The 497,982-nt window shown below is 31.7% G+C and overlaps 27 protein-coding genes and 1 long non-coding RNA gene across 48 annotated transcripts; 18 read left to right on the forward strand and 10 right to left on the reverse strand.

The window, feature by feature from the left end:
* The first annotated feature begins 16,696 nt into the window (after positions 1-16,696).
* LOC113403026 (uncharacterized) lies at positions 16,697-28,231 on the forward strand. The gene is made up of 3 exons (XR_010309388.1): positions 16,697-16,915; positions 19,731-19,815; positions 27,211-28,231. It is a non-coding gene; the product is annotated as an uncharacterized LOC113403026 (long non-coding RNA).
* Positions 28,232-33,525: 5,294 nt separating this feature from the next.
* LOC113403055 (ribonucleases P/MRP protein subunit POP1) lies at positions 33,526-36,868 on the forward strand. Its single transcript, XM_026643485.2, has 4 exons — positions 33,526-34,985; positions 35,066-35,427; positions 35,891-36,166; positions 36,565-36,868. Exons 1-4 carry the CDS (start codon positions 33,569-33,571, stop codon positions 36,862-36,864), a joined length of 2,355 nt encoding a protein of 784 aa, XP_026499270.2. The 5' UTR covers positions 33,526-33,568; the 3' UTR covers positions 36,865-36,868.
* Positions 36,869-37,001: 133 nt separating this feature from the next.
* Positions 37,002-46,082, reverse strand: LOC113403054 (zinc finger CCCH domain-containing protein 18). 5 transcript variants are annotated; one of them, XM_026643482.2, is made up of 17 exons: positions 45,943-46,082; positions 45,011-45,229; positions 44,438-44,935; positions 43,894-44,072; positions 42,779-42,901; positions 42,548-42,686; positions 41,698-41,848; positions 41,430-41,577; positions 41,118-41,299; positions 40,081-40,246; positions 39,745-39,998; positions 39,096-39,176; positions 38,610-38,763; positions 38,300-38,387; positions 38,053-38,170; positions 37,632-37,711; positions 37,002-37,556 (listed from the first exon to the last, which is right to left on the reverse strand). In XM_026643482.2, exons 2-17 carry the CDS (start codon positions 45,225-45,227, stop codon positions 37,414-37,416), a joined length of 2,721 nt encoding a protein of 906 aa, XP_026499267.1. In that variant the 5' UTR covers positions 45,228-45,229; positions 45,943-46,082; the 3' UTR covers positions 37,002-37,413. The 5 variants fall into 5 exon arrangements, with proteins under 5 accessions (XP_026499267.1, XP_026499268.1, XP_026499266.1 ...); XM_026643483.2 differs by having other exon boundaries at positions 45,661-46,067; XM_026643481.2 differs by having other exon boundaries at positions 39,096-39,161; positions 44,438-45,229.
* A 384-nt stretch (positions 46,083-46,466) lies between these two features.
* LOC113403057 (meiotic recombination protein DMC1/LIM15 homolog) lies at positions 46,467-50,950 on the forward strand. Its single transcript, XM_026643489.2, has 5 exons — positions 46,467-46,789; positions 46,897-47,064; positions 47,181-47,283; positions 49,408-49,575; positions 50,679-50,950. The coding sequence occupies exons 1-5, from the start codon at positions 46,467-46,469 to the stop codon at positions 50,934-50,936; spliced, it is 1,020 nt and encodes a 339-aa protein (XP_026499274.1). The 3' UTR covers positions 50,937-50,950.
* A 1,265-nt stretch (positions 50,951-52,215) lies between these two features.
* Positions 52,216-61,127, forward strand: LOC113403056 (ethanolamine-phosphate cytidylyltransferase). 3 transcript variants are annotated; one of them, XM_026643486.2, is made up of 8 exons: positions 52,216-52,497; positions 52,855-53,105; positions 53,438-53,504; positions 53,582-53,659; positions 54,107-54,266; positions 58,073-58,261; positions 58,928-59,086; positions 60,539-61,127. In XM_026643486.2, the coding sequence occupies exons 1-8, from the start codon at positions 52,445-52,447 to the stop codon at positions 60,719-60,721; spliced, it is 1,140 nt and encodes a 379-aa protein (XP_026499271.2). In that variant the 5' UTR covers positions 52,216-52,444; the 3' UTR covers positions 60,722-61,127. The 3 variants fall into 3 exon arrangements, with proteins under 3 accessions (XP_026499271.2, XP_026499272.2, XP_026499273.2); XM_026643487.2 differs by having other exon boundaries at positions 54,110-54,266; XM_026643488.2 differs by lacking the exon at positions 52,855-53,105.
* Positions 61,128-63,582: 2,455 nt separating this feature from the next.
* On the forward strand, positions 63,583-98,074 carry LOC113403040 (uncharacterized). 5 transcript variants are annotated; one of them, XM_026643455.2, is made up of 8 exons: positions 63,583-63,766; positions 76,689-76,747; positions 82,020-82,065; positions 90,850-91,075; positions 91,315-91,457; positions 92,848-92,913; positions 93,224-93,357; positions 93,450-98,074. In XM_026643455.2, the coding sequence occupies exons 2-8, from the start codon at positions 76,727-76,729 to the stop codon at positions 95,568-95,570; spliced, it is 2,757 nt and encodes a 918-aa protein (XP_026499240.1). In that variant the 5' UTR covers positions 63,583-63,766; positions 76,689-76,726; the 3' UTR covers positions 95,571-98,074. The 5 variants fall into 5 exon arrangements, with proteins under 5 accessions (XP_026499240.1, XP_026499244.1, XP_026499241.1 ...); XM_026643459.2 differs by lacking the exon at positions 82,020-82,065; XM_026643456.2 differs by lacking the exon at positions 76,689-76,747.
* Positions 98,075-102,511: 4,437 nt separating this feature from the next.
* Cnir (cornichon related) lies at positions 102,512-102,985 on the forward strand. Its single transcript, XM_026643462.2, has one exon. It carries the CDS (start codon positions 102,512-102,514, stop codon positions 102,983-102,985), a length of 474 nt encoding a protein of 157 aa, XP_026499247.1.
* A 10-nt stretch (positions 102,986-102,995) lies between these two features.
* LOC113403041 (uncharacterized) lies at positions 102,996-105,029 on the forward strand. Its single transcript, XM_026643460.2, has 4 exons — positions 102,996-103,518; positions 103,597-103,945; positions 104,336-104,585; positions 104,701-105,029. Exons 1-4 carry the CDS (start codon positions 102,996-102,998, stop codon positions 104,998-105,000), a joined length of 1,422 nt encoding a protein of 473 aa, XP_026499245.1. The 3' UTR covers positions 105,001-105,029.
* A 5,708-nt stretch (positions 105,030-110,737) lies between these two features.
* On the forward strand, positions 110,738-177,884 carry LOC113403042 (heparan sulfate 2-O-sulfotransferase pipe). The gene is made up of 9 exons (XM_026643461.2): positions 110,738-111,027; positions 141,328-141,464; positions 165,272-165,360; positions 165,570-165,783; positions 167,632-167,770; positions 169,602-169,758; positions 176,755-176,879; positions 177,079-177,233; positions 177,495-177,884. Exons 1-9 carry the CDS (start codon positions 110,984-110,986, stop codon positions 177,713-177,715), a joined length of 1,281 nt encoding a protein of 426 aa, XP_026499246.2. The 5' UTR covers positions 110,738-110,983; the 3' UTR covers positions 177,716-177,884.
* A 1,122-nt stretch (positions 177,885-179,006) lies between these two features.
* LOC113402918 (glycogen-binding subunit 76A) lies at positions 179,007-222,491 on the reverse strand. Of its 3 annotated transcripts, none has more exons than XM_026643278.2 (2): positions 222,308-222,491; positions 179,007-181,744 (listed from the first exon to the last, which is right to left on the reverse strand). In XM_026643278.2, exon 2 carries the CDS (start codon positions 181,736-181,738, stop codon positions 180,104-180,106), a length of 1,635 nt encoding a protein of 544 aa, XP_026499063.2. In that variant the 5' UTR covers positions 181,739-181,744; positions 222,308-222,491; the 3' UTR covers positions 179,007-180,103. The 3 variants fall into 3 exon arrangements, with proteins under 3 accessions (XP_026499063.2, XP_026499062.2, XP_026499061.2); XM_026643277.2 differs by lacking the exon at positions 222,308-222,491 and adding an exon at positions 212,518-212,662; XM_026643276.2 differs by lacking the exon at positions 222,308-222,491 and adding an exon at positions 197,735-198,164.
* A 1,924-nt stretch (positions 222,492-224,415) lies between these two features.
* On the reverse strand, positions 224,416-227,149 carry Srpk (SR Protein Kinase). Its single transcript, XM_026643260.2, has one exon. It carries the CDS (start codon positions 227,014-227,016, stop codon positions 225,205-225,207), a length of 1,812 nt encoding a protein of 603 aa, XP_026499045.1. The 5' UTR covers positions 227,017-227,149; the 3' UTR covers positions 224,416-225,204.
* A 635-nt stretch (positions 227,150-227,784) lies between these two features.
* LOC113403068 (monocarboxylate transporter 6-like) lies at positions 227,785-229,776 on the reverse strand. Its single transcript, XM_026643511.2, has one exon. It carries the CDS (start codon positions 229,747-229,749, stop codon positions 227,815-227,817), a length of 1,935 nt encoding a protein of 644 aa, XP_026499296.2. The 5' UTR covers positions 229,750-229,776; the 3' UTR covers positions 227,785-227,814.
* Positions 229,777-230,349: 573 nt separating this feature from the next.
* Positions 230,350-232,999, forward strand: LOC113402904 (DNA replication factor Cdt1). Its single transcript, XM_026643259.2, has 3 exons — positions 230,350-231,006; positions 231,103-231,235; positions 231,380-232,999. The coding sequence occupies exons 1-3, from the start codon at positions 230,456-230,458 to the stop codon at positions 232,547-232,549; spliced, it is 1,854 nt and encodes a 617-aa protein (XP_026499044.1). The 5' UTR covers positions 230,350-230,455; the 3' UTR covers positions 232,550-232,999.
* A 5,960-nt stretch (positions 233,000-238,959) lies between these two features.
* LOC113402931 (pyrimidodiazepine synthase-like) lies at positions 238,960-425,093 on the reverse strand. Its single transcript, XM_026643294.2, has 6 exons — positions 425,082-425,093; positions 242,088-242,274; positions 241,118-241,285; positions 239,872-240,029; positions 239,338-239,580; positions 238,960-239,128 (listed from the first exon to the last, which is right to left on the reverse strand). Exons 2-6 carry the CDS (start codon positions 242,254-242,256, stop codon positions 238,997-238,999), a joined length of 870 nt encoding a protein of 289 aa, XP_026499079.2. The 5' UTR covers positions 242,257-242,274; positions 425,082-425,093; the 3' UTR covers positions 238,960-238,996.
* On the forward strand, positions 246,269-248,070 carry LOC113402913 (pyrimidodiazepine synthase-like). The gene is made up of 5 exons (XM_026643270.2): positions 246,269-246,423; positions 246,506-246,673; positions 246,747-246,904; positions 247,002-247,247; positions 247,804-248,070. The coding sequence occupies exons 1-5, from the start codon at positions 246,399-246,401 to the stop codon at positions 247,969-247,971; spliced, it is 765 nt and encodes a 254-aa protein (XP_026499055.1). The 5' UTR covers positions 246,269-246,398; the 3' UTR covers positions 247,972-248,070.
* Positions 250,658-261,777, reverse strand: LOC113402911 (RAB11-binding protein RELCH homolog). 2 transcript variants are annotated; one of them, XM_026643266.2, is made up of 16 exons: positions 261,372-261,777; positions 261,113-261,283; positions 260,862-261,022; positions 260,393-260,563; positions 259,242-259,564; positions 258,417-258,611; positions 257,390-257,552; positions 256,162-256,327; positions 255,554-255,925; positions 254,784-255,132; positions 253,946-254,230; positions 253,563-253,681; positions 252,882-253,038; positions 252,378-252,571; positions 252,045-252,171; positions 250,658-251,664 (listed from the first exon to the last, which is right to left on the reverse strand). In XM_026643266.2, exons 1-16 carry the CDS (start codon positions 261,595-261,597, stop codon positions 251,439-251,441), a joined length of 3,405 nt encoding a protein of 1,134 aa, XP_026499051.2. In that variant the 5' UTR covers positions 261,598-261,777; the 3' UTR covers positions 250,658-251,438. The 2 variants fall into 2 exon arrangements, with proteins under 2 accessions (XP_026499051.2, XP_026499050.2); XM_026643265.2 differs by having other exon boundaries at positions 260,339-260,563; positions 261,372-261,776.
* On the forward strand, positions 262,509-266,145 carry LOC113402912 (centrosomal protein of 135 kDa). Its single transcript, XM_026643269.2, has 2 exons — positions 262,509-265,700; positions 265,770-266,145. Exons 1-2 carry the CDS (start codon positions 262,593-262,595, stop codon positions 265,911-265,913), a joined length of 3,252 nt encoding a protein of 1,083 aa, XP_026499054.2. The 5' UTR covers positions 262,509-262,592; the 3' UTR covers positions 265,914-266,145.
* LOC113402933 (transmembrane protein 170A) lies at positions 266,428-268,228 on the reverse strand. Its single transcript, XM_026643297.2, has one exon. The coding sequence runs from the start codon at positions 267,944-267,946 to the stop codon at positions 267,548-267,550; it is 399 nt and encodes a 132-aa protein (XP_026499082.2). The 5' UTR covers positions 267,947-268,228; the 3' UTR covers positions 266,428-267,547.
* Positions 269,788-273,799, forward strand: LOC113402914 (uncharacterized). Its single transcript, XM_026643272.2, has 4 exons — positions 269,788-271,947; positions 272,405-272,912; positions 273,063-273,240; positions 273,611-273,799. Exons 1-4 carry the CDS (start codon positions 269,944-269,946, stop codon positions 273,702-273,704), a joined length of 2,784 nt encoding a protein of 927 aa, XP_026499057.2. The 5' UTR covers positions 269,788-269,943; the 3' UTR covers positions 273,705-273,799.
* LOC113403044 (breast cancer anti-estrogen resistance protein 1) lies at positions 275,601-334,199 on the forward strand. 4 transcript variants are annotated; one of them, XM_026643466.2, is made up of 10 exons: positions 278,294-278,502; positions 296,015-296,047; positions 327,066-327,206; positions 329,566-329,706; positions 330,011-330,316; positions 330,428-330,614; positions 331,018-331,258; positions 331,362-331,530; positions 331,697-331,920; positions 332,005-334,199. In XM_026643466.2, the coding sequence occupies exons 3-10, from the start codon at positions 327,069-327,071 to the stop codon at positions 332,315-332,317; spliced, it is 1,719 nt and encodes a 572-aa protein (XP_026499251.1). In that variant the 5' UTR covers positions 278,294-278,502; positions 296,015-296,047; positions 327,066-327,068; the 3' UTR covers positions 332,318-334,199. The 4 variants fall into 4 exon arrangements, with proteins under 4 accessions (XP_026499249.1, XP_026499250.1, XP_026499251.1 ...); XM_026643464.2 differs by lacking the exons at positions 278,294-278,502; positions 296,015-296,047 and adding an exon at positions 275,601-275,766; XM_026643465.2 differs by lacking the exons at positions 278,294-278,502; positions 296,015-296,047 and adding an exon at positions 277,657-278,200.
* Positions 334,889-340,896, reverse strand: LOC113403046 (uncharacterized protein MAL13P1.304-like). The gene is made up of 9 exons (XM_026643467.2): positions 340,631-340,896; positions 340,193-340,548; positions 339,853-339,930; positions 339,410-339,434; positions 339,059-339,194; positions 337,957-338,112; positions 336,222-336,393; positions 335,479-335,576; positions 334,889-335,119 (listed from the first exon to the last, which is right to left on the reverse strand). The coding sequence occupies exons 1-9, from the start codon at positions 340,681-340,683 to the stop codon at positions 334,916-334,918; spliced, it is 1,278 nt and encodes a 425-aa protein (XP_026499252.2). The 5' UTR covers positions 340,684-340,896; the 3' UTR covers positions 334,889-334,915.
* Vnc (variable nurse cells) lies at positions 341,276-343,676 on the forward strand. 2 transcript variants are annotated; one of them, XM_026643472.2, is made up of 4 exons: positions 341,276-341,470; positions 341,861-342,192; positions 342,481-342,629; positions 343,037-343,676. In XM_026643472.2, the coding sequence occupies exons 2-4, from the start codon at positions 342,033-342,035 to the stop codon at positions 343,268-343,270; spliced, it is 543 nt and encodes a 180-aa protein (XP_026499257.1). In that variant the 5' UTR covers positions 341,276-341,470; positions 341,861-342,032; the 3' UTR covers positions 343,271-343,676. The 2 variants fall into 2 exon arrangements, with proteins under 2 accessions (XP_026499257.1, XP_026499258.1); XM_026643473.2 differs by lacking the exon at positions 341,276-341,470 and adding an exon at positions 341,489-341,765.
* On the reverse strand, positions 344,098-344,975 carry LOC113403048 (U5 small nuclear ribonucleoprotein TSSC4). The gene has a single exon (XM_026643471.2). The coding sequence runs from the start codon at positions 344,865-344,867 to the stop codon at positions 344,220-344,222; it is 648 nt and encodes a 215-aa protein (XP_026499256.2). The 5' UTR covers positions 344,868-344,975; the 3' UTR covers positions 344,098-344,219.
* On the forward strand, positions 358,488-372,933 carry LOC113403047 (BTB/POZ domain-containing protein 6). The gene is made up of 2 exons (XM_026643468.2): positions 358,488-358,760; positions 371,088-372,933. Exon 2 carries the CDS (start codon positions 371,112-371,114, stop codon positions 372,333-372,335), a length of 1,224 nt encoding a protein of 407 aa, XP_026499253.1. The 5' UTR covers positions 358,488-358,760; positions 371,088-371,111; the 3' UTR covers positions 372,336-372,933.
* On the forward strand, positions 403,917-430,801 carry LOC113403079 (sterile alpha motif domain-containing protein 1-like). 2 transcript variants are annotated; one of them, XM_026643520.2, is made up of 4 exons: positions 403,917-404,299; positions 425,591-425,985; positions 426,147-426,380; positions 426,686-430,801. In XM_026643520.2, the coding sequence occupies exons 2-4, from the start codon at positions 425,599-425,601 to the stop codon at positions 426,986-426,988; spliced, it is 924 nt and encodes a 307-aa protein (XP_026499305.1). In that variant the 5' UTR covers positions 403,917-404,299; positions 425,591-425,598; the 3' UTR covers positions 426,989-430,801. The 2 variants fall into 2 exon arrangements, with proteins under 2 accessions (XP_026499305.1, XP_064073347.1); XM_064217277.1 differs by lacking the exon at positions 403,917-404,299 and adding an exon at positions 404,314-404,434.
* A 161-nt stretch (positions 430,802-430,962) lies between these two features.
* On the reverse strand, positions 430,963-433,540 carry LOC113403080 (anamorsin homolog). Its single transcript, XM_026643521.2, has 5 exons — positions 433,241-433,540; positions 432,924-433,153; positions 432,580-432,745; positions 431,739-431,845; positions 430,963-431,146 (listed from the first exon to the last, which is right to left on the reverse strand). The coding sequence occupies exons 1-5, from the start codon at positions 433,380-433,382 to the stop codon at positions 431,042-431,044; spliced, it is 750 nt and encodes a 249-aa protein (XP_026499306.2). The 5' UTR covers positions 433,383-433,540; the 3' UTR covers positions 430,963-431,041.
* Positions 433,541-433,949: 409 nt separating this feature from the next.
* Positions 433,950-435,320, forward strand: LOC113402917 (uncharacterized). Its single transcript, XM_026643275.2, has 3 exons — positions 433,950-434,213; positions 434,393-434,542; positions 435,068-435,320. Exons 1-3 carry the CDS (start codon positions 434,130-434,132, stop codon positions 435,176-435,178), a joined length of 345 nt encoding a protein of 114 aa, XP_026499060.1. The 5' UTR covers positions 433,950-434,129; the 3' UTR covers positions 435,179-435,320.
* Positions 435,321-442,648: 7,328 nt separating this feature from the next.
* Positions 442,649-493,812, forward strand: LOC113402947 (dual specificity protein phosphatase 22-like). 3 transcript variants are annotated; one of them, XM_026643325.2, is made up of 8 exons: positions 442,649-443,105; positions 463,336-463,452; positions 471,243-471,367; positions 482,539-482,710; positions 487,104-487,257; positions 488,584-488,757; positions 488,936-489,125; positions 493,085-493,812. In XM_026643325.2, the coding sequence occupies exons 1-8, from the start codon at positions 443,085-443,087 to the stop codon at positions 493,110-493,112; spliced, it is 981 nt and encodes a 326-aa protein (XP_026499110.1). In that variant the 5' UTR covers positions 442,649-443,084; the 3' UTR covers positions 493,113-493,812. The 3 variants fall into 3 exon arrangements, with proteins under 3 accessions (XP_026499110.1, XP_064073345.1, XP_064073346.1); XM_064217275.1 differs by lacking the exon at positions 493,085-493,812 and adding an exon at positions 490,728-491,422; XM_064217276.1 differs by lacking the exon at positions 493,085-493,812 and adding an exon at positions 491,109-491,139.
* Positions 493,813-497,982: the final 4,170 nt, after the last annotated feature.

A 497,982-nucleotide genomic window follows, 5' to 3' on the forward strand; every position in this document is an offset into this window, starting at 1 on the left:
GTGCCAAAAAAATACAAAGTATTTAAGTTATTTTACTATATTGATCCTACACGAAAACCTACAGAAATAGGCAATGTTTACAAAAACACCAAACAGATCAGATTCGGCAAAACAGCTGGGACGTTGCAAATCCCCAGGAGGAACCATCTAATTATTGGTTATTCTACCAAAAAGAAATTCGGCGTCCTATCAGCCTCATAAGATATCATGTGAGGCACTTTTTACACTGCCGTGATCAGCAGAGGTACATCAGGTAGTATATATCTCATTACTGAGCTATTCTATCAAGCGATTCATACCTTTATGAAATTATATGTGAAAACTGTGAGCAATATTTCTTAAAGTTAATTGTTCAGGAGATTAAAATGAAAACATTTGCAGATCTATCAGCGTGAAGTGTCTAAAAATGAATGGTTCGAGTGTTATCTCCGATACAATAGTAAACTGCACTCAATATATTTCCGTTAGTGTTAAAAATATGAATAGTATACTAAACAATCAACTAAATAAATACAAATGGCCTAAGAATGTAAATCCCCCTTCAAGAATTTTCCGCCCTTGTAAAACTGTACAAAACAAACCCTAAATATCATACAGCACACTAATATCACGAGTAATGGTAAACTCCTCTCCTGAAATTAAGAATATCGCTTAATCCACCAAATGTCAGAATATCTTTTGACACATCCAGGTCACGGGTCTTACAATAGCTTACTTTCGTCCTGTTTAGAATTTTAAGCCTCCATTTAGTATTGAAGTGATTTTATTATTATTATTTAAATTATTTATAATTTACCCGATCAACTGATCTCCATCTTTATTATTACCTTTAAAAATTAATAGTAATGAAGAATACTAGTTATCTAGTATTCAGTAGTAGTCATTAGTTGTCACTTTTCAAAAAACCAATACAATAATCAGTGTGACGTATAAAACTTAATTAAATTAAAAGTAACGCATATTTCCGTTTTAATTGGGTATGTTATTATTGCTATTGATAGGTTTTTTCCCATGATTATATATTCTTGTACTTATTACGGAAAATTGATATTTACATCCTGTAGGTATGCGATAGTGTAGATACTACAAGCGTCCGCGTCTTTACTTACCGTACGTTTTTGACTATCAGACCAATGATATCCACAGAAAAAAATAATTATAATAACATTATTTTTAATAAACAAAATATTAAACTTAACAAACACACAATCGTTTTACTTGCATTGACCATAGAGATTCTTTTATCATTCTGAAAAAATAAGACTTTCTTTTTTCCAATATTCACACAACATATTCAACATATACTTCAGCATTCAATTCCTGTGTGTGTGTTTGTAATTCATCCTTATCAAATGTCGCCAATTATAACAAAAACGACTAATCTCAAAAAACTACTTCAATTGTAATAATTTTAAATTATATTCTAAATATTCATTTTACCGTTTATTTTGCAACATGAATGAACTAACATTTATCTCAAAAATATCTTCGTAGTTTGAATTCAAGAGCTTCGATATCGAAAAAAAATTCCATCGACCGGGTAATAAAACAAGCATCAAGAGCTCTGACGCACCGTTAAGTACGGCGAGCTAGCGTATTGATACATTTTATCGTAAAAGCGCCCTTATTTCTTAAGCGATAAGGCGTCGTTTGTATAGAGGTGAGGGCGCACATAGCATAGGGAGTAGGACGCCATCACCATATCGAAGTGCTATCGGCTTCCGGCACGGGTTATCGGGCGACCTCCCGAAACCCGGCAATTAGACACACTCCCACCCGTCCGCCACTTCCGTTCTTCGACTCAAGACGGTTGGAAGCAAATATCGACGGTTACACTACAAACACCTTATCTTTAGCTGTAGGTTTGTCGAACTTCGCCGTTTCCTCAACAAACCTTCACTCTAGAGACCCGACCCACCCATAAGATCATTCCCAAACGACACATAGTTCCTAATTCGCAGATTCTTATAAATTTTAAATATTTTTATTCTGCTCACTGAATTACATTTATTAAAAATGTAATTTAAATTGATTTTTTCTGAAGATATATTTAAGCGTCCATATCGTACGGATCCCTAGAACGGCAAAAGGCATTATCTGCGAGTGTAGGTAGTTGTGTTAAATAAATACGTAGAACATGAATGAACGGGTCGGAGTCGCTTCCGCCGTCTTGTAATAAGGACACCGATAAGAAGCCTGCACACCACAACATTTCAATCTTACCGCTGAATTAAATTGTGATATCATTTTTTATTTTTTATTTTAATGTATAATATTTTGTTACTGGACTGTTCCTTTCATTCCTTTGCTCTATATAATTTAAAATATTTAACGATTAAATTGCGGTAATTAAGAAAAACAAACTGAAATAAATTAGTAAATTCATATTCGTGGTAACGAATTAATATTTGTCATTTGAAACTGGCAACATAAACTACAGGATATCGTAATTAGCTCAGTGAACAGAAATAAACGTTAAAAATAAAGCGCGTATTTAACGATTCTCGGTATCAAACCCAAAATTAGGGCAATGTTTTGGGAACCCCATTATCGCTACCACTACGTACCAGCGCCGGCTTAAGCGCGCAGTTGCTGGCGTCATTGACAGGCGCTTACGATACCATTTCGAAACGGGAGACTCTAAAAGAGGTCACCGGATAAGATTACGGTAAACTGTGTAATCAAATCGTTTATAATGATAACTACATTTCTGCGATGATGGCGCCTATGACGTTCTGCACGCTATTGGCGTTGTCGTGTTTAACTTATAGATAAGCCCTCCGTAGAAACGTCTAAGGCAAACGCGCTTAAATGGGCGCTTGTTAGAAATAAAATCGCTGAGTCACCCTCGTAAGCGTTTTTGTTAAGGTCCATTCAGGTAGAAATCTGATCCCTGCATTTGCGCTTCAAAACAATTTGATTAGATAAAAGAATTACGCAGGCAGGAGAGTTATTGCGCATCGGTCGAAACAATTTATATGTATGGATATGGGAATATGAGCGTTACGTCTCGTACGTTAAATAAGATGAACGTGATTAAGATCTTACGTTACTTTTTATTTATGAATGTAATTGATATTTTCGATAAGTGAGGTCATTCTACACTAAAGATTTACCGAAAGTAAGAAATTACTCATCTTGTCGACATTTATTGATTTCTCAGAAACATTATCACTGAAGGTTTTACATTCCGCGTAACTAATGGCGCTGTGAGATCTTCAAGGACGAAACCCGTGAACTTAAAAAGCGGACCCGGAAATCGCAACATGTGTCATGATTTCACAATAATTGATGATTCAATTTATCTGTAACAAATAATTTAACGGAATGACTAAATGTGATAAATATGTACATATATTAATCTGAAAATATCACATACATATCAAAACACATATACAATTATAAAATCGAAGACTAAAAAAAAATCGACCAATGATTAACAGTTTAAAATTCGTGTAACGTATTCAAACTGAATCATTATTTAAAAATCTCGAGTCACGAAAACGTGTACCTCGACAACAAGCTAGTATGATACGAGAGTCCGAATGATTATTATAGATTGACATATCAAAGGGTCAATACGGACCCTTATATCAATGCACAAAAACAACACCGATCAGAAATTAATAAATAAAAATGATATAATATCAGTGGTGTCTTTCAACATTTATGAGTTCTTATCATGTTGACTACCAGCACGCAATAAGTGAATGGGACATGGGTTCACACAACTCTTTGTTAATAGTTTTATGTAAGTACAATGAACCAAGAAAGATAGGAAGTAGGAGAGTCGTTTTGTTGTGGACAATTGGGCCGAAAGCGAGTAAAGTTAATAGTACACGTCTATTTCAATTGTGTATTATTTATTGGTGGGTCGTTTGTTCGAACGCCATCGCCGTTTATCGGGCGCCTGCAATCCGCGCTGACCCCGCGATATCCTCGATCTACATTACCCCCGCCCTCCTGCCCCCGGTACAAGTAAACCGATAGTCGCCATTGTAATGTGAACCTTGTGCTGAGCATCTTAAAGACGATGTTAGCTAAGTTGCCTCGATAGGAGCGGGAGCATGAATGGAGCGGCTTGTGAATGAGCGGACTATGTCCCGCAGGCGATAAGCGCTATCACCGGGGCCAGCTGACAGTCCATGTTGACAAACCCTGTTCTACTTTCATTCCGTCCAAACCGACTTAGTTTTATCAATAGATATTCATTCAATTCTCAATTTGTACCCTTCATAATCATCGACGATCATGACGAAAATATTTAGCCAAATATATTGAATAATATTGCTCAAACACAATTCTTATCTTTAAGTTGAAACTTAATATATACTATGCGGATACTTATTATGTTTTAATATCGACATTTTACCAATTGTTCCCGATCACACTGACTTTAACACAGTATTAGGATAATGACAGTATTTTCTATCTTAACCTTTAATCATACTTTGAGCGCTAAAGCTTACAATTTATTAAATATGTCTCTACAGATTCGAACTTGCAATCCCTAGTTCAGAACACACATTTAAACAACTCGACCAGCACTATAACATATCATATGACGATAGGCTTATTTACTCTGTAATAACGCATCTTTGTTCTACTCGAAGATTTATCTTAGATTTTGTCTTGTATTACATTCCATTAAAACCACAAACTAAATATGAAATGTCATATTAATAGCAAAACAAACATAAAAACGCCTGATATAGTTTTTTTTCGGTCAAATGGTTGGAAATTAAAAATACGAAAAAAGATAAGAAAGAGTTTATTTCGTCGAGCTCGACGTGTCCAATTCGAACGATTCACAAATATAATTCGCTCACATTAGGTAAATGTTTAATGTGAGAATATGAATTATATCTGAAATATTTATTATAGGGAATGTCTTATCTAATAAAAAAAAAACTGAATATTCATACAATTAAAACGTACGTTTCCGCCCTACCCTAATTATGCCAGAAAACGTCAACTTATACGAATACAGACTTTTATATATGATAACGTCGCTTCGTAGACATAAGTCAAAGAAGTCTTAAGACTTTGAATAGTTGATTTCACTTGTGATTGAAAACGATCACGCTTTAATCGTTCATTAATCGTCAGATTCAAACATATATAATAAGTAGGCACAACCTGGAGTAAGGACGTATTTTTTTATGACTTGCTCCTTTGTGCCACAATAACTATAACCACATGTAAATAGAGTACTTAGCTAATAGTAATATTTAATTATAGTCATACTTATTTTGTTAACTCATATATATATATAAGCTTATTTTTGTAATATTTATACATTTATTCGCCAATAAATTATTATTATTATTAAAATTACAGGTGAAAAACAAATGAAAACTGAAAAAAAATCTAACTGTAACGAATATATCCGTACTGTACTGAGTCTGTAGTTAGTAAAGCTATAATTTACACGTGGTCAATAAAAAAAAACGAATTACGAGTTTCAAGCGCATCATGTGTACTTTTGGTAATGGTACATTAAAGTATTCTCAAAGAACCGATTAAAAAATCGATGAAATCATAAACTGAACAATGAAACAAATATCATCGAATTTTTACTTGAAATGGAGAGTTATTATATTTGAGTTATTTGCATACATTTACAGTACATATAATGGATACAATTTATATAACGGATTTATGATTAACACATTGAATATAAATATTACAGTCTAATAATAAAGATAGAGATGACACTCATAGGAAATTGCTACTTGTCTATTTATTAGATATTATTCAAGTAACTAATTACGTATCCAATTAATACATTAAATTTAAATTATGAGTTTAATCGTTATTTCAGACACGTTTCACGTTGAGCAACAAAGCAAATAATCACATCACTAACTATGAATAGATTACTATCTATGTATATATATTTTAAAGTTCCGTAAATAGAAAGATAAAATTGTATTTATTACTGTGACGGTTATTTTCTTAAGATTTCGCATGATAATTATTGACTGGATATCCTGCGTTCAATCGATAGTCATCGCGGGATCGGCATTGAAACATTTCAATTACTTACTAATATTATTTAATTTTGAATTGAATAAATGTTGGAGTTTGATATAATTTACTTTAATAACTATTAAAGTGTATAATTTGTAGCTTTAAACAATTCATATTGCACGTCTCTATAAATAATAAATCAACTTTTAACGACATTTATTTTTAACATTTTGAACATTTAAACAGTGCTATAATTATATTTAAATACATTTATGTGGGAATATTATTTATCTACCACATTTGGTATATTAATAGTAGTTTTAATCTCGTCATCATTTTAATTTGTGAATTAGTGAAAAGAATTTAGAAGACTTTTTTTTAAATATTTAGAGATGGAAAGAAAACATCGTGTTTTGTAATATTTTTTAAGATTTAAGCGATGATTTATGAGTGGCGTAGACGTTCTACGTCCCGGTCCGATGAGAAGTAAAATTATATTACGATTGACGTGAAAATGTGTGAAAATATCAATTATACAAGAATGGAAAACGAGCTTTTTTTTAAAAATAATTCATTTGATAAATCTGACCATACTATACTATATACACGCTGAAGTACAAACATTTTGACAAATGACTTTATTGTCTTTCTTTTATTTTATTTGTTTTTCTGCCGATAACGATTACGATGCATTTTGTCTTCGACTCGATAAAAAATCGACTTAGTGATCCGTTTTATTACGCCCAGTGATGCGCTTTTGGTGCGTGTTTCTACTCCGTAATAATTATTACATTTGCAGTTATCACGCAAATATTGCATATAAATATTCTGACATATCACGATCGATTTTTACAATTTTCTACGTCGAGTTTCGAATTTGATCTTTCAAAATACCTCACAGAACATATTATACAAGTTTAAAAATACCAGCTGTTCAAATTTTACAGGAGTTTTAATCGCATGAGTTATAAATAATAATGAATAATCTTTTTGTACATAAATAATATACAACAACAAAAAATATACATTTATTTAAAGTATTAATTATATCCGTAGACACTAAAGTTAAGCATATATTATACGAATAAAAATAGCACGTGGAATATTAAAAAAAATACTAGTAGATAGTAACTACTACTTTCTGTAACTAAAAGCGTCAAGCGCTAGATCGGACCCGCACAGTTGAAAATCTCTTGATGCATTTGGGGTTCCGTGTTCACTGATTTAATTTTATAATTAATTTTCATATAATTAAAAACTAATATTGTGGTATGTATAATTTAAAATTATTATCTTTATCGACTTCAAGTTTTTTTTATTATGACACAATGTGTTTTTCAACCATGTCTTGATTTTTTTTTTATAATTCGAATTTTAAATGAGAATGCTTAATCATATTTATTGTGACAATTAATATGTTTTAATTACGTTCTTGATTTTTTTAAACTATTACTTATGCAATTTTGTCTAGAGAATTACCTAGTATGTAATAATGATGGACGAAATGATGTTATAACTAAAATGAATAAAAGGCTGAATATTCGGTATATTAGCCCAATGAGAAGGTTCAGTACAGGATGTTTAAGCCCACATGATGACGAGATTACTTCTAAATTCTATCGTATACCTATATACCTACATATATGCCTATGTTATACTTAGGTGTGTAGGTACATAAACATAAGAAATATATAATTTATAACAATTAAATATTCTTTTCAAATCGAATAAATAATTAATAATATAATTGTAAAATTTAACCTCTACAAATCAATGAAATTTTTAAATTACCAAACATTCGCTAAAATCATCCACAACATAAGAAACCTGCGAATAATTGTGCAAAATCAAAAATCAAAATCCAAATATACTTTATTCAAGTAGGCTTTTATAAGCACTTTTGAATCATTTAACAAACTATATTAAGTAAAGCTACGGATAGCCGCAATCGGGCGACATTAGCGTGGTGCAGTTCTGAAATAGTTCTCGATTTGTCATAATTTGAGTCTTATATAGTTTAAATACTACACGTGATAAAAGTAATTTCGCTGTACTATTCTTTAAAAAATAAATATATATATGAATTATATCTCAAGATATTATAAATATAATTAAAACTAAATATACAGATTATGTACACTAAACACATACATATCAAAGAAAGAATCTTACAATGCTTATCTAAAAATTTATCATCAGGTGACTTATAAGCAGATTATCCTGACTGCATTTTTGGTATAGTCGCCATACATTATTGATGCAGATCATGAGGTACCGGGCTCGAAGCCCGAATCAAGCTTCTAAAGTTTATTTATTTCGTTTGGTAAGAAATCCTTAGTTTAAGCAAGGCGTTTGACGAACAAAACCTTCCTAAGGAAGGGAGAGCACATTACTTGAGACTTATTTAGTCTGCAAAAGTCTGCTAGACCATTTCCACGGACTATTTAGATCACAAATAAATGGAATATGGATAAAGCGAATATTGACAAAAGATGAATTGGCTTGTTGCCATTTATTGTCCGGTTGCCAAAAATGAATACTTGGTAATATTCTAGTTTTCAACCAAGTGTCTTCTGCGTTGATTATTTTAAGGTAAGAATTTACATTACTGTGTAAATGGTAAAAATAGAGCTATCGGACATTCTGTCACATCATCGAATTTTTCACTTTTCCCATATTAGGTTGTACAAAATCCACATAAATTTTATAATTAATTGAATAGTTATCAAACTAAAGAAATATTAAATTGTGTTTAAAATATTAACAAACAATTTCACTCTATGTAGAGCTATTAAAAAACCCTTTAATCCTTTTTTAACTGAATAAGTAACAGTCAAACTCATATATACATATATACATGTCTAGAGACATGAATTTCAAAATAAAGTGGTCTGTGATAGACAATAAATAAATACGAAATAGGTATTACGGTAACGAATAGAAAGTAGGTATTATTCAATTAAATTTAAAATACTTACACATTTAACAAGACAACCACATTAGTAACATGTAGTGAATAATTTACGTTTGATATGAAGCCCTACATTTAAAATGTACCTTTGATACGAACAATTAAAAAGAAACAAATTAAAATAAGGAAGCCACTGAATGTATATTTTGAGCTTTTATAAAGCATCCATGATTAGTTTGAAACACCGCACCTGTCTCCACAATTTATGCCCAGAATCAGTAATTACCTCAAAATGGAATAAAATTAAAGTAATCGAGCCATCGGCTTGAGAGCAATTACACCATGTATTCAGAGCAACACCCGCACAACCCTAAATAAGCAGCAATTTCAAGTGGCGGGGAATTCTCGCGACGATAACAAGGTGGCCGGCTGCGCGGGCGCACCTGCCACGCGCACGCGCCTCTTCGGCCTCCGCCCGCCCCGCGACCCACAAGCTGCTCTAACCCAACCTTACAATGTTGCTCCACCGGTATACCTTTACAGAGGAATTCCTTCATTGATATTGCAGTAAATACCATTTATGTCATTATCAGTGTCGACGTTCTGTCATAAATATCGATCCTTACGTGCCGTTCACATTCGTTTAAACACGTTATTTCCACATGCTGCGTTTGCAGCTCACGGGCAGCTCATTTACATTCTCGATCCTAAATACCAGATTTGATTTGACGACAAAATCACCTCCAAGTTAAACTCAAAATGGTCTTTATCGTATATCTCTTTTAGAATTGACTGCAAGTAAGTTCCAACGAAATATTTACATTCAGCCACTGACATTCAATTGAATATTTAGTTCATTATCATATAATATAATCCCTTTTTAAAGTTAACATGAGAGTCCGAATCATTTGTACGACAATATTCAACAGTCGAAGAATGAATTAAAGAGTCCCAGGTGGACTTACAATTAGGAAGGCGTCCCCAGTAAGGTATCTCGTTATTCAATAGGATAATGGCTTATATGTAGATAAATAATATATATTTGTCTACTAATCTACAAATATATAACTATTTCTTACAAACGTTTCTCTTTTTAACATTTAACATTATAAACTACCCAAAGTAATATGAAATATCAAGAGTTTTGCAGAGAATAGATTCGTAATTGTCATTGTTCTTATATCAAATATATTTGTCGCATTACAAAGAAAAGATCGAAATTAGCTGACGTTATTGAAATGCTCCTTAAAACTTTTAATAAAACCAACAGTGATATGTACAACAATTAAAGTGATGATTTATTTACAGCAGTAGCGGCGTTAATGAATTTGTCAGTGATAATCATATTAGGAAGGGATCGATCAAACAGATCGCGTAGCTGTTCATTCTCGGAAGCATCCGCATTCCAATAGACCACGATGAACATGTTCTTAATATCCTACACTGACCGCCAGATCGAAGATCAACATGACTCATTTATGACACTGCACCGCAGTCATCAACATTCCAGTAAACACTAGTACTTCATCAATCGACTCATCTAACTCGCCGCTGATTGACTCTATTCGGACTTCTCAACAAACAAGTTAAATAAGATTCCGAACATTCTTGTACCACATTTATGAAATTAAATGCGATCGTTAGGTTAATGAAATATTTGCCCAAAGATGTCAGAAATACTTAAAAATCTGAATGTAAGATATTAGGGAACAAATTTAAGGAGTTCACTGAATAAGTAAAGATTTAATCAAATAACTGTTGAAAAATTGGTAAATCGGAAACTTGTTTACACTACTGTGTGGGAATCCTTACATGCGTATATTTGCAACACACAATGTGCATCGTGTAACCTAATCTACCCTCGTAATACGTCTTATAATGTCTCCCTTTATAACATTATTAATAACTCTAATAATAAATGTATGTTATACTCAATATTATGATTTGTAATAAGTTATATATTATCATATAAAGTTACGTAAATCCTACTTTGTTCCTTCCCTTAGAATATGGTAAGAAATTCTAGTAATGTCTTTACTTTTTGATTTGCTTTAATCTAGCTAAATAAATAATAATTATGCAAAATGTTTACTCTCTTATTAAGTAGAGTCGATTTTGTGATACGTGTGATATGATGACCCTTTAATTGATTCGATTTATTTTACACATACCAACGTCTATCAATTAAAAAGAACCGTTCGTTACAAGCTCTTTTAAATATGTTGGACTGCTTTATATGCTACTGACAACTACATGGAAAATTGTATTGAAGTAGACACCTGTTAGAATTGGTTGTAACGATTGTTAGGAGTAACGTCGTAGCCGCGCACGCGCAGGCATGCGAGTCCCCCCCTCTTCTTTAAGTTCCCTGTCCTCCTCTCAGCGCTCCTCACCATTCATTGGAATGCGGGAACTGTACTTCGATACACCTCATTATCAATGCTTACCATTTAGTATTATTTGAGGATAACTTTGTACCAAGAAGCTACAAATTTGAGGAAGAAAGTTATTTTTAAGTAATTTTCTCATTCAATGGTTTAGTGAACGAGATAATATAATGATCAAATAGATAAACGTAATTTTTATATCATTACAAGTTAACTATGTTCTTTAATGAGTAAATAAATGATCTTTAACCTCAATATATATCAACGGTCGCATACTTGGTAACCATGTTTGAATTTTTCTGATAAATACATATTATTCAATTCGGTTATTCATTTCCACGGCCTACAATTTAATCGATAAAATGATCAATGAAAGTAATATGTTTATGGATATTGTGACGATAAATTTAAGAATCACACTAATTAATACAATGTAAGGGGATCTTCTAAAAAAGCCAATAAAAATCGAAGCCTATGGACACTTGGGTAAAACTGTATTTGGCTGGAATCACTGTACATGAAAGCTGTAAATTTACGCCTTTGACAAACTTAATTAAACTAAACCTCAACAGAAGTGGACCCTATGATACACATTGCGTTCCTTCCAAAATTTAGCTTAGGTACGTTAACGGCTTAAATATTTCACGAGAACTTCCCAACAATATAGCGCATGTGACAGTTACAGTAGCATTTCCTTTAATAGAACTTGAGAATCAAGACAAATTCTTGGATCGCTAACGGAAATAGACGTTTCGAAAGCGATGCATACGTTACACTGCTTCAATAGTAAAGTGTTAAGCGGAAAACAGTCGAATACAATAGTAATGTAAGTGATTCATGAATCGTACTTTGAGAAGGAGTGCATCGCCGCGAGTGGTTGGGTGGCGGAGCGCAGGGCACGAGGCACGATAGGAATGTGCGGCCCTCGGCGCCGGTTTACAAATAGAAGGGCCGCTAGCGCGGACTGCACGTGTGATACATTGCCGTGATCAATCTGTTAGCGCTGATGGTTGCGCCTGAGCTGACGACGCGTACGTACCGATACTCTAATACAATTATTAATTAAAACAACATTCATCACCGGCCACGGCTGTATAAAAAGCTATAACGGAAACGCTTTTGCATACAAGTGAAACGAATGTGTCATGTAAACACGTCGTTCGTTTTAGTTCACCCCGGTCTTGTATTTGTTCAACCCGGTCCTTCATTGGTGGACTTCCAGTGACTTCCTCGTAGAATGTGACAGAAATAGTGACATTTAAAGGGTTCCGGTGTATAAGTCTAGGAAGGCAGGAGAGATCATGTTAATGACATCTCGGAGGGTCGTTTGTCGGGCATAAGAAAGTGATCAGCGGCCCTGCGTTCGCTGACCCCGGCCGGACGTCACGGCTGAGAGAAGACGAGTGCAGCACGCCATACGGCGCCCTGTGTCTTTCCTCTGGTGTTCCCATTCGTGATCCTGTTTTAAAGACATGAAGCATGCCATATCACATCCAACCGCTTTTCTACGAAGGTAACCAAATGCACTTACGCTATTACCTATATATTCAATTCTTACAGCTACCCTCGGTTTTTGGTTAACTTAAATTCATAGAGCTACATAGGTAAAATGCCTGATATCAGTATATTTCGAGTTGTATTTTTTAACTGGCAAACAAATAACAAATTTTGTTTACAAATTAAACTATATACCTAAGTACCTCTTGTAAGGAGTATAACTACACTTACTTAGGTATATCAGTATCAGCAAAGTTCATTTATTCAAATTTATAAAACAATAATTTACTAAATTAAGTAAGTCAGAGTTTCAATTATGAAAAATCGAACCATTATTTTAAACAAAACGTACAATCTGGACAATGTTGCCACCTATTTTATATGATACATCATAATATTTTGTACACTCAGTAATTATATATTTATCAATAAAAAACACCCACATTTATTACTTAAAAGTTAAAATTAAATCATTATGTTTCTTACATTCACTGTTATAGTAACGTTAATGTCTAGTCTCTCCCTAAATCTACTTACACGTTAGAAATAAATAAATAAATAAAGTACTAACACGTGCGCCTACGCATAGGTAAATACTGATATATAAAAAAAAAAGTTTTTTTTCTGAGTAGAGTAGGTAGGTAAGTAGAAATTAAAAAAATAAATACTTACTTTTTTTCTGCTAACTACTAACTAACCATTTTAACAGCCGAAATATTATAGTATAATATTACTTATAGTAATATTTTTACCCTGGCAACATTTACGTTACTACCTATTATTTAACTATCATTATAAAAATAATTTATTCATTAATGATTACCATTAATAGTTAACGATAAAAAATATTATTTTAGCTATATTATTTCTATTTTTTTTTTATTATTATTCGTTACAAATTGTATACCTAAATTATATTTTTTTTTTTACATTTAGGAGCTTTTTAAATATTAAGCGGCAATTTAAATTCTATATATTTAGATAATAAATAATTTTAATATGTAGGTGAGTGAGTGACAATTTACGAGTATATGAATTTGTTTTAAAAAGTAGTTACTTTTATCTGAGACTGTGAGACCAAGATTAGATAGGCACGGCCCTATGTTGATAAGAATACCGGATTCCAACAATAAACACGCCTCAACTTTTAACGTATTAAAGTTAAAAATTGAAGTTTTTTCTTGAAGTTTCTAAATAACGTATTGTTGTTTTTTTTTATTTAATTTAAATTACGATTTTAGTTTAAATCACATATTTTATAATAAGATGAAATTTTTAGTAATTTAATTGGTTTGTAAAATGAGGTCAACGAAGCGGGCACCTAGACACACGCCTGTGGAACTTTTCGGCCTACTTTTTAAAATAAGATAAAATTATAAAACTTTCTACGCGAAATCGACTCAATATGAATAGGTATTTTTAAACCTAAGTGAAATATTTAAAATAATAAAGTGTGAAAATTAGTAGAAATATAATTCAGCGAGCGCGTGGCGAGCCGTGGGGCGCCGAATCACGCGCACTATTACGCCTGCGTGTGGCAACCCTAACACGTACTTTTCGCGCAATTTCTAACCGTCAACCCCCTGTACAACTCAGCGCCTATATGGGGTTGTAAAAAAATTCAACATTTTAATCAAATTTCAATACAATATAGACATTTTATGAACACCTTACGTTTGGTATATTACAATGGATAATTATGACCATTTATTTATTCCTTTTCAGTCATTATATAATAGAAAGTGACCGAAATTAACTCGATTAGAGAAACCAGTGCTTTTACTTGTAAAAGATAATATGAATAATAATAATATTACATTATTAAGTAAAATTATAAACAAAAACGCATAGCGTTTTAAACAAAAAACAAATCTGAAACTTACGTCCAATGTAAGCAACCAATTTTACTCTTATTACTCAAAGCGAGGACATTATTTATATATATTAAATATATAAATGAAAGTATTTTTGCAATGAAAACACATTTTTAATTACATTAAATCCTGCGATTTAATTTTTGGCTTCAACCAAAACGACGAATGTTGTACAACAATTTTCATAACTCATAACGCTATTGAAGTTGGTGTTTTTGTTTTTTTTTTTCCTGTTTATGTTTATTTTTCCTGTTGCAATATTCTAGAACCTTATTTTAAAGGAACTATTACCAATATGAAATAATGAAAAAAAATTAAGATTTAAAAAATAAAATCCAGTTACTAAAAACCATCAGTTCGAATTGATATTAAATAATATTTTAATTTTATACATTTTTTAATATTTTTATTGTTATAATACAACTATAGTGAAATAAAGTTATAATAATTGATTGTATCTACTATTTTGTAGCAATAAAAAAATCCATAGTATAAAATGGTATATATACCGACTTAATAATTAAAAATTAGTTTTAATTACTTCATTTAATTTATTACTATTTGAATTAATTTAAATTAAAACAAAAAAAAACGCAGAAGGTAGGTAGAATAATTACCTACTTAAAATATTTACACAATATTTTAAGGAAAGTAAATACGACGCAAAGTAATAAATTATTTATTAATATTGATTAAATAATTATTATATCTAAGATAAATATTATATGGAATTAAAAAGTTCCTTCATTAGTAAGCGCAATCGCTCGATTTGTATTGCTTAGAGTCCACGCGAGAGATTTTGTGCCTACATAATAACTTCCCATAGATGTGGGTAGTTTTCACAAGATTTGGAAATTTCTAAAAAATATTCTTTTAAGGTTTTAATTATTCTTGTCTGTATTCAATATTTTTTTAACGTTTCGTTTGTGTGTATATTTTTTTTCGTAATGTTTTTTTTTTTTTTTAAGAATAAGTCTACAAATTATCTGCCAATACAATTATAATTGATATTATTGTTGATAAAATTAGATGGTAACAACAACATAAAAAGTAATACATACTTTATTGTAGCTAGAAATAATATTGATATCGATATAACAGTTTTTTATTTGGACAAAATATAATTTACGTGCTTTATAGTAATATAGTTTTATGTTTAAATAAAGGCTAAATCTGGAGCAGTATCCCTCATGGTACAGCCACGTGGCGCAGCCGCGCCTCGTCCACGGCAGCGCTGCATGTCAGTTTTCTGGAAAAATTGTCAAAAGTAGCACAGCGGTGCGGTGCGACGGCGCGCTGCGACGAGCAAGCAATTCGCGAGGCTCATGCGCATGTGTGTGTCTCGTCGAGACCGCGTTGCGCTCGTGTGCGTGTACGTAAAGTGAAGGTCGAATATTTTGTCCCTACTCCTCGGTCTATTGGTGTTCACGAGTCGACACTGTGATAATGAAGTGTCGCGGTCCCGCTCACTCTGCTCGACTCGCATTCCCGCCGAAAGGGACGGCAGGTGGTGTGCGCGTGCGTCGGAGCCTCCGCCGGCGCCGGCGCGGCCTGCCCTCATCAGTCTCCCCGCGGCGGGGAAGCAGTTCGTGTGTGCGATTCCGCGTCGGCTCGCCCCGCGGCCTCCGACCGCTCTGCGTCGCAAACGAATATTTTTAGATAACGGCGCGAATAATTTATTCGTAAGTTAGTGATCGCGCGCACTTTTGCGGATATCGGAATCGGCGCATGCGGGTCCGTGCGTTCCGTTCAACGCAAGGAGGCCGCCGACGGAGACGTCCCGATAGGTAAGCTGCGCACTTCCTGCGCGCGCGCCGCCATGTTCGGTGGGAACGTCACTTCCGTCAGCGCGAACGCCGGAACCGGCGGCCGCGGATCTCGGGCCTGCGGAGCTGCGCGGCGGCACCGACGGCGCTCGGTCCCGGCTCCACTCGCCGCTCAAGTGCTCAGGTCAATGAGCGACGGCTTTCGATTCATAAAATGTCGGTCGTTCCATTCACGCCGCGGGGCGATGCTACGCCGACCGCTCACTCGTGACCCTCGCGTCTTCGAATATTCATGTCTCCATCGATAACATCGTAACCTCTGACTTCTTTTTGTATTATCGCGTTGTTTAGTGGACACCGCTACTTGAGGCCGGACTTCGTGCGAAGTGCTGAAAACAAGTGTCATTTCAATCGTTGGACGATATACGTTAACTGTGAATAATGTGTGCAAAGTGAATTTATATTGTGATTATCAGTCGTTGATGATGGAATTTTACATACAGTAGCGTAAGATTAGAATTTATTTCTATTCATTTTTCAATACTTAATTATTTGTCGCTGCCACTTCGATCTACTTTCAAATTTCAAATTATATTTTATTCATGCTTTCGAAAAAAAAAATTTGAATTGAATTAAAAAAAAAAACGTGTGTTATTTTTTTAAACAAACGAGGGTAGAAACAAAATGCATTCTTTAATAATGACGCATTCCGAGCAAAAAAAATGATGACACACGAAATGAATGATAAGTGTCGATCGAAGTGATAGCAATCTCTCTCGTACGCAAGTAATAAATTGAAACAATGAGATGTAGTAGCGGCGACCGCGTTATCGACAGGACATACGTCACTAGCGGAGCGTGACGTCTGGTTCTAGCGTCCCTCGCGCTGCGCCCGCGCATGCTCCACTTCTCGCTTCTCACCCCCGCCTGTTCATTACCCTCCGTTTGTAATCCGCACCGTATTCGTTTACACCCGTACACCGTTAACTACAATGCATTCCTCGGCGCTTTATGTAAAAACTCAGATTAATACTTATATATCCTGTTGTCTTACAAAATATATTATGTATATAAAAACGCTATGATAATATTTGTTGATATCTAAGAAATAGATTTATGATATTTAAGGTACATATTTTGATATTTTTGTTAAATAATCACACAGTCAGTTTCAAAAATAATTTCATTTATAAGACAATAAATGTATCAAATTATAAAAAAAAAAACGTAATACTTATTCGACATTTGCTAATTTTTCTTTATTATTGTTGTTTACATAATATAAATATTTTTTATTTCGAATTAATTTAGGGTGAATATGAAAAGTTAATATGATATCCCTTTAAAACCAGTGTGAGATGATTCAGGCGCTACGTCAGCGACACGTGTACCTACTGGCCACTAGTTGTGACTCAACTCGCAGCATCTCATGCTGACGTTGTGTTCACCGCGGTCATACGCGCCCTTTGCTCACTAACCTTTGCTTCTGATAAGTAGTATCGCCTCACCCGCTCTCCGACTCATTCATTCCTAACCGCCACTCAAATTTGGGACATTTGTTTGCGACGCCTACAGTCGCCGAATCATGAGCAGTGCGCCTCCGCTTCCGTTGCAGTGCGCGGCGTAGGCGCACATTTCATAAGCATTTCCTTCGCCGTACTTCCCACCAAAGGGACATACCTACACAGGCCGCGTTGCGACCGCGCTCCCACAATTGCTCCTATACAAAAGGAACGTGATAGCCAAATTTGCGTGTAGGTCGATTCCGAGTGCGATATGCAAATGTCACATTACTAAATTGGTCAGTCATTATTATGTCCGCAGTTGTGTATACTTATGTATACGAGTATAAAACGCGACCGTTTCGTCATTCACGATCGTATTCAAGTCGGGTGGCGCGACGCTTCCGTCCACGCATAATCCGCACTTTAAAACTTGTGATTGCTGATTTCCGTTGGAGCACGGCGCTGGGCGAATCGCACTGGGCACGTCTCAGTGTGTAGGGAAGGTGAGGCGGCGGGAAGAAGCCGCTTCGCACGTCTCGCTGCGCCAGTTCTCAGCCCCACGATAAGCCAATAAGGGTCGCGCCACAAAAAGCGATCATTATAAAGGTTGTAAAGCCTGCACCGGCGCCGAGCCTTCCCAGAATCAGGGCCATTCTTATTTTGCGCTCCCGCCTTATTCACGGGCTTTTTTGTTTGGTGTTGGTCATTTTTTTGACGGGAGCGGTATTCTTGTGAGAGCTTCAAGGAAATGGCTTATTGGGTTTCGTATAAGAGCCGGGCTTATCTGAGAAGAGAGATCGGCACCGCAGCCGAGCATGGGAACGTACGTCAGAGGTCTCGCGAGTCGCGCCGGACCGTTACGCGAGCAGCGTGCCCGCGCCACATTCCACTGCATCTACATGTCATCGCCTGTCTTTAGTTCGTGACGTCACGCAGCAATCATAGATAGTACCGGATACTTTGCTAATTACTTTGCGAAATAACTTAAATATTATATACGCGCTCACTTCGTCGACAAATGTCAATTAAGAATTTTTGACTCGCACTTATTATTTCGCTTATAAAAAAAATAATAAGTACTTTTTACTATTACGTTAAATAAAACCAATTATACTATGTATTATCGCATACAAATATTTTATATAAAACTAAGCAAAATCTAGAAGAAAAAGTTCCTATTCTTTTAAAACATTTTTATTTTTTTATAATTGTATATATGACACTGCGTTAACGCGTCTTCTATCAAAATATCTTGTAATATATATTAATTGCTATTTTTAATTGAATCAAATATTGACTGATGTCTGTTGAATAATTTCTTGACATCAGTTTCACACAATTAAATAACATTCATGTCCTTATAAGGCGCTATAAATATTAAGCAAACATTCAAGCAAATTAGCACGAAAAATTGATAATTGCCTAAATATGTTATTTTCTCACAGTGAACGTGTCGCGGCATTTCCCACCGTCTGCTCGAGGCGCTGGGAAACTGACGTTAGCCTTATTTCCATTACGAGTAACACTGATAAGAGCTTCTGTAAAAACACCACGGATATTTCACGATGTCGAGAATTTATTGAAACGATGCAACTGATTCTCTGATGTTAACGGATGTCACTGGGGTTAACGGATAATTCAATAATTCATTAGATGTGTGGTTTATGTTATTAATTCTCTAAATAAAACTTTTATAGTTTTTTTTTATATTTTTCAGATAAATCTTTATCTTATCTAAATACGTTTTAGTTTATAAAATACATAATATATAGTTATAAAATATTCGTACATTAATTTAAACTTTCGGTTTTTTTCAGGAGCTGATAACTATTTTCCTGGCGAATGAAAAATAATCTAATTACTTCAAGAGAAGTACCTTAAGCAGCGGAGGTGTTTATTCGGGTACGTATTTGAAAATGATTAATTATTTCTATAAAATGTCAATTGGCCCGGCTATTTCCAATCTATTTTAAATCAAATAGGTACCTAAATGCTATTTGCAATTTCATGATAACGAAAAAAAAAGTACATTTTGGATTGAGTGATTATTGTATATTGTATGTGTAATGTTCATAAAGTAGTTGAAATTACATAATTTTGTTCAATATTATTAGAAATAAACATGAATTCATAACTTTTATAGTAAAATTAATACGATTAGCGAGCGATTTTATTTACATTAGGTGTATTAAAGTGAATAGTACACACGAGTCGAAATATTTCCGTTGAGGAGTAGAGTGGAAGGTGCTGAGGTCACGGGCCCTTATTGGGGCCAAAGGGAAGTTATAAATCTGTCGGCGCGAACAATAGCGCGATAAGGAGCACCTTACGTCCGCGCGATAGTGGCGCCCTCGCGCTCTGTGGCGCTCCCGCAGCCAAAACATTTCGTTACTTTGTTGAGCTTTAGCTCGGTAAGCCAAACCCTTCGCTCCTTTATTATAAGTACATTATTGCGTAGTATGTATGAGTAACGAGTAGGTACAAGAAGGCGTTGAGTGCCGGGTGTTTTGTATTTGTTACGTTTCGGTGTTCTCTCATGCTGGCAAAAAATATAATAATTAAACCCATGTACCGAGAGATAATGTGAAATGGGAAATCGGCGTAACTGAAACCTTATCGGTCATTAACCTTCACTCCTAAACCGGGCCTCACATCTCATTTGATGAGCGCGTTTTATGTACCTACATACCATTTTATTTATATTAGAATTTTATCGTCCCATTTTTTTATAAATTATTCATATGAAATCTACAGTCAGTAAACTTATGCCGTTGCTTATTGTACAAGATTAGCAGTCTTTTATAAATAAGCTTTCAAATGTACAATATTCAATAAGCTGATATTATTATGATATAATTATAATAAACTCTGGACGTCAGGTAGGCGCCATCGAAACCTTGACCTCTTTACCCGGTACGCTGGCGGCAGCGGACCGCGGGGGCGGGGTGTGCGGGGCAGAGCGGCGTCGCGCACACAATAGACTATTCTGTGACATCCGAACCCACCACTGATATCAGCAATCACATCCCTTTGATATAAATAATAAGTATTTGCAGCACCGTAGCTGCTAAAGATTAAAATTACCAATATAAAAACAACACACTGTTATTCGCGAATAAAACTCATTAATTACTCGCTACCCCAAAGTTACGCTTATGTACTCCTGTGTGTAGTAACAAATCGAGGTACTTGCTCAGATTCGATAACAATTAACGGGAATCGGTTTTACTATTTATTGATTAAACCGTTGACAAAAATCAGAATAATCGTGACTCGGTAAAGTTGGTCATGTTAGTATGTAATTAGAGGCGTCGGCGGCGCGCGGGACGAGACAAGGCTAACAAAATTCAGGGGGCGGCGCGGGTCGCGGCCCGCGCTTGAATAAAACATACCGTGTGCGCCGCGCCTTGGCGCCACCGCGACACGTACCGTCGGTATACTAAAACAATACACGGAATCTAGGTCCTAGACGCGACGCTAAACGGCCTCTGCCGACCGTCGAGACGACTGCTGCCCTGAAAACTAAATCGATGTCACACGCCGCCCGCGCGCTTCGCTTCGCCATCTACGTCTACGCTTAAGTATATTCGCGCACAATTTATAGTCCTTTCCGATACAATGTTTACATCGGAATAAACGTACGGTACAATAAAATGATTCTCATCGGCAAATTTCAATTTCATCGCCGTATTCCTATTGCAGTTGCAGACTATTTTACTTAGTATTAATAACCTATCTTTAAATATATTGTTTATCTGAGAAATAAGGTGAATTTGTATGTACGTATATAGTTCATTTAGCTTAGTAGTAATAGACATAATTGTTTCAATTGCACGTGCTGGTTACGTGCTACTGCCAGAGGTTAATATTTCCTGAAATACTTGTAACGGATTGGGGACGTACTTAAGTATTATTTTTGTAAACGATACTCTTTCGGATATACGATCCGCCGCTGGAATGTCATTTCTTTGTAAATAAATTCACGAACGCAGTAGCAATAATCAGGAATGCGAATTGTCTGCAAAAAGTGTGCTTTGAATATGTATCGTGTCGGACGACATTTTTGTTTCAAATCAAATACTATAATATTGTTTTTATACTTATGTGCCCTCTTTAGCTTTTGCGATTAATTTAGTCTTCCCAATATATTTTATATGAACTAATATTTTTATTTCAAAATGTACAAATAAAATAATATGGCAGTATATTAATCAATATCCATTATCTCAATTATTAATTACACTGAAGGCTTCGTAGCAAAACCGTAGCACCTACGTAGCACTTCGTTGTGTTTACATAAGTCATCAGCAACCACTAAAAATATGAAACATTAAAAACTTATATTAGTATCAAACGGGTATATAAAACAAAATAAAAGGACAAGTGTTGAATAGTTTGTTTGAACAAGAAAATGTTTTTTTTAAACATACGAATTTTAAAATGAACCCTGTAAGACGAATTTCCGCTAACTTAAAATCCCAACTAAACCAATCTATATATACTCGAAGTGTCCAGTCGCGTCGTGATGATTTTTAAATTTAAAAGCGTGCCTTAATTACATGCATTAATAAGCGGGACGCGCACTATGGGCACGTAGGAGCTATTAGCTTGGACGAACTCGTGTCGCTTGAACACGCCGCCTTCTACATATTGAAGTGACATTAGCACTCATCATTCAACATTATACTTATTTTTTGATTACCCTATTAGGATATTTTAAGTTCCAAAGTTGTCAGTCAAAAAATTCGATAGGTTAGAATCACTTTATTGAATTAAACCTCCTGTATCAGAATTATTAAATTTTTTTCTTTTAATACACATAGACAATTGAAAAATTGCTTCGTTGTATAACATTTTTACTAAATATATAATGAGTAGTGTGCACACATGCGTTTAGTTAATTATTCTAGTATCGTGGCAAATCTCTTATTAATTATGAGTCATGGAGGTGAACATTTATAGACCTTATCTCCGGTGGGCCCTTGCGCTTTCCTTACGGGTTGCGCGCTCGGCTATGAGAATGTGCGACACCGGAACGAACCGACAGAATTACTACTCGCCGAAAAAAGAATTGAGCCATCATCTTATTAAATATGTACAAATTAAAGTCTGCCGAAACTTATATGACATTTTTAATTTTGGCCTCGTAAAACTTTGTATAAAGCCAAATTAAAGCTATTTCGACACTCCGATGATCATTCTGCGTTCAGACCAAGAAATTGTGTAATGCATTGAAAATTTTAAACGCCAAACATTAATGGGAGTTATTATAAAAATAACAGTTATCAATTCTCTTGCATTACACGGTGAAGGGCAATTTGACGTCAGCGTTCGTCTCGCGTCATCGCACGCGATTTCTACGTCTGAGCAGAGTCTCGGTTTCTTGCCTCAGATAACTCAGCAATAGCAATTGTAGCTTTTGCTATTGTACTATTTAAATTGGATCTAATTTTGCATAATGGATCCGAAAGTCTATTCTTTTGTAGTACCTATTTAAAAGTCGAAGTGATCCGGACTCTAAAGACTAAGTCTGAAACGAGCGCATTGCATAACAGCTGTTGATGAGCGCATCCGCACCCTGCACCGATTATAAATAGCTCGTCGGTCCCTTAAGGCGCGAGCGCAAGTTTCCGGGCTGGAAGTGTGCCGCTTCCGCTGCGCGCGGTCGTTGACGCGCGTGCATTGTCGCCGCACATTCCCCGCCGCGGCCGGCGAGCGGCGCGCGGCGTCGCCGACGACGTTTTTAAATAGAGGACCGATTACGAGCGTCTGGCTACGGCGCCGGGCACATGACCGCGCGAAAGTGCAGCGCCCGCCGCGCCGCGTCACGGGCTATTTGCGACGCGCCGCCTCCGCGCTCGCCTCGCTCCCGGCCGCCCTCGTCACTCGAGCTGCACGCACCGACACTGCTCCGACTCGATACCTGCCGGCTGCCAACTCACAGCTGATAAATGCCAATTACCTCCAACTCTATGTTACACATGTCCCAAAATAATGAGACATGCAAACTCTTATTAGAACCCATCTAATGTATTTGATTATTATTGTAAATTACAGTTACAATTATATGGAAATACAATAACGTACTTTGTTCAATTGTAAAATATATTATTACATTTAGTAATTATAAGAGTTTTCCGTTAATAAAATAAAAAAGCCGCCACAACATTGGGTACTTATATGTTTTTGAAAGAAATGACGCATAAGTTGTAAAAAAGCTTGGGACTTGTGGTAAAAGAAAAGACTATAATAGGCTGATTAGAAATGAGATTTGTTTAGGATTTATAATTTATTCCTCACTATATTATGTAACAATATATCTCGGTATAAAACTCGAAGTATCGTTTCATTAAACGTGACTACATATTTTTGTAACTTATTCAATGTAAATCAATATTAGCATTACTCTAATATATACATATATATATTAGATAAGTTGTAGGACACGCGGTCGTAAGCATGGGGCCAACGTCAGCTTTGGAGTAGCAGAGGAGCTGCGGTGATGCGGCGCGAAGCGGTTGGTTCGCGGCTGAATAAATTCGGAGGGAGGCGCGCTGGAATGCGGGAGGCGGCGCGGCGCGGGCGGGGAGCGCCGTGCGACTGGCGCGCGCGCCGCTGTCCCACGGTCGCGCAGTCCCGCTCCCCTCACCCCTCACACTTTCTTTCGCGCCATAAAGGTCGTTTCAAATATTTCGGAATGCTGTTTGGTGACATTTCACCGACAAACAGAGGGGGACGATTTCAGCCTCCAGCGTTTAGCATTGCGCTCGACGTCGAAGCCTGCACTTGTTCTTCTACCCTAAGCGATCGCGATAGCCATTTGCTAATTACTCACTTGATAGTCTCTCCCGAAACTATATGAACATACATATATTTATTCGGGATTTCCCATGTGAAATCACATATGATATTTTTATATCTATTACAAAGCAAACATGTTACTGTTAACCATAGTTCCGTAAGCTTTATCAAAGTTATGACATCAGTTGGTTCTCACAGAAGATTTACTATCTAGTATTCAATCTCCAATGTCATCACCGAAGGTGTTTACATCATATATGAAGTTAGTTTATTCATAAGACTGTTTTTAATTGATTTGACGCTATACCGATGCAGTTACAGCTTCGTTGGACTAAGATTTTGTGGCAAAGCTTACTCGGTCTACTTTCCACGCTCATGTGTGAACTAAGTTTCTCCAATTAATAGATTCGTTCCAATAGCAAACAGCGAGTTGGAGAAAGCCGCGGCGAGCGGGTCAATGTCCGGCGGAATTCACGTCGGTCGACCGTCGTGAACTTTATCAAGAAATGTGGCGTAACGTTCTAAAATTTCAAAAACAGTACTTGCTTAGCCTTTCTGAGAAGATGAGATCGGTGGCCGCCAGAAGAAGCAACCGTCAGCGACAAAGGCAGCGGTCGCAGTCGCGGAACGAACTCGCAGTTTGTAGAGTCGTGCGCCGCTATGAATGGAATGTGGCGGCGGAGGTTGCGCAAGCGGCGAGCGGCGCGCAGCTCGCGGCTCGCAGGAATGCGGCGCGCGCGGGACGGGGCGCAGGCCGAGGGGCGCGCTGCAGCCTGCGCTGCATCTCCCGGCCATTCACGCCGGCCGCCGTGTGCTCCGCGAAATAACTCACCGTTACAGCCGCGGAATGCTCGCTCTATCTCTAAACCTGCAGCCGCACCACCGCGCTTCTACTATACCACATTCCTACAATAACGCCGGCCGCCCGCGTCGTCCGCGCTCGCTAATCATATTCGCCGATAACGAGTGATATTCATTCCATGATAAGTGTACTACTCTTTGTTTACTACGGTCAGGCCAGGTCTAGGATATCTATTTTTTAATTTGATTCGTTGATTAGATAAATTAAAATTAAATAAATTTTATAATCACGTAATTTGAATAAGCAGTCAAAAGTATTGTGACAGTAATTAATCATTACGTAACGAATATACTTTGAACATAATAAATAATAATTATTCAAATTAAACATTTAAAATATTTAATTAATAGATGATTTTATATCGTTATACATATTAGATGAACAATGTGGACACGAGTCCCGCCATCACCGACGCGCTGGTCCGATGGTGGTCGGTGGAGTGGCATTGCCGAGGCAGCGTAAATGCGCGAAAGTGCGCGCCGCACTATCAATAGTCCGCTCGTCACTCGCCCTACATACTTGTCGGCTGTCGCGACGTCGCATTTATACATTATACGTCTCCTTAGTAACCTTTGCTAGTCGCTTGTCCTTATTTTTCTAATACATTTTGTAAGTAAATGTAAATATGATGACTATGATATTCCAACTTTTTTTAAACTGATCACAATATCAAATTTAAATAATGTCAAATAATAAGACTATTTAAAAAAACAACAAACTTATTATTAAAATATTACACATTATTTAAAATGTAATAACACAAGTGCGAAAGTTTTCGTTTAAGATATGAGACACCTATTTAAATTGCGTGTTTTATGGCTGACTATATTGCCGTATAGTCCGGGTTCGTAGTTATCATTGTTTAAAACGAGTCCTTGTAGTGTTCCAACGGTATAGTTGTCATTATCACAAGTGTAAACACCGAGTTCTTGATAAAAAGTAACATATTTGCACTATTTCCCATAGTTGTCAGCAATTAGAACAGTGTTTGCGAGTGCGGGTATGGTATGTGCGGAGGTATTGGAGGGGAGAGGAGGGGGCGGTGACACGTGTGGCCCACATAGTGCGAGCCCATTGAGTGTTGCGGACGTGACGTCACTGTAGCTTCACGCACCTGCAACTGCGACGATTCTAGTGCCGCTGACGCAATTATCGATGCATTTTTTATTTCACACAAATTTTATGTTACTATTTACTATTCAATAAGTCAGTCTCGCTTCTCAGTTAATTATTTTAAGATTCACGTTCGCGCGTTCGCAATTTACTACGACATCAGGTGACGTATTAATAAAATACCGCAAGCGATCGGCGTCGATAAATTAGCAAAATAATTGTAGCGGCGCCACGACTCCCGCGCAACCGCCCCAACAAGGACGGAGCGCTTATTCGGACCATTTGTGGTCACCACTGGCGCACTCCGAAGTCCACGCCTCGCCTAATTAGTACCCGGTCGTGGTGTGGGTGAGCCCGCATTGCTTTACTATGCTGCGCGAGCCGCCTTCGTTACTTCTATATCAGAGAGCGACACTGGTAAATATGTTCAGTAGACGACGGTTGCTCGGTTTTACTTATTGATAATCAATCGTACAATTTATTAGGGCCATGTTAGAATGTATGTTTGTTTAATGTTACAGAGAGGCGCGAGGCTGCCGAGGTGGCTGAGTCAGCAGCAAGCATGATGTCATATGGCATGCGGATAATTGGAGCGTCCCGGCGCACGTCACATCCCATTCCCGCCGCATACTTCACCCAATCGAGCGATGACAAATCCATTCATATTACCCACTCTATTGTGCGTTACAGCTCTGTTTAGAATTAATTTATCCTACACTGTATTTGCCTTATTTGTATGTTATTATGTGATATATTTACCTTAAGCGAATTGTACGAAATACGTGAATCTAGAAACGAAGACTACGTCGATATTCGAAGAACCAGAAGAATCGAAGATAAAGAAGAAAATAAGATTTACGAAACTGGTTTTCATAATGGTTTGACAGATTGTTCTATATTCTGAGATCATTGTGAAAGCTGATTTTGTTCCTAAATCGATTCATTTATGTCGTCGGGAATCAACGCAGCGCGAACACTTGAAGATAGACACCACATCGAGCTATGTACACCAGACTTCAGTTCACACGTTTGATACATTAAAATGCACTTGTATACATAATAGTTGAACTAATTGACGTTGCAGAGGGCACGATCAATTAGTTCGATTAATGTGTATTTTTAACGCTATTTTAATGATAAATGTTGTTTATATACCATTAATTACTATTACATGTATATTTCCTATTATAGCTGAGTAAATATTATTTTTTACGTGATTGTCTCGTAAAATGTTTTTTGGGTGCATGTCTATTTGTTAACTTTATTTAATTCAACATAAACTACATTTTTTCAGAGATCCTATTGGTTTCTTTTGAATAACGTGAATGTATATTTCATTATTTGTTTACCTGTACTTGATTTTTATGTCTTTTTTGTATTTCTGATGCACGTGTACTAATAAAAATTTACTTACAGTTTACAACAAAAATCAAATGTAGCTGTGTTTTTTTTCTAGACGAGTGTGCTCTTATTAAAGTTCCGAAACAACTTTACGTGAACGAAATATAAAAAGAAACGATTTTATCACCAACATATTTCTAAACTCACTTTTTCTTGAAATGGAAATCATATAAATTAATTAATTGTATATAACTATCTATTTTTTTACAGAAGTTTTTGAACCTAACTTCATCTTATAAAATAATAAATAAATACTTAAATTATAAGTACATTATATAATCTTCTAATATCAATATATTTTACTCATTCACATGTGTGTCGGACATATTATTTCTATTTGTTTGATTCTGCTACCTGTACAACTCGATGATCAAAACAGTTAATAATTTCTAATATATTTTTACTAAATAAACAATAATTGGTAATTTCATATCATGCATTTTTATTTAATACATTTTTGACATGACATTACAATAATAACGTTGCAAAGGAACAACATTATAAGAAAGGATATGACAACCCTCCGCCGCAATTGAACGTGGTATTAAAGGTGCTGAAAGCATTTCGTCTACATGCCGACGTATTATCTCTTTTTCATCTGTGACTATTTGATAGTGTAATTTTCCTAGTCGTTTTTGAATTGTTCCGAAAATCCACTTTTTTATTTTTAGCGTATACACGAACTTGTACTGTTATTCTATTTACAATTATGTCGTTTTGTTGACCTGGAATGTTAGTCATGGCGGCATTATCTAGCTTACCCATTTCTATTGATGCCGCAATTTGTATTAGTTCTGAAAATTGTAATTTTTCTTTTTCTTGTAATATCTTAATACATATATCTCAATCCTCTTATATATTGTAATGATAAAAAAAAATCTGAAATTGTCTTTTTGCAGTTTTGATAGATAAATTCACAGTAAGATGAGTCTTTTCAATTCTGATGCGTAGATAGTTACCGTCTCATCGTGTGATTGAAGACGTGAAATAAACTTGTGTTGCATCGCCCTTACGCTCGGTTTTGGATCAATGTAGTCTTGTAATATTTTAATAAGGTCTTCATAGCATTTATCGAGATGATCTTCGGGTGAACATAAGTCACATAGGTACCTTTCCGTGTAACTCTGGTGAAAGTGTGGACAGTAATGTATAAACCTTCATTCTCGTATCGATAATATTATTCATTAAAAAAATATACGGATAATCTCCTCGCAAATTTTTTAAACGATTCTGTTTCTTGGTATGGCTGGAATGGTATTTTCGGTGCACATTCTTTGTGGGTATCACTTTTAACTGTTCCTAAATTTTCAATATTTTTTAAACTATTTTCTGTTTCATTATTATTTGTATATCTACGTAACATTAATAGTTTCACTTTCAATTTTGTGTAAAGTTCTTCAAATTCGTACCTGTATTGTATTTCTTCTTCTAATTGATCTTCTTCCGTTTCAAGTTCAATTTATCTTTGTGCATCATGGAATCTTTGTAGGCTTTCTTGTAAAGTGTAAAGTCGAGAATCTATATCTTCTTCTGTAATGTTTTCTTGTAAATTTATGTAATTCTCCGTTCTTGTTAAATTACCCCGTAAAGAGGCTCTTAATCTTTTGTATTTTTTAACGGTGTTTGACATCCTCGTCGCCAATTAATATATTTTTACTAAATAAACAATAATTGGTAATTTCATATCATGCATTTTTATTTAATACATTTTTGACATGATATAACAATAATAACGTTGCTAAGGAACAAGATTATAAGAAAGGATATGACAATTTCTATAATTAGAAGATAAAAGAAATAAAAACCCGTTTTTAAAACAAATTACGGAAACATTTAACACAAATTATACTATTTTTTTAATGGTTTAAGAAAGTATTTAATTTTTTATAGATTTTTCATCTTCAAATAAATAAACACAAATGTACTAAACGTTTTTTATTCGAAAACCATTATAAAACGATGTACTCATATATTTTTTAATTCGATGTATACCTAACCATATAACAAATATGTAAACAATAACATAATTACATTTCGATCTAACTATATATACTCTTCTCTTAAGAAGAATTCGGGGACTATTTACTAAAAAGTAAAATTACATACTTTTAAAAATTACAGCCCATATGCGAAAATTATTACAATGGCTACAATACGGTACATAAAATTATTATCTAATACTAAATGATTTTTTTATTACGATTATTTTTAAAAATACTATCGTAGATATATATATAGGTATCAAACATTTTCGAAATCTATTAAATAAAACCATACATTTCATACAAAACTTTATAGGGGAGGATGGGGGAATTGCGGACGGGTAAATACGGACTAGCAAGTATCTACTCATTCCCTCCTCCCTGCGGCAGCCCGGTGCTGTCGTCTGTTTCATTCCGCTATTTTAGTGTCACGCAAAAACTTACAACAGCCGGCTGCGCACAGTTTGAAAGGTAAGTAAAATAAAAAAAAAAGTGTGTATTGATCTAATTTTTAGTGTTTTTTAATTTGAGGGACAGGTCTGTATACTAAGTGATACTAAAAAGTGATATTTTCTATGGATAGCTTTGTCAATGGAGTTTGAATCGCCAATGTTTGTTTTTATGGAACGTTTTCATAACCTACAAATTTCTCTCTTTGATTTAAAAATACCCAGTTGGGTTAATTGCGGACACGGCTTGTGGGTAAATACGGACGTCCGCAATTACCCCTAATTCGATAAACTATTATGAAATTAATCAATAACTGCTCATTTTTAGATGCCTCGGAAATATATAAGAAAAACAGAACAATCATACACCATCGAATCATTACAAAAAGCTGTACAAGAAATAAAAGACCAGAAGAGAACTTTTCGTCAGGCGGAAGAAAAATATGGTATTCCCAGAGCTACTTTGTTTGATCAAGTGAAAAAAGGCAGTGTTTCTACAATACCAAAGAGAGGTAAAAAATCAGTTTTTAATGAAATACAAGAAAACGAACTGGTTGATTTTATTTTAAAGTCATGTAAGGCTTTCTTTGGGATAACAATACCTACTCTGAGAAAGATAGCTTTCGATTTTGCCACCGCAAACAACATAAAACATAATTTCAATAAAGAAACTGGTATGGCAGGAATGGATTGGTATTACAATTTTTTGGCTAGACATCCAAATATATCACTTCGAAGGCCTGAAGCTACTTCCATAAATAGAATTACCGCATTTAATGAAGAAGAAACCGATTATTTTTTGTGAATCTGAAAGCTCTCATGATTAAATACAAATTTAAGTCTGATTCAATTTACAATATAGATGAAACTGGGATTAGTACGGTACAACGCAATTCCAGGATTCTTGCACCAAAGGGACTAAAACAGGTTGGAAAATGTACCAGTACAGAACGTGGTTCTTTAACTACAGTTATAACTTTCTACAGGAAAAGGATCAAAGGGTTTAAAAAATCTAAATAATTTTGAAAGTGAAGGAAATGTTGATTACTTTTGCATTTATTGTCAGGAAAAGTACAGTGATCCACCCGCCGAAGACTGGATTATGTGTTCAAAGTGTAACAAGTGGGCTCATGAGAACTGCACTGCAGGAAGTTCTTCTAAAGGCTTTACTTGTGATTTTTGTCTATGATTTGGACCTAGTCCGTAAATACCCCATGCTGTCCGTAATTAACCCAGGGTCAGTCCGAATTTACCCCGAGTGTTACGGGTAATTACGGACAGACAAGGTTTTGTTTTTGCTAAAAATATTCTATTTGTTGATTGATCTCGTTTAATAAGTATAATTGTTTTTGTAGATGTATAACTAAAGATTAATAATTAATAAAGACAGACTGATTATTACTAATAGTACGAATGTTGTGTGTTATTTCCCTTCAACATCCGCAATTCCCCCATCCTCCCCTACATTTGACATTTTTATTGCCTAGAAGCTATTTCCAAGTTATTTATTAAGTCATTATTGGTTTAGAAGATATAAAGGAAACTGATGAACATACTGAAGTAGGAACTACTGATCCTGAACAAACTCTGAGAAATTAAAGAAAATTACATCTTTTATAATCTTACCAGTAGACCACCGAAGCAAGCAAAATAAATACACAGACATAAATATATTAATGCCACCATAACCTTCCTTTTGGCCTAACCACAGTCGGTTAAAACTATAGGTATCTAAGAAAAAATCAATAGACTTTTTTTAAGTTCGATATAAGAAAATACGTACCGTGTATAGATAAAAAGATGAAGAAGTAAGATGACTGTTGATTAGGTATTTACAAAATGAAAAACTGAATTAACTTTATTTAAGTAGATAAGCACTTTTGAAGTAACATTTTAATGTTTAATGTAGAATTGCCACTTTAAATAGAATTTTGGAATTTGGCAAAGACAAACAGGGGATGAAATGGACAAATCTGCTAAACCCCCGTTCACCATTTTATATATCAAAAACATATATTTTTGAAAATAATTTAACGTCTAATCTGATTACCTACAAATATTTATTAAAGCGTTGCAGTATATTGACTGTACAAAGGTAGAATAAACATTAGTCTTTTAATTGAAAGCTTGTATGAAAGATTTGATGAAATATAGGTAGGTATAGATATGTTTCTTAATATAAGATTTTAAATACTTGTAGTAATACGTTTCTTAATGTTTGTATGTAAAACAAATTCGACACATGCAGGTTTCCTCATGATATTTTCCTTGTCCGCCTTGGACCAGATGAATTAGATACCGGATATAGGGGAGGGTAATCGGGGCAACTGCCCTGGGGCCTTCACAAGAGAGATTCACAAAATTCCAACAGGTTAACAATTTTAATGTAGATATCTAGATATAGTGAAATTAGTGATATTAATAATTACTGCTTTAAAGTTACCGATACAAAGAGGTAATAAATTATTGACAAGATAGTCTGGCGGAAGGGAAAATGTTCAAATAATTTGTAAAATAATTATTGGATCTCTCTGTTGCTCGAGGCCCTGACGCCGCAAATTCGGTCTCCAGTGCTTTAAATCCGGTTTTGATTATCAGCACGTCAGAATATCATGGTTGACTCATATATACTAATATTTTATAAAGGTAGAGTTGTAAAGTGTATAAAATATATTTCTATATTATTTTCATTATTAAAAAATCGGACCCTTGCGAAAACAGGGATTTCTTATAAAATTAACTTTAAATTGAAACAAACAAAAATTCTCGATTAAAAAAAATAAACACATTCGATTATTTATTCTATATACGCTTGCTGGCTTGTCCGAAATAGTCGGCAAACTATCCGATCGCGTCTGACATCCCTGTTTGGACATCTGTGATCTGACATTTTCAACTAGACAGTTTATCTTAACAATTTGAGGTTATAAAATACTTCAAAGATATGATTAAAATAAACCTCAAAGGAGAACAAGTAAAAAGGTGTTATTTGTAAAAAGTCATATTTTGTTAATAAAAAACGTTTTAGAAAATTCTTCTGCAGCAACATGGAGTCGGGTGAATTTGATGCTGCTCTTGGTGGACCTGAAAATTTGCCACATTCGGCAAATAGTTTGAAATTTGCTGCTTCTAGAAGTGTAGAAATAGCTGCTATGACTGAAAGTATACTACGGCCAAGTAAAACGAAACTCATATTTCAAAGTTTACCTGTACACATGCGCCGAAGGGTGATGAGCCACAATTGCAAACGTTTACCCAAACGATTACGAGAGAGTCAATTGGAACAACTTAAAAAGAGTGGAATATCTCGACAACAAAAGCGAAAGCCTTCTCGAAAACATAGACGAAGGAAAACAAATTTGTTAGAAGAATATAACAGGCGACAAAGAAGAAATATTTGGTTAGAAACACATATCTGGCATGCTAAAAGGTTTCATATGGTAGAACGTTGGGGACACCGCTTAGCTTACAGATCATGTGATAAGGCATTTAGAGCCTGCTATCGGGCAAGCTCGGCTCATTGTCTAATGCAAGACATATCATACTATACTCCTATCCAAATAAAAGGACCAGTTGACACAATTAAGGACTTATTCAATAATATCACAGACAACAGTTGTGGGCTTGGAATTTGTGCAAAAGCATATATTAATGGAAATAGAGAAGGCACCATTAATTTATATAAACCTAATTGTTATCCATATGATTTTATTGGTCAAATAGATTTTTTATGGATATCTTCTGATAATAGCTATAAGGAAATGTGGTTATTTGTACATCCCTCTCAAGCTAAAATAGTAGAGAATGTGTTAACTGAATTGATTAGTAAATCAAGTACAGACTTATCAAATGTAGATAGTGGAGAAAATTTACCTGCAAAACGGAGAAAAATATCAACAAAATACTCTGAAGTTAAAATTAAACCAATGGCTGGAATTTTTAATAGAATTCGCTTGACGGGACCCAAAAGTCACGCAGTATTGGTTCATTCACTGAAATGTGTAGATAACATAGAAAATGTACAATCTAATAATTGGATTCAGCATCTAATGAACAAAGAAGTAAATTTATTACTTAAAGAGAAAAAAGAATATTGGGAACAAATTAGTTCTTTGACTTCACCATCTCAACTATCTCCAAGATTAATAATTGGTTTAGTTATAAAAGACCCTCGATGGAGTCGCCCTGCCAAGAGAACAAAAGCTCAAAACAACTATATTACAAGCATTGATGCTGAAACATTAATTAATGTGCCTCCCTACTTATCCTCATCGCCATTGTGGGACACATCTGTATGTGATATTATAAAAGAACAAAAAATTACTAATGCAAAATTTATTGAACATGTAACTAAAACACATTTTGTCCCAGGAGAAATCAATGAAGATGATCCAACACTACAATGTATACCCATTATTTTGGTACAAAGACCTGGATCACAAAATTCAGACTACAAAAAAATTGGTACATAATTTGCTTCTTCAAACTAATCACATATTTATTTTTTCCTAAAAATGTAAATTAAAATTTATATCACATTTTAGGTTATGGCTGTGGATGGGATATTATTATACCTTCTGGGTATGGTCTTCCCTTTTGGCTTACTCTAATAATGTTTGGAGCAAGGTCAGGTGGATTAAGAGAAACAGAAAATTTGGCATTTGAAATGGGTCAGTGCTATTTGCCACCAGACTCAGAAGCAGGAAGATTAGAAGAAATAAGAATTGAATCTGAATTAAAAGAAAAGTATTTTAGGAGACCACCAAGTAAAAGAGTTAATTTTGTGAAACTTGCTGTTCCCTATCCATTTATATGCCCATGGAAAATATTGCTTAAAGACTGGGGCAACAATGTTGAGGGAAAAATGTTTGTTCTGCGTGATAAAAAAGTGTTAGATACATTACAGGTGATTTATTTTATGTACAATGTCGCATTTGTATTTTAGGTGTGCTATTTACTTAAAATTACCTGGGAATACATATTATTTGTCTTATAATATACTGCAATATTTAAAAAATATTTGTTGCTGTTGATGCATACATACTAATTCGCTAACCGCAATTTTTGGGTCTGAACTATTATTACAGCATGTCAGGCAAAGTGAAAAATTTGAATACAGATCTAATTATTGTTTGTTGTATGCAAAAACATATTTTATATCTAAAAGTGTATTGGAGACACATAAGTTACAAATCAATAGATGAATTATGGAAAATATAATGTGTATATAAATCAAATAAGTATTTGATATGTAATACATAGTCATAGATTGATAAAACAAGACATTTTAGATTCATGTCAATGTTCAGTGGATAAAGTTTTGTAAAAGCACAAATGTAATAAATCAATCTTTTTTTTATTCTATACAGGACTGCATAAACAACAAAAAGAAGGTACCTAAAATAGAAAATTCTGATACTTGTTTAGTTCCTATTTATATAAAAATGCAAGGAAAAGGAAATTTAACGAAATATTCAACAATTTGCTTGCCACTTGTAAAAGATATTAGTGCAAGTGAAGAATTAATGGAGCCCCATCATGAAGATCCTAATACAAAATTACGAAAACAAAAAAGGTTGGAACGACAGAAATTACTTAAACAGAGGAGAAGAAAGCGTATAAAATTGAGAAAAAAACAAATTGTAGTAAGTAGGTTGTTATTGTTTCATTATAGGAAACTCAAATGCATATCAAGTTTTAATAAGGAAATTCATAATTTTGAAATTATTTAATCATCTTACTACAGAAACTAAAACAAAAATATATTTTAATAATTATTTTTTATTAAAATATATTAGTATGTTAACAACAACAATTAACATGTTTTTATAATGAGTGAATTTAAATTCATATTATTTGGAAAAGGTAACTATCAAATACTAACTAAAAATGGTAAAAAAAGTCAAGGAATTTCGTTCATAGGTTCTGCTTGAAAAATAAGTTGATTTGATTGGTTTCTAAACCTAAGTTAGTATAAAATGAAAGCTAATATGAAATTTACTTATGATGTGGTTAATTTTATAACTTCTATTCTATTTTTCAGATCAATCAAAAAACTAAGAGACGCAATAAAACAGAACCATCTGAGTATGTTAAAGCAATGAGAGAATTGTGGCTTCCTTCAAATATAGAATCCATTCGCAATATGGGTATTCGAGAAGTCATGGGATATGTGACCCAAGGAGCTTTTAGTTTTTCTGAAGCTAATATTCGTGGAATTGGATATATAGCTTATAATGCAATCATGACACTTGACGACCATTACTTAAACAAAGTTCTTGTAAGATGCACAACTTCAAAAAAATACAGGCTAGCAAATATTCATATAATAAAACCACCTTAAGTTTTATGTTGGTTTTACTTTTCACATTAAGAGTGCTGGATCATAATATCCAGAATAATCTAGTATCATTGGACAGTTCAATCAAACTTATTTTTTATACTATTAGAGAATGTATAAGTCAACAAAATTAAATTACATTTTTTTTACAAAATCTTGTTTATTTTAGCTCACAAATGTCAAAATTATTAGATCTATTAACCTAAGGCCTAGGTTTAGTATTCACTTTGTATGATGCTAACACCCAATTTACAGATACTTAAAGTCAGTATTAAAATAAAGATGATCTTAATGTTCATACACAGGAATTAATCATAAACAATTCAATATTACTTAAGCTAATTTACTTAAAGCCTAAGCTTGAAATACAACATCGTAACGCAATTTGCCAGTATAACACTTTTATTGCTGCAGTTTGATTTGCAAGCAAAAACAGTTAACAACATGTAGGTCTTGTTTTATAACCATGGATTTTTTCAAAACCCTGGTACACACTTAGTAGTATTTCAACTACTCTCTGTGAGTTCTGCTATACCAGCGTTTCTCGTACTCCTATATCTTCGACCTCTTCCTAGCGATTGCATCCTCGACAGCTTTTAATTGTTTTAAGAGTTCTTCTCTTCTGGAAACAGATTTCTTCGTTGGTGCTGCCCCGCTCACGGGTGAAGTTGCTCCTCTCTTCTTACCTACTATTTCTAAACGAATAAACAGTATATTAATGTTTTATGTTTACTAAAAGTATGCTATGGAGAATGTGAAATAAAATATACCTTTGTCGCTTGAGACTTCTTTTTTACTAGTTACAGCTGAAGCTGCGGGTACTAAGCCAGAATTTGACTTTGCATTTAATCTGTTAATATAAAAAATGACAAAAATTAAAAACAAATATGCCATATCGTACACCAAAAAAATATTAAAAATAACAAACAGAGATACATGTTATAGATGTGTGTACAAAAGCCAGTCTTATTGCTTAATTAGCAATCTTTGGGTGGAGGACTAGTAGTTGCGGTGACGAGATGTACAGAGTTCACATAAATTTATTTAAATAAATGTAATTTTATTATACATACATATTTATAAAAATATATAAATACATACATGTATAAAATTAACTGATTATAAGTAAAAAATACTTCGCATTTTTTTTTTGAAATTATTTAATGGCTGCAACGCCGTTATGAAGCATACCTCGGTCTAGCAGCCGCGTTAAGTAGACGCGCATGTCGAGCTCGCCGTGTGCCGGAACTGCCTGATGAAGAAGACGAACGTGACTCGCTCTCGGACTCACTGGATGAAGATGATGATTCTAAAAAATATATTAGTTGATATTTCACATTTATGCAATAATTAATCGAAACCTTTTGGACATACACCAAGAAATAAGTTTTTAGAACTCTGTATAAACATTGTTGTAATTATAATATTTTAATTTTACCTGAACCCGATGATGATGATCTGGAATATTTTTTTCTATTTCTATTGCGACTTGCAGGTTTATTTCGACCATAGGGATCCATTTCCTCCTGCAAATTTTATAGAAAATAATTCTTAAAATTAAGATGATACTGCTTTCATGATTTTTAAAATTAATATTATTTGATTAAAAATTTTGCACTACAATTTTCAATCTTTGCCGTTTCCCAAAATGGTAGAACTTAGTACGGTCACTTGCGATGTCTCATGAACTAACAAATTATAACTTCACTTTGATACCTGTGCACGTGGCGCAGTGCGAGCGTGCTCACCTTGTGTCGGTGCGGCGCGGGCGGCGGTGGGTTGGCGGCCAGCTGCCGCGCGGCGGCGGGCGAGGCCGCCCGGCGGCGCGGCGCGGGCGGGTTCATGGCCGTAGCTCGCGCCGACGCCAGCCGCCGCTCGCGAACTATTACCGATGGTGACAGCCTGGACATAGGAACGGTTTCAAATAGTGAGGAATGTAATATCTCATTTATTAATAGGGTTTTCTTAATAGATAGGAAGGACTCATTCCATTAAATGAGATATAGGACCGAATTTGTCTAGTTATTTTAATAAAATGCAATAACACACAAATTCAATTGTATTAATATAACTGGTATTCTTATCTTTCCAATAAAAACATTAAATTTTTTTATATAAGAATATGCTTATATATAATCAAATAAAGCTGAATATTACATACATACAAGCCACACAACATTAAATCAATTAGATAATCATGCAAGTCATATATATATATATATCATATTATTCACCTTTGTCGTGAAGATGACGATGCTCTTCTTTTACGCCTCACCCCAGGGCTGCCTGAACTACGCGAACTGGAATTTGAAGAGCTGTGGGCTCAAAAGGAAGCCAGGGCGGGTAGGTGGAGAAACACACACACGTGCAAACAAACAGGTGCATACGGACACACGCATGTTCGTAGTCGCGTACACACACACAATTATATCGCATACACGCACATTCACAACCAGCAGCAAATTCCAGTGAGTGTTCATGCAGAAGTTAACGAAGAAATGAGAATCGTAAGTGAGGTCCAAAACACCACGACATTAGTTATGAAAGCATAACCCAGCCGGGAAAATAGTGGGGAGGAAGCGGATAAGAATAATATAATTAATATTTTTTTTCATTATAATAATATTGTCTGTTAGTCTGTTACTGTATGAACGACAGGTGTAATAATTATAATATTTATTCTTTATAACATGATTGTTTCATAAAATAATTTATTATATAAATTTAACGGTATTTGTATAGTAAGTCTCTAAATTTTAAACTTCCTTACTTTACTTTCCACTACATAATACAGTGCTGAAAACGCATCATCACTGACACGAGTTTCATCTTAAAATTAAGATTTCAAGTTCTACTAAAATTTCAAGCGCTCAAAGCACATACCTGGACGACGAGTAGGAATCCTCTGAAGATGGAGGTTTTCTTTTCCTGGCTGCGGGTTCGGCGCGCATCCAAGGGTCGGCCCACTCATCTCCGCGTCCGTCGCGCCCCTCTCGCCCCTCTCGACCCTCACGACCCTCTCGACCCTCTCTTCCTTCCCGACCGCGGACCTCTCGCCCTTCTCGAACTTCGCGACTCTCCCGCCGCTCTATTTCCGCGCGCTGTACTATGACTTCACGAGACGAACGGACGCGACGCTGTAGCGAATAATATTTTTTTTAAAGTAGTGTTTATGATGATGCCTATGCGATGTATTTATGAATATATTGTATGTGATACCTTGTGGTACGGCAATTCTTCTGGAGCAGGCATGGGCTCGTCGTAGTAAGGTGGACGCTCAAAAGGACGTTCGCGCTCGAAACCACGTTCGCGCTCGTAGTATCGTTCGCGCTCGTCCACGGGTGGACGGGGGAATCGACCGCCACGATACATCATGCCGTATTGCCTTCAAATAAAAATAATTTTACAATCTGAGTCAAATTCATGTGAAACCAAATATCGTATGGTAAGTTTGGCGCTTTTGAAGATAGAATTATGAAAGTCCAGAAGCTAATCAATTTATCCAAAAACTAAGATTTAAGAAACCTTTCATAACTTGGCTATGTCAGTCGCGCATGAATACATTGCCATGGCATGCACACGAACACAGTGAACTCCGTTAACAAAGTTTTTAAACCGTTGGTCTGAACAAGAAGGATTATTGACATGTGTTGGTTTGTTTTCAATTATTGTCATAAATTTTTGAACCATTTTTTGTATGCGTCATATTCTAGGATTATTTATTGATTTATTGTTAAAGCAAGAAAACGTGGAAAGTATTGATTCATTAATAATAATTACTGTGATAAATCGGACCTCAGACACCGAAATAAAACGATCAAAATTTAATATTTATTCGTAACGGGACATTTCATTTTATCCAATTGAAGGAGGAATATAGGTAAAAAGTATGTCACGCGATTTGCTAATACCTTAGCTATATTGTGCACTACTGACAGTTTTTGACTAATATATCTTTTTTATTTTACTTAAATTTTAATTCCCAAGTTCCGATAGCAAATTCATTGAAGTCCAAAACGCCATTTTTTCGAAAATTCATAATGAATATCATAGATTATTCATGCTCTCGACCAATGATGTCGCAATTCGATTTCATGTTGTTTATTTGAGTTTAGTCCTGTTGTGGTTGGAGTTGACTATAGATTTTGGTTCCCCTCTTTTCACTACGTCACATATTTTCTAAAATTAAAGTAATTTGAGACTGAAAAGAATGGTGGAAATACAGTTTCCCATATCGAAGTTAGTGCGTTCCGTACCTGTAGACGTCGGGGTCGCGGTGCGCGGGCGGCAGGTCGTGCGGCGGCGACGCGCCCACGGCGGCGGCCGCGTACGCCAGCTCCGCGTCCGGGTCGTGGACCACCCCGCCCACGGACAGGTGCAATTTCTTCTCCTCGAAGTCCATGTCTTGCTCCTTGCGCTTGTTCGCTATTCGGAGCATCTGATAGGGTCATGTTTTTAATTTCGAATAGAATATATCGAACGAGTTGTCATTCTAGGTGTATATTTATGGATTAAACAGCTTAATTTTCAACAGCCATACGATCGTTTAGATCGGTCAGTAAGAGTACCTCCTTGGCGGTGCGCAGGCCGCGCTCCCAGGCGGACTCGGGCGGCGCGGCGTCGCGCGGCGCGGGGAAGGCGGCGCCGGGCGGCACGCCGCGGATCACCTCGAACATGTTGTAGTTGCCCTTGTCCGTTACACCCGGGTGCAGGAATCTGTAATGCAATTAGTATAATCTGATTATAAAAATTAAAATTAATAGTTTCATATATTTTTATTTTGAGAGGTGATAGTGCGAGAAAAGTCAGTTCTCTCGAACGAGTTCCCACGAGTACCTGCAACTGACGCCCCAGGTGCAGGCTCCCCTCGAGAAGAACCTGCAGACGGGCCTTGGCTCGTTCTCTTCGGGACGTCGTTCCGCCTCATCGGACACCTCGCCCTCTTCGAGGGAGGAACCACGCGACCGTCTACCGGCTTTCACGTCCTCTGCAAAGGCATTATTATTTTAAATGTTAATACTGTGATCATAACAATATAGAAATACTAATATTCAGTTATATTTTATCATCACACAAATACGATTTCTAGTGGCTAGTTAGCTAACATGAGTCGCTGCAAATCGCGAGGTTCTAATTCAAATTGAATATTTTTTTTCAAAAACCACATTCCGGTTCAGTTCTTGATGTCATATTGAATATCTGATTACCATCCCATAGGAGAATTCTTTTTTCTAATCAAAGACAATTAAATTTAGACATAGAACATTTTATTACTAACAGTATTTAAAACGGGATATTTACCATGTTTTTTATTTTTATTTGGTGGAGCTCGATATTTCGACATTATCTACGAATGTCTTGTTCACGATTTAAAAATCTTATATAGAACATTTTGTTACTTTTTAATAATTGGTTTATTCTTAACAAAATAAGCTTGTCCACAATAATAATACGGTTTTTGTGTCTTTCTTTTAAGACTCTGAATGTGACATCTGCACCTTAAATTGAATACCTTATAACAGGAATCATCACGACTGACTGCCACTGACGTGCACGTTACGTGCCCACGTCAAAATATTATAAAAATAATATATAATAATAAAATTATTATATATATGTAATTATTATATTTAAATGTAACACAAAACAAAACACTTGAAACAGAGTGAGATGGAAATAAACTTACCTTTCTCCCTGGCTTGTGCTTCTATGTCTCCATTTGACTGATCTCTGGTTTTTGCAGGTTCAATACATTCACCCTCTTCTGCCTCAAAATCTAATTGCTCTTCAGCATCTTCAGTATTACTTGTTTTTTCTTGGGGCACCTTTTAAAAGCATAAGTAAATATAACTGCATTCAGTAACCAAAGTATATAAAGAATATAAAAAGTTTTATACATATTTTTATAAGCACTTACTTTTTCCAATTTATAGGCATCTCCTTTCCCACTGTCCGACTTGGGGGATGATTGGGAACTTGTGCCTTCATTACCATTGACAACTTCCTTTTTCTTATTGGGTGATGGAGATTTTGATTTAATCTATAAAATAAAAAGAAATTTGAATTACAATCAAAAGTTTGGTTTGTAACTTGATGTAAGTTTGACAATAACATTATTCTTTAGACACAAAGAAAACATTAACTATATATTATGTTTGTCATGAACACAAATTTAAATCAATAAATCAATCTCAATTTATTTTGCTGTCATTAATTTATAACTTTGTCTTTTTATGCAAATGATTGCATTATATGTTAAGCATGGTTTTATAAAATAGTGAGGCCGACCTACTACCTGTTGGGTGGATGAAATAGTAAATACAGCCGGTAGAAATTGGCTATCCAAAGCCAAAAATAAGAAAGTCTGGCATACCTTGGGGGCTTTTACCCACGAATAATGTAAAAATATAATATTCAGATATTAGTTAATTTGTACTATTGCTTTTTTGTTTTTTTTTTATATACATATATATAGTATTCAGTAGATTCTTAATAAATTGTTCCTAATAGATAAAAAGGATATTTTTTACATAAAAATATTATATAAAAGATTATTATTATGTGCATAATCAGTCATATCAAAATCATATACTTAGTGCTTGAATTAAAACTTTTATGATATAGAAAACAATGTAGCTGTTATAACAATAAATAATTAAGAAAATAAATACATTATGTATTTACATTTCAGGATATTTTTTAATTAATTAATATGACTATGACCAAATAATTTTGATCTACTAAATATTTAAAGAGATATTAAAATATACACTTATATTATGATAAATAATTATTTATGCAAATGAGGAAACAATCATTCTCCAGACTATTAAAGGCTGGAAAAGAAACAGATGCTTAATAAATATTGCAAAACCTCTCAATGCTATTTAATAATTCTTGAAATCAGATATTTTTTGACATATCTTAGAACCTTTAATCTCAAATGTGACCACCCCAATCTGATAAAAATATATATGGAAATCATTATCAGGAATAGTATGCATATTACAAATTTATTAAATTTGTACCAACCTTTGTTTCTTTTTCCATATCATCAGGTCCTATTGAATCTACATCAGAAACATCTGACAAGTCTTCATGACTTATGTTGTGATCTTTATCTTGTTTGTCACTTGTCACTGATTTGCTTCTTGACTTGCTTCTTGACTTGCTTCTAGACTTGCCATCTTCTTGATCTGATTCCATTTCCCCTGGAAATATTTTTTTATAATTCCTTTGAAAAAATAAAATAAAAATAAATTTATTGACATGAACAGTTAACATAGTCACAAAACATCCAGTGGTCCCGTACTAGGCAAGCCTGTCTTGCGGGTACCAACTACTGGTTATTTTTATGTAAGTATCAATGGATTGATACTTACATAAAATAGGTATATTGTGGTTTTTTAATTACTTTATTTTACTGGAAAAACTTGTGAAATGAATCAAATAATCATAGCTTGATTTGATAAATTATTTGTGTTTTATGAAAAAATCAATAATTTCTTACATAAACCATAATAAAAGTTAGGCCAGGAGAAATACATTAATTATATAGAAAAATCAAAAAAATTACCATCAGATATAGCTTCAGTAACAGGATCCTTAGAATTAGTTCTTTTGTTATATGTAGTTGAACTCCTGCTTGATTGACTTGATTCTGACCTACTTCGGTTTCGTGGTGCAGCAACCATTTTTTGTTCAGCCTTTGTGTGTCTTCTCCATTTTTCTTTTGGGCTCCATTCATTTTTCTTAATTGGGGATCTGGGAGGGGAAGACTGAGATGATGCTCTGTCTGGTGATGGACTTGAAGTAGGAGAACGTGGTTCTAGATTTCTGGAAGGTGGTGATGTCGCCTGTGATGCAGAATCAGGAGACATAGGTTCAGACCTGTTTGTGGGTGTAACAGGTCTAGATTTAACAGAGCTTCCAGGACTCTGAGGTGTTTTTGGACCTTCCCCAGCGGATGGAGGGGCTGATGAATAATGCTCATGTTGTTCTGGAGAACCAATATTTGAAGCAACATCACTTGGTGATTTTGGTGGATCTGGAGACTTAGGGCCAATTGGTGAAGCTGGCAAAGAATTTTCAGGTGAATTTATATCTGAATGTGCACCACTCAAGTTATCTGGTGAATGTGGTTGTTTACCCATAGAAGCAGATCTCTGAGACAGTTGTGAATGACTTTCCGGTGAAGGAGAACGTGGTCCATTAGACCTAGGTGAGGTAGGAGAACGGGGAGGAGATTTTGGGTCTTTTTTAGAACTGTCTGATGATGAACTTCTACGACTTCTAGAAGTGGAGCTACTACTGCTTGACGATGATCGTACATCTCTAGTAGCATCTCGAGAATCTTCTGAATCCATTCCTGAAAATAGATGTTAATATTCTATGGAATTATTAAGGAGATAAAAAGCCCATCCCATTAAGCTTTTTATTTATGTTAGATTATTATACTCAAAAATGCCAATTCAATGTTTAACAAAAATATATTGATTAACACTTGGAATACACAATAAAATACAGCAAAAAAAATATATTTAAAAAAAGATTCAAATATACTACTCACTGAAAAACAATATAAATAAAAGGACGCACATGTTTTTATAACGTAATTTAAAATTAATATCCTGTCTGCTGTTTTAAGAAAAGAAAATCAAACAGCCCATTATTTATTGTCAAATAGTAATATTACGAAATCCATTATAAACCTTGTATGAGTTTCACTATTCTTGATATGAAAAAATTGGTTTGTTAGAACTACGTTCTGATGTATATTGAAGACACATCCAGCCTTACCTTCAAGATGACGCCTCGACGCCAGAATTGGTAGCACTTTATAACACTTTTCATTTTGTTAAGACTTTCAACTTTATATTCACAACACAACTAAACTTGGGTCTGTCACATACTTGTGAACTTGAATAAACTTTTAACTTTCTATTAAACGATAAAACCGACGGAAACTTAGTAAAATCAACACTACTTCAACATGGCTGTGATACAGGAGGAAATATATAATATGAACATAATAAATAATCACTTTTTCATAAGTTCCGTAGGGTTAACTTACGCCCTTACCTTAACTGAGATGATTAAGACGGTAAATTCTTGAAGTATTTAAAAAGATACAATATAATAATCTTCAATTTGCGCCGCAACAAGCCTTTTCATCGCATCGCAGAAATTAAATTCATTCATAGACAAAAAATATTAAACGTCACAGTAGTCAAAACTCAAAGTCAAAGAAACGGTCTAGATTAAAAATGTTATTCTATTAAAAGTTGTTATAATAAAAAGAAAAAGAGAATACAATAATAAAAATGTTTATGTAGAGCTATAAATAAATTTCCATTTATTTAAAAAAAATTAAAACAATTTTAATTTTGTAATAAGCAAAAAATAATAAACACGATTTTAAATATATCCCAAATATCTCATAACACAGACATGATATTACATAATTATTATCTTTTACATAATTAGGCTGACTGGGCTATCATTTTTGCTTACATACATAAAAAATAAAAATGAATACAATTTTCGCGGCAATTATAAAATAATTTTGATTTGTTCTTGCATGATATCGTAATTATAATTAAGTCATGATAGATCAAGCTTTGGACGATAATATTTCCGAAAACGAAGAAGAAGAAAGTTTTTTTCAAGATGTAGATATATTACAAAAACATGGAATTAACGTTGCAGATATTAAAAAATTAAAGGGAGCCGGTATTTGCACTATTAAGGGAATTCAGATGTCCACGAAAAAAAAACTATGTAACATTAAAGGCTTTTCTGAAACTAAAGTAGAAAAAATTAAAGAAGCTTGTTTAAAAGTAATATCCTTAGGTTTTATGACTGCCTTAGAAGTAAGCGATCGGAGAAAACATGTATTTAAGATCAATACTGGAAGTAATGAATTAGAGTAAGTAAATAATATATTTATTTGAAGAATAGAGACTTACACGCATTCGTGCTATGTTAACAATAATAATTAATAACTAAGCATTATATTGAAATATTTTATGGTAGTAAACTTCTTGCTGGTGGAATAGAGTCAATGGCGATTACTGAGGTGTTCGGCGAGTTTCGTACAGGCAAAACGCAGTTATCCCACACTTTATGCGTTACAACACAAATGCCTAATTCGTCAGGCTATAGCGGTGGCAAGGTTATGTTTCTTGACACTGAACACACATTGTATCCTTTATTTTGTAGTATCCCTTTATCTTAATATGTCTGTATTATTGACTTACCAACGTACCTGCACTTTATGTATTTAGTAAAATTATATGATGATGCCCTTAGTGACACAGTCGACCAGACAGATTAAGGCCTATTGCAGATAGATTTAACTTAGAGCAAAACGCCGTCCTAGACAACGTTCTTTATGCAAGAGCTTATACTTCTGAACATCAGGTAAATTAATTAAAAACTTATGTTTCTAGTTTTGATGCTATAAATAAGGTGATCTTTTATAAATTTGATTTTATCCTGGTCTAATAAAATCATTAAAATTTTAATTTACTGATTTCGGCAATTGATGAATAATCCACAGGATCCTACTATATATTTTAAATATCTTTATCTAAAATATCAATAGACCATATGTACCATTCAGACTTACACTGGTTTAAAAATTCGTTTGGGTAGTTGACCTTCGTTAATAGCTTCATTTAAAAATTGGATCCGCGTCTAATTGCAATTATCATTTTAACTAACGGTAACCTAAATCCAATAGCTAATTACATATATGTTCGGATCATGGGGATGGGCATTGTCGTGATTGTATTGTTTTGTTGGGAAGATATCGATTTGTATAAAATATTATTACTATTTTATTATTTATTTAAATATTATTTTATCTATTTTAATTAGTTAACGAATAATTTATAATAAATTAGAGGTATTCTGTATTAATTACTAGCGACCAGCCCCGGCTTCGCACGGGTGCAATGTTGCCACTAAATAGACCACAGAATGTCAACGTTCACAGTTTTTCAGTCGTTAGACAATACAAACCGCTATGTACCTGCGTTTTAAATCTGTAATATATAAAAAAAAAACCGCATCAAAATCCGTTGTGTAATTTTAAAGATCTAATCATACATAGGGACAGACAGCGGTAAGCGACTTTGTTTTATACTATGTAATGATTACTTTTATTTTTGTTCATATATCAATTGCAGTTTGACTAAGTAGGTATATAGATATCCGTCGACACCTCACAGTTATGGGATATCTAATTAAAAATCTAATCTAATCTAAGGAAATGTTTGTTTTTAGTGAGTAGTAGGGTACCTACTCTGGCTCTCGGTCAGGAATCACAAATAAGTACAATTCGACTCTAGGGGAAATGTGCAATAAATGCATTTTCCGTCGCAAATATGAAAAATAAATAGTATCTATTTATAGTAGATTATATAAGCTGAGATGGCCCAGTGGAAGCCGAGATGACCCAGTGGTTAGAACACGTGCATCTTAACCGATGGTTGCGGGTTCAAACCCTGGCAAGTACCACTGAATTTTCATGTGCTTAAATTGTGTTTATAATACATCTCGTGCTCGGCGGCTAAGGAAAACATCGTGAGGAAACCTGCATGTGTCTAATTTCAACGAAATTCTGCCACATTTGTATCCACCAACCCGCATTGGAGCAGCGTAGTGGAATGTGCTCCATACCTCCTCAAAGGGAGAGGAGGCCTTAGCCAAGCAGTGGGAAATTTACAGGCTGTTAATGTATAACAGATTATAATATAGTAATTATCAAGTCTGTCGTGTGGTTATTATCAAATAAAACTCATACCTACTTATCAGTTGATTCATTGGTATTAATAATTATAGTAAAACACTTCAATACTTTGATGCGATTATTATATTAGTATCAAATGAGGTGTGTTCTGCGTAGTAGTGATTTAAAGTTTATCTTAATTTAATACCATCTTTATCAATGTTTATCATATCATTTAATATTATACAATTTTAAATGATATGATAAACATTGATAATAAACGGGTCTGGGATTTGTATCTTTATCAATGCTCTTACTTATATTATATAATACACTTATGTTATAATTTTGTGATAAAAAAGCGTTTGTTTTAGGGTTTGAAAAATATTGAAAACATACTTATTTCATTTTATTATATGTATTTTTATTAGTACAGGAGGAATCGGCGAATGAGTACCAAAAACTATTCCACCGCAACTTCTTTACGCGATTTTCTTTTAATTGACCTGCTGATAATTAGGATATACGGTACCATATTGCTTAAACTGAAATTGTTAAACAATTGCAAGGAAATGTTATTTAAAAATGCGGTCCTTTTTTGGAGTTGTGAATTATAAAAGAGTTGAAAAAAATCATTAAATAAAAATATAATGAAATTTCATATACGACTATGACTCTTTATACATACACCAAAAAAATTAGCAAGTATTTAAATTTCAGTATACAAAGAACCGTTAGTTGATCATCCTAAATTACTAATATTGTGTTGGTAATACTATGTTTTTTTTTTTCTAATAAAAATTGGTGGTCAGGCTGAACTGCTTGATTTTGTTGCCGCGAAGTTTCATGAAGAAGCTGGTGTATTCAAACTATTAATAATAGATTCAGTCATGGCATTATTCCGTGTTGACTTCTCTGGACGCGGTGAACTAGCTGATCGACAGCAAAAGCTAGCACAAGTTTTATCAAGATTACAAAAGGTGTGTTTAATTTTATATTTATATTATGATAGCTTTTTTTATTCTCATCGATAACATTACCGATATTTTGACAATAATATTTATATACCTACTAGAAGTTCCATCAATATTAATAAGTCGTATATTCAAACTTAAGGACATGTTAGGCAAGACTGGAACAATTGAGAGGCACTCTTTAAGTCTGCTAGGAAAAAACGTTGATTGCCATGGAAAGTCATCCTCGCGAGGCTATCTACTAAAACATGGGCATCCATTTCCAGATCTGGTTATGTACCTAATTACTTACAGACCTGTCTTATACCTATAATATAGTTCCAATATTCGTTGACATTTTAGACCAGCAGTTGAATAATTTTTCAAGTAAAAAATTTGTTATCAGTAAAGTGCAAATGACCCATCATGTGACAGATTTTCATGTCGACAGATGTAACTTTCTCACCACAATATAAGATGAAACAAAAATTAAGAATGTTAAAATTCAGTGGTGCTTGCCTTGGTTTGAACCCGCAATCATTGGTTTTGATTCACCTTTTTTAACCTCTGAACACAATAGTGTTAGAAAACGGCTATAAAAATTATGAAAACAATTTGTACGTGATGAATATAAACTACCAACACAAGATAAAATGTTCTGCAAAATATTGGAACGTAGGTACGTACTAAGAATAATTACAGTAGGTAGGTACCCACTGTAATTATTCTTAGTTAACACAAAATATGTACATTGTTCTCGTGTAGGATAGAATAGGTTTTCTCTGTTGTACGAAATGCAAGTTCACTGGGTGAATAGATAAACAGCATCCGGGTATACCATGGTCAAATTATCGTATGTTTCGCCACTCCAGATAAGACAAATTAATTGGTCAGAAATAAAGTTCTTTATCGAAATATTTAAGCATCCATAGGTCAATGCTAGGACGTTTTTAAAATAGTTTTCTTAAAAACAAAAACAATTTAATGATGTAAATCCATGATTTGTGGATTGAAAATCATATATATTATTAATGACAAGAAGGCTTTAGTCTCTCCTTTATGAAAAATTGCAATCAGATTAAATAATATTTCGACATACATATTTAAAATTTTACTTTCGTATTTTATAGATATCAGAGGAGTACAACGTTGCAGTTTTTATAACTAATCAAATGACTGCAGACCCAGGAGCCACATTATCTTTTCAAGCCGATCCAAAAAAACCAATCGGTGGGAATATTCTCGCTCATGCTTCCACGACGAGAATATATCTTAGAAAAGGACGTGGAGAAAATCGTATAGCGAAAATTTACGATTCACCAGACTTGCCTGAAAGCGAAGCTACCTTTGCTATTACTAATGGTGGCATCGCAGATGCTAAAGATTAATAAATCTATTTGATACAAAAGTTACCTATTATTTACTCCTTTACCATTATACTGGACCCAATATATATATATATATATACAATACACGGAACACATATTTCTGTTCCGTTTGGTAAAGTATCTCCTACTCCGTAGCTATTCTACTGCCTCATGGCTCATATCATCAGTGGCTTTGAGTCTACATAACATCAGGTACCTGTTAAGATCACTAAGCCGAATATTTGCGCCCTCCTTCTAATTACATATATATTTAAACTACTTAGTAATAAATCTACAACTAAATTAGAAAATAAAATAACGATACTTAACCGCAAAATAGAAAATTAATATTAAATTATTTACCCAGGATATAATAATAAATCAATTATTGTCTTCGTTTATCAAATTAATTTTCTAACATCCTGAAACGTTTCAATTGTTTAATGGATAAGGAAAGACCGAGAAATATTATAATTGCAACAACTTAAAGTACTCCTATAGATTATGATTGGTTTGTGATTCAGATAATTATATAGATAGGTACAACAATATATTCATAACTATTTAGTAGGTAATTAATAATTAAAGGGAATTAACCCTGTTTTATTTAAAATAGCATAATTTTCCTTTCATTTACATTATATTATTACATTATATATTATTATATAACATATGGATGTACATATGTTATATAATAATATATTATAATAATTTTATATATTTATAATAATTTCTGTATAGTTTCTATTAATTTATGTAATTTCATCCAATACTACACTAAAGTTATTGACCTGTCAATTTAAGACTTATTCCGATAACTTTATAACCCGTTGCTTTGGAGTCGCTCGCGCGAAGAACAATAAAACAAAGTCCAATCATTAATAAAATCGTATTTTAGTCGTCATAGTGGCGTGACTTGTGTGAACCAATTATATGCGTCTTTACGATTAGATAAATTAATATTAATTTTATATTGTCTAAATATACGCACTTTAATAAAAAAATATTTTAATAAATATAATGGAAATAATTTAATATAATGATCACGATAGATTGACTTCCTTTCAATCGAACTGTATATTTAATTTTATGAAATTCACACAGGTATATTTTAAATTTTTACCTTAATTTTGTACCAAGATACTGATAAAATGTGGGTGACACCTTAAATATATTAATTGTCATTTTATACTAAAATTCGAAAACATATATGAAATTACCATTGTTTAATCAATGATCACTACAATGATGAATCACGCACCCGGTTCGGCAATCGCTATTCGCTATCGGCAGTCATCAATACATCATTCGATTCGATCCCGCCGGACAGAGTAGGCCGCTCTTTATCAGTATTTAATCCATTCAGTTCAGTCAGTTTTCAGTGTGCCAGTGTAACTGTCAATCGTCAATCGTGTTGTCAGTTTACATTCTAATATTTTGTTCGTGCTTGTTTTAAATTACACTTTATTTATTATAAATTAAATAAACAATCATTTAATACCCAATAGTTTCATATAAAATATCAAATTATGAGTGACAACAAGGAAGATAAAAAGCAAATACGTGTGTGGTGTGATGGATGGTAAATCAATGATTTTAAATTTTTTACTATAATTACCTGACTAATGATTTGACATTTTTGGTAGTAGTTTGTTTTTAAAACGTAGTTCTTAGAACCGAAATTTTTGTAGTAATTGTGTTTAAAAGATTTGCGGTAACCAATTAAATTATTGTATGTGATTTATTACGCCGGTCCTAAAATAAATATTCATTCAATTTCTCTTATAGTAAAAAGGAAACTAATAGAATAAACAATAGATATAATCAGCTAAGAAGTATTTTCTACTCTCAATTTATTATAGATGTTAATAAACAAAGATGAAAATATTATTTTTATATTATTGCATTTAGAAAAAATCGATATATTTTTGTATTTCAGCTATGACATGGTTCATTTTGGCCATGCTAACTCTTTGAGACAAGCAAAAGCTCTTGGTGGTGTATTAATAGTAGGTGTACACACAGATGAAGAAATATCTAAACATAAAGGCCCTCCTGTCTTTACACAGGAGGAGAGATATAAAATGGTTCGTGCAATCAAATGGGTCGACCAAGTGGTGGAGGGAGCACCGTATGTTACAACATTAGAAACGTTAGATAAATACCAATGTGATTTTTGTGTGCATGGAGGTGGGATATGGTTTTAATTTTATTAGTTGTTAGCTTATTAACACAAGTCTAATAGGATAATTTGTATATTTATGTCCAAATAAAGGCTAATTAGTAGTTTTTATAGCATATGATACTTAAAATAAAGGTGTTATTCTAATACTCATAAAATCATTTCAAGTTAATGATAAAATTATATATTGGCATGAACATTTTAATTTTGTATATAAGTTTATGAATCTATAATAATTTTAATATAGGATATAAAATAGTGTACTGTATTTTGGTAGAGTTCTTTATATTATAATATATTTTAAACAAGACTAAAATTACCATACTCCTTTATATTTCAGACGACATCACAGTAACTGCAGATGGAATTGATACATATCATTTGGTTAAAGAAGCTGGGAGATACAGGTATATACAATAAGCAATACATTTATAAACATGTTGATTCACATGTAACTTATATATAAAAATATGTTTTTTTGCAGAGAAGTAAATAGAACAGCTGGAGTGTCCACTACAGATTTAGTAGGAAGGATGCTGTTACTCACACGAGAACACTTCAAGTAATTAACCAATTATTTTTAAATCCATTAGAATTCAATATAAAATCATGAAAGCCATATTGAAATAAATAAATGTGACAATAATTTATAATTACATGGCACTGGAATCGTTCAAATTTATTTCTGCAATACAGTGTAATTGCTTGCCATGTCGCAATAACAAAAATATCAAACTTTTTGTTACAATATAGTCTTATAATCTTTTCTTTGATAATTCATCAACGTCATATAATAGTAAAAAATATATAACATACATATGTGAATTAGTAATTTTTTATCTGTAAAGAATCACTATTTAGTTATTTTTACACATGCATCGGTGCTGTGAGTAAAAGATTTACATCTATGAGTCATAACATTAGAGCTAGATATATTACCAAATGATAAACTGCTGTATATTTTATAATATATTTAATAGTGTCTCTTAAGGCTTGCTATAATTTTCAGGAGAGGTGACAAAGAATACACAGTAGCCCTGGAGCACTCTTCAAATCTTGGTACAGATTCAACCGCAAGGTCACCTTACACTGGCTGTTCACAGTTCTTGCCCACCACTCAAAAGATCATCCAGTTCAGCAGTGGTCTCTCACCTAAGCCTACTGACAAAGTATGTTATTTTTTTTTATTAAATAATTTGAGAAACATTTAAGTGCATCATGATGTGCATGTGTTTTTACTCTATTTTTAAATAATAGATCATACAGCGAAGATAATTAAAAGTATGTGAATTATGCAAATTAATTCCGTTTTAGCAGTTTGTTTTTATAAACTAACTTGAGTTTGCTTTTCTAATATATTTAAACAAGCTGTTACGGTAATAAATAAAGACACAATTACATATTTTAAATTTAATAAACTTGTGTCCTGTGTGAATGTTAGACCTTTTGTTGATTGTACTCAATTCTCGATAAAAAACTTCTGAATGTTTTAAAAAGGAAAAGTGAGTTGTAATTGAATGCAGTACTAAAAATGTTTTATTATATGGAAGAAAAACTATTTATTTTTATCAACGTCCTCCAAAACACAATAGTACAGTATACTAGATAGAGTCAATACTAAGTGATAATGAACTGGCAGTAGGGTTTTGTACTGCCCCCCGAGTGGTTATCTAGCGCCAAACATCAATACTTTGTGGTCCAGTACTCTGTCTGAATTCTGTAATTACATTTATTCCATAAATGCATAAAATCTCAGATCCTGTGCTTGACGGCGCATTAACAGCGTAGGGAGTAGTTACACTCCCCCCCCACAGATTTAGAGTAGACTAGATACCGCATGTTCATGAGCTAGTATGGTAACCGAGCGTGTCACCTTTTTTTTTTATACTTACGATGACATGAAGCCATACTTGACAATCATAATAAATGATTTGAAAATTAATTACAACTATTTGAGCTACAAATTACTTACCTTTCGTAGGTAATATCTCTGTTGTTCGATTTACTACCCTAGAAGATTTTTTTACGGTTTATAAAAACACAATCACACAAACATATACTCAAGTAGTAGCGAAGTTTGTGCATTGTATAAACTTCGGACACGCTTGCTCAGACGGCTTTTGGTATCTAGCCTGTTCAAAATCTGTGCTCGTCCCCATTACCATACGCATTCCTAGATTGTAATGTAGGAAAAATAATAGTGAATTCGTATTTTTTCGAAACAACTACCTACGGAGTTTTTTATAAGTTTTTCTTGGTAGAATCAGGGGCTTATCGCGGTCAAAGACTGGGGGATCATATTCATCAAATTTAATAATAAGATTTTATTGCACAAAAAAACTTGTGAGAAATTTGTAAGTATTATAAATATAATAGTAAATTATAAAACAAATGGAACTTATCTTATTGACAACCAATAGATTATTTGAGACATCTGAGGTTATCCCTGAATCTGAATAACATGCTCGCTCCCAACCAGGTTTGAAAAATACACGAAATACGTTTGAATTTTCGAAAAATTGCCAATTTTAGAACGTTTGCCTCCTATGATATGCCGATCCCGAACCACGCCTAGGTAGAATCCTCGAACCGGTAATTTTAAATATTTCAATTTAATCTTGTAACGTGACGATTCAGGGCTGTTTACAAGAGTTACTATTTGAGTTAAGAATATTTGGATTTTAGCGCCGCTTATATAATTAAAAAAAGGGTACATACTGTTAATTGATATAAAGTATAACTATTGAATGAGCTCAATCAACAAAATCCATTTCAGAATGAATTAAAAATAATTTGAGACACAAAAACACAATCAATAAAATAACGTTTTAAATTCTATTATAAATGCGATATTTTGATTGTGGGTAATTGTTACTCAATCACGACCGGAAGTATGCAACAAAATTCGGCGTAGAAATCAACTATGTCAAGGAATATGAATATGTAATAGTACCTTGATAGTCGGTACTTAGTTTTTTAAATAAATCATAAAAAATAATTTGAACCAAGAGATAAAAGCAAATGGTTTACACTAAAGTACAGTTTTAGGGTTCCGTACCCAAAGAATAAAAGGGACTCTATTACTAAGGCTCCGTCCGTCCGTCTGTCCGTCAGTCACCAGGCTGTATCTCAATAACAGTGATAGTTAGGCACTTGAATCTTTCACAGATGATGAATTTCTGTTGCCGCTGTAACAACAAATACAAAAAATAAAATAAATATTTAAAGAGGCTCTCATACAAGAGACATTATTTTTTTGTCGTTTTTATAGATAATGGTACGAAACCCTACGTGCGCGAGTCATACTCGCACTTGGCCGGTTTTTTGTTTATTTCTAACTAAACTGTTAGTATAATTATGTTTTGGAAATTATTCACTATTAAAACGTACTAATTCCAAGGTACAGATTGCAATTGAACAAAAACATTTGAAACTTTGATACAATTGAAATAAATTACAGCTACGATTTTATAATCGCGATAAAAAATAAAATTGAAAATGCTGTTTCACTAAAAATATGTAAGTATGTACTATTAACAATTAATAAAACGTGCCTGAGCAATGTTGCTATGACCTTGTTTTTTTGTTATACAATGTTGAATAATTACATTTAACGATTTTATTTGTTAAGTAATTTGTATGTTTGACTTTGAACTTTGCCACCTCTGCTTATATATGTAACAGTCCTTGTCTAATGTCTTAAACACGTTAGTATTTACATGTTATTTACTACTAGCCTATGTATACTGGTAATAAATATAAATAAAAATGTAGAAGCATAATAAGCATAGTATCGATTCATCAGCAACTTAGTTCGTACAATAGTCAAAACATAAAAAGTAGTACTAAACCTATATCAGAACGGAAAATTGATATGAGTCTCAGGTATGTCATTTCTAGTGAGATGTAAAAAAACTCCACCGACTGCTACACGTCTGCTAAAAGTATGCATCAGGTCAAATCTAAAAAGTATAGTTCTTTTGAATTTTGTCTTAAACAACGAGTGCCTTAGTAAAAATAGGTGAAACAAAAATCGCTTAATAAAAAATAATTTTAATTAATTAATTATTTACAATCGCTTTAAGTGACTTTGATTAATAAGACTCATTTATCGATTAACTATTATAGCTATAGATGATAAAAAAGTGTAGTTATTTAAAGTAATAATTCAATTATTGTTTTTAATAATGTATTTGTACCTGATTGTCGGAAAATAGTTACTACTGAGTTTTTTGCTGGTTCTTCTCGGTAGAATCTACATTCTGAGCCGCTGGTAGCTTTAAATTTATTTCAATCGTGTAAAGTGCTCACAAAAACCTTATTGAATAAAATATATTTTGATTTGGTTTGATAAAATTACCGTTGTTAAAATTACAATTGTTAAAATTAATTCACTGAAGTAATTGTGATTTAAAATTCAAGAACAGTATAAACGTGTGAAGTTAATATGAATAATTAATATTTATATTATTATGAATGACAGTCTGTATTGTTGAACGCATTAATCTCGGGACCTACCTGTTGTATTTAACTGACTTTGCGTTAGATAACCGTATACTTAAATATTATATTTGGATTTATGAAATAACAATTATATATGTATTTATTTAACTTTGTTCTCAAACAATTGTTTGGTATGAGGGGCGGAATTAAAACCATCCCTTGACATCCTAGAATTCTCTTGAAATTTAAATTTAAACTTGTAGGTAAGGCAAAATGTCAAGGCGATGGCAAATATATAGAACAAAACAGTACTAATAATATATATGTATATTGATAAGGATTTTCTTATGTAAATAGATCTAAACTCAATTCGCTATTTCGCAGTATAATTGTTTTATACAATCTCATCTATACTCTACTACCCTGTGCCAAATATATAAAACATCTGTTCGATTACATAGTAACCAAATCCAGTAGTCGAATAAAACTTATATTAAACGAAGTATGTTAACAAAAATCCAACTTATTTTAGGTGGTGTACGTCGCGGGCGCGTTCGATCTGTTCCACGTGGGGCACTTGGACTTCCTCGAAGCGGCGCACGCGCACGGGGACTTCCTCATCGTGGGGCTGCACACCGACCTCGAAGTGAACCGCTACAAAGGCTCCAACTACCCCATAATGAACCTCCACGAACGCGTGCTCTCTGTTCTCGCCTGTAAGGTAAACGCTTTATGTATATTTCCAACTGATACATCTATATCTGTGTAATAACCACTTACCAGGTACTCGGGCGAGTATAAATTGTTAGTGAACTTAAGAAACAAAACGAGTTAGTTCCCACGATTAGCGATACCAATTGAATCGGGAATTTATACAATGGCTTGCAAAATGTATTAATAATTAATAATCTATTAATAATTTCTTCAACACTTTGTTAGGGCTTGATTAAAGTTATTGTTTTAAGTCTAATTAACAACGTAGATTAAGCTGATGCATTTGGCATAAATATTGTTTTTTGATGATCCCAGCCATACTTTCGCTACCATAACATTTAATTGTATACACAGTGCGATGTTTCCGAATCCTGACCAGTTAATGTAGGTATTTCAAGATTAAAACGTTTAGTACCTACGCAAGAAATAGGTTATGCTCTATTAATATGTTATTGATAAAATTTTAAAAACTTTTACGCTTGTGTTCCTTATAACGCAGCAATAATATAATATATGCTTTTTGTTATAACTAAACGTACATGCGATTGAAACCGTGCGTAGAGGCCAGTAACATTTAATTGTAAACAAATATTTATTTCATGAGGGTCAATAGTAATAAAAATGTATTTATATTGTAACTTAAAACCATTCAATAATTAAATTTTTTATGCAGTATGTTCACGAAGTGGTAATCGGAGCGCCGTACAGTGTGACAGCTGAATTAATGGACCACTTCAGGGTAGAGGTGGTGTGTCACGGCCTAACGCCCATCGCGCTCGACGCTGATGGTTCTGACCCTTACAAAGTGCCAAAACAACGTGGATGTTTTAAGGTACAATCATTTTTTTTCTTCAGCTTACTTTATTTATTTATATTCGAGATAACCGAATAAGGAATGAACACAGGACAAACATCATCAAACAACATCTTAAACGAATGCTTAAACTTAGTATGCTTGATAGATCTTTAGTCTTTCATCTGATATAAACGAAAACATGAACGATGACAATCTGGCACCTATATGACAATATAAAGTGCGGTTATTCCAGTTACCGCTTCTCAGTTTCTGACATTTTTAATCTTGTGTGCGTGTAACTGCGTGTGCGTGTATAATCACAACTGCTATATTTAAGCCAGTCGATATAAAGCATCGTAATGCTATTAAATAATTTATTCCGATTTTTTTTTTGTAATCAAAGACTTTAACTTTATAAATAAATAAGTACATATTTGGTTCACGATGTAGTTTTGTAAAAATAACATGAAGCTTAAAGCTTAATATTTTGCATTTAGCGTCGTTTTCATTCACTTTTTTCTCAAAAACTATATAGGAATACATTTTTTTCCAAAGATCCTAAATAAGGCAATCTGCTCGAATACGTAGTGTTTACAGAAACTTACAATTCTTTTTTATGCGTAAAACAGCTTTCCATTTACATTGAAATATATAATTTTTTGAAAATATGTATTTTTAACAAATAATTTGTCGAATATCAGTCATTTTATTGAGGAAATTTTTAATCGATTCTATTAAAGAGAGACTAAAATTTTGTACAGTATTTTTTATTTAGTATTAGATTAATATTTGGCACACAATCCCTTTAAATAGTCTCGGTGAAAACGACTAATCCGGCATAATCGCTCTTAATATTAGCAATATTAATATTTATTATAATTGTTAAATAATAGTTGTTCAGTAAAATATAGGACTTAAGACTAAAAACTATTGAAAGATTAATTCAATGTACTGGAATAAACTCTAGATGCTGTTAAAAAGAAAGATTTTTTTTATTTCTTTAAAAAAATATTGACTATAATCTTTAAACACACTATAACAACAATATAAAAAAAATACTGTAGTAGCTGAACATCCATTGACAGTATTTTTATAATATTAAACGCATAGCAATACATACTACATAGAGTACATACATATTTCTATTTTAGATAGTAAAATTGCATCAAGTAAAATTATGTTGAACAATTGGCAGCAAAACTATAGTTACACTCTCATACACCCAATAGCACACACATACATACGCATACAAACACTATACGCATACACGCACACAGTTAATCCTACCATGGCTCTTGTTAATTATCAACGCATTAAAACGTAATATTTTTTTTTTTTTCAAAATACTTTTTATTAATTATTGACAAACAAATTATTACATACGTATAAACGTATATTGTGTTATCTGTTTGGACTTATTTTATAACGATTTAAATCAATAAATTAAGTTTCTGAGAATTCTTAATATTAATATTAATAATTTTACAGGTATTAAATTCGGGCAACAGCATGACAACTGAGGATATAGTTCAACGAATAATCCGTCACAGATTAGAATTCGAAGAAAGAAACACGCGCAAAGAAAAAAAGGAAATCGCCCAAATGAAATCAACACAAAAGGAACATATTAAACAGAATGGAAATTGTGAATATAAAGCATATTCTGGTTAAAAATATATTTAAAAAAAAAACTAAATTTTCTGTACCCAGTACATTCACTGAAAGTTCATGATACTCTGAATTTTCATTCTCATTGGATCATGGGTATAATTACTTTCTACTTACGACGATAAATTTATTATTAATAAATAATCCATATTTAATATATTGTATAATTTTAGGTACCTTATTACAAAATTAAAAGTAATCCATAGTTAACTAAACTAAATGTATTTATTCGCATTTCATAGAATAATAATAATGCTCTCATTCCGAAAAAAAAAAAAAAATATATGTAAAACAAATAATGTTAACGCATATTTTGTATTAATATCAATGAATTTTAAAATTTATTCATACTTTAACACTCAAAATTGTAAAGTGATTTTATTGTAAAAAATATAAATATTATTTATTTCATCTGTATTTTTTATATTTTTAGTCTCTTATGGGATAAAAATGTAATTTATAATACTCCTTATAAATTATTATCAATATAATGTTAAAAAGTATATAAATTATTTAATTTCTCACCTAACTATAGGTTATTAACTATTTTTTTCTATTTAAGTCTATAACACTTGGTATTGGTATTGGTTCACCAATACTATTTCCAAGAGAGTATTTAGCAGAGTCAATTTGTAGTTTTACTTGGAAAGTTATCCGAAAGCTAAAATGTGCTCTTTGCCGCTCACGCCGAAATAATAAAAAGTGGCGCTGAGAAGATATTATTAAAAATAGTTTTTTGAGAATATCTTCTCAAAGTAATTTTAAAAAAAGTCATGTAATAAATTACACAAGAGAAAATAATCTATAATTCATACATATATACTCTATTCCAATCATAACAGGACAAAAGCCAAATAAACACATTGACAGCAATTTGGCGCGATATAATTGGTTGAGCTTAAATCTATGATGATCACTGGAATTTTGAAAAAATGCCGTTTTGAACGTCGACGTAACTTATTGGAATTTCGGAAGTAAAAATAAAGTGGAAATAAGTAGTTAAGTACAATAGTGTTGTATTATAAATAAAGATATATTAATCATAAACTCTTAGTAGTGCACGATATGGGTGAGTTACTAGCAAATCGCATGAAATACGTAAATCTAAGGTTTGTTTATCTTTTTTCCTACTTCCATTGGACTAGACTACTTTCTATTACTAAAGTGTTGTTTCAGCATACAAATACAGCAAACCAACTTATAACTACAATAACAATTTATCATATGTTAACGAAAAACATTTATAGTAAAATATTTTACAACGCATCGTAAACCGCCTTCCTATTTTTAAACTCCTATTATTGGTAGCTTTTTATATTTGACTCTGCCAGTCAAAGTCCCATCAAAATCGGTCCAGCTGTGCTCGCTAAAGCAGGCAGACAGACAAAATTAAAAAAAGAGTTAATTTGATATATGTACCGTGTCTTTTATATATAAACAAGACTGGAAAAAATTATCAAAAACATACTCCTTTGGATCTTCCACAATTAGTGGAGGGGCGGAATCCATTTACTGCACTCGTTCATTATTCGGGTAAGAAATGAGGAGAATAAGCTTCTCTTGTGCCAGTTTCAGTTTCATGTTGCTTGCTAGGACTACACGGGACATAATATAATAGTGCACAAGTGTGTACGCAAACACAGAAGTTAGACAACTAACTGATATTGATACCGCTCATGTATTTTGGTTATTTTCACAGTATTATGTCATATGGTTATAAGGTTGGTATATGATTTTCGCAAACATTTTTATCTTTGCCGTTTCATAAATTCCCATCATTTGTAAAGAATACATTGGTAAAGAAGGCATATTATTCAATACAAGATGATAAAAAAGCGTGGAGTTAATACTTATTGACTTCCAGGCAGGATATATTACATATATAGATATATTATTGTATTTAATTAACATGACTGTATTTTTAAGTGTTGAAAAAGAGTAACTGCTTAGACCGGTTCTTCTCGGTAGAATCTACATTCCGAATTAGTGGTAGCTTTACTTAATATACTCTGTTAAATGATGATTCAAAAGTGGTTGTAAAAGCCTAGTTGAATAAAGTATATTTTGATTTTAGATGCAATCTTAATCTCATAATCCAATAGGAGTCGGCAATTCAAACACGACTTGAAAAAGTTCAGGCACATGATCAACGACTTTTCGAGGCATGAGAGTGCAGACACTTCCAAGTTCCAGTCTCCGGACTGTTACTGAGATTTTTATTTTCTTTACCTTTTCATTTTATTTAATAACAATTTAGCCACTAGATAAAGGAGACAGTCAAGTTTAAAAGACTTACGTGTATATGAACAAACATTCCTCAAATGCAACTATTTTAATAGAAATATTTATATATAATGTATAAAATTAAATATGTTTGTAAACTTAATTTTACGTTCGTCTAATTTTGGTTTTCGTATATTTTGTTCAAGTTAAAATATAAAAAAATCATGTTGCATAGTGTATATATTTTATTAAGAAATTATAGTAATGAAAATGTGCATGCTGTCTGCATAGTTATTAAAATGAATAAATATAGTACCTACTGAATTACTGATGTTTAGCATGTCTCTATGACTAACTAACTCAGTTTTCGAAACCGTCAACTATAATTATTCTATTTTAAGTTAAAAATTTGTAAAAATCTATATTCTGTTTAGTCTCGTCATCGAATATGATAATTTAAGTAATAATATTGAATATTGCAATTTATTAATATATTACATATGGTTAATACTTAATACATCATTAATTTTTCTTGTTTATAAATATTTGCAATCAATATATATATATATTTTAAAATATTAAACGAATATATGTGAAACTAATAGCAACATTTTTAAGTCATACTATTTTTCGGCATGGCAATAACTGAATAATTCAAAATGGCAGAAAAGTGTAGAGAGAATATCGTATCTATTCTATCTTTACGCGACAATAAAATAGTTAGTGACGTGGTGTAACGGAATTGTAGTGAATTTGCAAACAAAATCTTTCTTTCTATATGATTTAAGGACAAGAACGAGTTGCTAAAAAGTCGTGATTTGATAGGTAAGTTTATTTTAAAAGCCGCCCACTACGACAATCTGCTCGCTTTTATCTAAATATTTATGTATTGACTAAGTATTAAGGAAGACAATACCTTTTGATAACTATACAAGTCAACAATAAATGAATAAGCATGCTATATTCCAAACCAAATTCTGAAACGCCTGATTTTAATAGACATCAAGGCACTGCGTATTGGCAGTAAGTTATAATTATCGATTTGACTAATTCATAGTTAATTTAAGTAATTGTAATAATAAAACACAAAGGATTTTTTAAAAATTTCGTTTCAAATTCAAAGTTTATAATAACATTTTCGAAAAGATGTTTTTTTACACGCAATTGAATTCTAGATATTGATTGATAGACACATTAATATCGCTCAAATTGTTCACATTTTAATCATTGAACAATATTTTTTTTACATTACTAAATAAAAAGTCTAAGATTCGTATGTACACATTTTAATAATGTTTAATATATTTAAATCATAACATTTAATATATATTCATCATAATGTTTTCATATTTAGGGAATAATGAAATTTCAACATATTTTGAAATTAATTTTCTACTACCCAAAAGTTTACTAATTATTTGAAGATATATAAAGTAGAGCAGTTTCTCATTAATTTTGTATATTGTAAGGTCATGTGTATAAACCGGACACTTGCCTTATGATTACTAACTATTGTTTTGAAAATTGAGCTATTACATTTTGTTCATTATGAGTTATTAATTTGTGACAGATATGGTAAAGCTGACTGTCAATCACATAATTATGATAAGAAGTATCTGACTTGCGACTAAGTATTTATCAATTGAATACTGAATTAAAGAGAGTGAACAAAAATAATAAATACTATTTTTAATGTACACATGCTGCCAATGCTTCGTTTCATGAAATGTGAAGGCGAGAGACTGAAAATTTCTTGTTTGTTTTATGATTAATTTTAAATGCATTAGAATGTTTTAATGCTGTAAAGTAACTTACAATGTTTTCTCATTAGCAAACTGCTGATGTTTAATATCATTTCATTGCCAAATATAAATTTATATAACAATAAATCTTAAATATTCAATGTAATGTTGCTGAAATACAGTTATCCATTAACCGTTGATGTTTAACATATAAATAGGTTTGATGAATGAAAATTGATGTATTTAATTTAAAACTTATAAAGAGTATCAAAGATAAACAGACTATAAATAAATATAGTATTAAATTAGAAGAACTTTATTTTATTTTTATAATTTGTTTATTAAATAATGCACTACATTTTATATTAAAATAATTAATTTAAATAATATTTCTCTATATTTGTGATACATTCACCAATACAAGTCATGTTTTCTAAAAAATGATACTATATTAACATAATGCTTTAATTTAACATTGCAACGGTATTCAAGATAATTATAAATAAATATTTTAGTAATATTTTTTTATATAGAAACAAAAATATAATTGGTGTTATTTATCATTTAAATAAGTTTACTTAGTTCAGGTAATTAATTAATTTTGAAATAATGTAATTAAATAATTGGAAGATTAAATAATTGAAATTAAATAATAACATTTATTTATTTATTTTGTTTGTAGCACAGAAATTAGCAATTAAACCAATGATGATGAAGATTTTCATGTAACATATTAAAATTTAACATTATACATGTGAAATTAGTTGTATTAACAGTGACATTTTTGCAGAATATCCTTTTATCCTTATTATAAAAAAAATATATAAGATATTTAATTCATAAATTTTACCGACTATTCATAAATTACAATTCTTACAAAATCTGGTATGAATAGATAGTTCTTTCATAAAAAGGGAAACTGATCACAAGTCTGGATAAGGGAAGCAGTGATAGGTGCATAAAAAATATGACTATCGCGAAATTATTCTATTAAAAAGTGGCTATCAGAACACTTCATTTCGACTAGGGTACCGTAAAAAAGCCTGTGTTGCGCGGGCGCCGTTCATCGCAAACATTGCAGTTGAGCTGTGACTCACGGTTGCCCAAAATAACTTGCAAATGGGCGCCGCCTACCGGCCGGGGCGGGCGGATTGATCAGGCTCAGTGGCAGCCGAGCCGCTAGAGAAGCGGTCGACGTGAAACGTGTGAGCCCCGTACTGACACGGGTGGTGGCGGCGCCGGCGCGGGATGCGCCGCCATGCCGGTACGACATCGCGAACTCGGCGACGAGCTCGCACCCCCGGAGCCCAAACGCTGCAGGCATTGCGACGGTACGATTATTTATGTTGGTTTGAGGATATGACTACTCAACTACCATTTATTTAATTTATCTGTACTTTAATATGAGAAAGGTTTGCATTTTTCGAATGATAACACTTTATATATAAAACAATTTTTAATAACTAAAATGAAATAACGATAGGTTTTGTCATGAAAATCTCTTCATTCGATTAATGAAAACTCCCGTGTCTCTTAATTGTTTTCACGCCGCGTTGAGCCACGTGCCCTGTTGTTTACATCGGATACCTGTTCGACTATACGTCCGATATTAATTTACATAATATTATTGAATTTTTAATAACACTCCATTGAGTCATAGTGTCTTAATTCTGTATAAAAGTTACATTTTGCCTTAATATATAACATTTTAAATAAATTCTCAACTTAGTTGGTTTTTATTCTAAGATATTAGGCTACAAATACATTTACAAAAGCCGTAAATAAAAAAACACGAGGTTAATAAATGCATAGCTTAACTCATATTTATTAATATCACTACTTAATTGCCTAGTTTATTCAGTTCCAGTAAGTTTGTTATATTGCTTGCTGCTTATTATGAGATCTTGAGTTTATAATAATCATTTCAGTTAACAATTTTTTTAGATTTAAAAATGATAGGAGAAATAATGGAGGTAACCGACCAAAACTTCTCGCAATCTATTTAATTAATTCTTTAAAACGGTTAATAATCAAAATTCATATTTATATTTTTATATGAAGTTGCAAGTTAATAAGTTGATTTATATATAAAAATCACGTATAAGATTCACATCTAGAACGTTCACACTTGTTGTAAATGCCTCATTTTCAGCTGATACTAATTATATGATACTAAATAAAAATAAAAAATGCTAAAGTAAAACTTACGAATAAAAATGCCAAGATAATTATCAATAAAAAACCCAATATTCGTAGTCTCGGAAGTTTAACGTCTTGCTAGCAAACTAATTAATTAGCGAACCTAAATTTAATCATTAGTTACCATGTTACTGCGCTTTCTTAAACTACATTTAATTACATTACGGTAGTATTTTAACGGGAACGCGATGCAAAGCGTGAAAAGTACTATAAAATGCTAATACGACGTGCGTTAAATTCGGCTAACGGCTTAGTTAAAGAAAATTATCTTTAGAGCTCCCCTTACTCGGTAGGTGATATGTGTCACGGGGCATTGGGAATGAAAAGTGCGTATTATAAATAGGTAGGACTCTCCAGATCCAGCCGCCTTATGTAACGGAAGACTCGTAAACAAATGCAACTCGAATGCCACGCAATCCGCGCATACACATTCTATACTTCACGTAACTTGTCTCTTGCATAATTAGGGCGAACTGCTGAATGCCCTGCCCGTGTGCATTTCATGACGCAGAAATGAATTCAATATGGTATATAATTATTATAATATTTACATAGAATTGTACGAGAGTGTCACTTTTTATTAAGGAATTAGTAATGTTATACATAAGATTTACAATTGAAATGAAAGTACAAAAAAACGCTACTATATATTTTATTGTTTATAATTTTAACTAATATAAATATAAGTCTATAGTTTCCAAAACCAAATCACTATGTGACCGCCGATAACTAATTCGAAAACTTTTTACAATATTATATCAACAATAGCGGAGTAACTTTACAATTAAACTAAATTTAACAAAAAAGAAAACATTTTACTATTTTAAATACCCTGCAGACATTTTTTAAATATTTTCTTAATAATTTATATTAACTTGTAGTACATACTGCATCTTTTTGTCTCTTTTGTACCCTAACGTCCTCTACTTCACTCTGACGGACTCTGGCTGTAAGCTACCCATCTTTTTTGAATAATAAGTAAATTGAATCTTGTGCTGGTTTGGTTGTTTGTTGGTGGTTATAATAAGTTAATTATATTGTTCATTTTATAGAAAAATGAGTGAATTGTATGTGACTATTACATGCACCTAATCAAGCAAGTAATTCGTTTCTTGCCGGATCTTTACAAATTTAGAAGTAGAAACTTCTAAATATGTTTGATTTTTTATACTTACTAAAATTTTAATACTTCGTAAGCTTATTAAATTTTTTTTGTTAATATATTTACATACTACCGACCCGCTACGGCATCGCACGATGTACCCTACAAAACTCGGGAATATTGTAGTTTTTTACCAATGAGAAAAAAAATATAGAATTGTATCAGTTTCCGTAGACTATCCTCTACATACAAACGAACAAATTTTGCCTCTTTATAATATTAGAGTATATGCAAGACAATTTATATATAAACACTGCATCGTTAAATAGCTTAATTTACAGTTAGACTGCAATTTATCTCTCTCGTGTCTACAACTGAAACACCGATGACAAGATCTGAAAACGTTACCTGCATTGTTATTGGATTAGTCACGTTATTTATATACGTTTAAAAGCACGCCACTAGAACGGTTATACCTGGCATCCATTAGGTACGTAGCGCTGTGCAACGCCATGTCGGTCATAGCTCATCTCTCTTGTAACAAATTACATCTCGTCTTCATATCGCTTTTAAAATACAAGACCAAATATAATAGATAATATAAAGCGCCTATGGCGCTACATATCGCTACCTATCGCTAACCGTCACCCTTACCCAACTCAGGTGTTAATTATTATGACTGCGTTCAGAAATGTTGTAGCAGGTGTCGGACGTCCCCCGACGCTCGACGATGCCAATGCCATGCACTGTTGTTACTGATTACAATGACCTGACCACCCCGTGTCGCGACGCTTCAATGCTAGATTATCGTTTTATTGGTCTATATTTGTATTGAAATCGTCTTGCATATTAAAATAGATTACGATTTGATTTTTTAAGAGTATTTACAGTTTTGTGATTGAAAATGTTATCATTGAAGGAATATAGGTATTAACTAACAAGATTGGTTTTTACGAGTAATGTTGTAAAAAAACGTATTTAAACTAAGTAATTATTACTATTGCCATTATATACTAAACGAAATTAATTCTTTGAATGTACATACACTAACCTTTTCTGTGCGTAAACCGTTGATCTAAATATTTGTTTTGCGTTCTTCGAAGCTTTTGTTTAACTTTACAAGAAACTTTATAGCCCCTTGCCCTGACATTGATCTATGCTTCAAAACAAAAAAATAGTTTATCATGGTTTTTTTTTTCAAACAAATAACTCACAAAAGTTGCTATTCGAGTTAACGTATTTCTTTATTGACAACATGTTTTGTCAGATCGTAAATAGGCCGTGACTACAGACATTTTCTCGCTTTTGATGACGGCCCTAGTATAAAAGTCGTGAATTTCCATCCAAGAAAATGAATCTATTTATGCGGCTCGCGTTGGCGTATGGGTTGTAGGTAATTCTGTCGCACATAAGAACGGAATGTTTGTTTTGAGGAATCGCAAACAAACGCATTATTATTCGCAGAAATTAAGCAGTGTTTCATTATGTAGTTAGAATGCCGATGATGAAAAACAATCGCTTACCATCCTTTCCTGCAGCTCTCAACTCAACGTGCTTGGTTTTTATAATCCATTAAATATTTATTATATTTAAAATCCAGTCATTCCGATATATCTACATTTACGAATTCATTCAACTAGTTCAAATTTATTCATGACATATGTAACATTTTAATTTATTTTTGGGTTTATGAGTAAGTATTGTATTGAATCGGATATTTTTGACTAAAACCTTTAAATGTTTTAATTTTCAAAAAAATATATTTTCCAGACAATATATTTCCAGTAATTTTATAACATAACATGTACAGCGGTTCTGTTTGGGTTGTATTAATATACTTCGGCTACGGTATTCATTAAATTATTATTGTTATTGTTTATATTGTGATTGTCCCGCGTTACAGGACAGCGTTCAACAGTTTATGGGTGGCAGTTAAATATACCCGTCTCGGTTTGTTACAAATAGAATTTTGGCACTGGGTGTCTGTGGTTGTGTAATTCATATGTAAACCACTTGTATAATTTAAACTACGTTTTTCGTGTAAGTTCAAATTCTTTCGCTATGATAAATAAAGAAAATAATAAGTTTCGAAATTAAGACGTTTTATATATTTTCTGTTACAATTAATTAAAGGCTCCTATGCATACACCGCACACCTGTTGTACCCTTTGTTTACTAATTATAATTAAATACTCGAATTAATATAAATGTCACGTCACTATTTAATTACACGTAATCCATTATTTATTTATTTTGCGGCATGCTCTAAAGACTAACTAATGGTATTCATTAAAAACTACGTAATTCTTTTTTTCTTAGTCTCAGCGATAAATGATTTTATATTTTTTTACAAATAACCTTAGGTTTTTTTTTAAATTTTGTGTACGTAGGCGGACTGGCAAATGAGCCACCAGATGGTAAGTGGTTACCCCGGCTCATAGTTGTTGCTACTTTAAGAAATATTATTAATTCCTCATATTACCAATGCTACCAAACTTAGGAGCTAAGATGTCTTGTACCTGTAGTTACACTGGTTCGCTCAGCAACTAAGTATTGCTATTTGGACGTAGAATATATAAGTGTGTAGGTACCTATCTAGACGGGCTTGCAAGAATATTGCCTGCTTGTGTCTTATGAAACGGTTTTACATCAAAAAAACAAACTGTTAAGTAAAAAATAAAATGAATAAGTAATCTATATAACCAAATTGTAAATTATAACTATAAAAAACTAGTTGTTTTTAACGCTATCGACATGGGAGCGTAATTAGTCGCTCTCATTCTAAATCCACCTTGACCTCGTTGTGTTGCTTTACGATGTACTATCCAGTTTTATTCTTTTCTTTCTAAACACAACTCGTAAAACGGCAGGTGGAAGTTTTGTCGGAACATTATAAATCTTCATACTAAAAATATGTACGACACTGATTAAAATAACATAATACTTTCAGCTTAGAAAAATACATCCAAAACAGACGTTACCTAAAACAGTGTTTGAAATACTATTGCTATAATGATGAACTTAATTTTATAAACAATTGCTTCAGAAGCAAATGTGAATTATGAACTCGTATAGAACAATTGATCGAAAGTGATTAAGAATAACTAGAGACGTCTTCTGCGTTTTACTAAATGCTGAATATATGATATATATGTAATTAAAAATATAAGAAAAGAATCTTTGGTGTTATATCTCTAGTTGTACATAACAATGGTAGTCCCTCTGTCAGTTTACTGCCAAATTCATTACCGATTGAGACACAAACTTATGGTACTAATATGTTGGCTACCGAGCCACGAACGTATATTATGATTAACGGTGGGGTGTCGTCGAACGCGATTAACTCAAGGTGTGACCACGTAAACCGTATTACCGTTATCGTCGACAGCATCTTGGACCTGTGTCAACTGCCCGCTGACTACTTACACTTTCGTTTTCGACTCATTCCTTATCTCTTTTAATACTGTAATAACGTTGAACCTTTTATGTTATTTTTCATTTTTTAATACTGCCAACGTTTTGAGTATAACTATGTACTGTTAACATAACCATTCCCCGAAGCCCAAACACGCTTAGAAGCTAAGATATTTGGCAAACGTATGAACCAGTCCAATAAGAGATTGGAATGCTTGGAGAGCATGTCCATATAACTCCATACATTTAATTTATCGGGGCATCGAAATAAATCGAGCTCTTAACACACTACACGATATACAGAATAATCTGCTCGTCATTCTCCAAGTATTTAATCTTTTGTTAATAATTATCTGATTTTATCATCTACGTTAATCTTAAAGTTTAAGCAATTTTTATTTTTTACAAGACTACATTTTTTTTTGTATTACATTCACTAATTTTGTAATGAGACATTTTAGCCTATATTGCTATTTAGATTTTAATTTTATTGTTTTAATTTTTGTATTAATTGAGACAGGTTGTTGTTATTTGTCATTGTTTCTTATTATCAATTTATCTATTGTTGTAAAGCATAACATTTCAGTTACATAATAATAAACAACTGATAACTTCAAGTTATTTTTTTACTTATTAGTTTCTATATTCATGATTCACTTTTAAGTATGCATACTTAAAAGTGAATTATGAATATAGATTACACCATATTTTTGCCCAAAGCAAAGATGTAGTAGTATCTCAAAATTTAACGATAGTTGAAATTTTGGATGTGTATACTAGAAACATTAAGTTCTTTCAAGATTTAACATTTTATGTCAGATCGACTAATTAAATGCATTTTATAATCCAACCCTGTAGTGTATTTAAATATACCATTTTAGAATCTTGAGTAGATACGCCAACTTTTAAAATAACCTGCCATTGTAACGTAGGTGTAGGCACAGCGTATAATTTTTAGTATATTTTTTTCGAAATAATGTTAGCAAAACGTGATTTTTAGTAGTGGGCATAAAACGGAATACAACCTGGATTCATTACTAGCCAAAAGTAAAACTCAAACTCAAAATTCCTTTATTCAACATAGAAGCATCACACTTACTTATTGATGGTCAAATTAAACACTACCACCGGTTCGGAAAAGTAACACCCTGACCTGAGAAGAACCGGCGTAAGAAACTCAGCGGGTCTTTTTTGTCAAATAACATTGTAAAAGGGGTGTTTTACAAAGAATACGCTATAAACGTAAAAAAATGTTTTAAAAGACATACGTGACAAGAGAACAACGCTGCGGTGCGTGTGTGCGCTGTCTTTGGCTGGTTTCTGGTATTATAGATTGTATGTTTAAAAGATTTAACCGTCACATTAGACACCTGTTCTTGCTGAAACACACACATTTTTAAAATATGCAAGAAGTAGTTGTTTAAACTACTATATTCATAATTAATACCGTGGAAAACCGAAAGATATAGCCAAAAATGTTTTCAAGGCTTACGCGAATAATGTCTTGCCACAGCAGTTACTTTTTCTGAAAACGAAGCTTTCGAAGGATGATGATCAATAAAGTATTCTTACTCTTTTTCCACCTACTAATACGTGTAATATTTGTGAATGAATAATATACGCAATGTTAAAATTAATTTAATAATCTTAATATTCACTAGCTAACGTCAGTTCACTGATCAATAGTAATCTCCATTTTGGCAAACGCAGTGCATGGTCACAAGCACAACTCGCAGTGATAATAATTAATTAACAACACATATTGTACAGGTTAATAAACGTATGATGTTTGATGCCAATTATCTATAATTCATTCTTCAATTGATTAACTTTAACCAAATTACACGTGTGACCTTATTTATAGCGAGATACTTTCTCGTAGGCGAAGGAAATGCTGTTCTTTTTATGGATTTTTGTTTCTTTTTTTATTAATCCGATAAAAAATATCCATAAATATTTACGTCACTATATGGGAACAATTCAGTAATTTCCTTGAGACGCGACACCAAATATTGGCCAAATATATTTTATTTTTTGAAAAGGCGTGGCTCTGTTACAGTTCTTTCGTACGTATATAGTTCTTGAAACAACTGAAGAAATTGAAATATGCTCTCCTAATTATAAGTAAGGACACATTTTTATTGCCACGTGATTCCGCGAGGGTCGCGTATAGCCATCTCATCTCACCTCATTTTTAAACTCTGTGTAATAATAAAACCGATGAAACAATCCGCACATCTACGTAAGTTACGTTTAATATATTTAAATTTAACAAATAAACAGGTGTGAGAAGTCTACCCAATTTAGATACGATAATTTCATATTTGTGACTCAGTTAAGTAGTACGAATGCTTTTGCGTAATAATAAATATATAATATATTGAATTTAGAAAACGATCGTGAGCATCATCGCATGTGCATTATTTACAATATGAAAATAGGTCGACGGCAAATATTTGTCTGCTTCTTTAAAATTCACTAATAAAAGACGTATTATAAAGTAGTAGCTAATTTCGGGAGACTTTTAATTTTGCACCGTGCACCGTGCATACGTGTACGTGTCTGCCGGAAATTCTGAGTTTGTTTAGGTTGCAGATTTATTTTTGTATTTTTGGTGTCGTCTCAGAACATCTTCCACTTTAACCGTTCCGCGACGTCGACGGCCGGGGGCGTTTGGCTCTTGATGACGTGAATTTCGCAATCTCTTGCATTATACGTATAGTATTGCATTGGCCGACGGAGATATGATTTTTATTGCTTTGTATATCCGATAATTTTCATTAATTAAGGTTCATACGTTACAATGCGTGTTAAATGGGTTTATAACTTTTTCTTTCCACGCATAAATTTCATATTTCTTCAAACTACTAAAAAACCCAAATCATGGTATCTATTAACTGTAAGGCTATATTTTTTATTTTAACATATACATATTTAAATATATTTTTTACGGTACAGTTTGAAGAAAACGATTGCCTTTACAAATAAGTTGCAACATTTACTAATAATTCTATTCTATTCTTAACACAGCGGGATATTATTTAAAGATTACAAACAACGGGTAAATAAATGTTGTAGACGCATATTGTATCTTAAAGTGTACGAAACTATGAAAGCGTGTAAAAAATACTAGTGGTCTAAAATAACTGTTACTTTATGCACCTGTCACTTGAGCACGTCCAAGATAAACAATTTCACGCCTCCATTCAATTTTGTTGCTACTTTTGCAATTGCAAGCGATTAAATGTTCTTATCTCAGATTCAGTAATAATTTTGATTAAAAAGACTCGTCATGGAATTACCAAGATATATTCTGATGCAGCTTTAAAAAACGAATGTGTATTATAATAGTAAGTAGTGGTTGTTTTATAATGAAGCGTAAGATTTGTTTCTCCTTAGATGTTTTACGTTTACGCTTTTTATATATTTATTGTGGTAGGTTAAACCGAGTGAAATAATGATTTCTTTGATTAACTCACTGCTCCGCTCCCGACTTTGTTCGCGAGTAATTTAGGTGCGCGATTAAATGAGGTATACAATGCATTAGTTATCACCGGGTCTATTATAATACGCCGATATTAGCTAAACGATAAACGCCTCGCTACCAAATACTAACTGGTAATCAGTCAACAGTCGGTGTACATTTTTTTACAGTTGGTGTTCTTGTCGTGTGAGAAAAAATAAAAATCTAATTGGTTACTTGTATAAAATAACGACTACAAAAACAAGGCACTTATTTAATAATAAAAGTGTAGGTTATATTAATAAACAATAAAAACACAGTTCCTTGAAATATACTTATTTTATGTACTCAGGGTAAGGAGGAAAAATTAACGCTGATAGCGTAAAGCGATGTCAAATACAATAAGTTTTAATTTAAATAATTAAACATCCATCTGTATGGAAAGCGATGAAAACGACGATGACCATACGAGAAGTCGTCTACGAACCTCAACATAGTTGCAAGTTGGCGGCCAGACGTTACCGTTCAAAATGCCAACTTGGGTCACGTAATGCACATTAGTTAGGCCTGAATTCACGTTCCTTGGTACACAGCCAGAATGACCGATCCTTTTAGCTTGTCGATACGACGGTGAGCATAGCGAGACTTGCACGAAATAATGTCAGTAGAGAGATTAACGAACCTGATTCGCCTGACCTATAAAATAAATGAAAATTAATTAAATAAAGCATTAGCGTTAGCATTACATTTGAATTTATATTATTTGATTTATGATGCGTTTTTAAATTAGTATCTATTATAAGATTAGACTTCAAGTCACTGTTTTACAAGACAATTATTTTTTAGAACGGATATTTTAATAAATTTACATAAATGTGTTAAAAATAATGATATACATCATACAATATTATTGAGAATCATGAATGTGTGTTGATTTATTGTGCTGTTGTAAATATCTTTGTAAAAGTCTAAGTAACCTTGTGGAACCCATGCGTGCTGAGGGTTAGTTTACGACGCAGTGCGCGTGGGCCGGCCGTATCGCCGTCGCTGGCGTAGTGTATTTGACGTGCCTGTCAAACTTGTTTACCCACCGTTTGTCTATTCCTGTGCAATTACTATTTAGTGATGTATTATTGTATAATGCGAGCCGAGTATTTCTGTTAAGTTTGCTCCATTGTACACAAGGAATATCATGTTATATTGTATTAACTGCCCGACAAGAATAATCTGTATTCAAGTTGTAGTAGTATTACAGACACTATTGTATGAACTGAAAAAAAAAACCAAATGCATTGTAGTCAAATTATTTATACTATAATATGCGGATGAGTTAACGCGTGACTTGGAAACCTTGGAAAATTCCTATTACCTGAAAGTTACCTTATCAACTGAGGGTAAATAAAATTTACAACTTATAACTGATATATATATAAAGTGTGGTAGTAAGTATTCTTACTTAATTTTTATAAATATTAATTATAAACGTAGAGGCGTTTATAATTAATATGTATAAGAAGTTATTCACACTATATTATATGTATCCAAGAGTAAATAAAAAAATACAATTAATGTTTAAGTATTAATATTGTATACTTTTGTGAATGTTAAACAATACTACTTTATCATAATTATATTTGTATAGTCTTCTGTAGTAATGTTTGCTTCAGTTTAGATCAACCTTTGTTTACATCGTATAGACGTATGTATGTATATATGCTTGTATGTACAATGTTATGTTAGCCATAATTCTCAAAGTATGTACTTACGTTCCAGTTTAAACTTTAGCTCTGGTTGCAGCGGTACTAATTGTATATTCTATACTTTCAGGTAATTAACCTTCACGTTCCTCTTTACCGATTGGCTAAATGCTTGGCAACAACAGATCGGTGAGTTCAGAGACAAACATTAGATAATTAGGGTTGCAGTGATAATCGTGGGCTTGGACATAAACATGTTGTCAATGATACAACTATTTGTTTCGTCTGTATGTTAAGATGTCGCTTTGTGTACTTTCAAATATTCATTATCTTAATGTCCAAATGGATTAATTATAGAATACATGACAAGAAAGAATAAGACTCATGTCTGCTATGTGTTCGTTCGTCTGTCAGATTGACATGTTGTATTCAATTGTGCATGCAGTTACTTATTTTAAATATAAGCTTTTTTATATACAGTTTTCAAAGGTGGAAGTTATCTGTGGTATGTTATTAGCTCATCTTAGCATCAATTTACTTTTTTATTTCTGCTACTGCCTACTAGTTTGAAATATAAATTCACAGTTAGTGAACGTTAACTTATTATTACAGGAAATTAGTAAACAGAATTTTCTTTCCTTTTTAAATTAAATATTTTAAATAATTTGAGTGTCTAATTTTTACAGCAGCTAGCATTACATTAATAATGTAAGTAAGATAATATTACAAACAATGTATACGTTCAAAAACATTGTTGAAACATTTATTTTGTTATATCTGTGATTATGTTAAAACAATTCAATTATGAAGTATATCTGAGTTGAGTTGAGTTGTTAGTTTATTTAAGTTAAATAAAATAAATGAAAATCTGCATATCTGTTTAATAAAGGTGTACAGTAACCTAATAACATGATATCAAATTGTACACGTGAGATGATTTTAATATTCGTTGCTATGTTAGTTCTGTGCAATTCGGCATACGCCTACTGTTGAAAAATTACAGTCGTCAAGCGTGAAATTTTCTAACTTTTATGATCTCCACGAGTATTATGAACTGTTATAATGTTTGTGGCTTTAGTATCGGTGTCGAGGTAATTACTCCGTTTTATATTCGTTTAATGTTCACTTTTTACATATTGTTTTCACCATCGTTCGTTTAGTTTAGCTTGTAATATACATACAATAACTAACTTTATCGTTAATTAATGATATTCATTGAATATTAATATTGTAACTTCATTCTGATATTAAGAAATATCACGTGACCTGCAAAGCGTGTGGTATATAGCATATTTTAATAGGTTCTTGTTTTTCGCGTCTCAGAAATAGACACGTCCACCACTTTGCTAAATAATAAGAAAAAGCTCGGGATTGGCCGTGTACGAAATGACCATCCTCATCAATCAGCTGCTTGGAATGAGTCCAAGATTTTTTCCACGTTTAGGTTTCGTAGTTTAGTTCAATAATTCTACTAGCGCTTGTCTTCCTCGCATAACTTTGTCGAATATATATTTTTTACGTATACCGTATTGTTATATTTATCTTTATGAACTATAAAAAAAAACCTATTTACGAGGAGGAACTATAAAGATCATGCTCTTTAAAATTGGTAAAACATCTCGTTTAGTAAATAAGACAAATATAACGAATTCTGAATTACTATTAAGTGTAATTCTTGTTTATCGTCGTAGGTATTCGTATCATCAAGTTAATGTTAAAAAGAGAAAAGTATCATTTATTTCTATGGGTTAATTCGCGCATAAATTACAACAAATGAATGCAGTACTTTTACAACATACTTATAATTTTAGATTGATACTGCACTAATAAAGTTAAAAACAAACAATATATATGAACAAATATTCTAAAACTTTGTACAAATTAATTGTATCCGAAAGTAGGCGACAGGAAAGTCTGTGACAGTGTTTAATTAATATATATATATATATATATCTGGTTTGGAATGTTGGGATGTCACAATAAGTGATTTTAAGTTTATATTTGTAACATATTATTTATCTTGAGAAACAAACGATGAAGTCATTTTCCACATACATATATTTCTAGATAAGTTTGATTAGTAATAACAGAGATATTAAAAGCTTTTTAAAAAAGAACTCAAGCGTTAGAAAATATCCGTAGGGCGTGTATTTGAGTTGGGTGATAAATGGTTTAAAATGGGCGGCGTGATAGCTTGGCGCGGGATTACTATTATTGATTCAATTATTTGTTTATAACTAATATGCTTAAAAAGCATAACTATAATTGAGCGAATACGAGGTTGCTCGCTTCTCGTCTATTTCGGGATTGTAAATACATGGATGTTTTTATGTTTCTTCTTCGCTTCTCGTTTGTTCTCGCTTACTCTGTCAAACGATACATCCGATGTTCATGGAAATGACACAAATGTAAAATTATTAAATCCACAACATCGCGATTTTTAAGACATTTTCTGCCTCGCACAACCACTCTGTGGAACCAGCTTTCGCCGGCGGTTTTCCGAACCAATACGACTTGGGAATCTTCAAGAAAAGAGCGTACTCTTTCCTGAAAGGCCGGCAACGCACCTGCAAGCCCCCCGGTGTTGCAGATGTCCATGGGCGGTGGTAGTCTCATTCTCGTTTGCCACCTCAAAAAAAAATTTGTAATTTTCCAATTTGCAAATATCATATCATATTTATTTCTAAATGAACAGAGTAATGATAGTAATGACCATGTTTTGAATGTTGCCCGGTTATTTTCGAAGCTGTTGACCGACGCTAATAGTATTTCTGTATTATCGATGTCACGAAAAGTTTTTAGGCATTCGAATGAAGCGTTCACGACACCTTTACGCAATTCCTGTCTCAAGCTTTCACGCTTGCCAAGGTGCTACGTCATCACAATCCTTCGGCTGAGCGAAAGTATTCCACCAGTCGTTTGAAATTTAGACTAATTTTCTACGAAAATTAAATACACGTCAAGAAAACACCTCAGATGACAGGTATACTGACCCAATTTATCACAAACTCATTTTTTGCCACGTGTACTACTTCTACAAAGAGGAACTTTATTATTTGTAAAATATATTTTTAGGATTTCGTTAATATATTTGAAAAACTGTTATAGAAACAAACTAAAGGAAGATGTCTAATTACCTACGCCTAATATAAACTATTAATAAATTTTATTTAAAAAATAAAATCATAAGAGTCTAATTTGATTGTTAGATTATGACTGGTCACATCTCATAGGCGCTTTCTTCCTCGTCGGTGAGGGCGGCCGTTGAACTTTTGCTCCTTATTTAGATAGAAGTGGAGACGACGACCGACAGACGTTTCTGTACCCAATCCGCAAAATTCGTTTGACCGCTTCCGCAATCTGTGCCGAATCTATCCCCTAACTTCACCTCATTTTGGTTACCAGTACATTATTGTCTGTCAAGTAACTCTAAATGTAAAATAGATCAAGTAAATTCTTAACGATCGAAGTAAATGTAATCCATGGAACAGTAATACTAAAAATATCTTGGATAACAATATCGGCAAAAATCTTTCAATAATAAAAATTCGATCTAGGTTCCTAATAATGCCCTTTGAGACAGTGAATATTGCGTGGTTTTCCCACTTATCTTTAGGTCAAAGGTATAGATCAAAGTAATCAAAGATTTATAATGGCAATAGTCGCAAAACTCGACAGTGCAATACTCCAAGGCGTCGTTTTGATGAAGTTCAGAAATAGAACCCCGGAAGCGTCCGAGCGACCCGTTTGGTATGTTCAACGTTGACCTAAAACAGAACTCGCTTTGCTCGTTTGTTATTCGCATGTCCCACCCAGCCGCCTAGCTTATATACGTTTATCGTACAACTTTTGTGTATCATATTTTTTTTATAACAACACTTTTTTGTCAGTAGGAAGGATTGTCATAAGTGACTGAACTTTGTTCAGTACCATTTGACCAAAAATTATAAGCGATGGGTTCTTTTTTTTCATTATTTTAGAAAATCAATGCAAATAGTAATAGCTTGCTTTTGTATCGTATCGTCCCGCGGCACAATGCCAAAGCGTGAGGAATCGTACCGCACGTACAGGAAGACAGATGAATGGAAAGCATCACGTGCGACCATCTTTTACGTGGAACGATACTGTTTTAAAGAAATCTCAGAAGCTTATCTCTGAAGAAGAAATACTATCATACACCAATATCATAAAAACAAATATGAAGTCATTGATTCATTTAAAGAGGGTTTATTAGGTGTAGATCCCGAGTTGCTCGGTTCAAATTGAGAGTCGGACAATAACATATATTGGCTTTTTCTATCTAAGGAAAGCAAAGTAGAAAAAATAGTAACTCGGATTTACGAATGGCCTGTAATACGCTCAGTCCTCTGACTGATTCGCTAATTATCGGGTTGCCGTCCCATCGGAAAAGAGTTAGGGAATAAATAGCACCTGTATTTGTACGCTCGTACTGATCACCTGCGCAGAGGGCTAATCTTTGAGATTGGCACCCGTTACCGAAAATTAGTACATAATTATAAATTAAAAGATTTATTTATATCGTCTTTCTTGATACTACAGAATTTTATTGATAAATTCAATGTTCGCTGATTCCATTTCCTAATATGATTTTAATTTATTAATATAATAAACATATAGAGTAAAATCAAACAATCAACGAAGTAGATCAACATTCTGTAACCTTATATGTAAAAATATATTGTATATTTATGCTTCTTAATGTACAATACAATTTATTTAGGTAACGGTACCGATGTAAGCGTATATGGTATAATTTATATGATGACGATATAAAAAATATATTTAAACTACCTAGTAATCTTATTAATGATATTTGTAATAATAATAATGATAATTGCAGCCAGTTGCAAATAAATCTCGCTATGCCTATTCGTAGCATCAAGATGTCTCAATGTTATCGTATAAATAAAAGGTTAGATTATTTTCTAAAATATTTACCAATGCATGAAGCGTTAGTAAATATTTTAGAAAATAAACTACTAAGATAGTGTTTTATGAAAATAAAAATCTTTAACAGGTTGACGTATAATTCAGCAATTTGTTTCTTTGTAATCGCGACATCGTTTTAAAAGCTGCCAAAAAGTGAATTTTATTGTGCCACCCATTGCTTTTTGTCCTGAGTGAAAAATAATCAAATTTATGAGTTTTTAAAATAATTACGTCGCTAGATGTGTTCAGTTGCCAGTGATAGTTAAGCCACGTTTACCTTGGGACACGTATAACCGCTTTGGGAAGGCCAAAATTGTGCTGCAACTTCTTATCTTTATTTCTCTATGCTTTTCAAATAATATAATATTAGAGGCTAATTATATTCCTCCAGTAGATAGATACTAACACGCTTTTTTATATTTCGTTTATTACTTATGCACTTCATTTACGTAGTTGGCATGTTCAATATCAATAGAAATTTTTACTAACATTTTTCGTCTTTCTGTTACAGGCCTTTACTCATAAAGGAATTGAAATGAAGATTTTGAAAGTCTCAGGTTAGGTGTATGATTTTATGTATAAACTTTTTAATATAAATTATTTTCTATATATAATTGGCAACAATTTCGTATCAATCGGTTTCGTGTTAATTAATTACACATTTCCTACATTTGACACCTCAGATTTTAACTCGAATTTTACGGATAATTTAAGTATTAATTACTGTGTCAGTAAGCCAAAATAATTTATTGCTGAAGGGTCAATTGAATTTATATATTCAAAATTGAATGCTTCCATAAAATCTTTAATAAGAAATATAAGAACAGGCGTATCAGTATGATTAGCTATTTATAAAACTTGTAGTATGCAATCTGGGTATCAGTATTGATATCCAACGATGGCTTGTTCTAACCGATGTAAGTTGTTTCCTACATTTTCATTATCTTATCATCCTGGTGTCTAGTATTCAAAATTCTAGTAACATACTGGTTCAGTTGTCTTCTATGATATAAAATTGTGAAAAAGCTTTTAAATATTTTCCATGAAAAAGAACTCTTTCGTATTTATTAATAACATAAATACTCATGTATGTATTCTTAGATATAAACCAAGCAGTAAATTATTTTTTATTGCACTCACACATAATTGAGTTGAAATAGACAGTGGTCCGCGACCAGGAAATATTTTGGTATTTTTACCAATAGACGTAGACGCAGAAGCTTAGAATTGCGTAAAATATTAAACCACTAATATAGCTGCTGTTACGACTACAGAATTAATATTATTTTAGAATATACAGAATAATACGATGGCAAAGTCAAGGGCATAATATATTATCATAATAGACGTGGGAGAAACTAATACTTTATTAACTAAATATATAGCGAGTGTGTATGATATTTAACATATTTTTTTCTCTTTATATTACGTAACTTCTCTTTTCTCTTAAATTAGATGACAGCATCGAGTCATTATTTTTGTGGAATTTTAACACAGTTGGCATTCAAAATCGATTTAAATTGTGAGAAAAAAAATGCGCCGTGGCGTTTATTTGTCTTAAGTTTATTTAAAGATTTCAGCATTTATAACAATAGACGAAAATTAAAAAAATACTTTTATAAACGATCTATAGACAGTAATTATATACTTAATATATACTTATACAACACTAAACTTTAAAAAACCATTATTTATACTTCTGAATCTGATACGAAAGTAAAATCCTTGGCAGAATCGTTGCACTAAATACTAAATTAATGCTCCAATGGAAACACGATTCCAAAGACGTGCATTCAATTCAGATCAAATAGATTAGACTATTCACGTAACAGAGATATAGGTACAAGGAAAAATGCTTATATTAGTAAGGTATCAAATAAATATCTTGTTGGAAATGTAATGTTACTAAGTATGACAACCGGTGAGTATTTAAAATCCTTGCAATCTAGTTTTGTACCATGTGAGGTTAGCACAGGTGCACGATTATCATGTAATAATTATTGTTACATGCTCGACCGTTCAACACTGTTCTATCACTGATAATAAATCTTTCTCGTGTGATATATTAAGAAAATATGTTGAAGTTTTTTCTTTGTTTATAATCTGTTGTTATGTTTCCATTTACGTGGGCGCCGCATGCCGCCAGTTGCGTAACGGGCGAGCTATCACACTGTATGTACATTTATTGCGAATGCTAGAAGTGGAGTAATTCTGTGTGTTTTTACAGCTGCAATTCGGTATAGGCAAATCTGGGTGTAGCTCTAACTGTTTTCCGACGATAAACAGACGGCCGCTGTTGCCGACTCGCTGAAAACATCCTTTTACGTCATCACTCCGTTATGGTTTCAGCTACGAATTATTCTAAGCTGTCTTTCAAGACAATACCATCTTGTTTAGATAGCTGTTTCGTAGGCAAATACATATATCATAATCAGTAACAGTTTAAGATGCTCGGTGCAGTAACGACCGTAAACATAGGAAATTTATAAACCTACACATACGTACATAAAAATTCAGTGGTGCGATTAAGAAGCACTATATATTTAATTTTTGATTTATATAATTTAATTTAAATTATTTTTTTTATTAATACGTTGTTATAATACAAAATAATTTATTAAAATGTATTGTACACGCTTAGTGTTGCTTGCGATTCATTCATCGGCTTACAAAGTCAATTGAGATCCGAATTTAGCCTAGCGCAGAAAGCCAAATCTATATTGTGTTGTGCAACAGGCAGCCCGTCTCTGAACTGCTGTCTATCATTCCGATTAACGATATAGGTAATATGAAATGTAAGTAATTTATCATTCTTGGTTTTGTGCATTCGGACTCCCACTATATTTAATGTATGCGTTTTTAGTTAAATATTCAGTTTTAATTAGAATTTATTTGAATCGTAAAGCTGCCACAATATTTCCTAGAGAATATAGGTCACTCCACAATCTTTTATTTAAATCTGAAATAATTTTAAGACACATTTCACAGTGAATAAGTGTTCATGGTAAAGATGCTGTTTTTACTTGTGTATCTGAGCGACAAGTCTAGCAGCGGGCATTGCGCGGAACGAGGTCACTCGCCTGTTGTTTTCGAGATTTGTCCCACAAATCATATTTAGCTTAACGCTGTGAACTGACGAGACCATTGTTGTTTAATGAAAGTGTAACAAACAAGAACTGTCCTGAGTTCCATAATCTATATGATCGCAACATTTTTTATTGCATACAATTGTATTCGTTCTGCAGGTATACCTCACATTCTCAAATTCGTTAAACTATTAAACTTGCTATATACGTACTTCACCAAATTTGAATTTAATATAATCTGCTCTAATTATAAAATCTAGATTATTGTACAAAAAATGACTTTTGAAAAATAACGACTTGTTGAGAATAACGCTTTACCGTTATTAACTTTCATATTCTATTCGTATCATGATGGCAGTACATACAAGTCTGTTTTATTAATTACATTCGTTTAGGTATATAATATATCAAACGCTTGGTGATTTATAGGCGTATATAATCGCTAAATCGAACGCGCCCGTGTACTAATAATTTACAAATGAAACGGAACTCATTACATCCTTAACCTCTAAAAGACTGGTGACTAGGTGAGTGGGATATGGTAATGGGAAGTAATAAACAAGTGTAGCCAGGTTGTGGGCGGGCGCCCACGTGGTCAGTGCCGCGTGCACACGTGACGTAACCCATGTAGCCTTCCACAAACGTTCGTTTCTCGGAAGATAAATATGATTGTGATATTGTAACTGACCTAGCCTTTGTGTCTAGTAGGTATTGAAAGTTTTAATGTGTGACAAACATTACGTCATAGGCCTTCTAAGTATACTTTCAATAAAAAAATGTTTACATTATATTTCTTACCCATGTAAATAGTGTCTAAATTTCTAAAGGCGAATTAAAACCTTAAGACAGACATTGTGATATATATATTTATTCATGTAATATATGTTTGTGTACTAGCTGATTATCAAACTTTTTTTTTTCTAAAAATGTTTACATAAACTCAGTTTAAAAACGTTTTCAATTTAAAATAAATATGCGTAAATTGTATGTAGTAAAACGTAACGCATGAGTTTTGAACTGATCTAGAACGGCGCCTGCGTCTGTTCCGACGTTGACATTTTGATTGACGCACTTGATGGTTCACATACGACGACAATTGCAGTTTATTTTCTATACATTTTTTTCTTTATAATTATAATATGTTTTAAAATCGTATATTATGTTGTTTTTACCATAAATGTACATATTTTCCCGATTTCAATTATCTTTGCATCTTTTTAAATATTCATAAATTTTGCAATTAGTTTGAATTGTTTCCTTTTTTAATATGCTAAACTAAAATGATTAATTCCATTATTTAATGGTAATCCAAGCATGGATGATGACGTCGAAACCGGACAACGTATGATATGCAGACCACGGCGCCATTTAACAATCCAAACAGGGTATTACCGTTTAAGTATGAATGCTATAAACTACCATTAAAGTACATATATTATAACAATTATAGTTGTATAATAAACATTAAATGACCATTGCCGTATATTAAATATTTCCACGCATTGAAAAGTGATTCGTATAAAATCGAAAAGTCGCCTAACGCTTTCGATACACCACACCATAAGCTTTATTCGAAGTAGACCACTATGGCGTAGGTATTACACTTTCACTTACTTATTATTAGTTACACGTTACACGCTTTACTCGAATGTTAGAAAAAAATTAAAGAAGTATTTGAACGAATGCACTTAGAAAAGGCGAAAAATAGATTTGGCATCGATAAAACCATTGCTTATATTTAGGTAAGTGAATAGAAGGCCAATCCGTAGATGTGGATTCGATTCTATTCTTAAAAATATTCAGACAAGTCATAGAGGAAAATTCATTCGATGTTTAGTTAGGTATACAAGATATAGTAACGCAATTATTGTCTCAAATATGGATATAAATAGTGAGTCCATTCAGTTAGTTATGAATAAATATATTTGATGATTAAAACGTAATATGCGTGGGAAGATGGTAACAAGACTCACTAGTGACAAATCAGTGCCACGTAATGTATCGGTGTACGTTCGTAAAGCTGTCCTCGCGAAAGGGAAATTGGCAACTTTTGTGTTGTTATAACGCATTCGTGACTGAATTTTTGTAATTATCTAAACTTCTGTTAAGAATTGCCGACTAAGAACCGAAAAGGAGTACTATTTGTGCCAAGTGCATTAAGACATGACTAAATGTCATTATAAAGATTCAAAGCGTCATTGGAAAAGCGAAAAATAAGTTCAAAAATAAAATCTGATACCAATCGCTCAGGGCGTGGTCATTCTGAGGGAAATACTTTAATGCGTATAATAACTAAATGCGTGTGTCAGATTAAGTAAGAAATAAATAAATAATTAGACAATTACAAACAAGGCTTACACTATGTATTGTATGTTTTAATCAATTCTGTAATAACAATAATTTAATTTAAGTTATTTTTGAATTGTGTTGATAACATTGATATTAAATAAGAGGGTACTTTGACTTTTATGTTCATTATTGTGAGTCACGTGATTTGTAGTGAGGAATAAGTGATTGAAGGTCGGTACAGAACACTTTACTTTGGTTTTATTGTAATTATTAATTGATACAATATTACGATTACTACAGCTATTATAATGGCTAAATAAATATTTGTGTTTCGTATATAATCTTTTATTGTCTTATAACCTTAAAATATAATAAAATAATAAAGAAATAGAAATTATTCTTAAAATATCCTGACATAATGTATTAACTCTATAAAAAATCTAACACGTGCAATTTATTAAGTAGTTCTTACTGACATTTTTGTTAGTTATTTAAAATCATATCACAACACGATTTGTTAAGATTTTTTTTATTTTACTTAGTAGGTAGGCGGACCGGCAAATGGGCCACCTGATTTTAAGTGGTCACCACCGCCCATAAACATTGGCGCTGTTAGAAATATTATTTTGAAATATTATATCTGATGAGTGGGTGATACCTACCCAGACGTGCTTGCACAAAGCTATACCACCAAGTAATTTTTAATTTTCTGATTGCATTATAATAATACAAAAATAATTAATTACAGAATTAAACGTTTAGAGTAAGTAAAGCCTATTTTTTTTATATATTATGGATTTTATTTGTTAGATTAAAGATGTCGTTTGAATCAAATAAAAAAATTGGAATGGAACCTTTTAAAAAATAAAGTAATGTTTAAATGCAATATGAAGTGTATCGACTTTTATTTTTTAGTAATTTATTTTAAATTTATATGAAAATATTTCTTTGTACTAAAATATCTAACCACCACAGACGAAAACAAATTTTTAGACAAAATGCTCTTATTTAAAGGACGTAAATTTAGCATAAAAATATAAATATTTAAAAAGCATTTAAATATCAATTGGCAAAGATTAAGTACATCTGCCATTATAATCAACACTAACTTCGCAATGAGTCAGCGACTCAGCGGCCGTACGCACGTGCGCCAGTTTGTTTACAAAATTGTAATCTGTAACATTTTAAGAAGTGTAACACATGATTTATGTCTTACTGGTCTTGTGTAACAACTGCCAAGGCCAGTTGCATTCATCCTTCGTATATTGTAATCGACTGAAAGATAACATAATAAAATTATTATATTAATTAAATATTATGTTTGTAAAGTTTCAAATACTGTATTTAACATTTGTATATAAGGCATTGTGGGTAGGCAACTAGAGACACAACCCTTTTTCAATGTTAGTGTTAATAGAAAAAAAGCTATAAAATCATTCGAAGAAAATTGTTATTATATACTTATTGTTATTGAATAAGCACCAGACCTCACTATTCAGTGTTTAAGGAAGATCAATTAGAAAGATATTGCGATATATCTCATACTATATTGCTCGCCGTTGTATTCTGAACTTACACCGTAAATATAATCAACTAATTTAGAATCAAAAAATTTAAAACCAGCAAGCAACCACATTTGTAATTATAAGAACAAACATATATTGGTTGTGTAAAAAGCACGTAAGCAAATTATGTTTGAAGAAATAATTATCGCAGATTTTATTAGATTTGAGTCGAATATTTCATAGTTATATAATAATATGTACCTGTATAAAACATACAAACGCAAAAAATGGATATTTAGGAACTGTTATGAATATACAATATTACAAAACGTATTCAATAACCATAAAAAAATAACACAGAAATAGCCGAAAAACTGGAACATTTCTCTAGTGACACCAAAGTCTGCAGTCGACTCAAAGATGTATTTATTTGTCATTGTATTGTATCATACAATACTATAAGAAATAAAATAATATACATAAGTATTAAACGCAATACTATTTATTTTGTTGCATTTTTTCTGATCGTCCTTTACAAGAATGCACTACTTATTTTCCGTTGTTATAGTTTTTAATAAATAACACGTGTTCTCTTGTATCAACTCTGTCGGTTACCTAGTGACTGACCAACACTTAATTAGTATCCAAATGTTATAACGTTACGCGAAACGTTACATTAGTTATGTATATATTTAAAGTAATGTTCATATAGTAAGAGCAGTCTCTTCATTACGGCGTATTTGACGAAAAAATACATAGCGCTATATAACCTTCGCTGCACCGGTAAAAATAGAGCAAGAGTTATGTCTTAATCATATTATATTTGTTATTGGGTACGGTGAGAATTCGTTTACACAAATTTTAATTTTATAACACATAACTCATATTGAGCTCGCAAGATTTATTTATTTCCGACAATATATAAATAAATCGTTATACTGCGAAATAAAAATATTCCGTAATGCTTCATTTTTCCGATTTAACACAATAATAACTAGAGTTTAATATAGACATATATATAAAAATGATTGCATTTAGTATAATGAAAAATATATTAAATTTTCAATAATATCTAATATTATATACAGACTGTACATAGAGCAGACCTAGTGTTTATATTTATTTATATAATTATTAATGGTCGTAAAAAATGCACGTTGAAACCGACTTAATGCTCAATCCAGCAGCGTTTACCATGATTTTCACAGTTTAAATATTTGTTTATTACATAACCTTTTGAATACTATTAATAGAATGTTCCGAATGATGTTTATGCAAGCCGGTAATTTAGCTGTTTCCTATTAATCCCAGCAAACAGTTTTTATTATCTCTAGTTATTTATGATCTTTAATTTATATACTTACTATATATATACAAGTTACATTCGCAGTTTGCCCACGTACTCGTCACATATTCTACCGCCAAAACGCAATACTTATTGTGTTCCTTTTGGAGTGAGCCAGTCTAAGTTCAGGCACAAGGGTTATAACATCTTAGTTTTCAAGGCTGTGTTGGTGCATTGCCGATGTAAGGGTTGAATAATATTTTTCTTAGTGGCAATGTCTATGGGTGGAGGGGACCACAAACAATCAGCTGCGCATTTTCTATTATCCCTAGGGCCCCGGAATACTATAAGACGGTCGCAGAAGTGGGAGAGAAATTTTTTGGTCACAGCGCTTTTCGAACGTTGTCAAAACTGTAAAAGATAAACGCAAACTTTGTATGTAATGTTTATAAAAAAACGCCTTAGCATTTATCTTATATATTTTATAGATCATGTGCATATTAATTAAAAGTTTTCCGGACTAAAGATTGTCTTATTAACCGATGCTAACGCACGTTATTTGAACAAACGAATACAAATACGTATTGCGGCCGGTATACTCGGCTCTACTCGGCTCTAATCTGATTTTATTCTATAATAAAATCTATACTAATATTATAAATGCGAAACTAATTCTGTCTGTTACGCTTTCACGACCAAACCAGTGTACCGAATTTGATGACATTTGATATGAAGCAAGACTTAATCCCAAGGTACTTTTTTGTACTCAACACTTCAGTACCAACCACTAAAACGCGAGCGCACGTGAACTAGTATTTGTATAAAAACTGACGTGGTAAATATCTAATTTAAGTTGTGCGTAGTCGAACCGGTTGCTTGTAATATATAAAACAATTTTTAGCAATTAGTCTTTGAATTTTGTTTTGTTTTACTGCATACATTTTATATATGCCTATTGTGACTGTTAAATATGTACCTACCTACTAATAAATTAGAGCGGTTCATTGGAGCGATTCGCCCAGACCACACCTATCGCTATCCAAATTGCGTTTGGATAGCGATAGGCGATACTTCGAGTACATTATTCGTTTCTATTTCAAGTCACTGAGTTGTCACCATTTCTATGAATTTACTTAAATTACAATTTAAATTATAAAAATCAATAAATTATTTCAGAAAGCCGTTCGTCGTGCGGCGGAGGCGGTGGGTCGGAGGGCTCTGAGGGTCGCGCGTCGTGGCGTGTGACGCTGGACCACGACCTAGTAGAGACTTTAAGTGCAATATATCCCGAGTGGTTCAAGCAGCCCCGACGCGCCCCCGGACGTAGTCGTGCGGCTTCGCCCTCCCACTCTCCTGCCTCGCCGCGAACCCCCTCAACGCCCCCTGAAGACGACACCTTCAGGTATATTATATTTTGAAAATTAAACAGAAATCCTTATCTTAACTTTTTATGTAATCTAATAACCTCACAAAAATATAAGATCTCACTTAGTTTAAATTTTTTAAGCTTATCAACGTTTACGTGTTATGGTGTATGGTTTTAAACAATTGTGTTACAATAGGTGTCAAATGAAGTACTAACGATAGTTTGTAATAATAATAAGAATGAATACGTGTATTAATATTAGTCTATTATTTTAGTTCGGGTGCGGAGGAGATGGCCGGTCGTCAAGCGAGTTGTAGCGGCACGAGCGAGCCGCCGAGCTCGCCGCCGCGAGTCTCACCCCCGAAGGTCGTCGTGGACGACAGCCCGCTGCAGCCGGCCATGGGCAAGCATAAGGAATGTAAGTATTGTGCATAAGAGAAAGGCAGCTTAGACTAATCGAATTGTTTCACCAAGGATCCATTTGTATGCATACAAGTTTAAATGAAATATTAAAAAAAAGATAAACAAACAAGATTTTCAATTTAAGAAAAGGAAAGTTATTTTAATGTTTCATAAACTAGCAGCTCTTACGATCGCCAGTCTAGTGGATTAGATGTCGGTTTTTCAGTAATTACATAAAATAGTAATATTCTTACTGGATTATGTAACGCTTTTTTATGCAAAGCTTCAAACGACTGCCGTATATAAACCAATAAATACCGAATATAAATTGCATTCAGTATCCGGGTAAAAAAGTAAAATTTGCTCATAAAATATCGTAGCTGGTTATCTTCATGCAGCATTTATCAAGTTTTCTGCGATATACGCATCAGAATGCGGCGCGCAACGTTCACATCCGGCCGTACTTGCGTCTCCGCCTGTCTGCGCGTGCATCGCCAATAAACAAGCCGTCTCTCCGTCAGTACCAGCTCGTACACATTAAACTGTTTATTAAAACTCAAGCAACATAATCGAATGACTAAATGGACACCGTAGTTTTTAATATATTTTCTTACACTTATATAACGTCATTTTTACGAAAGGCAATAAAAATGTTTATAACACAGTATATCATGACTTCATGAAAAATATACTAGCAAAAACCTACTCTAACGACATCGTTAAATTATCAAATAATATATTTCGTTCGCTATTCACGTCATTTTATATATTAAAATATAAATTCTCACAGAATGCTTAGATTCGAAAGACCGAAATATTTTAACGAACGAATGCTAAAGGCAATTGAAGCGAATGTTAACGCCCAGTAACCCACAATATTCGGCCCACTGGTAGTGAATGTTTCGTCTGTAATACGGTCGCGGCATAACACTAGTTTCCTTGTGCAGTGTTTATTTATATTGGCACTTTGCCAACGATGTCCGCCCGTCTCTCTGCTCTTTGCTCGTCTACAGCAAACAAGAATATAGTTCTGTATGCGCCCACGCCCATTTTCCATCTATATCAATATTATCGTAATGTATCGATCGACGTATCGATCAAGTCGACGCATCGTCCACATTACTTGCATGTTACGTCAAAGTTCGTCACCTGGTTTACTCCTTCGGTTAGCTACTAAACACTTTTTAGGGCAAAAGAGCCGTGTGGCCTACACTACCGTTGCCATAATTTTGATTGTAATTTATTTAAAATTTAAGTATTACAATTACAATACAATATATATAAACAGGAAAAACTATGTGTTTACAATGTCGTTTTTATTGAGGAAAAGTGTACTACATAACTGAATAATATTGATGAGCTAAACTTAATATTTCGTATCAAATCATTTTGTTTTGTTTTTTCAGCGTTAAAAGTGAAGTTGATGATGCGGCGTCCGATCAACCAGTTGGTGGCTCAAGGAATTATGCCGCGTGAGTGTTTAAATTCCTCTTTTACTACCGAGAATATGGTAATAAAAGGTACTATAACAGAACAATTACTAATCAACTAATCATGTAAATGACGAGTCTTGGTTAGGCGCCCAAACGCCTGCGCAGCTCCACTCCCGTCTCAGCTCGCGCGTGGGCGTAGGAATTTTATTTACGGGCTAAATGCCGCGGCTAATGAGATTTTCTAACCGATTGGCAAAGAAATCAACATTTTTGTCATTATAAAGTACGAGAAAATAAAAGCTAATTACTGGAATGTCTTCAATATTTTAATCCATAATCTTACTTACAGCATTAAAAACGCCACCAGCGTATTTTAAACAAAGAATGCAATTGGAAAGAGCAAAAACGGGAGATTTGCTTAAAGCTAAGATTCAGAGCCGACCTGATCGTCAAGAATTGGAAAGAAGACATATACTGGAACAGGTTAATGTCTATTTTATATAATAATAATAGTTCAATATTAGTATGAGTATTATAAAATATAAAACATTAATGGTTGTAACTTATATTTTCAGGAAAGCCATGTGGATCCAAGTTTGGCGGAGAAGCAAAGAATGCTTAAAAAGGCACGTTTGGCAGACCAATTGAATGATCAATTGTCGCATCGACCCGGGCCACTTGAACTCATAAAAAAAAATATACTACATACAGAAGAAAACATTGAAACTGCTGTAAAAAGCGGCATATTGGCTTTTAAAGCCACAAGCGAAGGCTCCTCCGGTCGGCCACAGCATCCATCGTCGTATTGCGGTCCTTCAGAGGAGGTATCGCCTTCGCCGTCGCCACCCTCTACACTTTCGCCGGTCAGCAGTACATCGTCTTCTCAGCATCCCGCACCCGGCAAAGATCCGACGAAACGTAAGAAAACAAAACAGAGTAAGCAGTTAAAGTCTCGTTTTAAGTTTCACGAGTACAAAGGTCCACCGAACGCCCAGAAGGCGTCGTCGCCTCCGGGATCAGTAGAGACGCCATACAAGCTGCTCCTGCAACAGCAGCAGCTGCTGCTACAGCTCACGCTGCCCGCGTCGCCGGCGCCGTCCCCGGCCGCGTCCGACTCGTCCGACGCGCTGGGCGCGCCGCCGCCGCCGCCGCTGCCTCCCGCCGCCGCCTCCCTGCCCACCATCTCCTTGGCTCGCTTCGAAGACATGAAAGTGTCGGACCTGCGCGCGGAATGCAAGAGGCGTAATCTTCGCGTGTCCGGACCCAAACCGCAGTTGATCGACCGCTTGCGTCCTTATCTCTTAGAGATGCAGGAGGAGGCACCTAGGTCGCCCGTGTCCGTCGCTTCGCCGGAATCGAAGGCTGAATCGGAACCCTCCGAGGACATAGTGCAGTCGCAACGCCGACTTATAGAGGAGCTCGAGCGCCAACTCGAAGAGTCTAGGCAGCAACTCGAGGCGGTTAGACGAGAGGCTACCGGCGCGGCCGCTAGTGATCAGAGACGAAGGCTTATTCAGGCTCACTTATGCGTCACACAGCTACGAGCAAAACTCGATGCATTACAACAGCATCCTGCACCTCCACCGCCTCCGCCCCGTTACGTTATTGCGGCTTCCGATGCCGCACCTGAACGGTTTCTTCGTCTGTTTACAGTCACTCCGCCCACCGCTACGGGTGAGGTCAGCGCTGATGTTACCTCGTCCAAGTCGGGAAATTCGGCGTATATTTTGAATGGTGTAAAAGTTGTCCCGATAGCCATCCTTCCTACGACACACTACGAGCCCGAACATACCATTCCCATTCCTCCTCCGCCGCCGCCGCCACCACCACCGCTGCCGCCGATATCGCATGCTGTGGTCGCCACTTCTATACACGATAGTGCCGAAGACAGTCAGATAATGGATGACGTCCTTGAAATACTTGTAGAAAATGGAGAACTTCCGCCCTCGGCAGTCGGAGATGTAACTCCGAACCATTCACTTGATGCTGGTTACCTCACTGGTTCTAGTGAATTCACACCGACCGATGTACTTAGTGATGAAATACTTGGAGATTCTCACGTTCGCGATTCACTCGCAGCCGACGAGTTACAGAGAGAACTTAATGACATCGAGAACGAAATTATGAATCACGCGGATTTAAATTCGGTTAACAGTCGATTGGATGTCGATCACACAGTTACCGTTATTGATTCGGATTTAAATGTCGATTTATTAGCAAATAGCGAATTTAATGCTAATTTCTGTAATTCGGATTCGACGTCTGACAACCATGACGACTTCTTCGGTAGATTGCTAGCCGGTGATACTCACGCCGCCATGGACATCGACGACGACGTACCCGAAAGAATGAGCATGACCCCGCTCACAAACGGAGACATCTTAGATCATACACGAACTGGCTTCGAAGACATGAACGATTTATCGTTACCATCATTACAAAACGAGGACACGCGTCACCATTCCTTCGACGAGCGTTCTTGCGAGTTCGATTTCAAAGATTTCGATCTAAGTTCAAATATGAACGTCGACAGCGACGCCTACGACTACATGAACCACGAGCTGATTCCGAATCTGTTCAGACGGGGCCACATGCCGCAGTGCGACCCGGTGCTGGGCGGCGTGCCGGCGCGCCCGGCGCCGCGGCCCGCGCTCAAGCACTATTCGTGGGACAAGATCGAGTTTGACGCCACCTGACCCGTGCTCGCCTGTCTATCGCATTGAAGTGACGCTCTCTAACGATACATACACTATGATCTCTCAATACAGCATATTGATGTAAGGCACACTCGTCTACGTGTTTTTTTCAAGTTTTCGTGCTCCCGATGTCGCCAATGAACTCTCGGCGTTTAGTATTTAGTTTAAAAAAGTAGAATTATTGCAAAGCTACTGGGTAGCGATTAATTTAAAAAACGCTAGTCTCGTGCAGTGACACGTTCTTCCAGGATGGTGACTTAGTAAGGACTAGACATAAACTTAGGCTTATTTCAGAAACACATAGTGTTCGCAGTGATGAGAGGATTGGACGTTATAATATTTGGTACTTAATATACGATTGTTTGTATTGCTAGTGGTTAATTTAGTTAAGCGATTTGTGTTTTATTTATTAGTGAGTGTTAAGCGTCAGTCACCAACACGTATGTAGTGACATTCTTGGCTCACATATTTATGATAAATCCATTTATTTACTGAGGCATATCTACTTATGTATATAATGAAAGCTTAATAATAATACTCAACATAGTTGTGGATAACTGCATTCCGCCCGATGACTAAAACTTAGGGGAAAAAATTATCATAAGGGATACTCTGTGTGCTTATGAGATGGTTTTATCATCAAAACTGTTTAACTTTTAATACGAAACACAATATAATGTTATGTTTTTGAACTATCTCATCTGCATGCGTTACTAATTTCCCAAATCAGTAAGTGACATTCCAGTCTTGTTGAATTGCAAATTGTCTTACACAGAAGGGAATCAAGAATTTAAAAGTCATTTCATAATAACTGATAAATGAGAGAGCAAAATGCATATTCACAAGTCATCGTCATGGGTGGGACCAGCTCGGGAACAATATTAGATACGAATCATTTAGTTAAAGTAGGGAGCCGTCTCCACACATATAAATCATATGCAAGCATTCCTAATTCATTGCTTATAAATTGTACCTACAACTTCCACTTATTGTTTAAGTTTATAGACCCTTCATAAGTTAGTGTGGTGTAAATGATTCAATAAAATGTTCTTTTACTAATTTGTTTAATATTTATTTTAATCTAAAAAAGTTATTATAAATATTGTATGAACGTAACATTCTTAAAAAAGTATCATTCCAGTGTATTGTCTAAAGCTTAGGATAGGTACACCTTTATCTATAATAATTATTATTCTTAAACAATGTAAGGAATGTTTGCATAGGATTTTGATATATTATTTATTTATAGACCCTCATTAGAGTACCTTCGTATTTTATTTCGATTTCGGTCAGATGTATCAATTAGTTTTGCGTGTACTTGCGTTCATTTAGTTTTTTCCGAACCGAAATGAAAATATTTTATTATTATTCGTGAATCGGAATTGAATATGCCATTATTTGCATTTATATTTTTAATAATAAAAACCGATACCAACAACGAATAAGGCTTCGCTGCCTCAATGTGCCAATGTTAATACTTTCAAATTAAAAAAAAATATTTTCCATGTAAGTAGTTTATTTTTTATAATGATAGTTTTCTTTCTTTCGCCAGTGGTGTGAATGTATGTTGGTGGGTAATATGTGATAGTACTTTAAGAAATAATATACTTTTAAAGTACATTCACATATGGTATGGTGCTATATTTGTAAGTTATTGTATTAAAATCTTATATGAGATGATTTTAAGCGAATATTAATTTGAGTCATTAAAAGCTAACAGAACAAAAAAAAAAATACGAAAACTTTCAACTTAAACATTATAACGAAAATAAAACTTTGGAAATAACAACTAAAGTCATTCAAATGTTTTTATTGCTTTACTAAAATTAAGTAATATTCCATAATCTAAGTGAATTAAAACTAATTTTAATATAAATATTTGTTAAATTTAATTGCTCATCAAAATTGTACCTATCCATGTAACAAAATATTATTCTTGTAAGGAAAATGTTTCATACACGACCTAACGTAAACTTCCGTTAATTAAGTGTGTTTGTTTTATAAATTTTGGAGGTTCGTTTAAATTTGTATTTAACAAGAAGATATTAAGTGAGATTAAAGTTTTGATATATATGTATGTAATCTATCTGCATATTTGTTATTGTTGTAATTATTGTAGGAGAGTTTTAACATTTGTTTTCTAATAGTTTTTATTCCGAAGTGATATACAGTGCTAAATTTGAATAATTTTAGCGGTTTACATTAAAAATAGTTATGGATAGTATAACTGGCTTCGTTATATTGCTTGTATTAACCGTACATATTGCGTATTCTCGTGTAATTTTCATAAATATATTTTATATCAATTACTCTATCATGTTAAGACATCTGACGATGTTGGCAGAGACAGACCCAATATTATAGTCATGTGATAAGATTGTATTGATTGTAGTGATTCTGTACATTTTAATAATTTTTTACCTTGCCGTATAATGAAGCCTTGTAAATAATTACCAAGCCTTTACTAGAAATAAGGAATTGTTGAAAAAAAGTTTTGACATAAATGTTGTTTTATTTATGGTTTTAATATCACAAAAAAAGCAATTGAAGCTTTATATATATAAAAAATCCTATGGGTATAAAACCTTGATTGCTAAATAATAATGACGTCATAATGAAATAGGTAAATTACCTAAAGCCCTATGGCTTTAATAATAATCTTTAAAGCCGGGAATCGAACCCATCACATACAGAAAACTAACACTCTGTATTTTGTGACCAATTGACGGAGTCAATCTTAAAAAATAAATCTATATAATGAATATTACCTCTATACTTTAAGATAGGCCATAATATTTTCTAATCATAAAACGTCTAAGTTATTGTTACAAAATGTAAAGAGAAACTTTTTGGCGATTTCTAATATTTCTAGTACTCATGGGTACCTAAAATGATTTCGTCACTCATCTTGGAAAAAAAATGTAGTAGATTGGATTTATTCTCTTTCGCCGCTTGCAATGATTCATCAATTCTCTTAGATACAATAATATCCAGTTCCATGTCGGACTTTGCTTGTAATTTATAATTTCGCCACACTTCGTTAACTAACTTTTGTACATTTTCTACTTTCGTACTTGTATTTTTTTATACTTTCAAACAATTTTTGGTATAACTTGGATTTGTCTATTTGAAACGACATCTTATTTAAAGGTCAAACTTTGGCTAATGGAATCAACGGTAACACAAATGTTAACTTGCTTTGCTATGCTTACAATACGTCTACGCGCTATATTATCCAAACGAAACAATACACTGCAGAGGAAATTTAGACAAGTGAATAGCGCGCGGTAATTCCCCTTATCGGTTTTAAAGCGAGTGCTTAAACGTATGCATTACTTGCGGGAATCCTCGAAAATGCGTTTCGTTTTCAAGCATAGATAATGTGAGGGTTGCCATTCGTGTAAAAAAGTCAATAACTACCGATGACGTAATCATTATCTAGACTCCTCTACACTCCATGTCATCCAAAATACGCAAAACAAAGACCCCTCCGCCCCCCAATAGTGCTTACGTAATACTTGAACGGCCCCCTAGATCTAAAATCATTACAAATTGCAGAATATTAAATTCTTAATATTTTATCATGACATATGATAATAACACCGGCACACGATCCATGATATTATACATGTATAAAGAAGCAGATATAGGTATTACCAGCGCACGCAAACTGAATATTCAAAAACGTCTCAATTGGGATTTGGGACCTTTTGCTATCGGTCTTTCAACTCCTTACGCCATTCACTCACATGAGTATATATAAAGTCAATGCCTAAAGTTAAATAAAATGACAATGCCATCATGCAGATATAGAAAATGTACCAATTGTAAAGGAAAGTAATTTGTTAATTAATTGTTGATAGTTAATTGTACGGTGTATTTACATAAGTTGTATGTATCACTCTAGAAATTAATTAATAACGTTTTTCTTTATTGGTTAAGTTACGCAATTAATTAATGTAAGATAATGTTATAACAATGTTCCCGTTTCAGAGTATCCAGAAAAGACGCTTAACTTTCCCGCCAGGCGCCAATGATTTCTTTATTTTTTATAATGTTGCCCGCTTCAAAAATCGTAGCGACAACACAACTATGACGCTAAAATATATAAAATACAAATAGCCCATATAAATACTGAAAATTATTTGTGTAAGTATATCTATTATAAGACTGAAAGTATATTCTTCGGGACACCCGCGGAACTTCGCATTTATTCAATAGATTTTTTAGGAATTTCGAAACCTATGACAGTTTTTGTTTTAATTTCATTTCATTGCAAACTGCAAGTCACTCATCTACATTTGCCTCCAAAATGATGAAACCTTTTTTAAATTAAATGTTTACTGTCAAATAATATACATACATATACCCGTTAGGAGGTAATAGGGATTACTATTTGCGACAATTTTAACCCCATATGAATACTACAAAAGTAAACCATTTCTGAGTTATCAAGTTCTTTAGCTTTTTTCAAAAATGCAACTTCAAAAATTTATTATAAAAAAGTATCAATTAAAATCTATTTTTTCTTCAACCACCGGTTTGGAATGGAGATATTACCGAGAATAACCGGCAAGAAATTCAGCAGTAATATTTTCCAACATTTGAAATATAAACTTTCAGGCAAAGTCAACAATAACTTTTTTTAAGTTCTGTGTTGAATAATATGCTTTATTTATTAATGTATTTTTTTAAAAGACGATTTGATTTTATGAATCGACTTTCGATGAACAATTACCATATTTTTTTCTACATTTTTGTAATATAGATAGTATACAACTATGATTTAATTAATAAAATATACGAAGCTGTCCTGCATTATCTGAGAACTATGGCCTTAAATTATGAGAAGAACAATTCAATAAAACGATGCAATTTTGTATGGCAGTAAGCAACTGCCGTTATTTACACGTTTGATCTTCATTATAATTCGACGGGAAAGATCTCTGTAGAGTGCTGCTGTCGGCATGAGGCTTCTGCTGTTTGAACTCATATAATTCCTAGAAAAAAATTGTATAATTCTTTCTGATTCATCCACAGGGCAGTACCTAAAGGAAATATGTGTTTCACATGACTCGAACTTCGACAGATTTTTCACAAATAAAATATATTACCTGGAACTATTCTAAAGCTGGACACGGGAAAGGTTTCTCTAATGATGTAGATAATGTTTTAAAAAGAACCGTAGATAGGCTTGCGAATTTTGGTAATTACATTGGTACCTTTGATAAATTTGTCAATGCCGTGGAAAAACATTAAACAATTAACTGATAATAAAAGCTAACCATCAGGAAGTTCAAAATAAAGCCAAACAAATACCTGCTGTAATTGTGCATGTTTTGTACACATAAACCTTACTCTTAAATCAATCTATCTATTTAAAAAAAACCGCATCAAAATCCATTGTGCAATTTTAAAGATCTAAGTATACATAGGGACAGACAGCGGTAAGCGACTTTGTTTTATACTATGTAATGAAGTGGGTTTGACTATAGCTCCGGTGAAATGTGCAGTTATCAGAAATATTTAGGATTTTAAAAGTTTGCTCAGTCTGTTGCATCTGGTTCTTCTGATGATCAAGATTATGTTGTCATCAATTATTTAGAATATACCCAAAGAACGAGGGTCTATGCAACCTAAGGGTTATTAGACTTAAAAATTAAAGGCAAATTGACGCAATAATATTGGTCGAGAGTTTAATTAATCCATGATATTCAATATGGATTTGCGAAAAAATGGCGTTTGCTAATTATTGTTTTATATTTTAAATTTTAAGATATTCTTAATGTGAGTCTTAGAAGACTCTTTGTTAATAAATAAAATGCTCTTCTAAAAGAAAGATTTTCCTGAGAATTGCATGATTATGATATAATTTGATAAAAAATTATTTTTTCGAACAAGGCCAATATTATATGGAAGTAGAATATAAGCGAGTTGATTCACCCTCTTAAATATAAGCAAGCTCTTGCAAGTTTTAAAAAATGTAGTAAATTTTTTCTCATAAATAAATTTGGAATTATATTCTATTACGCGGCTTACAGTAAAGTGAACTGGCAGATATTGTCACGTAAGGAAAAACCGCTATGTCACTTTCAGATGAATAATAGAAAGAGAAGGTTATCTCTTTCTCTCAGTCTCTTTCTATTATATTCGGTTTTATACAACATTATTTACATTTATTTTTAGTATTTATTTATTGTTATTGTTTCTATATTATTAATTAACACGGAATTTTTAATAACAATTTTATTACTTGACATTTAATCATTCTCAAGCGTTGTTAATTTATTCCATTGTCTTTGTTATTTAATACATATTACATAATATGTAGCGAAAGTAATTAATTCTTGAACTGTATTTCATATTAATATTTGAGCCCTAAATTTGAATTGTGGTTGAGACGTATAATATTTTGAATATTATATTTTACAAATATTGTTGTAGTCCAAATGCGTATATATTGTTTGGAAAATTGTATAGTAAATATTGGTATAATCTCATAACACTTCAATCGTAGTAAGCAATACAAAATAGTGATGTTTTTATAAGATTTAAAAACATCAGTATTTTGTAAATATTTCTATTAATTACAATATTAAAATTTCCTTACCTAGAATAACTGTTTTAATAATATTATCTATAAATATTGCCATCCCTAATCCCTATAGTCGAATTAGCAACACTCACGAAACATCTATTATTAACGTCATTTTATTATCTTTATCTTTGATAACTAAAAAATAATCTGTGCCCTGTGGCACAACTAAAAGCCATTAAACTAAGAATTGAATTGAATTGATAACTAAAAAAAATCTTAAAATGTATGGATATTTCATTTAAATCATTCTGAAATCTGAATGGTCGCCGCTTATAATAACAATTATTGTGGTATTTGAGTGACACTTGGTTTTTAAAAGAACTCGGTAATAGCAAAAATAGTGATGATATTGGCTGAAACTTTTTTGTTTTTTTTAGCTCTGATCGATAACGGTGCTATATTATTTCTTTTAGTTTACTATATAATAACATTATCTGATTTAGAATGCGATTATTTGAATGCCCAAGAGTGCTGCGATAGACTAAATTATTGGTTACTACCAAAATATATCGCTCATTCGTTTATTACTATTTTGTTACTACTCCATGGTCATGTCATTCTATTTTTATTTAATTTGCCCATGTTTATTTATTTAACGTTCGAATATTTTACTATACCGCAAGGAAATTTAGGCGCATATGATCCTGCTGAAATTCATAACAGAGGTCAACTTAAAAAACATCTTAGGGATGTTATGATCTACATTGGATACTACTTGCTATTTTTCTTTATTTATTTGTATTGTTTTATTTTGGCCTTGTTAAAAGGAGATCCTATTCGTCGTGCTAGTGATGACGAGATTGTGACGGAAATTTAACAAAACAGACATGTCCGCCAACTCCCAGAACGTTACATACTCGGGATCGGGGGAGCAGGACCATGAAAATACTGAAGGTGCAGTGACTGAAGTTATGAGTGCTAAATGTGTTAAAGTACCATTGGACGAGCATATTTTTGCACTGATTAACAAAAATAATCTTGTCAGACAAGAAGAACCTTTAAAGTGTAGTAGTAATTTAATAGACAAAGTGATTCTAAACTATATCATTGTGAAGGAAATACTTAGTAATCTATCATGGCAAGACAAGCTGCTCTGTGAACTGGTTTGCACTACTTGGAATTCTGCTGTGCAAACATTAAGGAGAGAGCAATTAGGTCCCGGCGATTTTGTAACAGACTTTCGAACTCATTCTTTAACATGTGGAACTGTCTACAAGCAATCTGGAAAATTCCACAATAATCCTTTGGTGGTTATGGCATTTGTTAATACATCTGGATTTAATATGTCCTGTCAGTGTAAGTTAATTAAACCAAGTCCATGTCTTCGTCCATGTAAAAAGGAGCATTGTTGTAAGTTGAAAATATGTATTTTTAAATTTAAATTATACTTTCAATTTTTTTTTTCTTTCTTTAACAACTGTTTTTCAGTGATTGATGTGGTACATAAAATCAGCTGTGCTCCGAAGGACTGTATGAATATTATTAGATCAGATTATACTACATATATGCCTCTGCCACAGTCTGTGACATTTGAACATACACTTACAAACCTAAAATCACATCCATTCATTGGGGGATTATACATTCCGGTAATACCCGATGTAAAGTTTCATACAATAAACTTGAAGTCAAATGGTAATATGCAAGATGACTTCTATAATACAGTGGATGAAATAGCAAAAGAGAGAACCTTTAAGGGTGTCCTTGTATATGTTACCGATAAGTATCTATTGAGATCTGTTGAAGATATTGTATTTTTAAATTATTTAAAGGATGTGTAAGTATTATGTTTTTTTTTTCCCAGACTGATAAATGTCAGGCATAAATATTTCATAATTTTCTATTTTTCTTTATTTAACATTTCAATTGTTATTGTAATGTAGAAAATGGTTGTTTATGGCTAAACTAAATTTGTATAAAATAAAGTTGTAACATAACAGATTTCTTAAGAGTTTCGACTTGTAAATAATTAGAGATGTATTTTCAGATTTTGAATCACTATTAGTGGATAAACTAAAAATAACATTTATAAATTAATTTGTATTAAAAAAAAAAGAAAATGTTTAATAACTTTAGTTTTATTTTAGCAATCAAACTTTACACATTTTTAATTTGTATATTAAAAAAGCATATGTGTTTTATTGAAATTGGATGTTAATTCTTTTAGGCAACCCAATGTACCTTATGCTTTAGGGGGCTGTATCATTGAGGATACAATATTTGAACAGAGGGATATCGATGGAATTGTGGACGCTGTTAATAAAGGGAATGACTTTATTAGTGAAAACTTGATCTCAATTGGTTTATTTACTATCCCAAAAGAATCTCCATGCAATGAGTATAATTTTGATATGTATTCATTCATTCTTGAATCATCAGACTGGACAAAGGCTAAAATACAGCAGGCTATTAATGAGGTAAACACAGAACTTTATTGTTGTGTACATGCATGATAACTATTTTTTAAATCTGTATGGTATAACAGACTATCTTTATTATCTTTCTTTATTAAAATATTTAATTTTTCTACAGTTCTCAAAGAAAGTTCCAAAATTTGAGTACAGCGTTGTAATCAAACTCTCTTGTGTGGGTCGGGATCAGAAACATAAATGGGAACAAGAATGTTTCCGAGCAGTATTCCCGAACACGAGAATTATTGGATGTTTTGGAAATGGTGAAATAGGTGTAAACCATCCAACGAGGCCTCCACCAGTAGTACCAACAAACTGTGTTAAGAGACATCGACGTGACTCAGGACCACAGTTTGGTATTGTATATTCTTATTCTACAGTGTTTGTATATATTGGATGGGGAAAAATTACTCTCCCATAAGGTGTGAGGCCTCATATTTTACGTAATGTATAGATAGGCTTAATGAATTTGCTGCGCATTTTTCATTAAAACTCGGAATTTGTCATTTTTTTCATCATATGGAGTTCTATGTACAAGCAAAAACTTGTCTAAGTCACCTCACATTTGAGGACAAAGGTTTCATTTTGTTGAATAGGTGTAATAATATTTATGTAGAGTTAAGAACAATATTAGTAATATTGGGCATGAACAATATATTCGTAAAAAAAAATTGTAATGTCAATGTCAAATGAATTTCAGACAGTCAGTTTTTTTTTCAATTTGCTATAGGAAAGAATAGAGTCAGCCATATTTAGAATATTTGCATTATGTATTATGTAAAATGATTTATAGTATATGTATTATAATGTATTGTTGTAAGCATTATTGTATTATGTGAACAAAACATTAAGTGTGAGTGCGTTTAACTAATAGCTATTCTATTCAATGACGTTTTATCTCTAAACATGTTAAATTTATAAAGAAAAATGTCAAACAAATTAATGTCCGACGATTGCCTCTCGTCCATTTTCATGAATGTACTTAAATAATTTAAGTATCACTTTTACAAACGGTGTTCTTACATTTTAGATGTCTTTCTATAATTTTTTTGTACAAATTATCAATTTTTTTTATGTTAAAATTTGAAGTTTTAACGACATTTTTCAAAAGTTTGTCTCACCTGCAAAACGTGCTGTGTGCACGCATAATAAATAGCAAAGAAGACAAGAAACCGCAGATTTCATTGTCAACTTCATCGTCATTTTTATGAATCAATATGAACAATTTTAGTTACATTTTACATAGGACAAAATAACTATAATTTCTATGCTAATGTTGGGCAATGTTATGAACGTTGACGGCTTAAGATGAACAGGATCTTATAACATAATACATTACAGTAGCAGCAATTTTAATGTCATAGTTATTCACTCTATTCCGCAAGTGTCATACTTCTGTCATCAACGTCTTAATAAATAAGGGGAACGAGAAACCAACAGATGCGATTAAGGAAGGGATGGTCGTCTTAAATAAACAAATTCACATTGTTCGTATTATTCTATATAAAATGCTTCTTAGAGGATGCATTAATTAATCTTCATATATTACAACATCGAATCTAAACTTCTATTATATACCTAAAGATTATACCTACGTATAGCATGTTTGGAGGTGAAATTTTATTTAATCTATTAACATATTAAGCTACTTTATAATATATGTGTATAGTACATAAGATTATTCATTAAAAAAAAATCTGTATTAGTTTTAAATTCGAAATTTATAAGATATCAGATTCATGTGACTCCAAAAAACCAGACTAAAATAGAATTAAATTTACAAATAAAAAATAATTCTGAGTAATTTATATAGACATAATATAGTGTAATTGTTCACGTTGTTACACGGTTAAACGGCAAGGGCTACTAATAAATTAATAATTGATTAAGTATTGTTGTTTTAACTTTAAATATAACTGGTGCATTTAAATTGTTTTTGTCTATAATTCAAAAAGTAAATCGTTGTAACAACATATTTTAACATCCAATTTATTTTACAATGACTGTAAGACGAATAAATAACTTATGTACATACAAAAGACGTTTTTTATTCATTGATTTATCTTTTTAATAGTGTTTGTGTTTGCAACAATAATCGCAGGCTCAATTTCTACTATGGAGTGTATAGGTAAGGAGAAGTGCCCCCAAAATGTATCAAATTTAGAACGTGCTTTTCTGAATCAGGAAACAAAATTAGAAAAAGTATTTAGACTTTTTTAGACACATTCAAAATGCACTATTTGAAAATTATTATTCTGTTAATTAAAATTTATAAAGGCCTACATCTTAATTTCAAGTTATACGTTTAGCTACAGTAGCGCCATCAAAGTGGTTTCAAATCTCGTTACAAGTTGGGAAACCTTGTTGCGGCACGAAATGTACAACTTCTTTTGCGAGGGTGCCGTTTGTTAAAATTTGAGTGTCGCCGGTCAATTGAAGTGTAGACTCTTAACTCCTTTTTATTCCTACACTCCACAGATACTCGTGATAAGACTCGAAGACGTCTAAGTTTATTTGGCGCCTACGATACTGGAAAGGCAATCCGCGAAAACGTAAATAATTGCCTTTACCAAACCACATGAGGGTTTAGAATATATTCAAAAAACGTACAAACGTCAAGTGCATTTTCAAGTGCAGTGCCACTTGCAGTGGAGAGGTTCGTTCAATTGCAATAAAAATTTTGTAACTCTTAATTAGAAATATATCGATAAAAAATGTATTGTCAAAAATACAACCATCTCAATCTGAGCTCTTAAAATTTAGACGTTTTTTCTTTTGTATGTACCAAAATTTTCTTCCAAAATCCAGACTTTCTTTATTATTTCTATACAACCGTGTTTGAGTTGTCGAATTCCACACTAAAACTAAATTTCAACTGTTTTCGTTTAGGAGATCCTAGGCTTAATTTTTTTTCAGATGTAGGAAAATCTAAACATTAGAACTAACATTTAATTTAAAAATAAAAATAAAATAAGATTACTCTTTAAGGTAATTAGAATTACTTCATCAAAATCATATATGGAATACGTCAGACTATAGCTTTTTCCATTCACAAGAGCATTACAATAACGACCATAAGGCAAATAATAATAAAATAATCGCGATATGATTGGTCACCTTGAATGTCTAATATATCTATTATGGAATCGCGAAAAATCAACGCTTCCATGTTGGCAAGTTGGTATCGGAACTTTGGAAATACATATAACGAAAGGGCATATGTACCTAAGTAGTTAAGTGTAAGAGTGTCGTTTGATGACAAAAGCAAGAATAATAGCTAAAAATGTATTATCATGACCTTTATTTATTAAGTTTAAACCAAAACTTATAGACGACAACTTGATATGACATGACACAAAAATCATAAATCTTACTTCAGGGTCTATTGAATCGCAATTTGATCAACGTCGTAAGCATTTATTTAAATAATAATACATTACAATAGTTATCATACAGTTACGAATAAGTAAAATGAAATTGTATGTAAACTGGTGCAACAAACGGTGTCTCAAACAATAACGAACGCAGTCCCGACTTCGTTAGCTGATATTTTTTGAATTAGCGTGCAATTGCGTGCACGGTATATCATACCGTGCACGCAATTGCACGCTAATGCACCATGCAATGTTTTGTAGATATTTTTCTTCAGATAAACGAATCTGATATATATCATGAGAAAAATCGCATCGCATGATTATAATAACCATTCAAATTATTTGTACCACCACCTTATTATTATATAAATTACTTTTATGCATTTATAACAGATTTTTGAAATTAAATTGGGTTTAAACTTTACTGGTTTTACAGATTTCAAAAAACAGACTAGCACTTTAACTTCTAACTTGCGACAAAGCTATGAGATATAGGTATAGGTTGTAGTAGAGTTGAGTCTGTATCGTTAATATTTAAAACTGTTATAGTTAAACATAAAATGTTATGTAGGTATTTAATTAAATATTAAAGAGTTTACTTAATATAAATTCGACGCTATTAAAATTATTTTATTTTACCGTAGTGTAGATGTATATTTATATTATACAGTCTACTCTATTATACAAATAATAATTAGTCTTTTAATGTGACTATTCTTATAAAAACTGTATATTTTTAGAGACAGTTTTTAGAAGCATTTTTTAATGTAACTTACTTTTTTCCATATTAATGCAATATCATCGATGTAAAATCAAAAATGCAAAGAAAACATTTCACTGATCCTCTCTCCAATCGCCCTCTCAGTAGCAAATCGGTCGTCACAGCGACTCCAGTGTTCAGTAAAGCGCTCGAATAGCTGCACGCTTCCTAAGCTTAGCTCGTTGGAACGATCGCGCGTGTAATCCGCAATAGCTAAAAATATTACCTAAAGAGTTTTTTTATTATTTGTTATTGGTGAGATAATTTACACTTTTAAATATAATTTTAGGGTTGTATTTTAGAGTTCATTGGAATAATTTTCTAGAAATAAAAAAAAACTAGGGATGATATAAAAAATAAAATACGATTTAAAAATTGAAATTAACTACAAATTGTATTACGTTTTGTAATATAAAATAAGTCACCTTGGTTTAAGTTAGTGCTATATATTATCATTTAATAGAAAATAAATTAATTTAATGTAAACAAAAATATTATAAGCACATATATATGGTGTGTGTATATGTGGTGGTCAATGATAAATATAATAGATTTAATTTAAATTGTATGGATATTTTTTAACAGAATATCGCTCACAGAGATTTTATTAAATTAAATTGATCTGAAATAGATAAATAGGTAATTTTCTGTTTTGTTAAGAGTTTTTCAAGCTTTTACTTCGTGTTGCAAGACCAGTTTTTGGATCTATTACGAATCGACAAATAGGAGAGTAGTATTGTGACATTATGTTTTTATCAATTCTCTTTTTAAAACGTGGTATAAATTTAATCCAAATAGCTCTAACTCTTGATTCAAAATAAAATGTTTTGTTAATGATATTCTGTTTCGTGTATATTGATCTTTTTATATTGATTTACATTTAAACATTGATAAAGAATGATTAAAAAGGTAACCATCAACTGCGTGTAAAAAATAGCGTAAATGTACTGCATTTATATTTGAGAGCAAAAAAAAGTAATTTATAACATTATATTTGCTTACTACATTGTGACTTACATATATATAGATATTATACGAATTAAAAAAAATATATTTATAATAAAATTTTTTTACATTAGTGGTGGTAAACATAGAACTTTCTTGACTTATTGTTCATCAGGAAACAATTTTAGCTTTACAATAAAAGCAGTGATTTATTGTTAGATTTATATAACACTTATCCAATTAAGTCTTCGTCTACTTAAGTCGCAAAAAATATTAACACGAGATATATCAAAGACCAAATAGCAAAATGTTTCGCTTGTTACTCGAATGTGTAGTCGTTAAATTTTGTGGTGCTAAGAAAGCACTATCCCGGCGGATAGTTTAGTTGACCAAAGTGAGGAAAAGAATAAGAATAAATTATATTTAATTTTCATTAATTAAGTGACAAAGTATGAAAATTAAACCGTGCAAATGCAAATTAAAATTACTTTAAAACTTACAACACCATATTATCGTTTTATAATATTTAATTTAGGTAGGAGGACTGACAAATGGGCCACCTGTTGGTAAGTTGATTTCCGCCGCCCATAGACATCGGTAAGAAGTATTAATCATTCCTCATATCACTAGTTCACCACCACGCTTGGAAACTAAGATTTTGTGACCTCTAGTGTGGCTCTAGTTACACTGGTTCCTAAAAACAGGACTACAACAATACTGTTTGGCGGTGGAACATAGTGGGTACTACCGAGATTAGTTTTTATATGACGATTCTATTAACGCATGAAAAATAAATATATATTATAGCATAATTCTAGGTTTTAACAGCCTCTGTGAAGCTTAATAAAAGTCGGGACAGTAAGACTATTTGATGAGCAGATACTATCAGTCGAATTGTTAAAAATGAAAAAAATATAATCCAAAGTACTCTACATAACATTAGAGTACATATCTATTATATGTGATTTAAATGTAATTCTTAATTACTGCTGATATGGTAAATTGTATTTATAACACATAATATTTTATTCGTGTTGCTATAGTTATAGCCTTAGTTAGATTCATTTAAGTTAGAATATTTTTTTTTTTCAGAAGCTCCGACTTAACCGACTGCATTAATATAACGTAACACTTCAATGATTGTTGAATGATTAATGAACTATTGTGAGTGGACTGTTTTATTGTGAAACACGAGCGGATGGACATACTTTTTGCGTATAAGTATATTGTGAATTGTGATTCCGAGCTCGCTGGAAACAAACACAAGTGAAAGTTGTAATTTTTTTTGTGGGACATTCGACAAAAGTGAAAATTCTCTAGAAACAATGGACCACATCTTTCGGCAACGTAGGATTAGCGTGCCTAAACGGTAAGCATTAAGAATTGATATTTTTCTAATTAGAAAATAATTCTGTGCGACTAACTGATTATTTTCAAATAATTAAAATAAACGTTAACTTTTTTGGCTCAGTTAAAAAAAATAGATGGAAGTAGACTTTAATACGCTCGATTGTAATTCAAACAATATGTATAAGAAAATACAACAAATCATTTCTATGCGAAACTAAACCGCGGAGTAGAAATGCTTATTACTTATTTACATTTAAAAGCAAATAAATTGTTGCTAAGAAAATAAATACAAACATACTACGAAACAGAGAAGCGTGCAGGGTAATTAGGTAAGGTCTACCTGAGCGCATCTGCTCAGATACCCTCTTTGTCGCGGAAACAGCCTGATTTCCACCCGGACGCGCACGACCTGAACGAAATGCAATTACCTTCGCTATAAACAAAATTAATATTGTCTCGGAAAACGTTTAATGATTTTTTTATTAAAAATGTTTATTCATCATTATTTTTTCAATTAATTGTTAAAGTAATTAAAAATAAAACTTTCTTACAAGGAATTTATATTATACTAGCTGAATCTGCGGCTTCGCCTGCTTAGGTTTCAGTTTGTGGCGAAAATGCTTCAAGAACTCTTATTTATACCTAACATTAGCTTCTCAAAGGGCGAAAAAAAAATATATAAACTTGACAAAATCGATTTAGGAGTTTTGACTTCAAAATGTAAAAAACAGACAGACCCAGTTACTGTCGCATTTATAATATGTACTAGGACAGATAGTAGATTATTCATCGTAATTATTTTGTTATAGTCATTAGCTATAGGTACATTTTCAAGAATATTTGATAAAATTATTCGGGGTTGTCATTCATATGAAAACTATTAAAAACAATTTTTGCCTGCCCTTGTAGTATATTGAAGTCCGACTTAGGTTAATATATCAATTATTAAAATTGAAATAAATAATTTAATTACAAAAAATAAATACATCGCGATAGAAATTGATTTAGCATTAAAAACATAGATTTCCTTAAAGGTGAATGACACAGAAGCGATAGTTTTTTTTTGTGCAAGAAACTTGCGCATGAATCATTGTTGTTGACAATGAAGAGTCGCAACACAAGAGTTCCTACACACGGCGGTTTTATTATTTATGTAAAGGCGAATCGAATTCATTGAAATAGATATCATTAGACGTGTTGATAATTCAGTCTAAAACTTTTTTTTAACAATATTACAAAATGTATTAGTAAGGAAATATTTTACTTTTTTATTAACCATAATGCTAATGTTATTTAGGCACCAGTGAAAACTAAAGTTAGGTCCAAAGATCATAATCTTGGTGATTATTATTGGTAATTATTTGATTCCCATTGACGTATTATTTCGAATTATTTATTTAGTTTATTTTTTCACATAAGAAACTGTGTGACATTGTGCAGTTAAGTTATAATTTTAATATTCTTGAACTTTAACACCTATTTATAGATTTTTATCAAAAGGTCATGTCCACAAGATTACCAGTTTTGTGTTCACATTTTACACTTTTGTTCGGATCCCATAAATATCGATAAAGTCCAACCACGCACAAACTAAGGACGAAACTTGCCGCAATGGAAGCTGATACACTATAATTTATTACTTGGAGACATGCCACTGAATATTAGAAAATATATTTTTAATTGTTTCTTAATATACAATACACGTACTTCTTTTTTCTTGAAATATATGCATCGCCAATATTTAGATATAGGAAAAAAAAAGCGTAAAGTAGCTTCTTTAAAATTGTTTCAAATATAATTTGTAATTAGAGTGAAGACAGATTATAAAATAAGTTCTGTAATGAATATAGATATAATTGAGCGACAAATTTAACAACTTAAGTAAAGATAGAAATATATTTGTTGGTGCTAGAATCAGTAAAATATATTTATACTAATACCGAGTTTCATATAAAATTGTATAGTTTTATATGGAACTCAGGTAAGTAGCTACTTAGAATCACACTTTAGACATTATGAAACTAAGTACGTTATGTTCTTATTTATTTATTTTGTCATTAATAGTCATGGTCTCATTTCGTGTTAGTGTCACAGAACTTTAAAAACCTTTTTCGAGTGTGAGAAATGCAATAATAAAATAATTATCTCATTTACAGTCTATTTATTCAGAGCGTCGTTATTAAGATAGATGGATGAAACTTTCTAGACATCATTTTCTCTAGATTCATTCACCGTGCTCCACATTTTTATCACTGAGCATAGTTTTTATGCTTATTTTTTTTCCAACGAATAAGAAATTACTACTGCACTAGCATTATATTTTACTGTTATTCATAGTTAGAGTTAAACATTACAAATTCTTACTACTCATTCGGGCGCTAGATGAAAAATCAGATGATTTATTGAAATATAAAAAAAATGTATGATATATAACCAAAAAATAAATCTTTTATTTTAGTTTGATATTATATTGTTAAATTTATTACATTCTTATGATTATATTTTATCGTAGGAGCTCTAGACAGGAGGAAATCTTTAAGGCATGATTTTTTACTTTTGTGAATTATTCATACGTATTTTCCGCAATTTCTTTATATATCGACAGTTAGTCTGCCAGCTACGCTTCACTTGTCCCCTCGCTGCGTGGTCTTCCAATAATTACCCTACTCGTCCACTTACCATCACTGTATGTAACTGTGATTGTGGCTCAATGATTACTATTGAACCTGACCTATTGATATTTACTGGATTAAAACTGATATATAATATTCTTGTGTCTTATATTTTACGTGTCCTACCTACAAGCCAATTAAAATATTATTAAAAAATAATTAGTAGATATCAACTCACATAATTTTATTCGCAATGTTATTGCTCTAAGCTGTGGAAAACTAGAAAAGTAACCTAGAAAGTTTATGATCTGATCCCATTTTATTGTAGTCATAACATTAACTGGTGTAATAGGCGGTTTAGTGAAGTGAGTGTGCTGGGATTGTAGTTGGATAGGAAATTGGGTATCAACAAACAGTTACATTATTTTGTTCTCGAGGTCAATACAGTTTGATCTTTTTTTACCACGGAGTCACCGTTCGATGTGTATTCTTGTCGCTTTGCTCATCGTAATTGTCACTGGTTATTTGTATAAAATCGGCTATTAGGTCGTCTCGATCGCGTCTTCTTTTCGCAATCAATCGATAATTTTCGGTGTGATTGGCTTCGAACTGGTGAGAATAAATAATAACATATACTTACTTGCCAAAATGTTATCTACCGCATTTAAGTTTCCTCATGATATTTTATAGTGCTGAGTACGAGATAATCTTAATGGTGCTTGTCTGCATTTGAATCTGCGAACTTCGGTTAAGATTAACTATTTTATCTATTGGCCCATCTCGGCTCTTTTATAAACACACATACCTAAATAATACTTAATAATGTAATAGCGTGTTTATTTTTATACCATAGCATTGAAATATGGCTGTAGGATTTTTCATTTTGATATATCGGTGAATGTCTGTAAGGGCTTCGATAGGTTCCATGACCAAAGAACTGACACATCACACACTACATATATAATAACTATGAATCACATGTAACATACACAAGGAAAGGTTTAAATTATTATTAATACAATACGTGTGTATAATTATCACTATTGAGTTATTGGTCTTGTTTAACTCGGGTCCTTCGGCATAGACCCTACATATACACTTATACAGTAATCTAAGATAATGAGATTGAACCATAGACAATTTTACTTTACGTGCCCTCCGAGGCACGGAGTGTACACACTTAAAATTCCAGACAGTCACTGGCTGTCATTAAAAATTTTTGATAGAAAAACCCAATAGCTTATTATCGCCCTCCAGATCTGTGGCCTTACGTCTAGCCATAAATCAACGAGTCAGCCGATCTATGTAATATTATACATTTTTTTTAATAAATGTAAAAAAATACTTACATAAAATAATAGTAGTACTGACAATCACATATAAACAGTGTACAAGTATCTCACTGCTAGGCAAAGACATCCATCATAAATATTTTGTCTTCACTTGTATGAACTTATTGAGGATATCAAAATCGAAAAAGCCACAGTTAAAAAAGCGATATTCCTTTAGTATATTTATCTGAACGGAATAAATGTTTTTTAATATTATTTCAATTGATCTCGACGCGATGAAAGTTACCTGTTCGTTTTCTATTAAGACGATGTAACTTTCTACGTGTATTCACATTCGACCATGTTAATGTCATGTACGGGATTCGAATATCATTGGGATGCGATACACGTTGACCCGTTAAGTCTGGCTTACTTGATACGTTCATCAAAATTTATGTAGACAGTTTGTTGCATATTGACATATCTAACACTGGTATTTGTAGTATCCGATCTTATTTAAGTCATCAAATAAGAAAGTTCTACTCATACAGTGGATGAATGGCCGACTATGGGACAATTCAAGTCCATGTTAATTCTCAGTAAACACAGTCATGCTTACTTGATTACAGACACGGTCTAAGCACACACTAAAATACTAAACACTAAAATAGTCGGTACTCGATGTACCGCCGCCGTTCGATGGCCGCCTTTATTGTGTTCCATTTATTTATATCATTCTATGTTTAAATTCGTAGCACCTATTTTTAGTAAATTATTTTGATCAAGGAATAAAATTAAAGAATCTCTTAGAAATAAAAAAAATGCATGACATTAATCGTGACCTTAACAGGCTTAAGCAGAATTGTGTAAACGCCTGTAAAAAAGACTATTGTACAGAAAGTGGCGCGTGTAACTCAGAAGAATTATCAGCTAAAGTATCAAGATCTGGGGTAGGAATCGATTTTACGCGAAGGCGCGTTATCGATAACGGGTTCTTCTATTGAATCGGAAATAGATTTAAAGGTTTTATTCGTTTTGAGATTATCGCGGTCACAGTACGGAAAATAGAATCGAATGATTTGGTTAACTTACCGGTTGTTACCCTGAGCAACGATTCACGACAATTGACGTGACAACTTTTTACTTGTCTAATTTGTTTTGTGATAAAATTTTAGACAAAACCACTTGTTATATCGGATATATTGTTATATTATGTGTATATTTCGAAACTTTAATGGTGATGGTTATTTAAATAAGTTATCTATTCCTACAAATCTAAATCTCATAGATCAAAATTTATTTCAAGTAACATTAAACTACAACAACCAATTTCAAATGATTGTTATTGATTATTCTTCGGTTTAAATATTTACATATTAATAGCGTGCTATCTGATTCAGAAATGTCTATCGTCTTATGTAGAATCATAGAGATAATACTGTTGATTAGTAACGCCTACGCATTGACAGATCTCTGAGTTCTTTATTCACTTAGCTTTTAGAACTCGTTACTAAGAATAAATAACTATATAATACGCATACAATAATTATATTATATGCCTATCTTACTGACAGAAACGAATTGTTCAAATTAATTTGTAAAATAATAATTAGGGCACTCCAACTCCTCTATTGCCTCTGGGCCTCTACTCCTTTATTGCCCCAGGGTGTCCAGACTTAAATTCGGTCCTAAATATACATACCACAAGCCACGGTACAGCTATAAGTTTATTTAATATTTCATTTTATCAAAAACATATGTCCGACTTTTCTTTTAAGGCTTTGCTTTGCTTTACTTCCAATGTTACGTAAAGGGTTTAGCATGAAGCCCTTCTCAAATTTGCTTTTTCCAATAGCTCTTTCATTGATTATTATATATATATATATTGATTTAAAAAATAAAAATCGGAATGACATTTCCGCTTGGAGAACAATAATAAATTGCAATAATAATTTGACTTCGCTAAATTAAAACGACGTTTAAAATGTGGCGAAAAATATTACGAGGGATAATCGTATCGGACGCAGTAAATTGGCCTCAGGTGTGATATGAACATTGCAACGTCCGAACAGATTATATATTAATCAGAGCGTAAGTAAACATGTTAAGTCATTTAGGTGCTAAGTTAATGACAATTAAGAAACCGCTTGACAATAGTAGTATTATCAGTAAATTTCCTATTACGGTATTTTACATTTAATTTTTTTGTTTTTATTTAATGTGCATTAATTTTCGAATATTTATTTAAAATTTGATAAAATTTATTATGTAATTACCAAATTTTTTTTCTTTGGATTGAGTCTTAAAATACATTAAGTTTTTTTAAGAGAAATCTAATGAGTCGCTATTAAATCTCTGATTACAATGGATTTTAAATCAATTTCATTATTTGCCGCCACATAGGCATTCCTTAAAAACAGCGTAAAACATTGAGATTTCTCGAAATATTGACTACGAAAATATTACAACTTCAAAATACTTTTGATAATGATTTTGAAATTGTAAATATTACATGTTCCTAAGCAATGGCATAAATCTGTGTTAACTTTATACAAATTGAATATAAGTATGTATTGTGGCTGGTATAAGTTATATGTTATATAATAGTTAATTTATTATTATTTATTTATACATTATAAGTTAATAAGTATAAGTTATATAATAAGGTATAAGTATATATATATATGTATGTACCAAAGAAAAGCGTCAATAAAGAAATTGATTGAAAATCGAATTGCATAACCTACATATAAGAACAGTGCAATACATTCCAAAGCGTATTGAATCATAATAGCTTTTTTACTTTTTTTTAATGAAACTGTAACGCTCTGTGTATTCTTGCAAGTAGAGATGTACTAGTTTTTAATCAAATTGTGTCTGTATTTGAGCGCCACATGCGTGTGTTTGAAAATGTAGTCACTATCTTATTAACTCTTACTTACGGCTTTGAGGTCTTTTTATCTTGAATGAAGGCATTTGATTATATGCTTTTTATCAGACCTTATAAAAAATAAAACTTATTTTATTTTGTATAAGACCAATAATATCAATTTACATCAGCATTTCATTTTTTTAAAAGGACCAAAGAACTCTTTTATTGCCTTTTAAAATCACATTTAGTTTGTTTGTCAATAAATTTATGTATTTTGTTCGTATATAAAATTATTTTGTTTAATGAGTATTTATTTAAGCATCAAACCAACATTAAGTTAAATGACTTCGATTTTTATTTAACACGGCAAACACGTAATAGTTTTTTTTTATATTCAGTACGTGATGAAGCACGTTGGATCTAGATTTGAATCCACGACCCCATTGTATTTGGGCACGTATATTCATGGAATTTGGTTATTGCCAGTTACGACTCATGGATCGCATGAGCTTTAAAAAAGAAAGTGACAACGCTCTCCTTCTTCATTCCAAATTCCAGTTTTACGTTTACTATATTAGCTAGGTTTATTTAAATTAAACTCATATCGTCAAATATTCGTAAACATAACTGGCTTTCCTACTGATATTTATTTTGGAAATAGTAAATTATTAAAATGATAGTCCTCTCAACGAGTAAAACCCAGTTCACTTTTAAGCACGGTCACGAATTATTTTTCTAATCCTACAATCATACGTATCTAAAACATGACTCTTTATTATCTTATATATAGAAACAATTCTTCATCAATTGCGGTTTTGTCTCGTAGTTCCGTGTATTTCTTAAAATTCCTACAATTTAAGACAATAAATATTCTCATTCACTACATGACTACGCTTACCAGCCTGAATGCCTAGAGCGACGATGGCTCCCTTTTTAAATAATTAGGTGCAAATAAATGAGATTTACAACGAATATTTTCTAATTCATTTTAGGGTTTTAAATTATTATTTTTGTAGGTAAGATTACCTTGCTTAATGAAGCTGTCAAATACTCTGTATTTCTTTATTCAATTACTACTATATTATAGTAATAAAAAGGTAATTCTCTTTCAAAATCAATGTCATTCTAGATATTTTTTATTATCAAACGTGTTCTCAGACTTATGCATATAAAGAGAAGCTGAGCACAAACAATTAAAAAAACCATTAATAGTTTTACAAGATAAGTTATAAGAAGTGACAGGGTATTAAATGATCTTGTTTTATCTTACAGCTACGGTTAATCTAATTACTAGTGCCTACGTGCTTAAACTATGTAACTTTTAATTAATATGTATAGACATAAAAACAATTTCTGTATAAAACATTCAAAACCTTACTTACTTGAATTTTGAATAAAGTAAGGTTTTGAAGTTCCAGCATTATAAATATAATCTATGTTATATTAAGATATTTTTCTGTGATTTGATTTTTATTTGTGGTTAGATATAAGTTTGTGATACTTTTTTAAAAATAAGAAAAACTAAGTACAAGCAATTAAGGCAATAATTTATGTTTGGAGGTGTATCATAAACAGAATAAGCTAGAATTAACATTAATTTTTTCTCACTTAATAGCATTATTTGTACACTTTTAAAGGAAACGTAATGCGTATTAATATTTTATGAGCTGTGACCCAGAACTTGAGATTTCTAATCTAGCAGTTAACCAAGCAACAACGTATTGTATGGTAATAAATTGGAACCGTAAGAAAATACCAGCTATATTCACTTATCTGATCACAGTTAAAACGTTGCACCGTATTATGACGAACGAGAACACAGATAAGTTAAAAATTGTAAGATATTTTAAGCCGAGACGAAGAAAGGACAAGATTGTATGTGCGATTGTTTTCTTTATGTTATCGAAAATATAAATTATAACATTTTGAATAATATTAAAAATGCAGCTTTGTTGTTCATTATACGTTTTAAATAGAATATAATATAGACTCGACCGATATCGTGATCCATATACACGTGACAGTTAAATAAATCATTTAAACGTATGCTCGTTTGTTCCCTGTATGAATACTTTTACACAGCCTGCTTGAGTAACGTTGTTTAGATATGTAACATAATGTGTAAACACATCCATTGAGAGTATAGAAGCAGTGAAAGTGAAACGTGTATACATCAAAAGATGTTTACGAATGATAATCGCTGCCGCGTCAGCTCGACTGGCACTTAGACATTGAATGCCTCGATTGATAACTTGATGTCCAAATAACAAAGTGTTTGAAGCGGCATATTTATGTACGTGTACTTTGTTAACGAATATATTATGTAAAGATTTCTAACTAATCACCTGTTTTATATTTTAGTTTAAAAATCCCGCTAAAATAACGTCCCATACATTTAATGAATCGATATATAAATGTAATTAATTTGACTATGATATTTATAATTAACTATGTACCCGTCAGCTTAGGTGGGCGATCATTATAGTTAATTGATATTAAGTATAGTAATTTACGGTTTTTATAAAATGAATAATTGACATATTATCGTCTATCTGTTTCCACATTTTTGTGATAAGCTACTTTCACATTTATTACATTATAACGATAGCAATAAAATATAAATCTTTATTAATATGTACAGTTAGGTATTCATTCACTTTACATCTATACAAGCAAAGAAAATGAAAAATCATAGAGATTTTAATTTGGTGATCTTTCATTTGCGATAGGATTTCTTGGAGTTTTGGTCAATTAAACCTTAACTTCGTCCAAAGGACAACAAAGTATTATTCGTTTTAACGCACGAAGACGTGTCGCGCTGAAAAGCTCTTATACACATATAACGTTTAACAGTCCGCCGACGAAACCGCAACGTTAAATACTTTAGCTTTAAAAACATGTCACGTAATAATATAAGCGAAGTAATTCAAATAAAAGCTAATGAAGTGAAATACGAGAAACTTGCATACATACAGATGCCAGTTGACCTCTTGCATATCAACGTGCTTATTTCTCCCATCTGTGCTAAGAACTCTAAATATTTATGCTGCAGTGAAGTGTAAATATTTTATAGTACTAAATTGGCTTTATTAGCTCCTAATGACGCTTGAAAATTTTAATTAGTAATATTAAAGCGTTACGTGCTCGTTTCTTACCTCAAACATTAGTACGTAACGGTTATTAAAAGGAGGTTTTATCTCAGTAATTTATGTAATGTTTTGACGGCACCCGGCGCAACTATTTAGTTTCGCGAATAGAAGTTTAGTACGAGGCTCCATGTCACTGTCAGGTAACAAAAAACTAATGGATTCTCATCGAGCTGAGATGTTTTTCTCACTGTTTGATGACTTATCAAAGCGTTGTATTTAGTTTTTGTCTTCCTTACATAATTTTAAACAGATGCTTAACAGTTTCTTGTTATTTTTTGTACGGTAATGATAATTAAAATGTATTTTATGTACCAATTTTAATGATGTATTTAATTGATCTTATCTTTGTATTTTTGTTTTTTTTTAGGGAGACTTTATGTGATTTTTATTAACGTCATTTCATCATTATTCGCTTACTTTTGTCCAGTATATTTGGGATCAGTGCAGAGTATTTATAAACAATGCAAAATATTTTGTTAGACTTTTACACCGCTCTCGGGTTGACATGCGATGATTCTATTCTTCTCTGTCGTCAACCTGACATTGATGTTTATTATATTTTGTTGTTTTAATAATTTATTTCTACCTACTCTTAAATATGTTAGTTTAGAATAGGACTTAAAATAATTTATCTTAAAACAATGTTTATTTTATAATACAGGAGAATTGACATTGACAATTGATTAGCACTTGACATAAGGACTTACGATATGCATAAATTTTCGAATTACATAATAGACACACCGATAAAATAAAATATAAAATCTCAGATTACTCAAGCAATGTGCGAGTGACATGAGCAACATGAATGCTTATCGCAATAAGACCGTCGCCTGCGCTTGATATTTTAATAAATTCAGCCTTTGCTCTTTTTTTGCTGCTAAATCTATGTAGTAAAATGTGTCGATATGCCTTCGTATCGTAATAAGAGATTAACATAATACCTACCTTAAACTGAACGTTTTATTTTAGTACTGATTAATGATTTAATAGAGATTGATGGAGCTAGCTGATACTAAATACTAATGTTACGAATGGACAACGTCAGACGAGCCGCGTTATGCTAACGGGCTGTCAACCGCGGTCGTAGCTAATAAATCCTCTTAAGCTCGTAATTACATGGGCTTAGTCAGTATTCTGTATCATAACACAGCGACACAATAAGGACTTTATGTTCGCGGTGAATTGCGGTGAACGTTTGATGTTTTGCGGTAAACTTTATGCTATAAACTAAAACATTGATAGTGGCGCTAATGTTTCGAGGTTATATTTCCGAAATGGTGCTAATTTTTAAAATCAATATTCAGTGTAGGTGTCGCTTCTATATTCAATAAATATTGATTTTAACTTTGATTAAGGATTGCAATCTGATGAGAAATTATTAATGAAAAGTAAAAAAGTTTCCATTTTCATATGAGTCATACGTTCGTGTTCATTTGAATGCATACATATTATATACCGTTTGTGTATACATATACGTTGGTCATTATTTCTATTAAAAGCATGTTTAATAATACTGCAGTTGTATCGTCGTATTTTTTATATTTTAACTGTTGATTAAACTTTCACATTAAATACATAATTGAGAATGTTGCTAAAATCTTAAAAATTTACCGTAAATTTTCATTACATAAAACATTTTATTTGTATGGCAAATGTATCCCGCCTATTTTTTTTACTTTAAGCAAACAAGCTTTCTCAATTTGTTACATACAAAAGCCTTTAAAGTAATAAAGTTAAGCTTTATCTCGCGTAAATAAAAATAAAATGAGCGTCTTATGAGCGTTCTTTGGTACAAAAAACCTACAATAATACAATAGGTATAGGTCATTTATTTTTATTCTAATATATAAACGAACAGTTTTAACAAAAAAAATTTGAAGAATAGTCTGTAACATTTAGGTTTTATATAGTTAAAAGATAATATTATATAGTTTAGTTTATTTAAAATTTAAATTATACTTTTAAAATCTAATGACATATATTATTTTTTGTTAGAGCTTTCGTAATATGTATTTAAAGAAAAACACCCTTCATCCAACATGCTAACGCTTCTTGATCGGCCAACATCCGCCAGCCAACAGAGAAATGGAGTATTTTCTTAATGGAGAACATTCAAATTCCTTTTTCAAAGATGAAAACTTAATTTAAAATAAACCTGATCTGTTGAAAAAAAATGTATAACAGTTTAAAAGGTTTTTGTAAACAGAAGAATAAATAATGAGAACAGAACAATTGTTATTCAGTGCGGCAGTACCTAAAGCTATCAGAACGATCTGTTTTGATTAGATTCTTATTGAGTGTTAATTGGTTAATACTCTGCCCTAGGCACAGCTGAGCGCTACGCGAGAATGATTAAATATTCATTAAGAGCGCTACCAAAAAACTGTTACGGGATTAGATTCGCATTCATGATATGAAATAGACCAATTAACACCATTGAAATACTTTAGCCAAACAACGGAACACTTAAACATTTTTTTGTAAACTCGAACTTTTTTATTTTCCTAATATCATTATTTCTTGTCCCGAAAGGCGAAACACTTGTGCTTCTAAAATAAAAAAAAAGAATCTCAAATCAAAAGTAATTATTTAATATTATTAATTATTACGGAGTACTGATTTATTTTTACGTAAAGAATAAAGTTTAAGCTTACGTTTAACGTTCTATTTCTCGATGATCTGCTTTATTGATTGTATCTATTATAAAATGAACCAGGAAGCATTTCACAACCATTTTGATTAAAGGTACATGAGCCGAATCATATAACCGAAATATAATTTTAGGCTGTTTAATTGTCTAATTATTAATAAATCGTTTTCTTGAGAAACTAGAATCGGGTTAGTACAAAAACAAAATAAAACAAAACCATTCTTTCATTACGACCTACTCGTATTTGTTCATGACAACGAGGCATGGTTCCAGTAATCGTAATTCAAGATGCACATTGTTTTTTATTTATTTCACAAAGGCGGGACAAGCGAATAAGCAACCTGATGTTATGTGCTCACTTTGTCCGCAGACACTGATACTTTAAAAAGTATAAACCATTTCATGCACTGTTAATGCGCCGCCAACCACGGGATCTAAGATGATATGTCCCTCGTGTCTGTAATTTCACTCGCTCACTCACCCTTCAAACCGGAACGGCAATACAAAGTATTAATGTTTAATTGTACATAATTAATACTTTACATTAGACTAATAATGTTTTACATAAAAGGTTGTATTTATGTTTTCGGATTCACGCAAAAACTACTAATCCGATTGATATGGAACTTATAAATCGGGCCGGTAATTTTGGAAATAAGGCGTGGGATGAGCATTTAAATGTATTAGCACAATCTACAGGCGAAGGGATCTTTATAATTATTATGATAAAGTAACAAGTCAGATCCTTGCTGGTTCTACTTGCTAGAATGAGAAAATAGTCTTAACAGGCGATATCTTTATATTTAATTAATTCAAAACTAATACAAAAGTGTAGCGAATTTAACGTTATTTTGAGTACAAAAATATACGAGTATATAACAACGAGTCCATTAAAATTATCATCAGCCCGAATTAAATTTGAATAAGACCGTCCATTAACGTAACTCGCAATACAGATATCTTTTGTTGGTCAAAATTAAAAAAATAGTTTTAGAGGTAAGCTAAGTTTAGAACGTATTATAAACCAATTTACAAGTGATTTAGTTAACGGAAACATATTTGACTGTAATTTTAAATTTATTATAACAAATCGAGTAAAAAATGTTTGTTTGAATACGAAAGCGTGCACGTAATTGGTTGAAATAGCATTTTAACTATGTGACGTACGTATTCTATGTCACTATCAGTCTGAGAATACGTTCAAAACTGTAGGAAAACGCAAATATATTTAAATATTTCATTTATTTAATTCTACGTAAATTGTTCTATACTTAATAATTTTATATTTATTTTAGTAGAAGCATTTTAAAATTCGTCAATTTCTTGTGAAAACGATGCGTTATTTCTTATGATATTAAAATATATTAGTATTATTTATCGTATTATTTTAGGAAGTTTGTCTATTAATATTAATTATTCAATTCGTTTAACTGAGGAAACGATTTGGATAAAAAAAAATTTGATTAATATACTAGATTAAAATTAAATATTTTAGTTCTTAGGAATGTGTGTCCATTACCATATAATTATAAAAAATGGTAGAGAGGTGAGCTTAAATTTATTGAATATATATGCATTATATCTTCAGTAAACATGATTATATATGAAAAACGCGTTTCTTTCAAAATATTTGATTTTATCGATCAATAAACAAATCACTTTTTCTGCCTCATATATTTTTTTCTGTTCTTAAATTAAAATATTGTCCTCCCATGCGGACCCCATTAGACATTTATTAGACGTCTGTTTTAGAATATACGTTGAGAGGTATATTATATTTTAAATATAGTATATGCGGTTATACATACATTGTATAGACGGTTAAGTCTTAAGATATTAACACCAACACGTTTATTGTGCTGGTTTTAAAAACATGTCATGTTATGTCATGTTTGATTTAAATTTTTTGTCGTATTATTAGTTATTTTATTGTTGCTTTCGTTATTATGTTTAACATTATTAACGAATTATGTAATAGTTCGCCTATATGTATTTAATTTTAATTTGTCTAGAGGCTTTGTTGTAAAGAACATATTTACATAAACATATTATCATAATACAGTACATAAAATAACATATCATAATAAGTATCAATCACTGATATCCAATGTTTTTGTTCGCTTATACAAATAATCACAATTTAGATTATTTTTGTTGGTCCAGCGTTCCTTGGTACGTTATATATTATCCGACACGACCCTCTTAAAGGAGTAGCGTGGGTGCAGAAGAGCAAAATTATAAATAATAACTAAATTTTACAGTACAGTAATAACAGTCCATTCAAGATACGTTGCATTACAATTCAGCGTCTTTAATAAATTAATGTTTTGCAAATTCAATCTAAAACAATAGACTGAAGGATATTCCCATCACAGTTTGCAAGTAGATATTTATCTCGAATAGACTTCATGGACATATGCCACCTTTGTGTTCAGTTTGACTCAAAAGAAAAAAGAATAGAGAAATCGTATTAGAATGTTTATTTCAGTCGTATAAAAGTCATTCTGTCTTTCTGTGTGGCGAAGCATGCGATTTCATCGCGAATTCTTTTCTTTTGAGCGAAGTGTGTGCGAGTGGAACGGACGGATGCTGCGTTACAATAGAGATCTATTGTTCGAAATTATTATTACGTCACTGTCAACTAGATGCACCTAATTGAATTTATAGTCCGAGGTTCAAATTGTATAAGATTTATTGTTTTATGTGAGATACATATTGAGTTTAATTAATTATGTCCTTATTGCTGTCATATTGCACTTATAATCCATAAATATATTTTTATCAAAATACCATTGAAGTTCAATGATGTTCTCTAAGGTTTTTTTTAACGTTTATTTTGCTTACGTGTATGTTTCTATTATACCTAATTATAAACGCTATTCAAAAGTACAAACGTAACTACTCTTAACTTTGAAACAAATATTTTTTTATTTTAAATCTTAATTAACTCTATGAGCAAGCAAATTTCTAATTCTCTTTGTATTTAAATTATTAAGATAACAATTTCGAATGAGATAGTCTCAATTGAAAGTAGCTGTTTCATTTAATTAATGATAAAAAACATCTTTATAAATCTTTTAACCTTTTCAACACAGGGCTACATAACAGAACGCATGGGGAAAAGTAAGATATATAAAACCGATTTCAAACGATAAAAAAACTTGATTGAACAACGTTGATTACAAACTTAGTAGTAACTTTCATAAACACTTTAATAGTTATCTCATATTACGAACATACTTTGAGTGAAGATGATGTCATGCAATTTATCTAACTTCTCATCTTGCTCGTTGGAAAGTAAAAGTATTTAGATTGGACAGTGTAAATTTACAGTAGAATGGATTATAAGGCTTTGGCCAAATCCCACGCTTCATCACAGAAAGTGAGAGGAAGAGTTTGGGTTGTAAAGATTGTGACACATTGCATATTTTATGAGCAACAACAAGAATGTGTCCATTAACGGTTAAAAAACTGACAAACAGTACGAAATAAGAAAATCATGAGCATCGTGTTATATTACAATTACAGATATAAAAAGTACATCTTACATTTATTAAATAAATTTTAGGAACATTACCCTTACCATTGAATGTAATCTAATGTTCGGATTATTTAAAAAAAGAAATATATATAACAATTATTAGTTTAAAATGTCTTATTTTTTAAATAGAGATTACGCTGAGTGTATAAGTTGCTTAAATAATTAAATGTCCGCGGGTCGGAAATAAAAGTTCTATGCAAAGCGTTAGAAAGTAATCTGATTATGCAACATGATCTAGGCTAACTAATATTGGTAGATTATAAATAAAAAGTAATGACTCTATCCGGTCACGAGACTTTTCTTGGTATTGATGAAATAAACACTTCCTTAATGTTTGGAATAATATTTGTTGCATATTATTGGTGATATTTTTGTTCACTTATTAAATCTAGACTAAGTTGATTTTAGATATCATCTCTCGTAAAGTTCATTAGTTTTTGTTATATACTTTTAACGGACTCCATTCATCTGTATAAAGTCATCATTATATTTATCTATCAAAAGGAAAAAGTAAAGAAAACTAACAGCTAGTAGCCCTTTGAGGAAAAGATTTGGAGATTATTCAACCAATCTGCTTTCATGTCAGTGGATATACATACATGTGGCAGAATTTTCTTGAATGCAGCTTTCCTCGTGATGTTTTTCTTCACTACCGAGTTCGAGATGAATTATAAACATTATGCATATGAAAATTCAGTGGGGCTTGCAAGGGGTTGAACATGCAATAGTCGGATTGCTTTACTGGCCTGGGTTTACCTCACCATCATCATCATGATCAGCCTATATTCGTTCACTGTTGGACATAGGCCTCACCCAAGGCGCGTAACTGAGCACGATCTTCGGCCCTTCTCATCCATATTCTATCAGTCACCTTCCATAGATCATTGCTCCACCGTGCCACTGGGCGTCCTACACTACGCTTGCCGATTTGCGGTCTCCTCTCTAGAACCTTACCTATTAGTCAATATTTATTATACAATTTTAAATATCATCGAGGGATACATCATCCCTTGTAGCTGTAATTGTTCTCGCCCACTGTATTCAACAGCCTACCCACCGGTCATTGTTATTTAAATATTTACGAAACCTCATCCTTTATTTTTGTTGGTCGGTGTGAGCCAAAGCAATGCATTGTATACTTTAGTTTTAAATACAAAAATATAAATATACTACCGGATTTCTCATGGGCACAGTTACGGGTTGTAACTTATAATATTTTTAAGTAATGAGATCTTAAAACTCTGTTAAACAATAGACGATCTATGTATCCGCCCGTTGCATATCTTACCGGAACGACATTTCTATACATACATTACATAAATCAATATTATTACATATTCAAATTCAAATATATAATATTTGACAAGTTTTAATTTATTAAATTTATTAATATTTGTTTTTTCTATGTTTTGATTTGCTCGTCCATAAATTTGAAACATTTGTGTAAAAACATTGTTAAATAATCTACTCAACATAGGATTATATAAATGATAATCCGTGGAATGAGCACTTGTGACTTTCAGGCAGGATACACTGTTTTGACATAACTTTTTATTTCAAATTTTGGAAAAGAGTAAAAATACAGTGGGTAATTCTACTCGGTTCTTCTTGGTAGAATGTACATTCCGAACTGCTGGTAGCTTTAGATTTATAACAATTCTCTAAAATCCTTGCAAAACCTACTTGAATAACGTATATTTTAATTTGATTTGATCTATTTTATAGAAAGTTGAAGTCAGAGTAAAATTAAAATTATATACAATGAAAGTTTGATATGCATTTATTCAGTTATTTTTCAACAATTTCGTTTGTTATAACAATAAAACAGGATAGTAATTAAAAATACTATATAAATAAAATACAATGTAGGAGTTGGTTTAGAGAGCTCTTAACGCTTAACGTGATACTCTCACCAGTTTTTGTTTTTTATTCTTTGTACATAATATACAAGGAATGTAACGTATACATGTTTATTAATTAGTAATATCTTTATTTGTTTTAGCATACTGTATAAAAAATAAAGTATACTCATATCAGTATTATCTTCGTACATAATTTTCCACAAATATGCTAGGTCTTTTAAGATTGTTACTATTATTTACGCATAGAAATTAATTTACTATTTTTTTAATGCAGCTATGAAAAAAAAAATGTTTATGAAAGGTAATTAATCATTATCATATGAATTTAGACGTTAAAAACGACTACATATCAAATGTCTTTCATTCATTCATCAAATGACATTCCGTTCCGGTTTGATGAACGAGTGAGTCAGTGTCATTACAGGAAAAAGGGATATATCATTTTAGTTACTATTTCGGGCTCTTTGAAGGTATACTTAAAGGATTATATTTCTTACAGAGCCATTGTTTACAAGCATAGGTGACCGCATGCTATCAGGTAGTTAGTGACCTGATTGTATTACTTAAACAATAATAATATGTCTGGGGCATGTTGTGGTTATATATCATATATCGGGAGACTAGATGTTTCTATAACTCGTAGAAAAAAATTGTACGTGTGCGCAAATTAATGAAACGAGCAATAATTACAAGGCTCAGAGGCAGCGAAATGACCGCTTGTATATCGCGGTTTTAAATCATGCTGTGTAAATTGTTCGTAGTAAAGTTTATTTTGCTCGATAGATTCAAGATTATTTAAATAGGATTAGTTAAATCGTTATTGTTTTAATTGACAAACTGCGATTGAAGTAACAAATCGCAAATTTTCTCTTCAATTAAGGATAAGAATGAGGAGCTTAACCACCACGTTTCTCCGAGACGCATTTCATGAATAATGTTTGCCTTTTGTAGACTAGTGCAATATCTATTATGACCAAACAAATTTTAAAACATAAGACGTACTAAGTCGAATGTAAATTTTAAGAATAGGGGAAATTAGGACGTTTATGTTGAAATTTGATATCTGCCCAAGGAATCGTAATTCAAATAGACAGAATCAATATTCAAACCCTTTACAGTTGCATTTTTTTTAAAGTTACATAATTGCTAATTATGGTAACTAAAACTATTAATTTGTAATATTTATGAATGTGGAATGTCCGTACACATACCTCAGATTTATATATGTACATTTTTCTTTTAAACAATTAAATTAAACATTTCCTGTAGATGTATGCAGATGAGTCGGTAGTTTATCTGATGGTAAATAGTCACCTCTGTCAATGGACCTTGTCGTTGTAAGAGCTACTAGTTAGACAAGCGCTCTCACTCGTGGGACCTAGTTGTTTGTTCCTCATCTCCGTAAACACCGGTTCGCTCACCCTTTCCTTTAGAACAAATGACTACAAAACAATGATGATAAGTTGTGAAGTAGTTCCAATTTAATAGTTACTTTGTTATTTATTGAAAGAACGTTCAATGAGTAATACTAAGAAGAATCTGTATCGATTAAACGAGTTTAAAGTTACCAGTAAATTGACCATTACACAATCATGTACGTAAATAATAAATTGAATAGTATAATAAAATAGTGCCTATCAAAAAACTTACTAAAAATTTGAATTCATCATTTCAATTGGGCTTAAGGGCTTTATGCATGTCCGTCCGGTACCATCCACTCATCAGATATTCCAAAGCAATACTTAGTACTGTTGTGTTCCGGTTGGAAGGATGAGTTAGTTCTTATGGCGGTGATGACCACTTAACATCAGGTAGCCCATTTGCACGTCCTTCTATGCATATCACTTTTTTCCGTTTTTCGTGTTTATGCTGAGTTTGTTCAATAAGTCTTGTCGTATCATTTCTTTTGTGAGTACCAGCCTTCGTTCAAAATCAAAATATTCTTTATTCAAGTTTGCTCATAAAAACACTTTTGAATAGTCATGTTACACTGTTGAATTAAATTTAAAGCTACTACCGGCTCGGAAAGTAGATTCTACCGAGAATAACCGGCAAGAAACTCAGTAATTACTTTATCTACTATATTAGTGGTATTATTGATGGAAGGTAAAACTAATATTATGTTTACAAAGCGTCATCTTACACTATAGATATATATTTTATAAATGTGAAAGTTGGATGGACGGTAGTTTGTTACTCGATTGTACGAATGAACGGAACTGAATGAAATTTGGCTCAGTGATATGTTATTACAGTCTGGATTAGCAATGTTAATTTATTATCTTGGGCAATGTACGGTTCCACGGGAAATATTTGTTTTTGTTTTTTCGAAAGCATCACGATGAGTCTTTAGGAGTCACAGAATGACATAGGAATGACAGTTCCTATGAGATAGCATTAACATGCAATATTTGTTTGTTTGTATTCGACACAGTCCGAAACTACTTAATAATTTAAATATTTTGTTGCTATAATTGAAATAAACATTATTATTATGGTGGGATGATTTCTGTGTTTGGTCAGAAACACCACCCTCAAGAACTAAATAATGCTGGTAATTGCAATTCAAGCAAGGTGAATTGAGACTTAACGATGAGCCTAGACTCATCGAAGTGACAATGCAAGAAATGGTAGCTCGTGTGTAGAAAACAATACAAGAAAACAGCCATACAATCTACCGGCAATTGAGGAGGAACTTTGACGCTTCACAAAAATATGTTATGTACATACTGTTATTTAAAAGCATAAATGTCAATATTGTTCTTAGATATACAAATAAAATATAAATATTTAAGAAATCAATGATAAAGGCTAAAGCATTGCGATTTATTTTAATTATCATTAATAAGGCTACAATAAAATGTTATTGTAAAATTTAAAGAAAAGTTCTTTAGAGTTTCGGACATTGCCCTTAAATCGACCCGTTTCAAACATATAAAACTGTTACACTTATATAAATACCTCTAAGGTGACAATTGTTTGTGGTAGCTTTAATATGAAAGCGCATCTCGTGTGGAAAGTGCATTCACAACCCGTCGGTGTGGTCCGGTTGCACCCAACTTTCCAATCTCGTCTGAAGTTGGGCTTACAATTAATCAGTACTTTCTAGATATTTGTACAGATTATTGGCTTAGATTTTATTGTATATCTAATTATGCGACGGTAATACACGATTGTGCTGAATATTTTATACAATCATTAAAAAATAACGAACATTTTTTTTATTACTTAAAATAATTACTGATTGTGATTTTCCATCAATTGATTACGAGGTCAATTAATGTTTTATTCCATATCTATACAATAGAATCACGCATAATTATTTTAAAACAAATCAATTTCTTTTATTGAAAAATAATAATGGAAATATTTTGAAGCTCTTTTAAATATATTACAATATAAGTACGTGAATATCGAAAATCGTACAAAACTTAATTTAAAATACGTACTATAAGTATTTATTTAAAGGATGAATTTAAGGCAGGAAATAGATGGTATGCAACAGTATACCGCTGTTTACCTATACCTACTGCTTATTTTTCATATAGTAACAACTGTATGAAAAATAAGCAATATAATGTGTCAAAATTTGTTCAGAAAAAGGGTCTAATTTGAAATTTTTCTTCTAATATACTAAAGTTATGACTAAAATACAAAATATCAATAGTTACATGAGACTATAACACAAATTATTATTAATTTTCATATTCAATAGTTTAACGAGATCGTTATTTTTTTTAATTTTCTTTATGTATATAATATATTGAATAATAATTGATATACAAAATTTTATAGGACGGATCACTAAACATATAATGAAATAATAAAATAATATATTTGATGAAGTATTTATTAACAATATTTTACATGTATTTGTTATTAAGTTATATTATTAAGTTTTTTTTTTTACTTATAATAAAATTTAAAGCCAGTATAGACTGTATATAGTCGCTAGAATACCATCACTGTGCTGACATCTCGTGTTGACTCTTCTTTATTGCAAAAGTAGAAATCAATGTAAATAACTTTTGGATATAAAATTAAACTTGCATAAGATTTTCTGTAATTGGTAAATAAATGAGATGCGAAATAGTCGTAGCGAAACGTCTAACTGGGCTGAATGTTTGAATATTATCCATAAATGAATGTAATTAATGCTATATTCGATCACGATGACTAAATAACATCTACAGTCACGTGCGATAACATACGAACTAGTATTACACCGGATAAACATTCAACTGATCCAAGACTTTCCTTTTTAATGCAACATTTTGTATTGTGTGATCAAAATACGCCAGTAATTTAGCACTACTTGGCCTGAATAATAACATCTATGAAATGACCATTTAGATGCGTTATGAAATGTAGAAAGTGCATAAATCATAAACTCGTGCAATCTCGAATATAACTGTTTTATGGCAGCGTTAGAACCTCAGGGATAACACCTGGTTGGAAATAACAAACAGTCGAACCACGGTTAGTACCTGCATTAAGCCTTACATACACTAGTCGTAGTTTAACCGGTAGTATAGCTTTGTGCAAGCCCGTCTTAGTAGTTAACGCCCACTCATTATTTGTATTTCACCAAACAAAATACTTAGTAGGTATAGCTGTGTTCTGGTTTGAGGGGATATCAATGTATTTGATACGATGGACATCTTAGATCCCGTGGTTGGCGACGCATCGACGGGGACTTCGTAATAAGTGGTTTATAGGTCGAAATTTAAACAGGCACATAATTAAATGCAAATATGCATTCCTAAAATTAAAATTAAAAAAAAGAAACTTGACGCACATCAACATCTAAATTTTCATCCGAATAGTAATCCAAGCGTTACTTTAATGTGCTACTTTTTATAGTTATTATTTGTTTTATCGTAAATATTATACGAGTATGACTCTTTCTGCACCTGGGGTTGTTTACAATTTTGCCAAAATGTAGTCATTTAACAGGACTAGACACTAGTTATTTTGTCTGCCTTAAAATCAGAAATGCGATTAAATGGGGAAATAGAGCCAGCATTCCACTGAGTCATCACTTATACAGTTCAAGTAACAGCCTATAAATGTTCCACTGCTCAGCTAGAGCCTCCTATCTAGAAAATTTGGAGCATATTCCACCAAAATGCACCGATGCAGGTTTCCTCATGATGTTTTCCTTCATCGACGAACACATGATGAATTATAAATACGAATTAAGTACATGAAAATCAATGGCTATTGCACGGGTTTGGACTCGCATTCTTCGGTTAAAATTCATCTCTCCTCATACAATTGATACATTTTATCTGTATGTTTCATATAAAGATTCTTATGTAAATGAGCAGTAGGTATTGAATGACTACATTAACTAATGAGGATTGTATATTAGAACAAGTTATATGTTTTTTTAATCTGAATAATTACACGGCCAATGTACTCAAGCCCTAAATAAAGTTAACCGCATTAATCAAAGTATTGCAAGTGGATTAATGAAACACGGAGTTCTAAGATCATTCTATTGAAATGGATAAATGAAGCAAGCGTCTTGTTTTATGACCTTCGCAGCTTCATCGTGGGATGCATAGCAAGCTGTGAGATTGATGTCCGTGGAATAGATCTGTAATTTTATAAAGTCACAAATATATTAACGAAACTCAGTTCATAAACAACATTTAAAGTAAGTTGAAAGAACTAGAGATAGGTATTAAGCGAAATTTACTGCATGATTGAAATGATTTGAAATGTTTAAAAGCATAGATTTATATTATAATGTTTGTACCTTAGTCGTGCACATTAATACAAAAAGTGTTCAATTCAACTGGATTGTTTAAAATGTAAATAGCCCTCATCTCTTACAAAGTAAATTTGGTCTTTATTTTATGACTTTTCAAAATAACCATAAATTAAATCACAACAAAAGGACAACAAATATATCGAGCCCTAAAAGCTTTGATTGCAAATAGAATTGCAAATTTGTTCCACATTTCGAATTCAGCTCGTAACTCGATAGGCACTAAACGTGTAAATAAATTAAATTTCTCCGTTTGCCTTTAAAGCTCAACACTATTACGAATTCCTTGATCAGTTAGATTTATACATATGTATGGTTAGATAGATATAGTTGTGTATATTTGCTCTGAAGTTTTATTTCTGTTATTGATTATTAATTATTTGATTTAATTTATGAAAATTAAATCAATAATGACTCAAAGATTTTTTACACTATAGAAAAAGACAACACAAAATTAATTAAAAATATAATTAAAACTTTATTGTTGATAACGTAATTTAAAATAAATGCAAATATATTGTACGAGTTAATTCGAATTTAAAAGAGATTAAATCTATAAATACCTCTTAAAAGATTGATTTTCTTTCAAATAAGATCGGGTCCATTAAATATAAGTAACGAGGCGTTGTGAGACTCATTTTAACTGATTAAATGGTATCTGAAAGTCGATATAGCGTAAAGTATGTATATCGCAAGACTTTATCTAGAATTGTATAATATTCAAACATATTTAGTAAATTATATTATAATATTCTTTTCTTAAAATTTTCCTGATGCATTAATTCGAAATTCAAAACGGTGTCAGTAAAAGCACGACAACATTTTTATTTATTGAAATTAAAGTTTAAAACACCAATATTATAAATGTGAACGTTTGATTGTGTTCGTAAATTATATGAAAATGTAATCATAATTGTTTTGACCAATTCCTTGATGATTTGACTTAAATGAAATGAAATTATAAAGTAATTTAAATTTTAAATTATGGACAAAAAATATTCGAATGTAAAACAACGAAGTGAACTCAAATTGGTTGATTTTCGTTGCATGACCATGGGCACGAGTAAAGTGCTCATTCATGTCGATGTTGGCTGCCATTTAGACACCACTCGTCTAAAGTACGAGTAGTAGAGTTTCACACAGAATTTAAAGTTCTATCTTGTGGTTAAAACATAACATTTCACTCGTCTCAACTTTATTTTATTTGTTTGTTTGTTAAAAAAAAACTCTAAAAAAATAAACAAGAACTTTATTATAATTTTTCCCTTTTTCAATTTATTTAGTGTCGTATCGTATTTATGTTGGAGGTGGTGGAGGTTTACTTTTTAATTTTTCTTTATATCTAGTTTATATTACCTCCTCAGTCTCTGCTTGTTAATATCATTAAATTAAAAAAGTAAACAGAATATCCAAATTTAATCTTTTATAAATTACTAGCTAAATGCCGGCGTTGCAACACAATACCTCTTTTTATTTTTGTAAGCTATTATCCGATAAGACTAGCGCATTACAACACATTATTGTGCGTTGATTGAACTGTTAAATCTTTGTACGCGTGAACATTCAACAGTATGCCAAAGTTACATCGCAATCGGATGAATCGTTACGGGACCAACTAAAATCATTGGCTCCATATCGAGCCACTCGACCAACGAAGCAGTCAAAGTGGTTATAACTATATATCATATTTATACTTAAAATGATTAGCGCATTTCAATTAAATATAAATGATACATAAATGTCAATATTAAAATTGACAAATATATAAAATATCACACTGAATTAGTTTTCAGATAAATAATGAAAACTGTATTTCATTTAGTTTATTTTAAAAATTACTACCCAGATACATCACGTAAGTGATATGTAAATTTATGGTGAGATTATCGTATCTTACTGTGAGGTTTTTTTTACGGTTAATACTGTTGCTTTTATTTTAAAAGTGTGTGAAAGAATTAAAAGCTGTCGAATACTAGTATACAACCGTTAATATTTTTATTACAGAAGCTGCAGTTAAATTAGTGATTGTTATTGTTATTGGCACATTTTAACTGACTTTCTCTACGTGACCTCAATATGAAACCGTTACAAAAAGATAAATAATGCAAACTTAAAATAATAGGGTTAGTTTAAGATATACATATCGGTGAAATTAAATTCGCTAAAACTAAAATAAGTTAGGTATTATATTATATTATATTATATATTAGTTAGTTAGTATCTTCAATGGAGGAAAATAATATTACATATCAATAGAGTGCAATGACGGCTAAACAGATCCCTTCCCTACTTATTCATGTAACTAAACATATTATTAGATTTATGCATGATATCCAAATGTCAATACTATTGAGGACAGTGAAAGGATTGTTTCCATCGCATTGCATTTGATACGGTCGGTAAAAGGGAAAGGGGAAAATTAGCGCTCAGATGTAGCTCTCGTGGGAAAAGGGTTCTTAGCCTCGTTTTATAAAACGTTTTAACTCTCCTAATCACGGAGAAACCTACAATTTACGTACTTACGTATACTTAAATGTTTATTTAAAATATTGAGATAGTATATTTTTAACATATAACTTGATAGTTTTAGAATTTATTATTTTCATTTAATAATTAGGCTTAATTGGAAAATAATTAATGTCATGTACGTAAGAAACTAAGTTTTACAATTAGAACCGAAGTAGATTTTTCAATGAGTTATAGGTTGTTATTATATGTAGGTACAGACTTGAAATTCCGCACAAGATCCGACAAGAAAAGTTTGCAATTAAGTTGATACGTGACTTGTATAATAATTATTTTTAAACGATTCTCTGATGGATCGAACGCCTCTATCTGCTATTAGTAAATTGCTTAAAGATTATCTTTTCTATAAATATGAAGGGTTTTTATTTAGTTAAACCTTTATAACCAGCTTCAATGAAAATAAGGCTTGTCTTTATAAATATAACAGAACTATCAACTACTAGTGTATTCATTCTCAATTAAAATTGTGTACAAAAAATATTTATTTAATAAAAATTAGGCAATTTTTATAAAAGGTTTCGAAGTAAAGAGTTTGGATGTTAGTATCGTTTTACCTTAATAACTTTTTCTTAGGCTTAGGCTCGAGTTCCATCACAGGGCACTAATTATTGTAAAAAGCAGCATTCTAAATCTCTTTATTTGAAAAGAGCAACTATGGGAGTTTCTTGCCGTTTCTTCTCGCTAGAGACTGCTTTTCGAAATCGTGGTAGTATTTAAATATCGACGATTCAAAAACGATTCATTGTGAAGTTTACTTGAATAAAATTGATTTGATTTAGAACGAATACAATAATTTATTAAGACGGAAGGGTTTTGTGCAAATCATCTAGGTAGATTATGTTATTCTCTAAATTACTGTGTTTCATCTTGAAAGATGAGTCAGTCAATGTAACTGTATCCTACATCCTATTGCTCACCGTGCATTGATAGGATAAAGATTATTTTATACATTGTTTTATTGTGATATAAATCACAGCGGCAGCTGTATTGATGCGTTCAGATCTACTTTTCATAAGGTCGCCTCAAACTGCATATTTGACTAGTTGTCGCCTGCGGCTTTGCTCATGTTTTAGGGGTTGGTCGTCAGGTGTTACGCATAAAAAGCCTATATCCGTCCTAGGGGTTCAAGCTTGCTTTATACCAAATTTCATAAAATTCCGTTCAGACAAACAGGCAGGCCGACAGACAGACATAGTTCCTTTTGCATTTATAACCGTAGCTCTGATCGGATCATTTATAAAGTATACAAAGAAAACTTTAAATACATATATCTTTAAATACGCCACAAAACGTACTGAGACTCTATTACTATTAATACAATATTTATGATAAATTATGATTAATTCATCTTATTTTCGTTTTGACGTAGTTTATCGTTGAAATTCAAAATACATTAAAAGTAGAAGCGAAGAAATTGAATGTCAATGCAAGAGATATAATTCATACCAATATCTATCCTTATATGGAATACTAAACTGCTTGAGATGCCACATTCGCAGCAGTTCTTACGTAATAAATCTCTATAGAAATAGTGCTCGTAAGTAACAAGTTTATTTTATTGCTACTAATGTGTCCATATTACTTCCTTTTTGGTTTATCTTGTTAATTATTTTTACTTAAATAGAATTTCGAATTTGAGTTTATGGTGATGGTGGATTTGCGTTGACTTATTCTAATAAAAAGAAGCATATGGTACTTAATTCACATGTTCTACAATTAAGGAAAAATCGTGTTTTTATTGATGATGTAATTTAACCAAAGACTACACATCGTATACGGTAACATCGATTTACATTTTGTAACTACAAATCACTTATAGAGTTACAAGCACGAGGTTAAATCAACAAATAAGTACAAAATGTGTTGTATAATCCCCTTAAAATTAAAGAGTCAGTTATAATAAGTAGAGTCATTTTAAAAAGTGTTTATGTAACAACACATTCACATTCTAGAAAAATATAATTATGTGCAATCAATATTGCATTACGATTTTATATCGAAATGATAAGTACACACTCAACTTCCTCGTGACCTTTTATAATATGTATTAAAAAGGTTAAATATACTTTTGAAAAAGTTAACTCACGACCAACTATCTTTTCTAGATATATAAAATAACAACATTTACAAATTAACATTCACCAGCAACCTGATAGAGGGTCCGTACCTACTCAACATAAGCGCACGAACAATGACTAACTCAAATGACGTATACAGAGATTTGTCTTAATTAGAATATAAACTTACCTCACTTACTATATATTACTTATACAGAAGGTAAAAGCTGCAACCACATCGATAATCATCATAATTATCCAAATCTTAACAACTAAATGGTTGATTTCGAAGAACAAGTTCACAGAAGACGTCGTCTAAATTTATTATAAACTATCTAAATTAAATTTTCATAAAATATTACCAACTCCTTTGTCTTGATAGAACGTTATTTTACAAAATGAACAGTTTATTAAACGTTGACGAATATAACGTAAATTTGCCTTATTTATTTGCTAAAAAAATAACTATGATTTATCTACGTTATGACAATAATTAGTATACGGGGAATATTGTACGTTTTTATAAAAAAATAATGAAGTGAAAGCACTTCACTAAATATGTATTACAATAAATAAAAAATATTAGATTAGAAATAAATGAATACTTGTCACAATTATTATCTTATGTAAGTTTTATAATGATAAAGTATTTATTTATATAAGAATTATTAACATTAAATCCTGAATATAAATATGAATTAAAAATAGTTACTGTATAAACCATGACCGTAAATTTTATTAAAAACCTATTTATAACATCTCAAATAAAATAAAATTTTCATAGACTTTCCTTTTATTCGAGTCTGGCGAGGTTAACAATGAAAGGCTTTATTTTTAGAATTCCTCCGGCAACATCGAGGTCTGTTATAATGGACTCTGCATGCCCTAGTTATATAATCTACGATATTTTAATGGATTACACTTGTAAATTTTGTTTAATAATATAAAATTTATTCTTAAATTTACGCGTCAGTCATTCAGTATATGTGGCTCTTTGTAAATAATATTTTTTTACTGTGTCAAAATATTATAATCGTATGAAATCCATTACCTCTAAACAAAGGCTGTTTGACTTCGACTTCTTGTAACACAGAAATTTGCCTCTCACAGTAGTCAAGCACTTTCTTACCTTACTATTTAACTAATAAGTATTAAATTTACATTTTATTATTACGTAAAACCTTTTAATATATTATTACATAATTATTTCTCGTTAATCAACATTGAAAGGCATAATAATATTTAGGTTTGAAGAAATTAATTTTAAGTTGGTACAGCTTTAAACGTAATCCAGCGTACACTATAGTGTAGTGTATATTTTCAAAATTTCAAATTAAATTGCTTATACCTATTACCTACCTAACAAACAACACAACTAACCTACACAAACTGATTTCTTGTAGTTCCAATTCAATGGTTAATGAATCAATTTAGCTATAACATATAATTAGAGACTATTTATCAGACAAAGCTGAAATAATAACATATAATGATGATTACAATCTGATTGCAAACCGATAAAAGCATTAATTAATATGTCCTTATAAAATTTGCTTGTAGATACTAATAATAATTGCGTGAGACTTTGTAAGAAGACCATGAAATCGTAACGACATCAATTTATTCAAGTGTAAAAATGGTTAATTATAAACAATTACATTAAAAAAGGTCGCTGAATAAATTTTATATCGTATGAATTTAATCTACATTTTGAAATTCCGAGTATAATAAAAAAAGTTTGTATTTAAAATATTAGAGTTAATTATTTTAAGGATAAGTTCGTTAATTATTTTTGATGTAAGAGATAGCTCTTCTGATTAATAAATACATTTAAAGCAATCAGAAGAAGAAAGTATAAAGTGTTGATAAGTTTTAATCTGATTATTATTGTAGTCCTTAATTCATACTTTATTTATTTTTCCTATGTAACTAAAATCAAATTAAAATATTTACAGTTACTTTAACAGATTGGTTGAAATAACAATATGACCTATTTGCAGGACGAGTGAACTAGTAGCGCTGGTGGCAGTGTCCTGCACATTGTTCCTGTTCCTACACACGCGAGACCTCAGCACCAAGCTCCGGCGCATGCAGAGACTCAACGATGACGTAACTGCCTTTAACCATCTCACTGACAGTAAGTTTTTTTTTTTTAAATATTACATGCGTTCATGCGTTACTCTGTATAAAAGCAAATTCAGATATAATCAGAGTATAATCGATCATTCCTTAAAATTATACATTGACAACCAAAATAAAAATAAAAATATCTTTCATCTTCAAAATCTTTCAAAGATTTTTTTCGGGTTAAATTTTTATTACTTTTTTCTTGAGTTCTGATTTTTATAAATATAGTACTTAAATACTTACATGTAGCATTTTTTTATAATTGTTGCTAATATTTTATTTGTCTTTAATTCTATAATCTCCATCATTATTAAAGTTCTTACAATTTTCGAAAGATTTAAATTTAATGAGTTTGTAAGTACAACACCATGGACTAGACCTATTGGAATAAGTCCTATGCGTTAGACAGTTAATTTATTGAGGATAGGCTATATAATTTAACACTAGAACCATAAAGTGGATAGCTGTAGCCATAAACGTCAACCGCTACGGCTATATAGCTTATATACGACCGTAGCAATCATAAACGTCAACCAATCTAGCAAACTGTACGAATCAGGCATGCATGATCCGAAAACAAGATAAAACAATGAACCAAAAAAGTGTAAAATGCAATGACGCAATAACAGCGGGTATACAAACAATATCATTAAACGATAAAAGCAAATAATTTAATGTACTCGTAATTGCACTCAAACGATAATTATAGTCATACTTAAACTTATTACAGTAAATGGCTTAGTCAATAATAATTGTAACAGACAATAATGTTAGGAATATATCAAATCAGTAAAAAGTAGTAAAACTGTCTGTGTAAGATATATATACTATATAATATATACCTAATTTTCTGTGATTAGTTAATGTATCTGTTATATTTAATGACAGTACTCTAGAAGGCTGTGTAATAGTAGGGTCTGTGCTGAATAACTTTTATAACAATTATGTTTATAGTGAATAAATAGATAAAAATTACATACTTCATAGCAATGATAATACAAATAATTAGTAGTAATGTCTATATTACTGAGAAATGTTTAAGGAATCAGGTCTTTTATTTTTTGTTGTATTTTCTTTATTATAGTCGTGTTGTCTGTTTTTTTCAACAATACAACAAATTAATTAATTTTATAGAATGGATGTAGTATTCAGAAGATATTTTGATTTTGTCACAAACTTTAATATAATTTTGTAAAGACTATTTTAATTTTATAAAAAATGATTTAGTATATTTGTTTATCAATTGATGTTTGTTTTCCAATCATCATTCATCATCATTTTACATAAATTGTTGATTGGATGCGTTTTCTTAATTAATTTATGCAGCTGGGCCATCTCGGCTCCCTTACAATCCTAAATAAGTATATTTTTACTTAACTTAATTACTAATTGTTATTTGCGTCACTATGATACGGTCGAAGATGCTGCGCCTGCAAACGATTGTCAGGCTAAGGAAGATGTTATTAAAAAAGTGGGTCAGTTCTAGAATATCGTAGGGAAAATGGTTCATAAAGCTTAAGAGGACTACAAGAGCTAAGTGCCCTTGAGAATCGCACGCACACACTTACAAAATCGACAAAAACGGCAAGCCCGTGAACTAAGGGTTAAGCGAGGTAACGAGGTTACGCCCAAATATTCTAATAGATGGCGCCAAACCGAGCGAAGTAAGATCAATCATAAATCTCATAAAAAATAGATAGGACAACAGAATTGTATTTATTTCTTTCGATGTTAGTTAACGAATGATTATAAAAAAAACTGATTCAATTAAACTTACAATATTTTTATTTATATTTTGTACACAATAAAATAGACAGTTAGTTTTAACCTTTTTTTTCTTTTATTTATATTATTATACCTACCACAATTAGTTCTTATACTAAATATTAAAACATACCAATTTTTAATATTTTATAAAAGTTTGATAATCTATTTATATAATAAAATCGTAAGTGTTCGAAACCTGTAGTGTAGTAACCGTGGGGTAACATATAGCGTAGTGTTTGTTTGCGTAGAAAAAAAAAATTCAATTAAAACAAAAACATCTAAATATTTACAAGAAAAAAATGTCGTCAAGTCGATTTGGTTGAATCATTGGTTAACTAGGTTAATCATACTAGGTTTAATTATAAATCTCATAAAAATAGATAGGATATTAGAATTATTTGTTTTGCTTTGGACTGTTATTCGAAAATGATTAAAAAATAAAACTGATTTAATTAAACTTAAAATATTTGGATTTGGTACTACAAAAAAAAAAACATTTAGTGTTAATTTTTTTATTAAAATATTTTATTTAATTTCACTTGTATGTATGAATGTATGTACGTATGTCCTGAAATCTTGCAATCAATATTACACCTACTTCCATCGAAGCTATGGAGCTGAAAGTTGGCACACATATTTAGTCTCGATGACAATCCACGATTCATGAATTGCTTCCATTTTCAATCTAATATGGCGGACGTTACTAAAAATTACAATTTTTGAATTACGTACAAATGACACTTCTAAATATTCTAGTTCTCTGGTTCACAACAATTACATTATTTTTTTTATTATTAAAATTAGTTCATACATAACTTTAATTCCTATTATAAACAAAATCGATAAAATTAAACTCTTACGCAATATAAATAGCTTCCGTGTTATTGTTTTCGACTTTCTTTATTCTGTAAAAAATAAATATATGTTAGTAATTATATTTTTATTAATTATAAAATTATGTATTTAAAAAATATGTATCTAAATATGCCCCATAGTACTTTTAATGAAAAATATCAAATTGCTTCGAGATCATGGGGATCGAACGTAGTCACTCTCAATTGATTTTATCCTTACTTTCACCAAATACTCTATCATAATATTTGAAGAACAGCTCGAAAAATCTGATTCTATGCGAACTGATTGCACATTTTTTCTAATAGATGTTTTCAATACTCATAATTTATAAAAAAAAATATGTTTACTAAAAAAATACTCTTACCTTTTAATATCGTTCATATGTATGTTCGGCGCTTAATTTATATAAACGTTTTTAGTTTTCCTCACGCGTTTCACTTCATTTCCCATATTTACACAATTAAAATTTATGACAAATAATATAATAAAAAACAAATGCCTAATTACTACTACATTATTTTAACTTAATATATTTATCTACAAGAAAGAATAATATTTATTATAAGAAAACATGAAACAATGAATTTACAATTAAAATTACAAAAAAATATTTCGTAACGTAATGATGCTCGTAACGAAAAGATCGACACGGCTGTATAGCATCAGGCCTCGGCCGGCAATGTCTGTACACGGCGTTTACGCACACATGCGTACGAATTTTGTTCGAAAATAAGAATATCTGATTTAAAAAAAATCTATTGAAGTTATTAAAAAAGTGACGCAGAGGTTAAATAATATATTACTTGTAGAATAATCTGACAAAAAACCAGAATTATTGAATGTATATAAGTATAGTTTTTATTTATTAAAAGATTTTTTTAGAGGTAACTTTGTGATTTTTTTCTATCGTACCAAATTAATTACATCATGTTTTCAAAATAGCAAATAACTAGCATGTATCCTGAAGATTATCATATATTTTTTTCATTTGGTTTACTGCATTGGATCATATACTTTTTTGCATTATAAAACTTGCATTTAGCTCATGTAGTCCCCTTAATATTTAAAAGATTTTAAGTTGGTACTTTGTGTTAATTTCGACAGCAGTTTTGTTCTGCCCAACATTTCAATCGTTAGAGATAAATAATATTTATCTATTTTCTATGCATGCATTTAAAATAATGGATGGAATAAAAAAATAATAGATTAAATATGATAAAAATTCAAACACCATAAAAATTTCGTTCTCGTGGCAATAAGTTTCGAAAAAATATTTTTAATCAATTTAGCTATGAGTAGTTATTTGTAATCAAACTGCTTCTGATCTTATTCGTGAAACTAATATATTATTTGAATTGTTTTAAATTTCACTAAGACTAAAAACAATCTGTATGTACTTAACGAGCATTTACCTTTCTCTTAGCTCATTTGACTTTTTTCCTTCAAAGAAATAAATTGTATTCACTTATTTTTTTATTTTAACATGTCATATATAACTATCTAAATGATGTTCGTGACAGATTTTGAACAGGATGGTCTTTCTTATTGGAGAACAGCCAACTATTCAGGAGATATTATAGTGCACGAGTATGTCCGAAACACAAGTGCATTTGGCTGACTCAGTCTTCTAACCAGAACACAACTATACTAAGTATTGCTGCTTGACGGTAGAATATATGACGAGCAGATGATAACTGCCCAGACAGGCTTGCACAAAGCCCTACCACCAAGTTAAGTATTTGGTTATCTATGCCTGTAAATCTATTACAAAACAGTCTTGCTTTGTTCTATTATGAATGGTAAATGAGCCAGTGCAATTATAAACACAAAGAACATAACTTTAACTCAATCGTAAAATATCTAACATCTCTTAAGGGATATTCATCGAGAAGTGGATTAATAAAATCATGTTTTATATTTTATAATATTAAAGGAACCCTAATCCGAAATCGTAGTTATGGTCCAGTTAATCGCGTGAACACAAAACTGAATCGTGTAATTGAATATTTAAATTTTATTTTGTTGTATAAACTGAAAGCTATTTAGCAGTTTCTGTTTGATAACGCTTATTGGTTATTACGATTAGCAACTACTAATAATGTAAAACACGATAGACGCCAAATTTCGCTACTTCCTTCCTTCAGCGGACGACGTAGTCCTTAATATTGCGTAAATATTAATGCAATATAAGATCTCCCCGGACTACGAGTAATCGAAGTTTACCGCAGACTAATACGGGCTGGTGTTAAAGTATTCGCCCATTAGCCACAACCGCAAGTTGCGCATGCACGTAGGGCACGATGCACGTCATACCACTTCCTTATTAGTTGATCTACATCGGACATGTGTAACATACGTAACCAACGTAGTTTGAAAAGCATCGCATAGCTTCATGGAAATTGCGGTACCAGACACGACACTATTATTTTAATTATTTTTCTTTTATGTAAGAATACGGCAAAGTACGTGAAGACTAATGATGTTGCCTTTGTGGACGAACAAAACGTTTAGACTGGATAGTGGACTGTTATATGAAATGGTCAAATAGAGATTAACGAGGGCATTTCTAATATTTCTAACGCTTCCTTAGTAAATTCATTTAATTTTAAGAAGCGTTTTTCGCTTATTTTTTCTAGAATAACATTCTTATATGGTATATTTATGATCGTTTATTGAGTGCAAAATTCCGAGGAGTCTTATTAATCTTAATTAGATTAGTTATAGTTCTTAAGCAATGATGTCACGAGCTGCGGCTGAACCCTTTTAGGGCGAATTAATAGCATACACGATCGGATTATTCTCTCATTTACTAAACAATAATCACCTCTAGTATAAAGCCATCATTTGTTACATAAATGCACCTGACGTACACTTAACGAGCTTTAAAGCATAAATAATAATAAAGACTATATGCAAGCTGAATAAATATTTGTCACTGACCGACATTGGACCCACGACTAACACCAACACGGCATGTTCGTTAAACGAGCCGTTTGATTTTTTTAAACTTAAACATAATTATTATATATAATCTTATGGCAGTCAATCGACACAACAAATTAAAACTGGTCTATTAATATCTCCATTTAATTATTGTTATAACGATCATTAAACTATTGAAAAAAATATGTATAAAATAATATGTAACTATCTCCTTTGCAGCTTAATAATCCGACGATAATTAAGCTACTTCGCCCGCGGTTATGAAACTATTTCATAAGAATGGTATTGTTAAAAAGAGAATCAAAGTTTAATACAAGGTACCACATATTCTGCAAACAATATCGCAATATTTGACTTTATACGTTTACTTATTTAAATAATAATAATAAATGTAAATATTGGACAACATCACATACATTACTCTGATTCCAATGTAAGTAGCTAAAGCACTTGTGTTATGGAAAATCAGAAGTAACGACGGTACCACAAACACCCAGACCCAAGACAACAAAGAAAACTAATGAACTTTTTCTACATCGACTCGGCCGGGAATAGAACCCGGGACCTCGGAGTGGCGTACTCATGAAAACCAGTGTACACACTACTCGACCACAGTATGACGCTTAGACTACTACTTTAGGTGGTGAGGTACTTACGAGTGTATGAACAACGGACACAAACAGGTTAAATACTCACCTATCTTCCGATTAAAATCAATGTGTATTGCAAGAGCAGAAAGATGAATGTGATAATTATCTTTTTGACGTCTGGTTCTTGTCTCTAATAATTGATTGTTATTATTAGTTAACGTCACACCACAGAGATGTTACATAATTAGACGGCTCACTTATTAATAATCATCAATAGACATGTCATGGCATAATAAAAGAAAAACAAAATTACTCTTAAATATTAAACGAATTTTAATATTTAACATTATTGTAAAAATGTTATATCATTTTCATCATAGGCACTTGGTGGTAGAGATTTGTGCAAGTCTGGATGGTAGGATGAGTGGACTCATCACTACTACTGCCAAAGAGCAAAACTTAGTAGCGTTGTGTTCAGGTTGGAAGGATGAGCGAGCTAGTGTAACTACAGACAAAAGGAACATAGGTAATTTCTTAGTTTTTAAGATTAGTAGCGCATTAGCGATGTAAGGATTGGTAAATTTTTCTTACGGCACCAACGTCTATGATATGTGTTACACCTACAAACAATATAAAAAAAATGAATCATTGTTCGCCGCAATCTGATTTATTATTTTATATACAAAATGTAAAAAAAAAGCTATGTAATTATATACATTAAGGTACACAGAATTTGTAAGTTTTAACGCGGATTGTACCCCGCCCACAATCAGTATACTAAAACACTGTTATTACAATCATAATAGTCACTCTGTACAATATTTAGTTATGATTATGAGGAATTACGAAATTAAGCGTTACCAACTTTTTATAGTAATTTAATCCAAATCATAAAAAAATCACGATTTGGTCTTGGTTCATACATACTAATGGTAATGTAATTAACATCAACATTAAAATTACATTTGAATTTTGAACTATCACTATACTAAACTGTAAACACAACTATCATTAAAACAAAAATTTCCTATAACTTTTTTAACATAAGAATTATTAGCATTAAGTCCTTAAATATATACGAATATGAATTATTAATAGTAACTGTATAAATCTTGACCCCGTGGTATGGTGGTACGAATGCCAGCAGCATTTATAAAATTAAATTAAATTGTCACTATAAAATAACTGGGCCCGGATTCGCACGAGTAAAATAGAGATGCATTGTTTGTATACGTGCTTGTGTCTAATTTCAACGAAATTCTGCTACAAGTGTATCATCCGACCCTCACTGGAGCATCGTGGCGGAGTATACTCCAAACCTTCTCCTCAAAGGGAGAGGAAGCCTTAGCCCAGCAGTGGAAATTTACAGGCTGTTAACAGTCTACACTTTGCAACTGAAACCGATAGTTTTAACACACGGTAGAGGTATCTATAAAACATAAGTTCAAATAGTCGATGACTTTTCTATCAACAATGAATAGGCCCAAAGACTCTTTTTTTTAATCTGTTATAGTTTCGGCAACATAGGTTTCGAAAGCACCTAGACCGACGATTTTCTCTCCGACTATGTCGGCATATTTCGCTGTCTTATTATGAAACATTTTTACATACTTTTTAGGTTACGTCCGTCCTGGAACTTGGAAATAGTATACATTTAAATAATGGCAGTTCCATACCATTTGGATTAATAGTCTTATATGAGACGAAAAAATATAATCAATGAAACAAACACAATATACCTCTTAGTCTTGTTCATTAATATGATTATTTGTATTAAATATTTATTAAGAAACTCGAAAACTAAATTTAGTTATGCAATAAAAAAATATTGCCTAATAGTATTGATTTACTTTTACTTATAAAAAAGAGTTTTATTCGTAATATTTTAATCGTTTTTTTTTTTCTTAGAATCAAACAAATACCGTGATACATAGTTATTTTATTTTTTCTTAGTGGTAGGGCTTTGGTCAAGCCCGTCTGGGTAGGTACTACCCACTCAATAGATATTCTACCACTAGACAGTAGTACTCAGTATTGTTGTGTTCCGGTTTAAAAGGTGAGTGAGTCAGTGTAAGTACAGGCACGACGGACATAACATCTTAGTTGGTCGCGCATTGGCGATGTAAGGAATGGTGAATATTAGCGCTATTGTCTATGGGCGGTGGTGACCACTTACCATCAGGTGGCCTATTGCTCGTCCTGCTTACATATACCATAAAAAAACTAAAATTCAATTGTAAATATAAAATAAAATCTTCATTCTAAATCTTGAGTAAAATAAAGAACTCTAACGAAATAAAACTTAATTACTTTTGTGTTAAATTCTTAACAACAAATCACAAAAAGGTTACGCGTCAGTGGGTCACCTATCGACTGACATAACACTTGCATGATTGACATACAATTCTAATAGAAGAAAAGTGGTAAAAAAAAACAGTTACTCTTGTAATTTGATTGACGGTAAATCGATGCGCACTGTTAAAGTGTGGTATTACAATTAACCGTTCACACGAATTTGTAAGCTAACGATTAACGATTATAAAACACTACTTTCCAAAATTTTATAGTAACCATACTTAATTATAAACTATTTGCAATAATTTAAACATACATATTTTAATTTAATAAACTATTAAGTTTCCAATATGTTTTATTTCCTCCTGGTCGAATATGACTGTGGCAGCTATTTTTTACGAAACCGCTAACCCAGAAGGTGTTAGTAATCCAGTGAGTACACAAATCGGTGCACCACTCTAATTACTTACACTCGTAGTCCGAGAGACGGCAATCCGTCACGACCGGAGAGAAGCCAGGCGTAAGACCAACTACTTTACGTTCGAGGCATGGGAATCGGGAATGTACCCCGCTGACTTCGTATCGGTATAATACTGCTTGCTTTCAAGACTGCTACTAAGAAGTGCTTGATAGAAAAACTTTAACTTTTTTTTTTCAATTGATCTGATCCGGTGCACGAGACCGTACAGTCTAGTTACTAGACTCGCAAAGCACTCATATAACACAATTATTAGGAATTAGATGAACTAATTAATTATATTGAGGCTATGTCTAAATCTCATAGTCTTTGATTAGTTTTTACGAGTTTCATATATTCGTAACAATAAAATCAATATTGATTTTATTTTATTTATTGAGTTTCATTGGCATCTCTGAATATTTGCGTCCACGAAAGTAATTTAAATATTCTAGAACTAAATATTTATAAGAATGAGAAATGTAATATATCTGCCTTCTAAGATAAAACGTTCATGTAATATTCCACAGACAATAACTAACTCCAATAGATGTGTTCGATATAAAATCGTACACAGGGGATTAAAAATGTAATAATTATAATAACAAATGTTTAACTTTACTTTAAAGAAGATAAAAATAGACTGATTATAAATGTATTTTTCCTTACCAGTCTGTTACGAGTGTAAAACAATGTTTCTGTTAGATACACATTAAAAATTAAACAATTATTTTGTAAATATTCACTTGCGTTGTTTTCCCGCGCATTGTCATCAGAAAAATATAATTACATTGAATTATTATTAACTCAGGTTAAATTTAAAAATTCATAAATGATCACACCACTCGCTTTATTAATTTTTTATTCTATTGTTTGCCCGTTCCAACTTCGAATTATTTATATACATATTTAAAAATGTTGTAACGAGCCAGTATTTTTTTTCTTACACTATTTAATAAATGTATTTAACAATAAGTTTTCTCTGCAGATATATCTATTTAAAAAAAATAATTGCATATTAATTGCCATATAGATACTACAAGAATTTAACGCTATTTAACATATTGTGTACATTTATAGTGGAGAAACCCTCTCCGAAACGCGCTATACCTTTTGGTATAAGTTTTATGTATATTGGTTAAGTAATTTGTTCAGTTAGTAATTACAAAAAATCGTATCTTCATTTATTCGTACAGATTATTAATACAATGTAATAAAAATAATATGTTAAATGTTGTATTAATAAAAGTATTACACTTTTGCAGCAATTTAAAGTTGGAATCTACATACATATATATAAATAGGTGCAGAGAAAACTTTTAAGGATTACTGTGAGATATGGCATAGTTAAAGTTTATATAGTGAAAGAATGCAGAAAACTAAGTTTATACAAATACATTTTCAATGAAATAAAACATTTATAGTTTAGGGGCGTTCATTCATGGTTCATAGTGTCAATTTTTCAGACACATCATAAATTATTAATAACGCGGTTTTGACATTTCTTAGGTTTTTTGTTTAGCCAGCGACCAGCTAACCTTTTATTATGTTTTAAATAAATGTATCCTATATTTTTAATTTTTATGATCCATAAATTATGGTCGACTTTCGAACGAGGGGCGACCACTTATAAAGTGTTAAAAGTTTTTTGGGTCATAATAAGAAATGGCATATGTAGGGTCGAGCTCTTATTCTGCTTTTAATTATTATACTGTTACGAATATAATATATTGCATAGATTATGCTTAAATCTATGCTATCTTCTATATATATATTGAAAAGCGAAATACCACTCACTGATTAAACACGAAATGTCAGTAATTATAACACCTACAAATTTGACAGATAGGTTCCTTATAGGGTGTAAACATCCGCTTATAACGGATTTTACGAAACTCCACCCCAAAGGAGTTAAAACGGGAGTTTGTGTTTTATAAATTTCGCGCGGGTAAAGTCGCTGGTTCAACTAGTAATATAGGTATTTAAGTTGAAAATTTACGTTATTATCTTATTACAAATTAATTATATGGTAACAGTCCTTGAAATTTACTGTAAGAGTCATCTTAATTAGAGGTTGGAGAGATACACAACGCAGCTCCAGGGCAGATTGGTAGATAAAGATCTGGCAGAACATGAGAACATTTCCTTATAATGTTTTCTATCGTTACAAATATTGTACTATTTCTCTATTAAAAAAATATTATTTCATTATAAAAAGAAATAATTACGTACTTATATTATTCAACAAAATCGCTTTCTGCCTTTGTATTAAGTTAAAAGTAAAACGTAACATTTGATGTTAGTCACATGATCGGAAATTTGTAATACTGTAAAATTGCATAGGTAACATTTCTAGGTCAAAGTAACTGCATACAATGTTAAGTAGATTAAGTTATTTCATTGTCATCTTCATCTACCAACCTCATTCGAGTACTTAGGTGAAATATCTTCGAAACCGTCTCTTCCAAGAGAAGAATTTAATTCAGTAAACCAGCCTCAAACAGTGACTATGAAAACTCAAGTGATATATTTTTATAAAAAAATAAAAAATAAATTAATTGTTCTAAAGTAAGTATTGTTTGTTTTCTGTGAATGATTATTAGTATTTCAACTTTACAAATAGGACCCTACTACCGGTCCAAAGATTGTTGAGATACTAAATGATAGTTTTAGATATACATTAAAAAACAGTTGTGGGAAATGCGATTGGAGAATATTAAACCAACGCGCGACTAGGTGATTTAATTCGATACATACTCGTATTTTTACCTAACACGACCATGAAATTTAGGCTTGTCATGTCAATAGTTTAAAATGTAAAACTGGGGAAACTGTGAAGCGCAGCTTTCTATATAATAATATATATATATTTGTTTAGTAGATTTTATTTAGGCATTACAAAATAAAAAATAAATCAAATAATAGTCTGATTAATATTAAATTTGTAGTCTTTCAACGTTTAATTTCCAATTAAAAAACCCATCTCAACGTTTTTAATTACGAAAAACATTACATCATCGGAAATCTTAGAAAGGATACGTTAATGCAATCTCATTGTCTATTCAAAGGTCGGTCAGTGACCGCGTCAGGCCCTTAGGGACCCGGAAGGCTGTCGTGATTCGTTTTATCGTCCTTCGAAACAGAGGACCATTGTTACATCTATTTATTGCTCCTTATGGCAGATAGTCCCTTTGTGGTATTGTACTCAAAATGGAGTGTATTGTCAGATACAGTTAGATAAGTTTGGTTTAATAATATTATTACTACTATTTAAACAAGCTTGACAATCCATGTAAGCATGTTAACGTGATCTCATTTTCCATTAATTTAACGATGTCAATCTGCTGAACCCGTTATAATGGCAACACTGCCTAAAAACACTTTTTTTAAGTGACAACATTTTTGTATATAGATATGATACGTGAAAGATTTTAATATATTCTTTTTTTTTAATTACTAAGTTCGAAATTAATACATATTATTTATTAACTATTAAAAATTAACTAATGAATCCAATTATAAAGTTATTCGTATTATTGTTATTATTTAAAACAAATATGAAATTTTAGCATTAAATTATCACGCTTTCAGAAAGGAAAATACTCAGAAATAAGATTTATTAAAAATATTAAGTCTCCTGAAACCCGTGAAATAACTTGGATTATTTATGTTAAGGAACTAAAGCAAATCTTTAATGCTTGCGATACTCGGAAGTCACGCTTTTTAAAGTCATTACCATGGTTCCCGCCATTCCTGGTATAGTCTGTGTTAGTTCAAACACTTGATCCTTAGACATGAAGGCTATTCTACGAAGTATTCGTGTTCGTAAACCTTAAACGTGACATAAAATGTAGATAGATTTTGTTGGAACACAATTTTGTATTGCCTTTTCCTATCGTGTTCACTGCTTGAATTTACTTCTTACACGAATATTTATAGGCGGTTTTCCTTCGAGAAGGTATTTTTTTTTATCTATTTCAAAATTCTATTTAGATTTTGAATTTCATAAAGTCACTTTATAACCATACCTGCGATAAGGCAAGAATCTTCCATAATCTTACCAAATTCATGTGTGAACTAGAATAAAAGGCATACTAACAGGATATTTTTAATATAAAAATATAAATCATTCATTTAACGACTTATCTAGTAAGACTAATAAGTACTCTACAAGTTCTACAAAAACTCGTCTAAACGTAATAATATAATAAGTGCACATCGATATGCAAAACGGTTCAATTACAGCGACTTATAAAAAGCAATTTGCATGCGTAGTTATGTAATAGCTGCGTCGAGTTTCTTGAACTGGCAGGGTTAATATCAAGGTAAGACATGTTTTATGATTTAAAAAGAATACATTTAAAATATTACTTCCGTTTCAGCTGTTAAAACGTTCTATGTTTATTTTGTAAAAACGGACGACTATTAAACTATCATTACGCCGTTCTGCGATTATTATATAAGAAATAACTTGGTGTTTTCGGTAACAATGGATTGTTATGGAATTAGACGTTTTTACAAGGTTAAGTGTATTATTATTTTTCATTATATATAATCTACTATGTGCTTGAGTTGTTTTTAATATTATCTTTGTCATTGTAAGTACGAGTTACGATTAATTGTGTGCTAAGAATATACAATTCTTACATAATTGTATAATTTTAGTATTTCAACGCAATACTAATTACGTTATTTTTTTATAAAAAAGATAACAACTCTTATAACGAGTTGGTTATCCGATCGGTATTATAATAGGGGCTCGAGGGTAGAAGACGCCACTCACAACTCCCACCTATATTTAAAAATAGGCCTGGCCTCATACATTGACATGTACATATTTAGTATAATAACGTAGTCTGTATTATTATATATAAGGTTAGTGTTATTTTAAAAAACATTTTTATATAATAAAGCCGTAATAAATTATATTTCATATAACATATATATTTTTTTATTTTTTCGAAGATTTTATGTATAAAAACGGAACTAAGCTTACTCATTAGTATGATTTACTAAAATATGAATTCATGGTAAGCAATGATAAAGAAGTTAGTCATGTCCTTCCCTGGGGTTCAAGCTTGCTTCATACCAAATTTACTCTAATTCGGTTTAGCGGTTTGGCCGTGAAAGAGTAACAGCAAACAGACGAAACAGTTATATTCGCATTTATAATCATAGTATAAATACACTATACGGGTTGCAAAGCTATTTCTTCTTAGATTAATATTTTAATTTACAGCAGTAAAATAACGACACAAACGACATAAATAAATATTTAAATGATTATTAAACAAAAATAATTACTTCAAAATCCGGACAGAAATTCTATTTATAAGAAATATAAGAAACCCATCTGATTGCCGCTGCTGTTGACAGGAGGGTTGGCTAATTTTACGCCCAGATAATCTGAATTGCGATTCATCGGGGTATGTTGTATTCCACGAATACCTCGTGCCTCGTGGAATACAGCATCTCACTACGTTTATTGAAATAATGTATAATATGTTCCTTTTTTTAAAATAATGAATATGTTGTCCTAATCAATTTTGGTAACAGTCGCCAATTTTAAGGGACACCAGCCAAGTACGCAGGACTAACGGCTTTAGTTTCTTTCAGAACCATCGGAGTGTACACTTCCAATTTTCAGACTCGGGGCTGTTACTGAGAATTTTTCGATAAAAAACCAAATAACTTTTATCGGCCCGACCTGGTGTTTCAACTCAGAATCTTGGGATCTGCGGCCCTATATCTCGTCAATTGACAAACGAGGCAGTCACAGAGTTTTTTAAATGGAACAACTCAACCCTAATTTATCGACCAGACGTTGTTTGTCGATTTGTTTTGAACAGTGAATGTGCAATAATACAGCATAAAGGTTATACATGCTTGGCGACCCATTAACAATGTTAGTTGTTACGAATAGATTGATTCATATATTGCCGGTGTCTATAGTAACAGTTGCACACTGGGTCAGATAACCCAGCCAGATCAAAATCGAAATTAAAATATTCTTTATTCAAGTAGGCTCATAAAAGCAATCAAGCTTTTAATCGTTATATAACAGTGTTGAATTAAATGTATAGCTATCACCAGTTCGGAAAGTAGATTCTACCGGGAAGAACCGGCAAGAAACTCAGTAGTTAATTATGTTTTTATATATCCTGCCCAGGAATCAATAAATACTAAATCCACGCTTTTTTATCTTTAATATAATCTTGTATTGAGTAATATATCTTATTTATCAAAGTTATATTATTTGACATGACTTTAAATGTTTTAATAGATTAAGTTAAAAATAACTGTGGAATCTTATTAAAGAAATGAATACTGTGCCTCAGGTAGGATGTATGTGACTTTGCGAAGTCGGAAACTAATTTTTATTAGTTTACCTTTCCTCCTTTGTATAGACACAATCATTGTCGTTTCTTTCAAAAAAGTCTATGTATTGTGAATATATGTACATAAAATTGTTGTTAACAAATTGTGAAGCAACTATAAGTATACTCACTTCATCAAAAACATCCCGAAGGGACGCTCTAGCTCCAAGATTAGAAATAAGATTACTTGTCAACTTCTAAATATAATTAAAAAAATATAGAGATCCTGCGGACAAAATAATCGTGTGTATTTCTACAAAAACTAAATGGTTTTAATCCTAAGAAAGAATTCCTGTAATGGTTAAAATAACTTCGAGGTCCATTAGAAATAGACAATCAGGTTTCAAGTTAATATAAAAACTAGAGAAAATATCCTGTATGCTAGAATTGTCGATGACATCTTTCCGGGAAACTATATCACTTTTTTTAATGTAATGATTCCCATTCGAATATAGATTCAAAATAATAAAATATGTTGTCTATGCAAATGTGGTTTAATGTAATTACGCTTAGATACGTTTAGGTAATATATAATTTGGTTTATTATTTTTTATGACAAAACTAAAATATATATTTTTTATATTTATGTATAAATATAGGTTTTATACATATAATATAATTATATAAATGTACAGTAATTTCATAAAAATAAATATATATTTTTGAAATTACTGTAAAATGTAATTTTTTCACATTTATTTATACCGAGAACTTAATACCTAATATTAATATAAAACTAACTTAAATAATACTTTAAGTAAATCATAGACAAATTATACAAAATACACACCGAGCAAAAGATTGTCCCACCCAAGCACAATTACTTCTCTGAATCGCAATGCTTAATTTTTGAGCTAAATAATTTCTTAGAAACACCTTCTATTGTTTTTTAATACCTAATAGCCACGGACCTAATGATTCAAAAGCCCGCCATTCATATTCATACTCGTTAGATAAAAGTGAGTATTTACGGCGTTTGAGTATTTTAGCCGCTTCAGCAGCTGCACGTCTTATATTATACTCTCTGCATAAACCGTTTGGTTTTAAAGTAGCAAGAATCGATTATGTGGCCAAAGTACGACGAAGTATGTCATGAAGTGAGAGACAGATGAGTTCATGGTGTCCGAAATGATCAACACGGGTTCCGTTGGCATAAACGAGGCTCGTACACCTTTAAACCTAAACGAAGGCATACGGCATGTGTATCGTTACCCGATGAAGTACTATCCCTTGATTTTGAGAAGGTAGAACTTGACTTCCTTAATTTCAACAACAACGTAATTTTTTATTCATAATAATATCAAGAAATCACCCGAGAATACCTATATATGGAAGTAATTAAAAAGGGGAAATAGTTACTTGCAAAATCCTTGCAATTAGTAGTAGGTACCTAATTCTGTAAGTAGTATTTCTTAGACAGGCAGCCGTTTCTTCGCATAGGAAAGCTTAGAAAATTCAAAACGAAATTACATGCAAAATGCATTTCCTTATAAGTACTATGTCCATATACTGCACTAGAAGTTAAGTCAGCTAGTATACGACGGAATAACGCATTGGCAACGCAATAACTTACCTTGTCGTGAAAAATGTTTTGATTTAGTAACGTTGTCAACTAAAATAGCTAGACGGTATATTATGTAAATGTATTTATTTATTGTTAGTTATTACTTATTCTATACGTTATAAATAACCACAAACTTAAATCAGTGTTATTTTATTTGTAAGTATATATAATTATACATATAAATTAAATGGAATCCAAATAAATCTAAATTTATGGTTCCGTATTTAATAATAATAGTTCGAAAATAATATATGTATTAGTAATTCCTCTAAAATCTATATCGAGGTAGAGTGCCCAACATAATGGTACTATTACTCCTTCAGCATAATTTAAATTAAAAATATGTATTTATAAACTATGCGTTTATATCCTTGTTGAAGAAAATTCGTAACAAATTATTCGATTTGAATCGATTCGATTTCGATTATTTGATTCGTGAAAAGAATATGTTGTAAATTATTGTAAATAATATACATATATGTATGTATTGAATTGTTTCAAAAAAAACGCAACAAAATCAGAAAGTTTTATTGATAATAAATATTTATTAACACATAGTTTTGAATATTCATTGTTAATATTACTACTGTAAAATATTTAGAATATTCGATCAATCGATAATTATTTTTAAAGAACATTTAAGAGAATAAATTAGTTAGAATAAATAATATTTTGAAAATATATTTTAATTAAAAAACTTTTATATGTATGTATTTTATGTTGTGCCTGTAATAAAATAAAAAACAAAATCTAAAAATACGCGTGCAGACTTTCACACATTTTGTCATCTGACAGTATAGGCCTCATGCTGAGTTACATCTTGCATTCCTATTATAGAATAATATCGTATACTTAAGTATTTACGAATCAATAATTCTTTACCCGTAAATAGTATTAAAAGTCATGAACTACCAATGCCAATAAACCTGTCTCGACCGGTCTAGAGTGTATTTATTATGAAAAACTCGCATTTCCCTCTTGTTATTATGTTAATACGCAACATCTTTGCGCTTGGCTTTGAAATGGTTTCGTTAAAATTATTTGCACGTCGATCGAGCAAAAAATTTAAAGCGCCACAGCTTTTATAAACAAATACAATTGAATCATTTTATTTTTAACTTGTGTTCGTCGGGGGATATTTGTGTTCAACAAAGTGGTTACATAATAATAACAATTGTTAACAAATGTTTTTTATAGATTATTCTAAATGATTTATTACATAATATTCACTATCAATCTTTCAGATTACAGTAAAGTATTTATAACATAATCATAGTGATCAGCATTTCCTTGCCCTTATCCTATATTTTTGAGGTTAACGCAGTGTAGTTTTCTTTCCCATTTATTTGTCTTCAGTATTTCAGAATTTTGCCTCCTTACACTTAATCATGTAGAATTCCCTTTTTATAGTACAATAAGACTGACAGAATAACCAGTGAAGTGAGCGCTTGCAAGCGCATTTGTGCACTTTTGTATCTCTTGCGTTGGTTAGCTTCCGAAAGAGTTACTGAGGTGGTTAAAATAGATCCCGAGACGACATGTCATCAAACACCTCCCCTTTATCTTCTTTTAGTCATGTAAAGTCTTACCTAATTCTCTTGTGCATTGTGCGTGTGTCTGTAATAGTAGTTTATTTTCTGCCATGGCATATAGTAACAGACTTACGTACGCGTAAGAAAACAATATTGTATTCTATGCATTGTTATAATTCAAACAGTTCAATTATTTTTTAATTATTAATGTTATCATCTCAGCTTAATAGAAGATTAAATTCGTACTGTGTATTTGAAGTACACAACAATTATACGTTAATATTTGATGAACGTTTAAAAATCAACATATTTACGCTTTTTTTTAATTACTCTATTCAAACCTTACAACTCATTTAAATCATCGCATGACCGTGCAAAAGAAGACTTGTATAATTATACATTTTTAATACAGTTGTTGATTCTTATCATTGTAATTTTCTAAATCAATGATTTGATAAACTAACAATTAATTACATGAGCTACCGCTTGGCGATGATAAACATCATGCTACTATAATCTTTAAACTTTATTTTTTCCGTAATAAAAATGGTCAATATTTGTATGAAATGAGAACTAAACCAAATAATTATAATTTAATACAGTTCTGTCTTTTCTTACTCAGTTTAATTATTGTGTCGCGATCTACTTTCTCCGCATCCAAGAATAGCGGTTCATCATTAAATATTTAATTTATTTTATAGTTCGTCTTTTTTTTATGAATTTATCAGAATAAAAACGATTTAAAAATAAATGGGGATACGGATGCAAGTGTTTGAAAACTCACTCAAAAATTTTTAATTGAAATTGAACACATTTTATTTAAATGTAAAAATACTATAACTACAATCTGAACGATTTTTATCACTCAGTAAAAGAGAACAGCTTAAAGTGTAATTAAAAAAATGTCTCTGTAGTGTCAGTTAACATTTAACTTAACATATAATCTAGATTGTTGATTCAGCCACCGCATCAGCTGGGGATCTGATATTAAGATCTAAGGCATCCGAGGCGCGCTCGAAATTGTTATTATTTAAAAGCAAATGCCTTTCATTAGGACGGGGGAGTCATGCCATGTCTATAATAATTTTCAAGACCACAGTTATGTCTTTATTTCGAAGCCGCAAATTCTTTTGCGGTTGATCTGGGTTCCGTATAATGAATATAAAAAAGAAACAGTTAAAATCATTAGCATTACTGAGGAATTCAGTAAATACGTTTAAATATTACGTATATTATAATTTATATTTAAAATAAATAATAACCTGTCACAACGAATTTCGTATGGTGTTTTATATAAAATAGGTTAGATAGGTATAGATCTCTATAATGAAGAGCCCGTGATCACGTGATCCCATTTAAAAGTAAATCTATGATTGTATAGTTTTCTTACTTTTTTTATTAGACAATGATGTCTACATAGCGTTTCATAGTTACATTGATGGGAGACAGTGAGATCGCAATAATTTGGCCCGCGGTCACGGCTGTTTCATTTAGCTATCAATTTCCTTGTCAATATTTGAGAACTGTATTGCAATTTTAATATAGTAATCATCTTGGTTATTCGAATGTTAACTAGTTGCTTTCGTTACGATTAGCAGGAAATGGTATGTACTATAATATTTATTAATTTATACATGGCAAGAAGTTGTCACTTCTTAAAATCAATTTAATAAAATAAAAAACAAAAAATATATAAAAACTCTTGTATACGATAATCCTTAAGTAAATTTTAAGTTATCTGTAGATAATTTTATCTCATATTTACTTATCGTAGGCAGTGTCTAGAAACAATGCTTTATTTTCATTGTTATCTTCCATAGATGAAATATTACAGATACATTAACGAAGCAAATTATTTTCATAATTAATATTTCATAGAGATCCAATCCAAAAGCCATCACGTCTGTATTAAATAAATTAAAATTATTCACGATTATATCCCGAAGGTGTAGTAATTTAACTAATTATCATACAACAAAGGAATCATTACTGTAAAATCTTACAATATGAACCAGAAAACGATGTGGGGCGGAAGCCGGCCGCTATAGACGATTCATTATGGGCACGTTCTTTCCTCGTCAATATCATTATTACTCACGTATCAAAGCGACCTTATTTATTTTCTTACATCGTTATTATTTAAAATGAAGATGTAGTTTTTGCGGTTACGCTTCCGAATATCTTTTTAGTGATCGCACTCTAATGACAGGCACATGGGTTAATGGTATATTTTTTTTTTTATTTTAACCTGTACTCTTTTTTCTATATTCAAAGAGTCTTCACTAAATATGCACGATATTATACGTATGTGATCATATAACACATTAATAATAATAACGAAAGCACTTAATTAAATTTACTATAATAATTTTACTTAATAAATAACAGCAACAAGAGACATATTCAGTAGACATTGTTGATGTCAACGACTTAGATGTTCTCTAACGCTTCTCAATTAATATTAATTTGCAAATCAATAGGAAGGAATATATTTATAGAATAAAAGGATGTGATCTTTGTTATCCGTTTTATTTTTCTTTAGGTTTAAAAAAGGGAAAACATTGTGTTACTTTTTTCCCAGTCCGGTAAAATATCCTTTGTGGGTCGAGGCATTAGCCAAATTATCTTCATCAAATGAAAAGCTTGATAACATCGATAATATATGTATATCGATGATAACAGGAATAATGTGGCGATTTTAAGATTAAGCGTTTAGATATGCTTCAATTAAATAAAAATCCGCGTTCCACTTTCAAGTTCCTTTTATTTGTGTAACACCGAATAGCACTAAGATCGAATGTTGTATATCAAATGGGATCATCTGTTAATATCGTTTTTAACATATTTTTGTCAAGATAAGTCTGAAGAATTTTGATGTCGGGTAACGGTTATCTTTTATTCTTTAAAAATATTAGATTATTTTTTTGTGTGTTTTCCGAGTAGCTTTGTTTCATAATTTCATAATTTGTTTAGCTGTATATAAATTTCAGGTGCACCAACAATAATAAACTGTAGTTAAAATAAAATTATTTTTCTTGTTGTAAAATTGAACTAAAACATAATCACAAATTAAACACTTTTATGCCTAGTTCTGTAGATGTCATGGAACCTAAGATATTGTTTCGTCAGTTCTAAGATTGACTTCTATCATATTTTGCAGTGCTTACCTGTAAGAATTCTATTCGTAACTTCTATATTCGTATTTACTTGGTGGTAGGGCCTGTCCGCCCGAGTAGGTACCCCCACTCATCAGATATTCTTTCGCGAAATAGCAATTCTTAGTATTGTTGTATTCCGGTTTGAAATGTGACTGAGCCAGTACAGGCACAAGGGACATAACATCTTAATTTCCATAGTTGGTGGCGCATTGGCGATGTAAGGAATGACTAATATTTCTTACGGCGCTAATGTATATGGCACTTCATACTATGGTCCATTAGCCCGAGCTCATCTAATAACCAAAAAAAAACTCACGCATTAGATGCAGTGAGAACCGACAGTGATACGCTAATTTGAAGTGTAAATTCTTTAAATGTTGTGATTATTAGGTATATAGCCAATGTCGAATTTTGAAATTTCACTATCGTGTCCAGAAGTGAGTTTCATTGGTCTTACTGAATGGCTTTAATGTTAAAATAATTTAGCTCTATTTTTATTACGATACATTGATATTATAGAACACAAAACTATAGAATAAATCAACTGTGTAATCTATACTACAGACGTTGGCCTTACAGCGTACCGAAAATATTATTTCATGAAATATAGAAGACTATTTATATTTTTAATATTATAAATTACCAACAACTCAAAGCATTTTTTTTAAGAATCATTCAACATCTTTTACGCAATATTTAAGACACTGGTTACATTGAGGGACCTAGATGCTACCTCCACGCATAATACCTTACATTATCGATTTGAGAAAGACAATTTCATCCGGGGTCACGAGTGCGGAACCATTCGGGCGTGATTTATATCGTGAGATACAGTTTATCGACGACACCTCCGTTATATTCAAGACCGGGAAGATTACTATACCATCAATCTTTCTTTGTCTACGGGAGCTGAGGACACAGTTTTAGCGAAGAATTTCATATTTACACATGGAGTTGCTTATAAAAAGTTAATGATATAAAACCTTTTTTTTAAATAAATTAAATTAACATTGACATTAAATACATATTACTTTAAAAATACATTTGTTAAGGAAAAAATATCGATATCGTCAGTATTCCTACAAATGATACAAGCTTGTACTATTATATTATGATATATTTAGTTTAATTTTTAATGTTGGTACTAAGTTCTATAGTTTTTTTTTTATCAGAATAGAGAATACACCAATCGAATAATGTTCGATAATTTAATTTTATATTTACAAAGTATAATCAAAACGAGATAATGCTTTAGAATGCTTTTGTACTGTCATTCATAAACTGAAACAAATACGAACTGAATTATATTAATCCTTTTAGAGATGGTATCGCTTATTGTAATCGAATCGTAGTCGCTCGAGCTTGAATAAAGCTTGATGGATTCGTACCGATATTTAGCGTCTATAAGTATTTAGAAAAACATTTAGCACCAAAATATAACCTTTTTTACAAAGCAAACCTTTGTTTTACAAAGCATAAAATGTCGCAAACTCTACTTCCAATGAAAAAAACATTTTGAAGAATATGTATGTATAACTTTTTTTGTTGTGATTAATATTTGTAGAATCTTAAATTTTGCTGAATGGTATATAAAATTATCAGAAAAATTAATGTTAGAAAACCAAGTCATTGGCCTTTGGAGCACTTTTTTACAATAGACTTCATGTTACCCATACTTTTCGATGCCTATTACTACCATATTACATATCGATGCAAATTATTGGTTTTCAATACGTAAATTAGACACCTAATTTGTAAATACGGTGCATTATCTATCTTTGGTACTCGTGAGACCTGAACGCTATTATTACACGGTAATGGTGGTTTCTAATACCTTTTCTTACGCTACGCTTTTGTTTTTTGTGTAAAGAACTTAGTTCAATAGCATTGAATGACTTTTTCATTATCATTATTTCATCTAAAGAGGTTTTTCATATATATCTATTTATATATTTTATTACGACTTTTAACTATTCAGTATGGATATGGGTCTGAAAGCATTCTTTTTACTGATTAGAAAATTGCGATAGGGTCCGATGTTTAATTTAATGTTACCAGATTTTATACGCGTATTCGTTCGTATTGTGAATTGCAATAAAATTTTACAAATTATACTGTTTAATAGACATAACATTTTAACATTTCCCAAATATAAATAACTCAATAATAATAATTGATCTTAAAAATAAATATATTTTAAACATACTTGAAACTTTTTAAATATGTTTTAAATGGCAATATATGTACATAACTCATGATTATTTTAATGCTTTTCGCAGGAATCCAGACAGATCGCACGGAGCATGCGTACGCGTCTGCACAAGAGTACAAAGAGGCGCTGGAGGCTATACGGAGGAACACCGGTGCTGTAAGTGAAACAATTTTACAAAGTTGAAGTTCTATACAACGCGAATAACATATTTATAAAGTATCAAAAACTGTTCAAAATTAATGAAATTATACTAACCAAATAATTAAAAAATATACATACAGTTTGGTACAAAACTTAAACTTTATCAATTGTAAACACAAAATATATCAATTAATTTATTTTAAAATTTTACACATATATCTTAGGAACGCAGTAAGCCACAACGTACTCTAGAGTCAGAGATCACTAAGTCCGAAGAAGTGGATCAAGAGATGCACGAAGAAGTCCTCCCAGACCCCTGGGAGCTTAATAACACGGCTCGCGCCGATGTTGAACTATTGTTCTTTAACCGGGTACCCAAAGTCGGCAGCCAGACCTTCATGGAGCTATTGAGGCGATTGGCGATTAGAAATGAATTCGGTATGTATACATTATAATGATTATAATTATTCTAATGTTTTCCCCCGGCGCCGCGGCGAGGTGTTTTGCAGGCCTGTGTCTGTGTGTATTTATTTTCTACCAAAATAAAAAACCTCAGTACAAGGTAGTGTTATTTCGATTTGGAAGGAGTGAGCAAGTGTAATTACAAACACAATTAACATTCTCAACATTGGCAGAGCAATAACGGGATAGGCAGATGTTTATGACTCTTATAGTGCACGTGTCTATATGTGAACGTGACCACTTACATCCAGTATAAATAAAAACACTCCCGCCACAGAACAACAGGACTCTAATACCAGTCCCTTATTATTTAATTACTGTGTAACACATTAATATCTTCATTTATTCTTCCATTTGTATCCAATTGTATAACCACCAACCCGCATTGCGCAGCGTGGTGGAATAAGCATCAAGTCTTCTCCTCAAAAGGGAGCGGAGGAGTTAGTAATGCCAGATGTAATAAGCCAGTAGTGGGACATTTAGAGGCTGTTGTTTTGCTTTTGTTGTTGTTGTTGCTTTACTTTTGAATTTAGTAATTACATTAACAAAGAAGCGCTTATAGTTCAACTCGTTCCTGGAGGTCGGTATATTCTCAGACAGACAGAGTAGGTAATTTATTTATTTATTTATTAAGTTTGCTAGCGATTTTTACATTTGTCATTATTACTAAATATACAATTAGGTATATACATCCATAGATTATGCAAAATCATTTAAAAGCAAATACTACATGCTAATTAAACTATTAATTACTATTGCTTGCTTCAACAACAAAAATGAAAAAAAAAAACGAAACATGAGCAAATGAGAAAAAAAAAATCACGCTTTGAAATCTACAAACTATCTTTAAAGGGAGGCATTTACCCATTTGAGCGACATTGAATTGTAAAAATTATATTAATTTATTGACAGTACAAAAAGTAAAATTTATTTAGTACAAAGTCACAAACAAATCATTTATAACACTGATAATAATTAACCTGAAAAAATATCAATTAATAATTATAAAGCATTACTCGTGAAAACAATAAAGGCAAAACACGCGATCAAAACATAAATTCTGCTCTTTAGTTGGTTCATCAGCTGACTATCGCGAGTTATTATGTTATTGTTAACGACTCTCACAATACATATCACCATAAATTCTTGTATTCTCATCAGAATAATTGTATTAAGGTCAAAATTAGAAATACCTTCTGCACATGTCATGTACGCGTGGAATTTTTCATGAATGCAGTCTTACTACAAGTTCCAAGAGTTGTAATTTGATTTACCAAATAGATTTTAGCCTATGCTGATACCGTACTTGTAGAACTAAAAAACAATATCACTGATTTAAGCCAGCTTCATTTTAACTCTCCTTGACTTTTCACTCGAACATTTTTATGAAAATATACATACATATTATGTCTACACAAAGTTATGTGTTGGGTTGGCTTTATAAAATGTGTTTAAAATATTATGTTCATAAAGACTAACACTTAAACTAAATATACAGAGCCTTAAAAATATCTAAAACAATTTATATATTTTTTTCTGAGTAATATAAGTATTTAAAAAAAAAATGACGTTGATTTTTTTCTGTTCAATCACTCATCAAAAATTAATTAGACTTATAAATTAAGTTACACTTAAGACGTACGATTAGAACTCTAAACGATCTTAACATCGCTTAGTGATTAATTTTATTAACTAACAACAGAACTGTCCAAATGAATATTTTTACAACATTTAGAGCTGACATTAGTTATCTTATGTATTGTACAATTTACATTTGCTTTTACTTCTAATAATAATAATAAGCTTAACTTATTTATTGTGCAGGTTTCCACCGCGACGCAGTCCAGCGCGTGGAGACGATACGCCTCGCGCCCGCTGATCAACAAGTGCTGGCGAGTATTGTATCTGCGCACACGCCGCCTGCCTCCTACATCAAACACGTTTGTTACACGAATTTTACGAGGTAATATTCACAATATATTTAGTGTAGTTTTATTGTTAAATATAAAAAATAGATATAACAGAGTCGAAAGTTGATTTGATTTCCTTTAATATTATAAAAAATAGCATTATAATGACCGTATTCATTTATATTTACGTTAATAAATATCTATTTAATGTGTCTTCTCTTTTGCATAAACATGTATTACTTATATATTTTAAAATACATATAATAATTCGATTATATGATTAAAATACGTTAAATAAAAAAGTAGAATAAATATAGTGATTTCTAAACATAAAACGATTTCTGCTAAAATATTATCGGTGTCCAATAAATATTAAAATCATATTACCACGATTACAATAAGCAACATTGCTATGAATTGCTAATATTACAAAACTTTCTCTTGTGCGCAAAAAATGCAATAAGTGTAATTAAGAACATATGTTCTTATATGCTTGATAATCATTTCTAATAATAAAAACTAAATTGCAAGCATCAATCAAAATATAACCGTTGTTGTCGGCGGAGGTTAGAATAATTAGAATGAACATAAGCGCCAGCATATAAAATCTATACTAATAAAATAAATAATCCTTTAACGCCAAGTCATTATTTTAGTGAAATTATTTCTGTGTAAAGAAAAAGTATAGTGGTAAGTGTACCAACGGATAACTTATTAAAATATCTACTTACAGTATCGTGATACTTTGCGCTTTAAACTATCGTACCTACAAACATCCTTTTTTTTTTCTTAAAGTATATTTATTTTATATAGCTAGCTGTACTGCTATAATTGTGTATCGGAAAGGGTTTCCAAATTTAAAAATGTATTTTTTTAATATTGTCAAAATCCATAAACATGTTTATTAATATTATAGCTCTGATATTTTTGTAAAATATTATTAACGGGTAAACCCACTTACTAGTTATATTCTGCCATCAAACCTTGTATTGATGATCGGTTCGGAAGGCTGAAAGAGCCAGTGTAATTATAGACATTAAAGGATACGTCTTAGATGTTGTTGTCGTATTGACAGTGTAACCAGTGATTAAATTTCTTAACCAATGGCTATAGGCAGAGATGTTTACTTACAATTAGTCTGTCTGCCTACATATCATAAAATAAATACAGGTATTTGATATCGGTCAGTGTCTAACCGCAGTTGAGACAGTCGCTAGTAAAATTTCAGTATCATCATATTGCGTAATATTTGTAACTTTTTTCACATAATCTGTATCATTAGTAACCTCTTTTTCTAGAAGACATTATGGCGAATCCAACTTAATCTAGCTCAAAAATTCACACACACGTGGCACCGACCTATATGATTAATGATAATCGATATTAATGTTACTCGCATTAATTGTACGGATGATTAAACAGTCACCCGCCATACAACCGGATAATTACGTTTAGAAACTGTTCGTGCTCTTAAATTGCTCAATTGTTAAGATCCAAATGGAAATAGAGAAAACTTGATTACGTTTTTGGTAATCTATAATTTTAGTCCATTGTGAGTTTAAACATGGAGTTTTCAATGTACTTGCCAGAGTAACATCGAGTTCGCTATATAATACAAATACTACGATTATTGAAAATTTCATTCCAATATTTGTACATAACTTGTTTTCCCCCGCAAGGATTAGCCAGAACATTATTTTAATTATGTGTTAAATAATTAATAAACCAAAGAAAAAGTAGTATATCATCATGTACAGATAAATAACAAAAATAATTGATAGAATTGCTATATTTGATATCAAATTATGTATATTAAAAGTAATATTACGAGTAGATTGATATTTATCTTGACTGATACCTACTTAATGAATAATTTATTTTCAGATACGGTTACCCGTCACCGATCTATGTAAACGTAGTACGTGACCCCGTTGAACGAGTTATATCATGGTACTACTACGTGCGGGCCCCGTGGTACTACGTGGAACGCAAAAGGGCCTTCCCTGATCTCCCTTTGCCTGATCCGGCTTGGCTGAAAAAGGTGAGGAAAAGACATTTATAATAGTAACACAAAAAAGTATCTTTTGTCTTTTTAATATCATATATTACATTGACACTAGTAAAACGTATTAAGACGAGGTTTTATATTTTTTAGAAATGTTTTTGAACTATTACTCCGATTAGTTACAGATATCGAATGCATATTTTTCTGTATGTCATAATTATTATTGGATCACGTTATGATACATATGATTGAACCAATTAATGGTCTTGTGGTAGCTGTGTGGTAGCATCGATTAATATAAAAAACAAAATCATTCTTAAGTTTTCATCTGCCAATCGCCATCTAAAGTGAGACGAATGCCTCACGCTTCCTCACGCCAGTTAGAACCACGAACGCAATCGATTAATCCATTCACCCAAAAATAAGCCTTATTTCCGTAAGGGCAATAATCATTTTATTGTGTCACTTCGATTTTCTTCCAAAGTGAGGAATCATCATTCATGCTGCGAACTTCATTCCCCGTCAGTTGTTCATTAGCCCCGGTCGGCCGACGCGGGCGTCAATTTGCAGATCAATAGGCTAACAATCAGTCACGCGCTACTTCTAAAGACGCTTCACACTGCAACTCCGGATGTTTTTATGGATCATATTAAATGACTCGTGAACCTTTCGAACATTATTAAGACGAAGACCCATTGATGCTTGATATAAGACTTTATCATCTGCTAAGAATGATAAAGAAAAAAATATGAAAAAATTTAGCACTTTATAATACAGATCATACCTACCTACTTTATTAACAAAGTATTTTATAAAAGAGTTATTAACCTTTTAAATTGTAGTTAAAGTATGGAAATATGATTTACACCTTAAACTAAAGTTACCCAATAACACTGATCTCAGAGTAAGTGCGTAAAATAAATCACGTTTTATTCGCAAACGAAAGGATTTACATTATAGATGCCTGCGGCGATTTCTCTGCAATTATCTGTCAATTGATATTCACTGAAACACAAACGCTTCTTAGGCATAGCCATGAATTTTGCTTTACTTCATTACAAAACGCGAGAAACGAAATATATATAAATATATTGATGCATTCATACAATTAATTAAGTAGTTGCATGTTTTTGAGCCGAGATAATCCAGTGGTTAGAACGCGTGCATCTTAACCGATGATTTCGGGTTCAAGCCCAGGCATACACCATTGAATTTTCATGTGCTTAATTTGTGTTTATAATTCATCTCGCGCTCGGCGGTGAAGGAAAACATCGTGAGGAAACCTGCATGTGTCTAATTACAACGAAATTCTTCTGCATGTGTATACCACCAACCCGCATTGGAGCAGCGTGGTGGAATATGCTAGCCCATATATATGAATGAATAGCCCAGCAGTGGGAAATTTACTGGTTGCTAATGTTATGTTAATGTTGTGTTTTTGAGCTGTGATAAATCAACTTTGTTGAAGTATAATTAACTACTCCAGTTGCATTTACGATATTAATACATTGATCGAGAAATGATTGACATGTTTCGAGAAGACTGTTTCCCATCATCAGAACAGACGCGTGAAATCACGTCGCCGCGCCGACGTTCGTAACATAAGTGACATATACATAACGTAACGTAACATAAGTGACATATCCATGACTAATAGTAATATTATGAAAACTTAAGGTTCACTCACTCGTGAGAATTATTTAAGATAATAATTATTAATCACCTTTCAATAATTTATAGATTCAATTATTGTTATAATGGTGAATACAAGTTTAAAATTTAAATAATCAATCAAATGTTTGTTAAGCCATAATTATGGATATAAGAACTCAACTGATCTCTTCCCAATATAAATTGTAGTTATTTCTACTTCTACAGATGTAAAATCCTGTATTTTTTATCGACCCGAGAGCAGCGAACCCTTTCGCATTCTTTTATTTTTTACAACTTGCAAAAAACTGATATCTTTTTGGTAGCGACAAATTGGTTTTATTGATCGTGAAAAATATTTCTCTATAAAAACATATTAACAAATTGGGCGTTAAGGTGACAATAATGATCGTCCAAATCCGTCCTTTATGCAGCAATGTAATAATATTATTACGTTTGATAGATTGAATTGAAAAGGATAATATTTCTCTTGACTCGTGACTCAAAAGAGCCCGTGACAGATTACTATTGGCAGTTAATAGACTGAGCGTGCGCGGCCACTATAAAGATCTTTTCAGATGGATGACCAACAACCAAGATTAATTGTTAATTAGTTTTCAATTTACGAGTCATTATTTATGCATTTACAATTTCACAAAGATTTCCATTTTTAAAACAACCTTGCATTACCGATTTGAGGATTGTTTCATATTTCTCACAGTGCCATCGTCTATAGAGAATGGTCACGTCTTACCGACGGTTCAAATCAAATCAAATCAAGTTTATTCAAGTAAACTTCACAACGAAGCGTTTTTGAATCGTCAATATTAAAATACTACCACCGTTTCGGAAAGCAGCCTCCAGCGAGAAGAAACGACAAGAAACTCGCATAGTTGCTCTTTTCAAATAAACAGATTAACAATGCTGTTTTTTTACCCGAGCCTAAATCCAGGCGTTTTTTTTCTAAAAAGTATTCTTTTAATGAATAATAAGACTTATTTATTAAGTTAGTCTTAATAAACTTTTTAAATTTCATAAATGGTAAATTGGTTACATTTCCCGGTATCTTATTATATATGCGTATACCATTGCCCTACATTACCCCATAACAACATTCCATATGACATAAGACTGTGAAAATTACTAAAATAAACTAGTCTAGGAGTACTTATGTCCGTGAGTTTTCTTATTGTTTTTATTGCATAAATGACACTACTTAGTTTCCCTGCTAGGGCATACAAATGGGTGCCGCCCCACTGAAGTTTGGAGTCAAGGGTTATCCCTAGAAAGGCCGTCGGCTCAACAAACTCAAGCCTTTCATTATTCAAAATGACGGCAGAAGAATTTGATTTGACATTTGGCAGAGAAAACAAAATACATTTAGTCTTTTTTGCATTTAGTACCAAATTATTTATGTCAAACCAACCAAGAACCCGCGACAGAGCACTACTTACAACGTCGTAGTTGTTTATTTTTCTGTCGAGTTTAAAAATAAGGTATGTATCACCTGCAAACAGTACAATGTCGCAAGTCTTATTTACAAAATAAGATAAATCATTTATATATATTAAGAACAGGAGAGGTCTTAAAATTGAACCCTGTGGTACACCCATTTGCGCCAGAGCGCCATTTGATTTTGCACCGTTAACAACAACCTTCAAAACTCTTTCATTAAGGTAGGAGGAAATGAATTTCAATGCAGGACCCTTGATTCCATAATATTTAATAGAAGAATAATAAATGAAGAATATCATGCCTAACGCAATCGAAAGCTTTTGATAAGTCACAAAAAATACCAATAGCATTTTGTGACTTCTCCCACGCATCATAAATGTGTTTAACAAATGCTATACCCGCATCAGTAGTCGAGCGACCTTTAGTAAAACCGAACTGTTGAGAATGCAATAGCTTATTCGAGTTAAAGTATAACAATAATTGATTAAGCAGGATTTTTTCAAAAATTTTACCTAATACTGGCAAAATAGAGATCGGTCTATAATTGTTTGGGTCATTTTTATCACCGGACTTAAATAATGGGATTACTTTACTTAATTTTAATAGATCTGGTAAAATACCGGATAGTATACATTTATTAAAGATGATAGCTAAACAAGGAGCCAAGTCGACAATTACGTTGTTAATAATTGTAACTGATAGATCCCATAGATCACTGGTTTTTTTAAGATGTTTTAATTTTTTTTAATACATCGTACGGAGTTATACTCTCAAAAGAAAATTCTAACTCATTCTGGGAAACGTTACACTTAAGTAAGTCTAAGGCGTCACTTCAGCTTTGCTTCCACTTTATGTCAAGCAAAGAGAGATAAAAGTCATGCCAAGTGTCTGAGGAGAGACGTATCTCGGCTATATAACCGAGAAAATTTGATGAGTATATTAATGTTAAAACTTTTATTAGTAGTGAAACGAAAATTTACTTTGAGTAGCATCTACAGTATTACAATAGTACAGTATCTTTTTGCATTCATTGGTATGTTTTGGCCGTTACAATGTTATAATGTTATTATTTCTTATGGAAATATTATGATATGAGCAGTATTAAGATAAAATAAAAGCAATACTCCCCGGGATCAAGTTTTATTTTCAAATATCGTTCGTTAAAGTTGATCTGTCAGTTGTTCATTGTAGCTGTCGAGTTGTATTCCAAATTAAGTGTTTTCTTTTTTAGATTACTTATTTTTCCGGTCACACATTACATAAGCACTACTATTTTACAATATTATAGTATTATATTCTTAAATTAAACTTATTTTTTTTAAAAAATATCACGGAGCCAGTAAAAGAGAAGCTACTGGGCCGGTGTTGCCCGTTGTCAGTGTTGTTCGTTTGCAGAGCCGCCTATAATCACAAAAATCAAGAATTCTTAAGACAAATATTAATCTTTTTATATTTTTGTCAATCCTTTTAACTGCTATTTCAGTGGTATGATTATTCAATATGTTACTATAACATTAATTAGCTTAGAAAAAATTATCGCGTCAACGACTGCACGTGGAATAAAGTTTTTTCTAGTTAATTATTCTTCTATTGTTAAACAAAGTGCTCACAACAGCTATTTATTTTATACAGACAGGACGAGGCGCAAGCTGAAGGCAAAAAATAAATTAGTTTTGGTGGAACAAAAAATATGATGTTCTAATTAGAGTTTAAAAAATCATAAAATATATTTTCAGTTACTTTTATTTACAGCGTTGATAAGGATAGGGTAACGTCCTTTATGTTTAAAAAAAGAAATACATTTTAACTCGCCTTTAGAAGTTCCGTCGACACGATGTAAAAAAATGTTATAACTAATTTATCCATCCATCCTCTTGATTTGCGCACTTATTTAATCTTTTTATTTTTAAATAAACTGTGTCCATCACCGGAGGACCTAACCAAAGACTTTTAAAAAAAAAGTCTTAAAGAAAAAAATTAAAGTAAAAATAAATTATTTTGTTTAGTAAAACAATCTAACTGCTGCTGGCTTTGTCGAAACATGAAAATCGTTAATGAAAATGTTTAGGTGTCTTTATTATGAGTGAAAGGCATGGGTTATCACAGCGTTTTTATAAATAAATCACATAAGAAGGTGACATTGGGATAGACAGTTTGTTATAGAAATTCGCCTTTATAAAGTTTGAATTGAAAATATATGAAAATCGGTGTCCTTTAAAGGATTACAATTATGTTTAAAAGACAGTTGTTATCGTGTTTTAGTAAATTCAGACCTTAACCAGACGAGGGTTCAACCGGGGAGGCATTGGTGGCACATTTAATTAGGAAAGTAAATACTAAGCAAGAAGAGAAAAAAAGCCTTCGCATCATAATTAGGTAATAGATACATCCGATAATATAGAAAAGAGTGTGTCGTATACAAATCAAATTTAAGTACTTTACTCAAACTCGAACTCAAATTCCTTTATTCAACATAGAAGCATTACACTGTCTTATTGATGGTCAAATTAAACACTACCACCGGTTCGGAAAAAGGAACGCCCTGACCTGAAAAGCACCGGCGAAAGAAACTCAGCGGGTCTTTTTTTGTCAAATTAATTACATACATAGTCGTATATGAATAGAAACAGCCATGAGGCGATCGTTTCATTCCCAAGGTGTTTTATCAAACATAAACTTACTAATTGTATAGTAGCACACAAGCGTTCCTTAACAATTTTTTTAAATTTGGCAACAGAAACATTTTGAACGCTTTCTGGGATCCTGTTGTAGAAGCGTATACATTGCCCCACAAAAGAGTTACTGACTCTATGCAGTCGAGTAACAGGAGTAACAAGATTGTGTTTGTTCCTTGTACCAATGTTATGAGAATCACATTTTCTCATAAAAACATTAATATTTTTCCGTACATACAAAACATTACAGAATATATGTATATTGAGAAGCAACAGTTAATATCTTAATTTCTTTAAATTTATACCTTAATGATTCCTTGGCTCCTAGGTTATAGATTGCGCGAATAACCCTCTTTATTTTATTATTTTTGAAATCCACACTAATAGATTCTCTTATCACACTTTCTAATATAAAGCGCAATAAAAAGACGGAAAATAAAGAATCATGGTCATGTATAAAAAATGACTATGATTCAGTTCTGAAGTCATTTTCCTCTGAGTAAAAGTTGTCGCAAAAGCTGATCTTTTCAAATATGTACTTTAAAACGCAGTAAAATAATACCAATAAAAACTTAAAATAATTGTGAACGCCAAACGCTCGTTGTTAAGGATCGAAAGACGTGCGTATCGACAGTCGCTAGTTTTTGTTTAAACAAAGGCAAAATACGTGATGTTCTTACTTATATATTTACTCGATTACGGCCGCACAAGAAAATAATGTATTTAACCTGTATATATAGATTTACGTTGTCGCTACTGTCCATATTAAATCGATTATGGCTTTAACTGAAAAAAAAGATGAAAGTTATTTCCTAGCAAACACATAAGCCAAGATATATTATAGTATAAAACGGAAAAACATTATTTATTATTCTTTTGTTACCATGGGTCTATGCATAGTTGTTACAAAATAGTAGGGGTTAATAAATAACATTGTGATCCGTCTGTTGCATCTGCCTTTTCTTTTACAATCTGGGACATTATATTTATTAATACTTCTAAATAACTTATTATTAGTATTTAATAAAAAAAATCAAAATACAAGTAGGTATCTTTATTGTACAAAGGTAATATATATATAATAATTTTTACTATTTGGACCGGTATTCATAATTATCTGTACTGAATAGGTGAGTTTTGAGATTGGTTTAAAGAAAAAAATCTCTAGCTCAAAGCTGGGCTGAAAGCTGGTAAAATATTCATTATTGATTATTTTCGTGATTTTAAATTGATTACATTATTTTAATTATAGGACTTTGAAACGTGTGTCTTAAGCGGCGACCGCGAATGCCGCTATCTGGAAGGCGAAACACATGAAGGTATCGGCGACCATCGCAGGCAAACCTTGTTCTTCTGCGGTCACGACCCGCAGTGCACGTGAGTATACAATCTCTCATCTTGTAAGATTGTATTATTAAAATTATGAAGAACAAAATACGCACTTTGTAATGGAATTCCCAAAATTTTATTTTTTATTTTAACATTACAGCGTACTGACGAACTCTACAGTAAGTAGGTAGTTTAACTACCTAATGTTTCGTTATTAGCGTACTAATTAAAAACTTCATTTTTCCAGACCATTCAACAGTCAAGAAGCTCTTCAGCGTGCCAAGCGCGTTGTTGAACAGCAATACGCTGTAGTGGGTGTGCTTGAAGACATGAACTCCACCCTAACAGCTATGGAGCGGTATATCCCGAGATTTTTCCGTGGCGCTTTGCAAATGTATTGGGGTAAGCATAGAATTACTTGACCCTTATGAGTATGAGTGACATTTGTGAGGACTTAATTCCTCTTTCTTTTTTACAAGGTGGAAAATGGCAATCATATAACTTTTTTTACTCTTATGAGTAATGATATATCATTTTAAGAATTGAATCACTAATATTTAAATAATGAATGTCTACTAATACACTAAATTCATATACTATATAAAAAATAATACGTGAATTTGTTATAAATAATTCAGATATACGTGTATATCTTCTTTGCAGAGGAACTGAACAAATTTAATCGTATCAATCGAAACGCCTTCAAGCCACCCGTATCGGAAGCGGTAAAGCAGATAGTCCGCGCGAACTTCACGCGAGAGATCGAGTTTTACGAATTTTGCAAACAAAGACTGCATATGCAATTGAAAGCACTCAAAGACTCCTCCATCACGCTGCCTGAGATTACTAACACAAGAACTGCCACGAATTTTAATATGCTATAACACCGCGAAGACTGCTTGTAAATTTATAATGTATGTTTAAGAATATAGACTATACAAAGTGGAAAAAGATTCTAAAAAATTGAACGAGGTACGTCGAGATGTTAATTATTATAAAAAAATAAGAGGATAAACAATACTTATTCTGTTATTAACAACAATATGTAGTACATCGCATCTTATAAGCACTAGTGACATCTATTGAGTATTCGCTAACCTACATATTCTTGTAAGTTTGTTAATATTTCGAAACTATTCATAGTCGCTCAATTGGTCTCTTAAAATTTAAATATTATTCTTTATTTTACTGTATTTATTACATATACGATTTTATAAATAAATATTTTATGAAAATCGAGTGGTCTGTGCTTATATGAATACGTATATGAGTTATATAGCCATACGGCAAAACACAAGCGTACATCGTTAAAATATGCACAGCCTCATATACAGTAATAAAATTAAAAGTCCTTTCTTTATTCATTAGATTCCGTATTCAAATTCAAGTTTTTTTTAAATATATTACAACTTCTAAGTTATATATGTAAAATAGGAGAGATTAGGACCAGTCAAGTATCTTTATAAATGACGCCAAAGGAGACCAATTTGGCTTATTGGCTTATCGCTTATTGATGATATTTTATCATATAGTAAAAAGTATGTTCAAAATATCGTCCAGTACCTACATGATGTATTGTTGGCGTTTTTTTAAACATCGTCAGTAGTACCTACATTAGCAATAAGTAAAATGATAAGGAATTAATTATAGAATATAATAAGAGCTCCTAATATATATTTTATATTTTATTTAGAAACTTATATTTGTATCCACCAGTGTCTGGGTGAACTTTTGTACAATATACTCTTCTTTTAAGTTTAATTTCGATAGTTTATTCTGTAAATGTTACTTTATTTACTAATTTATTTACTGTATCATTCAATAATTGTGATATGTTTAGTCTTTAAACGATATTGTAAAATAAAAGTACATCGCAAAATTTTAAATGATTTTTTTCGTATTTTATTAAGTGTCATTTACACTTCGTTAAAGTCCCTTTAAACTTTTACTCAGTGGGTAACTTTTTTATTATAATACAAACATATTCCATGAAACATTAAAATTATGAATAACATAAAATAATATAAAAAAACATATCAACATAGGTAATTTAGAATAATAATATTATTTAGAATAATATTATTATTCTAAGTTACCTATTACTGTTACCAAATATAGTGAAGATTTTTATTTTATTTAATTCAATAGTATCAGTAGAAAAATTAAACAACAAGATCATGATATTATGCACATTCATTTATTCGTAGATTTATTGCTAAAACAGGTGTCAAAAGTAACAATACTAATAAAAATCCAATAGAATAGCGTTTCCGCGTTTATAAAGTAATCAATAATATGGCCACATTACAAGATTTCAGGTACATATAAAATAAAAATCATCGTTATAATATTAATAATAATAATTTAATTCTGTTATTTCTATTAGTCTCATTTTAAAAATAGAATCTCAAAATCCAATATACGCGTAACAAATAATATATCTCCTGTATTAATAATTATGTATCGAGTTGTCATGATTCTGTATTTAAAAAAATAGAAAATATTACATCGATTTCATAACATTACCTATATAGTACAGCACATACAGTTTTAAGGGTTGCCAGTAAGGACACTTTATAATAACTGACATCGATGTTGACAACTATATTGTAACAATTGATAAAACATTGTAAAAAACTAACAAGGCTAATTCTGTCATAATATATTTTAATATTTTTTAATCATATATTTATTTATCTAATTTCGTAGTTATTGTGAATAAAACTTGCTAACTAATTGTTTTTTCGAGATAAAGGTATTTAATATGACTAATAGTTTCGTAAAAAGTTTTATTAAAATATGTATTAATTAATATCATTCAGAATTTATCTCTCGATCTATATACAAAGGAACAGTGAGGGCGGCTCGCGCCTCGCTCGGCACATTATTCAGTACCTACTATTGCTTTTTATTGTCCACAGGGACGTTGTACTACAAATTAATAGTACCTACAAATAATTCTACAAACAAACGTCGTTACGGCAAATGCCACTCTAAACGAGGCAAACGCCCGTATTTACATATCCTACGCCTAATCTAAATTGTATATCACAAAAGTTATACGAAGCCTCAATAATAATTTAAGTTCATTTACAAACGAAAAAATTTGCAGCTGCAATTTATACAGGCACAGGAATGTGACCGGCAACGGGCGTTTCCACGAGCCTCTCTGCACACACACAGCCGGACCGGGAGGTGCCGGACTTCTCGCTCCCAATAGTTCGCCACCGACGCTCATCATAAACGCTACACCATCCGTGTTGGACACAAATTCAGTAGAAGGACGGGTGCCAGTCCACGGAAGGGTGGAGAGTCCCCGGTGATGACAGTGCTGGCTGCGCTACGCCGAGAGCTAAGCAATCGAAACAATAGTTAATTCCATTGTTACTGTCCCAGAATTGCTGGCCTTTGCATTGAAATCTCACTGCCAATTCTAATCTTTGTCCGGAAGAAATGCAGGGTGCGTATAAAACAAACTGAAAACGGTCTGAGTAACCGTCGCATGATCCTTGTACGTAAGTTGCCTGTAAGTCTGTGTATGTCCGCCAACGGTTCATAGTGTAGCGAATATGAACAGTCTTATGAAAATCCAAATTTCGTACTCGCACTGAGCCGCAAATTGTGACGTGAACACCGTCGCAGACTCGGGAGCTTTCCAAGCATACAGTTTGTTTTTCTAACTTCTCTGTAACGTCGCGCGGTAGTTGAAACAAAGGAACTAATGTTAAAGAACCGAGTCGCGGGGGAGGTCGCGATGGCGGTGAACTTTGAACGTCACAACCAGAGAGATCATCGTAAGCAGACTTTGGAATAACTGGTATTTCATCCATAAACGTCTTCACGTCTGCCAAGTCGAGTCCTAGCACATCAGCGAAGCGCACAATTTTTTTACGACCCGGGGTACCAGGAGGTGTTTTGCCCGTTTTTAACGATGAGCAGCGGCGTACTCGTTGTGGCTTATCATCTTCAGATTCATCTTCGGTTTTAGTCTCCGCGTTAAGCAATGACGGGTCAATCTCAGGAGCAGGTGACAGGTCTTTATCAATAGGAACTTCACTGGTAACTATTTCTGTTAGCCCATTGCTTACGCATATATTAATTTCGTTTAAATCGCTTAAATTCTGATCTTCAACACTTTTTGTTGATATTTCTTCTTTTTCGTCGAGCGTCTCACTATCAGTTACTGACAAATCTTCAAACACCTCTGTTATATCATTTTTTTTAGATTGTGCCCCAATCTGATCACTGCTATCAGAAGGATCGCTTTTCGCTGATTCAAATTCAGAATCGCTGTCGATTACTGAGTTTAAGTGTGGAATCAAACTTCGATCTGTTGTTATAACTAAATTATGTTGTATTGCACTATCGATTTCATCGTAACTATTGTGTCGGGCACAGCCTTCAAAAGTTATAGGAGAATATAAGGGCTTATCAACGTGACCATTTTCTCTCGGTCCTGGTTGGAGCTTAACGGGTGATTCTGTATAAAATGCAGTAGAAAATTTAAATCCATTTTTGCCCTTGTCTGGTTGTTTCAGCATTAATTTACTTTGCTCTTTTAGTTCTGATTCGGCATCGACATCGTAAAATGGCGGATCTCTGTCTACATGTTGCCTTTCCGAAAAAGATGGCTCAAGGCCATCAACAGGACTAGACGGACTCTCACATTCTAGTTCAAAATCATAAAAAGTATCTATGTCTCGTTGCGAGTGTGTGGAACTGGAAGGTCGATGAGTGGAACTGTCGCTCGTGGAGAGCCAGTTATTTTCACATTCATCCCCCTCTGCAGCGCCAAGGCTGCGTAGTCGTGAGTGCAAGTCCCGAGCGAATGCAGCGGCTCGACCGCGACACGACATCGGAAGCAAAGATGTCAGACCGCACTGTGATCCGGGACGATCACCGCTCATCTGCGTCTGAAAAAAAACAACAAACAACTTTACATCGAATCCTGTTAAATAAATATTTCTTTAATTGTTAACATCGCTATTTTTATCAGGATCTAAATTAATAAAAAAATATTCTTAATTAATTAATAAAATACGGTAGGTACTTTAGATTAACATTTTGCTCATCACTGGCCAGACTTAAAAAGCGAATGTCAAATGTGAACGACCTCGAAAAGATAACAAACACAGGATCAGCACGCATTACTCTCTAGATATGATAATATGTTAAAAATAAGATATTGTGACAAATGAGATAGATATTTATAATATTTTTATTATAATTATCGTTTTGCAAGAATAACATAACTATTATGTTAATACGTGTTATCATTTACTTTTAACTACAATTAAAAAACGATTACAAAATGTTATTTTGTCTCAATCACAATTACTTTGTAATCGTATTATAATAAAAACAGTTATTGCATGGTCACATGTATTTCCTCTTTTTATTTTACATTTAAATTTCTAAGATTAATCAGTTTAATTGGAAGTTATTGACCTAATTTATTTAGTTTGAACCAGCCCTTTTTTCTGGCACACAGTAAGATTAGGACCTTGACCGCGTTTGGGGTACATGTCAGTCACCTCCTCGTGGTGTACCCTGGGCAACGGGGCCGGCTTGAGCTTGCTCGTCGGCCACGGCTAAGACTGGGAGGGATGCCGCGGAGCCGCTCCTGGTACGTCCCTGATCGGCGTCAGGGCGGACCATGTGAGTGGCCTCGTTGGCTAGGAGGGAGTGGGAGGGCTCGCTACTCGAGCCTCCCAGGTGTTTTGCACCGGCGGTCAGCGGCGGAGCCTACCATCTTATCCGCCGCAGGGCGTCGGCTTCGTTGACGCCCAGCCTCCAGTGGCGGACTCGGGGGAGTTCGTCACATTCCCACGTGGAGGATGAGGGGGAAGGCGCGCACTAGGCGCGCTTTCCATGGATATTCAGCCGCCTTACGGCGGCTGCCGCTGGTGGGGTCGCGGTTGCATGCCCTTGGCGATCCCGTGGCCTCACCACTCGGCGGCATGGTGGAAACCCGAGGATGGTTTTAGTGGGTAGGACAGGGTATTAGCGTGCCCTGGCACGGGGCAATAGGCCCCGGTTGAGTCCCACATACCCGTCCCGGTCCCCCGACCGGGCGGCATGCGTAAATGCATTTCCTCCTCGTAAAACAAAAAAAAAAAAAAAGGACCTTGACCGCGTAGTGATTACGTCGCTGATAACACGATAGCTAAGCTTGGAATACTTAGACACATGTGGCGATTGTCAGAGATAATCAGCATCCTAGACGTTTAATAAAACACGGGATTAGATAAGATGTGACAGAAAGAAATGAATAATCCTTGACTTTATATATGGGGGATTTTATGAAAAATTGTCGATAGTAGATATAGTAATTTAACTCTACCTTCTCCTCAGTGATTTAATCGGACATTAATTGCCTGAGTCAAAATATATACTAATAAATGAGACGTTTTATGTAATGGCTAACTGAAAAAGGAACTAAACCAATATATATAAAACTTATACCTACTAGAAGAAACAGCACGTTTAGAATTTAGTATCCTATAATACTATTATATAAGTAAATGTAATTCGCAGCGCTGAAAGCCATATTAAATTTAGAGTATTGATTACACAAAATTTAATAACATGTATATCAGAGGCGCAGTTCCCGTTATATACAATATGTAGGCCAAGTAGGCCCAGGCCAAAAGCGACAAAATTCAGGAGGCGCCAAAAATTTGATGGGTGTGCTTATTTTAGTAGTCGCTCCAACAGATCAACCAACGTCTAATTCCAAACCAATCTCCAACGTCGTAACCGTTTAAAAACTCAAAAAGGTGTACAAAGTACGTCTAAAAATATAACTTATTGATATCTTCACATCATTCAATGGAGGCAATCTGCTATAGGCTAAGGGCAGCCAAGGTACCAAATCCGCCCCTGTTTATAATACATCGATTTTTGACTATACTTTGCATGCATGCCTTTTTGCTGCTATATTTATATTCAATTTTATCTTTTTGCAGCTATATATAATTTAAATATTTAAGCATCTTTCATCCACGTGATGCGTTAATCAAGGCTTAAACTATTTGTATACTTTGAACAGCCTCGTCTTGTTGTCAAGGCGAACCCAGACTTTGGCGACGGCGGGCTGCCGACTGCTACAAGTTCAAGTTGTTGATTAATTCAGAAAATATATAATAATATACAATTTCACGCTTACCACTTGTGCCTTTAATAAAAATAATAGCAATTATTTTTTGTAAAAGGACGTACGAACGAATGCCTAGTCACGTTTTTTAAAAGAAAATTGTTATAAAAGTCACACAAACGTTCTATTGCCGCAATTGAAATTGGTCTCAATTAAGCGAAATACGCAATTGTTTTGTATGACATTCTGATTCAAGACAATTTTTATTGCAAACAATTTTGTTTATACCTTCACTGCAACGGAGGCCTTAATGTTATTTATATTATATGCGATGGGTATGACGAGATCCGCCTACGACAACACGTCACATGATCAGTAGAGCTGCCAAAAGAAATACACGACGCGAAACAGAGGCGGCTCAGAAATAACCAAACAGCGCAAGGCAGCTGAGGATGTCGAATGGCGATTTCCTGCGGATATAGCTTTAATTTTGTAAAATTACTGTATGTACTCGTATATAAATATATATGTTTATATCTCATGAAATAACTTTACACTTCTATCTATTGCGAAAAATATCATACGTTATATTAGATATTTGTACATTCATTTTTTGAAAGATAAATTAATCTAGGAAACTTTACTTCAATGAATCAATTATAAAATCTACATCACGATTAAGTAGTAACCGGTCAAAACACTGGTATTTTTATTTTAAACAGTCAATGTCTAAGACAAAACACTGAACGCATTTCAGAAGGCCCTTCAGATAAATTTAGTTCAGTCGTCCATTGGTGTGCTATTATCCAATCTCGTCGGTCACCGCTCCGGGCTACTCGTTATCATATAAATAACTAGGAGATGTACACGATTACGATACTTCTATCTTAAAAATAAGCTGAAATCTATTTTTAAATCAAAGTTTAAACCAATTTTAATATTTACTAAATTACAAGACGACTAGCGAAATCAATTATAAAAAATTGAGTAGTTTATACCACAAACAACGTACACTTATATCTCTTAAAAAAATCCTAACATTAACATGATTGATGATTGATGCCTTGATGATTTTTGTTTTCGTAGAAATAATGCTCTAAATTGGTTCTTAAAATTGCAAAACGCAAACTAACTTAAGACTCATCATTTAGATGCGTAAATTTCCAAACCTTGCAAACAAAACAACATTTTACATTTACATTAGGTACGAAGACCCAAAGGAAAAACATGTGGTGTGTAGCGTACGTGGAGCGTAATAAATATATCTGTTATATCAAATAAATTGCAAAAAAATTACTAAAAAAAATAACAAAACAAAAACATAAAATACGTTTCTGTTTGTTTGTGCGGAGCAAAAACGACTAATAACACCAAATGTGTTTCAATGATAAAACTCCCATTCTAAGGTATGTACATATATCTTTATTCAAGTCTATTTCATCAAAATCGGTGAGTTCTAAATTATAGCAACATAAAATTTACTTATTTATACCAAGATGACATTGATATGATACAAATTTAATGCCGTTGAGGCCGCAGGGCACCGCTTTTATAAGTACTCGAGATCGTATACGAGAGATAGCTTCCTCGGCTCAATGTATGTGTGTGTATTAAGATCATGTATTTGTGTTGTTACCTTTTTATGTATATGTCAAGAGTTTTTGTATATGCGTCGTTCTTGTACATTTTCTATGTAATACAGTAGGCAACACTTGTATATTAAATACTACATTACTTGTAATTTTAACTAAAAAAGAAAACATATATTTTAATATCAATTTAAAAATATTTACAAGTGACAATTATTGTTATTGTCCGTTAACAAAAACAAAATGCGAAGGACGTTTATTGTTTGTAAACAGTATGTTGAAGGTGAGTATGATTATAAACGGTGAAAGCGTTGCGTTTTTCTCGAAAACATAAACATAACCTCGTATTTCAATATTGCTTTATTATTTATACACAAAATACACATATCATTTCAGGAATCAATCAGTCACAAATATTTTAGCGTATTCCATTTTAACTCGTGACTCAATAGCCCGAAATTGAACTGATATTGATTGATTGAATATTATTTAAATTTTCCGCAATAAAATATTTCCCGTTTCACTCATTACATTATTTTTATATTTAGACTTGCATGTAGACCAACGGATGGTGACCATTGTATTAGGAACAACCTGGGTACATACAATACAATTGTTCCCAGGTATTTTATAAACAATGGTGGTACCATCCACTTACCTTACTTAAGTATATTACATTACATTACATTAGCAGCCTGTAAATTTTCCACTGCTGGGCTAAGGCCTCCTCTCCCTTTGAGGAGAAGGTTTGGAGCATATTGCACCACGCTGCTCCAATGCGGGTTGGTGGAATACACATGTGGCAGAATTTCGTTGAAATTAGACACATGCAGGTTTCCTCACGATGTTTTCCTTCACCGCCGAGCACGAGATGAATTATAAACACAAATTAAGCACATGAAAATTCAGTGGTGCCTGCCTGGGTTTGAACCCGAAATCATCGGTTAAGATGCACGCGTTCTAAACACTGGGCCATCTCGGCTCTCTTAAGTATATACTATCGGTAATATATTTTATGTACCTAGAATAGGTATATGTATGTACCTATTTTTACTGTAAAAAGTATATATATTTTTTTTTTCTGGTCTATTCGCATTCACGGTTTCTAAGAATTTTTTTACGTATTTAATAACAATGGATCGTATACATTTCAAACAAGATTATAGCATTAGAAAGTTTTGGAGTCTGACCGAAGATTTGTCGAACTACAACTAGATAAGATTTTTTTAAACAAACGGTTTGTTTAAATAAAGTGTTTAATTGCGAACTAAATATCTTCTACTGACAGAAATAGGCATCGGTAAATTAACGAATGAGAAGAAATTCGTATCTAATATTTCTGTTATATAAGTTCATCGTCATGCCCCGGGCAAATTAATATAGACGGGAAGCCTATATATGAAAAGTACAGTTGGCATATATGCATAAAATATTTATAACTATATGCCAACTATGTAACTGATAAGTTTTGGTTAATCACTGACCTCCCAACAAACAAACTTTGTTAAGTCAGTATTTAGAAACTGAATTAATTATACGTATACCATATAATTGTGATAATTATTAGTATAACTTAATTAGAACACTTTAAATACGTGTAGTACATACCACTTAACACTACTAATTCCTAGATATATATAGCATTAAAATATTGTAATCTTTTGAAGTACACTTACGTATACTTATATTAAGACTTCTATTTATTTATTTGTAATAATAAAGCGATATCTACATATATAAATTATTACTATTAATGTATTGACTAACATATATAAACAAGTTCATTGTTTTAGTTATTTTATAAATTAAATTATTATTAATATTGTATATTCGTACTATTACTGGTGCTTTCCTCTCAGTAAATGATAAAATCATCAGATATCTTTAATATGTTTGTTTATTTTTTTGCTGACGCTATATATTTAAATAATATATTGCTTTATAAATACTTTAATTGTTGATAGTACGCACAATAGCGCACCATATCACGTGAATTATGGAATTACATCATTATCGATAGTAAACATTAGACATTACTATCATAAGGAGCTCAATGAAGAATGTTGATAAGGCAAGTCATTGAACCCTAAGATAAGACAATTGCAAACGACTGAACTGATATTGGCAAATTTATTGCGTCCTCTTCGGTTGATTCTCATTTGCTCTTTGATTTAACAAGTGTTATGATACACAATGAGGGGCCAGAAATATTAGATACTATATTAACCGAGTCTTACTAGGCTTCTCAATAGAAGCTGTTCATTTACGTCGTGACATTCAAAATTCACTGTTATACACAATCGGTTAACTTTATTTATTTATCAAATGTATATGATATTAAACCATTTTTTGTCTTAATCTTACCTATTATTTTTTTAATTTTTGCAATTATTGAGAATTTGCTTGTTTGCAATTCCAATTTGAAGATATTCTTTTTTTTAACTCAACAACAATATAATTAAGCAACATTATTGAAACTTCTTGTTCGACTATTAATTCTATTGTTTATTAAAGCAAGATTTTATGGGAGTTTTTGTCACTTCTGCACTTGTCCTATGAGCCTAGGAAGAAACAATTACTTTTTGAGTTTTTGAAATTGTAGTGTTTGTGAAATCTAAATTTTAGTGTCGCACTTAACTGTTATTTGAATTAAAATAAGTAGGTATCTTGTGTTTGTAAAATACATATAATATTATATATTAACAAGAAGTAAGTATAATAATCTCTTCCAAGTTCGTATTTAGAAAAGGTTTAATTCGAACCTAACTTACATATCCTTATAAACACACGATCACCTCCTTGATATTGTTGCAATAATTACACGTATGCACGTAAGAGGAAAATATCAATTTATGCAATCAGACGATACTCCGTCGCAAGAAACGGAAGACGGAACAAGGAGATGACAGTGCCAAGCACGTGGTCACTAGTTATTTTAGTTTCCATAAAGAACGTCTGGACGTGTCTTCGAACTAATTTTAAACGCATTTGTATCTGTAAATAGTCCAAAAAGTTTCTCGGCATTCGAAAGTCACGACTAAGTGTTGATTTTAAATATCTCTCTCTAAAATAGCCGTTACTGCATCTCGCAAAATATTGATGGTTCAAGAACAACAATTGTTACAAGAAAAAGAAAGAAATTACATCAACTACTGTATAGCAGCCATTGTTTGTTTTAAACTTAAAAAACAATATTCAATAAGATTATATAGGTAACATAAAACTATAGAGTATTTATTGCATTTGCTTTTAATAGTTTGTGTTTGTACATTCTGGCACTAATTTGATTAACAACGAAATTTTATTTTAAGGAATTATAAATGGAGCTATGAAAGGTTAATCGAATTTAAATAAAGAAAAATTAATAGCATGCTGGGATAAAACTTTTCTCCTTTTGAGAACATTTGGAGTTTAAAGCTTACACCACCACGCTCCTTTAAGGAGGGTAGGTTTATCAACATCAACATCAAGCAGGTGCATCGGGCAGGTCACGATGTTTTTCTTCACACCTTCACGAGCAGAAGATGAATTATAAACACAATTTAAACAAACAAAATTCAGTGAAGCCTGCAAGGATTTGTACCCAAAGTATATGGTTATTATTCTAAGTACTGAACTGAGCGGCATTAGAGAAATTTATTTTTAACTTTTTTTAATAGCAACTTTACTGTGACCGTGACAACCCAGCGTAATTAAACCGTAAAAGCTACATAATTAATTATGTATGTAAGCGCGTAAGCAAATTAATATACTTTATTGGACTTAAGGTAAATCTTTCTTTGAACGATTATCAGCTATATACGATAACTCTACATTGGTCCACAGTCCAAAACCATGAAAGAAAAACCTACACAGTCTATACCATATAACGTGGATAGTTTTGAATATAAATATATAGCCAAATATAATATATATTTTATTTATAAATATTTCAGGTAGGCGTTTGGCGTTCGAGCGTCTGATATACAAATACTAATTGTATAATATCGGGCGTATATCATTGAACAAAATTAAGGTCATATATATTGAAGATCATTCCGGTACAAAAACTAAAAATAGATTAACACTCAGAATTGTGATATAGCCCTTGGCATTGCGCTCCTATGTGATGGAATTACCTAGAGTCGGTAGACGAGAATGACCGCTACATGCCCTCTAATATCGAGACGCGCCATTTCTTTCCGTTATTCGAATGTTTTATATCTACGAGGTATAATTTAAAATTTACAATGATTCTATTTTTGTCTTATAATAATTGGTTTTATTTTTTTTATTTAGATTTCTTCATCTATTTATCAATTTCCACAATCATAATAATATTTACTTGCTCGGACAATACGAATGGAATCTATGAGAAAATTGAAAAACAGTAATGGGCTAATAATTTGTACAGCAGCTGACGAGGGCTAAAATGGTAACTCGTATTTTTTTTTCTTGCTTGCATAGAGCCCTACCACCAAATATACGTTTTTTATGATGCGTACTCTTAATTCGTTTTCAAGGGTTAACAATATTTTTACGTAAAATACTTTAAAACAATAATTTTAAATCAAAGATAAAAAATTATATTAAATAATTACCAAGAATAATTTCTTTTTTTTTTAAATTGTAGATTAGACCTCATTAAAAATTTTGATAAATGAATATATTTATTATGAATTTTAAATCCTCATTGTCTACGAGAGAAAATCGCCTTTAAAACGTAATGCATTTCATATGTAAAAGGCGACATGTTATAACCTTTTAACAACATACAAGGGAGTTTGCAACACGGTGTTTGATATATTCAAGTTGTTTTTTTTTATATTTACTTGTAAGCAATGACAAATGACAATATAACTAGTTTATACCAAGGAGTTTGTGGCTTTAATCTAGACTTGTAGTGCATAAATGTAGATTAGAAGTTGTCGGTTAAAACCGGTTTATGGAAATTCCTACGCTTTCTATATAAGATGACATTCAGTACAATATCGCCGTTTCCCGGTAACTATTCAATAAGCAATGGAACAATTTTTTATTGCAGGACATGCAATAAAACATTACATTGAGTTTTACATGCTTTGAGAGGGATATGAATAAAAATACTAATTCCAACTTCCAAAATCCAACCTTACTTAAAGTTAGATAGAATAAGCTCCAAACCTGCTCCTCAAATCGTGAGGCCTTAGTCTAGGAGTGAGCATTTACAGTGTGGTACTGTATAACTTGAAGCCAGGAACTAGAGTAGGAATAGGAAAATACTGTTGGAATTTGAACCCTGGACCTAGGGATCTACAGCTTTATAAGGTAGTCAATACACCAACGAGGCAGTTAGGCAGTGTAAGATTTAATCACAGTTATTTGTACTTGACAAAGAATATTATGTTTTTGACTAGAACTAATGCTTTATCTATAATTGACTATTCCATATTTATTGTTTCTAGTGTAAGAAATATCAGTTAAAACTCGATTACTGCATAAGCTAATTTAATTAAAAATCATAAAACGAACATCTGTAGCTTCATAATAGAGCTTGCTTTACGTAGATTCTAATGAAATCTATTTTTATACAAGATTTTATGCTCGATTTCCGACACAAACTACGTCAATTTGATTCGGTAATCGGTATGACTTGCTTATACGTACATTTGTATGTACAGTCAGAGTTAGAAAACCTTTGTCAGTTTTCAAATTCATTCCTTTATCAAGTCTTAAAATCTTAGTACCTTTTGAATCTAAAGCACTAAACATACAACTGCATATAAAATTAAACCAACATAGTATGATAACTTGGTTCAAAATAGTGTAACATCTTTGGACTACGTCTAGTGTCAAATCAACATAAAAACTTATTTATGGCCTAATTAGTCATTACAAGGTTTAAATTAGATATGATATCTTCTATTGAATTGTCAAAGTCTGTCAGTGTCTTATATTTTCTTGCAATATCTTGCAACCTTAGAATAAAAACGCTTGTAATATTATTCGGCCGTTATTTTAAATGAGAGTTAATGTAATAACGTGACTTGTGATGAGTGGTTCCATCGGCACCGGGAAGTGGTGGTGATTCCTTGGCCTGCAAAAGCGGCGGATATACCCTATCGAAAATTTATGGGGTTTGAGAAAGCAACTACCGTAGGACATTGCCGAAGTGTCTGGGAGGGCTTCAGAGGAATCGACATATACTCTTGCCTTGTTAGATCAATGCGACAGCGACTACAAGCTATGATTGATACGAATGGCGGATATACTCGTTTTTAATAAAATAAATAAGATTTGTTTAAATTAATAAAATTTACCATAATTACTATTTTAATTAATAATTATATTTTTACTATTTTATTTACTACTTCCGTCCTGCGGTTTCACCCGCGTTCCCGAAGATTTTATGTTTTCCCGGCATAAAAAGTATTCAGTATGTAATTTCAGTACATATTCTATCTGTGTGCAAAATTTTATCCAAATCCGTTTAGTAAATTTTACGTGAAAGAGTGACAAACATCCATCCATACCTCAGAGGAATCAGCCGGATCCATGCGCACAAACTTTCGCGTTTATAATATTATTAGGAAGTAGGATTATTACTATGCACTTCTTTTTTATAAGAGACAAGACAATGTCCTAATTTCCGATGTTACATGAGCATTCACGAAGGACTATGAGGTTTCGTGAAAAGTTGGTAATTATCATACCGATTGACGGCTTCTTATTATTATTATAGCTTTTAAACGCTATTATACTCTTTGCTAGATGCGACTTATAATGACATTACAAGTCACATACTCAGACATTACATACTCAATCGGTAAAGCAGGTTATCGCTCATACTGAGCACACGAAAATAGCTCTTAAGGAGACGAACCTTTTCTTACCCCGACTGTACATAAAACGGACGGCCAGTCGGATGAATCGCTAACACTATTTAAATTTATAACATATAAATAGCATTCAGTATAACAGATTATTATTTTTAATATGACAATAAAACATCTATAATTAAGTTAATATTTAAAAACTGTCAAAGCATAGTCTCCATAATTAATATTTGATAGAATGACACTTATTTTGTATTTTTTATTAGACACTGATTTTTGTAGAAAATATTTTAAATCAGAAATTCCAAACTAAATAATAAACAGGCACAGGATACACATACATGTGATAATTTACGAAGTCAAAATAATATTTTAAAAAGTACTTTCAGAATTTAAAAGTTGTTGTAATAATTCACTCGATTTTTTCTAATAAAGTTATTGTTGGCTACGTAGACACAAAGAAATTCCATTATTTCCATTATTATATCTAGTGTAAAGAGTTAAATAAATATTTATACATCGCAAAGTAAACAAGTGAATAAATAAAGATAGCCTTACGACTCTCCACATAAAAATAAGTAGGCATGTTTGACATGTGCTTGTAAGTACGTCCTCTCTCATGATAAATATAATTATTCTGTTTCATAACATAAATATTTTACCATCAACATTCACCTTCACATCATCCACCTGAATGACAATAAGGTATTTGATACAATCAAATTCAATATCAATCTAAAACCATAATATAAATGTAATACAATAAAACGTACACATTAGTTTAAAATTCGACTACTCCAGGTCATTCGCGTTTATTTAGAGTTATTTAAAAAATTATAGGTACACGAGTAGCTTTTGATTATACTGAAATAGCAGCTATCTCTATTTCTTAATTTTTTATAATAAAATATACATTTAAATTTATTCACAAATATAGTCAATAATCAGACTAAGTTTGTTCTATATTACGCCGGTGTGCCCTCGTTCGTGATAAGGATTTAGTTCATTTTTATCTACACGTGAGACGGCGACATGGTTTCTTAAACATATGTACTGTAACAATTAAAAACATAACTAAATTGCCAAATAGTAATCTTTTACTTGGATATAATTCCATTAGTATAATTGAGATTTAACAAAGGCTTTTTGCCCCTTCACCCCTTGTATGATTTTAGTTTATGACTTTAATAAACAAATATTGAAAACTGTACATTGCACTATATTATATTTATTTTTAATAAACCTAGGTCTTTCTAAAATAATTTACTTAAATTATTTTTACACGTTAGTCATTATGTATCTATTTACGTAAAAGATAATGACTGTCTAGCATCATATATAATAACTGTCATCATTCATGTATTTTAATAATTTTTGCATACTGTGAACTGTGTTTATTGTATTACTGGTGTAATTATAGAATTCTAAATCGTTTATTTTATATAAATAGGACTCATTATTGTAAAGCAATTAAGCTGCAGACTACTGTAATATTTAAAAGTTATATATAGAAACCGCGACTATTGTATAATCTGATATATATCATATTTAAGTAAGGAGTAAGGAAAATTCCTTTGACTATAGTATGTATAAAAAAAAAGATATTAAAATTATATCACGTTGTGTCATAATATGGTTTCAATATTATTATTATTTTTTCCAATAGGGGTTTAAATTTTTAGTATCAATAATTATTATATGAGCATAAGAAGAGTATTTTTAAACTACATTTGTGAAAGAATTGAGAACAAGATGACAGGTTCATTTTGCAGAGAATAGGACAATTCCTAGTCTCAATAGACTCAACCAGAACATGCTGTTCACATTCTCGTGAACTGGCCTACGTGATCATGACTGAATGGTTTTAATTTTATATTTTTATATTAAAGTCCTCGATGTAATTTATTCTTTTGTATTCAGTACTATTTATACAAATTACAATTTCCCAAGTTCAGACTATAAGCCGGTGAATATGTCGCTTATATATAAATTAACAGTTTTTGGATGAGACTCAAATGATTGATACAATTGGCATCCATTGAGACAAATTATATTTATTACTCAATTATAGTTAGGGTTATTTTAGTAGTACTAAGTTTAGCTTCATTGTAATTTATGGAAAATTTTCTCAATGAGTTAGAAACCCTATTTACGATTATACGACTTCTCAATATAATTTATAAAAAAAGGTACTGATTTTCTATAGAAAGTTTTTGGAGGAAGAATTCACACTTTGAATGACGATTAACTTCGCGTTTTATCTACATTATAATCCTGAATAAAGACGATTAAAACGAGCCCGAAAATATACATTTATTATTTTACAATTTATTGTCTAATGATCACCAATTAATATCACTCATTTTGTAGCTGAAACAAAATACGTTTTTTGTAAAAATAGATCGTATTCGTATTCCTCGGTAAAAAAATATTTTGATATCCATCGACCTTCAGACTTGAAATAACCGATACAATGTGAGGTCAATGACAACTATTTTAAAATACATACAATATTCATTCTTTGTATACCTAAAGTATATTTGCATATTAAGAAATTATAATTTATTGCTGAGTTGTAAATAGCGGTAAAGTAATTTAAAGTTTATTTTTATAAATAATAACAAATGTTTGTAATTTTGTCCTTTAAGCGTTCCTAACACATTCATCCGCTTGTGATGAAACTTTGGTGGTACACCCAAGGTTCCTTGTCCAAAAAAAAGACGTAGCCGTAGACGTTTTTGTCCTTCAATTTTAACGTTTTACGTAAACACTTATTCTATTCATGCGAAGCTGGAACTGGTGTCTAGTGTAATTTATTATTAATTTAATTGTAGGTTCGTAGATTTTATAATAACGTAAAATAAAAATTAGGGTATTGCTTTTTCGAACTGGCCTATTGATTGTCACAAATTTATGGCTAATTTAGATGAAAAAGCTCAAACCATAATTAAGTTTGATATATTGTATAATGTCGAACTCAATTCGTTCTCAGTCAGACCGAGATCGTAACGAGAATGAACTGTCATCAACGTGACGAGCCTTATATAATATTTTATCCGTGAATTCACAACTCATAAGAGTGCATTATTTTTGACAACCTCTAGGTGATTAGCCCTATTTTAAACTATAACGTTTATTTTTTGTATAGTGCTTATAATCTCTACTTTATTGCTATCTATTTATTTATTTATAGGAAATCGATCATACGTATGCCTTGCACTAATTTTATTTATAAGTATAATATATAATATTATCTATTTGTTTGATCTTAAAGAGATCGCACGACTAACATGGAGGAGTCGAAACAATACTACGTATATGTAAACACTAGCAACGTATATGTAAATCATTACAATAACCCTTGTAATAAAACATAACAAAAAAACTGGCAACATTTCATAATTGACTACAAAAACCCTATTAATAGTGTTCGCTATGATTATAACCGAACGAGCTCGTTGATAGACGGGCATGTAAAGAAATAAGACTACTCTAAATACTGCACATGCGCGTGGTACATAAAGTGTTCGTTAAAAAGTATCTTTAGTAATGGTATTAGAGTTACATTTTCGATAACACTATTTTATATTTCTAGTTAGTTGGTAAGACTATTATTTCTGATAGACATTTATATATATTATATTACATAAATACCATAACTTCATGATACAGCGTTAGTGTAGAACTTATAAAATATACATTATCCTAAGCATTCCAACTATCTCATGCAAGCTGCGTCCTCCGGCAAGAGACGTTGAACAATATAATTACAAACTGGCAAGAGATGGGCTAGGTGGCATTCGTATATGAAGGAATTACATTTTAATCATATATCCAACACCGGACTGACAGAAGCTTGCAGCTAGACCATAGTCTGAGGGCTAGAAACTCTCATTAATCTTGTTTAAAATATTGTTTAAGCTTAAATTATTAATTGAAAATGTTTTGATTTTTTAGTTCTTTATAGAACTAAAAATCTAAAATTGTTATCACCTGTAAATCAACCAACAAAATTGTTTTACTATTATTGTAAAGTGAAAAGGTCAAAAGTCAAAAATGTTCATTCAATACAGAAGCAGTACATTTATTTATTAATTGTCAAGAAATAAAACCACCAGTCCGGAAAGACACACCTCAGACCTGCGAGGAACCGGCGAAATAAACTCAGTGGGACTTTTCTTATTTAGTAACTATAACGAGCAGTTTTTTATAACTTTCTTGTATGTTCTAGCTGTCTAAGTATTTAATGAGTGGAAACTTTTTTTCCAATTGCAACATAATACACTACATTACAATATTGCAAATAAAATTATGGTTCTCAACAAAAAGAACATTGCATTACCTACATGCTAGTCGCCACGGGGGTGCAAGCTCAGATAAACCTTTGTGTTTTTGTAGTCTAAAACTAGATATTTTCACGATGGTCTCAATTTATTCAGTCTTTTTTATTTATTTTAATTATTCTATGAGGAAAAATAAAAAACCTATACGTATTACATTTTGTGAAGTATAACTAATTTTTGTACATTACGTAAAATACTTATATTTAAGAAAATCTGAAAAAAAGTGCATGTTAAAAATGTACGCAAATATCAACAATATTAATAACCCGCTTTCGCCGTTAATACTAGTACTGTTTAGAGTTTTATCAGATAATGTAAACGGTACTAAATATTTGTTTATACATAAGCCTCAATAATGTTTATACTCTAATATATATTGACGTATTAAGCATGCACATATAAATTGTAATAATAAACGTGCTTACAATTATAATATAATATACATTAACGAAAAAAGAAACTTTAAATTTATTAAGTAGTTGATTAAAAAGATATTACATAGTATGTACAGTGTAAATTCTAATTCTTTCGAGGAGAGGCCGATAAGAAATTTTATTAAAACGCCAGATATTATCTTTTGTTTGTTGTTTGCTAAAAATTACTAAAACTATTACATATTATGAATATGTGAGCATTTGTTGGAGCTATTGATATGTTGGAAAAGAATGAATTTCATAAGATTTTTAATTCGATATTTGTTTTGTTGTGTATGTGAATAAAAAAACAAAAAACGTATATAAAAATAATTGTGCGAATTTAGAGCTAACGAAACATTTATTTATAATTAAAAAGAAACGACTTATTTAACCTTAGAAGTATACATTACCAAGTCCTAACCTTGTAAAATGTCAACAATTTAGCTCACAAAAACTTAATGTTATGTAATCATCTTATAATTTTTACAACTAATTTTCTATTTAATATCTTATGTGTCACTCATTAAAAAAAGTCATTGTGTTTGTGTGAGTGTTTTTTTCTTAAATGACAACTATCGTTTATATAACTATAGTTTATTAAAAATAATATTAAAAACGGAATACATAATTTTTTATTTATTAACAAAAATACAATTACTTATTACCTTTTTCATGAGCACCGGCATTTGATGTTCCAGGGACATTTTTAATTCCTGTGAACTCATGTATTATATATTTTCTTGCATACGATCTGTCTGATAACACCACTACGATTTTTTTTCTGTTCCACAACAATATATACTTAAGTTTATTTATTAACACACCGTATGATAATTATGGCACTAAAGATATATTTCACTCATCAATCGGTCCGTTTTATTAACTTTTATTTTAATATTATTAACGGCATAAAATTTTATGATTTTGCGGGTAGTTACTGAATTCGGAATGATGTATGTTACGCGCGGCCACCCGATGCCGGCGCGTGAGACGAATGAATCGATATGAGCACAGAGCGCCCGGCGCCGTATTCGCCGCGCTCCGCATCACACAACACCAATTCTAGTCATCTAATCGACTTTAATGTCCACCTCGTTTACTTTTGTTTATACTAATTATGTCAGTAGCAGATAATCCGTCGATCCCGTCGATACGAATATGACCATGTTGACAAGGGTATTATAAAGTTTAAATAATATTCACGCCGACGCTGCGTGATGCTCACGCGGCGACGCGTGATATGAAAACGCCCTCGAAGTTCCAGCCACCATGGATGTGCGAGCAGCCAGTTCTGTTTATTATAATGACTATAGCATCTTGTTTATTGAACGGTATTTTGAAATATTCGAGTCGTATTCATGGTTAGCTCATATTATTTCGTTTTGTGTAGTAAGTAATATTATCTGTTGCAATGAATTTTGCTGTTGCAAATAATTTGGAGTATTTTAATACAAAAATAAATTTAATTATTTCGATACTTCAAAGACATTTAATAATACATTTTTTTATTATATAATTTTCGAATAAATTTATGTAATATATACCAAGTGTGACTACTAAAATATATATTAATATGTGACTCGATTACTGTGTGAAAATTGTCTAATAATAATTTGCCAGTTATTTCTCAGTCTAAACCAATCAAAAAAGCATAACTATATTTATTTTATTTCTTTTCGATATTTCCTAATATGATATGATATATATTTTACCTAAATCGATTGAATTTATGATATTAGACAGGTTATTTCGAATAAATTGAATTAAGCCAAAATACTTCGTGCAACTGCTTGCACTGACTTTACTTACCTTGTAATTTTGTAAGTCTTATAGCCTACATAGAAGAAACTTCAAGAAACACAACAATAACATAATAAGTATAGAGATACTGTCTGCATATAGAAACATTTTCTATTAAATATATATATTCTCTGTAAAAATCGACAAATACAAGCTTAATATTTAATCAACTACATTATCCTAAATCCATGAATGGGGTGTGGTATTTGTATACCTTTGCAACATTTATGAACTTGAGTTTGTTAAATAAGTACACGGAATCGTTAGTTGTTATATAATAACCAGTAACTGGTTATGCCCAGCTTGTGTTGCAATGGCTTAATTTTTTTTATAAAAATCATGCCAAAAACCTTGACGGAAGTGCCAACAACAACTGTTCAAAGTTTCAACTCAATCCGAACGACCGATACGTACAAGATTTTATTTTTATATACATATGAATATTGGACATCACATACATTACTCTGATCCCAATGTAAGTAGCTAAAGCACTTGTGTTATGGAAAATCAGAAGTAACGACGGTACCACAAACACCCAGACCCAAGACAACATAGAAAATGAATGAACTTTTTCTACATCGACTCGGCCGGGAATCGAACCCGGGACCTCAGAGTAGCGTACCCATGAAAACCGGTGTACACACTACTCGACCACGGAGGTCGTCAAATAATGAATATATAAAGTAAGTCACTTTATATTTTATGATTTTTTTACTTCAATTTATGTTTCAATTTTAAAACAAAATGAAATTTTATATGACGTTTCTATTTTATTATGACAAACAAAATAATTAACTTTCACAGATCATTCGTTGAGGGATAAACAACTACATATTAAGTAATTAAGTATTTTTGTTAATAACTTCTGTGGGACTTTGGTATGTTCCGCGTCTGTACAGATAACACTAATTTACTAGTCGTCTCTAATAATTGTAAATAACATAATTATACGTATCAAAATAATTCGATGTAACTTAATTAGTTAACACGTTTAATAATTAATTTGTTTACGATAAACATTCCGAAGATTATTTTCCGTCATAAAATTCAACAATGTTTCCCGTAGATGTTTTGTTAAATTTACCTTTCTAACATCTATCTTTGACGAGATAATTTAATTTGGACTTGGGTTAATAAAATAATACCTACAAACATGACACTGGAATGACGTGAAGCGGCATATACCACTCGCTACGCGAGATGGAAATTACGTCTCTAGTTCAGTCCGTGTTTGTATGACACATGTAATGAAAAATATATCCTACCTTTTCCCATGACTCAGTTGACCTTTTTCCTGCTTGGAAAATATCGTTGAAAAATATAATTTCCTAACTTAAATCATAGTTAACTAAACCAGTTGGCGATGGATCATAGTTAATTAAATTTAGTTAATAAGTCAGTGTAACAATTTTCATCATAAGGAGTACATCCTTAGGTGTAATACTCATGACTGGTGTTGACATTACCAATCCAATTATAATTATTTAAGTGCATTAAATATAATGTAAATATGGCAAAAGCTTTCTCCGTTGGTAAGGCATTGTGTTTTAATTATTGAGCAAGGGCACAAGAAACATAAAGTCTCATGCACAAGAACATAGTCTTAATTTACATGTTAAAATTTCTAGACGGATCACATGCCGTTGTAAGCATTTAACAGGTGGCATTTTATCTTTCAATTATTAATTTAAAAAAAAATTGCAGCCGTGAACTAAGTAAAAGCAGAATGTAAATTCTAGCCAATGAAAGAACGTGCTATCCTTAACATACGGTATAGGTAAGTACTAACTACTACTACTAACCTACTGGGGTTTATTGTGTTTTAAATTTATTTGTTAATTAATGTTATTTCTGCAATGTTTGTTAGTTTGTTTATGCCAAATCTCGCAAGTTGAAACTAGTACCACTTTCTCTTATCGTATGGAGTTGAAATTTTAAATGACCTAATTCTACTCTCAGCATTGGCACCAGGCGAAGAAACTCTTCAACTGTAAACAATATATGTTTGTTTTACTATTATTCTATCAGCCTTTATTATCAAAATAAAATACCTAAAATTTATTTGATTTGAAACTTAACTCCAGATAGTTAAGAAGCTCGTTTTGAGGTTTTTAATGGAATATACCTTTGAAGATTCTAAAACATTAATATCCATTAATTTTCGTATTCTTACAAATGATAAATGGAGGGTGTCTGATGTATTGAAATCCAGAAATCAATCAATGGAAATATTCATAGAATTTCTAAGCCTCGATACTGAATTGATTCTCAAACACAAATGCGGAACGAAAATATTCACATCGTTAACTGTACTGTTTTGAAGACAAACACGATTTATACTATCTATTCTTTACCATCAAAAGGATAGATTTCAGATCAAAAACTTGATTAAAGTCTTATATATCTATAAAGAAATAAAAATGTGTGCTAATTTGGTTCCATGTCTATTATTGACAGCTTTTACCACACATTTTATTTCCATATCTAGCTCACCGTATCTTAAGTACTAATTGTAAACAATGTTATTGTATGATCTGCAACAATTTATACAAATGTATCATTAGTTTTCTCTGTATATAAAATACACATCTATTATTAAGCCCCGGTACAAATTGCGGTTTGTCCATTGAAGAATAAAAATATATTCACTATAAATAGTTAACAATTCATGTAATTATATGATCCATCTCATCTATTTATTTATAAAAAGTAAGCGAATTTACCATCATAAAATTCAGCTATCAATAATTAATTTACATCAATCATTTATGTAAATATCATTCACAATATAAGGATCATCCGATATAGAAGATTCTGATTGTGGAGCAGTTGTATCCTTAATGTACCAGAAATAAACGCCAGACATGCCCATTGGCCAAGTATCTCGATGTACTTAGCCACACGCTTCCATTGCAACATGGTATTGAATATCACCCTACAAATGTTATACGTCTTATAATTTATGATTGTCGAAATTGTTTTTCTACGCTGAGCCATGGCGTACGTTAAGTAATACAAATATGTAGGCACTTGTTTGAATAATATAACAAATATTATAGATCTCGTCGAATGTATTGTGAAACCGCCCTTTAAATTTTATTACACTTTATAAAACATTTGTTTAGTAAGTTAAATTAATATACTTTTAATATAATCATGATTCATTATATTAATTATTATTTAGCCAGTCATAGTCCGCAACTGGACATAGGCCTCACACGAGGTACCAGATTACCAATTTAACCCAAAGTGCCTACTACTACTTAGTAAATCCCTAAATAACTGCATAAGTAAAGTAAATTTATTATATTAAATAAAATTTATGTATAGATAAACTATGATCAAATGTCTTTAGTAAGTTCTACGTGCTTAAAATATACTGATATAATTTTTGACGACCTCCGTAGTCGAGTAGTTTGTACACCGGTTTTCATGGGTATGCCACTCCAAGGTCCCGGGTTCGATTTCCGGCTGAGTCGATGTAGAAATATTTCTTTGTTGTCTTGGGTCTGGGTGTTTGTGGTACCGTCGTTACTTCTGATTTTCCATAACACAAGTACTTTAGCTACTTACATTGGGATCAGAGTAATGTATGTGATGTTGTCCAATATCTATTATTTATTTATTTATATGGCCAAACCACTAAACTGAATTTGATGAAATTTGGTATGTAGCAAGTTTCGCAAAGGATGTACTTTTTATGCCTAATATATGACTGCAAACAGCTAAACCTCAGGCGAAAATTCTTGTAAATAAAATAAGTTTTGAAAATCATAATAAAATAAAACTAAAATCACGCCATTTAATGATACGGACGCTTTATTTAATATTTGAAATAGATAAATATAGAACAACAATTTAAATATAATTTATTATCTTGGCCTATGATTGTTTATTGTCACACAGTAACCACGTCGCCGAAAATACTATGCATTAATTAGTAGAAGGAACCCAGCAACTGTCACTGGGTACGATTACGTTGGTGTTTGGTTAAGCAATCTGTATTTGCGGGTAGGGCCACTATGCATGTAAAATATCTTATGATTTTGAAATATTTCCAAATCTTAATTAAAGATTACAATACAACAAAAGAAATGGTTCGGTATTCCTCTAAGTCTAAGTTTAAAACCTAGTGCTCTCGAAAACTGGGTATCAGCGTGACGTACTATTATTAATACAAGCTCTTGTTATAATAAATTAAGGAACATGAATAAATTGTAAATTTTATTTAATTATATAAATAACAAAACACCTACTGTTTTCTATTTCTCAGTCAAACGTTTCTACATGTATTTGCTTAAAAAAAATATTTCTGTTTTTTAAACTAGAAAAAAATTGGCTATTAAAATTTAAAATATCATCATAAATCATTGTTCTAATAAAATTGAATATAAAAAGGTTAACCTATTATGGGAGTCATAAAATCGAATTTAACTGGCAACCCTGTCTTCGGCTGGAATGTAACAACGGGACCGGTCGCTTGCGTACCGCAACCGCTTTATAACATTATATAGCTAAGGATAGGGTAAATTGTAAATCACGTTTCATTTTGTATAATTTGTCATGTTTTACATTATACTAAGCATTTCAAAAAAGGAAATAAGATATCATTCAAAAATTTGATAACGATTATAAAGTAAGGAAACAGTTTAATTCAATTTATTTTTAGGTGATCTGTAAAAATATTGACAAAAGTTTAAATTTTGAGATCCCCATAGTTTGTTCTATGTGTGAGTGTAGGTACAATATTCGTATTTCTAAAAATGTGGATATGAACCCTATCAAACAATTTATTTGATGCGACTAGTGATGGCAGAAATAAATCAGTTTTTATATTTTCTATAAGAAGTTGATGTTCTAAGCACACTAAACACCAATCATATTTTTTTGATAGCGTTCTGGTTAATTTATTTATTAAAAAATAATATCGTTATATACCCAGTACTTGGGTACCAGGTATATAACGTTACGCTTTAGTTAAAGTTTATTAAATTAATGATTATATTTGTGATTATAATTCAACTCTTGCCTGGCGATGAAGGAAAACATCGTGAAGAAACCTTGTATCGAACGAAATTCTTCAACGTATGTATTCACTAACTCAAGTTAAAGTTGTCCTCAAGACGAGAGGAACCTTAACCCAGAAATTGTTTTATCTTTTTTACTATTGTTACGCTTTTGCGAATAAAATATATTTTATAAATAACTATGCTATCAATATCACGATATCTTATACATTAAGTACGAGATGAGATGTGTAATAGAGAGATAAAAAGAAATGTGCAGATAATTTAAAAAAATATTCTTATTTGTATTTAGTCTGCCATGAGGCGTCCACGCTATCTTCAGGGTAACAGGACTAAATAAGAAACAACCTTTGATAATGTTATTAATAAAAGAAATATAACATTATTTAAAGTCGTCGATCACGTTACGGATCAATAATTATTATTTTGATATAGACAGGCAGCTTAGCATTCACCAAAATTAAATCCTATCTTAATATAAGGAAAATTATTATTCATTTACAAGGAAATATTCAAGAAATACACTGTAAAGGACAAAAAGTTTCGTACGAGTTATCTACCTGTAGAAATATTATCATCAAAAAGCAAAATAGGATCAATATACGCGTAAAGGAAACATGTTTTACGATATAAACCACCACATACCTAACATACAGTGCACGACCCCATAAAATATACACCGAGCTATGTTGCAAAGTATCTCGTAAACTTAAAATCAAAGTTCCGGCTTACAAAACACTAAATTTTATTTTCCAAGAAGGATAATTTCTTGTTAATCATATTATATATTCCGTTAATGAAAAAAACAAAACAAATAATTAATATTTTAACTTTAATTACGCATAAATGGTCTTAATTTAGAATATACTAATATTTTAAATGGTTACATAAACTTCAGCAATATTGGATATGAAATTGAACTGAAATGTATGAAACTGATAAAAACCATTTAAATTAAAATTCAGAATCTCAACTTCAAAAGACAATTCACATTTTATCTTTCTAGTACAACTCTATACTTGAATACCGATAAATAATGTCGCCTGAGATTTATACGCCCTTTCAACCTTTTTACCATACTCGGAGCATAGTCTGCTTTTGTGAACAAAACATACAGAAATATCGTCCAACTCCATTCTTCTTACGATCACAACTACTTTCTGAATAATAGTATTGTTTAATGATAACTTCAATACATGATCTTTTTAATTTGATGTTCATATAAAAAGATTAAATATGAAAAAAAAATGTAATGTTAAATTGTAAACCAGAAATGGCTTAGTCAATAACAGCGTGACAGACATTCATCAATTCAAATTTTAAAGCAGCTAATATAAACAAAATCCAAAAGTATAATGACATTTTATTGCTAGGAATAAACATAGGAATAAGCAAAAATCGATTTAATTCACCTCTATTCAAGGAGATTATCAGAGGCTTGAGACTTGAGATATTTTTCTCTTAGGCCGCTGCCAACCTGTGACTGTCCTTTTACCAGAGTAAAACTGATAAGAAGTAATACTTAGCGATGGAATACAAAATAAGGCCTTGAAAAAAAGGCCATACAACAAAAAATATCATGCAACTACAAATACATAAATACCTATCTATAAAATTTCTTACACAATAATAAGTGCTCGTATGTATTGTTTGTACTAAAATATATATATATTATTTTAATAACATTCAGACTGTAATAAAAATAAGTTGCGTTTTAAATGCGAGTATAATATAGCATTATAAAATTGATATTCATAATCCATCAGACGTGGAAAAGGAAAACTATAAATATGTAGCATCCAACTTCAATTTAGAAGATATTTTAATTCAGTCGATGCGGGTCATCGAACTCGTAACGAACTTGTTTCTGGGAGGGCGGGCGGCGCACACGCATCGTCAGTGACCTTCAACGACATTAGCGGAAAATAGAAACACGCATATCTCACATCGTAATCGTCTGCAATTTGCTGGCCCCTCAATCTGTTACGGATTTTTCGTTTACTACTTACAATAATTTTACTTCGAGTAAAAAATATTTTTCGGAGATTTGTACAGAAATAAGCATCAAAGTAAAAGACGCAAAAGAACACAGTAAATTACAAAAGGTCAACTACAGTTAAACTTGCAGCAGCATAACATTGTATCAGCGCTTAAATTTCTCATGACGTGACAGATATCTAAAATTTATGTTTTGTTCTTAAAAACTTATGTGTGTATTGTTTGTGACGGTACCTTTCATGGTGAAATGTTAAGTATGTACAGTACTAGGCGCTTACTTACTTTAAACAACTTCAGCGTGATACGCATTAAAAAATCACGTCTAAAATAATATATACCAGCGATACAATACAACGGAAATAGTTTGAACATAACCCACAGCTGGATGGTATTCATGTGACAAAAATTTATCCGAATCATGCAATTTATTCATATAAAAATAATTTACCACCGAACACGAGATAATGAACACAAATACGTTTATGAAAACTCAGAAGGGCTTACCCGAATTCAATAAAGTATAAATAATAAACAAAATAGACTCAAACATACATGTACTTTTGTTGTCATTGCTATCTAAAAAAGATTGCATTGGTTCATTCACGATCTAAGCCGTCGTTAAATCTATTTTGTGTAATGCGTAGGGACTTGCGGCAACGCCCACAGGAGCATGTGATGAGACGCGATGCGAAGCAGCGTGACGCCCATGCAGCGTGACGACTCACACATTTAAAAGACAATAGCCAAAAGTCACATCATTTGCAACACACACGTGGTAGTGTAACACAATACCACGTGCTTACTTTGGTAAATTAATAGGAAATTATTAGTATAATTTTCAATATCTAAATACGAAATTCGAACAGTACAATATCTTGCGACATATTATCATCAATAATTGAAATAAACAGTAAACTGTGTATTTACAAGCCGTCATAAGTCCACAGCTGGACAAATAGACATTCCGTTAAGGTTTATAACTTATTATATCACGCTGCACACTGGGGTGATGACTGATGATGCACATATTGGAGAATATGATTCGACACGTGTATTTCTTCACGATGTTTTCCTTCACAAATTATGCACGTAAAATTTAACGGTGCTTACTCGGATTTCAACCCACGTTCATCGGCTAAGATCCAGTGAATACGTCCCCTATCAAGTAATGCATTCGGCAATCTTGGAACAACGAAAATAAGTAGAGAGATTATAAAATAAACCTTTGGATGCAGATCAAAACCTAATTAATTAACCTGTTACTAATTAATGACATTTCCTATTTCGTCATAATTATCACGAGTAATGTTTTCCGCAAACGTAAGGAAGACCTGACTTGATCTCTGATGTAGCAGCAGATTAAAGATCAATATTTATCAAAGAAATATTTTAATAATTAGGCACCATAATTTATAAAAACCCTCAGGCATTGCTGTAAGTAATCTAAACTGTTTTATATAATAAATTAATTTGGAATTTGGGGGGCAAAGAAAGAAATATAAGGGTTTCAAATAAATTTTAAAACGAGAAATAATTCGTATTGCTAAAGTTACACTCTGCCAAAATATTTACACATGACATTATTTTTAACTCTTGAATTCCTTACAAAAATATTTTTACAGCTGAGAATAATATGTGGATCGGCGCCATCTCAATAATATGCACATTGCATCTGGGGACACGCTTATTATTGGTGCGATAACCTTTGATGCACCGTGTGTAATCAAGCTATGTAAATTACTTTAGAATTTCTTGGAATAAGCCCTGAGTGATTAAGTGAAGGCAGAACGAGAGCTATTTGCAGTCACACTATTCAAAACGTATCATCAATTATCACGCCTTAAACGTTTATAAATTTCTCTTTTAAACAAATGTAAACATGCATTAACTAATCTGAAGACTCTTTCAAATAATGAGAACAATACATAAAATATCTTCTGTAATATTAAATGAAAACTGTTAATGTTGAGTGACATCAATTGAGTCATTAAGAAAATTTGATGATGACGACCGACTTAGGCCAACCATCTGCAGCTAGCCAACTGCGCACTACTTGTAATAGTTTACAATTGTATGCACAAGCCACGGAGCACTCAAAATCCAATAAGACAAACTCGTCACGACCGGAGAAATTTCAGACGCTGGACCAAGGGCTTTATGTGCTTTCGGAACGGAACGTACAAACTGCCAACTTACAAACTCTAGACTGCTTCTGAGAATTTGTTGACAAAAAAACTGAATAACTTTTTGTTAGCCCAATCTGGAATATAAACACAGAAACGCGGAATAAGATAGCCATTATATATAATAATAAATAAACTCTGAATTCGATGCAATTTTTAATTATTATATTAGCGTTAAAGGAACACAAATAACAACAGACTATATTGTAACATAAATCATTCATAACATTTCTTTATTGCATCTTACTTTTGATAAAGCCATTCCCTAAATGGTTTTATAAAAAGAAATAGACATCAGAATGTAAAGAAGAATATGGATGTATGAAACAACAAATCACTTGTGACATAATTCCAATTTTCATTATTAAAGATGTATTTATGCACGTATTTATGTCCAAAGTAATATGTATAACGTATTACATACCATTAAAGTATTACCATCAGTAATTGAGTATCTTATTTACATATGTAAGGTTTATACTATATACAGTTTATCATTTATTTTATTTAGTAGAGAAATTATACCAAAGCCGGTCAGACCAGACTAATCGAGCCATTGGTATAAGAAACCTTCAGACTTCCGCGTCTACTTGACTATCTTTAGTAAATTCATTCTTGGGTATACTTTTACTTATTCTGTTTCAGGTCTAAAAAAATCCCAATACGGTACTTGGATTCACATTATTTTTTGAAAGGTAGTATAATAAAATACTTTTAAAGAACATTGCTTGTACGTAAATATTACGTTATGTACCATTTTTACACAGCGTTAATTGGTTTTATTTATAACCGCACTCCACGTGAATTTCCACTCTATAATAATAATATATTTCTAATATTATCATTATCAGGGCAATTATCATTATTTAATAAGTAGTACCTGCTTAATTCGTTGTTATATATAAATATTGTTTATTAAGAGGCACTTAATAAACCGTGAGAGATGCCTTCTCAATTTTGAATCTCACCAAAATTCTACCCTGTTGAGAAATATCACTCGGGTGTTTTTTATTATAAATTTTAAAAGATGAGTGAGATAGGGTTCTTTACAAACGAAATAAAAATCTGGTTGTCAGAAGCACATTGACAGCCAACAGCAATTTCAATTGTAGTGTCACCTGATATTCATAGACAGACATAGTTTCCATATACAGATCAGCCTTCCTTGTTTATCGATACCTAGAGAGCGTTTTACTTAGTGTTTAATCCTGTAAATGAGTCAAGATTAACAATATTTTGCTTCGACAATAACAAGAGTTTATCTCTTGTTTGAAAATAACAAACTAAAATCCGATCTTAGAAGGCTTATCGGGTCGGGTCAGGTCAGACACGTAATTATAACTTGACTATGATACTACTGTCACCGTATACAGTATTTGCCACCATGATAAACTGATAAGTCAGTTATTATTCAAATTTAATCCAGTTCGTTTCAATATAAACAATGCCTAAGTTACTTGAAACTTCCGCAATGTCAGAAAATACGAAAAAAAAAAACAATAACACACTTCATTGAACAAAATATATAATCGTCGTATTACTATTGTACATTCTGCTAATATTGGAAATAGGTAAATTTTGTTTATTTGTTGGGTTTCTTACGTATTAACGCAGAAGAAACACTTCGTCTGGTTGATAAGAAACATTCATAATTTATATTTTCGGTACGGCCATACACAAAATAGACAAATTATATCAATCAGTGCAGATTTTTTTTAGAATCAGACTATCAATGCAGGCCGATAAAAATTTGAAGATTTAAGCACTTTCTAAGCGACCTGGCAAAAAAGTATAGTTAATATATTTTATGTAGATAAGCCAAAATGAACATTTCGAAAGTCATAGCGTCAAAAAAATGGTAAAAATAACCTTTAGTTCCGTTTTTTTTTTTTATGATATGGTAGGTAAGTGAAAAATATTAAACATTCCACTATTTTTCTTTAAACTCCTCTTGTTAAAATGTAGAGTTTTATAAGTTTTATAAGTAATTAAATTTAATTGCGACCTTTAATGTTATGACAGATTTCAGTGTATTTGTATCTAAAATAAAACACTGTCACTCGCGAAACAGACTTTTGTTATACTTTTAATTAAAGTTGTTATTATTAAACAATCTGTTCTATTTTTTATGTTTGTATTGCACGGACATAATGTTACGTCCGGAATAGGGATTGCAAACCGGCGTAATTTTCAGTCCGGCCGGATTCGACCGGATTCTCATCGAACCGTCCGGATCCGGTCGGATCCGGCCAGATCGGTGAAGATAAATACGATTTGATAAATCTGTCTAATGAGTGGCACAATTACAACAATAATGAGTTTGTATTACATATAATTAAAAAATTTTAGTATCAACAGCTTACGGTAAAAATAAATTAGCGGTAATCCAAAGTAAGGCGTTATTATTTACCTGTTTCGTCTGTCACATATGTTTGCAGTTACATATCGTTTTTAGCAGATAATCTTTTGAAAAGCTTTACCACTTTTCGCACTTATTGAAGAAACTCATTGTATCTAAGAATTACTTCTGCCTTAGAAAGATAAGGATGACCAGGATCAGTTATTGTAACTGTAACTCCTTGTTTATCATCATTCGTTGTGTCTTCGTCATCTGTATCTGATTCATTTGATGTTGTTGGTGTTGTTGCCAGGCGGTCATATGCCTTCTCTTCATTATTTTTATATAAAATATCGACCATAGCTAATCATAGCTAATGTACGAAGCATAGCTGTTCATAACAATTCATAAGCTTACCTACTTTGACCATGACTCTTGCTCTTGCCAATAATATCAGTTCAGTATCAAAACCGAAGATTTTTAAGCAGTGCTGATAGTATGTTCTGCAGTACATTAACTATGTAATTTAATCAAGGCTAGATTAAAGAGTTTTTAACAATTAAGCGCATTTAAAATGTCTACTCATTCAACAGTTCTATAATTTTGCCAAAATTGCTAGCAACGGATCCGGTCCCCGCATCCGGTATATTGGTACCGGATCCGGTAGACGCATAATGATGCCGGATCCGCCGGATTACCCGATCCGTTTTTCCGGATTGCAATCCCTAGTAAACCGGTGTATAATGCAAATAACAAAATGTTCACGGCAGTTTTGATTCACGGAATACGCTGAACTTTGTAGAGCTTTGTGCAGCCTCGTCTACGTAGATAACACCCACTCATCAGATATTCTACCACCAAACAGCATTATTAACTATTGTTGTGTTTCTGTTTGTAGGATGAGTGAGCGAGTGTTACTACTGTACAACAATATCTTAGTTGCCAACATTGGTGGCGCATCGGCAATGTAAGGAATGGTTAATATTTCTTAGAACACCAATATCTATGGACGGTGGTAATTTGAAATATTAATAGAATTTCCCTCCCTTTCGTTTCCCAATATTTTAAAAACATTCAGTAGAAAATCTTAATAGTCATGAGAAATAAATAAGCAAAATAGCCATTGTTTAAGTAATTATTTATTTAGATTAGATTTTTTTTTTGTTTCATTTTATTGAATAATACTGTACATTCGCCATATTTTTGTTTTTTTGTTGTGTTTTCTTTTTTTAAGTTTTTTTTTTTAATATAAGAAAGTTTGCTATAATCTTCTAAAGATTAAATACAACCATAAATTTACCGTGTGAAGTCGGTTCGGGTAGCTAAGCTAAATACTATAGTTTCTCATAAGGTTTAATCAAATTCTAATACACAATTTAACACGTTTCTTTTTTAATTTTATTTGTTTATTGAAATTGGGTGATAATATTCAATGAACAATATTCACTCGTTTCAAAAGAACTTGGATTATGTAAATATTTATTATTGATATGAAACCAACATATGTTCTATATATAACAAATCATTTTCTAAAGAGATTTCATAATATTGTTGGACTTTGTCCTAATGTAACATCTTGTCTGTTATTAGTAAACAAGAAAATAAGTTTTTATATACATATTTATATACTACGTAAAAAAAAAAGAAAATTGTCGTACAATCTTTAAGTTTTACTATACAAGTATGGTAATTAAACTTAAAACTTTTGTCATTGAAAGGGTACCGAAGGTATGTACAAATAAAAATAGGTCGAATTTTTATAATATACTAATTGCAACATTACGAATTGCATTTGGAAATATAAATACAATGGTATAGGTATAAGAAACATAATTTCATTGTGAAAAAAAAAATGATAACATATTTTTAAAAATGGAATATCAAATATCACATAATATACCTAATAAATATTTAAGAAATTAAAAAACATGCACAAATATACACTTCTACACAATTTTGTTGAAAAAAAATGAAGCTTAGATTAATTTACATTTAACGTGTTCTTTAAAATAGTTTTTCAAAATTCTCCACATTTCTATTTCATTTTACTATGATACTTTTTAAACGCTTCATTATTACTAAATAATTTAATAACTGCTTACCTGCATATCCATTTAATTCTAATCACTTAACGAGCACGATGTCAACAAGTTTTTACGTAAACAATAAAAACAAAAAAAATAAGGTGTACACAAATCGAGATGCGCGTGAGTCGATCGCGTGAGGGTGACTGGTCTACTGAATCCAGACTCGCTACAAAGGTCCAGGAAGGTCGGTGTTTGTATATGTTTTAACGTTACCTTTTATTAATATTTCTCACATAATTTCAATGATTGCATACACTTCGGTATCAGTGAACCTGAGCAAATATATAGTTACAACATAAGTTTACATATAAGAGACTTATGCTCACTCCTGTAAGTTTGAATAGAATTAAAAACTTAAAAGTCAAAATATCATAAGGCTCGTTAATAGTCGTACATTTTCGCAACGATATTTTTTCATTCCCGAATTTACGTAGATTTTCTTTTTCTGTATTAATATTCTAAAGTTATGAATCGAAGATTCGTGAAGAAATCGAATTAAAAAAAAAAAGTTGTAAGTATTTTTACCGGTTGGTATTGATATAATGAATATTTTTTATTAATAACATTCACACTATACAATTGTTTTAGTTTATTTTGTAAATACCTAGACATTTTTCCATTGTATAAATATAATGTTTTTATCTTTATGATTCTATTTAATTAATTAAAGAATGAGCTCATTTTAATCAGCATATTATTAATAATAAAAAATAATAATGGTTTAAATACAGTTTCAATAAATGCGGTAACAAAGCTCAAGCAGTACTTTCTCCTTATCACTCGGGGTTAACGATTTTCGCATGGAAAAGTACTAGCAGGGTCGCTTGTATAAAACAATGTCACTTTTATTTATAAATAGAGGTGCAGTGCGCGGGCGCAGTGGGCGGGCGGCGAGAAAAATTGGCACGCGAATAAAAGTTCGTAAACGGCTGCTGCGGACGCATCTAAACTCGTCTGACACCATTATGAGACAAGAAATTCATTTTGGGTTATCATTTTGTCGTTTTTTTAAACGTATTGAATTTTATAAAAGTAAGAAATAAAATAATAAAGCAAGAAGAAATACTTGTTTAGTTAAAATAGTCTTTAGAAGTTTAGACACCCAAGAGTTGATTTGGAGTACTTCTACTCAACTCTTAGTGGACCCGTCCACACGGCTTAAAAACGATTTGCATTATTAGTGACAATGATAAAATAATAGTAGTATAAGATCTCCCGTAAATGTTTATACGTGATCTAATTTTAGATATAAATAAGATAATTTATTTACAACTTAATATACTACACACGTAATTAGGTATCAATAATAATTTAAACCTAATTACGTATGCACTAGCATAATTACAGTATTAATGAAACTCTTAAACGTGACTAAAGCAGAGCTCAACCTTTTTGTAAATAAATTATGTATTTCTTTAAATAAGTGAATAAAAATTTCAAAGGAAAGAAGAACTTTAATATTACTTGTTAATAATACGATAACTTTACAAATATTTCTTTGATTTTTAGGTAGGCACAAGTTTAAAAAAATATTTAAATACTATTAACATAAAAGGAATATGATTTAAGTAACTTTTTTTAAAGAAGATAATTAAAGACCTATTTAAAAAAAAAATGTCATTCTTGTTTTTTATTTGAAATACGGATAGGCCTTTCTAAAAGTCTACACCTATAAAAGAAAAAAACATAACAGACTTTACTCGTCCTTACTTTACACGCGCAAATTAAATTTTGCCTGAGTGTATTTATGCCGGCCCGGTTTTATTGTGTACTTACCGCTAGCAGTTCATACTTCGTATATCCATCTTATTGACAAGCAAATACAGAAACCTGAAATCGGGCTATACAAACTAAAGGAGTAAATGAAATTGTTTAAGTAATACATATGCATAAACGTAAACGTATTTAAGTACCTACACAATAATGCTCATTTATTATTGAAATATATTTAAATCATTATGATTCCCAGCTTAGTTTATGGTGAAAGGATTATATTTTTTAAATTTTATTATTACGTAACATGTGAGTCAATGAATGAATAGAGTGAGTGAATGACGACGTGCCTGTGGTTAACCGCTCGTCTCTATTTCCTTGCAATCCACCTCGATGTAAGGCTATATTGATTTATAAATTACATTTAAATTAAAACGATTTGTACAATTATGTACAAACTTATGTTCGCGTCTTATCATATATGATTAATTACCAAAATCTTTATGGTTTACTCAGATTTATGGGTACCCGATAAATACGTGTCATTACTAACTATAAAATAATAAAAATACCTACAACTACAAAACAAATAACTTTCTACATAACCTTGAAACAATTTCTAAATTGCACGCACAAGCAAAACACAGAATATGCTGAATTCACATCACGATTCCAACTATTTACGGTATATTGACCTCTGCACTTCAGAGTTAGATAAAATAAAATGCAACTACACTGCTTAGTGTTCAACGTGACAGATTTCTTGTGATCAATAAATTGCATGAAAAACGGACATTACGCAAGAAAAAAGTAAAATATTTTTAAATATGTTTGTTCAAATTTCGAACAGGAAAAGGCGGCAACTAAAGATCAATATAATATGTAAGTTTGTATTAACCTATGGCTATATTTGTTAAGGAATTCAAAAATTGTCAATGAGGCACGGAGATGCGGATTAAAACATATAATTCCTTTTACAGACAATATAAACAATACAGATAACAAAAAATAATTATTATAAGTTATCACGTTAGAAACTGTGAATAACTGAAAAGGAATGAAAACAACTAATTTTGAAGAAAGTTAAACAAAAGATTCAGCTAGCAATACATATGACGGTAAACAGATAATAAAATAGGTTACGCTCTCTTTTTAAACAATTTTACTTTTGATAGTGTTATTTATTTATTTAATAACAATCACAAAAGTGATAAGTCAACTTCGACCGCGCATGCGCCGCCAACAATTCGAACTAAGATGTTTTTTACCATAAAAAACATGTTACATATATGGCGGTAGAATAGATAATACCCTCCAAGATAGGACCGCATAAAGCCCATTCAAAAAATAAGCGCAATCCCTTTAGTAGGTGAAATCGTGAGTCGTGCTTGGCATTGATAATAATTATAATAAATATTGAATACGTGTTAATAACTAAAGGCCTATAACTTTATTCGGGTAAAATCTCTAAACTGACCTAGATAGATCGCATAATATTTTACCAATCTGAAGATAGTAGTTAAATAGTAATACCTACCTACATACATATTTGTATTGTCATCTCTATCGGATATCAAATAATGTACCTACTTTTCCAATACAATATTCTAAAAAAAAAACTTGTTGACTGATAATTTTGATATGTTTATGAAAAATTAATTTATCAAAAATTTTCTTTCTTTTTCAGAAACCATTACTAAATTTAACTGTTAGTAGGTTTTTAAATTGTCGTATTAAGTAAGAATATGATCATATTTACGAATATTTTATTATATACAATCTAATTGAAGAAATATATTATCCATAAATTTAAAACTACATCTCAAACACACTAATGTATTTTCAAATATTTCAAAGGAATATTCCACTCGGCTGATGTCTGATATTTGCTTTAATCACAAACTTATCTCCATTTACTTACACTGCGCAGCATTCTGTTTTGAAATAATTATATGTTAAAGTATATAGCTAGTGAAAATATATTTTTTAAATGTTTATTAAATTTAGAAAAATAAAACTTATTTTGAAAAATAACGCTAATTGACAATCATAAATCTACCACCGGCTCGGTAAGAAATTACTGAGACCTAAGACCAGCGAAGATAGGGATGTCTTTAAATTATAAATAATTGAAAAATATCCTCATTTCAATCCGTCTGGAGGCGATCGGATTTAAAAGAATTGGTTCCAATAGGAACTCCACCACTGATATTATTCTCTAAAATTCGTTAGGTTTCTATAATAATTATTATGTACTCTGTACAGTCTTACTGTAGAACACACATCGATTTTACAATTAAACATTTTAACGTTTTTATTAGTCTTAATAATACAAGTGTATATTTAAATTATAAATGAACGTGACGTTTAATAGAAGGAGCAAATAAGTTTATAACATTTCGAAGTTGATAAAAATATTAACCATTGTTTCCGTTTTTCGAGAAATTTTAATATGCATACTGGACATAAAATAAATACTGAAAGATGATTTTTTTTTTTCAATTTATTTCAATAATAAATTATTAGTGTAAATAAAACATTAATATCATTATGTTAAAATTGATCATTGAAATGTCCGCTTGCCGTTAGTGTATTTCTTTTGTTTAAGTGTTTTGTTTTTTTTTTATGACATCGGTAGGCGGACAAGCTAATGGGCCACCTGATGGTAAGTGGTCACCACCGCCCGTAGACAATGGCGCTGTAAAAAATATTAACCATTCCTTACAACACCAATGCGCCACCAACCTCGGTAACTAAGATGTTATGTCCCTTGTGCCTGTACACTGGCCTACTCACCCTTCAAACCGGAACACAACAATACTGAGTATTATTGTTTGGCGGTAGAATATCTGATAAGTGGATTTTACCTAAGTGTTAAACTGAGGATCTGCAACGATAACAAAGCAACAATAATAAAAATATATAAGAGTAATTTGAAAGTAATATAATTATTAACATATCATGTATATACATGCAGTGGCGAACTAAGCCCGTCAGAGGCCCGAGGGGACAAAACAGTGTGAGGCCCCCCGGCTTTAAAAAAAAAGTAGTTTTACAAGCTTTTTATTCAGTTTACATTTGTGTATACATAAGTGTTTATGTTTATTTATTATTTAAAATTTATTTATTTTTGTTTATGTGTAAAAATTCTAGATGGCTGTAGATTGTAGTGTTTTGATCTTGATTAAATGATATAGCTACTAAACACATTTTAACGTCTTGTTTAGGATTTGATCAGGGGAGCGCGAATGCATTTGGGGGGTGCAAGATTGGAGGCCCGGGGCGAACCGCCCCTTCCGGCCCCATGCCAGTCCGCCACTGTGTACATGTCTTTTAAAAATTAATTAATTAAAATTCACTAAAACTTGCCCTTTCATTTCTACTGCCATCTATAGACGAATTCGGGAACTAAAACGTCCAAGCGCCTACTTACAAGTTCGTACTCGTCGTCGCCGTAGCAGATTGCTATGCTGCAATTTTGTCACAGCTTTCAAATAAATATTAGTGACATATCTGAATGTGTTTTTTTTTCTCGATTTACGAAAGGAATAAAAGCTTACAATTAAAAATTATCGCTATTCAATTTACAATAAATAATTATCCTTTATTGGATAAAGTTCCGAATTCAGTTCAGCGACTCAAAATACAAAGGTATTAGGTATTATAAATAAGTATTTAGGCAAAATTTAAAGGAAAAAGGAACATGGACTTTTCGAAACTACACCCCCACTTTATTCTGCCTAGTCTATGTACCATGTTTTGTTAATGATCATCGTCAAATGAATTATTTCAACTTTTATTAATAAAATAAAAGAGAGACAACTTGATACCTTGACATAATATTGTGATGGTTATTCGTATTTTTTTATTATTATTTTGAAAATGCCATAATAATAATTACTTAGAAAACTTAGACAACATATAATTTGGTACCAAATATAATTTATATATACTAATTAATTCAGAAATAACTTTGAAGAATGTTCGGATGAAACTAGAAAACTGACATTTTATCTTATGACTTGATCAGGCGACATATTTGGCAGGCCATCCAAGATAGCAAGTGCCAAGATGTTACAGTAACGATTATAATTCAACAATAATTTTACCCACCGAAAGTCTACGTGACAGAGATCATTTATTACACATTATATAATCACATTGAAGTGTGGAAGCAACATTAATACTGAAAAGCTATACGTATATACAAATAATTAAAAATATATAATTACGATGACAATACCACTTTCGTTAAAAAAAAAAAAATTAAGAAAGTTCGTGTCAATATCATTTTAATGTAGACATACCTAATTATCAGTTATTGATATGAAGCAGTCCAACCGCATATTTTTATGAATTTATAGGGCATGTTATTACTGTATCTCTTTAATAGAAACCTGTCAGACGTAATTCAGTTTTATGTGATAGCAATAACCATGAAATTAAAATAGCTTCAAGACAAACGCCAATGGCGTTTAAGGCTGTGCTATTCTTAAAGCCCATATTTAATAAATAGAACTCACAATTAAGATTGGTGGATCTTAAAGGTTTATTTATTGAAAGAGGTGAATTGCCGGTCCATCTACAGTATTTTTTTTAAATTCATGCCTATTTATATTTATTTTAAATAGTTATGCAGACTGGTAAATGGGCCACCTGATGGTGGGTGGTGACAACCATCCCTTACATCGTCAATGCGCCTATCCCACTGGAACTATGGTGTTATATTGGCCGTAGTGACACTGGCTCACTCACCACGCAATACAAACTATTGCTTTTTGATTGTAGAAAGTCATAAATCAAGCGATGATTTTAGGACGTTCAACTAAACAAAGTCTAGCTTTTAAATATAGATAAAAATATATAATAGATAATATAGATAAAAATGATTGTCTTATAACAGATATCATTTATATTAACTTATTGAAGAATTGAAGAATTCAGAGAAGAGTTTGATTAAAGGCTAAAAAAATATTTTATGTTCGAAACTATTTCTATTGTTTTAATGAAAACTAAATAAATAATTTATGTTTTTATTTATGTACATTTAACATAAACAAAATTATTGTTACGAGAGAAAGCTTATCTCTAAAAGATTTCTTCCGGCTATCGCGTAGTGAGCAATAATGAATAGGTACTTACATTTTTATGCTGATGTATGTGCAGGCAAGATAACAAATGTTCATATAAGTACATTATAATCATACTTTTTTTAGTAGAATCGTTCTTATTTGCGCACTAAAAAAACTTGAACTGTATACAAGAACTGTTCGTGTATAATAATGCATACAAGATTACTGCGTATCACACAATATATGGCTAGATATGTGGTTACTACACAATACATTCAGAATAAATATCGATTATATAGCTCCTAATATCACATATTATATTAAATGTTATTAATAAGGTATTGAGATAGAAACGAAATTTAAAATATTAAATAGTAATAGACCACCAAGAGACTAACAGGAAAAGTCTATTTGTGCGATCTTGCGAAATCTTCTAATTGAATGTTAATAAAATCTATCTATCTGTAAATATAATAAATTAATAATCTCAAAAATTATGTGTATTATATTTCATAATAAGGACCTCTCTACCCAACAGATATATTCGTTATCAATCACCAATCAATTCAACATCATTAATATATGTAAATACACATATGCTTTAAAAACTTTAAAAAAAAAAACAAAATTTATAATGTATTTTTTCTCTTTTGCAACTTACAATAAGTGTGTGTATGATATACTCTACAAATTTTCTTAGCCGAATATCTAGGTAACTGGAACTGACCTCAAGTTCTCAGTTTTTTATATGACAAAATTGAAAACGCTTATTGAAATAGTTCAGAAACACAACTTTATCAGAGGCAAAGCTAATAAATGCATACATGTTCACATTCCACAACAGCTTTACAAACGAAGCAGGTTCCTAGCCCTCTAGAACTGTGCTTGTCTATATATTATGTACTTATAAGCCAAATACCACTGATTCATCTCGAGATTTCCGAAACTATACGTCCCATTGAATTTAAATTAAGCATACTCGTTTCGGAAATTTCAACTTCAAGGCGGGAAGTATGAGGGGTAACTTTATATAGATTTTACCCGTTCGAAGTCGAGGCGGACGAGTAATATATTTAGTTATTATTTGCTGATAAATTATAATATAAATAGGGTCTGAGATTTTTAATATTTGCACGTTTAAAAAAGTCTTTGTTGATATTTAACTTAAAATCCAAATACGTAAGAATCATTCAAAGAAAATAGTGATTTATCAATTAAATCGTATCAGCAAGAAAATTGAGACGTATATAGGCAGCAGCAGACTAAGCCCGTCAGAGCTTTAAAACAATATAGTTTTACAATCTTTTTATTCAGTTTACATTTATGTATACATAAGTGTTTATGTTTATTATAACTATATACATATATGTATTTATTTATGTTTGTGTGCAAAAATTCTAGATGTCTGTAGAGTGTAGTGTTTTGATCTTGATTTAATTAGGATCGCGGATCCATTTAGGGGGAGAACAAGACTGGAGGCCCGGGGCGAACCGCCCCTTCCAACCCCATGTTAGTCTACCACTGTATATAAGTATTATCTTCAAGATATATCTTTCTTTAAAGAGATAAAACCGCTAGTCCATCGCTTGATCTCTTTCCAGTCGTGTCGGATTTGCCGATCGGCTTATGCGAGAGGCAAAGGAGGGTTCACCTGTATTTGCGCACACACTTATGCAATATTATATGCCCTGCGTAGTTGGCTCATGGCTGGTCTCCCTGAGAAGAGCTGAGATGGCCCAGTGGTTAGAACGCGTGCATCTTAACCGATGATTTCGGGTTCAAACCCAGGCAGGCACCACTGAATTTACATGTGCTTAATTTGTTTATAATTCGTCTCGTGCTCGGCGGTGAAGGAAAACATCGTGAGGAAACCTGCATGTGTCTAATTTCGGCGAAATTCTGCCACATGTATATTCCACCAACCCGCATTGGAGCAGCGTGGTGAAATATGCTCCATACCTTCTCCTCAGCGGGAGAGGAGGCCTTAGCCCAGCAGTGGGAAATTTACAGGCTGATTATGTATGTTATGGTCTCCCTGGTATTGTAATGCAAGTCGCATCTGATATTTATTTAGAAATAAATTTAAATTCAGACCTGTATTTTTCAGAGGTTAATACAAATTTTGATTATGAGTGATCTCAACTAGACCCTGTCGTCATAAACTAGCCATTTATATAAAATTTAGAAGCTTGTGATCCAACTATAGATATCATATCGGTTTTTATAGCCTTGAAAACTAGAAACTTGATTACTTCTTGATATCACTGATAGCAACGAAGCCGTAATTATTATTAGCCGTCGACATTTTCAAAGGATTCAATTTGGATATTATTATTATTTAAGCTGAATAGATATCGTTGTTACATCTGTAACGGTAGGTACGATATCTCTTCATACGCAGCATGAAATCGGGATATACCTAGTTGTTTCTTTAACTACATCATATTTTCAGATATTTTAATAGCTAGACTAAAACTGAATAACAATACCTTCTTGTAATAATTTTAGTGAGTAGGTACTTACTTTATAAATGTTGCATTTGAATTTTACACAAGAACTTAGAAAGCACACTGTTTTAAAGGACCTAACTACTTAATCTGGTAGGAATTTTAGGAATTTCTCAATCAGAAGACTATTTGAGTTTGATTGTGAGATATTTCACATTATTTACGTACCAGCCTGTGTAATATACCAATAGAGAGGCTTTCAAAACAGGATATATTTTAATGTATCCACATAATGATTTATTTAATATAGAGAAGAGACGATATGAGTTGCATGTTCTTTGGAAATCTATTATTATTGTCACTGATAAAATAATAATTGATACAGTAGGGAAAAGGGCATTGACTTAGGTCAAGGGTTCAAGGTCACACTTCCTATTTCGTTCGAATATTTATTTTATAGTAATATACATAATAACATATTATAGTCTCCAGCGTGAACTGTATTTTCAAAATAGGTACCTATTAATATTCAATAATTCTATAAATTAATAATAATAACAATAAGATACCAACCTTTTGTCACGTGAGCCGCTTGTATGTTACCGCATTCAATAATCCGCACCACATCATCACACGTCAATGTAATTTTTTAAGACACAGAAAATTTATAAGTTTATCGAAACCGAAATTGAAAGTGAAACGTTATTTGTTTACATGTGCGGCGTTTCGGCGTAAGCCGTCGACTGGCGGTAAGGACGCGGGAAGGTCGCGTATCTACGCGCATGCGTCTTCTAGTTCATCAGCGGCGAGGATGCCAACTGCCAACTACACCTCATCCTCAAAGATCAGATGTTACTTGATTTGTCAACGTAAACATAAATCATAAGAAAATACAATTGCTAAATAGACGAAACATTGTCTAATGATAGACAAATTTGATTCTCAAAGTTATATTTAGTTTACACTATAATTAAAGATTCATAATTTTAATTTTTATGTTATCAACTCCGATTTCAAAAAAATACATCGATTTAGTTTTGTTTTATCAATTATTGGTATATTCAAAAATATACAAAACTTGTCTACTTATCTCTAGCATATCCTATATAAAAATTTATGCTAACTTTTATTTAGGTAGATACTTTCAAATCCAAGAAACTTTCAATACTTCAACAATATGTGAAAGAGCACATTTATAAGTTTAAATGAATGTTTGAAGATCAATAGTGGCATATTAATAAAAGGACAGGGTAGATGTTTAGTGTTAAAAATCACGAATAAAATTTGAAGTAGGCAGCACTCACTGCGGAATATAATAAAGAATAAAATTGTGATTATTATCATTTTTTATATTACAATATTCATATATATATATAGGTTACTTTACCCGTTTTGAGAAAGCCAATTTCCATTCTATTATCCTGTTTTTATTTTACAGTTTTATTATATTGGTAAATATTATTGTAAAATTCTACAAAACCTTATTTTTAAATTAATCTATTTTGCCTAGCTACGTGTGACATCTCTCGCTAAACATCGGAACTAATATATATTAAATAATTCAAAGTAAGTAAATATTACGATTACAACTAGACTAAAACTTCAAGTAACTTTAAATATTTTCTTGGTTTATTTTGTTTACAATTATCAGATCCTTGCACCTGCTATTTAATGTTCTTTGGTATGCAGATAGCGCCATCTGTTGGTAAAAGGCTACTTCGAGAATAAGTGATTTACTGCCTTACATATACATTATTAGGCACCAAATTATTTATTTTATGTACAATGTATTATTATTTATTTTATGTAGTTATTAATATTATTAATATATAGTATTAATTATTTATTTTATTTACAAATGTAAATAAAATAGGATTGTCCAAACTCTGGACTTACGAGAATTTAATAATTCATAATTACATACCTCAATACGAAAAGGCGTGGTAGTGCTCAATTTTTTTTCTCCTGCAGATTTTTTCTTTTGCAAAATTAGTGTTCTAAGCTCATGTTACTCTCAGAATTGAAGAAAAACAAAATCACAAATACTTTGTTTATCTCTACTACCTACCAAACAGTGTAGCTACAGCTCCAGCTTCTATTCTTCTTGTGGTTTATAAATCACTCTCACATTTACTTCATTGTTATTCCAGATGAATTGATTTTTTATGTATGAAGCCCTAAAATTAAATTCATTTAAAAAACAAACTGTCCGCGACTCCATCACGTCCCTTTTTTCGTATTCATTTATTCAGGTCCTAGGCTACCTCAATGTAGAATTTGATGATTATAATATGTTGTTTTTATATTGTGGTTAAGTCGCAAACTTGACAGAGTTACTTTCGCATTATAGTATTACTCTAATATGGGCAAGCCAATTGATATTTATATCAACGTCTGTATTAGTAAAAAATTCCATAGGTATGTCAGTTCTAATTTAATTCGAATTTATATCAGAGTAGTCATTGTGGTTCTACTATAATAGCCTAATGAATTGACTTTAAAAAGGTTGGTAGAGATACAATCTATTCTTTTATACTTCCTGCCTCACCTCTATTGAAACCATATATCTGTTACAGTTTATGTAACATTCTATAATGAGATTATAAAATTAACAATCTTTATGATAACTAATTCAAGTTTGTTTTATTTAAGTTTAAAAGGACTTCAGTAAAAATCGACCATAACAAGCTCGTTTCGTAATTTTATTTATGTAAATTTGCAGATATAATTAATACAAATTATGGTCATGTAAATCGGGATCTATGGTAAATAATATAACTATTAACTGGTTTAAAGTCACTGTCTCACTGCCTCTCAACAACAGTTGATTGCAACCATTTATAATTTCAAGTGACTCATTCAAATATAAAAAGGCAGTCTCGGAAATGTGGCTTTACAAATACTGTCTTACCTCTAAGTTTACATTATGAGATTTTTGTGATAGTGATAAAAGACAAACTTAATCTATGTGAACATACTACCAGAATGGCTACAGTATGCATGCATGACTTGCATAGGTTCTCACATTCTAGGTGGTGTTTAGTGCATATAACTATGTCAAGTATTTAATTCTAAATGTTTATTTTAATGTGACCAAACCTATATTGTCTATATGTCATCATACATCACAATTTTTACTACAGCTATCTGTACAATTTTGGAAACTTGTAAACTTTTAAATGCCAATCTAATTTGATGCTACTTATTTGAGCAGCAGGTGTATTATATACATTGCTACCGTCAAAAATGAATTTCTAATTTATTAATTATTCAGCATCATTCCTCTATTTGCACACAATTTAATTCTGAAATCAAGATATGCTATAAACAATCTAGATACAAATTAAACTATTCACAAACAAATCCATAAATAAACTTTGATTAAAACATAAAACACTGAAATACTTAGTATGTTGACACTACTGATTTTATGAACGTGTAAACAGCATTCACACTATGACAGAGAGCAATTATTCCTCAGACTCATTTTGTTCTATCTTTATTTGCTTCAACCAAGGATGCTGAAGGCACTCATAAGCAGTGGCTCGCCGATTGGGATCAAAGTCCAACATAGGCTTCAAAAAATCGGCAAATTCCTCTGCATCCCTTTGACTCCACTCATACTTTTCAGTGAGAACAGATACCAAGCCCCAAGGTTTTAGCCCAGTTATATTTCTTAATTCACCCTTTTTATTGAAAAATATTTTAGAATATTTTCCTGATGCAGCAATTCTTTTAGGAATGTCTCCAAGAAGCTCAATAATGTGAGCTAGATGATCTTCATCACGGCTATAACCATCTCCTGAGTGTGGTTCAAAAAGATAATCACCAGTAGCTAATTCAAACGCCATACAGGCTGTACTCCATATATCTGCTGATGTACCATAGCCTGCACTGAGTAAAACTTCTAAGGAACGATACTGCCTTGTTTGGATGTCTTCAGTGAAGTGTCGATGAACCCAACATGCATTACCTAAGTCAGCAATTTTAACCTCTACTTCACACACTTCAAAAGCAGGGTCAGGTTTTTTTTCTAATGTTTTACCTTTATTTTGTGAATTGAAGGAAGGTGGAGTATCTGTCATCTCCCCCTCTGACATAGGAGTGCCAGCATCATCTCCACATCCATACTGCTTACTCCTGACCTGAACTGCCTCAGCATCAGTATCAAAAACATCATCATCTGCTCTTTGCATATCATTACACCCATTTATGTTAGAGTCATTCTCAGAGCGGTTTTCAATGACACTGACTTCCTCCGGTGTCTGGGGAGAATCATCATTATCTTGGGACATGGGAGCTGACTCACTGTTATTACCTGTCTTTTTTTGTTCTTCCATTTCTTCTATTTGTTCCATTTGTTTTTTGAGAAGCATTGACTGTCTCTTAGCTTTTTTCTTTAACTTCTTCTTTTTATTCCTACTCATTTTACCTGTGACAACCTGCTCCTGAAATTCTTTTGGTGCAGTGCTGATAAGGGAGTGGGGTAATCTGAGCCCCAAGGAATGTAGCTCAGTAGCTTCAGCTGCCAATTTACGAATATAAGCTTCATCAACACACACTAACACGTTTTCAGGTTTAATATCCGTATGAATTATTTTACATTTAGTATGGAGGTAATCTAAACCTTCCAATACTTGACGTATAATAGTTTTCACATTCTCACGGGGAATTCCTCTATAATTAGACTTTAGTATCAATTTTAACAGGTGATGCCCTAGGACTTCAAACACCATACACACATGTGTCCCATTCACCCCTGTAATTTTAAAATCATTAAGCAATTGAACCGTTTTATTTCTCTTGGGATCCGTTGGATCACTGTCACGGACAGCTTTCAATATCTTGATTTCATCTAAAGCTGTTTCTGTAAAATGAGGTGCAGACTTAACAACTTTCAAGGCGACAAATCGTTTGTCAACGAGATCCCAACACAGCCACACTGTAGAAAAATGACCCCAACCCAACTTCCTAGTGACGTGGTAGCGATTCAGGAATAGGTCTCCAATTTTGACAGGATGGTATCCACCCTTACAGTAGTCGGCGCTGTCTTCTTGCTCTTCGTCGTCGCTGGCATATTGCTCGTCTTCGTCTTCCTCAATCGTTTCATTAGAAGAACTATGTGTCGGTTCGAGACGATTCTGATTTTGATTGCGCAGCCCGTTTCCTTGTCCACCAGCGCCGTGGTCTTCCTCACGATTTTTCTTCTTTCCGAGTTTATGCCTTTTCTTTTTCGCCTGAATGGCGAGTACCCTTCTGTTTACATCTGATTTAGAACTCATTTAGTAAATTAAAACACTTTCAATAAGTTCCAATATAAATAAATTTATCTTTTCATCTCAATCTTTTTGTTTGAGTATGGCGGCCGGTTTCAGACAGAACAAAATGCGCTCGAACATGAACCGCTCCAGTGTTACCGGCAAAAAAATATTCATAGATAAAATATACTTTAACTTTCCTATTCTTTATTAAATAAAGAAAAAATTCAAACCTAAACCAATGTATATATAACATTTTATTTTGAATTTAATTAAAAGCAATATAATATTTAGTTGTAAGCCTCAGGCCAAGACATATACAATTATACATTAATGTTCTGAGTCATAGCAGTCTCAGCAAAGTTCGGAACAATAGTAACTTTTTAAAAATTATTTTACCATTGGAAAGATACAATATTCCAAATGGTCATACGCTATGTAATAATTAATATGTATGATGATATATAAACTCATGATGATATGGATCCACTAATTCGTACACCTTAAAAGCTTCCAATGTATATGTTATTAATTATAATTACGTAAATAATTATAGTTACACGAAAATAATGTAAGGCCTCATTATTATAAAATATCATACAAAAGTTTATTTCGTATCTTGCATAATTATTTTAAACTTGTTCTGTTTTAAAATAGAAAAAAAGATATAAGGTCAGGGTATTTAATTCAAATAATTAAATTATTATAAATTTGTGATTATGATTTATAAAAATATGTGTGAATTATTAACAAATAAAACGCGAATGTATATTATTTGTAATATTTATTATACTTGCTTACAGTTAGTATAAATATTTGTTATCAATTTCTTGTTTGACCCACTGGTATACTTCCTTTTTGTTCTCTTATAGACATTGCTTTTACCGGCAATAAAATAAGACCACCGATCGTTATAAATATTCCGGCTATATAAAACGAAACAGAAAATCCATATAAATTTTTAAGTATACCCGCAACTGGAGTGCTAATTAAACTACCGATGCCTTGAAATAATAACACAACTCCTGTTGCATTTGTTAAATTATCCAAACCATACAAAGTAACTAAGACCATACTTCTTAAAGAAGCGACACTTGAAACAAAGAAACCAAAAATAAAACAATACAAATATTGATAATATAAACTGAATGACAAGTTTGAAGCCATAGTGCTGATTCCTGATACTAACATTGCAAACATATATACATATAGCGGGTCAAAATAACAGGCGACAGCTCCTAATACTAATCTGCCTGCAGCATTTGAAAAGCCTATAACACTTACAAATAAAGAACAATGCTGGGGATCTATGCCAACCTGAATATTTTTTTCTTGTATATATACATAAGGAACTAAAAACCCTACATAAATCAACATACCAGCAAAACATAAACACAAAAATGATTTTTTCTTCAAAAGTTTAGGGTCCATCATTGTTGCAAGCACTCTTCTAGCAGCTGTTGTAAATACTCCTCTTCTTTCTCTTAAGTCTATAGCTGTTGCTGCTCTCGAGACCGCCAACTGATATTCTAAACCAGTTTTAGATGTCTCTGTGGTCATCTTACTTTTTTGGTAAACTGGAAGTTTGTCTAATTTTCCATCGTAAAATACGTCATCTCGATACATTGGTCGAGACTGGGGTACATGTTGATCCCAATTACATAAACGACCGCAACAACCAGTTTTCTTAGGTGGTTCTACAGTTACTGTTATTTCAATAGTCTTCTTATCTTGAATACTTGTTCTTGACATAATAGATTGAAATTGCTTTAACTGTCTAGGGCTAATACCACCCTGAGGAGCATTTGCAGTTAAAGTTAGTTTAGATACTGCTGCCGTTGACGGACCAGGTTGAGTATCTGATGTGAATTTATTATCATCTACTACAGCAGCAGCAGTGGGAAAATTTAAATTTGAAACGGCACAAAATAAACGCTCGGTAGCTGTAGGTACTAATCCTTCTGCCTTACTACGAGACGCCAGACGTACTGCAGCAGTTGATAAATTCGGTAAATAGGTAACAGTACGTGTAGGATCTTCTGTTGTCTTGGCAACTGTAAATGAGAGTAAGGGTTGAAAAGTCATACCCAAAAAGTAAGTCATACCAAGAAGTCCGGAGTGTAAAAGTGTAACAGTTCGCCATCCAGCTAATTTGACCAAATAAGTGTTCAATGGAAAAAATACCATGATACCAATACTTGAACCACAAGTTGCTATGGCTAAAGCTAGCGATCGTAATTTTTCAAAATAGAATCCAACAACAAGACCAGCTGCCATGTTAATTAAGCAGTAGCCAAAGCCTGCGAAACAACCATAAAATAAACAAAGTGATGGAAAGTTGGTTGAAAAATAAGAAATGAACAAAGACAACGAGCTAAGTACAGATCCCGACATTATACAGGATCTAAATCCAAAACGATTGATAAATGCTGAAGCCATAGGACCTGCAATAAAATAAATAGCTATCGCCAAAGAATTCACGAAAGCTATAAGAGAATCTGAAATATCAAAATCGCTCGACATATCTTTTATTAAACTCCCAAAAGTGAAAGTTATCCCATCTAATATAAAAACACTTAAAAATGAAGCCGCTACTACAACCCAACCCCATCCACCTTCTTGGGGTACTAATATCTGTGCAGCTATTTCAGTTTCTTCACCGCCTTCAAGATTATCTGGTCGACTTACTATTCTACTTGGTGTCAATATAATACTCTTTCTATTTTCATTTTTCACAAGAATTGGTTTAGGAGACATCTTCTTGCATATTTGGAAATTATTTTATCACGATTACTTCTTTTGACAATTGCTCTTTGAAGACATCTTGATTACAAAAGAAAAATCTTGCTATAAGTAATTAAATTTTTAACAACTAGGTTATAGATTTGTACAATTCTGCTTCTTATACTCTGCTTTAAGTAAATTGATATTTTTATATTTACATAATTATTAAACATCAAATCCTTGTCTATAACTACATTCATAATGCTAAAAAAGTTTATATATATTCTCATACAATGATCTTGCACTATTGTAAATAGAAAATATTCTTTATATTTTAAAAGATATAATATTCATGATTAAAATTGATATAATTAACTACAAATTATTAATTTGCAATTTATTAAATATTTAATGATATTATTGCATTAACTATGTATTAAGTATGCATTTTTTGATAATAAGTTAATCTATAAATTTGTAAAATTAATGGATAAATCGAAATATTATGTAAAAAGTTAATAAAAAGCTTTAATGCTATTAAAATTTAGTCTGTAGCTTTGTATCTATTACTGCTTATGTATGTAGGTAAATTAAAAAAGTAGGCTATCGTTTCGTTTGACTTTGACAATCACTTTGACAGAATGCTATACGTTTAATGTTGTAACGAATTTTGGAGGGAAACCAGATATTTTTTAATCCGCATAAAATTGTATTTATTTTATATAATATATTATAAGCAATGTCTCAAACAACACTTACGGCATTTTTTAATAGTAGAAAGAGACCAGCTACAGATGATATCGTGAGTTCTAAAAACAAAATCGCTCACATTGATCGTACAATAGAATGTGCTACAAAATCTAAGAAAAATCTTTTGTCAAAGAACATTGAACAAAGTACAGTAAAAGATAAATTCAACACGGAATTAAAGCATCCGAATGCAGTGCCTAATACAACTAATTTAGATTTTAAAAAGATTGAAATTATATCTCAAGCAGCCGAAAAAACTAACTTAACGGAGAAACCAAAGAATGTAGAGGCTTTTTCAAAAAAAGTAAACGCCGCAAATATTGTTAAAAACAATGATCCCTCCAAAATTGAAACCGTCAATTTGGCTAGAAAAGAGTTAAGCCTTGGGGACATCAAAAAGAAACTAAGTGGCAGTAGTAGACTAGCTGAACTAAGAGCAAGGGCGGATCGCCTTAGTAAAGGTATTCAACAACTCAAAGATACAACTGTAAAGAAAAACCTAAAAGAATTTAAATCAATTGATGTGGATGTTCCCCAGAGGTGAGAAATTTATTGTCTACTATAATAATTTAATTTTTTTGTAAAAATAGAATAATTGAACATTATTTTTGATCTAACAAATGTTCTGTATTGCAGTCCAAGCAAGAAATCAACCATTCGCAATGAGTTGATGTCACCAAAGAAAGAAACAATTACAGAAGTTTCTCAGCAAAGGCCTTTTCTATCTCCTAGAAAAGTTGTTGTCAGCCCTATCAAGAGTCCCAGCAAGGTTTGTAATATGATTATTTGGAATCAAATTATTTTCAAATGTAATCTTTTGAACCATTAAGATTACCAGTTATAACAGTTTTTAATGATTAATACTTGATAAAAAATCAATCAAAATCAATTCATAAATCTATGTAAATTGCAGGTACCAGCATACATACGACATGCATCTTTGGCATCTTCTACACCCAGTTTAAATCTACCTCACCACTACAGATTCTTAGCAGAGTTATTCCGGAGTATGGAAACAGCTGTCACACTTCTTTATAATAGGAAGGAAAAGATAACTTTTAGCAAACTTAAGCCATCAGTACAAGAAATGCTTAAAAGAACTTTTACAGAGAAACATTTGGCTCAAATAAAGCATTTAGTCCCAGATTTCTACAATTTTGAAGTCCAGAAAGTGAAAAATTTCAGTACATCATCTCACCGAGACACATTTGAATTGATAATTTCTCCTAACTTCCCAAATGACATCAAAATGATTAACCCTCTGGTTCAACTTGAAAGACGAAGGTATTTCTATGATACACTCTTACAGGTGGTTAAGAAGCACCATGCTCAATTTTTGGCATCACTTGACCCGCCTATTGATATCCCAGATAACAAATTAATTCGTTGGCATCCTGAGTTTGAGCTGGAAAAGATTCCAGAAATAGAATGTGCCAAGTTACCTGAAATGCCAAATACTGAGAAATATTCTTCAGCTCAAGATGTTCTTGCTAAAGCAAGGGAATTGTTTAAATGTAACACAAAAATGGAAAGGGCATTAGAGAAACTTGCACAGGCCACAGCTAGAGGCTTAACTGAACAAGAGAAAGCTGTAACAGGCATAGATGATACACCAATAATAAAAAATGTTTCAACACAGGCAAGTCAGCCATCAACAAGTGGAGTACAAATCCTAAATCCTGCACTGCGCAATTTGCCAACAGCTTTATTAGACAAAGTAAAGGCCAAACAAGCTGCTAAAGCCCTTGAAGCTATGACAAGATCTTCAGAATTTGAGCAAAACTATTTAACTTACAGTAGACTTCCTGATCTTGCAAGGACTTTAAGAAATATTTTTGTTACTGAAAGGAAAAATGTACTAGCTCTGAATGTGGTACTGTCTAAACTTGACAGCAGTTTCAAATCTAATGTCTCTGCTAGTGATTTACACAAAGACATTAAACTGATAACAGAAGAGGTTCCAGAGTGGATTAAATTACATGAAATGAGAAACACAACTTTTTTAAAACTGGACAAAAATACAGATTTAAAAGTAATTACTTCAAAATTAGAAAATGCTGCTGCCAAATATAAAAAAAATTAGAGTTAATATTGATAAATGACTGAATATTTTTTAATACCATATACATTTAATTATGAGTAAGAATACAAAAAATGTATTTATAATTAGTTTATATCATTATGTGCGGTAACTGAATATATTGTTAGCAGTAATAATATTTAATAATTAGGAATATGACATGAAATTTATTATATTAGTTTTCCTTTTTGACATCTCTATGTAATTATAAGACAAACATTTTTGTATTCAAATGGTGATGATGAAAGCAATTGTATGTTTCTTTTGACATTATGCATTTTGTTGACATCTCGTTTTCTTATATAAATTTACTATAGGTATTATAAATGTGTCTTTTCTTCTTTTATCGAGTGTTTTTTTTTAGTTATAATCATTGACGAGTTTCAACAAATGTTTTTATGAAACTCTGATGATACTTAAAATACGTATTTAATTAAATTCTTTAATAAATAAGATTTAGTTTCATTGACAATAACATATTTATAAAATTAAAAAACCCTACATACTTAATTAGTGTCATTAAGTAATCAGTATTTACTGAGACCTAGAATAATGATACTATTAACAAACAACACAGATTATTTCAAATGATGATTTTTTGAAGTAAAATATTTAAAATTTACTAAAGTTACAAATATTTAGGCCATTGTTTTCAAAAACATTTAGATTAATTATGTAGTTCATGATTAGCATTCCCAAGTTTGTATCCATTAAGTAATTCTCCCAAATGAGTATTGAGTACTGATATTAGTAGAGTAGTACTTATACATTCATACATACTATTCAAAAAACAAAACCCAGAGGGTGTAAATACTTTTTTACATATTAAAGTAAAAATATCTTTATGTAAGTAACTTTAATAAAATAATTGTTATAGCTGTATGTTTTTATTTAGTAAAATGATAGATCATTAAAAATAAATAATTGTTTACATTTTCAGTGACACTCAAAAGACATGTATAGCTGAATTAGCTACTTTGGTTCTCGTGACCTACATTTTGTATTTCCTTCTTAACACTAAACTAAACTGTGTCACAATGAAAGTGAACATTATAATTTGATTGATTTTACAATTTAACTTACTAACTTTAAATAAAAATAATTTATTTATAAAACATTAGGAACATAAATGGACACGTAAATAACAACTCTGAAAAAATTTTGAGCTAGCAAAACAACTCTTTTTTTTAAAAGGATAATTAAAACAAGTAAAAACCATGATTGTCCCATATTTTAGAAACATTAAATAATTATAGACTATGCAAGGAATATATAATTATACATATTGTACCTTTTATTCTGCGTTGTTGGTCTAGTAGCTAGCTTATATAGCCGCAAATTCCGAACTTATAGGTTAAAAATTCAAACTAAGTCAATAAAAAATATTACGTTTTCCATCGAAAATTTCTCAGTAACAGCTCAGAGTCTAGAAGTTGGAAATGTGGGCACTTCCGTTCTTTGAAAAACACATAAAGCTAATGGTCATGCGCCTAAACTCTTACCGGTAATGTCGAATCCACCCTCGCCAAGCCAGCCCGCAAGATGCTTATGCACGCCTCGTTTAAAGGAAGGTAAGAGAACGGGAACACGTGTGCTGGTAGAGAATTTAATTTTTTGGAAGTGCGAGAAAGAAAAGTTGCCGAATTTCATCATACGCGATGGAATTGATGTCACAGTCATGTCACAGTCAGTCAGTCAGCACGCGTAGACTTGTGAAGTAGGAATTAGAGAGAATAGTTCCTCAAACATAAAGGTTCGAAGTTGTTTAATGACCTTTACGTCGCCAATAATGCGGACCGCATGTCGTTGCAATCTATCCAAGGCCTCATTATGTACTTAGCGGAGCCATCCCACGGTGCGAGCAATATTCAATTCAAGACCGCACCTGCGTTTAGTACAACAGGAGCAGTTATTGTGCCGTGAAAAACGCCGCACCTTGTTCAGGCCCCGAGTTTTCGTAAGGCTGTTTTAATAACGGCCTCGATATAATCCGTTGGATTAAGGTCGCAGCGAACGTCAATACCCAGTACGGCAATTTTGTATCACTAGCGTATTGCCACAGAGGGATTATTCCATTAAGGGAAAATGGTAGTTTTCCCTTATGAAAGCGCATACTTACGTTTTCTTGGCATTAAACTCGACAAAATTATCAAAGCCCTATTGGGCAATAAGTTCTAACGTCCTATAGAGTTCATCGACAAGAGCCCTCCGCCTCTCTTCAGTTTTCGCTCGCTCAGCTACAGCGGGTCCATGGTAACCTTCATGCACTGTTCTGTGAATGTTCCCAAGGGTGAGGTTCCCGATCATTGATATGCAAAAAAAGAGTATGGAACCCTAGCATTCATTGCATGGCATTTTAAAGAAAAACCTTCAACTAAAACGAGATGGCTGCGCTTGTGTAGAAAGCTGGCAATCCAGGTGCAGAGCTGAGCTCAGCCAGACTCAGTCGAAAGCCTTGGTGATATCGAGGCTGTCAGCCAACGATTCCCCACACTTGTCGATAGCTTCACTCCAGAGGTGTGTACGCTAGAAGATCACCAGTGGACCGTTTTGGTCGAAAATCGTACTGACGATCATTAATTAGATTGTGATCTTCTGTGCCATTACCTTACAAAGTACTGAGTTGATAGCTATTGGCCGATAATGTACTGGATCAGACTGCTCCCCTTTTTTGAGAACCGCTCGCACTTTACTGTATTACATTTAATAATTTTGAATTTATTTAAATAAGGAAATTAATTTTATTTATTGATTCAAATGATTTTTCTTTAAAAACTAAGGAAACCTTGTACTTGCATCCAACCCTATTTAAATAATTTGATTGAGAAGTCGATAAAATCCCGTAATATATCTACTTAAATAATAACTTAAATACATGTGTAATAGTCTAATATTAGTATAGATAGTAACAATATTGGCCAATCACTAAAATATATATGTCATCGTAAGATTACAAACATCGTTAGATTACAATCTATCTCGTCAGATTGTAAACTGTCGAAATATTGTGAACCGTGAAATATGATTGCAATTTAACGCATTATTTTTCGCTATATTGTAATCTATCGATGGGAAGAAGGTAAATTGTGAACTAGCGTAGAACGGAATGCATCTCGCGCGCTGAATGGTTGAACGTTAAGTGCCCCCCTCCTCCTCGGCAACCGCCATATTATTTCACCGTAAAATTGCAAATACCGTTACATTATAATCTATTTCGCGCAATTGTAATAGATTGTGAACGTTTATTCAATTTGCAATAAAATATAAATAATTTCGATAGTTCATAATATTTCGGTTAGGTAAGGTTAGAGTTTTTATAATTTAACTGAAATTTACTTCAATAGATTGGAAGCTACCGAATAATAACGGTGACGTATGATTGGTCGCTCTTACAATAAGACCGGCCAATCAGGGGACAGATAATAATCTAACAGTTTGACTTCGACAGATTACAATCTGTCTCGTCAGATTCAGGGCATGCAACTCTAGTACATTAATTAGAAAAAAAACAAATGTATACAAACTAGCGCCATCTTTTGGTCAATGCCCCTAAACGTACTTAAACTTTAAAACTGTTGTTGTTTATGCGCTCGCTAGATGACAGCATAGCAGTAAACATTAAGATCTAAAAATATTTTAATTATTTTTTTAATAGGGTTTATTATTTAGTAGATGTTTCAGATGACGAAATTATTTTATTTCGAAAATGCTTCTGTTTGTTATCACATAAAAATTTGTAACGACTTTAACCAAACGGCAAAAGTTTAAAATTGTTTGAATCGTTCGCTGTGCAATTGTGCATCGCGCTAACTTTTATTTGACTTGTGAAAATGCCATAAAACTCCCGATTCAAGTGTCATTTTGGTTGTAAAAACGATGGCGAGTAATTTAAAACTACATTGGTTTATGTTGGGTAAAATACTGGCCCAGTTCCTACCACTGGTTTCATTTGATGAACTTCATAGTACATTTGAGGATACGTAAACCTTCGGACAAAATCAAATATCTTTTATCTATATATATCTATCGCAGGTCCATTGCATCGATTTCCTAAACCACAATACCCACATCTAGAAAAATTTAATGTATGGAAATCTGTCCTCGCTGAAGATATTCAAGACAAAGGAGACATTTACATTTATAACCAAATTCGAATATGCTATCGCCACTTTGAAGAATGTTATTGTTCACAAAGCCACAGACTCACAGCTAATGCAGTTCCAACGCTAAATATTGGTAAGTTTTTATGTTCTATTTATCGTATTAGATAATATTATTATTTGGCCTACTTATTAATAAACTTGGACTAAAGTATTATTAAGTTTACCTTTAATATTATAAAATTATTAACCAATTTAATATTACTAATACAGTATACCATAATAGTGTCTCACTTGATTAGTCTTGCAAGCTAATTTTACATTCCACTATTTATACTTTCAGGTTCACCACAGCTGGAACCCATGGAAACTGATGCTATTGAACATGTGCTTAATGTAATGCAGGCATCAACTGCCCTAACAACAAAGGATGATCAGGGTGAAGGTACTTGCAAACAACAGCAAATTGGTTTTTCAGAATTATTCTTAGATTTTTATTTAATATTCCAACATTAAGTACATCTCTGAACCAAATTACAACCTGATCCTTAAATGATCCTCTGGGTGCTAACTGTGAACAAGATGATAATAGTGCATTACTATTATTAAAATTTTTACTTACTAGAAAACAGGAGACACCCATGATTTTATAATCTTATGACATTGATCAATTATTAATATTAATGAACGAAATAAAAAATAACTACTCAAAGATACATGAAGAATCAAAAAATATGTAGCTGGATATGTTATTAAAAAATGTAAAACAAATATATGTAAAAAATGCAAAAATGATTTTATAAATAATGAAGTAGACGTTAATTCTTTTATCCTCGAAATTGATTATATGAAAAAGTCTTTATTTCACCCTAGAAAAAAAATTGTAAAGTTATTAGACGAAACGTATTATATGATTGTGGCTTGTTTGCGTGAGGCTCCTGAATCATATTGTCCAATAGAGAAAATGAGATTTGTTTATAGATTTTAATTGCAACTTTAATGTAATATCTTGTGAAAAGCATAAAGTCTCATTAATTGATTATATTAGTAATCTAGCAATAAATATAATAATTCACAGTTGGTGGTAAAATGTAAATAGAATTATAGATGGAAAAATAACGACCTTTGACCAGACTGATCCAATTAAAGTTCAAGCATTTGATTATTTTAAAACTCACAAACACAAGAAAACACAATAATAAATAATTTAGTTTTGAATGCTCAAAAAACAAATTGTGTAGCTTTTACCCTACCCAATGTTAGAAAGCAAAATTATAATATATATATTTAAATGGTGGCCATCTTGATGTAGCCGATACTACGGTGTTTTTGGGAATAGAATTGGATTCTGGACTTCAGTGGAGTCCTCATTTCGTCCCTGACAGGAAGACTTAGCTCCGTAGCATAGGCAGTCAGAAAAGTTAGACAACTTAACTGATATTGACACAGCTCATTTAGTATATTTTGGTCATTTCCACAGTGTTATGTCATATGGTGTAATACTTTGGGGTAACAATGCTGATATTGAATCTGTTTTTGTTTTACAAAAGAGAGCAGTCCGATCTATTTACAATCTTGGAGCTAGAGACTCTCTTCGGGATGTCTTTAACAAAGCATTGTGTCACAATATATTTACAGCAACATTATGTATATTCATATTAACATTGATCACTTTGATAAAATCTGTGTGTGAAGGATAAACTTATAACGGCAAGGTCACTTCGCTAAGTCAATAAATCCTTCTTGGGGCAAGGTAATCTATTATAAAATTCCACAGACATTTTTAACTTTGCCGTTTGATAAATTAAAATAATTTGTAAAAAATACATTGGTAAAGAAGGCATATTATTCAGTACAAGATTATACAGACGATAAAAAAAAAAATGGAATTAATACTTGTTGACTTCCAGGCAGGATATTACATGCATATATAATTGTAATTAACTAACATGACTGTTTTTTTAAATATTGAAAAAGAGTAACTACAGAGTTTCTTGCCGGTGCTTCTCGGTAGAATCCACTTTCCGAACCGGTGGTAGCTTCCCTTAATATAAAAGTTGTTAAATGACGATTCAAAAGTGCTTGTAAAAGACTACTTGAATAAAGTATATTTTGGTCAATCATGCAAGTCTTTCATTGTAAAAATATGTCAAATAATTGTTAAACGACAAATTTACTAAATTTGTCGTACATACATACAGTATTCATAGCTTGCAGTCCATTGTACCTTGGATAATTACATTTGTAACAAATCACACAAATTATTTCTCATTATGGTTTATTGAAATATATGAATACTTAGAGTGTATATATTATAGTGTGACTGTGACTTTTTTTCAGTTTAAAATAATTAATTCTCATTAAGTAGCTCATAATTAGGATTTCCAAGTTTGTAGCCATTAACAAATTTCTCCATAATGTCATTAGGTATTAAGTACTGACTCACTGCTGGATCTTTAAACATCTTATCTATGTACTGTGCCTGAAATAAGATATACAATGTAATTATTTTAAGATAAAAACCAAAAATAAACAATAATTCAAACTAAAATCCCAAGAAAATGTGGGTTATTATAGAAAGGAGGCCTTAGCCCAGCAGGGGCATTTACAGAATGTTACTTTACTTTTAAATAGATGTATATAAGTAGGTTTTAGTTATAAACAAATTTATTATGAAAAAAAAATACAAACCAATATTGGATACTTGATTGGATCTATTTTTATTTGATGATCAGTTTTTTTATAGCCCTGCACTCTTTCAAACCATGGCCAAATCATATAATCAGCATAACCTGGCTCATCTCCACCCAAAAATGTGGTACCACGACTTTTTAATTGATCTTCAATAAACTTTAAGGCCCCGTGATAAGCATTTATAGTCGCTTCGGTGATGGTATCTGGTGCAGTCATTGATTTGAAGAACATGGCATGAATCTACAGACAAAATATAAATTTATCAATAATTAATTGGATGGCAGCGGTTGTGTTGATTTAATAACAAAAAAATATAATTTTAGTCTCTAACTATAACCTCACCTCACCTTAATGATTTAAATTGTATGCAACATGACACAAAGATAGTTTGAGTAATAATTTAAAATAATATAGATCACTTTTCAAAATATGTAATTGAATCGACACTGACACTAAATGTTTTTCTGAATATCCGCAAAAAAGCAACAACTGAGGTTTTAAAAAATATATATACTCGAAGAAAATGCTTACAGCTCCTGTGTTTTCTACAATTATTTTGTCAAAGGCTTTCTTCGCTGGATCCTTAGGCAATAACGGCCGCTGAGGATACACTTCATCTAAGTATTCTACTGTTATTAAACTTTCGTAGATGCACACATCTTCCTTTATTTCTATAGATGGAACCTTACCTGTATAGCGTAATATAAAAAATGTCAATTTTAGAAAATAAAAACAATATAGGTACATACCTAATTATTTTTGGAAAGTGTACTATCTTGAAAATATGACTATTCAAAACATATTACAACTAAAATAACTTCTATGTCTCCTATATATCCATTATAATATGGATGTACTAAAAATATCTTCTCATTTCTTATACATCTGTGAATTAATATGAATAAAACATATATAAGTATAGAGTTATGTTAATATAAAACAATGCAATATTATTGATTAATATTTATTTCGAACATTGGCGAATATTATTTATATTATTATTATATATCCCGCGAAACTTCGTGTTTATTCAAAAGATTATTTAGGAATTTCGAAACTTATGACTGGATTTATTTTGATTTCATTTCATAGTAAGTTGCATTGCAAATCACTCATCTATATGTAGCGCCAAAATGATGAATCTTTATTTAAATTAAATTTTTAATGTCAAATAGTATACATTAGTTAAGTTAGTATATCGATAACAATTTTACTTCAATTTTATTGCCAGTAACTTTATTCCGCTCTCTAAAATTAATCTATTAAATTAATAACAATTTAGTAAACTGCAATCAAGAATCCTCTTTATTTTTCTTTACATATACGCCTGCAGCTCTTCAAAATAAGACCATAACCAATTTTTATGTGCAACTATCCCATAATCACTGGGACAAAATCGGCTTACGCTATTAAAATATAAGAAGCTTTACATGTTTTGATGATGATGATGCTTTGAAAAAAAATAACAATTACCTCGAAACACCACGTGGTTTCGAAAAGTTTATTTACATATAACTCATTGTTCTTGTAATAAAATACATTATAAATAGATGAGCCATTTATTACGAGTCTTAACCATAAATTTATATTTTAATGGCATCTTTGCGGTTTATCCTTAATGATACATTGTTTATTTCATGAGACATTGCTAATTATTTTACACATGGATCTACTAGAATGGGATGATCCTTGTTAGAATAACAGCATTCAAAGTAAATAAAAAATTTAAACCGGTTATTATACTATTTTATCTACACTTGTCTAATGTCTTACCTACCAAAAGCACTCTTCTGTAGGAACCATTCCGGTTTTTCAACGAGATTAATATTCACCACTTCATAGTCAATTTGTTTTGCGTTCAGCGCCAAAATTGTTCGCTGAGCGAACGGACAATAACGCATGTTGTATAGCCTTAATTTCCCATTGTAAGGCGGAAGAGGGTCACCTAGAATAATATCATATAAGAACAAAATAATGATCAAGTAATTCGTGAAAATAGTGAATTCTTGAACAATTTAATATTCCTTTGAAAACAAAACCTTTAAAATCGGTAGGTATTAGGTACCTGCTATAAATTAATGTTTATTTAATAACCAGCCCGTCAATTTAGGGATCTATAAACAACTTTTATACGAAAGAACACAAGATATAAAAAAAATGTTTTTTTCCCGCCTAAGAAAGTTAAAATTCTAGGCTTTCTCTACTATAAAATGCATGTATAACATGTAAATCTTTCTCAAGAATCACTCTCATTATTGATGAAAACAGCATTAAAATCCGTCGGAAAGCGACTTTGTTTTTTTCTGTGTAGAGATAAACAGTTAAATATGTAAGGAATTCGATAAACATTTTAGTGACGCAATAATGTACATTATTTGTTTTACCAAGGTTTTAACTTACATTCACATTCTCAATTTCATTTTAAGATGAATAAGTACCTACTAATTCATCTAAACATTCTATTTTACACATAAAATCCATGTCGTTTACGAAACTATATTAAGTTAACAAGTGTATATTAATTAATATTACAAAATACAAAAGTACATAGTGATTACGTAGTTTACATACTCTTAAGTCTTTGTTACTAAGTGTTGGTCATTATTTTTACCTTGATAATATAAATGTTTGTTACTAGTAATAAACATATAATAATATTTAACAATACAATTCGGTTAGTAATCGCAAAATATGCATATTTAACAATATCAAATAGAATAAATACGTATTACCAATCAAATGTTTACCTTTTTTTAAGTGTTTTGTGTTGAAATTGATACTTCCAGATCCAGATATTGCTTTTGCAGCCATGTTGCGATACGGCAAGACGTATTCTAATATCTGACCAACTGGGGCCAACACTTTATACGATGACACGAGTATGTGCATGGCAAAACTTAATGTGGACATTATCATGATGACTATTATCTTACACTTATTTTAACAGACAAACACTTACTATCTACTGTTATAGACCGTCATTGAACTTAATCATCTAAATACGTATTATTTAATCTTAAATGCTATGTTATATCCGTTTTCGTATGTTGTAATTACTTATTATTGTTTATTTTTATAGTGACTGACATAAATCACTGACTCATGTAGTCATGACTGACATTTTTATACTAGATACACTATGACTAAAGTAGTTGTATACTTTTAGGGTTGGTACAAATTTTTATATGCATTTATTGAAGTCAATAAGAATATAATATCAAGTTAGAATGAAACTGCAATGTTTGAGTTAACGTTTCTGAAGATTACGTTTGTAAGCAATTACGTTCTAATTCTGTCACACATAAACTTAGGGTTTAGATCAATTTCTGAATAATATGTGATTTATTTTTTCTTTAAAAGTAAATACTAAATTATACCTAGTTCTTAAGAATTTGTAATAAATATTGCAATATCAAATAATATATAGTCGACAATTCAATTAAATTCTTAATTAAGGCTTTTTGTCTACTATATTATGTTCATTTACGTAGATTATAGGATTTATAGGTACTGTACTACGCTACGTTCCAAGTTTCCACCTTCTATATATGACAATTTTGACGTTTCATTGATAACCTGATTAAATATTGTTATGCGGTTAATGTTGACATATGTAAACATGACAATAATTTGTTGTAATAATAATTAATATAATATTATTCCTATTTAGGTATTTGGATCCAGTTACATTCGGTGATTATCAATATGAAAATCAAAAAATTGGATAAGAAAATGACGATTAATCATCTCGTCAATATAATATCCATTACAAGTTAGGGAGATAATTTAACATCTTATTAATTTGTGTTGATGATATCATTCTCTATAGCCCCTTCATAGACTTGGGCTACCCCATCTCCTCACGTGGGTGTCGTAATAGCCGCGGATACTTGGCGTTGATGTTTCGAACCTCGTTCAGTTCCGCGGTCAATTGGAAGATAAAGCCAAACTTGCATCAAAAAAGCTCGGTCTGCTCAGCAAGGCAAAACAGTATTTCACGTCGGCCCATCGACTAAGACTTTAAAGGCGCCAATTCGGCCTTACATGGAGAACTGCTCTCACCTCTGGACGGCTCCTCAGTACCAACTTCTTCCTTTTGACCGTATCCAACGCAGAGCGGCTCGAATTATCGACGAACAAACCCTTTCAGATCTGCTTGATCTTTTGGTTTTGCGTAGAAATGTTGGATCACTGCATCTTCTACCGAATTTGTGACGGGGAATGTTCCGAGGAATTGTTTGGATTAATCCCGGCTGCTGAATTTTACCTTCGGATATCTCGTCAAAATTCTAAGTATCACCCGCACCACCTAGATGTCCGAAAATCCACAACAGCGCGATTTTTAAGATATTTTTTACCTCGCACAACCACTCTGTGGAACCAACTTAATATAGTAAGTGCATATGCGCCACAAGCTGGTTGTGAGGATAGGATAATTATGACTTTTCTGTTGCATAAGAAATTATATATAGGAGCGGATTTCAATGGGTATATGGGAAGGATGACTGTATATTATGAATGAGTACATGGTGTTTGGGGTTTTGGTACCAGAAATCAGGAAGTGAAACTTTATGGCAATCTACTAAGGCCTTCGACTTAGCCATACCTAATACATGATTTCAAAAAAAGGATAAACAGCTGAACCATGTCAAAGATTGAACATTAAAATTATACCTGGAGAGGCTCACACACTAACACAGCATAGACTACTTGTCACGGAAATAGTCGTGTAGCTTCAAATAGGTTATCGTAAAGAGCAAAAATCAAATGGCATGTGCTCTAAGACGAGGAGCGTGCAAAAGTGTTAAACGAGAGTGGTAAATAAAATGATTGAAATGGAAATGAATGTTAGAATGAGATAGCAGTGTATATAGAGCGAAGCGAAGAATATTTTGGGAGAATCGAAAGGGAAAGGGGTGATAAATAAGGATACATGGTGGTGGATTCAAAGTTTGACAGAGAGAAGGAGATTTAAATCTGAAAGTTGCAATTAAAAACGAATATGATGAGTGGAAGGACAAAGCAAAAAAAAATCTGTTTCCATAGCTAGAGAATAAGCACAGAACCAATTTTATATAACACCTCATATTGTACAGGCTAATTAAAGTTGGAGAAAGAAAGGGATAGGATGTAATATAGATAAAATGTATGAAAGATGAAGCAGGTGAAGTGCGTCAGACGATGTCTAAATTAAGGACAGATGGAGAATGTATCTTGAAAGGTTGTTAAATGAAAAAAATATTGAATGAGTGAGCTTCACAGAATATCTGAGAATGTAGGACTAATGAGAATGATAACCACGGATGAAGTGAAAATAGCAATAGATGGAATGAAGAACGGAAAAGCAGTGGGGCCAGATGAAATACCAAAAGAAGTATGGAAGTTGTTACGGGAATATGGATGAAAGTGGTTAGTCTTATTTTTCAATAAGTTGTTGCGGGAGCGATACCTGATGGATGGTGCACCAGTTACCTGGTACCCAACTTTAAAATAAAGGCGATGCGCCGGAGTGCAAAAACTTTAGATGAATAAACTTAATGTCACGTAGTTTGAAAGCATGGGAGAATGTTGTTGAACGAAGATTGCGATAGGAGAGTGAAATTACGCAGCCAAGCCAGTTCAGTTTTATGCCCGGTCGGAGAACAACTGATGTGATTTTTAAAAACCCAACCTTGAAAAATACAGAAATGCATAAGATCTCCCATACTATTCATAGATTTGGAGAAGGCCGACCGAAGTACCTAGAAAGGTTTTGTGGTGGACCCTAAGAATAAAAGGCATGCCCGAAAAATATGTAATGTGTATGTAATCCAAGCAATGTGTAGCCGCTGTAGTACAAAAGACGGTCCCGGTTGGCACCACTGGCTAACTGCTAGCTTTTACGTGGTTGCAGGTACCAAGGGTCAGCTCTCAATCCATGCTTCTTCCTAATGATATTAGATGCTCTGACGTCGGACATTCAGAAGGAGGCACCCTGGTGTATAATGTTTGTTGATGACATTGTGTTGGCAGCTGAAAGTGGTCTAGAGGTCCAGGGTAGGTTGTAGGAATGGCGACAAAGGCGGATTTTTGGTTTGTAAATTATTAGAATCAAAACCGAATACATGTTCTATGATTTCGGCGTCTCCAGTCCTTCACCTGAGCACTCGTGCAATGTAATGGCGATATTGACAGGAACATTACAAATCGGATCAATTGGAGGGGGGGGGGGGTGAAATGGCGACAAGTCACTGCAACAACGTGTGACTCACGGAAGACGCTCAAATGGACGAGCAAAATCTACAAATCTGTAATTAGTTCTGTCGTCATGTATGGATGGGAATGCTGAGCCGTGAAGAAGAAGGATGAAAAGAAATTTAAATTGAACAGAAATGATGGTGTTGAGATGGATAAATGGAGTAACAAGAATGGATAAAATAAGAAACAAGTATATAAGAAGAAGCCTTGAAGTAACTCCGATAGCAGAAAAAGTGAAAGGAAACCATTTGAGTTGTTATGAACATGTGAGACACAGTGAGGAGACACACATAAGTAAAAGAGTGATGAGTATGAGCTTAGAGGGAGAAGAGTACGACCTAAGAAGACATGAATGCAGCGTGTGAGGATATATGTGATAGAGATATGAGAGAGATGGATGTGGACGATCAGATCACGAATAACAGACGAGAATGGAAGGAAAAGACTTGCTGCGCTACAGTCCCCAAATATATTGGAACACGAGCAGGGAAAATAAACATGTAATTCTCTGATTATATATTTGATAGTAAGGATGAGTGAGTGAGAAAAATGTGATTTGACATATCGATATTCAAGTTAGATTTTTTTTCAATTATTTCATCTACAACTACAGTAGGAAGTTTATGGTAGGTACTCTTTGGTCAATAATTTTTTTTTTTATTACATTTACATTTAATGTCTATGATTTACCGGCAAGTGCAGTTTACGACGTCTGTAACTGCTATTTTTTTGTTTTAATCAATTTATTATTTCTCATTCCGTCATTCTAATTATACATTGAATAAATACTTCCCTACACAAATATAATAAAAAACCTAATAATGTCGGAAAAACATTTGCAAACAGGTAAGTGAATAATAGTTCTATTGCATATTTTTATACTGATAAGTGATAACATTTTTAAATTATATATTTTTTTATCTTAAAGGAGATGACCTTCCATCGTACAATGAAAAATTGCGGTTATTTGCAATGAGATTTTGCCCATATGCTGAAAGAAGTGTTCTTGTACTAAATGCAAAAAAAATTCAATATGACTTAGTTTTTATTAATTTGGATCACAAGCCAGAATGGGTTTTTAATTTCAGCCCCAAAGGTACGTATTATCAATAAATACTTCATTACTCATTTCTGGTAATTCCATTTAAAAAATATGTATTTTCTTGTAGGAACTGTTCCTGCCTTGGAATATGAGCAAGGAAAAGCAATATTTGATAGCAACATTATTAATGTATACCTTGATGAAAAATATCCTGAGGTGTCCCTTCAGTCATCAGATCCACTAAGACGGGCTCAGGATAAAATGCTTGTGGAGCAGTTTGCTGGTGTAAGTGACCATATTTTTAGGAACATTCACCATTCAAAATAACTCAAAATATTTTTCTATTACAACTTACAAACGAATATTTACTTGTTTTTATTAGGCTCAATCAGCATATTACACTGCTGCATTCAATGCTCAAGCTCTTCAACCCAACATGGCTGAAAATTATCACAAAGGTTTGGAGCTATTGCAAAAAGAAATTGAAGCCCGTGGCACTAAATTTTTACATGGAGATGAACCAGGCCTAGTTGATTATACTATCTGGCCATTCTTGGAACGTTTTGAAGCTCTACCTTTACTGGGCAAGGCTGAGTTTGCTATTGACAAGTCTAAATATGAAGTTTTGGTAAGTTAAACCACAGTACTTGAATTCGACACCAACAATTTATACTACGCTAACTCGAAAGTGTGGGCACACTGCTAATAATTGTTAGCATAATATAAATCAATTTATTTAAAAAATTGCCTTTTGTTAGCGTTGTATAAATTTGTAACTTTGTTGATTTTGTATATTTCTTCACGATTTTATTAAGACATATAAAATAACATATTTTAAGCAACTTGGCACAAATAAACGGTTTTCACTAAAATTTGAGTTAGCGTAGTATAAATTGTAGGTGTCGAAATAGGGAATTTTTAAAAACTACCTTTCTCGATAAGGCTTTCAATGACACATCCTTTTTATATTAGCAATCTGTTTAGGCTAATAGTGAGTTTTTTTTTAAAATGAATCAGTCAATTCTTCTCCACATATAGCACATGTCCCATCCTTTATCAACTATTTTGGACTGAATTTTAGTGTCAATTTCTTTCTTGCCAGTCAAACCCAGAAAATGATTGTGCCTATTCAAATTTTGGAAAAAATACATAGAAATAATGTACTAATATATTTTTAATTACAGACCAATTACATGGATTCCATGAAGAATGTGCCAGCTGTCAAGTCTTATGCCTTAGCTGCAGAGACTCACGCTAAATTTACCGAATCCCGAATTAAGGGTGACGCTAACTATAACATGTTGGACTCCAGTGCAGTATGCTGCATGCGCCCAAGGAAGAAGAAGGAATAAACCATGAAACTTGTAACAAATATTATGTGTTTATAAAGTACTTACTCTTGTTAAAAATAATGGTGGATTTAAAAAGGGAATAAAGAACAATATAAATAAGATGTCTTTCATTAATAACGATTTTAAATAACTCAATTACAATTTCAAAGGTGACAATTATTTTTTCATTCTATTTGTGTGAATAACAAAACATCGACCTATTTTTCTGATTGAATAGCGTATCTTAGAAAAGTTGTTGGTTATTTATAATTTCTGTAATAACTTCTTTTGAACGTAGCCGATATTTTCGAAAAACTGGTTTCTGGTACAATTTTTCCAACGTGTTGGTGTGAGGGGTGCTCAAGGTCGCATTCTCAGAATACTAATTATGATTCTAAACTATTGTCCATGACCTTTTGTAGTGTTAATCCCCTTTTATGTCTCTAATGACTTAATTACAACATAATTTTTAAGTAACTGGTGAAGTTCAATTAATAAAACATATTTGTTTTAGCAAGGAAACCGATCGTATTAATAATCTACCACCCATACTACATAGGCATACGCTGATTTGAAGCCTCAACTTTTAGATAACTATTTCGCGCGCGGACATTTAACCCTGACTAACAAAACTTTCTTACCTGTTTTTGTGTAGTTTTTATAAACTCCAATGTTTTTGTACATTGTAAAAACTTTTGTCGCCTAAGAGTAATTTATAAATTAAATAACAAGTTGTAAACTATTTTCCTTATATTAGAGAATAAAGTAGCTCAGCCGTTTGCTCTCTAAACTCATCGTTTGTTTCTTATGTCGCCGGCATCGTAGGCGTACAATGTGTTAATTAGGAAAACAATAAAATAAAATTCGAACTACTTATTTTATTTTTAAAGAATCTTCTCATGTTACCAGTCAAAACGACTTGTATTTTAATGTTAACTGTCGTCGCTATTAAAACATACTGCATTTGGTTGTTGGCTGCCTCCTTATTAAAAAAAAACATATGTTTGTTTATAAAATTTATATTTCACTAAGAATTTATTACACAACCTATTTTCGCGTACTAAATTAAAATAACTCGTAGGTATAGAATATATCACATTAACAACAACATTTTAAATAATAAATTAAACCAAAATTCCATAGTCCTGAGATTCTTATAGGTAGTCATTAAGTCCATATTGTTTGTTCAATATAAAATATACATGTTCCACTTTAAAGAAACTGTAACATAATTATTTTATTATTAATTATTTTCAAATTATATATCCTCATAAAAAAAAAACAATTTTAAAATACTATTTATGTCACATATTGTAAATGAATTTATAATCCAAATTTAAATGAGAACAGACAGCACCCTTTTCTAACTTATTGAGTTAATGATTACAACATATATTGTATATGTATCTATATGTTACATTCTTTCTTTTTTAAATATGTAATTGTATCAGTTGATGCATTTGTCATATAATATTGTTTTATCATATTGAATAGGTGTGTAATTAAATACAATATTTTATTATAAATATATTTGCTGAATACTATAACCATTATATTATTTTGTACTGAACTAGCTGCTAATTAAAATGTTATGCATAATGATATACAGTATGTCACTAAAACAGGTCTTTGTGGAACTTTTAAACCCTGTTGAAGGTTCTGAATAATATAGTCGACCATTGGTAGCACTAAATTGTTAAGTGGTGGTTTGCGGAATTATTGATGACTTATATATCGACCCCTAATGTGCTATTTAAAGTGTGTTAAAGCCATTATTGTAATTACAAATTATTTTTGTTTGTTTATACTTTGCTTACAAAAGTACTGACAACTAATATTACATTAGATATTAAGGAGTGTTTTTATTAAATACAAGATAGAAAGCTTATTCGGTAATAGAAAAAAAGTGAGTTTAACGAAACGAAAAGCCCAACACTTTAAACAAGAAATAAGTCAGAAAACAACATTATGTTGAAATAATCTCGTTAGGAATCACAGCAGTGTTTTTTATGTATTTTATATGGCCTATTCCAATCGAGGGAGTAGATATAAAAAAACCTGTGATTTGTATATTTCATGTGATTTGCTAATAGATATGCTATATATATCTTTATTTATAATGAAATACTATCCCACTTAACTGCTTATATTCATTTTAATTTTATTTTCAAGTTCCGATAACAACGTGTCTTTCAAAACGCCATTTTTCGCGAACCCCTTAGATTATTTAAGATCTCGACCAATGATATCGCATTAACTCAATGTCAAAGTTGTTTATTTGTCTTTGCTTCTCTTGTGGTTGGCTATAATAAAACCTAAATCAAAGATTTTTCATATGAGGATTAGTTATATGAATATTCATTTAGTTTAAGGTAATTCGGCGAATTGTTTCTAAGGAATGTAATTATAAGTAATATTTATATTTGAAGAAAGAGTATTCAATTCACGTACCTCGGGGGCGATGACGCTGAATTCAAACCACCAGAGAAATAATACTTTCCAATTTTTACGTCCAATTTTCACTAAATATTGGAACACCCTTAAATAATCAATGTTTATTTCGAAAGCACTTAAAATTCGTATTAATAGTAGTATCATTTTTGTATCGTTTATAGATTAATATAAACAAAAACATTATATTTATACACATAATGAAAACTCCAAATGTAATAACTGTTTCAGTATGAAATGTTATGTAATGTTGTTTTATATATAATGTACTAAAATCAATAATTGTTTGTAGCCAATATAAAATATTATTTAACATTATTTATAATAATTTATTACGTTTATGAAATGAACAAACTATAAATATACATAATAGTATAATCTTATTTGTCATTTTTAAAGTACTTACATATGAAATCAACATTTAAAATAAACAATACCGGCACATTTGTACAACGATAAAAAAATATTTACAATTCATTTACTTAACGATAGGGAGAAGCACTTTGTAGGGGAAGTCATTTCAACAATAACATTCATATAAACTTTTATGTCAACATAAAGAATATTAACTATGAAAAAAATAATAGTCTTAGCAATATTGTCTATGGAACTTTTAAGATTTAAAATAATCAAGTACAAATGCCTTTTGTCCATAAAATATTAAGTGTCTTACGAAATATTTTCTATTATTATATAAAGCTGAGAATAAAGCGAATGTTTTATAGAAACAAAGAAATTGTGATATCAAGTATCATCTCTACCAATCACTAACATGGCTGCCATGAGAATTTATACAAGAATTTTAGTTTTAACGTTAAGGAAGTCTTTTATAATGTGATCGAAAAATTCGTTACTTTTATAAAAGCACTCGACCCAAGCAAAAGTAATACATAGTTAAAATAAAGTAATTAATTACTAATGATATTGAGTGATAAGTGTGTTTTAAATGGCTTCTATACTAATTTTATTAATAGAAGTTGCACAAAAATTATATCTCAATCCAGATAAAAAAAAAACTCTAAAAAGCACCCTTCAGACTACGTCTTTTTCTTAAAAATGTTCTGCAGATTCATATTAGTTTTGGACTGTTGAAATATTTGCGTAACCCTTCTACCGACTTCCTGAGCGGCTTGGAGATTGGTCGACGGGCGAGGGGACGGACCGCGCGGGACCTCGGCAGGCGAGCCCACGACCTGCAACAGGGCCTCGATCGCCGGCTTGTACTGCGACAGGGACGGCGCTTGAACGATCTCTTCTAGTTTCCTACAAAGCGTCACATACACTTTTAGGTATATATTGAAAAACCAGAAAACGTATCCACTACTTTTAAATTTTATGCAACTAATAAGTAAGTAATACTCCGTAGTAAATTTTCGTTTACTGCGGCTAGGGATTATATCTCAACTGCGATAAACAAGGAAGGACATAATAAATAATCAATTTAACGTCAATAGCGCAACGGGTTACGGGTCGCCTAGCTACGTAGAACGTCGCAGGTGCGATCCTGACCCCTCGGGCTAATTAAAATAATTGGAGGGGTAAGGATCAGGAACTACTCAAAATGGAAATCTGGTACAATTTTGTTCACCGGATCGAAAGGAGTCGAAAAGTTATAAGAATGAAGAAGGAAACGAGCGAGTCACCGCAGCGCGCGGGGCAGGTCGCGGTGCGGCGCGCAGCGGTGCGCGGCCAGCTGCAGCGCGGGGCACAGCGCGCCCGCCGCCGCGCGCGCCGCGCCGCACTCGCACAGCCGGCACAGCGCCGACACCGCTGCAACATAAGTAAGGCTTCAGATGCCGAGATTTTGCTTTCAAAGCACGTCACGTTGCAGGCCCATCGGATTATGAGAGTGACGGAATGGTGATTGTCTTCCATAATAAATTAGTTAGTAAAATAATCAATTTTATTTGAATTATTACTGTTGGAAAACCGTAACAATTTCGTTTCGTTAGATGGGTGCCCAGAGTGGGTAGTACCTCTCTCGGAGGCGGGCCGGCCGTCCTCGTGGGGCAGCAGCAGCAGCGCGAGCGCCTCGGCGGCGCGGGCCAGCTCGCCGGCCGACAGCTCCCGCGAGCCCAGCGCGCCCTCCAGCGGCGCCCACACGCGAGCGTCGCCCGCCACGCGCCGTGCCGCGCCCCCCCACGCCGACAGCCCCGCCTCGCGTACCGACCTGGCGGGCCGGTACCGTTATAGCTACTGGTGCGCTACATTGAGCAGGTCTTCACGGAAGAATTTACATTCCGAAGCGGTGTTAGCTTAACATTTAGTTTATGTTTTAAAATCACGAGATGGTTCTCGGTCCGACTAGAATTCGGACGGAACTGTCGACGATGACTATGCATAACTTTTTCTAGCGAAAAATTGTAATCGTTAATTTAGAAAAAAAAACACAACTTGTATAATATTATACTACAGGCACCAAACTGTAGAAAACGAACCTATCGGATATTTTAAATACGTTATTTTTTATTTAAACTTACACATCGTCATCATAAAGCAAGGCGACGATGGCGGGTAGGAGCTGTTTGTCTATACACTCCTCCTCTACGTCCGTTATGTTCAGGAGTTCCGTGATAAGGTTCGCGATGTACACGCGGACGGCGCTGCCGCTCGAACTGTCGCAACTAGTGGCTGAGACTGCAAATGCAAAATTACGACATGTTAAAATAAATAAATTTCAATTTCGAAATTGCTAACATATTTTATTCAGTAAAATATATATATATATGTCGTCGATTATGAATACTTATTAATTTAGATGTTTTTGTTGTATCTGTGGGGTGTGAACGCCGTGACATAATGAGTCACGTGATCGGAATCGTTTGAAGGGACAACTGTCACATTTTAAATTCTTTCGAGAGCGATGAGTCGGAAGCTAAATATTATTATAGAGAGCGATACAGTTCGGGCCTTCCAAACGGGACCGTTGGTTCACGCAACTCGGATAGTTATAATATACCTACTTTATCATTTGTGACTGCTGATTACCTACATAAAGTACAAGAATTGTCATATTGTATCGTCGTTTTGCCTGAGACCTACGCCTTGAACCCTGTACCAGAAGCTCATACCGACGACGGCCGTGCCGCTGATCTATCGCAGTCGCCGTCGTATATATACAATTATACAAATATTATTTCATTAAAAAAATAAGAACTTACACTCTCGCAGATGTTGCAAAAAGAAATTAAGCGTATCTGGCTTGTTTTGTGCCAAATATTTAAAAGGAATAGAAAATATTTTCGTTGGAAGACCTCTCAAGCTGCTGTACATGACCCATCTGTAAAATATCAAACGATATTAAACGAGCTTATATATGACTAATTATTATCGATGTGTTATTGGTGAGTTATGGTTGTGTGTGGATGAGAAATCTGCCTGAGACTGAACTAAAATCCATTCCACGAGTCGGGAGAATACTAGGGAATGAACACTACTATGATTATTATTATTAGCTAAGCTAGTTAATAATAATCTAATAAATTATTAGCTAAGCTAGCTAAGCTAAAGAACTATTAATGGTATTAATCATTAATTAACTTACTTTTCCAAAAATTCTCCATGTTTCGTTCTTTCCTCGCACGCTACCAATACCGTTATTAGGTAAATGCCAACTATAACGACACGATCAACATTGACTGCGTGTAGTTTCTCTAATTTATTCTCTAAGTCCATAATTATGTCTTTGAATATAGGATTTAAGATTTTCGAAGAGAATTCAGCACCAAAGTTATCTACGTAATTATTAAATAAATTTATAAGCATTTCATATATTGCGTGGTGACTTAATATCTTGCTATTTGTTGCTATATCTAAAATTTGTTTTACTCTGTAAAAAAAAATATATATTTTAGATATATTGAAAATTGCTTTAAAAACTAAATTAAAATTAATAATTAAATTATAAATAATTATATTATATTATAGAGGAAATATATAATATTTATTAACTAATATAGCATTACATGTATATTTCTTTCATATAGACACTAATCTAAAATTTATTTTTAAGTTATAAATATAAAATCGAGAATATTATTAACTTTATTTATCGTTTTATTTGCTTATACAGATTAGTTTGTTATTTAATAAATGTTAAAAAATCTAAATAAATTAATTAATATAAAAATAAAAACTTAATAGAAATACTTTCATATATTACAATAAATATTTTGACACAATGTTATCTTCAGAATAGAAAAACTGGGACTCATATGAAATTAGATCATTAACATCGTCACCAACATCGATGTCAGATTTACTAACCCGACTGAATACCGAACGTTCATTGGCCGCCGATTGCGTCATCAGCTGCCATCGACCAATAAACATTTAGAATTCAGAAAGGGGAGGCCAATGATTAAATATACTGAAATACTCACACACTAATAAACCAATTCAATTCCTCCCATCTCGCCTCAGGGTTATCTTTTAATAAGCTATTCATTGTCGTTAATAAAATCTTAGCATCAACATCATCAGTCATATAACATTGTAAATCTATAAACTTTTTCTCACTCAACGGCACTTCTTGCAGGTTTACGGTTTCCATATCACAGTTACTCAGGTTTGTATCTTTAACTAATTGTACATTAATTACATAGGCCAGTTGCGCTAAAACTAAAGCTTGCATCACATCCAAATATAAAATTACGGTTTTCCATTCGTTATCTGTGCTCGCTAACACTAAATTGTTCATTATTCTGCTAAACAGATCCGACGAAAATTTTCCTGTATGTGAAAAAAAAAACCAGGTATCGTTTAATTGTAAAGGATAATGTTTATGACAAATTAAAAAAATTCAATGAATTTTTAAAACATTTTCTTGTACAAAAACTGTTTGAGGACCTATTGAAAAACCTAAAGAAAAATAGGACAATAAAGTATCATAATCGTATACAACAAGATCCCAGATCTGTGTTATTATCAAATAAGGTGGATTATTTGCCCATCTGAATAGGAAACTATAGGAATACTAGGTTTCGCCCGCGGTTTCGTTTGCGTTTTAGGGCATAAAAAAGCTAGCTTCATACAATATTTAATTAAATTCAGTTCAGCTTTTTGGCCATGAAAGCGTTACAGATAGACAGATAAAGTTACTTATGCAGTTATAATACTAGTATAGATATATACAAAGCAAACTAATAATTACCAGCAAATAGAGAACTCCTTGCCAAAATTGGCACAAACACACTAATAGTATCTTTAACATTCTTCTCCACTGAATCCTTCAGGAAGCTAAACATGATGTTCTCCAGCTGCCCATACTTGTGCTCCGCGACCGGACACACCAGGCAGGCGGACTTGAGACCGATGCTCCTTATTTCCGGTTCACTAGACTCACACATGAGTACGACCAGACTGAGCAACAGAGAAGTGCACAGCTCGATTGGCACATACGGGGCTATCGAGAGACAGATTTGGCTGGCGAGTATTCTTCGCTCGGGGGACCTGGACGCCAGGAGTTCCGCTATCGAAGATAGCACTTCTCCACTGCCACCCCACTTTACGACTAGACATGTCGCTGAAAAAAAATATATCATCGGTATAAGCTCTGCCGTATATCCGTGAGATATCCGTGATTGGGAAAGATTTTAGTCTTATACACCACGAGAACTAACTACGGTAGTAAAAATCTGATGTTTTGAGGAGCACAGTTATATTACAAATTACCAATAGATATAAAAGAACGAAAACCAATTACAACATTAAAAAAATGCTAAAATGTTAAATAAAAGATTAAAGAAAAGATGACGATACCTTCGCAGACGGCCCTGGCGTCGGGCGGCTCGGGCTTCTTGTAGAGCGTGAGCAGCGCGTGCAGCGTGCGCGCGCGCCGCGCGTCGCCCGCGGGCAGCAGCGCCGCCGCGCCCGCCAGCAGCGCCGCCGCCTCGCCGCGCCGCGACACCAGCGTGTGCGGCAGCACCTGCGACACGTCGCATTTAGGGACGGAGGGAACCCCAGGCACCTACCCCAGGTCCTCCGCGAGAGCCTCCCCCCATTAGAGATTCACATAATTCCGACGACTTAACCATTTTAATGTAATATACGTGTAGATCTATCTACATTTAATCAAATTTTAAAAATATTATTTATTGCTTTTAAAAGTTACTGGAACATCGATCGATAAATAAATTCTTGACAAACCTTACTGACAGCAATGAAATTGTTCAAATTTTTAAATGAATAATAGGGGCTTCTACTCCTCTGTTGCTCCAGGGCCCCAAGATCTTTAAATCGGGCCCTGTCCGATTGGGATAACGTGTGCACACCTTTGTTTGCGTGCACACACCTGCACTATTGTATTTCTTGGTCGACTGTGACAACTGAATTGACAAGTGTCAGTTGGGGATGGCCGTAGTGCTCAAAACGGTCATCATCAACATTTTATTTTTATACTAATTGGAATGTTGTATTTTTATGATATAGGTGGCAAATAAGTGCCGAATGTGAAATTCAGCAGCCGAAATTAATCCAAACAATTTTTCGGTAAAAAATGTAGAGTGATCCAATACCTCTACGCAAAGCCAAAGGATCAAGTAGGTCGGAAAGGGGCTTGATTGTCTATAATTCGAGCCACTCTGCGTTGAGTGCGGTCAAATGGAATAAGTTAGTACTGTGGAGCACTCGCCCAAAGACGAGAGCAGTACTCCACGACAGGCCGGATTTGCGACTTGTATAGTTTTAGGCGATGAGTCTGACCACATCTATTATGGCATTCAAAAAGTTGTGTGGAATAATCAAGCTCAGATATATATATATATATGAACCCTGAAATATTGCACTCCTTTTTTGGGCAGTAGTAATAAACGTAATAATATTGAATAAAAACCGTCCAAACCCTCGGCAGCCCGCAATCTAACAGATAATTTTTTGTGCAATGTTTTAACAAACCGCAACAACCAATTGAAATGACAATTGAATAACAATTGCAATGAGCTAAGGAATAACAATTATGAGAACTCTATTAAAAAAAAAACAAACTTACTCGAGGCAGTGTATCCGCTACTAATGGTAGCAGTCCAGGTAATGTGATGGGTTGGTTGCTGGTCACCAAGTCTGAGAGTAGATCGTTGGCTAGAGGCTCATTTAGATCTGTTGAGTCGTAACACCACGACAGTATCGATTCCTTCAAGTTGTTAGGAAGATTACTAAAAAATACAAATGAAAATTTATAAATTTAGAGTACAATAGAAACTTTTTAAGGCTCTCAGATGATAAAACAAAAGTCAGATAGAGCGCGCGTAACATAATAGTAAAGCAAAAAAAACAAAAGCGAATTCTCGCTTGTTCTTCTTAGTATTTATTAAATAATCTGTTTAAAATGCACTTTAACCAAAAACAAGCTCCAAGAATCAGCAGTTCAAACTGTAGTTTTTTTAAATACGCCTAATAACACACAAATTAAACTTTTTTCTTACATCTGTCCAAATCACTCTTATCGACTGTAATTTATGTTAATTGATAATTTTCTAATATACTAATCTTACAGACCGTTTAAGCTATGCTGGGGCCCTTGGGCACCCATGAATTTGGGGTCATTTTAGTAGATATTTACTACCATGAAGAAATAATTTGCTTATTGCCTTAAGTATGATTTCAAATAAACGGTGCGGTAATTTTCGTAAATTCGTAGGAATCTGATCGGTTGTACAATCTCATGGCTGTTATAGTATATCGATTTTTATCATGAAGAGCACGTCTATAGCTTTCAACATTTTAATATCGACTATCGTCACTAGCCTTTTGATAAATATGTTAGTTATTTCTTACAAATATGTCAATTTAGAAAATATACATAGCAGTCATCGTGAGCACAAAGGTTTGAAACAAATTTTTGGTTCTTCGGGGCGCTCTCAGGGTGGGGGCGCTGGGCACGTGCCCTGTGCCCTAGTGTAAAGACGGTAATGTAAATACCGGTATAACGAACGATACTGATACAAGAGAGTGTAAGTTACCAATAAGTTTATTAAAAAGTAAAATTAACCTGAATGAATATAACTTTTAAATGTTACCTGTCAATCCACATTTCCTTGCTGTTCTCAATCGTGTTATACTCATATTGCACGCGCGTCCACTCGCCCGCGTCGTTGATACTCAAGGTCTCGTCGAGTGTGGTCACGCTGCCGCGTCTGTAGGGTGAGCCGCGAACACTGTCGCCGAGCAACGCGGGTTCGAAGGAGCTGGTGTTTGAACCTTCTTTTTTCGTTCTATTAACATTGAAGATACAGTTAATACGTATATACTTTTTTTTTAATAAAATTGGCCGACGGGCAAATTGGCCACCTGATGGTAACAGGGTCGCGCCCCGCCGCGCCGTAACAAATTTTAATCATTCCTTTTTTTTCTGCAATGCGCCACCAACCTTGGGAATTAAGTTATTATGTCCCTTGTGCCTGTACTTACCCTAACTCACTCACATCAAATCGGAACACAACAATACAAATATATCTATCCAGATGGGCTTGTACAAATCTGCTCCAATACGGGTTGGTGGATTCACATGTGGCAGAATTTCGTTGAAATTAGACACATGCAGGTTTCCTCACGATGTTTTCCTTCACCGCCGAGCGCGAGATTAATTATAAACACAAATTAAGCACATGAAAATTCAGTGGTGCTTGCCTGGGTTTGAACCCGCAATCATCGGTTAAGATACACGCGTTCTAACCACTGGGCCATCTCGGCTTCTCGATTCCAAACAAGGACTTAATAAATGTATAAAATACCTGGATGTACAATTTGTAAAATCATTTTAAATGATTCCATGAAACTAATACAAACATACGTGGGACAGACTACAAATTAAAAGCAACCATATAGTGAAATTTGGTACTTACGATCCACCATTTTTCTCGCTGTATATCATCTCGAATTGCTCCGGTGTGACACTATGTGTTGAATTTCCACTACCATAATGATTCTCTGAAGCTGTACAAGGAAGTGGCTTGTTTTCGAAATTCTGTTCTAATGTTGATTGACCACTGAACAACTTATCACCTGGTATTTGCAGATCAAGAGCTTTGCCCTCAGAAGTGGGACTTGTCAATGAATTCAAACTTACTAAAGCAGCATCATACAACTTTTGAAAGTTTAACTTTTCTGTTTCTAGAGCTATTATTTTTTGTTTAAGCAACTCTATCTCTTCAGCCTGAATTAAAAGCTGTAAATATTAATTTTCTTTTGTTAATAGAAACACATATAAAACTAATAAGAATTAATTATTGAAAATATATTTTTGAAATATTTGTAATAGCAACGTTACTTTAAATGCAACATAATTAGAACACTCACCAGTGACTTAGCAAATACATTGAATGGTATAAGATTTATGATACAAAATCAAAATAATTGAAAAAAAGAAAAAATACAATTACAAAATCATTTCACATTAAATTTATAGTGTCACTCATATTATTACATAATTTTATTATTACACATAAATGAGGCGCGCGAAAACTCTTTTAAGAATACTTTTTTTGGGGTAGAGGAGGTCATCGGAACACTGCTTGCACCCGGCCACTTGTTGTGCTAAAACCGGGCTAAGTCAAATAATACTTAATATTCAATTAAAGATACTAAGAATGCCAATGTTAAGTCTTTATATAATATTTTGAGATGATGAAGAATAAAAAAAATATATATTACTAAAGAGTGAAGAAATGAGAAAAAAATTACTATTATTGTAAATGCAAGTTTGGATGGATGTATCTTTATTACTTGATCAAGCCAGAACAGATTTCAATGAAAATTGGCAAACAGATAGATTATAGTTTGGAATACAAAGGTATATTTATCCCTAGCACCAGCAAAAACACATGGGAAGCTACAGCCAAAAACTAGTAATTTACAAATGTAACAGTATTATACATTTATAAATGATGATTATCATTATTTTACCAGTGTTGTTAGTAAATAGAAAATGAATGTTAATCACCTCATGATTCCATTCAGAGTCATGGTCTATTGATGTTTGACAACTAACACATACATTGCCTTCATCAAAATCAGTCTGACACTCAATTTCTGCCAATGATATACTTGTATTCACAGCCGAGTCCTCCTTTGTTACATTCAGATTAGTAGTGCTTCCTCTAAATAAGGATATCAAACTAGATGGTCTCGGCATATTTAAGCCAACATCATCCCAATCTTCAAATTCCTTAAATAAAAGTGTTTCTTTAAAATTATAAAGTTAGTAAATATATATTACATGCAGCTAACCAGCACTTCTGAAAGGATAAGCTTAGTCAGATTTACTAATCTAGCTTAACTGTAAACTAATACAGATTTACTGAATGCTTAGTGGGAGCCTACTGCATCATTGGTTGCCATCAACCAACAATCATTAAGATTATATATAAATAAGTGTTCAGCAATTCAGAAACTGAATGTAAAACTTTTTCTTTCCTTTTAATTGTTTTCATTGTTATAATCTAAAATACTTGTTGTCAAGTTACCTGATCTGGATTTTCATCTGAAAAAGTAATGCTTGTCAACTTGTAATTTTGAAGCAATAAGTACTCATTTATGAGAAAATTCAGAGCTCTTTTCTCATGTGGCTTTAAAGATCTTTCATTAAAGTTATCTTTTGTAGTTTTATCTAAAGATGATTCTCCATCTGCAATACATTATAAATCAATTTCATAGAATTATAATTCATTACCACTGGCTCCAAAATATTATGTTTTAAACTTATAATATTAATTACCTGCAAATTGAGTGAGATTTGCTCTCAATGCATTAATAGTTTCGCGAGCTTTTCGAAGTTCAAACTCAAGCACTGCTACATCTCCACCACTTCCTCCGCGATCGCCACCTCCTTCTTCAGAATACCTTGCTGTGTCTAGAGAGTCCAATGTAGCTTGACTCGGTGTACGGTCTACAGAATATAAATTATCGATATGAAGATTTTTTTTTTTTCATATATAACTTCAGTGTTAATTTTTAATGGTAGAATGAATACATACGCATAGAACTAATATCTGTCGCTCGCGATACATGTTGCTCAAAATTGCCAGGATTAGAAAAGAATTCTCTTAGTTGAGGTAATTCCTTGCCGCTTTCTACAAGTTCCGTATGAAGTTCCAAAGCAGATAAAAATAAATTGTCTTTTAACAATTTTGTCGCTATATCTTCATATGTGAGATGTAATGTCGTGAAAGAACTCTCTTCTGCATCCTTATATGGATTCATTTTCACGTTACTTTATTTTAAAACATGACAGATACAAAAATATTGGTAATAGGATTTCTTGAGGTAATCACATTCTCACTTATGTTTATATTTTTGATAATTATTTGGTTTTCACAGTGAAAATTGAAGAATGAGCACTGTTTGTCGCACTGACGAATATTTGACATTGACTTTCTTACATTTGTCAATTTGACATTTTTAAAAATGTTTTAAGCTGTTTTTGGAAAGTTACATACTGAGTGAAAACTAGAGTATCCTAAACTAAACTAGACGTCGTCTGCCATGTATTATATACTTCTTCGAAAAGCTCTGCATTGTTTTATATTGTTATTGTTTATTTCAGTCAAGGAACACAAAAAAATATCTTATAATATTTTTTATATAAGTGAAAATAATTTTTCGACAGTACTCTTGTCGTTTGGAAAATACTTTTATTTAAATTATATTTTAAAACGTTCCTTTATTATATGACATTTGTGAAGGTATTATCGATTTTTTTTATTTTTTATTTTATTGACGACATAACATATATTCTCACAATGTACAAACACCACGATATTTTGCAAATGTAAGGCTAGACTTTAAGTTGTATTAAAAAGCTGGCTTAAAAATTAAAATTTATATTGCGAATTGAAGCAAGCATAATAACGGTCAGTTTGTAATAAACAATGTGCCAACGCGTAAACAGTGTGCTTATTGAGAATTGAGATCCAGTTCCAGTATGAACATTGACCCGACGTGTACTGACTGGCTTTACAGTAATACAAATAAACGTAACACATTATAGCACTCTGTTTTGAAATTTGAACAGATAATAGATATACGTTTTGAATTTTGATGTTTAACTGGACATTTGTTATGAATTTTCAATTTTGAAGTTTGAAAAACAACAATATTAAAAAAAAATAGTAATAATTAATGTCCTAACTTTTGTCATATAATTTAAATTAAAGTGGTATTTCGAGCTTCAATCAATATACAGTACAATTTATAAAATGGGTGAAACATACTTTAACTTGAAAATGAAACTTGAAGAACTTGGATATAATAGCTCTTTGCCCGTAGAAGCAGTACCTTTAGTAGAGTGTATACTTGCTGATTTATTGCAAACTACGCGTAGCCTACAGCATTATATGGGTCTTTCTAAGGAGGCTCTTATGCAAAGAGAGGAACTGATGAAGGAAGCGGAACCTTATAAATGTGATAATATTAAACTTATTCAAGAAAATAACAAGCTGCATAGAGATATCATACATTTAAAGGAAGAAAATCTGAAATTAAGTAAAGACAGCAAAAGAAAACTTAAATCACTTGGTGAAGAACTTACAAGAAAAGAAACATTAATTAGTAAATTACAACATGATTTAAGAGATTTAAGTTTAAGGGGTCTCTGTGCGGAAACTCAAAGCAGTCGTAATAGGATGAAAAGGAAAGATGAAGGTGATTGTTATGCATCCAAAAGTTGCATGTGCAATGAAAAAACTTCTGTTGATGCAGAGGTTCTAGAACTGAACAAATCTATTCAGTCTTTGTTAGAAAAAAATAATGAATATAGTGATGAAATATTGTTTCTTAAGACTCAAATTGAGCATAGGGAAAATGAAATTGTAAGGTTAAAAATTCTTTTAGAAGGCGGTAGACCCATAGCAGCCATTAATAAAGACTTTAACTCATACAAACCAGATGTAAAAATAGAAAAATTATTAAAAGAAATTAAGGAACTTCAGAAAGCTAACGAGGATATGAAAAAGGAAATGGAGAAAAGCTTAGAAAAGCAGCATGAAGCTATGCTGCGTGCTTTATCTTTGGCAGATAAGAATAGAAACTTACAAGAAGAACTAAAAAAGGTTGATAAATTAGCATTAAAAGTTGAAGATGATTGTAATAAAAGATTAGCGTCTTTGATGAATGAGATCAACTTCATGCAAACAAGAATAGAAGGATTGACCATTAAAAATTCAGAATTAGAAAGAGAATTATCACAAAGGTATTACAAAAGTAGCTCACCAAAAGTTCAGGAATCTTTAATAATAGCATTAAAAGAAAAGGATGCTCTACAAAAAGAAATAAAAGACCTAGTTGACCTCAATAAGAGCTTACAGGACAAAATATTTTCTTTGTTTGAAGTTAATAATAATTTTAATGCAAGGTTTAAAGTTAACAATGATAGTCCTAATTGTAATGTTAAAGATGAATTAAAAAAACTATTCGAAGATGAAAGAAGAAATTATGAGACATATATTAACAATACGCAACAAAAGTTAACAGAAGCAATGAATCTTTTTAATAAAAAAGTGGATCAAGGTGATGATTTTAACTCAAAGACAAATATTTCATCTGATAAAATTCTTATTAAAGATTTGCATACTAAATTATGTGAGAGCGAACAAAAAATTCTCATGTTGAGAAAAGAAAATGATGATTTAAAAAGTAAAGCAATAAATAAAGAAGACTTTAATAAAAATAGTTACCAGGATATTATTAGTCATTTGAATGTAGAAAATTCTGAATTATCAAGGGAAAATATTTCACTTAGTCAACAGTTGAGTCAATATAAAGCATTAAATCGAGCATCAAATGGTAGCGGTGACTGCCATAAACAAGATCTGGTTCGGCTTAAAGTTCAAATAGAAGATATGACAAAAGAAATAGAAATATTAAAAAAAGATAAGCAAGAATATAACTTAAGATATAAAGAAGCTGTAGATTTGGTAGATAGGTTCAAAAGAGATTTAGCATATAAGCAGAAGGAGTTAGAAAACTTAGAGGAAGAAAATTGTTCTTATAGAATGACTAATAGAACTGGAAAAGCATCTGCAGATCAATTAAAAGAAGAGTGTAATTTTTTAAGAGAACAAATCAAGAAAATGCAAACAGATGTTATTAAAGAAAAGACATTAGCTAATCAAATTAAAAACATCCAACTTGAGACTGAAAGAAGTACTACTGAAATACAACATGAATTATTATTTGCTCAAAAAAAACTCAGTCTATCCAAGGATACAATTGATGTATTAGAAAAAAAATATAAGGAACTACAGTCTGAAAATATAAAGTTAAAAACAGAAAAATCTAGTCTGATAGATAATATTAAAATAATGGATACTGAGCGTGATAAATTGGTAATAGATTTGGACCAGAAAACTGAAAATGTTAGTGTTTTAGAGCAGAAAGTAAAGTCACAAACATATGAAATTAGCAAGTTAGAAAGTGAAATATCTGATCTCAAAAGAAAACTTAATTTGAATAAAGTTAATGAACACAAAGTAGTGGATTATGAGTCGCAAATAAGTTTTTTAAATGGAGAAGTACTAAGAATGTCTCAACAATATGACACAGCTATTATGGAAAATAAACGTTTGCAGAATAGTTTAGGAGATGTTAATGGTGTTTTAAAACTTACAAAAATTGAATTAGATAAGTCAAGAAAAGATGTGGACGGATTAAAGCAACAATTACAGCATTATGTGACAGAAATCAGAAGAATAGAAGATTTACTTTCCCAGAAAGAAGCTGAAAGGTCTGATATGTTAGAACATTTTGCGAGTCTATCTGTTGAAGCAAATATATTGGAAAATAATAATCATTCTTTAGAAAGTGAATCTGCTTCAAAAACAATTCAGTTGCAAACATACATTAATAAAATTCAAAGCTTAGAAGAAAAACTAGTTGAGAAAGATAATATAATTGATAGTCAATCAGCTCGAATAGCTTCAATGACATGCAAAATTAATACATTAGATAATGAAATTAAATTAATAACAGAAGAGAAAACTATTTTAGAGCAAAATGTATCATATCTTAAACAGATGTGCAATAATTTACAATTGAGTCATAAAAACAGTACTTCAAGTTTAAATGATAGTAATTCAGAATTGAAACTATATGAGAATAGAATAAAAAACCTTTCAAATGTTAAAGTTAAATTGGAATCTGAAAAGGAAACATTAAGAGATAATTTAATGACTACAGAAAAACTGTTATCAAATGCAAGAAAAGAAATTGTTGATCTGAAATTGGCATTACAAGATGCTACAAGTGAAACTAAATCATTGCATGAGCGTGTATGTAGACTTACTACTACAGAATCGGATATAGAAGAGGTATATATACTATTATTTAAGTTACATATATTCCATGCCATCGAAATAAATCATAACTTTTTATTTCAGAATGTGTTGTCTACAGAACATTTAGACCTACCATTAAGGTTAGAAGAAACAATTCATGAATTGAGCAATGAAGATGATGAGAGTGACAGATATAATCTTGCACATAAAAGCTACACAAAGTACTCACATAGCAGCACTCTATGATATATTTATTGTGTATGAAATGTTAATATAATTAAAAATATAAGGTATGCAGGTATTGTTTACAGAATTATTAAAATGTATTATATATAGTGAAATATAGGTATGGAAATCAGCTAAGCTGCAGTTGCATTATTGAATTATTAAAATGAATTTATATTAAATATAATAATTTGTATATATAGCTATTATAAATTTAATTATATTAAATAATTTTGGATAATATAAACATAAAATGAAAAGTTGTAAATAGGACTAAGTTAAGTTAAACTTAGCCTTATTTATAACTTTTCACACATTTTAACAGGTAAATTTATAATTTATTTTTTTTGGAAATAAGAACAATTTTTTTATGTATGAAAACCAATTTTATTTTTTCCTTTTATATTGAAAAACTTATACATTTCAATAATACATATAAAATTTAAGAACTACATAATTTACACAGAGTTTCAGCTACTTTTATATATTTTCTAATATTTAGATTACTATCTCAATATCTAAATTGAGTTTATAATTTTTTTATGAATGTACACTTTATTTGTTTTTTTTTTATTATGAATCACATCAAACCAAGTTATTTGTTGACTTGTAAAATTATGGGAACAAAATATATGACTAAGTATCCAGCCAAGTGATTAAAATGAATTGAATTATGAACTGTATTACATTATTATTACAAATGAAAATAAATCTTGGACATGGAAGTGCCCAATTAATAGGTATCTTATACTTATTATTCTTGATAAGTACAATATAAAATAAAAAAAGAACATGATCATCATTTAAATAAAATACACCAGAAATATACAAAAAGATGTTTTTGCCAATTGTAATAATTTTGACTAATATTTACAAATATGAATACATTTTGAAAAAATCATTGCACTATTTTTAAAGCTATAATAATTTACTATCACAAAAAATGTGCCTTTTTTTTCAAACAATATCGGTGGGGACTTTCTAACACTAATTACTGACAACATTTAACTCAAATTAACAATCTTTATGTTTTCTTTTCCAACTGTTACTACATAATTATTGGTTGTTTATTTTTTGATGAAGGTTTTTTAAGTCGAAATTTACATTGTCATAAGCATTTAATTATGAGTAATAATTTAGACATTTTTTTAATTGTTATGGAATGCATATTACGATTATATCTATGAACGTTATCAAAAGCACTTTGTCAATTTTCAGTCAAGTTTTTAAATAATTAAGTATTTACAAAGTGATATTCAAACAGAAATCTACGTAAATAGTTGTATCAAATGTTTGCTTGCCATAATTTTCATTATACTATAAGATTTATACACTACAAAACATGGATGGTTTACAATCTTTACAAAGTCCTTTACAATAAGGGTGATTAATATCTACAGTATGCAAATAAAAAATCCTCAAAGAATGAAAAGAAATATCACTACTAATAGCGAGCACAAAGTGTACACTAATGAGTATTTTTATATTTATGATGCAAACATATTAAGAAACTATGTGAAATTCAGCACCATTTCTTAAGATATTTTCACCTTACCATACACTATTATAATTGACATAGCTATAGCTTTGAACTTACTTGTTCAAATTATTGTTGAACTTTATTGTATAAAATGTAGTGATATAGTTTTTGACTATTACAAGGTAGCTAAAATTCTTGTAAATCCAATACCAGCTCCCAGTATAGTCTGTCCTATACCCCATATCATAGCATGTATGGGTGGCATGGCTAAATTGGCGGCTCGGTAAATAAACGCGATAGCAGCGCTAGTAGCTACACCTGATGTAACTGGACTCACCACACCCATCACTATTAACAACACAGGAAAAAACTTCCCATATTTGTGCTTTCTTAGAGTTCCAAAAGCTACAAGTGCTGCACAAGTATGAACAAAGGCAGACGAGCACAATGACCACAAAAACACGGGATACCACATTTCACCAAAAGTATCTAACGGATCCCCTGGAGTCAACCTTAATATATCCACAAATGAATCAAACTCTGATACTCGGAATTCCGACAACATGTCATACATGTTGTCCCAAAAAGTTTTATGCTTTCAGGCATCGGGGCAGTTAAAATCACAAACGTCTTAATGAAACAAAAAGAACCAAAACTTATCGTTTGGTGTGATTTCAAACACCTTCACTTTCGTTGATTAACTAATACTTAGTCATATTGATTAGTGCCAAAATAATGTAACGTATCTTATATATGCACTAGCAATTCGAATTTACAAAAAAATCTTAAGTAAACTATTATATTTATGACAGAGATTAATTTTCGATTTTATTCATTCTTCTGACATTTTTTTATTTTGACATGATATGACAATGACAGTTTATGACATCTCAATTGAGTGACCTAACATCATATGATTCTCAGAATACAAATATTTTAATATCTTCTATAACAATAAAAATATTGCTATTTTTTTGACCACGCATCACATAAAAACCAATGAATATTTTGACATGAAATTTGTAACATTATCATCCAATATAATTGTTGCTTTTATTTTACATCAGATATTCTACCGCCAAACATTACTTACTATTGTCGTGTTCTGGTTTGTAGGGTCAAAGGCGCAAGGGACATAACATCTTAGTCCCCAAAGTTGGTGGCGCATTGGCTATGTAAGGAATGTTTAATATTTTTTATACTGTCAATGTCCATGGGCAGTGGTCACCACTTATCATTAGGTCGCCCCTCCACCTACATATAAAAAAATATCGTATAACGTAGTTACAGCAGCGTATCGTCCTTCAAAATTCTACACGACCGTAGAGAGTTAAAGCAGACCAACAGTTTTACGTGCCATGTGCCATTGCCCACTTTTAAATTTTGCTTTATTCTTCATCATAAAAATAATTTGTAACTGGGTTTCTAAAATGTAGACTTAAATTTTAAAGACCCTGCAATGTTTTTTGTTTAGTTCAAATCTTGCAAGTTTAATGAGAACCACTTTATGAGCCTACGGAGTTGATATTTTACGCGTTGTTGTTGAAAAATTATGTTAAGCATGACTTGTTTCTATATCATTGATTGGCTCCAGACATTAAATATTGTATACTTTAATAGCTTGGTTTTTTAAATAGCAAAAACGATTTTAAGTAAGCTATGGAAAGACAAAGAGAACCATCTCTGTAGCCTGCCTATGAGAAAGTGTATGTCTGAAAGTGAAAGCGACAAATTATATAGTAACGCTTTCAGACAATCTTTGCAGTTGTCACCGTAAAATTAAGCGAAATGTATTAAGCAAAAATTACAAAAATTAAATCACTCTCCACATTATCGCAAATGAGTTTTATGGATTATATTTATTAAAATATTTTAGACTATGTAAACAGTTTTATAACACAGGTTTATTAACTATACCTGACATTTTAAATTTTTAGATGCACTTTATTCCACTTATTCTCACTAGAAATGCTATTTTGGTGCGATTTCGAGATGTAATTTGCTACTAACTTTAGGACACTCGTTCATTTTGTCATGTATCCCTATAAAGTTAAAGATAAAAAAAGAGTTCTCATTTCTACCCTGCATATATGAAACAAGTAAGCTTAAATATTCATTAATTTTGAATGATATTGCATTGGGCAACATTTTATACGACTATCGTCAGTTAGTCTGTCACATTGGAATTTTGATTATACTGAAGTTAGCAGCTAATGCTTAGTCGTTGAAAACAGTAGAATCGATATTTGGTGTTTTGTAGTTTCTATTTCTTTAGCTTTTTAAAGTATAAGAGTGTAATTTTAAATCTATCGTAGACCCTTTAAAGTTTTAAGGTTATTTCGTAACGGTGAGTGATATAATTTAAACATAAGAGCTATACCAATATTCATGACTGGTCAGAAGTTAGTACGCTTCTCCTGTTGCCTTTAGTTGTACTGTCAAAGAGATGTTCATCATATGTATAAACTTCAACATAACCTAAAATACTGTTAAAAAGTGGTAGTTCCGCGTGTTATTTTTAATAATTAATTTTGTTATTAAAATCTTTCTCATTTTATCGCTTTATTTACAATGGGGAAAGTAAGATCAGCTCCGGGCGCCCCTCGGAAAGAGGGGTTCAATAAATCTGGGCACTCGATGAATCCCGAGAGGCCTACGGAGGGTTTAAAAGGGGTTGGTAAACCAAGAACTAAAGGAACCATCAAAAGACTTCAAATGTACCGTAATTTTAAAGCTAAACGAGATAAAACTGGCAAAATTCTCACACCTGCGCCATTTCAAGGCTGGCTTCCATCAGGTACTAGAGCTAGAGTAGAACCGAATCAGAAATGGTTTGGAAACTCTAGGGTTATTTCACAAGGAGCTTTACAGAAATTTCAAGAAGAATTTGGAGCAGCAATCAAGAATCCTTATCAAGTAGTTATGAAGCCAACAAATTTACCTATAACCTTGTTAAATGAAAAAGCTAAACATGCAAGAGTGCATCTCTTAGATACGGAAGGCTTTGATAAAACATTTGGACCAAAGAAACAAAGAAAAAGAGTCAATTTAAAATTTAATGATCTTGAAACTCTGTCTAAAGTAGTTGAAGAAAACACTGAAAAATATGATGAAAGCAAAGATGTGGATAGGGTTCGAGAAGACAGTGGTATGAAGGAAGGACAAAGGGAGTGGATATTCGGAGCTGGAATGAGTAGAAGAATCTGGAATGAACTATACAAAGTTATTGATTCTTCAGATGTACTGTTGCAAATTCTTGATGCAAGGGATCCAATGGGTACCAGAAGTCCGTATGTAGAAAAATTTCTCAGAGAAGAAAAACCACACAAACACTTAATATTTATTTTAAATAAAGTTGATTTAGTTCCCAATTGGGTAACTCAAAGATGGGTTGCTATACTAAGTTCAGAGTATCCAACCGTAGCATTTCATGCTTCTATGACTCACCCATTTGGCAAAGGATCACTTATTAATTTATTGCGACAGTTTGCTAAATTACACATAGATAAGAAACAAATAAGTGTAGGACTTATTGGTTATCCAAATGTTGGCAAATCTTCAGTGATTAATACATTACGAGCAAAAAAAGTCTGTAAAGTGGCTCCTATAGCAGGTGAAACAAAGGTCTGGCAATACATAACACTAATGAGAAGAATATTTTTGATTGATTGCCCAGGAATTGTTTATCCCTCTGCTGAAACAGACACTGAAAAAGTTTTAAAAGGAGTTGTTAGAGTTGAACTTGTGCAAAACCCTGAAGATTATATAGAGGAAGTTATTAAACGAGTTAGAAAGGAATATTTGATAAAAACATATAAAGTTGATGGCTGGACAAATGCAACAGATTTTTTAGAAAAATTGGCAGCTCGCACTGGTAAATTGCTAAAAAAAGGAGAACCTGATGTTCCTTCAGTAGCTAAAATGGTACTCAACGATTGGCAAAGAGGCAAGCTTCCATTTTATGTAGCACCTGAAGGTTTTGAGGTACCTTTATCAAAGCAACTAAATGATGTAAAAACCAAAGAAACAGTGACAAAGAGTGTAGAAGAAAAAACAGATGATTGTCAACAAGAAGCAATAGCAACAGAAACTAATGATGATACAGAAAAGACACCTTTAATAGTAAATAAGTTGGTTATTGCTCAAGATTTTGCTAAAATCCGTGTAGGCTTGCAATTTGATAATGAAGACGATGTTAAGCCTCTTGAAAAGGTTGAAATTCCAGAGGAGTTACAAGGCATTGATGAACAAAATGAGAGCAAGTCACAAAATGGAGATGCAGAAAAAGATATCAATAATGAAGACAGTGATTCAGATATAAGCAGTTTTTATAGTGGTGATGAAAATGTATGTAGTGATGTAGAAGATTATTTAACAAATGACCCTGAAACTGTGAAAGAGAATAAAAGAAGAAGACTGGAAGTTGCCAGTGGTACGTTCACAGTGGAAGAAATGCCAAAAGAAAAACAAAATAAAGTTCCTGTTAAAGCTAAATTGACAGCAAAAGAAAGAAGAGCCCTAGATAGGGCACAAAAGCGTACTAAAACAGGGAGCAACTTTTATGAAGTTTCTAATGTCAAAAATAGAAACAGAAACAGGAAAAGACCTGCATAAATCGTTCTGATTAATCCAGTTTTTTCTAATTTGCTCTTTAAATGGAAAGTGATTTAGAAAGGTCACTTAATGTTATTACAATTATTATATTGTATTTCTTTTTGTCACTGCTGTAATAAAACCATCAAAATTATTAATATTTGTTTTATTGATACATAGATTTTGTTAACATTATTTTTTAAACACACATACACAGTTTAATTAGACACCGTTTTTGTTATTTCTATAAGTTATATTTTATTTTATAAAAAGATTAGGCAAATTACATCAAAATATTTAAATTTAAATAATGTTTTTATAATGGTATATGTCTAATTTTATATGTCTTTTATTATATTTTTCAAAAATAATTTGTTTCTATCCAGATAGAAACAAATTATTTTATATTTTTTTATATAAATGTTTAAATAAATTTTAGATGTCTTCTGGGAGCGAAAGCGATGACGATTATGTGCCGGGTGAGCCGGAAAAAGTGTCGGAAGAAGAATCTGCAGATGATGAAACCGACTTACAGTTTGAAAAAGAACTTGAACACAAAACGAATAAACGAAAATCTGCAAAATCATGCAAGGGTAAAAAGAAAAAAATAAAAAAAACTGTTGAAGACGTTTTTTCTGACTCAAATGAAGAAATACAAGAAAAGAACCTAATATTGGGAGACCCGGAGGAAGAAAAAAAGCGACAGGATGATTTATGGGCAAAGTTTTTGGAGGGAACAGACACTAAACCTAAATCTGCAACAAAAGAATTAAATGACACAAAACTAGTGGCTAAAAATATAGAGCCTAAAAAAGAGGAAAATGTTCAAGAAACAGGAGATGATAAAGAAAGGGAAAGAAGAATATTTGAATTTGCTGGAGAAACTATTGTAGTCGAAAATGACACAATCAAAGAAAAAATTAAAACACCAGAGAGTACAGAAAAGGGTATGAACTAATTTTGTATTCTTAAATCTTCTTAAAATATTATTATTTAATATGTATCATCAAATCCAACTATCAAGTCTTAATTTTTTTTTATTTACATTTTTCAAATCAGTTGGATATTTAATAAAATTTGTTATTATATTTTTTTAGTACAAAAGTTAGATGGACCATCACGAAGTCGCGGAGGGGGATTGTCAAATCTGTTGGGTCAGTTAAATAAAAAAAACCAACTGTCCACTCTGGAAAAGTCTAAACTAGATTGGAATACATATAAAAAAGTGGAAGGAATAGAAGAAGAAATCGTGAATCACAATAAAGGAAAGGCGGGGTATGATATACTTTTTATTCAAATAATGTACATACATATATGAACATTTATTGTAGATGACCTAATTTTTTTTAAAAGTATTTCTATAACACGACTATTTACAAGAAAATGTATAAACCTATACTATATATACCCATTGAATATGTTTTTTAACAATCGAGCGATCTGTGGTGGTATTTTCATATTTTATTATTTGTAACAGTACACATAAGATTTGTACCAATTTTCAGCTCTACAAGAATGATTGTAAGCTTAGCACTGTTTATTGTCTATTTTGACCGGACTGCAAATTGATTTCGAATCTAGTTAGTATTCAATATTTTTATTAAAATGTATTTTTGTTAACATATATTGTTGTTTTTATTTTTAGATATTTGGATCGCCGAGACTTTTTGGATAGGACAGATGTGCGTCAGTATGAGTTAGAGCGGGATTTGCGAATGAGTAAACGAAGCAACCGATAAATAAGAACAATTAATATTTACTATTATACTCACTATGTTATAAGAATTTAATTTGTAGTTGTCACTGACATCTTAATAAAATATGCCAGTGGAAATTCGTTCTTTTATTTTAAATATTGTTTTTTTTTCTTGTTTCAAGTCAAGGTGGTCTCTTAGAATACAAGAAACTTAATTCAAGCTCCGTTTAAGTCGTTTATGGTGAAATCTGTGTTTATCGGATTAAATTATACCACGTGTTTACGTACCAAGTATATGTCAGGTATCCACTAACCAGTACTAGTGTGGAGATGAAGTTTTTGCTCAGCTGCGGGACATTTAGGGAGTGTTACATAAATTTAATTTATTAATTTACCAAAGTTCACAACTATTATATTATACATGTAAAGCTTGTAATCAATTTAAAAATTTTACTTGGTATATAATATAGGTAATATAGGTAAGTACTAAATTTTAATAAATAAAAATAAACGTTTCTGTGTATGTTTGACTTTTTACTTATAGGTAGGGCTTTGTGTAGCCCGTCTGGGTAGGTACCAGCCACTCATATATTCTACCAATAAATAGCAGCACTAAGTATTGTCGAGTTCCGGTTTGAAGGGTTACTCAGCCAGTGCAACTACAGGGACACCATATTAGTTCCCAAGGTTGGTAGCGCATTAGTGATATGAAAAACTATAGCATATGTGCAGTGGTGAAAAACACCTGTTTAATGGATGGCATTATCTCGAGGCGGACACGTCGGAATATCATATTATCTCGTTTTGGACTATTGCTAGATTGTATAATGATTTTGGCTTTTTGGAATAAGTGACTTACATAAGAGTTTGTTATGTAAGTTAACAATGTCGATAAGTTCCCTGCTCGTCCATTATTTGTTTTTCACCTAGGGTTGTGTGTGATCATTAATCGTATGTTGTTAAATAATTTAATAATTTCAAAATAACAGGGAAGTACAGGGAAGGCATTGTTTAACCGCGGCCTTAACCATGTTTTGGACAAATTATGTAATATTAATATTTAATTTATTCTGTGTCAAATTTTTGCTTTTATCATTTAATTTATTCTTACGAATTTGTTTATATTTAGTATCCATGGTTGTATCTTTTTCAGGCAGCTAATCAATAGTCTTTTTGAAGGATCTGTAATCATCTTTGGCATTGGTATAAAATATTGCAAATGTAGCGATGGTGACTGTAAATTGTGCTCCTGAGGTTGTTTTAATTATCGCATGTTCCAATATATATCTTATTTTAGCAAGACAAAAGTAGAGTATAAGGTAATTCAAGCTACCTACTTTTATAATAACGAGTGCCACTGTTTACTAGTTTTTGAGAGGTTTATAATTATTTTAATTAAATTTAATCTATAATAAATATAATAATAATAATAAAGCAAGTATATAATAATAATAATAAAATACGTGAGTTCGTGAAAAGACCATTTTTTATAAACATTTGTTTACTTATTTATAATATAATTGATCGTCAATATGGATTAATATTTTTGGATCGTATTTTAGTATTGAGATATTCTTAACTTCCCGGGGGCGTAAAAGTAGAAATATAAAAAAAAACTTTAGTGTTGTAATGAAAATAACATATTTGTAATATTAAAGTGCTGTGTTGAGATACTCTCACAGTTCTCTGCAAATTAGTTCAATATCAACGCACATAGCTATTATTTTGTGTTTCGTTTGCCAATAAGTTTAAGTAACAACCTCGCAAGGTCCATTTCATCCATTCGACTCAATCACGTCAATGAATATGACTCGAGGCAATCAATTTCAATCTGCGAATATATACAATACCACGATCGACCGTGTTCGACCGTCGGAACGATTTGCACAGTTTGTGCTAATCAAGCACTAAATAGCCTATTTGTCGAAGCGTCACATCGCAGTAGTGAACTTGCCTTTGAGACTTCCTGACGCCTTCAAATAAAATATAGTGAATGATTGCATTGGGTTAAATTGATTTTAGATATGAACTGAGGTAAATATTTGATCAAAATGACAACTTACGGAAGATGGACGATGTTTGAAGAAACAATGGACCGCATTCAGGTGGGTGAATTAATTTAGGACAATAATAGGATGAATAATTTTTACATAAATCATAAAATAAATGGTTTCTAAATTATTTAAACATTAGACGTTTATAGTGATTACAATAATCTGATAGGATTGCTAAGAATAATTTTATTATTAAGTAGTAAATATGTAATTATTTTTTCAAGCGATTTTCAATTTCATTATCACGTATGACGTTTTTAATACAGATCGGGCGTATTTCCATCTAATTGCTTGAACTGTTAAAAAGTTTAGTTACATCTGATATTTTTGTGAATCATAAATATCAATTTGAATATATATACAAATTTGAATTGAATAAATCCGAGCTTAGCTTAGCTTACTCTATGGGACTTCGTTCGATAAAATTGAACCAAAAATTGCACCTATTGGATGCTCCGACTTCATCGAAAGAGGAAGAAACTAACACACGCACTTTCGTATTTATATTATTAAAGGAATGTATGTGTATATATTCTGGTAAAGAGTTAATTACCTACCTAGTAGCTTAAACATTATTTTTGATCATATTATACCGCCAATTATTAATTTATATACTGTAGCACCCGAGAGCGTCGTCGTGAAAATCTCAACGGATTATGAAAATATTTTGATACTAGGTAATTTTATTATGCAACGCTAACAGTTGACTAAGCGTCTGCTTCACGATGAATAGCTTAGGCGACTATATTATTATGAAATACCAAGCTTTATAGTAGGTATATTTACATTTATTTTTGGTTTCTTAGTTTTTTGGGATTATCATCTAGGACCAAAATAGGTTAGCAAAAAAGCAGATAATCTAATTTACTGCGTAAAATACGTAGTGAATTGAAGTATGTAAGTATCTTTTAAAGCGGAAAGTGTAGGCTCTTCATTTTCTTTGAAAATAAAAATTCGTTTAGGTTTTTAAAAAAACGTTTGATATTTTTTTTATTGATAGACATTTTAATATGGGGTATATAATTTTAATTGTACTATTCAATGTTTAACAATTGCCAATTATTTTAATTTTTTTTTGTAATTTAAATTATAATATAATATTCATTTTAGTCTTTAGTTACAGTTAAAATCAAGGCACATTATAATCTTTAGTGAATCTTAGTGAAATTAAAATACCATATTACAGAATACCTATCTGCCCACTTTAAGATACAAGGTATTTAATAAAATAGCGACATTTAGATGACGTAATCTGGAGCGGTGAACGTAGCCGAAAGGAAAAGTGGGCGAACTACCTGAACTTAATAAGTTTGCCTCGAGAAGCGCCTACGCATAGCCACTCGTCACTACCCTTCCTACGATGTTTTGAAAATATTAGTTGAAGAATAGTAAAATATTTGTTAATATATAAGAGTTTTGTTATATCATTTAAATGATTAATATTAATTTTAAGAATAACTTAAATTGTGTTTTAATAATTTATGCCATTTTGCCTACGTTGATTATAATAAGTTACATATGTATTTTAAAAGTGATTAGTATAAGAATTGTTTTTTAAGTGAAAAATAAATTTGCTCTAAATGGTATTTATAATAATAGCCTTTAAATATGGTTTAAACTTTAAACACGTCGACTTTATGCCTATAAAGCTGACTTTATAAACATTAAAAATAAAACTACAGCAAGAGCTTTTCAATTCAGACATGAAATGTAATTAATATTCTCGATCCTCTACTGCAATTAAATTAAAACGTCTGCGTCAGACTAGTTGTTTGAAGGTTTCGAAACAATATTCCTATTGTCGAGTTCATAATATTTGCTCAGGTGTGTATGGTGCGATGCGATACCTTTAAATGAATGAGCCACAAATAGTGCGGTGAAGTGCGCATGTGTACTCTCGCTCGATAACCGCACTACGCCCGTGGCCGAGGCACGTGTCCATGTGATCGGTCGAAGGGACCACGAGATGAAGGAGGCTGAGCCGCGACCCCATGCGGTTGCGATCGCAACGTAGCGGGTCGGCACTCGGCAGTCGGCGCACGAGGGCCGCGTGAAGGCGCGGGGTGAGCTTGCGCGCGACCGTTCTATCGTGCCGTGCGGAGTGCCAGTCGCACGCTCGCATTTATCGGGGCGGGTGTCAGTCCGGTGTCATCGTTGTAGAAATCCGTAATCTAGTTTCTTGGATTATTTCTTTACGAGTGTCTCCTTATCACATGATTGCTATGGGAATTTTCATGTGATGTGCCAAATTTTATCTTGATAACCGTGCCGTGCTGCAATATAGAGAACTCGTGGGGTACGCTTTTTTGGAAAAGTGTTTTTCTTGTTGGTGCGAGGCGTCTGTGGGACCGGGCGCGGGCGGCGCGCGGGCCCGTAGTGTCGGGTCGGTGGATGGTGCGGCGCGGGCGGGCGCCGGGGCGCGGCCGGCGGCGCCGCTAGCAAAATGTCGATACCCCTGGGCCGGGAGACTGTTCTCCCCACGCAGGTGAGTTCGAGCTTTTCTCGTTTTTCCGTATACAGTAAACGGACGCGCGGCAACTTCCACGATTGCCTGCGTGAAGATTAAATTTTATTTAATTCGTTTTTTGTATTTCGTTTAATGGCGGGTACGCTTAATATTTTCCGTACGTTGACTCTATAATAGTCTCTTGTAAATTTTCTGGTTTGTTAGTATTTTTTAACGTTGTTTATTTTCATTAACTTGTGCTTATTCATTTCGCAGAACATTTTTGACTGTTATATTTTCATTTATATCGAATGTTTAAATCTAAAATATAAAAGGACGAAGTAAGTATTCTTATTCAATATATTTATATCATACTTATATATGTATTCTTACTTGTTTTATTAAAAAAACGTTTTAAATTGATGAAAATATATCGAATGTTAAGCATGAATTTCGTAATCCTGATCATTGTTTTCGAAACTTAACAGATTTCTTCACATATATAGGTATAGGTATATTTAATTAACAATCCATAATATCAACGATGATCAAAATTCAAGTAGTTATTACATATATCAAAGATCAAAACATACCAAGTATGAGATGTCTTCGATACTAAGATTACATGTACTTACCTAATACATTAAAAAAAAAAATTTTTTTTTTTTTATAGACAATTATTTATTCTGTTCTTTGAGGTTTGTACATTGAAGTATTAGCACTAGGTATGGGGTTACTAAGTACCAGTCACTACTTAAATGCTTTTGATATTTTTGAAGTATGTATTATAGCAAAAAGTAATAAGGTATTAAAAACCCTTACTTTAACTAAAACGTTGGGTTGTTTACCTTATTAATAATTTTAATTGTTATTACATAAGTTGTTCTTGAGAAATGCGATGATGGCGAACTACAAAGTAATATCAGGGTTTCTTTCATTGCGAAGAATGGAATACTAAAAGTGAAGACAACTATCAAGAAATGTATAAAAAGAGTTCTTAACGAAATACAATACCAAACGGGAAGACCTAGATTTTTTCATTCTATATAAATTGTGTTTGATTTTGTAAAGGTATCTTTCATCCATGAACTTTAGAAAATGTAATGCCATTAAGAATATAGCTTTTATATAACACAACTATAGGTACTATACTGTTCTAACATTCTCTTATCAAATGTAATCATGAACTGCGAAGGAAGTAAGTGAACAGGTTGACCGCTCTCTTATCAAACTCGTTATCGAGAGAAGTGTTTCGCGGAATCATTTTATTCATCATTCATTTTCGTCTTGGAAGTTCTAAAAATAATATATTCCTTAATTTATGGAGAAAAAAGTTTTATACATTAAAAATTACATTTAAGCGATTCTGTGTTGTTAAATGGAATTAGATATATTAAATTTTAACTACACATTTCTTACTTTTACACCGTAAATAATATGCAAATATGTTTATTCTTATATTCTATTATTATTTTAGTGTAGGTATCTCTAATATAAAAGCCGAATATAATAAACAAACTAGTTTTATAATTCAAACATAGTATGTATCTGTTTAATGTATAACTTTGTTTGTTATCTCATCATAACTAAACCAGTACGTCGATCTTAATAAAATTTGACACATGTCTGGGACCTAAGTAAGACATGTATGGACGGCACACTTCCTACGAACATACAAGACAATTTTATTGTTAGATATAGTAACATCGAATCTGCTAAGTGGCTTTTGCAGACGAGATTTAAGCCCCTTTAAATTTTAATTGAACATATAGAATTTTGAGTTGAGTACATAATTAGTTCTTAAAATGTTCCGAAATAACTTAATTACAAACTTATATTCGGTTGTAGTAAATATTAACAATGTTATGCCTTCTGGAAATTCTAATATTCTAGAACAATGTAAATTGTAAACTGAAAGTTTTCACTAAAAATGTCGTCACGTATGTTATTATGAATAAAATAAATAAAAGTAAGAAATCGGGCCATAATTATTAGTATGAAGATTTTATAAAATATTTATCTAAAATAAAATAAATAAAATGAACGTTATATAAAACTTGTTATCTTTGAAAACTATTTACAAATAAATATACAGTAAATTATTTGTAATTTTTACTGTGACGTGTGTAATATTCGACAGTGTGCACCGTTTGAAACAAATGAATTTTCCTGGAGAAGCTAGCGGTCATAGTTCAAGGCTCTATCGATCCAGGAGTGCGAGGTCGCTCTTTACAGATTTGGCTGCTTGGCTCGTTACGAAAATAACTTCTACGTTCAGCGTATGACGAGTATTTACAATAAGGCTTTGTCGCTTACACGATACATAATAATTGATCGTGTATTTTTGATAAGCTACTTGAAAATTAAAAAAATATTAACAAGTAAAATATTTATTTCATTCGGATTTCTTGAGTTGTATTACCTCTAGGTAATACTACTTACATATTGCATGCAGGTCAATTCATTTCTTTATAAGCTTCTAGATATGTAAATCGCCGAGGACACATGAAAATTAGACTATATTTTGCAGAGTCTGTCGAAAAAGCTATTAAATTAGTTTGTGTAACTATAGGCACAAAAGACAACATTTTAGCTCCCAAGATTAGTTTCGCATTGGCGATGTAAGGAATGGTTAATATTTCTTATAGCGCCAAAGTATATAGCGGTGGTCATTAACCATCAAGTGGCCCAGTTAAACGTCCGCCTACCAATAGTGTATAGTAAAACCAAGTAAAATATCGTAAGTGAATCAAATAATATATAGAATAAAAAAAAATAAATGTTGAGTTTTAACTATTACGTTAGGAAATGAAAATACAGATGTCGCAATAACTGTTGCCTATACTAAAAAATCGTCTGTTAACTTGGCTTGTGGCAACAAATCGATATTGCTATGAACATAATACACAACTTATGTATATAAGATAAATTATACACAGTTAAGTCTGTCCTTGCTCGCCGTTAATAAGATGATGAGAACACAAAGAGCATCTTACTTTTTAAAAACTTTTACTTAATTCATTTGTTACGAACTATATTGGTTTTGTAAATTCATATAAGTTCTACTTAATAGATGAGCTGAACTTTTGCATACTATTTTGTTGCCGCTTACAATTTAATCTATTATATTAAATATTGTTTTTTTTTTAATGGCTGCCAAATAAGATCTTGTTTTTATGAATTATTTTTTGTAGATTTTATATTTAAGTTTTACTTTTAATGCAATTGTTATACTTAATATGAACTAATTTAAAAATGAAGAGGAAATATTAACGAGTAAAATTTTAATAGTATTGTAAAACGCTAAAATTTAATAATGATTTATACGGATATAAAAATCTATTTTATACTTAGATAACCATGCAAACTAAGTACGAGGAAGATATTTTGAGTGCTAGTATATGCAATAGGTAATTATCTTATAATTTACATAAAGATGTGTAATATGTTAGCGGATTTATAATTTGAGTAAAGTATGCAGGATTTGCTTATTTCTTGTTACATAGTTCTCGTATGATTCATTGTAGGTTGACTCTTCAATACAGTGCAAAATAAAACATTGTAGAGTATAAATTATTATACTCTGAAGATATTACCTTCTCAACTTGCGTAGACTAATATAATAAATACAGTGCGCTGTCGTTATTGTTTTAATAGAACGAGGAAGACAATCTCGGCAGTATAAAGTACAAAAGATAATTAATTTTTCCACTAACTTAAAACTTTTTACACATATAATTAATAATGTTTTTTTTTTAATTTACAGAAATATTTAATATTTTAAAGTTTTACCTCTAAGGAGTTCGAAACGTAAATGTGACATGTTTTATTGATTTATAGAATAATCGTGATTAGAACGTCGGGTTTCAACTTCGTTAGAAAGTAGACGTTAGAAGACAAATTGTTTTCACGGTTATACTACACCTTACAACGCCAATAAATCGTCAGTAAGCGGTTTATAGATTGTAGTTGATAAGTATGGTTACTGATACAGTAATTGGATTGATCAGTAATTTCGCCAATATATATTAAGTAAGATCAGAAAATCAAACTCGAAAATAACGCCTTGGAGTGTCCATGGGATCTATACTTACACCACATAGAGACACTGTACGCATCCTACTGGTGGTCTTATTAAGATAATGAGGCGGTGGGTGGGTCATTAGAACTCACTTGCGTAAAATTTACTTACCTAAGCAAACATTATACAGTGTATTTTATGCGTACTCTCATAAAATATTCTCGTTACATTTTAATTTATATTTACAATAATGTAATATAAATCCCATAACAGTGCATTAGTGCAACACTGAAAATAAATATAAGTAAATCATATAGATAAAATATTTAACAAATATATCTACATTCTGTGTTTTAATTAGTTTCTTACAAAAGTATAAGTTATTATCAGATCAAAGCTTCGTCAGCTAGAATTTCCTTTGGAATGTGCCATCGTTTGTCGTTATAATATCCCTTGTTTGCAGCAAGTAAAGCTATTTCTATATCAGAAGTGCTCTATCTTTGCGTCGCCCGGCACATTAGTAACTGGACTTCGCTTTGACGGCTGGATGCTTTCACGAACGCTGTTACAATGTAGTCAAGCGTAGACTTGTCTGGACGTTGCGAACAATATTTGTACTTCGTCTTATTATTTATAAGACGAGTATAAAGCGATTCAAGACTATTACTATTCGAGTTCTAGTTGCCAAACTTCTGAAATGAAATTTTTAATTACAATTGCATCAAACTTTCGTAATTGTACAAAAAAAACTACCTTATAAATTCTTGTAGTTACTTGCAAATGTTAATATAACTTAGCATGTCGACGACACCGAATATTTTTTATTGCTTTAGAGATAAGAAGAAAGCGTTATGCGCATAAAATTTTGTAAGACATTTAATGTAGGTTAAAATTATTACAGTAAATATTATAACTGCAATAAATCGCTGCTTTTCAAATATATCGTATCCTAATTCTCAAAGAATATATATGATTGATTGAATTTTGTTTTCTTTGACAAATATTTTTTATATAAGGTTAAAAATATTCTTTATTTATAAATATGATTATTTACGATTAGCGTGTGAAGTCATATTTCCTATAGTTTTTTTATCGGTACTGATACGTTTTGATAACACGATAAGAGAACTGTTTTGGCTATCGAATATTGCGAAACACAAGATAAGAATATTTCAAATCTTACTTTCATAAAATATAGTCTAAAATTAAAATTTTATAAACTTTTAAAAGCCTGAGAATGAATCAACTTATACAAACAACGATAAAGCAGTGTCACACTTAATCACTATAGTTTAACAAACTGATAAAAAATATTATATTTTAGTAGTAATTTACGCTAAGTAAGGTTCACCTTTAAATTTACTAGAGCATTACGTCGTTAAGATATTTAAAGTATTGAGGAATGGAATGAAAATACACGAAATAATTTAGTTTTAGAAAATTTTTGATGTATGATATTGCTGTAGAATGATTTGAATCTTGCATGGTAAGTTATCAAACGATTTCTTAAAATATATATTTAGATTTTTAAAATCTAAAGTCTTCCTTAAAGCGGACTTGTTTTCGCCAATTAGTAAAAAACCGGTGCATCCGAATACCACATTACACGTAAGTAGTACGAGACTCGCGTGCGTGGTTTCGTGGAACTATCAGTTCCTTAAATAACCCTGAAGCCGGTAATTCGACTTCTTACCAGCCGTCCTCGGCGGTGTCCTTTAGTCCACTTTTGGAGAATGCTCCCCAGTTCCCATATTTGGCTACATAATAATCCATCCTTCCATATCTCTGGAAGCTTCGATTGTTCGCCCTAGTTTGGAAGTTGAAGGAATTTTTGTTGTTTTTCATTTTAGAAGGTAAAAACTAAAAATGTTGTTTGGTGAAATATATTTATCAAGTTGGTGAATTGAAAAGTGTGAAAGTTTACTATCTTTGTTAAGAGAAATATGAAATTCAAAGATTTAATTTACCTAATTAATTTTATTTAGTTTTTAAAGTGACATTTAAATTAAGTTGAATGTATGCATGTTGCATGTAAACAATTCAGAGCTTACGTCTAAATGCGGGGTGTCGCAAGGCGAGCTCGTCGGCGGCCAGCACCTTATACGGGGACCACGAGGCCGTAGCGCACTCGCTCCTGGCGTCCGGCGCCCGGCTGCTGGCAAAAGCCGGACTTGTCCCTGGTTTTCTTGTACTATAAATAATATAATGATTGAATTTTCATAAGTCAGATACTAGTTATTAAGCTTATGTTTTTATGATCGTTTCTAAATGTTTGCCTTTGTCTATATAAGTGACGTGTTCATTTGGATTTTGGTTTGAACTCGATTCTTAATCACCACAGCCACACTACTTACAGTTACAAAATTTAAAATGCAGGGCAGGGGCTTGTATTTTCTAAAGACTGAAAAACTGTGAACGTTGTAAGACATTCTATAGTATATGTAGTATCAGCATTGCACCCGTGCAAAGCCGGGGTGGATCGCTAGTTAAAATATAAATATGTAACTTCTTTATTTATGCCACAACTTATGCTCCGTCTAGGGATACTTTTGATGTCAATGCCTTAAGATTTCTGTTAACCTTTATAAACTTGTGCCTTTATTCACAAAGGCCAGCAGTTATTTGTTACAAATTACAGTTTTAAGGCTAAATATTCATATTTATCAAGCCTCTTTCTCTTTGTTTTTTTTTATTCATTGAGCACAAAGAGACAGAGGTATAATAAAACAAACAAGCTTACTACACTAAATATATCTATCGCTACTTCAAATGCATATCCGTGAACAATGTAATCCATCATCTATCCGATCTATAGAATCAATTACTTTCCCAAGTGGATGGCCGTTGGGTCCGTGAGATAAGACACGATGCGAAAACTAGCGCAAATACTCTTTACAACCTAATTGACTTTCAGCCTTTGGCTATTGGGCTGTTTCGTACTTGACGAAGCGACACGCAGTTTCTAATCCAATGTAGACCTAATTGCTTGCGGCACTTAGTACTTTATGAGCTAATACAAGCTTCGGATTACAGTCGGTAAAACAGAAAGATCTTAACACTTTACAAACGGCGTTTAAAAATAACTCTTAGAACCCAGGTTTTATAGACCATTTAAGATAAGTATTAATGAAAAGTTTACAGTACGCAAAAGCGTGACAGAATGAGAACTATTTCAAAGTCAAGAGCGGTAGATCGACACGGACTGTCTTGATCTACTCTAAATTACTGGGATAGTTTTATCTGTATTGAACAACGCTCTAATTTCCTAAGCTCTTTAAGAATAAACACAAATAAAATAAAATTTCAAGTAGTTAAAACAAGGATTGCGATAGATGTAATTTTTTTTTAATTTAAACCTCGTTTTCGTGGGAGTGGTCAACGAATTATAACACAGTTGGATACTTATGTTTTCGTTACAAAAATGGTTTAAAAAATGAGAAAAAAGACGTATTTACGATCCAATTTGAATTCCAATTTCTGTTAAGAGGTTTTTTTGGCTATAACATAAAAAGTTAATAAGATTTTTACAAATTTATGTTTGTGTATTTAAAACTTTAAACTGAACACATCGCTGGCCGGCTTGGCTTGGCTTGGCCGTGAATTTAAATATTAAGTGCAAATCACAAGATGAAATTACATTTACTGGAAAGCAAGTGCAGCGTATCGCCTGCTAAGATGCAGTGTAATGTTCAGTCACGTTTCACACATTTCATTGTTAGTCTATTTTATCCTGGAGCAAGTCTAACGGTATTCCTAAACTCGTTTTATAACGTTTATTTTCTACGCGCTTTTTAATCCCCGAAGTGATGTGACTAATTTAACGCTATTAAATAAAAATCTTTATTGTTTTATTTTATTAGAACACCTTGTTTATTAATAGAACGGGTTATATACCCGTATATCAATAATGTAGAGTATTTGCTGTGACGTAGACATAGGGGTAGGTAAATGGCTAGTATTTTATAAATAGAATGGTTTGAAATTTATAATGATGTACATATATCTTATAGTAGTTATAATTTTCGGCTATTCAAACAGGATAAATGATCCATCGGCTATATATTTCAATTTCGACATATTGCGGTCTGTGGGTCATATTTTAACATAAACGCATGTTAACCGGTCATTTGGTTTTAGTTTCTCATTAGCAATCACTTAAATGTTAGTCACATTCCAATATTTAACGCTATCTCGTATGACTCGACATTTCTTACAAATTATATTTGTTTTTAATATCCTAATATTTAAACAGATTAGTGTGTTTTAGATATCTATATACACGTTCTAATCCTTACTTTTTTAATTATTTTGTTTATGTAATGGGTAGGCTTACGGGCAAATGGACCACCTGATGGTAAGTGATCACCACCGCCCACAGACATTGGCGCTGTATGAAATAATAAAAATTCCTTACATCATCAAGATGCTATGCCCCTTGTGCCTGTAGTTACACTGGCTCACTCACCCTTCAAACCGGAAATCCACCATATAACAATACCAAGTATTACTGTTTGGCGGTAGAATATCTGATGAGCCCATCGGGGTAGGTACACGGTGGTACCTTGCACAAAATCCCTTCCGTCAAGTAACACTAGAAATGTAAATAACTTAAAAGTACATATACATATGTTATCTTAGTAATCTTTATGTGAGCCCTAATTATTATTATTTTTCAATTCATAAAGGAGAGATTGCATCTTATCAGATCAGGAAACAAATAGTGATCTTGGTCAATAGACATCTAATATGTTAGTGTATTGACCTTACGAAGTACTTACGTAGCGATTTCTCTGTGCGGTTCGATTGCACAGTTTTATCGAACGTGTGTATTATATATTGTTGCAGATTATTGCACAGTTGATAGATACATCATTGTCGAATGCATTTGCACAGTGTTATTGTAGCGTGTGGATGCGTCTATCTATCGCTCTGGTCATGCAGGTAGGGTTTGGAAAGATTTACAATTTTTCAAAGTCTTGCTACTTTTATAACTCGAGACATTCTAGAGTCAAAGTCCCGGAATGTACCGGGACTTCAAGACTTAAACACCATTCGGTTTGTTGTATATACATAATTAGCATTTTAATTATAGCGATAGCTAGCTTTATTGTGCTTACCTCGTGATAGCTAATCTTTTTTGTTTCTTGTATGAAATGTCGTAGATTTCAAAACAGACTACTACTTAGTAATTGTCATTTTATATATTATGTCGGTATTTAAATATTTCTAAAACGATATAAAATCAATGCCTGCACTTTTAATCAAACTCATACTTAGCAAATAATTATGTCCATTAGTAAATGTGATCACCATAATGTGATGTCATGTCATATGATTTCGATAAACAAGTTTCGAGTCTCGACTTGTTTTTCCCGGGTACGACAGTATTAAATCTCGCAAAAGTTCCACGACTTCGAGATATGAAACATCCTGGGATGTCATCTAAGCCTAAATCTAGCGTGCAACACATCGTGCTCAGGCACGGAAGAAGATCATCGTCTTCCGTTATTTTCGTGGACATGTTTCATATGCGAGCTTACGCGGAGAATCGATGATTGACAAATATCGGTAGCTTGTAGAGAATTTAGGGCCGTCTGATAAAACTGTGTAAATCGAATCGCTACGATATATCGTTGCTGTTTAATGCGGTGTCTAGGTTGTTTGTGTCTCTTGCGCTTGCAACGACACTGGGTCACCCTTTTTACTGGAACGCGGCGGTATGTGTTGCCGTTTAGAGATAAAATTATTGATATCAATGAAGTAGTAAAGTGTTATTGATTTGAAATGGGTAATATCCTTAAGACAGATTCTTTTTTTTATTTCTGACCAGCTTAGCCAAAACTAGTAAGTGCTTATCTTATAAAGCCTGTTTTGCTTGTTTTGAACATCTAAATTATGTTATACTAATTTTCGACTTAAGCCTCCAAAACATTTTACGGCGCATTGACATTTAATACGGTGTGTTGTTTAGTCTCGAGTCGACGACCTCATGTTATAAAAAGTAACTTGAAGCTGTCCGCCACATTACTGCAAATTGACTCCATATCAGCCGATGCCAATACAACTGTCGAGGTGCCTTATAACGACAGTTTCTTGACGATGTTTTCAATAAATCTATTCATATTTTAAATAGTTCTTATATTTAGCGACCGTATACAATTAATAGCTCTGACGTCGAACCCTTAATCATGAATGATCAAATTAAAGTATAATTGCTTTGTGAAATATGATTCATTGTAAATATTTTGACAGCTCGATTTCTTAACACTTCGCCGCCATTAAACTAATTTATTAATTGAACCGTCGAGATATCTTTAAACAATATTTTGGGTGGTCCACATTTCGTACCGTCCTAAAAGTAGATATTCAAAACCGTTGGCTGTTTACAATGTGGGCTTTTATTAAGATCGTTAAAGATTTATCGTGATGATTGATGAAAAAAAAGAGATATCGATTAATCGATAAAACACGTATCTCGATTGAAGAGATAAAATGATAACGGATACGCATTCAAAAATATTGTGCGCTCACATAGTGGTAATTAAAAAACAATACGGGGAAATTAGCTTCGTGAATTTCTCTGCAGCGGAGCTTTCGAAGGTTTTTATCTAGCCGGAGCTGAGAAGTAGAATCGATTTATTTAATTGAGCTCCCTTCTGGCTCTCCACCATGTAATGGTGTATTTTACTTTCACTGATCAAATTTTTGCTAAAAGCCGGTCCATGTTTCGCGAAAGTGGTTGGGTCGGGTGAAGGCTTATATATTAGCGGTCAACGCTGGTTAGCCTAGACATAACGTATTTCATTTCGTGGTCATAACTTCATATATTTTTAGATAGAAACAACACAGATATACAACTATATGACTCATGGCGAAATATATTTTAGGCTTTTAGCAAACACCTTACTTTATACTTGTACCTAAAATACCATCTTGCGGTTTCCGGTCTGAGTCATTAATGTTATAATAAAAACCATTTCATAATTCATTATGGTACAAATAGCGAAAATATTATATATATATATATATATTTAAAATTTACTATAAGCGATAAATGATACACGACATTTAACTATTTAATACGTAAATAAAGCCCAGTAGATAGAATGATACGATAGATAGAAACGAATTTTAATCGAATATCGGTTCTAATTTCGGCACAAGCTTTCAACTGCTTAATTTGTGTTTAATAATTTACGTCGTGCTCGATGGTGAAAACAGCATGTGTCGAATTCCGCACATATGCATCCACCAACTCACATTCGCATCGCAGCGAGATAGAATAAGCTAATGAGCGTCTATATTACAAACTCTGCAGGAATAATAAGATTTCACATTGTATGCAAACTGCTAACTAACTATAGTCGTTGAAGTCTCCACCGACAAATTTCTTCCTTGCTCGGCTCTTAACCTTTCTCGCTACACGAATTTTAATAAAGCTTCAGAGAATATTATTATTACGTAAACCTTTTACATATAAACTCATTTCATGATCTATAGAAAGTGTAGTTCGGCGAGCTATACGAGGGAAGGTTATTTTAATGCATAATTTTACAGAAATATGTCCCACTTAGGCCTATTGCTTATTATGTAATTTACTCAGGAATATTTATTGAAGTATTGCGGTAATTCCCTCAAGGAATTTGACTATGGAATAGTGATACGAGCACGCTCGCGATCCTTATTATGGACCCCTTCAATTCATGACACGTTTGAATAAATTGATATAAGCGCACGATTTTAAGAAACGACGTGTACTATGACACATTTACAAACTCCATTATAATTCAAGACGTAATAATATATTGAATTATTGTATTTAATAGATATACTATTTATGGATCGTAATATGTAGTTATGTATACGGTAGGTGAATTTTAAGAATATTTTTACCACAGATAATGTTGATACATTTAACGCTCGTAGTTATTTCAAAATTACGAATAAATAACAAGTTTGACATGTCTGTTTTGTTTATGTGCACTTAATAAAAAAGTTACATGGTCAAATATGGTAACTAATTTGACTCGTTGATGCCGTATTAACAAATATGGTTAGACTATATGTTATAGTAAAATTGTAGTAATTATGTCATTAAAGGTCTTGTGGCAGGCGCTCGTAAGTATATTTTTATAAATCAGATCTTTCTGTAAGAAAACTAGACGGTACCACGGCAGGTTAGTGTTGGATTTTAAACCAAATACAGACACAGTAAAAGTTCGTGCTAAGATATCATCTGACGATCGCACGCTCGCAGTTGACAGTCGTGATCGTGACTTTACACAATAAAACTCCTCGCTCCTGAAATATTATATTAAGAAATCAAGGGACAAATGACTGTACCTCATTCTTGACGGCCTTATTATATCCTTGTTATGAAGAAATTATATCTGAAATGAAGATTTCCAACTAACATACACTAGATTTAAGGTTGTGTACAGATAAAGATCATATTATTTATTTAGAGTTAAAGTATTAAGTATGCAAAATATATATTATTTGTCCTCTCATCCGACTTGAAGGCAATTACACGAATAGTTTGATGAATATAGTTTATTTACATAAATCTACAACATTTGCGATATTAGAGAAAATTCCTGTTTGACTTTCTACTGTATTTTTCAACTTACGTGTGAAAGGTTAAAGTAAAAGAGAGAGCTTCATACTAGCTTGGCGTTACAAATGAGGACATTATTTTTAATTTAGCAAGACTATTGCTGTAGATAAGATATAAGAACACTGGAGAGAGATATTTTTTTTATATAATTACTAATACAATTATTGTATACCTATATAACTCAGAACATGTATGTTTGAAGTAAATAAAGTAAAGTTCTAATACTGGTCGGAAGCCCCTTGCTTTGAGATACACTTTCACAAAGCTTCTCCAATGCGGTGTGGCAGGATTTCATCTGATACATGAACATTTCCTCACAATGATTTCCTTCACCGAACAATATGATTTATAAACGATAATTAAGCACATTAATACTCAATGCTTCCTTGGTTTTGAATCCTTGATTGTCAAGATTCACGTGTTTCATCCACTACGTTATCAATTATTAATTTTCTAGTTTCTGGAAACAGTATGCAAAATTTATATTTGTTTAGTTATTATTACTTTGATCGACAAGAACATATCAAACATACGGACAGCTTGAAGCGGAACATAGCTGATACGTAAATAGAGCAGTGTTATCTTTTCGAAACTGATACGAGGTAGGTACTTTTAATTCGATTGATATGATTTGCATTGAAATCATTAAATCGATTAATATTAAGTTTATGTGTAAATTATGTTTAAAAGTAAAACTTGATTTATTAAAGAGCTTAATTTAAAAAGACAATATTTCTTTTATTTTTATTAGTGTTAGTAGAGGTTTTATATGTAGATTATTTTGCCAATGCCACTTACGATAAAATATACACGAAGAAGATTGATCGGTTCCTTCGTGATAACAACGTTAATTAATAGTAAGATTAGCAACCATAATAACAGGTTTTTTTTGTAAATACTTCTAACCATTTAATAGTTAAAACAAGTATAAAATAAAAAATAAATTTTTAATCAATATATTATACTTATGTAGTTTAAATATGTTAAACATGTTCGGAATGTAGAGATCCTACCGAGAAAAACCCACCGAAACTCAATGGGTAACATCGAAAAGTCGATATTTGAAAGTGTCAATTTTCAAAGGTCACTTTAAAATATTACACTAACAATAAAAAAATCAATAAAAGAAAGGATATTATAAAATTGCACATAAATTAATAATGTATTACTTGCGAAAGCGCTATTAATGGTATTTATTAATATTTTAATAGTGAGAACGCTGTTAACATCATTTAATCTGTTTTGGAAATTAGTCATATTCCAAACTTTCTCTCTCGAATTAATACTTATTATTATTGCTTTACATCTTAATATTATGTATCTTAATAATATGTTAATGTAAGGTTATGTTTTATTTTAGGCTGATAACACTCGTAATGTTAGAGGCAATTTGTAATGATTTTTACGATCCATCAAACATTTACATAAAAAAAAAATGTTAGCTTTATGAAACATATAAACATTTTTTTTATGAAACTGTCCATTATAAAAGCAAATGTCATACTTCCTCTAGTCTGAAGAAGTGAGGCTTCAACGCCCTCTCTTCATGAGGACCTTTTTTATACTCCACTGTATATCATCAATGACTTTTACCTCGTGTTGTTAACGTCAAGCACTGGCTGTGTCCTTATATAAGTATGATATTTAATAATAATTAAATATGAAATATTATTAAGGAATTGTCAAGATGATACTAATAACTTTTCAAAATTGATTGTGGATTAGTACAAAGATATATATTTATTTCTATTTATCCTGTAGGAAACACAAAAATCCATAACGATTTCATTTTAAATGCACTTAATAGTATACCTACAGATAAGTAAGCCAAATAGACTGATACTAGAAACATCAGTACGGAAACGAGTACGAGTGGATATAGTATAGAAAAACCCATAAGTTCGCCTCAACACTGATTATTTTCCTAAATGTTGTCAACATTAAAAACAACCTCGTTTCACACAACCTTCGATAAAGGCCATTGTATGAATATGAGTCACTTAAAAAATATCTTTATAAATTTAATGGTGACATTTTCGATTTGTGATCAAGTACCTAATGAAGGTTAAAAAAAGGGAAATAATTACCTACTACCAATTATACATAATGTTCAACTGGTGGGTGAAATACCTCGTTCCATCGCCAAGCTCTTTTATTGCAGATCTGATTATATACTAAATCAAGGATAAAATCCTCATTCGTATATATATATTTTTTTCCTAACGATTAGTTCCACCGCAGAAATGGACGGTGCGATAAATTGTGATTTGTTGTTCGAAATTTGAAACATTTCGATATCCACTTATTTTATCAGCTATTAGTAAGTCGTTATTAGAATTTCTTATCGGTAGTATTGTTGATGCATCTTTCATTATGTAGAAGTGTCGAAAAGTGTAATACTATTTCTATACGGAGATTTTAAATTAAAAAAATTATGGCTTTCAAATATCGAACATTAATTTAATGAATTGATGCTTGCATAAAGAGGTTGGGTCTTTATTTTTACGTCATTATGTTATTTATTGTTATACAACATCGCTACAATCTGACACGTCATTTTTACGTGGACAGTGGCTTGTCACGTCAATAAAGGGACTGACGTTTTATTTAATTTATATTAATAGTTGGTTGCGTATGCAGCTAAAAAATATTATTACGAAAAACGGCTTTCGCGACGAGTTTTAAATGATGATTTCACGGAAATAATCAATGAATACAATATAAAATATTCTCAATGTAAGTCGATAAACCGATACACGATTAAAATAAGTTACAATGAAAATAACAAAGTTTTATAACATAATTACGTTTATTTTATAACATAATTATAAGTAGATAATTATGTTATAAAACTTTGTTATTTTCATTGTAACTTTTAAAAAAAAATATTTTTTTAATCCATTCTACAATTAACGTATAAAGTCACAAAAAAGCAATCCTGTCTTTTTGAGGAGAAGTGTATTTCACGAGATGACCATTCGTGCAGATTACCGATATTTTCTTTAAGCCGAGCATCAGGTAATTTATTTTCCCAAATTAAGCACATCAAAATTGAATGGTACATACCCAGTTTGATTCCATAATCATCGTGTAAGATTCAATAACCACTGGGTAAAAATTTGTGAGCAAAAATAAATATATCTATTACTCATACAGGTTGTTTAAAACGGAAATATTGATTGCGACTGCTTAATCTTTTTTTATTTTTCTCATTAATTGACATGTTGGTAAATTGTTGGCAATTCATCTTATCGATAATAAAATTTGTATATTTATTTTCAGGTATATACAGTAAATGAAATAAAATAATTGTCGCCTAATAACAACAAGGCGCCTTGGGAAGAGAATTATCTTCTACATAGTTTTATGTCTCACTTACCTATGACGTACGTTCGTCCTGTTTTAGCCTTTTAGCACATAAATAACTAAGTATCTATTATTGTTTGAGGTGCCGGTATAAAAACTATTAATTAAGTATAAAAATATTAAATTAATTGAAAGATATTTAATATTAAGTACAGAGCTATTTTCTTTTATCTTTTATAATAATTATTGTTGTTGTTAATTGAGGTGTATTATAAAAAAAGTTTATTACCTACGACGTGTCGGTTATTTAAGACTAGCGGCCCGTCCCGGTTTCGCACGGGTGTTTTTTTTTAAATTAAGAAATTGGCCTTTTTAAAAGAAATACTGTCGTCTAATATTTGCAAATTATGTTCGGTTTCTTTTAAATAGAAGATTACCAAAGTATACTATATTTCGAAGCAAAAATTTTAAAATATTTAAGTCACTTTTCTTGTGAATCAAATAATGAATGAAACATGTCCCGCGAAGTTTTATAGCTTTTTTTCTTAAGTGTTCTTAAAACAAATATTGGTGACAGTAAAAGGGTCACAAATGCCAACATTCAATGTATATTGAAAGAAACCGCCCGAGCCCTCCCAGGTTGTATTCCGATATTGATCTTTAATCGATTCTTTCTACGACGCTGTGGAATAATAAATGCTATTAAAATCAATTTTGTTCTCTGTAAGCATCGAAATTGCAGCTTATCATTTACGATCTTCTTAAATAAATTGTTCTACACCTTATAATATAAGAGATTGTGTTTTATCATTATTGTTTCTTTTATTTTTATCTACTGTATTCAAATATAAAAATAATGTGAAAACATGTATTTTATAAATCTTGTATATTGTTTTTACATTCGTAATTAATATTATTTTGTGTTGATTATTATCACACACTATTAATAAAATGCCGATAGTATTTAATTACATATAATAATGTTTTAATGTGTGAAGGAAATAACTAAAATAAAAGTTATTTTAAACAATCTCAGGTCGAATTTAAGCAAGAATAAAAAACCATAAAACAGAAAACGTAAAATGCGAAAAGAACTCGTTATTACCCTTACCAGTTACCACATCCTTTAATATTGAACTTTGTGATTGTGATACTTGGTTAGGGGCCATTATGTCTTAAAATTTTTAAGTAATTCCGAAAGTGGCCGCGGTCTTGTTTTACGAGTGAGCCCAATTCGCTCATATCCTCCCAGACATATTGCCGTATGCAAATTTAATGATATGTTGTTTATTTACACTCACACCGACGTCGTCTCCGAAACTCAGAAACGAGTTTATTTATCGCCATCGTTGAAAAGATTTATTGAGATTTCGCTACAATCTAATCCTAATAGCCGCAGCCTTAATTATTGTTTAAAGGAAAAAATATATAATTAATACCTATTTGTAATTTTTAACATCATACGATGATATATTTTATGTATTAAATACTGCGCAGGTATTTTAAATGTAACACAACACTATTATTTTCGACGAGATCATAAATATTATCACAGCAACAAGTTATCTTTATAATCCTATAGGAGTTAGTAGCGAGGTTAACGACCCTCGAAACTCAAGCTTCAAAACAGAACCTGCTGTTATAAACCATATAAACTCTCATATGTCTTCTAATTGTAGGTAACTGCCGATGATACTTAAAACTCATAATTTAAAAGTTCAAGCTTACTGTCAAATATAGGAAAAAATGCTTTATTGAGCCTTTTATTATACCTTCTCAATCCCCACACCCTTTGTATCCGATACAATACAAGCCGATGTAAACTGATAAATGTGTAAACGTGCCGTATTTATTTGTATCGTTCTTGAACGCTATCGATTCAATTCTGATTTTGTTTTCTTTGTTCCAGGTATGTCCTTCGTGATATGTTATCGCCTTTGAAGTAAGTTACGTATTAATAAGTACTAGTATTATGTTTTATCATATCTAGGAAACAATATTACTAAAAACCCTACTTAAACCCTACTTAAAGTCAATACTAATTTACTTCTTATTTAAATTTATTATAATGTTAGTAAATATTGAAATAAAGATGTCCATACGTCTGGCACGAGCTCCATTTACAAGTAATTGGACATGGTTTTCAAACTTATGAAGACGTTTTCTTGCCTTTGATTCACCGTGTAAATGATTTGAAAGTAAAGAGAAAAAATAAAACAAATTCAGCCATAATAACATAAGTCGTCATCATGTAAGATATTTAGCAATAGTTACAACTTACAGATACCTTACGTACGTAGTAATCTTACGTAGGTAACTTGCAGATGTTAAATGGCTTTGCTTAATTATCTAGTCTTGCCGACAAAGTGCGCGTTAGGGCGGACAATCGAATCAGTCTCGACAATTTCTCCGACAACCTACCTTTGTCCTTTGCTCTTTGTGGTGTAGCGCGTGACAGTGCGTGTCATATTTCGTGACGCTATCTTTTGTGCCTTCGGTCACAAGGACAAGTTTTGTACCGTAATCATTTTTCTTTACTGTAACCGCCTTTTGTTGTTACACTTACGTTATTAATTTTCATAACTGTATATGAAGATCTGTTTTTACTTGTTTTTAAACAATGTTGTCTTCGTTTTGTGTTTTGTTGCACTGGGTTTAAGCTGTCGGTATTTGAACGTGCATTGCAATAGTTGTTTTAATAATAATGTAGTTTATGACATCTATAAATATGTACAAAGATACTTGACTGTAGGCCATATGGCCCTGCATACAGTCATTCGAGATATTGGGTCAAAGCGGCATTAGCCTATCAGCCTGGAGAGGTCGTTCAGTTCTCATCGGTGGCAGCGAAGTGATCGATAATCGAATTAGGTCGGGTAGCCCATAATTGTAAAGAGTTTTATCTGCGCAATAAAAAGCAGGTAGTTGCGTTCTCGGAATGTAAGGCCACTCGAGGACGTCTCGACATATTTAAAATTCAGATTTAATGGTCCCATTCGGGAAAGTGAGTTTTTTTAGTTTTTGCACAAATATTTGCTTTAAATGACCGACGAAGCCCTTGGATTCCATGTGTTTTGTTTTCAGACTAAATATAGCGACGATCGGAATTCCGATAAAGGAATTGTATTAACAGACTACATTTTAATATTTCTTTTATTTCGGATAATAAAGAAATTCATGAATATTTAAATTCTTTTATCAATTGATTAAATTAAAATTTAATACACGCTTCCAAATAGCAAAATAATAAAACGTTTCTATGTTATTTTGAATTGTAATACATTCAAGCAAAAGTTCAAACACAATCCAACTAGGTATAGTGTTCATTTTTGTTTTATAATAATTTTAATTTTTAACTTACTTTAAAGTTTTATCGTGTATATTCACTTGGTCTACATATGCGTAAATTTACCCATTCAAAGACGTTCTGAGAAAATACGTTCATTAACCATTTTTTATAAGATTTTAGAAGATCATTGGTGTAAAAAATCACTGTCGGCGGGCGCCGCCCCTTACTTAAATCGTTATTTATTTAGTATTTCTTAGAAATTTTTAGGATCATGACCACTCATTGTATAAATGTAACCGCCATATCAATGAACTTTTTAACTTTACATACGAAATAATTAAGCTAATTTTCTTGTCGATAAAAATGTAGTACTTACTATGCTTTAGAATTTTAAATTATAGTATCCGAAATAAAATATCATACAATCTAAGAAATGTGACTTATAGTGGGTGTGTTAACCTCTGCTAAGTAATTAGGTTGACCAGCCAGCAATCGATAACAGCTGTGCGTCGACATTCCCTGCTTTCAGTATTGATTAGTATGCCACTGGTAGAATTCCCTATTACTAATAATAAACCATCATTTTTAGAAGTGATAATAATGATTATAGTAGTGCATAACAAATCGAAGCGATTTATCTGCTGTTTGTTGTATTATCAAGTTATCTGCAAATTGTGCCATCATAATGAAAACTGAACCTCAATTTGCATGCTTAAATTACTTTCATTATAAACAATAATTTTAGATGTTTATTGAAGTCGAAATATTAGTGTATTAAAAAAGCAAATATAATTTACGATTTAATACAAAATATTTGTATAGAATTTCACTAAAAAGTATTTATAAAAAGAATACCTATAATAAATATATTGTTCAAAAACGTAATCTATTGTATTTGAAATTAAATTACAGCCAAATCATCTAAACTACATAACAATGAATAACAATAACGCTTATGCTGTAAAACTTAAGTATTCTAACCTAAACCGCTGATTTGTATCATTTTTCAACTTCAAAACACGCATTACGTGGCATTTCATGTTACATATGATTCATATAAACGATAATCTTGAACGTTGATTAATTGAAACTTGTGAAAATATAAAAGGAAAAACAGGCAGCCGACATCAAGATCGAATAAACCGGTTTTAGAGTTTACTATCTGAGAACCAATGCCATGTTCGAAATCATACGTTTCCAATTTGAGCGCAAGTAAAGATTTTTGAGGATCATCACACCTTACATTTTTGACTCTTTATAATAATAATCGTCTTAATAAAGCGTGACATTCTATGAAATTAAGATGTTAAATTAACGTGTGATGGAGTACACATTAAGCAAACCGCATAAATCAAGGCTCGATTTGATACGCACCAAGTGTACATTCGTTCCGGAATCGGTTGCCTAAAGTCGTAAAATCATTTGTAATCACGTTAAAACCGATATGAGAAATCGAAGCTAGCTTATAACGGTCCTTTATTGATTGATTAAGCGATGATTGTATGTAAATTTTGAGGTCGCGAAACAATACCTACATTTCTATAAATGTTTTGAATATAAATATTTTAACTAGCAACGTTTTATTTTAATTGACCAGCAATTTCCTTTGCATGAACTTATATTGTAAAATATTATGTGTTTCACATAACTCTATTTCTTGATTGCGGAATTTTAGTATAACCATATAATATTTTTTCCTACATTTATAAAATATCCTATCCTTAAAGTATATTAATAGATTTATTAAAAAAAATGTATTAGCATTTTGCTGTTTCATTTAACGTAATAATATCAGTATATTTCTAGGAAATGAAATAGTTGCCGTTCTGCGATACTGGAATAAACCCTTCATCGAGTATAATGTTTATGTCGATATGCACATGGTGGATTTTAACCGTATGGCGGCAATAAAACTGGCAAATAGCTTGTGACGTTCATTTATGTTTTCCACGCGGATATGACGTGCACCGCACTGCAGTTTGTTTTTATTTTGTCCACACTTCCCAAACATTTGTTACCACATGTGCTACGGTTTAATGATCTGATATTACATCATTTTTAGATATAATAGAATAAACTATATTATGTAATTCCAAATGCTTAGTATTTTATTTGATTATACCTGATATTCTACAGGACATTAAATGTATTCCTATTTAGTGAGAAGTTACTTAGGAAGACTTTTCAATTTTTTATATTTGAAGTAAATTAGTCGTTAATAAAATGAATTGTCAAAAATATTACTATTAAGTACATTTAATCTGCTGTATTTCTTATTTATTTGTGTTGGCACATCTATAATTTAGCTCATAGTCGTTATTGATCACGGATTGTTAAACTTGAAGACATTATGCTAAACGACAATGGGGCTATGGATTTCGTTCAACTGAAGACCAGTTGGTCGAGAACACAGCTTTCTTCTTTACCGAAGTGGCGATTGCGAGTGATACAGACATACTATCATTAAACAAATAGTCATAATAAGCCATGATGACACATAAGAAATAAAAACCAGCATATTGGATATCTGCAGATAAGTCACCTTTCCTCACAGTCTAGCCCTACTAGAAGTCTGAGGAGAATTGATCCCTGGCAAAAGAATAATTTATGAGTGGGGGTAACCACCTAGACAGGCCTGCATAAAATCTTGCACCAGGTAATATTTCCACCGGGTTTCATCATAGCATCTGCTTTATTGTTATTTAAGCGAATACAAACTAAGTCGAAAGTAAGTTTAACATAATGTTTGATCAAGACTTAGCAGCACACCAATCTAAATCTAAAATAAACAAACAATGAAAATAGTATGAGAAGAGCTGACCTGCGTTATCTCAATGTAAATATTAATGCTTAAACATGTATTTGACGTGTTCTAGTTATGTACGGGCACCGACTATTATGTCTAAAATCGAATCTTTCGTTTTGTACGTCAAGTCATCATCGTGTATTGTATTCGATAGAACATGTGTGAGCAAATAATATATTAGGAGCAGAGCAGTGAATCTCGATCTCTGTCAATATTGCTGATTGGAAATGTAGGGCCTTTATCCTTTTATTTATTTCCTTCGGCCTTAGCCGATTGAACAATTCCAACAGAATTATTCAATGGGTTTACTCTACCCTTAACTTAACTTTATAATAAATAATCTTTGATTTGTTTTTTCATTTAAAACAAAATGATTTATATTATATCATAAGATTTTCTTGATTTTAATTTAAGTATACTTTTGCACATTTTTTTATTCATTATTTTTTATTTGTTTGTTTCTTAATTAATCCTATAACTTATTTTTCTGTGTATTTATTTATTAGGACTACTTTTTTACAACGTTATATGAGACTAAATAAACCATTACAATTTTTATAGGTATCGAAGTGATTATTTATAAGTAGGTACAGCTTAAATCATTCTCAAAACGGATCTAGGTATGGCAAAATATTCTTACAAAGCCCACACCTTCCTATTCGAAGAAATATATGAATCACTAGAAGCTGTTAAGTTTATTAACAAAAAACTGCCCACGTCTTAATACGCTATTCGTTAAGCAAGCCTCATGTCCTAATCTAATCTGAATAGTCGCGATCTAAAGCGTTGGGCGGTGGAATGTTTGCCTATGTTAAGGTTGACTTATAAGGATGTAGGGGAAAGGGGACGCGTTATCTGTGTCGGGCAGCAGTGCGTGACCGCTCATCTCGTTACGTCCCTACGGAATACAGGCAGCTATGTTAAGTAATCGAGTTTATTGCGGTATAGTTATAACACTTTTTAAACGTCATACGTTCGTTTTATTAATAGATAATATTTTATTACGGTATTAACCCTACCGATATATTTATGTTTAGTCAATATTAAATTGTTTCTAAATAATAATTGCTATATAATTATGGAAGGAAATCATCTAAAAAAAACTTACGTGGTTTAAGTGGAAATAGCGAGAGCTCTTGAGACGTTTGTTAGGGCAGTCAGTTTAAAAAAATACTTGGGTTTTACGTTGCGTGACTTTTTGTATCCGGTGGATAGACAGTCAGCCGGATGGTTTACCGTCATGGCCCACTTACAGCTGCATGTACAGAACTCGCCGACATGCACAATATACGGATGGAGTAGTGTAGTTCCTAGTTACCACAATCGAACGAATAAAACGGCGGTTATGTTGCGCAGTAAAAGCGCGAAGTCCATAAGATTAAATCTGCAAAAGGAAGGAAGGGACTTGTGTTGTTTAATAGTAAATCATAACAACTAAAATTAGTGTAACGTATAATGTTTATTATTACATTTGCTAGTTCATTAGATTATTATTGACCTTGACGGTACGATTAGATACTTGGTCATAATCAATAATGTCAATGATATGCTAAATTTAATTCATCGACCTGAATTGTTTAATCAATTCGACGCCATTGCGACATTTTAATTGTAATTCGATCCGGCTTACTCTTATTTGTAGTGTGAAAGAAACATATAGTTATAAGTATATAAAACTTAAGTCAAAGTGTCGCCGGGAAACAAGTTTTACTACTTCAAAACATTAAGTTTTCACGCCTGAGAGTTGTGAGCGTCTCTCCTTCAGAAACTTCTTGACGTAACTTTACGAATTCACTAACATATTTATGAACTATACCTAGATACGTATAATGCATTTTAGTTTATGTTTTCGTAAAAAAGTTCTAATTACTTTAAAAATTTAAAATAAAAATAAAAAATATATGTCTCTCAATAAATCAGGAATACATATTTCTGTAAAATACTTTTATATATAAAAACAAATAGCTTTTCAATTTTCGTATATTATGACTAGAGCAAACCTTTTTTTTCATTTAAAATATATCAGGCTTTAAACAAGAACTTCGTCGCAGATTGCTTTCATTCATTTTATGCGTACCTAGACGTAATTTCAGAATTTTTTTATATTTATTCACAGTATATTTCTTCATGAATATACATTTAAATTTGTTAAAACTAGGTCGCTTTAACTTTGTTCATATAGATACGATGCAATTATTTTAAGGAGTTTTATTTTATATTTTGAAAAATATAAAACGAAATTCGTCCGTTTACTGCACTTCGGGATAAGTATAGCAATTAAGCATGAATTAAGTATTGCATAAACTGTGACAGATGCTAATTAATTGGCAGTGAAAAATATCCAATTAAGTTAACATTTGAGTAATTCATTAAACGAATACTTTTACCTCGATAACGATCCCCGTCTGAGATTTGTGATGATTATCTGTGACGAAGTACAAATATATATGTATTTTCAAAAGTAATATATAACAAGCAGTAATATATTTTTAAGTTTTAACAGCTATTTTAATAAAAAGCCATTTTATTATAATAGCTACCTTTGATTGTTTTTATTATAAATCAATTAAAGATAATCACTATTTTTGCAATAAAATACTTAAGACGAGGCAAGAAAAAAAAGTGAATAAACCGTTTCCGTTACGTGTCACAAATTAATTTGTTTTGAGGTCAACTTAATACGTATGATGAAATCTTTTAATTATACAATATACTAAAATTTTCCCTTTTAACAGGACTAATTAAGTATAGTATTATTTTTATTGAAATATTTATATAAAAATAACTCTCATATCCTATGAATACTCGCTTTAAATTACCTTATATATTCTTGCCTACTCTAGTTTCTTTGCACCTGGGCGAGTCGGTGTGAATTAGTGTGATTGGATTATGAACATATTATATATATTGTTATTATGTTTATTTTTATATCATGCATCTATATTTTGAAGTAGACAATGATTATTTATTTAAATAAGATCTATAGACACATACGTCCATATTTAATGCCGCCGCTACACATAGGTTCCATTTTTTTTCTTTTATTTGCTGACAACACTAATAATGATAGAACATAATCACCTGATTATGTTTTATTGGTTGATTTACGTTAACATTCATACAGTTAACTTAAAAATGTTCTCCGAGCAGTATAAGGTTAAGATATTAATAGAACAAAATAAAAGATGGACTCGTGCCAGGAAATGAATGGGCGAGAATCGCGTAATTGTATTTAATGAATATTGCAACAGAAAAGTTGTAAAGCCGCTTGATGTTGGAAGCGTATGCCTTCCTGTAGTAAAAAAACTCGCACAATTTTTTTAAAAACTTTAACCGTTTACGTCTGCTAATTTTAATCAGTGAGTGCTTATGAGTTTTAAAACAAATTAAACTGAGGTTTATGTTTCAGGCAAGTGTAATTACTTTAATATAAAAACTCAATTAGTAGCTATGTAAAAAAATCTAGTCTTCCATAAAAAAATACGCAGCCGTTTTAATATAAAAATGTAGATAGTAATATATGATATCAATTTTTACATTTTTAGTAAAATAACACATGAAATTGTAATGCTCATGTCTTTTAAAGGTATCCAACAAACATATCCAACTTCTATTATTTTTATCCTAAGAAAACTAGTGATTAGTATTTAATTTAAATTAACTTTCAAACATTTACAGACTAAATGGTCGTTCAATTAATTTCTAGGCACTAAAACTAAAAAATGTATAATGGGTTAAATACTTTCTGTGATAAAAACGTAAAACAACTGTTACCCAGGATATCCATTCTTATCTCGTTTACAACGTTTTTTAAATGAGGTTTAAAATAACAGCCGTATAGAAGCAGAAGGTATATAAAGTATACGGTATCTGTAGTCTAGCTTCTTGTTTCATTCTTGTTTACTTTGTAGAATCCTAGGTTTAGGGTTAAAAATAATCCCCGTCTGAGTATTACGGCGCCTCCAGGTGCCTCTTTTCTGAGTCTAAGCTATGCTATACGCTTCCCTCTCTAGTTTCGAGTGAACCTTATACACTGGCAATAAAGTCTCTTTTTAAATGAATTGACTTAATAAAATCGATTAGAAGTTGTTTACGGAGCGGATTTGTATCGAAGGTGTAATCTGGCGCTTGGCGTATCGAAAGTGGCGTGTTTCGTGTCTTTAGGAGATAGATATCGTGCTTAAAGTTATTGAGTTTGGTTCGTCTAAGCTTTTAGATGATATTAATACTATTAATGGTCTTTTCTTTTCTTTTGCTATTAGAAACATTTAAGAATATACACAATAGATAAGATAAAGGAATAATGTTTTAAAATCAGAAGAAATTATATTACCATGAGATGTTTATGTGATTTAAGCTACTAGTCAATGCTTAGAAAGCTTGTACGTACTTTGCGCCGGCGCCGGTACGGGCGCCGCGTATATTAGCATTCTACGTATCGCGTGTTGGCAAGCTATTTCTTGCGGTCAGGGCTGTCGTTACATCAATTTATAAAATCCAGATAAATGTACGTACTCATATAACATAAGATAAAAATCGTTCATAAGGATACGAATGATATTATAATAATAATTCGTGAACATCGAAAACTCTTATACAATTAATGAAAATTTGCATTCAAACTGTATTGTGCCATAGACGTGTAAACAAATGGAGTTTTGACCACACGCGATACAAGTTTATATGTATGCATAGTGTAATTAGTATCCAAGCTGGATAATTAAATTTTTTATTATTAATTTAATGATAACTTTATAGATCATTTTTTACTAGTTTTTTAAGTGTTGTAGTAATAATATCGATACTTAAATTATTATAGAAAACATTGAAAAACATTTAAGAGATTGTGAGTGAAATTATGCTTTAATATTAAGAAATATAATTATCATTGTCGATCTGCCTGTGAAAACTAAATACAATACTGAATACATCTTTTAAAAATAGTTTTTATAACAAAGTATATTTACTCTTGAACGTACTAGTTACTTATCTGTGAACGGATGACTGTCTGCGACAGTGTACAATAATAGATGGGGAAGTTGACATAGTGACTTTCCATCCGGGTCAGTGCTGGTCATCAAGCAGCCCTGTCGACGCGACGAGCTACGCATGCGCAAGGTCGGCGGGTGCGCCTCTATCGCCGACGGCGCCTATTGAGCATCTTAACGACAAGCAAATTACGGCTCTTTGTTCGTTACTATTGGACATAGATTCCCGAAGTGATCGCCCTTTGGTCAATGTTTGTTTAAGCAATTGCAATAAATCAGTGTGTCGATTCTCAGCTTTCAAGTGACGTCCTATTTTAGACGCCTTTAATAGCTAACATGCACCAGTGACGGTCGTATGTATCTAATGCGTCAATTCAGTGTATCCATGCAAAACAATAACACGATTGTATATAAGTATAATTATATATTATATTATATAATGTCATTGTTTAAACTATTCGTATTGTAATCACATACGCGTAGCCTTTAACAATTATACTTTATATGTTATCGTTATATCAGATCTTAAAGAATTAAAATATTTTTTTTATTTTAAATCATGATATGTTATCTGCTTACATTATACATTTGTACCTTGTCGATAAAATATACGATGACTGTAATATTTTTACCAAAAAATATTTGTATTTTTTAAGATAAATTAAAAGTATATATCCTTAAAATTTAACACATGTCGGTACAAAAATAATTTATATTATCCGTCAATAGTAAAAACCTCACGCTTAGGCAGAAAAATTTAAAACAATGTCTACCATTACGAAATAAAAACTATAACAAATAGCATAAACGACACGCACAAATTATTTTTACAAGTCACGCACACGCACACTAGTCTAGAAGTTAGTAAAACTTAATTTTAGTAAAAGAAAAAATATTTCATATTACAAAAAAAAAAAAACTTATTTTAATGTTTAAATATTGCTCAATAAAAAACAAAGGAATATTATATCTAAAAACAAACATGCTTTTTTAACATATAAGATACATACATTTCAGTTTCCATGTTTCAATGTTGTTTAACACAGACTAGTGATGTCTTCCCCAAGCCACGCAGGTTAAGTGCGAGTAGGTACGAGTAGGTATTTAAGTACATAGTCACGCAAACCACACGCACATATAGAATATGAAGATATGTATTTGCGCGTTAGGTTGGTTGTCCACAACAATGATAAATATATCCCTTATATTAACTGATTAAATGAGTTTTTAAATATTTTATTCATATAATTATAAATAATAAACAATACAATATTGACGGGAGAAATTGTCTCTTCTTAATTGTTTTTTAATCAACTACCGAAACAGGAAAGAGAGAGCTAGGTAGATACAGATTAGAGTAATTTGTAATAGATTCGAATAAAACAGGGAACCCTGAAAACAGAAAAATCTTTAAAATAACTAAATTAACCCGAATGGCCAGATAAGCGTTCCACTACTAGGTTAAGCCTTTGCATTTGGTAGATTAATCATTTAACAAGAAGGTATTCCTTCACCGGCGAGTATGAGATGAATTTCAAACATAAATTAAGCATGAAAACTTATATTGTCTGGGTGCAGCCCGTTCGTTTGATAATCATGTATTCAAAACACTCGGCCATCTTAGCGACGAGCATAGTACAACATGACAATTGGTATACGTGAAATTATACCTAGTTTTCCTTGTTATAACTCCCGTAACTGCAATATTGTATCATTATGACATAATGTTTATTTTGGTTCTGAGAGCGCATTGACACAGCTTGTTTTGTATCGCAATGACGGTTAATCGATTGATAACGAGCAAGTGTTCACCGTATCTTATTACCGGGGCGTTGGTGCTCACATTCCTGCATGTTTTGTTCACTTGATAATTATGCTAAGGCCATTATGATATAAATCTTTATGTATATTAATTTGGTACTGAACTCGGCAAATATTCTTTTAAGCTTTTTTTCTTTACGCGTCTTTAAAAAGATAGGGATAATATTTAACGTGTAGGTTTATATTTTTTTCTAAAAATTTTATTTTCAGTCAATTCAATCACTAGAACAATAAGGAATATTAGTTTAAAACTTAGATTTTAAAACGATTTTCTTAGAGAACATTCAAGAAATTTTGCTATAATTATACAACTGTTGAGGTAGGACGGATTACATACGATCATCCAAGTTATCTGCCACAATCATCATCATCAGCACATGTCAGTCCACTGCTGGACATAGACTGCTGCCAGACACGCTAATGAGATCAGCTCTTTCAATCTCTGCTTTATGAACACACTAGACTGCGTTTCTCGACATGCGATCTCCCCTCATGTACCAGTCTGTTCCAACGGCTATTAGCGGCACATGTGACCTGCGTATTGCCACTTCAGCTTGTTAATTTGCTGAGCAATGTCAGTAACCTTGGCTCTCTGACCTTCTCTCGATTTCGACTATTCTTCGGCTAATCATTAAGCATGCTAGCCAGCTATAGCTATCCAATACTAAGGCCTAATATTAATAAAGGCTAATATTTTGCCTATTACAATTTTCCTCATATGCTTTATAGGTCGCCATCCATGATGTTGCGTTGATATAAATAAAAAATATCTTGTAAATAAACTCTATATTTCTCATTACAATATATTACAGTATGTATAGCCTTTATATATAATTATTATATAATTTATGACGAATTCTTGGACGGACTTTCTTATGGTAAAATTGGATAGAATGTGATTTACAGACTTCAATTCTAATTCTTTTTTATTGATACAAACAAACAAAAATATTATAATGTATAATAATTCATTTAGTGAATATTTCGCTGTTAGTGCGCATAACATAGTAATTACCTACATCACGTTATACTCGTATGTCATTGAAGAACACTGTTGTTCTAATGACTAGTTATTGATTAGTGTCATAGGTTTTTTTTACATGCCGTGTTATTATTTTGGTTTTGGGTGTATTGTTACACTCACACTCAAAATTGCATCAGAATTACTATTTAAGAATATTATGTACATACATTTATACAATTTATAACTTTGAATGTTTTTTTTTAAATTTATTGTTATTTATTCTTTTTTTTAGACATTAATATTGTTTTTGTTTGTGATTTGTTGTTTATTTTGCCCAATGATGATTAAGGTTTTCATTTTTTAATAGTTATCCGGGATCAATGCATTTTTAATTTTAGCTTTACGCTTTTAAACCGAATTGAATAGTCAACTATTTGAATCAACTATTTGAAAGCGAAAAGCCATCCGTTTTAACTTTTCCATGTCTTTTATTATTGATAAACTGAAATACTGCGCATAACAACTCATAAAAATGTTTACCTGATTGGTTCATCTATTTATTTATATTTGTTCACGGTGATCTGTCATCTTATTGAAGCACGAGATATAATAATACCATTTGGTTCGTATAGTTTTACCTGCGTTCAACGAAACTGATCCACTTAAACTAATAACCCTCTGGGGAAGCGTGATGATGTACTTATGTTCTATAACCTTTGTCAATTAATGGACTGATTATAGCAAAAATATGTTTTTCAAATGAAAATATCTACCATTTTGATTTGAAAAACATATTTTTGCGATATCTTATTGCGTTCAAACAATAAACTCTTCAGCTTAATATAATACATGGCATATTATTATAATTAAAATAGGTATGTCATATAGAAGTAATCTAGTAAGGACTATGTATCGTTATTAGCACTTGTACAGTAAGTATGCCTTGCTTTATGTATTGCATTTATTATCAAGCTTAGATTAAGTGCTGTCGATACATTAAATAGAATTGTATTAGTTCACTACGTTACACCAATACTTTGATAAATAGTATTTGTTCTGTTGATGTATGTTTACGTATATATATATATATATATATATATATATATATATATATATATATATATATATATATATATATATATATATTATATATGATTAATAGCAACATTAACAGATTAACTTTAAATATTAAACATGTTATTATCTTACAATTGTTCAATTAGTATTCAATACCTAACATAATCATGTACCATATATCATTTAAATCTATTTTAATATTCAATGAGAAGCATACAATCACATATTTGCATTATTTACATAGTGGATATATGTACAATTGTACATTCGTGTGCAGCGAAGTATGAATGAAGAAATCATAATAGAAATATTTTTTACGTTTCACTCACATCACGCTAGCTAACTCTACGTTACGGGGGATTCTGTCGTCAATCGCAGGCGTGCTCCGACTAGACGTGGGGGGATTATCCCGCATGTTACGTACATACACACCATGCACCCTCGGCAAGTGTGCCTGATTGTGATTATACTCGCGTTTATTGCATTAAAATGATAATAATGTGAGGAATTTGAATGTGTATTTGAATAATATTTTTGCATTTATGTTCTTTTTTTAAATTAGCCGTTGGTGTAAATTGTACAAATAGATACAGCTAAGGTTAACTTCACTCGGTACTCGCTCATCACAAATTCTACCGCCAAACAATATTTAGGTAATAGTGTTGTATTCCGGTTGGAAAAGCGAAGGAGCCACTGTAAGAAAAGACACAAGGGACACAGACACGGTTAGTTCCCAAGGTTGGTGGAGTATTTACAATGTAAAAATGTTTTTTATTTCGGTGCAAATGTCTATGGGCGGTGGTGATCATCACTTACCATCCGTTTTCCCACATTCTCGTCCTATATAGCCTACCTATATTTAAAAAAAAATAAGTCATAAATAGTTCAAAAAGCAAAGTATGTATGCTGGACAAAGGCCTCCTCTCTGACGGAGAAGGTTTAGAGCTTGTGCTACTATTCTGCACTTATACTTGGAGGATACACATCTGGCAAACATATGTAGGTTTTCTCGTAAGCTCGTCGCTTGCCTAGGTTTGAATCCGTAATTTACGTCAAAGACTCACGTGTTCTAGCCACTGGACCGTCGTCTCGGCTCATCTTAATATATATTCAAATTTATTAAAGCTAAATGACAAAGCTGGAGTCGTGTAAGACTTAAAAATAAATTAACAGAAAACATATTTACGCCGGTTGCTTAGTAAAATAAACGCATATCTATTAAAAATTAAATTAAGAAAAAATATCCGTCTTGCCCTTTAAACATAAAATACAATTCCAAGGCGACTAAATAACTCGTACAAGTTATTATACGTACATATGTTTCATACAAGAAGACATCACGCTCGGAACATTTGTCTCCTTTATTAGGCTAAGTGACATATTTTACACGGTTTATTGTTCATTCATGCCTCGCTGGTAGACTAAGGTAATAACAAGACAGCATTCTGCATAGTATTACCATAGCAATTGCAATTTGTTGAATGGAATCTGAGAAATAAAGAACAATAGCGACTTAGAACCTTATAATATTATATCTGCATCCAATTTAGCTCCACCGTCTTTTGTTTGACGAATAAAAATATCGTTAAGTCTAGTTAAATATTTTATATGCTACTTTTTTTAAATAATAAGTTTATTGTTTCTTGATTTTCCTTCTCTTTGTTATTTTAAAATATATTATATAAAATACATTTTAATTTTAGAGTAAATACGTACTATTAAAACTACCGTATTAATTAAGTTAGTGTATAAATAAGGAAAAGGCAGAAAGTTTTTAAAGAGTAACAACATTTTAATGTTTCATTACATTAAATTAGATTGATTTTATACATTAACAAGTAGTAAGTAGATCTTGAATTGAAAATTCAAATATTAAGTAGCTTATTTAAAAAAGTAAGTTGTTAATTTCTAATATATATCCAAATCTAAAAACGTTTTACGCTTAGATATTTAACTGTTTGCATTTATTTTAACTAACCTAGATTAAACAAGTTTCTCTTCTCGTAACCTAACCCCATTTGTCGGATTTTAGTTTTTATAAACACTGAGCAATGACCAGTTCCACCTTCGTGATGAAGCAGTAACTACTACCAAAACTCTAGTCTCATTCACTTTTTTTTTATCACGACACGTTAAATGACCGCTTATCGGTTAGCGACAACTTTACTATTGTGAAAACGGATTGCCTTTATTTAATCTTCGCCGCCTATTTCATACGTATAACATTTTTCGATATATAACCTCACAAATTTTATTTGACATGACATTAAAAATCTACATATTCAAAATAAACACAACGATATGAATGGATTGTTTAAATATTCATCGATATAAAACAAATTAAAGGTACCCCAGTATCGAGAGAACAGTCAGTGGAAAATATGTTACAAACAGCACGCAGGAAGGTTAGTTTGTAAAGTGCTTTCACGTCATTCGAACGAATTAAAAGAATACTTTAGCGTAAGCAAGTTCATTGGAATGTTATTTTGGATATTTATATATTTACCTTTTATTATTTTTAAATTTGCGAACTGTTTATTTAGATGAGAATTATTACCATCGACACATTAATTATAAAAAATAAAATATTAAAATAATTGCAATTAAAATTATGTGAAAACTGAAGTAATAACTAATTTAGGTGGAGTAATTAAATACATCTGATAATATAATAATAAAATAATAACTAATAATATAGACTTAGTTACTTTCCAGGCTTGATCGGTTTATTTCCGTATGTAATATAAGTACATAAAGTGACAAAGCTCATTTGTTCTTTGTTCTGTGTCTGCCTAAACTCCAGTCTAACGTTTTAAAATGTCTTAAAGTGGTTTATGTCATGGACGTTACATCCAACCCTCGCTTCGAGATACCCCAAATCACTTAAAAGGAGGGATCTTCGAACTCGAGCGGTGAAGTGATTTCAAGTCTCTTTTACTCATGAGGAAGTCGATTGGCATATCTTTATTCCACCCATTTACCACTTTGACATTTATATTATATATTACGGAGAGTTTCTTTTAAAACTTATATAAAGAAACGCCTTCTTTAAAATACAAATATAAAAAGTACTAAGCATTATCGATAGTATGTTGAATGCCTTATTTAACGATCGAAATTCAAAGACGTTTGAGACGATTTAGCCACGTTGTGTGTACGTAACATTTATATGTATGTTGGTATGCGCTTTTCTCGTGTCACATGTCTGAAGTATGAGAGTACATATCTTGCGAAACATATTGACCTTTATTTAGAATGCAGTAAGGTCTATGAAATATGCGTAAAACCATCCATTGCACTTGTTACATGTATTACGAAGTTCATTGAAGCGAGAGACGTGTCATTTTGTGTGATCTACAGTTCGTTCGTGTCAACACTATTTGCATTACCGTCGTAAATATTTGGAAACAAAAGTTTTCATAGGTTATACGTGAATGAATATTGAAAATGCAAATAAAAATATTTGAATATTTATTTATCGCTTAACAAAACTACGAAGTTTAATATGCATCGATTTCGCTCAGTTCTCTTCGTTTTAATCATCAAATCAATAGCGGACTGTGGATGCAAAAATTTCGCAATATGTCAAAAGCAGGCAGACGGTTAGTCATTCGAGAGCCCTGCAGATTGAAGTGATGATGGCGGACGTTGTACCGTTAGAAAAGCAAAAACAATATATTTTTAAAATATATAATTAACTGAATTTGAAATAAATATTGCATTTACTAGTAAATATTGATAACAAGTTCGTTCTAAAACTGTCACCACATCATGATGATCATCGTTACTTTAACCTATTATACCTAGAAGTCAAAATGAACTCATTTGTTTTTTTGAATTACATAAATGTGTACAGAGAGGAAAATATAAATAGCAATTTAATTTAATTTAAATGTATACTTAGTATAATGCAGCAAACTAAATTTATGGTATATAATGTAGATTATATTATGGGATATTTTGAAGTAGGAGTAGTAGTAGTTTGAATATATTTATGTAAAAATATATCCTCGGCATCGAGGCAACCCAACCATTCTATCGCCCATTACTAATACAGCTAACCGCTATCCCTATACGACTTTTTATATACGATACCGATTTTTTTTCTATTTTTAAGGTAAAGGTACTACTGTAAAAAGTGTAACTTCCATAAAATATTATTTAGGTGTATAAAATTCACTATAATTATTTGCATTACTTCATTTGACAAATTACGTCATAAAGTAAACATTGCCTTTATATATGTAATGAAAGCGATTCCAAGTGAGAAGAAACCGCAAATATAAATTTTTAAAAAATACTTAAATATTCTATTTTTAATCCAATTTTTTCATAAGCACTGGATTTTACCCAACATTTTGTTATTACTGTAATCTGTTTTCAATTGGAGTATTTAAGTACATAAATAAAATTAATATTCCGCTCAAAATCGAACTTAAAGAGACATTGTTCGCCCAGTAGGATCTTGAGGAAATCATAAGGTATTTATTATTCTTACCTTATTTCCGAATTGTTTTTATTGATAACGGCAAAGATCATCAATACCTATTAACCAACGAAAAGAAAATCGGTTGACAAACAGAAGAGTAAACTGAACTGATTTGTCTTCGCTTGGTTATAAATAGATGGATTTAGTAAGTTTCATGCAGTCTGTTATGATCGAGGATGTTAATAGTATTAGCTATAATTTCGTCTGCGCATTTTTTCATTTGCTTCGTTAGGCAAGTTGATTGTTCCTGCCTTATAAACAAGCAATGCAACCGTTTGCTTATTTATTGACTGATTGCGTTTATAAGTTAAACTTTTACCACGACTATTAATTATAAAAATATATATTGAATATACTTATTTATCTTGGTTAAGGAGGTTGCTATTAAATAAATCTCCGCCATTTAATTTAACTCACGACGTTATAAATTTAAACATGACTATTATATTGCTTTTGTTGGCATTATCTTATAGTTTTACAATCGATTGAAGAGTTTATTGTTATCTGATACTAACAGTGATGAGTAGTTCGTTGAAGGTACATATTATGGAAGCTGATGAATTTGGAATGGAATGAATTTGGAAGCCCAAACTATATCCGCGATGAACGATATCAATTGGGTGCCTTATGAATATTAACTAATGTGACTTAAAACAGATAATAACCCACTTGTATTTTAAACATACAATTAATAATTTTAAAACCTATTTGAAATCATTTTTAACAAATTTGTATTCAGAACCAGTTTATAACAAGAAATATTAAATATTTATAAATGTTAGACAGACAGAAGCGACAACAAGACAGGCTATTCATCAATATGTCGCTGACAGTACTCTGAACACGAAAACGTCTACCATTTATGTTATCAACCGATCTCAGTAACTAACTGATTTCCCACAAGCGCGGTTCAAATTACAAACAATTTTATATCCAAGCGATTATTTTGAATGTAACTTTGTTATTTACATGGCAGCTATCAAATTATACACATTCAACGAGATAGTTTTTATATCTATTATACACTTGTTTTGAGAACTGAATTATTTATTTTATAGTTTCTAATAATCAGCTATTAAGTACTTGAGTATAATTCATGCTCTTTCGAATAGTCTCAAGCTACAAATTGACAATTTTTAGACGCTTTATGTCATTTAAATGAGAAATTACTAATTAAAGGTAACTTGATAACTTTTCTGTAACATTTTCGTGATATCTTAATTAAACCGCGTGATCCAGCAAATGTGATTGAGGTTTCACCTTATTGTTCTTCAGATCCAAGTTAATCACCTCGAACTTTGAGGCTGAAGAACAAAGACAGTAATTTTATATACGGGCCTCCATCTTCTATAATAATAGTCGACAGTCAATGTCCGTACATACACTATTCCCTTAGACTTTTAATATATCGTTACGTATTTTTTATATCTATTGTTTGACTTAAGCGGGGGAGAGAAATTGTACAGTAATGAGTTGAGGCTATACAGATGTATAAATTCTATAAGTAGGATAAAATAGGGTGGCACAGAATTTATCCCTGTCAAGAGACGTGCTGTAGCCTGGGGGAACGCAGCGACAAGATTCGCGCATTGTAACAGTTTTGAAAAAAAGTTCGTTTTGAGGATATTTGGCACATGAAATATTACAATTTTGCCACATTTTAATATTTACAAATATTTATTTCAAGACCTCAAAGGCACTTTTTGTGTTGGATTTCTGTTGTCACAGACTAAAAATAGCAAATTAGAAATCATGTTGTGGTTATTTCAATGAAATACAAGTTTGTGGTTAAACAGCAAAACAAAAATAAAACTACCTAAAACAAAGAATAAATATTTGTTTACTCTAATGTACTGGTTTATGAATAAATAAAAGTTAATTTCACAATACTGAAATAATTATTTTGGAGTTACTGTTATAAGGGGGGGGGGGGGGGGGATATGAAGCTAGTCGCTTAGCAGGTGTGTATGATTTACACAGTAAGGTTTTTTGTGTTTTATTATGTCGTTGTTGGTATATTATTAATTAGAGTTTATGTATTGTCACAAATGAGGTTGATAACATTTTGGAATGTTATTTCTCGTGTTAACTTTAACTAATAACCACTAATCTTGCTTTTCAAATTATGAATATAATTATTATAATTATGAATTATTCATTTTTACCTGTAGTAATATTCAAAGCATTTACATTCATATTCTTATAAAATATTATTATCTTTCAACAATTCGTGGAATCGAAAATATTTGAATAATTTATTCTCAACCCATGTTGGAGAAGCGCACGTTTAGCTGGGTGCCATCTTGTGCATATCGTTTCTCAGTCTGGCCGACAGTGTAACTTCAAATCTATACCACATCTGTATTATGTTATTCCAAAAAATATAGTCTATTATTATTATATATGAACGTTCCGTAAGACACCGTATGATGTAAAATAGTTAATTCTAACTTTGAGTATAATTGAATTTGAGTAATTAGAGTATCTATTTTATTTAAAGAAATGAATGTGTTAAGGAATATGAATTGAAAAAGCAAATGCCAGTTTGAAACAAAAATGCTATTCACCAAAATATTTCCCCGTGTTGCAATGTAAGAAAGAGCTCAGAAGATTTAAAGTAAGCATACATATTCCGAAATTAACGAAATGAAACACCATAATACTGAGAGTGCAGCGCATAAAAGAGAATACTGTGGCGGCCGAGTTTTAATCAGGCACAGGGCTCTCGAGTGGTGAAGTGCAGTTGCCGACAAAATTGTTTAAGCGTCGGAGCCATCGTTCAACTTCATTGCTTAGCTACATCGCCTCTAGTAAGCCTCTAGTTGTAGAAGGCTCTCATGACGAGGACCTTCAATTATAGTTCTGTGTAATTTCTAGAATAAGTAGAATAGAGACAGACATACTTATATATGAGAATAGAATAATTTTATCAATTCATCATAGTTATTCGTCGTTATAAAATATTTTTTATGAACGATGTATGTTCTCACAATTTACTAATTTGAAACGTTTTATAATTGTTATTTTCACACGTTTCCAATTTGACAAAACTCAAAAATTGCATTTAACTGCGCAAACCTGGACAAATGCCAAATGATTCAACGCGAGCACAAGCTACAAGTGGCCGGCACGGATTGCCGTTTGGCATCAGTCCGCTCCAGACAAATTGGGTAACAGACCAACAAAATGAGGACACGATGAAACGTTAATTATTCGTTTCGAGTGCAAAAACAACATCGACAATAAATTTTCATTCACAGCTTCCATTGTTAAAATTTCATTTTTTTTTGTGAAACGGCGCCTGTGTAATTATTACAGTAGCTAAACCGAGGTAGAAATTCTTATTCTGGCTTATCTTTTGAATGCAATTGAAAATTGCACCTCTCTCCACAACGCCTCACCCTCTCTTACCATTGAATGTCTTTTCAAACGTCCCCTCTCGTCGGCGTTACTCTATGTAGAGTTCTTGTGGTGACGTTTTTATTCAATTCACGAGATGAATAAATTTGTTAATTTAAAATTCAAATTTGACATTACACATGAGGGTGGCAAACATGTATTCAAAAGAGCAGAGTTAATTAAATAATTAAATTATACTAAGCTGAGAGATTTTATAAATATAGTATATGAGTGAGTAATTTTCTTGATTATAATGTATTACTGCTTGGCGGTAGAATATATGATGAGTGGGTCAAACCCACCCAGACGCGCTAACACAAAACCCTACCACCAAGTGGTCTACGTGTCTATGGTCTACGTGTATTGAATGCTTTATTATTCTGGCTAATGTTTACTCCCATGGGTGCACGGCGGTATCGCGTTTCATGTCATATCTCTGAGAACATAAACACCACCTTGTTATTATCCATCCATATATGATATCTCTTTTCTCACGGCCAAAAAGAAAAAAATTAAGGGGAGTATTCCATTTTATTAATATTTTAATGTCTATTTATGTACATATTTATAATGTATCTTTGTGCCTAATTGTGTAAATTAATTAATTAATTTATAAAACAAGGTAAACTACATCGTTTGTTATTTATAAACGCATACGTGCATAAAGTATTTGCAAAGTCACGTGACATGCATAATATAGATAATAAAAACCCAATTCATTGACAAAACACAATAATGGTTTCATGGAAATTTTGAAACTTTTCACGTCACAGACATACAGGTCTGCATGCATGTGATATGGAAATGTTTTCATTAAGGCCGTTATAATATAAGTGTCATTTGCAGAGCACTCGACCCGATAAGGATATTTCATTTCGCATATGCGTTTGTTATCTAAAGTGATTATCGCACTGGATTCCACAAGTGGTCTGTTTTTGCATCCACTTACTCGATGGCTACATTAGATTTTCTGTCATCTGGCATTTTGTAATTGTTCGATGTTTTATATAATAAATAAACATGAACTTATCTTTTGTTATAATATTTAAGATACAATATACTTTAGCTTTTAATTTTAAGGTTCCGATTACAAGCCCAGATCGGTTTTTCTTTTAAGAAATTACTAGTAGCAGCACTGATTTTAGAATAGTAATTACACTCCCCTCGAATAACTCGCAAAGCCATTGGTGATGGGCAAGATCTCCTTCTGCCCGTGTCGGATTGACGTCCCGTATCGGCTAATGAGAGTGCGGAACTCAAAGGTGCACCTATGTTTTCTTACACATTTGTGCTTAATATCACCTACGTTTGATTAGTCTCCGTTGATAATAGTCCGTCGTGACTGGAAAAGATCAGCAGGACAGAATTAACTGACATGTGTCATTTAATATTATGTTTTATTAGATGCCCCCCAATTCATAAATGTTACAATAAGGTTATAATAATTTATTATCTAGCCTGCATGTTTCCACTTTCTCTCATAAGGTGGGTGGACCATGGAAGGCCACGCTCCTTTGAAGGCCAACTATTGAAAATTCTTAGTTATTGACATGTAAAGACATATTCCTTCTGCTATACACTAAGATGCATCAAAATCAAGGCCACAGGTGCAGCGGCAAGTCGCGTGCGCCACTATTGTGGCTGTGCGATCTCATTCTTCGTAGACTTTGTCGTCGACGTTACAATTGTTAATCGCGCGCACAGAAAAACAAAGGTTTTTAGTTTAATAACGTATTATTATCTTATATTTGATACTGTAAATTATGGTATAAGGATATGTTTATGGTATTTCAGAAAAAGAAAAATAGTTTTGCCTCGATATAAGTTAAAATATTTGTCGTTGGTTCCTTATAAGGCCAATCAAAAATTTGACGGTTGGCCTTGCTAGGGTAGGGTAGGGCCTTACAAGGAACTTCTACAAACCATATAACATATGAACAGTTACTTTTTATTTATAAATACGTACCGTTACAGTTAAAACAGTGTTTTATATTTATAATATTTTTATTTTTAAGGTTTATTAAATTTTTAAAGTCATATTGAATACTCTTTTTCAAAATTATTTTGACAAAACAATTAGAAGAGGATTTATCACAGCGAATCAAACCTTTTGGAAAATTGGGTGTACCGCTTACGCCTAAATTTATCAGGAAACAAGCCTTTTTATTTTGTAAGAGGTTAAAAATCAAGAACACTTTCAATATGTATGCACAAGAATGGCCGGACACAACTGGTTCAATATGTTTTTGGCTCGAAACCCATCTATTTCAAAAAGAAAACCCCATCTAACGAATCCAGCTAGAGCTCAAAAAATGAATAAGCCCATTGTAAAACACCATTTTGAAGAATCTCACTTCTTAAAAAAAGTAATTGATAATAATTGTTAGTTTGGCCTTCTTAGGAACATTTTGGCCTTACAAAGAACGGACCCATAAGAAAGCCATTTCAGGTAAAAAAAAAGTTTTAAATTTTATTATAAAACGCGTTAGCAAGTTATTTGATGTCAATATAATACTCATTAATACAATTTTTAAATAATTCCCTTTAATATATTCTTAGTTATAGGATGGTGTTCAAGTAATGTTCGTTGAGTTTTTTATAGATGATAAAAACACATTGAGCATTTAATGTTTCGCTTAAATGAAAGAGCTTATTATGTTATTTAAGTAAAAGCAGATATATCAATTGTTACAATTTTATTTTTAAGTCAAACTGCTGATGTATAATATTGGCCTTGTTTGGAGCCGTGTTCCTTGCAAGGCCATTTGGAAGAGCTTAATAAAACTTAATTTTAATAAAAAGTGATTAAAGCTAGCTTAAAAAACGTGATTTATATGGTACACAATAAAACAAAGTATTACTTAAAAATTTGATTCCTTCATTTATCCAGTTAATTAACGAATAAAAAGTGTTTACTCGTTAAGGTGGCCTTCCATGGTCCACCCACCTTATATAGGTAACGGTACCGTAGATATATAACGTCTTAACTAAACTTGTGGGTTCAAATAAGTATTAATTAATGTTTTCGATATTTATCTCGTGCTCAACGTAAATATTATGAGATAGATTGTATGTATTACATTGAATTATACATATTCAACGAACGAGTAGTTGTGGTGGACGAAAATGGGGCCTTTTCCAGCAGTGATATATATTGGTTAATAGTAATATTGGCTGCTTAAATTCGAAATTTAAATGTTCTCGTATTTAAATTGCCTTAATAATACGAACTTTATTTTGCAATTAGTCATGATGTATCCCCGTTTCTATAGAATTATAGTAGGTACATAATATATATGGAGCGTTTAATTAAAAAATGTGGTCGACTGGCAGGCGCCAGACAGACGACTCAACATCGCGTTATTGGAACGACATCGTCGCTGTTACGACTATTTTAAGTGGTCACAATCGCTTCCTGATACATTTATTTGTTTTACAAGACAACTTCGACTATTTTATCGACTACTGAAATTTAGAAAACATTACTCGTATGAAATCTTTTTTTTTTAAATTCAATACAATTAATTTAAATTTTCTTTAATTTCCCATATTTTTTTCCCCTCACAATTTGACAAATATCTATTACGATTTGAGATAAACTGTTTTTTTATGTGCCTGTTTAAGGTTTAGCTAAATTAGGTCACGATTCTAGTAACAAATGTCTACTCAAATGGCTATCGATTCGACACCATGATAACCTAAGAACACTTTATATAATTTCCACCATCTTGTTTAAGCCTCACCCTCACATAAATAAAATGTATATTATCTTTCTTATCTGTTTCGCACGACAAAGAACTTCGTTCTTCTAGCAATATGTTACCCAGCACTAACATAAGTTAGTAAGTTTTTCATCTGACTCATTCGCTGTGTCGTTCATTCGTGTTGGGAAGAAATTAGCAGATTCCATAAGGAAAAATTCATTTGAAAAAAAAAGTCTTTTACGGATAAGTAAAAAAATCTAAGCGTAAGAAGTGTATTTAATATTTAATTTCATGTTATGTTGCACGTGATTTTATGTCACAATTTAAGTGAATGACTGGAAGTTCCACACATTTTTTTAAAATATTGATAAAATAACATGTGATTGACGAAACGATGTCATTTTGTCTCTTTAAAAACCGACAAAAAAAACGAGTTCTTTTAGACTATTCGAAACTCTCATATTACATAATCGATGTTTCTAAAAATTTATTTTAATCGAATATAAACATTGGGTGCATCGATAGTAATTAATACAGTTTATTAGTTTTTAAAACACAAGAACGGTTCATAAACGAAATATACTTTTACATAGGGGAGTCCAAACACAAGGGTATTTTAATCGTGCTAAATATATAACTTTTGTTTTTTAATTGCAATGTTCAATATTCCAATATTCAAAATTCAATTTACAATATTCTATAGTGGTTATTAGGGACTGGTATTTTTTTTATTTATAAACCGTGTTAATGGAGTCAAAACGAAAAGACGGCCATTATTAATATTATGTTATATAATTATTAATAATCATATTCGATTTATTGAGTATGCTCCAACTTAAAAATATTTTATTTATGTGTATTTTTTTTTACGTTATTATAAAATATAATCTACTATAACCGAATATTTAGTGCTTTCTATAAAAAAAAAATTCGGTATTAATATGTTTGAAAACAATTATAAAAATAATTCTGTGCGTTAATCCATATTTTTTTGTAATATTTGTTTGATACATTTTAGAACGCCATCATACAAAAACGAACACCTGTTTTATTTTTTTAAATGCAACGTTACTAATGTTGAATCAGTTATTACTTTGTACATTGACATTATATATAAAAACAAAATGCAACAAACGCGCATGCGTGTCAGAGGGTCGCGTACTACCAGTACTGGCGACCTTCGTAGGTCGCCGCCCGCCATTCAGCCTCTCCCTCATTGATTTTCGACTCGCCATATGGCAACTACTCAAGCGCGAAAACTGCCCAATAGGCTGACTGGGCGAATAATATTTTCGTTCTTGGCCTTAATTTATGTCGATATCTGTGACAGATTATTTTAGAGATAAACCAGAACTGATGAAAGACGTAATAGTGACATATTATTTTAGATTTTTCGGAGTTTTATTTTTTCAATTAAAACACAACTGTGAATTGGTTTTTCTAAATTCAAATTATATATTGAAGTGGTTCAATAAATGTATAAATAATTTCAATTTATGATTTTATCTATCTTATAAATATAATAAAGATGTAAAATTTGTTTGTTTGTATGTAGGGGGTTATCTGCGGAACTAATGATCCAATTCTAAAAATGTATTCAGTAAAAAGCTTCATTATTTCTTAGTTCGCTATATTATTAAAGGTATAATTATTATTTATATAATATTGCTTTCTTTATTAATAAATTGCACCCATTGGAAGCCAAGGAGAGTCGCTAGTAAAGACAAACAGAAATACAATTAACTATCGAGATGTATAATGTAGAAGAACAGCAGTGTTGCTTCCATTATGTTTTCCCTAATTTATCTCCGTCTAAACTATTTAAATAGAAACACAGGACAACATTTACATTTACAATAGAGGAGGTTCACTTGTTTGTGGTTTAATTGCTTCTATAACTTGTTTGTATAAATAATTTTATAGGTAAGCTAGTCGTAGCTAGTCTTCATGATTTATTTAAGTTTATTATCTAGTTATAACATTAACCACAACACAAGCAAACATTACAGTTGCGGTTTGAATATAATATTAATTTTCTTGAGACCATTCATAAAGTATAATACAATTACACGACGTAAACAACGATTGCGACCGAATATTTTCCTTTTGTAATATTTAACAGTCTTTCTTAGAAGGAATAAGAAACAAGGGCATACTATAATCTTGTCTACCTTGGTTATTTTCCGTGTATAAGGTCCAATGAACTTTCTCAGAAAATATGAAGAGTGAATATTTTTCAAACGGTAATTTAGAAGGGTCTGTTATCCTCATTTACTCTTTTTATGAGCATGTGTGTTCAACTGATATTTGTGCGAGATGACCCGTGTGGCTCGGGTCACGGCTGTGAATAATATGTGAAAATTTACCAATGTACGTACTAATTTGGTTGCAATTAGTCACTGCTTTATTTAACGTTGACATTATGTGGTTGACCAAGCCGTTTATTGAAGAAATAAACGGATATAATTGGTATAAATAGGTTGCTGAATAAATAATAATAAAGTCGCGGAAAATTTTAGTGATAAGTAATATGTTTTTTAAGAATCGAACAAGGCAATCAATATGTTTTTAATAACATGTTAGTCCTGTCATGTCCTTTTGAATTCTTGATCTGGTTCGGTTACTATCATTACATAGTATAAAACAAATACGCTTACCGCTGTCTGTCTGTCCCTGTGTATGCTTAGATCTTTAAAATTACACAACCGTTGATGCGGGGCTGGTCGCTAGTTTACACAAAAATTACGTACTGACGTAATGTCAAATATTTTATATACTTACTATTACTACTGGAACTAATAAAAGACATTATATTTAACTACTTTTTACTAATATAATATAAAATATTCTTTTCACTAATATATTACTATTATAACAATTATTATTAGTATTACTGTATATTTATAAAGACCATCTAAGACATTCATATGTGTACACTTACAGAGTTTTAAACCGGCTTCTTCAGCGGAACGATTAATATCATTTTTAAGTTTGTCGCAAATCTTTCGGAAAAGTTATTCTGTACCAAACAAGTCCAAACTCATCGCAGAGAAAGGATTTGGGCCTCAATACTAGCGTCCCAAGTTTTGTCAAAATAAACAAGTGAGATACGATGTGGGTCCTTACAGAATAGCACAGCTGGTTACTACGACTAAATATTTTCATTATTCCTATGTAAGAAGCGCAATCATCGTAGAAGATATATGTATGATGTATATGATTTCATAGACCTCATTAATGAGCTTCACTTTATCTGGAAATGATAGTTAGTCAATGACCTCATACTTACGTGCATAGTGATGAGATGCTGTTGGCTGTGTACTTACAATCGTATAGATGATTCCGTGAACGCCACCGGCATGATTCATTCGAATTCGTGAGTTCTGAGCAGTGTCCTTCTATACTAATCGGACGTGTTGTGGAACCTACGTTGGTTTCTGGATCTCTTTGGGTCAATTTTGTTACTAACCAGAAAATTGTTGTTGAAATACCACTGAGATTAAGTATCTCATAAATATCAGACTATATTTAAAGTTATTTAATACTAACGTAATTCCTCAACTTTTCTGTCTCTCTGTCTTTCGACATTGATTTCAAAAACCTCTATATAATAATTACGTCCTAAATATATATATACTTTAATCTGATGTTATTTATCGAAGACGTATTAAATAAATTTCATTTTAAAAACTGACGATTTATGAAAATGAAATCAGATCTGAATTATGGTGTGTCATTTGTGTTTTATGGAGTCCGATAAGTTTGCTCCGGCTTAAAGGATGTTTCGTAAGAAGTAAACCGAATATCGAATTTCAACCTGAATTCCAATTTATAAAAGAAAACTTTTAGAACATTATAACTGTAGCAGTGTGTCATGTTTCAGAGTTTTTCTGTATAAAATGTAAATCGTTCTAATCGAAGAAATTTATCAAATAGTTTATACGAGTAATATTTGACGTACACTTTAAATACAACAGAAATAAACAAATCAAAATACATTGTTATTATTATGTATTGAACAATATTACAAGATATATACGATATTTATACAATATCTAAAAACAAATGTCTAAAATAATATTATTTTGTTTAAGAAAATAATAAGTAGGAATTCATATTTTGTAAGAAAAACGAAGGAAAAATAATGAAACATAACTACTTAAATAAAAGAATTACACTATTCCTTTACACAATTAGCCAATATTAGTCAATACGAATAAATAAATAAATAACGAATTTGAGATTAGTCTATTATAAACTCTAAATGAATTTAACTAAGTTAAAAGTAGGTATAACAAGTTCACGTACGCACGTGACGTAATTCGATGTCGTGCGTCGTCTGACTCATCTCCGACCGGTTCTAATGAAAATTATCCCGATTGAATACGTTCATATGACTTGTTTTGTTTACTATTAGTTCAGTACGCGACGGAAAGTTCATGAGAGACGTATACTCGAAATGGTTAATAAAATTAATTTTATTGCATTCGTGCGTAAATTTAGGAGGACTACTTGTGTGATGTGCAATACTCAGTCTGTTAAGTGTAGAAATTTTGGAAATGTACCAAGTATACCGGTTAGTATAAATAACAAAATAATATATTTTATTATAACTTCCTAAAAAAATTGCAAATGAACAAATTATATTAATTATTTTTTCAAGTATTGTAGGTTGAATAAAATTGTTACCCTCTGTACACTTATGCTGGAAGCTTTTCATAATTGCGTTATGCCTGATTCAATTAAATCCTTTCATAAAACTCGTTAGGAACTTAATTAAAAACAATGCAACAAAGCGCCCGCATTCAGCGGAGTACATAAAATATGAACGTTCTTTTGTGATTGTTGCAAAGTTATATCAGTTGCATAAACCATTAACCATTACGCTGATCGGAAACGGACATGGCCTGCCCCAACGTCGCCCACAGCCGCAGCGCGTTGCACAATGCAATCCATCATTATCGGTAGATTTGGGACGCACTGTTCCGACGCAGCTGCGCTCGGTCGGGACGCGCTGTCGATATGCAATCCCGTAATGCGGGATTTATGATGACAGCTTCGTGACAACGGGGTATTTCTCAGAGTAATTTCAAATAAAACATGTATAAAATATAAATTGCCACTTACATAAATCGAAAAATATTTTACAGATATAAGAGATCATGCAATCAATACAATACTATATTTTAAGCTGTTACTTTTTAAAAAAAATTAATATACTGTATGGTAAAAACTATACAGCAATCACAACATTGAAGCAATGTTTACAGCCCTAGGTCCACATGCACCAAATTATAACGGGGCAAAGGTGTCAAATGTTTATAAGCAGCGCTAATATCTCACGTTACTTTTACCCTTCAAATTATCGTATTCATACAGGCTGCTCTATGAATACGATATTGACGGGATACGTTATTTTGTGTCACATTTCTCTCCCAAAAATTAAAAATACATCCCTTTCAAAAATCCCATACGTTCTCATTTATCATACTTATTATGATCGCAAATGTAGTTCATAATGACAGATAATGATGATTGAAGTTACCTACTAATTAGTATTGATTGGACGTGTGACCGAGTGGGGAATTGGTCGCAATGGGGTTAATGCGAAAACAGTACTTCATTCGATTTCTGTTACGTTCATTTAATCAAGATTTATAGCAGAAAGAGTTACGAGTGGTTAACTACCGTAAATTGTAAATTATAATAGGATCTTGCGATTTATTTAAACATAAATGTTATAAAATATTTATTAAAGACAGTTTCAGTAAAATCTGGAACACAATGACTTTTCATCAATATGTAGTACAATCTAACTTAAAAACTACTACATAAACATAAAACTTATACCAGAATATGCAGTGTGTTATGGCAAAAGTATGTATATATTAGTTCATATAGATACCGACAGTTCACAATAAATTTAGCCAAATTAAAAACAGTCAAACCTGTACGAGACAAGAAAAATGTTACAATATTTCTAGATTTATTATCTATATGGTATCTTTACATACAGTAACATGTCCTTACAATTTTAAGGAGACGTACATAGCTCATGCTTAATAGTCGTTACTAACTCGATGATTTGATTAAATTTAATTAAATTTCAATTATCATGTTAAAAAGGCTGTTGGTAATTTTAATATGTAAATATTCAGTTACACAGTGCAGTATATAGAACATTTACTTAATAGACAATTCCCACCTCTCTAGAATACAAATGTTATTTCTGTAATAAAAAATAATTTATTATGTAGACGTACAATTTAATGATTTACAATAAATTGAACAAGAACAAGCTAGCTTTCTTTTTGAATTCATGCGTTCCAGATCAATCATTTATATTGTATTGTGTTATATACTTATTAAATTAGTAGGGTTGCTCTTATTTACTATTAGTTAACTTTGTTTTTTTTATTGTAGTGCATGGCGCGAGCACTCTACGACAACATAGCGGAGTCACCGGACGAGCTGGCGTTTCGGAGAGGGGACCTGCTCACCGTGCTGGAGCAGAACACTGGTGGCAGCGAGGGCTGGTGGCTCTGCTCGCTGAGAGGACGACAGGTATATATTGCCTTTTTAAGGGATAGAGATTAAACTACAAAATATTACTTATAACATTGGTAAACGGATAATTGGTACAATTTCTACCCAAAGTATCGGAATTTTGATATGCAGCTTTGTCATAAGTCCGAAAGTTAATGTTAATCAATGTCCATACTAATTATACATATAATAACAGTGAGAACTACTCAGACACCAATTCTACTTGCAAATTGACAGTTTATCGCGATCGAAACGTAATCGTTGCCGTTCCGCCAAGTACCTACTCTACAAACGCAATTATCCAATTGCAGTTCGGTTTAAGTTGTATAGGTATATAATCGAAATTGTAGAGTAACCAATATAAATATTTAGGACTCAGTTACGATTAAGCTGAGGTTAATTTTTGTGAGGAATAGCGAAGTTGGATCGGATGCGTATTATCTATACCAATATTGTAAAGAGGAAAACTTTGTTTGTTTGGTTGTAATGAATAGGCTCAAAAACTACTGGACCGATGTAAAAAAATCTTTCAGCATTCGAAAGCTACATTATCCACGAGTAACATAGGCTAAATTTTATTTTGAAAAAAAATTAGGTTCCTTAAGATATTTGGGTTTTTCGGATTCAAGGTGTAAAAAATCAACCAAAAAAGTTACTTATTTTGCTTACGCTACCTAAACTGCCTTAATCCTTATCAAAATAATTTCTCCCAGGAATGAAAAAGTCAACGAAATAAACAATTTAATTATGCAGAAAGTACCGGGTGAAGTTAAGTGCTATAAATCCATAGACACCGTCACTAACATCGAGGACACAGTGCACTACCCCCAGGATTTTTTAAATTCTCTTAACCCCGCTGGGCTACCACCTCATGAACTGTCGTTAAAAGTTGGCACGCCAATAATGCTTCTCAGAAATTTAAGCCCCCCCCAACATGTGTAATGGCACGAGACTTCTTATAAAGGTGCTAAAAGATAATTTAATAGTAGCGAAGATTATTATCACCGGCCCTGCAGCTGGTGAATTAGCTCATATAGCGTATACCCATGATTCCTACTGATTTGCCTATTTGGTAAATAAGTTTACAAAATCAAAAATCAAGTCATAATATAACTATTTACATCACATCCATGAATGTATAGTATTATAAAGTTTTCATAATTTTTGCAAAGTTTAAAAAATTCATCTTCTTACTTCTATTTATTTAAAAAAATATATTTTGTATCTTTATGGGTTATTTTGATTTCCGTTTGAGATCCTGTAACAAATCCGAAATCTACGCGGACGAAGTCGCGGGCAGAAGCTAGTTACAGTTATAAGTTAGTAGAATTGCCCTCAGAACTACTAATGTCAACAAAATGCAAATAATTCAAATTATTTACTTCAATTTCTATTCTGTAAAACGCTATCTGGCAGGTTGTGGTAACATTATTTTATAGAACTTAGAGGGTTTTGATTAGTAGCAGTTATGACTAGGCGAATTTCGAATCATGGCAACACCAAGGTTAAAATTAATCTCACGAAGCTCCTGTGGAAATACCGCCGCTAAAGGCCGTCTTGAAAGTCACAATGTATTATTATTAATTACAAATGTTAAATATATTTAAAGGTCGTGATTCCCCTTGGCCATATTAAAATGACTGGCATATTGGTTAATTTTGTTATTATTGTAGTAAAACAATAATTAGATGGTGTAGTGGTTCTTGACCAAAACAATAAATGACATATGGTACACAATATAATACGTTATTTATATGTAAACTTACAATTGTCTTTATGATGTGATGACGCACTACGCGTGCTTTGATTGTATTTAATTTGTTATTATTAGGGATATAATAATTATTAAAAAGTAGTAAAATTGTCTATGCTTAAATCTCATTGTATTTGATATGTTGCTTTTTTATGCCAAACCACTGAACCGAATTTGATGAAATACAGTACGAAGCAAGCTTGAACTCCAAGGAAGGACATAGACTTTATGCTTTACACCTGACGACCAAACCCTAAAACGCGAGCGTAACCGCGAGCGACAACTAATAGTATATGACATTAAGCCAGAAGGCTATGTAGAGCAGGATCTATGCTGAAGTATGAATCAGTATATAGTGCTAATCGATATATTTTTAGTTAAACAAGACAAGAACTTAAAAGTGATAATAAATATGGTGCCGTGCATATGCCATGTTTTTGTTGCTGCATGTTCTGAGGTCATCGTACGTTGTAGTTCTTGTATCCTGTGACGCGCCTATGATAAGACAACATCATAATTAATTGAATAAAATATTGAATCCACGTTCGAGTTGATAATAATTGAACGTAAATAAATAAACATAATATGTTTTTATAATTCAAACTTAAATATATATTATTTTAGGGAATATGTCCTGGAAACAGACTGAGGATTGTGGCTGGAGTGTTCGATGCAAGTTCCGCCTTGCAGAGACGACGCACGCGTACGCCAGCACCAGTTGCTCATCAGCCTTTGCCGGCGCAGCAGTCACCCGCCTTCACAAAAGTAAGTGAGCTTTTAAAAGGATAAGTATAATTCCATACAGTTCATGAAATTTTATTACTTGTACGGCCATGAGTTGAATTTATAAGAACATGCGTAATTGTTTTTGAGATGTCATGACATCATAAGTGTAGTCCACGGAATTTATGATGAGGGGCGTTTGTTCTTTTGATTATTTCCTTAAGGAAAAATTACATTAAATATATAAATATAGGTAATATAAACTACATTGTTAAAGCCTTAATGTAAATAATTGTTTAGTAAAAAGTGAATTGTGATAGATAGTTAATTTTTAATTATTTTATAGATCGAAGAATGTTCTCATTACGACGTACCAAGGGCACCATTGCCGGTGCAACGCATCATAGGCACGTACGACTGTCCGAGGCCGGCCGCTGACTGGTACGATGCTCCGAGAGCGCCACGACCCGCCAGCGCAGACTCGGCTTGCAGCGGTACCGGTTCCCTCACATCGGCGACGTCGAGTGCTTCTGCGAATTCTGGCAGTTCAGCGCACTCAGCTGCATCCGCATCTAGTACATATGATGTGCCGCGATCTCGCGCTTTACCTTTACCATGTGATGCCGCGTTGGAAGCCCTTGAACGATTACAAGTGAGTCACTTATTGATATGTTTAACGGAATCGTTGAATATTAAATCTCGATGATAAACATTTATATTAAAGCTTTTTGAAAACTACATAACAGAAAATATCGTATTCCAGGAAGAAGCGTCAGCGGCGGTTTCGCGATTGCTTTCCTACGTATCGCCGGGCTGGCGGCGGCGCGGAGCGTTACGGCCGCGCGTGCTCGACGTGCGCGTAGCGGGCGCTCGTTTACGAGCCGCCTTACATGATCTCGCAGTATTCGCCGACGCTACGCTGGCCAATGCTCATGATGCCCAAGATAAAGGTACGTTTTGTGTATAAAGCACTGCTTAAGGTTAAAGTAAAATTAAAACTGATATCGTGAATATTTTATACCTGCCAAAATTCATCGGTTCGTTTGCCTTGACAAGTGCAGTTCAATGTTAATTGGAACTTTGAAACAGTGGTAAAGTTGTTTAACAGTAGGTACTTAAAATGTTTTTATTGATCAAAAATTGTATGACAAGGAAAAAATAATTTAAACAAACTACTTGACGTTTTTGAAGATAATAGATATTTAATTCTTGGTATATTTACTAAAGGAAAAGTACGATCTCTATATTTAGGAGCTCTTTTTCTGTATTTATTTTGGATACTTCATATAAAAAAAAAAAACATTGATGTATATATAAAGTTGTTACAATAATTTAAACATTTATCAATTACAGGTATCGCTGTAAAGTTACGGCCGCTAGTAAAGGCTCTTAAAGACGCAGAGCGCATAACACACGAAGCAACCAGTGCTTTGGACGCAGGCGACTGGGCGCCGGACCGGTTAGAACGCGACCGAGAGCCGACGGACGGTACGCAGGATGCCCTGGATCAGCTCGTTGCATGTGCGCGATCATTGACCGAGGACGTAAGGAGAGCAGCATCTTTCATACATGGAAATGCGTCACTATTGTTCAGGTTGGTAATTCTTATTTTATTTAATTCTTTGACTTGCTTTAGAATCATCAAAAGAACTTTTCTGTTCAAATTAGTTTATATAACTTAAACGGTATTTATCCAGGAGGTCACCTGCAGTCCCAGAACACGAGTGGACGGAAGAGTACGATTACGTTCGACTCGAGTCGAGAACTGCAGTTGGTAGGCGAAATGCAGAAATACGTGCTGCATTACCGGATAAGCTCAGGGCATCTTTTGATGCTCTTGTTCGAGATGCTGACCACGCTGGCGAGGTTAGAAGTTGTACAATTTTAACACATATTTTTGAATTTTTTTGTTGCAAATATGGCATGAAGATTCATATATTTATGGTTATTTCTTCAGAATTTGTAAATACTTAGTAAACTGTAAGTGTAACGGTAAAATGTTGGTGAATTTAAGTCTTCCTCATTCTCATAGGTAAGCGCAGTGGCTGCTGCCACGAGATTACCGCCAGACGACAGACAACTAGCGGCATTCTACGCTGCACAAACGGCCACATACGGCGCCCACCTCTCAACAGCCGTGGAAGCTTTCCTCCGAACTATAGAAATGGGACAACCTCCCGACGTCTTTCTCGCTCACGGTAAATTCGTCGTCTTGAGCGCTCACCGAATCGTCCATGTCGGGGATACTGTGCACAGGTTAATATTTCTTTGAGTGTTTTTAAAAAACAACACCCCATTTTGAGAAAAATTTTGATAAAACATTTTATTGCATTTTATTAGGAGCGCACAACACGCCGGCTTAAAAGCGAAAATATTACGCTGCTCCGATGCCCTCTCGGACGCCTTAGCTGCGACCGTCTCCAAGACAAAGGCGGCGGCGCTGCAGTTCCCGTGCGCGAGCGCCGTGGCGGACATGGCCGAGGCGGCGCGCACGCTGGCGACGCGCGCGCAGGAGCTGCGGCGGGCGCTGGTGCGCGCGGCCGAGCCGCCGCAGGACTGCACGCCGGCCACCACCGTGCCGCCCTCCGCCGGCGCCACGCCCCTCACGCCGCTCACCCCCCTGGCGCCGCACAACTCGCTTCCCGTACTGTAAGATGTATCTAGGACCGCTTCTCGACCTGTGATTTGAGTCGAATGTTAAAATTAGGCTAGTGTTCCAATGTTCCTTTTGGCTTGGCAGATATCTGATTATGCTAGAATTAAATGTTCTCGACCCGCACTTGCGCTCCGAAGCGCGTCGAATAGTGCAGCGTTGAAGAGTATATGACTTTTGTAAGCTTTTGATGAAGTGGATGATCTGCCGCTGAATTGGTGTACTTAAACGTAATAAATGATGGATTTAAAATTTATGTCAAACCATATGAGTATCTTTGAAATATTGAGCAAAACGTGCTGGACACTTGAATTAGTGAGGACTGGTAAAATTGGAGGCTGGTATACCTCCAGATAGATTACCAAAGAAAACAAAGAGAACGGATAAAATACAGAATAACATTCACTGCCGATAACGATTAAACACGCGAAAAAAGTTTCTACTAAATGTAACAATTATAGGATACAATAAATTAACAAAGGCTGCCTTTAGTTCTTATTGCAAATGGTTTGCAAAATAACGCAAGTTTTAAATTGCTGGATGCTCATTTACCGTAGTGAGTTGAGTTATCCGTCCAGTTTTATACATGTGGCAACAATAATCTTATATTGTAGCGAATGAATTTACTACGGTATTAGACCGATGAATGGTTGTATACTAAAAACGGTACAAATTATTGTCGTAGATTGTTTGTAAATATCACTAACATGTCTACTTTTAAAATTTCGATTTAGTGTTGCATTTTTTTATATCATCTAAACAAATTAAGCTATCGTAAATTCAGTTACTCAATAACAACTTTTTTTAATCATAATTTAAAAAAAAATGGCGATAATATTGAATTTGAATTTACCATGACTGATTTTAATACCAATTTCGCTCAATTTTTGTGTATTCTAAAATTTCTGAATAAGAACATGATTTTGTGTTGGTTGTGTTTAGAAAATATTACGTGATAAATATTAAAATAGACAAGTGGAGCGAAAAGGATAAAATATAATCTAATCCTATGATGTACCTATATGTTATTAAACATTATGTATTTGTTAGGTCTATTTAATCTATCGCAGCTTATTTTCATTTTCAAGAACCGCGGTGAAAAGCGCTCGACGAATAAACTAAATTTTATATTTGAAAATATCTTAATTATTTTATCCTTTTTCAAGAAACATTGATAGTGACATCAAATGAATGTGGAAAAAACGACTAAGCAAGCTTAGTATGCGCTTATCCAATTTAAAGTAGTCATAAATATTTAAGAGAGTACAATTTACTCGTTGAAATCGACTATAACTACAATACCGTTATAGTATATGCTAGCATTGTTTGAAACAAGCGATAAATGTAATTATTATAAGTTAAAATGACTTTAATTAGGGCTGAGGCCGCACTGCGAAATCACAAGACACGATTTTTATTTTTGCGATCTCAATTCAAATAACAGTATGTTTACCTCGGGATTCTTGAACATCATATCGCGAGTAGTTATAGATATAATTATGATTGTACCCTTTGATCAGATTACAAATAAAATCGGACATTTTTTGGTAGTGCGGGCTATCCCTAATATTTCACTAAATGTGGAAAAATGTCTTCGATATCGACATGTGATTTGTGGCACGTACAGGAGTTTAGTCAACTTTGAGTGTCAATATTTTGTATTTAATAAATATTATATTATAGTCTGCCGTAGATACAATATATCAATGTAAAAAGCATGTTGTATATTAGCAATGTGTAATATATTTCCTAGGTGTCGTAGATTAGCTAGGTATAGATGAAATTGTACAAATGCATATTAAAATAATAATTTTATTAATAAATTATAATTTAATCATCTTGTAAAACGCAATCAAGTAAAATATACAAATTTTCGTATTTATTTCATGTTTTTATTTACTATTTCCTACACTTTAACGCTAATTTAAAATATTAAATTTTAATAAAAAAAAAAACTAGGAAGTTTTGTCATCGCCTCAATGAATAAGTGATTTTTAAAAAAAAAATTGAGCATCAAAAGGCCAACCGGAACCACATGCAGACATGTGACGTAATAGCAAACACGTTACAACGTACTCTACGACTATGTAATTGACTTGCGAGTTAAACTTCCCGCTTGGGGAAAGCAAACAGCTAAAGTAAATAATTCTTATTTAATTAGAGTCACCAGACATATCATATCTGTTTTAAAATATATATTTTTATCCTATCTAAAAGATCGTTCATTGAAAATGATTTAACTTTATGATACTATTTATTAGGCCCACATTGGTTTATCTAGAGATTATATTCAAAGCGACCCAATTAACGATTGATGTTTTCATTATAATAAGGATAACTTGAAAAAAAAAATTTAGTAGGATTACAGACAAAAAACAATATTGATTTTGGTAATTGGTGAACGAATTTAAAATATGAATTCGTGGGAAAAAACAATGTATCCATAGTTCAATTAAATTTAACGTAGATAACTCAAAACATATTAAAATGTATATTGCTTAAACATAATATTTTTCAGTAAAAGAGGATCTTTAAATACATGCATCATTCTGTTTTCAATAAAACACAAAGTACTGAATCATTCAAATTTTAATATTCTCAAGTGTGCGGATAGCGCATGTACTGTTGCGCGCGCGTCTCCCGCTCGCCGTAGTGCAGCGCGGGGTGCGAGGGGGACAGCTGCTGCTCGGCCGACACGAGCGCCAGGCGCGCGGCGCGCAGGCGCAGCGACGTCTCGATGGCGCGCGCCTGGCGCTCGCCGGCCTCCGCCTGCGCCGCCTCTACGACCCTCTGTCTCTCTAGCTAAAATGTAAATATCATTTCTTACTTATTCAAAAAATACAAAAGTTGGCCAAATAAAAAAATAATAATAATTAGAGGTTATTAATACATATTTTTTTGCAAATTCAAAATTATATTTAACGCAATTATTTCTCGACATTTTTAAAAAAGAAATGTAAAATACATTTCATTTCAAATAAATGATAAAATATGGACCTTTGATGCGGATGTAATTTTTTAATACAAAAAAAAAATCGTTCATACTGAGTTTTATCGTAAACAATGCAAAAAAATCGTTGATATAAAGTTTTATCGTAAATATTAGCGTCCATATACCAAAGTAAATTTAAGATTATGTACCACTAATAATCACCACTTACTTTTGCAGTTTCCAATTGGTATTTAAGGAGTTCTAGTTTTAATTTAACCACTTCCTTGTTTTCAAATTGTTTGCCGGAACCGAAATGACATATGGAATCTGAAAGTTATAATTCTTTACATATTGCATAACTGTCTCCTTATGACTGATTAGACTGATTCTTGTCATAACGGCCATTTTCAACGAAGACTAGACAAAATAACACACCAGTTTGAGCGGAAGCATACCTAAATCTCAATCTCATAATCCAATGAAATAGCATTCTGACACGACAGGAGATCTGGGGCGCAGGACCAACGAATTTACGTACTTGCTGTAGCACGGCAGTATCAACATAAATAACTTTCAAACTTGTACTTGGAATTTCTTGACAGATTATACTTTTTATTATCTCGACTTTGGAGCCAGGACCTCAGAATTTACAGCCTTATAATCTCGCCACTAGACTAAAAAGGCAGTTGTCCGAATTTGGATCTAGGTAACTTTTGCCATTGCTATTGTACTAGAAACGTTTAAATACGGTATTTGCTGACATTTATTTCGGGATATATAAAAGTTAATCAAAATACACTTTTTTGGATACAAATGGTACTTATTATAAAATGATATATAAATCTTCAATTGATTACAGAAATACGGGTAATGTGGGAATTATTGTGTTCAAGTAATAATTTCTTAAATTCATCACATAAACAGCCTATGAAGATAAATTACTCTTAAATTACAAGCATGTATAAATAATACCTATTCCCGAGTCTCCTTTAAGAACCGTACCGAGTGGATCTGACATTTCTTCACAGTGCTCATTAGAAATGCCGTGTATGTCGTGGGAATCGTCGTCATCATTTTCATTCTCATCGTCATTATCTGAGTCTAGATCGTTTTTATACTCAAAGTGTGGCTCAGTCTTTATTTCCTAAAATAAAATTAATCTCAATCGTTGCATTTTCAAAGATATTCGAATATGTTCTGGTAAATATTAGTTTTATTTATACCGTATTGTTTAATATAATTTTTATTCCAAACGTTGCGTGCTTTATCCTTAATTAGATTTTCAAATAGAGGTCTTTAACCACTTTACTTCTTTTATAATAAAATTTACACATTTACACCCAGAACATTAATAATTAACAAAAAGTACACAACAGTTTTCTTTGATAAACTTAAAATTAACACCACAAGCTTTAGAAACACTTCTTTACACATTTGTATCGACATTGATGTATATTTTTGCATTCATGTAAACCTGGTACTTTAACATTCTAAATAAAGTAAAAAACTAAGCTTATGCTAATGTCTACATAGTGAAAGACAAAGTATTTTACATTTTAATCAATTACAACTATCTGAACTGAAAATATATCATCGTATATCATCTAAATCGGTTCAGTGTTTTAAGCTTGAAGAGGTAACAGATAAAATTTATTTTCGCATTTATAATATAAGACTATGACAAATTATTTCCAGTTGTTCTAGCAAATATAACCGGTCTAAATTCATACTACTTCTTCCTTAAAAGGGAATTCTCTTTATGCACAGTTTTTAGGTTATGAGTATATACATTCCCAATCCCGTATCTTATTTTTCGTTCCTAAGAGTTCGTGTTAATGAGAATAAAGATTTCATAGTTCAGATAGACGGGACGATGGTACATCCCCACGGACAGCGGTCGGCTTATAAATTTGTTCGTTGTTGTTATTTTTCTCGTAGAATTCACATCGATTATTTTTGCCAAAATTGCCCATTTGTGCATAGCATTTTTAACGTATTTTTCAGTTTGTTTTTTTCACTTATATGTTATATTATAATAACCAAAGAATTTTTCCATGATTTTTGCAATCGTGCGACCCTTACACATACACTTACGTACACTTCTTCGAAGCGTCGTCAGTTGTCCCTAAGGCAAATTTTAGTGACTTGATATTGCAGGCGACTATACCGAAACCAGATCGTAATATCTTTCACTTGAATAATATTTTCTTTTGCATCGGTTAATTATTTTTACGTTTTTCAATGATAAGTTATTGTAAGATAACGTGGTGATCGGCAGTTATTGAAGTAAATCGTAATTGAAGAAACCAATAAATATAGAGAAAAGAAGTTTACAACATACGCGCCACGCCCACACAAAGGAGTAAAGATCGGCAGAGAAGGAGCATGAGATGCATAAAAGAGCGTCATAGCGTTTACCGGCATGACAGTATGCGATACGATTGGTTAGGCCACCAAGGCGCGCCAATAGATTGCACAAAAAATGGTTAACTGCTCTGGCTACTGTTTAATATTCATTGATTTATTATTTGTTTAGTAGACTAGTCATAACAAATCATATTTTGCTCAATGAGATTTTGAAATCAAGCTCAATTAGTTTAAACCAAATAAAAGAATAATGATTTGACAATCCCTAACACTACCTCGCTACTAAATCACATTTAAAGACACTGGCTGACCTATGAATAATGCCACTAATATTACGTACCTCATTTCTATCGTCTAATAGCTTCTCGATTTGATTTTTAATATTAAAGTCTTTATATCGAACTTTTTTTGCCATCCTTTTCATGTTGTTGAACTTAGTTCGCAATACTTTTGTAGTCCTTTTTTGCGGACTCTGTTTATTAAACGTATATGTTATCTGAAATGTTCAAATTCAAAATAAGAATCTTTGTAAAATAAGAATAAGTTAAAATATTTTTAAATAAAAAAAAAATAACGTTATTAATTTAGTTCTCTATTTAATAGGCATGTTAAGGTAACTGCCTCTTTTTCCAGGGTTCAGTTCTAGTTATACTAGTATTCTATAAAGTAAAAGTTATCGGACGTTTCTATCTAGAAATTAAAATAACAAAGTTTAACTTATGTATCTTGGAAATTACATAAATCAAAACCAGTCTACCTCGCTTCTTCTATTCTAATCTATCTTGTTTGTAAATATATTTTTGCACATATCTCACTGAGTAAAAATTCCTATAGTAATTCCTTATATCCTAGCCATATGCAAAAACGGTCGGGAGGACAACAATAAATAAATTTTATGTACCAACATACAAATTTTTTAGTATATAGACATATTGTTTCTTATATATTTCTTAAGAAGAAGAAGATTGTACCTATTGATTAAAAAAAAAAAAGATAATCTGCTCATATAAGTTCTCTAAGTATTGTGTTACTTAATATTCCGATTTAAATAAAAAAATATAGTGATAGATAGCTTAGAACGAGAAAGCTGATAATTATAATTTTAGTGTACTTTTTGTAACAACTTTAATTTTAGTAAAGAAGAATAGGAAATGCTGAAATGTGATGTCGGTTAACATCACTTTTCAATCACTTCACTTTAGTTCTTTCTGGAAACAATACCAACAAAAAAGAAATCAATGTAAGTCAAATGAAGCTATGTCATATCTGACATTAAATTAAATCATGATTAAAAAATCAATATAATTTGAACTAGATTTTTTTAATATACAGTATATAATACCTACCAACCTACCTACCTAACATACCTGTAAATAGTAGAATATTTGCCAAGAAATTTTGAAATGTATTTTTTTTATATTTATGTGATAAAATAATCTTACCCTGGCCCATGCATTATTTTTCATCTTATAGGCTCTGCCTGAGCTTTCTTTGCAGAAGATGCTTTTCTTTTCATCTTTTATACATTTTAACAACAGACTGCATTCTTGTGGCGCAAAGTTTAGTGATCTATTCAACCTAAAAAGTATAACTTTCATTAATAAAGTCATTTGTAAAACAATACACTAAAATAGTAAAATACTATGAACAACACTGTTTGTTTTTTTCAATTGCATACAATACAATTTGTAAAATATATAGATTGCTTGCTCTAAATATTAACAACTCTACACAGTAGCACTAGTGCAAACAGAAAATGCATTGCAATATAATATTTAGATTAAGAAACTTACATTAACTTATCATCTTCAGCTCCATCTGGAATTAGAGAATAAATAGTTTATATATATATTAGTGTTTATAATGCACACACATATTAGCTAGTTCCTGCGCTAATAAGTATGCAGATCCAAAAGCCGATGTGTTCAATTACTAGGTTGGGCTAATAAACATTTTCTATGATTTGACTGTCAAAATATTATCTATTGCTCAAAATTTTAAAGTTGACTGTGTTTCGACTCTTTCCTCAATAAATATGTTGCAAACAACATGATAATTGATATACTGATGGTTTGCCATCAGACAATGAGAGTGAGAGTACAGGGAATTTACCTGGTTTGTATAAAAATTGCAGTATAATATATGCTGAGCAATTTGCTATTCACTGGTGAGACCACAATGGCCAAAATTATACTCGTAATAATTATCCTCATTAAGATAGTAGAGTAGATCTTACCACTTGATTCATCTGATTGTTTGTCATTACTGTCATCCCAGAGCTTAGAAGAGTTATTTTCATCACCTTCGTGTAAATCTACAAAACATACATAATATTGGTTCAGTTTTTACATAGCTCATATCAATTAGTAAGCAATTAAATTGGTCACAAATTGCCTTAGCTAAAGAAAAAAAAAAACAAGCTTATAAGATGTGATAAGGATTATGTTTTATTTTGAACTACTTTTTAAATCGACTTAATTTGTTTTAGTTTTGCTGTAAGTTAAAGTGACCACATAATTAAAATGAATCATAAATATTAAAGATTTTACTACATCAATTTAATCATTAAAAAATACCATTTATTTCTTCTAGCCAATCCTGAGGTATTTCATTTGTATTTTTTTCAGAGTCATTGATCATTGATACTATTTGGCAAAGAACATCATTTTCGGTCCTGTTTAGATTAATTAAATTTTTTGAAGTTTTTCTAGCTTCCTTCTTAAGATTTTCCCATTTTGTTTTTAAACTATCCACACTTCTTGAATATTTGAAGCCCTGTTTGTTTATTTCTTTTGTTATCTTTACCCAAGCAGCCTCCTTTGCATGATTGGTTGTAGAGTTTGTGCACTTGTTTAAAATTATATGTTTATATTTTGCTACTAAATTAACCAAAACTCTAACTTCTTCTTTACTAAACGCGGGGCTTCTGAAACTAATATAATAAAAACATATTTCTTTCATGACAAGAATAATCAAATCTCAACATAATAATTTGAGCAATATTTAATACTTACGGGACAATGTATGCTGATGAACTAGTATCATTTTGTATATTTTGATCGTCCATATATTATAATAGCTGAAGAAAATTTTAAATATGTATGTTTATTCTTGTGTAAACTTCAGAATTTTCAAGATCGTCAACATGCGTCACATAAATATGTTATAGATTTCATAAATTATCATTTAATTGATTTACAATACGTTAATATAGAGAAATTAAATTAAATTGTAATTTGTAAATTTCGGTAGGTATTCGGCACTCGGCAGAATATCAGATCACTATATTTTTATTTTGTCAACATGACAGCATTAATCAATTATCAACACAAATGAAACAGTGCAAGGGCGCAGAGTAAAATTAAAATAATCTTTGTTATTAACTATGGTTAAGTAAAAACTAGTATTAAAATAAACGAAGAAATATATTTCATCGTTTTGATCGATGGTACATCATTTGATTATTCCACTATATAATATGATATGTCAACAAAGGACATACTTCTTGAGTTCTTGACTGTTCCGAGAGAGGATTTGCAACATAAATATAAAAAATAATTGACGTTAGAAACTAAGACTTATGTTTTGGTCAAATTAATTGTTAATCGGTGCTTTGCACTGGAGAATGGGGATTAAGTTGAAATTAGGTATATTTTATTTTTGTGTGTAGCAATAAAAGTAAATGTCATGTCAAACTAAAAAGATCAATGAAAGTAAAGGTTTAGGTTATTCTTACTGATTTTAAATATAAGTATAGAGAATTACCCAAAAAATACTTATTTAAAGTCATCCTAACTTAAAGAAGGAAGATATGAACATTTAAATATCAGCTTTTATTATTATTTTAAATAATCGTAAGTTTGCTCATTACTCCAACAATCAACATGGCGGAAATATTCGTTCCACCAAACTACAGATTCTAGTTGAAAAATAGTTTTTTAAATATATATTACGGCAATTGGTATAAGCTATCATCATAGTGAATAATATGATACATTTATATTCCGGCTAAATGCATTCCGTAACAATCGTGTGTTCATTTTATAATTAATTTTTTTATACGTACCTAGTCAGATATGAAGGAAGTGATATTGGCTATTCTAACCTTTGTATGTAGCGTATTTTTAGTTTTAATATTTGTGTTGTTTTGTAAGTAATCCATTTTTGCTTAAGTAGTTTTATGAAACTTCATAAAGAATTCGCATTCACTATAAGTTTGTTTTTAATTCGATTGTTTGTTACAGGCTGGTACGTAGTTTGGAAGTGTTGTTTGTCTAAATTTCGCTTTGTTCGTGAACTGCTTGGGGGTATGTCAGATACTCCCCCATCTTCAGAGACACGTCAACCGAAAGTGAGGAAAACAAGACGAGAATAAAAAAAAATCGCATATCTTTGGAAATATAAACATCTGTCACAATGAATATTCGGTGTGCTCGTCCTAGTGACCTCATGAACATGCAGCACTGTAATCTACTGTGCTTACCAGAGAACTACCAGATGAAATATTATTTCTATCATGGTTTGTCATGGCCACAGCTCAGTTATGTAGCTGAAGATGAAAAGGGTCACATTGTTGGTAAGCTGGCACACAAATTTATTTATTTACATTAGAATTATTTACAATAAAACTTCAAAATATACTACTAAAATTATAATAAAAAATTCTAATTTATTTAATTAAAATTACATGATTAGTCTTATGACTTTGGTAAAATAATAAACACATCTTGTAAGCATTCTATGTAGCAATATGTTCAACTTGTAACTATATAAATAAACTTATTGGCATGAAACATTTTGTATATATAAAATACAGTACTTTGTACTAGTTAAAATTATATTTTGTTTCATGTTTGTTCCATAGGTTATGTTCTTGCAAAAATGGAGGAGGATGGGGAAGACAATCGCCATGGTCATATAACTTCTCTTGCTGTTAAAAGATCGCATCGACGACTTGGTCTTGCACAAAAACTTATGAATCAGGCATCACTTGCCATGGTGGAATGTTTTCAGGTAATTTTGTTCATTATATCTGTGACTGTTTTACTCGGTGGTGGAGCTTTGTGCTAGTAATACCTACCTACTCATATATATTGTACTGCTAAGCAGCAATACTTTATATTGTTGTGTTCCAGTTTGAAGGGTGAAAAAATCAGTGTACCTATAGGCACAAAAGAGATAATAATTTAGTTACCAATGTTGGCAGTGCATCGGAGATGTAAGGAACGATTAAATTTTTTAGGCATCTATGAGCAGTAGTTACCATTATAATTTGGTGGCCTATTTGCCCGTCCTCTACCTATTTCATAAAACAAAAACTATTCTTATAGATTTTATAGAGAATATTAGCTAGTAAACAAAGTCAAAGTAAATCTTATAAATCTAATTTTTATATCTTAATATCTTTTTATATTTTTCAGGCCAAATATGTATCACTACATGTAAGAAAGAGCAATAGAGCTGCATTGAATCTTTACACCAACTCCCTTGGTTTTAAAATTTTAGAAATTGAACCAAAATATTATGCAGATGGTGAGGATGCATATTCTATGATGAGAGATCTAAGTGCATTTACAGCTGACAGTAAGTCAGACTGTCAATCAACTGAAAATTTAGAAATCAAGTCAGAATCAGCTATTGTGTCACAGTGTTAAAATAAAGTTTTTAAGGCAATAATAAATGTTTTAAATATAACATGTTTTTTCATGGAATTAATATATTATAAATACAAATTTAACTCTTGAAATAGTTAACATTTTTGTGTTGTAGCCACTGTTATCTCTGTAAATAAAATGTTAGCAGTCTTTAACAAGGCAATTCAACAATCACACAGTATCAGCCTGTAAATTTCCCTCTGCTGGACTAAGGCCTCCTCTCCCTTTGAGGAGAAGATTTAGAACATGTACCACAATGCTGAATCAATGCGGGTTGGTGGAAATCAACAATAAAATCTATATTTCTAAAAACTATAGTACTATATATAAACTGTACTGTTATCTTTGCAAATAAGATTTAGAAAATAAATTATCTGGGTTTTAATAAAGCTTATATCTGTCTGAATTCTTTTCTTATTACCCAATATCATGCTTTATATTATGTTAATTAAGGTCTGGTGTGGAAACACTTGATATTAGTGTAAATTCTCATACCTTTTATATCCAATATCCATGAAAACAAAAAATACTGGTTTTTCTAAATGAACCTAAATATTTATTACTATAACAGAAATAACTAATATTAAGCAATTAAGCACTTCTAAAGAATCTACTAATATTTATATACTTTAATGCACACAAAAAAAAAATATAGAACAAGATTGTTAGTAAGTTCAGTATGTGTTAATGCCCTATTGTTAAAGGGAATTTACTCGGCAAACTTAATGCCAAAAAATGAATTAAAAAATAGGGTGCTATAAATTGAGACTACAAATATATCTATAATTATTTCTTTAATTAAATTTAACTCCTTAATTTTTTTAAAATTATAATCACTCCATTGTTAAATTATTTAATATTGATAAAAATTTTGTGTACAAATAAAATAAACATATGTAATTAAGTCCATTTATAATTATAAATAATTAATGTGTCGTAAGGAAACACCTTAAGTAGTTTCATCATCATCATTATCTTCATACAGGTGATTGAGTTTCAATTCAACCTGTTTTGCTTCTACATTTTTTTTCAATCTCTTATTGATTCTATTAGCATTATTTTTTTTCGCAGACATTCCTACTACATATTCTGGCATAATAACTTTGTTACTTTGCAAAACAGGTTGTGGTTCTTCTATTGCTGGTTGTTTTATTGTTTTTGATATATTGAAGCTTGGTTTTTTAAAAACAGCGCCCGTTTCGTCGATAACCATATTGTCTTCTTCGACTTTATTAGCTGATTCTTCCATTTCGCGTATGAATGCTAATGCAGTCTGTATATTAGTTTTATCAGACATTTGGTCTGGCGTAACATCTGAAAGCGAGTAATACTTCCATTTTCCTGGATTTTTTATGAAATCAGGTGTAGTTTTTGCCTGCAAGCAATCGTGTATATTTGCTTCAGGCCTTTTGTATATACTAATTGCTCTACCACGAAATTCTTTTACCTCACGTCGTAGTTTTTTATAAGCATGTCTGTCAAATGCACCATAGTTGTCCGAAGGTACGAGATTATTTGACGTAGAAAAATTATATTGCTCCTCAGCATCTTTTAAATGTTGGAACAAATTCTTTTGTCTCTCACGAAAAGAAGCCATTCTTATTGCTATTTATATAATGTGCAATAATGATAGGAATTATACCTTTTCAAAATATAAATTGAATGTAAGCTACTTGGTACTAACAAATTTTAGGTACATAATAATATGTACAACAAATAATAAAATGTCTGTGTGTTAACTGTTAAGACTTATCAATCGAAATTCTAATATCTATAAATGTGTCAACTGTCAACTAAGTGCGCACTTGGGTGTTGCCAAGTGTATTTGAAAGACAAAATATATATTTAACAGCTCTACTCGTTGAAAATATATAATTCAAAAAATAAAATTGAAAATATTATGAAAATAAGTGCTTTTGGTGTATGTTATTTAAAATTTGACTTTAATGTGCCTGAATATTTAAATAATATCATTGCTGGGTAGCATACCAATCTAAATTTTAGGATTGTATATTAATGACAAAATCTTTGTATGGAACTTTACGAAAACTACTTCTTCATTGACTGGAATTCTGGATTCTTCAACTGGTCTGGATAGTATTCGGTCAGATTCTCCTGATGGACTTGTTACTCTTGTTACCCGACTACACAGTTGACACACAACGACACACAATACAGAATCATCTCTGTTGTAGTTTTTTCATGGTGATGACGATTGCCGTCTCATAATCAACTCTCTGTGCCTCATATGTCGTGAAGGTGTTCGTTCTTTTTCATCTTTCTCTAGCTGTGTGTGCGTGTGGTAAGTACAGGGTGTTAGGCTGGATTTTGGAGATTAAAAATCTGCTATATGAACTTAGCTGCTCGCTGCATCTTTATTACTTTACTGGATGAGTATAAGTCACCGTAAATTACACTAAAACACACTACATCAATTGGGCATCTGTAGATACAAAACAGTTTTTATGAGACGATTCAAAATAAATTTGGACGTGAATACGTTAGCTTAAAGGTATTGTTTCTGTCAATTGATTGGATTGGAATCATTTGTTATTCCCGGTGAGTGGGCTTTAATGATGCACGTTATCAATAGCGGGCTTTAACGATGGATCCAAAGTGGTTCATAAGTGCTTCGTTGACCAGAAGCCGATTGCATTGTCGGTCTTGCTCTCTGATGGTGAGGATCGAAGCTGTTGTTGAGCTTTTCGTTTACGTCGCATCAGTTCCCACACTATGCGTACCTCTTAAGTATAGCACCGCCTCTACTTTGGCGGTGGCTACAATGTCTTCTTCAATAGTAAAAAATAGTGTGATTCAAGTGGTTTTTCACGGTATATTTGGCACTTACTAGTTCCCAAGGGAATGACTTTCTATCAGAGATTAATCCCGTGTGAGGATGGAATCTTCCAGCCTCCGTGCCTTATAATGAGGTCAGTTTCTATGGTTTGTAATGTGATTTTTTCAGATATAACTGGCGATCTGTCAAGACTTCGTACGGGTATAATAAGTATTTTATCCCGAGATATTTTTAACTAATCATAAAAATATTACTAAAATGTAATAAACAAATAAAACTTTACTCTTTATAATATGAGTATGATAGTGTTCAAAATTGAATAGTCAAACTCTTTACGGGGAAAATACTTTAAAATAAATTTTACCACATTTTTACTAATAGCGATATTTATATCGATAGTTTTGTCAATTGTAAAAAGCTTATTAAAAGCCGGACTGGACGAACACCACGAACTTGACAGAACAAGTATCCAAAAAGCTATGTCCGGCGAGCGATCGCTCGCCTCGGTCTTACTAAGAGGATTTGGTACAGGACAATGCAGCCCGGACTACGGAAATTACGGAAACACGGTCTTTGGTTTAATGGTGCCAATATGAGCAGGTCTTCAATTGTTACAGCTCTTCGAATACGTTCCGGTCCCATTCCATTAAATAACTTTGGTTTTCTTATGGGTAATACACTTCACCCAATTACAGTATATATATGTAACATCATAGAAGACGCGTACCATGTAATAATGGAGTGTCCTCGGTATGAAGCTGATAGAAGCGTGTAATAGTGTTCTCGCTGACACTACATCAAAACCAGCGCAAGTTTTGTACAAATTAGTAAATAGATTGTACAAATCACTAAAACTACGTTTTTGACCATATAGATTATTTCTTTATATGAATGCTAAAAATGCTTTAAATTTTTAGAAAGAACAAAACAAAAATATGTTATTATAATAAATACTATATTTGAAATATTTTTAATTAAATTTAGAAATATAGTGGTTGGACGGCCTCGCTTTGCTGCGCATATTACACCTTGAACGCGTTCAAAAACGTTTTCTATGTCGTTTACATATTATACATGTTATATCCCGTGTTATCGGAATCAAAAAAAAATATGGCGCGTGTAGGTACTAATGTACGCGCGTAAGAAGTTCCATTTCTCTGCCCTGTTTAAAAATTGTTTTTAATTGCATAAATAATAAATTAAAATAAAATAATAATAATTTACTAAATTAATAATATAATCATAACAATTTTATCGTTATGATATATATATTTAATTATTTTTTGTCCACGACTATAACATTTATTTCCAAATTGTGACTATTCAATTCACAATGTAAATTTATAATAAAGTGAATATTGCAGAATAAAATAAGGTGTGATGTTGTTTATTTCGAGCGACTAATTTGGCGGTTTACGTTCCACAGGTTTATCCACCGACCCGCAGTGGAGTGAGGTGGCGGGCTTCAACTCTTTTGCTTAATAAGAGTAGGCCTTTGCTCAGAAGTGGGACATTTATGATGATCCAATCAATATTGTCGTTTTAAAATTGTTTCGCATTTATAGGTCTGCGTCGACCCAGATGACCCAATGTAAAATAAATTCAAATATTGCAATACAAATGTAAGATAAGATAGAACAAGTTAAGTAAGCGCTTAAGGGGACTACAAGAGCTAAGTGCCCTTGAGAATTGCACGCACACACTTACAAAATCGACAAAAACGGCAAGCCCGTGAACTAATGGTTAAGCGAGGTAACGAGGTTAGGCCCAAATATTCTAATAGATGGCGCCAAACCGAGCGAAGTAAGATCAATCATAAATCTCATAAAAAATAGATAGGACAACAGAATTGTTTTTATTTCTTTCGATGTTAGTTAACGAATGATTATAAAAAAAACTGATTCAATTAAACTTACAATATTTTTATTTATATTTTGTACACAATAAAATAGACAGTTAGTTTTAACCTTTTTTTCTTTTATTTATATTATTATACCTACCACAATTAGTTCTTATACTAAATATTAAAACATACCAATTTTTAATATTTTATAAAAGTTTGATAATCTATTTATATAATAAAATCGTAAGTGTTCGAAACCTGTAGTGTAGTAACCGTGGGGTAACATATAGCGTAGTGTTTGTTCGTTTTATTAATATCGGTTCACAAAGAAAAAAAAAATTCAATTAAAACAAAAACATCTAAATATTTACAAGAAAAAAATGTCGTCAAGTCGATTTGGTTGAATCATTGGTTAACTAGGTTAATCATACTAGGTTTAATTATAAATCTCATAAAAATAGGTAGGATATTAGAATTATTTGTTTTGCTTTGGACTGTTATTCGAAAATGATTAAATAATAAAACTGATTTAATTAAACTTAAAATATTTGGATTTGGTACTACAAAAAAAAAACATTTAGTGTTAATTTTTTTATTAAAATATTTTATTTAATTTCACTTGTATGTATGAATGTATGTACGTATGTCCTGAAATCTTGCAATCAATATTACACCTACTTCCATTGAAGCTATGGAGCTGAAAGTTGGCACACATATTTAGTCTCGATGACAATCCACGATTCATGAATTGCTTCCATTTTCAATCTAATATGGCGGACGTTACTAAAAATTACAATTTTTGAATTACGTACAAATGACACTTCTAAATATTCTAGTTCTCTGGTTCACAACAATTACATTATTTTTTTTATTATTAAAATTAGTTCATACATAACTTTAATTCCTATTATAAACAAAATCGATAAAATTAAACTCTTACGCAATATAAATAGCTTCCGTGTTATTGTTTTCGACTTTCTTTATTCTGTAAAAAATAAATATATGTTAGTAATTATATTTTTATTAATTATAAAATTATGTATTTAAAAAATATGTATCTAAATATGCCCCATAGTACTTTTAATGAAAAATATCAAATTGCTTCGAGATCATGGGGATCGAACGTAGTCACTCTCAATTGATTTTATCCTTACTTTCACCAAATACTCTATCATAATATTTGAAGAACAGCTCGAAAAATCTGATTCTATGCGAACTGAATGCACATTTTTTCTAATAGATGTTTTCAATATTCATAATTTATAAAAAAAAAATATGTTTACAAAAAAAATACTCTTACCTTTTAATATCGTTCATAAGTATGTTCGGCGCTTAATTTATATAAACGTTTTTTAGTTTTCCTCACGCGTTTCACTTCATTTCCCATATTTACACAATTAAAATTTATGACAAATAATATAATAAAAAACAAATGCCTAATTACTACTACATTATTTTAACTTAATATATTTATCTACAAGAAAGAATAATATTTATTATAAGAAAACATGAAACAATGAATTTACAATTAAAATTACAAAAAAATATTTCGTTACGTAATGAGGCTCGTAACGAAAAGATCGACACGTCTGTATAGCATCAGGACTCGGCCGGCAATGTCTGTACACGGCGTTTACGCACACATGCGTACGAATTTTGTTCGAAAATAAGAATATCTGATTTAAAAAAAATCTATTGAAGTTATTAAAAAAGTGACGCAGAGGTTAAATAATATATTGCTTGTAGAATAATCTGACAAAAAACCAGAATTATTGAATGTATATAAGTATAGTTTTTATTTATTAAAAGATTTTTTTAGAGGTAACTTTGTGATTTTTTTCTATCGTACCAAATTAATTACATCATGTTTTCAAAATAGCAAATAACTAGCATGTATCCTGAAGATTATCATATATTTTTTTCATTTGGTTTACTGCATCGGATCTTATACTTTTTTGCATGATAAAACTTGCATTTAGCTCATGTAGTCCCCTTAATAATATCAAATAACAAAGACAGTACGAACCGACACCTCCATGTAAATATAAGTATTAAGTGAGTTTATGTGAATTGAGTTTTAAAGATTAGGTATAAATAAGCATTTTGGTTATTAAGTTAGTATTCGTTGTAAATGTTTAATTATGTAAAAAATATATAATATACATAAATTACTAAATTAATTACAAATGAGTATATTATGTTCGATATAAAATTAAGTTCGATGTAAAAAAAAATATTTTAATATTTTCTTTCCAAAATAGCCTGTTTATATCACTCTGTTGGGCAAAAGTCATTTGAAGGTAGACATTCGTTACGTCGAAATTCATGGCCTTTCGTTAGTTTTTTGCTTACCTAGAGGACGGTAAACGTTTTTAAAGGCTATTGTATAGTAGCGGCAATATGAAGAATAAATCTATGCCATATATGCCACGATAATGTTGCATGTCTACTCTAATCATCATGTTCGCCTTAGTTACCCTTGAATTTCATCTGATACACAAAATCAATGTGCTTAAGAGCACAAGTTAAATAACCACAAATTTTGTACCTCCAAACAACGCTTGACAGGCGAATGCTTATTATTTGTACACGTGACCTTTGTCTGAGTGAATGTTCATTTGTTTGATAACACGTATTACTTTTTAATGTATATGAATATTATCGTTTTATTGTTTATCATGGATAACGAGATTTATTTATTTACGAACTACTTAGCATAACTTTTTAGGTAATCAAAATCTGTGTATAGTTGTCAACGCTCGTCTAAAAATATAATTAAGTACAAATAAAATAAACAGAACAATAAAGTACTCATAACGAGTTAATTGATATATAAATTGATAAATATCTTAGGGTCTTCTCACTTTCTACTCATTGTATTAATAAAGGTAGGATACTGAGAATGTTGACATTGCCGTGTTACATTGCCAAACAAGAAAAGCAGTTGGGTAAGTAAAGAGCATTTTCGATGAAAGAAAAATATTGTATTAGTACCTTGTAATTGAAAACTAAATTTCTTTATGAGTCATTTTATATAATTATATCAAATCATATAATGATGAAAAGATAATACCTAAACTATCAATCGCTACTAATATTTGCCATAATAGGCTTTAAAGAAAAATATTGTTTTCTGTAGATGAAGGGTTTTAGGTAACGTTTTTTTTTTCTTTCCGTGTTAAAGGAAATACCGGAACAATTTGGCGGTCAGTTCTAATCAATTTTTCTATTCAACTATATTCTGTAAATAAGGAACATTAATAAACGCCGACATTAAAACCTCGAATATAATTCTAAAGTTTTTTTTTATAGAAAACGAGCAGCGCGTGAGTCACTTAACGTACACGCAACTAAAGTACATTAAAATTACCAATCATTTATAATAAGAAAAATATAATTGTACCTAAATATTGTAGTGACACTATTCAACGATAAAATAAATAACAGACCCGTTGTATTGTATTTGTTTGTTGTAACAAAATCCATTTGTATTTTTTTTATTTAATATTCTTAAGCTATATGCGGATAATTAGGCCAAACTGTGTGTAGAAGTTACTAAAAGTACTATTAAAAAACTTCCATAGTGATAAATTTATTACGTCATAATCTTTATGTGCACAATGTTTTCATTTGGTAGTGTTTATATTTAGGCTTAACAAAGCTTATCTGTTTGTCTTCAGTCACTATCAATGTGTATCAAGTAACGACAAATAAAACCTTTTTTTCGAAACCTAATCCTGATTTTTATTCATTAATTCATTAATAGAGGTTAATGATTATAGTAAAAGTTATGTACGGTCGTACTGTAAGATAATGAAAACTTCAAAGGCATAGTTTAATATCAATATAGATAAAATATATGTTTTCTTTGTACAAAACACGTTTGTGTAGTGTTCTTCAAAGTTAATTTTATATTAAGTAATTAAGTTCACGTAGTTACAATATACGATTTGCAATACTTTCGAGGGTAGAAAAATTTAGATAACAGTGAGGTGCCTAATATTATACTGTTAATTTTATGATGTTTAATATGTAAGGTTTTTTTTTTAAATTTTGAATAAAAAGTAAAAAGTTTCGCTTAAAAATCATGAGATCTAATTTCAATTCCATTATCATTTTTTTTCTTTCATTGACTGATAATGATTGTAATGTAATAATCCATACTATTTATTAATATTATAAATGCGAAAGTAACTCTGTCTGTCTGTCTCGCTTTCACGCCAAAACTACTGGACCGATTTAAATGAAATTTGGTACACAAATAGTCTAGAGCCTGAGAAAGGACATAGGCTACTTTTTATTTGGGAAAAAATGCTGTAAAGGGTTGAAAAGGGGGATGAAAGGTTGTAAGCTGTTGAAAGTATTGTCATTTTTAGAACTAGAAGCATAAAACTTATATTTTAGGGTGTACACTTATAAGCTAACTAACTAAAATCTTGGAAATTTTACCCCTAAAAGGGTGAAATAGGGGTTGAACGTTTGTATGGAATTCCGTATTTTTTTAAGTTACAAACATGAAACTTTATATTTGGGATACTGATTAAATAGGAGTAGACACATATTTAAGTGTTTCTGCATATTCCACCCCTACGGGGGTGAAATAAGGGTTGAAAGTTTGTATAGAAGTCCGTCATTTTTAAAGATAGAAAAATGAAACTTTATTTACTTTTTAACTTTAATACATATTTTTTCTAGATAATCTACCACTAAGGGGGTGAAATAAAGGTAGAAAGTTTTTATGGAAGTCAGTCATTTTTTAAGTTAAAAACATGAAACTTTATTTATGGGCTACTGATTAAAAACCAATAGATACGTATTTAAGCGTTTCTTGATATTCTACCTCTGAGGCGGTGAAATAAGGGATGAAAGTTATTATGGAAGTGCGTAATTTTTTAAATTAAAACCATGAAACTTTTTTTGGGGATACTGATTAAACATGAGTAGATACTTATTTAAGCGTTTCTGGATATTTTACGCCTAAGGGGAGAAATAGGGGTTGACATTTCTTATATAGATTAGTCTGGAAGTCCGTCTTTTTTAAAGTTAGAAGCATGAAATTTTATTTTTGGGATACTGATCAAAAATGAGTAGATACGTATTTAAGATTTCAAGATAATCTACCACTAAGGTGGTGAAATAAGGATTCACAGGTTTTATGGGAGTCAATCATTTTTTAAGTTATAAACATTAAACTTTATTTTTGGGATAGTATATAGATACCTATTTAAGTGTTTCTACATATTCTACCTCGAAGGGGTTTAAAAGGGGTTGATATTTCTTATATAGGTTAGTCTGGAAATCCGACATTTTTGAAGTTAGAAGCAGGAAACTTTATTTTTGGGCTACTGATTAAAAATGAGTACATACGTATTTAAGCGTTTCTTGATATTTTACGGCTAAAGGGAAAAAGTAGGGGTTGATATTTCGTATACAGGTCAGTCTGGAAGTATTTCATTTTGAAGTTAGAAATTCGAAATTTTATTTTTGGGCTACCGATTAAAAATAAGTTGATTCGCATTTAAGCGTTTCTAGATATTCTACTCTAAGGGCCGAAATACACATCAATGTGGTATACAAAGAGGTTATACATTAACGTAATATTTTAAGTTAATTTGTAAATATAATCATATTCTACGCGAGCAAAGCCGCGGGTAGCAGCTAGTATATTATATTCAAATATATATAAGGAATAACTAATATAGAAAGTTAAAATAGGCCAATATCTTGAAAACTGCCTGAAACTCGTTTTTTTATAACGTATCTTCCGAGATCTTACAGATTACGAAACTTTATTCAAGTTGTTGAAGTTATCAGATTTTCATGATGATAATTAAACAGAGTGAGATGATCGAACATTACTATGGAGCTGTCAGAACAACAAAAGTATTTATATATAAGATCAATAGAAATCTGTCATGAGCAGAAACCTCATCAACATAGACGGCAGGTTCACTGACGCGCCTGACTGCGCCAGACGGCTTACAAAGCGAAAGAAACTGTTCAAGTTGATTAGTTTTATGATGCACTAGCTTAGTACCCGCTCAATGCGCGACTACTTTGTAATTATTTATTTTTATGACTTAAAAATTTAATAGAAGGACTCTATGTATAGGATAGTAGGCACATAGGCATAGTCTACTGGTATACATATATATGTATATATAACTATTAATTGATCAAAATCAATCTCAAAATGTTAAACTGCTAGTACTCGCCGGCGTTTTTTATGTTTGTCGGCAGGTATTAGGCTAAAAGGTTCTCGTTTTTCATATTGAAAATAGCGTTTCAACGGCGGTACGAGCTTTTCCGAAGTTTTTCACCAAATTTTCAGTGGTTTGGCTGAGAAAGAGCAACAAACGTATAGACAGACATTCAGAGTTACTTTTGTATTTATAATATTAGTATAGATTGTTTATCGCTTAAGAATAGTCATGGACTTTATAGTAGTAAAGTAGCGTAGAGATATAATATTTTATATATTTTGTATACAATTCACAATATTTTACTTATGCTTAAAATAAAAGTATTGATATACGAAGATGTTCTCTCTCTTAGGAGCGGAGATGACCCAGTGGTTACAACGCGTGCTTCTTAATCATGTGCTTAATTTGTGTTTATAATTCATCTCGTGCTCGGCGGTGAAGGAAAACATCGTGAGGAAACCTGCATATGTCTAATTTCAACGAAATTCTGCCCCATGTGTATTCCACCAACCCACATTGGAGCAGCGTGGTTGAATATGCTCCAAAACCTCCTGAAGGGAGAGGAGGCCTTGGCGCAGCGGTGGGAAATTTACAGGCTTAATGTTAAATGTAATGTATGTACTCTTAATAGATTTTATTCACGGCGGTCATTAAGTATTAAAGAAGAATAGTCAACTGTGCAGATTAGCTAGACAGTGCAAAAGTGTGTAATATAAGATCATTCTATATTTCTTAGTCTCATGAAACAACCGTAGGATAAACGGTGTTTCTAAACTTTCCAAAAAAAAATCCAATCTCCTGGCTGCTAATGAAAATTTCTACAATAAAACCCAGTATCTTTATATTGCGATTTGCGATGTTATGAGTTAGTCATTAGACTAACGAAGCACTTACGAGTTAACGAGCAGTTGTGTGTATTTTAAGTATAAGTATTTAACCGAACATCACATTATACCAGAAAACAATACAAGTTTTGTTGGTAATATATATATATATTTATGTATATGTATACGAATTGTATTGTGTAAAGACGTCACGTGCTACGGAGAGGAAAATCGTGAAAAATCTTCACGTGGCAAATTTTATTTAACTCTTTGAGTTTAAGGGTCGCTAACAGTTGAAGGTTTTCGTACTTGATTAATTTTGTATCGTTTTTAAGGAATAAAATGATATTTGAATGTATAATATAAAAATCGTATTGCATCTACAGAGATAGAATACGATTTTTATAAACCAAAATTTTCCTAAAATAGGAATCAAAAACTTTTTAATGTGTAAGTCATGTGATGTGTTGTGACGTTGTTTTCAAGTATTTAATGTGTATTTTGTATATTTTTATGTCATTAAAAGTATTTATTGTACGTTGAAGATCAAATTTTGATCATAATATTATTGGTTAATATATGTAAGGTATATTTGTTAATCGTCGCAATTTTCTTTCTGGAATTTATTTGTGTTTTTCGATTAAGTAATAGTCTATTTCTAATTTTCAGATTAGATCCGTTTTTGTAGGTTATTATATTCCTGCAAGGAATATTGTACAGAAAAGGAATTCTCAAGATTAATCTTCTGTTTACGACGTCGCAATTAAATATGAAGTTAAATGCCCCTGAATCTATTCATTTCTTCGGACTTTGACGCGTATGAGTAGCGCATGACATGAGTGCCGTTTAGTTGGCATTGGCATTTATTTTTTATGACTGAGTTAATGAAGAAGTTATTCTTATTAGGAATTAACAGGGAAGAAATTTACGATAACATACATTAAATAATATCAAGGACTGTTATTGCCGTTCCTGGCATGGGTTTTTGGGTTATATAGATAATCTGCCAATTCAGCAGTGTCATCTTGCCGAGACAAGGGCCTCGAAAAGCACGACCTGGAGGTCGCCTTGACTTCAGAAGCGGCACGCTTGTGACTTCGTTACAGAAAACCTAACCATTCTGGAAAGGAATAGCTCTAATTCTAATTCTAAATTTCTGTGAAAAAGATCTTTAGTTTGAGAAAGGTAAGCATATATTAAATAAGGCTTAATAAATAACCTTACCATAAGGAAGGTTATTATTATTACTTATGTATGAACTAATTTCGAAATGTTCACTCCACGGTGTTTCCGAAACATATCAAGTATAGCACAATAAATACCGTACGTTGAACCGGAATATTTAATAATAATAATACAACGTTATTTCTTTAGCTTTGTTTTATTTATAAATTATAAAAATAAAAAACCACAATATAAAAAATAGACCAAAACAATATTATGTTGCATAGTTTAAAATGCATTATAGTGATTATAATTGTTTGTTTAACATTCGTTACATTTAATATGCGTATAATAAATAAAATACTAGTTGTCGCCCGTTTCATTTCATTATTTAGGGGTTGTTCGTCACATTTTAGTAATAAGAAAGTAGGCTATGAACTTTAAAGGATGCTTAAAGTTCAAGTTTACTTCATAACAAATTTCATCAAATTCACTTCAGTGGTTTGGCTGTGATATCTATTGATTAAAAGCTACTAAATATTTAAGAACAAAATTATTCATTAGAATTTTTTTTTATATACTTTGAATGATCATTATTCTAAAACGATGTTTGAAATAGTTTAGTTGTGATTTAACATGACCGTTGACAACACTAATTGATACCATAATACGTATATATGTATATATTCTGTTTCTCTATTAAGTTGAATACAAAAGAAGCCTAAAAAGGTAGGAATACTCTATATAAATTAGATATTTCGTTTATTTCTGACGCGACGTCTCGACGTCGTAATTCGCTGCTTCCCCGAGCGGTGCAGTCTAGACTCCTGTAAAATGAAAAATCGATTACAATACATCTAATCACAACTCTCCTTAAGGTCAGCCTATTAAAGGTAAACAGATATATTTATATTAATAACTATTAAGAATTTTAATTAATAACTATTAAAAATTTGAGTTCGGTATGATTCAGAATATTTACGGCAATTTTATGTGCAAGCTCGTCTGTGTAGGTACTCATCAGATATTGTATTGTTGTCTTTCGGTCTGAAGAGTGAGTGAGCTGGTGTAGCTACAGGCACAACATCTTGGTTGGCCACCTAAGGTTGGTGGCGCATTGGCGATGTAAGGAATGGCAATGTAAGAAATGTCTAGGGTCAGTGGTGGCAACATATGATATGGTGGCTCATTTGCCCGGTCGCCTACCTATATCATAAATGAAGCTTTTTTGATTGAAAAATATTAAGAATATATTATGTCTACTAACTTTTATTAGTTTGTATTGCCTGGAGAATAAATTAAATAATAAAAAGGTGCGCGAATCAGTCCGAAATGCGATCGGTATTTAAGATATTACCCCATTGCCGGTCTTATCCCATATGAAACCCAATAAAGAATTTTACTAAAAAACATATAATTTTTTTTAATACTAGATACAGAGCAATAAAATTGCGATCATTATTTGTATCAATATGCTTACTTTATTATTATAACTGGTAAAATGTCTTTGTTGGATTGTCGCATTTTTCATAGCGACAAAACAAAATAAGTCACTGATGATTAAATTAAATGAAGCTAAAATTATTATTTTCATAGTTTATTTATATTTTTATTATAGTAACTAACTCTAAAAAATGCTCCGGAACGAAAACCTGGATTGTATACATAAATTATATATTAATAAGAAGATTAAATTAAGTGGATTCAAGATTGGAGGTAATTCTTTTCTTTTTTATTTGAAATAAGTATAGAAATTCTTTAAAAGCAAGGTTTCCGGGTTCCCCAGACCTTCGCTGCTTTTAAAGAATTTAATATGGTGATATGTGATGGACCAGACTTATAGATTAAAAATACTTAATTTTATTTATCGATAATTTGAAGGTCGTTAACTGTTCGATTTAATGGTAATTCAACACGTCTAAAGTAGACAATATAAACATATTTAAATGACTATAATGATACTAATTTTGTACGTTTTATTCGTGCTTAACAAGAAGATAAGGCGATGCATTAAGTAAATCAGAATCTAGGTCATCTCCAGGATTAATCTAATATTAGCCGCGAGGTTAAAGTGGGCTCTGTGTTAATGCAGGGTTCGTACATTTTTATCATGAAACGTGTTAATGATGGTTAGTTAATTATATCAAGTCAGTTTATACAAAAAAAAATATAAAATATATATATAAAAATTATATTTATAAAATTCTGACGTGCATAGCAACGATCACTTCTTGAAATACTGAACGTTTGGTCAATACTGTAAGTGCGAAGCTACCTGTTTGTTGATACCAGCGTTGCGCAGGCGCGCTCGCTTTCAGTTGGACGTCGGTACATTCGCGATCGGAGGCTAGTTGTGACTCCACGCGAAAACCGCTGCTAATATTAGCGCGGGAAAGCGCTCAGTGCGTCTGTGCGCGACTGAACGCTCGGGTTTTTCCAGGGCGGGCGGCGCGCGCATCGCACCCTGCCACTGCCCAGAGCTCATTATCCAGCTCGCCATTATAACAAACACACGCTGCCCTCCAACACGACTACCGAATATCTATAACTATAACAATAAACAAAGTGACCGTGTGAGTGCTGTGAAATTACAGGACACTCGGATTGACTAAGTGTCGTTCCTGAAATGTGAACAGCCCGACTCTGTACACACCAACAGGTAATGTATCGCGAGTAAATTTAGCCCTTAGAGCATTTTGTTTGTTTTGCCGATGGGCGTTTCACAAACATCGGAGACATTTTATATTTTCAGTAATTTTGTTGGTTGTTACTTTATTTACCGGTGAATGTAAATAGGTTTAAACAGGTATATTTTAAACAACGTTAGAAATAAATGCTTAATCATTAATACGTTATCGAATTTGTATAAAATTTGGCATAATACTTTTTTTTATAATTTGGAACAAGTTATCATAGTAGTAATGTACCGTCTTTTTAATATTTAATTTACATATAAATAAAACGTAATGAGACTGCCGGCGGACGTTATCTTTGTACTTATATTTCAATTTGGAATTTATATTTTATACAATTACGTTATATTTTTTCACAATATAATTATATATATATATTATTACGGGGACATGTTTCTGTCGATCCTAAAGAAGGTTCTTAAAGAATATTAACAAAATGTAGACAATTATTCATAGACAATAATTTAGAAAAAATGTACAGTAATCCAAAAAGAATTAATGCTAAAAAAATAAGGGTTATTACTTTACAATTTTTAAAGCTGTGCGTATTTATAATGTTTTATTTGATGATAATTTTCATACTTAGTATGTAGTCGCTTGGAGTCATGACTAATGAACTGAATCATTAAATGTTCATTCAGGGTTCTTCTAATAACTGCCCAAGCCGTTGATCTTAAAATGATTTGTTTATTACTCATAAATTCAATTTCGGATCTTTTTTCATACTGGCAACTCTCCAAAATGTGTTGTACCTATTGAACATAAAAGAGTTAATTTAGTCATGGTCTGAGAAAAAAAATGTTATTCATAGGAAATTTTCACACATTGGCAAAAGGTAGATACAAAACAGTGTAAGTCACGACCGTTGATCTGTGTCTGCGTAAAAAAAATAAACAAACAAACACACTTTCGCCTTTATAATATTGAAAGGATTGGAGGATTGGATTGGAATAATAATCACTTTAGTATACAAATTGTTATTAAAATGATACGGTTTGTACCTTTATATCAACTGAATTTTATTGAGTTCAAATAAAACACTGTGGTTTATCCTCATCATTATGAGTAATTCATTAATTAACTAGTTCCCTGTTCCGACATGGCATTAGTAAAATTAGGATTTACACCATGATATATTTTTTAAATAATACACAAATATGTTACAAATCTTTTATTGGTTTATTGTAATGTTTTCGTGAATCCGTTAGTTTTACTTTGAAAGCGCCGTCTTTACCTCTTTGTAATATTATTACGACAGTCTTGTTAATCTCATTGATAACTTATAAACTATAGATTAAAATCACGGATTGATTAAATAATAAAAGTTATTTAGTTTTTCTCTCGAGAAATTCTCAGAAGCCTACGCACACTTTTGTGTTATAATATCTAACGCGCAGATCGCTATTCTCCCCTGAGAATGGCCGCTGAGAACGAAATCGATCAGCACGACATTATCAGGAAAAGTCATACATTTTTATGTTTAACTTAATTAATTTAAATAATATATTTCAATCGTTATAGTTCGATTAATCCGATTCTTGTTTAATATAAAAAAAAGTTTTATAAAATATTTTATATCAGCGTGACATCATCAGAATTAGTTGGTACCTACTTATGTCGCTTTTTAATAATAATCATCAATTGCGATGTCCCATGACGGACACTTCGCACACAGTCGCACCCCAAGTTTGCGTATGGCTAATGGATATTTAAATCATCTCAATTTTATGGATATGATACAATACTATTACATATACTATATGTATTATAAACGCGAAAGTAACTCTGTTTGTTTGTCTATCTGTTTGTTTCGCTTTCGCGGTTAAGCAACTGAAACGAATTTAATTAAATTTGGAATGACAGGATAGGATGATAGAACATAGGCTTATTTATAAGTATCTAGAACAATTTCCTTTAATAAATAATCTACGAAGTCGAACTGTACGACTAGTAGGATGAATAAGTGCGTTTATTTTATGTTAAAATGTAAATACATAATTCTTTCCGCATGACTGTTTTACATGATATTTTGAGTTAAATTATTACGTACAAAATGACGTGTTCTTAGTAAAATGTCATGATCAAAAGTTCCGTTAGTGGAAATATTTGCAGGTGGACCGAATGGCAAATTCTATTCACAAATAATTCCATACTTTAAGGTAAAATAATGACGTATATTAACCCTTGACTTAGAAATTAAATGTTATACTGTTTTGTGCGTTGAGAGGGCTGCAGTGCTGTGCTGATTACTAGACTTACTTGTAAGTACACTTGCTCAACAAATTGTCGCATTAAGAGTTCTTTACAAGTATAAGCTTGATTCCATGATACGTACGATACGTACATTTAGCTCATTCCTGCTACTTATTTAGACATGTTATCCGAATGTATTTTTCATATAATATGTATTAAAAAGAAGTCCTTACAAAATAATATTCGAATATGTATTACAGACGAACTAGAAGTCTTTATAAGTTAACATGTACGAGCTTGCGAACGCAGCTTTAATTGTGAAGATTACATATACTGAAACTCATAGTTTAAAAAAAAGGTTTGATGTGTAACAGTAATAATTTCACCCAAAATTATTAAACGTTTAAAAAATAGTAGACTTGCTATATAATCGAGGCTGATGCGTATAATATACCTAAGAATTTAAATAAATACTATTATCAGTTTCATTTAAATGTATTAACATAATTACAATTAACTGTTTATTTTGTGGGCAATAGAATCATAATTTATTTATTTAAATAAATAGGCACTTAAAATTCAAATTCAATATCGCTCTTGAACAATATTTGTATGAACACGGAATCATTGCACCCTTGTTTAAACTCTATGACGTGGAATAAACGCATAATTAGTCTATGGGAGAAACTCTCCCATGAACTAAATAAGGGTAATTGTCCTTTGTTGCACATTATTTTCTTACGATTTTACATTTAAATTTAACTTAATACATTGTATTCAAATATGAAATTTCACAGCAGTATATATTCTTAATTTAAAAGAAAACCAACGATTCAAAAAGGAGGTTGAATTTTTCAATAACAATTACAATTTAATAGAACGTGTATAGGTAATTTATAAGTATAAAAAGTAGTATATATATTTGACTTCGACTCCGTTTTATTTTTTTCTTAGATAATGTTCTTGTATTTACTTCATTGTATCATGCCAACTATACCGTAAACGATCACCATTTCAATTGGTATACATAAGTATATTTATATACAGGCAGAACTGTCAATTTATGTTTATTTATTGTAGTAAATATGTAAACTAATAGGAATATACACGTTTTCCTTGTTACTAAAATATTTACGTTCCTTAGTTGTAGCTACTATGTATTTGCGGTTAGTTGTTATTGCATATGGCTCCATTTCTAAAATATCTTTTAAATAGGGATAAACAACATTTTAAGGACTCTCATATTATAGGACTACTAGTATTATTGCTAAGTAAATGTGTACGTGCTGTCTGATTATGTAAAATATTATTTATTGCACAAATAAAGAAAAAATAATTTTAATCATTACTTAACTCTTAATATATTTCCATACAAATTAGGAAATCGTTATTAAAATATATGATATATATGAGAAGCCGTTATATGTATCAGCAAGTATTATGGAAATATAATATATCTATATTTGTGTTCAATAATTTATGAACTTCATGTTTATTAAGATACAAACGTACAGATGTTGTATCGATCAATACGTGAAAAACATACAACATACTTTATTACTTGTATATTTAATCTGTGATAATAAACTAAACCTTCATGTAGTGTGAAATTTAAGTTGTTGTAGTTTCGTATACAAAGGTTCATATTAGTCATAATCTTTAATTATATTTTTTTATTATTCACAACTATTCAACACATTTCAACTAGCAACAATTATTAATAAATAATAATTTATAGAAGATTATAGTGATGAATTTCATGAAAATCCTTTAATTAAACGGATAATTGTCTAAAATTATTTTTTTTAGACAATGTAACAGAAATATCATTATATACGTAAATATAGTGTATGACCCTTAGTACTAAGAAAATGATTCATCCATTTCGTGATTCGAATTAGCTCATGGATCTGTATCGGTTGCTCATCGCCAAGTATTTTGACCTTAACGTTTTATAGATGTTTTAATGCCAATAGCCGAAATTCAAGTGGAGAACTAACTATAAAGTTTTGTGATTGAAAATAATCTTTTATGAATACCAAGTAATTCATGGTATCTTAAAATCGTAAATCTTTATCTAAAACCCGATTGAAATATAAAATCTAAGTTAAACTTCTATACCGTAGGTCAATGCACCCAGACACAGTTGCGGTATACATTGATCTCAAAAAGTGGTATATTTATCCACTAAAGTAACCTAAATTAAAATTTATATTTTAGTTGAGTATATTGAAGGTTAGTTTAACTTACTACGCCTACGTCGCGTCTACTATGTTTTCAATGCCTATTGTTCTTATATTTGTAAAACATAATCAACTTTTGGGAGTTGGTGACAGCCCAAGCAAAGCACGGTTATAAATTAATTTATTTAATTTAGAAATACGTTAAATAACAAGCTAACGTCTCAAAAAATAACTTGAATTAATAAGAGATAAGTCTTTTTTTTTTACTTTGTAACTACATATAACCTCTGAACTGTGACTTGTTAAATATATTTTAGTGGTAAAGGGAACAACAGTAGAGTTTTAAAATCATCCTCGAAGATCACAAGGGTATATTCGATAAATTTTTTTTATCAAAATCGGTTGTGAGTTAATAGATACCTTCTTAAGTCTTCGCAATCGACTTATCTTCTACTCTTTTATTTTTGTCTTAACAAAAAGGGTGTTTTAGTTGCCAGTAATGTTGAATGATTCAGGCTAAATGAACTCTACATTGCGTTTCCAAAATGATTATGGATAAACCTATGACAGTTTATATTCTGAGAGAATAGATTTTCATATTGTATATTTATATATATAGTATATTTCATAGTGAAGAATCGAGTGTAATCTTTTTGTTAATATAATGTTACAAATTATCGATCCTTTTATACGAAAAAAAAAAAAAAAACTCGTTTTTAAAAATCGATTTATTACCATAAAGTGAAATCTAGTTCCGTATCATAGTTTCAGCGTTTACTCTTGACCCACTTCCTAAATATAGGGCGGCAAGCCGGGGCCACCCCGGGCCCTGCCAACGCTACGATATTTGATAGTCGCTTGTTATAGCATTCGGGCGTGTCTTTACATTCTTTGACTAACTATGAAGAACCTAATACACAGCTACAATACAATCTGCAGATGAATTACTCATGTTATAAAGCTGATGATATCACGATCTACCAATCGGATTTGATAAATAATTTCGCTATAGATAACCCATTTATTGTGAAAAATGTTGAAAGTTATTGATTATGAAACATCACTCTAGAATCCACGAAGAAGGCCAGTTAATTTCTTATTTTTTATATCTCAAGGTTTAGGTATAAATAAAATATAAAACCTGATGGTTGTTTTCATTACCGCCTTATTTTATTGGCCGCTCAATTGGCACAATAAATATAGTAACAATAACACTGTCATTACGCCCTATAACTATGGGCACTAAACGCACTCGCACAATCACCCTTCAACAGTAATATAGTAATAGAATGTATTGCTGTTTGGCATTATAATCATTTGAGACTGTTATACTACCAAATTTTATGTTAAAAGTATCCTTGATCATTAATTATATTATTACATTAATATACTTTATTGTACAGCACGAACTTAAAGTACAGAAATCTTAGGACTAAACACAAAAAAATTGATTAATACAATAATAGAAACAAAATTTTGATGTGTTGTATAACGGGTGGACTTAGGGCTAATTAGCCATCTCTTCCAGAAAACCCAACCTGAGAGAGATTTTTTAAAATTATCTGGGTAGGCGGTGCAGCCATAAATTTATGTAGGTATATACAAATAACAAATACACACTAATAGTTATACTTAATAGATACATATATAAATATATTAAGATAATAAAATGTTACAATACAAGGAAATTAATTTAAGTCGCCTAAAATTATTATTTAGGTAATAATTTTTAACAGTTTTTTTAAATGAATTTTATTTTTTACTGGAATTTCACTTTAACATGATTATCTAATAATAATTAAAACATATAATATAAAACATTACCAATATGTCAAACCTATAAAAGAACCTTTGCCGTAGAGTTCTAATGCTTAATTTAAATAAATAAAAGATACTATTTATTATTTCCATTTAGTTTCATATGTTTTCTTTATTGTAGAACGAGCTCGAGTTCAAATTGTACAATACAAATAATGTTACAATATTTTGCTTACCACACAACTACGTCCATTTCAATGTCGATCTACCATAAATGGTCTTGTTTCGAAATCTGCGGCCATTTGTACAAATATTTGAAAAGCTGAAAAGGACTGTTTGAATAAGTAGCTATTGATGCTGTTATGGAAGTAAACATGTTCCTTAATAGCTAATGTATACATTATAATTATATAAATGTATAAAGTATTAAAATCATGAATTCTTAACTTTCTTACCTGGACTTTGCAATTGTCCCACTCTTGGGCTAAAACCTTGTTTCTTGTTGGATGTTTGGTGGTAGAATAATTGATGAGAAGGTGTCTCACACCCAAAATAAATTAATGAACTGAATATATAAAAATCAAAGCAAATAAATAAGACAATTTTCATATAAAAAAAGTTATGCCACTTAAAATGCCAGTAAAAAAGTGTATATTTACCAATATTAGCAGAATGCAGACTGCAATACTCAATTTGCTTGTTCGAGCCACAGATTCATTTCCGCGTGTCGCGGGCGCAGCGCAGTTCTATTTCCGAAACTCCAGAGACGATCTTCGCTTCACATTGAAAGAACGCAGGCTAAATTAGTGTATCATTTATATATGTATGTTGTGCATTACTTTTATCCGCACATTGGCATAAAATTATTAACATTTTTTCAAACTATAATTTCTTAAAGACAATTAATTACGTATTCAATTAAAATTGACATAAATTATACCGTTATAGAGCTGCGTGAATAAAAAAATTCAACCGAATTTCAAAAACTTGATTAAAAATACAAAACAAATCTGTGAGCGTTCAATCAAGTTATTCATTTCAAATATTTATACATGCCTTTATTTAGCTTCACCTGTAGACCAAATTTCAAACGAAAGTTTTCACACAGAAGTAGTGATATCTTACACACACAAATGGATATTATGGATGTTCATATTCTGAAATTAAATACAAATTGTAGACCTTAGAGAAGTTACTGTTCATTAGTACAAACCGCATCGTGACACTTCTGTGGCCAACATGATATACACACGTGTGGTTTAGTTGCAACTCAAAATACTAATTGTGTATAAGTTATTGAGAATAATATCAACTGTAAATTATTAACTGAGTAAATTAAAAAGACCTTCAACTCAAAAATAAAACTTAAAAAAGAGCTTTTGAAAATCATGACCGCTAAATAATGCTAGCAGCATTTAAAAAGTTTTTTTTTTTATGTTATAAGGGCAAACGAGCAGGAGGCTCACCTCATGGAAAGTAATTACCACCGCCCATGGACATCTGCAACACCAGGAGGGTTGCAAGTGCGTTGCCGGCCTTTTAGGAAGGAGTACGCTCTTTTTTTGAAGGTTCCCAAGTCGTATCGGTTCGGAAAAACCGCCGGCGAAAGCTGGTTCCACAGATTGGTTGTGCGAGACAGAAAATGTCTTAAAAATCGCGCTGTTGTGGATTTTCGGATATCTAGGTGGTACGGGTGAAATTTAGAATTTTGACAAGATGTCCGAAGGTGAAATTCAGCTGCCGGGATTAATCCAAACAATTCCTTGGGACATTCCCCGTAACAATTAATATTATGTTTATTAAAACATGTGGCAAGTAGTACTACAAAGTATATTTATATTATAAATATCTACACAATATATTAATACATTTGAAACACAGAAACGAAAAAATACATACATACCAAACAAAAAGATAGTATGTTTTAGTACTAATGTACTGTGGTGTTTAAAAGTTAATAATCTTTTTTGTTACATTAATTTGGCCAATAATTAGTTGTTTAATTATCGCACAGAAAGAAATATTAAGAAACAATGTATATCGAATGTGATCTAATTAATAATTACCTTGGTATAAACCAAGGCTGGTATTATCACTCTTAAGACATCTTACGCAACTCGGATACACGCATCGGTAGAGAGCTGATGTTTCCTAACCGTGTCTGTTTTATGATTATACATTTTTTTTAATATGCTATTAATTTTATAATTTTAAGTGACGTTAAATTTATTAAATATCGAGATCCAAATGTAACGTTTGATCAAAATGTTTCTTACTTCAGGTAAGATAAATAAACTTAATAGATAATTATAAGAGACATAAATATTTATTTTGTAAAAAAAACATCAAGCCCACATATTTTTATTTATTATTAAGTTTAATTTAATCTAATCATTTCCAAATATTATCCGGTATTTTTTTAAATTTGAAAATGAGTAATTCATATGACAATTTAATATTTTAAATCGCAGTAAACTAGTGTAGTTTAAATTGGCGTCAACTTTATTCCTGAATAAACAGATCAATGTGAATATAAAGCCTTGGACCTCGTATTTATAACTTGATTGCAAATACCTGTGTTAACGCGATTTTTAAATAACGCACAGTAAATTTCCTCCTTCAGAAATACAAAACTATACAGGGTTATTGGTAATTGGACGTATTCCCGTTAGGAGTTGATAGGGGTGACTATTTGCGATAATTTTAACCCCCATATGCATGATGCAAAAGTGAATCATTTTTGAGTTATCACGTTTTTTAGTTTTTTTCAAAATAAGTCAAAATTGCAACTTCAAAAATGTATTAAAAAAAAGTTTCGATTAAAATCGACTTCTTTCTTCTGATTTATAAAAACGATTAAACACTGGATATTTTTCAATATTTAAACAATAATTATCGGTCCAAATTTAAAAATGCGAGACGGAAAACGATATTATTTCAATATTTTTTTTATTTTTATCCTTCAAATATACCTGAAAAACAAAAAAAAATTATGAAGCTTGTTCTGCAGATTATTTTAAAAACATAATCGTTTAATTAGCTTTCCGAAAATGTATAAAAACTAGGAATTTATTTCAAAGCAACCGAAATAAAATGATCAGAAAGGACACTGGTGGAAATTCGTATTCGAACATCACCGAATTCGTACTAAAGGTCGCTCGTTAAAATTCCCACATGCATATGGGGGTTAAAATTATCGCAAATAGTCGCCCCTATCACCTCCTAACGGGAATACGTCGAATTACCAATAACCCTATATATACTTAAACAAAAAATTCAAAAATGTGTAGACATCGATGGCATTTGCTCTTAGAGAAAGTTATTTTTTTTATGAAAATTGCACCGATAAAATCTCGCGCCATTTGTATGATGCAAATTTTATCACAATGGGCGTAATAGCTCATTGGAGTAGTCTATCTATTGGATACGAGATACAGAAATCTTAGGGCGTGCTAGTATAACTAAGATTTATTTACTTATTTTTTACTCGATGATCAAAGAAAGGTCGTGATATAAACACGTGTCTATAAACGCTTGAGGTACCTATTGTGTACTTGTGTAACAGTGTGCTGAAATAAAGTCCAATCTATTCCCTTTAAAGACAAAATAAATAATTGAACATTGATAGAATCTTTAAAAGGAGAGAAAAAAATCTATATTTTTTTTATATATTTTGACACAAGTTGTCAAGTGTTTGTTATTTTTTCAATCATATTTTTGTCACCTAAAGTCTAAATTTAGTGTAATACTTTTATAAATTAAAAATAAAAAGCAGACGATTATTATTGAATTATAAATACCTTTATTTCCCAGCGCAAACATTCTAGAACAAGAAAAATAAGGAAGTAGATTGAGACTACTGAAACATTAACCTTTCAACTGTAGTATGTGAACTTTTAATAGGCTTAATTTTAATCACATTTAAAAAAGTATTGTTCGTTATAGATTGTAATACTTAAGAAATATAACACATTGAATGTGAAGACGACTAGCCGATTTAGGTATTCAGTGATCATTTTCAAGTGAGATTAATTGCGTAGGACAAATGTCAAATCCGACGCGAATAAATTGGCAGCAGGACCAGTGAATTAAGGTGCTTGTCAAGCCACGGGACCGAAAAATCTTCTAAGTCTCGAAATTTGAAAGGCAACTAAGCTGCTACTGAAAAATTATTGATGGAAAATTCTAAAAATTTTATAAAACTCAAGATACTGTATTATGTATTTGCAGCTTTATGCTCTAACTAGACTATCAACACACTTGAATTGAACTTAAAAAAAAAAAACCAAGAAACAAATACCTTCAATAGGTATGTGTGTAATGTTTTCTCTAAAATTCGCTAACAATACCGTTTTTGTTCGACATTCATGAAAATGAAATATTCCCAGAAACGCGTTCAATACTAACGTAAGTTTGAATTTCTGCATCTAAATATAGGGCAATTTTAGTTCAACACCATAAGCGAATGTATATAGGTCACTAGGAATCATCAAATATCGTACAATCGCTGTGTCGCTGCAGTTTCGACATGCATTTCGTGGATCAGTTATAAATATACGGGGAAGAGCTTAGATTGCAACAGAAAACAAAATATTCGACTGTCTTGATAAACGAAATATTTTATAAAAATAAACCAAAACGATTTAAAATAAAGTTATCCAGATATCATAGATCCAGATTTGATGGATCTGAATAATTTATTTATCGATTTGCAGAAATATTCAATAACTTTTATAGAAGTTTTGATACTACGTATGTATCTGATGTGTTTCTTAATTAATTATTGTATGTTAAGCGTTATAACTAACAATACAATACAATATAATAACGGCCTTGTTCCTCTAATGACTAGCTTATAAGACCTCAAGGTTTTGGATTCAAGCTTAAACCATCACGCTGCATCATGCTGCAGCGTGGATTGGTGTATATATGCACATGTGGCAAAATTTCATCCGACACTTTAGTTATTACAAATACCCTAATTACAATTTTTCCTTCGCTGTTAAGCAACAGTTGAATTATAAACACAAATTAAGTTCACGAAGACTTACTGGTGTTCATGAAAAATAAATCTAGCAATCTTCAGTCTGACACGTGTATCTTATCCACATGTTAGATAAATAATAAAACAATCTATTTTCCGCGTCAGTCTTAGGGGATTTTCATTATTTAATGATAAACGTAAACAACGTCGCAAGTTGAACCTCACTAAAATGATGACTTTTCAATAAATTACTAAAAGCATTTTAGCGTACGGCCCAAAGGTTACCTAAAGCTGAGACATTTTGGTAGATCAGGTCTTGGTAAAGACAGAAGGCAGAGATGTTTCGTAATCAACCAAAAGGATTAAGTTATTTACCTCCTCTTCGCTTAGCTTCAGTAGAGATTCCTGTATCCTCAAAACAACCTTTATCTGCTTTAGTGGATAATACTAATACTTGACCATAAGCCACAAAACTACTTTTTTTTCTATTCATAATTAATTTCAAACAGCTATACACCATTAATATTGTAATATTTATTCTATTCAGTATTATTTATATACATACTTTATTATTTTTATCGATTTATCCAATTAACAAACTTTCAATCTTTGAATTATCTTGGTTTATTTAATCATGACGTTAGATTATTGTTGAATGTTTGGAATATAGAGTTCTTCGTATAATTCTGTTGATGCGCTAGGGAATGTAAGAGGCATGATGCATTACAAGCAAGCATTGCGTTCAGCGCAATTCTCAATGTTACTTCCGGTCAATGTGTAACATATCTTGGTTTTATCCAAGAATTAGCTTTCGATTACTATTATGGCTCAGTTATGCTCAGTCATCTTATTATTTAGATATAATAAAATAGTTTCAAATAAATAAATCGTTATTTATTTGAATAAACTTGGCAGCAAATTGTAAAAAATATTATTCGAACTATAATTGCCCTTGTGTTTCTACTTAACACCTAGAATGAATCGTAATACAAACCGAGGTAATAATTATTCTTTATATGGCACTGATATCCTCGCACTGGCATAATAAGGGCGCTAAGAGAACTAGTTAGCGACTGGCATACCTAAGTATGCACACTGCTCCGAAACATACTCTATTATAGCTTTATATAAAGTTCAATGTGCAGATATTAATAAAGAATGTTTTTTTATTTCAGGCGGAGTAGAAAAACATCAACAACATGACTGTGGTTACCAACCCTGCGTGTATGGACGATGGTCTTGAAGGCCAAATATCCCAGGCATCTACATCCGGTGGTCAGTCTATGGCGATGTGTGAATATGGCCAATATGGCGAACTACAAATAGATGAAAACTCTAGACTATACGATAATGAAAAACAAAGCGACATAGTATTCGTGGCTGGCATTAATGGGGATACATTTCGATTCCCTGGACATCGCCGCGTTCTCGCCGCTACAAGCCCAGTTTTTGCCGCATTACTCTCCACTAAAGCAGATGTAATAGTAGTCGATTATATAGATCGAAGAGGCTTTGAACAGTTGCTTCGCTATTACTATTGCGAACCTACACAGTTAACATCTGTTTTTACGGCTAGAACGACCCTAAATGCAGCTTATAAGTTTCTGTGTCCTCAACTCGCAGAAAGATGTGCCCGTCGGCTCGATGAAATGCTAGACGCCGAAGTAGCGTTGGAAATATTACGTGATTTAAGATATTTATGCGCAAGGCTACCAGGAGCTGCTTCGGCACCTCCATTGCCTGCACTTGAGAGCGATGCTGCTGCTAGAACGTTAGCGCATTGCGCTATGTGGTGCGATTCACTTGCACACAATGCACTACTGGTAATCGATGATAATGCAGATGCAGCACTCACTCACGAAAAACTTGAGGATCTCACATATGAGGATTTTGCGTTAATAGTAAAACGCGATACTCTACGGGTATCAAGTGAACTTGTTTTAGCAGAAGCGCTTGCTCGCTGGAGTACAGCTGCTTGCAAACGAACAAAGCGTGAATTAACACCGGCTAACAAACGAGCTGCGCTCGGTGAACTGGCATATTGTCCACGGTACTTACTTCTCGCGGGAGAAGAATTAGATAGGGCTCTGGCTTTAGAATTGTTAGAGCCGATAGAACGTGCTTTAGTGTTAGCACGTGCACGAAAACTATCGGCTCCTGTTCCCGTTGGTGCTGAACAAGAAGCAATGCTTCGACGATGGGCACATCCTCGACCGGCTGAGCCTGCTGCTGCTCCTGTATCTTTGAGTCCACGGTCTGAGACAGTGGATGAGCCTAAACCCAGCAAATTATGTGGACGTCGACCGAAAAAACTAAAACAACCATGCTTTGAGCCGGAAGAATCCAGAATACCATCTAGGAACAACTGTTGCTCTGATTGCTTCCATGGATTAATTCATGCGTTTGTTTGTTTATTTGATTAAGTCCATCAAATAAACAAAAGAATAGTTATAAAGCGAGATAGACAAAGACCATGAATATTTTAGTCCTAATCTATCTTAGTCTAGTACCTATATTCAAATAAAAATGTGATGAGTTGTGTTTTAAATAATATTCTACATTGAAAACAAAATTAAATAACAGAGTTTAAATATGGCAGTCATTTAGAATGAATTATACATTTAAAAAATGATGGCGGTTATAGGATAACTATTGCTTCGAAGCGGAGCCTCAATTAAAATTAAGGCATCTGGGATCTGAAACAGAATTAAGATATGATAAATTGATTACTGATTGGTTTGAAACTGCTGAAAATTATGTCCGTAGCTCAGCTGCGATATTATATTTGTTTCTTAATCCTTGTGATAAATGTATTTTACTTCTAAATGTATATTTTAAATTGTGTAGAAAAGGTTTGAATTAACGAAGAAGCGTGTAATGAAATTGGTGCACAAATAATTAAAATAGGTTAATTTCGTTGCATTTATTATAATTGACTTTTTTTAAAAGTATTGTAGAAAATTGTTATTTTTTACATGAGCGACATTGTGTTCATATTAAATTTAATTAATGTGGCTATTTTAGGCATCTTTATTTTATATTTAAATTAATGTGGCTATTTTAGGCATCTTTATTTTATATTTAAATTAATGTGGTATTGCCGCAGCTATAAAATTTATAATGTTGCCATTTATAAAGAATGTGTAAAATGCTTGTTATTCTTTAATTGATTTTAGTTAAGATAAATATTCCTACGATTGTTAATGGTGCGCTAGTCTTATTTTAAGTACAGATGAAATCTAATACGTCTGTTTGTTGTATTATAATTTTAGCTACTATGATTATTATTTCAAATGTTCACAGAACGACACTGCCTTCTTCCGAGCGAGTTTCAACGTCATATTATTACAAACTCGAATAAATATTCGATACATTTTGATTGTGCCATATTTGATGTTTATTATAAGGTTATTTTTAGAGTTAACCGTAAAAAAATTATATAACTATCTGCTATGATAAGTCATTAAAATAAATTTATCGATTGATTATATATATAAAAAAAAAATTGTAATAAATGTTTAGACAAATAGTATTGAATGTATTTTGGTAAATAATATTATCCTCTTTCTAATCTTGACCCATGAACTGTAACAGTAATGTTTGTAAAATTTTGACTTTTGGAATAAATTTTGAATGTTATTATAAATAATGAGACTATCTTACTATTATTACAAATTGTATTCAAAAGCTTTAACATTGGTATGGTATCACATCACAATCTATATCTTTACTTTCAAAAAAATGATTTCCGAAAATAATATTAAGTAATTAACTAGTATTTAAGTATATTTTCAATGTACCTCCTTTACCTATATTTTAAGGTAATTATGTGTTAGAATATCTGTGTACATCATCGGTATGTCGTTTGAAACGATAAATTATTACAAAACGATAATAAAATGTTTGCATTAAATGTTATAATTTATAATTGTAGCGATATATTGATGTGTTCAGCTCGGAGCTGCATTTATGTCCTAATTTAAATATGAAGACAAATAAAGAAAAATCAACTGTTCAAAATATATATTTTTATTTTAAAACCTAATAATTGCATTTGATAAAATTATAGTCTATCAGTTGTTAGTAAAATTTGACTGATTCTTAACTGATTGGCAGCGGTATTGAATTTTTCTTAGAAACATTCGATAGCCGAGGTTTGCAATACGAGCTTCGAGATTGCAGGCTTGAAGTCTCGCTTTCTCCGATGATACCCTCGATTTTTTCGACTTTTTCAATCGTGTCGACCAAAATATTCTCCGCTTGTCGTAAATCATTCTTTAATACTATTATTGTTGTTTGGATATTAAGCATTGAGTTTATTTTTGCATCGATTTTTTCAAATTTATCTTGAATGGATTGCCTCGCCCTCTGCACTTCATCTACCTCTTTCATTATTCGAGAACTTATTTCGCCTTTTAATTCCTTTAATTTTCTATCGAACGCTGAATCTTCTTTGGTGTCTCGTCGCTTCTTCTCACCTGTATTTGTAGAAAGCGTGCGATATTTGTATCCAGTGCTGCGTGATGTGTAACAGCTTTTATGAAATAGCTCTGACATATTTCGCAAAATAATCCGCTCTCTACTGTTTTTTTTTTTAAATTTCAATACTATTTATTGAGATAAATGCCTATTGATTCATAGTTTTCTGTAAAATAATTGTCAATTGTCGTGTCACATTATTAGATTTTAATTTTAAACTTCCTAGAACATACTGTCATTTTGAGTAGTAAGGATTTTTATTATATTTATATAAAAACCTATTACTATCAGCGCCATCTTACGGCTACATTGGAAACTATATTGAAAAGTTGAATGGAACGTTATTTCAGATATGATGATTTGATAGTGCTTTAGAAAAAAACTACTAGATGGCGTTCAATGTACGATAAAGAACAAAATATTTGAATGTAATTTTAGATTTTTTTTTTTTAATATAAATTTATTAACATAAGAATTGATAACATTAAGTGCTTAAATATATACAAATATGAATTAAAAATAGTTACTGTATAAATCTTGATCACTAAAGGGGAAAAATAATAAGATAGCTTTTTTTTTAAAGGAAACCTTAAAAAACAATATTTTTAATTTTATTATTGGTATGTTTAAGTGTCAGTTATAAATTATTTCACCGTATTATAATTAAATTGCAGTATTAAAGTAAGTTCAATTATATTTCTAAGACGTTTATTGAAATACATCTTGTAATAGTAATATCCGACATTGCTATGTATTAGTTTAAATTACAAAGTGGAAACGGTAATTTTAATAAATTTTCCAGAATAGTTTTAAAAACTATGTATGTACTTAAAGCAATTAATGTTGAGGCATTGATAAAGTGTTCCAAATAATGTGACCTAAACTTATCGGGCGAACGTCAGTGTATGAGCTCTAATGTAAGCATTTCTTTAATACTTAGAACATATTGGTACAATATTTATTTCGATAAAAAAAAAATATCGTGATTTTGTCCGAATCGCTTATAATAAAACGCAGTATAAGTTATTGAATTCGCCCATCACGTTATCGAGTTAACATTTTGTAATTATTTTAGTCAACATCACATATAATATTCTGACAACTTACGGTTGTGTTTTGCAGTGAGTGGCGAGTTTCTTTTTACAGAATACTTCTACTGGTGCTAAAATCGCAGGTATCGATAACATATACTTTTTGCGTAATATTGTTGTTTTTATTTATATAATTGGTGGTGTTGGCGGACGGGAAAATGGGCCACCTGATCAGTAATCACCATAACCCATAGCCATTGGCGCGAAATTTAAACCATTCCTTTATTATATTTAAATTTTCACCAAAGCACCATTAACCTTGGGAACTAAGTTGTTAACTATTATGTCTTGTGTCTGTAATTATACAGCTCAGTCACCCTTTAAAACGGAACACACTAATACTAAGTATTGCTGCTTGGTGGTAGAATACATGATGAATGGGTGGTACCTACCCAGAACGGCTCGCTCAAAGCTCTAGCACCAAGTACTGACTGACTCTCTGGTAAATGGTGACGGTCATTATTCCAGTCCGTCTAACCATTAAAAAATTATTATTAAGTGAATTAAAAGTTTAAAATTTTAAAACTATGTTTTAGAATGTAATTTTCTTCTATAACACGATTTCAAAAATGCCTAGTTAATATGAACTTGTTTTTAATATCAAAACTTGTAAGGGACCTAGGACATATTGGCGGTTACATTAAATTGTATTTAAAAACCGTTTAAATTTAGAATAAAACGAGCCTCCAATGTCGCACTTGTTATACAGATTAGAATTGCAACACAAAGACGTTAAGAAGTATCTATTCAAAAACCACTCGAGAATACAAAGGAAAAAGTTGGTCAAAAACAATAATTCAGGTTCGTATCTGTACTGACAATAGATTGGGGAAGCTTGGGTTCCATTTTTTTTTAAATTCTATTGTGCTAAAATGACAATGACTTGAGCAGGTTGAAATTGTATTATTTGAAGGTAAATTTATTTTTGATGAAGTGCAAAAGTCGAAGTCAGTCTTTTGACGTTTAATTTTTTTTTACAACAAAATCTGGACGCAACGTGGTCACAATCGGCCGTAAATAATTTTGCACATATGGGCTCAATGTGTCCCATTGTGCTTTGTACACCGCTCCTAATTATTGTTAGTGTGAGAAGATCTTAACAAGTGTCACTTTGATTGTATTTTTTTATTGACTAGGTACGAGGGATTTTTTTTATATAAAACCTACTCTCTTCTACTATATTCCAAGTTTATTATATTTTTATCTTAATTGTCTATTTTTATAGTAAATATAAATAAAAAAAATCAATCCATGAAATTTTGTATTAGTTATTATTTATTATGAATTAAATAATCTAGATGTACGACATTTTTAATGTTATAATAATATAAGTTGATAGACTCGAAGTATTTAAAAGTAATATTGTCTTGTCTATTATGTTTTAAAAGAAAATGAATTTTAATATTTTTATTGATGTAAATTTAACCAAAATAAAGTTATAAAACTCTTAAAGTGTTATGATTAGATCAGGTTTTTATCAAGTTAGCGAAAATAGATAACTCACAAGGATAATTAAAAAATATAACGTTAAATAGTAATACTGAGGAAAGTTACTAGCCCACCCAGTAGTTATATTATTAGGTACAATACATTCTGAGATAGATTTCCGACCTAAGACAGACAGCACAAAGATAATTATGTTCAGAAATGGAATTGGTATCGATACTGTACCCCCAACTACAGTTTTCTATAAATACTAGTTAATTTATATAAAAGGTCAGCTTAAATTGGCATCACAATATGTACTGCAAGTAAAATGGTCATTGTACTTTAAGTTCTGTACGTCACAGGTAATATGAGGCTCTCAATGTGAAATAGCGCCGCTATAGAATTTATTCTCAAACACTTATACAATACAATAGCGTCATTCCATGATACTTTTTCATACTTTAGCGCCATCCCTAAAGTGGTATTGACATTTTTTTTGTTACCGTAATTCCGTAGTAAGATACTCCAAGGGCCCGACGTCGCCAGTATTAAAATGCAGGTACTTTTTTTTTTCCTCAATAAAAAAAGGTCTTCCCCAAACACAAATCGCTGGAGAGTTATTAAAGAAGAATGAGTGTTAAATAGTAGAGTAGATTCAATATTTTAAATAACAAATGAATATTATAGCTTTATGATATTAACGATTTTATGGATTTAGATAATTACGGTAATCGAAAATCGAAGTAATGGAAACCACTTGCTCTATTCTCAGTGTACATCAAGTTCGCCTACATTCCGACAGAGCAACCACTTCATAAACCAATAGATTATCATTTTTTTATTCTATTTACATTAGGTATTAAGACGACTCGCGGTGGCTGCGTTAAATGACGATTTAAAAGTGCATGAATAATGCCCACATCAATAAAGCCCACATCATTAATATTTTTTTTGACTGCACTACTTCATTATATTAAAATATTTATGACATCCTTCTGACACCGATTCTAGGACATATTATGTGCATAAGTGGTCATTGAAATATCCCCGCATCGGGCTATTAAAATATATATATATATATATAGTGTAGTCTGGAAATTATACTGCCGTGCGTCGGAAAACCGTTGGCCCTACGCCTGAACTGTTACCGATCGAGATCACTCATCGGAATATCAGAGTGAAGAAAAACTGCAGTTCTCCCATGAGAATGGCCGGCGTCTCCGATATCCAAACGGAGAACATCATAATAAAGATATTGCCCGCTGATATGTGCAAATAAAATGTACATATATACATTTTTATTACTTTCCCGAAAACGATTCTGACAATAATTTTGAATCTAATTTTTCCATCTTGGGTAGATTCGAGTTTTATTTAGAATAACGTTTTCAATCTTAATGTTATACACACCAACACCTAATTCTTAAATGAGCAAAACTCATATTCGTTTCCAACGAATGAAAATATAAATGTAAAATCACATACGGCTGAGAATTTCATGTACCTACTTATAATTTTGAATTGAAATGAACTAGCGTTGTATTTATTTTTACATTTCTTATTTTGAAATACGTATTACGCTTATGAAATAACTATATAAAATTCCATTTTTAAAATATATATAGAATGTAACTAAATGTACTATAAGTAATGTATGCGTCATAATAAAATAAATCCTCAATCTAATCCTTAAAGGTATCGAGTAATCTAAAACAGTAATTTGACACGTGAATTTGTTTACGGTCTAAAGTAAGAACTCGCAGGAACCTACTACACATTCCGATAGGTAACTTGATACCACATTGCCTTAGAATGTGAAAAAATGTAAATAATGTTGATGGTGCGCCACAGGAGTTAACTTTTTGTTATGTCTGTTCCGTGTTGATCGCTTTTATTGGCGTCGTTGCTCGGGGGCCGCGTACACCCATAAAATCGTTCTCTTTTTTACTTTTATTGGCTCTACATTGTCCGCCACTAGGCCTCGAGATTAAAATGAGCCGATATAACGAATAAAAAGAACACTTCAGAACTCCTGCGTTATTTTCGTCTCTACCTGTCAGTTATCATGTATACTTGTTGGTACTCGTAGTTGTGACGAAATTTATATATAACAGTGACATAATTAGATAAACAATTAACTAATTTATACAAGGACCTAAGCTTAAAAAATACAAAATCCCTTGTCAGTTTTGATAAAAATATCGTCGCCGTAAAAATATCGGTGGCGCCAATGCTATTATATAACACGTGACTTAAGCCCGCTTATGTGGACTTTATCATTCGGTCAAAAGGAATGGCCGTCTCCGATAAACAAAAGTAAACGTTAAACTTGTTTTTTTCTCTCTATTTCTAACATGAATGCGAAGATAACATAGAAGTCGTATTCTATTAGCTCAAATAGAGAGAGAAAGACGAGGGATTGCGTTTGAGAGTGATGTTTGTGAGGTGGTAAGGCGCGACGCTAACGCGGACAATGCGGGACGATAATTCCTGCCCTAAAAGCTCTAATTGGTCGTTTTTCCTCGACCAGAGGACGGACGGCCGAGCAAAAAGTGGAGCCGTCGCGGAATGTGCCCGGTTGAATAACCAGCCGTCTGTGTGCCAGCGTTACTAACTATATATAAACAAAGAGCCTGCGTTGCGTAAAAATACGTTATACCGACCGTACCATTTCGTTGTGATTTATTTTTCGTGCCACTGTGCGCACTTTCAAACTCGGAGTGAGCTTATTTACGTTGCAGCTCGTTTATTTTTTTCTCAGATTATCGGAGCTGCGCCAAGAATGTCGAAATCATTCAGGCCGGTAAGTGGGTAGAGGAATTTGCCATTCATATGGACGACGCCGTCCGTACAAAGAATTTAATTTTGGGAAACGAAAATTTTCGGCAGTCTTGCCTTGTTACACACAAATTTTAAAATAAACAAGAAAAAATATTAGGATGTAATTTTTATTTTATATAACTAAGTTTGAATTGGGGCATTAATATCCTCAGTCCTTCGCACCGTTTTTATGTTTAAATATCGATGTAAATAATTGCTATACTACAACTGTGAAAACGGAGTCGAAAACTAGTTTAATTAAATATAATTATATATTTAGAGGTCGAAATTGCTAAATAATTCCAAAAACCTTATCATGTGATTGTAAATCTTTATGTTAATAAAATTTTATATCATTACTATGATAGAACAAATATTAAAGTAAAGACTCAACGTGCGAACAAAGTTACATTGGATGTTTGTATAGAAATGTCATAAAAATTGAAACCCATACATTTTTTTATTTATGAGGATGAGAAATTTCATAAGACATCAAATATATATTAAATTAAAACAACCTTGTACGCCGGGGTCAGGAAATTCGTAAAATATTCAACCAGTGCCAAGAATTCTGAAAAAAGCAACAATATTGCACAATTTTAAATTTCGAAGACCGTTCGCATGTGTGTAATATAATATTTTAAATATTATAATATTATTTAAGTTAAATCTGTGAGTGATGCATATATTTTATTTTAGGTTTGGACTACAGAGTAAACAGACGTCGCTTATCCTCATTCACGTTAATATCAATGTGTAGGTGAAACGGTGATTCATATTCATAATACAATAAACACAAGGATGAAATACGATTCATATTTTTAAAGTGATTCTTATTTATAACATTTTAAGAATTTTGAATATTATTTTAACAATTTAATATAATAAGTTCGCAACAATATGAACATATAGAGTAATTTATAATTACACGTGTATTTTTCTAAAATTGATTTTCTGCTTAACATAACTCAGATACTAACTACATTTTAATATTAAAAACACTAAATCTTTTAATCTATAAATATGACAAAGTTTAAACCTTAAAAATATACATTAATAATATATTTAAGAACTGGTATATGTATAAACATTAAATGTGTTATGTAAAACAAATTATGCATTACATTTGAACGGAATGAGGAAACAAAGAATTCGAGGAAAATAGAAATGGTTTACAGGAATCTAAATTATTACATACATATAGTAAGTAAATTTATACTGACAATAAACTTAACACAGCCCTACACCACGAAACATTTACAAAGAGAACGCTGCGTTCAGTGTGTACAAAACAAACAAAAGAGTTATCGCGATGTATAGTTGGATACACAAGTTAACGATATTTATAATATTGACGTCGACATACGTACATCGAGAGCTTCTGTGTACAAATTACAATAATCCATAATGTGTGCCCACATTAGCACTTACGGACACGTGACTTTAATGTATTGAACTTACTCGTAGTTATAAATTATATATGTTGCATAACGCTGTATGTGTTTATTTATTACCCTGCGAGTAATAGAGTTGTAAAGTAATTTGAGACTCTGTCCCTGAGAGGTTAGCTTTGTAACAATTTGTCATCCATAGCTAGTTTCACATATGTGCGTACAAGACCATGTAATAGCTACAGCGTGCTGTGGTCATTACAATTGTCTGTTAAACTAACGGTCTCGGGTTTGGATATCTCATAAGAATTTGTGTTAAGGTCATTGTTTTTATGTTATTCATTTTTTCAGGCCGTTAATTTACATATATTTTACATTTCGTTAATTATTTTACTTATATTAAAGTATATAATACTACCAATTCATCGAATAAATTCATCATTAGGTATACGTTACATTATTAATTAAGAGTTTTTTGTTGAATGCTTTCGTGTTCTTCAAGTACGAACATGTTTAATCCGCGAAACAGGAAAATTGTTTTTGTGATCGCGGATACAACTCTTAAGAGATACTTACTTGTTATTCTAGTTCTTGTGAACATACACAATTCGCAGAAATACTCTGATAAGGAAGAACACATCGCTGACTCTCGATTCAGCTTACGTATTTATTTTTTGCGGATGTTATAATATTTTTTTTTAAATCTATTGTTTTGTATTCGATAAATTAAACTTCAAAATAAATATTCCTTTCTCTTTTTTATGTGTGCGTCGTTCAATTAACACTGATTAATTTAGAAATTAAAACAAAAGAACGTGCCTCTCTAATTATTATTAAAAGTATGATTTTGAAGCTTAAAAATTAGCGAGACTATTTATTCATTTTCAGTGTCTCTCAGTGAATAAAGTGTCTACCATATCCGTTGAATAGTGTTGATGTAATTTAAAAATACATTGTGTAATAAAATAAAACGAAGAGATCACGCTGCGCTCAATCGCCTACGCATGCAATTAATGTAGTGGTACATATCGTGTATGTAAAATGGGTTTGTAAGTTCCAATCTCTCCGGCATCGGTTCGTATAGCTATAACAATAGTCAATATAATAAAGTATGTAGTTCGTAGTACGCATCGCTATTACGGCACAGAGCACGGGCGCGGCGCACGGGCATACTCGGGTCATTATCCTGACACATACAGATTATGTCAAGAAACGATCATCTGACTACACTTTACTCGTTTCATATATCCATTGCGGGTATACAAAGGGTTGAAATTAAAAACTTAGCGGGAAAACGTTCGATGTAACACAAATAACGTTTAGTATTTGGTAATGTTGTGAGGCATTGTGCTCGGTCTGCCGTTCCAACTGGCAAGTATAGTAAAATTGTAGTAAAGTGCTTGCGCTCGTGTTTGTGGGCGCGTTCGTTGGACGCAGGCATTTCGAGCGCTTTGCGAGTACCTAAGTGGTGTTCATCTCTTCGTGTTAGAGGTAAGTGCTTATGATGCAATTACAGTACATACATTGTATTTATGTTGAATAAAGTAAGCATTGTATGTCAGGGTAATTATTCTGTAAAGAAATGCGCGTAAAGCAGTTATATGTAAATTATTGTTTATGTTGTTCTGTACTTATTTCTGGTAATGTTCTTATTACACAACGACTATAATTAATTTAATATAAATACGAACAAATTATAGTAACTAACATAAAATTTCACAAAAAAGGAGTATAATTACCTTTTATCAAAATTATAATATTCAATATTGTATTTAAGCAGTGTATACGATTACAAATAATGATTACATTATAAATTTATCACGGAAAAGGTAATTTGTTCATCTGTTGCGTTTTAAGTGTAGTGTTGAGTTGGTTTAAGGCTTTAAGTTGATTGAAATTAATTGCGAGGCTCAAGGTTGCCGGGGTCGACGTCCTTGTCGCGCTCTGCACAAACGCAGCAACACTACCTAACCTCAGCTCCTAGTGCTGGGACATTCCAGTATCGACAAAATTAAAAATGCCGTTTAATAATTATCTTTTTTTCACTAAATTTGAATAAAACAACATTTGATTTTAATGCTACAACTATAAACTCATATCGTGTACTCGTAATCATACTACTACTACTAGATATTACGTAATATTAAATATGTAAATTTATTATACATTTTAAATGCAACAATATTTAACTATATCATTTGCAGATGGACTTCATGACTTATTAGTTAGCAATGTAATTTATTTTGAGTATCTAACGTTTTTCAAATATAATTCACTATAAAAACATAATCATGTAGTATATAATATTCAACAGCTTTTACAACAATATTTCGCATAAATAAATATGTAAATAATTTTAAAAAGACATCACGAATCGACGTTGATGTCATCACCACTGCCGTCGCTACCGCGCTACGCGATCCGTGTTCCCGCTCCGACAGCAGCCTCGCGATAATTGACTAATTGTCGGCAATCATTTGTTTAGTGACTTTAGCCGCGTATTTAATAAGTATCAACGATTCGCGCTACTTGATGCTATTTTAAGACATCGTACGTTCTGTCCCAGTTTGTCGTGCTATTATTATCGCGTATAGCTAACGAGCGTTGTTAAGGATCCAGATAAAACTTTAAACGCTACTAATTAGACGAACACGATAAACGTTGGAGTGTTCGGACGTTTTATCAGTTATTTTTGTGCAATGAGAAGTAATTGGAGTAATAACCCCTGATTGCTGTTCATGCATGGCGCGAGAATTTGAGTAAGTATATAATACCTTTATTTATCGTTTTAACATTAAATATTCTATTTAAACGATGTATTTCACACGTAAAAACTAATATTAGAAAAACTAGTATTAACCTTAACAAGGTATTTTTTTTAATTTAATCAATTCATGTTATATTTATAACATCATCAACAACAACACATATAAATTATACAGTATATAGTTGCATATACTTAACAAAGATATATATAATGTACGTAGTATTTGATGTTAAGATATAATATAAGTGTATGATAAATGAATTAGAGAAATTGTTTAAAACATTAAATTATATGTTTTTACAAATCTGCCACTGGCTTGTTATGCAAATTGTTGCTAAAAGGCTGTGACGTAAGAGCTATCTCTGGAAACAAAATTTTACTTATTTCCTTTGTTTGTTTAGCTGCCTAATGTATTTTCACACGGCACCTCGATTGACGTAGTCGTAGAATAATTCATAAGAAAAATATCAGACTGAAATTTTTAAAATAATTTCTCGTGTTATTGTTTCGAGTACGCAAATAAATAGATAAATAAATATGCTCATTAGTTTATGTTATATGTAAGTGTTTACGTTACATTAAACACAAGTAGTAGGTATATTTTATTTATATGACGTTTATTTTGTATTTTTTTAATACATTAATCAATCGACGCTTTCTTAAAATTTCTATATATTCTCAAATATATTGGACGAGTTACTACAATATCATCTACCTCTACTTCTTAACATATTTTTCTACATTTTTTTTTATTAATAAGTATTTAATGTTTAGTATTTAATGCTGATAGATTATTATGTATTAGTTCTATGTCCTTCGTCTTTAAAATAAAGTTTACAAAAAAAAAAAAACAATTTTTATTACTTATTATATATTTAAAAATAAACAAGCCATTCAAATGCTAAACACAGAAATATTTCAACTTGTCGTATCAATAAAACTGATTTAAATAAATCGTGACTGCACAAAAATTGTAAGTAGCATCTAGACACGCGGTAGCGTGTCAGCCAAGTTCAAGTAACAGAACTGGCGAGCAGCACCGTGTGTAATATTACACGAACCATTTGGAGCCACTTTTGACCTCCTCATAACTCAAAAACTTGGCTCACATATTGAGACTCACGAGATAAATATGTGTTTTTAATTTCATAAACGCATCTCAAACGGTAATTTAGATATTAACGTCTAAAAATCGTCATTTTTATCACTGACTGACCCATAGATCAAAACTATAACCTACTTTCAGGTGACCTAGAAAGTTCAAATTTGGCATGCAGGTAGATAATTAGGCCAATATAAAGGAAAAAATCTGAAACTGGTAAATTTTTATCATTTTATTATATTTTTTCATTTTATTGGGTCTACTAAAAACACTTATATACTTAGTTCCTGTAATAACTGTAAAAAAAAATGATGTAAGAACCAGCAATCAAATCTTATGACAGCCGGTCTTAATTTGGATTTTAAGGTCTTCACGTGAATATATAACGAGTTGAATACCACCCTTAATTTTTTTAAATACAAATATTTTATACATAATTTAATTTGCGAATTAGAAGTCAAAACCAAGTTTCAGATATTAAGTAATGTATATGTTCAAAGGAAACAATTCTCTATTTGCTTAGCACATTCTACTACTATCCACAAATCACAAGGCCTTCGCCTTGACAGTGCTCTTCTCGACATAGGCTCCTCTATATTTAGTAAAGAGCAGGCGTACGTTGGCCTCTCCAGAGTTAAAACCTTAGATGGAGTACATCTTATCAATTTAGGTCCAAGTCAAATCAAGGCACAAGAGAGCTCTATTGTAGAGTACAACCGTCTGCGCACGTTATACCGCCCCGACTTAGCCAAGTTAAGTATAAACAGAAAACGCGTAAAGAAAATCCGGACACGGAATGGGCAATTCGCTCGAACATTTCAGAGGTACAAGAAAATATAGAAAGTATCACAAAAAAGACAATTATACCCCGTAAACGTAGGAAAATAAAATAGTTTATCAAAAACCATTTAGTATTCATGTTGTTAGTAAGTACCTACTAATAATTTATATACAAAAAGTAGTGATATCCCATCAAAAACATAAATGTAAAAATGAGAGCCAAGTCCGATATTATGATATATACCTTGGTTGTTGACTTCAACGACAAAAGAAGTGAGATCTAAATGGGTGCCAAGTTCAATGGTCCTTCCTGAAATTTATTTATAACTATATAAAATATAATTTATTCTTATAACTTAGGATAATATATTGTACTCATGTAGGATAAAAACCTACCTGAGTTAGACAACGATACGTGACATACATACTTTCATCGTATCAAACTTTCATGAACATATTATACGGATTTATTCGGGTGTTACGTATGTTCTTTTTAGCTGAAACTATTTAAAACAAAATGTACTGGTTTGTATTAAAATTATAAAAAAAAACTTATTGTTTTAGTTACGTAAATAATAATGGTATAATTATTGTTAATATAATATTCTTAATTAGCATAAATAAACATTATTATTCAAAAAGCTCTTAATTTAATTTTTTTTTCATAATCTGGAAATAAGATAAAATAAAACTACTTAAAACATATATAATGGTAATGAATTACATGAGAATTCACTTGAATATTTAGTCCCAAAGTCTTGAATGGAAGCTATAATTTTCAGCATATTTATTTTAATTCATACTTTCACTAATTATTTCATACTATATCATAAATGTGGAAGTAACTCTGAGTGTCTGTCTGTTGATCTTTCATGGCCAAGCCACTGCACCGAATTCGATGAAATTTCATTTAGAACAAGCTTGAATTCCAAAGACCAACGCTTAAAACGCGAGCGAATCACTAGATTTATAAATATATATTGATATAAGTCTTGTAAAGTGTTCTTATTTTAGATTTTACACCAGAAAATGTTTAACATGAATAATTTCGGATATTAAATTTTTAATTATTTTTAGTATACGTGTGGCCTTACTAAAAACCGTGGCTTTAAACCCGGGGTAGTACCGCTTTCACGTTCATAATTTGTGTCTATAATTCATCTCGAATTCAGCGGTCAAGAAAACTTATGCACCAACTCAAATTGCAGCAGCGAGGCAACTCCAAATCTGCTCAAAAGGAGAGGTACCTTTACCTAGCCTATCCTATCTAGCTATCCTAGCCTAGGATATTGACGGACTGCGTTTTGTTTTTGTTTTAAATATCGTATATCGATAATAATATTGTTAAAAGACAACACTCCATGCTTATTCACAATCTCTCTACTAGAGTTTGTTTAAGCAAATATCAAGATTTTGGAAAAACATTTTTGCGTCAATATGTCCATTTATTAAGAAAGGTATATTTAAAAAACCACCCAGTTGGGTGTCGTTAGTGCCTCACCGTAACGTAAAAGCCGTTTCACAATCATGTATTTACGTATTTTTAATATGTATATACAGAATGCAAATTCTAGGAATGCTTAAAGAGCATGCCTCTCACTCGTATTCAAGTCATTGTTGCAGCACAGAATTAGCACTGGAAGCTTCCTCTTGGCAAGCGTAGAAGAAATTTAATTAATTAAACATCACTGCTTTCTTGATCCGACGTTCGTTGTATGTACAGGATTATCTTTTGTTTGTAATATCGGCGTGTGTTCTGTTGAGGAAAGCATTTATTTAAATTATGCTAAATTAAAATTAATTACTTTAAATAAACTAATTATTCACAATACGTTTTTAGACGTATTTAAAATTAATATGTTATACTATTTTTAATATTGAAAAAAAAAGCACTATTTGTTTTTTAATGTTATGTAAATTTGCATTTGTCGTGATTAAACCTAATGCTTTAAGTTTGTTATTCGTTTGTTTGTCACTGCTTACTTAACATCCGATTGAAATTTAATTTTAACATTTTATTATTCTATATATTCTTTGAGGGTTGCAGATCCCGAGGTATTCAGTTCAAACTCAAGTCGGGCTACTAAAGCGTTGTTATTTTTATATTGTTATTGGTATTGTTTTGTTATATTGTTATTTTTTTGCAACCCGAATTTGGATTTTAGTACTTTACACTTTCGCGCTTCAGAAACCTTTGCATGAATTTAATTCCATCATATTATGACTGAGAGACAAGCTCATATAATTATGAATATACAATGATGACAAGTTATTATTTTCTTTTAATAATAATACTAAAATGTAGGAAATTTTAAATTATTTACTTTCTACGAAGACAATATAATTGTATATTATGCTATGCTTACAGGATAAGGATAAAAATATAAAACAAATTTTAGATTTATAATTTAGGTTTGAGACTAATTAAGTTTTGACAAAGATGTTTGCTAAAAATAATTATATTGTATTGTAGCATGTTGTTAAGTGTAATATGTGTCTATCGATATAATTTTTAATGTATATACCTATATTATTATATACACGACAGTGAAGTCGTAGAAACTCTAGCTCGATTTTTTCGTAAATAGATCTTTTTCCGTTTATTTATAATTTAGGTCAAACATTTCTGGGATGTATGAAAGAACGCACAAAATGAATACATTGAGTATGCGGTAAGACGTAACGGCACAGATACTAGTTTGTTGCGGAACTGCGGACGAAAGAATCTCTCGGATCTACAGATTTTGTTAAAGCCTAATATTTTTTATTATATAAAAATTTTAAAAATAAACATTCGTACTAAATTGAGAAAAGGTGACTGAAGTAAAACGATTTGGGAATGCAATACGTTTTTCAAAATCTTAATTTTTTGGAGTAAAACTGTGAATCGCTGTGATTCTAAACTCAATAAAACGAAAATGGGTCACGACAAAAAAAATATATCGAAATTTTATGATTAAGTTTCAAATCTATCGGATAGCACACACACACATATACTGTTTCTTATGTATATTCAATTTATTATTTGTATTCAAATTATCATACATATTTATCACAAAGGCGTTTTACGGTCGAGTCTAAAAAAATGTTTCTTAATTCAACTCCCGAAAATGATTATTCGTATACCGTGAGTAAAGAAAGTTCTCACGCGAATCATGCGTTCAGAGGCTCGCGTGATTGGAACGTCGGGCTTCAACCCCTCCCATGGGAAATTTATCAGGTTATCCACACCATACCGCATTATAAGTTACAAAAATTTCTTACACGAAACATAAACTTACGGGAAAAATTATCATACCTGACAAAAAACATATACGAGACGTCTTATGTAAATAAATTTGTTATACACTATGTATATGGTCCTATTGAATAACATATGATTTGGTGTTGATAACTTTAACGATTATAAGATAATTCTTTTATTACATCGTAAGAATAATCACATTATAAGTAAGCTAAATATTATACATTTAAAAAGGTTTTATTGATTCGGTAAAAATACTATTTCCGCAGCTAAATAGCCAACCTGATTTTGCTACATAGTTCCAAGCAATATAGTTATAAAAATAAATTATGATGTCTGTAAATTTAAAATCTTGAAGCGTTTGTATATATAGTCTACATTCGCTGTATATAGACAAAATTGGCCATAATAAATTCACGCAGATTCCCTCTCACTCCATATAGAATTATCCTTACATCCTTAGATGTAGTTTATTTGTCAGCAAATAATAAAACAAGCTGAGGATTGCAGACGACAAAAAGAAGGCCACAAACGCCGGCGGAATTCTGAGTTGCTTTTATTACGTCTACACAAGTGCAAAGCGTTTTCTTTTTAATTTCAATGAAAAATCATACGCACCGACTCTAAAAACTGACATTCCGTCTCCGCATTAAAAAAGTGTGTTCCCAGAAAATGCGTTGCTGGAATGCAGCTGCACAAACCTGCTTCATTAGGGACCCGCCGGCATCGCGCCGAACCAATTAATACAAAAACTTTTCTATTTTGGTTGCTACAATTTAAATCAATAATAAATTTGTGATTTAAATATATTTATTTAGCCATGACATCATGCAATCAATTATTGATATGTACATCTACTTTGAAATACTTACGATCACTCTATACGAAAACAAGTTAATATATATTATATCCATGTAAATATATATATATATATTTACATGGAATATTAGTTTTGCGGTTTAATTATTTATTTATTTATTATATTCTATTATCAAGTTGGGTTTTATTGTTCACGACAGCAGAATAAACGAGCATATTGCATTCCCACGCACATCTTTTTATACTAGTTGTTTTATCCGCCATCACGTACCTATCGATAAAACATCTCGCGAAGAGTTCAGAGGTTGAATGTGTCAGGAACCTTGCGCGTCGTTCAATGAATTATAAGCTCTTTCCTATTAGAATGGCTGGCCACACAGCGATATACGTTATGTAATGACATAAAATCAATCACGACGGATATGTCGGTAGTAAGCGGAAAGAAAAAAAGTATTTCAGCGAATAATTCATATCGTGTACGCGGAGCTTAACATTGAATGCTTTCCAATAGCACAAACAATCGCAATCGAGTGTACGCATTGCATGCCTTTTTCAAATATTTCTTTTTCTCATTTCGCCGTTTCCTTTCCTGGCTTAGTGCCACATGTTTTATTGATGGGCAGTTCATTGATATTGCTGCCTCGTTCAGCCGGTGGGTGAGTGGCCACTTATATGAGCCATAAAAGGCCTAGCCTTGGCCATATGGGGAAGCCGTCACACCGCCAATGCATTCATGCGCGCGCGCATATCAGATCGATCGCTGCTGTTACAAAACAAAGTGACGGCCGAATCTGTAAGAGAATGAATAATACTTAACATTGTTACTCGTTTTCTTTCGTTATAAATACAATGTATTTTTATGGCCGACGCTACGTAGGTATTTTATTCGTATAGGAAATACTACTTATATATTCTTTTGTTTCTTGTATTTGTCAGTGTTTGGGAATTGTATCAAGTTATTTAAAAGCGATACAGTTTTCGTTGTTCGTGTATTACATTTATTTATACTAAGAAACTAAAAAAATTTCATTAATCATGTATTTTATTTACTTTCATGTTGGTTTCTTTTCATCCATTTTAGCTATTTGAAATACAAAGATTTATACACTGTAATGTAATATTTTTTACTTCTTAAAGGTAAAATCAACCTGTGTATTCGGTCTGTGTGGGAAGGTTATGTTTGCGTCGATAACAAGTAATAATATACTCGTAGATGTTTATTATAGAGCAAGCATGTATAGCGTATTACACGGGATACTATGTCCGCACGTGTCGCTCAGCTGATAGAGTGGGGCAGGGGAGAACAACCCTCCTCCCGCTGCATAATGTTGTCCCTTTCATCGATATTTTTATCGTCAATTTTAAAGAAAACTTACATTACACGGTTATGACGAAGATATGTTTTTGTTAAAGAATAAACATGTTATTTCCAAAGAGACAATCGAAAACACAATACAACATCAACATTTATTTCAACGTTTAAATTTTTAAGGAATTGGAAGTCTTTTATAACTTTTAAATAGTAATTAGTTATTCATTTGTATGGAGATCACATTCGCTATTCCATATCACGACTATATATATTCTATATAGCACTTACATGTAAAGTTGAAATAAGTAATGTTTGTAAATATAAAATTAATATGTTAGTATTGGTAACATTAAACATAATTATTATTATAAGTAATTTTTATACTATAAAGTAGTCCCTCATCGTCTATCGAATTTTAATCAATTAAGATTCATATTTCCATAAACACAAGGCTTATATTTGTATTTCAAATATTATTGTAACGGAGAGCCCTGTTCGCAGCCCTAGTGACGCACGTGTCTCGCGGCCAAGGCTGCGTCGTGAAAGCTCTGTGTACGTACCGCCTACGCTTACACCGTACACATACAGAATCCGACGCACACAGGTGCAGTCGAACCTGTGTGCATTTGTGAACACTTTGGCTGTAACTAGGCTTTTACGCGTTTACTCATCGTGTTGTCACTGCAACACGTGCTTGTGTGCGTGCATCATATTTACACTCTCGCGTACGTACGTATGTATGTACGTATGTATCGAGCTTCATAACTTGTTTAGTGAATAAATTCTAAGAATTATGATAATGTCAGAGTATTAAAATGTTTACAACATTTTTCTATTTATGAGATATTTTATTTTATATTATATGATCAATTTAATGAAGGTCGTTATGTGTTAGAATCTAGGTAAGAAGTATATTATAACACGGTTAGGTAACATAAACGCCTGTATCTATAACTGATTTTAGGGGGTATGTAGGGGGTAATTGGTTCAACAATACTGTATCCTACTTTCGAATGTCAAATCTGTTATGATAGCATGAAATGAATCGGTAAAATTAAAAACTCACTGAATAAAGTATATGAGTAAGGTTGAAAATATTTAAAATATAACGTACCTAGTTCCTTCCTTAAATATATATATATAGGTATAGTCTATACCTATTAAGCCGTCAGATCTTAGTATAGATAGTTTTAATTAGCGAGCACGAAAGTCAATACGTTTATGCTTATAGAAACCAATACAACTGGTTGCGGCTTTTGTTAATTAAGTTATCTTATTTAATTAGGACAGTCATTATCTTAAATAAGAGAAGGCATTTAAAATCATTAATTTGAATTTATATCAGACACAAAACTTATAATATTATGTTCCTATAACATTGTCATTAAACTAAATTATTTAAAAATAATATGATATGAAAGAATATTTTGTAATATTTAGAATTATACAACTATTTTTTAATACGTGTGAGTTTGTATGTATTCAACTCATTTTTTTTATTAGTTCTTACTCGAAGGTAGCAACTCATTTAAAACAAGTATAATTTATTAAATCTGTAGGTGTAATTAAGTCAATTAGGAATATTTGAACAGGGTTGCCATTAGCAAACATGGTACAATATGATTGAAAACACTAACCACCAAAAGAAGACCTGTACAATCTCTTGTTGTTTGTCTTATTATGTAGCGTATAAGGTCTTTAATAATACAACAAAATATCTTTTAAAGCTGGTCTGGGGGTAGGCTCTGCCCTTGTGTCTGCATCTGGGTTACCAGGGCGACTGCATCCAACTAAAGATACGGCGACCTGACCTATTTCGGCAGCATGCAAATAGACGCGTTTTGTGTTTTTTTTATTATTATGATTTGCCATTACATAATCTATATGAGGTCTTAAAACGTAAATCATAAAACTAATGGATTATGTAAATAAATGTAATCGACTAGACATCAAGTTTACGACTATAATTATCACTAAATGTAAAATAAATAAATTCTGAATAAAATAACATTTTAGTTGAATAAATGTGTGAATATTTAATACGTGTAGAGACTCATTATAAACGGTTCAGGCCTGTATTTATGTCATGACCAATACTCGTGACCTAAATAAAGCGAAGCGATGAATGATTTTAACAGGGCGCTTAAAAATTCAACTTAAATATATTTTCATATTTAAGTAATTTATCGTAAAATATATATATATAATTTGTAATTATCATAAATAAATTAAAATTTACATGATTGAAAATAAAAATATATATTTTTTTAACATTATAATTGTAAAACTCTCATTTACAATTATAATGTTAAAAAACAATTAATTTAATTTGATCAAAAAGGAAGGGTTAGTTTGTATTAGAACCAGAAACGTTCTTTTGACCTATTTTTGGCTGTGAATGACGCACCCCCTCCCACCCGGGAGTCGTGACCTGACCCGAGCCGAATGTTTACTGTGGGAATCTCATAATAATTACAATGTTTTTATTTGTACAGAAAAACTGTACATTTTAACATTGTTTATTGTATAATATTTTAATGATGATATTTTCAAATGTATCAACTAAAGTACATATTATTTACAATGGGTTTACCCAGAAAACAGGAAAACAAATTATTTCAATTTAATCAAATTGCTTAAACTCAAAGATTGACACAGAAGTGAAAAAAAAACTTTATGTATATAAAGATTATTGGCACCGAACGAATTCTGTTTTTTTTTTATTTTCTATGTAACTTTCTTTGCTCATTAGCTTCAAAATATAAAATATAAATACAATAATATATACTATATATAATATAATACATCGTATAACCTCGTACAATACGTCAGAATTTAAGTCACATTTAATGATTAAGAATAGAATATTATTGTATCTTTATGGTTTTGCGGTTACATTAATGACTTTGTAAATATATTATTTAGCCTTTTGGCTTATTAACTAGTACTTCAAGAATTATTATTATCACGACAAGTTTCTGCGTAAATTATTATTAATAATATAGGAACGAAACCGCAGGATATAATTCGTAGAATACGTTTTACCGTCTGTTGTATTGTCGGTTAATATGTAGTTGGTAATAATATTGAAAAGGTATTATGTAATAATACGTCAGTTAGATTTTTCCTAATAAATTATGGTAGTGTTATTTTCGTTTCCACTAATCTAATTTCTGGTCTTTCTCTCGTGTTCTTGTCAACCCTCTCCTTGTATTAATGATTATAACTAACACATTATAACTAACCTATTTCAGCTTTACCCTCACTGGAACAATATCTATTTTTTTATATGTACGTTATTATTTTCATTTCTCTATAATAATAAAAAAAATGAAAATTAATAAACGGGTTGTCATTTGATGTATCTATGAGATGAGTGAAATTTTGTCGTTGAATTTGTAGAATCGTCTTTAGTGTTACAGAATAATACTATTAGTATATAATTTCACCAAAATATGAAAGATTATGGCAGACAGTGTCAATCACATTGTTAGCAGCTGCGGCAGTATCAACATTGTTGCTCGTAGCGTACTGTTATAAAGTCTCTAATGTGACATACATTATATTACTTGAACCAAACAAATAAATTCTACACCTTTATATATTAGTATGATATGCGTTAATAAAATATGATTCTACGAAATCTCGGTCAGAATATATTATCATTTATCTGTTATTCTTCATCTTATCATTTAATGTTATTCCTCAGTAAACAGCTAAAGCATTCATATAACCAGAGTATATAATGTACAGATACGATTTTAAACATCGCTGGATTCTCATTAGCTATATAAAATTTATTTGACAATCATACCAATAATGGAAACGTCTGGACTCAAATAGCAAGATAAAATCTAACTTGACATTCTCCGCCGGGTACTGTCTTAAGAATATCTAAGATTCGTACACGTATGTCGTTAAATCCTCGTTTTGGCCTGATTAATTCTACACAATTAGAATCACAACCGGCAAACTTGTTTTTATAAGATCAAGGATATGATAAGCAAGGCGGTCTCTCAGTATAAAGAACTTTAAAATTATTCCAGGGACCACTGTCTTTACTATTAACGGATAAAAATCAAAACATTAACAATAGTTAACATTTTTCATCAAATAACTTATAATTTGGCTTATTATGTGACTGGCCCCAGGTAGTAAGCAGGTTAATAAATGTTTCATTACCTTATTATATATTTGTTTAATCTAATCATATATATATAAATATTATAAAACCATCCCATGCAGACCGAACTCCACTAAACTTACATCCAATCACTCAAATATATATTATCTGTGATTTAATTGTCCAACCTCGAGCATTACGCGTAGATTAGGGGTGCCAAAATAGTGGGGGGTTGAAAAATTTTGAAATTTCTCCGAGAGATATCGACTTATCAAAACGAATCTGCATTTTGAAAGAGCAGAAAATGTTTAATCATAATATAAAATTACAGAGTAACATTCATGTAACAAATGTCAGCTACATTAAAGTTAATATAAAATTAAAATAAAATAATTGGAATCATTTTCAGTATATCTAAAAGATAATTTAAGATTGTTTAAGGTACGTTATTGCGGACTTTTCTTTAGACATATTAAACATCTACTAAACACCCATAGAAAAAGTTTTAGAATGTTTGTTATTTTATAACCCGCGTTCACCATATAACGTCCGCACGGTCATTTATTTTTCTTTAAGCTAAAATGATGTGAAAGTTTCATGTCAATCGCATTAGACGTTTTTGTTCGGTTCCGAAAAACTTTCTTTATGATATTATGGTGTTATATAATTTTGTCTAGACGTACGTAGAATCATAATTATAGGTACAAGTTGAATAGTTTATATGTTTGTAAAATTATTTATCCTAAGAATTTAATTAAAGATTTCTTATAATTTGTATATCTAATTTTAATAATATATTGTTGTAAATTAAACACAAATGTAGCTGCAATCGATAAAGTTTATAAAAGAAGGGGTTCCAAAGAAAAAAATGAATTAAAAGTGCTTATACATACTATCTTCAGAGTTGTCTGACGTTTAATATATTCAAGCGCACTATTTCAAATTAGCATAACAGTTAGCGTTAATGTAAACTAAATGACTTTATAACTAAGAAATTACAGACTGACTTGACAAAAAAATTATAAATACTCACATTTATATAAATATAACGCAGTTAAAATAATCAAAATTGCTCTTTTGTTCCGTTCCGTTTTGAGTAATTGTTTAACATATAGTATACATTTATTAATCAAAAGTAAGTTTTATTTTTAAAACGATTAAAATATATCTACTGAAGTTGATTATAGAATATAATTTCGTCTTTACTGATTTTAATTATTGAAATATAAATATAATAGGTAATGTATACTACGCAGCACATTATGAGATAAAAGCACTCACACCCAAAACAGATATTTGTTGCAAATTTTCTGTGAATTGTTTATATGTACTTACTAGAACATCTAGAACCTAACCTAACCTTAATTTCTCTCATACTCAAGTCGAATAATTAATTGAAGTTATATCGCAATATTTAATAGCTTAAAATTCGATAGTCTTATACGAATTTAAAATTTTAGATTCTCATATTTCCGGGTCGTTCAAAGCTGTGCACTAGATTTCAAATGGGAAGTGATCGTAACGTAAACTGCAAGCTTGTTCTTAATTAGCGGGCTTCGCTTTGAACTGAGCTTATTTCAGTTCAGAACAATGTTGCTTTCATTTCTCAGAAAAAGATATTTTCACACGCGTTAACAGTTTACTATGAAAATAATATGCTTCTTCGCATCTTGTGAATTATTTTACATTTAACTCTACAGAGTTAAATAAGATACATCTTTCATATTTTCTTTTATAATTGGTCTGTATTCTATTTTTAATTGTGTATTGTCTGAATATTAATAAGTCATCAGTCAAAATCATTATAAAAAATAAGTTACGTTGCTTGTTGAATGATACTTAAACAATGTATGTGATTATATTTTTGTTTATACTAGTAATAGCAAAACGACTGAAGCTATATATAACGATTATTACATCAATGTCTGGCATTTATAAACAAATAGTAGACGATGCGTAAGAAGACGCACTGGAAATAGACCGCCCTCGCCGCGCACCTATCTCAGGCACACGGCACTGCAGTGTGAGTCTTGTCTCATTTAATGTTATGAAAAAAGAAAACACAAATATAAAAAAATATCATGTATTTATATAAAATGTTTGCAATTTTTTAAGATTTTGCTGAGTGTAACTTTGATTCTTCATATAGATTATTAAATGATAATAGTTTTTATTAAAAGTTTTTGTTGTCTATACTTTAGTTTGCCATGTCTCGTTAGGACTACAAAATTTATTGAAATATATTTTGTGTGTCAACAACGTGTTTCCAGTTTGTAATATATTGTATATCTATTGTATATTTATAATATATATTATTAAAAAATCATCTTGTACATAAATAAGGCAGCCGATGAAATAAGTTATATTTGTTCTGGGGTTATTTCAATCGACAAACATTTTAATCTTTTTTTTTAAATGAGTCTTGATTATTAAAAAACATAAAAATACTAATAAGCAGGAATATTACAACGTAACAGTTATATGCTATGAATGTTGTAATGTAACAAAATTGAATTTCCTTGGCACATGTTACGACTCACGTTCCTAGATTAGTGAGATAAACATAATTTATTTGCATGTAAACGCTATGCCGCATATACATATGTGTAAGATAGTATTGCGTCTAGTAGGCAACGTACAGGAATAGATGAAATGGCAGACAAGAATAACCGGTACGTAATGCACTTCTTGCAACATGTGGGATTAATAATATAATTTACATTACTTTTATTTTAAAAATTATAATAACAGTTGTAAATATAGAATACAGAGATATAATAGAATTTTAAATATGTTGTTTTTAATTAAAGTAAAACGTGTCTGCGTGATGTTTTTACTTTTTGTTTGAGGATATTTTTGGTTTTTAAATGCAAATACTACTCTAACTTTCGTACTTTACGTTTAAGATAAGCGCAATTGTTCGGATTGGTCAGCAACGTATTTTTATTTTTTCTACAATATATGCTATTAATAATCGATTTATTATCGACTGATTGGCTGTTTATTTAACTTCTCTATTATCATTCAACATTATTAGATTTATATTTCATTTGAATGAAGTGTATTAATCAAATTATAAGTCTATACATAAAGGATTTTTTATATGAATATTAAGACATTTAGTAGTACTTCAGTACGTATCGTAAAATGCATGGATGGTATATAATTTTTATTCTAAATGTTTTTGAATATTTGTCAAATTCAAAACAATCTTTATGAACTTAAATAATTTCAAAGAAATCTTTCAAAGGTTAGTGTAGCCTTTGAGGCGTTTATTATTTAAATAAACAAGCCACAGGTCCATTAAATTATTTAACTGTGGACATTAAATCGAAATGTTGTATTAAATTTACATTTAATACAACTCTGTAACATGGAGATTTCAAAGTGCTCTTATGAGCCTACTTGAAAAAAAGATATTTTGATTTTGACTGAAAACAGTTTACTGAACTACTAATTCTACTGAATTAGTCTAGAACGATAACATTTCCTTCGAAACACGATCTAGTCATCTGTCTGGTACATGCGGGTGTCATCCCAAAACCCAACAATGTATGTTTCTAGAGAATATTCCAGGCTGTTCTAAGCAACTATTATCATTTTAAAGCAATGGTATAGCTCTATACAAGTACCTAATTCGCTTACACTTAGTATAATACGATTATCTAACACTACAAGTTAATAATACTACTTATAATATTTATGTTATTACATTTACGATTATGTTTACTAGACAAATAAATTTAAAGACGTACATAATTTAAAAATTAGTAATTTACATTACGAAAATAATAATAATAAAATTAATGAAATAATTATAGTATCTATTTGAAATGTTGTGTGACTGTTAATGTTGTGTGTAATTTATTATTTCGTTTAATCTAGATAGTACCTTAAAAATTTTTAGAATTATTCCATGTGTATTTTTTTCATATATTTGTAAAATATATTTTGTCAACGATTAAAAAACCGATTCTAAACGATATAAACTTTCCTAATATGTATTACATAGCAAATAAAATTAAAAAGTAACAAATCTATAATATAAAACTCTAACATGTCTGTAAATAAAAAATATACGCGTTTAACTGACACAATTTATGATATTACAAAAAATGTTATATAAGACAATAATTTAAAGCAAATAAATCTCTCCGTATGAACGCAGTAGATAAGTAGGTAGATCTAAAATAATTACTACAGCATGGGCAGGCAGACGTCTGAGCCAGAAAACGGGATAGAGCATTTGAGAGTCAACAAACTGCAGTGAAATGCATATTAAGTTTATTTATCATAACGATACGCACACGTTAACATCAGACTATAAGACACTTTGTACGTTTCCATTTCTTAAGTATGCCAGAATTACCATTCGTATGTTTTTGAAAAGGTGGGTCAGCTGAATCGTTTTCGGGTTCTGAACTAACTAAAATAGTATGTCACATAGATATTTACGATAGATAATTAATTATTTTTTTAAGTTTATCCAATAAGCAAAACCATTCACATGTATTTTTGTTCAGATATTTTTATATACTTGGTGCAAGTGTGGGGTATATTACTAAAACCAAACTTTGTAGACAAAGAAAACTAAGAGCGCTATTAATAGGAAAGTACAATATGCACATACATTTATTAGTTCGGTATCTAATTATATTATAAAATTTTTACTTGGTGGTTTTTTTTTGGTAGGACTTTGTGCAAGACTCGTCTGGGTAGGTACCACGCGCACATCATACATTCTTCTGCCAAGTAACAATACTTTGTATTGATGTGTTCCTGAAGAGTGAGTGAGCCAGTGTAACTACAGACATAATGGACATAATAAATTAAATCTCAAGGTTGTTGGCGCATTGGAGATCGAGGAATAATTAAAATTTCTTACGGCGCCAATGTCTATGAGTGATGGACGACCACATACCATTAGGTGACCCATGGCCGTACGTATTCGCCTATTTCATAAAAAAAAACGAATGTCAAACTCTATTTTCATTAATAAATATAATATATCGCATTAATATGAACGTGTGCGTCTATAAACATATTCAATATAATTTTATAACTTGTTTAAGTTACTTACATAATAGACGCAGGTCGTTCTTTGGTGTCAAAAATTATTTCGCAACGTTCCGCTAAGACGAAATAGTATAAATAACAAAACACGGTTAATATTTTCAAGCCGTTTAATATTTTGTATGTAATTTATAACGCGTGTAGGCGGCACCCGATTTGGCATTACAAGTCTTTAAAGGTTTCAAGGTACGTTAGTTGTCCAATGTTATGGAAGGATAAGGTAAGATTGACAATGTTGTCTCCGATAATACCTTGTAATATATAAGCACAGCATTTGAATTATAAATATATGTTAAACATATGTTTAAAAGAGGCTAATGATAACCATTTCAACTGAGTTGTATTGCAATGAAACGAAATCAACATTGTGTTTATTTTATCTTAATAAACATACCTACCAGTCTGCCATTATTATGAGAAATAACTGTTAAATGAGATTAGATATTATGAACGCATGTATTCTGTTTTTGTATAATATTTTGTCATTGTAAATTATCCTCCGTCTATATAATTATTTAATTTTCAAATAATTGGTATAAATTATTTGTTATTTTAAAAAAGTAGTTTTACAAGTGACTTTTATTTCATATTCAAATATAACCCCGTAACAAACATAACATTAACAGACTGTGAACCCCGTGTATAACGCTGTATTAAAATATAATGTATTTAAGCACCTATGTTCTTAAGATAATTATGATTTTTAAACGAATTTTGAAGAGATGAAACTTACTTGTGCTGATAAAATAACATTAATATGGTAGATCACAGTGCTACGCGGACGCACCTGTCTCCACGCTCCGACGCACGCTTACCCACGCGGAACTCAAACATCTCTGGACGACCGATGACCTGAGTGACGCACGTAAACTTTTGTGTTTAGAGTATTTGTTATAAGTTTATGTAATTTCGCTAAGTGGTTAGAATGTTTTAATATATTTTTTATTTTTATCATTCTATTAAATTTTAATTATTAATAATATTGAAAAGAATTGAGTTCAACATAAGGTTTGGGCGAACATTTGTTTCAATACTGTATAAAAAAAAATCAATATCAAAACTGTAATTATAATAATATTTAAGATATATTTATAGAAAAGTACATTAAGGATATGTAAAAATTTTAAATAATCATATCAGTTTTTATCTCTATGTATCAAATATTTATGTCTATATATGCTAATACACTCGTGAATAAACATATAAAACAGGTAACATGGAAACGGTAGGATGTATTTTATAATTTATTTTATCAAGGTAGTCAAGCAAATGGGCTACCTGACGGTTGTTCGTTATGATCGCTACGGGACACTGGTAATGTAAGAAATGAGTGTGCCACCAATCACAGAATCTAAATGCTCCAGAATGTAGAATATCTATGCTTTTAATTACATATACTGGTACAATGATTGATCAGCGGCGGCCCACACGGGACTTCACAAAACTCTACCACCGATATTATGTCGTTAACAATGTCACTGTGCTTAAATTTATTTATTACATTGATACTGTTATAGGTTTCAATATTGCTTGAGTATGTTTAAAGTTTATTAAGACAATGTCGTGGATACACGCGAGTCTTCAATAAGACAAGACAAGTATACTTTCTTAAAATACTTCCAAACTCGTTCGGCCAGCTGCTCTCTTGGTTACGTTATAGAAAACAAGGTGAATGAATTATGCTGCCCATACTTGTGGCAATGATCTCGGTTTGTTTTGAATTTGTTGTAAACCGACGTACTATACCATGCTATTTAAATATGCAACCTTCTTCTTATAGACTTTTAGCTCAAACGGTGAACATTTTAGCATCATTTGACTTGAACATCATACAGATCTCTATTAGAATTTGAAATATAATTAAAACGAGTAAAAAATAATTTACAAATAATAATATTTTAATCCTTAATGTGTAAGGAAATTTGATCAACGTTAAATAATGTATAACTTTTTAATGTATACAATTATAAAGATATTATTTAAAACCTGTTGTAAACAGTTAGATTAATTAATATTTATATATGTTAAAATAGTTTCATATCATCAGACGAGGCCTAAACAGATTCATAATACGACTGGTAATCTTTCTTGCGTCGAGCGTAACAAATCGATCGATGGCCCTACCGAAGAGTTCAACGCGTGGCCTTTGGTTTTCATGTTTTTAGTAGATACAAGTGTCTTCCCCCGTTTTTTCTCACTAGAGCTTTCAAAATGCGACTGGAACTTTCGACATTAAAACTAAAATTTTTGTATTTTAATCTCTGAAACACCTATATAATGTAATCTGTTTTAGGTGATCAATATTTGCTAAACTATAAATTGCATTTTTTAATACACATTAAATTAATTCGATATTAACTTATCTTACAGTGTTATGCCACTGAAATATACAATACCACATAGATTTGATTCAGAAATTTTCTCGAAACTCGTCTTCGAAACAAAAAAATTGCAACTACTGTTTTAGTAAAGGGCCACAGACTTAAATCAAGATTAGTGGAATACTTCTAGAACAAAAGATCCTAATTCTAGCGTATTTGTTTTCAAAAGCCCATTCTTTTTAAAGCTTATCTTAGAAACTGTTTCTCGTATAATAGAAGGCGGCATTACGTGTAAGACTACGACTACCAACATTACTAGAAAGATTGTCACTTTCAGTAGTGAAGCGTAACATAGGCGTTGTGAGCATTTTTATATTATTATTTAACAAATAACAATAATTTCGTTATATAACAACAACAAATTATACAATGTTGTTAAATTAAATCAAAATTATATATTTGAGCTTTAATCGAGAGAGGACTTTAAATACTAATAACATTTTACAACATTAAAATGGTCTTCATTAAGTTGCTTTTCCAATAGCTTTCGAAAGTCATAAACTTTGGTTTTCAAGTGGTTTTTACCGCTACACCTAATTAACAATCAATGTCTTGTAATGGGAATGTGTGGTTATGAATTTGTAACTGTTTTACCTTGGCACTTTATGACGGCAGAAAACCAGTCTAGGATTTGTGCAATACTAACTCAGCTGCATTGAAAAATTATTCGCTGTTCACGGCGCAATTAAAATTCAATTGAAAAGATAAAATAAGTGAATGATAAAATATTACGGTGAATGGACGTAAAGTGTATATCATGAAAGTGCGTTTATCTAAATGAGCCAACAAATAATGGCAGTAAAACTCGTATGTCATTGAATTATGTTGAGTCGATTGATAACTTTCTTAAAACGATTACAGAATTGCGTCACAAGTTGATGTTGCGAGCGAAGGTGCGGCGCCTCGCGACCGGCGACGGCACTCGGAGCCAAGATTCGGTGGCAACGCTCACCCAGGAATTCATTTAGCTTCGATAAATGTCCGGTTTCAGTCTGGCACGAAGAGCGTTCGTTGCATTTAGTATTTATTCATGTATCGGCCGCGCGCAGGTTCTATGCGCGGGGTGAGCGCGGGCGGTGCGGCCCCGGGGGGTATACTTACTACGTGATTAATCCGCGCCCCCCGTCCCGCGCGTGAGTTGCTCCCCCGGGCCCCCCTCGCGTGGGTCGGGCCGGGCGCGCCGTACTCGCACCGGGTTTCCTCGTCCCCGCGCCTCACGGCCACTCACTACGCACGGGGCTCCGCGTAGTGCCGCCGCCAGTCGCGCTGCGACCCGCACCGACGTCGCACCTTTTTCGCGTTTTGCTCGTGACGACGATCTTATGATATCATTCATGCTAATCTCCGCCCGTTGATTTTCCTGCCGAGTGACCGCAGTGAGACAGTCGCGATATCGCGAGTGCTGAATGTTAGTGGACGTCTCGGCCGTGTATTTTTCCATCGGAATACGAGCGTACTTACAAAACCAGTTCAGAGAGGAGGACGGCGCCTTCGGATGAGATCTCCGACCGAGAATCGTCGTGACTCGCGGCCTGAGATGCTGCGCCCGTGACCGTCTTGCGACAGTGCCACGAAACGTAAGGATCTACTCGTTCAGTCGGTCGGTTCACGCTATTATGTCCCGTCGCCTTCCTATTTGCATGGCGCATAACGAGTGGATTTTATTTTCGTCTAGCGAGCGATGTGTGTGTGAGGCGAGATTGTGTGAGCCGGTAAGCATCGAGTGTGTGTGGCGGGCCACGGGCCGCGTGTGTGCGCCGCGTTCCGCGTCCAGCGAGACGGCTGTCGGCGATGTTGGCTACTCCCTGCTGGCCTGCTTTATTTAGGTTGTTTCTGAGCGTGTCGACAACACTCCTCCTTACCCGCCCGCCGTCGCTCTATATTTCGCGTCTGCTACCTGCCTGTCGTAGACAGGCCGTATTAATAAGCATTTTAATTGTATCTGCTATCGTTTTTTTGTGGCTCATTATTATCAAATAATTTAATACAGTTGGAACATGTTGTCTTCAAATCTTGAGTTGAATCATAAATACAAAATTTATAGTATTTATTTTCGTTTGAGTCGTCCTTGCGTGATGGTCGATGACTTTACCTTAACCTGATAGTTAGCGACATACGTGCTATTAACAAATCTGTTTAAATGATTGTAACCTTCAGAAAGTCTTCAAAGAGTTATCTGCTTAAGAAACATTAAGCGCTTTTTTGACCTTCTATTAACGAAAACAATTGAATAAAAAGTATTTACCTCGCTTACTTACAACAAAACTATTTGAAACACGTGTATTGTCTATCATATTAAAAGACTACTACACGGATCGTAACAAGTAACTGGAATATTTAGAAACTCAACGAACAATAATAATTAATTGATAAAGTACGAACAAACACAAAACTGACATACAGATACATACCATAGCAACTAATTTCATTAGAGTGACATCCCTTAAATCTGTCAATTACAGCGAAGCCTCGACTAATTAATTAAGACATCACTCACGCTTATCGCTTACTACAAACAGTGTTTCCAATAGTAATTAATGGTTTAAAATTAGAACAAGGAGGAAAAGTACGCGGTCATAGTCGGTAGTAGCCGGCCCCGATAAACTTTGACCCAACTTACACAAGAAAGGGTTAACACGACATCTGTACCGGTAATACGAACGGAATACATTTTCATAACTTATTGTATACATTATTTTTATATATAATTAATATTGTCAATACTTTATAAAATATCCTTAGAGAATTATTTACATTAAATATATAATAAATCTTGTCATCAAATTACATAAATATAAACAGCTACGTAGACTAAAGCAAATGCATACAAATACTACAATTTATAACGTATCAGTAAATTATTATCATTTAAAAAGATATACAGCTTTATAAGGTAGAGTTCTTAGAACAAGGCGGTTCATATTATTATATCTTTAGAAACGGAACTAATTATAAATCATACAATATTTATAACATTTATATTGCTCAATTACTTGTATAAACTTCATGAAAACACATACACAACATAGTAGGTAAATAAAATACAATAATTACACTCAAAGCAATGTAGACGTAAATTCACAATCCATGCCAAAAAGTTTGTAATAAAGAAAGTGTTATTATATTACTCGCCAAATACAAGAAAACGTGCATCCTGCGTTACGTAACGACCTATTAATAATGTGACCTTCGATAAAGGAAATCACTCGTACAAGAATTGTTTGCACATAATATTATATTTATGAATGATATGTCATTTATCTATATCTCCGTCTGTACGTTGTATGTTTAGTGTGTTACCATTATGCGATTATATTAGTTAACTCTGTCTAATAAAACATTTCTCAAAAAACTTAATCAAAATTCAATATAGGGTAATTAACTCTTGACGTATAGTGCTCTCTTCAAAAATATATTTAGTTCAGTACAATGAGATTTATTATAATTAGTGCTTTTAAGTCATGTACTTGGCCACCTTCACTCTGTCTTCAATGTACCATTACATATATTATATATTGAAGTAATATAATTCTTTCGAAATATGAAATTTATTTATTTAGTAGATGATACAAATCAAAGTTTTTGTATATTTTTACATAATACATTATTTAATATATACCGCTAGACATTTTGCAACTACGCTTCCAAAATCAACAATTATACATAAAATGTGCTATGGACCAATGTATCAACCATTGACGTAGACAAAGCTTAAAATACTTGACTAATTAATGACTTAAAACATATGTAAACAAAACCCAGCGCTTTCAAGCAATCGAGGCTATTTACAGTAATAAAACAATGGTTGAGAATTATGCTAACTTGTTACTTCACCGAGAGCAACAAAAAGCACTTACATAAAGTTAAAAAACATTTTTAAATGCTTTAAACGAATCTAAAATTCAAAGTTATATTATACTTTAGAGAAGAGAAAAGTAGCGCGATACAGAGAGATTTTTGGGGACCTCTTTTACTGCATCTGAAGCTGCTTTTATATTCATGTCTTCCGCTGAAATCTTTAATTTAAGGAACTATTCCAACTATTTGAAGTATCGCGTGTTGCGTTGTTTATTGTTGTATGTATATTTTGTATGTTGTATGTATTATTGTTATATGTATGTCATTATATACAATTAAATTGAAGAATTTATTTTGCTTTGAAGCAAACCTAAATAGAATACACAGTTTTATATATCTTACTTTATATTCTGTATTGCTATTGTGATAACTCTTTGTTTAAAGTACTGAATATTGGTCATCATTAATTATATTAATAATATGTTTGTCCCGGATCTCTATCACCAAATAAAAAAAACTATAAATTAATAACGTAAATCAAATTTATAAATAGAATACAATGTAAATTCATTGTGCGTTAGTCAAATACACGGGTTAGTAATTAATTTACAACATGCTACTTGTTCATAATAACAAACAATTATGTAGGCTCATATCAGAACTAATTACTAGTAATATTATGTTAACCAATCAAATGCTACGCATACGTTGAACCATTAGCCTCGTAAAGATATCCGAAGAATAAACAGTTTGTACAAAAGAAAAATACACAAGTCACTATGCATTACATCTAGGTTCAAACTAGCAGTAAAATGTCATTCTTATTCGTGAAGTGTACATCAAATTAATACACTATTATTATTTTAGTTTTGCAGTATTGTTTTATTATGCGAACCCAATTAATTAAGTTTTTAAATTTGTTTTATAATTAAAATATATTTGGATATTTCATTATTAATTTTGTAATGTTATAAGTTATAACGATTATGTATAAACAATCGTACAATATTTCGTACAATAAACTTTAAAATAATACTAACTTATAATTATAAGTTAATATTTTAAAGTTGTTTTATAGTGTAAATGTCACAAATCATTGTTATCACTGTAAAGTGTAATTCTCGTAAATTGTTAAAATAATTTAACTGAAATACGATAAATATAATATCTATATTATAATTCGCATCCATGCCAGTATCAAAGGTTCCTATAATCCAAAGCACATGATATCTTATAAAATAAACGACCAACTGTCAGATAACATGCGGCGGTTGCAAAGAAAACAAAGAGCTATCATCGTCTGTGTCGCCGATAGCACACATGTGCACTTACAGCAGTAACACACACATACATATGCACAGGCGTGTGTCGACTATTATCAAGGAGCGAGCTACCGCCTACGTAGCGATATCTTCGCTATCAACCGTATTAACCTCGATAACTCGCATACCTGCACTTTTAAACGCGTGTATATTTAAACGCACATGAATGAATGATACTTGTCAATCGTTAGAGTTCGACAACCATTATAAAATATCTGGGAAGTCATTAACTTTTAAAGATTGACTATTGTTTTAATGTTTTCTTATAATATATTCATTATATTTACAATATATTCCACATTGATATATGAAAAATATGTCACAACTAAAACAAGTAACAACTCATAAGTAAATTTAACTAATTATTATCTTCTAAATGAATCCGTAAAAGACTTAAAATCATGTTATAATAATAACAGATTCCACATAAAAATCTCTTACGATCTTAAATTAATTAAAATTAAAAGATCTGTGAACTGTGAGACAAAAGGAATGAAAGATGATCGCGCGGTCGTGCAAGTTCATATTGAAAAGAATAATATTCACACGACCGAAAGAACGGTATCTTATTTCAATGTGTCAACATTGAAAGTAGCGACGGTGCCACTGTTTCGTATTACAGTATATTTTGCACGTTGTTATCGTTTTCACCACATTTCAATACCTAACGTAGATGTAAGAACGAATGGAACATACGTGTTAAATAAATATTCGACTCAGATGTACCTAACTATGTTTTATGAATCATATTTTTTTCATGTAGTTATAACATATATTAAGAAAGTTTTTTTGCAAATAGCGATAATGATTAAGAATGTATGCTGTTTTGTGCGGAACCTATATAGGTATTTTAATTATCTTTAGGGATTGATTGATTAATAAGAGAAACAAAGTGTTTTCGTTAGTGTAATTACTTAACTATTAAATTGTCACAACACAACCTTGATGTGTTTATGTTAAACATTGTGTGACTTTTTCGTCAACGACTACTAAAAGAGATTATATATTTCCATCGTTTCCATCGATTTTACGAACGGAATTTATTATTTTTATATTTTGAGTAGTTTATATTAAAGATACGTTTCAAATAAACTTAGTTGCAACTCACACTCAACTATTGTATTTTAGAAAATGTTTCCGATTTTAATCCTCATATCATTTCTGCGAAACAAACAATAGTTACAACGCAAGGCAATTTGCATTTAAATATATTCAACACAACACATTGTTGTATTGGACACAATAAAATTAGTGGCGCGATGTTTATCAACTCGGCCCTTAGGCACATTTTGTTTGTGTGCCTTTACCTCTTGTATATGTTGTAGATAAACAAACATGCAACCTCAGTATCTTCTTAGCGACAAAATGTAGAGCAATGATCACAGAGTTCAATAAGCCTTGTTATAATTATTGGGATAAATCTAGAAATCAACTTATATGTATATATCTTTACTATTCGATAATGTGAATATATATTTTGAGACTCGCGTATTTCCTAAATGTCGTTACAAAAATTTGATATTTATTGAATAATTGGTATTGAGGGCGATGATAAGTTTGATATTTTTTTCATTAACTTCACCTATAAGTATGTATGACTCAAAACTTACAACTGAATTTGAAACCAACCAACAACACTAACGACTGAACCGAAATTTTACACACTATATATAGGCACACTAATATATGTATATATGTTATTATACATAGTTATACCTCTTATTACATTAATAAATAAGATATTGTTCTTTTTTGTTTATTTTACAATCATATATTTTATAATAATTTTAAGCATATCATATATATACGAAAACGAAAAATCGTTATTATATACGCAATATTGTCAAGGCAAGAAATACGCAAATATTCGAAAAAAAAAATACTATATACTTCTGATACTATTTTTTTTTAAATTAATACCTATATATATTGCATCATCTCTTTGCTTATTTGTCTATTATATTAAATTATTTCATATATCTAACAATTTAAGCAATCAATTATAACTGCAGGCATGTATACTAACTTATGTTTCAGGGTTGGTAGAGCATGCCAGCATGACATGTCTCATGTCCTATGACAGGTGGTCCGTCTGCTCCTTAACCACAAATACATATGAAATACATTCGAATCACTTTATATAACCGTTTTATTAGATACTGTTTTATCGATACTTTAAAATGTCGAAATTTATAATGGCAATTCGTATGGACCTTCACTATTATTATAAAAATAGAAATAAAAACTCAAAAAAGTACGTAATAAAATCATCGATCATTAAAATACACTGATAGCGGTTGAGTAGGAATTACTTAGATTAGGTAACCAGTTACATTCACGAGTCTAATCAATGGGCTGTTGGTTGCGTCACCACTTTCGCGGTTCGTAGTAGTTTGCGAAATACACGACTTATGCAAGAACACGATACATAAATTCATTGGTCAACTTATAGATAAAATTAGCATCTATGTTGTTAGGCAGTGCAACTTTTACCATCGCCGCGTTTATATAGCATTTACATTATTTTATTCACTATTTAAAAAAAAAAAACAAATTCAAAATCGATAGAATGATCGAAGTATAAAATATTGTATTTTATTTGTTTTGTATAGCAACTAGCAGTTATTTAATATTGTAAAAACGAAAATTTTAATTTTACTTGACCTTCCAAATATTAAGATTTATGTAGTTCATATATTTGTCTTCAATTTCTATTGAATATAATGTAGTAAATACAAACTAGTTTTACTATAATGTATTGTTGTAATATAGTTGTATTATAAATAGCGTTTTGATATTAAGCTATCTGAAAATCAAACAACAATTTGTTACTTCTAAATATTTCGTTGCTCTTATAATAAACTTTTAAATTTTTGATCGTGACCTTTCAAGTTGATTTTTGTTTTTACTGACTTCCTAATCCAATTTGTAATTATAATATGAGATTTGATAGACGTGTGAGTGACATATAGCTTCGCGAGTTATCTCGGCAGAGAAAAATATAAATGTAATTCCAGAGCTCCAAAATTGTTGCGCATAAATATTTAACGTATATTTAGTATCACATTCGTTCTACACGCTGAATGTTTCAAATTCATTTATGTTTTTGGCAACAAAAAAGGCCTAAACCATTTAAAATCAGAATGAATATTAAAAAAAAAACTTTATTATCTACATTAACGGATAAATATGGTCTTAATATAAAAACTACACATTTATTTCTAATGAAGTATCTAAATCATACCAATTAAAAGCAGATAATTTAAATATTTTTATGATCGTAATAGCTGCCTTTAGGTATCATTATGAAAAAATATACGCCGCTCTATACATTTTTTTAAACATAATAATATCTATGTTAATTTGCATTTAATGATATAATGAGAAGAATAAAAGTTGGAAAAAAAATATTATTAATAACTTTTTTTATCACATGTTTTAACTCCCACCATGATGCTATTTAAATTCGTGATTGGTAAATAATATCTTACGACCAGCTGCCTAAATGATTTAGTAGCAAGGTTCTAGATTCATACCCCAGGTCGAGCCACTTAAAAGTTATTTTTCACTTGCAGTCCGAAGTCAAAAAGTTGCCAGTGTATAACGTGCCTCGGAATACACGTTGTTTTCAAACCCTTCAGAATGGCGTTTCATCGAATAATGAGAGTAGCAAAATAGAAAGTGCACCTGTGTTTGGGCACACATTTGAGTACTATAAAATCTTCTAAGAAGTTGCCTATTCTACATTGAAAATTGACTACGTGGTCGAAAATTGTCAGGAGAACATCATCATCATTTTACGACAATTTGAGTGAGAATATATTCATTTAAGAGTTTAAAAACAACAAATGAATACCTAAATAAGTAGCATACGTGATCCGTGACGTTATTTTTATGAACATCATTGCTTTATTGCCTTATTAAATGCGAATAATAACTGAAACGAAATAATTATATTCCTTTATGTAGTATGGTATCATTACTTGACTAAAATCATATATATAATTTAGAGCACTACACAGTTAATATGTTATTTATTAAAGTATTACGATAGTCTGAGATAATATTTTAAAGTCATTTTCCGAATTAAATCTGCCAAGTAACTCACGTGAGCCTTTATAAGAATATCATTCATTTAGCTGTAAAAATCGATACATTCGCCAATCATTGGCATGGTTGTTCATCGTTCACGGTTAGTTAGCGCGATGTGGCGATAGGCGCGGCCTTGCGGGGTGCACGTGTAGCTGACGTCACGCACGCACCGCGTTCAAGTTCAATGTTGACTATTAATTCCATCATGGCATTCAAACTATGATAAATTTCAGGCCTTTGACGTCCTTGCGTTGCTACTTCTACTTTGATAATTGATTTGGCGCCCCGAATCACGATGCGTTTACATCGCGCTTAGATACATTAAAATGTTCTAAATACAAGACAAGTCTATATATATTTTATTAAATACCAGATACTTGTAACCTTAATATCGGACAGCATATTTATAGATCTACAAAAATAGTCAAAATATATACCTGTATTTTGACTGTTATGGTTGTGATTTCATTTATTTATTTATTGAAAAAGTTACACCATCAACTTATCACTAAGCATTTAAAATTAACTAAATATATAAAATATGAAATCAAATTTTATTGTTATTAAAATTTATATAATAATCGATTGAAGTAAAGACACAAGAAAGATAAAATACTGTACTGAGGAATTTAAAAGAAAATTAAAAAAATAAATAAATAACTACATGTACCATAAGGTATGAGATCGAACTACTATGAGATCTTAGGATTGTCTAACAAAATTGGTTTTATTATTATGAAAGATGTCAATATCGCCGTTAGCTGACAAGTCATTAAACGAATTCATGAGTCTGTTAAGAGTTACATATTTACCAAAATTTGTTTAAGATGTTGGAGTCCAAAAGGATTTTTTAATTGGACGTCTAGGAATAGTACGAGGAACTGCTAAGTCGTTTATATATACTTCTATGATGTAGATTCAATTCAATTGGGTATCTTTTCCAGTCTAACGATAGGGTAAATAGTATAACAGTCTCCTCTCAATACTTTTTTACATATAAAATTACATATATATTTCATGTAAATACCGTTTCGCTTTACAATTATTACAATCATATAATATATGATCATATATTGTACGCTACACGTTTTAACCAAAATCAATATTCATATTTCAATTCGACGTATTTCATATTCGCAAATCTCGAAATAAAAAAAAATACAAAAAGCATATAAATTGTATTCTATTTTTGGAAAAAATAAACAACAAAATATTCCAACATTCATTTGATGAATAGGATATCAAAGCACAGTTTGTAATGTAACATAATCTTTCTTTGAATATTCATAGCTTGATATTATTATGTATTGGGCTCATAAATTATTATGACTTTGTTAGTAAATATCAATATTCTGTATGATTATAAAAATAAAAAACTTAGTCTTTCCAATGTTTTAAAATGAGTTATTTTTATAAATTTAAAATATTTTTTTTGTTTGTAATACACAGTGATGTTTATGTAAAATGAGGATGTTGATTTATAACATTTTTCTGCGCAATTTCTTTGAAAAATACGTTTGAAAATACGGTCTTGTTCGCTTTCGTCTTCCCCGCCCATTGACGAATGCTTCCTTGAAACGCGCGTGCGCAATTGTCAACACACGTAATGTAAACTCACATTGTCTATTTTGAGATATAAAAACATGTTAACCTTGAATACACAAAATATTTATACTTTGCGATTGTTTATTAAAACTTACCGATAACTTATTATAATCGGTTATGCCTTATAAATGTGCATTTCAAAATAACAAGATTCACTACATAGTATAAAACAAAGTCGCTACCCGCTGTTTGTCCCTGTGTATGCTTAGATCTACAAAACTACGCAACGGATTTTGATGCAGTATTTTTTAATAGATAGAGTGATTCAAGAGGAAGATTTAAATGAATGAATACATGCATAATATAGTAGAGAAACACTAATAATAATTTTAGAGATATGTAGCGTGATTTTTTATCCTTTACTTTTTACGAGAAATTATGGCTTATTTACGCAGCGATATAGCAATATAGCATTAATTGTTATCCGATTTAGTAACTTCAATAGAGCTTGTAATTTAAGTGAATATTTTCGAAGATGTTACCGATTTCAACAATAAAATCAATCAACATCAATGCAGATAGATAACAGTTTGTATTGTCTAATGAAAAAAAGCTGTAAATGTTGTATATAAAGACAATCTTTTGTATATTTAGTATCAGCATTGCAACCGTGCAAAACCGGGGCGGGTTGCTAGTTGAAAATAAATTGTTTTTGTTTCCAAATATAAATCATTTATATATTCTAACTTTATCGTATGTTTTGTCTAGGAGTCAAGAAAATAGTAGAATATGATTTATTAAAAAAACATTTGTATAAAATATACTTATATATTTTTTTTTTTATTTCTAATACGTAACTTATATAAAATTTAAATATTTTTCGCGCACTGATGATACTTTTTCACGATAGAAATATAATTGGTACTCAGAATATCCTTAATAACAGTAGGTGCGAGTACATACATATAAAAAGTATATAAATTCCTTATTATTGGATATTGGATATACATGTGGTAAAATTCAGAAATTTAGCGAGACAGCTTACGTTGCGATATTTTCTTTTGCAAATAGTGAAATTCTACTTATTATCTATATGAAATGTTTGTGTAACTGTAATACTATACCATTCATTTTGTATATTTTAAGAAAATTATTCGTTAAACATATATTGTGTTCGTGTAAAGCTTGACTATATCGGTAGCATATAATAAATTATACATAAATATAATCTGTATTTTCCAAGTCGCTACAAGGTCGTGTTACGTGCCTTCTAATGTAATGAAGGCAATTGAACAGTATAAGCTTAATACATTTTTGGCTACTGGAGAGACATGTTTTTAGCAATTTTATTGTTTTGAAACTATATATTTAGGTCGGACGAATGTCTGTACGTACCGATAAGAGACGACCGAAGTTTATCTGTTTCATTATGTTATTACAATATCTCGTTTTATCGAAGAAAATTAAATTCTAAATTGTAAGAATACAAAAAAAAAAAAAATGAAATACGTACTTGCAAAATTATATGTGATTATTTCGAAAAATGACACATGCAAAGAAACTTAAGATACATATTATGATTCTGTGATTAATATTAAAATTAGATGCTTATCGCTAATTTCAAACTCGATATCATATTTTTACATCATGATTAACAGGAAATATTAGGTTTAATTATTCAGTAACAATGTAGTTAGTTACGTGATAGTTAAACGGGTTACAAAATTTACAATGATATTCTAGAATCTATAAACTTTTAATTTAAACTTTACAAACTAATAAATATTTTAAAACGAATTAACAAATAACGACTTATGTTATTTGTGGTAATTCGTACAAAAAACCAAAACAATGTTTTTATACTTTAATAGTAAAAATGCTCATTTTCTAACTAGGTATAACGGTTTTTTTTCTGTCTGTTTAAGTTTATATTAGATAGTGTTTAGGTTTTCAATATCCATGTTCAAAATGGAGGCACCGAAGTTCTTGTTGCATGCAATACATATTATGTATATGTATTAATATAACAGTATCTTATCATTTCAGTTACTACAGATTAAAAAATAATTATCTAAATTTAAATAAAACCTATCTAATCCTCTTATTACAGATATAGTAATTCGATAAAGCAGTTATGAAGCTATGATACGGTTGTGCGTAATTTTATTTTATCTTTCCAATGAAGATAGATGGTTGATTTTGTTATTTTTACCCGTTCGATATCATTTACATGAAGTCTGATACGGACAAAATATGACAGCAATATATATATATGTATATATCGATATAGCATCCTCGCAATTCCTAGCAATGTACGTTACATTACACGTCAATCCAATTTTCGAGAACTCTACACACATTCGTCGTTGAACAGTAGCGACAATAAAAACAAACACTTGTGGATCGGGCTGAATTGTTGAATTGCGTATGTGTAATTGATATTAATAATGTAATTGGTCTTAAAGCGAAGTTGATTGTTTTTCAATTATTATATAACGGGCATTGCAAAATAATACTATTATGCAAAATGTTCACTAGATATTGATAATACTTGTGACGTTATTTATTTCTATATTTCTTCAAATGGCAATAATGTCTTATCTGTTTTTATCTTGATTTCTTTAAGTAAAGCGAAATGTTAGCACTTAACTCGATTGACGTCATTCGATTTGTGATAGAAAATTGTTAATTGTCAGATTTAAATAACATTTAGATTACAACGCCGTTTATTTTTACATAATAATGAAAAAATAATTATTATTATTTATTTTAAAAAAATTTATACACTGTCGCATAAGTGTTCTATCCGACTTAGACTATAAATAGATAATATAATATAGTAATTTTCTCTAATTGATTAACCTATATATAACCTATATATATTTACGTATTCTCCGTGCATCAATCACGTGAAAACTACTGAGGGTATCGGTTTGAGACTATTGCCAATCGACGTCTAGATGATTATAGGTTATTTTTTTTATTCCGTTGATACTTTCCCCTTCATCAACGAATCTTGTGGCCTAGGTATTTTATAGATGGTAAACGCTGCCAAAAATGATCGATATTGTTTTTGACTACCTACGCTCAAAAATATATTATTCATAGTAAATATAATAAATTTTATAGACTATAACGTGTTTCATGATGATCAGATCGCTACTTATTTGAGTTAATAATAAAATCAAATCACACCTCTATACCAACATAATATATTGTAATATTCTAATTTCAAATTTATATAAAAAAATATATATTTTATTTTAAAGACAATACAGACGTTAGACATAATCATCGCAGACAGTTAATACAATCTATAATTGTCTGCATTATTATATATAATTTAAATTTATTTCAACACTTATGTCTTTGCTTCACGTGTCAATCGAAATAAACAATCTTCATTTATTTTGTTGCTGATAAAAATATTTATTTTCACGTGAACATAACTTGTTACTGATTTATTTCAAAAACAGCTGCGCTACGTGACACGTTACATCATTAGTACAATCTATGTTTTTATTTGGTATGTTTATGCTCCGGAGACATCGTGACCTTTAGATTATCGCTTTCTGCTAAAACACGGAATCACTTTGTTACTTTTGTATTTAAATACTCTGTCGTTACCTCATTCAATTCATATCACTTTGTGCTTAGTTTATAATTTAAGTTATATAAGGAAAAAAGGTACAATCAACATTTAAGAACAGCTGCAGATAAATGTGGATTTAGATAAATATATTCTCATATTAGAGCTAGTTCATTGTTAGTTTGATTTAACTATTAGTTGAAAAGTTACGGTAGTTTCCAGTGCACGGAATGCCAATGATAGAAACTAGTATGGAGTCGGCACTTGAGCTCCTTAGCATACAATCGATGGTAAATCCTGCAGGTGGCTTAGTCACGCGGCCGCTCAGATCAACGTTTAGTATTCAACGGACGCGAGATTCGCCTACGCATGTTACCACCACGAATGGAATCACAATAGTGAAACAATAACTGTTCACACGAGGTCAGCATCGTAGTGTTTGCAAATAATACAAAATAGGACATGAGAGTTGTCGCCTGTCTTATATAGATGGCTAATATTACGTGAGTCTTGCCAACGCATACCCGAGCCTTGTGAGAGCTGCCTTCAACATTCCGAGGACACTTTGATCGGGAGGAAATAAAAGTATAATAATGTTGCATCGTTGGCAAGCCACGGGAAAGCACTTGGCGTCGTCTCATGTCTATTGACGCGGACGATTGATCAATCTTACTATTTTTGTTTGGACAGCTCTTTAACTAGAAAGCTTGGCAAGACTCGGCCTCTTACGTTACGTTGCTTTGCTATTGTAATTAGTGAAATACATTTGAATATTGCGATGAAATTTCAATTTTACAGTGGACCGTGTTGAAAAATGTTTAGTTAGAATATTATTTGGTACATAGACATTGTTCTATGATTTCGTCATTATATAGGTAGTTGGTTCCGTTTATTTTTGGCCCCAGCCAATTTCACCTGGGGCACTAAAATTGTGAACATGCGAGCCGTGTAACATTTTCATGGTTCGTCTGCTCAATTTTTACGGTTATGTTACGTATATGGGTCAATGAAAAATTAATTTTCGTTGTCATATTTTCGTCGAAGTACCCTAGAGCCCTAGAGGTCGACTATATATAAACGAGCTACATATGAATACTATAGATAAAGCAAAATTTTCAACATATTTCTCTTTTAAGTAATTTCATATGGATATCCATATCTGCATTCCACAAATAGCTAGTGCATCAGCTTGCGACCCAATTGCTGAACCAAAATACATAACTCGCTTAATGGAAAAGGGGATATTAAAAAGCATCCGACCTGATTTCTGTGTGAAAGCATAGGCACTAGGCAGTCTATCCGTGTGCCTAATCTAGAAATGCTCGAAAATAGCGTGCTTTGAGCGGGGGCGAATGTAGGCGGGCTCTGACAGCCGACTACCAGCCACATTTTACCTAAACAATTAGGTTTGTTTTAATTTTATTCCAAAGATAATTTTTAAATTGTTTTATATTAGGTTCCTTCTTTTATTGGTTAGCTTATGCTTATACACTACAATAATACTCTCTTCGAAATGCAACAAAATGTAAAGTTTCGTTTTAAATTTACTTGATTTATTTGCGCTTTTTGTAAACGACCGTACGTTAACAACGTTACGATGACACAATCATCATTTCCCATTTAGATATTAACATCGTTAATACGGCCGCAGTAACAATGATCTTAGAATTATTGTAACATTACAATGTAATACAATAAATTAATCCTCTGATTATTAGTATTAAACTCCTGTCAATTAAACTTTGACTTGTGTTTGTTTCTTTCGAACAAAGCTGCAATATTATTTAAAAAATATTACCTACTTTAATTGCATTCAACTTCATTTCAAACAAAATTAGCTAATAGCTCGTTAATAATTAATGTTAATACAGCAGCGATTCGATTAAAATCGGTTGCTTCGAATTTCAAATCGTGCGTGAAATTTGCCAGAAACTACTTTCTTCCCGAACAAACATAGTTTTTCGTGTTTATCACTCGTTAAATTGTCGACACTGTAAATTTTCGTGTCTATTAGGCGAGTTAGATGTTATTTCTTAAACGATTTCTCGGCTTCGATGGCGCCTATTACCAATGATAGTTCACACGTTGTATATCGTGCGATGCGCGTGGGCGCTCGGCCATCCGCGGCTCGGTGTAATGGTGGGCATGTAAATACACTTGTGTCGATGTCGGCGTGGCAGCGGGTGACGCGACGTGTGGTGCTCGTGTAGGCGGGGTTGTTTGCCTCGGCTCTCCTCTTGCATGATCCACTCAATAATACTGTTGTTAGTATTCGAATAAACCGTTTGAGCACACAAGTAACAGCTCAAGGAGAAGTAAATATGATTGTCCAAATCGCTTCAACCAAATCTTTTATGTGAAAGCTCAGCAGCTTGTATTTTTTTGCGTTGTGACAAGTTTATTACAACAAGTATAAAATGGTTATAAATAAATATAAGTAATTGTAATTTACATTATTACAATACAATTAAGACGTCAATCGTGTTTTTACTGCAAACGAGTAGTCGGGCTACGTTGGCAACTGGAGTTTACGTAATTGGCGTCGCGTGACTTGAACGACGTTCATTCAGCCGCGCTACCCAAGCTTAAACTCGCGTTGGTATATACAGAGTTACAGATACATCTATACGATTTTTATACAGCTGACATTCGAAGCTTTTCCTTGCTTGTTTAATATGGAGCAACTGAGGTCATTACATTTTTATTATATTATATTTTATCCAAGAGAAAGGCCATTGATTCAATATACTTGTCTGTTTCATATATGATATGTTTTTCATACTTTTAATATATTTTTAATTCCTACTAAAAATACTTAATAACATAGATAAAAATAACCTGCTAATACATATAATTATATATCAAATGTTACGACCCCAACACAATCAATGTTCTTAATCTTACATATGCAATATTCACGTACGTACCTATTAAACGCATACATATGAATGTATTCCAGTTCAATTAGCCGCGCTCCACGTCATAATAAAGCTATTATAACGTTCTAGGAAATTTTGTAGCTCGAGTGATAACTAGAAATAAAAATAGAATAAATTAATAACAATTTTGTATTTTGTAAACTCTTACACAAATACATTCTAATCACTGTTGATCATGTCATTAAAAATAAAGCAAAACATATCCATTATAGTCAATATTTAATAATGGTAACACCGTTGTAATTTCATTCGCATTTTAAAAGATAAAAAAAATATAATATGCCCGGAAACAAATTTGAGTGCGATGTTCAATAGATAATTTGTCGTTAATTCCTTACTTCTCGTCGACAAAAAATATACATTCGTTTTTTAAATAAATATCTTAAGTAGTAAATAAATTCATTAAGTAAACGGCTTTTGACATTTCAAAAGGATATTTGAATACTATAAAGCAAACGTAATTTTAACGTTCACGACAGCTGGACGTAACAGGTGCAAGCGACATGTAGTATCGAGCGTAACAACAATTTAATAAACAAACATACTAACATTTGCGCACATGCCTCTGTCTGCAGGCGATGCCAATATTCGTAAATAGCGTTTTACGTATGCCAAATTAGCTCAATACATCTTTCTATCCTTGTCATCCTACTTACATACTAGGAAGGCAGTGACGTACGTCGGTGTTGCTATGCGCAACTGCAAACGATAGTAAACACTCTGTTGAGCGTATGTAGGTATAATGTTTTGTTCTTATATTACAGACTTATAACTTATTTGAATATTTTTATAATAAACCTGGTAAATATATCGGTATTAGACCAGGGTAATAAAAACGTACCGGGAAATGGATCCTTAGACTAAAAATAAGGTGTTTTATTGATATTTATAGTTTTTAAGACTTCGAGTTAATGGTTTGTTTACGGTGCTCTGACAAAATTACGACTTCTCCGAGCTGAGACTTGAATATATGTAGTTAAAAATAAAAAATATTTTCGATTTTATATCTAGGACCATAGCAGAAAAGTCTCCAATGCCCGATAATTTTCGTCGGCTTATAAACATAATTTAATTAACCTTTACATTTTGTTTTCGCCCGAATAGTTTTTTCATTTTTTTTAAGATGTAGGCGGACGAAAATGGGCCACCTAATGGTAAGTGGTCACCATCGCCGATAGACATTGATACTGTAAGAAATATTAATCGTTCCTCAAATCGATAATACGACACCAACGTTGGGGACAGAGATATTGGCTCTTGTGCCTTTTGTTACACTGGCTCACTCACCCTTCAAACTTGAAAACAACACTAACTATTGCTGTTTGGCGATAGAATATATGATCAGTGGGCGTTACTTAACCAGTCGGGCTTGCACAAAGCTCTACCATCAAGTAATTGTTTTTGATCTAGTAGTTTATATTTAAATGATGACAAAACACTAATTATTATTGATGTCGCATCATCACGAGGAAAATAATGAACAGGAAGGTAATTAAAACTTTATATTTAGCCAATTTCTATGTACATATACATAATGCATATATGCCAACGGATAATAAGCAGTAAGTAATAAGTTTAAAGGATGCACCGCCATTTTTTAATATCGGAATGTTTTAATTTTTTAATATATATAAATTAATTATAATTTTACTGAAATTACCCCTCGAAGTGGTTTGAATTTAAGAGGATTGACAAAATAACGTGCTCTTATAAATTCCACAAAACCTCACCGGATAGGCGTGGTTGAAAAAGTTCCACAACTTGGCGTTCATAGGAGAGAAGACTTTTGTCCAGCTGTGGAAAATTTACGAGCAGTTACTTGCTATTTCAATTATAAAGTCAACAGTGACATTATCATGATTAGACAATAACACTGCAATATATACATAAATTAGATTTACGTGATCAATTATAATCATATTTAAATAATAAGCTAAACTAATTAACTTTATTAATCTTATTTAAATAATTTTAATTAAGGTTATTAAATAAAGAAATAACACTTTTAAATGTTGTCAAACATGTGACAAGGAGCAAATCGCAGTCTAGCTAAAGCCAAGGGGTGTGGGTTGGGAAAGGGTTGGGTGGCATCTCCCGGGGGTAAGACGTGAATGGAGGCCGCAAGGTCACGGACGACGGAAGTGGGTTACGGGCGGCGTGCGGCGCCCTATCGACCGCGCCTTTACATCTACACTGTTGTTATTTACTCGTGAGACTCACCAACATTTAGGTACGGCTCACGTTGTGCACAAATCATATGTTTTTCTTTTAATTATTGTTTTCAAATAAGAGTAAACATTTACAAACACAAAAGTTGTATTTTGTTTGGTCGTAATAGGGAAAACATCAATCACACTTTAATTTAACGTTTCGTGCAAGAGTATGTAAAACAAGACTCCTCGATAACAATGTATTTAAACTATTCATACAATTTTAAGTAAATAATGTACATCCGAATAGTCGCCCATGTCGTTTAATTAAAAAAAAAAATTAAAATATTATCAGCTTAAATTAAAAAATATATATTCAACCTTAACCTACATTTCACATTTTCAGCAAAACAGCTTAATCGTTACGTCGAAGAATTTAATCTACATTTACAAGTAACGTTTCGAATATTAAGAAGTGTTGCAACTCATATCGGATGTAATAACGCCTAAATTAAGTTTTACACTTTGTACAATTTTCGTATTAATTAAAATAATAGTTCAATGACACGTTCTTCGTGCACTAAAAAATATAATTTTGTTTTCAGTAAGAAAAATTATTTTTATTTGAAATATCAGTGGGTTTTAATTTGCGACTTGTCATTAGTCGTGTATTTCTTTAAAACTAGTTATAGGTAATGCGCTAGTGGCGCCACGTGTAAGTGTTTCGACCAATAATATTATGTTACCATAAGCCATTCATAGCAAGTTTTTCCACGCGGGCGGCGAACTCGCGGCCTTGCGCCTACGCCGCCCGATTACAAGCGAGACAGTGCGCCGGATGTGAGACTGACAAATTTAGATCGTTCCAAAATTAACCTTTACATAATACAATAAAACTGCTATTCGTTTGCATATGATAAAAACTTTTAAATTATTTCCAAGCATACCAAAATACATCATCGTGTTTTATCTATTTCTTTTTCATATATCCGAGAGGTGCACTGTAAACTCGCTCACGATAATATTAAATATTGATATGATTTTTGCTATCGAATAATATACCTACTATAATGTCATACATTACAATAATATCTTCAAAAACTGAATGTTGTGGTTTACGAACGACAATTTTATAGTATTATATAATTAAAGAGAATGTGAAATATATCAGTTATTAAGAAAATTATCGAGATATTTATTGAATCGAGCGGTTTTGATTCACCCCGCGCTAGAAGGATAACAAAAATAACCCGGGAGGCTATACGGTGAGGCGGAACGAATGTGTGGTTAAAACTAACTAATTGGCTTGAATTTTTAACGACTTAGTCACGACTAACGTCTTTGTGACTCATTTTCTCGGGCGAAAGATCACGAGTTATTTCCTTGTTGTCTCAAAACTTTACTATAATTTTATATAGTATTGTGTTCATGCATTTCATATAACATTACATTATAATCGATTTTCTTAGAAATCAAAGCGTCAAATGAACAATAGTAAAACAAATCCGTGGACAAATCAAGCAATCTTATCACCTTATAACCGTAATTGTTAGCCGTTACATTAAAAATATTTGATTACTTTAATTTTAATATCCGAATAATTTATTTTGCATTAAATTACAATAACAATATTAGGTATATCTATTTGGCTCGATAATTTTGTATGTTGGGCTTTTTATTTTTTATTTGATTTAGAGACAAACTGGATACTCACAGTACCTAATCGCAAAGTTATTTTATGCTTGAAAATTTAACATACTTATATTTTACATTAAAAATAAAATTGCTGTTGAAGATCACAAAGTTCAAAGGAAATTTCAAGCTAGATTTCAAGATATATTTAAAAACATTTTTGGTAAAAAAAAATGAAGTGCGTAAAATAGGTGCAATATGTTTAACTGAGAAATAAAAATTATATAATAATAAAAATGTCTAGACATTACCTTTCCACTAACAAATTAATATTCATTACTAAGTATATATACCCATCTCTCGAAAATAATATCAGTCTGTTTTGTACTTACTACAAGTAAAGTACTAAACCAAATTGTAATTAATTTAAAATACATACATAATAGGTAACTTTGAAAGTATTTCATGACAACGTTTTTTTTTCAGTGCACAGCTCCTTTTTTTTATTGACACTTTCGTGCGGAAATAACAGAAACATACTTATTAAAACAGTCTTATTTTAACTAAATATATATTGTTTCTCTATGGAATTGTAAAATATATAGTAAAAAAAGCTTTAAAGCGTATAAAAAAATAATGACTCATAACCTAAAAACAACAATGTTAAGCTATCGATATAGAAACTGAACGAAAACATTGATAAATATCCGACATGGTCCAATTCTAGATTATTAACAATTATTTTCTAAAATATCTGTCAGTGTAGTAATAATGAAATGAATAAAACTGTGTTATTTTTTTACTAAATACAAGGTCAGTGACGTTTGTCACCAGGCGAGTCTAAAAAGGTTGCTTGAGTAACTCTTAGACATCATTTGCCTGAATTTATAACTAGACATTTATCAACCAGCACTTTTTTGTCACTCGTTTACTAAATATCAGTTACATTTAATTAATTTATAACCAGCAGCTTTAAAAGTACTTAAACGTAATAGAGCTGTTAAACCCTTGTTAAAACAAAATAAAAATATATCATTTATAATTAATTATGCAACTAACAAAACGAGAACAAATTTTGGTCATTTTATTGACTAACTGTACATATTTTGCCTATTATGTATACTTTAATACAATCATGTACTTCGCGTAAATATATACTATCCCTCCTTTACGTCCGCGATATGAGACGTCCGCTAACACAAGAACATTTGTTTGCACAGGTGCAGAGAGTGTTCTTTGTTCTTCAAATTATCGCTTCAGACACAGACACGCACAGGAATGCTGACGATCACTCTAACTACTTTTTTATCCCCTGTCTTTGTTGATACAATTGCTAGATGATGTGATCTAAGTTCTTTACAAGTTCTCTGTTAACATGCGAAAGTTAAAAATACTATAAATATCCAGTATCATATTTAATAGTTATTCGAACGGAAAATTGGAGTATTACACGAACATCATATAAAGAACAAAATCTGTTAAATAAATATGCTGGCGTTTACAACAATAGGAAATTGGGATTCCTCGTCACGTAGCATTCGAACACTAAGTTACATTATGCACACGAATTAAATCTATTTATAATGTTGACGTCGAACGTTCCACATTCTTATCTCATCAACAAACGCGGCTCACACAAGGATCTTACTTAGATGTTTAATTCTAAAAATTACATTATATATATTCGATTTTTAACATAATAAAACAAATATATTTATATAAATCTACAATTATAACACTGTTACCTATGATAGATAGTTTGGTTATCGATTAAGACTAATTTTTTTTTTTATAATTACAGCTCGTCCAATGATCTCGGCGAGCCTCCCCGGCGAGGCGCTGGTCCAGCTGGGACAGCTGCAGCTGAGCCACCTTTATCCACCACAAACCATGACGCCGGAGTTCCTAGCACCACCGCCGCGCCCCTACCCGCGGTACGCGCCACGGCGGCCGCGAGACCCTATGCCTGCGCCGCCGGCGCCTGCGCCTTTCGCACCCGTACCCAACGCATACGCGCCTTTTCTCGCGCACCCGGCTTCCTACGCCTCATACCTGTATAGGGCGCGTGCGCCGCAACCTCCGGCGTATCCTCTGCGTCCGCGACCGACGTCCGGCTTCGTGCCGCCGTCACCAGCGCCTCACTCACCACATTCTCCACCAGTATCGATACCGGCGCCCCAACCTCCACCAAGAGAGGTAATTTTTCTTGTTATTTAATGTTCTTTTATTTCAAACATTTATAAAAATCTTAGCCAACTTGAAATGAGTGGATGTACTTATACATTTATACGATTAAAATTCGAATAAACTTTTGATTTTGAGATGAGATTAACGTGTAAATAATCATAACTTTTCAGGAACCTCCCACATCTCCCGAGCGTGGCGCGCCTGCTCCGTATTTCTGCCGGGGAGCACTAATAAGGCTTGAGGACGGTACGCTGCGGCGCGTTGAGGAAATGCGTACGGAGGACTTTGTGATGAGCGCTGAACGTACTGGTGACCTCGCACTCACGCAGTGTACGTTACTGCGACTAGATGAGCGCGGTGACCGCCTCGCGCTTACCCTTACATATGATAGGAATCGCTCACAGGTAAAGATTTGCATTCAATTATCTAAAGATATTTTTGACATACAAATAACGTATTATGTAAAACAGAAATGTAAGTTTCTGAAATAAGTTAATTAAAAAACGTAAGTTCAGAAAAGTAGAGTTATAGTTTCTGTTAGCTTAGATTCTATATCTTTTGAAAATCAAAAAAAAATGCACCATTTACTTCCTCACTGGAAACATACGTTATCAAAAATGGACCACACTTAATTAAATTTTAATCAACAATTTAATCTTTCATGCCATGACTTTGATTTTAGTATAAAGTATTTTACAACTCGTTTCAGGTGGAGCTAGAATCGACTGTAGAACATCCATTCTTCGTTTACGGACGCGGGTGGGCCTCGTGTAAACCGGAGCGCACTCTGGCAAGATATGGACTGCGAGTACAGAGGTTACAAGTTGGTGACGTGTGTGTGTCTCTAGTCGCACGTAAGCACACAACACCTACAACAACAGTGGGAACGAGTCTCGCAACGGCACCACCACAAACACATCCAGAAAACCTCAGTGTGAAAGAGGATGCACGCAAACGGCGTTGGTCCGCCTCTGACGTCTTGGAAGACGGTCCGCCTTTAAAAAAACGTTGAACGATAATTTTCGCCGTCGCTACGAAACAAATTGAATCTAATTCACTGTTCATTTAGATTTAAGGCCTCGCCTTGAAAATCTAAACTGTTTTATATTTAACACGAGGTTCGGGACTGATACCGTAATAGTAAATAGTAATCGCTTGTACCATGCAAATTGACCTATATAGATAGATCGCCCCAGCGAGCTAAGTTACGTTTGTACGAAAAGGTTTAAGGTTAATATGAAGTTTCTGCTGCGATCGGCAATCCACAATTGTACGCTTAATATTCTATTCGGAAACTAGGTGCTTTTTTCTGTCGGGTGCTTCTATACGCATTTGTGTACAATACTGTAAATATATAACATAGGTCAACATACACTATATAGCGTAATGTCTCAAAGTTATTGAAAACTACTCTAAATGTAACTAGTACCATCTTGTTATCGAAAAGAAATAACTCGTTAAATATCCTGATATATTATTATATTTTTGAATAAACCTTAAATAAGTATTCGAATGTAGATTATTAAAGAAAAAAGTACTGCTAAATGTTTAGGATGTTGCCAGTTACAGCGTGTGTAGTAAAATCGTTAACGGTGTACGCTACACTTTTAAAAAGCTCTCGATTATGCTCAATAGGTGCTAATAATTTTGCTACAAGATACCTACATATAAACGTAGTGGATATATATCCATTTTAAAATAACTTAAATCTATGCAACCAAAGTTATATAAAACTTGCATGAACTCTAAAAACAGGACAGTTCTATGATCAAAATACATAATTATACACCTGAAATAGCAAATCAAACTAAATTATGGTTCTTCTGCGAGGCAACCAATTTACATGAGCACAAAAGGAAATAACTAACAGATCTTTATGTAGGTTAGATATTGTGATAACTTATGAGACTTAAAATCTACCGTTACAGCAGTGCATGTTTTAAACAAAAAAGGTACAATGAACGCTGGGTCGTTAATTATAGTCGTGATGTGCTTAAATCTTATTTGATTGTAGTTTCGCGGGTTTCCTGGATTTCGTTTCACGAGCAGTCATGTTGGTTTCGTTGTTTCCATGGTTGTGACTGCAGACATATCCGCACGCTGTGTCGTTACCTATTTATTGTCTCGCTCGATAGAGCGGGCATTCATTAAAACAAATATTAATTCGTTAATTTAGAATTTAGGTATTTCGACGACTGTAGGTTCTCTGCTGAACTAAATCTTCTGACAAATAATTTGATGTTTAATATGAATGTTGTTAATACCAATTATATATTGTATAAAGAAATATGTCTAATGGTCATGGTTTTTAGATGCCATCTCTATTGGTTTTTGACGTCCATGTGTGATACACACATAACTTTTCTATGAGAAGATGTATACATAATAAACACGCCGTCTGTGATATTTTGTAGTTATTGGTCAGAATAGGTATGAAGTATTGCTTGATTAAAAATATATGTATTTAGAATTATAAGTGCGTTATTGGTAAGAAAATGTATAGTTATTGTATACTCGAAAGTAATACGCAGATTAACTAAAAAACTTATATAAAACAAGTAGAGTCTGTGATTAAATATACATATATCGTTATAAATTTAACGAAAAAAGTATGGCCATATCATTATCAAAATGATTTTATATATTAAGTAATCATGGTAAAGTTTTAACAATTATTTCTGCAAATTATGTTTTATTTTGCATTAAATGAAAAATATTACAATTTTTACACACCACATTGATCTTTTGTTGGGCATATTTAAGGGTTTTTGTTAAATGCACTAGGAATTCTAAATTCCCTTGCAATTAGTTTTACCCTTCGCCAATTAGAAATAAATAAAAAATATATGTATATAAAACACCGTAATTTGCAACGACTCACAAAACCTTCCGTAACTTTAAAAATCCAGCCAAAACAGCGTGGAAAAGGACGGTTAGATATTGAGAAAGTTTCATTGTACCATAAACTATGACGTGCTTGTTAATTGTATGTTGAAGTATATTAACCGACCGTGTTAGCGTGTAATGAGCAACGTCGGCGACGGACGGTGTTGTAAAAATTAAATTAATAATTTGTTGTATAATGTATGTAATTCTAGTTTTATCGTCTTATTATTATTATTTGTAATGTAATGAAAGATCTCATTTTATTAATCGGTATTTTCTAACAAGGCGCTTTCATTAGATCATGACTAAGCCTACCTCACAAACTTTAAGACTCGGTGAGCGCTGTGACGTCACGGGACGCTTGATCGACTCCCGCGCGAGTGACGTCACGCAAGCCAGTCGCTATCAAGTCTAAGCAAGATCTCAATTTGATGAAAATAAACTTTTAAAAAGACTGGGACGCTTTACTGAATGTTGTGGGATAGTAGTTTCTTCGAAGATATTACTTAAATTATGAAGATAGGAGCATTTATTTTGTAAACGGGCGCGCGACGCTCCGGTTTCGACAGGATGGACAATCGTTTAGTACAAAATTCGTTACAAAAAGTATTATTTCCCAAAATCCAAATTCAAAAGTATTAATTTATTTTTCATTGAGAGGTGCTACGAGGTTATCGAAGTTGTTAAAGCACAATCGCGAATGGTACGAAACTTTTAAGCTAAGTTTTATCGTTGGATGTAATTTAATAGTTATTGGCACAATCGATGTTCTTCCGCGCCTTTGATTATATTTAGTGCGTCAATTATATTTAAAGCTGAATTTGTGTGATTCCCTGCAGTCAAAGCGTGGGCACCCATTAATTAAGTCATTCCTTTGCACTTATTTATAAAAGTTTGTAGTTCTTCCTTCGTTTAGATACAAATTACGAAATACACTTGCTAGGAAAGTATTTTTATTTCATAATTAACAAATTGCTAATAATTAAGAATATAACATAATGCAATTTATCCAAGTTTATTTGTGTAACGTGTTCCTAATTATTTCCATTTCTTAAAATATATTTGTACAGGAATTTGGATAAAATAACAATTTTTTATCAAGGATAACTTTTTTAAATATTTAAAATTAAAATGATTAAAGATAGCATTATGTTATATACAATTTTCTTAGAATTATCCATTTTATAAACGATGATATCCGCGTAATTAATAATACCTCTACTTTCTACACTGGTTGCATTGCATACATTTGCCTACTTGTAATTATCAAATCAAAATTGTTGTGTTATAAGAATTTAGGGTGCATGATTGGTTGAGTGGCTGTTTAATTAGAATTTAGTTACAATGTAATACAGTGAATAACGAAATATATGTAATGTAATTGTTTTCACGTTGCCAATGTTAAGGAACGGCCAGTAATGGTTACAATTGTAATATTACTTTAGCAACACGAATAGAATATATTTTGACACAAATGATTGTGCCATCCTTTACAGTCTTATCAATATTCTATAGATTATCATTGTTTCTGGTAAGATACTGACCAAAGAGGTTAGGCCTCAATATATATTTGATATTATTTCATCTTACCATAAATAATTTTGTGATAACATATTGAGAACAGATTATATACTAAAATATATTTAAATGAATTTACCATCGAATTCGCAACTAAGACCAATCCTTGGACTCTGTTTTCAATATGTATTAAAATAGAGAATGGGAAATGTGTCATTTAAATAATAGATAAATAAATATAAATTGTTATATAATTATATGACAAATATGGCAAATATTATATGTATATTTTATTGTATAGCGAAATGAGTACTATTTCAGATTTAATGTAAATGAAAAATGTTATAAACCGAGATATGTTAAAACTAAGTTAACTGTTTGTAAAAAGAAAGAGAGAATATGTATAATTGAATATTTGCTATTACCTTGTTTAATTTATAAACCCTTACATTTATTATAATAAACAGAATACATAAACATAACTGTCTTATTCAACATATGATATTTCGTATAAAAAAAACATTAATTTGTATATATCATTTGTTGAACCAGTATCATAAAATTCTTGAAATTGAGAAGATATTATGATTTTTTAGATATTTATTTATATAATCACAACATAAAATATCAAGCGTATCAGTTAATACATATATAAAGATATTCATATATCCGACTTCAGATCCAAAATTACTTTTTCACCGGGTTTGAAGGCTGGCATACCCAGGTAGGGACATGTCGCACAGCGGAATGCGTCTCCTAGATAACACTGAAATAAAAATATTTAACATTAAATTGATCATTAATATAATATAAAAATAAAATTTCAACAAATTTAGGTGAATGCATTTTAAACAATTGAATATCAAAATACAATAGTCAATAGATAAAAACTTAACTTAATGAACAAAAAAAAAAAATGATTATCATAATATGAGAATTTGTTGAGTTGGCTCACTGTATAGAACACAATATCTTACTATGACTATAACATTCACCAGGATTGTTTTTCTTAATATTTTGTAGTTATTTATTAGTGGTCTTAATGCAACTTTTTTTTCTTTATTTAGATATTACTTTTATCTCTCCAATCCAGCATAAAGCCTTGGAATGGAGATAACAATAGCCCAAAAGGTCAGAATTGAATTTGTGATTTTCTCACCCATATAAACTTTTGCCACAAAAAGGTTATACATTAACTTTATTTAGCAATTACTTCTTTTTATGCCTTTGATGTATCTTATCTTTAATTAGTTTATTTATTTTATTTTTACTTCATGTAATGTATTTATTACCAGTTAGTTTGCATTAAAAATATTATGGTGTTTTTTCTACAATATTTCTATTTTTTATATACATACACTTCCACATGAGGATTTAGGTGTATCTTTAGTCTCTCCTCGTAACTCCTCAGCTAAACCACAAGAGCAGTCCGCACATGCCTTCCTTTTCCCGGTTGTTGAACATACTGTAAAACCAATACATGTAAACTTAGAAAACATGACTACTAATTCAAGAACAGTGCAATATCAGACACACTTATTTCTTTACACACAAATTATTTCTTAAAACATGAAAACTTTTTCCTATAATAGATACAATTCGAACTTTGAATCATATAAAAGAAAACAAAATAAAAAATTCAATTGCATATATTTAGTGTATTATAATGCATGTAAGATAACACAGCACTTGCAATGAATAGTTTCATAATTTGGCATCAAATAAAACTTCATTGTAATTGATACAGATAAGATGGAAATAAACTATTATTGTCAAGTTCCAAATTTGAATAGCATGAATGTTGATCTAAAAACATTCATTCACATCCTGGCATTGTAAATTCACCTTGAGTGACACTACACTTGGAACACAAAACCTCAACATTGTAATACTAACCTCACAACACTCGAAACACAAAACCTCAAGATAAAATATTAAGCATGAAATCATGAAAAGGAAAACTTAATAATAATTGTGATAATATTAATCATATGATACCAATGTTGAACAAAATGTATCTTTTTTATCTACAAACAGCAAACATGTTTTTAAATAATGTGTATGTTAATTTAAGTATTTAATTATAAGAATAATATATAAAATATAATATATTTAATTATAAGAAGAATATGTGATTTTTATATTGATGTCAAAAAAGTTTGCATATTTGTGTTCTTAAAACAAATTTAAAAGGTATACCTCTTAATGATTGCTGATCAGGTCTCTTAAGGTCGTCTTCATCAAGCAACATATCGGAATCAATTATTTCATCATCATTCTTTCCTGTCCATGCTTCCTCTATTGTCTCATCCAATTTCCACACAGCTGGTTTATTATTAAGTTTGAGCGATGCTTTTGAACCAACCTATAATCAAATGAAACAAATTAGCTGTACATAATAAAATAAAAGTTTATTTATTATGTATGGCATACTAGTATTTCAGTATAAAATAAATTCTGAAAAGGTGTTAACATTTCAAATATTTCATATAATACTTAAGTTAGAGTATTACAGACATTTTTAATTAAATTAAACCACATACCTCAAAATTAGGTTTTTCTGCTAAATACTGATTATCACTACATTTTGTAACATTTATAAAACCATTTAGCTTGAGAATTGAACAGACATCGTTTGAGTCTTTTAAAATAAGTTTTCCACTGGGTTTCAAAAGCTTAATTAATATTGCAAGTAGACTATCATTGTGGTCAACGGAGTGTGGTAACATCCAATTCGATAGTATAACATCAAACGAAGATAATGGTCTAGAAGCTGTAAATATGTTAGAATTGTGTTAGTTTGATTAAACAATAACACATGCTTGGATTTAACGAGACTTTAGGAACATAAATTCCTTACCTTCCGCGATCATATTAGAATTTTCAAGAACCACGGACGTATTGGCTACGCTTTGAATTTTGTTCACTAGATTGCTTATTTCATTAGGTTCACTGTCACTCCATACGATCAATACATTATCGCCGTTTTTGATATTATCCATGATGTAAGCAGTAACTTATTAAGTAGAAAGGTAAATGCGATATAAATTATTGCTATCAACTATCGTGTGTATTGAGAACGGACAACTAAATCACGAAACAATAATTCGATAGCGTCTGATAAGTCCAAAATGATTTGTAAATTGTGATTTGTGAGCTGTGAAGTTAAATCTTGACAAATTGACACTTGACAGAAAGTAGAGACAAGCAAACATGACAGCTGAATTTTTATTTTTTTTGCTTTCACCTCTTTGATGCTCAAGTTAATTGATTATAATACTTTTAAAAAGTTTCTAATTAACAGTTAATGTTACAAAATATAAAAATTTATGATATGTCAATTTTTGATCTAGAAACTGTTTTTCTTTACCGAGTTATTTATTTTATTTTAATTGGCGGTTCATAGTTGAAATCAGAATACAGATGATCAGAAATATGTATTGTTTTAAAAAAATTACAGTAGTGATTATTCTATATTCTCTTTGAATAACCTGTCAAATGTCAATTCAAATTCGCCTCTAAAAAAATAAAATCAACATTTAACAACTAATAAATAAACATTTAGTACCGAACAGAATAACAAAATATCATTTTTTAATACAGAGATGTAAAGTATAATAATTTAGAAAATATTTTTATGTTACTTTTAAAGGTTATTAAATCAACAACTATTTTGTTACAAAATTATAAGAAAATCCTAATTTGAGATGAACTTTTTCGTTATAACATTATAACATAGTACTTTCATAATGTTACAAGAAGCATTTATGGCTGGTATATGGTCATCAGTAGGAAGTACTTTGGGAAAACTCTCAGGAACTTCAGATGTGGTGGTAAATATAATTACATACAAGGGCTATTCAATGAATTAAAGTTGTCAATAGTTAAAATTATTTGATATTTTCTGTTTATAAACCAAAGAGCTTTAAGATTGTCGTGTATAACCTCTTAGTTACACACAAGTACCTATTTATTATATTGTAAACAATACATATTATGTATTGTATTTCAGGGTGAAAGTTACATGTTATGGGGTTCTCTGCTGGTTCTAATGATTTTAGTCAACACATGGGGATGTCGGTGTTATCTTCGATCATTAGATGCATCTACCAGCTCAGTGGCACCAACTGTAATATCTTCTGCTTCTAGTTATATACTATCAGTAAGATTTATTTTCATCATTTTAATTTAATGGTAGATTTATCTTAAGTTTAATTATTATTATTTAGCATCATCTTTTTTATAGTAACTCAAATATACACAAAAAAAAAACTAACATATACACGAGATTTATATATATAAAGATAATAATTTAATTTTTGAAGCAATGAAGTATACTGACCCAAAAAATTTAGCTTATGGTTAAGATATGGTACTGATAAATCTAGTTTTAAGTCAATTTTAATTTATTTTGAATTTTGAACTTTAAAATCAAAAAATCTTAGTGCAGGTCATTGAAAATGACCTGTCATGGATTTTGCCAGGGACAAGAATAATCAAGTGATCTTTATTGCTTTGTTTAAAGTTTTTATACTCGAGAAATGAGTTTATTTAGTACACAAAGGGAAGTAAGATACCTAACACCCACCCCCTCCCGAAACTGGTGGAAACTAGTTTTATATTTTATACAGTGTGAAAAATTTAAAATTATAGTTATACATTATAAATAAATTGTTATTTTTTACAGGGAATAATTGGTGTGGCATTGTTCAATGAAGCATCATCCTTCCAGTGGTGGATTGGAACTGTACTTATTGTACAAGGACTGGCATTAGTAGCACGCCAACGCAAAAGCTAGTTTTGTGCATAAATAGTAAAATACTGTTGAAATTTATATAATTATGATAACATTCCTTCAATAACATATTTTGAAAGTATTATAACTTAATCTATATACATATAATTTATAAATATTGCTGTGATAAATATTAAATGTAATAATAAATTTACATTATTATTATAATAAATGCTTATTCATTTTTACTAGTTTGATAATTAAAAAAAAAATTACTGTCACCTCAGTGTTCCTGAGTATGTCTGAGATTATTTAATTTGACATAATTTTCCATGATGATTTTATTTATCTACATTTAGATAATGTGACATTATCTATAATACAAAAAACAAACCATATGATTTACTTATTAAGTAAATAGTTTACAATAATTATATAGTTAGTCCACTAATATGATCATACTGTAATAGATGAAGATGATCATACGCCGCACTCTTTATCTCAATCGCTACAGTAGGATAATGCAAATGTGCAATATGTTCTCCACATATTCTCAATTTAAAATCACGATATTGTTTATTCAGTGTGCAATTTTTTAATAATATTTATATTTAAATAAAACAATTTTTATTCATAATTTGAACCCGAGACGCCCCTGCATAGAATAAATTTACTATCATGATGGCACCACATTTCGGCGCGTAGTACATTCTTGGACATAAAAATTTTGGATATCAGGTGAGTGTGTACAAAAAAACGATGATAAAACACCGTCTGTTTGTACGTACTAAATTTATATATATATTTTTCAGAGCCCGATAAATCACCATTTATAGGAAAACTACTCTAAATCAACATATTTCAAATACTCGTATCGATTTTTGCCAACATGTAGGTATTGGCGCAAAATTTTTAGCCAATAATTACAGACACAAGGGTCACAATATCTTAGTTTCCAAGGAAGGAAGCGTATTGTTGACGTTAGGAATAGTTAATATTTCTTACCGCGCCAATGTCTCAGAGCAGTGGTGACTACTTACCATCATGTGACCCATTTGTCCATTTACCTACTTTACAACAATAAAATTCTTATGTTTTGCAACATTAGAAATTTGATTGTACAATCATCTCAAGTGTTAATTTCTAATTGCAAAATTATATCCCCATGACGATTACATATTTATTTATTTAAAAGGTACATCAACATCACACATATTCAGCACTTATAAATAACAGATAAAACAAGAGAAAAAAATTAGGACTTGATATGAGTGACAATTATAGATGTACACAACATTCACACAAAGAAAAAAAAAATTAAACTTATTGTCTACCTGTTGAATTTAAGTAATAATTAAAAAAATATATATATTAAAGAGAAATCATAAGACCTAATATACAAAACTAATATATAAAACCATAAATAAAAATCCACAAATGAAAAATAAAACAAGTATATCTTAGTAACAGTACAGTGATAAAATGTGACTACAGACGAATTTTTTTATTGATAGATTTTATTCTTAAATCTGGGCAACATATTTATATGATTGTCTAAATTTAGGTTACACATGGTTTTCAAATGTTGTGTGTAAATAATTAGATATGTGCTACTGCCGGGCTAATAATATATGTAATAATAGTAACATCCTGTAAATTTCCCACTGTTAGGCTAAGGCCTCCTCTTTCTTTGAGGAGAAGGTTAGGAGCATATTCTACCATGCTGCTCCAATGCAGGTTAGTGGATTCACATGTAGCAGAAGTTTCGTTGAAATTAGACACATGCTTTACGGGTTTCTTTACGATGTTTTCCTACACCGCCGAGCTCGAGACGAATTATAAACACAAACGAAACATATGAAAATTTAGTGGTGCTTGCCTCGGTTTGAACCCGGAATCATTGGTTAAGATGTACATACGCGTTCTAACCATTAGGCCATCTCGGCTGGGCTAAGGCTTCCTGTATCTTTGTGGAGAAGGTGAAAATAATGACCACCTACATTTTAAGCTTAGCTTAGTATATCGATTTTGATGATAATCGTCACCGCGATAGCCCTGAAAAGGACTGCAAAATGTATATTCCAATTTATAGCGAGAGGGTCCACAAATATTGACAAATAAATACATAAAGGTAAATGCAAATTCAAAAATTAAACTTAGAAACTCACCTGGTTGCTATTAGTATCGTTTTGTTCAGTCTAAAACAGCATATCTTTATAATAAGTGTTGGCTGGCGAAGATCGTCAACAGAGGCGCCAGATTGTTTTACTTCGTCTACTTTTTTTTCTTTGTTGAAGTTAGTGCATAATATGTTAATTTTCTTTTATAATTGGTAATTTCTTCATTGATTTTGTTTTAGTCCATGTAATCTTTACTTTTGATATTCCATAACACATGACAATCCCTATACATTAATATTAGCAACAAAACGAAATTGCGTTCTGTTAATGTATCGGCCGGCATCTGAAGTCGAGGCCACGTCGAGGTCGTGTTCAGCTTCGGACACTTCATCATCTTAGGTGGCGCGGTCGGGTTTAAAAACGAATGTGATTCGCTATCATAGAACGTCAATACATGCCGCGTCAATTGCCATCAATCAGAATGTTTGTATTTTGCTGCCAATGTTGTAGTAATAATGACAACCGTTTCAATAATTGACTTCAATAAAAGATTATTTTGAGAGATGAAATTTACGTCACATTTTTTCCAAATCAGCATCTATAAAGCTAATAAAAATAAAGTTTGCTGAAAATAATTTCTAAAGACGTTCTAAATAGTTGGCGACTAGTCGGTAAAGCCGGCTCTCCGGCCGCATTCGTGGTCGGCGACTATTCGGCAAAGAGTGCCGAATAACTAACTTATTTTATGATATATGTTTCTTGACAAAATGTATATAGGAGAAATTACATTATTTTTTATTAAAAAAAATAATTATTATAATTAAAATTAAATGAATTTCAGATAAATTAACATTTGTCACTACACTTGACTTTACATGAATCATTATACAATTAGTCAAAAAACCATACGCGAGACTTTATTTTAGACATGATTGTATTTTAATTCTTTTAAGCTCTTTCAATTTGATGAACACTAAAACTTTTTACACAAAAGCACCGCTCTGACCTGTGAATAAAAATAAAAAAGCCTTTTATTTCTCACCAAGTAACTTTACATTACATATTTAACAATTTAATAAAATGAAATAAATTAAAAATATACTAATAAATTAACAGTAATATTAACTTTTTATTATAGATTAACAACATATAATTCAACAATTTAACAAAATGAACTAAATTAATCTTTCTATTATTAAATTATATTATTATTATAATAAATTTTAAATTATAATATTTCTTATAGTATAAAAATTAGTATTTTTATTAGTATTATTTTTATTTTTTGACAAGAACCCCTTTAGGTGAAGGGCTCCTCCAGAGATTGCCATACATTTCTAACTCTTGCTTCCGTTACCCGGTCTCGTCCAGCTATTTGTGTGATGTCGTCTGCCCATCGTGTTTGTGGCCTCCTGGCTGGCTGGCTTGCTGGCCCCTTCCATATCGTGGTACGTCTAGTCCATCTGTCGTCGGTCATTCTCGGTATATGGCCGCCCATCTCCATTTTAATTTTTGTGCGTAGCTTAAGGCATCTATAACATTTGTCTTCTTGCGGATTATTTTGTGTGGAATTTTCTGAAGTTTGTTTATTTTGATCATACTCCTTTCCACACTTCTTTGCGTTGTCATTATCTTGTTTTTAATCTTATGGGTGAATTTCCAGGTTTGACAAGCATACGTCAAGGAGGGTAATAGGTATGAATTCATTATTTTTCTTTTCAGTTCCACAGGAAAATTGTCTTTTAGTATTTCTTTATAGCTCCAAAATCTGACCTGTACTACAGAGCAATAATCAAGGGGGCGATTAGTCGGCCGACTAGTCGGTCTCTGTACAAACTACTAATCGGTTAGTCTGCTAGTCGCCCAAAGCTATAATTGGCACATCTCTAATCATTTCTATTATTTGCAACAATGGTTGGATTCCGAGTGAAAAAACTACTTGTTTTTGGTAGAGGTTGGTCCCTCATCATAATAATCACAAATATCGCTTAACAAGACAGGGCATAGCTTTCGACAAAAAATTGTAATCGATTGCAATTTTATCTAAATGAATGTCCAACCAAATAAAATCCGCAATCACTCACTCAGTTCACTGGTGAACTTTTAGGATAGCGAGAAACCTCACACTTTATTCGTAAGCTTTCAAACAAAAAGTTTTACCGAAATTGGTACAGTATTTTTTGCGTGACACACAAATTATTTTTTAAATCGTATAGATGTTAGCAATTTATTTAAAAAAATATAGGAGCATAGTATCATTTTTATTTTTATTTTTATACCAAATATTCGATTAAGCATGAATTTGAATTATCGCTACACTGAGGGTAGGTTCTAACGATGTAGCATTGAAGTGAGGTCACGAAGAAAATTAAATTGTATAGTCAATATTTAGTTTTAGTCAAAGGTAAGAAAATGTGGTTTTCAATTCGACAAAAAATTACTTTCCTTTTAAGAAGTTCGATTTATGAAATTTAATCATTATAAAATTGACAGATTTCAAATAAATAAAATACTAGTTTATAATAAACTTCAGTTACGTGAAAATTTTAATTTACAAAGAAATTTACATAAAAATTTTAAATTTCATAGTATATTTTCTAGAAATACATGTAAGGATATGTCTGTGAAAGTAATGCAATGAATATTTATTTAAAAACTCTTTGAAGAACTGTAACATCAGAGTGGTGTTTGATTTATCAATACTTTTGTCAAACCTGTTTATTCAAGTGATAAGTATAAATGTTTCAAAAATCAACGGTAATACCACACTTTTATTGATTTTTGCTATTATTATTCATATTTCTCATATTTTACTTAACATACTTTATAATAGCAAAGATCACTTAACTCACTCAAACCAGTACCAAATAATAAACGTCTGTCTAAAAATAAACAAGGGTTTAACGATATGTTTCAATCCATTAAATAAATGAATCGATGCGGATTCATTACTTTTAACAACACAGAGCTTTTAGCATTATTTGTATAAACCGTAAATAAAAGTCCACTCGGGCAAAGAGGAAAATTGGAGCAAAAACTAAATAGTGGTTTCAGAACTCTAAAGCTTATAAACTGTTCTGTTTACATATCGTTTGTTCAATTTAAACATATGTAAATGTTCTTAAAGATACTAAATTAATTATAGATAATCATAAAAAAGTTTATTTTTCTTATACAATACATAGTAAAACGGTGACTATTAATTTGAAGAGGCAAGTTTTTCAAAGCATCTGTGAAAATATATTAATTAATCATTTCTTAATCGAAACTTTTAAAGCGATTATAAGTATGGTTCAAACTTATTTCAACTAGTTTTGTAACGCTAAATAATTTTTAGCTTTTAATATGAGAGGATTAATTAAGTAAAAATGAAATGTGAAAATGAAAATATAAAAATCCGACTATTTAGACAAAGACCAAATCAATAGAGTTTGTTTTCAAATGGACGTCGATTCCAAAAATAGTCGAGGTAGGTTTAGGTATGAAATATTTAAACATTAATCTTATAGCTGTTTGAGGTGGTTTCGTTGAATTAAATTTATTTTATTTTATAAATATTACCAGTACATAAATATGTTTTGTAGTTTTCTCATTAGATAAAGGAAATCTTAAATACTTAAATGTGATAGCACTGCTTCGAAAAGCAGTTATCCAAATTAAGTGGTGGGTTTTTTTAGAGTGCAATCAAAATATACATTCGTAAATTAGGTTTATTAGTTTTATTAGGTATCATTTAATTCACACTCCACATATCAATCGAGGAATTTACACACATCAAACATAAGGCCGAATTGATAAATACACCTCGAAGTCGGCTGAAAAAAAAATAGTGTAGTATAATTTTTATTATATATTGTTACTCGGGGTAAAACTTCAATTATATATTTTTTATTATTCAGACGATTCGACAGAGTAACATCTGTCGTGGTCACTCGCTGGTTGATAGTATACATTGCCAAAATTTAAAACGACCAAAGAGCAACATTTTTGTCTATGAACACAAAATGTGTATCTATATATAGGTTTTTTTCAGAAATTCCAACGTTTTATTATGTATCTATCTAAAATTCTATAAGCATACCATTATAACGAATACAAATATATTCGTTTTAATGTACAAATTTAATTAATTTGAAATATTTTTTTTTATAAATTCTTTGGAATTTACCTGCAGTAAAACCGATAACCGACAACTTAAAACCCTCCAAACTTCTCCTAATATTATCTACCCGCACTACGGAAATATCGTATAATAAGCTCTATCAACATAATTAAAATACGAGGCTTTGTTAACAATGCAATAATTATACGTAAAACTAATTCATCATATAATGTACTAGTAATGTAATAAAATGTTTCATCGTGATAATGTAACGAAGGTCCAATCTTAACACCTTTCCATTTCGCTCGGCTAAATTATAGATTCTGTCATCCATATTTTTTTTCTAGGTTTATCTTTCTCGATAAATGGGCTACCTAAAACAGAAATAATTTTTCAAATCGGTGTAGTAGTTTCTAAGATTTGCGCGTTCAAACAAACATACAAACTCTTCAGCAGTAAAATATTAGTATAGATAGGAAATCTGTAACATAATTACAATAAAGTTGGTCTTCTTGCTATTAGATATATATTATTAAAAACATAGTAATTAATAAAGTGAAAGTTAGTCGACAAAATTAAAGGTAGCATAAAATATTTCTAAAGTGCGTTGCAAATTATGAGAAAAAAGCTAATAACTTAAAGAAACTAAGTCCTCTAAATGAATACTTAAATGTTAGGTCTTTGCTTGGGAGTCGAGGAATATCGAGGAAATACGATTGCACTCTTATACATATCTTATAGGCGTCCCTTTAACGCAACTGTATATTAGGGGGTAACTAATGAAAAAATAAAATACGATGTAGTTAAATATAAGCTTTGATTACTTCTCATATGGTATGCAAACTCAGTCAAAAATAAGCAAACTTTTAATTAATAAAAATTAATGGTCACATATGGTTCGACGTTTTTCTATTATTTTAACCATATCCCGGATTAAAAAACGAAATCAAGAAAACGTCAAAACAATATTTCATAAATGAAATATTTTTTTTAATAAATCAAAGCGTAGGAAATGGTTTTATTTAATGTATTGAGAGGAGTACAGCAGAACTAAGATATCTATATAATTACAAATTAATTTTAATAAAACAGACTAAGTCAATATAATATAATATAGTATATAATAAAATTCAGTATAACTGTTAAATTTATTTTTATATAAATTTAAAAGTTAAATGTATTTTTAAACAAACTTATATCTCTATATAAAAAATAAATAAAGCTGTAATATATTAATAAAAGTGGAATAATTTATAAATAAGACCGACATCGACATATTATATATAATGATGATACCATCCCTCGAAGCGTTATAGACGCAGTGACGCCGAGCTGGCAGTGACGCGTCGCGCGCTTTAGTCGATGCACGTATTTACAAGCTTCTTAAAGTGCGCCTTATTTTCCTTCAACGCGAAAGAAACACGGTCGATAACACAAAGCCGCGTGCAAAACAAAAACGTTAGCTTAAATCATCAAGTTCGTTTTTCGTGTGCTTATAATTTATCGAATTATTTTTGAGGTATCAATTAAGATATCGATGTATTCGCATGACGACCGGCGTCAACAATGTAGCCATAGTGACGCGATGTTGACAGCTTGACAGATAACAATTTGCCGTGATTATTTACATTACAAAAATTACAATGTCAATTTACTTTTTTAAAATATGTTAAAAGTTGGTAATTGTTTGCTGAAGATTTTTGTAGGCCATAATTGATTTTGGTAGCAAATATAAGCACGATCAAAAATGGGGAATGGCATGAATAAGGTAAGTTCAATTCAATTTTAGAAACAAATGCATTTTTGGCAAATTCTGCGGATGTGGCGAGCGCGTCGAGTTACGTAACGTTAACGTAGCTGCTACGTTCTGTCGTAGCTCGTAGCGTCAAAGTCCCGTAGATCGAACTTTTCGGCGCCGCGGCTATTACAATGTAAATGCAGTTTATACATATTACAATTACCTGTAAACAGGTTTGTTTTCTTAGTTTTATCTTCAACAGAAAATAAAACGAACAAAACACTGATTTAAGCAATTTTTTTTACTGATTTCTTTTAATTTTTTTTAAAGTTATTATAACTTTATTTTATTACAAGTAAACAATTAAACATTGCATTACCAAACCCAATTTCGTGTACATTTTTTATTACCAAATGTAAATATTAATACAAAATTAAAAATTACTAAACAAAACAAGCAAGTCAATAAAGAAAGCGGAGAAGTTCCTTTAAATGTAAACCTCATTTTAGAAATAAAGTCATAGGGGAATAACCTACAAAAAATATATACATATATTCGATCACGCATAGGCAATTCATCAACCTACTATTTATGTTAAAAAATGTTTGTACATAATTATACAGCCCAGGTTAGTGGGTAAGTTCATTAACCTCGAAAAGTACGAATGGATTTATGACTTACTAAATTATAATATTTCCTGGAAAAAGTCTAAATCTGATAAAAAATGAAATAGTGAAATTAATTTAGTCTGGTTAGAACACGTAAATCTTAACCAAAGATTGTGGGTTCAAATCTAAGCAAGTACCACTTTTCATGTGTTTTGTTTGTGTTAATAATTTATCTTTAACAGCGGTATAATCAGCAGTACAGAAAACTATCGTAAGAAAACGTGCACGTGATGAAATTATGACACATAAGTATTCCGCTCTTATAAACCCGCATTGTAGCGATCGTGGTAGCAGAAGTTTCTAATATTCTTATGAAAAGCCCTTCCCTCCCATTGGGAGATTTACTTTACTTTTTAGCTTACTAATAAATCCAAAAGTCGGTTAAATGTTTAGCTAGTAATTATGAATGAATTGTAATCCATGTTCCACCAGATGTGCTTTAATAATTTAAATTAATGTTAATTATCAAACGTAATCTTTAAAATATGTTGTTTATTTAATTGGGAAATAAAGCACATAGTTTTAATTTTATATGTTTTTTGTCACAATCAGTATTGATGTAATTTAAGGTTGAAATTGCAATACCATTAAAAGAAAAAAACTCGAATATTAATTCAAATATATTACAATAAAAGACGACATTTTAATCATATGTAAGATTTTCTCTGTCGAATCAGTTTGACATTTTGACAGTAATTATTGTACATAAAATTGTATATTTTTTTTTCTTCAAAAAATACGTCAACATTAACGCGTAATAAATTAATAGTCAAAAAAACTTTTTTTAAGAAAAATGTAACCTTTTATAAAAACATGTTATGTAAACAAAATTATATATCCATTCTGTTGATCGTCGAAAAGTTCCTTCATTCGAAGCCAATCCTGGGTGGAGAATCAGGTCATGGTCATAAAAACGCATTGTCATCGGAACTGAACCAACGTGTAAATTTCGACTCTGTTTGGTATGAGGCAGTGTTTTTAATTCGTTTGTAAAATTTGACATAAACAAACAATCTAAATAAAAGTTTGTAAATTGAGTCAATTTTACAAAACAATACAACATTAAAATCGCGTACAAAATACATTAATATTAAATGGTAATTGAATTATTTTACACATGAACGCCTGAATGCACTTGCTGTGATTCATAATAACATTAAAAATGCACACTGTAACTGTGTTATTCATAAACAAATGTGAAATATCCTATCTACGTGTAAATTTAAATTAGATTATATTCTCAGTTACTTGAAATATGCCAAATATATATCAAAGAGTGCATTATACAATCATATTATTTTTTTACGCTGTGCAAATACTAATATTATAAGTGAAAATAACTGTCTGTTGCCTCTTCACGGTTAAATCGCCGAATCGATTTTAATGAAATTTGATATGTAGATAGTGTGTGTCCCGAGGAAGGACAAGGACTACTTTTTTTTAAATTCACCCCTCGAGGGCTTAAATATGGGTCACGGTTTGTGTGCTATAGGTAATGTTTTGTAAATATCGCGCGGGTAAAGCCGCAGGTTCAGTTAATATACCATAAACAATTGTTCCCATTTTTAATTGTGCATATTTATTATCTACATAAGTGTAATATTCTAAAGGCAAACCTAATCTGTAAAACGCAAAATAAATAGTTCGCTTGTATGTTTGTTGATTGTTGATGTTTCGACATTTTTCAACTTAATTCTCCTTGACTTGGCAAATTATCTTTTCATTCCGCGCGTACGTGTGCACACAGTGTTGTGCAAAGATATTTAAAATAAAAAAAAAGTAGTACTAAAACTTTTCAAATACTTGACAACTTAAAATAAGCAATTCAAACATATATTGATTAAGTTATGCTACTAAATGGAACAAAGGCCTTTTAATATAATTATTATTAACTTGAGATTTATTTACTATATTTGTCGATGAACTTTCGGCTGTTTTGGTTAGACGAAGGTTGTCATCGTCGTGGAGCAATTTGATTGCTAAGTGAGGGGCAACCTTTATTTTATAATAGATATAAATATATTTAATAATATATAGAGACCGACAATTATTTACTATTCTTTATAAAATATATAGTCACCAGTGCAGGAAATAAGATGGTTTATTCCAAGACAAAATGATATAAGTTGGAATTGGAGAAAAATATTTTAGCATTTTCCTTAATGGGTCCGGCCTTTAACATTGTTCTCTGATTTGAGACGGGGTCAATGTGTCAACGCATGTAGCATCCCACAATGAGGTACTCGGTCCTCGTTAACCACTGTCAGTTTGTCAGGTCTATTGCGTTCAACACGACTAATTACAGAGAGATCATTAGGAGCAGTCGATTTGATGGTAAGACCTTTTTTATCTAAATTTTGTCTCAAATAATTTTATGTAACGTTAACCAGAGCGTATCTCATCATTTCATTCGTCTTTCGGACGTTGTTGAGAGAGGTTGTATTTCTTACTGCGATAAGATTGTTCGAATTGATGAAGTTAATAAGCATTTTGTTATCGTTTGTTGGTTCTTTGTTATTGTTTTGTTATGTCTAATGCGACACATCTGGTCATTTTTGCTTCGATTATGGCCTTTTGTTTCGCCTAATGAGTTGTTTTGTTTGTTTGGATTAGGTCTTTATAGACCTAGTTTATTGTTATAGCTGGTTGTTTTGTTTGTTTTCTCTTTTGTTTCTTTGTCGGTGCGTTTTTTGTTGTTGTTGCTATTTGTTGTTTTTGGCAATGGACGCCGACACTGAGTTGTCGTCCGATGCCTCGGTTGGAAGGAAACGGCCCTATGGCCTATCTATTTTTAACTCCGACTCCGATACGGAGACGGAGTCGAGGTTGGCTGCGAAGAGCAGCTCCGCTAATCGCGGCAAATCGTCGTCCAAAGGGCGAGAAAGTGGTCTCGCTCGGGCTAAGGCCGAGTTGAAGACAAAAGCCGCTGAGGCAAGGGAGGAGGCTTTTGAGCGCTCGCTTCGAAGTCGGACATTCAAAAAAAAGATGTGCCCAAAATAGTGCTGGATTCCGAAGAGTCTACGTCATCGGAGACTCATACTGAGGATCCTACTAAGATGGGCGTGGAAGAGCTGCGTGCGGAGGCTGGCCGCAAATCAGGGTTGATTTTAGAGGTTGCCCAGAAGTCCAGTAACTTAAAGGGTGGCTTCATTAAGAAGCTAAAGGAATCGGCGGCTTCCCTACAGAGCATCGTGGATGCTGTGGCTTTAAGATCCGAGGCGGAGGAAACCCGTCGGCTTCGCGCCGACAATAGCCGCCTGCATAAGGAAATAGAGGGCCTTAGGTCAGAACTAAAGGCCCACCGCCGTGAGTTTGTTGAGATGAAAACCACGGTGGCAACGGCAAATGAGTCTGCGAGCACTCTAAGGGGCTCGCAAGTTGTGGAGGAGCTCAAAACCATTATCGCATCTTACGGGGCTATGTTTAACGCTCGAATAGCGGGGATTGAGGAGCGCCTCCCCCCGGCAAAAATCCTTCGTCCACCCCAAGCGGTGGACAAGCGACAGGCTGAGGTACAGAATATGGCACAAGCAGTTCACCAGGCTCCGCCACTGAAACCTACATCTGCACCTAAGCGGATGGCTCCAGCCGTCACGCCGGCATCGATAGCAAGCCCATCGGGTGCTATTATTGTGCCGGAGACGACTACACCACAAGGGGTCCAGGAGACGACCTGGTCATTAGTTAAAAACACACAGTAGTTAAAAAGGGAAGGAAGCCGCCACCACAGCTCCACCGCCAGTAGCCAAGGCGCCACAGGCGGCCAAAAAAAATAAGATAGTAGCCCGTCGCACGGCTGCAGTAGTTGTGACACTGCAGCCGGAGGCGCAGGAAAATGGCATCACATATGCCCAAACTCTGGAGCGGGCCGAGCAGGGTGTCAATCTCCAGGATCTAGGGATTTGCGGTGGACTCAAGGTCAGGAGGTCGGCGACGGGAGCCAGGGTGTTGGAACTCCAGAAGGCACAGGCGGAGCAGGCGGAGAAGCTAGCCGAGAAGCTCCGCACTGTGCTGGACGGAATCGCCAACGTTGTACGGCCCGTGAAGCGGGTGGGCCTCAAAGTGACAGGCGTGGACGACTCCGTCACAAAGGAGAAGATCGTCGCCGCAGTAGCACGCGCAGGGGACTGCTTCCCAGAGGCGATAAGGTGTGGGGATATACAGCGTGGTCCCAGCTTTATGGGGATGGTCAAGGGGACATGCCCCGTAATAGCAGCGAAAAATTTGAATTTGGATGGCACCGTAGCGATCCTAATTCGGAACGGAGCGGGTCCTCCCTCTCACTCATTGAGAGGGGGTCGGGCTACGTAGTGGCAGGGTGAGGAGAGTACGTAGTTGTAGGAACGTATTTCTCATCCAACCGCTGCGGTGCAGAGCTGCGGTGTCCAGGCAGTCGTCGAAACCGACAGTGGTTCTCGGTGACTTCAACGCAAAATCACGTGCCTGGGGCAACCCTGCCTCGAATACACGAGGGAGGGCCGTCCAGGTGTGGGCCCTACTCTCCAACCCGTCCCTGCTTAATAAAGGAACTTCTGATGGGCCTGAACAGAGACCCGTGTAGGCGCCCCTATCGTGGTTTGCGAGGGAAGCTCTGCACACAGGGCGCTCCTGTTACGGAAATGCTACCGCCAGATCTCTTCCTGCGGCTGGTTGGGGAACTATTTCCTCACCCAGGTGAGCACGCTCCACCAAATATGGCTCCTCGCTTCGTGACGGTTGACAATGTGGCTCCACCATATATCACGGAGCAAGAGATGGAGATGGCCCTGGATCGATTGGTCTTTGACTGGCTCCTGCGGGCACCGACCCTGCCCGGGATGGGGGTGCTGTGCTACGCGGACGACACCCTCATCACGGCGACGGGGCAGCCCTTTCAGGAGGCGGCTCGCCTAGCTCGGAGTGTCGCTCACAGTGGGTCGAATCGGGATTCTGGGCTTGAGGGTCTCTGTAACTAAAACAGAGGCCCTCCTATTCCACGGTCCACGCCGAGGTCCCCCTCGAGGAGCGTCGAGATGCTGGAAGGAAATGGTTTTGTTCTGTGAAAACGTGATGACACAGAAGGAGGCCGCGAAGCGGGAGCGTGAGAACAGTGCTCCCGACCCGCTTCGCCGAAGAAGACCGGGGAGAAGGCGTCTTCGTTATGGACACCTTCTCCTCCCGCCATAAGTCTCGCCGGGGATAGGGGGTCTCTGTACCCCAAGAACCCCTAGGAATTGGAGGCCCACAGAGTTGGGCCTACCGTCAGGACGTCACGGTAATATGCGCAAGAGATCCCGTGACGTCTCCCAAAAAGACGGAGTGGGTATCGCTGGTTTTTTAGTGGGTATTCCGGCGCCTTCAGCGCCGGCGAGCCACACATACCCCCCCACAACATGTGGGGGAAACGCGTTATGCGTTTTCCAGCGTAAAAAAAAAGGGCGTATCTCATAGTTACCCGGATATAAATTATCAGATTTATCGTTTAACAAAAAACAAAAGGCATATTATTAATAAAATTAATTGGTATATTAATATTATAATTTGTTGAATTATAAATTATGAATATTTATGAATATGGTACCCCTTTCTTTAATTTATTTATTATACGTAGATCATTACCTTCGTAATCGTTCTTAAAATGAATTATAATTTTTTTTTATTAAATACGCCATGGTTGGACGATAATGTTTTATATCAAGTAAATTTCAACACCTACGCGTACAATTTGACTTGTTAATTTGAATTTCGGCACTTGTATAATCGAATTAGTCTGTTCTAGATTTCAACAAGAAAAATATTAGTGAAAAAAAAAGATTAAAATTTACAACTGGCACGGACTTTGACTAAGGTTTTATCAAATCTGAAGACTGATTAGTAAAATGTGTGTATCTAGTAATAGTTAATTATTATATTAACATACCTGGCAACACTTTGTAATGGTATAGAATAAAAAATGTGTTTTACTGGGTTTAATGAATATTGAACAACTCCAACATTTTTGATTTGGTTAGGACAAATATATATAGTAGTCGACGCGCGCGGCTTCGCTCGCGTTTAAGGGTTTGGTCAACAGGTATGAAGCATAAAAGTAGCCTATCTCCTTCCTTTTCCTTCCTCCTTAGAGTTACAGCTTGCTTCATACCAAATTCGGTTGAATTGTTTTGTCATAAAAGAACAACAGACAGACAAACATACAGCCATAACATATAACCCATTATGACTTAGTACGGTTAAAATAAGATTTTCTTTTTTTTATCTCTCGCTCGGAGGCGATTAAATTAAAATAATGACTATGTTATTTTTTAAATAAAAATGTATTTTCACAATAAAAGATATGTATAATATGCCGTCGTTGTTTGTCTGTTGATATTGACGACCTACAAATCTATCATATTAAGTGTTTTGTGTATCACTTATTATTTTGGCAGCGTTCCCTAAGAAATCACCTGGCAATTTTCTGTCTAGTTTGCGTCGGCATTTCAAAATATATCTAAAAATTATACGACTTATAATCATAATTTATAGCTTATGGTCGTCCTTTAATTCTACTCTAAAATAATACTGAAGCTCCATATTAATTGGGTTTGAGTGTAACCACAAAAAACAAACACAAAATTGAGGTAAATTTATATTTGTTTACTTACAATATTATTATTACATATAATCATTATGTTAAATATAAGTTGGTAGGGTATATTTAAATATATTTATTGATGGAATATGGAGCAATTTCACAATTATTCTGGTAAAATACAAACAGTAGGTAGATGAAAGATGAGTATTTATTTTAAAAAAACACCCGACCTTTCTTTACAACTACAAGCATAAAAAAGTAAGCCTGACGAATAAAAATGGACTAATTAAAAATAGCTTTCCTTCATTTAAAAAGACTCGCAATAAATATTTTCACAGAAACTTTATGAGGTATACCTACTTGATATCTCATAAAAACACTTTATACGCCGTTCGCACGCAATTGACTATTTTATAGTTTTTGAAAGGGGCTTTAAATGTTTTCTAAAATGCTAATGTATGAGTGATTTCATTTAATAAAATAGACTATTTATCTATCTATATGATTGTTACTTATGTAAATACTTCTTAATGCTTTCACAGACAATCACTAAACATAAAAATAATCGAATAAATAACTATGATTTAATAAATAAATTAATAAATGTTGTATGTATTGATAGAAGGTTTTTGAAACTTTGACAATTACGCTATCCTATCCAAGAATTTCGAAGCTGTCTATTATTACGTGGTCTTAATTAAAACGGAGCTTCATGGGGTAGATAATCGTCATTGACCTCGCTCGATTGGGCGTTACCGATAAATATTCCATGTGGAAATTCGTTAATCGTTAAATAAAAAATCGTTGAAAAATATCAAAAAAACCTATTTAAAAAAATATGCCGAAGGTTCTCTTAGTACTGTGTGACGTAATATTCCAATAAAACTATAAATAATTCAGAGGCACTTTATATAATTATTTCTATTATTTTAAATTGTTTTTCTTTTTTCGGATGAAATATTTTATATGATAAAGGTTAACATATTTTTCTTTGAGTTTTAAAAAAAGAAAATATTTCACGTATATCCACGTCTTTAAACAAATAATTACTGCCTCTTTTTTTTTCGTTACATTTGTGAGAAATAAATCTATAAATATTTGCTCATAATGTTGTTAAATGTCATGAAATCCAAAGTGTTACGTTCCTTTGACAGTAATTAATTTTGATTCATTCACACTGTAAAGCGAATATAATTATATAGAGTATTGCTGTCTAGCGTTGGAATAACTGAGTGACTTGTTAACCTAATCTTCTAAATGACCGTAATTAAAGTTCTAGCATCTACTTTTACAATTTAAGTTTTTACTTAAATTGAAAAAGTAGATGTTAGAAGATAGAAATTGGTGTTAGATGTTAGAAATTAAAAACTAAAACTTTATAACGTTAAGTTTTAGTTTGTTGTTACAGAACATATTTAATAAGATTTTTAAGATGAAATGGGTACACATAAAGCCAAGTATACAGATTAGTTGTAAAATTTGTAAACTTAAGTGATAACTTCATCATTAACCAATGCACTATTGGACATTCGTCCCTATCAAACTGTGGCAGTGCTTCAGGTTTTCCAGTTTGCGGAACCGTTTTCTGCACCTTCTGCTCATCAAAATATTTGATTGGCGGGTACACTGCATTTGCCGATTTTCGGTATCCGTCCTGTGCTTGTCTACTCTAATCAGTCCTACAATAAATGTTCGTAATCTTATGTGACTGCTATGACCTATATGTCCACAAATCCTTTACAACTTAATTTTGTAGTCAAGTTCGCATTTATGCACAAAAGTCTCGTCTTCCATCATTGCGGTATAGGGACGTAAGGATTGATTGAAGGTTACCAAATATTACCTATCCTATACGAATTCTTCGATCTGCTTTCATTTAATGACTTGGGTCAGATCAGGTCACCTCGGTACAAACAACTTTGAGAAAATCATATTCATACCTAAAACTGCATCTTTTCCAGGGATGAAATGTCACCAAAAGATACCAAATTCCCACAAATTGTAGATTTAAATTATTATTTTCAGACAGACAGATTCCAGCAGTAATTTAAAGCAAAAGCTTTTATAAGAAGGCTATATTAGAATTGAATAAGTATAACGTGAATTATTTGAGAAAAATGTATGACGTTGGAAGAAAATAGAGATTTTTCAATATAAGGGTTCCACGGATAACAAGAAAAGGCATTGTACCCGCCAATAAAATAAAACTAGTTTTCGCTTAACAATGGATTCTTTTCTGGTGTAAGCGTTATTGTTGATTCATGACCGTTACTTATCCGGTAAGGCGAACAAAGAAACTTGAGATTAAAGTTTAACAATTGCTTGCTTTACAATGTGTTGTACATTTTAAGCCATATAAAATGATTTCATTCATATCTGGCTATTGTTGTGCCAGATCTAACAATGAATACTAATTAGTTGTACTTTGCTAATATTTAATATACGGTTGAAATTTATTCTGTTACTTAAAGTCATTAGTTTAAGGAGAAATATAACACTAACATCTATATTAATATTATAAATGCGAAAATAATTCAGCCTGTCTGTCTGTTTCGCTTTCAAGGCCAAACCACTGAATTTAATGAAATTTGGGATGAAGCAAGCTTAAACCCTCAGGAAGAACATAGGATTAGGATAAGATTATATCTAACACTCAGGTGTCGTCAGCGACATACCCCTACTGCTACGACAAAGATAAAATATTAGACAAGTCCTAGAACGGATACCATAAATTGTCAAACGCACTGTGGGCTTCCGCTCGCCAAATGTTTTGATGAAGAATATATTTATGCAATTCTTTAATTTACTGTACCTACTAGAGCGTCTTTTGCCCGTTTGCTGGGATACTTTTATGAGCGATTTTTGGAACATCCCCATTCAAGATACTGTATGTTTAGTGCATAAGTAGATCCTGCACTTTTTCATAATATTATGTCTTACGAAGTATTTGGGATAATGTCTGTTCGGTCTATTTATAATCGTGAAACTTGCCACTCCCTTCGGTATGTTATTAACAAAATTGCGTCACAATATATTTACAACGATATTATATCCATTTATAAATTGAAATATGTAATAAAGCAAGATACTTGATGACTTCCAAACAACATGTAAATATATCCATACTTATAAATGGGGATGTGCTTTTTTTTATAATGCCTAACTGAAAAAACTGCCTAATTAAACCAATACAACCAACCAAACTCATATGATGCAGAGAGTTACGGAAAAAGTTTTAGTATATATACTTATTATTTAAGTAGATGTGTTTCGCAGTCCAACTACTAATTCGCTTTCAATTGCGTCGTCACAATAGGAAATTTCATATTTTTGTTAACATGAAGATATGTATTATAGAAAAAGTAGTAGCTACTGCTTTTTCTGTTGGTTCTCGAAATAATCTGTGATTTATTCGGTAATCTATGGTAGCTAAAACTCATCTTAATTCATGAAATTAAAAAGTTCTTACAAAAACCTATTAGTATAGAGGACATCTTTATATTTTTTAATTTATTTTTGAGACATAATTCGATTTGACACTTTGGCAATCTTTTAAATTTTTGGTACATTAAAAGTAAACATTAAAATTATTTAAACATAAAAATATTTGATTTTAAAAACCGAAAAGTAAATTTTTATTTGACTTTAATGGCTATATCTATTAAAGTTGTTTAGTAGGTGATTCGTTGAACAATGCTATATTATTATGCATTATCTTTCGAATATAAAATTAATGATAACAGAAAGATAGATAAATTTAGGTAAATATCCCTTTAAACAATTTTTATAATGAAGGCCGAAAATAAATTAATGAAATCCCACCCTAGTATATGATTTTTAGGAAAGTATTCAAGCTGTATTATTTTTTAATGTGTATCATCATTCCTCTCGCTTTCCTGCAATCTGTGGAAGGGATTTCGTGAATAGAGACGGAAATACATAACAGGAAGGGGAAGCGCGCTGTTGATTTAACCAATGAGCGCGCTCGGTGGTACATTTGGCCGTCAGACGGTACCAACTCTATTTCCGAGAGGATATGATGTTAATGTTGTTCATTACCATTATGATCATGGAGAGATATCAAATTTTACAGATGCGACTACTGTGAGGCTCATCTTTTCACGACTCATGATGCGAACTATCAAATAGTGATATATGATAGAAATAAATTTTCGCCTCATTTCGGCAATTTAATATAATACGTTAGGAATATAACAATTGGTAAAAAGTAGTAAAATTATCGATGGCTAATTCTCATTGTCTTTGATTAGTTCAAGTAGTAAGGTCTTCAGGTGTTAGGAATAAAACAGTGGCGTATGTCCTTGGAGTTCAAGCTTAATTCGTACCAAATTTCATAATTTGCGGTTCAGTGCACAGTTCTCTTTGACTTCAGTCGGCATTACTTTAGATTAATAATAATTATATGAATGAACTAGCTGTTACCCGCGGCTTCGCTCGCGTAGAATATGAACATATTTACAAATTAACTTAAAATATTACGTAAATTTAAGACCTCCTTATATACCACATTGGTGTGTATTTCAGCCCTTTGGGTAGAATATCCAGAAACGTTTAAATACGTATCAACGAATATTAAATCGGTATCCCAAAAAAAAAATTTTAGCTTCTAACTTCAAAAATGACGAACTTCCAGACTAAGCTATATAAGAAATGTCAACCCCTATTAAACCCCTTGGAGGTGGAATATCCAGAAAGACTTAAATACGTATTTAATCATTTTTAATCTGTATCTCAAAAATAAAGTCTCATATTTTTAACTTGAAAAAATGACGGACTTCCATAAAAACTTTCACCCTTTTTCACCCCCTCAGAGGTAGAATTTTAAGAAAAGCTTAAATACGTATCTACTTATTTTTAATCAATATCCTAAAAAAAGGTTTCATGTTTTTAATTTAAAAAATGACGGATTTCCATAGAAACGTTCAACCCCTATTTCACCCCCTTTAGGGGTAGAATTTCCAAAATTCGCTCCTTAGTGGGTGTCATGATAAATTAGTTTATAAGTGTACAGCCGAAAAAATAACTTTTATGCTTCTAGTTCTAAAAATGATACTTTCAACAACTTACAACCTCTCATCTCCCTTTTCAACCCTTTACAACATTTTTTCCAAATAAAAAGTAGCCTATGTCCTTTCTCAGGCTCTAGACTATTTGTGTACCAAATTTCATTGAAATCGGTCCAGTAGTTTTGGCGTGAAAGCGAGACGGACAGACAGACAGACAGAGTTACTTTGGCATTTATAATATTAGTATGGAAGTATTTGTTCGGAACGTATTTACTTATTTTGGCCGTAAGTTATTGACCCGCTTGTGTTTATGAAACAATATATACGATAATGTTATAGGATGTTGTAAAATTAATGAAATAAAAAAAAGTCCTGTGGCTAAGTTAATTAATGTATTCGATTGTTTTTTCTTTGTGTTTGGTCTTAAAACGCAATATATTATTAGAGGTATCATTTAATGCGCTGACGTCACGGGCACATTGTATAGTGATATTGACATTATATACAAGACCAAGAACTCATAAGTGATGATAATATAGTATAATCTTGTTAGTTCACGGAATAAATATAATTTAAGGAAGATCAATACTGTACTTTTCAACAATTGATTTAATGTGATGGAATTTGATTTCTTTTTTTAAAGTGCGTACCTAAATGGTACAACAAATCCTATTACTAAGACTCCGCTGTCCGTCCGTCTGTCTGTCCGTCTGTTACCAGGCTGTATCTTTTGAATCGTGATAGTTAGATACTTGAAATTATCATAGATAATGTATTTATATTGCCGCTATTACAACTACAATGAGGCTCCCATACACCAGACATGATTTTTTGACATATACGGAACTCTTCGTGTGCGAGACCTACTCGCACTCGACCGTTATTTTTTCATTCGTTGAGCGTTATGACTCGTGGACTTTCCATTTTTATTTTAGTTATACATTCTCATAAGATGACATTAAAAATGCAAAGAAAAATATATTATGTTATTTTAAATAATAAAGTAGTTTGCCGCAGCAAGGAAATTTTCTATGTTGAGAAGAAATAATTAAATCAGTTTTAGCCAAAGAAAAGCAAAAAAATATTTGTTTGTAGCATATCTTTAAAATAACGTAGATTTCTATAGTAACAGCCTTTTTAATTTATGTAAAAATATATCTATTAACGAAATATTATCGTTTTTTTTTTAGTTTAGCTTCCCAATTTTGTTCTTAATTAATGTTTAAAAAAAGTAGTGCCCAGGCAAAAATTATAAGCGTACATCCACACATTATAAATACAAAAGTAACACTGTCTGACTGTTACGAATTTGAGGAAATTTGGCTCTGAGTGAACTGCACTACTGATTCTCTTGCCGGTTATTGTCGGTAGAATCTGCATTCCAAACCGGTGGTAGCTTCACTTAATGTAGTTTGTTAAATAACGATTCAAAAGTGCTTGTAAAAGCCTACTTGAATAAAGTATATGCAAAATACAATGTACAGGTGTTGAAGGAGGTGAAAATTTACTAATTAATACTGACGTAAAACTGACATTTCGAATAGAAGGAGAGAGCGTACCGTCGAAATAGACTGTCGTCGCGTTCGAAAATTTTATTCACAAATCAAATTACAAGTGAGCGAAGATGCGGTTTCTGCTAGTAAACTAGGTAATAATTAGACATTCTAACTCTTGCTAAACAATATTTTTATAATAACCTTTCAATATTTTGTTTAGAAAAATGAGTATTAGAAATCGGTGTATTACTAATGAAAAAAAGAAGTTTATATAAGTGCAAAAAAAATCTCCTAAGAAAATATTAACTTTGACTTCAAAAATCTCTTGATAAAAGTATTGTTACATTGGAGATGCTGACCAAATAAGCTTCAGACGAAAGATGACATTGATATGGCACGCAAGTGATCTTTGAAATTAAGTTCGCTTTAGTACTGTTTTATGACAAAAATGTAGCTATTCGATAAATATATGTATCAATTATCAAAGATAATTTATCTTTACTTTTACTAAATTATGATTACGTAATTTGATAAGCAATGTAGTAAATTACTAATATAGCAATATTTTTAAAATAAATTCACGAACTATTTTTAGATTCCAATTTTGTCTGAAAACATTTTGTAATTTCGACATCGAAATTATATAAATAAAATCATTTGAGCGTAGCTTAGCGATGGACGCCTTTATATTTAAAAAAAATATGTGTTTCATTTCTATATCATATTGAAATTTTTGTTTACAATAAAATATACCCGACATGTTTCAATGTCTAAAACCACTCGAATTTTAAATAAAGATTTGCGGTTTCAAATCCGAGTTAGCACCACTGAATTTTCATGTACTTAATTTGTGTTTATAATTTATCTTGAGCTTGGTGATGACGTAAAACGTCGTGAGTAAGCCTGTACGTCTCGTAAGAATTTTGCGATACTTGTATAAGACCTGGTGTCTTATAGTAGAATATATATTTTAACGTCTTTACGTTATAAATTTAACGTAACTTTAACGTGAAACGTAATTGGGTAACATATTCTAACATTATGCGGTTATTTGAACAGAGTTTGTATCAAAGTTTCGTTTGACATAAATTATTTAATTTGAGTTCCTCTCGACTTCGTGCAACCGTTTGACGAGGGCATATAATTTTTTCCGTCAACCATTAGCATCTCTGTAGTACTTTGTAATCTTAGGGTGTTAGTGCATACTATTATACACATACAATCTTATTTCGTTTTCCGATGATTTACAAATTACGAATTCAATTAAAAATCATTAAAATTGTTAACTAGATTAAATCAACGTCATAATGCAACAACACACATATCATCAGTATTTTTTTTAAAGTCAATTACCCAGACTGGTAAATATTTTAAACACGCTAAAGCAAAACCTATACTCTTTAACAAACTTAGCAGTATTTTGGTACCATAATGTATTTTAGCGTTAACACAATATTACACACATACTCCGCCTGGAACCGGAATTACTCATTTGGCATAATTAATAGAACATAATCATATATAACTTGTTTATATAATGTTTAAAAAACACTTATAATAATTTTGTCATTCATTAAGAAATTTATTTCAATTCTTAGATAGTGAATTTAATCTCAAAATGAAAAAAATTACAAATATTGTTTAAGGCTATTATTATTTTCCAAGACTACAGTTTCGAACAGGTAGGTAGCAGTAGATGCTAACGATACTTATAGCCACGTGAGGGGAGAGTGGGGTATATATAGATACTGGGTTCCTTAGATCCAAGAAAGGTTTTTATGACATGAGGCCGTGATCCTTCGTCGTATCTATCTTTATTCGATGAAAGCTTCAATCACTCAAGTTATTTGAATCCCAAAATGCCGTTTAGGAAAATAAGGTTTTACTTCTGTGTAAATGTTTGTTGCATATTTCCAAATAACAATATTTAAGTTAATTTTACACCAAACAACCTATAATATATTTATAATAAGCTATGATTCAATAATCCTATTTTCCCTTATTTACTCACTCACCCACTCACTCACCCACTCTACCCTTAGTGCAGAGACTTATCGCATAGTTACTTGATATAGTGTTGTGAAACTAGAATCTAGTACAAGAGCAATTTAACATAGCTCTATATACTAGCTTACTAGATAACATAACATGTCTTTGACGATCTATACAAGCCCGATGGTTGCTAGAATATATTTAAAAAAGAAACATTAAATACAGCATGAATATGTTTGCAATCGTAAATAATTTTAACATATGATAAGTAGTGTCTAGTAATAATATTTAGTGATTTTTTTAATGTACAATAATTTTATAATCATAATATTGATCTTCTAAATGGATCACTTTCGTTCACACGAACGAATGTCCCTTATCTGCTGGTTGTCAGAATGACAAGTAGTCTCAATGTAAGGTCACGCGATCTAATGCATGTTAACGTTACATTTATCAAGACAAAACGGGTACATCATATTTTATATAGTAATGTTCGCCCAGTGGTCGAAATTCGGCCTTAAACATAATTGAAAATAACAAAAATTAGTCATAAATTCATCTTTCCGTCATATTTTTCTCTACTTTTATTACCAAACTATTTAATTGAAGATTTTAATGTTCGTCAATTTATTCGAGAAAAGGGTAGGTATTGTACTGATCTAGTCTTTGCTTATTTAAATATTGAATATGTCATTTTATACTAATAAAATTTAAAGTCATTATAACAACGATTCCAATAATTAATCAAATTATTATATGTGAAATTTTTGGGATGTTTGTATAAGAAATAAAAATATACTAGTGGGTCGTTCACGAAACTTCGCGTTTATTCAACAGATTTTTTACACGTTTTACATTTGTTTTTTTTATATACAGCCATAGCGCCGCTCTCTACCCAGCCAGTAACTTTTTCCGCTCTCTAAAATTAATTATTAGTTAAATCGTAACAGTTTATTAAATTGCAATCAAGAATCATCTTTAATTTTCTGCACATCTACTGCTGCAACTATTCAAAATAAGACCATAACCGATCTTCTATGTGCAGCTGTCGTCCCATAATCACTAGAACAAAAATCGGCTTATGCTATTATGATAAATGAAGATTCATTATATGTGATAATTTAAAGACAAAACGTTCGATTACAATAATTAAATAAAATTATAATACTTATAGTAACCATGATATTTATTTGTTTGTTGTTATGTTTGGTTATTTGTAAAATTACTCTATTATGTTTATCTATAAGTTAACGCTTTGAAGCAATTTATTTATATGAGCTAACATCTTGTACGTTATATAAGCCGTCGTCTTGTTTTGCTCCATGTATATCAAGACGGCCAGTAAGTAAACTATGAAGAAAGGATTTGGCAGACATCCGATCGGCCGCCTAACTGACGCCAGGTATCATTGGAAATATTTTATTGAATGAATGCGGTTTCCAAAATATCCCTTCTTCGGCTGTTATGAAACCTACGGATTGATGTGGCTTTACTCTGTTTGAAACCATTTTTTCTACGTTATTGTTATAAAGTCTATAGACGTTTACTGTCCCAGAAAGTGTTAAATTTATTTTAAAATGATAGATAAAGGAATGGGATACTTGTTGTGGTAAGGTCACTAAGTTGTAATTACAACAAATACAATCATAACGTACGAAAATAATATTTTTATATTCTGCATAGAAACTTATCTGTCGACTTCGACTTCCCGAGTTAGACGAATAAAAAATCTAAATAATATCACATCAAATATATTTCAATAGATATTGACTTCCGACCCGTCTGGCTCCACAAAGATTCTGTAAGATTTATTTCTACATAACATGAGTGACGATAAAAAATATATATTTCTACCGACATCCATAATGAGAAAAGTTGGTGTGAGTGCTTGTGTGCGAATATAATTTTCCGCTTTGTGAATAAATATCTTTGGTAAAAGTTTGAGTGGTAACTCATTATATAACTGCATTGCAGTACAAAATAGTATCAGGTAAACGGAGGGTATGCACGTCAATACGTTTATGTAACAACAGCGTTTAATGTTGGTAATGTAAGTTTGATTGGATTTTAATTGGGTAAGTAAATTAAGAAAATAAATTGATTATTGTAACAGATTCATATTTAATTCTCTTAAACTAATATTGTTGGGTGACATGGACTGATAATTTAAAGTAATTATAAATATGGCCTATATCAATACGCAGAAGGAGTAAAACAACAACAAACAAACCTTAAATTTATTTATATTCTTTACATCACATTTATAGATATTTATTATATATAAAACATCCTTAACTAATGAATGTCCACAGACATGAAACCAAATGAAAAATTTAATTTCCTAAATTTTGAAAGAAATTAAGATTTGAAAAACGTCTTTAAAAATGTTACTATTTTTGACATAAATTAGCCATTTTAACCAGAACGAGTATCAATCGAGCATCTTTTGAATGGAAGAATGATGTCTTCCGGTCACGACGCTCATTTTCAAAGGAAACTAGCCAACTGCGCTAGAGATAAACGGAAAATGAAAAATATTTTAATCGTGTTTTAAGTGTATTATATATACTATCATATTAATTCTACTATTCTGAGTCTGCGAAAGATTTAATAATAAGGATCGAATTTAACGCACAATAATAATTAATTGTCGTTAAATGTCTGCTACGAATTTAGGTGAGTTTTAATAGTCGTAATTAATTGGCATAACATAAAATGCGTTGAATGTGCGACCATATTTAATTAATATTATATAGCAATAAAGAATTGTATTTTTAATATAAGGTAACTTTGAATTCGTTGATATCTTAGTTATAATGTAAGTACTAAAATAAACACACAGTAAAATATATACAATTTGAATACTTAAACATTAAATATGAAAATAATAGCTTCCTATTTTCAATGAATGATCTTAACCATAATGCATTCAAAACACGGCCTTTTGGTTTGACATGAACTCAAAGTATTGTACTGCACAGGAAAGTGAGATTATTAGACTAGGAAATAGCTTATTATGTCGTTGCCACTGTAATTAGAGCCCGGCATAATTCATTGTTACTTGAACGTTTAATTTATCGTTTTTGAAGTGAATTTTATACTCGTACAAGCGAATAGTTAATTACTTAATTAGTAAATTACGTTAAGCGCCGTCATCTATTAGATTATACTCATGTTCAGAATTAAAGAAATGTCCATAATATTTATTATTGAGTTTTTATTTGAAGACAGTTTTTGTAGTAAAATATCATTTCAAAAACATCAGTTTTCCTTACAAACATATGTAGTTAGACTTTAGTTGTAGCATTTTTTATCATAAATCATATAAAATAATTGTAACCTCAATGGATGTAATTACATAACAGTGATGTAGCTAAATTATCTGTTGCGTATTGTACTGTATTCGCGCAGAGCATTGAGCGGAAGATTTATTACGCGAACAACGAACTAATTTACTCTTTGCCAAGTTAACATACTAGTGTAATAATAGCTCTTTTGGTCCCATAGTTATATTTAACGAACAACTCGTTCTAACTCTGTTCAGATAGAAACAACGTAATGTACTTATACAACGAAACATTGCTCTATACGGGAATTTATTGTCAAAACCTCTTTTAAACCTATTTAACCTCTGTACTTTGGAGATCAACATAAAAAAAAACATCAATAAATAATTTTGCTTCGCAAAACGTAAAACTCAAACGTTACAAATAGATATGTTTCAATCAATTTCGTCTTTGATTTTATTGTTGCGCATAAAAAAGTTTCGCTTGGATCATATTTAATTAAAAACCGAATGCTAAAATGAAGTTGCATTGTGCACATCACTTAGGCTGAATGTTTTACTGTCATCATTAGCATGTGTAATCTGTCACTGTAGTCTACTACAGTGAACCACTAGCACTCGGGTAGCTAACGGCTTCACCAGCTACAAGTTCCCGTCACCCTGACATTAATGGACTTGTATAACAACACTTGTGTTATTTTTATATTTTTAATCGACACACTTTCTCTCTCTTCTAGAATATTAAAATACACATTTATTTATGAATTAAAAACATGTTTAAAAGAGATAAAAATGAGTTACCCAGAATCCAATCAAAATTATCGCAACAAAATACTTGAGTTACGGGTAAAGATTTCTTTTTTCGAATTCAATATTTACTAACGGACGTTATCTTTTCAATTATTCGTAGATTGTTGATTCATTATTATTCGATTCTTACGGCTCCAGAATATAAATTTTCCGGTTTGAATTCCAGGTCGGGCCCATAAAAAAATTTTTGCATTCTCATTGACGGCTCGTAAGTAGCTTCCTACCTAAGTTTATAAAAACCCACACTCTTCATTCGTATCGGAATAGCTGTCCTATAATTTCTGAAGTCTCCGTCAAGAATGGCCAGAATGACCGAAATTTATTCAGCAATACGTATATATATCGGTTATAAAGGAAAAAAAAATAACTAAGTTGAAAATAAAATTTAATAAATACTATAATTATTAAAATATAACATTTTGTCACAGGTATTGCCGGGTCTCTATGTTGGCAATTATAGAGACTCCAAGGACCCGGTGCAGCTGGACAAATACAAAATAACTCACATATTATCTATACATGATGCAGCTAGAAGACTACACGCAGTGAGTATACAATATTTTATTCTTTCACACACCTATCTATGTACACACGTAGGTATGTCCACTTCTGCACTTCCTAAGGTTCGACAATCCTAGGCAGTTTCATTCTTAGTTTAAGCATTAAACTCGCTGTATATTTTGTGTGACTTAAGATTTGTTACACAGTAATGATATATATAAATTAAATAAAAAAGCGGCCAAGTGCGAGTCGGACTCGCCCATGAAGGGTTCCGTAGCAGCAAGTAACAAGGTTTATGTTTATGAAATTCAATTTTTTTTTACAAAGTTTCAACATTATAGTTCTTATAGTTTCGGAAAAAAGTGGCTGTGACATACGGACGGACATAAAGACAGACATGACGAATCTATAAGGGTTTCGTTTTTTGCCACTTGGCTACGGAACCCTAAAAATTGTATATACAATCTCGATGGAATTTTCTGTCCGTGCTATTTGGCTCCGTTTATAGCAAATGTTTAATAGCGTATATATTTCCATATTAAGTTATACATAAAATTACAAAATAATATTTAATTTTATTTATTAGTTTTCACGCAGCTTTCGTCCGTTTGATTCGAAACTTGGTAGTTATTGTTAGAATTTGTCTGGCATAGTACCAACAATGTCTAATTGTTTATCAGTTAATGCAACTCATGTAGGCATTATATGATTACGTAAATGAAATATTAATTTATTGTTTATGTAAGACGATTACGGTTACGATAAAATAAAAAATGAAATATATTTTAAGAATTTTGTTCTTTCATATAAAATATTCAGCAGCATTGATTGATTGTTAATAGGGTTAAATAAATATATATATAAATGTTTTTTTCATGTTATAATTCCAACGTTTTTTAACTTACACGTTTCATATGCGTATGTTTTAAAAAAATCCGTGCTAATTCAAAGGAATAGGTTATATTTTATAAATATATATATATTTATAAATTTTGTCCTTATCACAAGAAAATAATGACGATACGATGTACCAAATATTGCAAAATATTATTATTTTAATAATGTGTTATATTTTAAAGTATATCTTAAAATTTTTGATTTAATATTTTCTATTTTTTCAAGAACTATGATTTAAATAACAGTCAAAGTCAATAAACCTGATATAAAATAACCTTAAACAAATTTCTCGATCTATTTATAAAAAATATAAACATATATAATATTTATTTATAATATGAATTGTTACGACTTTAAATTAAAATGTAAGAGGTCTTAAGCTGTGAAAACAGACTAAATGCTGCAAATGTTGTTTATTAAAACAACAATTTTATATAACACAATCAGAGCAAGGTACAACATGTAAATTCAGAATAGATGAATTCAGCTTTCCCAAGTGTAACGTATACGTCGCACATCGAAATGATATTTATGAATATTCAACTACACGGCTAAGGCACCTTGGCTAGAGATGAATACATAACTTCCTTCATTAACAACATTCTGTCTCATGAGAATCGTCAAGTGGATAGATATATTTTATTATATTTACCCTTTTCTGATTAACTTAGTCGCTTTTCGAAGCGATAGTATTTAGTATGAGTTTTAATGAAAACAATTAAGTAAATAGACATAGTCAATGCAATCAGAATCGACACCAGCGACCTTCACTTGCACGTCGTAATACATCTTACCACGTACCCGATGTAAAATTGTATTGTCTCTTACAATATCGTTTTGAATTGCAAAATATAAATGGATTTTTTGACTATTATAGAATTTATATGATATAAATGCTTGTCGCGAGATTTAAGTTCCTACTCGTATTTTTTTATTTTTTATTTAAATTATAATAGGTAAAATTATTCACATGAAATTGTTTAATTTACTAGTTTATCTACACAAGCTAATCTCGACAAGCTTTTATATCATATAAATTGTGTTAAATGTGTCAAAGATGAAAAAAACGTTATTGGTATTATTTTTTTCTTTTTTGTGCATTTACCAGTTCACCAAAATTCCAGACGGATTGGAGCAATGGAGTTGACATTGACCATATTTTTTTTAAACTCGCATTCGTATTCACAGTAAATCCTTTCTATTGATACCCATATTAGAGGCAAGCACTAAAAACTTACTCCACCATATTGGTTTAAAGTGACGTAACTTTATTGTTTGACTTATCCTCAAAAATTTCATTTGTAGGAATAAATTTAAAAAATAAATATCTGCCATCTTGGGTGTTTCGCCATGCAGGATTTAGAATGACGTCACACATTTAACCATATATTGTCATCCAAACTGAACGTGTAAACAAAACTATAGCATAATCGGTTAAAAATACCTGCTTCTAATTTAAGTTGCAAGATTTCACCTAAACATACTTACATTGCATTTTAAATAAAAGCTTGTTACTTTTATATATATATTATAAAAAATAAAATTCCTATTATTATTAACAAAGCAGAATATGGATTTATATGGTCCAACGGTAATTAAGGCCGTTGAAACTTTTGATACAGACAAATTCAATTTGATTCAAACAAAATTTCGCTCAAAATATCAAAAGCACGTATAAATATCTATAGCCTTGCGTTTCGACGTCACTCATAATTTATTCAAATCCAGAGCTCGACGGCTCATTCTCAGCAAGCTGTAATATGAAGATCGTTTTCCATTTTTAAAATGTTTCCATCGCAACGTGTTGAAATAAACTGTATTGAATAAATAAATATATATATATATATATAAATCTTATAAATAATATTACAATTTATAAGTACAATAAAAACTACATTAAAGGTTCCTAAATATCCCATAGCTGGGTACTCTTTTTAGCCTAAGCAAACTAAGTGCAGGCTAGGACACATGTGGCAGCAACTTATTTTGATAAATTAATATTTTGTAAAAGATATGTATTTTCTTTAATAATCTTTATTCTATGTTATAAAAACTTTAATCTAGAATAAAGATTATTAAAGAACGCACCGTTATAACAACAATTACATCTGTGAACTTGAGGTCAAATCAAAATTATATTATTGATACCAATTCCGATTGAAGTTTACTTTTGATGATTTCATGACTGCATGCATCACCAATGTATTGTATCATAAACTATGCATGAACTAAAAACAACTGTGCAAAGCTTTAAACCAACTGGACGTATACATAGAACATAAAAACAAATATTAACTTTCTCATTTATGACATCAAATCCTAAATCTCGTAAACATTTTATTATACTAGATGAAATCAAGCGTGAACGACTTCTCACAACGATTATGCGTACATAATTATATGTGTTACACGGTTACATGGAGCCCATTTACTCATTGAACTGGAATACATTGCATGTTTAGGTCGTAGCGAACTATAAATCTTGTTCAAATGTACTTTATCGTCTAGACGACTATTTCACGAAAGACGGATCGTAAAAATTTGACGATTCAACCCAAAACCACACGACACACGAATTTCTTGTGACCTGTTTTTAAATATTGTTGAAACATATAAACTGTATTACGGGTATTATTTTAGTTATTGAAATATAAACACGACCGCTTCAACTATCTCAAGTAAAAAATTATAAAATTTCTAGTTTGGCATAAGATAACATTTTTCTATCGTTGAGTTAAGTTACATAGAATAATTTTACATACAGATTTGTATCTGCTTCTAAAACTATTCATTCGATAAACATGTCTATCTTTGATAACCGAAAGTAGATGAAGCATATACATTTATTGGGACGTAAAAGTCGGTAAATATCCCAAAGATGGATTAAGATTCTCTCATGTTTGGAGGCTATTCCTCACCGTTGCTCAATGCGGGTTAATAAATACACACGTAAAAGACTTTAATAAGACACATGCATGTTTTCTCTCAATGTTTTCCTTTATCGTCGCGTCCGAGATGAATTTTAAACACATAAAAATTCAGTGGTAAGTTACCCTAGTTTGAACGTAAGGTTATAATTCATACGTTCTAACTACTGGGCTATCTCGGGTCTATTCATGATAAGTAGTCCCGTAATAATTACAAATAATTACTAATAAAATTGGTCCAACTTGAGAATTCATTCATACTTATTAGATAAAGTTATTTTTAATTGATTTTTAAAACATAAACACTGTATCTTTTAAAGTTAATATTGAAATTCTATAAAATACCCAAAGTATTGTAAAACCTAAGTTGATCCTGTAGAGACTTTTAACAATACAACTTTCGATCATAAGAAACATTGTTTTTAGTAAAAAAAGTTGTGGTTTTTTATTTTGTTTTGTGATAGCCCATTGAAACATTGTCAAAATTTATTTTAGGATCATTTTCCTTGTAGTTATAACGGATAAGAATAAAAGTTAATAAATAACAAATAAGTTCATTCATATTCTCATTTAGAATTCAATTGAATATAGGCAATTCTCCTTTACAACACAATAAATAAAGGTGAACGACCGGCTGTACCCAGTTAACTGATCGTTATTGTCTGTGAAAGTTAGATTATAGCGTTCGAGGCGATTTTCACCTCTACGACTCCCTCGGGTGCTGTACCTTGAATTCCTACAATAAAACGAAATTTTTTTTTTTTCAAATCCATAGTAGAATTGTTCACATAATGGGTCTTACCTTAATGTGTTTTGTAATATATACAAATAAATTTAAAACTAAAGTAACGTATTATCTCCTTTTGGGGGGGTGGTTTGGACCTTTTTCCACCACGCTGCTCTAATACGGTTTGGTAGATAATGTGGCAGATGTTCATCGAACACGTGGACGTTCCGACACGATGTTTTCCTTCACCATCTAGTAGGAGAAATCTATACATACAAATTTGTACTACAGTCGTAATAGGACTCGTCCCGGCTTCATACGGGTGCAATGCTGCCACTAAATATACTACAGATTGTCTTACAACGTTCACAGTTTTTCAGTCATTATACAATATAAACCTAGCGGTTTGTATATATGTATGTATGTTTGTTGGTTTGCATATTGATTTAATGTATTTAAGGTACTTGATTAGATTAGGATTAATGCTGTATTGCTTAAAATCGCATCGAAACTAAGCCATTATTTCTCGAACAAAGTAGGATAAAAATGGTTTTTGTGGGCTATCCCTAAGAGATAGATATATACCATCGCGGACTTTTTTAAAGAACTATTTAAGGTGTACAATACTGTACTACATTATTTTGATCTATCGCGTAGGGTTCTGCCAGCGTTTGCAATGTAAGCACAAAAATGTGTTTATTTACGACATCACTTCAGAAACCTCTAAAATTATCAGTGTTTCTATATTATATTGTACATGTATTATACATATAAACCTTTCTCTTGAATCAATCTAACTATTAAAAAAGACCGCATCAAAATCTTTTGTGTAATTTTAAAGATCTAAGCATACATAGGGACAGACAGCTGTTTTATACTATGTAGTGATGGTGAAGTACATAATTCAGTGCTTACCAGGATTTTAACCAATAATATTCGTTTAAAAAGTAATTTAACAAATCGCGGCTCCTATACTTAATAACAAAATTGTTATTTTTTTTAAATATGGAATAATTAAAAAAAAAAAAAACAAAATTATGAAAAAGAAGTTTATCTTTTAAGAGGGTAACAATTAGCTAATAATATTATGTTAAAATATATTAGATAAATATATTTATTAATCTTTCTTAATTCTTTATTTAAGTCGAGTTTACGAATGAAGTTTTTCGTAATGGGATAATCCTATTTTCATGAAAGGCTTGAAATTGAATGCATTTAGAGCTGAGCTGCGTATTTGTTGTTGGCTTAAAATGCGCTTTTAATGCCTTAAGCGTTCCGACTTGAACTAAAGAAAACTGCAGTCACCCATTACACATCACTTAATTTAGATATATCCTTTAACTGATTTCCGTTTATACAAATATCATAAGTTAGTTTAATATAATAATAAATAAAATTACGTTTATAATGGCAACTTTAAACTACTTTTTTTGGAATGTTTCAATAGGCCGGAATAGCCGACGAAGATAATTTTTTTACATGAGGGCGCGTTGTTCAGTTTAAAACGCTTTTTATTTCAAATTAAGTGTCGCCCGCTACCTCATTCGCGAACTTTAAAATATGATTTAACATTATTTTAATCTATGTCAACTTTATAAATGCGTATGTAACTGTCTCGCTGTCCGGCCGTCGGTCTGTTTGTCTGTCTGTCCGTTGCTCTTTTGCGGCAAAATCATTAAACCGAATTTGATGAAATTAGCTATGAAGCTTGAACCGTAAGGACGGCTAAGGCTTTTTCATACTTAACACTTGACGACCAACCCCTAAAACGCGTGTGTAGCGGTAGGAGACAACTAGTCAAATAAATATTAGAACTCAATTAATGTTGGCATTTTAAGTTGAATATCATTGATGAATTATATATAGTGCGTAACTGTTAATTATTAACAGTAATCTGATCAAACCTAGTCCGCGGTCATTGCTTCTGCTAAGAATCCATTCCGAAATAGACGATCAATAACTAAATATAAACTTTAATCAATACTTGTATAAATATATACCAGTACGTAGGTATGTCAGCAAGAGAGTAACAGTAAATATGTACCAGTTTTTTCTTTCTTTTGTCGATTTTATCTATGTATAAATAGGCAAAGATAAATCAGTTTACCACTTTTGCTCCTCAGTTTGTCAAACTTTTATTTTTGTTCGTTAGGCATTGACTAAAATAGTTCTTACAAAAGAGTAGAGAAGTCCATAAATGCGTTTTCCTCATTTTTTTAGTATAATACTAATTAATATTATTAACACTGAAAATAAGTTGTTTGTTGTTTATGAAAATATTTGATATTTAAAAACGAAAACAAATGAAATAATATATATTGATTAAATTATTAAATATATGCAACCCAGAAGCGCGATTAAGTTCATACATTTGTTAAAGGAATGAATCATTTTAACCACGAAGCGCACCGCCCTCCCTCTTACTTGATTTGAGTGTGTCGACGCGGCAATTAATGTCTCTCCCGGGCTAAACGATTTGTGACTTTTTACTTTTATGTCAGCATAATCACTGTGATCGCTTTTTTAATATTTCCATTCGGATTTGTTTTATATAATCACGAGTAATGTTTTCTCAATAAATGGACTATTTAGTGCAAAATATTGTTGTCAAATATTCAAACAAAAAAAATCTACAACTGTATAATTTTAGAATATATGTCAGGTATAAAAAAGATACCCGTGAAAAAATATGAAAACATCTAATAAAGGTACTTGGTGGTAGGGCTTTGTGCAAGCCCATCTGGGTAGGTCCCACCCACTCATCAGATGTTCTACCGCCAAACAGCAATACTACATATTATTGTGTTCCGGTTTGAAGGGTGAGTGAGCCAATGTAACTACAGGCACAAGGACATAACATCTTAGCTCTCAAGGTTGTATATTGGTATAATGTAAGGAATGGTTATTATTTGGGTGGTGGTGACCACTTACCATCCGGTGGCCCATTTGCCCGTCCGCCTATCTATTACATAAAAAGCTGTTTCTATGATTAAAACGAATGTTAAAATTTCTACTTAGAAGTAACCGAAATGTAATTTGACTACGAAAAAATAAATTAAATAGAAAGATACAAAAAATAACAAACACGCACAATTCGTTTTAAGGATTTATGCGGACGTTAACCGCACATTAGATTTATATTCACGTACAGCCTCATACGCTTATACAAATCCAACGACATCTCATTCGTTAGGTTGTAAGCTAGATAACAAAAAATACGATCCTATTCATTTTTTTATTTATTTTATGTAGCAACCCAAATAAATTAATTGTTTTTTTACAGGATAAACACTACCTCTGCATTATGGCATCCGACTCTCCTGATCAGAACCTAACGCAGTATTTCAGCCTTTGTAACGATTTCATACATGCTGCGCGATTAAGGGATGGAAATGTTCTCATACATTGGTAAGTTACATATTGATTTTGTTTAATATATCGTTGAAGCTAACTACCCGTCCCGGCTTTGCACGGTTGAAAAAACGGCTATATTACAGGTTTTATAGCAATTTTAAGCCGAGATGGCCCAGTGGTTAGGTTAGTTTATAATTCATCTCGCGCTCGGCGGTAAAAAAAAACATCGTGAGGAAACCTACATGTGTCTAATTTCAACGAAATTCTGCCACATGTGTATCCACCAATCTACATTAGAGTAGCGTGGGGGAATATGTTTCAAAATCTTCTCCTCAAAGGGAGAGGAGGCCTTAGCCCAGCAGTGGGAAATTTACAGGCTTTTAATGTAAAGCAATTTATCTAACTCTATTAGTTTACTCCCATTCAGCATATTTTTATGGGCAGAAATATGGCGATTTTCAAGTCATAGTCATATCTGAGCCAATTTACGCAAAACCTTAACTAATTATAGATCTAAATCATCCCCACGTAACACTCTGTCTATTGGTGAAAACCGCATGTAAATCCGTTCGGTACTTTTTGAGTTTATCGCGTTCAGACATACAGACCGACGAAGCTTTTGTTTTGTAATACTGATAAATGTCTGTCTTGCAAGGTAACACTAGTAGTTATTTGTGGTTTAACCTTTATATTTTTAATTTTTAACTCCCATGTTATGAATAAAATATTTGCGAGTTGAAAATATTACGGTGGTTGGATATTATTTAACAAAAACTTATCATTTTATCCACGCTGCTAACCTTCTCCTCAAAGGGAGAGGAGGCCTGAGGAGCCCAGTAGGAGTAGGCCTGAGGAATTTTACAGGCTCTTACTGTTTCTGTTATAGTTTTCAACATAAACATTAAACTTACGTAATAAAATCATGATGAATATTTTATTCTCATTATATAAATAACTCAAAGCTTTTTCATAGACTTTTGAAAGCACAAAAAGAAACACGTAAAAAGAGATTTATCATTAAAGAAAATTTATCACATAATATTTCCTTGTTTTAATATTTTTTTTATAAATATAACAAACAAAAATATAATTATTTAAACACAAATTACAATAAATTTCTACAACATACTTATACTTATTATTACATTCTTGATTCAATGGATACTAAATTATTTTGTCTTGAATTGTACAATTAAATATCCGCATCAGTAATATTTCTTGCAACTCGTGAAATCTCCCTTCGTCAAATTTCAGTATTCAACAATCCATATTATTATTTCCATATTATCCATATACTAAAGTAACTCTGTCTGTCTGTCTCGCTTTCACGCCAAAACTACTGGACCGATTTAAATGAAATTTGGTATACAAATAGTCTAAAGACAGAGAAAGGACATAGGCTACATTTTTTTTTGTAAAAAATTGCTGTAAAGGGTTGAAGAGGGGGATGAAAGGTTGTAAGTCGTTGAAAGTATTGTCATTTTTAGAACTAGAAGCATAAAACTTATATTTTAGGCTGTACACTTATAAACTAACATATCATGACACTATTTACTAAGGACCCACTAAGGAGTGAATTTTGGAAATTCTACCACTAAAGGGGTGAAATAGGGGTTGAACGTTTTTATAAGAGTCAGTCATTTTTTAAGTTAAAAACATGTAACATTATCTTTGGTATACTGATTCAAAATGACATGAGGAAGTCCGTCATTTTTGAAGTTAGAAGCATGAAATTTTATTTTTGGGCTGTCGATTAAAAATGAGTTGATTAGCACTTAAGCGTTTCTAAATATTCTACCCTAAGGGCTGAAATACACACCAATGTGGTGTACAAAGTGGTCTTACATTTACATAATATTTTAAATTAATTTCTAAATATATTCATATTCTACGCGGGCAAAGCCGCGGGTAACAGCTAGTAAGAAAATATTTTTCCCACTGTATCTGTGTGTGTCTCTTTTCTTTACAATTCGGTTTCATTCGTGATCTAATAAGCTGCCTAAACAGCTTAACCTCTTCATAAATTGAAATATGCCTTACTTTTATACGGGTGGGTGGATAAGCTTACTGTTTGATGCTGATATGTCAAATAACCTGAACACTATTGTATTGAGTATTTTTAGTTTAGCCAATTTTAGAGCCTGTATGACAAACTACACTATGATATTAGTTAATACTTTGAGGATACTTTAAGCTGTACTTTAGATTCGATATTTGAACCGTATTCACAAAATTATTTCTTCTCTACTTGGTTGAATAATACATACGCGAATTCCAACCGCTCAATAATTGCATCATTAAATGTAATGTACCAAACCTTATGTAACGTACAATAAAAAATATGATGTAACTAACTAGTCCCAGTCATTAAGACCCGTGAAAATATAATATCATCATCATATATAATATAAATCTATCTTGTACTCGCCTTTTTTTAAATATCTGATGATCTCGGTCATTGATGATGGAGCAAAGAAATATCGGAGCAAAAGATTTGATATTAAAGCTGGTTCTGTGAGGGAGTAATCAAGATAGTAGTCAAGAGATATATATCTTAAAATCAATATGATCTAAATGTTTGAAACATTATATCCTAGATATTCTAGAAAAAAACATAGTCAAAGTAATATTCAATCACACATATAATTAAAACATAAATAAATATTTCATTTCAAATAATACACGTTTTTGATGTCCATTAAAATTGAGTCAATTTTATATAATTTTTGATGAACTTACGAATATTTATATTTAAAAATTCGTTCATTTAGAATGAAGTTAAATATTTAATTGAATAATATCACAAATTACTCTGTGTTTTGTCCTTTCAGTGAATATGACTTGTTTGTTTGCACTGAATGAATCACACATCAGGTTTCGCATTCCAATTCACTAGCCTCTTAACAGAATATCCTTTTGGCCTTGTAGACAAATAGGTCAAGGTGTATCTTCAATTCACCCTCAAAGTTAAAGGCTAATATATTTAAACAAAAGTCGTTAGGATGTCCTATCAGTTCGAACTTATAGTCTCAGAGGCCCAAGAAACAGTCAATTTAATATCCATAAAATTACACGATACCATTTTATATCTAAAATATATACTTTTATGTTGTAGTTAAAATAGAACGCACACAATATTTACCTTTGCATTGCATTGCATCAATTGGTTTTAGTTTTTTAATAACAGCCGAGTTTATTGTTTTACTTCCATTTATTTTATCGTGTATAAGTGAATACCGTTTTACTTTGTATATGGTTTTAAATGTTATATTATGTTATTGAACAGAACTCATGTACTTGTTAACACATTAAGAAAAAAAAACTCAGTACATTGAAACTCAAAGAGCTTAAAATTTATACATATTTTATCATATTATAAATAAGTAGTTAAGCTCTTTATTCCTTTTAAAATAAATGTTCAAATTTGTGAATGTAACTGATATTTAACTAATCATATCTATCCTAACGTACCAAAAGTTTTAGTCACGCCCACCACCTTAACCAAAAAATATATTTCTAATCTGCTTGTTCTGTGGCAAGTTAAATTTTAACATGCTACTTGCTAAATTGAATAACTTAAAATTAAGTTGTAGTTTAGACAAATACTTGACAACTTAATGCGTGTAAACCAGCCTTTACATATGCTAGTTATGTCAAATTTGTAGAAATTTTAAACATCCATTGTGTACTTTCATAGCCTCACAACAGCTACATATATGGGAGACAATTACTGTCACAACATATTAATCGTATGGGAGGCTTTGCGATCACGTCATTACATTAATCTGGGTTACGCATATACGTGTTTACACTGTTTCTCCCTACGTGGCTCTGTGCCAATTCAATATTTTGTCCTTTCTATTACGTATTTGGCCTTAAATGGATGTTATATAAGATTATTACAAAAAAATATCTCACTGTAATAATAAAACTTGAATGTAATGCATATAAATTATAATAATGTTTTTGATAGTGAATAGCTAAGAAAGTGTTTAAGATTTTTTTTGTTTAAATGTATTTTATTACATATTAAAACGATGTCTCAACCGCCATAATCCTTTTGTCAAGCAGAGACAAAATTAATTTGTCTGAACCGCATCTGCTTCAATTCATCGTATTAGCATGAAAATGTAAATCCCTTAATCGTTTTCACAAACATTAAAGACCTTCTTTAATTGACATTTGATATTATTCGTAAAATATAATATCTTTTTAAATGTAGTGGAATATAAAAATATATAAATGTCTAAAGCAAAGTAAGTAACTAAGAAACAGTAAATATTTTGAAAAATAATATACAGCTTAGACTTAGAATTACTATTACGTCTAATTTTACGGCTTTAACGTACATATTTAAACAGATATTTTTTTAGTTGTCTTAATCGGCGATGTATAGCCCAGAACCAGTCTAACTATAAATTGATGTTGTTTTGCAACTATATGATTAATCAAACCATCGGTGTTGCAAATAAATAATTCATTGGACCACTATGCAAGTTATGAAGCACGTATGAACTATGACATAGATAGGTATATTTCATACGTGTAATAACTTCAAGAAATTAACATGTTCCCACGAGATAGTCTTACAAATGTATGCTAAAGTCACTACTAACAAAGTTGCGAACTAAATCATGAGAAATTTTGCCAAAAGTTAATTAGTCATTATGACAAAGGTTTAGTCAACGTTTCAAATTTGCAAAAAAAAAACAATTAGGTAAGAATTCTTATTCAACATAATCTTAATAATTATATCATCATATCATATCATATCATATCATATCATCATTATATCATATCTCAAAAATTTAAACATCAATTACGGTTGTTAAAAATTGACAATAATGATGTGTTCTCCTGACTAACTTCGTTCGAGGTGACCATTCTCAACCTTCATTAGTCAACTGCACAAGAGTTATGATAGTGCTCAAGTATGTGCATAAGCACAGAAGTACTCTTTATTTCTTTTCTTCGCTAACCGGGACTTGAATAAAAGTTAACCACTAGCTAACCACACGGCAGTCGACAGAACCAATTATAATAAACATGTATTCATTTAAACACATTCAAATTATTTATTTAAGAAAGAAACTATGATATACAATTTTAAAACCTGAGAAACAGATTCTACTACTTAAATGAAATGAGATTCGAAACGATCATTCGAATTTTTCAATTATTTTTTTGCCGCAATTTCTCCGAAGAAGATGAAGTTTAATCAAGAGAACATTTCAGTCACTCAAATAAATTGTGATTTATATTTTAGGATTAAAAAAATAAATTAGAATCGCACATAAATCTTCAAAAGTAAAAAAATCTAAACGAACGGATTGAAACGAGTAACACTGACGTAAAGTGATGTATGTAAATCACTTATTCACGCTTAAATAAACCTTTAACTAAAATTTGTCCCCATCTTAATTTACGCGCTTCACGAACTCTGCTTACGAACCGGCGGCACAAAAGTATTGATGAACAAAAAAGCCCTTTTCTTAATCCATGTTTGATTATTAAAGACCGATGTTGTTTTGGGGTAATCAACGTTGAAGTTTTTGTGAACTTGTGTCGTAATGTAACCATTAAACGTAAGATTATTCAATGTCAGGTAAAACAGAAGATACAGTATAATACCGAAGCAAAACGTTTGTTATAAATACACTATAATAAGCATGCAAACAATTTAATGCCCTAGTTTCTCCGAACTGCGGAAAAAGCTACTTTTACGTTTTAATTAGTTTCCGTAAAACCGACCTCGACCCGTTGAGATGTGACGAGTGCATTCGACAATGCCTTTGTTTTAAGAGTTCAAGTGTCTTGAATTTTTGAACATATTCCTTTACTTACGAAATGATTAACCAGTAATAGCAAGTCTTAATGAAAGTTATGTACAACAGAGCATCTTTTTGGAAAATTTACAAAAAATAACAAGGAGTTTTGGTTCTTTTCCTGTCTGAAAAATTTAAACACCAGTTATAAAGGCACAGTGGTGTTTAAAAAAGGACGTTATAGGAATTCCCAAAATTAATATCTACTCTAAAAAATACTGTTTAGTGGTCTTGAAAACGGTAGATAAAGAGATAAAAGCCAGTGTTTCGTGCTTTGAAGACAAATTTGAGTCGTTTGACAGTCAAAACAACCTGGCAGTTTCCGTCAAGAGAACAACTCATTCTGGAAGAAAGGCTTGTAACAAATTACTAGATGAGATTTTTAATCGTAAGAAAGTCGCAAATTTTTTTAACGGAAACCTTGAAGACGTAATAAAGATGAAAAGTCAAGAACAGGCTTAATTCTATTAATATACGCATACCTGGCTTGCAGTCCTAAACTGCTGCGTGGCTAATTTTATCAGTAATTGTATATCATGGACTCAACAAGACCAGGATAGCATATAGTTCTAGGTGCTATGAAGACGAGGAGAACGTTTGGGAGGTGTGTTTTCAAGACATCATACCTTATCACTGGAGCTCTGTCACATTTTGAGCGGGAATAAATTAGGATACAGTACAGTGGGTGTATCGCCTTCGGCGAAAACGGAATATTGACCCGATAACCACTTACTGATGCACAACCTCATTCATAACCCGCATTGACCACTTTTGGTAAAAAAAATTATGGACGTCAACACTTGCGTCCACTGGTTTGACAACGTGGAAAACTAATGGTCGAAATTCCGTCTTTTGGATAGGCCAGTTCAAAGAGCAGATCAAAGAACTAAAGAATATGATTACCGCGGAATGGAATTCTGGAAGGATCCATAAGGGATACATAATACTCACTAGCATACCCAGACGTATTTGAGCTGTGATTGCAGCAAGAGGGGGTATAATCCATTCTAAAATTTATGTGCTTTTAATTTATTAAAGAAAAATAAAATATACAAAGTGTTTCTTATTACTTAGCGAACTTACTAGCGCTTTGAACTTGAATATTATTCCTCATAAATTTAATCAAAATATCACAATAAAACTGACAAAAGAATTCCTCGCTTTTAATTTAAACAATGAGGATAAGACCACCGAATGTTTGAAAAACTAATTGTAGCAGTAACGTTTGTTGTTGTTATATAAGCATATGATTCACGAAGTATGCAAATAGTGTCAAAATGAATCTTATAATAACTACGTATATGTTGGTTCTACTTACATGCTAATATTTAAATTTATTAATAATCAAAGATATAACGATTCTCGATATCTCACAAATATACTCGAATCTGACCTACTACGGATACAAATACAGAATACACGTTCTGGTTAATTCAAGTCTATTTAATGATGATAAACAGGTGCTAGTTATGCCTAGGTGGGAGTCATAATAGCGTTAACGGCCGCGCCGAGAGTTATTACAATTGTACAATGGAATAATGTGTACCAAGTATGTTAGAAGTACGCTAGTAGAGAATGATTTATATGGATAAACATATTTATCTACTTAGTGGTAGGGCTTTGTGCAAGCTCTCAGGCTAGGTACCACCCTCTCATCAGATATTCTACCGCGAAACAGCAGTAGGTACTCAGTAATCTTCTGTTCTGGCTCGAATGGTAAATTTCGAAAGGATTTTTCTCATATATTAATTTACTTTTAATATTATTTCGGATTTGAGATAAGGTACTCAGCGAGTTTAGTTTTAAATGCGGCTGCTGAGTTAAAAGGCATGCGCTCTTAATTTGCAACTTACAGAACAGACCTGAAAATAAGAGTTAATCGTTACCCCAATTTACATAAAAATTCATTATATATACATTTCTTTATCGCTTAACAATGTTATTTTATTAGTACACAAGATATTAAGAAACTTTACGTATAGAAAAATAATGTATAGGATCGTTGAATAAGTTAAATTGAGTAGTATTATAAAAGTTATACATTTTGTTTTCTTTTATTTTATTTATTAAATTAATAGAATTAGATTATATATGCTTTATTACTGCTTGCAATTAAAATGTGCTTTAAAAGAAAGCTATTAAAATAAAAAATTAGGAAGAAAATTTAGAAAGACTGTTACATATTATTAAGAATTCATTCGTTAACGTTGATAGTTGTAGGTGATTTTCAGCTATAAAATAAACTTTTAGCTTATTTGAAGCACTCACTGCTCTACAATAGCTGTGGCGAAGGTAATACCGCCTCTGGTTGATATAAGAAAGTAACAGTGCGTTTATACAACGGGATATACTAGAAGATAAATACTCTCTACGGCTTTACGAATAGATAATATTAGAGTCGTTAAAAATAATGAAAATCGAAAGCAAAATAGGTGAAAACAGATTGCAATTAATATGATGCAAAAATGCTGCTTTTTTAGCACAAGTTTTGGCGTCTCTCTTTAGTGTCAACATACATCTTAATGACATTATTGGTTTTTCTAAGATGGCGTGATGACTATTATCTATAATTAAGTAGGTAGATGTACCTACTTAATAATAGATCTAGTGGCTATCATTTTGAATTATGCCGCTATACCAGAACAGACCACCACAGAGCGCCGTTGGTAAAGACCTAACATAATTAATGTGGTAAGTCACTGTTATGTTGCCTCTAGACTTACGATTAGGCCCTGACCTTTTAGGTCAAAATTTATGATCTGGTAGCCAACGCCACCTGTACAGAGATACCCGTGTAAAGAGGCAATGAGAATGGTGTAGGTCTTTCAGGAAGAGCCCCATTACTATTAACTTCGAATAACGTGAACATTGGTTTTTTTTTCTATAATATCATTTTTTCATTAACTGATCATTCGGATGCAACTTATATTGATTAAAAATAAGCCATTTAATTAATAGGATTAAATTTTACAAATTCGTTGTTCAATAGATTCATAATATGCTATTTAAATGGTTTATAGTTCTACTGTATGTAAAAAAAAATGTGGTTTATAACCAAAAAAAATCGTCAGAATAGAAACAATATATTATTTAGTTGATCTTCCTTGAATTCTTCGTTTTATTAAACCCTCTTGCTCAAAACGACTTACACACGCTTGACCAAAATTAGTCAGGGCATTATTCTCTCGAGTAGGTATTTGATTGTGTGGCAAATTGCCAATATTATTTAGATGACTTCGAATATTATTAGTCTGAAATGAATCTTGCGTCACAATTATAACTTGACTAATGCGTGTCAAGTAGTATCTTTATAAATACAATCTATATCAAATATATATATCTATATATTACCTACAAAGCCTATAAACATAATTTTTCACTTAGTTGCTTGATGTGAAGTGAGTATATCGTCACGCTTGGTAAATTAATTTGTTAACTATTTTTAATAGTTTTACGTAGCATTGAAACGTTTTTAAATCTATTAAATCAATTTAAAACTCCGAATCAAGCAGTAATCAACGTCAATTCACAGTTGTATGAAAATAAAAATATTATTAATTTTATATTTTGAAATCAAATTAATGCACATCATAATATAAATCATCAAGTAATCAAGAGTAAAATATATTAATCTAAAATCAAAATCTGTCTATCTGTATATCTTATTTTATTTAAGTATGTAAAAAAACAATTCGAATATTCGTATATCGAAAGATGTTTAAATTCCGGATGTGAAATAATATCCTGAATAATACTAACATAGGTCGTTCATGTTAAATTGTATCGTACTTGTAGATGAACAAGAGAATGCTTGTCATAGAATCTTGACATGGTACTCTCTAGCGACCTTTTATACATCTGCCTTTATAGAGAAGCCAGCCGGTCACATTGTTTCAGATTTCATTTGAAGAGCATTTGACTAACTGGTCTCGTGTGTATTATCTCACTGACAAAGACGATATAAGATAGGTTTTTTCTTTTAAATAATGGAATTTTATAAGCAAGCATACTCTATTTTAAATCATTTGAAAATAGAATATGATCCACACACAAAAATGCGTCATTTCTAATGACAGTCTATGTTTTGGGCAGAGTCAAAATAAAAAAAATAAGTATACTCTATTTAAGTAGGTGTTTACAAGCATCAATTGCTATTTTATTAGAATAAATTCAATGTATCTTAGTAAGTTACCAATGGTTCGGATTGTAGATTATACCGAGAAGAACCGGCAAAACTCAGTGGTTAATCTTTTTTAACATATGTGTATCAGTAAAATGTATATATAACCATCGGATATCTATTAACTAGAAATAGTTGATCTTGCTCGATGGGGCGTAATCCATAAATATGTCCCACACAAATCTGACAACCCTTGGGCTATGTTTTTGCTGAGAAATAAGTAAAATAAGACATAAATAAGTATTCCTAACATATATAAGTTAATGTCAAAAAGTGAATAATTACATAAACTCTGCTTATTTTTTTGTATTATACTTTGTTAACAAATACTTTTTTAATTAACAATAAGTAATAAATATTTGTTTTTTTGAAGCAAGCTATGTATGATATACTTCTCTCATCTCTCTCTCACTTTCACTCTCATTCCTTCATGCCATTTATTAGCAATCTATGCTATTTATATGACACAGCAAGAAAAAATGAATCGGCACTATTATATAAAATTGTTTCGTTAATGGCGTTAGTTAATTTCGATAAATACTCGTAATATTAGCTTATAGGACACAAATTAAAAAATATCGAATATTTTTTGTAGTATATAGCCCGCAATCGTATTAATGTATGTTCATATTATATACATTATGTGATCGTTCCTTAGTCTAGCTTATACTCGTATATAACAAATGAGGATATCGGCACCAAATCAATTTTCTTATATTATTTATATATCTAGTGAGAGTGTCGCTCTACAAAAGAACTAAAACAAACGAGTCAAATTTATTACCTTGGCGTGCGTGACAACTCCGCCTGACACGCGCAAAACGTCGTACTACTTAACTAGTGTGCGTAAGCGTATACTGCCACTCCGGTGTTGGCCACTATTTTTATCGACGCGTACTCAGCTTTGATAGTCTATCTAGACATATAAATAATCAAAGCAAATTTTAACTTACTCATAATAGCAACATAAACACCCGAATAACTTATCATCAAATTCTAAATAATTATTAATTGTTAAGGGCCCCAAATGTATTTACATATAGTGGCAGAAAAAATCGCACGGAGATTTAAATAACCGTCTACATTTTCTATTATGTGACATTGAATTATTGTATACCATCGAGTCTCTTGAAAACCTTTTCTATTAAATTTTCTTATAAATTAATCTCAAGTTTACAAGTATTATGAATATTTCTACTAAATAATCTGTTCGTTCCTAGTTTGGCTGGCATGTCTCGGAGCGTAACGGTGGCTGTCGCATACATAATGTCCGTCACGCCGCTGACTTGGCGTGAGGCATTAAAAGTGGTCCGTGCGGGGCGTGCCGTCGCCAACCCTAATCTCGGATTCCAGCGTCAATTGCAAGACTTCGAAACCTACAAGCTTGTGGAAGTAAGTATTTTTTATAATTCACTAAATTATTAATCAAAAAATAAAAATAAAAACATTATTTGTACAAGTAGGCTCAAGCACTTTTGAATCATGTTAAAATATTCAATTAAATAGAAAGCAGCAACCGTTTCGGAAAAAAGAATCTACCGAGAAGAACCGCCAAGTAACTCAGTAGTTACTCTTTTCCACTATTTTAATTACAGATTAAAAAAATGTCAATAGAGTACAATTAAATGAATATATATCCTGTCTAAAAATCAGCAAATACTAATAAGTCCATGCTTTTTTACCGTAAATGTAATCGTGTATCATATCTCTTATTTGTTAGCTTTAAATGTTTTAATAGGTGTATTAGTTTACATTCCTCCTATGTCTGTCTGCCTATTTATAATATGTCATGTGGTTTATATTAGGACGCAAACGTGTCTGGACGTATCTATACGGTTCAAATAAAATAATACGCTATAAATAATTTTACAGATTTTTAAAACATTTGTAGAAAACAAATAATCAATAAGAAATACATGCTGTACAAATATTATAAGTTTATATAATAAGTTAATATAATCTTGTCGAGAATTACGATTTAATATTCTTTACATATTATGATAAAACTTATTATCGATTCTGCAAAAACTTAGTAACTCACGGGTAATACGCCAAGGGACACGACTACAGACATACATAATTAAATATGTTACGTATATGTTTATGAAGTCTAATGGTATAATGGGTTGACCTCGTTCTACAAAAAATACGCAATTTATTAAACTTGACCAAACCATATCAAATACTGCTGCGAAAAGAAGTATACATGTAAACTAATTACTAAAGTGTTACCATGTTTTAATACAAAAATCTTTTAAATAAAAATCTGTTCTAGATTAACATTCTAATTATTGTCACGTAGCATTTTAATTATTGTGTACTTGGTGGAAGGACTTTGTCCAAGCCCGTCTGAGAAGGTACCACCAAATCATCATATATCCTACGGCCAAACAGCAATATTTAATATTGTTGTAAGCCGGTTTGTATGGTGAGTGGGCCAGTGGAACTATACGAACAAGTGATATAACATCTTAGTTCTTAAGGTTGGTGGCGCATTGGCGATGTACAGAATGTTTAATATTTCCTATTACTCTTATATCTATGACGGTGTCGGTGGTGTACACTAACCATCACATAGCCATTTGTCATTTTCGACTACGTCATTTCAAACAATTTTTTTGATGTAGGCTAAGTGTATATATAAGTATGCACACGCTAGTTTTATATAAAAGAAAGTATGTTGTCCAATTTAAGTTATTAATACTTCAAGATAATACAATTCTAAGCATCTTTAGGGACCCGTGGTACAGTGCGGTATAAGTAAAATCTACAAAAGTCATGTAAAAAACAAAAAGGTACGTAATTTCTCCATTCATTCGAAATGTATCCTTATAGGGTATTATTTGTCTTGGGATTCGGATTTCCTTTACCGGTCTAGATGGTATTTGGCCAGTCTGTTTATTATCTGATCATCTATACTATGGATCGCCATTTTCAGAATCTCCTTGGCAGTAATTTGTGCCCTTTTCACCAGTGTTTCCAGCGCGTTATCGCTGTCGTCGATACAAAATACGAATCTTTTCACGTGACGCGATATTGCGACCACTGCATGGGATACGCTATTATGCAATTGTAGCTTTCTCGGCTCATAGTGATCATCGTCTCGTAATCTAGCCCCTTTGCCTTATATTGTGAGTGTGTTGTATCCATTTCCATTGCTGTATCCATTGCGTGTGTCAAGTACGGAGTCTTCGCAACGGCACTGTATGGGCTTAGGTGCAGTGACTTTATTACTTTGCTGGATGAGTATGTGCCTCCGTAGAATAAAGGATACTATAAACTTTCATATTTTTTATAAATAAAAAAACAACACTATGTTATTATTTTATATGTTATGATTGGAATTGGGGCCATTGTTGAGCTATTAAAGCGTATTATACCAACTCTTCAAAAAGTTCTATACTTCCAAATGTGAGTATGTAGGTTTCACTAATCTCGACTTATTTTTTAAGCTAACCGAAATTTTCATTTCACATATAAAAGCTAATTGCTGTAATAAAAGCTTTCAAGCGAGGGAGATGTGGTACACTTGAAATAGTTACTCTCATTCCGAAATTTATCGCACTACACAATCGAATTCTGAAAACCTTTGATATGTTAGATTAAATGAATGCATGGAGTTTTTGAAATTGTTAAACGATCGCATACCGGTACAAAAATAAATGAAATTATAAATGAATGGAATAAATAAAATGTAGTTGTTAAGAATAATAGAACGAATTTACATAATATACATTATTCATTTAACTTTTGATTTGTTCTGAATCCGGATGCTATCGGAAGTAACTGGCACGAACCCTTCGTTTTTTAATAATTGTTTACAATTAAGCTTAAATATATTTCTTTCACTGAATATTATCCAAAGTGATTGAATAAACATTGTTTTCTTTTAATACTCTGTATTTTACACTGTTGCCATACATAAAACATAGAAAATGTTGCCACCTAAAGCTCAACAGCTATACAATTAACAGTCACCTATGATTTACCAATGAATTAGAAATAATTTATCACTATAATTTAATAACCTATCTATTTTGCCTTTATTTTTAAATAAAAGTAAATCGCATTTAAAATAAAGCATTGATTAATAACATCTATTGCCGTGGAAAAAAATCTTCACGTTTTTTCACTAATTCATTTCGGTAGCATCTACATTAGGAACCAGTGATGACTTTCTATTTTATTAATCTATAACATGAAGATTAAAGTGCTTATATTCGTTAAAGCCAATTTGAATAAAGAATATTTTGATTTTGATTACGGAACGAATTCCAAAATTAATCCGACTATGAAATAGATAAGTATGATAATGAAAAGGCGCCAGCCAGGCGTAACACGTAAGATAACCATAGATTTTTTTTAGAGTTTAGATAAAATGAATATATATAATTACATGATTCTTATTGTAATCGTAAGATTATTATTTTTTTCATACTTCATTTATATTCTGATTATTACAGGACGATAACGACTGACTTTTCGAAAAAGGAATATGGTGTTTTCGTATCCAAGACCCATATATTTATTATTATGTTATAGATACTACGAATAAGGCGTTTTTTTTGTAATGTTATTACAAAATAACGGCCCGTAAATATGTCACAATTGGAAAAACGCGTGGAGTATTATTTCACAAATTCCATTTAATTTATCTAAGTATCTATTTGTTTTGAAATAATTTTGCGAAAACATTAGTAGTCTGAATATTATAATGTAATGTATGGTAGTGTGTTATAGTTTTTAAAACATTTATTACCAATATGTCCAGCTCTAACGATACCGATGCTTAAAATAAGCCACTTTTTCAAGTTAATGTCAGTGTAAAATCTACTTGAATTAATGAATTCACTTTTAACACATTTTAGCTCAGTAAGAGCTTACATAAAGCAGAAAGAGCTTAATTAATTAACGCTTCTTTAATCGGTAAAGTGAACCCTATACAATCAGTGCGGCATTCACTTCCATTCTAATTACATCAACGTTACGTAATACTGCGGTTGTATTCGTAAAAGCATATTTGATGAGAAGCGCTATTGGAAAAATAGTAGTGTTGCCATACGTTACTTTGACACTTTTGACGATTTAAAACCTTAAGTTAACTTCCTTGTTATTTATTATAGATTTTTCTTTTAAATTGTATAATGGGAATAATGCCACGATGGTAGAACATTTATGTGACTATTTATAATTAAATTTTAATTATTACTTTTATTTTTAATTTACTTTATTTACCGAAAAGTTTAGAAAGTTTTTAAAATAATTTATTTGTACTTGAAAAAAACTGAATTGAGTCACTGAGATTATTAAATTTAAGTAAATTAATATTGATAACTTTATTAGAGGAAATTAAACATTGGAAAATCACAAGCGTACCAAGCGTTTGAAAAAATCTTTCTAGTTTTCGATTACCGTGCTTTTCAGTAAAACCTTTACTATAAGCAGTTATAGTTGAGGGGTATTAGGTAATAAAATTTTATTTGACATTGCACTTACGTTAATCTAGTAATCATTCACCCCAGTTTTATGTCTGTACCATGTAATATATTAAATTTTATGACTATTAGATCTAAACATTATTATACCAACCAACTGTAACTATAAAGTATATCAGCTTAAAATTGTATGAACATTAATAGTACCGAGATGATGCAAACAGACCTTTACAAAATCCTACCACAAGGTTAAATTAACTATAGATTACACTTATCATTAAGTATAGATTTCCTTATTATTTTTCTTATATTTCAGGTAATTAAAATCAATATTATTTTTTCTTGTGCAGGAACGGAGGCGCCTTAAAGAACGATACCCATCTTTAGCTTTAGCAGATAACGATCTTGCAGAATGCCGTGTAATGCTTGACTCCTATCAAACTATGCTGAGCCAGCGAACCATCTGTGAAGGAAAATGCTCAATGGGTCGAGAGTGTCCTACGGGTACGTAAAAACGTGAAAATAATGGAAATTGAGGCCTAAGATTATTTTAGCATTTAAACCTTAATTGCGAAATAGTTTTTTTTTTGCCGTAAATTTCTTTTTTGTTCTTATATGTTTTGAGACAAAGTAGGAAAACGTAATTTATGATAAAATTTGTTGAAACTCTTTTCGAAAGTAATTCGACGTAATTGGATTTGTATTTCAAAAACAACGAAAATGTGTAAATTGTTTCTTTCAAATGACTTGATACATACAACCTTATCCTAAAAGTTGAAACGTTAATAATTTATTATAATACTATTATTATATACTCATATTATATACATTATTATAAATCAATCAATATTTTTTTAAAACCAAGTAAATGTTTCTTCAAAAAAAAAATAAAATATTAGTGCCTTAACTCATTTAGTTTAAAATAAAATAAAGTGTATTTTAGGTTATTTAGTTGTAATAAGTTTGAGTAACATTAGTTGTAAGAACATTTTGTTTACCCCTGAGACTTTCTTACGAGATAATAGCAATTTATGTTCAAAGTTTGTGTCTTCTGAAATTGTTAAATAAATAAACTAAATGATTTACGTTTTATTTTTCTTTAAGCCCTATTCGGAGAAAGGTATATTATTAAATACGTTACAATTTACTAACGAATTACTTATATACTATATGCATACTTTCTCACGTTATTGTATTGCCAGGGACATACATATGTTTTGTTGGTATAATATACAGAACAATATATTGATGGATAACAGATAAAATCGTATTTAAACATGGATCAAATAAATTGAAATGACAATTCCAATCCAATATCAAGTAAGATTAACTATTCGATAAGTGAGATCATATCTAAATTGATGGAAAGGCTTATCTTATTGGGCAACAAATAAATATGGTAAATATATTTTCTGAAATACCTCACATAGACTTTCGAAAAGCACTTGTCATTTTAGCTGGCTAATGTAACTTTATGATACATCAATCATGAAGTCTATTAGGATTTGTAACAAGCACGGCATCATATGGGTCTATTAAGGATATGAATAGATTTAGAAGAACACTTGGGCTCACGGCTATAATATTAACACGCTCTTTTAACTTTGTTAATTGAATTGAAAAAAGTTAAGAATTTTATTATGTATTTGTTATTATATTACGCTTTTTATAATTCGTTATAATAGCTAACGCACTGCTCTCATTTGTTTTTTTTTAATTTTTTTTATACCATCTAATGTTTATTCCTTAGTTATTCGTGTTTAAAATTTTATCACACTTGGATTTTGATTTTCTGAAAGTCTCGATGACTCATCGCCTGTACACTTGTAGGAGTATGCAGAACTGGTTCCAAGAGGCAACCACGACCGCGAAGGCCATCAACGACGTCAAGCGCAGGTGATACTGCCGGATTAAAGAGATCACCTTCGACCTTGTCAACAACATCTACCGCGTCTGGTTACCGACCACGATCTTCACCGGCTGGCCTTTATAGTTACACTGGAGGTAATAACTGTTCCATTAAAAAAAATTTATATGAAATAGTTTTCGCAGTATGTTACTACGACATAATTATTTTATATTATTATTTTTATTAAAATAATAGATAATTTATAGTTTGTCATGCCATGGGCCTTAATACGTTTAAAAAATCCAAACATTTTGGTTAATTTGGTACCGACAGTTCCCTCTCGGCCAACTCGATCAGCATCAGGGCTATCCATAACGCGTGTAACCGATCCTGTCGGCGGGGGGTCAGCAATGGCAGTCGGCGGCAGTGAGTACTCCCGAAGGCGAGCCGCATCCGCACCCGCTACACCGGCGCTATCACCAGCGTCATCGCCACCTGGCTCACCACACCGAGCCCCTCATAGGTGAGCCAAATTACATAGTATAGAGAATATTATCCGTAAGTGTGAGAAAGGTACTAAAAACACTGCAATTGCGAATAGCTTCTTTCATAGTATTAAATTTTTAACATATCGGCTATACAAAGTTGTGTCTGCGTTCTTTTAATGTAACAGTTGCCATTGATGAAGTCTTCGAAACATATAACAGAAGATAGTATATAATATTTGACGTGGTGGTAGAGTTTTGTGCAAGACCGCCTGGGTAGGTACCAGCCACTCATCAAATATTCTATCACCAAACAGAAATACTTAGTATTTTTGTGTTCCGGTTTGAAGGGTGAACCAGTGTATCTAGAGACACAGGAGACATTACATAGTTCCCAAGGTTGATGGCACATTGGTGATGTAAGAAATGCTTAATATTTCTTGCAACGCAAACGTCTACTGGTGGTGATAATTTACCATCAGGTGGCCCACTTACTCGTCCGCCTAACCGTAGTAAAAACCAAAAACAAAAGAAGGTTGTAATTTTAATGAAATCCAAATAATATCCTTAAGAGCCATTTGCTATATACTATAAAAAAAGTATATCGAACGATAATTCTAGCTATTCTATAATATATTATAAATACATGAGTCGACCCAAACAACTACGGGTAAGTGAATATTTAAAAAAATATTTCCTCTGCTCAATGAGTTATTTGTCGTAGAAATATTTTTCTTTGTTCCTACGCAAAACAGTAAAACAAGCTCAGCGTTGGAGTTATTCATGGTTTCATTTAATTGGTTACTCGGAAAACGTACAACGAATAACTACAAATTGACTCAAATCGTTATCTAATTAATCGTAGGGTATGTTGGGGTAATAAGATTACTTATTTAGTACTTAGTACTTATAGTATTTAGTACTTAGGAGTTATTAAACTACTACGAGAATATCCAAATTTTACAAAAGGAACCAAACCACTATGACAACATAGGAATTACACGAAAAGTATTCACTTTATTCACCTTAATACATTTCTGATTCAATTTCAAATACAATTAAATTACTACACATGTATTTGAGACGTGTATAAGTAAATATTTTTTACACTATTTACAATTTGTATTCCAGATTGAATAGAGCAACTTAATATACGAGAGATATTACTGGTAGAACTGGCTAGTTGCTAATATTATTCTATATAAGTAAATAAAAATACAATGTTCTGATCGTCGCACTTACTGAATAAGACATCAATCAATCGTCTTCTTTTTTAAAAGCCAAGACCAATCGCTATTTGCTATTTTCATTAATATTATCCGTGATGCAATATTTTTTTTTATTAACATTTAAATTCCAGAAATTAATCATTCACAATAATCATTCAGTTAAGGTCATTAAGTTATTCGTTAAAAGCATCTGCTGTCATTACTTTCATTTAACAGTAAATATTTATATGATCTTTAATTTATATTTCTCGTTATTATGATTTATATAAATATATAAAATCATTAGTCATATCGAAATTAACTTTGTACGAACTGTACTTTATGTGTAGGAAAAAAGACTCTAGTATTTCGTTTCAAATTAATCGTTCCATAAATCATTTCATCTTCATTTTAATTTATTTTCATTTCAAGCGGCGGTTGTGCATGGGTCATACCTACAGTGAACTGGGATCCCGGCTCATTGTGATCGTGTCACGGGTACTTGTCTCCACAGTGACGCCCGCACAAGGTTACTCCATTCACTTTTGTTTATTGTTTGTTTTATATTCACTGAAACCTGCCCGATTAAACTCATTGTTACAGGCTACAGCCCTATCTAATACATATTTTATCACGTTATGTCGCTAGAGATTTTCATTTTGCACGCTTTATTTTGATATTATTTAAATTGTAAGAAAGAAAGGAGAAATTCATACATTATAAAGGTCAAAGGTCAAGCTTTTCTTAACAAATGATTGATTCTCTTATTCATGGCGTTCTTTATTCTAAGTGATAAATGGTGCTTTGTTATAGGAGAGTCTCAGTTTAAAAGGCTACTGTTCTTGTTCGCGAGGTAAGAGGCTTGCTCGAGTGTATAGTTCGAGGGTGATATACTTTAGTTATTTCACCTTGCTTAGCGCTACGTATATTAAATATTGTGATTAGGTATCGCTGACTAGGTTATGTGTAAATATCTCGTATATGCAAATTTTATTGTAATGGTGTTCACATTTTTATAGATTAGAATAGATAGTATAATTTTAGGTATAGTATTTATTTACTTAGTCCGTTTTTCTTTGTGATTTCGTAGCATTAACTTAACGGTTAAACATATCAAAGTAGAAGAGTAGGCGTTATTAACCTGCTTACTAGCAACGTTCGTTTTAATGTGTAGTTATTAGAAATAAAATTGGGTGTGTTGTGTGTAAAAAAATATTTGTGTATACCTAATAATTGATCATACTCATTTCGTTATACTTATACATAGCTGCCGTCCTTACTGGACGAAATTAAATCAAACGGTTTGTTTATTTGTCTTATAATCACATAACGTCCAGGCCAATTTTTCTATACCCTGTACAAGTTAGCTTGATCTTTTTGACAGATGTATTTTTTTCTGATCGACATAACATTGCAATGACGAACATATTATTTTCTTAATTTAATGATTTCAAAAATTGTAAAAATATTTTTAAAAAAACATACAACGCAAAAGTCCCTAAAGATTCAAGCGTTATCCGAAAATTTTGAGACTTTTTATTGCTGCAAAGTAAAATTTAAATAGGAACACTGAAAATAATATACGTTTGTTAAATGTTACATCAGTCGAACGGATGGATGGGACACAAATAACAGGCAGTAAATGTTACAAATATTGATTAGAAAAAATCATTATTAAAGATCATTGTTAAGTTATTGTTACGAACGGGGGCCCTTTCGGTTGGGGTCACTTTAGCTGGTATCTAAACTCTCTTTAGAAAAAAAAATATTTCGGATGGAAGGTCTGAATTATTTTTTTTCACTTTTCGACCCGTGTTTCTTTGGGAAAGTTGTTTACTTTCGTGGTCTGAACCACCTATTTAAATTTGGCGGGAGGTCCAAAAATAACCCTGTAATATTAAATAGGTAGGTACTTATTATGAATATTGACCGACCGTCGCTTATGTACCCAATGTTTTATATGTCTAGTGCAATAAAGAATGCCACACATAATACACCCACACCATCTCGTCACAGTTACAAGTATTTTAAAACGTAATTTGTTGGACTACTAGATATTTTCTGTTTCCCATCACTAGCCCGTCTGTCAAAAAGATTGAGCTAACTTGTACAGGGTATAATTTGTTTGCTATAAAAACACATTCAACAGACAGACATAATTATTCGATGCAACAATAAACAAAATCTAGTATGAAATTTAAATTGTAATATCAAATCTTTATAAGTGACTACTCTATTTAAAAGAAACCTTTTTTTATCAGTGACAAATCTACTGAAATCGTAAACTCCACACAAATTACATTAATTGTGATAGACTATGCAATGGTTTTCCTAAAGGGACCATAAGTATGTAACATCGAGGACACGCTAGTGCAGATAATTGTATCAATTAGATTTTTACCTGGAAACGTTTTTATATCAATTGTAAATGTTTTGTAGACGTTTTAATTATGATATAATAAGTAAGCTAGTATTCAGTTCGTTTTAATATAAAAACATAAATAAATCATATATAAATTACAATTTAAAATTACTATTTCGTTTTGATAATGACTATTTCTCGCCAGATTCTTAAATAATTTTATAAAATCGATAATATCAAACAAAATATAATTGTAAAAAAAAAAATCCTCTAATAATTTTGACATATTTTTAAAAAGTAAGGACTCCCTTTAGTCATATGATTCACATGATTTTGAAGTTATGTAATGTTAAGTAGTTTTTTTAATCATGAGTTACCAACCAACCAACATAAAGTTCATAGTCATTACCTTTCATCTGAATTTCAGATCGCGTGCACTCCAGCGTTGCTCGTAGCAGGCAGCGCAACGTGGTCCCGCGCCCGGCCAGCGCGCTAAACGCATTTGACGTCCTTTGCATTAAACGTAACGACATTCCACTGAGTCCCGTTACAATGCTGTGTTCAGATAAACTAAGCGTATTATAATTATAGTCTGTTACGAAATGGATCATTTGCTCCCTTACAGCTATGAATACTTTACAGCAAATTTTATCTGAGAGCAAATTGACGATGCATTTTTAATCTGACGTTTTGATTTCATGGAATGCTAAAGTAAGTTAAGGGATATTAGCTTACATAAATAAAATGGATTTTAAGAAAGGCCAACAAAGAACTTGTAGTGTATTCGTCGTCATTTTTTGTGATGTTTTATTATTTTCAGTGATGCTAGTTCGATGGAAGATATTCTAAAGAATGTAATCGATGTAAATAAATACTACCTGTGATTATGTGATTTGTTAATAAACATCGAAGAATTTCTAGAACTATTTATATGTATAGATAATGTTTTTGTTTTTGTTCTGCGAGGCTGAAGAGAACTATTAACGGATACTTGGCTTCGTCTACGATAACAGGACTGGCGGTAATTGTACTATATTTTTATATGCAAATTCAGTTCACTAGACTTTGCTAGGTTGCGTGTCTAGAATATAATGCTTTTTTATATTGTAAATGCACTTTTTGTACACAGCATAGAATAGCTATATTATGTTAACACATACAGAGATAATATATGCAAATAAGCAAAAAAAATTGTGATCGCCCCAAACATTGCATGTTCAGGAACTACGTATCTACTTTTTGAGGACGTTTAACTTCTGTATACTTCACACTTTATACGATCATAGTCTGCAACTTCTGAGATCACTGCATTCATTCGGGGCCATTCAAACTGTCGATCAAATATACGTTAGGCAGATCTCATATAGTATCGTAAATCAAGTAGTTAATTTGACATGACCCTAATAACAGATTAATATCTACAATAAAGACTTATTTTTATGAGTAAAAGGCAACGGTTACATATTTGCGAAAATTGTCACTCAAAATGGTGAAATTGGTGATGAAGTTTGTACAGAAGTTAACCGTTTTTCAATGTTTGAAATATGGACATCGGTGACTTGAGTTATATTTATGTGTATAAGATAGTTGGTACAGAGTTTTTGAAAATACAACCTTTAAAAAAGGTGAAATTAGAGATAACAATTTTGTTTCTATACTTACTACTACTTATATATTTGTTCGCCTTTTCGCAATGTTCGAGTTTTGGAAATCGTTCTTTAGGCTGTTTTATTTATGAGTAAAAGACATGCGTTACAGCTCTTAAAAATCCATCCCGTAATGGGGTTTAATAGAGGATAAAATTTTGTAAGGAAGTTAGTCATTTCTGAAAGTCATATATGGAAATTGGTCTATAGTCAACGCAGATTATAAAAATAAGGAAATTCAGAGGGTCTCTGTATAATGTTTCCAATTGATAATCCCACCGGATACATCGGGTACGGCTAGTTTATTAAGAAAAAAACCTATTACGAAAAGGTTAGCGTGCTAGGATATTTCCTAGATATAAAAGCATTTGAAGGGTGACTAAATTTTCTCATAGATGTCTAAATTTAAAAAATAATTATTAAATAAAAAATAAAGAATTTAATATTCTTAAGATCAAAGATAGCTGTTGTCGGTTTACTGCAATAGAAAGAAATATTAATATACTTCTGTTTAAAAGTAGACATTTGCAATATAGATGTTTTGTTGAGTATTTGCAGTTATCTAGTTTGTCGGCATTCACTAAGACTTACAACTCCAACGTAATGATAATGATGTTATGATGTAGCGCTGAATATCAGATTTTATGCATTTGGTGCTAGCTACGTGTATTGTGAGAGTAAACAGTTGCTTACATCACAATGGCGTCCACGGAAGAACATTGGAAAATATTGATAATATTTCTTTCTCTGAAATGTAAAAATTTAATACTTATTAAAATAAAATATATTTTACTTTAATATTAAAAAATATATTTGGTATTTTAAAAAAGGAGCATTTTAAAAAAAAGGTCAAGTATCCTATACCTATTAGAAAGAGATAGATCCCGTTACTTTGTAATTCCACAGGAATTGGCCAAATTTAATAGTCATTACGACTTGAGGAAACAATTTTATGTACGAAATAGAGCAAGAAACTCGTACTAGAAGACATTCTAACGCGAGGAAAAGAGAAAACTTCGGCTTAAATAAAAACTTTCTATCAAAAATTGGTGTTAAAATCCTTAATTTATGATAATCATAATCATGATCAATAATTAAAGTACAATTACAGTTCTCAGTTTATAAAACAAAATGCTGATGGCGTGCCGAACATTATAATGAAGAAACAAAAGTGATTAGGTACAGAAGCAAATTTCCGGTAGTGCGAAAAGACGCGTCTTTTTTTAATACGTCAAAAGTAATTATGACGTATTAACAAAATGTTTCTTACCCTACTATGTATTCGCTTTTATACCTTCACTATAATGTTCGGCGCGCGCTTTCTGTATTATGTTTTATAATCTAAGTTACAACATAATATGTAAAAAAATAATATATATTTACTGTCGCCGACTTATATTGGTTGCATAATATTATTATAAACAAGTCTGGCTGGTTCAGACGTGGAAATTGCGATTTTTATACAAAAAAATGTGTACCTATTGATATCTTAATTATTATAAGAAAATTTTCAATCCTAATATATAAATATGAAACTATTCTTAACTCTATCTATGACATACTAATCTACTTGAAAATCTTTCCTACTTTTTAGAAATTTATAAGAACGCGTAGGTGCACGTTTAGGAAATGAATAGATACGAATCTGTAACATACAATGTGTTGATTTTTTTATAATGTACTTATAATTTATTTCTTCATCTCTCTATTCATATAAGAACTTTTTTCTTCTAAATCCTTTCTTTAATCGACCATCACAAAACTATAGCGCAACTTATCTATGGTAGAGTATTTTTTTGTTTGTCTTTCATTTATCACGTGCATTGTGTCACTGTCTTAATGTTATGTTCAAATAGTATGTAAATTTAATAACACGATTATTAACACGATGGAATATTGTGTAGTTAAGTCTATTTTCTTATTTGAATAGAGTATGTACTAAAGCTTCCACATTCAAAACTCACTTATAAAACCTATTTAAAAGTAAGAGTTGAACGTTATTAAATTTATATTTTGTGCAAATTATATTTAAATAAACTATGCCTTACCTTGTCTTTGCTCAAATTGTAAATTAATTCCGTTCATTATTGTCTTTGGTTAAGACCTTGCACTAAGTATATAAGGCATTAAAAACTTCAATTTCTCTTAGGTATAATAAATAAGTTGTGAACTCTTGCATATCTCTTTCTCACTCTTTCAATAGGGCTTAGCCGTAATACATTGTGATTTAGATGCCTTTAGCGCGGTGGCAATGTAGTGTAACTAGAGCGGATACAAAGTCATTTCGTAAAAGCTGCCACTGTTGCTTCATAAACGTGTAGGTCGATAGAATCTAAGTCTACATTTTTCTTATCTAGTATTTAAGTGCTATGTATTTATTTTAGGCTATAAACAAATCAAATAACCCGTTCATAATTATTTTGCGAATAATTACGTAGTACTCATCTTTAAATTCTAAATTGAATTACTTAAACTTTTTAAAAAATAAATGAACTTCTTCTCTTCATATAAAACGCGTATAATCGAACGGAAGTGAAAATATTTTGAGAAAGGTTTAAGAGCACTATTTTTATCCATTTATAAAGTATACAAATTTTCTAAGTTATACACGCCCACTGTTACGTATTTTGTTTATGTTAAAGTGAATATACAAACATCACACGTGACATCATGTTAAATATATATACTCTTTTAGGGGTTATGAAACGTATTTTGTTGATATAATATTAGTACGTTTGTTTGAGCTTCGAAACGATATCACATGGAAGCAATAAAACCTAATGTAAGATTCTAAATAAAAACGAATAAATAATTATATTGTACCTGTATATATTTTTAATATAAAATTTAATAATTGACTGTGTTTTATTTTTCTATTGTTAATATATCATAGCCGCCTCCAACGCTTCGTCATCTATTAGTTGCTTCAGTGCGGGAAAGCAACGGACAACGTTGAAAAATCAGAAGTTCTGCCGACCAGGATTCATACCTATGCAGATTTCCTTCGACTTTTTCTATTAGAGATTGTTTCAATCTTAATTCAATCAAGAAATCATCTATTTTTATTACCTTTATAAATAATTATTTTTAAAATAAATAAATTAAGCGTTAACAACAACAACATCCAATGCTAAAATTGTAATGTGGCAGAAAAATAAAGAGGCTGTTGGTGTTTCTAACATTTTTATTAAAGCAGTTATCAAACTATTTTTTAACTTTTATTTGTATATAATTATAAATATAATATTTGTAAATAATTCTTATCTAAATAAATATGCACCAAATATTTTTTTTCAAGTATTAATAATATCTACGATATATTTTTAAAGTTATATTACTCTTAGCGAGTAATTATGAGTGTTTTTTTATGATGCGCACAGGATGACATTCAAACATGAAGAAGTTGCTCGCTAATCTATCTGCCAATTAAGGGTCAAATAAATTTTAATAGCCACACACACACCTTATCATATTTAGAAATGTTTATTTTATAATAAATTATAATTGATAGTTTAAATTTTTAAGTGAGTTATAGTAGTAGTGAAAAATTAATTTTTTAATTAATTACTAAGGAGTAATAACAATAGTTGTAATTAAATTCTATTGAAATTAATTATTTGAAAGCAATTAAACCTATTCTTACTAATGCCGAAAATGTAGCTTGTTACCCACGTATACG

This window comes from Vanessa tameamea, chromosome 16 (assembly GCF_037043105.1).
Source record: "Vanessa tameamea isolate UH-Manoa-2023 chromosome 16, ilVanTame1 primary haplotype, whole genome shotgun sequence".
Lineage (NCBI taxonomy): Eukaryota > Metazoa > Arthropoda > Insecta > Lepidoptera > Nymphalidae > Vanessa > Vanessa tameamea.

Coding starts and splice junctions, on each gene's coding strand:
- LOC113403055 (XM_026643485.2), top strand. CDS start 33,569: ATGGAGTCGGGTGAATTTGATGCTGCTCTTGGTGGACCTGAAAATTTG. Junction 34,986..35,065: donor TTCAGACTACAAAAAAATTG/GTACATAATTTG, acceptor ATCACATTTTAG/GTTATGGCTGTGGATGGGAT. Junction 36,167..36,564: donor TGAGAAAAAAACAAATTGTA/GTAAGTAGGTTG, acceptor TCTATTTTTCAG/ATCAATCAAAAAACTAAGAG.
- LOC113403054 (XM_026643479.2), bottom strand. CDS start 45,227: ATGGATTCAGAAGATTCTCGAGATGCTACTAGAGATGTACGATCATCG. Junction 44,073..44,437: donor TACTGAAGCTATATCTGATG/GTAATTTTTTTG, acceptor AAATATTTCCAG/GGGAAATGGAATCAGATCAA. Junction 42,902..43,893: donor ATATGGAAAAAGAAACAAAG/GTTGGTACAAAT, acceptor TTTATTTTATAG/ATTAAATCAAAATCTCCATC.
- LOC113403057 (XM_026643489.2), top strand. CDS start 46,467: ATGATAGATCAAGCTTTGGACGATAATATTTCCGAAAACGAAGAAGAA. Junction 46,790..46,896: donor ACTGGAAGTAATGAATTAGA/GTAAGTAAATAA, acceptor ATTTTATGGTAG/TAAACTTCTTGCTGGTGGAA. Junction 47,065..47,180: donor CTTGACACTGAACACACATT/GTATCCTTTATT, acceptor TTAGTGACACAG/TCGACCAGACAGATTAAGGC.
- LOC113403056 (XM_026643486.2), top strand. CDS start 52,445: ATGAGTGACAACAAGGAAGATAAAAAGCAAATACGTGTGTGGTGTGAT. Junction 52,498..52,854: donor CGTGTGTGGTGTGATGGATG/GTAAATCAATGA, acceptor TTTGTATTTCAG/CTATGACATGGTTCATTTTG. Junction 54,267..58,072: donor CACCTAAGCCTACTGACAAA/GTATGTTATTTT, acceptor AACTTATTTTAG/GTGGTGTACGTCGCGGGCGC.
- LOC113403040 (XM_026643454.2), top strand. CDS start 65,942: ATGCCGGTACGACATCGCGAACTCGGCGACGAGCTCGCACCCCCGGAG. Junction 91,458..92,847: donor CATGGGCAAGCATAAGGAAT/GTAAGTATTGTG, acceptor TTGTTTTTTCAG/CGTTAAAAGTGAAGTTGATG. Junction 92,914..93,223: donor GGCTCAAGGAATTATGCCGC/GTGAGTGTTTAA, acceptor TCTTACTTACAG/CATTAAAAACGCCACCAGCG.
- Cnir (XM_026643462.2), top strand. CDS start 102,512: ATGATATTGGCTGAAACTTTTTTGTTTTTTTTAGCTCTGATCGATAAC.
- LOC113403041 (XM_026643460.2), top strand. CDS start 102,996: ATGTCCGCCAACTCCCAGAACGTTACATACTCGGGATCGGGGGAGCAG. Junction 103,946..104,335: donor TTAAATTATTTAAAGGATGT/GTAAGTATTATG, acceptor TAATTCTTTTAG/GCAACCCAATGTACCTTATG. Junction 104,586..104,700: donor TACAGCAGGCTATTAATGAG/GTAAACACAGAA, acceptor ATTTTTCTACAG/TTCTCAAAGAAAGTTCCAAA.
- LOC113403042 (XM_026643461.2), top strand. CDS start 110,984: ATGGACCACATCTTTCGGCAACGTAGGATTAGCGTGCCTAAACG. Junction 111,028..141,327: donor AGGATTAGCGTGCCTAAACG/GTAAGCATTAAG, acceptor ACCTATTTGCAG/GACGAGTGAACTAGTAGCGC. Junction 165,784..167,631: donor GGCGATTAGAAATGAATTCG/GTATGTATACAT, acceptor TTTATTGTGCAG/GTTTCCACCGCGACGCAGTC.
- LOC113402918 (XM_026643276.2), bottom strand. CDS start 197,794: ATGAGTTCACAGGAATTAAAAATGTCCCTGGAACATCAAATGCCGGTG. Junction 181,745..197,734: donor TGCCGGTGCTCATGAAAAAG/GTAATAAGTAAT, acceptor GTTTTTTTTCAG/ACGCAGATGAGCGGTGATCG.
- Srpk (XM_026643260.2), bottom strand. CDS start 227,016: ATGAGTTCTAAATCAGATGTAAACAGAAGGGTACTCGCCATTCAGGCG.
- LOC113403068 (XM_026643511.2), bottom strand. CDS start 229,749: ATGTCTCCTAAACCAATTCTTGTGAAAAATGAAAATAGAAAGAGTATT.
- LOC113402904 (XM_026643259.2), top strand. CDS start 230,456: ATGTCTCAAACAACACTTACGGCATTTTTTAATAGTAGAAAGAGACCA. Junction 231,007..231,102: donor GATGTGGATGTTCCCCAGAG/GTGAGAAATTTA, acceptor TCTGTATTGCAG/TCCAAGCAAGAAATCAACCA. Junction 231,236..231,379: donor CTATCAAGAGTCCCAGCAAG/GTTTGTAATATG, acceptor TGTAAATTGCAG/GTACCAGCATACATACGACA.
- LOC113402931 (XM_026643294.2), bottom strand. CDS start 242,256: ATGATAATGTCCACATTAAGTTTTGCCATGCACATACTCGTGTCATCG. Junction 239,581..239,871: donor TTGTAGAAAACACAGGAGCT/GTAAGCATTTTC, acceptor TTTTGTCTGTAG/ATTCATGCCATGTTCTTCAA. Junction 239,129..239,337: donor CAATCAAGTATCCAATATTG/GTTTGTATTTTT, acceptor ATCTTATTTCAG/GCACAGTACATAGATAAGAT.
- LOC113402913 (XM_026643270.2), top strand. CDS start 246,399: ATGTCGGAAAAACATTTGCAAACAG. Junction 246,905..247,001: donor TTGTGGAGCAGTTTGCTGGT/GTAAGTGACCAT, acceptor TGTTTTTATTAG/GCTCAATCAGCATATTACAC. Junction 247,248..247,803: donor AGTCTAAATATGAAGTTTTG/GTAAGTTAAACC, acceptor TTTTAATTACAG/ACCAATTACATGGATTCCAT.
- LOC113402911 (XM_026643265.2), bottom strand. CDS start 261,597: ATGAATCCATATAAGGATGCAGAAGAGAGTTCTTTCACGACATTACAT. Junction 261,284..261,371: donor GACAGATATTAGTTCTATGC/GTATGTATTCAT, acceptor TATATTCTGTAG/ACCGTACACCGAGTCAAGCT. Junction 254,231..254,783: donor TTGAATTGGTTTATTAGTGT/GTGAGTATTTCA, acceptor TTTTTTTTACAG/AGTAAAACAAATTTTAGATA.
- LOC113402912 (XM_026643269.2), top strand. CDS start 262,593: ATGGGTGAAACATACTTTAACTTGAAAATGAAACTTGAAGAACTTGGA. Junction 265,701..265,769: donor CAGAATCGGATATAGAAGAG/GTATATATACTA, acceptor TTTTTATTTCAG/AATGTGTTGTCTACAGAACA.
- LOC113402933 (XM_026643297.2), bottom strand. CDS start 267,946: ATGTATGACATGTTGTCGGAATTCCGAGTATCAGAGTTTGATTCATTT.
- LOC113402914 (XM_026643272.2), top strand. CDS start 269,944: ATGGGGAAAGTAAGATCAGCTCCGGGCGCCCCTCGGAAAGAGGGGTTC. Junction 271,948..272,404: donor ACTTTTATGAAGTTTCTAAT/GTCAAAAATAGA, acceptor AATAAATTTTAG/ATGTCTTCTGGGAGCGAAAG. Junction 272,913..273,062: donor ACCAGAGAGTACAGAAAAGG/GTATGAACTAAT, acceptor ATATTTTTTTAG/TACAAAAGTTAGATGGACCA.
- LOC113403044 (XM_026643463.2), top strand. CDS start 325,102: ATGGTTAATAAAATTAATTTTATTGCATTCGTGCGTAAATTTAGGAGG. Junction 329,707..330,010: donor AGTCACCCGCCTTCACAAAA/GTAAGTGAGCTT, acceptor ATTATTTTATAG/ATCGAAGAATGTTCTCATTA. Junction 331,531..331,696: donor ATGCTGACCACGCTGGCGAG/GTTAGAAGTTGT, acceptor TCATTCTCATAG/GTAAGCGCAGTGGCTGCTGC.
- LOC113403046 (XM_026643467.2), bottom strand. CDS start 340,683: ATGGACGATCAAAATATACAAAATGATACTAGTTCATCAGCATACATT. Junction 336,394..337,956: donor TATTAGACGATAGAAATGAG/GTACGTAATATT, acceptor ATTTTATTTTAG/GAAATAAAGACTGAGCCACA. Junction 335,577..336,221: donor TAAAGGAGACTCGGGAATAG/GTATTATTTATA, acceptor TATAACTTTCAG/ATTCCATATGTCATTTCGGT.
- Vnc (XM_026643472.2), top strand. CDS start 342,033: ATGAATATTCGGTGTGCTCGTCCTAGTGACCTCATGAACATGCAGCAC. Junction 342,193..342,480: donor TGAAAAGGGTCACATTGTTG/GTAAGCTGGCAC, acceptor TTTGTTCCATAG/GTTATGTTCTTGCAAAAATG. Junction 342,630..343,036: donor CCATGGTGGAATGTTTTCAG/GTAATTTTGTTC, acceptor TATATTTTTCAG/GCCAAATATGTATCACTACA.
- LOC113403048 (XM_026643471.2), bottom strand. CDS start 344,867: ATGGCTTCTTTTCGTGAGAGACAAAAGAATTTGTTCCAACATTTAAAA.
- LOC113403047 (XM_026643468.2), top strand. CDS start 371,112: ATGACTGTGGTTACCAACCCTGCGTGTATGGACGATGGTCTTGAAGGC.
- LOC113403079 (XM_026643520.2), top strand. CDS start 425,599: ATGATCTCGGCGAGCCTCCCCGGCGAGGCGCTGGTCCAGCTGGGACAG. Junction 425,986..426,146: donor CCCAACCTCCACCAAGAGAG/GTAATTTTTCTT, acceptor ATAACTTTTCAG/GAACCTCCCACATCTCCCGA. Junction 426,381..426,685: donor ATGATAGGAATCGCTCACAG/GTAAAGATTTGC, acceptor AACTCGTTTCAG/GTGGAGCTAGAATCGACTGT.
- LOC113403080 (XM_026643521.2), bottom strand. CDS start 433,382: ATGGATAATATCAAAAACGGCGATAATGTATTGATCGTATGGAGTGAC. Junction 432,746..432,923: donor CAGAAAAACCTAATTTTGAG/GTATGTGGTTTA, acceptor ATTTGATTATAG/GTTGGTTCAAAAGCATCGCT. Junction 431,846..432,579: donor TGATCAGCAATCATTAAGAG/GTATACCTTTTA, acceptor TTGGTTTTACAG/TATGTTCAACAACCGGGAAA.
- LOC113402917 (XM_026643275.2), top strand. CDS start 434,130: ATGTTACAAGAAGCATTTATGGCTGGTATATGGTCATCAGTAGGAAGT. Junction 434,214..434,392: donor CAGGAACTTCAGATGTGGTG/GTAAATATAATT, acceptor ATTGTATTTCAG/GGTGAAAGTTACATGTTATG. Junction 434,543..435,067: donor CTTCTAGTTATATACTATCA/GTAAGATTTATT, acceptor TATTTTTTACAG/GGAATAATTGGTGTGGCATT.
- LOC113402947 (XM_064217275.1), top strand. CDS start 443,085: ATGGGGAATGGCATGAATAAG. Junction 488,758..488,935: donor CCTTTATAGTTACACTGGAG/GTAATAACTGTT, acceptor TGGTACCGACAG/TTCCCTCTCGGCCAACTCGA. Junction 489,126..490,727: donor CCACACCGAGCCCCTCATAG/GTGAGCCAAATT, acceptor TTTCATTTCAAG/CGGCGGTTGTGCATGGGTCA.